The 576716-nt window shown below is 49.1% G+C and overlaps 1 protein-coding gene and 2 long non-coding RNA genes across 8 annotated transcripts; 1 reads left to right on the top strand and 2 right to left on the bottom strand.

Annotated features, from left to right (window-relative positions):
* Nucleotides 1–36414: 36414 nt before the first annotated feature.
* LOC150062458 (uncharacterized) lies at nt 36415–55240 on the bottom strand. Of its 2 annotated transcripts, none has more exons than XR_016535879.1 (5): nt 55120–55240; nt 44404–44494; nt 42121–42426; nt 40835–40988; nt 36415–36503 (listed from the first exon to the last, which is right to left on the bottom strand). It is a non-coding gene; the product is annotated as an uncharacterized LOC150062458 (long non-coding RNA). The 2 variants fall into 2 exon arrangements; XR_016535878.1 differs by lacking the exon at nt 55120–55240 and adding an exon at nt 46915–46993.
* A 213948-nt stretch (nt 55241–269188) lies between these two features.
* LOC150062457 (uncharacterized) lies at nt 269189–280568 on the bottom strand. Its single transcript, XR_016535877.1, has 3 exons — nt 280437–280568; nt 276066–276178; nt 269189–269564 (listed from the first exon to the last, which is right to left on the bottom strand). It is a non-coding gene; the product is annotated as an uncharacterized LOC150062457 (long non-coding RNA).
* Nucleotides 280569–334524: 53956 nt separating this feature from the next.
* Kazn (kazrin, periplakin interacting protein) lies at nt 334525–571173 on the top strand. 5 transcript variants are annotated; one of them, XM_090335774.1, is made up of 15 exons: nt 334525–334906; nt 506971–507159; nt 538092–538228; nt 538740–538910; nt 539401–539590; nt 541098–541228; nt 544139–544189; nt 545251–545374; nt 557112–557317; nt 558727–558845; nt 561888–562119; nt 563954–564055; nt 565037–565203; nt 567382–567493; nt 568434–571173. In XM_090335774.1, exons 1-15 carry the CDS (start codon nt 334660–334662, stop codon nt 568590–568592), a joined length of 2337 nt encoding a protein of 778 aa, XP_090191900.1. In that variant the 5' UTR covers nt 334525–334659; the 3' UTR covers nt 568593–571173. The 5 variants fall into 5 exon arrangements, with proteins under 5 accessions (XP_090191900.1, XP_090191901.1, XP_090191898.1 ...); XM_090335772.1 differs by lacking the exon at nt 334525–334906 and adding an exon at nt 485133–485454; XM_090335773.1 differs by lacking the exon at nt 334525–334906 and adding an exon at nt 499217–499578.
* The last annotated feature ends 5543 nt before the right edge of the window (nt 571174–576716 follow it).

Genomic DNA, 576716 nt, shown 5'->3' with positions numbered 1-576716 from the left:
TCTTTCAATTTCACTTGTACTAATGTTGATTTTATCATAATGCTCCCTCCCCACTACCATTTAAAAGTTTTTTTTTCAAGTTATTTCTTGATTTGGACTAAAGTCACATTTTTAAAAGCAGTTCAGGAATATAAAAGCCAACTTTTGAGGGAATATATAATGATCACCATACTTTCCTGCCGAGGATCAGTATTACATGTGTGCCAACAGAGAAAAAATACAGTTTGAAAAAATACATTTTTCTCTCCCTCTTGCCTTGTTCTGTCTTCTAGACTACTGTGGTTAGGATCTCCCAAAGACCTATGTGGTAAAGTCGTAATTCCTGTTTGGCATCATTGGAACCCACTGTGGGTGGGGCCTTTAAGAGGTGTGGCCTAGTGGGAGGTATTTAGATCATTGGAGGTATTGTGGTCGCAGGGATTGTGGGATGGGATCTGGGAGGAGTGATTTGGCTCTCTGTGCTTCCCTGGTATAGGCTCAAAACAATGGCACCAACCAGTCATGGATCCACACTTCCAAAAGTGTAAGCCCCAACAAAATGTCTGTCTTTTCTTGCTGATATTGGGACTTGAACTCAGGACCTGGTGCTCTCACTCAGCTTTTTCATTCACCATGTCTCTGCTTCTGTTTTTCTTTTGGTTTGTTTGTTTGTTTTTGCTGGTTAATTGGGGATAGGAGCCTCTTGGGCTTGATTCTTGCTCCTGAGATCTCAGCCTGTTGAGTAGTTAGGATCATAGATGTGAGTCACAAGTGGTGCTGTGGCTCAAGGATTAAGGCAGTAACCTTGAGCTGAAGAGCTCAGTGACAACATCCAGGCCCAGAGTTCAAGTCCCATGACGACAAAAACAAACACACACACATAGGAAATCGTTAAGTGTAAGTCACAGGAACCTAGCAAACTTTGTCTTTAGAAGTTGATTTCCTCAGGTTATTTGTTGTAGTAGTAAAAGCTGACTCAAACGGAGGAAACCAACAAAGATATAAGTGTTCTCAAAGTACTCCTGTCTGTTGGGAAGGCTTTAAAATTTTGATGTAATTGTTATTATTAAGGCAATGTACAGAGGGGTTACTGGTTCATAAGTCAAGCAATGAGTACCTTTCTTTCTGGACAATGTTATCTTTTTCCTCGCTCTCTTCCAGGGGAAGCTTAAAAAAAATCTTAAAAACGAAGCCCACTTTTCATTCAGTCCTGAGCATTGCTGAGGAAACTTTGTTATTGCCTTAAATTATTGTATAATGCCAAGTGTGTATTTACCAATTCATGCCATCCTGGGCAGTTCATACTTTTCCTCAGTGTGATGGGGCAGGGAGTAGAATTTGTGGAGGAGAAATACTTTTCTCAAGCTTCACTAGATACTAAATCAGGCAGAACACAAGAATTAGAGTCCAGGCTGTCTGATTTCAGGACTTGTCCATCTTTCTCTTATATCAAGGTGAAGCTCTCCCTAAAAGAACACTTTCCTAGGGACAGCAACTCCTAGAGACAGTAGAGGTATGGATGGGGAGGGCCCCAGGCCCACAGACTCCAATGTTCCACGGCTCCTTTAAGAATATGGTTGTTCTCAGCCCTGTTGCTAGGCTAGCAGGGTTTCCAGGAGAACTAATTAGAGTACATGTCAGTTCTGCACTGTGCTGGGCGGCGGTGGAGTTCATTTCACTTCTCTCCTGGTGCAGAAAGCATTGCCAACGCCTTGTGTTAAATGAAAAGGACAATTTGGGAGTCCTGGGCTGAGCAATTGCTATATTTATCGAACACTGCCCTATTCCATGGTGCCAGGAAGTGGGGATGGGGGCCTGCAGGTGTGTGTGTGTGTGTGTGAGAGAGAGAGAGCTATAATGCCTATTTTTCCTCATACTGGACTCTCTGGCTTCCTGCAAAGTAGGTGGTAAATATTATAAGACCCTCTGGGGTGCCGAACAACCCCTCATCACAAGCAAGTAAACAGATTTGGCTGATGGAAGAAACGTTCCTGGGAGATCAGAGCCACAGGTGGGCCTAGACTCCTGACTCCCCCATAGGCGTGGTGCTTGGGGTACATTTATAAGGTTACACTGACTCCTTGTGCCGTCCCCCTCCCCAACTTTCAGGACCTATCAGAGGCTTGCCTTGGGCTCATCTTCCTAGTCCCCTTCAGACTCATTGTAGACTATTCCCATATGGACTTTTTTTTTTTTTTTTTGTGGGTCATGGGGCTTGAAATCTGGGCCTGGGCGCTGTCCCTGAGCTCTTCAGCTCAAGGCTACTGCCCCACCCTTGAGCCAAGCCCCACTTCCCATTTTCCAGAAGTAAATTGGAGATAAGAGTCTCAGATCCTTTTGTGCCTGGCCTGGCTTTGAACCTCAATCCTCAGATCTCAGCTTCCTAAATAGCCAGGATTACAGGTGTGAGCCACGGCGCCCTGCTTCCCATTTAACCTTCTTGTGGATTATTTCTTCCTTTTCCTTGACCTTTGTCCTTAATGTGAGTGACCTTTATTATTTCCTATTTAGCTTTCACCAGGCAGCCTGTGGCTGCAAGTGTGTCTCTGAGAAAAGTCACAAAAAGGTGTGATTTTCGTGAAGATCCACAAAGGAAACAGAGAAGCTGGAGTTGATCTGTGTGGGGCTCTTATCATGTTTAAACAAAAAACAAGAGTGCAGTAATTTTTGTACACGCCTCTGGGATTTTCTTGGCGGGGTTCATTCCGAGGCAGTGAACAAGCAGAACTACGGGCTGTGTGGAACTAGTGCATCTCCGTCAAGCTGGCGTCATCTTTGGGTTTGGCAGATGAGTTGGCAAAGTCTAGCAGGTACCGTGGGTGGTTGATAGCCATCTTCTGTGTTTTCCCCTGAGCTTCGGACAGGGGGAGGCAGACTCCTGGTACTTTGCAAATGCCATCCTTTGTAGGTTGTGCCACTTGCAGTCTTACTCCTGACTTCCGTGCTTCCTTATCTACAAAGGACTGAACACTCTCAAATCACTGTCTAGAAACACGACTTCCGATTCCAGTCTGCGTTTGGGGGATTTGTGTAGAATGTACAAAACCATGACCATTTGTATCATGTGTGTGTGTGTGTGTGTGTGTGTGTGTGTGTGTGTGTGTGTGTGTGTGTATGTGTGTACTATTGGGACTTGAACTCAGGGCTTGGGCATTGTCCCTGAGCATGTGTGTTCAAGGCTCGGTGTTCTACCACTTGCAATATATCTCCTCTAGTTTGTTGATGGTTCACTGGAGATGAGAATCTCATGGACTTTCCTGATGGACCTGGCTTTGAACTGAGTTCCTCAGATCTTTATGAGGTGTGACAGAAATCCGACTGTCTGATCACAGCATGCACCATGTCCGGGGCCCGCAGAACTCCCTCGTCCTCTATTGTGCTCTGCCCTTTCTTTCCCTTCCTAATTTGAGATACAATTGCTCTTGGTAAGCACCACAGGCCCAGTCTTGTGTGATCTGAGGATCATGGTTTGAAGCCATCCAGGGCAGGAATATCTCCAGTGAATCACCAAAAAGCTGTAGAGCTGTGGCTCAAATGGTAGAGTGCAAGCTACAGCACCCAGCAAGATTCTGGGTTAATGAACTGAGCAGCAGGGACATAGAATCCAGAGCAGTTGGTCCTCTGCGGGTCTCCAGGATTTTTTGCTGTATTAAATAGGCAATTATAACAAACAAACAAACATAGAACACCATCTGGAATTCTGGAAGCGGCATCCTGTTTTCCTGTAGGACTTCAGAGTTGAAGGGTCAGGGGTGTGGGTTTCTTTCCATATTCCCTAAGTCAAGGATCTCCTGATAAGCGCATGTGGGAGAGAGGGATGTTAACATGGTCGCTCATTCTAATTGGGCAGTGCAGTAGGCGATTATCATTTCTCTCTCCTCCCTTTCCTGGCCCAGCACCGGGGCTTGAACTCCAGGTTTCACTCTCTGTTAGCTTTTTCTCTCAAGGCTGAAGGCACTCTACACTCTGGAGCCACTCCCAAATTATTTTTTGCTAGTTATTTGGAGATGGAGTCTCTTGGATTTATCTGCCTGGGTCGACAAATTGAAACCCCAATCCTCAGATGTCAGCCTCCTGAGTAGCGAGGATGACAGGTGTGAGCCCCTGGCACTGGGCTCCCCGCACCCCACCTTTTAAAAAAAATTAGCCAGGTTCCTTACCACCATTTGCATTTGCATGTGGAATGTTCTGGAATCTGCCTTGACCCCCACCGGTCCTCACTACCATTCTGTCAATGATGACAACCCAGAATGTCCTCAGGCACTGCCAGATGTCCCCCAGTGGGGACAAAATCTTGCCCAATGGTACCCCTTTATTCAGGGCTGGGCCGCCCCAATGGTGGGTCACTTAATCTAGTCTCACCCAGGTGTGGTTCGGAATGCAGTCTGACCTGCTGGGAACCCGAGGATCACTAGAATGTTCGACGCCCCTTTTCCAGTGACTTGTGTGCACAGGAAAGTTTCAGGAGCTTGGTGATGCAATGACTTGAGTTAGAAGTTCTCAAACTTTGCCATCTATCAAACTCTCCCTGCTGGGTGCTGGTGGCTTCTGCCTATAATCCTAGCTATTCAGAGGCTCGTGGGATCCAGGCCAGTTGGGGCAGGAAAGTCTGTGAGACTTGCACCTCACCAATCAACTGCAAAATGCCTGGGAGTCGAGGTAGGAAAGACACTCGGAAGGCTCCTGGCAGGGGGGAGTGTTTGGATCTTCCAGCCCCCCCTCCCGTTTCCCAGGTGATTCTAACATTGTCTGTACTCGGAGAATTGTTGCCTTAAAAAAAATTACAAGATCAGAAAACACCCAAACATCAGCTCAAAATTCTAGAAGGGAAAAATATGTAGAGGCAAATAGCAAATATTTTGTCCAAGTTTACCCCCCCCATCAGGTGTCTTGTGGGAGACACTGTCTTTTGATGCCCCTGGAAAAGGCAATCCAGTCCAAGAGCTGCATTCCTAGGGAGAAGTTCACAGAGCGTTTGCAACCACGAGAGGCAAACTGGAAACAGTTTTCCCTGGAGTAGATAGTCTCCAGGAGGAAATGAGATGTGTATAAACATGCCCTTTTTAATTTATTTATTATTTATTTTTAGTTCTGGAAAAGACTCCTCAAGCTCAATGTATTCATTTATTTAGAATTGGCAGAGCATGGCTTGTCAGCCAGGTTCCTGGGCTGCACTGGTAAAGAAAGAATGCCAGTTTGATTCTGCACTCCTGGAATAGTGGGGGGCGGGGGTAGATGTAGGGCTGAACAATGATTAGAGGCTTTGGCCTTGGGAGAGGAGGAGAGGGGAGGGAGGAGGGAGCGGGGCCTGGGCTGCCTTTGCAGCAGGTACCTGCTACATAGCCGAAACTGAATTCGGTCATGGTGCTTTCTATCTGATCAGATTGCTGCAGAATCTCATTTGATCCCAGCACCTTTGCAAATCCACTGAAAGTTTGTACACTGGTTACCCCGGAGGTTGCAGTCAGGAGAGGTCTGGAAGAATGCAACTGAATGATGGCAAATCTTGGTTTTTAAGAAGATCCGGGGCGCCGGTGGCTGCAATCTTAGCCCTTCAGGAGGCCGAGAGCTGAGGCTCAAGCTTTGCAGCCAGCCTGGGCAGGAAAACTTGTGAGCCGCTTATCCCCAACAGCCCCAGCAAGCGGACCGGGGAGCTGCGGCTCAACTGTGAAAGCTCAGGGACAGCACCTAGGTCTTGCGTTCAAGTCCCAGGGACGACGGAAGCGCTGCGTGGCGTTCGCTTATGTAAAGGGAGGGAAATGCAGCTTCCTGCGCGATGCGATGCGGCGACTCTGGAGCAAAGCGCCTGCACCCCAAGACCCAGGGCGGAGGCTGTCCGGCTGTCCGGCGGGCGAGGTGGGCACGCGGCTGCCTGCTCTGGCGGCTTCCCAGAAGGGCCTGAAGTGACTGATGGCAGCTGGCAGCAGGGCGTTGCTTTCTCCGCTTTTCCTTGAAAGGCTGGCGCTTATCCCGGGCCTCCATTTCCTGCTTCCTTTTCCCCCCTCCCCGCCTCCCCCCTCCCCCCTCGCTCCCCCCCTCCCCCCGCTCCCTCCCTCCCCCTCCTCCCCACCCCCTCCCCCTCCCCCCTTTCTCTCGTTCTTGGACCTGTGAAGCATCTTGGTGGCTCCTGAGTAGGTTCCTGAACCCCTCTTTCATCACTCCCTGCGGACTCCCCTGTGAGATCGCCGCCCCCATCCTCCTCCCCCGCCATGGTCCCTGAGGCCAGCACAAAATGGCAGCCAGCATCAGCGACTCCCAGCACCCCCCACGAGGTCCCGACCACTCACCGAGTGTCTCTCTCCTAGCCAGCACCGTGTCTCAGAGGGATCTTATTCAAGCGGCCATTCCATCCAACAGAGGCGGTAGGCAGGGAGGGGTCCAGGCGGCATCCCCATTGGAGGAGGCGGGTGATGTAACAGGGAGGCGGGGTCGGCCCCCTGGCGGTAGGGGTCCAGGCGGCATCCCCATTGGAGGAGGCGGGTGATGTAACAGGGAGGCGGGGTCGGCCCCCTGGCGGTAGGGGTCCAGGCGGCATCCCCATTGGAGGAGGTGGGGTGACGCAGGCAGGGAGGCGGGGTCGGCCCCCTGGCGGTCGGGGTCCAGGCGGCATCCCCATTGGAGGAGGCGGGTTGACGCAGGCAGGGAGGCGGGGTCGGCCCCCTAGCTGTCTTCTCCCAGCGGCTCTGCTGCATGACCATGTGCACTGGGACCCCAGAGCGGCCCGCGCGGGTTTCAGAGGAGGCCTCAGGAGGAAACGCTGGGGGAAGGAAGATTCGGGCATGGCTCAAAGCCAGAAGTCTTCCTAATAAGCAATCATGGTGGGGCTGTGTGGCCAAAAACCAAACCCCAGGATGCTGGGGAGAGAGGTAGAGGAGGAAGGAGGCGCAGGCCAGCGTGGACATCTGGAGGCCTGCCCTCCCCTGAGCTCTTCCTACCAGATCAGGACAGTCCTGACTCACACCCGCTGGGGGACCTGGGGTCCTCAAACCTGAGGAATACCCGGGGGTCTTTACTGGCAGCTAATGGTACACACAGGGAGCTCCACCTTCCTGCAAACCTGGGGGGCCCAGCCCCACTGAGAAGCACGGAGCAAGTTCCCCTTGGCCTGTCCTTGTGAGAGGTCAGGGGATGACACCGACAAAAGAGAACCTGCAGGCCTGTGACCCAGAAGAGGCTCACCCAGCCTCGTTTATTAACACCGATGGATTGTAGGCCGCCCCCAATGCCCAACCCACACCAAGGGGGAACAAATTATGATAAATCGCCGCTATGGAAGTTTAGGCAGCCATTTAAAGTGATGTGATGGCTGTGAAAACTGTTGCCTGATGGTAGGGCGGGGAGGGGGGATGTTGCCAATCTCCAACTCTTTTGAAATAATCAAAGGGTTTGAAAGATCATTTGTATTCACACGTACAGGATTAAGAGGAAAAAGAGAAACAAATTCAGCACATTTGTGAGCAGTAGGCAGGCTATTGACTATTTCTTAAAGGAAAAAAAAATACGGATGCTCAATGGCAGTTGGCTCACAACTGTAAGTCCTAATGGCTCAGAAGGCTGAAATCCGAGGACCAAGCTGGGAGGCCAGCCCTGCAGGAAAGGGTGGTGAGACTCTTATCTTCAGTGAGCCACCAAAAAGCCAGAAGTAGAGCTGTGTCTTAAGTGATAGAGCACCAGCTTTGAATGATAAAGCTAAAAGAGAGTACTCAGACCCTGAGTTCAAGCTTACACACACACACACACACACACAGCCTCTAATCCCAGTATCCAAGAGGCAGAGACAGAGAAATGGAGATTTCAAGGCCAGCCTGGGCTACATAGTGAAACCTTATCTTAATTCAACCTAGCCAAATGTACATTGCTGGTGTAGAGTCTCAAAGCAAGTTCAAATTCAGGCTGGCAGTCTGCAGGGCCTGGGAGGGAAAGTGTAGCTCTGGTGAATTTCTATGCAGAAGTTAGGCCAGAGTAGACGATGGCTGCAAACTAGGAAATACTCTACCACTTGAGCCACAGATTCACTTCTAGCCTTTGGACATTTAATTGGAGATGAGAGTCTCATCGATTTTTCGGCTTGGTGTTGACTTGGAACTACAGTGCTTCCATCTCAGCAGCTTCCTAATTAGTTAGAATTAAAGGCAGAAGCTACCAGTGCCTGGACACTCAAGTGGATTCCTGTTGAAAGACTCATGTTCCTATTTCCTATGCTGTAGTTGGAGAGATGAACTTGGGGTCATGGCTAGTCTGATGACAGACTTTCGTGTCATACAGTAGAGGCCCAGATGCCAACTCTGACTATACATGGGCAGCGATCCAGGCAGGGCAGTACAATGATCAGAGACATGGCCACTGCTCCTTCCCCTCTGCTACAAGACATAGGGATTGAGGCAGATAGAAAGAGCAAGGTAAGGAGAAGACTTGAGTGAAGATACTTGGGTAACACCAGGGCAATATGTGGCACTCTGGGGGAAGTGGTGCAGTAGTGCCCTCTCCTGGGGAATCTTGGTAATAGAAGTCCAGGACTGCACAGCTCAAGACCTAGGTGTGAATGCACAGCCCCTGTGTTTAGAAAGCTCGGCTTCTAGGGGGAGGCTTTGTAGCAATGGCTGCTGTGATGGTTCTGTGAGATCAGCATGGGGCTCATGGAGGGCCAGCTCGGTAGGTGGTGTCTGAGCCGAAGCTTGCGGTGGGCTTGGAGCTTAGAAAGGACAACAATCTGTGCCAAAAAAAAAAAAATGAGAAGGGATACTGGATGTCGGTGACTCACACCTGTAATCCCAGCTACTCAGTAGGCTGAGATCGGAGGATCACGGTTCAAAGCCAGCTGGGGCAGGAAAGCTGGTGGGATTTGCATCTCCAGTCAACCACCAGAAAAACCAAGAACAGAGCTGTGGCTCAAGTTAGAGCTCTAGCCTTGAGCTAGAAGCACTCAGGCACAATGCTCAGATCCTGAGATCAAGCCCTGAGTTCAAGCATGCATATGTACAAAAAGGGAAAGAATGAGAGGTGATAGCCAGGATGGGAAAACCGCTTTGGCATGACATGGTGAGCTTGCTTCTCCTAGGCAAGCACCTGACCCCAAAACAGCCTGCTGGGTTCTAAACCCTAATTTTTCACAGCTGTCAGCTGGAGTCAGGGCACCTGCAGACACACAGCTTCCTCCGAATGCCATGCTCAGAGCGCTGCTTGGTTCTAGCTGATATTTCTGGGTTTCTGTTTGATGTTGGTCTCCTCAGCTCTTGTGCAATGGGTGGGCTGGCTTCCCTGGAAGCCTAATGAGGCAGTTGCCATGGTAACGGGTGACATCCTAGCTCTCTACACCCAGAGTCTGTTTCCTCTCTGTTTGCTAAATTAATAACATTTAAATCAAACATATTAATTTATTTCATGTCAATTAATTTGTATGTTAAGCGGCATGCCAGGCTCACCTTCCCCTCCCCCAGACACCCATTAATTAACTGCCGCCATACCGAAAGCACATCACAGAAGTTGCAATAGCTTTCAGCAAACTACAATTACAATGCTTTGCTCTGATGTGTAAAGTAATCAATGCCGAAGTAATTGCTTTTCACAGGACTACAGTTAGCTGCCTTGTCAGATTGTTAACTTATAATCATAACTGTTTGGGCAAGTGTGTGTGTGTGTGTGTGTGTGTGTGTACACATGCCAGTCCTACACTTGAACTCAGGATCTGGATGCTGTCCCTTAGCATTTTTTTGGTTCAAGGTCAATGCTCTACCACTTGATCCACAGCTTCACGACCAGCTTTTTGGTGGACTTTACTACCTGGGCTAGCTTTTACCCATGACTCTCAGATCTCAACTTTCTGAGGAGCTAGGAGTAAGGTGTAAGCCTCTGGTGCCTGATTTGTTTGAAGTTTTGAAATAATAATAAAGAAAAATAGCCAAAATATTAGAGGGACCAGCTGTGACTGGTAACACAATGGCTTGTGAATAGTATTTATTTTCTTTTTTGTCTGCTGACCTTATCTGTCACTGTTCCTGGCTGACTTTGGGACTGGTGGCTCCCAGGGGGTTAGAGTCAAAGAGGCAAGCTAAGCATGCCCAGGGGTTTATCTGGCCTCAAGGGAGCCAGCAGCTGCCTCCCTTTATCCTGGGTGTTTGCAGAGATGGTGGGAAAATTGATTTCTTCAGATTAGGTTCCTGGGATCTGCTGTGCAGTGGAGGTACATGCCAGTCTTATTGGAGCAGTGCTCCCTCCTTCCCTCCCTCCATCTCTCTTTCTTTCTCTCTCCTTCTCTCCCTCCCCTCCCGTTCTGTCCCCTTGCTTTAAATTCACTGTATCTAACACTTGGCATTTTATCCTTCTCACTTGGGCTAACTAATCTTTGCACAACTTCAATTTGGTTTTATTCTTTTAAGCACACTCTACCTTTTTCCTCCACATTTTGAAGCACAATTATTCATGGTAAAAACTGGCGGTGTCAGGTCTGGAGTGTGGTCTAGTGGTAGAGTGCTCGCCTAGTATGCATGAAGCCCTGGGTTTGATTCCGCAGAACCATAGACACAAAAGCTGGAAGTGGTACTATGGCTCAAATGGTAGAGCTCTAGCCTTGAGAATGCCCAAGGACAGTGCCCAGGCCCTGAGATCAAGCCCCAGGATTGGTAAAACAAACGAAACACACCCAGGAGTTTTCCTTGAAGATACAAGCTATACCATCCTCCCTGCTGCTGGGGGCTGGAGGTGCAGTGAGGCGGAGCCTCAGACAATCCCATGTGGAACTTCCCAAGTTGAGTGTGCCTGAGACCTACCCATCGTGTAGCCTGAGATGGGATGCTTCATACCCCAGTGAATGGTGGTGTTCTGATCTATCCGTTTTTCCCATCACCTCCTGCAAGGGGAGGCAGATGGCGGGGTGTTACAAAGGGCATCCCTGTTCCATCTGCCTCTATATTAGCACTGGGGTCAGGAGAAGAAGAGCTAGAGAGGTTCACCCAGAGCCCAGCTGGGGTCAGAGCAGAACATGACAGCCCCCTTCTTTATACTTTGAACCCCTCCATTCAGGCCAATATTGATTTATCATTTCTACTATTGACTTAGGAAGACTCATATTGGCTTTTTATACATGAAAGACATTCGCTTCTGAAGTCACAGTGCCTGTATTGGCTAACTCCTATCCAAGGTTCCCAAAGATTTGCCTTGGAATGTGAGAAAAATTAGGGGATATACAATGTACCCACATGCACCCCCCCACACACACACATGTGCCTGCACATGCACTCCTTGGTCTATTCATTTTCCTTTTGTTTTAACTGCTTTCCCTCGTTTGGGCGAATGGATATTTATTGCCAGAGTAAAAGAGCTGTGAGAGGGAAAGTTCCATAAGTGACTGTGGATTTAAGGACATGGTGCTAAAACCAAATGGCTTTGCAAGTTTTACAAGTATAAAGGGAAGTGTCTGTTTTATGTGAGCAGGAAACTTGAATTTATAACATCCTTGAAACCAGTGGTTCAGTCTCCTGGCCTGGTGAGGGTCTCACTGTGATGCACGAATGTTTACTTTAAGGTCACGCTTTTCTGTATGCCTTTGAACAAATCGGCAATCAATTTGGGGACCATAGTTTCTCTTGGAAACTAGAAAATAGACGTTCTTGTCTTCCTTCTTCCAAGACTGAACAGAAAGCATCACACATTATAATAGGGCTTCTGCCAGTTCCCATGCCAAATTGTAGCATTCAATATTTGGAGGCACAACCACAGTTTTTCCTTGCTTGGAAGGTAGTGGTGATGGACAGATATTGAGCTCCTGGGTTGGGTTTGGGGGCACAAGAAAAAATGAGCCCCAGTACAAAGTGTAGATGAAAAAGTTAGACTTGCAATGTACTCTTTTTCATATAGTTATATACCATTAGTAGCTGTGACTGGATTTCCAGAACGAATAATTTCTATTTTCTTCTCTCATCACGAGGATTCATGAAGTAATTTCTGTGGAGTAGCTAGCTCCCGGCAGATGAAGAATCTGTCCACAGGCTATGAGTCTTTATGTAATTCAGGGTCCCACGCAGCCAGAAAATGACCCTCTCAGTTACAGAAACCCTTCAAGGAAGTGGTTGCTTTGGCCTTGTCTAATTTCCAAGGAAAATGAAAAGGTAGATTTTAGGGATGGCACCCTTCTACCAATATAAATCTTCTTGTCTTTATTCAGTTTTGCTGCTGGCTCCATCTGTGCCATGGGATTTGCAAGGAATGGAGTCCCGTTGTCATGACGACGCATCCTGGGTCATAGTTTCCTTATGATGGCAGATTCTTTATTGCTGCTTTGATCTTTTAAGAATGGCTGAAGGTTTCTCGAAACTCTACTTCAAGTACATGACTGCCCACAGTGTTAGATGTCAGATGAAGACACAGGCATCCAGCCAGCCCTCCCTCCTGGACATTGTAGGTAGCTTGCAATTCTCCAGTCTCTCTGTTTGAGAGGAAATCTGAATGACTTGGTCTCCTCACTTAATAAAAATCATCTTTCACCAGGCACCAGAGCCCGTGCCTGTCATCCTAGCTACTCAGGAGGCTGAGATCTGAGAATCCTGGTTTGAAGTCAGACTGGAAAAAAATGAAGTCCATGAGACTTTCATTACCACCAAAAGCTGAAGGTTGGTGGTGTGACGCAAATGTAGAGAGGAACAAAAGTGAAGAGCATGAGGAGTCCCTGGATTTGAGTCTTAGCAAAGAACTGGTGAGTATTATTTTGTAAGCTGGTAGAAACCCTAGGAGCTCATTGAAGTCAGTCTTACCTTGGTGTGTGTGTGTGTGTGTGTGTGTGTGTGTGTGTGTGTGTGTGCATATGCATGTTTTGCAATGGGACAGGAACAAAATCTCTGAGTCACACAGGACTTTTTAACTTTCTGTGTGGCCCAGGTTAATACCTTGACCACTAGACTGAAGGCCAAATGTCAAGAAGGTCCAGTCAAGCAAAGCAAGTGGAGCTGGAATTGAAATGGTACCCTAGCAAAACAGAACATTTTCCTCTGGACCTCTCCCTCTCCCCACCCTCCCGCCACAGGCCAGGGAGATCTGGAACCTGCAGGGGGAAGGAAGCACAGGGAAATGGTGTTTGGATACCCATTAATCCATTCTTGTTGCAAGGAAGGAATGGTTCTCTCAGGCCAGGCAAGACTAGCCAAGTGATGTGCTGGGAACTCTCCAGGCAGTAAAACAAGGCTGTCGTTCCCATTCTGTGCCTAGATTGCCAAACCCAAGACTTAGCTGTAGTTGACATGTCGTCTGAGTGAATATCTGTGGTTAAATGCACTTTTGGGGGGTGGGGGAAGGGGACCTCGATTTTACAAACCACATCAGATGGCCAAACATACAAGGGCAACGGGACCTGGATTCATATCACAGAGAAAAGAAATGCCCATGGTGGCAAGCCAACAAGAGCAGGAGTGTATACACTGGTATTTTCTTTTACCTAAACTCTCTCTCCCCTCCCCCTCTCATCTTTTTCCCTTGCACCTTTGCAAAGGAGACAGTGCCCAGTGGTGAAGACTCACAGGAAGAGCATGTGGAGTTACAGGAGCGAATGGGTTAATTCCAATATGGCATCATTAAGGGAAATGATTTCTTTTCCATGGAGCCAAATTGGATTAATTATATGCAGGCCGAGTATACTTAACAAATGGCATAACTCAAAGGTGTCGAGCTGGGTCATGCACAATTTGGTTCTTTGTTTTTCATCTGAACAAAGCGTTTGCCATTTAGCATTCTGAATTCAACATGCTGGGTTTGAGAATTTGAGTCCTCATTTAATGTTTCTTGATGGGCTTCTGAGCGCCCCACCCCTCCCCTGGATGGTCTACAAAATGCTTCAGATTACCCCCGACAGAGCTAAAATACCCAGAAGCCACGGCTCATGGCTCATTGGGTGCCAGTAGCTCCTGATCAGAATGCAAAGTGCCATCAATCCCATTATTTCATGATTATCGGCTTGCTCTGTGTAATTAAGGGACAGAGGCCATTTCTTCACCCAGAGAGGATGGGTGGGGAGAAGAAAGCCCCGAGGCAGAAGCAGGCTTTGGTGGAGGCAGGAGACACTTGAGCAGGTAAAGAGGAGGAGAAAGAGCCGTGGCTGTCCGCCCAGAGGAGGTGGCAGGCTAAGCCTCTCGTTTAGATGTGTTGTCAGGTGAGAGATAACAAAGGTTGGAAAGTCTTAAGTTTGACAAAGCCCTCCTCCCCAGTGCATCCCTTTTGTCCACCTGGCAGTGATGTCCCGGCTCTTTCTGTGTCTTCATAGCATCCTCTGAAGGGAAGGGCAGACAGGCAGATGCACAATTCCATCTGGGTGTGCTGGGCCGGCCTGTGGCTGTGCAAGGGAGTTGTGTCGCATTGGACAAACACTTGACATCCACTAGAGGATGGACAGCTGTCCACACACCCAAGGCTATGGTTTTGCCAAGCAGGAGATAAGCAGAGTGCTCCCAGAGGCAGGCAGTGTACTCCATCCTCAAATCCCCAGCCTAAGGGCAAGATGTGTGCAGATACGAGAGGAGCTTCTTCACCCTTTTCATGGGGACTTGAGGACCTTCTTAGCCAGTTCTTTCTCCTCCAGTTTCTTATTGTCTCTCTCCCTGCCCACATCTTCCAGGCCAAAACAGCATCCAATACAGAGAAACCATTTCTTTATCAGCTCCTGCTTTGGGTTTAAGTCAGGTCAGCTTCTTCTGGAGAGAAAAGAAAGGGTGTTAGGAGATGATTCTGGAATGTCTGGAAAAGGTCTTCAAGTGGGATTGTGTGTGTGTGTGTGTGTGTGTGTGTGTGTGTGTACGTATATACATGTATGTGTGCCTATACATGCTAGTACTGGGGCTTGAGCTCAGGAATTCAGGCTCTTGCTTAGCTTTGTTGTTCAAGGTTGGTAATCAACCATGTGACCCACACCTATACTTCTGGGTTTTGCTGATTCATTGGAGATAAGTCTCTCAGATTTGTTTGCCCAGTCTGGCCTCAAATCACTCTTCTTAGATCTCAGCCTCCCAAGTAGTTAGGATTACAGGTGTGAGCCGTCAGTGTCTGGCTCATAGATTTTTGGCTTTGGTTTTGTTTTGGAGCTGGGTTTTGGAGCATGTAGAAGTCAAGGGCATCGATGACAGGCACAAGAGCACATTCAAATGAGAGGAAGCCCTAAAGATGGAGGCCTTTGGGAGAGGCTGGAGGTCCTCAGGGTAGTAGAGGCTAAGGAGTTTGTGTCTTAACTGGGATGCCTTTGGAAGTTCAGGGTGGAAGGAAGTGTGTGTGTGTGTGTGTGTGTGTGTGTGTGTGTGTGTGTGTGTGTGTGTGGTGGGGGGAAAAGCAGGGAAAGGCATGGATGGAGACAAACAAGCCCAGCAGAGACTGTGGTATGTATGGCTCTGTGTGTGTGTGTGTGTGTGTGTGTGTGTGTGTGTGTGTGTATGTGTGTGTGTATGGTTGCTCACAGTTTAACTCCTTTCAGTTCTGCCCAGGCTGATCTACTCATGTTCTTGTTCCATGCAGGGCAAGGTTGTTTTTTTTTTTTTGTATCCCTGCAGATTAACTAAAATCTATATATACTAGAGGCTTTTACAGAAAATTGAGCATGTTACAGCAAATGTAGAAAAATGTAGCAACTTAGGTGTTCATTATTTAAATTTCTAAATGATGCAGTTATTCAAAGGATATTTAAGTGATGCAAACATCCATTCTGTATGAATGATGACTGGCCATTGTTTGGGGCTTTCTTGTGTTACTACTCGTACTTTCTTGAAGGACACATGAAATCACCCAGTACAGATTATCTGATAACCTGCTTGTTCTAATGAGATCACCATCAACCTCTCTCCACACCCATCAATGCATCTATCTCTGTGACACTGGTTTTTAATGAGTACAGGCCAGGCCCTTGCTATGATACACAGTCATTTGTTTATCTGGCCAGCTATTGATAGGCCCTTGGTTTGCACAATCGTGTGTTGGCTCTGTCTCCCACGTCCCATGCTCCCACTGCCTGCTCAAGGCTCGCCTCCATCTGTCCCTCAATGCTGTAGAAACAGCATTTTGCTATGCTTTCATAAAAGCTCGGGCACCTCCACGCTGCCTCTGGTCTGAAGCCATTTTCCCCCTTGTGAACCTCTGCCTTTGTGAGCTCTGCCTTGCAGGCCAGTGGAGAAATAGAAACCCAGTTTAGAACCCAGTTTCTGTGATGTGCAGCCCGGCTTCTGAAGCAGAGGCACATGGCTCAGTCTGCATATAGAAAGTGCCTTTGATTTAGAAGTTTCGGGTCCCATCCCACCCCAGCCATTTCCAAGAACCACACAGCTCAGAGGCAGTCTGTCGCTTGTCACAGTAAATCTCGCCTGGTGGCAGCCTGGCCAGGAACCAGCCACCAGTGTGGTGGAGAAACAAGATTCTATGAACTGTCTTCGGTCTCCAGCCTGAGTGGCCTGGGTTGGTTTGCTGCGGGCCTTAGCAAGTGAGTGATGGGCGTCACCAGAGAGCTTGTAGGGGCCTATGGGTGGTACACACCCACCGTGGACAGTGTGGGTGCTTGGTGGGCTGTGGGCTGTAGGGGACTTAGGTTGTAGGGATGTGCAACTCGCTGCCTGACTCACCACCCAGCTAGGAGAGCAGGCACCCTGTGCCCTGCAGTGACACAGCTTCAACGGGGACACGGCTTCTTCCGAGAGAGTAGGGAATAGGTCTATCTACCTGTTTACCACCCAAGCATTTGTCCATCCATCTCCCCATTTGCTCACTCATCCATCTACCTCTCAACCCACCCATTCATGCCTCTAAACACCCATTCAGCTACCCCCCTCCCACCCCCCCTCCACCCCTCCATCTACCCACCTGTCCGTCCGTCCATCCATCCATCCATCCATCCATCCATCCATCCATCTGTTCATCCATCTATCTACTTGTCTTTCTCTTTCTTTCTTTCTTTCTTTCTTTCTTTCTTTCTTTTTCTTTCTTTCTCTTTCCTCTCTCTCTGTCTCTCTCTTTCTTTTCTTTCTCTCTTTTTTTTTGCCAGTCCTGGGGCTTGAACTCAGGACCTGGGCACTGTCCTTAACACATTTTGCTCAAGGCTGGCACTCTGCCACTTGAGCCACAGTGTCACTTCAAGCCTTTTCTGTGTATGTGGTCTCAGGGAATCAAACCCAGGGCTTCATGCTTGCTAGGCGAGCACATCCAGGGTCTCAGCAGGAAAACCTGATATGCTTCAGGAGCTCCTTACCTGGAACAGGTGAGCTGAGGGGAGAGTGCCAGGAAGTGAGGTGTAAAGAGAGGGCTGTGGGCTGTGCTGCCCTCCCTGTGTACTTCCTGTAATGGTCACAGAAACTGGATATTGGGGGCTGAATGCAACTCCAGGCATCAGAGCCTTCTCCCCCCTGGGCTCCATCAAGGAGAGATGGTGTGAGTGGCAGGGATGGGGGAGGGGTGGAGTCGGGGTGGGGGAGGGTTTGGAGAAGGAAAGGGGGTGATGTCTCCATCCCTTTGTGGATGCTGGCAACCCGCCCAGCTCACACCATGGATGGAGCTAGGATTCCACAGCAAGAAGAAATGCGGGACGGACCACGGGACTGGAAGGAAACAGAGATTTGGAGGCTGAATCCTTATTTTTCCACTTAGAATGGAAAGTTACCTCCTTCCAGACTTCTAACTTTTAACACCCAAACAGGTGAGGAATGCCCATCATAGTTATTTGAGTAGCTTGTTCCTCCTGGAACTGACCCATTTCTGTCTCCTCCATGGCACTCCTGTTCAAGCCCCAGGACTATAAGGAGTGCCCTCACAGGAGTCGGCTCCTAGAGACTGGGAAAGGAAGGCAGCTGATGGTCAAGTGCCAGATGTGCCTTGTTGTGGCTGTTGTAGATGGGACTTGGGGTTGGATTCTGAGGTGACCCTGGCTACCAGAAGTGGCAAAGTGTCCCCCCAATCCCCCCACCTCCTGCCCCTGGCTCCCCTCTGCCCTCTGCACTGGCTTCTCAGAGATGGCTGAGCTTGGTGCTATGAAGGTCATGGAAGGACAGCTCTCAGGAACTTGGTGGATGGGTTCAATCATCGTCGTTTGTGCTTAAAACAATTATCTGCACCACGTGGCGGCTCAGCAATCACTGCCGTGTATACATTTTGTTAATTGATTTATGTTAACTTCCACACGTCCTGATGATCGATGTCAACAGCCTTGTAGTATGGCATCCTGGGAGATGAAGAACAAACCCTCACAGCAGCTGGCTCCTGTGACCTCTCCAGCCCTTTCTGCACAGGGGAGAGAGGGCAGATAACCACGGATTATCTCAGTTTTTCTACACTGCAGTGTGTGCACGTTTCCAAGCAATCCCCATACGTAGCAGTGTGCACTGAAAATTGATTTTTCACATCAAATTGCTAGCAATGCATTCAATGCTTAGACTGGGGTTGAATGTTTTGGGGTTATTTTTTCCTAAGTAAATGTTTGTTAAATCTTAGCTGGGCAATAAAAAAAAATCAGTGTCTGGACTTAGAGAGGGAGAAAGGGAGAGGGGGAGAGGGAGAGGAAGAAGAAAGAAGAGGAGGAGGAGGAAGTGGAGGAGGGAGAGGGAGAGCTAATTTTTCCTCCCTGTTTGTGATCTTTGGAGCTAGATTTTATGTTTACCTGGCTCGGGCAATAACTGCAACCCAGCCTGAATCATTTGTACGAAATGTGAGCGCATGAAATCACACGCACAGCTAACCTTTTTGGTTTAGAAATCACTGACTCCTTGCAGAAAATGGAAGCTTCAGGAAGAAAGGGCCAGGCTGAGAGAGAGGAAAGGCCTGGAAGAGCCTTGTAGCCTCAATTTGTGCAGTCATGTGGTCAAGACATGGTGTGTGTGTGTGTGTGTAGGTGTGTTAATGTGTGCATGTGTGTGCATACAGACATGTGTCTGTATGTGCATGTGTATATATGTGTGCATGCTTGTATGAGTGCATGAGTATATGTGAACACATGTAGGGTTATATGTGCATATTTATGTGCACACACATGCACACGTGTACATGCATGCATATATACAAATATGCATGCATGCATGTGTCTTTGTGCACATGTGTGCATGAGTGTGTGCAGATGTGTTTGTACATGTGAGTACACATGTGTTTGTATCTGTATGTGTGTGCATGTGTAATGCATGTGTGAATGTGCATGTGTGCATGTACACATGCATATGTACATGTGTGCACGTGTGAATGCACATGTATGAGTGTGTGAGTGTGAGTGTGTGTGTGTGCCTCCCAGCAGATTCTGACAGGTGCCTTCAGGGTTTTAGAGGAACCTGTGCATCATATTTGATCCCTCTGGAAAAGGGACGTTTTTCTTGAAAGGTGTAGTGAATACAATGCATATGAAAGTCTACTTCACGTTTGTATTGTTTGTTTGTCTTTAGAGTTTTGGCAGGGGATGTAGTTTGACTAATCCACAGGGCTAGCTGGCTTGTCAGGGTCAAGAGCAGAGCCCATCCTGCCTGCTTCCTACCTGGATCCTTCTCCTGGCTCTGTCCTCCCAATCCACTTCCTACTACCTTGGCGCGCCACGGGTGAATCCCATCCCCAGGCCTGCTCTCCGCCGATGCCCGTGAGACTGTTTCTGACTCTTCGCTCTCTGCTCTCCCCCACCCTGTGCCATCCACCGCAACTCCACACGAATTGTCATTGTGTGTTTACGACCGTGCAAACATTGTTCACCACAGATCCAAGAGGGATAGAATGAGGAGACTTCCATGATGAGATTTTTTTCTTTTCCATATAACCTGTCACTTCTCTGTCTTTTTTAAATCATATTTTATTATTATGATTATTAGGAAGTTGTACAAAGGTGATATAATTCCGTAAGTCAGGTAATGACTACGCTGCATCTAGGACAATGTCACCCTCCTTAGCTTTCCCATGCTTTCCTCTCCCATCCCTGCCCACAGCTGCATTTTTTTTACTAGTGTATATTGAATGCCTGACTGCAGTTGTTTGACCTGTGACCATCCCTGTCTGCTCCCCTCAGAAGATAACTAACGAAGACAGAAAGGAACTCGGCCACCAGCAACAGCAGCAGCAACAGAACCAGGTTTCCATTTCCTGGATTTCATCTGGAGAAGTAATCCTTCACGTATCTGGAGGAATTACACCTTGGGCTCCTGTGAAGTGTGTGCCCCTTTAGTCTGTGCCTTTGTGTGAGATTGGAGTCATTGGTGAGAAATGTGGCATGACAGCGATACTGAACCCTTGCTACGTGACATCTTCCATTCTGGAGAGAGAGGATAGAGCTCTGTCCCTCCTTCCCTCCCTCTCTCCCCCCTTCTCTCCCTCCTTCTTTCCTTCCTTCCTTCCCTTCCTCTTTCACTTTCCCCTCCCTCCCTCCTTCCCTCTTTCCTTCCTTCCTTCCTTCCTTCCTTCCTTCCTTCCTTCCTTCCTTCCTTCCTTCCTTCCTTCCTTCCTTCCTTCCTTCCTAGAATTTAACCTCAGAGCCCAGAGTGTGATAGGCATGTGTTCTACCGCTTGTGCCATGTCCCCAGCCCATTTTTCTTCGGCTGTCTTGGATAGGTTTTGATGTTTCTTTCCCCTGGGGCCCGCCTTGGACAGTGATCCATCTCCTTGTACCTCTGCGTGAGTGGGCCACAGAGGGGGCCCCACCATGCCTCCATGCCTGGCTTGTTGACTGGGATCAGAGTCTGTTTTGTTTTGTTTGGTTCAGGTTGACCTCGAATCATGATACCTGGTCTCTTGAGTAGCGAGGAGTTAAAAGTGTGAGCGATTGTGTCCAGAAAGTTCTTTTAGAATCTTCTCTGTCTCTGATCCTGAAATTTCACATGCATGGATCTCAGTGTGGGCTAAGTTCACATTCGGTCTTGGGGAGTTTTCTAGTGTCATCTCTTGGTTAATTTTCTCCCTAGTGTTTCCTCCCCTCTCTCTCGCCCTTCCCCCCCCCCATCTTCTCTCTCGCCTTTTAGCTATTTGTAAACTGATACTCTTTTCGGTTTCTGTTGTTATCTTCTATTTCGGCTCTCCTCCCCATACACACTATAGGAAATTTCTTCTGGAACAATTATCTACTTCATTGACAATTTCCTGATGCACTCAATTCTAGAACACTTCTGCTTCCATTTGTAAAATACACCAACACTCACTGTAGGGCTGGAGGATGAAGATGGCACTTTCTTACACAGGGCCAGAGGTGGGCAAGAGACACAGGACATTAACAGCTCCCCATCTGGTCTTCAGAGAAGTCTTTTGTCATCAGCGTTAACCTCCCTGCCCCTCCTCTGGACCTTGTACCTTGTACCTCAAGCATTTCTAAGTCTCCTACAACAAATATGCCCCCCTTTCAGCAATATTCTCTTTGTCCGGGCATAGCTTTAACTTTACTCACTCACTTCATAGACCATGGCTCAGTGACAGATTTGACTCTCTGTTTTTCATCCACTTGGCTGTGAATTGACTTCCTTCCTCCTCCTCCCCCATTGTCCTCCACCCCCCTTCCTCCTCCTCCTCCTCCTCCGCCTCCTCCTCCTCCTCCTCCTTCTTCTGCTTCTGCTTCTGCTTCTGTAGAGCTGGCCTTTGAACTCATGACCTTGTGCTTATTGGGCCGGTAATTTACGACTGACCCATGACTCCATCCCCTGGTGTTTTCTCCAGGTGCTAACTTACAATGAGGACCAGGTATGTATGGACACAGATATATTCCTAGCTTGGCTTTACCAGTCCTTAGTTACATTTCTGCTTCCCTGCCATTTTTATAGCATCTGAACATGATTGTGAGGAGGAACTATGGGGGAGACGCGGGAGCCATGCCATGGAGTTTATTGGTTTGATAGCAAACAGACAGAGGTTATTTCCCCCCGATATTCCTATTTCCAGAGAAGCACTTGTCATAGGAATTCTCCAGAAAGTCACTTGCAGCCACCTAGTTGGAAATCACCAGCAGTTTGATAAGAAATGTCACAGGGGCCATGGATGGCGGGTTCACCTAATGAAGACTCAGAGGCAGCAGTGGCTGCAGAGGTCCCGGCAATCATCTCCAAGATGACACCTTCTTTCTCAACAAATGAAAAGTTAATGTGAAATCTCGATCCCAGTTACAGCCAGAGCAAACTTTTCTGGAGCCAAGCAAATAGGGACAACCCATCTGAAGGGTGCAAGAGAGAACGATTCCTGGTGCTTTCATGTCCAAGTCCAGTGGGCATTCTTAGATGAGAATATGTACACATGCATTGATGTATTGAAGCAGAATCAAGAAGAGAAAGGGAGGAAGGGAGGGAGGGAGGGAGGGAGGGAGGGTGGAGGGAGGGAGGGAGGGAGGGTGGGAGCACTCAAGGGGATACATGTGCCATCCCAGGACCTGGCAGAATCACATCTTCCCTGTGGCCTTATGATATAAAGCAGCACTCGTCCTTCTTCTTCTCTGGGACTTGGTTTGCAGAGATCATTTGAAGACAGGTCCTTGGATGAGGTCCAATGAGAAAACATGTGTCGTAATTCCCTGAGATGAAGGAGGTTTGCTGAGCAAGACAAAGATGCCCTGGTGCTTAGGAGTAGCTGTTTGCCTTCTCCTCCTCTTCCTCCTCCTCCCCCTCCTCTTGTTCTTCTTCCCCCTCATTTACACTTGAGGTTTCCAGGTTTCTGAGGGTCACCTGGCCACAGGCCCTATGTTTTGGGTTAATAGCCTCTGAACTCCCCTGTTAACTCCTGAATAGACATAAGCCCCATTCACCATAGCAGTCACTTTGGCAGCATGTTGAGATGCCTGTTTACTGTTTGTTTGTTTTTGTCAGTCGTGGGGCTTGAACTCTGGGCCTTGGTGCTGTCCCTAAGCTCTTCAGCTCAGGGCTACCACTCTATACCATTTGAGCCACAGTGACACTTCCAGTTTTTTGGTAGTTAACTGGAGATAAGAGTCTGATGGACTTTCCTTCCCAGGCTGGCTTTGAACCAGGGTCCTCTGCGCTCAGTCTCCTGAGTAGCAAGGACTACAGGTGTGAGCTACCAGCACCTGGCTTGCCTGGGATTTTTGTGTAAAACTTCTGAACCAAAATCTTCTCTTTCCACCGAGTCTACTTTACTTTCTCCCTATCCATCCATTCATCTATCCATCCACCCACCCATCCACCCATCCATCCATCCATCCATCCATCCATCCATACAATACTTCATCCATTCTTGGAAGCCATTTTCACCCTTTCCAGCCCACAGCTCTGGCTAAATGGTTACAATAGAGTTGAAGCCTGGTGGCTGTCGGGGTTGGGGACATGAATGTCCCTTGGCTGCTCCCATTGCTGCATCCTGGCACCGCCTCAGAACCCTCCGCTCCAGAGAGCACATCTCTGCCAACTACTCATCTCAGTCATTTGCGTCAAACCTCACCCCAAGCAAGCATACCTCTACATTTAACAGCAGAGCCGCCACAGCTCAGTGGTTGCCTGAGCCAGTCTAGTTCCTGACAGCATTGTTGCCTCTCAAACAAAACATCCTTAAAACCACTGAACAGGAAGTGCTGTTTGAATTTGTCACCCCCTTTGGGTTTGAGACCTGCAGAGACCCCCTGCTTGCTGCGTGTGGCCTCCCCTGGGGCTCATTCCAGGGGTGCCTCTGTCTCTCTCCCACTTCGGCACCACCCTCCTCCCTCTCCTTCCTCATTTCCTATTCACCTTTGCCCCCACCCTCAATGTCTGGCACTGGAGTGTTCTAGGAAGAGATGGGGCTGGGGGCTGCTCTGGAAATGTAGAGCCCATATCTAAATAGGGCTGGGAGAGTCGGGATTTGCTCTGTTCTTGGGCATTCAAGGGGTGTGTGTGTGTGTGTGTGTGTGTGTGTGTGTGTGTGTGTATTGGGGGGGAAGAATTCTTGCCAAGTAGACCAAGCACAATTCTCTCTGAGCGTGCACGAGAGGGACCAGGAAGAGGACACAGCCAGGGACCTGAGTCCTTGCAGCTGAGATGAGGCCTCAGGTCTGATGGCCGGGGGAGAGAGTGGTTTGGGATATGGTATGATTAAACTCTGTGGTCACACGTTTTGTCTGGACTAACGCATGAACCTTCCTGAGCTGTCTCTGTCCACTGCCGGCATCAACATGTCAGAATGGCTTCCAATGCAAACACAGAAATAAGAAGCGAGGACAGGGTCCTGATCCACCTCCTGGTCTCTAGGCACGTGCTTATTCTTTTGAACTTGAGTGTACGGAGGATCACTGTCTTGTCTTTGCCCCAGGGAACATAAGCAGGGCCGTGGAATGTCACTCCCATCTGGCCCATCTCATAGGAAGGTGATGGGAAGTCCCACTTGTGATCACACCACATCCTGTTTGTCACCCTGGCTCTTTCCCTGGCCTTGAAGGCATAAGCAGCTGGGTTGTGTGAGGAGGCTGTGAGCTGGGGTGGTGGGGGAAGGAGTGAGGGGTGAGCCCGTGTCAAGGCTCCCCATTCTACCGCCACAAGGAATTGAATTTTCTTTCCCTTTGACCTCAGTGAGAACAAAAGCAAGCCTTTCTCCAGTCAGACTTTCCGATGATGACACCACATAGCTGAGATCTTGACCGCCAGTCAGGGACACCCAGAAACTCAGAAACTGACTGAGCCCCACAGAACTACAGGGCAATCAATAAGTGTCACCGTGCACAGTTACAGCCATGTTCATTTGTTACCAGAAACAGTGCCACACATGCCAGGGGGAGGGGCAGCCCCTAAACACTTCCCTACGCCCCACATGAGGACACAGGTCCAGGATGGGGAGCTGGTATGCTGACCGCACCTCAGAGCGGCAGGATGGCTTGCTGGGGTCCTGTGAGCTTTGGCCACGGATCCCGTCCTCTGTTTATCAGAGGACACTTGTGCGGTGCTGCCCGGGAAGAATGAGCGTCTCCCAGGTGAGGCTCATGGTCATACGTTCACCATGGCATGGCCTTTCCCTTCTGAGTGGAAAGGAAAGACTCATTTTCCCTGGGCTCCTAAAAGTACCTTCAGCATGAACCTGTGATGTCCAGGCCACTGCTGGCCCTGGCACAACCCCTCCACCCCATGGGCCCTTGGGGAGAATTTTGGGTAGATTGAGTTGGGACAAAAGAAAGTGAGCTGGGCGCAGGGTAGAGAGGGTGGCAGATGAGAAGGGGTGGGGGGGGGATGATAGTGTTTCCTCTCTGTGAGTATTTATTTACATTCTCTCTGGAGGCCACCAGGATGAAGGTGGTCCGGTTCTTCCCTTCTAGAACATTCCATTTTAATAGGAGAAACAAGATACGCCCCTGGGTAATTAAACATCCAGATAGAAGGTGACAGGGCTGGCAAGGAGGAGGAAAGAGAACAGATCCGTGGAGAATGGAAGTGCTGCTGTGTGTGAGGTTGTGGATTCATCTGCTGGCCGCTGGGAGCACTGATCTGACAAGCGTTTATTGGGGTAAGGTCGTGCGTGAGAGGTGGGGATGCTGGGGATGTGTCCCTCACCTTGGAGTGAGCCCACCGTGTGGAGGAGAAGTGTGATTTTAAGAGGGCCCCAGGAGGGAGACGCCCGCTCCAGGCTTGTTGCAGAAGGCTGCCTGACAGCCATCAGGTGTTTCAGCCTTGATACTGGCGGCCCTGTTGGGCCTGGTACTTCTTTCCTGTGTGACCAAGGGATGTCCTGTGCCTTGGGAGATGTTTGACAGCATCTGTGGATCCCTCCTCTCCAGTGTGCACCGCTGTCTCACCTCTTCTGCTGTAAATAACCAGAAATATCCCCACTGGGTAGATGACCACTGTCCTAAGATTTCGGTGATCGTAGGGAAGTGATCGAATTTGCAACTGTTCTGTTTCCTTAGCTACAAAGAAGAAAAAGAAAAAAAAAAACTAGATGATTCCTATGTGCATTCCTGAGGTCTGAGGATCATGGCTCCAAGCCAGCACAAACACACACACACACACACACACACACACACACACACACACGCACACTGCAAGAACCTCTTATCTCTAGTTCACCAGCAAAAAGCCGGAAGTGGAGGTGCGGTTCAAGTGGTAGAGATCAGCCTTGAGCAAAGAAGCTAAGCAATATGACTAGGCTCCGAGTTCAGGCCTCATGTCAGCAAACACACACACACACACACAAACACACACACATCTCAAAAGAGGACCCGATTTACTGGCTTATGACAGGATTAATTAAGATGCTACGTAAGACATTTCAGAACATCAAGTGGTGCAGAGTAGGCAGGAAATCAAGGGGTGACGGTCATTTGTGGAGGAGAGAGGCAGATGTGAGGTTAGACTGGACTAGAGCCTTCACTGCACAATACAGTTGAGGAGCCTGGGGATAGAAAACCCGTGGTGAGTGAGTGGAGGCTCTAGAAAGCTCTGCTGTCTACAGGAAAGAGTTAGCTGAATCAGGAAGGGATGGAAGAACCCAGAGTTTTCTCAGCCACTTTGGTAGGAAGTGGGGGTTCCTCAGGCCTTATGAGGGGAGTTTGTACTGCTTCCCCTGAACCATCAGATGGGGAGAGCAGTCAGCGAGCAGGTCCCCACAAAGTTAAACCATTTGGAGCCTCTAAAACTGGTGCCCTGGTATTCCACAAATTGGCCTGGAGTTTCTGTGCCAAGAAGAAAGTGAGTCTGAGCATAGTTCCAGGGTCTCTCTATTCTCTTCCTCCCAGGGCCGAGGGAAATAAATGCTGTTATTACAGCAGATCAGCCTGTCCTGTGGGGGTACAGCCTTAGCTCTGCAGGCTGGAACATCAGCTCCTCAGCATCTGGGGGAAATTGCTATGGGGTTGGGTTTTAATCACTTCCCCTGTCTTTCTGCACCAATCAGGCCACTTTGCCCTGTGTACCCCTCACCCATAACGTCCAGGCACTTGGCTCAGAGCCTGAGAACTTCCCTTCTCCCTGTCTCTTTCACTAGGAAAGCAATTTACCTTCACTGAGCCTCAACGTGGTACCAGGTGTCTGCCTACCTGTAGTTACTGGAATAATGTCCCCCTAAACATCCACACAGTAAGTCCAGACACCTATGGAAATGTTACCTTTTGGGGGGACAGGAGGAACTGGGCAGATGTGGCTGAACTGGGAGCCCGGAGAGGAGAAGACGGCCTTGGTTTTCTGGTGGTAATCACTCGATTCTCATGTGGAGAGCTGGAGGATGCCTCGGCCCTAGGGTAGTCAACTAGAGCCCGAGGAGGAGCATACCCGAATGAGAGAGACAAACCAGATACGAGACAGGAGACCAAGACAGTATTCTGATCAAGGTCTCAAACTTTATATCTCAAGAAGGGTAGTTGACCTAGGGCAGGTTACTAAGCAATGCTATTTGCACCTCCCCTCCAGGAATGCACCAAGGATGAGGGTTAAAGATTATTCTACAAGGTAAGATATTAGTCAAGCTTATCTTACATGGATGAAGTTTTACAATCACTAGATGTTCTTATCAGTTAGATAAACACCACGTTTTCTTTAGATTCCACTATATGGTGGCTTAGCTTGGCTCCCGACAGGAGGGGATGCTGGAAGATAGGCCTCCATGACACATTTACTCAGGGTGGTACACGCCAAGGACTGTGAGTGACTTCTGCCAGGGGTGGGGGAAGCGAAGAAGCCAGTTCCCCCCATGGAAGCCTCTAGAAACGGACCCAGGTTGTGTGACACGTTTATTGTAGTTCTATAAGGCTCCCTGTAGACTTACAGCTTCCAGAATTGTTAAGATCACGATGTGTGGTTCTGAGCCATGAAGTCTGGGTGATTTTGTTGTTGTTGCTGCTGGAACAGGAAATGAATACAGCTTCCTCAGGCAGCCAAGGCGAAGGCAGAGGTTCAGAGCAGTGACACAGTGGGGTTCACTCCATACCTCACAGCTGGGGAGGGAGGACGTCAGACACAAACATTTGCCCTCGATTGTCCTGAGATGCCAGACAATTTGCAATCTTTGTCAGACATGGAGGAAATGCAGGCTGACCCTGGGCTCCCTCCTCTATACCACCCGCCTCTCAAATGTGCCAGAGACAGACAGCATTCAGGCAGCTGTGGAGGGGCATGTTGGATTGGTTCTAGGATGTCGTCATGACACTCTCTGCCAGAGGCCCACGAGAGACCTGTGTGTGACGTGTTCAGAGCCCCAGATTCTGGTTCGAATCCAGCAGAGGTGAGGAACGTGAGGGCCAAGCCACATTAAGTCCTACAAAATTGTGTATTCCGGCCCTGCCAAGGCAACTGCAGGCAGGACTTGAAATTCAATGCATCCAGGAGCTTTCTTCATAGCAACATAAAAACATCAATAGCAGCTAATGGCACATGCCAAATGGCTGTTGGCAGAAAGAAAGACTTCCCGCCCGTGGTAGGCCATGACAAGAAATGATGCATGTCCCACTTCCACCAGTAAACCCTAGCATGTGAGAGGCTGGAAGCATAACTCAAGAGGTAGGGCACCTGCCCAGCAAGCACAAGGCATAGTTTAATCCCTAGGACATACCACAAAAGGAAAAAAAAATCTTTCAAATCGTGACTTAGGAAGCTTGACTGGTGTGCAATGTGTTGGGTAGGGTGTGTATGTGAAAGCCACAGAGGGATTACTTCCCTCCATGAGGAGTGGGCCAGCAGAAGCTTGTCCTGCCGGAGACAGAAAAAACGAGGACCAAGCTGGGCGTGGTGGCTCAAGGACAGCTCCCAGGCCAGAGTTCAAGGAAGAAGAAAAGAGAAGGAGGAGGAGGAGAAGGAGAAGGAGAAGGAGAAGGAGGAGAAGGAGAAGGAGGAGAAGGAGAAGGAGAAGGAGAAGGAGAAGGAGAAGAAAACGACGGCAACAACTAGACCAATGGGAACAAGGGACAAGCTCAGACAACATGGTCAGAAGGTTGTGATTTGTGGGATGAGAAGGGGCCAGCATGTATTGAGGGATGGTAGAGTGAACAGAGCTTTCCAGGCATCTCTATGCCAGCATGTGCCAAGGCCCTGAGATTAAAAAAAAATTAAAAAATAAATAAATCTGGGTTCCAGTGGCTCATACCTGTAATTCTAGCTGTGAAGGAGACTGAGATCACAAGATCACAGTACAAAGCGAGTCTGGGAGGGAAAGTCTGGGAGATACTTACCTCCAATTAACCACCAAAGAGGCAGAAGTGGAACTGGGGTAAAGTGATAGAGTGCTAGCTTTTCATTCGTAGGCTCAGGGACAGTGCGCAGGCCCTGAGTTTAAGCCCCTAGTACAGGACACGCACACATGTGTGTGTATGCACACACACACACGCACACACACACACAGCTTTGGAATATGCAAATAATTAAAACAAGCCTATATAGGTAGACAGTATAGCAGCATGCCATAGAGTATAATTATTAGTATGACTCTACCTCAAATGATGGCTTTGGAATCAAGCAAAGAGTGAGTTTGTAATCTCTTTATACTGAGAATTTGGAACAAGGAAGATGGTTTTCTTTTTCTTTCTTTTTTTTTAAATTACTGAGTGAGAATTGTTTTCTGGTGTTGGTGGCTATTCTAAGACACCGTGCTCTAGCCACCGCGCATGGATCCAGGGGGGATTGGCTGTGCATGAACTGATGAACTGAGTTCTGTGGGCAGTTGAGGGGCCAAGTGCCTCCAGCTAGAGAAGGAACCCATACACATTTTCACTTGCCATGTAGGCACGTGCACCCTTAGCTGGGTTGCTGCTGTGGGTATTTTCCCTGGCTTTTCTCTGCTTGGTTTGGAGGAGCTAGAACCAGTCTGAAAAGCAAATCCTACAGGGAATCCTTTGTTTGTTTGTTTGTTTTTTCTTTTGCCAGTGCTGGGCTTGAGCTCAGGGCCTGAGCACTGTCCTTGGACTTTCTCAAAGCTAGAGCTCTACCACTTGAGCCTCAGCACCACTTCTGGCTTTTTTCTATGTATGTGGTACCAAGGAATCAAACCCGGGTCTTCATGCATGCTAGGCAAGCACTCTACCCCTAGGCCAAACTCCTGGCCAGTCCTTTGTGTTCTTCCATATTCAACAGGTGGACAAATTTCCACCTTTTCACCTCTGCTGGAGAGATGTGCATGTATTTCCAGGATGATGTTGTTCTCTGAAGTGTCAGAATGTCATGTTCTCTGTAGGTGAGGTGCCCTGAAATGACTCTAGAATATTTTCCTAGAAGTTCCTGGTATTTATCTATTTTCCTTTTCCTTCTGGGGTGAGGGGGGAATGGTGGAAGGAGTTCTAAACTTGAATTTGAACTCTGTACCTGATGCCTTTGTTCACTGGATAATACTCTACCAGTGGAACCATGTCTCCAACACCATACCCTCTGGGCTTTTACTGTTAAATTAATCCATGGGTTAATTTTACCTACAAAGTTGTGTGTATTTTCTGTAGTCAAAAATATTATGGGATGGTCAAATCTCCTGGATAAGTGAATTATCTCACATAGTGATTGTGTGTATGTTGAGAGCCTTCGGCATTCACCCAGCATTTGTCAAGAATACAAAATTGTTTTCAAATTGTATAATCACATATTAGCTGTAGTCATCTGGTTGTGCAAATGGATCTCAAATTTCCTAACTGGAAATGTGTGAGCAGCATCTTTGTAACCTCCTGTTCCTCTTTTATCACCAGCCCACTAACTACCCTTCTTCTGCAGTTCCAGAAGGTTAACGTGTTTACATTCCGCCGATGAGCAAGAACATGGTGTTTATTTTGGTTTGGTTTGGTTTCTCTAGTCCTGGGGCTTGAACTCAGGGCCTGAGCTCTTTTGCTCAAGGCTAGCTCTCCACCTTTTGAGCCACAGTACCACTTCTGGTTTTTGAGTGGTTATTTGGAAGTACGAGTCTCATGGGGACTTTTTTGCCCTGGCAGGTTTTGAATCTTGATCCTCTGATCTCAGCCTCCTGAGTAGCTGTGAGCCACTGGCACCAGGCTATTATCTTTTTCTTTTCCTCGGCTATTGTCTTTTTTTCCCTCCTCTTCTTCCTCCTCCTCCTTCATTTTGCCCTTGGCTTATTTCATTTAATGTAAAGTCCGTCAGGCTCATCAGAACAAATGGAAGTGTTTCCTTCCTCACACACAGATAATTTTTCTATTGCATCCATATAGTAGCTTTTCATTATCCATCTATCTTGTCATAGTAAAGATCACTTCTAAGAACCATATCATCAGGGTGTACTTGTTCAGGTCATGAGAACAGTGCCCCTCTGAATTCCATCTCTATGAAGACCTAGGCAATCCCAGCCTGAGGAGCCAAAAGACAATTTCCCTGACCATCTCTCCCACCAAAGCTGGGCAGCCTGGCTAGGGTCAACCATTTTTGCTGGGTTTATTTTCCCTTTGTATTTTTACTTGAAGTAGAAAACTCTGGCAAGTGGCTGGAGTCATCTGCTGAGCTTCTTGGACTTATTTAAAGATCCAGTGTCTTTTCCCATCCCTAACCTCCAGCGGCATCCCCCCCCCCCCACTGTCTGGCTTCCTCTTTGGCTGGCTTCCTGGCAGCCATGACACAAGTCTTCCAGTATGCCCAGTGAACTTCTGGGCCAACCAGCCGTACCCCCTCACTGCAGCCAGCTTCCCTCCAGAGACTCTAAGGTAGTTCTGTTCAATTTAGCACTGGCCTGATAGTCTGTGGTTCTGGTTCTGGTGGAACCATTCATTGGTGAGTGAGACTCTACCATGTCCTGAAGTCATACACAAAGGTGCTCTGTATATTTGCATCCCAAATGGGGACCCTTTTGGAATATTTACTCTGGGCTCACAGGTCTGGGCCAAGCCTATCAGGTAGTTGGGATATTTCTAAATGTGACCTCCTGTGTCTGCTTTCTGTGACACAGCACCCTGGGTTTGGGAACAAGAGACATGGGTTTGGTCTTGTCAGAGGTATGGCCCCTGACAAGTCACTATACCTCCCCAACTGTAAAAACTTTTCTTTAAAAACATGTACTGTTATTCTAGAGGTGATGTGTATACAGACAGATTACAATTGCATGAGTCAGGTAATTGAGGAGCTAAAAAGCACCCCCATTCTGAAGCAGCAACCATCTTGTTGTTTATATAAACTGTGAGTGACCCAAAAGTGCACATAAATTAAAGAAACAGAATTGTGGTGTGCATAAGTCCCAGGAACTGACCTGTCTGTGTTAAAACTAATCAGAACTCACGTAAATTCCAGGGATGGCATTTGTTTTCTAAGCCATAAAACTACCCTCAGACAGCTAATTAGGACTCTATTGGCATGGGAACCTCCCGTTCGCTTCCATTGCCCTGAAATGTCCCTAACCCCCACCTCATCTCACTCAAATCACTGATTGCTGTGTTGCTGTCAATCTGTGGTCTTTGTCTTTAAAGGCCCTGAAAAAATTCATTTCAGGGCCTCCATCTAAGCTCCCACTGTATGGGTGCATAGGACAAGGCCTGGATACCTGCCTGAATAAAGCCTTGCTTTTGCATTTCGGAACGTCTGGCTCTCGGTGGTCTCCTTGGTGGTCGTCCTGAGACATGGGCATTACAGTAATCAGTATATTTCTTCACATACAGTGTCCCCTCCTCTCCCATTCCCTCTCTCTCATCTCCATCCATGAATTGTGTAGTTCAGTTTCATCAGTGTCCAGTGAGCTCCCCCCCAAGTTGTGCCCTTTCCCCATCCTCTCAAACATATACATGAGAATACAACTTACACAAGGTAAAGAAGACAGAATCACCGAAAGCTAAAAGCTACAAAAAAGTCTTTTGTTTCCTATCTTGGAGTTTGTTTCAGTATGTATATTACTTTACATAAATATGAAGAGGCATTTGGGCATTGTTCTCTACTACAACTTTCCTCTTTTGTTCTCAACGTGTGTGAGTATCTTTGTTATATCCCAGAGTGTTTTAGATCTAACTTTTGCTTTATAGAGAGAACACAGGATGTTTGTGTCTCTGAGCTTGGCTAACTTCGCGTAACATGATTTGTTCTAGTTCCATCCATTTATCTGCAAATGAAATTATTTTACTCTGTCTAGTGGCCATGTAAAATTCCATTGTGTACAGGCACCACGTTTTTTTTGATGCACTCATCTATGGTGGGGTATCTGGGCTATTTACACAATAGCCTAGCTGTTATAAATAGCTTAGCTATTGGGTAAAGTTTTCAGCTGGAGCAAAGTCTCAAGCATTGTGGGTTCAAGAGGGGTGGGAGATGAAATTCATCCTGTTTGTGGACAGCAAATAGAGAGGTATTAGCCATGAGTCAGCCAGAGGAGGAGGAGGAGGAGGAAAAGGAGGAGGAGAGAAGAGTGGTGCCCTTTGCCTGCTGCAGAAGGAAGTAGGAAAGGCCTAGAGGAAGATGAGAACCTCTAGGTTGAATATGAGAGATATCCAGTTGGAAGTGCTTAGAAAAAGGGTCAGAGACAGGAGAAAGAGACAGAGTAAAAGGCCTCAGTGAAAGCTCAGCCACCTGAGAGTATCTGACATATGTGTGTGTGGGGGAGGGTCCTGTAGGTAGTTCTGAATGAGTGGCATGGACTGTTCCAGAGAAAATTCTAGAACACTATGTGAGAGAACATGCTTAAAAAGAGGCAAGCAGGACTATATCCCATGGGGCTTTGACTGTCTCCTTAGATTGAGATACGAGGCAGTTCTGTTTGTTTTTATTTTTTCCTGATCTCACAAAAACATAGTTCTGTTAGTTTTTTTTAATTATGTAGTTGTACAAAGGGGTTTCATTGCAGCTTATCCATTTGTGCGTACAACATATCTTGATGAGTGTCCCCTTACCATCATTCTTATTCTCTCCACACCCCCTCACTTGGTTCCATTTTCACACATGTACTTTGAATATTGCGGCTGTATTCACCCACCTTCCCTCTCTCCATTTATCTGCCCACCCCCGACCTCATTTCTGTCTGATAACACATCTCAGTTTCTCAGTATTCATTTTGTTAACACATAAGGTAGTCATTCAAGAGAGTTATGCTGTTGAAATTCTCCCCTGCCTATATCAATTTATTTCTGTTTACATGTCCCACGTTTCTAATTTAGATCTTACTTCCACCTGTGAGAGAAAACATGAGCCCTTTATCTCCTTGAGCCTGAGTTTTGATTAACATTTTTTCCAGGTTCACCAGTTCCTTGCAAATGACATAATATTCTTCTGCCTGGCAGTGTTGATGTCCCTTTTATGTCCACTCTCTTCCCCCAACCCCTGCAACCCCACTTAACAGCAAAGAAAATCAAATCTCTGCAATGACAGGAATCCCTCTGTCATCCCGTGTCTGGCATTCAGCAGGTGCTCTCAAAGAATGCTTGGGGAAAGAATGAGCAGGTCAGAGGGTCCTGAGAAGGGAGCTGAAGTTGATTTGTCACTTGGGGTTGTGACACAAGGTGGAGAATGAACATGAGAGTTGAGGACATAGGAAATGAGACACTGGCTATCTTGGCTTGGCCAGGAGAGAAATGAATGGCCCCTCTCTCTCTTTGGACTTGGTGGCTGGGGGAGAAAGATGATCTGCTGTTAGACATGGAACCCCTCAGAAGTGAGGACACTGGCTTCGAATGGGCCGTTTGTGGGTGAAAGGTTCTTGCAGTTGGAATGGAGGCCTGGGGGAACCTGATGGGCTTCTCAGATTGGTTGGTTTCTGGAAATCCCCACATTCTAGAGGACACAGAAAAGCATTCCTGTAGAAAAGGTGAGAATTTGGACAAGAATTAGGAGTGGGAGCTAATGAGGAAATCACCTGAATGTGTGGAGACCAGGTAGATTCAGAGTGATGTGTGTGTTTTCCAGTGTGGTCCAGAGGACTGTACAAAGCTGTCTGTCTTCCATGGGGTGCTAGAGTTCCCCAACCAGATCTTAAACTTCTGCTTGTCTGAGTGACATTGTGCAGAGTTGGTCTGCTGGACAATTGTAAAACTGTGCCAGGTCAGGCAGACAGGAAGCCAGCCTAGTCTTAATGATGACAAAAGGCTGAACTGACTAATTGTCTGTTATAAATTATATACCCAGGTCGATTGTTAAGCAATATATCAGATCACCCACTAAGTGATCCATCCATCCATCCATCCATCCATCCATCCATCCATCCATCCATTCATCCATCCAATGCTGCAAGCTGGGAATCAAGCAGAAACAAAGTAGATACTTCCTATCTGCCCAGGAAGCTTCAAGTAGAGTGCATAGCGATCCAGTGATCATCCAATCAATATATAATTAAAAACAATGATTGATTCTACAGAGGAAGAGCTCAAGGAGTCAGGGATGGGGGAAGGGTGGATCATGTTCAGGTAAGGGAAATGTTGTGGCTTTAGAATGACATATCTGGTAGACATGGTTCATGGGTAGTCCAGGTGAGCAGTGCAAAGTCCAGCCCAGTCTGTTTGCAGGAATGACAGGGTGGGAGTGGAAGCCATGCTTTCTAAGCCGTGGAATTGTAGAACACTTACAAACATGTCCTCCTGAGCAAACTTAACGCACACATCTTTCCACTGATGTTACTCTTGGGTTGAGCTCAAGTTCTGCTATTGATTCAGAATTGACTACCATCTGAATTTAGGGTCATCATTTATTTGTTAATTCAGCCATTGGATATTGAACTCATGATTGTCTACCATGCACCGACTGGGGCACCAGCTATGCCTTGATGATTCAGGCATTCTCCGGATAGAGAATGATGAGAATGATGAATCCCATGATGAGTCAGACATATGGACTCTAATGTCCTCATCAAAGTAGGATGTTTTTCCCAAACACCTGTACATCAGAGTCAAGAAACTTCCCTCCCCTTATCAGCACTACTTTCCATAAAACAATTTTGTGTGTGTCTTCTGGTACTTTCTGGTAATTATTTAGCCTGAGGCATGCTACCCCTGTGATTAGAACAGAGATAGGAATGGAAGCCCAATGTCTCCCTGTTGGGGTCAGGTGACTTTTCCTCTGGAGTTGAAAGTTCATTTCTAGATCATAGTTTGTCTTGCAGTGCTGGGAAAGGAACCCAGATTCCTGTGAATGCTGGGCCAGCACTCTGTCCCTGAGCTACAGCCCCAGTCTAATAAGGATTTCCTTCAAAGTCAGCAGTGGCTGGACTTACACAGAGTTGCCTGGGGTTTCCAGAGCGGAGGGCAGAGCTCAGGAAAAATGTTGGCTTGAGGGTACCAAGCCAGAATTCAGTGTATGGAAGGGAGAAGGGTATGATGGTGGCTGGGGTAGAGGGATCTGTGGGTGGAATTGGGTAGAGAAGTGACACAGTGAAAAGGAGAAAAATGCAACTTTCAAATTCATTTCTGAGCTCCAGAGTTCCTGGAGTCTAGCTCTTTCCTTTCTATCACAAAGACTATGTGATGGATGGATGGATCTGTTAGGCCTTTGGGATGCAAGCAACAGAAACCAAACTCTGCCACCTTGGTAGAATGGAGCTTACTGGAGGTCTGGGTGGTAGGGAGACTAAAGAACAGGTAGATGCTGGGCGTGCCATGGGATCTAGGATTGGGGGCCCAGAGTCCCTGTGTCTTGGTGGGGCCCCTCTCCAGCCATGGTTCATTTTGATGCTATCAGTGAAAAATCTGTGAGCCACTCACCTGCAGGCAGAGGCAGCTGGGGGAATCTTCACTAACAGTGACCAAGGCTGCTGGTCTTGGGGGCAACAATGGTCCACAATGGAAACTCAAGATCCTGTTAACAAAAACAGGGCCAACCCAACATTCACTGCCCTGAGCCACCAGGCTTTGCCTAGTCCCAGCCCAGCCAAACCAACACACTCTGGTGCAGACATCTCAGTCCTGGTAAGGTGGATTCCAGCCCTGGTTCTGGGCCACAGATCTGTTTCTCCAGATCTCTGAAACATGAGGACTGCCTCTGGTATGGGATGCACAGGCATTTGAGTGATGGCATTGGGGACTGGAGTCTGGGAAAGTTGGGCAGGGCTTCTTGTGGTGAGGGATGGAGGCAGGTGGAAGAGTCAGAGGCTAGCCTGGGCAGCTGGAGAACATGTGGCTCTCTTCTGAACGCTGAGCTTCCCCAGACCACACAGATGGGGGCCCAGGTGATGGGACTTCTTTCTGGCCTCTACTTTGTCCAGTGTAGTTTGAGAAAATGAAACCCAGCAGCAGCAGCCACTTGTCCACTGACTCCTGTGGGAGCCTAGGTCAATCTAGGTTGAGGAGCAGGATCCCTGCTTCCCCTCCCCACAAACTGTGCCCTTATCAGTGAGGAGACAGTGTGTTTCCTTTGTCTCCAGATGTGGTAGGTAGGCCTTGAGAGACAAGCTTTGGGACCCTGGACAGATCTTGGTGGTAACTCTTCCACTCCCCCTGCCCCTGCTCCCTTTTTCTTGTGCTGGTTTGGGGCTCAGGGACTGGGTATTTTTCCTAAGCCTTTTTTTTTTTTGCCAGTACTAGGGCATGAACTCAGGGCCTGGGCACTGTCCTTTCTCAAGGTTAGAGCTCTGCCACTTGAGCCCAGCACCACTTCCAGCTTTTTCTATGTGGTACCAAGGAATCAAACCCAAGTCTTTGTGCATGCTAGCCAAGCACTCTACCTCTAGGCCAAACTCCCCCCACCCACCTTTTTGGCAGTCCTGGGGCTTGAACTCAGGGCCTGAGCACCGTCCTTGGGTTTTCTCAAGGTTAGAGCTCTGCCACTTGAGCCCAGCATCACTTCTGGCTTTTTTGTTCTTTTTTGTTTGTTCTTTTTTTTTGCCAGTCCTGGGCCTGAGCTCAGGGCCTAAACACTGTCCTTAGACTTTCTCAAGGCTAGAGCTCTACCACTTGAGCCTCAGCACCACTTCTGGCTTTTTTTCTATGTATGTGGTACTGAGGAATCAAACCTGGATCTTCGTGCATGCTAGGCAAGCACTTTACCTCTAGGCCAAACTCCTGGCTCCATGCCTTTTTTTTTTCTATGTATGGGGTATCCAGGAATTGAACCCAGTCTTTGTGCATGTTAGGCAAGCTCTCTACCACTAGGCCAAACTCCTGCCTCCCCCCTTTTATCGTTTAACTCAAGGCTTGTATTCTATCACTTGAACCACAGGTCCCCTTCCAGCTTTTTGGTAGTTAACTGGAGATAAGAGTCTCACGGACTTTCTTGCTTTGAACCACAATCCTCAGATCTCAGCCTCCTGAGGAGCTAGGATGACAGGCGTGGACTATCAGGTAGGTGCTTGGAATGGTATATGAAGCTCCATTTGTGTCTGGTCCTGGCCTCTGAAGAACTATTCCAGAGAGACCTATTCTGCCAACACAACCCCTTAAGTGGGATTTTGTGCACTGAATACCATTCTGCCCCACTCCTGGCACTGATCATGGTTAGAAAGTTCAATAAGCACATGGGTGGTTAAGAGACCGAGGGCCCGGGAAGGCTACATGTGAGAACGAATTTTCACTGGCATCATTTTGGGGGCCTGGAACTCTTAGAACAGAAGGCCTAAAGCTTTCATGTTAACACAGCCACACAACAAAAGCTAGACTAGAAAAGGAAGCGCAAACAGCGATTTAGGGTAAAAGAGGCAAACACATTTTGAAATGGCTACTGCTAGAAAAATTGCTCACCTTTGAGAGCTCAAAGCTGGATTTCAGATCTGTTATTTTTTTTCCCTATCTTTCTAAGCACGCGTAAGCTACCATTATTCTTCAAATCCCAGGCCAAGTCAGAAACCCATTAGCAAAGAAAGCCCTCAAAGGAGAAGGGCTCAGACGGCACACAATTGAACATCTGATCTTCCAGTTGCTTCAGCGGGTTCTAGGCGGAACACAGGGCAGAACACAGCAGGCTCTGAACTCATTTGAGAACTGACCCAGAATGAATATTCTGGCATTTTGTCATCTCCCTATATCTCTGTTGCAAATATACTTGGGATATATCTCCAAGTTAGAAGAGGAAGGATCTTAGAAACATCTTGTCCCTGCTCCTTGGAGGGAAGGAGAGAGAAATAGGAGGCCACTGCCTGTTTTCCAGAAGAGCCTTTGCATTTGGAGATGGGAGAATGCTCTGTTCATTTCATGGCTGGGAAATGGGCTGTGGTCCTTTAACACTCACACACAAAAAAACAAATAAATAAGCGATACATCCAACCTAATTTGAATAAAAGATGCAGGCTATGGTCCATTTCCCTTGACTTGTTTCCTTTCGCTTCTTTCCAGTACTTTGGAGGCAGCAGGGCTACCAAGGTCATACAGGTGATGGCTGGGGGAGCCATGTGCCTCTCTCAACCCCCTCCATCTCCTTATAACTGAGGTGTTCCAGGAAAGCAGGTTTCAGACCAAGTGTTGCCACCTGAACAGCAGGGTCATAGCATCAGACACAGAGAATGAAGAACCTGTGGTAAGAAGCTCAGGCAAGTCCCAGCTCTTTGCCATGATGGGTTCCCAGCAAGGATCCTGCCTCTTTCCCTCCCATGTAGAGGAAACAAGACCCCATGCAGGTGACATTTGCATTTGGCTCTCCCACTTCTTCTCTTTGCCAGTAGCCCTGGTGGTCTGTCTGTCTGTGACATCTGTCTGTCGCATATCCCCTGGGGTTCATTTGGCTATGTTCTCTGAGTGTGGCTTTCTGCTGGTAACTGGAGTTAAAAGTCTCATAGACTTTTCTGTCCAGGTTGGCTTTGAACCAAGATATTCAGATCTCAGCCTCCTAAGTAGCCAGGATGACAGGCATGAGCCACTGGTTTATCATGAAGTTGAAACCCACTAGGGGAGCTTGGCAGATGAGGAATCAGAGGATTTCCACAGACTGGCCAATCCTGCTACACCTGCAGCTGCCTATTTGCACTACAAAATCTTTCTCTGGCGTCAAAAGTTTTATGTCTGAGCAGAAGTGAAGTGAGGAGTAACTTGTTTCTGGGTCAAGGTCTCCGGCTAATTGCCGGTGAATAGTTTGTGTTATTGACCTGAGAGCTGATTTAGGTTCACAGGGCAGGCTAGGAGCCTGGAAATGGGTCTGTAGCCACATTACCTCATATATCTTCATCCACTGAGCTCAGAGAATGGCAGGGCCCTTAAAGAGGTCAAGTGGGCTCATGACCTAATTAATGTTGTTAGCCAGCTGTCATTGGATGAGTACTCAATCTGTCATAATGCCTTGAGCCAACCACGGGCATCCAATGGCAGATATGGTAGGGGCTTAGAAGATGGATGTCAGGTAACATGTCCTAGAACTCTGAGTGTTCATGCTATCAAAATCAGAACTGTTTATTTCCAAACCACAGTAATTATAAATATTGACCATCTCCACTGTCCAAACATACCCATGGGGGTGGCAATTTGTGGCCAAGATCTATGTTACTTGGAAGAGTTCACCAGCTTTCTGAGATGCTGCTTATCTCATTTGTATTTTGAGCTTAGTACACCTCTTCTTCCTTAATCTCCCATTTTTATTCCTGCTGGATATTTTCCTTGGGTTTCATGAAGGACAGGGCTGCCTAGCTGGGAGTCATTGTTGTACCCGAATTCCTAGGACCCCGCAAGAACCATCAGAGGCCGAAGTCAAAGCAAAGAAGCAAGGGTTGTTTATTACGAGTTCGAACTCGGACCTCCATGTACCCGTAGCTGGCAATGCTAAGAGGCCCCGAACAAAGGTTTTACACAGCTTTTATAGGGGAATTCAATAGTTACAATCACCTGATTGGTTGTCTGGTAACTTCAAACCACTGGTCACTTCAGGATTGGTCAGAGCTCAGGTGTCTATAACCACTGAGCACTGAGCTGTTGCCACCTGGGGTTCAAGTCCGGGCTAGTTCCGGGAACATGTGTTTTTGATTCCTAGTACATGGGCCCTGAGCAAGGGTGGGGGGAGGTCATTCCCAGAACATGGGACAACCTTGGCACATCATCATCAGATTTTTTTTGCTACTACTGTTTATTTTTTCCTTATATCCTGCAAGTAGAGTTCATCCTAAGCGTATGTGTGTGTACTAACACTGGGGCTAGAACTCAGAGCGTCTCACCCTCCCTTAGCATTTTCACATGAGGCTGACATTCTACCACTTAAGCCACGGCTCCACTTACAGCATTTTGCTGCTTCCTTGTCGATAAGAGTCTTTCCCACTTGTCTGCCCATGCTGACTTCAAACGGTAATCTTCAGCCTCCTGAGTAGCTAGTATGATAGGTGTCAACCACCACTTCCTGGTCAAATGATTTCTTATTTGCTGCTTTTGAAGTCTAGATAAAAACAATATTGTTTAATTGATTGCAGAAACTGACCTGATTTCTTAGGAATGCTACAAATCCAAGATTTTGCCTTCAAGGGATGTCCCTGTCCAGAAGCCCATCACTGGGGTTTCACTTGCCACGTGTATGTGCTTGTTCCGAAGGCCTTGAGGTTCGGGCTTCAGAGTGTATGAAGGCACTTGGCAACGTGCACCAGCTACGTTAGCTTCACTGCTCCATACACACGGCCAGGGCCCATCCCTCGTCTGAATGTCCCCACTCCTGAGGGGAATCATTGTTATTCCCTTGCCTAGAAGAGCAAAATGCAAGACAGAGGGGTCAAGCAACTTGCTCTGGGTCTCACAGCAGGCAGGTAGTTGACTGAGCTGGGTTCCGAGTTGAAGTCCCCCAACTATGGCCTGTGGGTCAGTTCTGCTCATCTGACCAGTTCTTGAAACTACGGACCTGACAAGTGGGAGAACCCCAGGTACCTTTTTCTCTCTCCCAGGACCAAACTGAAGCCCATGTGCACAACCGTATGCCAAAGGATAAGGCTGAGAACAAACTGTAACATGGCAGCCGTTCCTGCGTGCGTCCAGATGGACCTGAGCTAGAGTCAGAATGCAGAGGTCATGACCTCTGCCGCCCCACTCTGGTCACTGATCACTGGCCGTGGCGGGAAGGTGAGTCCTTGGGACAGGCACAGAGGCTTCACCCATCCCACAGGCTCTCCAGGAGGACGGTGCTCTGGTAAGAAGGTCTTTCTGGGGAGGACACGGGACTCTTGCCATCGAATAACATGAGCAGAAATTCTCTTCGGGGTGGGGGGAGGGGAGTAGGGTGCTTGGCAAGGCTACCTGGGCAGGTGAGAGAAGCCACCAAGGAGACCAGAGCCAAAAGATTTGGTGGCCCTAACTGCCATGCTTGGAGACTGTTAGGATTCAGTTGAGTGCCTATGTTATGTTATTGGCCACACTGAGAGTGTCTGATGGAAACCTGCGTCTTTGGGGAGAGTAAGGGTCCCTTTTCTTAGGATGGGCACTTAAAACAGAGTTTTAGAGGGGCCGTCTGCACGAGGACACCAACTCCGGCCAGTCCCACTTCCAGAAAGAGCTTTCACCCCTTTATGTTTCTGTATCCTTACCTTTGAGATGATGATGGTGACGATGATGGTGGTGATGATGCTTATCTTATAGGGATAGGTGATTGTGTTGGGTATTGAGTGCCTACTCCATGTTAGCTGATGTTACCATAGGCTTGATGCATTTGACATTCCAGCTTTGTGTGGGGCTTCGTTTCTCCTCCTCTGCTTTGGCTTTCCTATCTAGGACCATAGGACTTAGTATAAGTCACACAAGAGTGGTCTAGCCTTGGCACATCTCTGTCTGTTTTCTCTGAGAGGGACTGAGAAAGGTGGAGTACCCTCAGCTTTGACTGGAGACATCACCACCTGCCAATGGGGGGTGGCGTTGTGGGCAAGACTTCTCTAACATGTGTGCCTCTATTTCCCTGTATAGTGGGTCATAGCATTCATCTCCCAGGGTTGTTTCAAGGGCTAGTGTGGAAAAAGACGTTGAGACATTTTTCTCAGAATGATTGTAGAAGGCCTGGAATCCTTCCCCTTGTGAGGGCTGGCACTGGGGAAATGGAGGCCCATGACTGCCCCCAAGGTCCTGGGGTTAGCTGTGCAGTTGAATACAGAAAGAACTAGAGAAAAGGAGAGAGAGAGAGAGAGGGAGAGAGGGAGAGAGGGAGAGAGGGAGAGAGGGAGAGAGGGAGAGAGGGAGAGAGGGAGAGAGAGAATGAGAGAATATCAATAGTTGCATTGCTTTGTATTCTGAAATGGAAGAATACCAGCAGGTCACAAAGACAGGAATAGTTGGGACTGTAGACTGTATTTTCCAGTAGAGCTGAAGAAGTAAGCAATGAATATTCTACTCAGCAGGAGGATATGTCGTGAAGTATGTGGGGTTAGAAAATAAACAAATTTAAATTTCCTTCCTTCCCTCTCTCCCTCCCTCCTTCCTTCCCTCCCTCCTTCCCATTTTCCCTACTTCCCTCTCTCCTTTTCTCTCTCCTTCTTCTCTTTCCTCCTTCCCTTCCTTCCTTTGAGCTCTCTTGAATTCATGAACATAAACCTGCTGGCCTGGCCCAGCCCTTAGGCTACTAAGTGGGTTCTCAAAGAACTCAGTTTAATATTTGGGGGACTGAGGACATGGAGAAAAATGGTGACCAGTGTGCTCTATAACTAAATATCTTATATTGACCTATTTAAGCTGATGAACTGTTAAATACAAGTATTCCATTCTTCTATCTTTCAGATGTCCCTTGTACATATCAGAAAACCAGGTTTCGATATGATATTCTATACCATCCCTGCTGGTGGCAGTTAGATTCAGAAGCCCAGATTCCCACATCCACACTGGTGGCAGCAAGAGCTGACTCTCACTTTATTCTGCCTTCTTCCCCATCTCTGGCAGGGTAAATTATGAGAAATCTGCTTGTATGTGTGTGAGTCTTGATCTGCAACCCCAACATCTGTTCACATGCTCTACAAGCCACAGTGACTTGCTCATCCTTTGGGCTGAGGCAATGGGTAAGAAAGGGATATCCAGCAGTAATGCCACCTTATCTTAGAGTTGGACATAGGAGAGATAACCCTAGCCTTGAGAGGGAATTTAGACTATTCAGCAGGAATTCTGGGGCTACTTGGAGATCTGGACCACTGGGGATGGGGTAGAGTATGACATAGGTAGACCCGATGTCCAAGAGCCAGAGCTGGGCTCTCTGTGGTGCGCAGGCTAGGCATAGGACCCTCTAGTCAAGGTTTCAGGGAAGGACTGGCCATGAAGGTTTCTGGAAGCTTCTAGATGCTCATAGGCTTCTGAAAACACCCAGCAGCACAGAGCTTTGAAGCAGCAGACTGAGACATGGAGATGTAAACTCTAAGTCAGTGTCTGCCTCCAACTTGCTCTGTCTCTCAGGGATAAATTGCCTGTCTCTGGGCATCTATTTTCTTACTGATGCAATCACAGTGCATTTGCTTTTGGCATGTGTCTCAGCTCCCGACCAACTTTTCTGATTTTGTGTATGTTAGGAGAGGAAGTCATTCAAAATTGCTGATTCATTTCTCATTTGAGAAAAGTTTTCTTGTTTTTTAAATCACAGAAGGGAAGAAAAAAAAGTTGAGGTGAGGGGGTGGCAGCAATGAAATATTTGGCTCCTATTGCTAATTATTTATGCTAAATAGTTGTATAATGCAGAGTTGGAATATAAATACCTATTCTTCCTAGTCTAACATTTACTCAGGTGAATAGCAAAAATTCACCAGTGCAATCAGAGTTCATTTAAATGTGATGTTAATTTTTATTTGCCACTTGCTGAAACACTGAATTCCTAAAGATGAAATACTCAGAAGTTAAAATACCTGCAGCCTCGGAGTTCCTGCCACCACCTCTGGCAGAGCTCAGTCTTCTGCTAATGGTTGTTTCCTGTGATTTATTTCTTCTGTGTATCACCTTTGTTGCAAAAGAGGAGAAAATGAATTTCTTTAGAAGGTGTATTAATCTAACCTCTGCACACATCATGGTACAATAAAATAAAATAAAATAAACTCCCAGAACCAACTTGCTGAGAATACTGAAGCAGCAGAGATAAGGGTTAGAGTTGGAGAAATGGTAGGTGGAATTTTGTACTTTAAAAGAAAGTGGATTTTGCATTAACCTTTAAATAACTAACTAAAGGTTTGGATGCAGGCAGGCATGCTCAGGACAAAGCGCAGAAATTTTCTCCTTTTTTCTTTTGATAATAATGAAGGTTGATCTCAGGGCCTGGTATTTGCTAGGCAGATGCTTTGTTCCTTGAGTTATACCCTCAGACCTTTTGCTTTTGTTTTTCAGAGAGGGCCTCGGGCTTTTGCCCGGATCTGCCTTGGATCATAATCCTCTTACTTTTGCTTTGTCACTCGCTGAGATTGTAGGTATGAGTCACCATATCCAGGAAACAAGGAAGGTTGATTTTACAAGGCTCATCCTGCCCATTCCCAAAAGCAGTCCCTCTTCCTCCCTGCCCTGCCCTTACTGCTCTGCACCTGAGAGAAAGCATCTTCACGCAAGTGGCTTTGGACCAAAGAGCTGTTTGTTGGAGGATTCTCTGTGCTCTGAAGGGCATTTGGCAGCTCTTTGCCTCTACCCAGTATCCATCAATGGTGCCCTGTTAGGGGTCAACTCATGTGATCTCCCACCCAAATTTGTAATAAAGTCATCACTCCTGTATTTCAGAATTTGGCCTTATTTTTAGGGTTGCCACGGGTGCAGTTAGTTGGGATGAGGGCACTTACTGTCATCCAAGAGGAGGAGGCACAGAACCAGGTGCTGACGGCTCACAACTGTAATGATGGCTAATGAGGATTGTGGTTCAAAGCCAGCCCCAGCAGTCACATTCGAGAGACTCATCTCCAAGTAACTAGAAAAATCTGGGCTGGATGTGCTGCTCAAGTGGTATTATACCAGCAAGAAGCAGGGAAGCCCATTGTGAGTGCAAAGCTGTGAGTTCAAGCTCTGGTACTGGCACCACAAAAAAGAGGAGTAAGGTGGGTAGAAAACTGGCCAGTCTTCCCATCACAGCCCACAGAAGCAACCTAGGTGCCAGCACTTTGACCTCGGTCTCCAGCCTCCAGGAGCTGTTTGTGGATGGTGCCATATCATGGCAGCCACCAAACAATTCTCCAGATGTTGTAGATGCACGGGGAGTGGGGAGGTGGGAATCACCTTGTGGGAGAATCTGCCATGGCTGTTTCCCTTACTGTGGCCTAGTCATGACAGAGACTATGGCCCACAGGGCCCCCCAAATTACCATCTGCCTTTTCAGGGAGAGTGTTTACAGTTCCCAATCTGAACACTCCTGTACATCCTGGAGCACTGGCTGTGAGGCCTGAGGCATGGGGCATCCAGGATGAGCCTGGAGGATGGACCCAGGGTTGCTACAAGCAGGGCAGTACTTCATTCTGGGACAAGCCCACCATCACTGGGCCCTTGGTCAGAAACACCTGAAACCTGAGTGTCCTGACTTCATGGTGGCCCCCTCAACCTCTTAGAGACCACAGCAGCCACTTTAAACTGTCTACAGATCGAGAAGGTCAACCATGGGTATGGCAGCAAAGGGACTCTCCTAGGTTCCCCAGGGGAAAGAGGCATAGCGAAAGCCTGTTGAGTGTATTTGCTTGCCACTTTCTCTCATGCTGTCTCTGGGCAAAAACTCAAGACTTGTCTCTGGTAAGAGAGAATTTATATCCTGCCTTGAGCAGAAGAGAAGAAGATGGAGAGTGCACTTGCCCTGAATTTGTTGCTCCTTAATTTCTTCCAATGCTAGTGACAGCTTTATATCCAGGAAGTGTAGTTGAGTGTGTGTGTGTGTGTGTGTGTGTGTGTGTGTGTGTGTGTGTGTGTACATTCTGGCTGGCTCCTACAATGGCTCCTTTATGGATCACTATGAAAATGAAATGAGGTACTGTGTGAAGTTGTGCAAGGCATGGTATGTGGCAAACCAGGTATGTGTGTGTGTGTGTTCTGTGGAAATGCCTTCTGTTGATCCTGTCTGTGCAGGCTTGCATGGTGTCCACATCTCTAGGCATTGTGTACCTGCTCTGAATTTGGGCACAGCACAGAATCAGCTTGTGCAACTTGTTTTGACAACCCCAGGTAACCATCTGTCATTAAGAGCTACCGTTGAAGGCTGACCCCTCCAGGGAAGCTTTCATGACCTCATCACTAAACAGCCCCGAAGATCCAGAGAGAGAGAGAGAAAGCCTTCCTTGAAATTGCCTTTAAGGCCGTACTCGTCACCCAGGGAAAAGCTAATGGACAGAAACATATCGATGTGCTAACAGTTTGAGACCTTTCCCCTAAGAAAACCTTTTAGCTAGCGAGGGTTCATTCACCTTAATTAACAATTATCCAATGGATGCATCTCTGTCCATCACTCCGTGGACACATGTGGAATGGAGTGTCGTCGTCGTCCCTCCTCCTCTTCCTCCTCCTCCTCCTCCTCTTCTTCTTCTTCTTCCTCTCTCTCTCTCTTTTCTTAAGAAAATTAAATTAAAAAGGTCATCCTACTTCAAGTAAATTTGTTGTTTGCTTTAGTAAGGAGAAAAGCCTGCTGGCTATTCATTGCCAATTAAATGTGGGTGTTAATTAGAATGGCCACGTGCTCACTGCCCTGGCCTAGCGGGCAGTCTTCCACTTGGGGTTGTGGTGAGGATGGTGCTGAGTTACAGGATATCTTCCTCTGTGCTTGGAGCAGCTCTTTCCACCAACTGTGAGCCAGGAGTGATTAACATCTGGGGTCTGGCCTGGGTTGGAGCCCATCGTCCACGTGTGGACTAAGAACACTGACATATTTTATTTCCAACTGCTTGAAAGTAACCAAGGGAGGGGCAGAAACTCACGGCCCGTGAAGACATGGAGGATGAAACTGCAATGTCTGTGTCCAGTGAAATGTTTTTATTGAGATATAGTCATGACTTTTCCTTTATTTACTGTCTGCAGGTCAGTGACTGACCCAATTTAAATGATCACTGTGACACTAGTGGGGAACCTCAGCACGTGCCGACAAGCACACATGCACACACGTATACCTATAGTTATACACACACACACATCTATGCACACATACATAAACGGCAGACAAACACATACGCTTACATATACACATATGCACATATATGCATTCTCACAAATACAAACAGGCACACAAATACATACGTGTGCACCACCCATGTACTCATACATGTACATACAACAAACATTTGCGTATGCTCATATGTCAACACACTTTTGTATATGCACATGCATTAACACAAAACACACATGCATCCTCATGAACTCATGCACATATCTGTGTACATATATATCCACGACATGTTTGTTATGCTCTCTGGACAGGTGATCTCTTAGCATCTCTCTACGAAGGCGGACTGCCACTCAAAGGTATCAGTGATGTGAATTCACCCATCATCTAAGCTATCATATTAGTTACTTTTACATGGCTGTGACCCAAATGCCTGTGATTACAGCTAGAGGGGAGGAATGATTTCTGTGTGCTCTGGGTTTCAGGGGGTGTGGTGTTCACATGCAGAGCCGTGATCATACTATAGTGACCAGGAAGCAGAGAAAGGAAATGCAGGAGGTGACAGGGCAGCATGCCTCATACAAAAGCACACCCTAGGGGTCCTACCTCCTCACAGGCCTGCATCCTGCCTTCTCTACCTCCCAAGACTTGGCACTGTGAACTGATTAGGGGATTCCTCTATGCATGGGTCAGGGCCCTGGGGCTTTGGACCAGATGCTAGGCTGAACTCCACTCCTTCCCTTTCTTAATCCAGCCAAGCTCACATTCAACACTGACCATCCCAGCTCCAGAAGCGACTTCTACATTGATGCTGGAATCAATTAATAGATAGATCAATCTCTGCCTTCTATGCCACCCTCTCTTGTTGCCTATTGTATTGGTCAGCTTTACTCACAGGAATAAATACCCCAGATAAACTACAGGGACAGAAGCTTATTTTGACACATAGATGCTTAGCCTGTTGTTTTGAGCCTGCATAAGCAAAAAGCTAGACCCTATCTGAAAGATAACTGTATGGCACAGTGGTAGAGCATCTTCATGGCAAGTGTGGCCCTGAGTTCAAATCCCAAGATTGCAAGAAGAAGGGGGGGAGGGGAGGGAGGAAGGAAGGGAAGTGGGGGAGGGGGAGATGGTCCTGGTCTACTGGTTGTAGGGGGAGAGGGACCAGATCAGGGGTAGATTTCTGTAGCTGCTCTCTTAAATGACTGTTCTGAGACCCAAATGGGCTCTGCTGGGTTCCTGGGGCATAGTTGTTTGTGTGTTTGGGGCATGTGCTCAGGATGAGATCAAATTACAGCTCCTGTCCCAGCCCCCAGTCTTGGGGCCAACTTGGCAGTACCTGGTACAGCAGCTGAAGTCCCTCCCCACCCCATCCAGCCCAGCACCCCTCACCTGAGTGTCTGACTTTTCTGCCTGTGCTTCCTAGTCCAAGGCCAGCCCAATTATGTACAGTGAAAATCATATCCACCGTCGCATGGCTCAAGTGTGTGACCACGTCCAGGGCTATACATAACCCTCAAATGTTTTATGCATCATGAATTATGATGTGCTCTATCAGACAGTGGACTATTATTCAACCATAAAAAGGAAGAAAATTCTATATTATGTTCCTACTCTGATGAGCCTTGAGCACATCATGCTTAGTGAAATGAGCCTGTCATAGTGGAAGATAAATATTGAAGGATCCCCACTGACAAGAGGTGCCGCAATTGGTGAGAATCATTGGGACCAAAAGTTGAGTGGTTGCAGGCAGGGGACTGTAGGACAGAATATTGCTGACTATGAGGGCAATACTGTGTCTGAGGGCACACAGCTGGCTCCTGTAGAATTTTGTACCAGAACTTTCCTCTCAGACCTGACTTTCCTTTTCAATGTGCATCTTATAATTACTCTGGAAGCCATTTAAAACATGTTTCTGCATAGAAATATGTGTTTAGGTCTGTAAATTAGACTGCTACAATAAAAGGGAGATTTCCCAGAGCCTCTGAGGGCTCTTCTGAGTCTCTGAGCTGATGCTTGGATTCTTTAATTCAAAGATTCCCACTCCTCTGATTATACAATTATTCTGCAAGAGCTCAGGCCCACTCAATGCCCCTGAACCTGCTCTCAGATGAAATCTATCCTGAAGGGCCACAAGTGGTGTGAACAGAGCTATCAGGCTTGCTTTAACTCGCTGCACTTAGGTGATTCTCAGGAACTGAAAAGAGAATCCCTTTCTTGGTGTCATCTTTTGGTTTCATTGAGGTGTCCTGTGCACACAATAATCAATTCAAGGTTTTGGTATAGATGCAAAATCTTGTACCCATCACCACAATGCGATTCAGAAAGTTGAGTTACCCCCAAAGATTTCTCTCACATCCCCTCACAGTCTGTGCTTATCATTCCTGCCCTAAACTTGACCTGGTTTCTAGCACTGGAGCTTTGCCCATTCTAGAATTTTATAAAATTGAAACCATTCGGTCTTATTAATGACTCTTCCACATCCAGAGTCAAGAGACATTCAGGCAATACATGTATCTGTAGCCGCTTCTTCTTCTTCTCCTCCTTTTTTTTTTTTGTCATGGGGCTTGAGCTCAGAGCCTAGGCCTAGTCCTTGAACTTTTGTGCTGAAAGCTAGCATTCTACCATTTGGAGTCACAGCCACTTTCAGTTTTGGGGTGGTTAATTGGAGATAAGAGTCTCATGGACTTTTCTGCCTGGGCTGGCTTTGCTGCTCTGATTACAGCCTCCTGAGTAGTTAGGATTACAGGCGTGAGCCACTGGAGCCTGGCTTAGTTCTTTCTTTTTCATCATTAGTAGTATTCCATTGTCCTAATGGACTTCTGTTGTTGTGTTTTACTCAAAAATAATAAAGCATTGAAGTTTCCAGCAAACATGGATAAAGTTGTAATATTCATATATGAGTATCGGTGTGGGCATATGTTTTCATTTATTCATAAATTCCCAGAGGCAGGATGACTGGCTTGTATGCGAAGTGTGTGTGTGTGACTTAATCAGAAACTGTCAAGTGGTTACCCAAGGTACTGCGCCATGTGGCATTCTCCTTCAGCCTTACAGGCAGAGTCCACTTCTTCCACGTCCTTCCCAATGCTTTCCATTTGTGGCTACCACAAGGGTGGAATAGATCAGGTTTCCCCTCAGCCCCCCCCATTTTTATTATACTTAAAGTCAAATATACACATCATAAAATGTACCATCCTAACTACATTCAGTGTATAATGTAGGGCATTACATTTTTTCATAATCTTGAATCAGCATTCATCTCTGCCTCTGGATTTCTGAAGGTGGACGCTAAGATCTTTGATCTTAGATGTTTCTTCTTTATTAATACAAGTATTTTCTACTTATAAATTTCCTCAGCTATATCTCACAAATGGATACATTGTGATTTCATGTTCATTTAATTGGAATGTTTTTTAAGTTGCTTTCCCATCTCTTCTTAATTCATGAGTAGCTCAAAAGTATGTTGCTTAATTTCTAAATGTTTGGGGATCTTCCACTGGTTTGTAATTCTATCCCTAGTGGTTAGTTTAATTCTTTTGTGAGCAGAGAATACACTCTGTATAATTGCAATATATGTTGAAGATTCTTTTGTGATGCCAAACTGGTCTGAACAGTTCATGTTCACTTAATATCAAGGTTTCAGTTTTGTTTAGTGGACTTGTCTTTACATTTCAATAAAAGTTAACTGTGCAGAGCCAGCCTGAGCATTAAAGTCTGTGAGACTCATCTCAAATTGATAGAGCACTGGCCTTGAGTAAAAGAACTCAACATCATCCAGGTTCTGAGTTCAAGCTCCATGACCTACAACAACAACAACAAAAAAAAACAGTTGACTATGGTGTTACTTTTACCCTTTATATATTTCTGTTGATCATCTGTATACTTGTTTCCCAGTCAATTACGGAGATGTCTAACTACAATTGTGATTTGTCTATGGCTTTTTCTTTTAAGTTCTAGAACTTACTGTTTATCCAGTGTTCTGTTGCTAAGTCCACATCTGACAATTTTGTGGCCCTTTTCATAAACTGATGTCTTTATCATTACAAAGTGTTCATCTTTATCCCAAATATTATTTCTTTATCCTAAATGTTGTATAAATTTACATACTTAAGTTTGGTGTTAGCATTCAAGTGCCCACATTACCATTCAAGCATTCTTTGGATTAGTGGCTCCGTGATCTATGTTTGTTTTGTGTGTGTCAGTGTGTGTGCATGTGCACTGATCCTGGGGCTTGGACTCATGGCCTGAGTGCTGTCTTTTAACTTTTTCACTCAAGACTGGCAATCTACCACTTGGGCCATATGTTCTCTTCTGGCTTTTTGGTGGTTAATTGAAGATGAGTCTCACAGACTTTCCTGCTTGGACTTGCTTCAAACAGTGATCCTCAGATCTCAGCCTCTTGAGTAGCTGGGATTATAGGCTTCAGCCACTGGTATCTGGCAAGAATGCTTTTTTAAAAAATAGATTTTTTTGTTTTCAGAGCAATGTGAAGTCAGCAAAATGGAGGATGTGGAATTTTGGGGAATTACTTGTTCAAATACTCCGTCTCCTCCTCTGGATGGTTCAGGACTCCAACTGCATGTTTGTTGGTCCATTGATAGTTTCACCTCTCTCAGATGCTCTGTCCTTGGCCTTCAGTCTTCTTTTCCTATGTGCTTTATTTTGGAAGCCTTCTATTGGCATGTTTTCAAGGTCACTAATTCATTCCCCCCTTCCACCTGATGTACTATTGATTCTATGAAATCTCTTATCCAAGAAATTTTATTTCCCATCTCTAAAACTCCAGTTTTGACTCGTTGTGTGTCCTTGTTGAGTCAATCTAGCATCTCTCATGTCTCGGTCTGATTACATTATCTGGCATTTCTTCTGATGGTAGATTCTGTTTTTCCACTTCTATGTTTCTCATATTTTATTTTTTGGACAGTCATGGGGCTTGAACTTAGGACTTGAGCACTGTCCTGGGACTGTTCTCAAGGCCAGGGCTCTACCGCCTTGAGCCACAGCACCACTTCCAGCTTTTTTCTCTGTATGTGGTACCAAGGAATTGAACTTGGGTCTTAGTGCATGCTAGGCAAACACTCTACCACTCTCCCAGCCCCTATTTCTCATGTTTTTAACTGGTGTATGACAAAGTTATCTATTTGTTGGCTGCTGGATTTTGTAGTGGTTCTTTAATTCTAATGGAACTTTTTCCTGGGACACTTAAATTATTTGAAGTCAGTTTGATTTTTTTCAAGGTTTGATTTTAACATATGATAAACTAGGTCCAGACTAACTTAGATCTACTTATTGTTACTGCTCTATTGAAATATGCCCAAGAATTCTGTTCAGAGACCCGTGTGTGCACCCTGGCTGCTGTCACTGGGTGGGCACAGGTGGGCTTTCTGCCTTCTCCTTGCTGATCCTTCTTCTTGGCCCCGAGTAGCATCTTCCAGTGAGAATGCAGGTTCAGGAATCATCCATAGACTGAGGAGATTTCAGCATGTGTAGTTCCCATCCCCTTGGCATTCCCTCCTTCCAAACTCTAGCCACTTGGCTCTCCCCATATTCCAAAATCTTTAATCAACTTAGAGATCACCTAGTTCTCTGGTTCTCTCCTTGCACTCTGCTCTGAAAATTCTCTCAAACTGAAGAAATCTTGTTTGTTCCTCTTCTTCCATGGTAGCTCTTGTATTCTATTTACTGTTCATTGCAGACCACTGAGACACTCACACACAAGTACATTCATATACACAAGTCTGCACACGCATATAGAACTGAAGACACAAAGGAAGATTTTTGGCTTGGATGGCCTATCATGGCCAGAAATAGAATTATATCTATTATTGTCTGGGTGTAGCACATGCCTGTAATCCCAGCTACTTAGGAGATGGATGTAGGTGGATTATGGTCTAAGGACATCCTAGGCTAAAAATAAGACCTTATTTGAAATACAAGCTAAATGTAAAAGGACTGGTAGTCACAGCTCAAGTAGCACCGAACTCACATATTAATCCTGAGGCCCCAAGTTCAATTGCAATTACTACTAAAAAAGAAAAAGAAAAAAAATCTAATACTTAATTTGCATAGATCAAAAGATATCAATTATTACATCTGACTAAAGCACTTTCTAAAATGTCAGAATGTATTAACATCAGCACTTTCTGAATGTCAATTTTTAGCTTTCTGTCTCTATTTCAGTAGTTTCTGTCCTTTGGGAGGCTAGGGTTAGTTAAATCCATTAGTTCCCATAATCTCTGGAGAAATATACCTGGCCAAAACACCCACTAGCATAAAAGTTAAGAAATACAAAATAACCCATAACTGAATCTTTCCAATTGACCTGGTAGAAATAGCTACACTCCAGGTGAAAAACTTGTCCTCTAATTCCTCTAATTTATGTTAACTTTGTGACTCTGATGTATAATGTATGATTTTACTTTATTACAGGGGATTATTGTGAAAGGCCACACTGACAATTTCAAAATGCTCTGAAAGGCTTATTAAAATATACTGTATGCTTTGCAGTACTTATTGTTAAAATTGTTATCATTGAATCAGTTTTAATAATGGTTCTTAAATAGTGCCGTAGTTGCTTTTTTTTCAGTCCTGGGGTCATGTGTATGCTATGCAAACACTCTACCATTGGGCTACATTCCCTGGCTCTGTAGTGGATATATCATACATGGGTGTTCCTCCCTCTATAGGAAATCTGTGCATTTATGTACATGCACACGTGCATCCATACATGCATGGATGCTAGTAAACACACAGCTTATGTCTGAGAAGTGATTTAAGCCAATCTAACCATCTATCTGAGTAGAACTCAGTTCCACTCACTTTCTTTTCTCCACTCACCTTTGCATAGCTGGGTTCAATAGTCATCTAACACAATTACACAGTGTTTGCATTGATTTGCAAGTAAGTGTTGTGTAATGTACTTTGCGAAATTCATTTTTCTGTATGATTAAAATCAATAAAGATGCAATTTGTGGAATAATCGTATTCAGGTATCTCTAGGAACAAGTTACTTTTTGTCATTTAGGATTGGCCATGTACGCTCCTTTTCCCCCCTCTCTGTAACTAGTAACACTCTACTATGCTTTCCACCCAACGTTGTTTTTTTTTTTTTTTCCTGACTAACTGAAGATGGAGTCTCAATGGCTTTTCTGAACTGTGATCTTCCAAATTTCAACCTCCAAAGTAGCCGAGACTACAGGTTCTGAGCTACTGGTTCAGCCTCTGCATGCCATTGAGTCAAGGAACAACTTGTCAGTCCTGGAACAACGTAGCATGTGCTCACGTGCTATGTCTCCTTCTCCGCGCATCCTCTATGAACAAGACAGAAGCCATGGCTGCAGCTGCCTTGCCCGGTACCACAAGCACCCACTGCCCCCCTCCTCCCTCTGACCTGCGGCTGCATCCTCTCCCTTGACACTGACCCCACACCAGTCACCACCCTGTAAGAACTCTGTTCCCCACCTGTGTCCCCCCCCACCCTTCGGACTCTTTCCGGGCATGCAACCAACAGTACCTGACAGAACGGCTTAAGAGGACTCCCTTTCACGGTTCTGAGGGCTCTTCCATCACGGGGAAAGGCAGAGAAAGGCTCTTCAACGCATGGTAGACCGGAAGCAGAGAGAAGCCATTCACACCATGGCAGACCGGAAGCGGGTGACTCAGCCTCTGCCGTGACGGATCAGAAGCCAGGGGGAGCCGCTGCCGGGAGGACCGGAAGTGGCGTGGAACCACGGGAAGAGAAGCTGCCTTCGCTGCGGGGGACCGGAAGTGGTGTGGAGCAGCCGCCTGTGGGGCAGACCGGAAGTGGAGCGAAGCGGGGCGGTGCTGCGTTTACCAGGCTTCGACCGGAAGCGGAGTGAAGCTGGTGGGCGGGACGCATACGCGACCGGAAGTAGAGAGGCGCCGCCTTCAGCGTGAGTGAAGCGGCCTCCATCATGGCAGACCGGAAGTAGAAAGGCAGTCGCGGGCGGGAAGAATCCGTGCAAGCCACAGGCCCGGAAGGATTGTAGTGACTCACTTCCTCCAGCCAGAGCAGCTTCCGCAGGTCCGGAGCTCCCGATTGCTCGTTCTCGTGGGGTGTGTGTGTGTCCGTGTGTCCGTCGTGGGGTTTGACCTCAGGGCCCGGATGCCGTCCCTGAGCCCCTGGGCTCCAGCCTCGCGCTCTGCCACTCGAGCCACAGACACAGAGCCCCTCCCTGCCCTTTTTTGAGCGGTTTATTGGAGATAGAGAGCCTCTTGGACGTCTCATTGATTGATTGATCGATTGACTGATTGCCTGTGATGGCTTTGAACCGCCAGCCTCACCCCCCAGCCTCCTGAGAAGCCATCGCGCCGGGCTGTGGACGCACAGTGTGAATCCATCCGTGGACTCAACTGCTGGGAGGCCAGAGCCCCCCGACCCCGGCATCCTAGAACACCGTCCGGACACACCCGGAGCTGGGCTTGCCAGGCTCCGAGGCATCTCACTACCCAGGCAGGGTGGCCATCAGGATTAACCATCCCGGATTCCTGGACCCCGCCCTCTGCCCCCGTGTGGGCCTGCGATGCCACCAAGTCCTGAGTCTCCTTTCTGAGCTTTGACGCTGCGCACGTACATCTTGGTGACAGAAGGGACTGTGCACTCTTGAAGGAAGAAGCAGTGCTGACTCTTGAAGGGAGAAGCAGTGCTGTCTCTGCTTGGCGATCTGGTAGGACAATGCTGGGTTCCTAGCTGGCGCCGAGTTGATGTTCTTTGTGGCCCTCCCTTCTTCCCTTGTTCCCTACTAGACAGACAAGAAATTGCCTGTACCTTTGTTTCCTGAGACCTTTGAGCAGATGCCCAAGAAATGTCAAGAGATAGTTGGGACACAATCAAACAAGACTGGTAGGAGCAGAAGTTGGTTAACTTGTTTAGTGGGCAATCCAGCAGTCTCTAGTAAAGTAACAAATCGACAACCATTCCACACTTGAATCAGATAAGCCACAAATTCAAGGACAGAGATTTATACTTTGTGCCTATTATTTGCAATTGCAAAATAAAACAAAAGAAAAAAAATCCACCCTATTTTTTAAAACTCCTAAATGTGTACCAATATATAAATATTTAACTATTGGGTATTTATATACTAGACAGTTACTCAGAAGTTGAAAAAACTGAGTAAATTCTTATGTACTGGTATTTCTAAAACGTTTCATTGAATTTTTAAGAGTTAAGGAATATTATAGCACTCTGTCATTTCTGATTTAAAATACAACTCCCTCGGATCTCTATACTTCGCTGTGTTTACAGAATCTTTATTTTCCCCAGGAGTGGAATAGAATGCCACGTGATAAGGGGCATTTTGGTAAGCTCAAATTTTACCTCTAAAATTCCTCAGGGAAGAGGCAGCCCAGGCTAGACATTGCATCATTCAGTCGTGTGTGGTCCTGTTTCCTGTGGTGACATAGATGGCTGGCTCTCCAAGCACTAGATAAAGAAGTCAGTTTGCACTTGGGAGCCATCTCAACCTAGCAAAAAGAGATACCAGTGTTTCAGGAGTTCTTGAAACACTGAGAGGCCCTCTGAGGCTGGGATGAATTCTCGATTATCCTGAGAATTTAGGGTGGGACAATTTCTTGTTAGGCAACATTGAACAGGATAGGTGGTCAGCATTTCTCACCTCTCTGCATGGGTGCTGTCTCCATCCTTACACAATGAACAAGTTTCCAAGTTCTTCCATGTGCCCTCTAGGGGGCAGTGTGCATCCTAACTGAGAACCAGGGAGGAGTTGAGTTTTCCACTTATTCTATCTAGAGAGGTGCACATTTACCCAGGCAATGGCCGTTACTTAAAATAATCACCTCCAGCCTCTTTTCTCTTTCACTTTGAGAATGCAGTTGGATTCACATGAGTTTTATGATCAAAGGATGTTATGCTATGTTCCAGTTACCTATTGCTCTGGAATAAACTTTCTACATCACAGTTCTATGAAAAAAAAAATGTGTTGCTTACTGTACAAACTCAGACAGGAATCAGTGCCTTGTTTCCATCTCATAGTGTGTAGAGGTCCAGGTTGAAGACTTGAAAGACAGGTGTTGACTAGAATAGCTTGGAATGGAATCATAAAGAGATGTCATTCCTCCTCTGTCCATCTTCTGAGCTGATGTAACTTGAAGGCTGGATGCAGGTGAGACACTCACTGGGAAGGTCTATGTGTGGCCTCTTTGTGTGGCTTGATGGGTTGTCTGAGACTTCTCACACTGCTCCCTACTCAAGGTGCTGAGGTCAAGTATTCCACAGAATGCACAGAAGCTAACGACTGGGCCTTGAACTTGATATAGTAGTGTATTTACGCTATTTTCTTGCCAGAGCAGGCACAACATTACCAACTACAGAATAATGAGAGGTGTATGGGTAGGTGTTAAAATGAATGTGTGTAAAAAATGAATGTGTGTAATGTGTATGTATGTGAGAGTGTGCATGAAGGAATGTGGGCATGTGTGAGTGAATGTATGTATATGTATGCAAGTATCTGTGTATATGTGTGAGTGTATGAGTGGATGCATTTGAATGTGTATATGTGTTTTTACATATGTATGCATGCATACATATGTAATGTGAATATAATGTGAGTGTATGTGTTTGAAAACATGTATATGTGCCTACATATTTATGCATATGTATTGTGTGTATGTGTATGTGTATGTGTATATGTGAGTGTGTGTGTGTGTGTGTGAGCGAGAGAGAGAGAGAGAGAGATGTTAAGAGAACTTTCTTCAGTTGAGATCTGCTTTTGAGTTTTCATCTGTTGCTTCTCTGGGGCAACACGGGGACGGGAAGGGACACACAGCACCAGCCTGTAGTCCCCCGGAGCCAAGAGAGATGGTAAGTATCAATGACCCAGCCCTCCCCCAATTACCAGGGAAGAAAAAAACCACACTGAGTCAGGAGTAGTGTCAACCATGAAAGCGCATCAGATCTCTCCGCTGATCTCTGCTGATCTGATAATTGCATCATACAATTAGTTATATACTGTTGGGGAGAGAGAAGGTGGGCACTGGGAAGCTAGCCAATAGGAAGAGGGCCACCGTGCTACCACTAAGGGTCTGGGGGTAACTTTCAGGTACTGGGCAGGACAAGTGCAGGAAAGCGCGCGAGACCTGCGCTGCTGCGAGGCCTGCGAAGCTGGTGGGGGCTCAATCAAGTCACGTACACAGAGATGCCTTAACAGAGGTATGCAAGGAGCGAATGCTTGGCCAAAGCCCTTTAATTGCAGCTGAGCTGGAATCAGGCCTCAGAGATGGAGGTGAGGCCCCAACATTCATCTTGTGAATTAAACCTAGATCATTAAATGCCTTGCTGCCCCCTTTGGCCACACAGTTGGCTAAAGTCTGGCTCTCCTCTTGACCAATTTACATAAAGGTCCATTTAAATTCAGGTAAGCCATGGGAAGCCATGGACACATGCAAGGAAAAGTGGTGAATAAATTCCTCAGGTGACTCCAAGCCTGTCTCCCCATATCTTCCTGGAATTCGAGGCCCTATCTCAGGGGACCTAATAGTGTCAGAGGAAGCAGTAATGAGGATGGTAATGTTAACTAGCCTATTAGAGGGGACAAGCCATGTGGAGAGTCTGACATGTGTTGTCTTATTTGAACATTATTTCAGGTAGTAGTTTTATTGTACCCATTTCATAGAAGGGGAAACTGAGGTTGAAAGGCATTGAAATCACTTGCCCAGAGCCTCTGCCATGACTCCCCCACCTGTGTGTGGGAGTAGCTCTCCCTTCCTTTGCAGCAGCTTCAGTCTTCAGCCTCCTCTGTATCTGGACTGTCAGCACTACCCTGGGAGTGGGGTGGGGATGTTGAGACCCCTTTCCAAACCAAATAGGGCCTTTTACTCCGTGCTCAAGTTAAGTAGGTGATTAAATGGTTTTATTTTGCCAGTGGTTAATGAGGGTTGAATTAACCTCTGCAGTTACGGGATGGTCTTTTGATGCCTGAGTCTCTGTTTGCAATAGAAAGCCAATGGGGAGTGAAAATTGCAACATTATGTAAATGACCACAAGGAATGAGTTGCCATAGGCAACTACAGAGTTGGAAGAAGTAGCTGTATTTGCTTTGTGTTTCTGACTCTCCGTCCTTCCAAATACCCTCCAGTCTCCCTGGCCCAGCCTGAATACCCTTCAGCTCTCCTTTGGCCTCGCCTGCTCCTGTACTGTTGCTCTAAGGCTGGGGTCATGCCCCTCCCCTTGTGCAGCCTTTGTTGAGGCCAGCAGACAGTACAGGGGCCATGGTTACCAGAGAAACAGGAGGGTAATGTGGGGTTGATGGTTACCAGAGCAACGGGCAGATAGTACAGGTCTATGGTTGCTAGGGCTACTTGGAAGACTGGCCCACAGATCTACCCAGAAATCTCCCCTGGCTGAGTAATACCTCAAGAGACAACCAAAAAGTCCTGATGGAATTCCCACAACTAGACTAACTGATGCTACTTCTAAATGTGGTACTGAGATATCTGTCTGGCAAAGCAGAACCCTCACCCATTGCACATACGCAGAGAGCCAGGGTGATGCTCCTAGGCTGACCTGTGGGTACCACAGTGGCATGCTCCAAGTTAGAGGACCACACAATCTCCATGTGAGAATGCACACATCCATCCCAAGGAGTTCTGGCGGAGGTAGTATTTGCCAACTCCCCTCTGATCCATAAGCCCCACCTGTCAATCAACCTGCCCATCCAAGTTGGCTTCAAACAAAAGATAACCCCACCCAATGAATCGCATAGGAGGCAGTGTTACTCTCACAGTGTCTCCTTCTTCTCTTCTCTGTCTATAAAGTAATGGAGAAGTCATCACACAGAAACCACAAATGTCACCGCCATAATCATGGGAAGGGCTATCAACATTGCTTCTCACCCTAGCATTTGCTGCTAAAAACGAGCTCCCTGCTCACTGATGATCTAGCATGATTCCTCTTGTCTACCTTCATCAAGAGCCCTCTATAAAAGGCTCTTTGAAGCAACCATCTGGCACCTGAAGGCTTACTCAGAGTCACAGGGGGTACAGAACTGGAAGTGGAACCTGCCACCCCCACTCCAAAAGGAGGCCCACAGGTCAGGGTCCCACGCTCTCAGGCCTTGGTGTATATCTGTGCTTGTTACCAGAGGCCTAGACAAGGCCTGGCTCCAGGGGTCCCCACAGCCTCCCCAAATCTAAGCAGTGAGATGTGTGGTGGTGGAATAAGAAAAGAGTTTCTTTTCAGTGTGGCCAACTTGTGGGGGAAAGGGTTCAGGAGCTCCATTCTGCATTGGTGATTTTCATGATGGTGATGGGTCCCACAGAGAGGGAACAAGGGCCAGTGCCAGGACCTTGCATCAAGGGCATCTTGGTCAGGCCACAGTGAGGCTGGGACTGGGACTGGTTGCCAGAAGTCTTGGGGGTGATGTTGTTGTGGCTTTGGAGCACTCTTGACTCCCATCCTAAGATGGCAACCTGTCCAGTCTGCTATGCCTGGAGTCTAAGCAGAACCAAGAGAGGGAAGGAGCCCCAGGATGAAAGAGTCAGAATGGCAGGACAGTGACTTTGGTTCCTGCCTGGGCCTGTGCTACCTACTCCACAACGGTGTCCTGTTGCAGCAGAAGGGCCCAAAGCAAAACCAGCAAAGGGAGGGGGAGGCCAGGAATGGAAACTGGATGGGAAATCAGGGTGCAAGGATTCCCAGGAACCTAGCAAGTGATGTCACATGGGGTGTGCCAAGCTTCCCCACAAGCTGTGACAATGTGTGTGACATGCTGCCCACTTGACACTCTGTGTCCAGGGCTTTCCTGGACGTTGTGTGTTACAGAGGCACCTCTTTGGCTTGGGCCCAGATTCCAGAACCCCAGGAGAACAGAGGTTCCGCCTAAAGCATGCTAGTTGTGCACTCTCTCTAGGCAGAACGAGAGAGTGAGGTCTTAGTTCATGAAGGGAACCACCCACTATCTAACAAGCCTTTCAAAGGACTGCAGCCAGGTGGACTAGAGGCATGGTTCAAGTGGTAGAATGCTTGCCTAGCAAGGAAAATGTCCTAAGTTCAAGCCCCACTACTGCAAGGGAACTAAAGCCAGAATATTCAAGATGCCCATCTTGTAGAAATAAGGCAGCAAGACAGAAGGGAAGGCAAGGTTTGAACGTAGGTTTATCTGGCTCCAGAGTTCCTGAGAGGTTGATAGGAGAGGAGGATAGGAGATAATGCGGGGGCAAGGAGGTGATTATTCCTAGGGGAAGCTTTTTATGAATTACTTCTGTTGGCCATTCATATTTCCTTACATTAACTGGTGACCATGCATCATTTAATAGCATGTGTGCTATTGGGACTTGAACCTAAGGGCCTCCCTCTTGTTAGTTGTGTGCTCTGCAGCTGAACTAGGCCTTCATTCATTTTTGTGCTGATGATTTTTGAGATGGTGTCTCTCTTCCTGCTCAGGCAGGCCTGGACTGTGATCCACCTATTTGTGCGTCCTGTGAAGCTAGGATAACAAGCATGCACCACCCCATCTGGGTTACTGATCGCAAAGCTGTTTTTGTTTTTTAACATAGGATGGCCTCAAACTGTGAGCCTTCCTATCTTGGCCTCCCAAGTAGCTAAGATTATAGGCATGAGCCACTGGGTTCCCAGCTTAATGAGAAAATTTAGAAGTAATTTTATGAGAAATTTTCATGTCTTCTTTCATATATATAAACAAACCCAATCAGAAAGGCAGAGTAATTGCTGGTGTGGAAATGTGTGGTACAAATTCACTGGAAATCGTTTGTTCTCTTAAGCAGGTTAAATCTAATCCTTGTTGTGCTGTTTGCACACTGTGTTTGCCTAGAAAAACCTTTTCCCCAAACAGGGCAAGGTAAACTCAACCAGGCCTCTGCTGAATTCTTCCAGACAGTATTGCTCCTCATAAGCCCTAATCACCACAAGCCAAAGGTCTCCCAGCCATGCACAAACCTCCCAAACTAACAGTTTAATTCATACCAACTTCAGTGAATAAAGACCTTAGGTCCTTATTCCAGATAATTTTAATACATAAAGAAAACACAGGTAAGACTCACAACCCAGAGGAGGTAACAGCATTCGAGAAGAAATGTATTAGCTACCTTACGTATGTCACTGTAACCCCTCTGTACAACAACACCCTGACAATAAAATTAAATTTGAAAAAAAAAGACCCACAACCCAGAGATCCAGAATTTATTTATTTTTGCTTTAATTAAATTTTAAAAATCATTTTCATAAAGGCGATGTACAGAGGGGTTACGGTTACATAAATCAGATAAAGACTACATTTCTTTTTGGGCATTGTCTCCGCTTCCTTTGCTATTTAGGCATTTATTTACCAGCTCATGAATGGGGCCTTGTTGGGCAGCTCAGGGTAGTCTACAGATCCCATAAATTCAGTCATGGCTTCTCTCACTGGAGCTTCAAATACAGAGTCTGGGAAAGATGTCAGTGTCCCCAGTCTCTTCTCTTGAGACCCTGCCTGTGGGGTTCTTGGTCTATAAGCCCCTGATGGGCTCCCCCACCAGTGTGACCCAGGCCCCCTGCCTGGTGGCATTGCCTGGGTCTCCCTTGCAACTCTCTTCTGTCTTGAGGGACTGTCCCCTCACCCCAGGCATCTGCCAGGCTCATGAGTGAATATGCGTGTCTCTGTCTATTAACATCTCTCTATCTCATGATGTTTGGGTTTGGCTTTCCAAACTTCTGTGATTCAGTGCCGTGATCCAGTGGTTCAAGCACAGAAGGCTAGTTTCTCACGCTTCCGGAGGCTGTAAGTCTGAGGTCAGGGTGTCAACAGCCTGGCTTCCTTCTAAGACCTGGTACAGGTAGCTGTGTCATCCCTCTATATGTGTCTGGGTGTGACACCAGTGTGACCTCTTTCTTGCTACCTCTTTAAAGTGTCTCTCCCCAAATTGCATTACTGCAACTCACAGCAGCTGCTGGGAGGATTCTGCACACATTTAGCATACATTTACTCTCTGACAGTTCTGCAGGTGTGACACAGGCCTCCCCGGCATGAAGCCTTGGTGTCTGCAGTTCCTCTTTGGTTCTGGAAGAACCCAGTGTCTGTCCTTCTAGCTTCCAAAAGCAGCTTCTTCTACCTTCCAAGTCTGTGATAGCTTCATCATGTCCTCATCCTGGCCCTTTTTGTTCAAAGCTAACGCTCTACACAGGTCCACTTTTGACTTTTTGGTGGTTAATTGGAGACAAGACAAGAGCCTCAACTGACCTTCCTGCCTGGGCTGGATTTTAACTGCGATCCCCATATCTCAGCCTCTTGAGTAGCTAGAATTACAGGCAGTTAGGCCTCACTTCTTAAAGGTGTCCCACCTGTTAACACTGTTCCACTATGGACCAAGCTTGTGCATGAGTTTCGGCAGAGATGAAGCACATTAAACCACGGTACTTTTCAAGAATGCAGAACCTTTTCTCTGCTTTGCAGGCAAAGCAAGCATATCTGATATTCAGAATATAGACTTTTGCAGTGTGTCAGTTAGCTTTCTGTTGTTGAGACAGAATATCTGACATAATAAACTTTAATCAAAAGAGACATCCATCTTCTCTCGTGGTTTCAGTTCTTTGGCTGTGGTGAGCATGGCCAGGGAGCAGGCACTGCTCACCTTACAGGATGGAGAGGCAGAGAGAGACAGGAAGAGATGGGATCCAAGGCCCTTCAGGGCCATGTCCCCAACGACCTAACTTCCTCCCGCTAGGCCTCTTAAAGATTCAACTGCCTCCCAACAGTGCTGTATCCTGGCAACCAAATCTTGAATACATGTTTTAAGGAGCATTTTAAGATACAAATCATAACACAGGGTTTACAGGAGAGAGAGAGGGGGCTCACTAATGGAAAGATCATGCCTTTTTTCTTTTTTGTGTGTGGTCAAAACTTGTGGGCCTTGAACTCAGGGCCTGGGTACTGTCCTTGAGCACTTTTGCTCAATGCTGGCACTCATCACTTTGAGCCACAGCTCCTCTTCCAGTTTTCAGGTGGTTAATTGGAGATAAAGAGTCTCATAGACTTTCCTGTCTCAGCTGGCTTTGAACCATGATCCTCAGATCTCGGCCTCTTGAGAGTAGCTGGGATTATAGGTGTGAATCACCAGCACCTGGCTTATCATGACATCTTCATGCCAAAGGGAAGGTGCATTCTCCCTCATCACCACGAGATGGTGAGGCCCCGTGGAGATGTGAGGGGGAGGAGAGGCTGCACACCCCCACTGCCTGGGCACAGGGTCCTGCTTCTCTCTTGTAGTAGCTCTCAGTCCCAAGCAGCCCCATCTTCAATTTTGGACTCAACATCTAGAATATAGGACATGCCAACAGCTTCTCTGAGAAGTGGGGTAAGCTCAGTTCAACTTTGCTTCTGAAAACTTACCTAAGAAGCATTTGATGTACAAGTGGATGAAAAAAAATTTTGTAAGTCCCTGCCATCTGGTTTAGACAAGGTGCTGAGAGCTCTGCCTGCTCTTGTTGCTGTAGAGTAGAACCAGGAAGCTCGAGGGAAACGAGGAGGGAGGAAGGAGGAAGGAGGAAGGAGGAGGAACAGAGTGGATCTCCAGGCTCAAGAAGAATCTTTAGAAGGCTCAAGATCATGAATGACACACCTGAGGCACCAGTTGTTCTTCTGGCCAACCTAGAACATGTACCCCATGCATCCCAATACTAAAGCTACCATTCCTTCCATTGTTTCCCACCTGAGGCTAACAGAAAAAGCCTTCTATTAACTTGTGACAGTTCCAGTCAGTGGATGTTCCTAGATCTCTGTTCCCTCACTATTTACGTGAGCCGGAAACTGACTCCTCTTTCTCTCACAGGAATCCACCATTTGTTTTCTGCTTGCAGAGTGGCTTCATTGAATTCCAGCTATATCTCAAATATTATCTAAATTACTTTCCCTTTCTTCCCCATTCCCGAAATGATCAGTTTTCTTCCCTTTTCCAGTAGTTCTATGCTGTTTGTTTTGCTTTGTATTTGGTAAAGTCCCTTTGGGCTTTTCTTGCTGTATGACTCACTTGAGAGATGAATCTGAGATCACCCTTTTCCACGTATTCATCTGTGTAGAGGTGGTAAAGTTGTGGTCACTCTGCATCTCGTGTGATGTGGGATTGTCCATTCTGGGTCTGGAGTCTCCTGTATATCGGGTGTCACGGATCCTGCTATGCAGAAGGGCCAGCCTGATCACAGGAAAGCACAGGATACAGTCTCACGGATGAGTGAGGACTTACCGGCAGTGGAGCACCTGTGGACTACATTATGTTAAGAAATGAACAATCTAACCTGGGAGGTGAGAGGCAGGGGTTCAGCCACAATGTGCGGATTTGGATGAAATGGTCTCAAGGAAAGGTAACTGATAAGGCAGCTAATGTGACCCCTTTGAAATGACCCATTCCTCTTTATCCAAATTCTAGCCATCCACACCACTTCCCTCTTGCTGAGAGTGGCATCCCTCCATGGGATTTTCCTCCAGAGGCTCAGGCTTCATCCAAGTTGTCCCCTTTCTTCTTCTACCAGCTTTATGGCCAAAACTCTTGGTCTTCAATGAGGGGAAACTCCCTTGTGTACAACAAACTGCTTTTAAATTATTCTTCACAAATGTAACTATAACCCCTCTATCCATCACCCTGACAATAAAATAAAATAGCTCTTCACTTAGGCTCCACATCTGAGGATCCTTGTTGTTCATGGAGAGATATTTTCATCTATGAAGTTGGCTAAACTGAGTTTGTCTCCATTTGGTCCTCATCTGAACAGAGCAGGCACCATGTTTCAAGATGGTGAGTTCCCCCTGGAAGGCCTTCAGGGGAAGGGTGACAACCTCTGCTCTTTATCTTTGTGTCTGGCTACTCTGGCAAACATGACTAGAATCTGAGATGGGAGCATGCAGAATAAACCCTTTACACTAGCTTACTAAGAAAATCCTCAGCCTTCCCTTCTGTCCTCCCATCAATGACTTCCTGTCTGGTCTCTGAAGCGCCTGTCACCAGGATGTCTTGTCCATCTTGGAGACTTTCTCCCAAAGTTCATTTGGAAAGCCAGATGTGCACATTGGTGGCTCACAACCCCTCCCTGGCTGATGGCCACACCCTCTGATCTTCTTCATTCTGCCCCCACCCCGAAGGTGACTGGAGATAGCACAGCCAGCCATCTGTGCCACAGCTGCACTGTCACCTCCCAGTAACCCTGGTTCTTTTCTGTCTGCTTTGTTTTCTTGCATCAAGATCCCACTTTATTGCAGGAAGACCTAATTAAAGCAATTCTTTGCTCAGTTCAATGCAAACCTGGATTTATGAGCAGGAAAATGGCTGAGAGGAACGCATGTTAGGGACGGGGGAGCCTCTAGGAAGAAGGCCATATGGCAAGTGCTGTCTTGTCTCAGAGTCACTGCCCTCTGACCATTTCCACTCGGGATTGCCTGGGCTGGTTTCTCAGGTGGCTCAGGAGTGTGAGCTGACTCCTAGATGATTCTTTTGTGACAGCCGGGGTGGGGATCCACTGAGATGGGTGGATGGAAAACGTTCCTAAACCCTCCCCTGGTGCATAAACTCATGAGCTGTGGATGCTGTGTGGAGGCCATAGAGAAAATATGCTCCTTGGAAACTTTCCTAAGTAGGACTGGGAAATTCTCTGATCCTAACTTGATGAAAGTCTGCTAGTTACTGGATCCAAGATATTAAGATAATCTGCTCAAGCAAGTAATTTCTTTGTGTGTGTGTGTGGAGGGGTACACTTCTGTCCTGCCACGATCTTTTCTCTACTAAATTTTGGAGTCTGTCAATGGCCCACCAGTCTCCATTTACCTTCCACGTCACAGCCAGCATATCCATTCTGAACCACATGATTGGCAGAGGGTCTCAAAGTACATGGTCCTTCAAGCATAATTTTCTTAGGTGGGCACCTTATGGCCCTTCTGATCTGACTCTGCTGGTTTTGTTTTTATTTGTTTCGTTTTGTTTTTTTGTCCATTGTGAGGCTTGAACTCTAGGCCTAGGCACTGTCCCTGAGGTCTTCAGCTCAAAACTACCACCCTACCCCTTGAGCCACAAGCACCACTTCCAGTTTGCTAGTGGTTAATTGGAGAGAAGAGTCTCATGAACTTTAGGGCCCCGGCTGGCTTTGAATGACGATCCTCAGATCTCAGCATCCTGAGTAGCTAGGATTACAGGCGTGAGCCACCATGCCCAGCTTGGCTCTGGCGGTTTTAATATCTTGACATTTCCTCCTTGTCTCCCTGCATTCTGGTCATATTGGACCACAGGAAACTTGGGAAGCTCGCACTGGCCTCCAGATCTGAGAGAAGGATGTCTCTGTCGTCCAGGAAATTCTTCCACATCTTTATTCTTTCTGGGCCTCATATTGACTCTTCAGGTCTCCGCTGCTTGGTTACAGTTTTCCCCCTTTCTGAAAAACCTCCTCAGCACCCTCTTTAAGACAGGGCAGCTTCATTCCCCATGGTGTTCTTGGGTCTGCCAAAACCCTTCTTCTAGGAGAACATGACTTTGTACATGGAGGAGTGCTTCGGCAACTACTGTGCCTTGGATCTGTGTCCTGCTCTTCCCACTGAGCCATTTCCCATCCCCCAATCCTGTGCCTGGCAGGCAGCAGACAGGCAGTCAATATTTGTCACCTGAACTGTTTTGAAGAGGTTGCTGGCCAGGCCTGGCACAAGGCCAGCGTTCATCTCCATCCAGGCACTGTCAGGCAGTGGGCCTCACATTGGATACCCCAGCAAACTGACTGTTTCAAAATGATTGTTTAATAATCCCACTTTCCAAAATGCCCAACTCCCTCCCAGGGGTTGGACTAGCCACTCCATGTATGACCCAAGTGACCCTCTATCTTTACAAGGCACAGGAGCCATGTGAACTTACTGGTCATTCTTCTACAAAAGCATAGCCGAGCACAGACATCTCCTTTTAGACGCATCCTGGCGAGCTGATTTCCTGTTCTCATTCAGTCAATCATCTTCCATCTTTGGCTACAAGGAGAACGCAGAGCCCTGTGTGTGCCAACCCCAACATATTGCTAATTTCATCATAGCTGAGTGCGGGCTGCCTCTGCTGTAAGATTTTTAATATGCGTTAAAGGGGAAAAGTGGCACGTGTGAGCTTTTCACAGGCAGCCCTGAGAACACATAAGGCTGTGCTGTGACCGCCTCTAGTTAAAAATCAAATTCCCTATAGGTTTATAGGCTAATTCTAGCTCCCATTATGTTGTATGCCACCTTACATGTTGAATGGCATGCAAGTGGGTGCAAAAGGTGTGAACTAAAATATGGTAGATTCAGGGGAACACCCAAATAGTGTAATTCCTTAGAAATGCAAAAATCAAAGCCCAAAGTAATACACACCAGGAAAGGGGTGTTTGCGGGGGGGAGGTGAGGCCCAAGGGAGAGGGGTAGATGAATGAAGAGGAGCAGCAGGGGTGGAGGAGAGGGGGAGAATGTAGTCAAGAATTTGGTATATACACTACATATATATATATATATATATGTATATATTTTTTTCCAGTCCTGGGCTTGAGCTCAGGGGCTGAGCACTGTCCTTGGACTTTCCTCAAGGCTAGTGTTCTACCCTGAGCCACCACACTACTTCTGGCTTTTTCTATTATGTGGTACTCAGGAATCGAATCTGGGTCTTCATGCATGCTAGGCAGGCACTCTACCAAGGCCAAGTTCCCGGCCCCCACACTACAACTTTTAAAAAAAGTAAGAGAAGGGGTTTGGGGCTGGGTGGGTGAAAATGTTGAAAGGGGTTACATTGATGAAGATGCATTCTTTTTTTTTTTAAATTTTCAAATCTAATTTTATTTTATTTTTTTTCCATATTTTTTATTGTAATTAGTAAAAGGGTTACATGATATTTGCCAGATAGAAGGTGCATTAATTCACATACATTGATACCTTTTCACATGTCTTGGTACCCATTTCCCTCCCCCCCCCCATGAAGATGCATTCTATTCATATTTTTTTTTGTTAAATGGCAACTCCTTTGTATAACTACATAAAGAGAAGTAATTTTATAAATTTATTTTTTAAAAAAGAACCAAAGTCTTACCTGGATGCCAGAGACTCACACCTGTAATCTTAACTACTCAGGAGGCTGAGATTGAAGGATTACTGTTCAAAGCCAACCCAGACAGGAAAGTCCATATGACTCAGCTCCTGTTCATCATCAAAATGCCAGAAGAAAAGGTGTGGCTCAAATGGTAGAATGCTAGTCTTGAGGGAAAAACTAAGGGACTGTGCATAAACCCTGAGTTGGAATCCCACGGCCGGCACACAGAAAGAGGTAAACTAGACAGAAGCTCTGGCAGCAAGGCCTGGGTGAGGCTCTCAGAGCCAGCCAAGCACTCCCAGTCTGTTCACAGTAGGGGACTAAGGGCATTTGGAAAAGGGCGGCTGGTGGCCTTCAGGCTTGGCGGTGATCCTTTTATCCATTTTAAACCTTTATAACACTGTGACAGCAGCTCGCTTTGTCATTTTCCCATGACCACAGGCAAACATCGATCCACTTCTGGAGTCCTTTTATGTATATGTGAGCTGTGTGTGTGTGTGTGTGTGTGTGTGTGTGTGTGTGTGTGTGTGTGTGTGTGTGTGTGTGTGTTTTCCAACTTGCTTATCTCCTGTCAGCTCCTTAGCTTGGTTTGAAGTGAGTCCCCTGGTTCCTAATCTGAACTCTGTTTCTGTCATTTTATTTTCTGTTAAAACCCATAATATGCTGGTCACTGGTGACTCATTGGTAACTGAGATCTGAGGACCAAGGTTTGAAGGCAGCCTCTTATGTCCAGTTAGCTAGTAAATGCCAGAAATGGAGGATGGAGCTCTGGCTCCAGTGGTAGAGTACCAGCCTTGAGTGGTAAGAGCCAAGCAAGAGCAAAAAGTCTTGAGTTCAAGCCCCAAGGACATGTGTACACACACACAGCCATAATATTCTTTTTGCTTTTGCCAAGAGCCTCTCTTTTTCCACCCCCTTATGTTTTTCTTCTATTGCATTTTATAATTTGATATCCCATCTGCAGTCCTGCACGAACCTGGTGATAATTGCTCTAATGTGTAGTGACAGTTTAAAATCTTCATTCTCCAGACCCTTCTTCTACAGTGCTGCTCTTTATTGGTATTTTTCTTTTAGGTTGAAAGACAATGTTTGGGATTTTTTTTTAGATTATCTTTAAGTAGTTGTACAAAGGGGGTTCAATATGACATGTCAGCCTGTGAGCACAGTGCATCTTGATCAATGCCACGCCTTCCATCCATCTCCCCCATCTCTCCCATCCCCAAGCCCCTCTCCACTTAACTAGCTTCGTTTCCGTTGACTAGCACATGCATTCACCCATACATCTTCCCATTTGTCTGCTCCCACTGCCCTCAACCTCACCCTGCACCCACCAGCACTAGTTCCAACTTCCTGGTATTTACTTTATTCAGCTGGAAGTTAGTTGTTCAAAGGAGTTACACCATTGGAATCCCCCTACCACATAGCATACGATTTTAACGTATTTGTACTTGTATATATTATGTACATACATGTATGTATATACATATCTGCATGTAGCCATATCATATAACTATGTGCATGCTTGCACATATATATTTATAATTTACATCTAACTTACACATGTGAGCAAAAACATGCATTCTTTGCCTCTCTGAACCGGACTTCTTCACAGAACATAATGTTTTCCAGGATCATCCATTTCCCTGAAAATAAAATAATATTCTTCCTGGTAGATGAGTAAGATATGTGGTGTGTGTGTGTGTGTGTGTGTGTGTGTGTGTGTGTGTGTGTGTGTGTGTGTGTGAATGTGATATGTCTGTCACTCTCTATATACATTACATTTCCATGATCCATTCACCCACTGGAGAGCATCTAAGCTGTTTCTGTAAGTTGTGCAGCAATAAACATGGTTGTGTGAATGTCTTTGTCCTGGTTTGTAATCTTTTGGATAAATGCTCAAGAGGGTTATTGCTGCATGATGTAAAAACTGTGTTTAAATTGCATTGAAATTTTGCTTCATTTTTCCCAATAGCTATTAAAAATCCATTGTTAAGAGGGTGGGGGAATTTCTCCCAATCCTGTATTTCTCTGTAGCCTATGTTAATTTTGTTTTCTTGCTGTCCAATTTCCTTCCCTCTAGTTCCAAGATCCAGCTGGATTTTGGTGCTGCATTCTCCACACCAAATTAACAGAGCAATAATATGATTAATTGGAGGCTTGGTAGGCAGGGGGAGAAAAAGAAGCAAATTTTATTCATTGCATCCATGGGACTGTGCAAGTTTGCTATTTTTGAAAAACGTATTTAGTCAGCGGGGATGGTTTATGCCTACCTCCTTGGCCCTCTGCCTTCATTTGCACCTGATGTTTCATCTCTCTTCATCACTCAGAGATAGAGTCCAGGCATGCTTAAAACCTTTGCAAACTTTAGCAACTCATACTGAAAGGCAACATCTCACACATGCACATCCTACTATAAATGTGATAGTATGGGAGTGTATGGGAAGTTAGACCTGTATTTGCCTCATGAACATAGTAAATCCTCCCATGGGTAAGCTTTCTATTGAGAATATTTGTGACTCATAATTTACAATGCTGTGTGCCACACACTTGGTGACTCTGAATAAACTTTTATTTTGTCGACCTCTTTTCTTGCAGGTCCACCCATTTCCATTAAGAAGGGTTTGTTTGCAGGGTTTAGAAGGATGCAAAGAATTGTTTTCCAAATATCAAAAGATTTTGCCTCCTGCCCAGAGCTGCTAGGCTCTGGGTCTACTTTCTCTAAGATATTGCCACGAGGCACATGTGGTTACTGCACTCTTGACATATTGTGCATTTGAACTGGACTTTGAATGTATGAAGGTACAATTTAACCTAGCTTTTAGACTTAGCAGGGAAACAGAAAAGAAGGGAGAGTCCCTCAAAATTGCTTTATAATTGGATGCATATTACAGTGATCATGATCATGGTTTTGATGTGTTTTTATCACAACAGTTTTAGCCTTTATAAAAAACTTTTTAAAAGAGTGCTTCTATTGATGAGAATGACACATGGGCATTTCTACTGGCCAGCCTTGCTCTGGCCATCAAACTGAAGTGCATGGGATGAAAATAGTCCTGGATGGTTCTCGGCTTTTCTGGAAACACTCCAGCACACCTGGCAGAGGTAAAGGCATTGTGTAATACTCATGCGCACTGTGTATGTCGATTGCAGGACCACGCCATGCCTAGTGTTAGGCAAGATGCTGGAGACAAAGAGAAGGCAGAGTGATTTCTGTTTCCTCCGGGCCTCTTCACCCAAGCACCTGGCCAAGGATCGAGTGTGGCGTGCGGTCTGGCCCAGGAAATGCAGAGTGGAATTATGGCTGGGGAACTGACTGAGGATGGGAACCAAACGGATGGGTTCTTTTTAATACTTCATATGCAATGCTGAGCTCTCTCCCCACCACAACCTTAGGGGGCTATCACCCACAGGAGAGCCTCTTGAGCCATCGTCAGCCCTCACGGAGTGAATGGGGCTTTAGTCCCAAGCACCTGGATCCCACATTTTGAGTCTGACACCCTCTAGGCTGAGAGTTCTGCTGCAAGTTCTTTTTGACCATGGCTCTCAAACCCAAAGTCAGGCCAAGGTCATTATATAGCACAGATTGGCCTCCATTAGACAGGCCAATGAGAGGTCCTCTGTCCCCTTGTCCAGACCGAGCAATCTTGCTTATGTGTTATCCTCCTGATTCCCTTGTTTCGAATGGAAGCTCCCGACTTAGGGCAGGCACAGGTATGTGTCTGGTGCTGAGGACACCGCCAGTCCCTGCTGCATGCTCCATGGCCATGCACTGGCAGGACAGAGCCAGCACATCTGGATGAGGGATCTGCTGCTCCCTACAGCTGGATGCCCTTTGACTCTGTGCTCATTGTCAGATGAGACATGGTGACTCTTAGGAATGAGAATTCTCTTAGAAGGTGGAAGATGATGACTCCTCTTCCTTCCTAGCCATGGGTGTGAGATGAACTCTGCCAACTAGAACTTGGTGGCACCTATGTGCCTTTTCATCCCTGGTAGAGTGCAAATCGGAGGACAGAGGACCCATTGCAGGCCTGTAGAAGGTAGTCTACTAGAACTTGTCTTAGAGGCTAAGACCAGCAGGGCATGGACTAAAAATAAGCGAGACCATCCCTGGAAGGTAGTGCAAAGAAGGAAGTAGATAACCAAGAGGACCCTGTGGGGACATCAAAACTGGCAATAGTCACTGGTCATCAGGGAGCTGCTTACTTCTCTGCTCTTTTCCATGACTCAGGCCATGTAATCAATCCAAAACTGACTGTGTGGGAGCAGTGAAAGGTTTGGGGATCCCCTAGATGCAGCTTCCCTGTGGTGACGCCCTGTCTCTCTCCTGACAAGCTCTGATGGGTATGGGGGTGGAAAAATCCCACCACATTCTTAGCTTTACAAACTTTTCTTGTATTCATATCAAGAATTTCCTCTTCACAATGAAGATGCACAACTAATAGAGGTGAGAGAAAGACCCCAGGGATTTGGGGTACAGAGTCTGAGCTCCTGCTCATCTCAGTGCTCAGAAATTGTATCACTGGCCAGCCCTTCTAGTGACCTTGAACTTCCCTCAAATTCCTTCCCTGTTCAGGCCTATCAATGACCCTGAAAGGACTGGCAGAAAGAACTTGAACAAAGAAGCCATCAAGACTCCTATTGGCTGTGACCAGAGAGAAATCTACCTACCCTATCTCCCTCCAATCCAAGTACAAGGGCAAAGCTCAGTGTCTTGGTGAAGAATGCAAACTGTGGGGTATGTCCAGTAGGGGGCCCTCTGGCCTCATGCCTTAGTCCACTACAGCTGCCCTAGGGCAGGAAGAGGCCTCTGAAAATAGTCTTAGGGTCTGAAAAGCTGAGCCCCTGGCTGGCCTGGGCTATGGCAGAGCTGCACAGCAGATAACCCTGGCTTAGGAGGGATTCGGTAACTAGTCCCTCAGGACCCCAGAAGCTGATGGACTGATCCCAGTAGGCAGCTAATGGAATGACTAGATTTTTGTCTTGTTTCAGCTGCGGGGAGGGGGGGTAGGGGGGAAGGGAGGGGAGGCAGATTGGCCCCCTTCTGGGCAAGACTCAAATTCTGTACAAGGATCTCTCTTAGCCCTGAGGGTACAGGATGTTGTCTGGCCATCCCTAGAATGTAGTAGGGTATGTATGGATCCATCAATTTAAACCTGCTCTGTTTCTTCTGCCCTGGAGCTCACCTACACCCCGACATCTAACCCTTTCACCCACTCCCCCGACCTGTCCTTTGCCCCTCCTCTACACCAGTCTTCTCTTCAGCTTTACAGAGCTCTCTTTGCAGACACTGGGATGGAAAATGGATTAAATGATTAAAATAAGAACTTTCAGTGCCACGACCCCTAGAAGTGATGACACACGGTGTTGGGTTAGACACAGTGTCAGTGAATTTTTTAATCTAACATTTATTGAACGTTTACTACACATCAGAAAATTCTGAGCACCTCCTACCTTCTTCCCTGCTCCCCCAGCCTGCCCCACCCCCACTGGCTTCACCCATCAGGCAAAGCCAATCACCTCTCAAACCAAATAAAGATACATACAGCGAAAAGGAGAGAAAGGAGATATATCCAATGGCACAGGTGTGCCAGGAAAAGACAGTGATTCAGTGCCCCTTTGGCAATCTTCTAGGGATATAGACATGAGGTTTATGTTTTATAGACAAAGAATGGAGGTCGGTGGGGGTGGGGGTGGGAACAGGAGAAGAGAGAAACACATATCATTATTAGCCAATTCTGGTCAAAGTATGACCTGGTTGATCCTTATTTGTGGTTGATCAGTCATTTGTGGGGGGAGGGAGCCCCAAAGAAGGTTGTTATTTGGGCAATCATGATGAATATATCACTTTTACCTGGCATGTGGTCTGCCCTGTATTCTTAGTGGTACAACCCCATCACAGGAAGGGGTTGCCAATCAGTTCTGTCTTTTCTGAATTCCAAAATACGTTACAGAGGGACTGCGGAGAGAATGGCGTTGAGCATGGGCACACACAGAATGGAGGCCGAGATGCCAAGCTTTTCCTCCTGCTTTTAATTCATTTTTGTAGGCCCAGCAAAAGGCAACTGAGAAGCACTTCCTGTAATGTCAAATTGCTTTCTTCAAACCAGATGTGAGAGTATTTAACCAGGAAGAAATCTCATGTTTCATCTGTCTGATTCTTGTCATCTTACAGAAGGGTAAAACAGAGTACCAGGGTGGAGGGTGGGGCTTAGGCAGTCAAGATGAAAACTAACAATTAGGGACAGATCAGAGAATGTTCTCACCTAAGTGGGTTATTTGCGCATACAACATCTGACCTGGAATGCGACTCACAAACTGCTAAGGCTTTTGAAAGAAGGCAACAGATTGGTTTCCTGGCTTCTCTCACTGAGATGTCAGGCAAACAGTTGGTTTCAGATCTGCCCAGATAATCACGGAGGTTCTTCTGACAGAGAGATCTGAGCGAAGTCTGCTCTTGTCAGAACCCTTGACTAAGCCACAATTTTCAGTCTTGCCCATAGACACAGAGCTCCTCTGTGAACACCATTTCGCTTTCACCCTTTGAAACACATGCAGGTGTTTGGGGGCCTCCGGTACTGGTGTGAAAGCAGTGGAGACCCTTCCTCATCACAGAGCTAGAAAGGGTTTTGCTTGGCCAGGACTGCTATGCAGGCAAAACCACAGAGGCCCAGAGCCTGAGCTTCAGCACAATGAGCCAATGCTGGGTGGACATAAGAGATTGTACTATTAGGGCTATTTTCTCTGTTTAGACACCACTAAAGATTCAGCAAGGGTTTGCTGGAATTCTGAGGTGTATATTGGTTTTCTTGCTAGAGCTCAGGTATTAGGGGCAAACAGGATTCTAGGAATGACAAGCTCTGGGGAGGGAATCTTCCCATTTCCCTTCTTGTTCTTTCATCCTTATAACTTTTAACTAGCTAGTATTAGATGAGGGTTAGCAGGATACACCAAAGAGATGGATTCAGGTCCATGAAGGAGAACCTGACCCCACGCAGGAACACTTCAAAGATAATGTGTTCATGGCACGAGAGCTGACACTTGAGGAAGATGATCCTCCAGGGAGGACAGAAGGGACTCATGGCCAAATATCACCGCACACATCTGCGGCATGTCACAAGGCCTGGTGTTGTGCTGAGTTGGTTACTGCTTTGTTGTATAATAACAAGCACAATAATCATCGTTAACATTTAACGAGTCTTTGCTGTGTGCTGGGCACTGGGGAGGCTTTTTTTTTAGGCTGTGAGTGAAACTTCCCCACAATCCTACAAGGCAGGAAGAGTAAGATGCTTGTGTTACATGATGAGACTTGGAGAATAGGAAGTCTATGGGAGACTAGCCCATGCTTTGTGCACTTGGAGATGTAACTTTCTTACCAGGATCTGTTTGTTTGTTTGGCTTTATTCCGGGGGTACCTGAATGTTTAACACCAACAGACGGGAGATGCCTGAACTTCCTCATTGGGCCTTTGCTAACTCAGAGCTTTGAGCTCCTCTTGTAAACACTTCATGAGGGTGGAGTGGAGCGGGACTCACTGGAGAGATCGGTAAGGTTCTAGAGACAGTGAGTGCACGTGATCTCCCCGGCCTGTGGTACCCACACACCCTGCAGCTGCCATGCTTGGGCCGACCTCCTCCAGCTCACAGCCTCTGTGTGTTGGTACAACTGCCACACCTGACAGAGGGACTGTTTGATTTAAGCTTCATCTATCTAATCATACTGTCACACTCCTTTCCCACAGTGAGTCAGAAAGGAGCATGATTTAGTTTGCTCGCACCTGATAATTCAACAGGAATCATGACCCACCAGGTCTGTCTTGTATAAATACGGCCTTGAGAGTGTCCTCCTGGGGGTATTTGGTAAATGATTAACCGACCCATTGGTCGGCCATCTCACCATTGTGGCAGATCAAGCCTCATATTATTCTGAGGCTTACTTAGTATAAGCAATGATGTCACAGAACCTGCTTCTTTGGAAAAGATTTCCTTTTTTTTTTTTTCTAGCACTGGGATTTGAACTCAGGGGTCTTGAACTTGCTAGTCAAGGACTGTATCCCTTGAACCAGACACCTAACCCCTTTTGTTTTTCAGCTAGTCTTGTGCTTTTGCCTGCCTGACCTTGCTTGAACCATGATCTTCCTACCTCCACATCCCAACCAGCTTGAATTATAGAAGTGTACCACCATGCCTGTGAGTTTGAGTAGACCATGTAATAGGAAAATGAGAATGGGATACAGGTAGAGACAGTTTTAAGATTTGGCAAAGGTAAGAGAGTTTGTAGGGAATATATATTCTAGGTCAAATCAGTTACAGTGTAGAACTTTCATCAATATTTTAATAACATTACTTGGACAGTGTGATTTCCACTGGTTTGGACAGTTAAGTTGCTGTGTTTTCATTGCCATTCTAGCAGAAGTCAAAGCTCCATCTTCCTTCTCTGCTGCCTAAACCAACTGAGGCACAGTACCATGCCTTTATGTCAAAGCTGTGTTCAGGGCACAGATCTTAGCAAAGTCAGGCAATGTGAATAACAAAGGGAGGCGGTCAGTGTCCCATGTGTCATAGGCTCAGATCATTCTTCTGAGATGAGGAGGGGTTTCTAATAGGGAGAAGAAACTAGTCCATACCGGGGCAGGCTCAATTTCATTGTCCAAATGCCAATCTATTGCACAGTGAAGGCTGTAAATAAAAAAAAAGTAGGACAGGCAAAAGGGGATTCACACTGGAGTACACTTTATCTACCTAAAACTGCAGAGGCAATGCAAAGCCAATAGACAAGTTCTAATCATTGAGAAAAAAGCATTGCCTGTAATTGTGTTTTGTCCTGGGTGCATGTGCATGCACACAGTGCGCGTTCGTGTGTGTGTGTGTGTGTGTGTGTGTGTGTGTGTGTGTGTGTGTTCTGAGCAAGATGAAAGCCAAGGTTCACATAGCCAGGATGCCAGAGGCCTCCACATGTGAAGTATATGTCACAGGGGAAACTAAACCCGGATGTGGTGCCTTCATCTCCTTCTCCAGCCAATCAGGAAGCCCTCGGGGGTGGGGGGATGTGGGTTTCTGACCTCCCCCTTCATCCTTGATGAGCAACCACACTGGAAACACATCTGCAGTGTTCTTACTTGATCCATGAGCCCTGCCTCAGGACAACTTGCAGCACAGTGACTAGGGCAGGCTGATCTTTGGCTGCCATGCAGGCTGCAGATTTGGGTGGCAACATGTCCATCAGGCCATACAGCATGCCGGCCTCCTCTGGGGAGGAAACTGGGGAGGCGAAGGCAGCAAGGAGACCTGGGCTGTGGTTTCTGGACTCTTCTTGTCTGGAGACAAGAAGGCTTGGAAAGAAGATGTGTGCATGAATTCACACAAAGTTCCTTGAGTGCTTGTGTTCCTGATGCAAGCAGACAGGAGGTCCCTCTGGAAGGAGTGGAGTTTAAGATGGAAAAGCTGGAGGTTATGTGATGAATCTGAGTACTAAGTCTGAAGAACATGAGGGCCTGGAAGGGGAATATGGGGTTGGAATAGAAGAGTATAGAATTGGGGTGGAGCTCAGGGAAGGCCAATGATTTGGTCCGGAAGCTCCACCGTGACAGTGAAGGGTAAGCACCTCCCCATGTCTCGAGGGCATCCTGGCTCTCTGGGCACTGATGTTATCCATGGATGCCAGGGCCCCCCAGTGGGAAGATGTGGTCCATAATTAGCCCCAAGCTAGAGGATGAATGGCAGGAGAAGAAGAAATGACCTTGGGTTCTCATGGGAGAGTCCATCCTAGAACTATGACCTTGGGTTCTCATGGGAGAGTCCATCCTAGAACTATGCATTCTCATAGTTCCAGAGGCTGGAGGGCCCGGGACTGGCGTTGGCAGGGCTGGTGTCTACTGACACCTCTCCTTGGCTTGCAGATGGCTATGTCGTCACTGTTCCTTCACATGGCTGTCCTTCTGTGTGGGTCTCTCTGTGTCCACATTTCTTCTTGTTACGAGGACCGGAGTGGACAGGAGCTGGTCCACCCTGACTGCCTCGTTACAGGTGAATTCCTTTTGAATGGCCCTGTCTCTAAATCCACTGGCATTTTGAGATGCTGGAGGTTTGGACTTCAACAGGCGGATTTGGTCCAAGTCCCAAACAAAGGGCCTCTGTCCTGCCTTGGAGAGCCAAGACTGGATAGCATCTGGGGCAGAAGGGACTTCATTCTGATCTTCCAGACTTCCACCCACTTGGCTCTTCATTTGGTGCACCACAAAGCCTTCTTGGTGTCAGGGAATCTTATTCTGAGCACTCTAGATTTCCCAATACTTAGCCATCCTATCCTCAAGAAGGCTTCCACATTAGCATAACAAGGCTGACACATTTATAACTAAGCCATGAGTTTCTAAGAGGCATGGACTCTACTTGGTTTATCTCCAAACCCTTCAGCTTGGAACAGAATCTGGCACACAGTGTGGAGGCAGGCAATTATCTGTCCGTCTATGTACATATCTATTTATCCATCTCTAATCTGTGTACATATCTATCCATCTATTTATATATCTATCTGTCTGTCTATCTTAGAAAGAGGGAGCGAAAGAGTAATGTTTCATTGGATATTAGGAGACATCAAGAAATGTGTGGACTTCATTGTTATTCTTTACTATCCCCTGACACTGTGATGTGTGAATCTTGTGGCCCTGTCAAGCAAATGTGGTACAGACTCTAAATATTTATGTAATGGAGAAACCATTTTTTTTTGGTGGGACTGTGGTTTGTACTCAGGGCCAGACAGGAGCTCTACCACAGAGCTATGCCTCCAGTTCTGTTTTGTACTGGTTATTTTTAAAGTGAGATCTTCCCTTCTGCCCAGGCAAGCATCTGGATTTCCTTTGTTTCCTGTGTTGCACTTCCTGTTGTAACTGGGATGACAGGTTGGTGCTACCACACCCAGCTTCCATTGAGATAAAGTCCTGAGGGCTTCTCTGTCGAGGCTGACCCGAGACTATGGTTCTTTCCATCTCAGCCTCCCACAGAGCTAGGATGGCAGGGATAAACCACAGGCATCTGACTGGCCAGCTGTGTTTCCTTACCCACCATAGCTGGAGATACTTCCTCAAGAGTAAGGCCTACTGGAATGCATGGGACCACCAAGTGCTTCCCCAGATTCCTCTACATGTCACCCACTTTCTCATGAGAGACGTGACAAGAGGGAGCAGGCTCTCCACGGACCACACATCTGTGAGCTATGATGGGTCTTCCTAGAGTTGGGTTGAGTCTGAGCTGCAGCCCCAGCTAGGCTAGCATCATTCATTCCATGTCCCATGGACAAGCTTTATTCATTCCACTCTCCCCTCTTTCATCTTCTTGTGACAGGCCTTGCAAACCAGCCATTGTCCACTTCCCAGTGGTCTATGGGAGAAGACGACCCTCAGCTGTGGAAACAGAGAGGGAGAGAGAGGGGTCGTATGTCTTCTCTTATCCATCTGGGAGTCACTGGAACACTAGCCTTTGAGTAAAAGGAAAATGAATCATGATTCTGCTGCCTGATGGATGAAGCTCATTAGAGCCCAAAACTAAATGAAAAGAAAGGAGGCCCTTGTCACATTGTGTGTGCACAGATAATTGAAAGAAAGCAAACAAGCAAAGCGAGCAAACCGTATGTAGCAGAGTTTATAAGATAGAACATTTTTTTAATGAATAGAACCCTGAAACCATATCAGTCATATTCTACAATCAACTCTTCCTTTCCTTCTCTTCCTGCTGACCTCAAGTGAATACTTGCTTCTTAATTAAAAATGTCTTCCCTGGGCCTGAAGTAGAGAAAAGTAGAGCACTGTGATCTCTGCTCCTTGGTTTGGGCTCGTGGCTGGCCACCCCTCCATCCAGCCATGGGCACTGACTTGACTCCCATTTGTGGTGGGTCCCTGCTGCTGGGTAACCATTCTCATGTCTTCCCTTAAAAGTCAGATGGTACTGGGTGCTGGTTGTTCATGGCCTATAATCCTAGCTACTAAGGAGGCTGAGATCTGAGGATGAGCAATTTGAAGCCAGCGAGGGCAGGAAACTCTGTGAGACTTTATTTCCATTTACCACCAAAAACCCAGAAGTAATGTTGAGACTAAAGTGGTATACACTTGAGTGGAAAAACTCAGAGGCAGCATTCAGGCCCTGAGTTCAATCCCCGGATCAGAACAACAATAAAACATGAGACATCTCCCTTAGAAACAAGTTATTCCTGGTGTATGTTCACCATTAATAACTGATGTTTAAATAAATATTCAAAAAGGACTGAGATTGGTTAGTTCCGCTGCATCAACTGTGTGTGGTGAACTCAGGCCAATCCTGCGAAAATAAGCATGAAGGTAGCATGCCCCAGTGAGGTACTTCTGCACGAGAGATCTGTGGGCCTGTGGATGATGCAGGTAAACTCCAGCTGTCAGGGTGACAATTAGGCCCTCGCGAATAACAGCACATTGTTTACAGTTATTATTTTAGTAGCCAGAAAGCTGTGGAGGTTTCTTTTTGCTGATCCTGGGAATGGGGGGAAGTGTTGATTTTCCCCGGGTAGCAGCATCTTTTGGGGTTCCTACATGTGCATGATCACTTTCTTTCCAACCCTGTGATGCAAGTAGAGGCTGAAGCAATGGTGCAGTTCTTGGGCGCAGAATATTAAATAAATATCCATCACGTGATTTGCCAAAGGGTGATGATAGATGGGATCAGGGCTGGAGAGGGAAGCAGTGACTAGTGTGGAATGAAGGAATGGCAGTGTGGAATGTAGGAATGTCACTGTCTCCTGGACCAGAAGAGTCCCTTTCAAACAAAAGATTCTGAGCTAAGTGACAAGGAACTTTTCATTGATTAACTTTTGCTCAACAATCAAAATGATCAAAGGCGATGAGTTCTTTGTCACTGCGTTAAAATATAACGCAGAACACAGATATCTCTTTGGCAGAGGTAGCTGGCATCTCCTTCAATACTGAATTAGCTTCTGGGCTTTGGGAGGCAAACTTATATGAATTCTAAAACCCAGTGTAACTTAAGTATCTAACTGATGGATAAAAATGGACAAACTGGTTGAGAAGGTCTCCATGTCTTTATCTCTGTTTCTGTCTCCATCTCTCTCTTTCTCAAGTGTAAACACACACACACACACACACACACACACAGAGATCAGGGAATCTAGAAAGAAGCTATTGACTTAAGCATTCAATAAATTTTCACAGCATTTTGGAAACAATTTTATGCTTTAAAAATTATTTTGGAGAAGTAGTTCTGTGGCAACATGGTAGAGTGCTAACCCTGAGCTGAAGAGCTCAGAAACCACACCTAAGGCCCAGAGTTCAAGCCCACAACTGACTAAAACCAAACCAAACCAAAACAAATGTCCAAAAAAGAGTTTGCATGACATGAAACTACAGATAGAAAAATATGATTTTTAAAAATTCTTATATTTAGATTTTAAATGACTTTAGCCCTAGACACTACCCACACAGACACACACAGACACACACACACACACACACACACACACACACACACACACACACACTTTAGTAGCAAGCTTTATTGTCACTCCCATGCCTGCTTCCTCCACTGCTGTTATAGCTCCTGACAGGGGCCTGGCCCCCATTCCCTGCTCTGCCACCATCTGTGGAAACACAAAGAGAATATAGTAAAAATGATATATTATTCTCTGATGAACAGTGAGTAATCACACAGATTTAAATCAGCAGCCATGTCTGGCATCTGGCTCTGCATCCTGGTTAGGCTCCATGTTTTTCTTCTGTGCCAATCTTGGGGCTTGAACTCAGGGATTGGGTGCTGTCCTCAAGCTTTTGTACTCTGCCACTCAAGCTCTGCTTCTGGCTTTTGGGAGGTTCATTAGAGGGAAGAGTCTCATGGACTTTTCTGCTTAGGCTGGCTATGGACCTTAGTCCTCAGATCTCAGCATCCTCAGTAGGTGTGAGCCACTGGCACCCAGCACCACATCTCTTATTTTTTTTTAATCTTTTATTATTTTGTACAAAGCTAATGCTCTCCTCCAACTCTAATCTGATTGCAGGAGATTCTCCAGGGACTAAAAATTAGCTTGCTGCCTGAAACGTTTATGAAAAAGAGCTGAATTTAGAAGATCAAAGGCTTTAGAAACCCAAGGTCCTTGAGGGTGAAATTCGATGATACTTTTATAAGCATCCTGAACAGCAGAGATTTCTTTTTTCCTCCAGAAATTTCCCTTCACAGAGGCTTATAAAACTGTAGCCAGAGCTGTTTTGATTCCTCATTAATTGGAGGGATGCAGCAAGGTCTCTTTTAAGCAGAGCACGTGGACATTCTGTTTTCCTGCTCGCTTCTCCTCTCTGCCCCCAACTTTCTGAGGCCAGAGCTGCTAATAACCTCGCTGGCCTTATCATCTAGGAAGGCAGACTGTAGCTTCACTTGCACATGTGGGTTAATTTGCTATCACAAATCTGAACGGAAGTTGCTCCAAGCATTCCAGATGTACGTGCTGTCTCTTGGACAGAAAGAACATTGGGAGTGGGTTAAAATCATCAAGATGAGAAATTCACAGTTAACACCATGTTTCCAGTCAAATGCCTCTCCCTTCAGTGTGATTTGGGCTGAGTGGGGACGTGATGCAGCTATGGCAGAAACAGGAGACTGACCACTACAGAACAGGGAGGGAGCTGAGATGCTGAGGGAGAGAAAGGCAAGGAGGTGGGCTTTTGTCCTGCCCATCAAGGCCCCTGGGAACCAAGTCAGAAGGGAAGGAATTTCCCAAGGCCGCATTCCTGGGGTCTACTTGCTTGTCTGCTTCTGGTGGGAAGAGGCAGTACTGGGAAGTTGGTGGGAGTTCTTCCTTGAGCTCATCCTCTCCTCCCTCAGCCTTGCCCCACCTGTAAAAGCACAGTGGTGATTGTAGCCCCCTTTTCACCTCCCAGATGGCTGAGGCCAGGCAGGCAGAGAAATGACAAAGCACAAAGCCCAGTGGCTGGTATGTTAGATTGGTTAAACCATCGCAATGGGATGTTTAGTTTGCATCAGTGACACAATCCTTCTTTGTCATGTGTGTGGGACAGACTGCTGTAGAGAATGATCCTTCAATCCTGAAAGACTTCCTGACCCAGGTGTAGGTGACCCAGCACAGCCCTTTGAAAGGAGATCGTGAAGGACACGCGGAGGAACAAGGAACTCACCCTGCCCGTAGCTGCCTCACCTGGCTCTGGTTATAAGGCTCACTTGTTTGTAAACAGAGAAATTCCAAGTCAGAACTCTTTGCCAGCGCCTGGCCCAAGTGGGAAGGGTGTCTAATGAGCCAGAGCATTGGTAATTACTAGGCTGAGCCCTGCTGGGGAGTGATTGAGGACAGGCACTGGGAGAGGAGGCAGCTTGTCAGGCTCAAGGTGGCTGGGCCAGAGACATAAAAGGCCACAGGCAAGCCATGGGCAGGGAAGATCTGCCAGCTAGACCCCTGCCCTCTTTGGGGTTGGAAGTTCCTTCAGAAGCTCTGGAAAGTCTGGTCTTTTACTTATTTATGTAGTTATTTTTTTATTATCTTTAAGTAGTTGTAGGAAGGCGTTGCCATTTAACAAAGCAGTTTATGAGTACAAAGTATTTTGATCAGTGTCAACCCTTTCAACACTCTCACCCTTTCCTTCCCTCCCCACCTCTTCCCTCATGCTTCTTAATTTGGTAGGATATACCTAGATGCCCTAGCCAGCTCCACATTCGGGACTTGGTTAGTCTCCCGCCCCCTTGCCCCGCACTGGCCCAAGTGGAGATTTCTTCAGGGTGCAACCTCCCAGCATGGCCCCAGGGCTTTGTGGGCAAGTTCTTCCTATGGGTTCTGGGACCAATATGTGAAGGTTCCAATTCTGTTGCTATTATTTTATTTATTTATTTTTAATCTTATTTTTATTGAAAAGGTGATGAGCATGGAGTTACAATTACATAATTAAGGTAATTAGTACATTTTGAAAAATCATTGTTACCCCATCCCTCATTTTCTGCCGCTTACTCTTCCCTATCTCCTCCCACCACTCTCAAGTTGTAAGATTCAGGTCCAACCTAGAGTCAAGTGTGTATCAGTGCTGCCTTGGTTCATCCTTTGTCCTGCTGCTTCTGTGATTCCCGTTCCCTTCCACATATCGAATAATCTTCTATACACGACACAAGGTGCAGAGCATTAAGAGAAATAAAGGTATTTTCTTTAGAAACAGACTACACACAGGACATAATAAGAACCTTTGTTCCATATCTTGAAGTTCCTGTTGGTTTGCTTCATTACATATGGTCCTATCTGTTGCTATTATTTAATGGGTAGGTTCCTAGAAGCGAGTTGCTAAGCCTCTCTGTGGCTTGGTTTTCCCTTCTGCACAATGTGGGTGATGACCTTCCTTTCAGAGGAGATCAAATCTGTCTCACATGGACACTGGAGACTGGCAGAGAGTGTACCTGCCATGATCATGAGCTCCTTTCATGGTTATTTCTCAGAATGGCATTTGGGATCCTCCACTGAGCCTCTCCATTACGACCACATTCTCCAGTGGTGGTCATAGCATCATTTGTTTTTGTTGTTATTGTTCCCCCCGCCACCCTGCTGCCTTTTGTAGGGGCAAAAGGCATACTGTGGAAATGGAGAGAGGAGGGTGGAAGTGTGGCCTAGTGGTAGAGTGTTTGCCTAGCATGTTCAAAGCCCTAGGTTCAAACTCTCAGTACTACTTACACAGAAAAAGCCGGAAGCAGTGCCGTGCCTCAAGTGGTAGAGCACTAGCCTTGAGCACAGAGAGGCTTAGGGACAGTGCTCAGGCCCTGAGTTCAAGCCCAGGACTGGCAAAAAAGAAAAGGTGAATAAATGCAGTCATGGTATTCAGTAGACACTGTGGGAAATGAACTATGCAACTTGTGGGCATGGATGGGAGAGGGGACCTGGGGAGAAAGCCAAGGTGTGACACTGTCCAAAATGAAGAAATATACTCATTACCTTATGAAATGGTAACCCCTGTGTACCACACCGTACTAATACTACAATTATATTTAAAATAATCCTCTAGGCAGTGTGGGCTGATATGGGAGCTGTACCACATAGCAGAGATGCTATTTTGTGCAAGGCAGTTACTTTAGAAAACAAAGGAAAACCTTGATTCCCCTACTTTTTTTCTTTCTTTCTTTTTGGTGGTATCGGGGTACAGAAAGTTAGAGGAAAGAGCCCTGTCTAGAGAGGAGGAATTCTAGAACCTATTTGTCAATGTCTACACTTGGGGTTTCAATTATTTCAATACAAAAGATGAAAATACCAGGGCGGGCTACATCCCATTTTCTCTGTGGTTCTTCGTGGACCAATGGGCCTTGATGGCAGGTAGTGTAGATGATTTTACTTTAGTGTAGGAGAGAGAAGTGGAGGATCTTTAAAATGCTTTTGTATGCATTCATTTTAAGTATTTGTACAGTGGGATTTTGATTCACCGTGTCACTTTCTTTGTGGTCACAATGCCACCTTCATCAGTGTTCCCCCTTCCATCCTTGTCTCCCATCTCTCCTAATCCCACCCACCCCACCGTCTAGCGGACAGGCTCCTTCTCTACTTGTGTATATTGACTGTGATGACTGCCCCCCTTCCTCGCCCCTGCCCCTCCCCAGCCTCCCGCTATTCATGTTAGACTGTAAGTCCCTTGTTCACAGAAGTTAAACCAATGATGTCCCCGCCCTGCAGATACCAGCGCCTCTCCCCTGCGTAGATCACCCTCAGGTCCATTTGTTGCTAAAGATCTATGAATGGTCCTGTCTGTATTTTCGTATATTATTATAATTTAGATCGAACTTCCACCTCAGAGAGAAAACATGAACCTTTTGTCTCACTGAGCCTGACTTCTTTTCCAGGTCTGTCCATTTTCCTACAGGAAGCAGGAATATTGGGTGAGAGTGTGTGTGTGTGTGTGTGAGAGAGAGAGAGAGGGGGGGGGGTCATCTTCCTTTTGGACATACCATAAGGCCTTCACTAACCACCTAGAGACAGCTTGGGCCCTGGGAGCTGTCACAGAAAGCAAGCTGGAAAGGGCCTGCCTTTCTCATTCAGAGGGATTTGTCAATGACAGAGCTGTGTTTAAGTCCTAGTTCCATTAATTCATTAGAGTGATCTAGAACTAGGTCTTTCAAATCTTTCAAAACCTCAAATCTCCATGACACGAAAACTCGCTAGTCTACCTAAGGCTCTCATGCGGAGGATTAAGTCAGATACTGTCTTTAAGGCATCCAGCGCAGGGCCTGGCACTGGAGAGTGCTCAAGGAGTAAACGATGATTCTTCTTCATGTAGATGTCTTTAGTGATGAAGATAGAACCATCTTAGTGGGCAGTGCCCAGGAATGTCTGCCTAATCTCCATTCTATTCTTGTATTTTAAAATGAAATGAAAATTCTGCATGAGCAGAGAGAGCCTCCCCTTGACTTCTCCTCTGCACCCCAAACCCTGGATTTGTTCCCTCTGCTTTTCCATCAGTCTACATACACCTGTCCAGGTTCGGGGGAGACTGGCTGGCAAGACACCCTGGTTCACCAGAAAGACATTTTATCTACTGTTAGGCAGGTTCGGGGGAGTGGGGTGGGGGGGAGAGGCAGAGGGAAGGCAGAGCAGAGGGAGGGGGTGGGGAGTGTGAAATGAAGCCTGCAGAATCCTGCCTGCAAACAATGAGTGACATGTGAAGGGAGCTTGCCCCTCAATTCCAGACAGATGCCCAAGCCTGGTGAGGATGAGCCCGGGGCCCTGAACGGGCCGTGCCATGGAACTTGTTCTGGCTGCTTCATTTTGCTGCCAAGCTGTTTCTAAATTTCCTCTCCAGAAAGTACTCAGAAAAGCAATTGGGCGGGGGGGTGGGGGATGGCAGTGAAGCATTTTTGAATTTCCTCCACGATGTTGTAGAAGTGATTAGTGATTTAAAAAGGCACATAAAAACAACTAACTAAAAGTAGTGGCTTAGAGGAAATGAACTCACGAAGAGTGGCTTTATTCCCACTGGTTGGTACTCGGCGCCCACCTGTTGGCACAAATTCTCTCTGAGAATCAGAGCCAAAGATTTTCTTAAGAGATAAAACGTGTCTGGCGGGTGGGAGAAGCACAGTAAAAGGTTTGTTTCCAACAGGAAAAGGAATTCCCCCGGTTTCCTAGGCAATGCCATGAGTCCACAGAGACAGAACTGGGGAATGCACCATGTAAATCATCTCTCAGGTCTGAAAGAGCTGGGATTAGCAAGAAAGCTGCCTGACAGCTAACTTGGCTTCAACAATTTCAAGCTCTATGCAGATCGAGTGCTTGACTGGACCAGAGAAAATGGAACAAAAGCAAGTAGGAAAAATAAGCAGGAGTTTGGAAATCGGGACACCTGGTTTTAAGGTTCTACCTGTACATGGGTAATGGATGAAGTTGTTTGTTATTGCTGAATTTCAATGTCTTCATCATTATGGAAATGACAGAAAATTACTGGTCCCTGCTAAGTTTGAGATATGAAGTACAATGTTGATTGTTTCTTTTTAAGTTTTTTCTTCTTGAGTCAGTAGTGGGACTTGTATTCCATGTCTCATGCTATTACTTAGCCTACTTTCCCCCTCTTTTTCTTTTCTTCTCTACCACTAGTTGTAAGGGTTAGACTCTCATGGACCTCCCTGCCTGGGCCGACCACGATCCTCAGATCTCAACTTCCTGAACAGCTAGGATTATAGGCGTGTGCTACCATGCCCAGCAAAACACTGAGCTTTTGCTTCTGTGGATGGAGGTGGTTCCTGTGGCTTCATGATCAAGAGTAAATTCCTGCAGGGGTGGGGAAGCCACCTGATTTTCTTCATATGTTCTAGAAGCAAGGTTTTCTTCCTTCTCCCCCACCCCTTCTTGCTCTTTTCTTCTTCCTCTTTTTTTTTTTTTTTGCTTTTCCCCAGAGATACAGATTTACACACCAATCCCAAGACTCCCCAGGTTTCCAGTCACCAAATATAATTCCGGAAAATGTTTTTTTTCTACTGACATGTCTGGCAGAGCCTGCTTGAAGCCTTTAAAATTCACCATTTCTTAAAAGCTCCCTGCACCTTCCTAGCGAGAAACCTTTAAAATCCCTGTAAAGTACATCCTCTAAACATGTCTAAACAGGTGGTTTCCTGCAGCAGACGTGGGGATGGGCCCTTGAACTTGAAGGCCTTTCAACATTCCAGCCCTGTGCCATTGGCCCCTTAGAGCTGGAAGGGCTCTTGGGGACCTGCTTGTCTGACTTCATCTCTGCAGTTGGAGGTGGGGCCCTGTCCTACCCCTCCATCCCCAGGCTCTCAACTCAATGAGCGTGCCAGCACCTTTGCTCTGCTGCTGAATCCCAGTAGTCGCTGGTGGCAGGAAACTTCTGGAAGGAGCCCCGCTCAGCTGTGTTTTTCAAGGGCTCTGTGGCTTTCAGGTTGGATCCTCACTGTGCAGTGACACCCCCCAAAAAAGGGCAAGTCTCACAGAGATGAGGCCTGAGCTCAGGGCTGGGGCAGACCTCAGGAAGGCAGCCCGGGTTTTGAGGGGACCGCTCAGGGTGGCCCTCGCAGAGAGCAGAACAAGAGAACCCAGTTGGGGAACACTGGGGAGAAAACTAAAATACTCACACCATAACACATGATGGTTTGGTTTTGGTGGTAACAGGATTTGAACACAGGGCCTCATTCATACTAGGCAGGAACACTACCACTTAATCCACACCCCAAACCTTTTTTTTTTTTAACTCTAGTTATATCTCAAGTAAGTAAAGGTCTGGCATTTTGTTTGGACTTCAGACCAAGATTCTCCTATCCACTGCTTCCTGGGATCATAAACACATGCCACCATATCCAGCATCTCATCCAGCTGATGAGACGGAATCTTATTAATATGTGTGAGCACGTTAGTCCTGGGGCTTGAACTCAGGGTTGGGTCTGTCCCTGAGCAATTTTTGCTTAAGGCTGAGACTACTATTTGAGCCATAACTCCACTTCTGTTTATTTTGGTGATTATTTGGGGGTAAAAATCTCATGAACTTTCTTGCCAGAGTTCAAACTACATCCTCAGATCTTCAAACTACACTCAGATCTCTGCCTCCTGAGTAGCTAGCGTGGCTGGCATGAGCCACTGGTTCCTAGCTTTGGTCTTAGGATGTTTTTTGCCAGTCCTGGGGCTTGAACTCAGGGCCTGGTGCTGTCCCTGAGCCTCTTTGTGCTCAAGGCTAGTGCCCTACATCTTGAGCCACTTCTGGCTTCTCTGAGTAGTTTACTAGAGATAAGAGTCTCGTGGACTTTTCTGCCTGAGTTGGTTTTGAACCACCATCTTCAGATCTTAGCTTCCTGACAAGCTAAGATGACAGGCTTGAAGCTAGGGTGCCTGGCTTTGGACTGATTTCCCACTACCGAAGCTGAGAATCTGGGCTTTGGCATCTTCCTGCCCTACCAAATAGGACAGGGCACGCTTCAGAAATGACCCAGTCACGGTTATACTTTTTACTATTTTTTTTTTGCCAGTCCTGGGCTTGAACTCAGCACTGTCCTTGGGCTTTCTCAAGGCTAGAGCTCTACCACTTGAGCCACAGCACCACTTCTGGCTTTTTCTATGTATGTGGTACGAGGAATCAAACGTGGGTCTTTGTGCAGGCTAGGCAAGCACTCTACCACTAGGCCACACTCCCGACCCATACTTACACTTCTTATCATGCACTAATGTTGTTTTCCCTGGACTTTGTCATTGCCTCTTTCACCACATCCCCCATGGCTTTCTTTCAACCAGCAATTTATCTCTAAGCTCACAACTGTAATTATAAATTTCCTCTGCAGCTTTATTGATGTTGTTGTTTGTTTCAAGCACATCAGGTTATCTTTTCATTTCTCTCTTTTGTACTGAGCCCTTTATCCTTTGGTCAACTCAGGTTGGCTCCTCTCTGCATTTGCTCCTCAGCCCTCCCTCTTCTTGAAGTGACCTTTCTTCCTTCCAGAAATTCCATCAGCCTCTTGCTCAGTTGTCCCCCTCTCGTTAGGATGGCCTCTCGTTAGGGTTTGTGTCTTGAATGCTTTGCAGAGGCCCTTGTGTTAAAGGCTGTGTCCCTGGGAGCACTCTTTGGGAGGCTATGGGCAGTTCAGAGGTAGGGCCTAGTGGGAGGTCTTTAGGTCATTGGGCAGTGTGTCATTGAAGAAAGATTGCAAGACCCTGGCTTTTTCTCCTCCTCCTGGCCATGAGATGAGCTGTTTCTTGCCAACCCTCTACCATGATGGAACTTGTTCCAAACAATGGGTCAAACTGGAACTTCTGAAAACAGAGCTGAAATAAACCCTTTTACATTGATTATCTCCAGTGTTTGCTATCCTGACAGAAGGCTGATGCAATTTTTTTGTTTCTATATTCTTCTCTGTTTCTCCATATGTGTGTATAAATATATATATACATACATATATATACATATATATATATAATTTGCTCTTGTTTATGTCTCTTTCACATTTCAGGCTTTCCTTCAATGTTGGGAACTTTCTGGTAGCCTGTTGGTACTTAAAGATTAATAATAATAATAAAAAACAATAGAGAACTATGTGTGGGTGAGTGGCAGGCTTTGCTTGGTGGGGAACAGGTGCCCAAGTCTCTGCACATGCCAGCAATTTGTTTTTCTGTTTAGATGCCAACATCCACATGAGAATCCTGTCTTCTCTTCAGAGTGTTTATTTCTTCATTTGACAATGAGTCCTCCATGTGTGTGTGTGTGTTGGTGGGGGGTTGTGGGAGTTGGGCTTGGTCTTTTCAGTCTGCTCCTGTGGGGTGAACTGTGGGCTGTTCTGCTGTTCTTCATCATTGTCATTGTCTTTGGGACCAGAGGTGGGAGACGATATCGCCACACAACTTCCATTAATGTCTTTGCTTCCCATGGGGACCACAATTCCCATGACTCCTTTGTGTCGGATGTATGATGCTCTGGTCCTGAATTCCAGGATTCCTGGAGTTCCATGGAATAAGGAACTTCCTGAGATTGCTTCCTTCCTTCCTCCTCCCGTTCCTCAGCCACCCTGCCCTGTCTCCTTGAGTGGACTGCATCAGCCTCTTAGAACCAACCAGCCTTCTATCTATGAGTGTCTTTTAGTGATTGTGTGTGTGTGTGTGTGTGTGTGTGTGTGTGTGTGTGTGTGTGTGTGTGTACATACGTACTCGGGCCTGAACTCAGAACCTTACTTCTCTTGCTTGGCTTTTTTCCATTCAAAGCTGACATTCTACCACTTGAGCCATACCTCAGCTTCTAGCTTTTTGCTGATTAATTGGAGGTAAGTATCTCTAGGACTTTTCTGCTCGGGTTAGGTTTGAACCACAATTCTCAGAGATCTCAGCCTCTTGAACAGTTAGAATTACAGGCATGAGCTACCCAACACACCCAGTTTCATGAGTTTATTTTTTATTTTATTTCTCAACCATTATTTTAATAAAGAAGGCAAGGAGATAAACAAACACTCTCGTATCCTTCCCATGAAATACTAGGGTTTATTTTAAAGCTTAATCAAAGGGCTAGATTATAGCGTGGAATGAAATGGGATTGTTTTTCTCCAGAACCACATTTCTACATGAGTTTGCATGTGAAGCAATCCACCGAGTCAACGGAAGAAAGCAATTTCTCTCATGATGGAAATATTACAGGTTAGGAATCTCCTTGTGTAAGAATTTCTCTGAGATTTCAGAAAATGGGGCAACCACCCCGGAGAGTTGTTTATAAACACAATGTATGACCTTTTGCTATTTCCCTAGGTACTCTGCACTTTCTTGAAGCCCATTGGCTAATGCCATCTTATCTGAAGTTACCCTGGCTTTTTGTAAGCGCGGGCTACTATCTCCAGTTTCTCATCTGAGGAAAACAGAGATCCATAGAGAATTCAAACTTGCCAGAAGTCTCCCAACATACCTCATGGGGCTCCCACGATTATCTGCCATGGTTCTCTGTGGTTGGTTAATGTGGTACGAGGCATTAACCAGTGCAGATGGCTGAGCTTCCAATCGGCAATGGAGAGCATGTGTAACTGGATACAACCCAGAGCTTTCGCCACTCTCCCAGGCGCCCTGGAATTCTCTTTTCATGACTTAAAATGTTTCCAGCCATACTGACTGGTCTCTGTGTAAACCCAACTGATTATCCTTTCCCTTGGCCCCCCTCCCAACAAAGCTTTGTGCCCTCCTTCAGTTCCATTGTGTTCACTGAAATCTCCACTGTCAAGGCCAGGGCTCAGGGCTTGCCTTTGAATGATCAGCTGAGAACCAGCACTGACACCTCCCAGTGAAAGGAACATGGCCATTTGTATGTTAATGGAGCTGGGCCTGTGAAAAGGTGGAGGGGGGCCCCAGCGGCTGCAGCCCTCACTGGAGAGAGATTTCCCATGCTCACTGCCCATGCTCAAAAGCAGGGTTGGGAACCTTTTAGATCATACCTGTGTCGTTGACCATTTTTATTTTAGTTTATTTAAAATTTTTCCTTTGTTTTTGGAAATACTAGGGTTTGAACTCGAGTTCACACGCTCCCTTGGGTGGTTCTCTGGAAGTTCAGCTATGCCTTCATCCCTGAGTTTTGTTTGCTAATTAATTAATTAATGCTGGTACTGAGGCTTGAACACAAGACCTGAACACTATTCTTCAGCCTTTTTGCTCAGAGCCTGGGTACTGTCCCTTACACCCCATCTTTTTTTTTTTCTGACTACTCTAGCCACTTCCAGGTTTTTGGAGGTGGCTCACTGGAGATAAGAGTCTCATAGACTTTCTTGCCCAGGCTAGTTTTGAACAATGATCCTCAGATATCAGCCTTCTGAGTACTGAAGATTACAGGTGTAAAGTTCCAGGGTCCAGCTTAGTTATTATTTTTTAAATGGGGTCTCACTTCCTGTCCTGCTAGGGGCCGGGTGAGGTAAGTGTGGTTTCTCATGAACTTTTTTCTGCCCCTGGTGGCTTGAACTCACAGGCCCACAATCTCATCCTCCCCAGCCGCTCAGACAGCAGGTGTGATCATCTGATCACTGGTGCTCAGACTGCTTCCATGTTTAATATAACCAACAAGTAATTCTCATTAGGTCACACAGAGTGATGTATGCTCAGAGTTGGGATTTTTTAAAGATATCCAGGACAAAAAATAATTATAGGTAATAACATCAAGTAGGACTAAGCCTGTTAAGGTTTGTGTTTTCAACTAGATCCATACATGAAATTTTATTACAAATCCGTGCAGTGTATGATATTTCTCTCTCTCTCTCTCTCTCTCTCTCTCTGTTATCTGACACTTATTTTATAACTGAGTCTGTTTTTTAACTGTCAAAGAAAGAAATAAAGGAGTGGGGTGATTCAGGTAACATCATTCTTACGACCTCAATAGCATTCTCTGAAAGACACAGCTAGTTGAGGAGTTGAGGTCCCTTCCTTCCTTCCTTCCTTCCTTCCTTCCTTCCTTCCTTCCTTCCTTCCTTTCTTTCTTCCTTCCTTCCTTCCTTCCTTCCTTCCTTCCTTCCTTCCTTCCCTCCTTCCTTTTTTTCTTCCTTCCTTCCTTTTTTTCTTCCTTCCTTCCTTCATTCCTTTCTTTCTTCCCTCCTTCCTTCCTTCCTTCCTTCGTTTCTTTCTTCCTTCCTTCCTTCCTTCCTTCCTTCCTTTCTTCCTTCCTTCCTTTCCTTCTTCCTTCCTTCCTTCCTTTCTTCCTTTCTTTCCTTCTTCCTTCCTTCTTCCTTCCTTCCTTTCTTTCTTTCTTTCTTCCTTCCTTCCTTTTTTTCTTCCTTCCTTCCTTCCTTCCTTCCTTCCTTCGTTTCTTTCTTCCTTCCTTCCTTCCTTCCTTTCTTCCTTCCTTCCTTTCTTTCCTTCTTCCTTCCTTCTTCCTTCCTTCCTTCCTTTCTTCCTTCCTTCCTTCCTTCCTTCCTTCCTTCCTTCCTTCCTTCCTTCCTTTCTTTCCTTCTTCCTTCCTTCTTCCTTCCTTCCTTCCTTTTTTTCTTCCTTCCTTCCTTCCTTCCTTTCTTTCTTTCTTTCTTTCCTTCCTTCTTTCTTTCTTCCTTCATTCCTCCTTCCTTCCTTCCTTTTTTTCTTCCTTCCTTTCTTCCTTCCTTCCTTTCTTTCTTTCCTTCCTTCCTTCCTTCCTTCCTTCCTTCCTTCCTTCCTTCCTTCCTTCTTTCTTCCTTCCTTCCTCCTTCCTTCCTTCCTTCCTTCCTTTTTTTCTTTCTTTCTTTCTTTCTTTCTTTCTTTCTTTCTTTCTTTCTTTCTTTTTTCTTTCTTTCGGACAACAATGGCTATGATTTAGTGGTCCCAGCTAGGCCATTTTTTGGTTATTCTCCCCGTTAAATTCCATTCTGTGAAAGCAAGATTTTGTATGCTTCCTTGACAGCAGTGAAAATGATCAACTTGATGTGTGTGTGTGTGTGTGTGTGTGTGTGTGTGTGTGTGTATTGGTATGTCCAGAACTAGATATAGTCCTGTTAATATTGCTTGTAGGTTTAGTAGTTAATTGAACTATTATTTACTCCACCTCGAGCTCTTATAGCAGGCACTCTGGATAATGATAAAAATGAAAAGATAGGCATACAGAAAGGTTGTCAACACAGAGGTGCTGGTCTGTTGAGAGTATCAGCAGTGATAGCTATGAAACAGGATTCCCCAAGTGTTAGTGCCCAGAACAAACGTAGATCCTATTTTTTGTGTTATTTTATTTTTTTATGACAAGCTGTGATCAACAGGCCGTTGAAAGACAATAGTGAGATGCTCTGACCTTTGGCCAGGCTGAAAGCAGCAGGAAGAGAAGCTCAACACCTCATTATCCCCGGCCACCTCCACTGGCCAGCTCTACTAGAGCAGCTGAAAGACTCCCCTCTGGTAAACTTTATTTGGGGGAGCACGAGGGAATTATGGCTGTGGTATAAATGTGCTATGGTCAGTTTAAAAAGGAAAAAAAAGGAGAGAGAAAATAAAAATATAATAAAATCCCGAAAGATAATTCATTTGTTTGTTGTTTTATTTGTTTCAGCTCTTTGATAAAATTCTGGCTTTGCAGGTCTTGCTGAGCTGAAAGTAAAATGCATTTGGGGGTTTGTTCAGGGCACCCCTATTCTTTCTGTCATTCTGTTCTCATGGAAGGTGCCTGCCAAAATTGTCCTTACTGGTAGCCACTGACCACTTGCTGCCATTTTTCTGAAGCTGCGGGTCTATATTTATTTATTAGAAAGCTGCATCTGATGACAAATGAATGACTTGGTCTCTCCACTGCTCTACCAATGGGGATAATTCCTTGCTGATAAGAGAGAGGGCTTATCTTTATGGCTTGGTGGAATCTTCGTGATTATATTAGGATTTATCCTTTAAGTATTTCCAGTGTGGAAAGAACTGTCCTTCTTCACTCTGGAAGAAAATCAAGAAAGCATCTATAGAATTAAGTGCTGCTTAAGTGAAAGTCTTTAGGATACCCCTGAAAACAAGATGAGGTCTATTTTGTCACGTTGTTGGCACAAAACCAAATCTTCTCTTGACACAATTAAACTCTCCTCCATACCTATTCTCTCTAGCTGTAGAAGATGTGACACTCAAATGGAGTGGCTTAAAACAATGACCAATTCTTCTGGGCACCAGAGACTGATGTCTGAAATCTCAGCTACTCTGGGAAGTTGCGATTTGGAGGATCACAGGTGGAGGCCAGGCTAGGCAGAAATGTTCTCAAGACTCCATCTCCAAAAGAACCAGGCAAAAAGCTAAGTTGCAGGCATGGTTCAAGTGGTACTGTGCCACTTAAGGTAGCATGGGGGCCTGAGTTCAAACCTCTAGTCCTGTCCAAACCCCTACCCCTACTGGGACCTCTCAGTATCAGTAAGGCAGGAAATCTGAGGCAGCTCATTGACTGGTCCTGTTGGTTTGTCTGACTGGTGTCAGCGGGTGGCTCCACTGGAACTGAGGATCTGATTTCAAGATGGCGCACAGGAGACAGGCTTGGGCTAGGTTTTAGCAGAAGGCCTGCGTTCCCTACCATGTGGAACTTCATGTCAAATTGCCTCTGTCCTTAGAGACAGCAAAGAGCTCACCAGACGGGTGGTGAGAACCTTTTGAAGCCAGTCCTCAGCATCAACCCTGCAGTGAACGGGATTTCCCAGACTTGTGGGTTCAGGCTGCTCCTTCCACCGTCTCCTTGATTGGCACCTCTCCATTCGTATCTGCCTGTACTTTTCAGTATTACTGGCTGCTATCAGGTGGCGTCTTCAACACTGGCTGCAGATCTCCCCTGCTAGCCTATGAGATGTACTTCCTGCTTTCCACAGTGCCAGAGGCAATGGTATTATTAAATCCAACCAGTACTGCATGAGTCCCCTTTTCTCCTCTTTCCAATCACCTTTCTTCAATTTCTTATAGGATCGACTTTGCTTATTGTCCTCTAAACTCCTCCAGCTCTCCACCCATATTTTTAGTTGTTTTTTGTCATTATGTATAGGTAAGAAAAATCTGTATTAATTTTCTATTATTGTTTAATAAATTTATACCTATGACAGTGGCTTAGAACAATGGGTCATCTAGCTATCTCATGGTTTGGATATGCTTGGAAATCAAGAATGGTTGACCCAGATAGTGCAGTCTTGGGGTTTCTCCAGGGAAGCCTGTCAGGCTGTCAGCTTGGGCACACTCATCTGAGTGGGTGAAGGTGGGTCGACTGCCTCTTGAGATGGCCCATGTCCTTCTGGGTGAATGATTTGAGAGAGATTATCACAGTGCCAGCAATGGTGGCTCACATCTATAATCACAGCTGCTGAGAAGGTGGAGATCAGGAGGACTGCACTTCAAGGTTATCCTAACACCCACCCCCCAAAAAAAATCAGTGAGATCCTCATTTCAAGCAGCAAGTTGGGTGTAGTGTGTATGTATGTACTCCCACTTACAGGGAAGCAAAGCTAGGAGGACTGAGGCCCGTGGTCAGCCTTGGAGAAAAATAAATTGTAAGACTCTAACAAGAAAGAAAGGAAGGAAGGAAGGAAGGAAGGAAGGAAGGAAGGAAGGAAGGAAGGAAGGAAGAAAGGAAGGAAGGAAGGAAGGAGAGAGAAAAAGAAAGAACAAGAGAAAGAAAGAAAGTGAGCAAGCAAGCAAAAATAATCCCTGGGGGCATAACTTAAGTGACAGTCTGCTTAGTATGAGGCCTGAGTTCAAACCCCAGTACCTCCAAAAACATAGATCATGCCTTTTTTCCTGGACTTTTTTTTTTTGCCAGTCCTGGGCTTGGGCTCAGGGCCTGAGCACCGCCCTTGGGTTTTCTCAAGGCTAGAGCTCTACCACTTGAGCCACAGCACCACTTCTGGCTTTTTTCTATGTATGTGGTACTGAGGAATTGAACCCAGGTCTTTGTACATGCTAGGCAAGCACTCTACCACTAGGTCAAACTCCCGGCCCTCCTGGCCTAACTTCAAGAGGGAATGGCTCCGTCTCCCCACTGGAGTCATAGGTCACATTATTGAGTTGGGAGCAGTGTACAGAAGTAACTGTTCGTTGTTTTATGTTATATGAGGACATTCTGTTATACAGCCATAGCTTCCTAATACAAGAAATGTTTTGTCCTCATTTCTTTGGTGGTGGGTCGGGCCATCCATTTCTTTTCATGTCTGAAATGTCGTGATAAGATGCTCTCTGTGGCAATTAGTGGGAAATTTAAAGAGTTTTTATCTCCTTGCAAATCTCTGTTCCCTTCATGTCCTTCCTTTTTTTGTCCCTTTCTTTCCCTTCTCCATTCCTCCCTTCCTCTCTCCATTCTTTCTCCTTTCCTGTAACACTGACTGCTTTGTCATTTTCAGATGCAGTATGTGAGATCTTCACCAGAAGAAAGTGCCATCTAAGTTTCAAGCATGCCCTAAATTGCTCCATGTTGCTCTAAGCTGCCAAAATGGCTGGTCTGTTTCAGAGCCTGGTCTGAAGATGGCTCAGCCTCTCAAGCTTTGCCATGGAAACATTTCCCAGGAGGGAGGAGGGTCATGACCCTGAAGGTCAAGGTCAAGGTCAGCCCAAGGACCTTCCGTTTATGGCTCCTTTAAAAATGTCATAGGATGTTGGCATTCCATTCCATTCTTTCTACCACAGATCAGGGCTCCTCTTCCTGAAGTCCCAGGCCCTGGAAGAAGCTCACAGTGTGTGGGGGGCGGGCATGTGGCTACTGGCATCCTGACATGGGGGTGCCAGCTGTGTAACAGGGAAAGCAAGGGTCTGCCTGTGCACCCAGTGCAAGGGTGCAATCTGAGTCTCTGGGGAAAACCAGAGCAGGGGAGGGGTGAGGGGGGTAGCAGGGACTGACAGGCCTTGTGATAAGGGAGACTGCTGGACCTGGGATGCAGGCTCTATAGAAAAGCCAGCTGCCACTGCAAGCCCCCGTCCATCTATCCTGCAGGATGCCCAGCAGGGCTGACCTGGGCCTGGCCTCCCAGCATAGGACTGGGTAGCCCTTTTCTGCTCGAGTATGGGCTCCAGGTGCCTTCTAAAGCCTAAAGCACCAGGGGAGCGGGCTTTGAGGCATAGGCAGGAAAAGCTAGGTGTGAGGCCTGTGGACCCCTGGCCCTGTGGCATCTGGGGACCTTCGAGGGGGGCCATGCAGCTGCCTTATGTCGGTGTCTTGGCAGTGCGGAGGTCCCGGCCCACAGATTCAGCCTTGCATGCTGGCTTTGATGGCGTTTTTCTATCTCCCACGGGCTCAAACAGGTGTCACCAAGTACAGTTCCCTCGTCATGACACAGAGCTTGCAGACTAAGAGGCAGTTCCTTGAGGTTCAGCCTTACGATGGCATGTGTCTGTACTTTATTCCTTTTTAATTTATTTTTTTATTGTCCTTGGGCTTGAACTCAGGGCCTAGGCACTGTCTTTGGACACTCTTTGCTCAAGGCTAGCACTCTGCCATTTGAGCCACAGTGCCACTTCTGTGGCTTTTTCTGTGTATGTGGTACCAAGGAATTGAACCCAGGGCTTCGTGCATACTAGGTGAGCATTCTACAGTAAGGGCATGCTCCGGCCCTGTATTCCTTTTTTTTTATGACCAAGTAATGTTCCCTGTTTTGTTTGTTTAGCCTTTCAGCAGTGCTCGGGAAGCTGCTTGTGTGTGACCATCTACCCACAGGTGTTGGTTAGAACACCTACTCCCATTCTTTTCTTGCAGCACCTTGACAGATTGTACGGAAGCTCCATTTTTCACTTGGAAACCACTGAACTGTTTTCCTGGCAGCAAGTGATTCCTTCACCTCCTCATCTCAACTTTTGAATTGCAGGATAAGTTTTAATATAACAATGAGGGGGGAAATATCTGAATTATTTAGGCTTCATTTACTTAATGAGCTCGTATTCAGGCAGGAACTGGAAAACTTATGAGCATTTTAATGCAAAATACATCACAGCCTTGGATATTCACGAAAGACAAAGGTTGTTCAAAACATGAAGATCCATGATCATTAGTTTGCATCTATGGGCCATAGAAATGACAAGATCATAAAATCCATGGAGTTTCATGTGACAAACCTGTCTCACGATGTGATTCATCAGGTATATTTTTCTATTAAAAAAAAGTACAATCGCCCATTTGCTGATGACATCTAGTCTCGTCTGCATAAAACGAGCGCTGAGGGTCATATTATTATTTCATGTTTCATACTTCATCTAACCCATAAAGGCAGAGGTGCGGGATGGCAAGCTGAGGTTCCTGTTCTGAAAACATTAGGACACTTTTATGTGTTTCTTCTCTGTTTTTCTATTTCTACTGTCCCCTCCCCCCAGCAGGATGCTTGTCTTGTTTTCCTTCCGCCAACCCATAAAGGTGCCTTTGTGATCTGACACCAAAGTAAGCACTCATTCATATTCCGTGAAATGCAAACAAACACTTCATATCAACAAGCCCGCTCTAGAAAATACACATCTCCTCAAATGTGCAGGCCAAAAGAACATGAGAGATAAATTGGGCACCGTTTTATGGCCTCACGACAACCAGTCGAATAAGCTGGATTTGTTTTGTTTTGTTTTGGGTGGTCATGGGATTTGTACTTTGGGCTTGGGTGCTATCTTTGAGCTCTTCAGCTCTAGGCCACCGCCCTGCCCTTTGAGCCACCATACCACTTCTGGTTTTCTGGTGATTCATTGGAAATAAGAGACTCATGGACTTTTGTACCCAGGCTGGCTTTGAATTATGATCCTCAGATCTCAGCCTCCTGAGTAGCTAGGATTACAGGTGTGAGCCAGTATACTCAGCTAAGCTGGGATTTATGACTCCATTTCTTGGGTCCTGGCAGAAGAAGGCACAGAAAAGACTCTTCTTCCTGGAAGACTTCAGGCAGGTGAACTGCAGCATTATTTAGTTGAGATTTTGTATATATTAGCCAATAGAAAAACTTAATTCTAAGGCGAGTAGAGAGAGCTGGGGACAAAGCTGGCTGGGGTTGACTTCTTTATCCAGCATTCTTATAGTCTGTCCTTTTCCTTCTCATGGACACATGTGGTGTGTTGTTCTACAGGCTGGCATAGTGGTGATGACCTGAAAGCCACTGTCACTGCAAATATGTCACACATTGCAGTTGGTGTGTGACAAGCTTCCCCCAAATTGGGAATGCAAATTAGTACATTATTATTATTGCTGTTGTTGTTATTTTGTGCTGGTAGTGGGGCTTGAACTCATGGCCTTGCCTTCTCTGGTACTTTATCAATTGAGCCATAGCTCTACTCCACTTTTTTTTTTTGTCACTTAGGGAGCTTAAACTCTGGGCCTGGACATTGTTCTTGAGCTTTTCAGCTCAAAGCTAGCACTCTACCTCTTGAGTTACAATGCCACTTCTGGTTTTTTGGTGGTTAATTGGAGATAAGAGTCTCACAGACTTTCCTGCCCAGGCTAGCTTTGAACCACGATCTTCAGATCTCAGCCTCCTGAGTAGCTAGGATTACAGGTGTGAGCCACTGGCACCTGGCTTCAACATATAATTGTTGGCCAGAAACTGGAGTGCAGAAGGTGGTGGAGAGGAGCTGCTCAGTTCAGCTGTACAGTGCCTGGGCTGTGTCTGGGGAGCTCCACAGAGTGGAGGTGCTGATTTCATATGCCTAAGGGTCTCCACAATGGTGGATGGCTAGATTTCTTGATTCATCATTGTACTATGTCTTCCATGATTGGAATATTCCAGATAGAGTCTCTCTTATATATGTGGCAAGAATGGATGGAATAGCTGTAGTTGGTGGGGGCATCTGTCCTTCTCTTTGTCTAGTCTAAGAATGTGGGTTTCCTTGGAGTAGGGTGATCTCAGGTAATTCCTTTTTGTTTTAATGTGTGCTAATCCCACCTTGTACTCAGGACCTTGGCTAAGCTTGTCATGTTCTACCATTTGAGCCACACCTTCAGCCCAGAATTTTTGCTGGTTGTCTTGGAGATGGAGTCTCATAGACTTTCCTGCTTGGGATGGCCTTGAACTGTGATCCTCTGGATCTCAGCCTCCTAAGCAGCTAGGATTACAGGCATGAGCCACTGGCACCCTGCTATCTTTTGGTATCTTCTATGTCTGCTACCTTCACCTTAAGAATCTCAGAGCATTACTTCTGCCACCAAGGCCAGCCTGACTGAGAAAGGGTGGAATCTCGACTCCATTTCCCAATTGGAGACACTGTTTTAAAAAATGAAAAAAGAAACTGAGATCACCTTTAACCTGTCCCAGAGAGAGGCGGGCATTTAAGAAATAATCACACAAGGAATAACTGAAATCAAGAAAAAAGCGCAGGCACTTCTGCAGTCATGGAGGCAAAGTAGTTCCAGGCCAACAGAAACCCTCAAGTGCTAAGGAGAGACACCTCCCCCAACTACCCCCCAACTACCGCCACCAATGGAGGGGCTGAACCTGGGCGGCGCTGACGTGGGTCAAGAACCTCTTTGCCTGGCCCTCTCCTTACCTGCCTTGTTCCCCCAGTTGGTTTTTGTTTGGAAGAATGGCCAGGAAGGCTACGGCTTGGCCAACTCCCCCCTTCACCAGTACCCTGGCCCAGGCCAGGTGCGGGGGTTCCAGTGAAGGCCTAGTGCTCCTTTACTGGGAGGGAGGGCCGGCTGGAGTCCCCGAGTCCCCTCACCCAGGTCTAGCCAAGGGACTCACAGCCACACGAAGGCCCGGGGCATTGCTTCCTGTGCAGTGGACACGCGGGGAGTCTTCCTGTGTGGGGAGGGCTGGCGTGAAGGGACGGAGAACTCGCCCTGCCTGGTCAGGAAGGTAATCACGGGGCTCCAGGGGTGGGGGGGCGGCCACTAGGCCACAGTGGCCCACTAAGGCTTTCTTGGGCAACAGTAGGGGCAGGCTTGAAAGTGGGGGAGTCCCTCACTGCTGGACACTGTCCAGAGGAGCAGGGGTCCTACCTAGACGAGGAGGAGGCCTGAGCAGCGCCCTGCGGAGGAGTGGTGGAGTCTAGGACACTCTAGGCCAGAGCACTCATGGCGTCTTGGGGGCGGGGGGGCCTTTCTGCTTCCCCAAGCATGGTTAGTGGCTCTCAGATACGGGGTGCAGCCTTGTGTGTGTTTGTGGGGCCCCGGGGACCTACAACCCAGACAGGCTGTGGATGGCTGAAATTGACGTGCCAGAATGATTTGGGTAGGTAATTATTTGAGTTTGACGTTGGCAAGAGCTTAGGCTAAGAGGTCTCAGCTCACAGCAAAGAAATAACCTAGGGCCCACTACACAAGAGGCCAGGTTGGGCTCATTTAGGTAACAAGGACTTGGTAATTAACCTCCGTTATAAACATGACAATTAGTTGATATCAGCACGTTGTAAGGCTGGCCGTGTGAAGTCTGGGCTAATTATCATAATTGCCCACATTTTTCATGCGCTTACTTTGTGATAGGTACGGTGGGTGTCACCTGCGTGATGCACATGGCCTCATTTCATCCTCAATGTAACTGCACAGTGTAGCCTGGTCCACAAATGGGGAAACTGAGCCTTGGGGACCACCGACCAAGGCTGGCTAGCTGGTGAGTGGGACAGAGATTGGAGATTCAGGGCAGGCTCTCTCAAATCTTTGGGGAATGAGATCTTTCCTCCCCCTCTCCTCCTCTCCAATTTCCTCCCCCCTCCCCTCCCTCTCTTTCCCTTCCCCTTCCTCTCTCACTCCCCCCTTCACCTGTACAGGTGTACAGTGTTAACAGCTAACACCGACTCATTAGCTCTTCCCAATCTGACCATCTAGGGCTTGTCCTATGAGCTTCCCCTGGTAGGATTGTATCACCCTGGTCTCACCAGCGCCTGGGACTCAGGGGAAGTGGTCAGAAGGAGAAGTCAGCAAGTGGAGATCTAACCAGGCTATAGGTAGTATAATGCAGGGTCCTGTGCCTGGCCCCTGTCTGGGCGTGAGTCCCACCTCTGTCCCTGTCTGGTTGCCCAAGAGCCCAGCAAGTCCCTTCCTCAGTAAACAAGAAGCAAGAATGGTGCCTAGTTCAATAGATGCCTTCATGCTGGACAAATGAGATAATTCCATGAAACAGGTGGCACAGTGCTCACCACATAGTGAGTTCGCCAGAAATGTTTGCTCTTCTTATAATAATAATAATAATGCTAGTTATTACCAAAGAAGGAGCTCTGAGGGGGAAGGAGGGAGATTCAAGAAATGTGGGTACTTGATACTGAGCTTCAAGCCCCGGGCAACAGGGGCTCCATGGGTGCCAGGTGCTCTGCCATACATGCCAGAAGACAAAAATGGTGCGTGGGCCTTGCCCTTCCTTTTCTGCAGCCCACTTGGCTGACTGGTGGTACTTATTCAAGGTCAACAGGAAAGGTCACAAGAACAGGCAGCCGACAGTCCTGGCCTTGGATCGCGTCTGTTGTATGAACAAATGAGCTTTGGATTTCTCCTCCATGATTGATCTGCAGCACTGACAGCAGCTTCCCAATGTGCCAGGCACCATGTTGAGAAAAATTCCATCGTGGCCCTCAAGGGAATCACCACACGCGTGGTCTTTTAAGGGGAGCCAGCCTTCACTAGGCTGTGCTGTAGTAACGAGTAGCACCCACAGGTGAGGGCTTTATAATAAATGCAAAGGCTGATTTCTTCTGCCTCCTCTCCTGTTGGTGTCTGAGCTTGGCCCATGGTAAGGAGAAAAGGAGAGGAGTAAGTACCACGTGGTGGCTCTTGCAGATTCTGCAGGGACACATCGCACTCATGTCAGCTCACATTCACGTGGCCAGAGCAAGCCACTTATCACAGTGTGAAATCAGCAAAGGCAGGAATTATGTGTCTGCCACAAGGAGGGTCATTTAGAAAGGGCTTTGTAAGGATAGGTCTGGAGAAGGGTGGTTTTTTAAACCAATCATTAAATCTATTACAGATGGATTTTGAACCAAGCAATCAGATTACAGTGTGGAAGGTTCTCCAAGACAATGCTTAGCTCCTTCCATTTATCTTTCAAGTCGAGAGCCAAGTGAGAGCTGTGGCAGGCATTGATGGTCAAGATTCAAGTTGCTGGGACAAGGACAGAGTTGTAATGGGTGCAGTAGAAGGATGCCACTGTCCCTAGGAATCACCATGATTGCTTCACTGGAGCAGGGCCTGCATGTTCTATAAGCAGCTCAGAATGCCTGGGGAAGGTGGCAGTCCCGGAATCAAGGAGTGCAGTGCATGCTGGGTAGTAAGGCAGGAACAGGGTGATGGACAGACCTGTGGCATGAGTTACACAGAGACTGGTCCTAGGCCCGGGGAATCCCTGGCCAGAATTTCTCTTGCTATGTAGGGTGCCTCAACCATCCTAGGTGTGAAATCCACAACGCCAAATGTTATTCTCGGTCCCCAGCTTTTCACTTTTCTGCGATATGACTCAGTGGATGTCTGGAGCTCCGTGTGTGCCCAGCGTAACCTCAGTCACTTCTGGGTCAAGCAGAGTTGTTTTCTAGGGAAATAAACCCATTGGCATTGCTTCCCTTACCGCGTGTCGTCCTGTCCCCTTGTGGATTGTGAGGAGGCCTCTGGGTTGTGTCCTGATCCATGAACCTCCTTCTGGTCATTTCTGGCTGTGGTTGCGATCTTCTCATCCCCAGTGGCATGGGGGACCCAGCAGCAGTGCTCTTTCGGATCCCTCCAATATTAAAGCGTCACATGGCTGTCACTCCTATCCCAGTAGCAGCTGCCCCAGGTTGAGGTGTGCTGAGAGCTGTCTCCGTCTCGCTGCCCAGGGACAGGACAGCACTGGACTCTCAGACCTTGGATAGTTCTAGCCATCCCTAGTGGAGGAAGGGAAGCTGAGTGGTAGGATTCAGGTGCCAGGATTTCTAGTTCATCCCTTTCTGGCTTAGTTGAGCTCCTCCCTCTGCCTAGAAAGAATGTCAGAGTGTTCCTGTGTGGTAGGAAACTGCTCTGATGTCACTTCCTATAGTTCCCTCTTTCCCCTCCTCCAAAGTCCTGGCTTGATTTCCCATGATTCAAAAGCATCTTTTGTTGTTTACTAGTCAATCTTAGACCTTCCTGGAAGATTTATAACAGAGGTCGCTTACCTGAAAATAATCATACCATGTGATATACATCATTTGAATCTTACCATGGTTTGTTTTTTTTTCCATTTGGTTCCTTTTATTCTTGGGGCTGTCATTCTTTGTCATATATTTTACTTTTATGTACATTATAAACCCCACAATGTACTATTTTCTTTTTTTGCTTTAAGCTATATATGTTATCTTTTTTAAATGAATCTAGGTTGAGACTGAAAACATGTATGTCTTTGTCATTTATTTCCCTTTGCACATATTCCTTTTTTCATTTCCTCTTGCCTGAAGAAATTCCTTGAACATTTCTTCCTGTGCCTGTTGGTCCTGAGGCTCAGGACCTGCAAAAAAAAAAAAGAAAAAAATTCTCCCTTGACTGATTTGCATAGATTCTGATGAGGAGTTAATATCATCGTTTCTCAGCAACACACCTTGTTACTCTGGTTAATTTTAATATTCTCTCTGTATTTTTTTTTATCTCTCTCTGCTTCTATCTCTGTATCCCTGCCTGTCTATCTCTGTCTCTCCTTATTCTGTGTGTGTTACTTTGATGGCTCTATTCCTTAATGTAGTTTCTTGATGTTTAAGCTGCTAGGATTTGATTTGTTGGGTTCATCGGAAAGGAAACCTGCCACATGGTTCAGGCAGAAAAGTTGATTAGGGGGAGGGCAGAATGCCAGCCTGCATAAGATGGAGGACAGAGGGGAAGGAAAAGAGAGAAAGAGGAGAGGATTCATGTTGAGCTGGATTATATGGGGAAAGGGGGGAGGCAGGACCACAGCGGGTGGGAGGTGACCTCTGAGCCTGGGGAATCCCTCAGTGTCTGTGGGAGGTGTGATCAGGGTAGTCTAGGAAGTGACCTCAGAGCTTGGGGTCCTTTGCTGACACTGTCAGGTAAAGGACGGTCAGGTGATTACTGGTTCCATGCAAGTGGAAAGGAAGTGGGGAGGGGCTGTTCTCTCCAGCCGACCAAACATTGGGATTTTTTAATTTACAGACTTGGAAAAAGAATTCTCATTGTTTTTTCAAATGTGATTTCTGTCCCTACACTTGTCCCCAGACTCTAGTGCCTAGGCAGTAGAGAGAGGAGCAGTGAGCCTTGTTGGGAAGTCTCAGCCACTGGCCTCTCTCCCACTCCCAGTGCTGAAAGACTAGTGTTTCTCTTCTTGCCCAAGACACAGAAGTAACAGCACAAACCTTTGGTTCGTTTGCTTGCTGGGACCCACTGATCACTGCTGCTGTCTTTTTGTTCCATGACAAAAATTAATAAATAAATATCAGTGTCTACAATATTGTCCGGTTTTGTAGTTATTTCCAGAAGAGAGCCCTCTCACTGCCTATGCCAGGTGGCTGAAGCCCTCCAGTCTCTTATTCACACCCCTCTGTCTATTTCTTTCCCCTTAGAACTATGATCAATGTGATAGCGTCACTGAGAATGTTAAGACTTCTGGTGGGAAGGCATAGATTTACATGACAGCTATAGAAATCCTAGAAAGGAAGGAACATTTTATTCAAGGAAGTGGAAGGGAATTAATTTGACCTTATTTACTGAGCACCTTCTTTCTACCAGTTTATCTAGTTACTGGACATTTAACAGTAAACCAAAAGATGCAAGCAAAATAAAATAATATGCTTCTGGCCCTTACTGAATGCATGGGAAAGAAAGCAGAGAGATAAGAAATTCATTTTAACCATTGTAAAATAGTATATAATAATAGTATAATAATACTAAAGGAAAGTCCTGATCTTAATTAAAACTTGTCAGGTAGAAAGTGCTGTAGAAATTATTGAGAAATACTGATCTTCCCTGACCACACATGGCAGTGATTGGAAAATATGGCCCCGTCCCTTCATAAACTTAAATGACCAAGGCCATAGGTAAAATAGCCAAGTGTTCTATCAGAAATGGAAATGGAGTCACACACTGTTCCCCAGTGCATCTTAATTCCTATAGTTTAAGAGATTGTTACCATAGAGCCCCATGCTGTGGTTTAGGCCTGTAATTTTAGATTCAAAAGGTTCAGAGCTGAGGACTGTGGTTTGAGGCCAGTTTAGGCAAGAGAGTCCATGAAACTCTATTTCCAAAGAATTAGCAAAAAGCTGAAAGTGGGGCTGTGGCTCAAGTGGCAAAGCATTAGCCTTGAGCAAAAAAGCTTAGGGACAGCATTTAGGTCCTGAGTTCAAGCCCCAGGACTAGCATGTACACATATGCACACATGCTCAAACACGTACACACACACACACACACACACACACACACACACACACACACACACACACACATTGCTACCACAAAGTCAGCACCCATGTGCTGTTTTGATCCTCTTCAGTTTCCCCAGCGCCGTGGGGAACCCTGTCTGACTCCCCTCCTGAGTGTATTGTCCTCACGAGCTCCACAGAGTCTTGTCATTTGGAGTGTGAGTAGCACCCCCAGGCTGGCTATGAAACCATTTGTTGAACGAATCTCTGCATCTGTCTGATTTGTGATACCTGTCTGGTTTCTCTGTGAAAATAGCCCAGCCACTTCCAGTCTGGAAATGACCAGTTGTGATTTTATGTTTTCTTTTAACAGCTGTACAGTCGTTGCACACCTTAAATGACCAGATTTCCCACTTCATCGTCACCAAATCAAGGGCTCTGGATGAAGATCAAGACCCCTTTCCCCCCGCAGAGAAGGAGACCCTGAAGAGTTCCATGACCCTCATGAGACACCTCTTACTGGATACCCAGGTATGAAGACACCTCATGAGACACCTCTTCCTGGATACCCGGGCATGGCAATCAGGCACGGTGGGCATTTGTTAGAATTGCTGTCTAAGCAATCCAAGAATGGTCAGTTTCTGAACCTAAACAAAAGTTCTATCATTTTGATATGGTGAATTCTGGATTTCTAATTAGTCTGACATATGGGTCTGGCATTAAAAATGGCTTGCTTTTCAGCAGAGCACTGGTCCCTCATGATGAGGGAAAGAGAGAGAAGGGGGGGGGAGGACTTGTTTTTAAGCCAAAGGAATAGGGCTTAAAATAATGTCTGTGTTGTCTCTGAGACGGTAATGGAGCGATCCATCTTGAAAAAGCACAATATCCAATTACATGCAGACTATGAAGCCAAAGCTAGCATTGGAGTGGAGCAAATACTCCACATTGCTTCTATGGATAGTAAAATACTCACTTCACATTGCTTCTGTGGATAGTTTTTAGTGCTGGTGACTGTTTTGGTGCATCTGGTGGAAGTGAGTCTTCATTATTTTTTCAAACACTAGCCATGAATTTGTTGTAGAGAAGGCATTTAGCTTATTGAATGCTATTGTTGTGATGTGAACAATAATTCAGGGTTTCACCTCATACGCTACTTTATTGAAAAAAAAATTAAAAATAATGGAGCTATCCCTTCTGGCTTTGTTGATGAATCTCTCCAAGTATGTTGATGGTGAACACTATCATATTTCAGTGAATTGGTACTTTCCCTGGGTTTGGGAGCCAAATGGTGCTGGATTTTTATTGTCTTTAGGATCAGGAATTGTTATTTGGGTTTGGCGATTGATGTGTGAGTTTGCCCTGGAGCCTTCTTCCTGAGTTTGTTTTCTGCTGAACAACTGTGGTTAAGATGGCTCCCACATCTTCTCCTCCTCCGCATCAGAGACTTTGAACTACAGTCACTTTGCTGTGGGTGATGTTTTATTTTCTAAACCAACCCTGAAACCTGGATCTTGTTCCAGTAAGACTGTAGCAGGCTCCACTTTTGTGCACAGCTCACCTGTCAACATTTGACGCCACCCCCAGGATCTGTGAACCCCCCATGTTGAGGTGGCCCTGATTATGCAAAGCCTTTCATTTCTATGCTGTGTCCTCTTCTCCTCTTCATTAGGAACAATCCTTCAGCTTCTCCTTTCTCCCACAAGTTGGTATGAGGAGAAAGGATGAATTCTGAAACCATAACAGCCAAGTTTAAAACAGTCAAAAGAGAAAGGGAAATTGAGAGCAATTTACTGAATAAAGAGAACAAATTGTTCTTGAAAGGCTTTGCTTTCCTCAGCTCCTGGATCGAGTTCTCTAGCTGATATCCCAGCCCTGGGAACTATAAATGAATCCCCAAAGGCACTGCATGCATTCTAGCTAGCACCATCTAAGAGAATGGTGATCCTCTACCTCCCCTTCTCCTCCAACAGCTTGAGCACTCTCAGCACTGGAAGAGGACCTGGAAAGTGTTGAACATAGATGGGTGCTGGTAGCTCACACCTGTAATCCAGGCTGCTCCAGAGGCAGAGATCTGAGGATGGCAGTTCGAAGCTAGCCTGGGCAGGAAAGTTGCTGAGATTCTTTAAATGAACCACCAAAAAGCAGGAAGCAGAGCTGTGGCTCAAATGGTAGAGTGCTAGTTTTGAACACATAAGCCCAAGCCCTGAATTCAAACCCCAGTATTGTGCATGTGCATGCACACACACTTGAACATCTAGCAGATCCTGGATTATGGGTATACAAGCAATGAGGTCTGTGTTATATAACACAAAAGAGTGGTTGTAGTTTGCAACCCTTTATGATAGATTTTATAAAGAATGGTAAGAGCACAGCTCGAAACCTCCCAGCATAAAGAAAGGGGGAATTCTTAGAGACAGAAATGTTCATGACTCTGATATCATCACCACATACTAATTATTACACCCTTCCAGTGTACCTCAGAAAGATGGACAATACTACATGTCAATTGAAAAGAAAGCTGCTCACTGCTTCCAGAAAGAGTCTCTCTCCTTATATGCCTAATTCTCCTAGCACCTTGAACTCTTAACTGGTATTTGTAATCCTATTTCTCTATTTTTTGTTTAATGTGGCTACTGTGTAGAAATATTTTATTTCTTGGATGTTTTTAGTTTTGTTTTCATCTCCTGTTGACACCTCCTGGTATGTTCTCATCTCAATATCTGGGTAATATCTTGGATATTCTGAAATCCTAGATATTCTGGAAAGTTCTTTGCCATCAAAGTCTCTTTGTTCAGGAAAATACCACAGGAAGTTACCTGGGGATGGAGCCTGGCATCCAGAAGCAGTGTGATCTTGGGCCTTTTCGTGCCTGAGATTCCTTTGTATTTGGGGGTTAAGTTCAGTTAGTCTAAAAACACTTTCCAACCCAGTAACTTTTCCAAATATCATCTGTGGTTGTGATTGATCTTAGGTCGTTGCTGAAATCGAATAGAATCAAATTCCCCTGGCACAAAGAATGTCTGAAATGGGCTTCGATTAGCTCTGCCAGGAACTTCACCATTCAGGCACGGCCAAGGTGATATGAGGGTTTGACATTTGAAGAAAACCCTACCTTGCCCCCCCCCCCGCCCACTCTCTTTCTTGGAGTAATTTCAGTAGGTTTTGTTGTGTGATCCTCATAAATATATGTCAAGTATTTGGACTGTATCGTAAAGTATTTGGACTGTATCGACCCAGTTTACCCTCTCCTTTCGCCTCCTTGTTCCTGCTAGAGCCCAGCCCCAAACAGAACCTGTTTTACTTCCTATCCTGTTGCTCATCCCTGTAGAAAGACTTGATTTTTCATGAGAATCTTTTTTGGAATCATTGCTGTTTTCCACCTACTTTTATTTTATTTTATTTTATTTTTGCCAGTCTTGGGGACTGAACTCAGGGCTTGAGTACTGTCCTTGGGCTTTCCTCAAGGCCAGTGCTCTACCACTTGAGCCACAGCACTATTTCCAGTGTTTTCTATGTATGTGGTACTTAAGTCTTGAACCTTGGTCTTCGTGCATGCTAGGCAAGCATTCTACCACTAGGCCAAAGTCCCGGCCCCGCCACCTACTTTTAAATATTGCTTCTCCCTTCACTTCCAACGACAGTGAAGGTACTTGTCTATAGTCTAAGTTCATGACCCGTGGGAAGTGGGCAGAATGCAGGTAGAATATGTGTACGTGACCCTCCCCCACCTTCCCCACTGAGGCTCATTTTCTATTAGTGGAGGTCCCCGTATTGTAGGATGTAAGACCTTGAGTGGGAACCTCATCTTTTATGGCTGGTATAAAAGTTCTTTGGGTTCCACGCCCGAAGGGCTCTTAACGGTATTGGTGTCTGATGAAATTGGACTCTGATGTCAGCTTACAACGTGGATGAACTCAGGTAAAAAGAGTTCCATAGCAGACGGAGGGTGTTTACAAGGCAGAATCCATTCATATCGCATCTTCTTGGAAGCAATAAATCTGTGCCTGTGGGAACATCAAAGACAAAGGCGGTGCTCTGCTATGAAATTCCACCTCTGAACAGTGCGCAGGGAGCAGCCCTGTCTTCTAGGGGGAATGTGGGGCCAGCCATGATCGACAGGCCTGACAAGCTCTCCTGGAATATGCCACAGCCAGTTTGGCACATAGACAGCTCAGGGGGCCTCTGTGATTCACTTATCCCCTAAATGCTTCCTGTCTGGGGGTGTCTCACCGAAGCAGGGGTGACTCTACTTTGAGACCAGGGCCTCTTTAGTCTGCAGTACCCCCCTCCAAGCAATGTGATGGGAATCCTTTTGTTTGAAACTCTATCTGGTAGAGCTCTGCCTACACTTGAGAAACGCTAACTCAGGCTCATCAGAGATTAGATTCATAACACCAAAGTGGTGGGGGTTGCAGTTCTTTGTGGTAGAGGTGAATTCTTTTACTGGCATGGGGGTTGATGACAGTGAATTCAATCTGCAATTGACAGTTCTCCTCCCCTTCCCCCTCCTTCATGAATTATTAAAGGAGAACCAATGCTTGGGGAAATGAGCAGAAGGTTTGGTCCATTCCTCCCCCTGGCCGTGGGGTGAAGGCTGGTGGAGGAACGACACAGTGTCTGATATGATTCAGGGCTGCTGCCAGGCCTGAGCTGTGAGCAGCTCCCATTTGCATTGTCCTGACATATAAAGCACCTAGCCCAGGGACCTCATTTTAAGATCAGCCAAGTCCCCAGAGGACCTTTCCTGTCAGCCCATCTCTGGGAATGAAGTCAACCTTTTTCTTTCTTTCTTTCTTTCTTTCTTTCTTTCTTTCTTTCTTTCTTTCTTTCTTTCTTTCTTTCTTTCTTTTTTTGCTGCTCTTGGGGGATTGAACTCAGAGCCTGGGTGCTATCCCTGAGCCTCTCTGTAGTCAAGGCTAGCACTCTACCACTTGAGCCACAACACCACTTTCACATTTTGTGGAATAGTTTGTTGGTGATGAGAGTCTCACAGAGTTTCCTTCCTAGGCTGGCTTTGAACCATAATCCTCAGATCTCAACCTCTGGAATAGCTAGGATTATAGGTGTGAGCCACCCAGCAACAGACTTGAAGTCAACCTTAAAAAAATAAAATAAAAGCAATTACCACCCCTCATGCTTCTGTGCAAGTCAGTGCTTAAGATCTGACCTAAACCCAAGTGCTCAGTATACAAGTGTGAAAGATACTTTATCATTTAAATTATTCCTTCACTTCCAGCTTGTTACATCTCTTCCCTTTCTCTCCTCTTCTTCCTTCTCCTTCCTTCTCTCCCCCCACCTCATCTAGCCTTTCATTTCCCCCCCATACTTTCCTTTTCCTCTCCACTGCATCTCTTCCCTTCCCTGCTTCTCTCTTTGATTGGTCATGGAATTATAGTCTGGCTTTTTCTTCCTCTTCTCTACCTTCCTCTGTCTTCTGCTCTGTGATTTTGCCTTGAATGCTTTTTTGCCGAAGCCCTGGTGGTCCTTTTCAAACAGGAAAGAGGCGATGAGCAGGTGGTGAGCCTGGCAATCCGAGCCAGACTGGGGACCTGGCAGGAGTCAGCATGGAATATGGTTTGGGTGGCTTGCTTTTGCTTTCCTCATCTTTAGAAGGGCCCGAGGCATTCTTCCAGTCGCTCACCTGTTATGCACTCCCAAGCTGGGTTCAGGGGAACAGATAAGCTCCCTGGGGTCCCATGGATTCTCCTGGACTGGCTTCAGGTGGGAAAGGGTGTGAGGGACCCATACCTCGGGGCATCCATACCTGTGTCCCAGAGATAACCTTTGGTCTGATCTGTTGTTTGTGCTTTCCATCCTTTGGGGACCATGCAAAGTCAGTGCGTGGTTCTGTGGGGTGCGTGGGTATGACGAACCAGAGAATGGATGCTTTCCAGCCCGAACGGGCTTCAGGTCACACACCTGAGTCGGACCGAGTAGGACCGTGTGGACGTTGATAACATTAATGATCTGAGGACCAGGGAAGGTCACAGACACCGGGGGTGATTCTGCACAAGACATCAGTGTCCATTTCCTCGTGAATCTTGAGGCTGTGAGACCATCAAGAGAAAGGACTGGAATGTTCCAGCTTATTGGTAACAAGCAGAAAAGGAATTCCTATTGGTAAACGGGCAAACCGACCAAGCAGTTACCCATCCCCTCCAGTTTCTAACCTCCCATGACAGATCATTGGAGAAATAAATAATTCAATGGCACTGAGTTGCTGAGTCTCCCCTTCTAAAGGCTGTCTTAATGAGCTGACCACTGGTGTCTGGGCTGGTTCCCTCCCACACTCCCCACCTCCCTGCATTTGAAAAACAACACCTATATTCCATTCTCAGAGGCCGAGCCAGAATGTCTAATATGTCCCATTTCTTCTGTCATTCTAGCCAGTCTATTTATCACGTTCCATGGCTGTTTTTGATCTCTTCAAGCTATTTTAAAAGAAAAATGAGCAGAATTTAATCTGCAGCCATGACCAGGCTTAGATACAAACTCCCTCTGTTACTGAGGCCTCTATAATCTCATCCTCCTGCAGGAAGTCAGAACCCAGTAACGTGTCCCACCCCCCCAAGCTTGTGTCTATCTGCTTGCCTAATAGAGGAGCTTGTGTCTATCTGCTTGCCTAATAGAGGTAACGCCCTCTGAGGCCTCTGTTGCCTTTTTAAGAGCCACAAGGTGGGACTCAGCAGAGCAAAGTTGTTCTCAGTGTTCATTGTGCAAAGATGAAAGTATAATTGGAAATGGACTCCGACAAAAACATTCCCCTTTCTGTATTCTTTTACTGTTATTGGTGGTGGTACTGAAGCTTGAACTCGGAGCTTGGCACTTGCTAGATATGCCGCCGACTGAATCATGGCCTCCTCCCCACCCACAGTCATTTTTTGTTTAATTTGTTTTTAGATTGGGTCTTCTTTCTCCCCCTTGGGCCTGCTTCACACCATGATTCTCCTATCTCTGCATCCTGAGTGGTTGGGATTACATTCATGTAGCATAGGGCTGGGTCCGTCTGTGGATGTATTCTGGATTGAGAAAATCATTCCTTGTAGGGGTGAGCCATACTTGAATGGAATTATCTGCCGACCCTGTCTAGCTTCGAGGGAGCTGCAGTGCATGGTGCTTTGGGGACTTCATTTTCACATTGCAGAGCCTGTATGTTAACAAAGTAGTTACTGTCATGACGTGTTTAAAACCATGACAACATAGAATACAGCTGTTGGTTGATGGTTAACAGTGAGAGGGAAGAAATAGCAGCAGCCTCATGGCAGGGGCTCTGGGTTGGTGGCCAGAACAGAGACCAAACCAGGGGATGCTGCCAACGGGAACATGCAGAATAGCTCTTAGGAAAAGTCAAGGGTCCACACTGCAGAACAGACATGAAAGAGGGAAGCTGTGGGGATCCAGGGCTTTGTGAGCTAAGAAGCATCACTTCCGACTGCTTTCTCTCTGTCATTGTGGTCAAGAATCAGGATAGCTAGTCTTCAGACCCAGCACCTCGTCTTCTGGGGCCATGGAAATGCTGGCTCGTGCATGGGTGGTCTCACCACGATCTCACGCAGTGTGTAGCTGTAGAAGCACTTAAAGGAAGGAGTAGGAGCCAGGGAGAAGTCATCACAGGCAGAGGCAATGAGAGGTCACTATGCAGTCTGTATGCCTGGACTCAGAGCAGGGTCCAGCTGCCAGCTGAGCTCCACACTAAAATACAGGGACAGGCAGAGGCTAAGCATTGCCTCCACCAACCCAGGAGCGGGTATGAGTCTATTCTGTGCTGCTGTAACAAAATGCCTGGTGCTGCGCAATTTCAAAAGCAAAAAAGAGTACTTTGGTCCACGATTCTGGAGGCAGAAAATCCAGATAGCAAAGTTTTGCATGTGAACAAGCAATGGTTGCTGCAGAAGGGGCCAAGCATGGAGGGTGCTTTGCTTTAGAATAACCCATCCTGGCAGGAGGAATGATGCCTACTTATAATCCCAACTACTCAGGAAACAGAGACTGGAGGAATCTCAGTTTGAGGCCAGCTTGGGACAAACCTTTGGGGGACCTCATCTCAACCAATAAGCCAGGCATGGTGGCTCACGTGTGTGAGCTACACAGGAGGATCTTCAAGTCATCTTGGGCAAAACATAAAACCTGATCTGAAAATGAAACAAGGCTGGAGCATGGCTCAAGTAGTAGTGTACCTGCTTAGCAAGTACAGGTCCTGATTTCAAACCCCACAACTGCCATACAAACAGAACAATAATAATAAAATAATCTCTTGGGCCAGGAATTTGGCCTAGTGGTAGAGTGCTTGCCTAGCATGCATGAAGACCCAAGTTTGATTCCTTGGTACCACATACATAGAAAAAGCTGGAAGTGGTGCTGAGGCTCACATGATAGAGAGCTAACAAGGAGGGAATGCTCAGGCCCTGAGTTCAAGCCCCAGGATTGGCAAAATAAAAGCACCTCAAGGGAACTAATCCATCTATACTAGACAAACCAAATCCATTCATAAAAGCCAGAGCACTGTCAACTTGTTTCCTCCCATTGGGCATGGTCACTCTCTCTCTCTCTCTTCCTCTCTCTCTCTCTTCCCCTCTCTTCTCCCCTCCCCACTAGATTTGAACTGAGAACTTAACCATACAAGGCAAGAACCATACCATAGAGCTATATCCCCAGCCCCAGGCTTCTTGGGACAGAATCTACTATATAGTCCAGCCTGGTTCAAACTTTTGATTCTCCTGCTTCAGGCTCTCTAGAGTGTAGAGATTACAGGCATGTACTGCCATGTCTGGCTTGGGGGTCTTGCCTATAAAAGATGTCCATTCCCTCGAGACCAGCACACCAGGAACTAAGCTTTCATCAATGAATCTTTGAGAGCCAAACCACATCAAATCCCAGCAGGATACAGAATCTAATAGGACAGCCTTGTGCCTTGTGGAGGTTTGCAGGGGGTGGGGGTGGGGAGTAGTTCAGAGAAAGACCTAGCTGATATTTGTAGATTCTGTTTACAAAAAATACTTTCATGAGTAGTTTCTGTCCCCCCCTCCTTGATAGCCCTGAGAAGTACAGGAGGTTGAATATTATTTTCTCTATTTTGAAAAGTAGCTATTAATGACTAAAATAGATCTCTTTTGTATTGTTCCATCTGGGCCATCACAAAGCAAATGTAATTGATTTCTTCCTTGTACGCAGTGACCCTTGGGGTATTTGCTTCATGAGGGCTTATTAAATAGAGAGAAAAGGGAGTATGTAATTTTGAAGAGGAAAAAAAAAACGGGGGAGATTAAAACTTGGCTTCAGACATACAGTGCCATGCATAACTCAAAATGTTGTGACAAATTGGGAAAAAATGTGTATACCTTGCTAAAGCTCAGAATCCCGGGAGGTTTAAGGTTCTGAGGGTGTCATTCACAAAAATCTCTTAGAATGGGAGCGGGTGAGAGGATTTCTCCCCTCTCAGCTAGGTCCATCTTTTCATGGTGTCTCTTGTCATCTTGGCAAATGGTTGGCTTCAAAAAGGACCTTCATGTCAGCATCATTAGTTACATGGCTGGTGTTGGATGGAGAGAAAGAAGGAAGGGAAGCCAGGAAAGTCCTTCCAGAGGACTTTCGACAGGGTCTGGCGATGCTTTTGAATCATGGTGTGAAGGATCATCCCATGGGTAGAGGTCAAAGGTGTTTCTGAACTTCCCACAATACACAGGGCAGCCCAGTGCAGCGAAGCATTAACCAGCCCCAAGCATAGAGGGTCAAGGCTGGGAAAGGCCTGCTTTCGATCCAAAGTGAATGATTCATGATTAAGGAATGTGACCAACTGCGGAATAGTTCTCTTCGGAAGCCCTACAATCATTACGACTGATCTACTAGATGGACCTTACCCATTCCCTCTTCCTCCTTTTCACTCTCTGAGCACCTACTGTGTGCAGTCTGTGAAGAAAGGCCAGGAGGAGCTCTTTGTTCTTGGGGATCCTGTATTTCTATGGGGTTTTCATCAGTGGATGAGAGAAAAAAAATTTTTTTCTCAAGGCTAGTGCTTTACTATTTCAGCCACAGTTGAAGTTTAATGGACTTTATTGCCTGGAATGGCTTCAAATGGTAGTCCTTAGATCTCAGCCTCCTGTGTAGCTAGGATTACAGGCATGAGCCACCAGCATCTAAGATATTGAGGAGTGTGTGTGTGTGTGTGTGTGTGTGTGTGTGTGTGTGTGTGAGAGAGAGAGAGAGAGAGAGAGAGAGAGAGAGAGAGAGAGAGAGAGAGAGAGAGAGATTGTCCTTCCCGTGCTCTGCTGTATGTATTTATGCCTTAGTTGTATATGCTTAGCAGACATGTAGTCACCACAAATAGATCCCCTGAGATATTGTGGAAGATTGATGCAAATTATTTACTCCCCAAATTTGCATGTAATTTAGGCAGTGCAAAAATTCCCAGTGTCCCCTTAGGAGCGGGCATCCTCTCGTCCTTTTCCGAGATCCACAGAGGCGGCAGGATGGCGGCTCTTCCTTGTCTGGTGCTGTGAACACACAGACTCAGAGAAGATGGCACAGGAGGGGCTCTCTGGCCTCCACAAGCATTAGTCAGAAGGATGCAGGAAAACATTCTTAAGAAGGGAAAGGTAGGGTTGTTTGGGGCAGAAAGTGGGGAAATCACGGTTGCAATTCCTTCGCAGAGACCGCGAAGTAGAAGCTTGCGGGCTTGTAGAAGCTGGCGGGCAGTCAATTCTCAATTATGTACCTGAAGCACCAACTTAGCAGATCCAGTGCCAGCCAGGCCTCCCTTCCAGGGTGATGTGTATTCAGGAAATGGAAATTAATGTGAATCTGAATGAGACATAATTAGAAAAGTAATTTTGTTGCCAATATCTGTTCTCACCATAATGGAATTCAACATCAGACTTTTTTTTTTTTTTTTTAGAGAATTGGTTATTTGGTATTTTATGCCACAGCTCTTATCCATTAGTCAGATAATAAAGAGTTGAATGCATGCCACGTAATTACAACCCTAACTTAACACATAGGTCGATAAATCTTACCTAGAGCTCCTGGGGTCTCCCATTCACTCTCAACTTAAGGGTTCTCGTAGGGTAGCTGTGTAAACTGAGGAAGGGCGTTGCTGAGTGCCGTCACTTCAATGTGACAGTAGATCTGGGAATCGAGCCAGTTTCCATATTCCTCCCCTAGCTCATCTCTGAGCAGATCCTACAACACAGCCATTTGACCGTGAACTGGTCACTTGGCTAAATTTGAGTAAGTGCTTAACTCCTGTAGGAATTGAAGCAAAGGCATCCCTCCAGCCAGCTGTTTGCTCTCAGTGTCAACGCTCTTTTCCAGTGTTAACAATCTGTCTTGCTTCTGCTCTGAAAGTACAAAACAAAGAGAAGGAACTCATGATAAAGCCAGCAACAAGAATCATAGCCTAGGTTTGTCATAGTTGGCTACTGCTGCATAACAAGCCACCCCATTAATATATGGTGGCTTTTGACATCAGCTATTTATTTGCTTTCTTACAAAGCTTATGGACTGCCTGGGTAAATCTGCTAATAGGGACAGGATCAGCTGATCTTATATCTTCATTGTGGTGATGTAGACAGAGCAGCCACACTTACAGACTTCATTCATGTAAGTTTTATTCTTGGCCATTGACCAAAGCAAGGCACAACCAAGCCAGAGATGGAGTGAGAAGAGACACGGAAGGAGGTGGACACAGGGAGGCAAGGATACAGGGGCTGCCAGGGTGTCAGGGAAGAGGCGTAACATGCAAAGGTCACCTCCAGAAGATGTCCAGGATGAACTCTGTGGTGGAGATGTGCTTTGTCTCCCCAAGGGTTTCATGGGTTGGACACCAGGACCCTAACCTTGTAGTGATGGTAAGAGTTGGTCGGAACTAATTGAGTGGTGGTTGGAAGTTGCTGCCATGAGAAGAAATCAAAATAGTTCTCTTGAGAGTTACAGAAAGCACATTGATCTTGCCACATGACCTCCCATTGTCACTACCTCTACCAGGAGTCAACCAGACCAGAGGGGGCCAGCTCACCCAAGTCATATAATGTGCCTTAGGCGTTTGGCCTCTAACACGGTAATCTAAACAAAATCTCTTTTCTTTCTATGTAGCCCAGTCTTGGGTATTTTGTGATAGGCATGAAAAAGGAACCATTATAAAAAGGACTCTTGATGATTTTGCTCTCTTGGAAATGAGAATTTGAACCGTGCTGATCAGCAAGCTTCGAGTACATTCTCTTTGGAGAAGGCTCCCTAGTTGGTGGATTAGGAGGGTGTGAGGCTTGTCTTTCTGTCCTCGTATGTGCATTAAGAACAGACTGTATTGGAACCGCAGGCAGATAGGTCTAAGAGAACTCCCTGGCAGATTTGGACCATGACCAAGCCGGAGCAGCAAGCACAGGTCTAGAGACACGTGAAACCATTAAATGGCCATTGATCCAGATGGTAGCCAGAAGCCAGGTGCATCTTAATTTGTTGATAAATACTTCCTGAGTGTACAGCAGCCACCGAGGTAAACATGTCAGGAAGAAATGAAAAAAAAATAAATGTGATAAAGGATTATTAAGTGCATACTCGATTATTAAGTGCATACTCCAATCTAAATGCTCTGCAGAGGATTCTTTCCCTCTGTTTTTTTTTTATGTAACAGTCTCAGTGATGACTTTACAGGTCATGTGATATAGTTCCATTGTTGCAGATGAGGAAACTGAGGTACCAAGAAATGGCATACTCAGGAGAACTGGATTGTAAACCGGGCTATGGACTTTCTAAAAAAAAAATCCTCTCCCTTTGCAATATGACCTTGCTGCCATTTTTATGACTAGAGTCATCTTCTCTCCACCCCTCCAGGCTGAGTGTGGCCCAGGATTTTCTTTGATCAAAGAGATGTGGTAAGCAGAAGCTCAGTCCAGATCCTAGAGCTCAGCATACGTTTGTGTACGTCTGCTTGCTGGATCCACAACTGGACCATGAGGACTAGCCTGGCCTGGCTGGTTGAGAGCACACGGGGAAACCAGAAAGCTGTCATCCCTCCTGCCAGCTCCTTCCCAGACATCCCCTGCTCCCCAGAGCAGGGCCACCACCAGACACTGTGGATGCTATGGACACAGATTGTAGCTGTTTCAGAGTACTGGGTTTCAAGGTGTTTTATTGCATAGTTCAAGTGAGCCAAAGGGAGCTGGCATTGGAAATTAGGCCTGGCTTTATTTTGTAACATTTTTATTGTTATTATAAAGGTGATATACAGAGGGATTGCAGTTACACAAGTTGGGCCAAGAGCCCATTGCAGATCTGACTTTAAAATAAGTCCTTTAACTGGAAGTGGGATGGGGGCAGGTTGGCATGCTTGAACTACATTCTCTGTAGAAAGGGAAAGGAGACCCAAGGAATCTCTGTGTTCTATTTCTGCAAACAGTCTCATTCAGCTTGAGAAGTAATAATGAATATAAGATAGTAAGTAGGGCAGGGTTATGTTTGGATTATGGATTCTATTTGGAAAGATGACTAGAGGAAGAATAAATTGCCTGAATTGGAGCTAAACACTGGAGACAGTGTCTTGGAAGGAGCCGGTCAGCTCATATGGACTGATGACCTTCAGTGGGGAGAATATTCAGACATACTAGCAAATAAGCCTCCCATTTGGTGACAACTGCAAGTAAAAGTGAGTCAGGTGTCTAATGAGTGTCAGGTTTGGGTTTGACAGTCCAGGAAAATCATGACACTTGATAAAGGGATGCTAAAGGCCAGAAAATCTGACAGGTAAAGTAGAGGTTTGCTCTGAAGTCTTTTAAGGTTCAGGGGCCCCGTGGCTGTCCAGGCATGGTCGACTAGGAGACTGGCATGGGTCTGTCTGCAGCTGTCAGAGTTCTGTGCTGAGGAGACAGGCTGGAGGATCAGCGATGCAGGCACTGGGAACCTGAGTCACCTGGTGCTTATCAGCAGAAGGTAGAATCCATTCTAATTTATACAGAAAGGATTGCTTTCTTGATTTTTCTACAGAGCCATTGATGGGTTACAGAATCTTCAGGAACTCCCAACTAGTTCAGAGGCTCCATAGTCTGATTCTTTGTGGAAATGGCACCATTGCTGCCTCATACAGCCCAGCACCTGTGACCTTCTGCCCTGTGGCACAAGGGCCTCTTTCATTGTGGTCCCAGGAGCCTCTTTGCTGAAAGAGCTAAGATCCCCTCTCACCTTGGCTGCCTCATTAGCCATCAACAAATTATTCAGGCAGCCCTTAGGCTACCTCAGGGACCCTGGCTGCAAAGTTATCTGGGAAATGTAGTTTTAAGCTTTCCACTAGCTGTAATTCAGGGAGGTAGGCCACACAAGGGTGTAGCATGTGGAATAAGCCAAAATGTGTTTTCTTCAACAGGAAAATAGAGGAAATTTCACCAGAAAACTTTACGGCAAAAAAAAAAGAATCAGAAAGCAGCACGGTGGTTCCTTTTTTTTTTGGCCAGTCCTGGGCTTGAGCTCAGGGCCTGAGCACTGTCCTTGGACTTTCTCAAGGCTAGAGCTCTACCACTTGAGCCACAGCACTACTTCTGGCATTTTTCTGTGTATGTGTACTGAAGAATCGAACCTGGGTTTTCATGCATGCTAGGTAAGCACTCTACCACTAGGCCAAACTCCCAGGTCTCATGGTAGTTCCTTTTTACTTACGCTAGATTCAGTTGAGTTTCTGTCTGTGAAGGACACCTCAATAGTACCAGCCTGTCCACATATCATGCATCTGTTCACCTGGCCTGCCACAGTGCCTGAGGAGCAGTCTAATTTCAGCAGGTATGTCTGAACACTTGGAATTCTGGCTTAAACAGATGGTCCATGACTTATAATTGTTGCATTTATTTTTAAAAAACTTTATAATGTTGTTAAAGCATATGTACACAGCCACTCTCGTGTGTGTGTGTGTGTGTGTGTGTGTGTGTGTGTGTGTGTGTGTGTGGTTTAATTTCAGTATAGTGATCAATAAATTGTTCAAGATAACATCATATTGGCTTTGTATTAGATAATTTTGCCAAACTGTAGGCTAATGCTCTGAGTGTCTTTATGGTAGAGTACGAATTTTAGTAGGTTAGGCTTTGGGCATATGGTTTTGTTCTCTCTTCTCCGTTCTGTCCCTTGTTTCTTTTTTCATAGTGGGGCTGAAATCCAAGGCCTTGTGCATGCTGGTCAGACGATGTGCCACTGAGCTGTATCCCTTTCCTGGCTTTTGATACTTTTAAATTTAGTGTGATTTGGTTATAGCCCGAACAGGAAACGTCTCATGCTGTTTTCGGCCTTGAAGGCTTGGTGTCTAGTTGGTGGTGCTATTTTTGGGAAGTGGTGGAAACGTCAAGAGGTGGGCAAAGCTGGAGGTTATCTGAGCGCATGCCGTTGACAGCCATGTTATTCCTAGCTCCTCCCTTCCTCTCGGCTTCCTGTCCACCATGTGGTGAGTTTGTTCTAACATGGTCTTTCAGCCATGATGTATTATCCAGATGACCTTAGGCTGAAAGAGCCAGAATAAATCTTTCTTCGTTTTCATTATTATCTAATAGCATAGAATAGTAAAAGAGGTTTGACGCTCTCGTTTGATGCTCTAGAGGGGGATATACATGTCACCCCAGCATTTGGGAGGCTCAAGCAGGAAAATCATGGTTTCCACACCAGCCTCAGGACATAATAAGTTCAAGGCCAGCCCAGATTATATCATGAGATCGCTGTCTTTTTAAAGCAAAAACAGAAACAGAAGGTTGGAATCTACACAGGCATAGCATAGGTTTTCCTAGAACAAACAGCAAACACTTATTCTGGAGTTGCAAGCTGTTGGTAGGAGTCATAAGAAATGTGCATCATATGGAGTGTTTCGTGATGTCTTGTGAGTTGATTTTCAAATGAAATTTGCAGAATCTTTGGGTTGACTAGACAAGACCGCACTGTGATGTGGAAATGAACAATTTGGAAGTGATTGCCCTCAACGATACTGCCTTAGGTCTTAGGCAGAAGGGCTGGCTCCCTTGTTTGAAGTTGTCCCTCTCAAAACTGTGTTTGAAGTTGTCCCTCTCAAAACTGTGTTGAAGTCCTCAACTCTGGAGCCTCAGAATGTGAGCTTCTCTGGATGTACAGTCTTTTTTTTCCCTCCAGTACCAGAGTTTGAACTCATAATTTCATACTCACTGACGCTTGATTGCCATTCTACCACTTGAGCCACATTGCCAACAAAGGTCTGTGCTGGTTATTTTGAAAAATAAAACCTTTTCTGTCTACATTGGCTTTAAATCACAATCCTCTTTATAGATGGAATGAAGTTACTGTACGGTCATTGGAAAGGGCCTAATATGATATGACCAATGCCCTTATCAAAAAGGAGAAATTTGAAGACAGAGGCAAGCAGGTGTAAAGGGAAAACCCAACAGGAGAATGCCATACCAAGACAGAGGCTTATAAATATGACCTATCTATACACCAAGGTGATACAGAGCTCCTATATGACAAGAGAAAGCCATGGAATGTATCCTCACTGACATCCTTCAGAAGGAACCAACACTGAGCCATCTTGATTGTGAACGTTTTTTCCTCCAGGACTGTGAGACACTATGGGATGAGCGTACTAAGTAAGTGGGACATCGGATGAGTGGGACTTTGAGATGGCAAGCATAGGGAACGAATGCAACTTTGCCAGGAGAGCATCCACTGAAAAGCAATGGGGTATTTTGATACAAGTCGTGTGGCATGGTTGAGGAGCTGTGTATTTCTCTTTCCCTTGGTTTGAGGAGATGAGATTACAAAGACAATCACCGATTGTATGACCTCTTCATCACCAAAGTGATCAGAGCTCTGGACTTGTGCAGGCTTGTGAAATGAAGGGCCCTGTAAGAGCGCAGGCCTGGCAGAGCAGGTGGCTGTGTTGTACCAGCATTTTCTGTACGTGCTAACACTGTAGTTCAGAATGCTAATGCCAATATTACATCACAATGTAATTTGTTGATTCTCTATTGCTGACTTCCTTAGGGTGGGAAGTTGTCACCTGGCTTTTGCTTTCCTTTTTATCCTCATTATTGCCTCCGCTCTGTCACCCTTCCAAATTCTGAATCAAAGGGAAGCGCATCTCCCCTCTTCCGGGATGGGTTCCAGCTGCATTTCAGATCATCATTAGGGCTTCTTAATCTGTTCCAGCCAAGCCTCCATACTTTCGTAGGCCAGTGGGGGAAAACAGACAAGTCGAGTGGAGATTTATTTAGGTCCACCGGCAGCTGTTGCCTTTGGACAGAATCACGCTGCCACCTCAGAGCAGAGTCTCTCCTAGGATCCAGTTTTAGGCACAGTGTGGTGCATCCTTGTGTCATCCTTTCTCTGTCATCTTGGGCATTTCCCCAGAGACTAATTGGATGGATTTTCTGGCTTGGGCTGCTCCAGCCTTTGCACCATCATCTTCTGTGTCTCCAGACCTGTCTCACCCTTTGGTGCTTGGGAGTGTTGCCTGCAAACTAACACATGTGCATTTTGAAGAAGGAAAGTTATGTAGAAAATTTGGCTTTTTTGGAGATTTTGTGTGATTTCAATGCAGAGCGCTCACCTGCTAGATCTGCAGAGTCAGCTGAAGGGTAATATCTGGGGATAGGGCCGCAGAGTGGGGTTGGGGAGTATCAGTCAATGGCTGAGAGGAGCCTAAGTTTCCACTAAGTTTCCTGAGCATTCAGCACAGTATTAATGTCTGCCCTGGGCAGAGACCAGGGCTTGGTATATCGCAGCCTGTTGAGTAGCCACCTGTCCTCTCAACTGTGGACAGCCCCTTGCCCCACATGACAACTCTTCTCTGGGTTTTGTTGGAGTATTCAACTTGAGTTCTTATATGTCCAAGACGGCACGTTAAACTCTTGGCACAGTTGTCTAGGAAGTGTATTTTAGCTAATTTTAGGCCAGCTGTCAGGAGAAGGATCAACAAATTCTTGTAGAAAATGTCTATGAAAACAACTTGATATAGAAGAAAAATGTTGTGCTATAAGAATATATTAGTTGGCCAGTGGGATTTGCACTCAGGGCCTTGTGCTTACTTGGTTTTCTTGCTCAACTAGCTCTCTACCAGTTGAACCACACCTCTGTCACTGCATTTTGCTGGTTATTTGGAGATCAGCGTCATACAGACTTTTCTGTCAAGGCTCTTTTTAAACCATGACCATTTCCTACTCAGTCTCCTGAGTAGGATTACAACACCAGCTACCAACACCCGGCTCTGTATTTTCTTTTTATCAATAAAGTGTTTATAATTCATTGGCATGGCTGTTCCTTATTCATCCGTATTGACAGGTTTATTCTTCCAGAGCCAAAGGATTAACATAATTCAGTGTCACTTTTTCTCCAGCCTGTCCTCTGTGATCTTGTGAGGGTCTCTCACAACTTGCTTTGAGCCCTATGTACTTGCAAGCTCCTCCTCTATATCTACTCTTTCTTAGCACTTAGTCCCAGAAGTTCTGGGAAGGCGAAGAGACAGGTCTTGTCTGGACTGGGTCACCTAGACAACAATAGAGCATTACCTACCAGGAGTACCAGTTACCCAAATGACCCATAACAGAAAGATATTATCAAACATTTGAATGCCACTCACATAATCAGATAGAGGTAATAGAATTATAGAGTCAATAAACTGAAAAAAACTTCAAATACTTAATGAAGAACTTGGGACAGAATTATAAATAAGTCTAACAGTCCTCACAGAGATAAGGAATCCAAGAAATGAAGAGAGAAGGCCCCACTCATGCCCACTGTTACTTACAGAGCTCCTGCCAACTGCTGGGTGAAATGTATGCATGGGAGGAAAAAGTAGCTGATGGAAGAAGTAGATGCGTACTGCATTAAGTGAGATATGCGTTACAAAGAGAATTAAGGCAGGACTAGAGGGTTAGGTAGGAGTTGGGATGGGGTGCCCTGTTATAGAAGGTGGGCAGGAAAGAGCAGTGGAGCAGGGGTGAGCCAAGTAGTTATCAAGAAGAGAGTACAGTGCTTAAGGTCTTGACCTGTCCGTGAAGGAGACCACATGGTTGGAGCAGGTGTGTGAGGATGACAGTCTCAGAGGGTGAATTGGAAGAGTGGGAGGCAGGGTGGAAAATGTATGACTTTGAAAGGCTTTGGGATTTTAGGCTAAGCCATAGAGGAACCCTCTGGAGAATTTGAAGATATAGGAACCCTTTGAATTGAATAAACATTTCCAAAAGTTACTCATTTATTTTTGTGCTATTACTTAGGCTCAACCTCAGGGCCTGAGTACCGTTTCTTAGCTTTTTCTCTCAAGGCTGGCACTCTATAAGTTGAGCTACAGCCTTACTTCTGGCTTTTTTGGTGGTTCATTGTAGATGAGAGTCTCATGAATTTTCCTGGGTGGGTTGGCTTTGAACCTTGATCCGCAGATCTTAGCTTCCTCGGTTATTAGCATTACAGGAGTGAACCATCAGTGCCCAGCTGAAGCTAGGAATTCTTAAAGAAAAATTGAGATAGCTTGGGGGTGGGGGAGAGAGGAAAACATTCATTGAGAATATGAATACTATCCATTTTACAGACCCGAATGAGGACCCATGTTCTTATATTGACCAGGCCCACTGTAAACTAACAATAACAATAATAACGGAAACAAAAAATAATAAAGGAAAAAAAGAAGGAAAGCTTCCAGAGACAGGCTGCTCACAAAAGAGATGCTTAGGGGCCAGGAGTTTGGCCTAGTGGTAGAGTGCTTGCCTAGCATGCACGAAGACCCGGGTTCTATTCCTTGGTACCACATACATAGAAAAAAGCCAGAAGTGGTGCTGTGGCTCAACTGGTAGAGCTCTAGCCTTGAGAAAGTCCAAGAACATTACTCAGGCCCTGAGTTCAAGGCCCAGCACTGGCAAAAAAAGAAAGAGAGAGATGCTTAGAAGAGTTTAAACTTCATTCTACAGGCCATGGAAGGCTTTGAAGGATTTTAAGGAAGGGAGAGGATGATGGTTAAATCGGATTTGTTGCCCAGCTCTCACCTGGTGCTGAGGGAGAATGAAAAGAAGGTAGAAAGGTGAGAGGGCTCTGGGCTCCAGCAAAGCAGGGAGCCCAGTAAGGAGCCATGGGAATAGTGACATTCAAGAGCAGTGCAAGAAAGTGTTGACAGCCAATGTGACAGTGGTAGGATTGGAATTGGGGCAGTGTTGGCCCTGGTGCTGAGATTTTACACAATAATTTTGTCAGACTCCTCTGTTTTTCTTCTCTTTTTTTTGTACCACAGATAGAAATTGCTGTGTAAATTTCTTGCATGCATGCTTGTCCTACGTGATCTTGTTCCCGTGCTATTTTAAAACTTGTCTTTTGTTCATAACAGTGAAAAATTGAAAATGAAATAAAAATCCAATACTACTTGATTGGGTAAATGAATTTTGGCTCTTGCCTTGAGTGGAATACTCTAGAACCATTAAGTATAATTAGGGAGATCTATGTTTATTGACATGGACACGTATCTGTGTTAAATTGGAAAAAAAATTAAAAAAAGAATGCCTAGCATTCAGGAATACAAACAAGTGATTTCAGAGAAGTGAGATACTAGATCTTGAGTTTCTACTTTTGTTTTGGTTCTGCATTTCTCTTTTTCGTTTTTCAAATCATCTTAAAATAGGTGTACAAAGGAGGTGCCATGTAACAAAATAGTTTATGAATATAGTGCATCTTAACCAGTGTTACCTCTTCAACTTTCTCACCCCCTTCCCTTCCTTTTCTTTTTTAAAATTAATTTCTTTTTTCTTTCATATATTTTTATTGTAATTAATAGAAGGGTTACATTATATTCACCAGATAGAAGGTGCATTACTTCACAAACACTGATACCCTTTCTCATGTCTTGGTCCCCATTTCCCTCTCCCCACCCCAGCCCCTCATCTTGTTTTCCTCCCTTCCCTATCTGACTTCAAATAACCAAATACGCATATGTACAATATGTCAGATAACCAGGAGAAATACTGTAACAATATGAGATAACCAAGGGACAGCAAAAGAGATGAGAGATAACATAGTACATTAAAGACAACAGTCACTCCTTATATGGCTTTTGTTTCTATATCCAGGAGGTCCTTTCATTTAGCACAATTCTAAATGGCCTTATGTATCTTTGTTCTGTTGTAAATCTCTGCTAGGAGAGCCCAAGGATTCTACTGATTATGACAAATGAGGGAAACCATGAGCCTATGTTCCTTTGAGTCTGGCTTACTTCACTTAATAAGATTTTTTTCTAAGTCTTTCCATCTCCTTACAAATCTTCCCTTCCTTTTCTTCTGTTGACTTTTAAACTAGTAAAGTCCTTTCCAGTATGGAAAAAGAATTAGAAAACCAATTTTGGAGAGCAGTAATATGTGCGATATTTATTATTCTATAGAACTATTCTTTATCTTCTAAGCAGTCAAAGGTTTGTGAATCAGCCTAACTTATCTTTGTGTATATCTACGTTCTACCCAACATAAAATGTACATATATAAATGCAGAAAACCTGCTATTCTAAGGAAAATATGGCTGGGATACTGCTGTCTCATGTCTATAATTATAGCTACTCAGGAGGCGGAGATCTGAGGATTGTGGTTCAATGCCAGTCCAGGCAGAAAAGTTCGTGAGCCTGTTAGCTCCTCCTACCAGCGGTAGAGCTGTGGCTTAAGTGTTAGAGCATTGGCCTGTGTGAAAAAGCTAAGTGAGAACACCAAACCCTGAGTTCAAGTCTCATCCTAGATAAATAACTAGGTAAACCAGCAAATAAATCAATGTAAATAGAGCCCAGGCTTCACCACAATGTGCAGATGCATATGCTTTTGTTGTATATATACTGTATATTTTTCAGTACAGTGTTTAACTGAAATGATTTTCCAAGTCCTTTCCAAATACTTGAATGTACATTTTATTCCAATCCTCAGTTCATAGTCCAGTCTTTCTTCTCTTCCTCTTCCTTCTCCTCCTCTTCCCTCTCCTCTCTTCTCCCTCCTCCTCCCCCTCTTCCTTGTTCTTCCTTCCTCAAGGCTAATCTGGTTTGGTATGTTGGCAGATAATCCAGTCTCAATTCCCAAATGCCTGCTACACCTTCTCAGCCACTTTCTCCTTAATCTCCTTTGTGCTTGCTTGCTTGTCCTTTCTCCCTCCTTTTCCTTCTTAAATCTGAGTCTGTCTCTTGTCTTTCTGTGTCTGCCTGTCTGTCTGTCTGTCTGTCTGTCTTCCATGGAGCATTCTCCGTTGCTATTAGTGCTTAGAGATCTGCAGGGAGTGCTCAAGTAGCCAGCTTTCCAGTTCCAGGGGCCCAGAAAGTCCTCATGTCTGACACCTGTGGACCTGCTGCCATCAGCTGGTTGTGCAGAAGTAGCTGGCAGAGCACAGATGCTGTGGCACAGATGCCCCAGTGCCTCTCAGCATCTCTCAGTGTGCCCCACCCTCCCACTCCTGAAAGAGCCTGTGTGTGTGTGTGTGTGTGTGTGTGTGTGTGTGTGTGTGTGTGTGTGTGTGTGTGGCAGAGCCAGCATGAACTTCCCCCAGGGCTCCCCCTTCCACACAGCCCTCCCCACCCCAGCCTCAGCCATCTCCTCCCCTCTGGTGTTGTTTTATTCTTACAAATCTGAAGGCCTTGTCTGTGCCCGGTTCTGTTCTTCTCACCTTGCGCATCCACATCTCTGAACAAGCCCGTGAGGGATTCACAGCAGGCTCACATTTTGAAGGGAAAATGGAGGACTAGAGAAGTCCTGCAGGACATGGTGCTCCCCAGAGCCAGGAGGAGGACCACAGCTCAGACTCGGGAGCCGCGCGCAGCATCTGGTCACATAGCTCCTTGGCAGGAAGTGCAGGGACGTGGATACTTCCTGTAGCTCGGGTCACCCCTGAGCAGCCTCGGTATCCTGAGATTTCAAGGATGACAAGCTCACTGGGTGACTGGCACTGAAGCATGTCTACCCTGGTAGCCTGCGGGGGTGGGTCCAGGACCAGTTGGCTCATGTAGGAACTTCTCCTCTGTTAGGCTGCATCCCAGGCACCTGTGCAGCAAACCCAAGTTGGTGCTGGGAACTGGCTTAGGGAAGCTCCAACCACTTACTAGGTGACTCTTTCTTTTGAAAGTTTGTATTGTTCATGAATTATTTTGTATCAGTCATGGGGCTTACATCTAGGGTGTCACATTCTCCCTTGGCTGTTTCATGAGGCTAGTGCTTTACCACTTGAACCACAACCTCCACTTCCACGTTGGTTGGTGGTTAATTGGAGATAAGAGTCCCACAGACTTTTCTGCCCAGGTTTGGCCTTGAACCATGTTCCTTAGATCTCAACCTTCACAATCGCTAGGATTACAGGCAGGAGCCACTGGCACTGGCCTTAAAAGCTTTTTAATTTCTGGGTAATGTTAGCAGACAGCCTTGGCTTGCGTGTCAGAACAAGCAAGCAAAGTTGGTGATACACTGGGCCGAATCTTTGTACAGTCCCTCCTCTGACACTTGCAATAAAAATAATAAAAATCATTAGCGTAATAAGGAGGTATTTTTATAACATTAGGTGCTTTGCATACATAAGGGATTATTATGATAGAAGCATGTTGCAGAAGACTAAGAAGGGAATGAACAGGTGGTGAGTGATTGTAAATGTTGGGCTGTTTTCCCCCAAACACCATAGACAGGGAAAAATTGTATATTCAAGTCTACAGAATGCACAAGAGATCCTCTTTGGAGAAAGAAGATATGCCTTCACATAGTAGGTGGTCAATAAATACTACGTTAGAAAAAGGAAATAGAGAAATTCCCTAGTACATGGTCCAGCTAAGCTGTAAAGTCTTTCCTGCACAAGTGTGTGTTATCCCTGGACGTTACTTATGCCATATCACTGGACTATTATCCACTTTTAACCGTTTCCCTCCTTGCTTTGACTTGTGTTTATGACTCATTTCCAGGATCTATAGTTTTCTCTGATGTTGGTTTTGAGTAGAAGAGCATGTATGCAAGCGTAAGAAATGGTAGTATTTCAAATAGAATGACAGAGCAGAGAGATTTCAGGTTTCAGTCAAGATTTACATCCCTCAATTTAACCATAGAATCATTGACTCAGAGTCTAGGGTCTTCTGGAAAGATAGCCTCAGCTGAAACCAAAATATGTCCTGTGAGCCAGCAAGCACAGGTCCAATTCAATTTGTGCTAGAGTAAATCTGTAAGCCATCCTTCCATTTCAGCCCTGAGCACTGCTCCACACAGGGTGAGTTCTCTGTCAAGGTGACAGTTTGTGGAACAAGAAAGGAGGCCGTTGACACAGCCACTTTGTTTTTGTGTCCCGAATCTTTACACTGACACACACACAAACACGGTTCTAGCTGCCTCTGTGTTTGGCCTCCAGCTACACAGGGGAAAGGCGGGCTGCTCCTTCCCTGACAACCTTGTCTGCCTCTGTGAGGAATGATCCAACAATGCCTTCCAAAAGAGGACTCGGAGGCCACACTGGGATGTATTGCAGATTAAGCTCTTTAATTAAAGGAAAAAAAACAATGAAAGAAGCATCACTCCTATATTTTTGGGTGGAAGGAGGAAGGTTGAGAGATTGGGCTGGTAAGATGGTTGAGTTTTTGTTGTTGGAATTTTTCCTTTTGAAACACTTAAGCATGGCTTGCATTTTATTGAACAGGAACTTGTCGACGTTTCTCTCTGGCTTCCTCATGTTCCCAGTGTTCAGCTGGCACAACCTCCCCTCTCCTTTGTCACCACGCACAAGCACCTGTCTATGACGCACAGCTTGGGGAGGCTATCCTGAGATTTGTCATCTCAGATCTCAGACAAGAGATCAAGCCAACAGGAAAGGCTGCAAATGACCTTCTCTAAAAAGGAGAAGAGTTTAATTTTGTGGCTCTTAAGCACTCAACAACTTCCTCTAAATTGCTAAGATGAAAGGGAAGCTGAGGCAAATTAGCCACTAGGCAACATTATTTTTAATCTCGCAAGAGAGCCAGAAATGTGTGCTATATTTCACACTACTCTATTTTTCTCTAGTGTATTCTATTCCTGGAAATAAACCAACCAAACAAACAACAAAGAACACCCACTGTTGTCAGCAGAAATGGAGGAACACATGGTGAATAAATGTGGCAGCGGTGCTCTCTGGACACTGCATTGAAAATGAACTAGACCGTTTGTGCGTGGAAATGGGAGGGAAACCCTGGGAGACAGTGAGTGAAGGGGCAACATTCTCCGAAAACAAATGTACTCTTTACCTGCTGGACGTAACTATATATCACCTATATAATAATAATACATTTTTTTAAAAGGTCACTATTGCCAGGGACTGGCAGCTCATGTCTATAATCCTAGCTACTCAGGAAGCTGAGATTTGAGGATCATGGTTCCAAGCCAGCCTGGGCAGGAAAGTCTGGGCGACTTTTGCCTCAAGTGGTAGAGTGCTATCCTTGTTCAAATAAAGCTCAGGGCCATCGCTGAGGTCATGAGTTCAAGCCCCAGGGCCAGCCCCCAAATAAAACCACAAAACCCAACCATCCCGACGGTTATATTGAGTCACGTGGCCTTAGAATAATTAAGTGACAGAATGGTACAACATCTGAACATTTTTTTCAATGTTCTTTCGGTTGAAGTGGATCATGTCTCTAAATTTTAGATACTTAGGTGACAGAGATCAGAGGATCAGTCCTGTTAGCTGAAGATCGCAGGGACAGAGAAGAAGGAAGAATATTGGATACTGCTAGCTTGCCATGACAGATCATATCCAACATGGCAACAACTTTGCCCCAAAATTCTTATTATTTTTTGCCAGTCCTGGGACTTGAACTCAGGGCTTGAGTGCTGTCCCTGAAACTCTTTATGTTCAAGGCTAACTCTCTACCATTTGAGCCACTGTGCCCTTTCTGGCTTTTTCTGTGTATATGATACTGGAGAATCAAAGCCAGGGCTTCATGCATGCAAGGCAAGCACTCTACCACTGAGCCATATCTCAGCTTGAACTCAGCCTGGGCACTGTCACTGAGTCCTTCAGCTCAAGGCTATCACTATACCACCTGAGCCACAGCACCACTTCTGTTTTTCTTGGTGGTTAATTGGAGATAAGAGTCTCATGGATTTCCATGCCTGGGCTGGCTTTGAATGGTGATCCTCATATCTCAGCCTCCTGAGTAGTTAGGATTACAGGCGTGAGCCACCAGTGCCCAGCTAAATGGTTATTTTTGCCAATATGAAGTCCAAAAGGTACACCTGATTTCTTGGAAATTCAAACACTGTGTGACCATCAAGGGACTCGGGGTTCTCCACATTATACCTTCAGTTGTTAAGTGGAAATGGAGGATTTCATGTGAGAGAGCTATTCAGACCATGACTGGTGTCCATCACTTCTGTCTCTGTGGATTGGCTGGTGCTTATATCACTTAGTTACTGAATTGCAAGGGCACCTGGGAAATGTAGTTCAACTTTGTTTCCATGATTGTTTCTTGGACCATGTCTGGCATTCATCACTTTTACCTACATAGGATTGGCTACTGCCTAAGTCACATGGTTGTGGAACTGCAAATGCTGCTGGGAAATGTAGATCAGCTAAATTCTCAGAATCAAAAGGAGCTGGGTTTGGTAGTTACCTAAACTAGACTAGCACAGAGAAGTTCTTGAGGGTAAGAAATGGTATACTAGGAGAATTATGCAAGAGTTCCATTGCAGTATTTCCATATATGCCCATAATCTACTTTAATTTGTCTCTTGAGCCTCCTTTAGTCCTTTCCTTTTGAATGTCTTCTAGAAGATTCCAACGTAATTTATTGCAAAGACTTTTTTTAATGAAATAATATATCATAGTAGGGGAAATCAAATTTTCTTCTAGCCAACATTGCTTGCCCACATTCTGCTATTAGTGAAACCAACATGACTGAAGGAATGGATATGCTCAAACATAAAACGAGTGAGACATCACTGTAGTGACTATTAAATCAAATGTCTATCCATATCCACTCCAAGTCTACCAGGAATTCAATTATGCAAGCAAAAGTACAAGTGGTTCATGTTTTATCACACCTGTTTTCTAGTTCATGAGAATAGTATTTTTCTTCCTTTTTTGTTCTCTTTCTCTCTCTCTTTAAGGAAACATAAATGCTCAAAGAAACAGCACAGTTTCATTTATATTCCATCTGCAGATGTGATTTTCTGTCAATAATAAGAGGGAAAGTGCCAGTTCTTCCTGATCAGTATTCATTGCAAGAACTTCACCATGTTCACAGAGGAGAGGAAAACACTTCTTTTCCAACTGGGCTATTTGGTCACATGATACAAAACCTGTCTCTCTGCAATGATGACTCTGGCAGAGTCTCCAGAGACTTCAGGTCCTTTCCCTCATCTAAGCAAAAATAGGTGCACTTCATACACCTTCTAATTAAAAAAAAATTTAGTTTTTATTGCTTTTAGAAACATAATGACATATTTTCTTTGTGTGTCGATAGCCTGATATCATTCAGGATTCTTCAGTTTCTGCTTCCTAGGTGTCCAACTTGGGAGATGGTAGACCCTACTCACTTCCTCTTCCTGTTTTACTTCCTAGCTGGTGATGGGAGAGGTTTTGCTTCATTTGTGTTTCTACCAACATGGGCTCCCTCACCACAAGCCAGAAGCATTAAGGATAATGGACTGAAACCTCTTAATACCAGAAGCTTTCTCTTGTAGGTTGATTTTTCTAGGCGTTCTGTCCAGTCACAGAAAGATGACTAACACATCTAGCCATGGATGACAGGACATTTTTATCCTTTATTTTTAACCTAACACTGCTTCCTGTGTATTTCCCATGCTGCAAAGCATTCTTCAAGATAGAATTTTAATGAGCGCATGACATGCTGTCCTGCGTCAATGTCGGCATTGAATGAACCATTTCCCCCTAGAGCTGAAGACTAGGTCCTTCCAGATTTTTCTGTGCACTAAATAACACTGAACTAAATGTTGTAGTGAGTGAATCTTCCTCTACGTTTCTAGAGCTTTTCCTTACGGTGAATTGTTATGGATAATAGAAGGTTAAAGAGAAGGAACAAGTTTTAAAGGATTTTATTGCTTACTGTCAAGTCCCTGACTATTTCAAAGTCGAATCATTTTTGCTGGTGGTGACTGTGATTCACTGTCCCTTCCTGACCCAAGCGTCATGGCTTTTAAAGCTTTGCCATGATGACCAAAACACATCAACGGTCCTTAAGAACGCCGGTTCCTTCATGCACTTGTTCAGTTTCACCTTGTTCCTCCACAGGGCTTGGATATGGCAGCCGGGCTTGTGGCACCATTCAGAGCTGGTGGAATCTTGAAGGGGGTGGAGCCTTGTGGAAGGAAGTTAGGTCATTGGGGGTGTGGTCTTCAGGGGGAGGGTGGGACCCTTGCTTTCCTCTTTGCTTCCTGGCTTGCAGCCGGTGATCAGCTTCTTTTATCATATGCTCCTGCCATGCTATGCTGCCTTGCCATAGCTTCAAAATGACAGGGCCAGCTGAATGTGCACAGACACCTCCAGGAGTGTGAACCACAAAGCCCTTTTTAAGTGGACTAGCTCAGGTGTTCCATTATAGTCATGGACAAATTGATTTCTACAATCCCCTCCATCAGAGGGCTTTTTCATGCCTTTTAAATGTAGACAGTCCCTGATTCTGCCTTCATGTCAAAATGTTGTGTTTGGGATAGCATGACTTTTATGCACCAGTCTTGATGTTTAAAATCTATTTAATGGTCACTCATCACTGTTCCTTCCTACCTCATCTTGATGCTGACTCTGGTAACTAGGAACCATACTGTTGGGTAATTCAGGAGATTTCTAGAATGACGAGAAACCTTTTAATGGCTAAGAGGCAACTCTTTAGTGGACGGATTAATAAGGTGATGAAAGCTCAAGGCTTGTCCGGTCTGGAGGCCACATGAGGCCCCCCGCGGTGGGGGTTGGATTTCTCTGAATGGCTGAAAATGGAAAGAGCAAGGAAGGACCCTCCCCGCCCCCCACTGAGGGTAGATGATGGACTCAGGGAACTTGCTTTGAAGCTTTAGCAATAAGCTCTTCTGTTCTCCTGATGAGAACACTTCCCCACGATCCTCTGGAGACCCCATCGCCTGCCCGTCCACTGAAAATGTCAGTTCCTGGAACCAGGTGCCTGTTCAATGCAACTTTGATCTTCCCAAGTGGGATCGTGGGCTCCAGGAGCTTCTACGCTGTTAGCTCTGACTTCACATGAAGGCCAAGGAGGATTATCTCCTGCACCCACCACGAGACGTTGCCAGCCCCGGCAGGGAGTGATGGGGGACAACAAATGCTCATGGCAAGTGGAAAGGTGGAAACTGGGCATGGTTGTGTCTATCTGGCTTTGCAAAGCAAGATCTGGTTAAATCCTAGTAGTGTCTCTCCCATAAACACACACACACACACACACACACACACACACACACACACACACACACACACACACACACACACAGAGTTATCAGTGTTAAAGCTATGGGAACAAATGGCCTTTGCAGAACTGTCAATTAAGGTAATTTGTGCGAACCTAAATAACAACTCCCCTTCATTGACTTGTTCAAGCAATATTTACTGCACTTATGATGCAGAATTTACTGAACATTTATTTTGTGGCAGGTTTTTTGGCTATAGACTTTTAGAAAAAAGAAACAACATGGCTGCTGGTGTCTTCTCTCTTGGAGTTGACAGCTGGGTGGGAGAGAGAGGAGGAAAAAAAGCAAATGAGACAAGTTTGTGATTAGAGACCATGTCAGGAATAAAGGGGGAGTGAGGTCACACTCGCTGGCCTTTCACATGAGCCTCAAATCAGCCTTTGATCCTTCAGATAATGTTTTAATGGTGGTATCCTCTTGTGAATTGAAGCCATGGGAACCTAGAGGCTTGTATAGGCCCACATGTATCCAAGGGCTCCAGGAGGCAGGTAAAAGGATGGGATGGCTTTACAACCCGGGGTTTAGTGGCGCTGGTTCCCTGCTCTTGTGAGGCAAGCTTCCCACGATGCCCCCACCCCCTCCCACTTTCCATATGGTTTAGAAACACCGTCCTGGGCTTTTCTCCTTGAATTTGGAAGTCAGCATAATCGTGAAGCAGCTTGGCGACCATGGCTTTGCCCTCTAATGAAACGTTTACTCTCTCTACTCCCCTCTCCAACACCTCCTCAACACACCGCTCTAGGAGTTGGGGCCCAGCAACTAAGTGAGACTTGGGATCCACGTGTAGCCATCATTACCCAGCATCGCTCTCCTGAAGGACAGGCCATTGAGCCCCTCCAGTCCTGTCCAGGTCGGCCCTCTCCCTTCCCCCCTCTCCCAGGAACGCAGCTGTCACTGGCTGGTCAGGTAACTCACTTGCTCCTCTTTAGCGCAGCACATGCAGTGCTGGCTCAAGAGACCTGGAGCTCCCTTTTGTGGAAACAAAAGCACATGTGTACATAACATAACATGCGGTTTATTGTGTTTCTGTCTAGCCCCTGTCTGCTTGACGTAAACACCTTATGCCTTCGACTCAGCTGAAGTTTTTTTTGGGGGGGGGGAAATCTGCTTGCATTTTACAAGTACTCCTAAACTCTGTGTCTACTTCCTTTTTATAGAGATAAGGACTTGATAAAGCACAAAGCATCCATTTAAATAAGCATGTGATTGCTGTAGAAAAGCTCAGTTTACCAGGTGGTCCTCTCCCACTAGCCACTGACCATGTCTTATCAGCAGGTTTTACAGACAGGTGAATCTCGTGATAACAGAGTGTGTATTCTGTACTGATAACTGACTAGCAGTCTAGTACTGGTTGCGAACATGCACTTGACCATAAATACCCATGGAAAGGTGACCTGTGTGGACACATAGTGGAGATGGAGACATCAGCGTGAGGGCAGTCCTCCTATTGGCACCCAGGGACAACTGCCCATCCAGAATTGCTTCTATTTGGCAGCCTCTGGGATCACAGACCATGGCCCTGAGGTTTGATGGCTCCTTCCAATATGGCTTCATTTCCTACCTTCAGAAAGCATGGCATGTCTGTAGTGGACCAGTGTGGATGCTGGTTTTTGTGGTCTGTGGCCTGATGAGAGAGGAGGAGGCTCATTTTGGGGGTCATTCTGCAGTGGGACGCCAGCAAGGGAGGACATCTCATGAGCAAGGACTCCAGAGAGGCTCTCCAGTGGCTGTATGAATGAGATACGCGTCCTGGCTGGGCTTCAACTTTGTGGTCCTAGCCCCATAGCCCTCTGGGAAATTGCTAAGCAGCTCCCCACTTGTGAACCTTGACCTCACAGGGGTGATGTGGGAGATACAACAGGGTTCCCTGGTGGGTCTTTGAGAAACCCCTGCTATGAGCTTCTGCTATAAGTGTGTATTATCTGTAGACTCTCTGCATCTAAGCTGGAAAGAACTTGAGAATCAAGTCAATGAGGCAATGTTCAAATATTTGTCCAGCATTCAAGCTAGTGTGTGTGTGTGTGTGTGTGTGTGTGTGTGTGTGTGTGTGTGTGTCTGTGTGTTTGTGTGTGTGTATGTGTACATGTGGAGCTTCAACTACGGCCCTGGGTTCTGTTCTTGAGCTTTTCTGCTTAAAGCTGGTGCTCTACCACTTGAGTCACAGTGCCACTTCCTGCCTGAGCTGGCTTTGAACAGCAATCCTGAGATCTCAGCTTCCCCTGAGAAGCTCGGATTGCAGGAATGAGCCACTGTCACCTGGCGTGAGCTTTTTTTGTTTGTTTTTATTTCTAGTTTTTACTTCTAGGACAGGGGAAATGAGATTGTCCAGGAAGGTGACAGCCAAGAATGAAGGTGTGTGATCCCTGAAGTTGGCTCTCCCTGGCTTTGGGGAGATGACTGTGGAATGGGAGGGGCGTTGAGGTTAACAGCAGTTTAACTGTTTGTAGCCTGCACTCCCCATGGCTGGAATAGTTACACCACAGGAATCGGCAAATGCCGTGAGTCAGGGCATTTTTAAAATTTTGTTTGTCCAAAAGCTATATAATGAGTGATTGTTGTCCTTAATGTACTATATTACCTCTCATCTCTTTTGCTGTCCCTCAGTTATCTCATATTGTTACAGTATTTTACCTTGTTATCTGATATATTGTATATATGCTTATTTTGCTATTTGAAATAGGATAGGGAAGGGGGGGAAACAAGTTGAGGGGCGGGGGTGGGGGGAGGGAAATGGGGACCAAAACATGAGAAAGGGTATCAATGTTTGTGAAGTAATGCACCTTCTGTCTGGTGAATATCATGTAACCCTTCTGTTAATTACAATAAACATATGAAAAAGGGACCAGGAGTTTGGCCTAGTGGTAGAGTGCTTGCCTAGCATGCACGAAGACCTGGGTTCGATTCCTCAGTACCACATACATAGAAAAAAGCTGGAAGTGGTGCTGAGGCTCAAGTGGTAGAGCTCTAGAAAACCAAAGGACAGTGCTCAGGTCCTGAGCTCAAGCCCAGGACTGGAAAACAAAACAAAACAAAACAAAAATATATGAAAACATTTTGTTTGTCTTTTTGTGTTTGTTTTAAGCTGAGTGCACTTGCATGGCAGGGCTGTATCCTCCGGCCTCTTACCTCGTGCTTTCTGTCTTCACCCCCAGCCTGGATCACCATCACTCCAGACTCTTTTGCCTCAGCCTGGCCCCCTCAGGCATGTGTGCCCATCTCTGGCTTTAGCGTGCCCTCCTGGCCTTGGCAGTGGGACCATAAGAAAGCAGCCACAAGCCTGGTTTCTTCTGAGGGTGTTCTTGGGTGCTCATTGCCACTAAGCTTAGGATAGGGTGGGTATCCACAGCTGCCCGTGTCCCTCTTGCTGTGAAGCCAAAGCTGCAGGGCCTGGTGTAGATCTTGGGGGAGGGGCAGGGAGGAGCTGGCATCATCCCCACCTACCAGTGACTGTTACTTGGAAATTAAGGAGGGCTCTGTGTGCTGGGGAGGGGGAGGGAGCATGATTTATGAACCTTTCTCTTCCCATCTGTTCACTTGCTTCCACGCACTGCTTTTCTGTCTTAGAGCGTGAAAGGAATCATGTGAGAGGATCAGAGTTTTTCTGTAAAGCTTCATTTAGAAGACAGACAACGGAAAGGGTTTTGTTGCTTTGTTTTACTTTTTAAGAAAGATCATTCGTTCCCTTTCTGAGTTCAATATCCTGCTTTGTAATCTATTGGTCTATTTGTCTTTCTCCCCACCCCCACCCGCGTGACGGCCTCAATCAAGGATCTTTTCCAGTAGAGTGGAAGGTGACACAAGCTCAGAGACCTGTGTGATCAGATTTGCAGGGTTTCACATGCCAGGAAATAAGAACAGGCTGGTACAGCCCAGCAATTCCTCTGTGTCTGATTGGCAGGTACCAACCCCAGCCCTAGTGAGAACATCTTGATTCTGATTCCCACCTCTGGAAAGAAAGCAGGTTCCATCTGCCCATCCCATTTAGTAGACGGTTTTGTAAATCTCACCCGGCTCAGCTTTCTCAGTCTACTCTCCTCTAGCCAATTCCTACTCCCAAATTCTTCCTTTGTATTCAGCACACAACAGCCATGAAGATTCAGCAAGATATACACACTGGCAGGAAATGGTAATGATCCCTTTATGCTAGGGTTCTGGAGGTATTTCTTCAGCAATGAATTCCTGTAATACATTCAAAACGATATCTGGCATTCAGAAATGAAATCTACACCCTGCTTTTTTTTTTTCAATCCCAGCAACATTCTCTTTTTGTAAGGCCTGAGCGTACACCTGGATCTGGTACACTTTTCTTGCAAGATTCTCATTTGTATCAATTTCCAGGTTTGTTTAACAGCAACTTTAGAAGTTCATTTGTTAAGTAGACATAGAGATATCTTTTTAGGTTCCCACTGCATTTGTATCTTCTTTTATAAAACACAAAAAGCATTTGTTTGTTCAGTATGTTTAAGTAGTTGGACAAAGAGGTTTCTATTTAACAGATCAGTGTGTGAACGCAATGCATCTTGACCAAAGTCAGCCCTTCCATCCTTCCCTGTCTCTCAACACAGAAAGACTCTGCTCTTCTCACATCTTCTGGTCATACCGGCATTGGAGCCCAGGGCCTCATGCTTGCTAGACTGTTGAGCTAAGCCTCTGGTCCCTGGTGTTTCCCTTCCTTGTAAGATTATCAGGTGTGCAGAGCTGCATTCATTGTATTACTTAATGCTAGCTCCATCTGTCTCATTGCAGGGCTCTGCCTGGGAGCTGCTGACACCCCTCCCATCCTCTCCTGCCTACCCCAGAAAATATTATAGTCCTCCTGACCCACCACGTCATTTCCTGTGGTTTCATTTACCTACGATCCAAGACTACCACATGGAAAGGTCCAGAAATGAACAATCTATCAATCTGAAATTGGATGCTATTCCAAGTGGTGCAGCGAGTTCCTAGCATCCTGATGGGGTGTGGGGGTGCAGGAGTGTCCTGTGTGTCCACAGTCACCCCCCCCCCGACTACCACATCAGCTGTGTTGGGCTCATGGTTCTTGTCCAGTTGGCCCTCATTTTACTTATAAGACATAGCCCCAAAGTGCAACAGGAATAATGCTCACAGCTTTATTGCAGGATGTTGATAAGATGACTCCATTTTATTAGTTATTGTGGCACATCTCTTTGTGAGCCTTATTTGTGGATGAAGTTTTGGATGGACATGCATGTGCATAATGATGAAATGTATCTCTATATAACATGCCTACTTCCCATGGTTTCTGGCTGGAGACTGTGAGGGAGCCATGTCCTAAAGGAAGGTCCTTCATATATTCCTGCCGTGACTGTGCATCAGGCATGGGGACATCACACGGTGGACTCTGCTTAAGATGCAGGGGTCAGCCCTGCACTGCAGAAGCTTGATCCCATACAGCAGCGCTGCCCTTCAACAGATCCCAAATACCCACTCCATTGGCTTTTGTAAGGAGGTGGATGTTCAGAAAAAATTAAGAGCAGGGATGTGTTCAGCAGGTCCCACAGTGACTGAGGCACAACTGATGGTTGTTAGCATTAACCGTGCAGGAGCCTAAGGTTTAGGCTGCAAGGGCTTCGTCATCTCACCCATACATCTGCTCATTTCACAAGCACTTCAGAGAGTGGAGCTGCATGCTGGTCGCTCAGATGAGTAGGGTCAGGCCCTTGATGAATTGGCTGTCATCATGGGTTATATGACTTCTGACTTCCTGCTTAATGTTTGTCAGTCCTGAGGACATGATCACTCATCCATCCATCTACCAACCCATCAATCCATCCATCCATCCATCCATCCATCCATCCATCCATCCATCCATCCATCCATCCATCTACCAACCCATCCATCCATCTACCAACCCATTCATCCATCTACCAACCCATCCATCCATCCATCCATCCATCCATCCATCCATCCATCCATCCATCTACCAACCCATCCAGCCATCCATCTATCTACCAATCCATCCATCCATCCATCCATCCATCCATCCATCCATCCACCCACCCATCCATCCATCCATCCATCCATCCATCCATCCATCTATCCATCCATCCATCTACCAACCCATCCATCCATCTACCAACCCATTCATCCATCTACCAACCCATCCATCCATCCATCCATCCATCCATCCATCCATCCATCCACCCACCCACCCACCCACCCACCCACCCACCCAACCATCCATCCATCCATCCATCCATCCACCCACCCATCCATCCATCCATCCATCCATCCATCCATCCATCCATCCATCTACCAACCTATCCATCCATTCATCTTCTGGCCCATCCATCCACCTCTCTGTTATATGGGAATTCAATCATGAGAAACAGAGAGACTGCATTTTGAGAGGTTGAATTGGGAGTCTATTGGAAACTGCAATTTGACTCCTGTCCTAAAGACTGGTAGCCCAGAAAGTAGCTTTCACACAGCGTTTACAGGCAAACCCCACATGGTTTGGGGTGGAAACCAAGCCCAACAGGCACCAGAATGCCTGTAAGACATTTCTTAGACGCAACCTCCTCACTTCACTGTCATCTACTTATCTGTCTGTCCCTTTATCCATTTATCTGTCCATCCTTCCATCTATCCCCTTATCCATCCATCCATCCATCCATCCATCTATTTATCCTTTCATCCATCTATCCAATCATCCTTTAATTCATCTATCTATCCATCTCTGTTGACACACCCACCCATCCATCCATCTATCCACTCTTCAAAGTCTCTTCCTTGCCACCAGCTCCTATCCTTTTGAAGATGATTCTCTAAGCTTTAGAGAATCACTTCACTGCATTCAAACAATACAGACATAATACAGAAACTGTGCTGAAGGGTGAGAAACTGGCAGGAGCCACTCCCTGCCCCCACCCCCAGCCACCATGTCTGTTAACACAACACCCATTTCCATGTGGTCCCTGCCTCCTAGGGATTTATGTCCCAAAGCCATGACAACCGTGGCTGTGATCAGTCTAAATTGTTTTAGTTTTCTCTTTGTTGTTGCAGAGATAAGTTACTGCCAAGAAGGAAAATAAGCAATTTCAGAAAAACTCCCCTTAAAGAGAGTAGTTTGGAGTGCACTGACTGCCTGGGAAAATTCTCTGTAGAACATGCCAGATAGGATTATCTTCTGGATAATGATAGTGCTGATTCTGGTCAGGATCATTACAGCAGTGGCGTAAACAATTGAGCCACACAAACAAGGCAGTCATCAGCCAGCAGTGAATGCTGCATAATTCCTCTACCTTTAAGGATCAGCAGGAACGGGGGAAGGTAGCGGGGAAGACAAGCCAGAGATTATTAAGCACTATGGAAAATCAAAAGCAGGTTCTTCTTCTTTTTTCTTTAGTACCTCTTAAATCTAGGCCCATGTCCCCTTAAATCTTGTCATGATAAAACATCTCATTTTTGTCGAAGCATGACAAGGAAGCAATCGCTGTTCATTAGAACGACACATTTCCATTTGTTTTATGAAACGGGAGGCAGATGAAGGTCATGAATAAGAAAATAAAGCAGCTCGTGATTCGTGATGTTTGGGATTTCTTTTGAAATTCATTTCCTTCGGAAGATCACAATCCGTCATCGTTTTCCTCTCTCAGCACCATTCATCCAAATTGCCAAAAGCCTTTTTGGGGAACATGGACATATTTTTGTCTTCTCTCTTGAGTAGGGAAATAGGTTAACTTGTTCTGGATTCTTTGGTAAGTTTGAGCCCTACAATTGTGTGATCTCAGAAGTTCATGGATGTCAGTTCCACCTTCTGGGTGATGTGATTGTCTTTGGAAGATTAATATTCACAGACATGCCTATGAAAAACTGGGAGGGATGGGGTTGAAAGCTTAGTACTTTATTAGAGGCAGAAATCAAGATCCAATTCAGAAAGGTGAGTGGAGGAAGAATACGGTAGTAGAGGGGAGGAGGAGAGATAAAGGAGAGGATGGAGGAGAGACGTGATTGAGATTGGGAGACACATATGGAAATGTCATGACAACCTCCCCCAAACAAGGTCATGTAAAATAGCAATAATGATAGTAATAGTAAAAATAACATCTTGCTTGTTCTCTTATTCCTGTCTTGTTTTTCCACAAACTTTAGCTATCTAAATGTTCAGTTTTATGTATGTGCTGGTTCAAGTTTTGCTTTTTTTGAATGTTACCTTTCCTAAGGGACTGGATGAACCTTCTTTGGGTCTGTGGTTGAAATGGGGAAAATGACTATAAATTAAAATGGATGTTTCCCTTTGGGTCCTTAGATCTGAATTACCACTGAAAAACTAAGGAACCCTGGAAAAGTCAGTGTGATGCCCCAATATCCTGGGGAATGATACTTGTGAGCTGTTAGTGTCTCTATCCTTCCCCAAAATTAAGCTGTAATATGTGAACTACAGGATGTGAGGGTATTTCTCCTGAAATCCTGTGATGTCACTCTTCTCCTGGCAGGTTTGGCCTTTGGGTCCACCAAGTTCATGAAATCTCTACCTTTTGCATCTGTAAATAGCATGAGATGCTCAGATATCCCAGGATAGATCATGACTCAGTATTTAGCCATTCTGAGACCTTTTGGTGTTGACATCATCACCATCACCACCACCACCACCACCACCACCATCATCATCATCATTTAAACTGGGAAGGATAACACAATGAATTATTGAGCTATGGTAGGCAAATGACTATAAACATATGAGGCGGACTCTATGAGAACTCCACAGCTGAAAGAGAGCTCTGAAGGAAGAGCAAAGATGGAAGATGATGAATCTCTCCCCAAGATGGTGGAGTTGAGACATCTTTGGGGCAGATATAGTCACCCATGTCACATATATTGAATAACCAAGAAGTTCTCTGGGTTGTGAAGGGCAGACCTGGCACACAGCCACAGGACCAGCCAAGCACAGCCCTCTGGGACGCAGACCACCTGCTTTTCTTTTCTTTTTTATGATATTACAAAAAACAAATATGGTAGCCTGGACTGGTTGTCTAGCAACAGCAGATTCTCTGGAATATGCTTCCTTTCCTCCACTTTGCAAAAATCAAATTATAGCAGGCTTTTTCCTGGCACAAGCTGTGAACTTCATGCCAATTCCTGAGGAATGTACATGCTGACTATTTTTGGTCTGCATAAAGCTAAATTGTAAGAACCCTGCCATCAGAAGAAAGGTATTTGAGAAAGATCTGGTTGGTACTAAAGGTTCTTCTCTTTCTGGGATGGATACTTCCTGCCCAGGATAAACGCTTCCTTTCCATGCTTCTTTAGATGTGGGAGAAGTCCATAAAATAGAACTATAGGTTTTTTTTTTCAGTTTTGGATTCTTTCAACCCTTCCTGTCTTCCCCTATCCAAGAAGAAAAGAAAGATTATAATGTTTCCCAGAATTTCTATTGTTTTTCCAATTATTAGTCCAAATTTGACAGAAAATTTTGCATCAATTACTGTTAAATGACCTTGCACTGACCCCGCCCCCCATTACAAGAAACTTGACTGTGAAACTGGCTTAGAAAGGGGGGAAGGGAATCCTGGATTAGTGAAGATGGCTTTCACAGGAGTGGAGTATCTATTGTTGATTGGGATTAAAGGGAAAAGAAGGGGGATTTATCCAGTGTTGGATGGAACACTAGGAAGAAAGGGTGCAGGGTCTCAGCCATGTACAAAAAGTAAGAACTCAAAACACCAGGGCCCAAAACTCTTCCCAGTGCTTCTTGAAAAATGGCTCCTCTCTCTTTCCCTGGGGAAGAGGTGTTTCTGTCCCCCAGTCTCTATATTGACATTTGCTTTCTCAAATGAGCAGCCCAAACTGTACTAAAAACTTGTGCAATGGAAGAAATATTACTGGATTGGCTTGGACATTTGTCTACTCTGAGCCCCATCTGTTAGGACCAGAAAATCAGAGTCCTGTTTGGGGAGTGCCACGTGTCATGCAGGATTTACAACAGCCAGAGTCCTGGGTCCTGCCTTCCTAAAAGACTGATCATTCAATCTGTTTTTCTTCAAAATCTTACTATTTTTTTTTCAAAAACTCAGTCATGTGTCACTTAGTAGCAAGAACCTGTTCTGAGAACTGTGTCAGGCAGTTTTACTTGTGAAGAGAGTAGAGAACGCATGCACAATCAGATGGCATGGGTCAGACACCTAAGGTGGCCTCTTGGTGAAACCAAAGGATCTGGTAAACCTGAGGTATAAGAGGTTGGGGAATACATGTGACACCAGGTTACAGTGACATATTTACAGACAGAAGAAGGACACACTCTAAAATAGCAATAAAGATCCACTATCAAGAATACAGGGACCGATGATCCCACCCCTGGTAACCACTGCAGGGCACGAGGTGCTCTGCATGGCAGGCTGAGCTTTTTGCTGAATGACTTGTAGCACTCTGCCTTTGAGCTTCTCCACAAACACCCGAGCAATGTCTGCTGCCACTGTATCACAAGACATAGGAAATTCACCTCTCTTACTGGCTGTCATTGTGTATGCGGGTCTGTCTGTGTGCTCACTGTAAAGACAGTGTTGAGATGTGGCTCATGACTGCATTTCCCTGGGGAGATTTTCTTTTTAATGACTCCAGAAGCAAATGACTGTCAAAGTGAATATCTAACATCCAACTGTCTGTTATCTTAGTCTGAAAGTCAAAAAAAGTCCCTTTGAGTAAGACTCTGTATGTATACAGCAAGTGACTCAGTGAGGATGGAAGGAGCTGAGGACCCAAGCAAGAAATGAAGCACAGAACATGCTCAGAGCAACTGAAAGAAATGTAAGTTAGCTTTCCATGTTTATAAGAAAGCTAACAGAGGATGGCTTAATGGAATCAAGGGAATATTGTTTGGTCTTTGTAGCACTATCAGAGACCAGGGCATAGAAAGGGAAGAAGATACCTGCCTCTTGGATTGGTGTAATGTCAATAAATGTCAGGGAAAAAATGGCTTGGCTTAATTTTCGGGGGTGTTCATTATCTCTGCAAAGGAAAAATAAGATCCTTGGGTGTAAGATAGGTGCGTTAGTCTAGCCTCCTGGGATTAAAAAGCTAATGAAAAGGATTATTTGAAGAGGTAGTTAATCCTGGGGATGCTGTAACAATCTTCCAGAACTGAAGAATGGAATTCAAGGACAGCTCCATCCCAGAAGAACAAGAAAGATGCTCATGAATAATGCCCTTTCCAAGTGTGTGTGTGTGGGGGTGTGTGTGTGGGGGTGTGTGTGTAGCTCAGTGGTTTCAACCCAATTGGTCCAAACTTGCTCTTCTTATAACAGATTATTTTAGTATTTCTTTCCTACTTTAAAACAATACTACATAAACACTTCCGAATAAGATTAATATCATGCCCTAAGTAAAATATAAAGAAAGACTACAAGGAAAATCATTGATCTTAAACAAAATGCAATATAGTTCAAGAAATAGAAGAAATAATGAATGTTAAATATGGCAACTATAAAGATCCACCTCTGTTGATAAAGGTCAGATTGATTTTTCAAGTTCAAATGTTCATTTCTGTGTCACAGACTTAAGATTCAGAGAAACCCCTTGTGGATGCCCTATGCTTGGGGTGAGAGAATGGCTCTCACTCTTCTCTGCCCATGCTAGCTAGAGCTTCAGCTGGCGCAACTCTAGCACCTAGCCTTGTATCATCTCCCAAAGAAGGCACAATTTCCAGGATGACATCTTTCCCTCACCTATCTGACTCAAGAGCTAGCAACTGCTTCCATATGGTCACCCAGAATGGTAATTTTAGGGCATTCTGATTTCTGCTCTGACTCCTGGGGTCTAAGCATCTCTGTCTTGAGAATCATCTAGTATCTTTTCTGACAAACTCTGTCACAGCAGCCACATTGGATAGGGAATTTGAGTATGTGAGTCCCACCACGTGACCCAAACACTGTAAACATGTTGTTTACACCCTCTGTGAAATCGCCTTTGTTACTGGCTCTTGACACATTCCCAACAAAGCTATGTTTGTTGTTTTAATTACACAATCTTCGCATACCTAGAAAACTTGGCATGTGGTCAAACCTTCTAAATGATATGCTACATTATGTGTTTATGAAATACAGCATTTGGGTCTGGGCTTGGCAGGACTGCAGAATGCCGTGTGGGACATTGGCGCTTCCTGTGGATTGTGTCCCTTGCACACAGGGTGGAATACTTCACGTGCTGGACCTGTGACTACTAATGACAGTCATGATCATGCTCGCCCCTTATCTCTCCTGCACATAGGACCCACGCCATCCCATGCATGGTTTGGGCACAGAGCACACAACTTTAACCCCGAATCTACGGGTCGTCCAGCAGATCTCCCGCTTAGGCAATCTCAGAATTCCCTGAGCAACTTCAAGAGAAAATACCGAGATTTTCTCTGCTTCCATGAGCTGGAGATCTGTGTCCTTTATTACCGCCGCATCTACAGTTTTGCTGGTTGACTGGAGGTAAGAGTCTCTTGAACTTTCCTGCCTTGGCTGGCTTCAAATGTTGATCCTTAGATCTTAGCTTCTTGAGTGGCGAGGATTACAGGTGTGAGCCACCTGTGTTTGGAGTTCTTGATTATTTTCTGAAAAAGAAGCAGATTCGGTTCTACTCCATATTTCCTCCCCACCCTGGTCACCTTCCGGCCATTCAGGGGCCGGGGTAGCACTGCCTCGACACTCCTCCCCATTTGCCTGCCTTTCAGAGGGGCACTCAGTCAATCCACAGCACAATCTCCGAATCTCCTTGGGCTGTGCCAGCAGGGTACAAGAAGGATCCGTGATCCAACTGGAGACAATTCAAAGCCTTTGCATGATTTTATCCACTCAGTTATCTGCCAAGGAGTTCCCTTCATTTAGTAAGAAAACAGTTTTTAATGCCTTCTTGCATGATCTTTAAAAACAGGGAAAATAAAATTGTGCCACAAAATATACATGACAAGAAATAAAAATAGGGGGCCGGGAGTTTGGCCTAGTGGTTAAAGTGCTTGCCTAGCATGCATGAAGACCCAGGTTCAATTCCTCGGTACCACATGTAAAAAAAAGCTGGAAGTGGTGCTGAGGCTCAAGTGGTAGAGCTCTAGCCTTGAGAAAGTCCAAGGACAGTGCTCAGGCCCTGAGCTCAAGCCCAGGACTGGCAAAAAAAAAAATTGGAAAAAAAATAAACTTTCAATCCCCAAAACCACAAAAAAAAAAGAAATAAAAATAGCGTGCTGTTCCTTAATTCAGTTGCAGCCTCCTGGATTTCTCTCTCAGGTGTGTGTGTGTGTGTGTGTGTGTGTGTGTGTGTGTGTGTGTATTAAACACTTCAGAATAGAAATATTTTTGGAGGGACATGAGAGATTCTGTTTTAAAATTGCTTATCTGTGTCAGAAAACCAAGCTTATGAGAGACTTTGAGGGTTTCTTAGCAAGGTAAGAGCATCTTTAGAATAAAGCATTTTTGAGGTGTTTTTCTCTGAGTTGCAAAAGTCTGAAGAGAACACCTCTCATAATCTATGTAATGTATTTTATGCAGAAATATGGTTACATTGGTAGAAGAGATGCAGATGGTAGCTTTTAGGTCATGCAATGTCTCTCCTGCTTTATGGAGTTTTGAATAGTACTTTCACAGCAGAGGGGAAAAAATCTTATTCAGATAAGGGCCTCTTATGATGTCCTTGATCTTGAGTCACTAGTAAATTGAATCCTTGCAGGCTCCCAGTCCTAAAGAGAGTCAGTAACTTAAGCATGACCACCTTAATTTCTGAGATTTCTTGCTCTGGGGAACTTTCTGTCTTTATTTTTGGTGGGTGAGATCATATCTTACCACCTGTTTAAGATGAAGAGATGGGAGGACCACGGCTCAAGATTAGCTCATGAAAATAATTATCAAGAGTTTCATGTCACCAAACAAGCTGGGTAGTTGCATCTGTTTCCAGCTATTTGAGAGAGGCAGAAAAGCACAAGACACTACCTGAAAAAATAAGTACAACAAAAGGGATGAGAATTCTTGCCTGGTAAGTGCAAAGCTCTGAGTTTAAGCTCTGATGCTCCTCCCCAAAAAGATAAATCAAGTCTCCCCCCAGAATGAACCTCTCTCCAAAGAGTGAAGGGCTTTCCTGAGTGCTGAAGGACCCCGTACAGTTCCCACTTACTGTCATGTGACAAACACCTGAGGACAACGGTGAAGGGAAACCACACTTATTTATTCTGGTATGTTTCAGAGTATTCTATTCACGGCAGGCCGGTCTCATGCCATGCGTCGGAGGCAGGGACTAAACATCATGGCAGTCAGAAGCAGCAATAGCAGAGAACAAGCTTTCACTGGCAGGCTTCCTTCTCCTGTTTTTATTGTACTTTGGTGCCATCGAAGCCCCCAGTGTATTGGAGAATGATGTCCTCATTCAGGGTGGGTCTTCCGACTATATATACATGCCAGTCACCTCTGGACACATGCTCACGGACACACTCAGAAGTGCCATAGTTGTCTGAATCCTATCAAGTGAACAATCAAGATTATGAACAAAACAGACTCTATGGCCCATTCCATGTACCAGCCTGCCCCTCTCAGCTGTGTACACAGTCCTACCCAGGGCGTGTGCCCTGAAATGTCCCTCCTTCTCTCTCTCTCTCTCTCTTCCTCCCTTCCTTCCCTCCTCTCCTTCCTTCCTTACCCCCTTCCTTCTTGGCAGTGTTGGGATTCTAGCTTAGTACCTTGTGCTTTCTAGGCAGTTCAAGCACCAGTACCAGCACAAAACAAAGGTACAAACAAAACAATAACAACCACTCTCCCCCTGCCATGTTCATCAAGAATTTGAAAACAGATGAACAAAAATACTTTTCTGTGCTGTCCTTTCTGGGTAAAGACTGGGTGTGACTGTTCTGAAGCTTGGTGAGTAGTGGTGGGAGGGTCCGGCAAAGCGTTTGTCAGCACCCCACTCTCTGGCCATCAGGACTCACTGTGGACAGGGAGGAGATCAGAGATAAGGGACAGTTGTGGGGCCATTCTTGAGGGTAGACCAGGGCAAGTCCCTGTGCCCCAGAGTTCCAGTGGCTTTGAAGCAGATAGCAGAGCTGTGTGTGGCTTTTAGTCCCAATTGCTTCCCCGATCCCATGCATTCTTTCCTAGACTTTCCAGATCTATCTGGAGAACTCCATATGCAGAACTTTTCTCTGAATATCTTTAATTAAGTGAAGTCTTTTTCTCCCGGAAGAGAGAGAGAGAAAAAAGGGAAGAGTCTGTTCCATGCAGAATAAATCACCCTGACCGCATCATAGCAAATGATGAGAATGGACTGCTAGAATCAATACAATAATTCAAGCAGATCAGCCTTCGACAAGCACTTATTAAGTTCCGAGTGTGTGCAAGTCCCTGGGGATGGAGGGATAGTGGAGCTTCCGGCCAGCTCAAGATGGGCTGAGCCAGGATCGCGAGTCTGTGGGCTGTGATGGTAGGAATGTTAATGGTGAGATGGAATTGGAAGCACCTGCACGCGTGGGAACACAGGTGCCTCAAACGCCTTTTCCCAACCTACCAACTTAGAGGCTAAACCCATTCATTTTCAACCTTTCATCTTTTTCTTGCTTTACAAAGCCAAGACTCTCCAATTTTTCTCCTCATCACTCTCCACAATTTTAAGACCTTTTTTTGTGTGGGGGGGGTGCTAGTCCTAGGGTTTGAACACAGGGCCTGAGTGTTTTACCTGAGATTTTTGTGCTTAAGAGTAGCCCTCTACCACTGGAGCCACAGCTCCACTTTCAACTTTTTAAATAGTTGATTGGTAAAAAGAGTCTCACAGACTTTCCTGTCTGGGTTGGTTTCAGTCTACAGCCCTCAGATCTCAGCTTCCTGACTAGCTCAGATGCCAGAGGTGACCATCAACATCCAGCAAGAATCATATGTTTAACAGTTTCTCTATGGCTAATTTGCTTCCTATACCACAAAGCAATTTAGAACCTACATTTCATAAGGGATCTACAGGACATTGTGTGTGTGTGTGTGTGTGTGTGTGTGTGTGTGTGTGTGTGTGTGTGTGTGTGTGTGTGTGTGTGTGTATGTGTGTGTGTGTGCAGGTACCATTGCTCAGAACCAGAGCTTCTTTCTCTTGCTTAGCTCTTTAGCTCAAGGCTGGTGCTCTACCACTTGAGCCACGTCTTCTTACACCCCAGGAGAAGGGCTGTGATACAGATACACAGACACACACACACACTTAGGCCTTGTGCACGGAACTCATTCATCCAGTTTATTCTCTGCTAATCTGGTCGATGAAATTGTTTTCTTGTTATTTATGGCCATTTTATGACCCTGCTCATGTTTTATTTGAGCCATTGGCCTTTCCCTTATCAAGTTTTACAAACACCAAGATAGTAGAGATATATTACCCAGGGCAACAATGGTTCACATTTCTCATCATAGTCACCCAGGGACCTGAGATCTGAGGATCACGGTTCAAAGCTCCGCTAGGCCAGAAAGTCTATGAAAGTCTTATCTCCCAATTAATCAACAAAAGGCTGGAAGTGGACCTGCAGCTCCAACGGTAGAATGCTAGCCTTGAGCAAAAAACATAAGGGACAGTGGAAAGGTCCCAAGTTGAAGCCTCTATAGTGGTGCTCATACATGCACATGCGCAGAGGACATATAAAAAATATCACAGATACTGAAGGATTTTCCAATATAATCTTTGTAGTTTTGGTTTGTGTGTTAGCAAGACCCCATCTCAACCAATAAAACTGCTCACGCTGAGTACAGCTCTCCTCACAACAGTGCTGAAAATGTAAGTGGGGAATATCACAGTCCAGAATGATCTGAGCCTATGTGTGAGACCCTACCCACGAAATAACCAAAGCAAGAGTGCTTGGGAGGAGAGCTCACGTAGCAGAGCATTTGCCCAGCAAGTATAAGACCCTGAGTTCAAACCACAGTGCCACCCCCCAAAATAATAATCACAACAACAGAAATAACAACATCTGATAAAACAAACACCTGGGTTCTGCCATGCAGTAAGAGTGGTATTTCCAGCCCCTCCCCCCCGCAACTAAATTATTGACTTCCTTGAATCTGAGTGCTGAGATTCTCTTGCTGTGATTTGATTTTCTCCATCATGTGACTCTTCTAAACAAGATGGATTTAGTTTTGCAAGATCTGAAGCTCTAGGGAAATGAAATGATGCTGCACAGATTTGTCCCCAGTCTGCTTTTTATCCCCAACTATATCATGTGTGTCAGCTTCCTATATGTACACAAGGCCTTCAGTGGCTCACCCCGCATTCCTGTGTAGAAATTCCTCCAGCAAACACAGCCCATAAAGCCCAGCAGCTCAGGCTGAATGGTTCACCAAAGAAGTTTGTTCCAATTTATAGTTTGACAAACAATCCAGACCATTTCTGATATGTGGGTACTCTTAGCCAACATAGTTACAGATTTCCAATTCTCTCCTTGTCTGTTAAGTATGAAATGATACTAGACATGGAATAGGTGTCATTGATTAAAGCCAAAAGACAAGTGTCATCTTTTAGAGGAGATAGCGAGACTTCTAAACCATGGCCTTTAAAAATATTCCTTTGTTTTGCGTTTCTGGAACTCTTGAAGGCAGGCCAGCGTTTTGATTAAGCTGGCAGCAGGCAGAACGTTCATAAGAAATGGAGATCACTTTCAGGTCAGAAAAATGAGTGAATTCCAGGTATCATTTTCTGGAAGAGACGGGTTCCCTTAGTGTAAAGCTGAGTCCTTTCCTGTCTGGGGTACAGGTAAGCTGAATATTAATGGCGACCAACCAAGGTCAAGGGATTCACTGCCAATTTCTTCTGACTCAACACTGCCTAACATCAATTCACGGTGCTACAGAAAATAAAAAGGCAGATCAATAGGTTAAAATGAGCTGTGCACCATGGCTCATATCTGTAATCCTGACTACTCAGAAGGCTGGGATCTGAGAATCACGGTTCAAAGACAGCCTGGGTAAGAAAGTTCACAAGGCTTTTATCTCCAATTAACCACCTCAAAGCCAGAAGTGGAGCTGGGGCTCAAGTGACAGAGTGCCAGCCTTGAGTTAAAAACCTCATGGACAGCGCCCAGGCCCTGTGTTCAAGCCCTAGGAATGGCACATGCGTGCATGTGTGTGCGTGCACACACACACACATATGTATAGGCACATGCACACACATGGACCAGTAGAGCATCTCATATTTAGAAATGCATGATTGCATGGTGATCAAATTATATCACCCTCCCCCACATTTAATGGACGTTCTAGCTGGATCTTCTCATTGATGTGTGTGTGTGCATGTGTGTGTGTGTGTGTGGCCTATCTGTCTGTCTGTCTGTCTGTGTACACATCTTTGTCTGTGTCTATATAGGTGCCAGGGCTTGAACTCAGATGCTGGGTGCTTCCTTGAGATTTTTTGCTCAAGGCTGTTACTCTACCACTTGAGCCTCAGCTTGATTTCTGGCTTTTTGCTGGTGAATTGGAGATAAGAGTCTCACAGACTTTCCTGCCCAGATTGGCTTCAAATCACAATCCTCGAATCTCAGCCCCCTGAGCCACCGGTGCCCAGCGGCCTCAATTCCGCCTTGCTGTGGGACACGGCAGATCCCAGTCCACAGAGCCCCCATGTCTACCTCCTCGCCTGTGAAACATTGAAAGCAGTGGCATGCACCCAGACTGGGAGAACTGATTCGAGAGCCTAGTCAGGGGTACAGCTCAGGAAATTCTTTTCCCCCGAAGCTCTGTGTGTCTTTCCTGCTCAGGCCTCTTGTGAATTCACTCAAAAGCTCTAGCAAGGCCTGGAGGATGCTTTCTATTTCTTTAGCAGCTCTGCCTCTCCCCATCCTTGGCCCAAATGGCACCATTAAAGTCCTGGCTTTACCTCCCCTAGAACACAAAGTCTGAAGGTTTACTCAGATGCTTTTTTAGTGCTTAATTCCCTTTCTGATCAGAAATCTCATCCTGGGCCTAGTTCGGCTGCTCATGTCTGTAACACCAGCCACTCAGGAAGATGAGATTTGAAGGAATGTATTTTGGAGTCAGCCAGTAAAACAACAATAACAACAACAATTCAGTGGATCCCAACTCAGTCAGTTAGCCTGACATGTGACCAGTATTTGTAGGAGACAGGTAGAGGATCTTAGTCTGATGTGAGACTATTTGCAAACCAATGGAAGCAAAAAGGCCTAGAGTGGTGGCTACAGCAGCTAGAGCTGCATGCCCAATAAGCTTAAGGCCCTGAATTCAAATCCCAATACTGTCCTGCCACTCAGTTGAAATCCCATCCTTAAGCTGGGCGTGGTGGCTCATGCCTATAATCCTAGCTGCTCAGGAGGCTGAGATCTGAGGATCAAGGTTCAAAGCCAGCCTGGGCACAAAAGTACCTGAGACTCTTATCTCCAGTTAACCTCTAGAAAATGGGAAGTGGGGCTTGGCTCAAGGGTAGGGGGGTAGCCTTGAGCTGAAGAGCTCAGGGACAACACCCAGGCTGAGTTCAAGCCCCATGACTCACAAAATTTAAAAAGAAAGAAAGGAAGAAAGAGAGAAAGAAAGAAAGAAAGAAAGAAAGAAAGAAAGAAAGAAAGAAAGAAAGAAAGAAAGAAAGAAAGAAAGAAAAAAAAGAAAGAAAGAAAGAAATCCTGTTCTTATGTCTGAGGTCCCTTAAGCTGTTACTTATTTTCATGGCCACTTGTTCAGCGTTGAATGTGGCGTGGGTCTTTATTTGTTAAGGCATCACTGAAAAGGACAGGAAGAGGGTAAGAAGGAATGGTGAAAATGTGGGTCAAGTTCACAGAAGTCTAGAAATTTCTACAGAGCCTCAAAGAACAAAGCCAAACAAGGGCAGCTTCCAATGGAGTGAGCCTGTGAGCGGCAGCCTAAATATTCCATTTAGAGGAACTCTTCCCAGATTTCCACATCATTGAGTTTTCCGGGTTGGAGCGGCCCTCTCTCTCCAGGAGAGGAATCAAACTCAGACTTTGAGAAGACCCCTGTGTCTCGTTCCGTGGGTGTCTGGGGTTATTTAAATCCGTTACTCCAGCACTGGGCCTAGGGGCTGTGTGGGTTTGGCGGGTTTGGCAGGTTTGCCAAGGGGCCGGGCAGGGCTGAGGACTTAGCTCAGCCACTGGAATCGCCTCTGGAACTGAGGCAGTCCGGTCTTGAGAGAGGATTCAGTGACCTCACCCAGGTAGGCCGTGGTGGACCAGGCTTCTTCCTGCAAACCTTCAGCAAACATTGACTGCTCTGTAGTTGGCTTTTAGAGCCAACAGGAGACCGAGGGAGGCAGAGGGGACCCTGCAGGACCAGGGGTGCTTGGCATGTCCCAGGTCCCACCATGCCCCGAGGGGTGATGGGCCGGAAATGGGGTCCGCCTGGCTGTAGCCTGGGCTGTCCTTCAACCTGGGGTGGTCCTGCCATCCATCACATGGGCTATTCCAGCTGTGCACACAGCTGCAGGTCATGGACAAGAGCCCTGGATTGTAGGCCAATCCTCTGTGCTCCTCCTCCTCCCTCCCCTCTCCTTCCTCCTCTCTCCGGGACACAGGGGCAGCACAGAGCCTCACTGTGCCCAGCAGGGTCAGTGGCCAGAGCCGGGAGGGAGACGAGAACTGAGCAGCCCTGTGTGGGATGCACTTGCTGTCTCCATTGCTGGAACACCACAGCTGCTTGATGGAGAGGCCTGGGAGGCTGGCCTGGTCACATGGGCCTGGCTGGGGTTCAGGAGCCACTGGAAGAAGGGCCTGCATTGTGGGGCCTCTGGGTCCTTGGGCCTTCACTCTTGTTTTCATGTCTTTCTGTCTTCTGGGCTAGCTGGCTCGCTCCCCTCAGCAGCTCTGATCTCTGTGATCCCAAAGCAGGCATTTCTTGTGTTCTGGCAAATGTTCTAGGATATGGGTGTGTCTTCCTTTGTCTCCCTATTATTTGCTCATTATTTGTTCTCATGTGAGATGTCAGACACTAAATACATAGGACATAAGAAATCTAGCCACCCTTGAGGGTCAAAAGTGTGTGTAGGAAGCAGGTAATAAACCAAAGGAGCAAGGAGATTATGTCTTGGATGAGATACAGAGCAGCAAAAGCCAGAGGAAGTGACAGAGCCATCTACAGAGCATGCTGGCCAGCTGGTAGCATGTGCAAAGACCCTGAGGCAGACACCCCTGCATGTCAGGCAGGCAATGAGCATGGCTCCAGCAGGAGCCATGGTAGGGGTAGCAGAGCGAGAACCGAGACAGTGTTGTAGAATCAGGGCCAAGTTTCCAGCTGAATGGAGTTACCATTAACTTAAAGTCACCTGGGACAGAGACTGCCCTGGCCTATGCATAGAGGACACGAGCCGGATGCAAGGCGCTGGGGTTCTCAGCTGCACACATCTCCATGACGCCTGCCATCTCAGTAGTTACTTCCAGGCCCTCCTGATGTCCTCTGTGTAGAGCAAGGACTCACACTTGCACTGCTCAGTCTGTTACAGGCTTGCAATGCAGATGAGTCTCAGAGAGGCTAAGTGACCACTCACAGGTCATGCAGCAGTGGCAGAGGAGAAGGAAACGATGTCAGTGGGGGTGGGGAAGTACCACTGGTGATGATTCTTTGACATTTTAAGAAGGAAGGATGCTGCTCCACCTCTGGAGTCGTGCCACCAGTCCAGCATTTTTACTGGTAAATTGAAAATAGAGTCTCCCAGATGTTTCTACTCAGGCTGGCCTCAACTCTCGGTCCTCTAGATCTCAGCCTCCTTTACAGCCAGGATTACAGGTGTGAGCCACCATGCCTGGCTAGTAGTCCTGTCTTGTGTTGCACACCACCACCGCCTTTCTTCTAGACATTCTCAGATTCACTAGGCTTCTGGGACTACAGGTAAACCCCGCGTTGCTCACTTCTGCTACCAAACTACTGGAAGTTCCCCTGAACCTCAGCACTGTCCCCAGACTGTGACACATAGACAGACTGACCTCGTCCAGCCTACTGGTACTTCTCATGATCTTAGGGGATGTGCAGAAAAACACGACGATTTCCAATAGTCCTGCGTTCACTTAATATATATTAGAAAAATCTAACAAGCCTAACAGTCATGGAAGTTTTTCAGAATAAAACCATCTAGGAAGAAGAAAACTTGAGTTCTTTTGGAGACTATCGTGCAAAATATTAATAGGGCCCAAACCAAAGCGATTGTGTAGAAACACATTCCCGGTGAACTCACACATTCCCTCTGCCCTGCATCCGGTACTTTGAGGTGACAGCTCTTACACATTTAGAGGTTCCACATGTGGCTGGTGACGTCAGCCGTGTCCCCCCAGCACAAGCTTTGCTGATTGCATTCTACCCAAGGGCCTGGCTGCAGTGTCGCCAAACACAGTGGCGTTTAGTAGCTTAAGATGCATCGTCTGCCTTGGCCACTGTCTAATGTCATTTTGTAGTGCTAGGGGCTCCCAATCCTGTTCCCAATCCTGACACACCTTCTGTTCGAATGTAGCGTTCTTTAATGTTCTGTGCTGAGAAACCCAGGCAGCTCAGGGCCTTCCTTCCAGTCAGTATTTGCAAGCCACTTTGGGACACATTGTAAATCTACCCTGATGGTTACAAGAATGGGGAGAAGGGGCTTCCCTGAAGCACCCTATGTGGAGCTGGAGCTGGAGCTGGGAATGGCTGCTGGGAGCGAGGGTGCCTTTTGTTCCTCTTAAAAAGCAGGGTGGAAATGTACTGCCATGGGTACTGTTTTGAGTGTGTACGTGTGTGCGTATGTGCATGCGTGCGAGAGAGATCCGTCCCTCCTTACAACCTGAACTCTTTCATTCTGATGTTTGAGGCCAAATGCAAATGAAACTGGGAGCCGAGCTTTGGATCCCAACTCTGCACAGCCCCCCAAGTTTCTTTCTGCCACGTTTCCCACACCCTTGTTGGTATTGCACTGTGTGTGCGGCACAGAGGATGAACTGATTTACATACAGAGGACAGCTAATGACCAAAATCAGTTCTTGTAACAACTTGAAAGAGGATCCGGGTTTAAATGAGATGAACAGGCAGGGTGTGTGTTCCTGCTTTCCCAGGGTGAGCTGACATGTCACAGGGCGTGCTCCCGGCTGTCGGCATCTCATCCAATTAGAAGGATAAATGGGGAGACTCAACCCGCTGAGGGCTGACAAACAGACTAGATTAATTCCATTCCCTCTGTGCTGGGCCAGCCTGGAACATTCTGAGTTCAGAGACAGACGCTGGCTAGTTTCTGGGAGTCACTTCCAGAACCAAGATGGAGTGTCACTGAGGGAGTGGGGGCAGGAAAGTGTGGCAGGGAGACAGCCATGAGAACCCCAAAGGAGAAGTTGTGATTTTCTGAGGTCCAAACCTTAACACAGTCATTCGTGTATGTGATTTTCAAGAACACCTTGTCAACACAGCTTATGTTCATAAAATGTTGTGTTATAGAAAGCTACTGGTACCGAGAGTAAAAAAATCATCTTCAATGGCAACAAATCCAAAATGCTCCCAAATCTAAAACATTTATAAACACAGACATGATGCCACATAAAGAATATTATATACCACGGAACTCTGAGAGCATTCAAAATGGTTACATAAAAATGCTATCTAAAATTACATGCAGGCCAAGTATAGAAGGGAATGATGCAACATAAATGAATTTTGTGTTTAGACTTGAATTTCATTCTCATAGTATATATATATATATATGTATATATGCACATATCCCCAAATTACAAACTGATTCCAACTCTAACATGCTTTGAGCCCAGGAACTTTGGATGGTAAATACACACTATCTCTATCTTTTAGGTCAGCTAGGCTGACTGGTGACCAGAAAACTCTGGGTTGATCTTCCAGCCATCCAGCCTACTCAGCTACCAATTCCTGGCTGTCATGGCTGATCTACAAGTCCCCTGTTGTCCACTGGTCCAAACCACCACAGGTTCAGTGTCTGAAAACGATGTGCGTTCAGTGCCTTCTGGTTTGGAAGTGGGATGCAGAGCAGCTCAGCAGCAGCATTGGCGCTGATCTCGCTCCCTGGCCAAGGCAAAGGCCTCGGATTCCTTGCTTTGGGTTCCAGTCGAGTCTGCTTCCCGTCCTCTACTAGAAGCAAATGCTGTGCTGTGTAGTTGAAGGCTGGAAACGGCCTTTGCACCATGACTGACCACCCAGGGTCAGCCTCGCTCCCAGTCATGGTCTGTGGTCCCCTCCTGCTCCCGTGGACATTTCCAGAAAGGGCTCCACCCCTCTCCAGATTTCTCTTGAGCTGCATTGCTTCCCACACTAGCCATGAGCAACAAGGATAAGACGGGGCCAACGGGACATTCAGAGCCACCTCCCTGGTTTACAGTCCACTGTGTGTGTGTGTGTGTGTGTGTGTGTGTGTGTGTGTGTGTGTGTGTGTCTGTGTGCTCGCGCGCACACACGCGTGTGCTCATACATGTGCACGTTCTAGTCCTGGGGCTTGCATTTAGGGCTCTGAGCTCAAACTTGGCTTTTTCTGCTTAAGACTGGCACACTACCAATTGAGCCACAATTTCACTTCCATCCTTTACCAGTTAATTGGAGATAAGAGCCTAAGAGCCTGTCTGGTTTGTCTGTCCCAATGTGGCTTTGACCTGCGGGCCTTACGTCTCAGCCTCCGGAGCAGCCACCGGCTCCCAGCAGTCTTGGTGGTGATTTGGCTGAATACCTTTTGCCAGGACACAAACCAGCAAATGCTTCCCTTTCATAAATAAAACGGCGCGGGGCTTTGCCCTAGTTGTGATGCCAGCCATCCCTGGTGATGGCAAATCAGTATGTTCCCCATGGAGACGCTGCACCACTCATGGGGCCCCCAGCAGGACTGGACGGGACTGGAGGGTTCCCCTACTTCCTGGCTGTGAGCGCTGTGCCAGCCTGGTGTCGCTGTGGACAGGGACTGAGATGCTGCAGCACCGGGAATGGATGGGCGGGGAGCCTCCAGAATAAGGGTGAAGAGGCTGCGGCTGTGCGGTGAGCCAGGGAGCAGTGATGCACTCAGAGGAGCTTGTGACCCTGTGCAACCCCTCAGCGCAGCCCCTCAGCGCAGCCCCTCAGCGCGGCCTCTGACAACCCCAGAGGATGCTTACTTAGGGCCCTGCCTGGTGTGAGAATCCAAAGCAGAGCCTTCAGGGGGGCTTGGATGCCACCCTTGTCTCCCCCCCCCCCCGCCACAATCCAATCTTGTTCCACGCATCTCATGGCATCCTGTATCTCAGAAAGGACAGGTGCAGAGAGTGATTAGCTAATCCATCAAAAAATGTCACCATGGTCCAAAAAGGGCCTGAAATGGAGGACTGGGTGCACACAGTGGGGGTGGAGGCTGTCTAGTGAGAGAGCCTAGCAGGTGGTAACTGCTCTTTTTTCTGAATTCCCAGTTCTATCTCTCAGTGAATCAGTCTTCAAGTGCCCAGCCTGCCAGGCCTCTGCCCACCAGGTGGGTCCTGTGAGATTTATCTAGACTGGCCTCTCCTTGCTTGGGGCAGGGCTTCTTTTAAGCAAGACATTATTTATGAATGATTACTCAATTTAATGAATGCAGCTGCTCTTTTCACAGTGCCCCATGTCTGGTATTTTGTGTGTGTGTGTGTGTGTGTGTGTGTGTGTGTGTGTGTGTGTGTGTACAGCTGGATTGATGGACTGATGAATGAGTGGACAGATTGCTGATGGATGGACACATACATGCATGCAAGGACAGATAGACTAGTGGATGGATAGATGGATGGACAGATGGGTGTGTGGATGGATGGACAGACAGGCAAGTGGATGGACAGATGGATGGGTGGATGGATGGATGGATGGATGGATAAATGGATGGACAGATGGATGGATATATAGATATAAAGATGAAAGTAGATGATGAATAGAAGAACAAATAAGTTGCTGTTGATAAATAGATGGATACATACATATAGACAAACAAGACAGGTAGACATAGTGGGTAGTTAGAATTTGATGTATTTTTACCTACATCAGGTTGGAGTGTTGAGCTCAACGACCCATCCGAGATGCAATCATACCACTGCTGTTACACTGCAAAGTCTGAAAAAGCACAATTTTTCTTTAGGAAGAAATTTAACTAAATGTTATACATGTTTTTGTATACCAACCCTACGGCTGGAACTGAGGGCCTAAGAGGTGATCTGAGCTGTTCTGCTCAAGGCTAGCGCTGAGGTGAAAGACCTGGGGCGTGGCTCAAGCGGAAGAGCACCTGCCTGGCAAGTAGGAAGCCCTGAGTTAAAAACTCTAATACCACCATAAAGAAAAGGGGGCAGGAAGGCAAGAGGGAAGGAAGGAAAGGAAGGAGGGAGGGAGGGAGGGAGGCAGGGAGGCAGGGAGGCAGGCAAGCAGGAAGGAAGGAAGGAAGGAAGGAAGGAAGGAAGGAAGGAAGGAAGGAAGGAAGGAAGGAAGGGAGGGAGGAAGGAAGGAAGAGAGGGAGGGAGGGAGGGAGGGAGGGAAGGGGTGGGGGAAGGGAGGGAAGAGAAGAGAAGGAGGAAGGGAAGGAGAAGGAAGGGAAGAAAGGTAGGGGAGGAAGGAAGGACAGAAGGAAGGAAGAAGGGAGGAAGGAGAGGGGAAGAGTTTGGGAAAGGAAGGGAAGATCTTAATGTAAGCTGAACCTACATAACTTGAAAACCCAAAGTCCAAAATGCTCCAGAATCTGAAACATTTAGAATAGCAACATTACATCCACCAGACTTTGTGTGACAGATTATAGCTCAAACACAGACTCACTCAATCACACATGGCCTAGCCTCCTTGCTGGGTGTGGGTGTGTAAGAGACAACCCTCATGTACAGACCCGATCACTCCTTACACACGCGTGTGCAACCATTCCCCAGTCTGAAGGAATCTGGCACACATCTGGCTCACATCTGGAGTGAAGGCAGCTTGGCTTCTGTATGTGTGCCTGACACATCGCTCGATGGTCCTTCTCTTGGGGTTCTCGTATCCCCGAGTCCACTGCCGCATCCCACAGATTAGACTGGCTGTCCTTCAAAGGTATGGGTTGAAGTTGGCCTGGTGGAAGCAAGCTCCTGAAGTCATTCTACAATCCCACTTAAAATGAGGGAAGAGAGGAGGACAGCACCATCATGGAGGAGCTGGTCGGCAGGAGTGAGGAAGAAATGGTAGAGAGGAAGTGACCTGTGCAGAGCCGGGCAAGGAGTGAGGGAATCCATCTCCTCGGCACCCACCTCTTGCTTGGAAAGATGGCATAGGACCTGCGAGTGCTCATTCCCTTCTCCTGCTGGCTTTCAGCTTGAAGTTTAATAGGATGATGATATATATGTACATAGAAGACCATGAAACCCGAATTTGACCCGCTAGGTTAATAAACACCAGCAGTTACTGTAACTCACATATTACAGGTCCCAATTTTCACAGCCGGGTTGCAGGCATTAATTAAAACCAGTGTTACAAATCACAGCATTTTGGGGATGCCTGCAATGTTTAAATTAGCAATGCTGTTGCCACCTTAAATTTAAAAAAGAAAAAGCCACCTCCATCAATTTTTTCAAAGAGGAGTGTGGCAAGCCAGAACTCTTATCTTGCCCACACTCCCAAAGTCGTTAATGTGCCAAGAGGAAATGAAAGTTTTTAATGCCTTTCAATACTCTGGAGTACAAATGACCCACCTGACGATGGGAACTGCCTCTGCCCATTATGAAACAGAATAATTAAGGAGTTGTTATTATAAGTAAACCATTGGTTTGGCCAAATCCTCTGTCTTCTCCGCCTTTCTTCTCCTTGTTCTTTCTCCTCCTCTTCTTCCTCTCCTTTCTCTTTTTCTCCTCCTTTCTCTTATCTGCCTGTCTGTCTGTCTCTGTCTCTCTGTGTTGTCTCTTCTCCCCTCCCCCACTTCCGTCTCATCTTTGGTTGAATGGTGCTTGGTAGTGACGTGGTCAGCCTAAACTGGGCACACAGCCCTTCATGAATCCAGATGTCCTTATGGGCTCTGCCACAGTGATCACCCACTGGATGGCTTTGCCAGAGTAGCCAGAACAAAGTCCCGCTCAGTGGGGACCACAAGTCTCTTCGGAGACTTTGTCCCCAGTTTGCAGGTGGCTTCATCCCCTGGTGTCCTCACACAGTGTCCCTCTGTGTGTGTCCCCGCTGACCTCTCCGGCTGAGAATGCCGGTCCTGCAGGATCCGAGTCCACTCTGGCGACCTCATATTACCTCCATTTCCTCTTGGAAGACTGTCTGCAGGTGCTGGGGTGCTGGGTCTTAGGACTTCACTTCAGAAATAGTCTCTCTGTGCCCAAGGCTCGTGACTACTCAGTTGTGACTAAAGATGTCTTTCGGGGGGAGGGAATGGAAGGAGCCTAAGTCCACTGAACTCAACCCAGAATGCTTACTGTTGAGTCACACAGGGGTCCACTGAGATCTGGAAGTTCAAATATAAGGCAGAAATCTCTGCCTCCATTTTTTCAGGACCACCCATGGGTCTTTCTTCTTTATTTGTATTTGTCTAATGCCTTCCTTTCCAAGCCCTCCCCTCCCCTCTCTCCAATATCTCTTGGGAAGAGCTTCCTGGCCTCCTCATGTCATGGCGAACTTGAAAGCATCTGTAATTGGGGGTGGAGCAAACAGCTTCTCAGGGCATGTGGTGGGAACGTGGGCAGAGTTCGCTGGAATCTTGTTCCCCTGTCCTCCCATGTAAAGAGCTTGGAAGGCAAGATCATAAGACAGAGTCGGGTGGCAGCTGAGATCTGAGGACCACCTGGGAAAGAAAGTCCACAAGAGTCTTATTTCTAATTAACTACCAAAAAACCCCTAAGGAATGCCCACCCATCCCCACCCCCCGTGACTGATCCTGATGCCTTCTCCCTATGAGGGGAGGAAACATATTCGTTTCTGTTTTGCTTAGTCAGCTGACTGACCTGGCCTTGGTGGGATAAAGGTGGCTGTCACTAATGAAAATGTGTTGCTGCACATTTTTTTCTTGATGCACTGTTCTGCAAGGTATTTCACTGGAGAACATTAGCACAGCTGGGGTAAAAGTGCTTTGGAGAGATTGAATTCCCTGGGTTTCCTCTTCTCTTTCTGTAACTGCTCACCCCCACATGGTCTTTGACCAAGGCCAAGGCAAGTTTGGACCAGTCCAACAGGGAGGACAGAGTGATGCAAGAGCTGCCAATCACACACCAAGAGAGGATGTGTGAAGCTGATGGGGTGGGCTCTGCCCAGGCAGGAACCAATCAACGAGCTTCAACCCTGGAGCACTGGGAAGGTCCTGGGCTCTTTCTAAGACACTGTCACACTCAGATTCATTCCCTGGGGCAGGGGAAAAGCATGAGCTCTTTGGCATTTGGCCGTACTTGGAGGCTTGGCAATCAAGCTAGCACAGTCTGACTTCCATACTCCCAATGCTTTGTGCATTATTCAGGGCCCATGCACAAGGCCCTCATCCTGCCAGGCATCCAGTGTCTAAGCTCAGCTGGCCCTGCTGACCTTGCTGCCATGGAGTTACACAGCAAGTCAGAAAGCAGAGTTCACTGGGCAATGGAAAACACAGTCTGCAAGGGGACAGAGCAAAGGCTTGGGGACCCTGTGTGACCTCCCAAGTTCATGGTCACTCATCCTCGGTGACAACATACAGCCTCTCCCCCTGTGCCACTGAAAGCTTGGCACTGCTCAGGGAATGATCTATTTCTCCACACACCCCATGCCCATGTCTTCCTGGTGTCAAGTTGAATGCTCAAGAACTAGCATGGATAAAGCCTGGCTAGAACTAATGCTGAGGCTTCTCCCAAGATAGCTATTACAACTTGTATGGTCAAGGTGCTCTATATTTTGTCATTTCTGTCCATCGCTCTGTCCATTGCTATGTATCTGTGTGTCTACCTACCCACCCAGCTCTATCGTCTAGATGGATAGACACAGATATATTGGCTTCCTATTATAGCTTCCTTTATAGATGAGGAAACAAGAAGTCTTGAGGTTAAAGAACTCTTTTTCCTCCCTCTCCTTCCCCACAATGGTTAGTTCTGCTAATACCAGAACTTGAACTCTAATCTGCTAACCTCCAAAGATGGTGCTATAGTACTAAGGGTTATCTAGGAATCTAAATGGGTGATAGATCAATGGTACTGCTTTCTTTGGTGTTTGCCCCCTTGCCTGTGGTGTGGGCATGGTCCTGGTTTGCCCAGCTCCAGGGCTTCACTTCTAGGGATGAGCAACTTGCTTGATTTTTGAGGCCATTTCATCTAATACACATGGCTCTCCAAGGATTTGGAATGCATTTAACAAGAATTAATGACAGATTGGCAGCCTGACATGTTTGGCCCAGTCAAAATATGTTCAGTCTCATGGCTAATTAAGTCTCTGCATTTTCCCCCAGAGCGATGCCACCTGTAGGTTTTCCACAGTCAGGCATCTGGGTTTTTTCCAAATGGGAAACTGACTGAAAGTTTCGGGGACCTGGGAACCAATTGGAATTTAGCCTAAAGGAAGAAATTGAGTCTCCCCAGATTTCAAATAGATGGGATATTAATGAACATGATTATTCGAGCCAGAAGTGGTCATTCATGCCTGTAATTTCAGACTTAGCGGGCTTAGGTGAGAGGTTTATAAGTTCAAGACTGGCTTCAACTATATAGCCAGACCACGTCTTTAAAAAGAAAAATGAAAAAGATGACTCATGCATGCCTGTGTGTGTGTGTGTGTGTGTGTGTGTGTGTGAGAGAGAGAGAGAGAGAGAGAGAGAGAGAGAGAGAGAGAGAGAGAGAGAGAGAGAGAGAGAGAGAGAGAGAGAGAGGTGATAGAGGTCATCCCTTTATTTAAAAAAGTTCAATTTTAAGTGATAAAATTCTCCACCATTTGATAAAGATTAATCTATATCTTCTAGACATAAGAGAGGAGTGAAAGAGGAGAAAGAAGAAGAGAGGAAGGAAGAGAAACAGACACAAAAAATGTCAGAGAGATAGCAACCGAGACAGATATAGGATAAAATCAAAATGGCAGCTGTGATTCCATGTGGGGTCTTAGAAGCCACAGGAGGGCATGTAGGCTGGCTTCTAAATGCCCCAGGAAACCACTGAAGGTGGTTGGCATGAGAATATCCTGGATGTATTCAGGATGTCTGAGACTGGGACACGAACTCGCTATCTGATGCTTGCTTTTGCTCAGTTGGCTGGTGTTCTACCAACCTGAGACACGCTATAGCCTCTTGAGAACAATAACAGTGCCAGTGAGGTGGGTCAAGCCCCAAACAGGAGGAACAGAGAGGAAACATGCTGAGGCGTGCAGGGCAGACTCTTGATGAGCTTGGGGGCCAGCAGCAGCGGGAGATATAAGATTCCCTGACAGGCAGTCATCGGGCATGCCAGGAACATTTCACTGGGCTGAGGGCTGGAGGTAGAAGATGATGGAGAGGCAGGAGCCAGAGGGGAACTGGAATCTTTCTAGAGTGAGGTGCAGGAAGGAAAGGTATGAACGACATAATTGGAGCCAGAATAGGAAAAATGCCAGACCAAAGAAAACAAATGTCTTTGTGCGGGCAGTCTGGAACTGCCATAGAATTTTGAGCAGATCAGAAAACTCCCAGCAGGCCTTGGTGCTTAGACACCTTTGTGCACTCACTGGCTTTAAGAGTGTTTGGTACCTAGCATAAACCTTTCTCTTGGTTCTGTGGGAAGTGCCTTTACACACACACACACACACACACACACACACACACAGAAGCACATGCATCTCCTACCTCACCGAGGTTTTTTGAAATGGTTTCAATCCCCCCTTTTAAGGCGGCTGGCAAGCTGACATATTTACCAGACCATTGGCAATTGCACACATTCAAATGGCAATCTCCAACTTCTGCAAATGAGGGATCTTTATGTCCCCCAGTTGTGAAGTTTACTGGCAATTTCTATGCAGAGCGTTCCTTCTGTGCCCATACTTGAAGGGCTGCGCCAAACACATCTGCTCACTGCCGCCACGTGTGAGAATTTCCAAGGGAAAAAAAAAGATTTTGTTATAAGAGGCCTGGCATCCCAGCTTTCCCTCCAAAGCACGCTGGCACAAAGCAACCCCAACAATGTAGCCAAGTATTTTCTAAACTCCGAGCCCCCAGAAGAAGGCTACGGCAATGAGCTATACTATTTGAAAGGCTCGGGAGAGACATTCAACGGGCTTTAAAATTTTTTCAATTAATTAATTAATTAATTAATTAATTTTTGCTCCTCTGGCTTGAGTGACCAGTGTACAACTTCAGGGTGCGGGAGGGGTGGCTGTGAAATTCTGTCACTTGCCAAGTATTTGAGGTGTGTGAGGATGTAAAAGCTCATTGTAACCATGGAGAGAAATTCAAGACTAGGTGTTAGTCTTATCGTTGGCTGGGTTGCTGATCTAGCCTCTCTCTGGGACTATAGGAAGAAGGGAGAAGGAAGGCAACCGGAACTAAAGAGCAAGCAAGGACACCACAGCGACAGACCAGGGGTGGAGTCTTTAGGATGAGTGTGATCGTCCCTACCTGTACAATGGCATGATAAAAGTCCTTTGTAGAACTGTGGGGGAGCACGCAGTAAGAGAATGCATGTAACACTGTTTCTTGTAACAACTTCCCAGTGTGGCTTTTTAAAAAAACCTGTATTTTGTAACTATATTAAAGGCATTTTCCAGTGTAAAGCCATGGAGCTCACAGGGCTGTAGAAATTACAAGAAGATGCACTGATGCTGTGGGATAATTAAGAAGGCATCCTGGAAATCATAAGCTGAGCCAGGAGGGGGATGTCAATAGGGCTTCGTGTGTCTCTCCTCTAGTATTGAGCACAATGTTTGTGAGACATGGCTGACTCTAAAGGACCCAGCCAATGCCTGGTGATTTCTTATAATGGATGTGGTGCCTTACACAAAAAGATGATTAAATACTGGATGGAGGGAATGGAAGGATGGATGGATGGATGGATGGATGGTGGGCGGATGAGTGTATAGATGAATAGATAGTTGGTAGATGAGTGGGAAATGGATGGCTGGATGGGTGAATTAATGAATGGTTGGTAGATGAATGGATGGGTGAATGGATGAATGGACCATTGGTGGATGGGTGAGTGATGGATAGATGGGTAGATGAACTGATTTATAAATGGATGGATAAATGCATGGATGGTTGGTGATTAGATGGATGGATGGGTGGATGGTGGATGAATGGTTGGATGGAAAGAAAGAAAGAAAGTTGATGAATGGGTAGGTGACGGATAGTAGGTGAGGGGCTGAATAGGTAAATGGATGAATGAATGAATAGTTGGTTGGTGGATAGATGGATGGATGGTGGATGGATGGATGAATGGATGCATGGATGGAAAGAAAGTTGGTGAATGGGTGGGTGATGTATGGCTAATAGATAAATGGATGGTTGATGGATGGGTGAGTAGATCTAAAGAGAGAAAGGAAATAACCTACAAGCAAAGAGGCAAAGCAGGGAAAATGTGTAAAAGGGAAGACGTGTGGGAACTTTATTATGGCTATGGCGCTACCCATACATGGAGCCTGATGACATGCCAGGAAACTTCCAGAAAAGATATGTCTGCATGTCGGAACCAAAAACCAGGCCCTGTGTAGGATGCAAGAAGAATGCATACCTCATATGAAGTCATGTGGGCATCTTTAGACAGACAATGTCAAGGTCAAGATGCTGGAAGGACTGGGGTGACAGTGGTGTGAAGAGAAGTATGGGGGAGGGGAGCAAGAGGAGCGAGGCTGGGAAGAAGAGGGGCAAAAGGGTGCAGAAGTGACGTCATAGTCTCCACACCCATGTGCAAAGACAGGACACTGGACAAATCACGAAACATCTGACTGTTTCCTTAAAATACCAGATATAGACTCCTGTGTGCTTCTTGTTGCAAGATCATAAGCCCCTGGGGATAACTTTTAAGCAACTATCATTACTCTTATCGATGAACGTTGATTCCCCAGAGACAGCAGATTTCCCACCATGGAGCAGACTCAACCATCTTAGAATCTTAGAGATTTCAGGCCATTGGTATGACTGGAGCAATCTCGGCTGACAGGAGAAGCAGAATTTAAAATCAAGTCAACCTGATGTCCTAGCCTCCCTTTGTGTGTGTGTGTGTGTGTGTGTGTGTGTGTGTGTGTGTGTGTGTGTGTGTGTGTGTGTGTGTGTAATTAACTTTTTATTGAAGTGCTATGTACGTGCTGCCCAGCTTTCTGATACTCAATCACTCCTTCCTCCTGGTGTCATTCTCCCTTCAGCTTGGGTGAGGAGAAGGGATTGTCTCTGAAGAATACAAAACAAAACAAAACATAAACAGTCTGGCTGGGCACAGTGGCTCACGCCTGTAATCCTAGCTTCACAGGAGGCTGAGATCTGAGGATCGTCATTTGAAGCTAGCCTGGGAGGACAAAACTAAGAGACCTTTATCTCCAATTAACCAGCAAGAAGCTGAGTGAAAAAAAAAGCTAAGCACGTGTATGAGACCTGAGTTCATGCCACAGTGCTGGCACAAAATAATGAGGAGGAGGGGGGGGGAAAGATAGAAATGTCATTGCTTGCATGGTTAAGTGACAGAAGACTGTGGCTTGCCCGCGCTCTGTTGTATTCTTGGCTTGTGTGCTTTGTTGAAGCAACATGCCACCATGGAACCCTCAGTGGGACAAGACGCTAACCAGCAGCCTCTGGCCTAACAAGCAAGGCCCTCAGTCCAACAGCCTAGGAAATCCTGCCCACCACTACCAAAGTTGGCTTTCAAGTAGCTGCCTCCCCTGTCCAGCCTTGAGATGAGCTGCAGTCCTTGCTGCTCTCCCTCTCTCTCCTCCTTCCGACCTCTGCCCTCTGCTTTGAAGGCCCCTAAAGCAGAAGGCCCTTAAATTTCCTGAGCTTTAGGAACTTGTGAGAATGCAAAAGTTGTTTCAAGCCAATACCTGCGCGGGTCGTTTGTTACGTAGCCAATACAACACGTTTGTACAGAGAAACGTTTGCAAATCATGATTAAACAGCATGAAGAACTCTCACCAACGAGCCCAGCAGGGCAAATGTTAGTTAACCCATGCAGTGAACAGACAGAAAGTTCCCAGCACCCCAGAAGCCAAGTGCTGCACCTGCGACAGGTCCCCGCACCTTACCAACCTGGGGAGCCTTCTCTTCCAAAACCCAACCATGCAGCGTCCCTTCTTGTCTTAGAACTGTCCCAGAATGGACTCTCACAGTGAAGAGCCCGGTGTCTGCTCTGGCTAGCTGCTCTCTGAATTTCCCCTGGAGCTTCCATGAGTCGGCTTTGTTGCTTAGTTTACCTCACCACCATCTTCACCCCCTGAAATGGTTTCTGGGTATCTGTTTAGGTTTTTCCCGTCTGTGAAGACCAGGGTGCTTATACTTGGTTAGGACCTTTGTGGAAACTGAACTTTTTGAGGGGTTCCTCAAAGGAACCGGGTTAAAGAAAACTTTCATTGTCGTCATTCGTGACTCTAAAATCAATAGGGGAATCTGGGATGAGTCAGTTAATTTTTCTGGACCAGGGTTGCTTTGTAAATACAATTAAGGTCATGTAGCCTAGCTTTGCCTTCTATCTGTGGAATCTTCAACATGAAAGACGAATTTCTAGTCTAGATTATTTGCATTTCACCACGCTGCCCCTTCACTCAGGCATGTCAACAGATTTAAGTATGTTTTCAAAATCGAGTTTAAACTTTTAGCTCATCTCAAAGACAAGGAGAGTCTACCCCTTGAGATGGCAAGGTACTGTGGCGTGGAATAAGTCAGAGTAGGGCGTGAGTGCTAGAAGGGTGGGTTAGGGCTGGAGACGGCTCAGTTCAGTTAGTAGAGCTCCAGCCAATGAGCAAACACATCCGGTATTCTGAGTTTGAGTCCTGATCTAGGATCAAAACAATAACAACAAAAAGAATAGAAGGATTGAGCGTCATAGGTTGGGAGGGGGAGATGATCATTTGATTTCTTCAAGTGAAAAATAAGGCCAATAAAGATCAAATTGCAATGACAATAAGTTCCAATAAGTGGCAAATTCTGAGTAAGTGGGCAAATGGAAAGTGAGTCCCAGGATAAACATTTTTATGTCCATTTTTGTCCATTATGGTGCTTGAACTCAGGGCCTGGATACTGTCTCTGAGCTCTTTCAATTCACTAACACTCTACCACTTTGAGCCACAGCACCACTTCCAGCTTTTGAGTGGAGATAAGAGTCTCATGGAGACTTTTCTACCTGGGCTGGCTTTGAACCGCAATCCTCAGATTTCAACCTCCTGAGTAGCTAGGATTACAGGTATGAGCCACCAGTGATCTGCAGAATAGGCATTTCTAATCATGTATGAGAAACATATATGAAAATATGTAGCCATTTCTTCCAAGACATCTGGACCTGTAAAATTCTTTCCCTGTTTAAACCACAAGTTGTACAACTCTGGGCATGCCTTGATAGAAAATACATTCTTATAGCCAAAGGAAGGAAGCCTCTCATCGATGTAAGCCTTTCATCATTTTTTTATAATACTTAATCTCTAAATCTTTTGTGTTGATTTCATTTGTATTTTAGTTCAAAACATTGTCTAGGTTCCCATGTGATGTTTCCTTTGACCCAGGGATTATATAGAAATATGTTGTTTAATTGCCAATTATCTAAGAATTCTTTGGATTTTTTTGTTGTTTCTCTGTTGTTGGTTTCTACTATAATTTAATGGTGCTAAAGGAAACAGAAACCCCCAAACAATCTGTACAGTTTTGAATCATTTTCAGTTTATCATGAGCCTCATTTTGGGACTCACCAGCTCATTACCTTGGGTGAAAATCATGTCTGCACTTGTGTTTGATGTCTGCCAGAGTGGTCTGTAAAAGTCTCTTAGGTTGGAAGATGCTATGAATGTACTTTGTTCTATGTATTTGCTGGTGTTTTTTCCTATCTATGTTTTCTGTGGATTACTGGGAGCCCACTGGGATGTTTCACCATTTGTGGATATGAGGCCTTTTCCTTTCAGCTTGATTTTGATTCATGTAGGTGGGTTTGCAAACCCCATGACTTAGGATTGTCGTGACTGTAAGGCATCCATCCCAGAGGACTACCCAGAGACAGTACAGAAGGAGATTTATAGGGAGGTTTATTGGTGGGGCCATCTTGCCCTGGGGAGGGAGAAACATGTGTCTGTCCCCAGCTAGGTGGATCCTTGTAACATGGGGGCTTGTGGTGGGAATGTAATGGCTAGATGTGGGTGGGGTGAAGAGTAGGAGTACCCACCTGTCCTGGAGGGAGTAACTGGGCCTGGTGGAGTTCCGGTCTTGGTCAGGGGTGGGGGAAGTCTTTGCTGGTGCAGCTGGGGCTACAAACTGCCCTGGGAAAGTGTAGTGGGAGGGGCTGAGGACCCAAGGTGGCAAGAATGTTAACAGTGACTGCTTGATACATCCAACCCTGTGCTATGACATGAGAGCCCCCTTTTCCCAGTTGACATTTACTCAGAAGTCTGTTTCATTGATATCAGTAGAGTTATTGCAATTTTCTCACAATGTGCCGGGGCCAACCGGCAGCAAACCAGGGTTCGCAGATTGGGGTTCCTGAAATAGGGGACAAGGACTAGGAAGAAAAAGAAGAGAGACAGACACACTAGGTCCGGGATGTCCGCAGTCCAGGCAAAGACTGACTAGACTGCCGCGTTTATTTTCCCCTCCCCCTTCTTCCCTCCTCCTCTCCCAGGGAACCTCCAGGTGTTACATTCATATGGTAATTCTCAGGTCATTTACATAGAATAGGGCCAGAAAGCAATAAGACAATATAGCCATCGTCTGATGCAAGTCAAGGTACAGTTTGATTCCACTCTGGCTCCCAACAACAATGTTGCTTATAGAATATAAAATATGCCTCTGATTTATCTAATTTTTGTGTCTAGATTTACATGTAATATATAGCTGGAGTTTGTGTTCTTCAAAATTCCACCTGGAAAGTGTCTGCTATTTAATTTCACTATTTGAATCATTTATATTTGGTGTATTGACTGTGTTGTATCTTTAGGTTTATCATCTTGTTTTCAGGTTTTCTATTTGTCATATCTGTTCTTTATGGGGTGGTTGTTTGAAGTTAGACAGGGTTTTACTGTGTCACTCTGGTTGGCCTCAAACTTGCTATTTAGCCAAGGCTGGTCTCAAACTCACAATCCTCCTGCCTCATCTTCTGCAGGGCTGAGATTACAGGTGGCTGCCATCACGCACTGCTCTCCATCTATTTTCTGATCTTTTTCTCTTTCCAAACTTTTATTTTCATTCTCTGAGTATTTTAAAGGTTCTGTTTTTCTTAGTTATTGAGATATTGTACTAGATTTATACTTAGTTATTGAGGTTTTATACTTGATTTTTGAAAGAGGGTTACTCTGTGGCTTACACTATGTGACTGTCGATTATCACAATGTAACTTCAAAGGACATGTCTTCTGTTCATGACCAAGATTAGATCCCAACAGAGAAAAACATGTTCACCTTCCCATCTTGGGTCGTCTGCTTGCCATAGATTTTCCTTCCACCTAAGTCATAAACTTCCTAATACCTGGTTTTGGGCCACTGAAACAAGTGATTGACTTCCAAAGAAATTTAAAACGAGGAACGATGGCTTTCCTGTTCTCTACGTGTTGATTACTTGTGGTGTTCTGCATTCATTAGTGGAAATGCTTCTACTAAAGGATTTCATTTCACATCTCTTGAAGCACAAGTAAGTCTTCCAGTAGCAAATCCTCCCACTTTCCTAGATCAAAGTCTCCATGTGATCCACGCACTGGCAGTTCCTACAATCCTAGCTACTTGGTTGACTGAGATGTAAGGATTACAGTTCAAAGCCCGCCTGGGTAGAAAAAAAATGTGTGAATATTTTTCCTCTAGTTTAACAGCAAAAGGCTGGAAGTAAAGCTGTGGCTTGAGTGGTATAGCACCACCAACCTTGAGCAAAAAAGCCAATGGAAAGCTCAAGGCCAGTAGTTCAAGTGCACACACACACACACACACACACACACACACACACACAGCCTCCATTTTACTTTCATTTTGCAAATGCTTGTACTGGCTCTATTATTCTACTTGAGTAGAATGCCTGCCTCTTCACACAGGAGGCCCCAGGTTCAACCTTCAGGATGAAAGGATTTTTCTTTCATCTTCTTTTTTTTCTCAGAAAAAATGTCACTTTATTTTCTTCCAGGTTGTAAAGATTTTGACAAAAAGATTTTTGTCTTTGGTCCTCTGAACTCAAGTTCCTTTCCTTTGATGTTCTGTCTTAAAAGGCCATTTCTGTGTGTGTGTGTCAGTTCTGGGGCTTGAACTCAGGGGCCTGGGCACTGTCACTGAGCTTTTGTGCTCAAGACTAGCACTCTACCACTTGAGCCACAGCTCCACTTCTGGCTTTTTGCTGGTTAATTGGAGATAGGAGTCTCACAGACTTCTCTGCCCAGGCTGGCTTTGAGCAGTGATCCTCAGATCTCAGCCTCTTAAATAGCTGAGATTATAGGTGGGAGCCACTGGTGTCAAGCAATAGTGTATTTCTGAAGTGTGTTGGATTCCTTGTGTTTGCTCAGCATCAATAGAGGGGCCCCGGCTCTTGTTTGACGTTTCAGGTTTGGAAAGATTATGACTCTGATTCTTTTAAGTTTTTATTTCCGCTTTTTAACTGTCCACAACATGCACGCTATTGTCTGCAGTTGGGAAGATTCCGTTTCATTTTTCTCTGTACCTCATCCCTGGATGAATTCTACAGCTATCGTCTTCAAGTTCATTAACTTCGTATTCTTCAGTATTTAATTTGCTGGATTGATTCCCAGCCAATGAATTTTTAATTTCGGATATTGTACTTTGCTACCTTTAGGAATCCCAATAGTTCTTTTTATACCTTCCCTGTCTCCTTAAATTATGGTTTTCCTTTAAATATTTGAACATAATTAAGTCGCTGTCTCAAGCTCTTTCTCTGTTAATTCCATTGTTTGTCTCCTTTCTGGACTTGTTTTTATTGAGAATTCAGGGTTATCTTTCTTTCTGCTTATGATGGGTCTGCATTCCTGTATCCTGGCTTTCGGATGGGGTTTTACTGGATGTTGGACATTGCGGATTTTGTGTGTGGTTTTCAGATCTGGTTTTCTTCCTTTTGAAAGTGTTTTCCTTGTCACCTGGGGGTGGTGGGGAGCTGCATTACCTTACCAGTCACTCTTACCCTGTCAGGCTTCTTTCCCAGATTCATTAGAATGGCTCTAGCTTGGTTTGCCCTGAGAAACCATTTGGCCTGACCTCTGGGGGTTTCTATGGACCCCTAGTGGTTCCAAAGTCCCTGACCCCCTGCCCCAATGGTCACACTGGGGGAGTGGGCCCCTCCCTCAGGCAGCTTGGGCCCGAGAGACCACTCTGCTCCTTGATAGTATGTCCTTTCTGCCTGACCCACTGGGATTCTCTAATATACATTCTCTCTCCCTCCCCCCCCCTTTCTCTCTCTCTCCTCCTCTCTCTCTCTCTCTCTCTCTCTCTCTCTCTCTCTCTCTCTCTCTCTCTCTCCATCCTCTTCCTCCTTCTCTTCTCTTCTCTTTTCTCTTCTCTTCTCTGGGGGCTTTCCTATAGATTTCTGGAGCGGAACTCTCTGAATTCATAAATTTGCCTTCTTAGCTTGGTGGCCCTCTGCAACAGCCGCCGCCGCTGCCTCCTCCTCCTCCTCCTCCTCCTCCTCCTCCTCCTCCTCCTCCTCCTCCTCCTCCTCTTCCTCCTCCTCCTCCTCCTCAGTTCGCAGAAAGTCAAAGCACTCGGGCTCTGCTCCACTGTCTTTTCCTTCCTCAGAGATTGCAGATGCCCGTCTCTGACGTCCTATGGTGTCCGGCTTTTTAGTTATTGAAGGTGAGCACGCAAATCTGTTTCTGTTCCCATGAGGACTGGAAGAGAACATCTTTCATAGAAAACTTGTTTTTTCCCCGACAAAATCCAGTTTCCTCATTGTATCTGTAATCCTGACTCACGATGAATTCACTTCATCTGTAATCCCACATAGAGATTTGGCCCAGGTATTTGAAGGGATAGTAACTGTCCAGTACCAGATGTTTATTAGTAAGCCAGCCACTGGTGGCTCATACCTGTAAATCCCAGCTACTCAGGAGGCTGAGACCTTAGGTCCAAAGCCAGCCAGGGAAGAAAAGTCCATGAGACTCTTTATCACCAGTGAACCAGCGACAAAGCTGGAATAGAGATGTGGCTTAAGTGGCAGAATGCTAGCCTTGAGTAAAACAGCTAAGGGATGGTGCCTGGCTCTGAATTCAAGCATCATTCCCCCCCCAATCCCCCCCCTCATAAACACGCATACATTTTTAATCAGTTACAGTGCTAAGCATTTTACGGCTCTTCTTTTACTAGCTCTCTCTGGACATTGAGGAAATCAAAGCTAGAGGACCATTAGGATTCAAGCTCAAGGACTGTTCTTTCACCTACACATGGATGAAACTCCCTGAACCTTTGGCAGGGTGAGGAAGTGGGGTAGATGGCACTTGGGCAATCGGATGTTCCACTCCAATGTTTTCCTACATGATTTGGAGTGAAGGAGAAACCAGTTTCCTAGGTTCTATCCCAGAATGCTCTGAGACATCCTTTCAGAGGGATGTATTGAAACCCATCCCACTTAGGATCTCGGGGATTTGAGATGGCACTTGATTCTCTTTCCTGATATTTAGGCTGACTTTTTCTGTCTGTTGACAAGCTATCATAGAACTTATGATACTTCTGACACCCTGATTCTCTTCTTACCTCACAGAATTTGAACTCAGAGCTTCAGCATCTTCTACCTACCAAATCAGATCCAATAATACAAGCACACTTCAGCCATCAAATCCTTTCACACTGACACACAAAAATCATGGGCCCTTAAAGGTTTTATAGCAGTTATCTGTCCTCTCTGTCATTCCTATTTCAACACAGTGACTCCTTACCAGTAGACTTTCTGTGAGTTTCAAGTATAGATTGTCTTTGACTCAGAAGTCTTCCCAAAGTCATACTACTGTCAAGCAGTAGCAATTTACTTTTGAGATCGGAACCATCTTATTTCACTAGCCCTCATTTTCCTTGGCTTTGAAATGAATGACGAGTTATCAAGAGTCTCTCCTAAGTCAATCATGTTATTTTTGGAAAATGCAGATTTTAATGAGGAAAAAAAGAAGTTGAGTGTTTTTGCTTTATTCGGGGGCTCTTTTGAAGAGATTTTTATTTTTGGAATCTTCATATCATTGCATTTCCTAGCAGCCTTGAATTAGAAAATGTACCAGGAGGCCTTCTTCCCACTTCAAGAGGCCCATGCAAGCTCCATAACAAATACCTCATGGCTTTAAAATTGGGGTTTGTCAAGGTGAAGGAGATTTATTGATCGAGGTATAGGCAGTCCAAGGAAATGCTGTCTATTTATCATTTAAAAAAATCCATCAGATCAAAACCAGCCAGAATGTTTTGCACTAAGAGCAAGCAAGCATGTGAGAAAAGGACATTTAAAGAAATCTATGCTGAAGAGTGGCTCTGTCCATTTTCTCCCTTGTGGAAGCCGGAGGCTTTGAGTGATTAAAAACATTATGAATCGTAGATCCTCCATAAAGGTTCTTTAATGAGAGAAAGATATGCTGGATTTTAGAAAGTTCCAAGCCTGGTCTTGATTACCAGAGAAAAGGGAAAAGACAATCACAGAATGTGATACTGATACTTTTGTCCCTGGCCTCTGTCAAGCTGCCTGGACTAGCTGCAAGAAGTGATTTGTATTTACTCAATGCAGAGTGATGACTGTGCCCTATAAAAGTATCATTCATTTCCTGTGACTGTTGACCCTCCTATCACCCAGAAGCTTCCCTCAGGTCTTGGCAGGGATTTCAAATGGCAGGTGGTCCTGTAGGGCTAAATTTTCCTGAGATTAATCATATCATCCAAATTGAGCCATTACAACTCATGGAAGAGAATGGATTTCCTGATGAGGGGGGCTTTGTGTCAGAAACCAACAATACTCAGGAGTCCTGGACCCTAGTGAATTCTCAGCCTGAAAGGGAGCTCCTCCCCAAGGGCTGATGTGGAGAAATTTCCTCATCAAGCCCCTTTTGCATACAGCACAGTGATGCACAGCGATGCACTGAAGGCTGTATATATTCTATGCTCTGTCAAGTCTGTCCCAAAGCACTGAGTTTGACGAACAAGTGCAGAGTACTCTCTAGTCAGTTGCACAAACCCTTGGAAAATGGTCTGATTTTATTTATACCTGAGGACTAAATTAACATGTCTCCCTCCAGCCTCTCTGTTCTTTCAACATCATCCGAGTAGACAGTTAAAAAGTACCTAACCTCTCTTTTAAAAATCATTTTCTTTTTTTAATAGTTTCATTTATTTTATTTTTTATTAAAGAAATTATTAACATTGATTTTTACATCATATTTCAAATAATGTATTTAACAAACAAGGATTCAAGAAGGGAATCTCTATATACAATCACTGGCACTTAGATTTTAGAACATAATTAAAATTAGGCTGAGGGTTTGTATGTCATACATAAAGAAATAACTTCACATGGTACATTAAAAACAACCACCCTAAAGATAAACCTCTTGTTTCCATCTCTTGGAGTTCATTTTACTTAGCCTCATCCCATATGGCCGTAATACATAGCTTTTGAGCTATTATGATCCTCTGCTAGTAGAATCCTAAGCATATACTAATTATGACAAATGAGGGAAACCATGAAGCCTGTGTTTCTCTGTGTCTGGCTTCCTTTACTTAATATAATTTTTCTCTGAGTCCTTGCAGTTCCTTACGAATGACACAATCCCATTCTTTCTAATGGATGAGTAAAATTCCATCTCATATATATATATATATATATATATATATGCCACATTTTCTCAATCCATTCATCCATTGTGGGGCATCTAAGCTGAGTCCATATCTTGGCTATGGTGAATAGTGTTACAATGAACATGGCATATCTAACCTCTTGATGATAGGTTTTAAAGGAAGAGGGCACAAAAGATCTAAGATTCCTGGTCTTTTATCAAGAGGAAAGCCTCTGTAACAGAATAGACTAGGTTATTAATGATCCCCAAGTTTACACACTTATCATCCCTACAATGCTGCTTTTGAGTCCCAGGAAAGGCAGAGTGGTACCATCTGACCTCCTTACTCAGGATCCAAGAGAAAAAGGAGCCTTCCCCACTCAGAGGAGAGCCCAGGGGGAGCCTTAATAGCCACCACCCCCCACATACACCTAGCTGAGTAGCTTCCTCTATGAAACACTGCCATGTACCTTGCATGTGATCAAAGTAAACCACGGATGTGGCCATAGCTGGCAGGGCTGGGATCAGGAGGAGAGGGCCTGTAGGCCCTGTTGACTAGCGCTGGAGTCTGTGAGGGCTGTTCTGATCACTGAAGAGTTCATCTCCTTTTGTGCAGCTCCTCGTACTGGGAGCTGTGCACCAGGGCATAAAAGCCAGAAGATTAGGGCCGGCTTTGATCCCCAGCCCTAGACCCCAGCCTCTTGTGTAGCTAGGATTGCAGGTGTAAGACACTGGTAGCTCTGTTCACCACATTTTATTCTGTGATAATTCCTCCACTTGAAATGTTCTCCAACAGCTTCCAATGCAGATGATGTTGTCATTTCCACAATCATTTGATATCCAATGTCTAAACTCTTGGTGTAACCTTATTGCAAAGTGATGCACAATTTTTATTGGGCTGCATAAAATGATGAAGACAGCCCGGGAACCCATATAATTACTTTGGTGACCCTCAAAATACAGGTGCCACTGGAAGATAGCCATTATGAAATCTAGCAAATCCTTTTGGGTCACACAAGTCTTTGAAAGACAGAAAATAACTGAAAGGGCAGAAGAGAAAGCTTAAATACAACGCCCCTGGGCCCAGCCATGAAACGTTGTTTTAGCCTAACAAAACACATAGCCATATTCTCCTTCCCTCTCCTCAGATGTTCTGTCATGGAGATTATAAACAAAGAGCTTCACCAGGTGCCAGAGCTCCAAAAATCAAATACAAACTAGAATTTCATAAATGGGCCAATCATTAGAACAGGCAGTTCTCAAAAGATGAAGGACATATGGCAAATGTATACAGGATGTTCAACATCCATAAAGTAACACAGATTCTGTTGTGCCCCCAGCAACATGGCCATCAGCAAGAAATGACCACAAATGCTGGTGAGATATGGGGGTGTGGAAGGAGAGGCTGGTGGAAGGTTGGTTGGAATGGAAATTACTGCAACCACTCTAGAAATCAATCTGGAGGTTTTTCCAAATAGTAAAAATAGAACTATACGGAGCACCTTGGACAAACGCAGTGCCTGTACTAAGATGTTTAATAAATCCTAGTGCGACCATCAAAAAAAGAAAAAAAGAGAAAGGCTAAGGAAGAGGAGGTACTCGAGGTGGAGTTGAGATTAACGATGGTAAACTGAGGCAAAGAGGCCCTTGGGACCTTGGGACGCTGGAGTCTGAAGGGGTGGGAGGGGAGAGGGTACAGGGAGTACACAGTCCCAGCCTTCACGCTGCCTGTTACAGCAGTTCATGAGAACAGGTTGAAATAGAAATCAGTGACAGAAACACATGAGTGTGGAGAACTTTGAAGCCAGGAGGCCAGGGTGAGTGAGCAGTCCCTGGCCTGAAATTTTACTTGGGATTGATAGCCTCAAGGACCAACTGTACAAGTCCCCGATTGAGCATTCATACTACAAAGCTCATGGGGACTCTTCCTTCTCACCAATCCGCGGGGTAATAACCAAGCCCGCACAAGAGTAGCTACAGAGGGGAAATTAAATAAGGCAGGCTCGCTAAGCTACCTGGAAGCAAACCACTTCAGAATAAAATTGCATTAGCATTTGAAATTCTCATCCTAAACTCTCAGAGGCCATTGACTTTCTCCCAGTGAATATTTTTGTGTGCTCAGTGAACAGAAGTATCTCTGACTCTTGTAATCGGAAGAACATTAGATGTCAGTCATTGACTGTGGGCCAGATAGAAACACATCCTCCTATTTCTTCACGCTTAGAGAATTCATCTACCTGGCCCTTCCCTGTCCTCCGCCCATATTTGAGGCCAACACAAGTTCAACAAAGCAAAGTAGATACATGTGTGTGAATTCCAGAAATATTCTGTGGCTAGGACTTAGGATGTTTTGCAATCTTTTTCTTACTTTGGGGAGTCCATGCCGTGTGTGTGTGCGTGTGTGTGTATGTGTGTGTGTGTGTGTGTGTGTGTGTGTGTGTGTACTCACATGCATAGAATTCCTAAGGCAAGAAACTTCTGTTCACCTGGAATAATGAGTCAGTCTCCCAAATTCCAGCATTTGCTTGCTTTTCTATTTGTACATATTCTATTACCAACATTGTATCTATGGAGAAGATGGTGTATGTCCTGAGAATCATGTTGTTGTGTGTGCAAATATCTTAGAGTGCCCATACAGCAACCTGGATGGCAAACCTGCTGCCCACCAGGGCTGTGAGGAAGCAACACCTGCCACAGTCTGTCCCAGTGCTGAGTGTACCTGAGAAAAGGTACAGAAGAGATACGGCACAGTGTATTAAAAGCAGCCACCTGGTTAGGGTGCTTTTCTGCAGGTTCATTTCATCCCAAAATGCCATTGCAGAAATGCCCAGAATCGTATCTGGCCAGATATCTGGGCACCCTATAGTCCAGTCAAGTCCAGTTGATCATTCTCAGCAGAACCATATCTCCTCTGGGAATACAGTCTTTCCCCCCTCATGCAAATTATCTTAGAGTCTTTTAACTTCTTGTCATGGTGAACAAAGGCTCGCCTCATCTGGGATGGTACATTCCCAAGATACCAGCCCTTCCAAACCTGTGATTCAGACAGCTACCATGCTCGCGGTGACACTGCCTTGCCAGGGTTCCTGGGTAATCTAGCATTTGAAGGGACACATGTATGTCTCCCGTCCCTCTCATGTATGTCTCAGGTAGAGGAGAGGAAGACAGGTCTCTCATCAGCGGGCTAGACTGACAGATCCAGTGTCTTCTGTGTATCTGAACTGTGTGAGAGTTGCTTTTCTGCACCATTAAGTTGTGGATTTTCTGGGAGCCATTTTGTTTTCCTTTGGGTCCCCTGTGCCCTGGATCCATGTTTTGACCTACTAACTAGGTATGAAGATAGATAGATAGATAGATAGATAGATAGATAGATAGATAGATAGATAGATAATTTGCCCATACTGAGGTTTGAACTCAGGATTTCATACTTGCTTGGCTTGTTTTTTCAGCTGGTGCTCTAACCCCTTGAGCCATACTTCTAGCCTGGCTTTTTGCTGGTTATTTTGGAGATGGAGTTTTGTGAACTTTTCAGCCTGAGATTGCTTCAAAGTTTGATCCTGTAGATTTCTACCTTTTGAGTAGCTAGAATTATAGGTGTGAGCACCTGGAACCATGTAATTTTTTTTCAAAGACTATTTTTATACATAACCAAGTTACAACTGTTCTCCAGATCTCTGGAGCTATCTGAGCTTTTCCTACATCACGAATGCCAGTCTCATGAAGAAGAGAAACCCAGGCTACAGGTTCTGGGAGACAGAGTAAGTAGATTCTACTCCCAGCTTTTGCAGGTTCCAACTGACCTGAAACCTCACTTGTGAGCCTAGGTCTCTAGTTCTTTCTCTGTGTAAGGAAGAACGTGTGCAATGGTGCACAGCCAGGAGTGTTGTCTGTCCAAGGCCATGCTCTTGGTTTCTTGCTTTGATATTATGGAAGCTGTAGACGACAGAAAGCAATGCCATTTCTTCTTTCTCCTAGAAGCGCAGATTCCACTCCATCCTGCTGAGGGCCTCTGGACTTCTCCAAGTCCCCGGGAGAGAAGCCGGTGGTCGCTCTGTCAGTCCATCTGTAAATCTATCCATAGACATTTCTGTCCTTTGGACCCACCACACCATTGTGAGCTTTATGAGCAAAGTTAAGGGTCGATCCTAGGTTCATTCCTTTTCCTGTCTGTCTGAAGGTCATTCTGTAAAACAATCAAATAATGAAGACAATCTCAAAGATGGTGTTGATGATCAAGCACCATGTCCACTGACCTTGTCTCTGCCGAATCATAAACACAGTGGAGCTGCCCTCCGACCTCCTATGACCACAATGCATTGCTTCCCTCCTGTCTGGCAACATCTTCCCTACCTCTCTCTGGCTTCTTGGCTATTCTGAAGAGCACAAAGAGGCTCTTGTTCAAGACCCTGATATGGGAGGCTCCCTCGGGCATCCATGTGGTTGACTTCCATTCCTGTAGGTCTTTACTGCACTGCAGGTCCCCACTCCTAATTGTCCACGTGTATCCAATGCACCTGCCTTTCTGGACGGCACTTCCTGTGCACATTCTGCCTCCCCACTGCCCACATATGCTTACTGCCAGTCTGCCCAGTGTGCATATTTCGTGCATATATCATTGCTTCCCCATGGCATGGAGGCCCTAGGAGAGTCGGGGTGATTCTCCCTTCTCTTCTGCTCAGTGCCATATCCCCAGGGCCCACAGTGCCCTCCACACCTAGTAGGCCCTCAGTAAGTTTTGGGACAGTGCCTGTGATGAGCTTACCCTGATGCTTGCCTCATAAAAAGGTTCTCCCCAACGTCTCCTTTAATGGGAGAGGAGGAAGCAGATTAGAGGGGGAGATGGAGAGTCTAGAGGGGGCAGATGAGGAGTTAGCCTTAAGTCCTAAGAGCCTGAGATCACTGGAAGGGCATCCATGGAGGGCTCGGCTGCCCTTATTAAAGAGACTTACCACAAACTTGTGTCCATTGAACAACTTCAGAGTTGGGTTGGCACAGTTCGTTCCCCACCCAGCGCCATCTTGGTTAAAACCATTAATACCAAGAGAGCACTGGTAGTGGTGAATGGGGAAATGTCAAGGGAAGGGGGAGCTTTCAGAGCAACTCTGAGCCCAGCGCCCACCTTTGTCTACCATGTCAGGACAGCTGAAGATGCCTTCCACAGAAGGGCTACACTGCTGGTCACTGCACAGGGAGTGACCCCAGGGCTAGGGCCATGGGGAGGGAGGCCAGGGGCTGCCCCATGTGGACGGGTACAATCATCCCCAATGCCCCCAGAGCTCCCACATCCGTGCAGGGAGGCTGCAGCCTCTCCCATGTGATTGGCTTGAGCCTGTGATCCTTCGTGCGCTCTTCATGGCAGTGGGCACTCAGGCCACATTCAGGCCATGACAAGTGCCAGCCCCACTTGGAGAAGCACATTCCACCTGATCGTTTTCTTTGGATCCACGTGCTGATTGTTGTTCCTTAAAATACTTTTGGAAACAAATGGAAAAATTCCCCCCACCCCTTATATCTCCTTCCAGTTAATTCCTCTGTTAAATTAGCTTGAGCTTTAATTGATTTTTGAGACCTGTTTTGAGGCGCTTAACACTGTCAGGCAGCCTTCTCTCTTCCGTCTCCTCCAGCAAGTAAGTCCAATTAAAAACACATCACACGATGTTTGTGGGAAGAAATCGGGGTGTCCTTTTGTTACTGAAAAGTCTGTGCATTATGAACACTGTGCTACATAGGGTGCAGTCTGGTTTGCTGTTCTTTGGGTGATAAACCTAGCACCAGCACCCCATCTCAGTGGGCCTCCTTCCAAATCCGGTACTCTAACATCCAAAGAAGGAACTTCTCACTCATAGATTCCAGCTCCCTACACATTGGTACTACAGGACATTAGAATGACAGTGCAGCCCTGGACGCTGGCCACCTCCAGCCATGCCTGGCTCCTGAGCCTTTCAGATATGAGCCTTTCTACACTGCAACAAGCTGGGATTTTAAGGGCCAGGCATGGTGACCCAAGCTTGTAATCCCAGCTACTTGGGATGTAGAGAGCAGAGCAGAGATCACAATTGAAGGTCAACCTGGAAATAAATGCTTATGAGATACCATCTCAACCAATGGCTGGGTATGGTGGTGGGTACCTGTAAACCCAGCTGTAAGGGATCATGATGTCTGGGGACAGTGTCATAAATGAGGAAGGACAAGTAGAGGGATGCCAGCCCAGGACAGTGCCTGCATAAACAGAGACCCTACCATGAAAATAACCAGTGCAAGCTGTCTCTAGTGGTTAACACCAGTAGCCCTCGACCCTCAGGAGGCTGGAGGATCATGGGTTGAAGCCAGCCTAGGCAGAAAAGTCTGCAAGAGTCTGTCTCCATTTAACTAACAAAATGCTGGACTGGGGGCCTGGCTCAAGTGTTAGAGCAGCCAACTGGCAAGAGTGAGTCCCCAGGCTCAATACCTAGAGTGACCAAATAATACAGAAGGTGGGGGGAAGAACTCTCAGTAATATAAGTTGAAAGAATCCAAATGATAATATTGTATAAAATAAAATATTCCATTAAAATCAATATCACCCATTTCTATTTTTTATGTGGGTTCAGAGACACTTGAATACATAAACACATGTGTACATGCATGCATACAGACACACAGACATATATGCACTTCCTCTTCTATGTCTCTTATCTGCAGTGGGCAGAAAGGAGGTAGCACCTGAGGCCTGAGGCCCACTATGTGGGATTCTGTCCCTAAAGCATATGTCCCAGCAGATCTAGACCAGAACCAGCCAAGCACTTTTCTGAGAGGTTCCCAGGTGGTGTGTTGGTGCTGGCCCAGAGATCATCTTCAAGGCTGGAACACACGGAACCCAGCCATGGGAGTGTCAGGAGTGAGATGTGGAATAAGGCCTTGGGGCCAGTGGCTTCTGTCTGTCATCCTAGCCACTCAGGAGACTGAGATCCAGAGGATCAAGGTTCAAAGCCAACTATGGTAGGAAAGTCTATGAGATTCCATTTCAACATAACCAGCAAAAATCAAGCCTGAAGAGATGGCTCAGATAGTATAACACCAGCTAAGTAAGTAAGACAGATAAGCACAAGGCCCTGAGTTCAAACCTTGGTACCAGGGAGAAAAAAAAAAGACGTGTGTGTGTGTGTGTGTGTGTGTGTGTGTGTGTGTGTGTTAAACTCACTGGCTCCAGAGGACTGACAGAGCAGTAAATGGAGCCTGAGTCTGCAAGGCTAAGCCTCATGGTTCTGAATTCATTTACTACAGTAGAATTGATTCTTTGCCTCCACCACCAAGTCCTATAGAAAGCACCAGTGAGGTCCTAATTCTCCTATTAATAAACCTACCTCTCGTCTCTCCGTGGTACTGCTTATAAATCACATTTGCATGTGATGACCAGAAATAATTTATCCACCTACTCGTCCATTCAGTAATTCATTCGGCAACCTATTATTATATCTTAGTGAGGTGAGTTAAAACATGAGCACCAAAGGGACCGGTTCCCGCTCATGAAGAACCAAATAGACAGGAAATAAATGGAAAAAATTACAACCCAACAAGAAAGGTATGTGCTAAGAGAATCAGGCCAATGTGTTCAGTAGCATGATACATGGGGATGGCTTGGAATGTATCCAAGGAACACGTACTTTAAAAATTTAACAAATGAAAATCATCAAATGAAATATCAGGAATGAATGAAATGCATTATACCAATATATATATATTCATCTGGTCATTTTACCAGATGGAAGAAAAGCATTTGAAAAAAATCAGTACCAATTATGTTTTTGTAATTAAAAAATTAGGAATAAAGATGGTCCCAATATGTTAAATGTCTGTGAAAATCTAATCACCAACGGCCTGCTTAATGTTCACATTTCATGAGGCTCCTCTTACCCCAAAGTTACAGGCGTCTGTGAACAGCAATCTTTAGAGCTTCCAGCTACCACCAGAAGGCAGGAAAACAAAATGAAGTCGTAACAGTTCATTGAGAAGACAGAAGCAACACTGTCACTGCAGATTGAGATTTGTGGGCAGGAGTCTGTAAGGACGGCCACAACCCTCTACTCATTCTAGGAAGGTATTCACCAAGATTCCATGCTACAAAGCTGCTATCAAATAAAAATCACATCTCTACTCTGTGCAATGGGCAAAAAGCAGTAATTAAAATGTTATCCAAGCCCACGGAGTGCTTAGGGATTCATTCCTAAAGTTGTCAAGGTCTCTGACTTAGAAACCACACAACACTGCTGTGAGACATTAAAGAACTAATAAGCATCATAAAGATACAGCTTGTTCTGGATTTTGAATGACTTGGTATTGTTAAGGAAGTCTTCAAATCGATGTGTAAATTCTGCCCATCTTAAAAGTCCCAGCTGGTTCTTTCTCAGGGTACAAAAGAGGCTGGTTTGCAAATGTACTTGGAAATGTGAAGGTCACAGAATTACTACTATATACATATATATATATATACATACACATATATATACAGAATAAAATAAGATTGAGAGGAAATGCTCTCTCTAACTTAAAAACCACATGGTGTGTGTGTCATCATCTGAAGACTCCAGGAGTAAATTCACCAACACAGAGAGTCCCTGGAGGACTGGAAAGACATTTGCACAAACTGTCCTAGAACAAGTTGGTTGGAGAATGAAATCAAACCTCAATCCCCATCTCAGACCACAAACAGATTTATTTAAGACAGAGTGCAGTCTGAAGGAAGGTAATAAGACACAAACTACCAAGCTTTGAGAAGAGAGTGTCAGCAAGAAGGACAATGAGAAAAAAAGTGTGTCTGGAGGGTTGGTGATATTGTTCAGAGGCCATCTTGCTGGGGTGTCCTTCATTCTGTACCCTGAGCTTAGTGGTGGAGACCAGCTACTCACCCAACACTTTCAACATCTTAGGGTCTTGAGCCAGGCAGCAACCAAGATGGTGGTGAGGCTGAGGTCATCTCTGGAAGCCCGGCTGGAGCAGGACCCGCAGCTTTGTGCGCTGTGTTCAGGTCTTGTGTGGTCCGATGTGGTGACTTGATTTTCTAAGTCCTCCCATGCATTGCAGAATGATCTGATGGAAGGGCCATCAGTCTTCACATGCATATCTTAGAGCGCTGACCATCCCGTGAGGAGCAAACCCCATCTCCATCTAATCCAGGCACCCGTGGGCCATACCCAAGGTGGCCAGAAGTCTCAGAAGCTCTGTGTTTAGAACACGCCATGTTCCAGGCACTTCACTCTGAGTGTCTAGCTGCATTTCCTACCAGCGTCTCAAACCAGGAATTTTTCATGGGCATGCAGTCATTCTGCTCACTGCTGGGATACAGGAGAAGCACACAGGTTGGGGATGAAGAATTCAGTGCCATGTCATAGATTCTTGACTCATTTCCCCCACAGTGCCACCCCACTTTCCACTAAACGTCTTTCAGCACTCCGAACACATTCATTTTATCATGTAGATAAACCATATTAAAACTTTTACCTTGCTTGTGGGACACCATTGGTTTTGGGGGTGGTGAATTCCTATAAAACAAAGAGCAAGGAAATACTCAGGAGATCCTACCATCATTGAAAACCATCCAGGGTAAATCTGGGCCACGTCTGTAACCCTCGCTACCCAGGAAGCTGAGATCTGAGGACTGAGGTATGAGATTTAGCTTGGGCAAGAAAGTTCCTGAGATTCTTATCTCCAATAAACCAACAAAATGCCAAAAGTAGAGCTGTGGCTCAAATGGTAGAGCACCAGCCTTAAGCCAAAAAAAAAAAAAGTCAAAAAAGAGCCCAAGGCCCTGAGTTCAATCCCCAGTATGGGCACACACATTCATAAAACGTAATAATTACTATATCTTTGGCCAACCCTTAGTCAAAATGTCATGCAGTCAATCTGCAGATAAAGCAGGCTTGCCATGCATTCATCCTATTTCTCACAAACCCTCTTGTTTTTCTCTTAGAATATTTGAGACCTCCTTGCTGAATGTGATTGGCCTTTGGGGAGCTATGGCCTTTGACCACACACCCACTGCCCCACCCTTCCCCATTTTTCTTGTCTCCTCTCCATTTCCACGAGGTCTGATTATTTCCATTCCACGTGTGAGTGACGGGCAGAATTCTTACTCCCACTTCACAGATGAGCAAACTGAGATGCTGGAAGCCTACACAGGTAGAAAATAACACATGCAGATTCAAACCCAAACGTGTTTGAACCCAAAGTGTTTATCGGCCAGCATTCCTCAGTGGAGCTCCGTGGGGACTTTTCTTCATCCTTTAGAGCCTCTTGGCAGATAGAGAAACTGAGGCACTGTGGACATGGAGCGGCACTCCTGTCCTGCTCATGGCTGGCTGTGAGTGACACTGCAGGCCAGCTGTCACTCAACCTGGACCAGAAAGAGGGGCCAGCAAACTGGGACCAAATCCAGCCAGCAGCTGGTATTAATAAAGTTATTTTTAATGACCCTCAAACTAAAAATAGCTTTTACAATGTTAAAGGATGATAAAAAAAAAAGAGAGAGAGAAATAAAGAATTGAGAAGAGAGCACCTCAGTGGCTACACAGCCTTCGGTATTTCCCTGGGGTTGGGGGGGGGGGCGGTTTCAGAGTTTCCTCCCCTGGGTTTTAATTACCGGAGTCCTAGAAAAGGTTTCTTAAATCAAATGATCTGGGAGAACCACTGACCAAACATAGTGACAAGAGCTGTCCATCTGCTGTTGTGCTCACCCTATCAGAGCCTCTACTGGTGACATGTTTGAATGTGGAAGATGTGGTTGCACAGAACAAGGCTTCCTCTCTGGGGTGTGGAAGTTGTCTTGTGCTCAGACTCTGGTCCTCATAGATGGATGTGTCCTTAGAGGTTTCAGGACCCCCTCCCCTGAGCTACTGCTGCAGAAATCAATCAGGGGCAATGTTTGTAAAGCACCTGTTACATTGGCAGGGACTGGCACAGGACCAGCCCAAGAAGGCACTAGCCAAATGCTAATCTTGGTTATCTTTGCCTCTGTAGTGATTTAAAGTACACTCTGGTGGCTCATACTCAGGAGGCTGAGATCTGAGGATCGTGGCACAAAGCCAGCCCAGGTAGAGAAGTCTGAAAAATTCGGGTATCTAACGAACCAGCACAAAAAGCCAGAAATATGGGGGTGTGAGTCAAGTGGTAGAGCACCGGCTAAAAGTCAAAGGAGAGTGGAAGATCCTGAGTTCAAGCCCCAGGATTCCCTTGTGCACAGGCCCGCAAGCATGGGTACACACACACACACACACACACACACACACACACACACACACCCCATCTCCCACAGTTCTAGCATGGCTGTTGCACTGTAAATTGTGGCTTGTTCTCCATATGCCATGTGGTTACTTGTAACTTGACCCCAGCAGAGCTCTTCTAGTTAAGCAGCCCGACCTGGAGGCTTCTGTGATGAATGCCTGTTCCTCAGTGCGTCCAGCTTAATGTATACATTGCTTGGAAATAAACCAAATCTCAGGACATAGTCATAATCATCAAAAGAGAAATCAGTGTCTCCAGAAATGCACATCTGTTCCTGAGAGCTGTCTGAGTGTCCACCATGGCTGTGCCCACTGGAAAACAGATCTCAACTTAATCCTTTACTGGGAAATGTGGGTGTGGAACATACTCAGAGGGTTTGGTAATTAAGTGTAGTTTATTAATGCGATTTTGGTTTACCTATTAATTACTGTTTTTTGTTTATTTGTTTAGTTTGACCAGGACCAAGGCTTGAACTCAAGCCCCTTGCTCTTGCTCTGCTTCCTTGCTTGGCTAGTGCTCCACTGCTTGGGCCATACCTCCTGTCTATTTTGTATATGTGGAGTGTGTGTGGGTGTGTGTGTGCATGCGTGTGTGTGTATGCCTGAGGATACTGGGTTTTGAACTCAGGAACTGGGCACTGTCCTTTCGCTTTTGTACTCAAGGCTAGTGCTCTATCACTTGAACCATGGCTTCATTTCCAGCTTTTTGCTAATTAATTGTTGATAAGAGTCTTATGGTCCATTCTTGCTCAGGCTATCTTCAAACCTTGGTCCTCCAATCTCAGCCTCTTAAGTGGGTGGGATTATAGGTGTGAGCCACCAGCACCTGGCCTTGTATGTGATTTTTATGGAGCCTCTCAAATGCCTGTACTGTGCGCAGTCCAACTCCTGCCATGAAGGGTCAGGTGGTGAGTAGTTCCTGGATTATGCAATGGTCAGTTCTTCTGCCTTATAAACATAGAAGACTTTTCAAAGTGAGGATCTTGGGAAGGGTCCTGCCTGGCGGCAGTTACCCCTTGACCCTTGTCTGAGAACCAGAGCTCAAAAGCACAGGCTTGATTTAGGGGCAACAGCAGCCACATGGCCTCTGGCAGGCGTCTGGGACCTGCATGCAAACCACTCCCACTGAGCCCTCTGTTGGCATAGTGCTATGTGAGTGAGGGAGACTGAGGCACGCCGAAGCCCCCTCAATACCCATGCGCACCTCCACCTGAGTTCTCAAAGTACAGCCTTCTTTCCTTTCTTGGAAGGAACTTCAAGCTTTGAACTTGAACTTTGAACTCTGACCCCATTCTCTCTTTTGGAATGAACCAGGTACATGCAAATATACAAAAAAAAAAAGAGTCAAAGAAAAAACACAGTGGCCAGACTTTGACGGCCAAGTTCGATTCTGCTCCCTGCTGAGCTTGTTCGCATGAGAGGAGAAGGTCCCTCCAAATACAGTCTGACTTGTGGTTGTGTGGCTGCCTCTCTCTGCATCCACAGGAGTCAATACTGAGTGTGGACATGACACCCCAAAAGAGGAGTATCCTGTCTGTCTATGTGTGGGGTGCAGGGTGGGGAAGACAGGCAGCAGGGAAGTGGGGTGCCACCCCAGCTGGTGCTTCTGTGCACCTGTACAGTCTTTGGGAGCCTCTGCCTGTGACCTGCTCCCCATCAGATCTGTTTACCAATGGTATACAAAGCTGAACACTGGGGATTGCAGCTCTGAACTTCCAAAGCAGGTGTTTGCCTGGGAAAGTCTGTTGACTTTGTATCCTGCAGTCAGTGTTTACAAATGGATCTCTACTGGGCAAGCCCCTTCTCCCCCCACCCCTCAGGTGGGCTTTTAAGTCTCTGGTTATATTTATTTTAACCATACAATCCATTTTTCACACTTTCCCACCTAACTGAACCTGTCAGCATGTTTAGGATCTGGCAAAAGAACTTTCTGGATAACCCAGAAAGTTTGGGGTGCTGGGTAAGGTCTTACCCATGTGAGCATCACCCCAAAGGGGATGTTTTTGTTTTTCTGTAATCTTAGCTGCTCAGGAGATGGAGGTAAGAGGATGGTTGCTGGAGGCTGGAGGGCAAAAGTGCAAGACTCTGTAGGAAAAGAGAAGCCAAAATGCCGGGTACCTCTAGCTCGTGCCTGTCATCCTAGCTACTCAGGATGTTGAGATGAGAATGGAGGTTTGAGCCCATGAGACTCATGAGACTCTTATCTCCATTTAACCAACAAATCAAAAGCCGGAAGCAGAGCTGTGGCTCAACAGGTAGCGTACCTGTCTTGAGAGAAAAAGCAAAATAATGCCCAGACCCTGAGTTCAAGCCCCAGTACCTGCACAAAACTAAAAGGACTTAGAATGTAAACCAGGTGCTCAGGCATGTGCCCAGCTGGTGTGAGGCCTGGAGTCTGCTCCCAGTTCCACCCAGGACGCTAGAGGTAGGCTTGTTTCTGGAGGGCCTCTGGGGTCACCTTCCCCCGGCTCACATTTCAAGCTCTTCCAGAGCTCTGCCTGGAGTTGAGTATGTTGTGTGGATGTTCATGAGCTTTAGCACTGGCCGGAGGTAGAAGCTGTGCTATACCAAACTGCGATTCTCAGCAGCGTAGCCCCAGGAAATATCAGATAGAGACCTATATTATCATGCAAAATCAGGACCCTGCTTCCCAAAGGACCGCTCCATCTCCTAAGAGAAAGGCCCTTTATGTCCTGTATGTGATGGAGAAGAAGCTGCTGTTGCAGCCCTGGTGGCAGAAACGTCAAAACTTGTATTGTTTGTTCTTTAATTTCCACACTTGGCCCTGGGTCATTAACTTTAGCTGGCCCAGTGCTTGCTTGGCTGTATTTACCTTGAAAGATGTGCAAAGCTTTAAAGCACAAGCTCTTGGCTTGAGAGAAACCTGCATCCCTGACTCAGCTCACACACAGACCCTTGCAAAGCCCTGGCTGGGGTTTATAGAGTAGGAAAGGGAAAAGGAATATTTAGAAGGTAACGTGGAAAGAAAAAGGTTGGCCAGAGAGGACTGGCCTGTCTCTGCCAAGGCCACCATGAGCGTTACTTATCAAAGACTTAGGCCATCTCTCCAGGAAGTCTTCCTATTCAGGAAGACTCAGATTGGAGACCAGCTTGGGCAAAAAGTTAGCAAGACCCCATCTCACCCAATAAACTGGGTGTGGTCGCCTACCCTTGAGATCCTCGCTTCACAGGAGGCATACACAGGAAGAGCACAGTCCAGGTCAGGCACAGGTGATCAACCACTCCTGATGGAAATGAGTGTGAAAGGGTTACTTCCCCTCATCGTCTCTGTCCCAGGATTGCCCTCCTCCCTTTTGCATGGAAGGTTTTGGGGAGAGTCATGAACTTCTCCTGCATTCTCTGAGATGTGATGGACAGCCTTCCACCAAGCTTCATTCAGGAAGCTTCTAGAAGCACAGGTGGCCCAGCCACTCATGCAGTCTTCAGTAAGTTCTCAGGCCAGTGTTGCAAACTCAACCCCTCCCTCCTCTCTGACACTTTCCTTTTGATGTTAAGGCACTAGTCCATGCTTAAACCCATCTTGTAAAAATGTCTGTGTGTTGGGGGTGGGGTAGACTCCCAGCCCTGGGGCTGAGAAAGGAATTGGGTGTCAATGGGGGTGGAGGTGGGGTGGGAGATTAAGGAGACTAAATTGAAAACCGGGGTCTTCCTGTCCCTCTTGCTGGAAAGCAGCCGGTTCTTAAGAAAGACCTTGATGGTCAGCTTGGTCTGAAGACGTGGATGAAAATATCCCATGATACATTCAGCGAAGAATTGGAGGGAAAGAAAAGTCCCCCCCCCCACCAAGCCCAGTTCTGTTCTCATGAGCATCAATAAATATTTATTGGCTTCCTGAGATGTTTGGGATGCTAGGAAGCAGAACAAAATATATGAGAGACATAGATCTCACCCTCCAGAAATCAGATCCTGAAGGAAAAAGGGCCAGGAACAGTGGACTATCTTTGAGAAGCAAGAATGAGAGTCTGCTTTCTCTGGAAGGATACTTTTAGCATCTTCCCATGACAGTGAGCCTGAGCCAGGCACGTCAATGCTGGCTTTTGTCAACCAAGTCAGATTCTGAATGCACAAGATGAGCCAACCATTTAAAAGAAACTGGCAGAGACTCCCTTTGCAGGAGGAAAGAATCACTTAGTAATGAGAATAATCACTATCTCATTTATTGAACTTTTGATTTTTCATTTTGGTAGATCGGAGCCATCTGAAAATGAAGGAGAAAATTTTGTGCTTTCTGTAGGGGAATAAAAAACAAATTACAAGTTTTCTCTCCAAGAGAGTTAGATTCTTTCTGTGTATTTTACTGGGTCAACTCAGGCTGGCTCCATAATTCTTTATAGTTATCCTGTTGTTGAATAATGACAGACATACCATCAACCTGATGTCAATAAAAGACATGACAAGGTTTCTGTGGTCTTCCAAGGACAGTGACTTGTGCTGAGTAGATTTTTTTTGGACTTGAGTTTTTGGAAATGGGTCACTGAGAGATGGTAAATTCATTTACTATTAGACAAGTTTTGGAACTTCTATGTTTGAGCACAGAAAGTCCAGATGTAGGGACTGTCTGTGTATTGTTGTATGCTTAGAACGGTCTCCTCAGTGTACTCACTGGAGCCGCTCACACCTCCTCAATATTAACATTGGAACTATCCCCAGAGTTTCTGTCTGTATACTAGGGAGAGAAGGGGGTCAAATATATCACCTGGTCAATGGACTAGTGCTCTGAGATCACATAAAGGTTCATGCAGTTCAGCACCCCGCCTTCTCAGACAATTGTTTGCATTTCAGTACTGAGTAGGGCATTTTCTCAAAGCCAGACTTGTGAGTGGAATCCCCTGTGTCACACACACACAACCAACCTGAGAAATACCACTGGATCATTCATGCATTCATTCACCAAAATGTGTATCCATGATGGACCGTGTGCCAGGCACAAGAAAGGTCCTCAGGAGCTCCACAAAGGAAAGAAGGACTAGACCAGAGGAAGCCCAGGGGCAGAGGAGGGAGGGACCCTCTGGGGAAAACACGATTGATCCTGGGCAAATCCAGGTTCTCCAGAGAAATGGGGCAGATAGAAGATTAGAGAGACATGATAGACTGTCAGATAGATGGACAGACAGACAGATAGAATTGGTCCAGTTAGTCCACAAGATCATGGAGAAATACAAATCTGCCATCTACAATCTGAAAACTCAGGACCGCTGCTGGTATAAATTCCATAGTGTAAGTTCCAGTCCAAGGACAATGGAAGATGGATGTCTCAGATCTATAGCAGGCAGAGGGAGAATGTCCAGTCTCTTCTCTCTCTCTCTCTCTCTCTCTCTCTCTCTCTCTCTCTCTCTCTCTCTCTCTCTCTCTCTCTCTCTCTCTCACACACACACACACACACACACACACACACACACACACACACACACACACTTTTTGTCCTATGTAGGCCCTCATCAGATCACATGAGGCCCCCCACATTGAGAAGGGCAAGCTCCTTTACTAAGTCTATAAATTCAGATTTTAACAACATATCTGGATAGCTCACAGTCTTGGCATGTTGACACATAAAATTCTCAACTGGCAGCCTTATAGCTCAACCATGAGTTTGTCCTTTTCTTTTTTTTTTTTTCTCTTGGGAAATGGCATAAGTACTCCCTCAAGGTCCTGGAGCCCCCAGAGGCAGGCCTAGGGAAGTTTGTTCCTGCTCTATTACCAAGACAATCTGGCCACAAGATGGCCCCAGGTATCACAGGGAACTAAGAATCATTTCAGAGAGAAAAAATAGAACTCTTCAGTAAGTAAGTGGTAGCACACTATAGGTTTGACCATCAGGTTGTTTCCTACCAATAGATCTTGTATAGAATTAGAAAGAAACAGGGGCCGGGAGTTTGGCCTAGTGGTAGAGTGCTTGCCTAGCATGCACAAAGAAACAGGTTTCATCAATCCCAGGTACATAGAAAAAAGCCAGAAATGGTGCTGAGGCTCAAATGGTAGGGCCCTAGACTTGAGAAAGTCCAAGGACAGTGCTCAAGCCCTAAGCTCAAGCCTAGGACTGGGGAAAAAAAAGAAACAATAATAATCCCTCTGAGTTCCACAAAACCAGCCACTCCCCTTGGCAAGCAAACAGAAACCAATATAGGGTCTACTTTTTGTTAGTTATTGACACCTCTCCCTGGAGGGGGATGAGAATTTGCTCTTCCCCCTGGCATCCCCTGCTGCCAGATCTAAAGGAAAGCACATCTCAGACCAAACCCACACAGTCCTCTAAACAGAAACCACATCCAAAGCCACACGAGTCACCCACCACCTTATCTTAGCTGAAAGTGCTCCTCACAATGCCCACTCTAATTCTGGCTGGAACACGATTGTGCCTAAGTAGCAAAAACCAACATTCCTTCTGTAAAACTAAGCTGTTTGCACACGAGCTTCTCATTGCCACAACATATCCACTGTGGTGAAGGATTGGCTGGCTGGGGACGAAATATGGAATTTGTCTATATCAGAGTGTTTCCTAGGAACCAGGCATTCATGTACTTTTTGTTGCTGTTGTTGTATGTGGGAAAGGAAATCTCTTCCTGTATAACCATTGAAGAAAAGTCAGAAACTTGGCCCTCTTTCCTGTTCTTTTAATCATGAGCTAGTGAGAATGAAGGAGGTTGGGTAAAGTCTTGAAATGGAAGACTAAGACTAATGTAGGCATCTGAAATAGCATTGGCGCCTGGGAGTCAAGCTACCCGAAAAATACATTTAAGTCATAATTGGTTTGCTATCCATTGAGCCACTGTTCCTTAAGGGTTTCTGTTTCAGTGATGACAAATGTCACCACATGTGGCAGGACGGGAAGGGGGCGGGCTCAAGGGAACACAACAGTAGTGGTCCCTTTAGTTGACAGTCACCCAAAGCAAGAAGTAGCCAGTTCATCCAGCACAGAAAGCACCTCTCATGCCCCTTCCACTGTCCCCAACCTCTATTGCACATACTCCTTTGCTGAAGGACGTCAGAATTCCCCAGGACCAGTTGTTAGGTTTGCTGCTGCCTCCCTAGCACGCTCTACCCCCTGAGCTGCAGATTCCGGGTTTTCCAAGCTCCGTGTCAGTTTTCTGCTTTCTTTCCCGGCTGCCACCTCCCTCCGCCACAGAAGGTCAGCGCTGGGCCCACAGACAGGGCCTCCTCACGTGCTTCACTTCAGTGTTTCTCAGGTCCTTCTCCACTGTGAGGAGCTGTCTTGGGTGTAGAAGGATTTCCAGCAATGTCCCGGGCCTCTCTGCCCTCTGAGGTCCAGCAGTGTGTCCCTTGCCTCCATGAAGAATGTCTCCAGATACTACCAAACGTCCCTGTGGCTGCAAGCCATTCTTGGGCTGAGAATCCCTGGTTTCAACAAGCATCCTTAGAGGTGGGCATTTCATAATTCACTGGTGAATGTTCAGTGAGCTGCTGTGACGTGTGTGGTTCACAATGGACCTGGGTCTCTGTTGAGAGGATCTGGTGTTCTTAAGAGATCCAATGACTCAAAAAGCCAAGCACAGTGATGAGGCAAAAGGCAGTCACGGAGTTGCTCTCATAAGAACATGTCAGTGATGAAAATAAGGCCTCAACCTCAAACTTACCATCAAAGTTAGTTCCGGCACACCTATAGTAAAAGCAAGCAAATAGAGCAAAGCCAAGAAAGGGCCTTGCCACAAATCCGATCCCTCTCTTTCATTTTTTTCCCACTTGTCAAACCAAATCTGTGACATGCAAAAATACAAATATATGATAGCAAACCGGGTCCAACATCAATGTTTCCATAAAAAAAATAAAACAAGCAAACAAACAAAACTAACTCCCTCCCTAAACTTTGTGTTGTGCGTATAATTGGTTGTGTGAACTTCTGAAATGACAGAAGGTGGGGAGGGGCTCCTACCACCAGGTATCACTTGAGTGACATGTGTGGAGGCTGAGAGTGAGCCATGCATGTTCCTGGGGGGAAGAGCATGCTATGTAGACACGACATCTCATTCAAAGGCTCTGGACTTGGGGTTGGACTCAGCATTTAATAGGCAGTGTGGTGTGGGAGGTGAATTCAGACAGGTGATGCCTTAAGTCCATCTGGGTCATCATTACAAAATATCTGAGGCTGAGAAACCTTTAATGAACACCAAGTTTGTTGTCTCACAGTTCTGGAGGTGGGGAGTCCAAGATGGAGGTAGTTCTTGCCTATAATCCATTCTAGCTATGCAGGAGATGGAGATCTGAAGATCAAGGTTTGATGTTAGTCCAGGCAGGGAAATCTGTGAGACTCTTATCTTTTATTAACCACCCAAAAGCCAGAAGTAGAGTTCTGCCTTGAATGAAAAAGCTAAGGGACAGTGTCCAGGCCTCAGGCCTCAGTATGGGCACAAAGAGAAAACAAAACAAATGAACAAAAAACAATATATGTGAATAATAATGTTTTAAGTCTTGAACTCTTGTAGACATTACTCCATTATTCCACGGTACTGAGGAATCTCCTTATGCCTTCAGGGCGTAAACATCAGGCCCTTCCATAGATGAGAAATCTGAATTGCATACAGTAACAGTTCTTAGGAAGAGATAGTATTATGTTTGCAGGAGTTCCACGGAGCCAACCCCCCACCACCATCACCCAGCCTCGGTGATGGATGTGCATGCTTCTGGAGTTCCAGCATTGACAGATGTTTTTCTGAACATCCCCAGCATTCCAGGACTGTCATCCAGCCCATGAGTTAAGAGGAGCTGCTAATAAAATTCATGGGACTCCCTGGATAGAGGAAAGATGGAAGAATCAGAAGAGGCAGTTAGAAAGCCCTTTAAGCTCATTTGAATGGTACCAGGAGAATGAACACTTTGCTGAAAGGTTTGAATGATCAAAGGCTGGCACCTAACAGCTGCTTTGGCTCCTTGGATGCCTCCCTGCCACCTGACAGGCAGAATGGAAGGAAAGTTTATTTCCTATGGTGGGGACTGCCCCCACAGAGACCCCAGGACAGGAGAGAGCTGGGCCAGCACACCCCTATGAAAAATGCAGATTTCCTGTTTGGCATAGCAAGCTTCCAAGATGCCTGAATCCCAAGGGATCTTAAGAATGGCACAGGAATGACGGTGTTTGATGACCCTGGCACTGTCTTTCACTTCGACCATTTTGGTGGTCAAATTGATTTTCTATATTCTCCTGGCTCGATTTATTTCAAGATTCTCAGCAAATAAATGATAGAATCTGATCTGGGCTGGGAGCTGTTACCCCACCCGGGGATAAAAGGCTGCAACCTTTTGTTCAATACAAGCCATCTAACAATGAGTGCTAGTGGTTGCCTGATACTTCAACTACTTTTGTAATCTAGGGAGTCACATGCGATCCCGTGTGAGTCTCATCACCCCTTGTCCCCTAGAGAAACGGTAGGAGGCAGTTTAATAGCAGAGCCACGTAAACCAGAGCGTGAGTCACTTGCCTGAGATGACAGCACACCTGTTCCCACAGAGTGACATTGTTCATTTCCCCCCACCAAAGTGAAGTAATGTACCCCACTGGTTGTCACAGCTCACAGTTGGTGGAGCTATCTTGCACACTTAGAATTTATTATTTGTTGCAGTGCTCCTAAGGTGAACCAGAGGGCACAGGCATCGCCTCATAGTTGTGGGGAGAGCAACCAGTCAGTTTCACTCGTGTGCCCAGATCATCCTCTGGTAAAGCACAGGATAGGCACAGGAGCAGGGTCTGTGGACTAAGAACTTCTACTCAGACCCACCCACTTCCCATGTTGGTGATGGGTTCAGCTCTAAAAGTTGGAGGCTAGGCCTTCTGAATTCACCTCCATCTTCTTCAATACAGGATAGGGCCCTAGTGAGAAGGAAGGGAGGGAGGGAGGGAGATAGTGGTCAAAGGGAGGGCCAGAATGGACAGAGGAAAAGAGGAAGGAGAGAGGCAGAGAGAGAAGAAGAGCAGATAGGTGACTGTTGTTTCTAGTTGCCTCTTCCAATGAAGTAATGAGTTCTGAACCTGTTATTGTTCCTAGTTATTTTGTGGGTCTATAGGCCAGGCCATACCGTGGAACTCTCTGCCACTACTACTTCTTTTTAATCTCCTTGGGACAGGATCCTGGCAGGAACTAAATGTCAAATGGGTCACTGTGGAGGGATTAACTGAAGGCCTACTTCTAAAGATGGGGGTGGTTTAAAGAGTGGAAGCCGGCAAGCCCTCTGCCCTGCAGGACTCTTGGCACCTCTGGGCCTGAAGGATGGGTTGTTTGGGGAAGGGCTCCTGGAATGAGAGGGGAGCGATGGCTGCTGCCTAGCTATTGCCAAAGACAGCCAGAGGGAAAATTCACCCTTCCCCTAGCCCTCCCCTTCATCTTTCCAGCCCCTGCTGTGCCCCACGGTGAAAGCCAAGAGGAAGTTAGAATGCAAGAGCATCCTCCATCCAGAAATGTCAGCCTCCAGGAGAAAGTAGATCTGTAGAGGCCACAAGAACATTGTGAGAATGTTCTTACAAGGGGGCCACTCAAGATGTTTAACTCCCAGATCAGTAGGGGACACCACACAGAAGTGAGCATTGACCACACCAGCCATGACAGCTCCACAGTTAATGTACCTTTGTGTGTCTCGTCTTACACTGATCCCTACCAAATGTGGGTCTTTGGAGCAGAGACTTCTCTGCCTCCCAAAGAAGTGCATCTTTAATGTGCATCCAGCTGCTCACCCACTGGTAAGACCCTGCCAGCCACAGCCTGTGACCCTCGGGGCTTAGACATATGGGGTCCCCAAAAGAAAGATGTTGAGGGGCCAGGAGTTTGGCCTAGTGGTAGAGTGCTTGCCTAGCATGCACGAAGACCTGGGTTCGATTCATTGGTACCACATACTTAGAAAAAGCCGGAAGTAGTGCTGAGGCTCAAGTGGTAGAGCTCTAGCCTTGAGAAAAATCCAAGGACAGTGCTCAGGCCCTGAGCTCAAGCCCAGGACTGGCAAAAAAAATGATAAAAGAAAGATGTTGAGATTCCTGTTACCCAAGGCCGGTGTCTTCACACATTTCCTAACTTGCTGAAGACTCCAGAGTCCTGACAAGGCCCTCCACGTCCTCCCTGCGAGACCCGTTCCCCCACAGCACGTGAGAATTTTCCAAACTATTTTGACAGATTAAATTGTCCATAATTATCTCAGCTCTGCCAACTTGGAATTGCTGGGGATGATGGCTGTGGCTGTGTGCTGGAGTGTCTGGAAGATAATCTAAAATGGAGAAGCAGACCAGCCGTTGTCCTCATCTTACCCCTCCAGCCCCAGTGAGGAGGCAACTTCGGATTTGTGAAAAACATCAGTGATAAACGCAGGAGAATCTGCCACTCAATTAAAACTGCACCGCCCAAGTCTGTTGATAGCAGTGAGATTGAGAAGGTGCTGTCACCCCGAGTGTCATTTGGCTCCCGTCAGCCATCTCTGCCGACAGATTCCATTTTCTCCACCCTGGAAGTTCTTTCTGATTTAGAACAAGATTGGCACTTGAGAAATCAGGCACAATGTGTGGAAAGTTTCTGTCTCCGCCTCCATTTCTGCCTCCTTCTCTGGGAGCTTGGAAGGCTTAGTCCTTGTGTTTTCTAAAGACTTGAGTCAATGTGCCTTCTAAGATGGGAGTGGGCTGACCACAGTAATGGCTGCCTTCCGCCTTCCCTGTGTTGTGCGACATTAGAGGTGGAGTTATTGGTTCCTGGCCCTGGAACTCAGCTTGGGTTGCCATAATAAAACAATAGACCAGGCAGCTTAAGCAATAGATACTACATCTTACTGTTTGGGAAGCTGGAAGTTCAAAGCCAGGGTTCTAGCATGTTGGGTTGTGGTTAGGTTGCATCTCCCACCTCCTCACCATGTCTCCACTGGGTGAAAAGAGAGGAGACACCCATCTCCACCCCTCCTTATCAGGGCACGGATCCCACAGGAAAGGCTTGACCTTTGTGACCTTGCCTGACATTCACTGCCTTGGGATTGCCTTCAAAACGTTATCACATGGAGAGTCAGGCCTCAATCTATGAATCTGGGAGGTGGTAGGGGGCACAAGCATTCAGTCAGGGAATGATGGTTCTCCATGTAACACACACACACACGCACACGCACACGCACACGCACACGCACACGCACACCTTGACCAACAGAGTAAGGCAGGAGCAGTGGCTGCCAGTTATGGGATGGGTCCATGAGAGTTCTGTGTGATTATTCCTCCCAGTTCATGTGTGGCAGGAGGAAGAGCCACAGTACTCTTGCCAAGTGTCCTTTCTGCCCAGGGGCTCCCATTACCCATGTAGGCGATGCTCTCTGGGCCCCAGGCTGGTCTGCAAGCTCAGGGGAGACACTAGCAATTCATGCTCAAATCAGTTTCTCCATTCCAGCTTAGCAGAGGGACTTTTGTCTGCCTGGTTCTCAGTTAATAGGGGAATAGAAAAATGAGAAGTACGAGGAAGAGGAGGAATAGGGAGAGGAGGAGGAGTAAAAGATAGAGGGGAAGGGGAAGGAACAGGAAGAGGAAGAGGAACAGAACAAAGCAGGAAGAAAAGGAACAGAAAGAGGAGAAGGAAGTGAATGAGGGAGGAGGAGAAATAGGAAAGGGGGAAGAAGAGGAGGAAAAGGAGGAGGAGAGGCAGGAAGAACAGGAAGAGAAAGAGGAGGAAGGGGAGGAGGAGAGAGGAAGGATTTTGCAGACATCCCATTCGTTCTGTACCAGCACCCACACCCCTAACCAAATACAGAATATTCCTCAACCCAGGCCTCTGGAATCTTGATCTCTAGTGGCCACTTCTGCTGTCCTTCCTTGATGGTATTGGGACAGCATAGACGTTTCAGAGCTCCTTCACCCATGCATTTATCTTGGCCACTAGCTCAGGTGGTGTGGGTCCTAAGAGAAATGTCAACACGCAGTGTTATAACAGCAATGGGAACCAACCTGGCTGAGCAGCCCACCCACCAAGCATGTGGCTGCTCCCTGTTTATGCTCATGTACATCATAGAGTTGCACTTTTTTGGGGGGTTGGTCATGGGGCTTGAACTCTGGGCCCAAGCATTGCCCCTGAGCTCTTCAGCCTAAGGCTACCGCCCTACCACATTGAGCCACAGCGCCACTTCTGGTTTTCTGGTGGTTAATTGGAAATAAGAGTCTCTCAGACTTTTGTGTCCAGGCTGGCTTTGAATCTTGATCCTCAAGATCTCAGCCTCCTGAGTAGCTAGGATTACAGGTGTGAGCCATCATGCCCAGTAAAGTTGTGCTTTTTCTGGAAGCTGTTTTGTCCAGCTCATCCCTGAAAACCTGTGTTCCTTGGTCAGAGTGCGGGGTCCCCATGGATCCATTCTGCAGATGCATGTAGCACAAGGTGAAGGAGAAAGAAGTAGGGTGGCACCCAGCACCCCACTTTGGAACTGTTGACCAGCCTCGTCAGAACGTCCCTACCACCCTGAGCTGAGGTGGCACAGGAGGCCCAGGGACCATCTCCAGGCTGAACTCTGGATAGCATGGAGGATAACGATTATGTGTATGCACAGAACAAACTTTGTGGGTGCTTTATGTAGTCCATTGATCCTCAGTAAACACGATTACCCAGCTGCACTCTGCTGGGCGGGCCCTGCCACGCTGCCTGTCCCCTTAAAGCTTGAGTAATGGCATTTGTCACACAAGTACTAGGCCCTGCCAGATGTGGTTAGATCACAAGACTAGCATGGGAATGTGGTTAAAAATAAGAGCATTATTTTTTTCTCATGCTATTCCTGTATAGTGTGTGTGTGTGTGTGTGTGTGTGTGTGTGTGTGTGTGTGTGTGTGTGTGTGTGTGTGTGTGTGTCAGAGAGAGAGGCGGGGAGAAAGAGAGAGGGAGAGAGTGTGGGGGGGAGAAAGGGAGAGGAAGAAAGAGAAAGAGAATTGGAATGTAAGAAGAACAACACTGATGGTGTGTAGTCATTCGACAAATCTATACTAGACTCTTCTAAGAGAAAGGGTGGGTGCTGGGCCCCTGGAGAGGGGTGGGGCTGCATCCTCATCCAGTACGGACAGGGGCTGCAGGTATGGGGCAAAGTGGGGAAGTTTTCTAAGAGGGGAAGATGGAAGGGAGCAGGTAAGGCCATAGAGGTAAAGCCATGAGACCTAGAGTCTGGAGATTTGTACAAGTCAAGAATATCAGGGAAATTCCAGGTAGAAAAGATGGTCTGAACTCCTAAAGATGTCAGAGGTGACTGGAGGCAAAGCTTGAAATAGGTAGCTCATGCCTTTTCTTATTCAAACACAATTCTATGAGGCTTTGAAGGTGTGGTGCAGAGGGGTTTCTGTTTCATTAGTTGGTAGTGAGTACATTTCCTTTTGGACAGTTGACACCCCTTCTTTCATTTTCCCAGCTTCCCTATCCTGTCCCTGCCCATGAGTTGCATAGTTCATTTTGTATGTAGTGTAGGCTGCATTGCATTAGTGTACTGGTTGCATTTGTTCACTCATCCTCTTTTCTCTTTCTGTGTTCTCCTTTGCTCCCCCTTAAAAAGAAAAACCCCAAAGCATACACAAACAATATACCACCATCACCAGGAGAGACAGTTTGTTTATAAACTAGCAAATAGAGCTACCAAGACCTGGAGACAAACGTGCTTGATGTTGGGAGGTGGCGGCATTTCTGAGGAAGTACCAAATCAGGCCTGGATCCAGCCGTCACATCTATTATTTAGTGTCAGGTGTGTATCTCTGTCAGTACAGTGAACAAGAAAAAATAGAAGAATAAGAAAGGCAAACACAATACTTTCAGTATTCACAAAAGTTATGTCTGTCGACGTGGAAGAGCCAAGGAGAACCACACATAAAATTTGGGAATTTAAAAGAGAATTCAGACAAGTTGGCAGATACAAAATCAATAGTAAAATAAATCTGGGCCTTTCTTCAGGCCAGAAAATATTATACAGAAACAGAAAGAAGGAAAAATTCTCCTGAGGGGTCCCAACCAGGTGGAGACAAGAGGATGTTGGTTCAAGGCCAGCCTGGGCCAAAAGATAGCAAGAACTCTATCTCAAGAAGTAGAAGGATCATGGTTCAAAACAAGTCTGGGAAAACTTAACTCCGGTCCCCAAGTGGAAACAAACTAGCAAGCCCTAGAAGTTCTTACCTGTAATCCTAGCTACTTGGGAGTTGGAGATCTGAGGATTGCAGTTCAAAGGCAGTCTAGGCAGAAAAGTCTGTGAGACACTTTAGCTCCAATTTAAAAAGCTGGAGGTGGCGCTGTGGCTCAAGTGGTAGAACACCAGCTCCAGCACCAGCCTTGAATAAAAAAGCTAAGGACCTGAGATTTCACTCCAGTACCAGCACAAGAAATAAAACGAAACAGTAAGAAGCAAAGGAATGTAGAGCATGGCTCAAGTGGCAGAGTTCTTTGCCTGGCAAAAGTCCTGAGTCCAATTTCCACTGCCTCAGTGGCTCACGCTTGTAATCCTAGCTACTCTGGAAGCTAAGATCTGAGGATCGTGGTTTGAAGCCAACCTGGGCAGGAAAGTCCGTGAGACTCTTATCTCCAATAAGCAACAAAAAGGCTGGAAGTAGAGCTATGGCCCAGGACAATGCTCAGGCCCTAAATTCAAGCCCAAGACCAGCACCCAAACAAAATAAAGGAAAGAAAATGCCCTTTAAGCTTAACATTTGAGTAGGCGTTCTTAGTAAAGACCTCTTTTCACACCCCTCCCTCCAAATCAGCAAATGACACTAACACATTTGGCTCATTTCCATCAAAAGGGAGTGGGTACAGGAAATGTAGACTTGGTACAAACAACTTCCATGTATCAGGAAAGAGAAGACCGAAGGACAGCAACGCAGAATGACACCTCCAGGCCAGCATCTGAGGAGAGACAAGTCCATGGCCTCCTTCCTGGTCTGCCCCTAGCACCCAGACTTGCATTTCCAGCATCCCCGAGGTGAGAGGTTAAAGGCTGACAGAAGGAACCAGGGGACCCACTGCTAGCCACCATGGGCTGAGTCTGTCATATCCAAAATGCCTGGAACCATGTGTTGTGTTCTGCAACGGCAGCAAAAGCAGCTTGCAGGATGCAATGCAAGCAGACACATGACTGTGGAAAGGATGGCGAGAGCTCACTTGCAGGTTGCTCAGACATTCCCGAGGAAGAAACTCAAGTTCCACTGTGTTTTCCAAATTTCTTCTTTTACTACATTATTTCCTGTTAAGGATGATTTGGAAGAAAAGAACAAATGCTGCAAGGATTATATACTTCTGTACTCGCTTTTGTTTGTTTTGTGCCAGTACTAGGGCTTGAACTCAGGGCTTCCCATTCTTGTTTGGCTTTTTCACTCAAGGCTGGTGCTCTACCACTTGAGATATTACCTCCACTTGTAACTTTTTTGCTGGTTAATCAGAGTGAAGAGTCTTGTGGAATTTCCCACTTCTTGAGTAGCTGGAATTACAGGTGACCGACTCAAGCTTTGTGGTTTGTCCGCTGCTGAGAAGCGCTTGTCTTTGGGGCAGGGCACATGTGCCTAAACCTTCCTCCTGAATAGAGGCAGGCAAAATGCTTCTAACCACAGAGTTTGCATACTTCTGCTGGGAGCAGCTCCAGGCTGGGGTTGTCATGACGACAAAAAGTGATCTGGGATGCAGATTCCTCCCTCACACTGAGGAATGGTGGATGTTCAGTGATGGGTATCAGCCCGATGGAGTTCAACTATGATATTAGAAATTGCTGGTGAGTCTGGCAGGGAGGACAATGCATGATTTATGAAGCATCCAAACAAGAAAGCTTGTAAGCTTTTTTTTTAAGGACCTTCATCCATTCAGATCATAAAGTTTTGAAACTTAAAATTCTCTCTGAGTCCTGGTAGGCCTATAACAGAAAAGTTTTGTCTGTGTTGTGTAGGGAAGGCAGTGTGGCTACATTTCTCAGGGTATTAGTCAAGGTGCTGTAGGAAAGTAAAAGCCAGAAAGCATATGTGTGTGTATGAGAGACAGACAGAGAGGTAGATACAGAGAGGGAGAAAGAAAGAGTAACAGAGACAGAGATGATACAGAGAGACAGAGAAAAAACGACAGACAGAAATACAGCAAACCAGAGTGAAGAATTAGCCCCTAAGATTGGGGGGAGCTACAAATTCTAAGATCTCTCAGGGTAAACTGACAAGCTGGCAGTCCTTGCGAGTAGATGGTGTGGGCTCAGTCTGAAGGGACCGACAGGAGTGTCAGCCCAGGATCGACACTGCCACCTACCTTGGTCGCTGGGTCTGGGAGGCAAGCTTATTGGGCAAAGAGCTCGCCTTGAACAGACTGAAAGCCAACTGTAGTTCGGATGAGAATGTCAATGATTTTTGGTGTCACAAGTTTTATGGCAATATAAGGAAGAGGCTTGGAGTGTGAAGGTCTTTCCTAGGACCTTCATACAACCCCAGGGTGGTTGTCCAAAGGGTGGGGGCTGGGAATTACTGAGTGACATTTGACCTTCAGGGCATGGTTGTTTTGTCTACAGTGATACCACCCTGAACACCCCCAATCTCGTCTGATCTCAGAAGCTAAGCAGGGTCAGGCCTGGTTAGTGCTTGGATGGGAGGGCATGGTTGACTGGCTTGAGTAGGTGAGTTAATGGATCTGTTGTTTTGGGAACTATTCCTTTAGGAACCAACCTCAAGCTGGCATGAACCTATTCTACTCCATCCTTAGATGCATGGAATGCTAAAATCAAAACAAAAAAACCAACCGGATTTGTGGCCCTCCATGGTCTACCTTGATCTTCATAAGGGCTAGATGCCAGATATACACTATTCCTCGCCTGTTCATCTGCTTCCCACCATCAAGGACTGAAAGGATGAAGAGTTCTTCATTTTAGTCTCCCCCTGGCTAACACGGTCTCAAAGACCACAGCAGCTACACTGGGTCAAATATCTGGGCATCCTGTAGCTCAGTCAAGGGTAAAATGAGCAATCGTGCTTGCCTTCTCTGGGTATTAGTGCCCTTGTTTATAAAAAGAAAATAATTGTCAAGAAATCTAATCACAATAGATGCTGGAGGGGATGTGGCCAGGAGGGATCACTACTACACTGTTGGTGGGAGTGCAAACTTGTTCAACCACTATGGAAAGCGGTATGGCAGTTCCTCAAAAGAGTATATATAGAACTCCCCATGACCCAGAAATTCCACTACTTGGCATTTACCCAATCGCCCAAAAACAAGGACATACTAAATCCACTAGCACAACAATGTTCATTGCAGCACCATTTATCATAGCAAAGATATGGACCCAACCCAGATGCCCCTCAGTTGATGAGTGGATCAACAAGATGTGGTATTTATACACAATGGAATTCTATGCTGCTGTCAGAAAGAATGACATCGGCCCATTTGTAAGGAAATGGAAAGACTTAGAAAAAATCATATTAAGTGAAGTAAGCCAGACTGAAAGGAACATAGGCTCAATGGTTTCCCTCATTTGTCATAATCAGTGGAAACCTTGGGCTCTCCTTAGCAGAGATTTACAATAGAGCAAAACGTAGATTCATAAGGCCATGTAGAATGAAACTAAATGAAAGGACCTCCAGGATATAGAAACAAAAGCCATATAATGAGTGATTGTTGTCCTTAATGTACTATGTTATCTCTCATCTCTTTTGCTGTTATCTCATATTGTTACAGTATTTCTCCTGGTTATCTGATACATTGTATATATGCGTATTTGGTTATTTGAAATCGGATAGGGGAGGGAGGAAAACAAGATGAGGGGCAGGGGTGGGGGGAGGAAAATGGGGACCAAGACACGAGAAAGGGTATCAATGTTTGTGAAGTAATGCACCGTCTATCTGGCGAATATACTGTGACACTTCTATTAATTACAATAAAAAATATGAAAAAAAAGAAAATAGTAGAAAGCAGGTCATAGGACCCGAGCAAGGAGTCAACATGTTGTTGTCTATAATGTACATTATTACTGTTAGCCAGTGCCTTTCTGATTGTGCTGATCATGAATGAGCACCTAACCATAGATTGTCTGGCCTTGCCGGCTCTTAGGCTTTGTGGAAATAAGAGCTCAAAACACATGCCCTGTTCGTTCAATGCCACATTCACATTTATCTGGGTTGTTGAGTGTCCGTGGGTTTCTGTGAGTTGGGGGTGGGTTCCAGGACTCCCAACAGATTCCAGAAACTCCTCAGAAATGGCATAAATTTTGCATGTAACATATAGAACCCACCCATGTTAAGTCATCTATATGTTACTTTTACCACCAATAGCATGTGCGTGACTGTGCTGTATTACATAGGGGATAATGGCAAGATGGAAAGCTATGTGTGCTCAGTACAGATGTAAGTTTCATCTCAAACATTTAGGCTTTTGGTGGCACTTAGGTTGAAACTTGGCATCTCATACTTGCACTATAAGCATTCTGACACTTGAACCATTGGTTATTATAGAGATGGAATCTTATAGACTTTTCTGCACAGCTGGCTTTGAACCATGATCCTTTGGGTCCTAGCTTTCTGAGTAGCTAGTTATTCACCAGCTGGGGTGCCAGGCCCATGCCACAGTCCACCCAGATCATTTCAGAGCATTTTGGTTTGTGTTGGCGTGCCTTCTATCACTGTCCTGGACATATGAACCATTTCTGACTTTCTCCAATATTCCCAGCATGGTGTTATTGGCCTCTGATACACTGAGGAGAGAAACTTAGGGGCTAGAAGCTTAAGGAGGTGTTTAATTTTTCTAAAGTAAAATAAATTGCTTTTTCCCAAAGTGTTTGAGGAGATGGCAGTTAGATATCTTCCTGCCTCCACAGAAAGTTCTTGCAAAGATTATGACACCATGCAGAGAAAGGGTGGAGAGTAGTCCTGTGATGTTAAGTGGAAAGGAGAAGATTTAACATTAACTGGGATCACGGCGCCATCAAAAAAAAAAGGGGTGGACGAAAGCCAGTAGCATCCCAGTGGCCAGAGAAGGCTTGAGCAGCATGCAGAACCCGACAGACCTGGGTACCAGCCTCCACCCGCCGACCACCTATTGTTCAGTCTTAAATCTGTGTCTCCACCTCTTTGAACCCAGCCATCTCACCTTAAGAATAACCCTGCTCTGTGTGGTGGGGTGTAAATAGTGAGATCAGGCATGGGGAGAGTGCAGGACAATACACGCTGGGCCAGGAGTTTAGCCAATTGATAGAGTGGTTGCCTAGCATGCACAAAGACTCAGGTTCAATTCCTCAGTACCACATACATAGAAGAAAGCCAGAAATGGTGCTGTGGCTCAAGTGGTAGAGCTCTAGCCTTGAGAAAGTCCAAGGACAGTGCTCAGGCCCTGAGCTCAAGCCCAGGACTGGCAAAAAAAAAATAGAGAAAGGTGCTTTGATTTTGGACAATTCCATTATCAGCCAGCTTCATGGATTCCTTAGTCTATTTTCTTATTATCCACACACTTCTTAGCTCCATTTCTCCTCCCTGAGGAGAGCAGGGGCAGGGGGAGGGACTTGCTTGAATTCTGATGAAGCAGGCAGGTACCTGATTGGAGGGAGGAGTGGGGGGGTGGTCTTCAGAAGGGTCCTGGGATAGACTCTAAGAGAGTGAGAAGTCTAATGGCCTGATGATAACTGGAAGTCTTACCGGTGACTCTTGGATTGTTGTATGTGTGCAATTTGGCTGAGATCTGGGTTTTCAGAGCATTAGCTTTTATGCATGGAAATGCAGATACACTAGACCCAGGACCGTGGGGAATATACCCTCTCCAGTCCTCTCAAGCATGGTGGCCTTGCTCCTGGAATGTTCTGACACAGAGGGAGTCCCTGAGGAGCCCATGGCTTTACTCCACTCCTGGACTCCTCTGTGAGAGGGCTGTTGTCTAACGCCTTTGTAGATGCTGGAAAGAGAGAGAGAGGAACAAACAGATGAGTCAACTCCAGCGGTCACGGCAAAACCCATAGATTTGGTGGTTTCAGCACTTCTTGTCTCACAGAGCTAGACAGTGGAAGTCACAGCCAGGGATCAGCATGGCTGGGCTCTGATGAGGGCCCTCTTCTTGGAAAGATGGCCATCCTCTTACCCAGCCCTATGTGTCCTCAGGTGAAGCCAGGCCTCTCTTGCATCTCCTAAAATTAGACATGAATTCTCTCGGACCAGGGTCCCATCCTACAACCTCATTTGGTTGTACGTAATTCCTGGGGGCCCCAGTCTTTAATCACAGTTATGTGATGAGCTTAGGGTGACAACAGGAAATGGAAAATAGGCATGATGATGACTGTGGCCCTGGAGCCCTGTGTCCTTGTTTGATGTGGCCCAGCGGTCCATAAACATGCTCAACAAATCAATAAACAAAACACACATGGCTTGTGGCAGCTCCGTGAAGGAGCAACCAAGAAAAATGGAGGCCTGGCTGGCTCTGCAGAAACGGGATAGGGAGCGTCCTGGAGAGTAGAGGAGATGGGACAGGAAATCAGCAGGTGGAGAAAGAGACCACCAGGCAGAAGTTGTAGGAAGTTTTGAAATGCAGAGACTATTCAGAAACAAAAGATGATGGATGTGTCCTAGAAGTGTCTAGAAGCACCAGCAAGGGTACGGTGACTGGGGAGGCAGCCATCCCACCGCAGTCCTCAGAAAGGCTTAGCAAAGGCTAGTAAGCGCTCCTTTAATGCCAAGATGGAGAACATGAAAGTGGTTCTGGGCACTGGATCCCAAAGCAGAAGCAAAAAGCTATGCGATGCCCCGAAGGCTGGTATTCCTCATAGCTGGAAAGGTGTATAGCCATCTTCGACTGGAGAGGAGGAGAGAGAATGAGCTTTCTCATCACCTTCTTGAAGGACAGCACAAAGGAGCCCTGGGAATCTGTAGCTCGATGTAGACTCTTGGAGTTCCCCAACCCCACTTTTTGTTGCCCTTTTGTGTGAGTCTCAGCTGTTCTGGCATCTGAGTGGATTACTGACCCCTTCGCCCCAAGGGAAAACTTTACCACATGCAAGAGTCAGAAGCTAATAATAATAAGAAGAAGAATAATAATAATAAAGTCAAGATCAGTCCTTCGTCCCTAAAACTGCAGGTGGTAGACCTACCTGAAAGACTAATTGACATATTTGAAAATAATTAAAGTTGTAAATGGGACAGGTACTTTAATAAAGGAAATGGCAGGTTCTACAAATCAGTTTTCTCTGTCATGTAACAATCAAGTCAAAGGTTTCAGATGATGGCTTGAAGAAGAGATAAATCAACTATAAAAAAGAATTAATAAGCTGGAAGATTGATGTGAAGAGATGAAAGACTGTGCTATATAGATTTAAAAGCGAGAGGAAAATGAGAGATGGGTGCTATCAGACAGAAAATTAAGTAGAAAGATCTAATTGTGTGTGTGTGTGTGTGTGTGTGTGTGTGTGTGAGAGAGAGAGAGAGAGAGAGAGAGAGAGAGAGAGAGAGAGAGAGAGAGAGAGAGAGAGAGAGAGAGAGAGAGGGGGAGGGAGAGGGAGAGGGAGAGGGAGAGGGAGAGGGAGAGGGAGAGGGAGAAGTTCAGAGTCTGGTTTCTGTCCCTGAGCTGCTTTTTGTTGTTGTTGTGCTCCTTGAGCCACAGTGCCACTTCCAGCTTTTTAGGAACTATATGTATATAAGACTCCCACTGTCTTTTCTTTCCCTAACTGGCCTTGACCCACAGTCCTCAGATTTCATATTCTTGAGTAGCTAGGATTACAGGTATGAACCACCGGCCCCCAGCATCAAATGACTTGTCATCAGAATGTCACTACCAGAAAATAGTAGACATTATGATGGCTGAGAATTCTTAGAATTCAGATGATACACATGTTCAGCAGACTGAATAATGGCCGCCCAGAGACATCAAAGTTGAATTTTTGGAACCACTGGATAGTATCTGGCTGGGGAAAAGTACACTGTAGGTGTGGTGATGGCTCCAGGTTTTTAGATTCCAGACTCAAAGCAAGCCCAGGAGTTCCACATTAGGTCTGGCCACTCACCCCACAGACCAAATAAAGAGACAGGGTGGAAGGCAGAGAGAGGTTTATTACAAATATTCTAACCATTCATGTTGAATAAACAACATCTATGTCTCTCTGATTCTAGAGGGGGAAAAGGCCAAAATTTAAAAAAGACTAAATACCCAAAGACTTAAAGGTTGGAAAAGTCAACTTTCATTATTGAAAGGCAACAAAAAAGATCTACTAGAAGACTCAAGGAATCTGTGTACCGAAGAATAATGCTGAGTCTCAAATTTAGCAATTTTGCTGAGAACAGGCACATAGACACAAAAATCAATTGTACACACCAGCCAACAGAATCTGAAAAGGTAGCTTTAAAGAGATACCATATACTCTAGCAATAAAAATGTAAAGGCACCCAGAAATAAAATTTTATGGAGGAATTTATGAAGCTTTATTGAAATACGTAAAAGAGAAAAAGAGACCCAGAGAAATGAACAGATCCTGATCATTAATACAAAGAGTCGATATTATAAAAGGGAAATGTTCTCAAATCAGGCTGTAAAGTTAGTATAAGTCTGATCACAATCCTGAAAAGCAGAATTTTTCAGGGAAATTTTACATGCAAAAGCAAGGAGTCAGGGTATGTTTTAAGAATAGCGGTGGGTCGCAGGGATTCATATCCAGAATCCCAACGACTCAGAAAGCTGAGAGCCAGAGGCTCATGGTTCAAAGCCATCTCAAGCCAAAATTTTAAAAAGTGTATGAGCCTTCTTCAAATAAGCAGCAAAACGTTAGATTGAAGGCATGGCTCAATTATCAGAGCACCAGCTGGGCAAATGTGAAAGCCTAAGTTCACATTATTGGAAAAAGAAGAAGATACATAAAAGAATGGCAGTGTGTAGAGAAGGCTGGCCCCTTAGTACAGTAAGAAAAGCCCACAGGAGTTGTCATTAGGACTCTGTGCTATTGGCTGAGAAACACAAATGAATCAATAGACTAAAAGAGGGCTCAGAAATACTGAAGCACCCAACATATGATTGGGGTTCCATTCTAAACTACTAAGAAGACTAAAGACGACTCACGACAAATAAGTCATACTGAGGTTGCCGTTTTATATATGGCAAAATATTAGATCATTCTTCAGCACACAAAGACCTAGTTGACAGAAACCTAAATTTAAAACATTTAGGGGCAGAGCGTGTGGCCTAGTGGTAGAGTGCTTGCCTAGCACGCATGAAGCCCTAGGTTCAATTCCTCGATACCACATACACAGAAAAAGCTGCAAGTGGTGCTGAGGCTCAAGTGGTGGAGTGCTAGCCTTGAGAAAGTCCAAGGACAGTGCTCAGGCCCTGAGCTCAAGCCCAGGACTGGAAAAAAAAAACAACACCTTTCACAGTTGAGAGAAAAAAAATAATAATAGAACACTTTTATAATCTCTTGGCAGAATATTTCACTTACAAATACAAATGTCTAGAGGAATTGTGGTAAACTGACCCCCATTACAGTTAAAATCATCTAGAAAACAAAAGACCACTGTAAATACAACTTACACCCCAAAACACAGAATGGAAGAAAATACATTAAAATAAACTGTAAAGTCTATGTTCAGACTACATAAAAGACCAAGAGCCAAACACTGACGCCTCGTCCCTGTAATCCCAGCCAGCCAGTCAGAAGACAGAGGGCAGGAGTCTCACAATTCAAAGGCAACCCCGGTGAAATATTTTTGAAACTCCCTCTCAACAGAGAAAGCTGGTACTGTACGCCTGTCACAACAGTGACAACAACACCAATTAGATCTAAAGATGTCAAAGACAATGTTAGAAACTCAGCAATAGGATCTGAGTCTAAGAAAGCAGGGTAGCTGAGGTTTGCATCTGTAAATCCTAGCTACTCAGAAGGCTGAGATCTAGCGGACCATAGCCTCAAACCCAGACCAGACAGAAAAGTCCAGGATTCATGTCCACAAGTTCATAAGTCTAAGATCCTGAGTGAATGATACAAACTCTCTGAGCTTTGTTTTCCTCCTTGATAGCAGGTCAAGGCCAGCAGGCTGGCACATGGCAAAGATTCAGCCAACATTAGTCATTACTTCATTTCTACTGTCAGAATGGAACCGATGAAAGAAAATACAACCTCTGTCCAGGCTCCATTTTTCTGCTGGGAAATCACTTTGTTCCTGGTGCAAGAAATAGGAAAAAGATCTTAGAGATTAGGGACTTGTTGGCACTTAGCAGCGTGCAGCCATGAAAATGACTATCTCTCGATATCAAAGCCTAGCTTTCTTTTTCTTTCTTTTTTTTCCCCTACAGACAATTAACCTGGCCTTCCTAGCTAGTGGGGCAAATTTTCCAGTAGATCCAACTGCTGTCTTCTAATTATGTATTCCCCGGGCAACGCCTTGTCCAGGATGGAATGTGTGAACTAGGGCAAGCAAGGTGATTGTCCTTCGCTCAGAAGACAGGCTGTCCCACCAGGGAAATCACAGTCGCAGCCTCTAGGTACTCTCTCTGGGCCTGATGAGGCTGGTTATAGTGAGTCCATCGCCAGCATGAAGATTGGGTTTCTGTATCTGTCGATGGGGACAGGATGGGGGTCGTGTCCCCTCATATCTGACGGCCACACCCCCAGCCAACCAAGGAAATGCAGAGTACTCAGTTCAGCCCCATAAATACCCAGTAGGCACGTGGTAAGGGACTCGAAATGCTGAATTGGAATGAGCTCTGTGGGAATCTGTCTGTCTCTCTGGGGAGTTGTTACGGAGTGGAGCCCAAGCCAGCTGTGGCACAAAACAAATACACCTTATATAATCTTACCAAATGTGCAAAGCGCTCTGATTTGCTCTGTGTGCATTGTATGTGTGCATTGTGTGTGTGTGTGTGAGATCTCGTACATGTGTGTGCATGTCAGTCCTAGGGCTTGAAATCAAGGCTTGGGTGCTGCCCCTGAGCTTCTTTTGTTCAAGGCTGGGGCTCTGCCACTTGAACCACAGCTCCACTTCTGGCTTTTTGGTGGTTAATTGGAGATAAGAGCCTCATGGACTTTCCTGCCCAGGTTCAAGCTGGGATCCTCAGATCTCAGCCTCTCAAGGAGCTAGAATTACAGCTGTGAGCCACCAGTGCTTGGCTCTGATTTGTCTTTTAAAGATGAGCAGACTGGCCAGAAAGCTTCAAATACACTTTGCAAAGCATGTGTTCCCACTGTGTGACAGCCTCCACTCTCCTGGTGTCCCCAAGGCCAGGGTATGAGCTCCCAGAGCTCACCCTCCTCCTGTGCCCAACACGGGCACCAGTGCCATCCACAGATGAGCTCACGAATAAAGTGGAGTTGCCATGGTAGCTCAGTTGTGGTGGGCACAGCGTGGTGGGTTATGTATCACTCACTGCTTGCCTTGCACTGGGTTTGCTGAGAGGCTCAGCGCTCTTGTCTCCCAGCATCTTGTCAATGGCTATCCTGGAGGGACACGAGAGAGCCACCATGGAGGGGACACATGTCTCTACTCTGGGGCCCTGAGGTATCCTTTCCCACCAACAGCTCAGTGCTAAGGACCGCTGGCTTTTGTGTCACCATACTAGGACAGTGACAAGTGGAGTTACAATGATGTACACAGCATCACCCAACCCACAGCCTTCAGGACGCAAGCAGATTCTGTCCACAGGTTTGAAAAATTCTGGATTGAATACTGTGGCTTAAATACTATTTACATAAAACTTTGCAGAACATTCCTGGTGACACTGAGAATGGGCCTGTCCAGGTACCCGTGGCTCACACCTCAATCCTAGCTACTATGAGGCTGTGATCGGAGGATCGCAGTTCAAAGCCAGCTCCGGCAGGAAAGTCCTTGAGACTCTTATCTCCAGTGAACCCCCAAAAGCCAGAAGTGGAGCTGTGGCTAAGTAGTCAAGCACCAGCCTTGAGCTGTTTCTTCCCTCTTACCTTCAAGGAAAGGAAAGGAAGTGGTCAGCCTGATTGTGAACTTCCACGGCAGTGTACATCAATCCTGCCCTTGCCTGTGTGGCACTTCTGTCACCCACTGCCCTGGCCTCCAAGGAGCCAGGCATAGAGTACGTCTGTCTCTCTTTCTGCCGCCCTGATGCACTGTGGGTAAGCTGCTCTGAGAGCCCCTCCTGGGGCTCAGAGTCCCCCCAGCCCAACCCCGTGCATGACCCCACAGATTCCAGCTCCCCTACCCCCATCCATTTCTTCCCCTTAACTCCTGAGGCCCCGGCATTCTTGCAAAGGGGCCAGTGCTGCTGAGAGCAGAACTGGTGTGTGTGGTGTGGGGAGGGGCCTGGCGGGGCCGACCAGCCATTTCCAGCCATCACCTGGATGGTGTTTTATGCCGGACAAAGAGAATTAGACGCTGAGACCTGGGTCTTTGTTCTGCTCTTCCCTGCCTCGCCCCTTCAGTCAGAAACAGTGAATGGTGGAGATAATTGTCCAATTTTCCCCCACAAGATCAATTTGCTGTAATTTTCTTAAAAGAAAGAAACGTAGGAACATTATAAAATAAGCTCCCTCCTCATCCCTCCCATCCCTGGTCCCTGCCTCAGCCTCTCTGAGTTGGTCCCCGCCGTCCCCTCGCTGTCCCCAAGGCCAGAGGTTGGACGTGAGAAGTCAGGACTGCCACCTCTCTGGTGGTGCAGAGAGGCCTGTGCGGGCAGCAAGGCGCCCGGCCTGGTCCCAAGGCAGCATCTTCCCCAGCCAGCTTCCACCCCGATGCTTAAAAGGAGCTGAAGAGGCCAGGGTTTGGAGTGGCAGGGAAGGAGAAGGGGGAGGATGTGAGGAGGGGGAGGAAAGGAAGAGGAAGGGGAGAAGGAGAAGGGAGAGCTGCCAATGGCAGCACGGGATGATATGCCCCCACCTCTCTTGTATTTGCTCAAAGGTAGAAGCCATGACTCAGATCTCTGCAGAGACGTCAACTCCACCCAACCCCTGCGCCGCTGCCCCCGCACCCCGCCAAGGGCCCTGACATCCTGTTCCTCAGTTTGCTGCGATGGGGAGGTGGTAGAGGCACGTGTGCTCTGGCCCGTTTTTCCCATCCAGGATGCTCTTGAGTGACAGATCTATGAGCACATTCTCATGCTGGGCTGTGTAAGTGTGAGCATGTGTGTGTGTGTGTGTGTGTGTGTGTGTGCGCACATGCACACACACACCCATACACACACACACGCTGGTCCCAGGGCTTGAACTCAGGGCCTCGACACTGCCCCCTCAAACCTGGCACACTACCACTTGAGCCACAGCTCCACTTTTGCCCTTTTAAAATAGTTGGTTGACGATCAGAGTTTTATAGTCTTCCCTGCCTCGGCTGCGTCTGAATTGCAATCCTCAGCTCTCAGCCTCTGAGTAGCTAGGATTGTAGGTGAGCCTGCATTGGATATGAGCATTTATACAGGTATCTACTCCATGCCAGGCACCCGTCTCCTAGCCTCTGAAAGTCTCAATGAACAAAACAACCTAAACACAACCCCTGTCTTCGAGGGGCTGAAATTCTAGTAAGGAAGAGGGGAAATAGACCAATGCAGAAGCTATATGGAGTGGCACGATTGTCCTGCATGACAATTTGTTCTATCTGCTTCTTCATTAGACGGGCTGTTGTTTGTCTGCTCGCCAGGTCTGCCCCACCCAGGGTGAAGGGAGGGGGAGCACAGGTTCCCCAGCATCTGCAAAGGGTGGCGACCCTGAGAAGGCTCCATGAACAGCTGTTGAAGGAACCTATCAGCGAAGTCAGCCCCAGTGTTCCTGTACTCCTGTCTACTATGGAATCCCATATGTGTCCTTCCATCCACCCGTCCATCTGTCCATCCACTCATTCATCACCATCCACCTGCCTACCTGCCCATCTACCTGTCCATCCATCCATCCACCCACCCACCCACCCATTCATCCTTCTATCCGTCCATCTATCCACCTATACATCTATCTACCCATCCACCCATCCACTTGTTCAACCACCCATCCATCTGACCATCTACCCACCTATCCATCTGCCCATCTAATCCATCCACCTGTCCACCCATTCATCCTTCTATCCATCCATCCATCTATCCATCCATCCATCCATCCATCCACCTATCCATCTATCCACCATCCACTTGTTCATCCACCCATCCATCTGCCTGTCCATCTGCCTACCTATCCATCTGTCCATCTAATCCATCCACCTATCCACCCACCCACCCACTTTTCATCCTTCTATCCATCCATCCATCCAGCTAGCCAGCCATCCACCTATCCATCTATCCACCCATCCACTTGTTCATCCACCCATCCATCTGCCTGTCCATCTACCTACCTATCCATCTGTCCATCTAATCCATCCACCTATCCACCCACCCGCCTGCCTATTCATCCTTCTATCCAGCCAGCCAGCCAGCCAGCTAGCCAGCCATCCACCTAACTATTCATCCATCTACCCATCCATCAATCCATCCATCCACCCATCTACTCATTCATCCACCCATCCATCTGCCCATCCACCCCCTACATATCATCCATCCATCCATCCATCCACCCATTCACCCACCCATCCGCTCATCCTTCTGTCCATCTTCCATCCATCTACCTATTCATCCATCCATCTGTCCATTCACTCACCTACCCCATCCATTCATCCACCATCAATCCATCTGTCCATCTACTCACCTACCCATCCATCCATCTACCCATTCATCTATTCACCTATCCATCCATTTGTCCATCCATCCATCCATCCATCTACCCACCTACCCATTTATGCATCCATTTATCATCCATCTTCCATCTATTGGTCCATTTATTTATCCATCTATACTTCCATCCATCCACATGCTTACCCATCCATTTATCTACTCATTCATCCGTCTTTTCATCCATCCACCTATCGACCCACTCATCCATCATCTGTTTGCCCATCCATTCATCCATCTACCCACTCATCTATCCATCTGTCTGTCCACTCATTCACCCATTCATCCTTCTATCCCTCCCTCCCTCTATCCACCCTTCACCTACTTACCCATCCATCCATCTATCTGTCCATCCATTTATCCATCAATTATTAGTCAATGAAAATCTACACTCTTTGATGCCAGGCCAGGTGTGAGGTGCCTAGAATATGGTAGTGAGCAGGAGACTTTCTGCTGGGGATGGCAGTCCCTTTGGGAAGATGGGTATGAAGCAGGCAAACAGCAGGATAAGGACATGTAGTAAGAGCTAGGGCACACCTAGGCTGCTGCTGGGGCAGGAAGGTCGAAAACAGGCTGTTTGAGTGAAGCTGATGAAGAGCTATGATGAGACAGGAAGTGGAGGTGACAGCACATGTGCCAGGGCAGGAGCAGGCACAGGGCACATGGGAAGCAGTGCATGGATGTGGTGAGCCAAGTCAGATGGCATGGGACAACGTTGACAAGAGAAATGACCCAGGACAGGCAGCCCAGGCCTGGTAGACCACAGCCTACATCTAACCTTCCATTCTGTTTCCCTTACTGTCTCTGCTCACTCTCCTCTCTTTCTTCCCCAGACTCTTAGCAACCTTCACTTCCCAAAACCTTTCTTATCAGAGCCTTTTACCAAGGGATTCTTCTCTACCCAGTTGTCTCCTTCCTGGAGAAGCTAGGCCTTCTGGGGTTTGTAGTTCAGGAAGTACTAAGGATTTTTCCCAGGGGAAATCCTGATGTTTAGAAAGGCTCCAAGAAACCTCTTCATGTTTCTTTCTGTTTAAGAAATCAATTTATGGGGCTGGGAGTTTGGCCTAGTGGTTAAAGTGCTTGCCTAGCATGCACGAAGACCTGGGTTCGATTCGTTGGTACCACATATATAGAAAAAGCCTGAAGTGGTGCTGAGGCTCAAGTGGTAGAGCTCTAGCCTTGAGAAAGTCCAAGGACAGTGCTCAGGCCCTGAGCTCAAGCCCAGGACTGGCAAAAAAAAAAAGAAATCAATTTGTAACCTGGCGCAATGGCTCACACCTATAATCATAGCTATTCAGGAGGCTGAGATCTGAGTATCTTGGTTCAAAGCCCAGACATTAAAGTCCGTGAGACTGTTAACCACTATAAAACTGGTAGTGGTACTGTGGCTCAAGGGATAGGGCAGTAACCTTGAACTGAAGAGTTCAGGGGCAGAACCCAGGCCCAGAGTTCAAGGCCCATGACCGACAAAAAAAAAAAATCAACTTGTTGAAAGGAATGGCAGTGATGAGGATACATTGTATTCATAAACTGCCTTGTTAAATGAAGTAATGATATGATGAAGATGGTGATGATGATGATGATGATGATGATGATGACGATGATGATGATGACAGACTCCAGAGTTGATGGTCATACATTATTTTTGTGTGCCAGTATTGGGTCTTGAACTCAAGGCCTCATGCTCTCCCTGACTTTTTTCATCCCAGATTGGCACTCTACCACTTGAACATACCTCATGCTGGTTCATCTGAGACATGAGCCAGGACTGCTTGGGCTGGCTTCAAACCATAATCCTCAGATCTCAGCCTCCTGATCAGCTAGGATTACGGGCATGAGCCACTGGTGCCTCACTTTGAATCTGAACTTTTAATAAGCAATCATGGGTGATTTTTACATGCATGACCTGAAAAATATCAATCCAACACTGGCTTGAGAGCTCTCTGCAGACCCACTACAATTTGAAACTGCCTCTGTTCAGCTCTGGTTCAGGTCAGCCTGTGATAGCTATATAGTTGTTAGTAAGACAGATGGAGTGGGCGGGGCTAGACGTTCACTTTCCTCCTTCAAAATCCAATTCTCTAGGCTTGCCCGGCAAACTTCTAGGTGCACGTGCCTTTTAATGACCGTGACATTGACTGGCAACATCAGTCATATTAGTACGCCTCTAAAGGAAGGAACTTGTCTGCCTCCTCCCTCTCCACCTTCCTCCCCACCCCAACTCCCTGCCAGGTTTTACAGTCCTCCACTGATTGTCATGAAACTGCAGACCCCCCCACGGTGGCTCCCTACCACTAGGCCACACTCCCAGCCCCAATATAACATTTTTTGTGTGCCTGTACTAGGGCTTGAACTCAGAGCCTTAGAATCTTATAATCAAGGTTGGTCCTCTAACCACTTGAGTTAGAGCTCCAGCTTTTTGTTGGGTAACTGGAAATAAGAATCTCATAGATTTGTCTACCTAGGCTCACTTCAAACCATGATCCTCAGATCTCAGCTTCCTGACTAAAGGGTGACAGGTGTGAGCTACCAGTGTCTGGCCAGGTTCCATCATTCCCTGGCTGAGTGAGACAAACTGGCTAAGTGTAACGCTTTTTATTAACAGCAACAAAAGGGAATTCATTCTCACTAGATAGGATGGTGGAAAGTCAATTAAGGGGACAACTGGACCACAGAACTATAAAATAAAGTGATCTTGAACAAGCTACTTCACCTTTCAGGCCTTAAAACATGGAGATAGTGCCAAGGGCTGCCATGAAAGGTTGACCAAGTTGTGAAATGAACAAGAGGTCCAAGTGAGAGGCAATTGAGAACTAACATCCAGCCAGGTTTTGTTTCCACAAGAAGGGGAGATGCTAACTAATTGGCCTGGAGGCCCCCTGAGCCAGCTGGTGCTCTGTCCTGCTTAGTGGATGTGGGGGTAATGAATGCACAGCCAGAGAGGGTCGTGGTAGGTTGAACAAGCCCAGCCAATCCAGTCTCTCTCTCCTGTCCCACCTCTTTTCCTCCTACCCAGATGCTTTCCTGGAATTATATAACCTTTAGGATTGCTTGCAGAGCTGACATATTTGGTTCTCCCAAAGATGATTCAGGCTTCCCATTAAGGATATAGAAAGAAAGGAGGCTTCATTATGCATTACTTTTGTCTTGCAAATCATGGATCAATCTCTAGCCCCACCCCCACCCCCACAGGTCCCCAGTGGTCGGTGGGAACAGCTCCCCAGAGGGCATTTCTGCACCAAGAGATAAGATGGCTGGCTGCCAGAAGGACCACCGAAGCTTCAAACGCTGCCTAATTAAGTTTCAGCCAGCAATCTGCCTCCGTAGGCCAAGGACTCTCGGAAGATAAGACCCAAGTCACATCCAGAGATGGAGGATGGGGCATTACTCTAGTGATAAAAAATAAATCAAGAGTAGCCCATCCCATTTGCAAATGGAAATCATGCTACTGGGCCCCCCTTAGTCCTTTGAAAAGAGCAGGAAGAGCCCCAGTGCATAGGAGGCCGTAGGACTTCCTGCCCCTACTGCAGGGCCCTGATGCAGGCACAGTTGTGGCATTCACTGGGATGGGAAGATAAGGTGTGGTGTCATTAATGGAAGGAGAAAGTGTTTTTCTCCTTTCTAGAAGCTACTGCTCATAAACTCCCAGCCTCCCACAGAGACACAGAGGGGTGACCTGTGCCTCACCCATTCCTAGGAGCCAGGCCATTTTTCTGCCTTAGGGTTCTGATTGCAGGTTATATGGTTTTCCTTTTGCCAATGTAGGATGCTTTTCTGGCTAGTTGTATAACAGGTCAGCTCTCTCCTTTTGCCCTTGGAATATTGGAGTTCCTTAGGCTTCCATTGTCCTTTTGAACTATCGGTACTTGGCTTTGTGGTGAATGAAGATGAAATCCCACCCCCAGGTAATGGGCAAGACTGAATTCCTCGAAGTAGCATGAGGGAGACTTGGACAATGGGTCACTGTACCTTGAACTCTGGAGACTCTTTGAGCTCTGGAGCTTCCTGTAACCGGGCCCCGTAACCATCACCCTATTTAGGTCCCACCACCCCTGCCACCATTGTCCCAGGCCTCCTATTTTGTAAATTAAAGTTCAGGAGAATTAAAGCCCCTATTTCTTAATATTAGAAAATCACCTTCCCGTTACAGGCAATGGTGGCTCATGCCTGTAATCCAGGCTACTCAGGAGGCTGAGATCTGAGAGTTGTGGTTCGAAGCCAGACAGGGCAGAAAAGTTCCTCTGAGACTCTTATTTCCTAACTAACCACTGAAAGAGCCAGAGGAGCTGTAGATCAAGTGGTAAAGTGGTAGCCTTGAGCACAGAAGTTTGGGGACAGCACTCAGGCCCAGAGTTTAAGCCACAGGACTAGCAAACACACCTAAAATAATCACCTTTCTAGACTCTTTACTATGCTGGGTACAAGTCACCTAGATATCTGGGTGACACAGGGGCCCCTGCAGGATAACAACTGGGATATATTTTCTGGGATGGGTGAGATTCCTTCACAACTTCAAGTTAGGTTGCATTCTGCACCAAAAAACCTCACTTTTAAATAAGAGCCTCAACATTTATATAATGTATATTTATATAGATGATAAATTATGCATGACTATATACCTAAATTATACATGTATGTTAAATAATATATAAAATCACAGCACTAGCCTGATGCTCCCATTTTAGTTGGAGTTGTCTGAAAACAGACTGGCAAACATAGGTATGGTCACAGCAGGTTAATGTGCATGGCTGGCTGTGCTCCCCCAAAGTCAGAGGGTACCCCCCTAGTCTCTCAGAGCATTCTTGAGCTAAGATAGGCTTTGAGTGGAGTTACAGTGAGGTCACCAGGGTGAGCACAAACTAAGGGAGAAATGTGGAGTCAAATAGGCAGAAAGAGAGAGAGAGAGACAGAGAGAGAGACAGAGAGAGAGAGAGAGAGAGAGAGAGAGAGAGAGAGAGAGAGAGAGAGAGAGAGAGAGAGAGAGAGAGAGAGAAGTGAAGGAAGCCAAGAAGTTTGGGGCGCAAAGGATGGTGGAAAGCTCCCTGAGAACCGCGAGGCTTAGTCCCACTTGGGAATGGTGGTCCAGAACAGGCATCTTGGCATGGTGCCCACAGAGGGACAAGTGAGTGGGGGTATGTGTCCTTCAGCTCCCCTCTGGCTCTGGAGGTTGAAGTATCAGGCGGGGTGCCACCTGTGTTTGCTGTGAACAGTGGGTAACCTGTCCCAGAATGGTGGATGCAGACATCATCAAAGCTGCAACAGCGTCACCACATGCTCATGTTTTAGAAGGCAGCCTTGTTCACAGATGGATGCCTAGTTCATCATGCCCAAGGATGGCCCTGGAGCTCAGTCTAGCCATTATAATGAAGAGCCCAAGAGCCTAACACACACACACACACACACACACACACACACACACACACACACACACACACACACGGAGAGGGAGATAGATCATAGCAAGACCAGGAATCTTAAACTGCCACCCGCAGGTACTTAGATCTTCTTAATGCAGGCCTCCAGCTCAAAGCCTCTTCTCTGGGGTGGGGATTGGGGTTCATGCTTCAAAGACTGTGGGTCGAGAGACCTTGTTCAAAATAAAGCAATGCAAAATGTTATGCACACATGGCCTGGACATCCTCCCAGAGGTGGCAGAGTACAGAATCATTCACCTTAGCACTGGTATTTCTCAGGAGGAAATTTGCAAGGCAAGAAATTACTGTGAGGGTTATTTGGCAAATTCTACTTGGGACCGGAGCACCCAGGAAATTGGGTGATCATCTTGCAGCATCACCTAGAAAGTAGGATGTTGTCTGGGCCAGGAAGCATTCTTCATGCTGTTGTTCAAGCATCAGGTGGCTACCAAGGGATGCAGCCTCATTGACCTCATCTCCAATACTTCTAACACACTTAAAACAAAAATTGTAAGTGCAGTTTAATGAGCCCCCTCTGACTCTGAGCTTGGGGAAAAAAATGTTAAAAGATGGGATCCATTTCCAGCTTGAAGTGAAATCAGGCAAAAGGACTTTGCCCAGCTTAACTCTTAATGGCTTCCCTTGGGAAGGTTTTATCATTTTGTGCCTGCCTCCAATTTGTAAAGTCTCTCATGCAAATAGGAGCCACAACAGACTGATGTGAGAAAGAGGGCATGACCCCCACCCAAGCAGCAACACTCTCCTGGTCTTTCATCCCCTCTTCTTCCTCCCCTTCCCTGCCCTCTACCGTCCCTCGGACCTCATGCTGGATTTCTGCTGGGTTTGAGGAAGGGGCAGCATCTTCAGGATGGATGAACACAGGAGCAGCTACAAGACTGGGTTATTGTCACAGTAGATGAAGAGGCATGAAAAATGATCCAGACACCACGTTTCCACATACCAACAGCAGACACAAAGTGCAGGTGAAGCGGAATGGGGTGCTTAGACTTGGAGAGTGTGGGAAGAGGAGAATTGGCTGCTGTAGACCCCAGGTGAAATCCAAACCACAGTCCCAGCTCCCTCAGAAGCCTGGGCACCGGCATCAGGTCAGAGATCCCATAGTTGTCTATCATATGTGTCCAGTAGAAATATTACTAGTCCCTAAAAACAGATTCAGACTTACTAGTGAATCTGTGCTGGGATCGGGGCTTAGTATGTTGAGGAAGCATAGGGTTACAAAGGAAAGAAAGCAATGACAACATTGTAGAAAGTCTCTGAGTCCACAGGGCTGGAAGTGGGCTGAGTGTATTAGGACGTGTGGGTCATGGGAACAAAATTTTAAAAATTGAACCAACCTGAAGAGAGAGTATGACGGGACAGTGTTACAGACAGAGATGAAAGTAGAGAATAAGGAATTGTTCATAAATATTTGTGATTCATGGAGGCTGAGAAGTCCCCCAAATCTGCAGTTGTTAAGCCCAAAGACTCAGGAGAGAAAGTGCAGAATTCTAGTCGAAGTCCAAAGGCCTAGGAACCAGATGAACATATGATGTGAGTTCAGCCCTAAATCCAGATCTAAACACAAAAGCAAAGGAAAACTGAGGTCCTATCTTGGAGACTGTCACAAAGACCATTTTCTCATCTTTTCTCAGACATTTGGTCCTTGTCTGGACTCACAGCAGACGGGCTGCTTGCTCCATTCACCGATCTGATGTCCACCTCTCCTAGTTAATAGTCTCACAGATATAACCCTAAAATGTTTAAGCAAATATCTGGGCATGCTGTAGCTCAGTCAAGTTGGTATGTAAAGCTAACCCTCACATGAGAGACCTAGACTTAGAGCTGAACAGGATTCAAGATTGATCACAGAGAAGATCAAATAATAGGAGGCGCAACCCTTACTTCAAAGCAAGAAACCTTGATGGGCAGGTCACCATGGCAACAGGTGATGACAGCCAGATGCTGATCCTCAGAAGGAAGTGTCCAACCAGCTGAGCTTAGTTGATTTGCTCACCTCTGCCTGTATAGAGATGCTCTACAGAGCACAAACCCATGTCTTCTATTTCCCAATTGCAGAGCCATTGTTTACAATTCATCATCTATAAATGAATAATTGGTAATTCCCCAAAGAGAAACAATCAAGATGCTTTAGGAAATAAGGATATTGCATAGAGAATGAACACCATGTACCCAGGCATACGATGAGTGCACATTAACAATATAGGACACCATTCCTGTACAGGAAAAACTGATGATTCATAACACCCTACCAAACAAAACGAAGAAATAAGGCAGAACTCTGTATTACCACATTTCCACTAGTATAATAAAGTGCTCAATTGTGCATAACAGACAGGTACAGATTGGGTGACGGGAACACCAATAGAGCTAGAAGATGTCAGAGCAGGGGGATGACTGGGGAAGGTAGACCAGAAGGCAGAATCAATCTGGGTTGAAAGATGAATGGAAGACATGCCTCAGCACAGGCAGATGAGGAAAATCTAGAGAAAGAAGGGGGAGTGACTTGAACAGATGAATGAATGCTACAGAATTCTACCCACCTTTTCTGGGTAGACCACCTCAGGTTTCAATCTCCATCACTCCATGGTGGAAATGCACAGTTCGCTTCTATGCCTTGGAGTCTTGTTCTCTGATGGGGGAAAGTGAATTTCTGTCTGACAGTAAGGGAAGGAATTCCTTTGTGGCTGGATGAGGCAAGCGTGGTGTGTTGTTGACACTCAGTGTCTGGCCATAGCTATGATTCTTTTCTTTCTTTTTAAGGCTCCCTTCCTGATAGTAAATTACATTAGCTGATGAATAGGAAATATTTTAGAGCTTGAGAAATAAATGAGACAGGCCCGTATTTTGTCTCTCATTACAATATTTCCTTTGTTTCAAAGGCTTCCTTATTCACTTTTGTTGTGATTTGTTCATTTTTGTCATGCTGGGAACCAAACTCATGGCCTTGGCATGCAAGACAACAACCGTACCCCTGAGCTAAATTCCCTTCAGATCTGGTGGGGGTTTTGTTTGTTTTATGTTTTGCCCGTGTGTGTGTGTGTGTGTGTGTGTGTGTGTGTGTGTGTGTGTGTGTGTGTGTGTGTGTGTATTGAGGCTTGAACTTGGGGCCTGGGCACTGTCCCTTAGCTTTTTTGCTCAAGGCTGGCACTCTGGCACTTTAGTAACAGCTCCACTTCCAGCATTTTGGTGTTTATTTGGAGATAAGAGTTTCATGCATGGTAACACTGTCCAGAAAGAAATTTACTCTTTGCCTGACTTATGTAACTGTAACCCTGTGTACATTACCTTTATAATGAAACGTTTTAATGAATAAAATTTTAGAGGAGAGTTTCATGCACTCTTCTGCCTGGGCTAATTCTGAACCACAACCCTCAGATCTCAGCCTCCTGAGGAGCTAGGATGACAGGTGTGAGCCACTGGTGCCTGACTTCAGATCTGTTTTTAGCAAATACAGAATGTACACATGCTTATTGCTGGCTCCTGCCCCATGTGCCATGCAGAGGTAGTTGGCCCCTACCTGTCTTACTGGTGAGTCCTAGTACATGTTCTTCTTTGAGCTTCTGGGTTTTTTTTCCCCTTTCTTCCTTAAAAGGACTTTCTTACAACCTCTAGCAATCTCAGACATCTCTTTAACACATTGGTCATGAGAACTCATTTCATTCTCTCTCTCTCTTTACCCCTTGGCTTTTTGTTGACCCAAGAGAATTCATTTATCTAAATATGGTCTAAGCTAAGCAACAAGAACAGTAAAGGATCCTCCTAGTCCCATGAAGAGGTCAACTGGTACAGGACTGAGGCAGGATGTGGACTGGCAAGTTGTATGTTGGGCAGTGTGACATTGGTGTGTGGGAATGAATAAGATTCTGTCAGCATACTTAGCTGACAGAATAACCTGATAGCCTTACCCTGGGCTCTCTTCTTCACATGTGCAGTTGCTCCAGCTAAGTTACAATCAGTCTGAGTTCAACAGAGGGAAGATGGAGCTTCAGGGGCTCCCAGGAGTCCTGAGAAATCTTCAACTTAAATGCCTACATGAGCCAGACAACCAATGGTCATGAGCAGCCCAGGCCAGGAGTGAATGCTTCCTATTCCTAATCTTTTGTAAATGTGCACCTCTTTTAGCCTGCTTTTAATTTCCCCCCTTTCAATGGAAGCATGAGTAGAAAGAAATGTTTCTCTATTGTAAGAGACTTGTGAAAAGTATTCCTCTAAAGCCACAGCATAAAAGTAATAATTGAGAGAACAAATTTTCAATTATAGCTTAATTAAAAACAATAACATCAACAACTATCATATGGCACACACCAAATTTAGTCTTAAGAATAGAAGTACTAGTCTGAGACATCTGGTCTACCACGCATGTCAAGCACATTCAACTGTGTGTGTTCTGTATTCAAGTAGCCTACTTACCGTAAGCCCAGACCAGAGCAAAGTGGGAAGCGAGAGATGAGAGGTAGGGAGAGGAGGGGAGGGAAATGCCATAAAAACTTCTTATATTACCATGCCCAGCAAAGTTATCTATTTTACAGCACACAATTTCAAGTGTCCTAGTGAGGTTCTGGGTTATTCCATGTACAGTGAGACTTTGTCTTCTACTGGATAACAGGAACGGAGATATTTGGGTTAATTTTCTCGTAGTGGAGCAGGTTGCTGGGAAAAAAGTGTTAAGTTCTTCCAGAGAATGAAAACAGAGGGATATTGTTGGTGATTTCTGTTCATTTCATTTGTTTCATTTCTTTGGATGTTCTTTTTAGTAAATCATGGAAATCTAGAGAACATTTTTTTCATCTCTATAATTTTTATTTTTATATTTTGAATGACAACTCAATAATTCAGCTCATTTGTGATTCTCAGAAATTCATAGACAGGAAGTCTTTATCAGTCATTAAACCAAGCAAGATGCTCCACCATCAGGCTTTCCCATTTTATGATTTCCAATACCATCACTTGGCAATTGTCTAATATTCTTTAAAGAATTTATCAAAAATTTAAAAAATTAAGAATTTATTTTAAAAGAATTGATTTTTATATCATATTTTAAATGACATATTTAACAAACAAGTATTCAAGAAGGGAATCTCTATATACAATCACTGGCACTTAGATTTTAGAACATAATTAAAATTAGGCTGAGGGTTTGTATGTCATAGATACATATTAATCTATGTAATAAAACATTATGTCTATAGTGTCATAGATTTTTTTTTCCAGTCCTGGGCTTGGGTTCAGGGCTTGAGCACTGTCCCTGGATTTTTTCAAGGCTAGGGCTCTACCACTTGAGCCACAGCACCACTTCTGGCTTTTTGCTATGTATGTGGTACCGAGGAATCGAACCCGGGTCTTCGTGCATGCTAGGCAAGCACTCTACCACTAGGCCAAGCTCCCGGCCCCAGTGTCATAGTTTTTTTATGTCTATGTAGTTGTGTTTATATTTCCAATATCATGTCTATAGCACTGGATACACAAATATTGAGTCCTCGCTCTTGCATTGTTTGAATCTAATAGCAACATATTAAGGATACCATGAGCCTTTTGCTCCTTTGGTCTTGACTTGTCTCACTCAACATGATTCACTCTAGATTCATCCACTTCCCTACAAATGAGATTGTTTTATCTTATCTGTTGGCTATGTAGAATCCCATTGTATATATATACCACATTTTCTGTATCCATTCATCTGCAGTAGGGCATCTGGGTCATTTCCATCGCCTGAGTATTGTGAATAGTGCAAAGATGAACATAGCTGAGCTGGTGTCCGTATCATATCCTGGGTTATGATGTTCAGGATAGATGCCCAGGAGTGGACTGTAGGGAAGGTCAATTTTCAGTTCTTTAAGAAACCTCCATGCTGCTTTCCAGAGTGGCTGAACTAGCTTACAATCCCACCAGCAGTGCAGCACAACCCTGCCAGCATCTGTCATTGTCTGAGTTCAAAATCTTGGCCATTCTTATTGGGTAAGGTGGTATCTTAGGGTTGTTTTTATTTGCATTTCCTTTATGACCATGTATGATGAACATTTTCTCATATGCTTTTCTGCTATTTAACTCTTCTTTTGATAAGACTCTCTTTAGTTCCCTTGTCCATTTAGTGATTGGTTTGTTGGGTTTGGGGGAGATTTGTTTCTTGAGTTCCCTGTAGATACTGGATCTTAAGCATTTGTCTGATGTATTATTGGTAAATATCTTTTCCCAGTTGGTGGGCTGTCTTTCTACTTTAGTAGCTATGCTTTTATCTGTACAGAAACTTTTTATTTTTGGGTAGTCCCATTTATTGAGTCTCTCTCCAATCTGATGTGACCCTGGGATTCTGTTCAGGAAGTTTTTGCCTGTACCTATGAGTTCCAGTGTCCCTCCAACTCTATTGTGTAGCAGTTTCAAGGTTTCCGGTCTGACATTGAGGTATTTGATCCATTTTGAGGGAATGCTTGTGCATGGCGAAAGGCTAGGGTCAATTTTTAGTTTTCTGCATGTGGCCGTCCAGTTTTGCCAGCACCAATAATTGAATAGACTGTGTTTGTTCCACTGTATATCTTTGGCTTCTTTGTCAAATACAAGTTGACTATAGGTATGTGGTTCTATTTCTGGGTCTTCTGTTCTGTTCCACTGATCTTCTGGTCTATTTTTGTGCCAATACCGTGTTGTTTTTGTTATTATGGCTCTATAGTAGAGTTTGAAGTCTGGTATTCTAATACCACCAGCATTGCTCTTTTTGCCTAGAATTGTTTTGGCTATTCTAGGTCTTTTCTTGTTCCATATGAACCTTTGGATTATATCTTCTATTTCAGTAAAGAATGTCTTTGGGATTTTGATGGGGATTGCATTGAATTTGTATTTCAATTTTGGCAGTATGGCCATTTTCACTATATTAGTTCTCCCTACCCATGAGCATGGGATGTCTTTCCATTTCCTGGTGTCCCCTTTAATTTCCTTCATTAGGCTTTTATAGTTTTCATTAAATAATTCCTTTACATCTTTGGTTAAGTTAATTCCTAAGTATTTTATTCTTTTGTGGGCAATTGCAAATGGGATTATTTTCTTGATTTGGCCCTCTGTTTGTGTATTGTTGGCATACAAGAAGGCTACTGAGTTTTGCAGGTTAACTTTCTATCCTGCCACTTTGCTAAAGTGGTTTATTAATTCTAGGAATTTGGGAGTAGAGCATATTGGGTCACTCAGGTAGAGAATCATGTCATCTGTGAATAGGGATAGTTTAATTTCTTCTTTCCCTATGTGGATCCCTTTGATGTCCTTCTCTTGCCTTATTGTTCTGGCTAAGGGTTCCAGCACTATATTGAAGAGAAGTGGAGAGAGTGGGCATTCCTGTCTACTTCCTGATTTTAAGGTAAATGGTTCCAGTTTTTCTCCATTTAGTATAATACTGATTGTACATTTGTCATATGTGGCTTTAATTATTTTAAGGAATGTACCTCTTATTCTTATTTTTTCTAGTGTTTTCAACATGAATAGATGTTGTATTTTGTCAAATACCTGCTCCACACCCAGAGAAATTATCATATGATTCTTATCCTTAGTTCTATTGATATGATGTGTTACCTTAATTGATTTGCGAATGTTAAACCTGCCTTGCATCTGTGGGATGAAGCCTACTTGATCGCAGTGTATAATTTTTTAAATTTGTTTCTGGGTTGTGTTGGCTAGTATTTTATTGAGGAGTTTTGCATCTGTGTTCATTAGAGAGGTAGGTCTGTAGTTCTCTTTTTTTGTTTTGTTTTCCCTGGTTTGGGGATGAGTGTAATATTAGCTTCATAGAGTGAGTTTGGTTTTGCACCTTCTGCTTCTATTTCTCAGAAGAGTTTCGAGAGTATAGGTGTTACTTCATCATTAAAAGTCTTGTAGAATTCCATAGTGAAACCGTCTGGACCTGGGCTCTTTTTGGTTGGCATTTCCTTAATTGCTTCTGCTATTTCATTGTATGAAATTGGTTTGTTCAATTTGTTTACCTCTTCATGGTTCAATGTGGGTAGCCTATATTTATTTAAGAAATCATCCATTTCTACTAGATATTCCTGTATCTTTGAATATAGGCCCTGGTAGTACTTATTCATAATGGACTGAATTTCTTAATGGTTGTGATTGTTCCCATAGGCTCTCTAATCTTGTTTATTTGAGTCTCCCCTCTCCTTTTTTTGATTAATCTTGCCAGGGGTCTGTCAATTTTGTTGACTCTTTCAAACAACCAACTTTTTGATTTATTAATTTTATGTATAGTAGATCTTATTTCAATCTCTGATATTTCTAATTTTGTTTTTGTTATTTCTTTCCTTCTACTTGTTTTAGAATTAACTTTTTCTTGTTCCTCTAGGTGCTTCAATTTCTTCTTTAGGTTATTTACGTGCTCTTCTTCTGTCTTTTTAATATGGGCTCCTAGTGGAATAAATTTGCCCTTAGAACTGCCTTTGCTGTGTCCCATAAGTTCCTTTGTGATGTATCTTGATTGTCATTACATTCAAGAAAGTTTTGAATTTTTTCTTTGATTTGTTCTGTAATCCAGGAGTTATTCAAAAGTGTGTTGTTCCACTTCCAAGTGTTTGAATGTTTTTACCTTTTACTGTGTTGTTCAGAACTGCTCTGATTCCACTGTGATCAGATAGAATGCATGGGATTATATCAGTCCTCTTGTATCTGCTTAAGTTTTCTGTATGAACTATTATATGACCTATTTTGGAGTATGCTCCATGTACTGCTGAGAAAAATGTATAAAGTTTTGCTGTTGGATGAAAGACTCTGTGTATTGTTAAGCCCAGCTGGGCTATGGTGTCATTTAAGTCAATGGTGTCTTTGCTTAACTTTTGTTGAGTTGACCTGTCGTTTGGTGAGAGTGGTGTATTGAAATCTCCCACTATGACTGTGTTTGAGTCTATCCTGTTCTGTAATTCTCAGAGTTTGCTTGACAAATTGAGGTGCTCTCGTGTTGGGGGAGTAAATGTTTATAACTGTAATATGCTGGTTATTAATATATAGTAGCCATCTTTATCTTTATGTACTGATTTTTGTTTCTGTCTTTGTCAGTGAGGTGGGTCTCTTGGAGGCAACATATGGATGGGTCTTGGTTGGATTGTTCAGCCCGTTCACATTTAGAGAAATTATGGAGAAGTGGTTAGTGTCCTTTGTCATTATTTATTTTTCCTTCTGAGTTTCTTCCTCTCTCTTTTTCCCCCCTTTGTGTTTAGTGATTTATAGGTGATAGCTTCTTTATGGGAGTTCTTGCTGTGATTTCCTGCTTATGTTCCTGAAATTGTTTTTGGAATTCTGCTTTGATCTCCTTTGTCATGTCCATAATCATCTCCTTGAACAGAGTCATGTTTCGTGTCTCTTCAGGTGTCATTTCTTTGGATGGTGACATCTCTCTCATCCCTTCACTCTTGTTTCCTTTTGGGCTTTGTGTGGGACTTGGATTATTTATATATTTCATGATTTGTCATTATGATTTCCGCCGCATTGGAATGGAGACTGTTCTTGTAGGTTCGCTCTGTGGTAGGCAGGTGGTGGTCTTTACTTGGCTGGGGGCTGGTGGTTCTGGGAATCTGTGTATACCTGTGGTTCTCAGCCAAATTAGTTCCATTGCTGACTGAGTTTGCAGCTTTTACAGGTGTGTCAGCCTGTTCCCAAAGGCTGTGTGCCATTGCAAAGCTAGCTTTCCACTAGCCCAACCACTGGCCCTGCTGTGGGCCCACCGTTTGGGGGCTTCCGCCGTGGGGTGCAATTGCAGTCTCAGCTAGCCTGGCGGCTAGTTTGTGGCCCTGTTCCCAGGGGCAGGGCCCAGCGGAGGGCCTGCGGTTTGGGAGCTCTTGAGATTTTGGCTAGACCAGTGGCTAGTTTGTGGACCTGTTCCCAGGGGCGGGACCCAGCCGAGGATGTGGGCTCCAAGGGCAGAGCCATGCCTTTCTGGCTCTCTGAGTGCGAGCTGAGCTCGGCCCCTGCTGGTCTGCCCTTCAGTTCCCTGCTGTGTTTCCGGGAACTACTGGGCCACTTTTGGCAGAGTCTTTCTGTGACTTGGTGGGGGGGCCCCTGGTGCTGGCTTGCCAGAGACTCCCAGCAGGACGGTGCCCCCGTAGGTTTGGGTCAGTCAGATGCTGGCTCCCAGACTCACACACACCCCCACCCACAGTTGGAAGGCAGGGTCTCAGCACCCCTCAGTCTCCAGTTTCAGTGGTCTGGGAGAGGAGGCTGGTAGGCAGGTGGGAGCAGGAACACCTCCATACCCATTGTTGGGGTGCTGGGTCTTAGCGCCTGCCTGTCAGTCTCCAGTCAATGGCCTGGGGAAAGGGGCTGTTGGGGAAGGGACAGGATTCTGAATTCCTTGCCCCCCTGCACTTGCCTGGATTCCGCCGCTTGCTGGAGTTCAGGGCTTCCAAGCCCCAGTGCCTCGCAGCTGAGGGGTCCTCGAGTTTCAGATTCTTTGAGAACGCTGGATATAAGCTTTATCTGTGTTTCTTTTCCGGTTTGGTTTGTATACTTCTCCGTTACTTCTTAAATTTGTAGTTGTTGATTTCTTAAGATCGGATTCTCTCTCTTTGTGGGAGAGAGCTAGGCTGGATCCCTATTGTTTAGGCGCCATCTTGCTTCTAGAGAACATTTTTTTAAAAACCTCCTCTTCTAATGTGAAAAATCATTGAACACTTGGTTCATATTTTATATGCCATTTAATATCTTTACCGACCATATGTCCATTCTATTGCTATAAAAACATCGAGTTCAAATTCTGTGCTGAGAATATCCTCATTGTTTCTTTCTCTTTTTGATAAGATTCCAATAAACTACTGAAGAGCACAGACACTATTCCTATGGTTTTCTGAATTCCCCCAAATCTTCTGGAACCTTCTGTCCTGTATCATTATCAGAGACAATATGTGTGTATTCATCTCCCTAAACCACCCAACATGTGCCATCTTTCTTCTTTTTTATAGCTAATAAGAAACCAGCAAATATTTCTTGACTGAATACATAAATGACTCCTACTAGCTGCCAGGCAAATACATTATTGAGGATGGCTTATCAACAAATACATCACCTGTTCTGCTTTGTCTGTCTTTGGTATAAAATAGAGTTGTGTCTCCTCCAGGCTGTGGAGATTCTGGCCATACTTGATCTTAGAAGAAAACAGAAAATTGTGTATTCATTATTCATTGCTGCATTGCACATCACCTTCCAACTTAGTGGCTTAAAGCAACAAAAGTGCCTCTTCTCCACCATCTGTGAGGGGCTTGGATGGATACCTATGGCTCAAGATCTGTCAGGAGGCTCAACTGGGACTGGAGGCAGGAAGGCTCAATGCTCATTCCTGGGCCTTTCCACAAAGCCAGTGAGGATTGAGAAATAAGTCCCCCTGAGACAGCCATCCAAGCAGAAGAGAGACACCAAAACAGAGCCAAAGTTCTCCAAAATGCAGTTCCAGTGTGGGAGGGAACTGCACAAGTGTAGAGTGGGGGTATGGAGGTGCCCGCACCCAGAGCTCTCATGGAGCCTGTGTTCAGTAAGTGAGGTTATTCAGTGTTCAGTGCTGTTTTCAGAGGCGTCAGGGCCTCTTGTCTTGGAAAATTACCAAATTCTCTTTTCTACCAGGATTGAGAATGTTCACTTATTTCTGCAAACATAAACAGTTATCTGAAAGAGTCAACAATTCCCTAAGTATATCTAACCTGTTCTGTTCTGTTCCGTGAAAAGCACCAAAATAACAATAGCTCATGTTCTCTCCAGTCTCACAGGGACAACTTAAGGCTTTTTAAGAAAAAAAATTCAAATATGCTTTAGAAATGAACTAGTCACACAAATATGAGTTATTCAAGCCACTGGCCTTCTGGGCAAGAAGTAGGCATCTCCAATGTTTACTTTCTGTGAGCTCTCTTGAGTCCAAATGTTATTGTAAAGGAAAGGGATCCATTTAGAACGAATCACAGTAGAATGTTATTGAATGAATGACAAGCCAGGATTCAGGTACAATCTCAACAAACTCAAGTCCTCCATGTTGGTGGAGTCTTAGGTGTTGGTCTTGCCTCTCAAGAGTAGAATTAAAAATGAATACTGCCCTAACAACCATTAGGGCAAACAGTGAGTTGAAAACACCTTATGAGATGCCCAGGTGTGTGTTTATATAAATATATGTCTTCATTTCCTGTACTTTCCCGGGACCTCAGCAGATTTCATGACAGTTTCAAGCTTGTTTCAATCTTTGGTTAGAGCCTATGGGGGTCTCCCTAATACTGCACTGGGCTGGGTGATTAGTATGCATTCAATCAATATTTATTGGATAAATTAATAAATGAATGAGGAAGCAATCCCCAAATCACATCTCAGTTTGTGAAGGCTATTAAGTTGGCCAACTCTGAAGCATTCCAACTCCAAGAAGATGGTTGCTATGGCAACTCCACTTGTTCCACCACCACCGCCACCACCACCTCCCAACTTGGTCAAAATGGGTGGCCTGGATCTTGCTTCCTGCCTAGCAGCTATAGTGATTGGACTCTCCCAGGCTTTGGCCTATTCCTGGTATGGGATCACCCCCGTTGCTGTAAACTTCCCCATTTCTGGTTCCCAGTGATCCAAGGCCTGCTGCTGCCATGAGAGTTAGTGTGTGTGTGTGTGTGTGTGTGTGTGTGTGTGTGTGTGTGCGCACGCGCGTGTGTGTCTGTGTGTGTGTCTGTGTCTGTCTGTGTCTGTATGTCTGTGTGTGCAAGCTTGTGCTCACATGGACTCATGTAAGTACGCACAACCTGAGGTCTCTTTCTTTTATTCCCTCTTGTGTATGGTACTCTACAGTGAGTCCTCGCTCTTTGATTCACATGAAGCAGACCTCATGAGCAAAGGGGAGAAAGAAAATGAGAGCCAACCTCCATACTCTCTCCTTACATTAACAGGGAGAAGAGAAGGTTTAGAATAAGATGACATGTCATTTTTTTTTGTAATCTCTTATGCTAATCCCAATCAATTGGTACTGGCTGCCTAGACTGCTATGTCATGAAAGACACAGAGGTTGGCCCCAGCTTAGCAGGAAAGCATGCCATGATTGATTAATAATGAAGGGTGACTAGAGGAACTCACTGGCCACATCAAGTGACAGCAGGAGATGGTCCCTAGTATACATCTGTTCAATCTAAGAAATCCCAGTTGCATCACCGGGGATGGAGGATGGGGAGTGGGGAAGGGGGAGGGGAGGGGAGAGGTGTTATGCAGTGTGGGGCAGGAATAAAAGCCCTGGACCTGGAGGGGAGGACATGGTGCTTTGGGAGCATCAGCACACAGGGGAAACTGAACACATTCTGGTCCCTCCATGAACTGCCAATCACCTGTGATTGGCGGGGCTACGGAGAACGCACCGCCTGCCCACGTGGGTTGATTGGCTTAGGAGAGAGCAGCTATAAATAAAGAGTTTTACATGAGCAACCCAACTGCTCTTAAAAAGTCTGGAAATACTAGACATGGGTCCCCCAGGGCAACAAAATGAGCTTCCTCTCCAGACATGACAGATACTCTCTGGTTTGCATAAATCATAAACCAACCCCATCCCCCCATCTCTGCCACTCCCAGAGCAGCCATTTGTTCTCATTACCTGCCTGGGTGGCCCTGACTGGCACATTAGTCCTGGTAGAAAATAAGTTTCCAGTAGTTCCTTCTGTCCAATCCAGATGAACAGGGTTACATGGCCTCATTGTTTTATGTTCTGTTCTGTTACATAGCAAACTACGCACCCAACCCATGCCTTAAAATACCACCACTGCAATAGAATAGCTGTGGTCAGTGGGTCAGGAAGGCAGCAAGGCTTCTATGGACATTTCTCTGTTTCCCATGCCATCTGAAGAAAGCATCAGAGGAGTTGGCGGGCTGCTGATCTGCGAGTAGAAGAGCTAACATGGTGGGCCCACACAGCTTCAGTCCAGAGGGCTTGGTCAGGATGGCTGGACAGCTGGGTTCTGCTGGATTCTCACCCAGACCATCTGCACATGCCTTTCACAGACTAGCATGGAAAACATGAGGTAGGCCCGGTGTGGTGGTTCAGGGTCCCCGGAACAAGCATTCCCAGGACACTAGGCCAAAGCCACAAACCCTTGAGACCCTAGTCTCAGAGACCCCCAAGGGCCATTTCTGCCATATTTTATTAGTTCAGTCACTAGAACCAGCCTGGCTATGGAGAAAGCAATTAGACTCAACAGAAGGAATGAGAAAGAATCCGTTTCATCTCTAAGCTAACTGAAGTCAATAATTCAGATTCTCTCCCAAATTAGGAGATAAGCGTTTGATTCAAGGAAGAAGTATCTGGTGGACTATAATAATAATAAAAATGATGTGTTGGCCCTAGAGTGCTCTTCCCCAGAGCAATATGGCCTGACAGTAGATAGAGAATTCTACAGTGAAGGCATTGATCACGGGAAGCCAAAAAACAAGTGCCCACCCCAGATGCCTTGGGTCAACTTATGTTGGAGAGATGTTTTCTATGAAGAAAAAAAAAGAGAGAGATCCTTTTTGGCACGCAGTGTCACATGAGATTCCTTGTGTTCCAAAAAACTGGACATCAAGCTTTCATGAGAAAAATAAATAAAAGAAGGAATTGCCGATTCAGACCAATAAAACTAACTATACGGGCAAATATAAAAGGCAGTGTAAATGGATTTTTGGTACTTATTTTTTTATCTCCTATCTAATTTAAGAGACAACCACATAAAGCAATAATGATAAAACTATCAATGCCTTCTGATATGTAAATATGTAACTTGTATTACAGTAATTCTACAAAGGAGGGAATGGTACTTTATTTGAAGCAGTGTTTCTATTTACTATTAAGATTCAGCTAACATTTGTTCGACTTATATTGTCTTACATTAAGATGCTAATTGTGATCCCCATGACAACCACTAAGAAAATATCTTAAAATATATTGTTAGAGAAATAACAAGGGTAGAAAAATGATAAGCAGAAAATGTCCACTTAACACAAAAAGAGGCAGAAATCAAGAAATAGAAACTATAAAAAAACATAATAAATACAGATAATAAATCACAAAATGGTAGGGGTAAATCCTACTTTATTTACAGTAATTACACTCATACCATTACATTAAATATAAATGGTTTAAACACTCTAAGCAAAGAGCAAAGAGATTAACAGTATGAGGTATTTTTAATCACCTAACTATGTATAGTCTATAAGTAAAACATTTTAGGTTCATAGATGCAAATAGCTTAAAAAGCAGAAAAAGAAAGACCAGGTTCATACATGCAAAAAGCCTAAAGGTAGTTTTTACATTAACTTCAGCTGGGTCCAGGAGTTCAAAACATCTCCCTCACATACAATTTCTTCAGTGTTAGCTGCAAACTTACATGGCTCTGCCTCTCCTTGTGGCTCTCAGAAGCTTTAAGCTGAACAACTCCAGTGGAAAGCAAGCTTCTTTACTGTACAAGCAAACCACCCAGAGTTGATTATGGGGTACGTGTTCATGCTGGAGTCCATTTCCATGACCAGGCAAAAATCATACACCATGACACAGATTCCAAGGCAGTTTTGTTTATCTGCCTCAGAGCAATGTGGCCTGATTTGATAAAGCGGAGGAAAAAAAAATAAGTGCCCTCCACAGATGCATTGGGTCAACTTATATTTGGAGAGATGTTTTCTATGAAAAAAAAAAATTTTAAGCTTGCACCTGTAATTCCAGCTACTCAGGAGGCTGATATCTGAGAATCACACTTTGAAGCCAGTTTCAGTACAGAAGTGTGTGAGATTCTGGTTTTGTTTTGTTTTTTCAATTTTTTCTTTCTTTCTTTCTTTTTTGCTAGTCCTGGGGCTTGAACTCGAGGCCTGGGCACTGTCCTTGGACACTCTTTTTGAACAAGGCTAGTGCTTTGCCACTTGAAGCCAAAGTGCCACTTCTGGATTTTTCTGGAATCAAACCCAGGGCTTCATATATGCCAAGCAAGCACTCTACTACTAGGCCACACTTAGTCCAAGTGTGTAAGATTCTTATCTTCAGTTAACTCACCAGAAAAAAATTAAATGAACTATGAAGAATACATTTACATTTTATACATATTATACATACAATACACACACACACACACACACACACACACACACACACACACACACACAAACTCCCCAGATGCATAGAACAATCTTGAGTTAAGTTCTGGGAAATGGGGACGGGGAAAGGGGACGGGGAAGGGGGACGGGGAAGATGAGATGAACCTGCCATGTCCAGGGTCCCCTTGACCTACCCAGCCCCCCTCCAGCTGTGAAACCATAGGAACCAGGAATGATGCCAAGCTTTTTGAAGCCTTATGGTGCACGGCCCATGCGCTAGCTTGCAGCATGCAGCAGCCATGTGTCTGCCTAGTGTCCATGCTTAAGTAAGAAGCCACAGACCTGCCCAGCGTGAAATTAGACTGCACTGCGGAATTGGGGCTAGTCAGGAAGGCTGAAGAGTGAACCTGCAAAGTCTAGAGGCCGAGTGTCAGCGTTTGCTTTACTGGGAAATGGTTTCCACCTCGGAGTCGAACTGTTAGTGGTTTGGATGGTTTACTTGTCCCTGCTGAGCCTGCTCAGACCTCCCTGGGGGAAGCTTGGGGAGCAATTGCCCCAGGGTCCAGTCGCGGTGATGTTGCCCTTATTTGCCTTTGGATTCCAGCTCATGACACACCCAAATGCAGGCGCCTGAGTCCTGCTGACTTCTTGGTTTCACCTTTGGTGGAAGTTGATAAGGAATGCAAACCTGTATTTGAAAACACAAAACAAAAGAAAAAAATAGTTTCTTATTGAAGGATAAGGCAGCAAATTCCATAACGTGTTCCAGTGAGTACCATGACACAGACACAGCTGAGAGAAGGGGCGTAGTACTGTGAGTCTACTAACAGTGGGGCCTTGGGGTCGGCTGAGGAGGTTGGCGTCCTGGCATCGCCCTCACACCTCGGTCTGGAGAAGTGTTTGTGCAAAGGTGCTCACGTGTGGTGTGGAAGAAATGAGAAATGGACCGCCCTGCGCGCGCCCCACGCTTGCAGTCCTGGCTACTCAGCGGACTTGAGGTTCTGGGCCAACTCGAGCAGAAAAGTCACAGAGACGCTGATGTCTGTACTGACGGTGCAGAAAGACGCGAACGGAGCTGTGGCCCAAGTGGTAAAGCACCGGCCTGGAGTTGGAAATGGTAGGGGACGAAGCAGGCCGGGCCTGGCGCTCCGGGGTGCGCGCAGTCTCGTTCCCACGGGGCTCCCCAGGCTCCAGGCTCCTCGCTGGACTCTGAACACTGTCCTGTGGGGTAACTACACCCCCCCCCATAACCTCACGGGAGGAAACAGGTTTGGAATAACTGTCGTGCCCAGGATGACCCAGCTCAGCTTGGATTTGAATCCAGGCAAAATCGGTTTCCAAGGCTTTGATTTGCTCGTTAAGAGGGCGAAAAAATGAGCAAAATCAGAAAAGTAGGAACTACAACGGAAAACAGTCACCCCCTAATCACTGCCCAAACCTGTTGCATCGATACCTCAAGGATACTTCATAATTACTTTCCTTAAAAAATGCTTGAACTCTTCTATGAAGCCAGTATAACCCTCATCCCCAAACCAGACAGAGATTCATCAAAGAAAGAGAACTATAGATCTATTTCTTTGATGAACATCGATGCAAAACTTCTCAACAAAATACTGGCCAACCATCTACAACAACTCATCAAAGAAATTATACACTATGATCAAACTGGATTCATCACAGGGAGGCAAAGCTGGTTCAACAAACGCAAATCAATTAATATAATTCCACACATCAACAGGAGCAAGGACAAAAATCACATGATTGTCTCAATAGACGCGGAAAAGGCATTTGACGAGATCTAACACCCCTTTATGTTAAAAGCTCTGGAGAAACTAGGAATCCATGGAACATTCCTCGATGTAATAAAGGCTGTGTATGAGAAACCTACTGCTAGTATTACACTTAGTGGTGAAAATCTAAAGCCATTCCCTCTAAAATCAGGAACGAGACAAGGATGCCCACTCTCTCCACTCCTCTTTAACATAGCATTAGAATTCCTAGCCAGAGCAATAAGACAAGAAGCAAGCATAAAGGGGATCCAAATTAGGAAAGAGGAAGTGAAACTTTCCCTCTTTGCAGATGACATGATTCTGTATTTAAAGAATCCTATAGACTCCACTCCCAAGCTCCTTGAGCTGATTCAAAACTTGGGAAGGGTAGTGCAGGGTATAAAATTAACCCTCAAAAATCAATTGCCTTCCTCTACACCAACAGTGAGAGGAACGAGGCAATAATCAGGAAAGAAACTCCTTTTGCAATAGCCTCAAAGAAATAAAGTACCTAGGAATTATCTTAACTAAGCATGTAAAGGACCTTTTTGATGAAAACTTTAAAACCCTGAAAAAGGAAATTAAAGCAGAACTGAGGAAATGGAAAAACCTCCCATGCTCCTGGATTGGAAGAATCAACATCGTGAAAATGATAATCTTGCCAAGGGCTATCTACAAATTCAACGCAATACCCATCAATATCCCAATGTCATTCTTTAAAGAAATAGAAGAGGCAATCTAAAATTTCATATGGAATAATAAAAGACCCCGTATAGCAAAAACACTTCTTAGCAGAATGAACAGCGCATTAGGAATTTCAATACCAAACTTTAGACTCTATTACAGAGCTATAATTCTCAAAACAGCTTGGTACTGGCACAGGAACAGGCCTGAAGACCAATGGAATAGAACTGAGGACCCAGATATTAAACCACAGACCTATGGCCACCTAATCTTTGACAAGGGAGCCAAAAAAAATAGAATGGAAGAAAGACAGCCTCTTCAACAAGTGGTGCTGGCAGAACTGGTTAAGCACCTGCAGAAAACTAACGTTGGATTCTTCTTTGTCACCCTGCACTAGAATTAACTCCAAATGGATCAAAGACCTTGAGGTAAAAGCTGACACACTGAAAACTTTACAAGAAGTAATAGGAGATACACTAGGCCTCCTTGGCACAGGTCGAAACTTTCTTAATAAGGACCAAGAATCACAACAAATCAGAGAAAGACTAGATAAGTGGGACTGCATTAAACTGCAGCAATTCCACTACTAGGCATTTAACCAATTGTCCAGAAACAAGGACATACTAAATCCACTAGCACAACTATGTTCATTGCAGCACTATTTACCATAGCAAAGATATGGAACCAACCCAGATGTCCCTCAGTTGATGAGTGGATCAACAAGATGTGGTATTTATACACAATGGAATTCTATGCTGCTGTCAGAAAGAATGACATCGCCCCATTTGTTAGGAAATGGAAAGACATAGAAAAAATCATATTAAGTGAAGTAAGCCAGACTCAAAGGAACATAGGCTCAATGGTTTCCCTCATTTGTCATAATCAGTAGAAACCTTGGGCTCTCCTAGCAGAGATTTGCAATAGAGCAAAACCTAGATACATAAGGCCATATAGTATGACCTAAATGAAAAGACCTCTAGGATATAGAAACAAAAGCCATATAATGAGTGATTGTTGTCCTTAATGTACTATGTTATCTCCCTTGGTTATCTCTTATTGTTATAGTATCTCACTTTGTTATCTGATATATTGGATATATTTATATTTGGTTATTTGAAATTGGTTAGGGGCCGGGAGTTTGGCCTAGTGGTTAAAGTGCTTGCCTAGCATGCATGAAGACCTGGGTTTGATTCCTCGGTACCACATACATAGAAAAAAGCCAGAAGTGGTGCTGAGGCTCAAGTGGTAGAGCTCTAGCCTTGAGAAAGTCCAAGGACAGTGCTCAGGCCCTGAGCTCAAGCCCAGGACTGGCAAAAAAAAAAAAAAGAAAGAAAGAAAGAAAGAAATTGGTTAGGGAAGGGGGGAAAACAAGATGAGGGGTGGGGATGGGGGGAGGGAAATGGGGACCAAGACATGAGAAAGGGTATCAATGTATGTGAATTAATGCACCTTCTATCTGGCAAATATAATGTAAACCTTCTATTAATTACAATTAAAAATATATGAAAAAAATGCTTGAAAAAAAAAGTCTACTAACATCCTCCTGATGAAATTAGACCCCTCCTTCTCCTTCAGAATTATGTAGCCAGCAGTCCAAAGACACAGCACTCTGCCCCAAAATGATATGGAGCATTTGTAACTTATCAAGAATAGAAAGAAACGTGCATGTGCGCATACGTGTCCTTCCCCCCCCAGTACAAAGTAAACATTAGCAACTTGGTTTTGTAGAAGTCATGCAACCTCTACCATTGCCTCCCATTCTTTCTTTCTGTATCAAATGAGAGGTTATTTTGCCAGCAGAAAACCGTTATTGTTGCTGCATTTGCTAAGAAAATTGGGTAATTTATCAGTGAAGATGGCAACAGCAGCTCTCCAGGTTGTTGGAGGCGTTATTTGCCATCCTCTGAGGCATTAACAAGTTGCAAAAAAAAAAAAAAAACCCTCCAAGTTGCGGCATGGAAATAAGGAATTGTGCTGTTGGGGGCAGGAAGGAAGAATGTGGCTGTGTCTTCTGGGCCAGTCCTGGCAGAGACCAGACATTTGTAGAGAAGCGTTTATGTTGTTGGGTTCTCATTAGAACTAGTAGTAGGTTGCTTGCACACACACATTCTGAACATTATTCTACAAATGTCTCTGGAAGATTTGGAACAAACACTCAGGATTAAGTGACTGTTTTCTGTGTTCTTGCTGGGTTCGCTCTTCCTTGTTGGTTTTTGGGGTGGGAAGGAGGTGTACTTGAATAATGCCTGTTTTGTAAAGACACCAAGAAACTGTCGCGATTGGGGACAAAATGGATGATTGGGTGGTGCTGATGATGCAAACACTGTTTGGAAGGGATATGAACACATCTGTGTAGCTATAATGTCAAATGGCCAAGCTGTTGTCTATTGGCCGTTTTATAGGAACAAGTTCTTTTTAAGCCCAAGCACTTACATAATACATAAACAGAAGACTTAAGAATGATCCAGCCAGGTACAATGACTAAAATAAGAATGAAAGCTGCATCAAGATAGCCCAGTTTGAAAGCCCTGCTTTGAACCACAGGAAATGTAGACACAGGCAAAATGGGGTGTCAGCTAGACAGATGAGGCTCCAGGAAGCCTTCTCATGCCCCCAAACACATCATCAGCATGTGTGGACGTTCAGAAGCTGTGGGGGAGGGTTCTCCAACCTAGAAGTCAGGGAGCTGAGTCACAACACAAGGAAGAAGGCATGGCATGGAGGAGGAGGAGGAGGAGGAGGAGGAGGTGGAGGAGGAGGAGGAGGAGGTGGAGGAGGAGGAAGAGCACACACCAGTGCTGACTGGGCCAACCCCCATCCCATGGGTCTAAGCTGTCAATCACGAGCTATCAGTCCTTGAGGCTCTTTGAGAAAAAGTGGTCCAAATATAGGACTATTGATTTAAGTAGGAGAATTATATTAGCCAATTCTGAGAGGGGGGAGGACACAAGGATAAAGAAGAGAGAGAGACTAAGAGTGACAGACAGAAAGACAGAGGCAGAAACAGGGGAGAATATGGAAGGAAACTAACAGGAACCAGACCTTATGGGAAATAAACCCAGAATCCGGACTTCCCACACCCTCTTATACCCCCACTTCTTCTCAAGCCAGCTTCCAGGAGTTAGTCGTTTTCTTCAGGATCTTTTAAGCAAACCAAGTATGTCATATCTGCACTGATGTATTAATGGCTACAATCTATAGGAAATCATTGTTGGCAATTATTGCTATATCAAGCAAGGTAATTACCAAGACAATTTTGGGATTGGCTACATACAATTCATTCCCTATTATCTGCCTTCTGCTGGTCATTGCACAATGTCACAGAGCAACTGGGTGGAAAAAAAACATATTTAATCTAATAAAGGTTGCCCTCCTGTCTCTCCCACTCCATGACACACCATTTACCGAACTATCCATTCATGTCCCCAAGAACAAAAAAGGTTCCCTGCCAAGCAAAGGAATAATAAAGTTCAGTTGGAAATTAGGGAAGAAATTGCAAAACTATTTGAGGCCAAGGACACCATCGTGCACAGAAATCAATAGCTGTCAGCCAACAAGGGAAAAGGGGAATGAGTAAACCCAGTAAATAATGCTGAGAAGGGATGCAGGACAAAAGCAGAGTCCATCAAGGATCGAGTGGGGTACCAGGACTGGAGTTCTCACATGGGTCTGAGGCTGCACTTGTGAAATGTCAGTTGACTCCTCTGTACAACAGAAGAGTTGATCACCTACCTGCCTTGTGGCATTCAGGGAAAAAGAATGTGGAGTAAATGTTCAAACCAAAAACATCACCAGCCGGGGACTGGTGGCTTATGCCTATAAGCCTAAGTACTCCTGGAGCTGAGACCTGAGAATTGTAGTTTAAAGCCAGACAGTGTGGGGAAGTCCATGAGATGATTATCTCCAGTGAGCCATTCAAAAACAAAAACAAAAATCTAGAAGTAGAGCTGTGGCTTTGAGTGTTAGCTTTGAATAATAACGTTCAGGGACAGGGCCCAATTCCTGAGTTCAAACCCTAGCACGACATAAGAGGAAAAAAGAAAAAGAAAAACCGTCAACTTCACTGTGATGTTTCCTTTTTTCCTCTTCTGATCGAGTTTATCAAATCACAAAAGACTGGGAGCAGTGCCTGGAGACCTTACTTTCTCACACTCTGAGAAGATAAAGATAAGAAAAAAATTCCACAAAATTATTTAGTTTTAAAAAAAGATGTCTGTTGGGCTTTCTTTTCCCTTCTTCTATCATTGCCAGTGAAATGAGTTACTTCCAGCTTACATTCAGAAAAGTGTAATTATTCACACACCCTCACAAGAGCCCTCCCCATATTAAAAAAAAGCCATCAAAGGGAATTGAAATGCTAACTAGTTTATAGCCATCTCTCCTTTTTAGTAAATTAAACAGTCAAACATATGATATGCATACTTTTGTTTTACTGTTTTGTTTTGTTTTACTTTTTGTGCCGGTCCTAGGACTTGAACTCAGAGCCTTGAGCACTGTTCCTTAGCTCTTTCACTCAAGGCTAGCACTCTACCATTGGGGCCACAGCTCCACTGCCAGCATTTTGGTGGTTAATTGGAAATAGAGTCTCTTAGACTTTCCTGCCCAGGTTGGCCTTTTGAACTTTGATCCCCAGAGTAGCCCATACTCCAGATGTGAGCCACCAGACTCCAGATGTGAGCCACCAGACTCCAGATGTGAGCCACCAGTGCTGATCTTTTGATGAGTTTTGGTGCAGACTGGGGAACCGTGTGTGAATAAGTAGTAGGGAGAGAGATGACAAAATTGTTTTGAGAGTTACCAACTGGTAACCTGAGGTTCTGGAGGTGAATATGAGTGAGGTTTGGGCTGTGGGGCCTGGTGGAGGGCCATGCTTGTAACTTCTGTTCCTGAGTCATTGTGATGTTGCAAATATCCCAGCCTACTTTGCAGATGAAGACACTGAGGCCTCTGAACTCTTAGCTTCTCCTTCAAGGTTTCTCTGCTAAGAAGATTATTAGTTGTAGGGTCCAAAGTGGGGTTGATCTTGGTCTAGAACTTGGGCTTTTGATAATAATGCCTTACTTCCTCAATCGTACACCCAGTATCTAGCTATATCTACTCATACATCTATCCATCTACCCTCCCATCGCCCATCCATCCATTCATCAAGCCATCTGCCATTCATCAACCATCTGTCCATCCATCTATCTACTCATCTACTCATCTATCCATCCATCCATCCATCCATCCATCCATCCACCCATATATATTCATTCTTCAAGCCATCTATCCATCTATCCATTCATTTATCCATCCATTTAGCCATCCAACCATCAGTCCATCCACCCATCCATCCATCCACCTATCCATCACCCATTCATCCATTCTCCATCCATCTACAATCTGTCATCCATCCATTTACCCATCCATCACCCATCCATCTACTCATCTTTCCATCCATGCACTAAACATCCACCACTCACCATCCATCTGTTATGCAGAGCCTTCTGAGTCTTCTCACCTCACAACTCATTCATATTTCTTACCTCGTGACTGGGCTCATACTGTTTCCTTACCTAGAATTCCTTTCTTTTCCCCATTCCCTTCCGGGCAGTGCCAGGAAAAATTAGACACTGGCTTGGACTTCTCAATTGGGCCTGTTGCAGATACTGCACTTATTGTCTGGTCAGGGATGTGCTTAAGACACTGCACTTATTGAAGGCCATTTATCTCAGTTTTCTAAATGAGGACCAGGACGGGAGCTGCCAAAGGAGCAGTTTATTGGGTCTGTGTGTAAATTCTTAGAGCTTTAGCTCAAGCTTTCAACAGAAAAGCACTAAAATGTTCTGTATCTTTAAGGGGACACAGCGACCACATTTCAATGTATCCCATTTGCTGTCTCCCTGATCTTGATCCAAACAGTATTCTCAAGAGTTCCAGGACACTAAGCCACTCTTCCAGGTGTCTCTCACACAGGTGATAGGCTGGCAGGAGACTCGATTTGGCAAGCATTTGTAGAACAGCTAAAAGAGCTGAGTTCTCACTTTCAACACAGGTGAGAGGATGAGATCAGAGCATCTCATGTGCCCGGGACGTCCCTGAGCCCTGTGCCCAGAGCAGGAGAGGAGAGGACAGGAACGAAGAGGAGCCAGCCCTCCCTAGGCTCTCCCCAGCCATCCCCCAGGGCAAGGGCAGCTGGCATTCACCTGGGGTCGTGCGGGGTGCTCTGCAGGAATAGACACAGCTACAAAGTCAGACTCACCAAGCCCCTGGGACACGCTCACCAAGCTCTATCACCCCCTCCACTTCCTTACATGCCAGGAAGCATGTGGAATCAAAACACACGTGGAGGTATGGTTCTGGAGAAGGAAAAAAAAAGCATAGCACACACAGTTTTCCCAGGTATGCAAGGTCTAGAAGGAGTTTTCACTAACGGAATGTTCTAGAATGTATATATATATTCTATATATTATCTTATATATAGAATATATATACACATACATACGCAGAGTTGCCTTCCTTTTAAAATTTCTTATTGTTATTATAAAGGTGATATGCAGTAGAGATTCCCTTCTTGAATATTAGTTTGTTAAACACGGCATTTGAAATATGATGTAAAACTTGATGTTAAATAAATTCTTTAATAAAAAAGGTGATATACAGAGGAGTTACAGTTCCATAAGTCAGTTGAAGAGTATATTTCTCTTTGAACAATGTCCTCCCTTCCCTCGCTGTCTCCCTGTTTCACTCACACATTCCCCACAAACTGCACAATTCATTTTCAACATAATAGTTAGTGAGTATCACCGCTGCGTTTGTCCCTCCATTTCTGTGTCACCCCACCCTCCCAAAGACAGATAAATAAATAAACAAGACAAAAAAGAAAGGAGAAGAAAACAAGCTTTTGTCTCCATTTCCTGAAGTTCATTTCCAACAATATATGGAATGCGTCATGAATTTGGGTGTCGTCTTTGCGCAGGGGCCCTGCCTCCCCATGTTAGTATATGGGCTGTAGAAGTCATCGCTTGGCTATCTTCCTATTGGTGATTCACACTGGTAATTCTAGCTATTCAGGAGGCTGAGATCTAAAGATAGAGGTTCAAAGCCAGCCCGGACAGGCAAAGCTGAGATTCTTTACCTCCTCAGTCGCTAAGATTGCAGGTGTGAGTCACCAGGGCTGGGTTTAGACTCCTCTATTCTGACACATCAGCAGGCAGGGAAGTTCCTGCCATAGCCATCTGTGAGAGAACATTCTCCTGAATTCTCTCCACCATGTCCTCGTCCAGTCCTCTCTTACCTCCTTCCCCTTCAAAGGATGCTGTTAGCCAACACTTTGCTTGTGTTTCTCACAAATAAGGCCTTTGGAGGCTGCATGGAAGGCTTGATTTAACACCGTGTATTGGTAGACTTCAATTTTCCAGAGGCGCGAATAGCATCTAGGAGAAGCTAAGAAGTTGAGCAGGAGAGGCACACCCCTGAGGCAGGAAGACAGGTGAGGGGAGCAGCCACAGAACATCTTTAGCAAGCCCTTTGATTGACTGATCGATTAGTGAACGAGGTCGTGCGACAGTTGGTGTCACTGGAGCTGAGAGCCCCTGGCCCCAGGGGTAGACAGCCCCATGGATGGTTTCGCTCACCCCTGAAGTGCGGGTTAAAGGGTGAATGGAGGAGAGTCTCTGGTCTTCATTTGATACTCGATATTTAAATATTTCATTTAATATTTGTATTCTCTCCTTTCTGGAAAATGTCTGGGAGTTATCATATTGAGAGGAAAAAGTCTGTTTAAACCTCAGGAAACTCTAGAAAGGAAAGAAACAGTATGAGATCAACCTTTCATGTCTATATAGACTCTTATTTATTTTTTTTTGTTTTCTTTTGTTTTGTTTCGGTTGGTTGGTCATGGGGCTTGAACGCAGGGCCTGGGTACTGTCCTTGACTCTTTTCTCTCAAGGCTAATGCTCTACCACTTTGAACCACAGCACCACTTCCAGTTTTCTGATGGTTTATTGGAGATGAGAACCTCACAGATTTTCCTGCCCCTGCACAGCATCCCGTGAGCATAGGTATGTGCCTAGAACTCTGTGGGTCAGCTCCCTGCTCCTGCTGAGTTCAAGACTGAGCTCCACAAGTCCTGGGTCTTGGGTCCCTCACATTCTGACTCTCATCTGGGTCAAGCAGGACGACTCTGCTCTGCTCCCTGGGGCTCACACTCCAGGGACAGCCCAGGCATGCTTCCACCGAGAAGGCCAGAGAGTAGAAACTCAGAAAGGGTCTGCCACGCTTCTGCCTGCCTCTCCTCTGCTATTAGACCCCTGTTCAATGCACATCGCAGACGGGCCCAGGGACGGACGAGGGAGAGAATCCCCCCACCACACAGACAGGAAGACGTTATGTAAGGTTGTACCTGTCAATCAACGTATCATCCACTCCAAAGATTTTAGGGGAGGACAGGAGGAAAGGATGAGAGATTCTACTGAAAAGAATATCAAAATCACACATAAAATGGACAACGTTTAGACCCCGGCCCGAAGTCCAGGAGTCCTAACTTGGGTCCGGCTTCGCTCCCTCCCTCCCCTACACACATCAAATACAGAGACAGTGTGACGGGCAGAGAGAGAAGACTCATTCCATGGCAACCATGGGGACACAGAGCTTTGGGATATGTTCAGCCATCTTCAGGGTTGCAGACATTGGCCTCAGATGAAACAGGGTGACTCAGAGGGTAGAGAAGGGGGAAGGTCTACAGTTTCAATAGCCCCAGATCCCAGGTGAAGCCAGGGTAACCGAGAGCCCAGCCTCTGTCTCTGAAGCAATTCTGGAGACATTTTTACTTGATTACTTAAACAGAAGAATGACATGGTCTTCTGAGTTGGGGGCTGTTTTCTTGAAGAAGACAAGAAGGCGTGGCCCATGTGAGGCACAGTGAGCTCACGGGCCAGAGGCTTCTCACTGAGTGCACTTGTTCTTGGGGATGGCAGAAAGACTGCTACAGAGAACTGCTCCACTCAAAGGACGCAAACACAAAGCTGGGGGTAATTGGGGTTCATTTACAGAACCCAGCAAAAGCACCTTCTAAGTTTTCCCTTACATGTTGAGAGTGGTGGGTGATGGGCCATTTTTACAGACCCATTTGCATTCAAGGCAAGAACAAAACTCGCCTTCTATTCTCTACTAAGACTATCTCTAAATCCAGTTCAACATATCTGGTCATGTCTACTTTGAATGAATTCAGATATATCTGCTGAGACTGCCTGTCTGGCCCTCTTCAAGTCTTTAGTAGTCCAGGGAATACAGACTCAAGTGAAACTAAATGAAAAAAACCAAGCGGGGGGAAATTAGGATTCCCCCCACTTTCAAATAGGTAGGTTTGACTCCCATTTATGGATGAAAGTTCTCAGGTATTCTTGTTTACCATTCCTAATGAAGGGGTCTCCAGTAAGACCATCTGACACACATTCACTAAGCAGAGCTTGTGGCTAAAACTCTAGCCCATCTCTGGATTTCAAGAAACTGAAGGTATTAAAGATAAGCAATGGTGCCAGGAGTTTGGCTTAGTGGTAGGGTGCTTGCCTAGCATGCACAAAGACCCAGGTTTGATTCCCCAGTACCACATACACAGAAAAAGCCGGAAGTGGTACTGAGGCTCAAGTAGAGCTCTAGCCTTGAGAAAGCCCAAGGACAGTGCTCAGGCCCTGAGTTCAAGGTCCAGGACTGACAGAAAAAAAAAAAAGATGAGAAATGAAATTCTACCATGCAAACTGAAGTGTCTCCACCAGGAGATCTCTCTATTGTGTGTCTTCCTCTCAGAAATAGTCTGCTTTCTGCTCTGTGATGTTTTATAAGAGGAACTGCCACTTTCATAGCCAGGACACTTAAGATCTATAAAAGATAATAGGCATCAAAGATGGTTGACTTAGATAGGCCCAGCAGAAAGATGTTTTGATCATCAATTGTTGGAGGTTGTTGTTTTTAAACTAGGTAATAAATGTTGACATCAGGCCAGCACCACCCTTCTGTTTGAGGTTGAGAATTATGTCACATGTCCTTGGCGGTGACCTTCATGAAACTGTCCACCTACATTCCAAACCCTGACAACTGGCGAGCACTGGGCATCCTATTACTCATGATTGGCCACTGGTTTGACCTGGACCCCAAAACTCCTTGGTAGCTCCTTATAAATTACATGCTCTGTCATTTTATCAGAAGCCATTATTCACATTTAGTGTGGTTGAGGTTGTGGCCAAGTAAAACAGCAGAATCTATCTGCTGTGTGTATCTTGTAGAAGAAAACCTATTCTTATTCTTATTTTGTTTGATGGAGTTAAAAGTGATCCAGATGAGCATCTGTGAGTCCATGATAATGGTTCCTGTGGTAATTTCTCTCCCACGTGTTAGGATGCTAGAGGGAAGCTAATGGAGCTGAGATTCTTCTCCCACTCTTGTCCTCTCCTTCCTCCCTCCCTCTCTCCTTCCTTTCCTCCCTCCCTCCTTCCTTCCCCTGCTTCTGTCCTATCTTCTTAGACTTGGTCCTTGGGGAGACCATTGTGGAGGAGAAGGAACATGCCAATGCTGAGTTTTTCCTGGAATGACGAAGAGGCTCTCACTTTTGAAGTCACAGCCAATGTGGGAAACTTTTACAACTTTCACGCTCATTTGTAGCCATGAGAGGAGCAATTCAAACACAGAAGAGACCATGCCAGCCTCACACCCCTCAGCAGCCCCTTGCGAACAGGGGTGGGGAGCCAGACCTTTCCATTCCCCTGCTGCCTGCCTCCCCTCACAGGAAGAGACAAGCCGGGTAGGGACAGGAGCCAGGGAGGTTGTCCCGAGTGTGGAAGAAGGCCCTAGAAGGTTAACAGGAGAGGGAGAAAGAAAAAGATATTCCTACCACATGGCAGCAGTCTGGTTGAAGGGCTGTCCAGGAAGGAGGCATCCGGGTGACCAGGGCTGAGGTGGTGGCCCAGCAAAGATGCACAGCCATGGTCAGGGAAGTGGGTGGTATGCCATGGAGAAAGACAGTCCTTCCTGACTCACGAGTGATTGAACTCACTGGGAAACAGCCAGTGTTGGTTTGCTTTTTTTTTTTAATCCATGTAGATTCTGCTCATTTCCTAACATTTCTTCCAGGTAACTTGATTGGCTGGTTATGCACAGCAGACATAAAGCCGTTCCCTGTGTTCTCAAGCCTACTTCCTCCAGCCACCTCACCCGGGTACGTCCAGGTTCCTGTCTTCATAGCCCTGGGAACCTGCCGATCCCCCTGCACTCGTACGACTATTTCTGCAGTCACTTTCTGAACGTGGTGGTGGCAGTCGGTTCACATCAGCTAGGGGACTTGCTATCTCCCCCTTTCCAAGTTTTCTCCCTATAATCATTCACTAGGAGCAGGTGTTGAACGTGATCTAACGCGTTGTCCGTGTTCTGTTTATAAACTCGGGATGGTCCTGTCTCTTATCTCCATGGACGTCCATCTTTGTTCTATGTAATAGAACAACGCTTCCACCCATGCTGCTTTGTAAGAGCCTGCCACTTCTGCATCTTTAAACCACAAAGTCATCTCGCTTGTTACTTGTTAAGCTTCTTTGGCCACCTCTCTGATTTTAATCTTTCTATAGCATTGATTTTTTTTTTTTTTTAGCATCTTGCAGAGCTCAGCTTCTAATAAATATTGGCTACAGGGCTCCCTACCGGAGGCCCCACACTGGATCATATCCCTGAGAGACAAAGATGACCAAGATAGAAAGTTCTGGAAGGAGGGCCGGGAGTTTGGCCTAGTGGTTAAAGTGCTTGCCTAGCATGCACGAAGACCCGGGTTCGATTCCTTGGTACCACATACATAGCAAAAAGCCGGAAGTGGTGCTGAGGCTCAAGTGGTAGAGCTCTAGCCTTGAGAAAGTCCAAGGACAGTGCTCAGGCCCTGAGCTCAAGCCCAGGACTGGCAAAAAAAAAAAAAAAAAGAAAGAAAGTTCTGGAAGGAGTACATCACCACCAGCCATGAGTGGATCTTGGGACAGAGGTAGATCTTAGGCGGGACTGACCTATCTAGAGGGACCCAGAAGTCAAGACGTAGTCATGCTCATCTGCACAGCAGAGAACTTCCAAAAAAAAAAAACCTCCACTGGGGGCCGGGAGTTTGGCCTAGTGGTAGCGTGCTTGCCTAGCATGCACGAAGACCCGGGTTCGATTCCTTGGTACCACATACTTAGGAAAAAGCCAGAAGTGGTGCTGAGGCTCAAGTGGTAGAGTTCTAGCCTTGAGAAAAATCCAAGGACAGTGCTCAGGCCCTGAGCTTAAGCCCAGAACTGGCAAAAAAAAAAAAACCCCACTGGCCAGGCACCTGGCCTTACACCTGTAGTCCTAGCTTTTTGAGGGGCTGAGGTCTGAGGATTGCAGTTGGAGGCCAGCTGGGGCAGGAAAGACCATGAGACTCTCCAATCAACAGAAATGGAGGCGCGGGTCAAGTGTTAGAGTGCTACCCTTGAGCAAAGAAAAGCTAAGAAACAGCATTTAGGCCCTAGAACTGGCACTCCCCAAAAAAAGTACCATCAGTGGAGCCTCAGGGAGAACTAAGGTGCTTTTGGGCTCAGATAGCTCTAAGACCCCATGGAATTTGGGGCCTCCTCATTCATTCAGCTGTTATCGAGTAAGGTTTCTGGGGGACTGTGGAGGGCCTGGGAAGTTAGCCAGGAAGAAGGCGTCATAGTAAATACGTGCCACATTGAAGCTAGTGTGCTAGAAAAGGACAGGGTCAGTACGCACAAACACGCAGAGCTCTTTCATAGGCCCTAGAGCCTTGCTTTATCAGCACTTCCCTCGGGCCTTTGCACTGCCTGTTCCCACAGCCTGGATCTTCTCCCATGTCCGTGTAGCTGGCCTTTTACTTCTTTTAAGTCTGTACACATGACACTGCATCTCTGTGCCCACTCCCTCTCCCCCACCCATTCCCACCTGATCTGACACAAAGCCTTGGCCTGCTGGTTTTGTTTGACAGCATTTACTTAGGATTCTCATTTATGATCTTCTCAGCTGAGGTCTCACAATAAAAACACAGGAAACACACAAACAGGGCCCAGCAAAAGATGGATGGGATGAGAGGGAGGGAGGGAGGGAGGCCTCACACGGTAGGTGGTTGATGGGTCTACAACACAAAGGCAAGGAGCTGTGCCCTCTGCCGGTGGGAGAACCCCAAAGAAAGGGAGATGGGAGGCTGACCCCAGCCCCTCTGGGGCTCCCTGTGTTCTCAGCTCCTGCCCAGGAGAGCCTGGGTGAGCCAGGAAGAACGGGACGCGCCTTCCTTACCTTTCTTCCCACAATGCAGTTTGTTCCACCTGGTTTCAGAATCACACTTAGGTGATTTTTTTTTTTTGCCTTCTTCACTGTAATTTACATTTTACTCAGAATGGTGTCATTCCCTTGCAAGTGCCTGAAGCATGGGACCACATTTCTGTCTGCTCCCTGAGTCCCTTACCGACTCTGACTCTCTCTCTCTCTCTCTCTCTCTCTCTCTCTCTCTCTCTCTCTCTCTCTCTCTCTCTCTCTCTCTCTCTTCTCTCTCTCTCTCCCCCTTCCTCCCTCCCTCCCCCCCCCCCTCTCGATCTCACTCTGCGATCTGGGAAAGCCTGCCAAGCTCACATCCAAGCCTTCAATCTGGTTTTCTGCAGTGCTGACTCTGCACCTCTGGACAGCAGTGAAGTTTTCGTTTCTAGTCCTGCGACACTGGATTGTTCTGGAACCTTCCTTACCTTCCCAGTCCCATCTCCAAGGCAGATAAGCCTCCTGTTGACCTCCCTTGGCCTCTGCCTCCTGAGAACTTTCTGCTCCTTTCTCCTTGGGCTGTCTTGCTGCATCATCTTCTTAATTTTAAATCGTCTTCAGCAACATCTTATTTCCTCTGAACATTCGCGATGCACCCTTCATTCATTCCCTCATTCAACAGTGTACCAGCCTACCTGCAGCTCAGCTCTGTGCTAGCTCTCAAGCTACCCCAGTTCCCATCAATACATGGTAGAATACAATGGGAAAACTAGGCCCTTATTCAGGCAACTTGAGCATTCGTGTGACATGAATTGTGACAGGAGAGCGGAGATGCCTCAGATGAAGGGGCACATGTTGGGGCACAGGGAGGAAACATCACCTCCTGGGCCAAGGGCCTGGCTCTCTCACAGCCCATGTTGTGGCATTCTTTTTCCCCCTTGTCAGTCACCCTTCATGTTCTATTCATTAATTCTTGATGATTATGTCTTTTATGGGGGGCGGGGGAAGGTCCTGGGCTTGAACTTGGCCTGGGCGCTGTCCCTGAGCTCTTCAGTTCAAGACTACCACCCTACCCCTGAGCCAACCCCCACTTCCCATTTTCTAGAGGTTAATTGGAGATAAGTCTCAGGTCCTTTTGTGCCCAGGCTGGCTTTGAACTTTGATCCACAGATCTCAGCCTTCTGAGTAGCTAGGATTACAGGCGTGAGCTACCGCCTGGCTGGTGTGTCTTTTATCTATGTGAACTTCCCTCTTTGTTCTAGTTAACAATGCTCCCTCCAGTTCTGCGTAGTGACACTCCCTTAGTCCTTGTTACTGTCCTCTGGGCCTTCTGGAAATCCCCTGTGGGTCTCCAGAGCGGGGAAGGCTACTGGACCCACCATTTGGTCCAATCTGCAGTGTGGAGGGGCAAGGATAATTACCCTAAGGTTTTAGGGGGCCCTTCACTGGCCCAACTGCTTTGCTTCTAATACCCTCCACCAAACTATATTGTTCAGGCCACCCCCAAATCTCCTGGTTTTTCCACAGGAAGAACTCCGGAGGGGATAATTTGCAAGTCGAGATCTCCTCCCCAGAATAAGTCCAAGTGCATTATGGGAATGCACAAAGGCTCGGGGCATAGCCATTGCTGTCTGGTTCTGGGTGGAGATGATCTGGACAGTGTGGGGAGGTGGGGAAAGTGAGGGAACTTCTGCCACAGCATAGTGCCCAGAGGAAGAGAGAGAGCGGGAGAAAGGGAGAGGAAGAGAGAGAGGGGGATAAAGGGAGAGGGAGAAGGTGAGGGAGAGAGGGAGCACAGAGTCATTCAGCAGGCTAGCAGGGCAGAATACAGCAAGGTTGCAAGGAGTTCAGATAAATATTTAAACTTGTTAAGAATTACGAGTCTCCTGGAATGGAAGGCATCATTAATTCCCAGGCAGTCAGGCTAACAATGAGCTGGCAGAGGGATGGCCTCCTTGAATTATACTTTTAATGGAGTTCCCAGGTTAAAGTAGATTTCATTTAAGGTCAATCAATAGGCTATTTTATCCAGGCCTGGTGATTAAAAGAAAACCATAAAGGAGTCCTGTGACAGCAATCATTTGGGCCCAATCAAACCTTCCTCAGACCTGAAAAGCCTCGGATGCACTCTGTAGCCATAGACCAAGGCGGGCATGTCCGGGTTCTATTCTCCATCACCCCAAGTGGATGCAAACTCCTTGCTCCCCTTTAAGTAGGAGGTACAGTCTGTACCCCCAGGCAAAGAAAAGAATTTGAGACTTCTTTCTTTCCTGGCACACAGAGCAAGTAAGAATAACTTAAATGGACAGTGTGGTTTATTTCTTGAATTTCCCAATGTTAGTCAGAATTTTCCTTTGACAGAAGTGATCCTATTAGACTCCTGTGGGACTCTCTCTCTCTCTCTCTCTCTCTCTCTCTCTCTCTCTCTCTCTCTCTCTCTCTCTCTCTCTCCAGTTCTCCTTTTCTATTAGAAGTAGCCTCAGGAAATCAAGAGGAAATGAGATACTGGAGGCCATGTGTCTCCACGATCCACCATTGACTTGATTAGGACATTCGGGGGAGGAGGCGGATTCTGGAGAAATGAAATGGCCTTTAGGACTTGGAGATTAATTCAACTACCTGCAAAATGCATCCAGGAATGATGGCATTGAAGGTAAATGGACTTGCTTTTTCTTCATCATTCATCGCCAGGGCTTGGTAGTCCAATCTTCTTCCTCAGGATTGTGTGTCCTTAAAGTGAAATATTGTATCTTTTTCACACACACACACACACACACACACACACACACACACACACACACACACACTAAGTCCAGGACTTTTTCTAAAAAAAAAAAAAAAGATGTTTAGCCTCACCCAGCATTTTGAGTTTTTTAGACAGGATTTTTTTCCAAGGCCTACTATTTATTTTTTTACAGTCTGGCTTTTTCACTGAGTCAAGAGAATGAAGAAGAAAGAACTTTGTTGCCATGTGATCATTTTTAATAAATTGGACTTGAAAGGGGGCTGCTGGCTGCCAGTTCACACCCAAACTCCACTATCGTTTCCATATTTTCAAGAAATGTTTCAATCTTTGCTGTAGATCTAACAGGGAAGGGGCGGGAGCCCTTCAGATCTCCTCCTCCTTGTGCTAAGTATCAAAATAGGAATAAGAGAAGTTTGAAACAATACAGATGTCGCACAAAAGAGCGTGTCAGTTCTGGGGAGAGAGACTCAATTGTGGATGGTTTGGGGGCAGACGCAAATGTGAGCATATTTTACAGGCTGGGAATCATGAACTACTTGTTTATGGATGTTAGGAAGCTCAAGATTGGACACAGTCTTCGAAATTTGTATTTTCCTAAAGGCTTGAGAAAAACAAGGTGTTCCCATTGGAGACAAGCAAAGCGTCTCGAAACCCTTTAATTATGATCACTCTCGAAAAGGTTGGTGATGATTCAGAGGCATGTATTAAAATAACAGATGAGGTTCTGTGACAGAGAAAATGGTGGCTTAATTTCCGATTCTTTCGAGGTGCTGGGCTCTGAAGGAGTCTGGCAGTGACTCTGTCGATCACACTGAAGCATCTCTTCAGAGTTGAGCCTGGCGTGAAAATGTGTGTGTGCGTGTGTGTCCGTGTCCACGTGCAAAGCATCCACACATGTGCTCTTCAATGTAGAGAAGCTGCACTTGGCAGGCTGAGTGAGAGGGCTGGAATTTGAACCCAGAAACCAGGGTGAAGAGGAACAAGATACCCAAAGCTACTGGCTTTCCTTGTAGGCATTAATCTTAGACCTTGAAAAGCGTAATACAGCTTTATCTTCCTTCATACCTAGACAATAGTACAATGCACCATTGTATTATATATTGTCCAACTCTGCCAAGATTCAATCTAGTGGCTGAATAGCCACACAAACAATGTGGACTAATACAGAGCCTGTACAAAGGTCTAGGAAGCCATAAGCTTTATTGTCTTTCTAGCTTCCATAGCAATAAAATTCCAACTTTTCACTCTCAGATTCTGACTCCATCACAGACAGGAGAGAGAAACCAAGTCTCAATTATAAGCAAAAGAGTAAGGGGAGCTTTTGATACATTTATAGAGTTAGATCTTTTATATGTTTTGTTTAATTCTGTGACTGAAGGGGAAAAATATTTTTTAAAAAATTCAGTTATAAGAGCCTAAAGAGGTGTGAATTGTGGCACACTGTAATGAATCATTTTAAGAGGGGGGGAAAAAAACATTGCACCAAAGAAAATCAGAGTCATTTTGCTCCTTTAGAACTTAGGTTTCTATTACTTTCAGGAGGCTTTCGACCTCTAAATGAATAGACCAACCAGGAAAGTCATTTATTTGAGTTTAAAGTTGGACATAAGAATGAGTACAGAATTTAAAGCAGAGTAAAATAATGGGAAATCGAATACTGCTTCTCAAGGAAGGCTTACCCCATTCACTCAGCTGGTAGAGATAGGTTATTTGGACAACCTGATTCCCCAGAGGAATGGAGGACCTGGAACTATTGTGAGGTTAGATCTCGAGTTCCAGTATACCTAACCCACTCTTGAATGGCTCTCTGGGAGCTGCCAGGTGGCTGATCCAATGTGTGATACAGGGTGATGCTCATTCCGTTAAAGAAAAAGAGTGACGGGGCCGGGAGTTTGGCCTCGTGGTTAAAGTGCTTGCCTAGCATGCACGAAGACCCGGGTTCGATTCCTTGGTACCACATACGTAGAAAAAAGCCGGAAGTGGTGCTAAGGCTCAAGTGGTAGAGCTCTAGCCTTGAGAAAGTCCAAGGACAGTGCTCAGGCCCTGAGCTCAAGCCCAGGACTGGCAAAAAAAGAAAAAGAAAAAGAGTGACCACAAGCCACCATGAGAAATATCACGAGTTTAAACTCCAACTTTGCATCCTGGCCCTTATTTCTGCAGATAGTGTGTTCTGTCTCCCTTGTCTGTGCTTTTACATGCCAGTCCTTCTAATTCCATGACTCAGTTCAAGGTTGCTTTATCTTGGAGACATTTCCTAGCTTTCTTGCTTGAGCAGTCCTTCAATTTTCATCCCTCTTCCCCTGAGCACCTTGATCTCACCCTGACCTTGATCTCCTATCTCCCTCAAGTATGTGATCTGTTTCCTCCTGTGAGCTGAATGCCCTCCACCAGCATAACCATTCTCCACTCAGAGCCAGCCTCCTCTGGACCCAGATAAAACCTAACACAGACTCTAGCTTTCTGATGGAGTTAGGCTCATGACCGCTTGGATTTTATGCTATTTATGCTAAACAGGACAGTACCCTCTACCTTCTGTTGGCTTTTTCCCTCTGAGCCTTGGATTAGCCAAGTCTCCATCTGAGATACCAGCTCCAATGCCATAGTCTCTTTCCTGACCACCCAGCTCTCCCAGGTCCTAGGAACCGCTCCCTCTCCTCCTCCTCTACTTCTGGAGATGTTAACATCTTCCCTTTCTGACCTGAGATTCTTTTGTCACCCTGCATTTGTCTCCTTCCCTCACCTTTGCAGAGCCAAGACCCCAGCAATCCACACAACTCTGGAAGTATTTGGAGTTTTACCAACTAAGAACATACCAAATTGGACATGAGGTGACTGGAATTCCCAACCGCCGTTCTGGCACTGAGTTCAGTCAGTCCTACAGGCCCAACCTCTCCCAAACATGAAAGGCAGATTCCCAGCATTGGAGCCCCCTCCACAGCCCTCACCATGCCTGTGTACCTCCCATGCACCTGGAGAGGGCCCTTGTATCCATCCACCACCCAGGCCCAGAGAGGGAGAAGGCTGCCCCTGGGGGCTCTGCCTTGGAATCCATTCTATTGCTAGAGGCTATCACTTCCCTGACAATTGCTGTCTTGCTTTTCTTCCCTCAAGGCGCTGGCTGTAGGCACAGGGATGACGAATTTCTCAGGAACTGTCTCTTTATTGATTTTTCTGCAGTCTAACTGGGTTAGACCTGGTACCTGGTTCACAAACCTCCTTCTCACTCCCTCCAAAGCCAGCCTAAGCCTTTAATGAGGGAGCGATGTAGATAAAAAGAAGTTAGGTTATTTAATATGATGATGCCCAATGACACTTGCATTCTTTTCTGAAGACTGAAATGGTTCATGACAACAATTCTGACCACTGCTCTGGCCTGGGTCCTTGATGGTTGTGTCTCAAGTTGTGCTCATGCCAGCCCATCCTGAAGTTCCTGCAGAGTTCCTGCAGTCCTTGTGTACTCTAGGCCTGCACTGGCCTGTCCAACCTGTTCAGTGTGCACAAGGGGGGGCCTACCACACTGTCCAAGCCACACAGGAGTGCTGTGCATTGGGTTCCCTTCAATATAAAAGAAAATATGAGTAGAATACATAATAGATCCAGTTTGCATTTTAACTCTGTGTCAATGTGAGTTGTACATGATATTTTTGTTTGTTTTTGTTTGTTTGTTTGTTCTGAGGCTTAACCTCAGGGCCTGGGCACTGTCCTTGAGCTTTCTCAAAGCTAGTGCTCTACCACTTAAGCCACAGCACCACTTTGGACTTCGTGCATGCTAGGCAAGCACTCTACCCCTAGGCCACATTCCCAGCTCAAGATAAATTTTTCAAGAAAGAATAAAGGCCACAATATCCCACAGTTCCTAGGGCCCACCAATTGTGGTCACACCTTGCTTTGCAGAATGTCATCCCTGAAAAGACAAACTCTGGGAGTTTAAGAGTCACAGAGCTCCGGGGACAGACAGCTACATAACATCCAGAGCATGAGAGCTAGGAGGAAGCTATTCCCAAGGTTATAAAGCCATTTTTCCAAATCTTGTGAAATTAGTAAAACAAGGTCTAGAAGAATGTCTTAGGAAGTAAAGCACCTAACAAGTGCAAGGACCTACCTGAGTTCAAATCTCCATATTGCCAAAAAAGCAAAGTAAGCCCAAGCAAACAATAGGAAGGAAATAATAAAGAACAGAAATAAATAGAAAATGTAAATCAGCCATATGAAAAGTCCAGCAAAATTGATCATCATTTAGCCAGAGTGATAAGGGTTAAAACAGGAATGAAATAGTAGACATGACTACCCACTTTATAAAAACAACATGGATTATAAATAAAACAATTAATACAACAAACAACTATACGTCAACAAATGATGAAGCCTCGAGAAAATGAACAAATTCCAACTAAGCACTGTGGGCTCCTATCTGTCATCCTAGCAACTACTGAGGCTGAGGTCTGAGGATCACAATTCCAAGGCAGCTGAGGCAGAAAGGTCTATGAGACTCTTATCTCCCAATTAACCATCAAAAATCCACAAGTGGAGGGATAGGTCAAATAATAGAGTTCTACCATTTTCTCATCAGCATATGAGGAAACAGAATCCAGTATAGCCAAGGACTGAGTATCATAACTGTTTTTCATTATCCCAAGAATGCAAGGATGGTTTGACATACCAAAATTCATCGGTGTACTATGCATTGATAGAATAATGACTCCAAACCAGAGTCAGGTAGGTGGAGTTGGTGGGTGGGCTCAGATTTCTGGCTCTGACCCCACCAGCTTTCCCCAAACTAGTGATAAGCTTTCACCTCCCCCTTGTTTGCTGACTTGAGACTCTTTTATCACCCTGGATTGGTTTTCTCCCACACCCATCTTTGCTGAGCTGAGTCCCCAGCAAACCACACAACTCTGGAGGTATTTGGATTTTACAGAACTAAGCACATACCAAATTGGACCTGAGGTGGTTGTAATTCTCCACCACAGTTCTGGAACTGAGTTCAGACAGTCCTAGGAGCCCTTCTTCCCCACTTTTCCCAGACAGGAAAGGCAGATTCCCAGAAGAGGCATCACTGGAAGCCCCTCCACAGCTCTCACCATGCCAGTGCACCTCTGATGTGGCTGGGGAGTTCCTGGTATCCACCACTCAGGCCCAGGAAGGGAGCAGGCTGCCTCCAGGGGCTCTGCTACCAAAACCTGCAGCTCAGGGGGAACTCAAGATACCTTCCCTCCCTTTCTCTGTAAAAGCATCTTCCTGCTTTGCTGTATAGCTGAGGTGGCTATTCCCCTTACCCTTCTACTTTCAAGCCCCTTCTGTTTCCAAATGTCCACTCAAGAGGCTCATGGTCCAGCTCAGATCAGAAGCCATCTAAGCATGGCCAGAAGACTGCATCTGAATTTGGCTCCTCCCCTCGTGGCCAGCAGGACGGGGGGCTTCACACTTGCTAGGCAGGAGCTCTACCACTTGAGTCATATCTCCACCTTGCCATTTCCTAGAAGGGTAAATTTTTATGTTCTATATATTTGAGCATACAGTAAGCACGATACAGCCTGAGGTGATGAGATGCACACACTATGAGTTCAAGGGCCAAGAAAGGCAGATCACAGTGGCAACACAGCCTGCTCTCTCGTACATCTGTCACCAAGAGGTCATTCTTGTTGCCTGGGGAACTCTTCTATGTGCAAGGAAGTGTGAGTCCACAAACAGTCCCTCCAATTCATTGTGTTGTCACTCACTTGCTGTGTGACATTAGACAAATGACTTCCTGTGCCTTAGTGTTTCAAAGGCAAAAATGGGAATGGTGACCCCCCCCGTGCTGACCCCCTATATTGCACAGTATGCATTGGTGATCTATCATAATTGCACAACAACAAAATGTGGCCTTTGTTATCATCTCTCCCTGTCAAATATAGTATCAGGGGCATTGGAAAAATTTAATATCTATTAAATAGGCAAAGTAATTAAGAAATAAAAGTGTGCATGTAGGCGTACAAAAACATTGGCGATCGTGACTAAAGCAAATGGAAACAGAGCAATTGGCAAAGATTCACTGGCTTCATGGTAGATAGGAGAGTGGTCACAGCCTGGACTCAGTGTAGAAGTAGTTCAGGAACTGGAGGCCAGACTCTCCTGAGGGCATCTGGGAAAGGTCACTGGCCTTCCCATTGTGTGGTATCTGCAGGAAGGAGAGAGAGCCAGGACCTCTCTTTCCCAATGTAGATTTTCATTCCACTCAGTTGCTATTTCCTCCAGCTAACGGAACGGATTGGCATTTAAGTATGTACATTGCGTTTCAATTTCCCACAGGAAGCGATCGATAAAGCCCTGGTTTATTTGCAGAGCACGACTTTGATTGTAGACCTGCTCCTTGCTTTGAGCCCCACATTACTCACTCTTCAAACTGCTGGGTAAGATCATTTTGAACTTGGGGTCCATACAGAGGCTAAAAAAAGTTTCCGTGGACACAGGGCAAGGGCCTCATTCCCCATCGCTCACATCCACCCTGGTGCAAGGGCTTCCAGCTCCTGCTGTTGGAAGTCACATCCGATAGAAACAGAGGCTACAAGAGATAAACATAAACATGAGTTTCCATGGAAACAGAAGATGCTGAGTGAGATGGCTGGAAGGCCCCAGGGCTTTTATTTCAGCAACCAAATGCTAAATATATAGTCAGAACATCCACTGAGAATGGCACCCATAACACATGACTAAAATGTCACCCTCTTGCATAGCCAATATGAAAGAGTGTTTTCTACCCCAAATTGAAACCATATTTCTCTCCTTAATTGAATGCCTCAGGGCAATGAATCAAGTTTTGACAGAATTCAGTCAACAATTAATTCTGTGGCCACATCCTGGCCATGTCCAATAAAAGTTTTGAAGGCCTAATGAAGGGCTAAGGTCCCAGCATTCAGCACTAAATGGTCCCCAACATTCCCTTCGAGTGGACTCGAGACAGTGCACCGTGAAGGGCTTCTCCCTGCCCCTGTCATTTCAGGACTTTTGCCAGGAGGGCTTAAGATGTCCATGCAAATCCAGTAGGTGGGACCCGACAGATAGTCACGGGCTCCACATGGAACTTCAGATGCCGCCGAGACAGACAAGATCCAATTACTGGTAGTGGAAGCTTCCTGAATTTTTACTGGGCTCATGGATTGTCTAGGGTAGCAGCTCAAGCAGACCTGATGGAAGAGCAGCTGGTCTTAGCTTTGTGATGTATCTGGGGCTCGCTTGACCAGGAAGCCTGCACCATTTATGAGTCCCTTGGAGTTTGGTGACTTGATGGCTGAGGGTTGCAGATGTCTAGCAGTGCCACATGAGTGGAAGGTAGGGTAGAGGAAAGCGGTGCCACTGTACAAGAGCTAAGCTACCTGAAGGCAAACCCTGCTAGCCCCAGACAATTTGGACGTGTCCAGAGCACTGGAGTGGCCAGGGCTCACTCTATTTCCACATTCCCATCCAGCTTTTATTAATAATAACAGGAATCACAGACTCTTCCACTTATGTGACAGCGTGCCAGCTCAACTTACAAATACTGGCCATGGGTCATCTAATACTGTTCTTCTCACCTTGAAGATATAGAAATCAAGGCTCAGAGGCCAAAGCCACCTGGTAAAGCTGAGGTTTGAAAATCTGTGCTTTTGTTCCCTGAGCCCTTGCCACATGAGCCAGCCAGTGAGAAAAATAAAAACCCACATGTCCAGGTGAGGAAGGAGACAGGAGAGGAGGGAGAGAATGGTGAATCAAAGATAGCATTATTCCGAGTTTGGATGATTCTGATGGTTGATGGATGAGTGGTTGGATGGATGGACAGATGGATGAATGATGAATGGATGGATGGATAGGTAGATGAGTAGGAGATGGGTGGATACATGTATAGTATGTATTGTATATGTATGTAAAAGTTCTAAAATACAGACCGTGAGAATCAGTCACACATTTTACCTGGATGTATTGATCTTTAGGCAAGTCCTGAAACTGCCAGTGAGAGCAGGCCCATCTGTTCTCATTACTTCTGCTGTGTAACAAATCAGTCCTCTGCTGCGTGGTTTTAGAGGACCTTCTTTTATGATACTCCCAGATGCTGTGGGTCAGGAAATTTTAAAAAGGCAGAGCAGAAGCAGGGTGTTTCTGTATCGGAATGTCTGGGAACTGAGCTGGGAAGAATCACATCTGGAGGGGATTCACAGCCAGATGACTTGTGCTTCAGAGGGAAGGGGGGTGGGAATTTCTGGAAGTGCACCATGTTGGCTAGCTAGCATCTGCTGACTGAACTAGAACCTCGGGACAATAGATTGTTGTCCTTGTTACCTGAAGCATCCACAGAGGGTCTCCGGGAAGGCTGGGCTTCCTCAGAGCATGGCAGCTTTAGGATGATAGGATTTACAGAGCAATCAGAACTCCAGAAGCCACTGGAGGCTTCCATGCCTCAGGCTCAGAGGGCACTGGACAACAGCTGCAGCCCTTCCGTGTATGTGCTCAGGTGTGAGTGAGTTCCTGAAGCTCTCCCTGACTCTCGGGGAGAGGCTGAGAATGTCAGTGCATGCCTTCACATCCCCAAAGTTAAAAAGACAGCAGGGAACCACAGATGTCCCCAAAGATTTTGAACAAAATAATTTCATGCTGTAAAAAGAAAATCTCCTTCTAGCCAGCTGGGTAATAATTTGATGACTGTATTACAGTAGCAATCTAGTACATTGCCTGGCTTGGATAGAACCTCTCCCCCATGGGACCCCAGGAAATTCTCATCACAGGACCCAAGGGCCCAGACAGGCACATCTGGCATGGAACAGAATACTTGAAGCCCTGTATAATAGTAAATACATCTGCTCTTCGGACCTCTGCTGTTCTCCCTCCATGGGTTGAGAAGCATCTGGACCAGAATAGTTACCATGGCAACAGCAACATCTGTACATACATCCAGCCTTGAGGATATTTAAAGAGGAACACTTGATCAGACAAGAATGGGTCCCGTCCCTGGGAGGGGGGCCAGCAGGAGACTAGAAAGAATTTCTGTGGGCTCATTGGGTGCCTGACCTAGCCTCGAAGGCGGCTGTCAGCACGGAACTGGAGAAACAAGGCAGGGCTCATTGGACTCAGTGGAAATTTGGTGCTGGGCTGACAGGCAATAGGCCACCACTGGCAGGTGAGAAAGGAAGGCAGGGAGGTGACTACCGAGTTCAGAAGGCCTAAGCCACCTTGGATACATAGTGAACTGCTAAAATGTCCCACCCAGAGAACTAACTCTTTGCCTCAGGGGAGCTCAACAATTACCTGGCAAAGACCAACTGCACCTAGAATGTGGGTTACACATGCGATGTCACATTTAAGGCTACACTTTGTTCCTGTAGGCATGGCTGGGACATGACAATCCTTGACCTATAGATATGGAAATGGAAGTTCAAAGAGGAAGTGATGGCCCATGTCAAAGCTCAGACTTGTCTACCTCCAAGGCCAAGGTCTTGGCCCCAGCCAAGATGGGTAGATTTGGGATCTGGCTCAGCAAATGGGTGGCACTGCTTTGGGCTTCACACACACACAAGACCACTTTGGAGAAAAAAGGTTCTGTTTGAATGACATTAAAGAAGTAGGTGAGGAGACTTAGGGCCATGGGGAATGGGCCAGAAGCAAATGGACAAACCTAAGTTCAATCTCTCACTCACAAGGTACTCCCTGATCATCATGCAAGCTCAAGGCCTGTGTTAGAGGCAGGCAAAGCATCACCCTCCATCTCCTGCAAGAGGCAGACTGAAGATGGTGCAGATTAGTGTCAGGAGAAAGTAAGACAGAGCTGACATGATGAAGAAGAGCTTAGCTTGAAGGGATGGGGAAAGGGTCTCTGGGGCTCCCATGATAAGGAAAGACCTTTGTGATGGGGGAGAGATCTGAGCAGAGAAGCCTGATGGCTAAGTCATTTGATGGGTTGGAAAGATACGTTAAAAAGACCGAGGGAGGGGCCAGGAGTTTGGCCTAGTGGTTAAAGTGCTTGCCTAGCATGCGCGAAGACCCAGGTTCAATTCCTCGGTACCACATACATAGAAAAAAGCCGGAAGTGGTGCTGAGGCTCAAGTGGTAGAGCTCTAGCCTTGAGAAAGTCCAAGGACAGTGCTCAGGCTCTGAGCTCAAGCCCAGGACTGGCAAAAAAAAAAAAAGACCGAGGGAGTCGTTAGCACAAAGGCTGGGTGGTTAGGAAGGGCTTGGAGTAGGGGAGGCCAGTGTTGCTGGGGCAAGTGAGAAAGACTGGGGTGGGAAAAGCCAGTGCAGGGCCCTGCCCAGGTATACTGAACATAGGACAGACAACAACTGCATTTTTAATATATGTATCTCCCAAATATGCATGGGACATACTTAGCATCCATGTATCATGTGTGTGTGTGTGTGTGTGTGTGTGTGTGTGTGTGTGTGCTGGTGGTACTGGAGCTTGAACTCAGGCCTAGGTGTTGTCCCTTAGCATTTTTGCTGGTATTCTGCCACTTGAGCCACAGCTCCACTCGAAGCTTCTTGGTGGCTGATTGATGGTAAGAGTCTAGTGGACTTTCCGGGCTGAGCTGCTTCGGAATGGCAGTCCTCAGCACCCAGCTTCCTGCGCAGCCGGGGTCAGAGGCGTGAACACCCACACCAAATCTGATAGCCCAATGCAATGAACCCTTGGGAATGAATTCGACGCGGTGGAGAAATTCCTCTAAGGACTTCGGGCAGGCAGGGATACGAACTGATGTACATTTTTAGAAAATTACTTGCGGCTGTGGCGGGGAAAGTGGGCTGTGGCAGGATGAGAGAAGACGCCAGGGAGGGTTAGTGAAGACATAGGGGTGATCATGGTTTGCTGGTGTGAGATGGTGTGGGGACAGGCATTGGAGGGACCCCAGGAGCATCTGGAATGGATGGGGAGGAGTGGGGGGGGGCAGATCAGACTTTTATCTGCTTTCGAAGGAAGTCACAACAACATCGACATGGAAGCTGACTTAAGCACACGGCGGGGGCTTCTGGGTGACATTAGTGCTTTTCAATGGTCTTCTGTGACCGTTCTCCTTTTTAATTAAATACTATGTGCCTCTCGCTTTAGTCGTGGGTGGGATTGGGTTGTGGGGGGAGAATAAATTCTAGTCTCCATATTACATGCGACACTCATCCCCAGTGAACTCTGGGAGAAACCAAAAATAGCCCCCACCTCTGACACTCTGTGTTTGTGTAGTTGTTTTTATGTTTTGATTTGTTTTTCCATTTGTCAAGCCAATTTTTGAAAGATGAGGTTACTTTAAATGTGAGCTCCAACGCCCTTTACCCAGGAGAGACACAACGGTTCATTAAGTTCTCGGGAGCTTAACTGAGAGAGACACATATTGCAGCCAGGAACTTAGGAGCTGCGAGGGGCCTTTCTGCTAGCCCTAATCACTTCGGGGAGCAGAAAGTGAGGAGGAGAGAGTGGAGGGGGAAGAATTTAGGGAACCAATGCTAAATATGGCCTAAGAAACAAAGGAGGCCTTGTGTTCCGTTAGCCTGGGTATGGCTTTTAAGACACTGTCCCTACTGTACATGCTTACAAAGGCTAAAGAAATCATTACAACACATTTATCATTCACTGGGCAGAATTATTTTGGCAAGAAATCCATGCCCCCTCCCACTCCAGAATACATTAGACTCACAGCATACCCTGAAGAATAGAAATGTTCAGAGTGGCAAATGGGCCAGGCTGAGGGAAGGAGTGATTGGGGCCTTCTGTGTATATCGAATATAGTAGATATTCCACAAAGTCAGGTCTTGTGAAGGCAGGAATGGAAGCCAATAGTTTGGACGGTCACATAGGAAAAGCCAGACAGAGGGGAGGTTGATTTCACTCTGAGTGAAAAAAAGCCCTGCCTTTGGCATAGATAAATGCATTAAGTCCAAACATTAGAATTCTACAGACTGGAGCAAAGCTCCTTATCCTGTAGCCCTAACATGGGCAGCTGGCAGAGGCCGCAGAAGAATTTTTTCTGGGGATAGGAAGGGGGGTCAGGATGGAATTCTTTCTGGAAAAACATTAAATGTGAAAGACACTGTGCTTTTTCTTCCTGCTCGTGCTAATGCAGGTGGACAGGGCATGTCCATTCCAAGGATAGGAGGTCTTTTCCCCAGGTATCTGCTGGCCACCAGAACTGGTTCAGAGCCACCGGAAGCTCCAGTGTTCAGGACCAGGGAAGGGAGCTTATCCCATGCATCTCGGCTGCATGTCAGTTCAAGGGATGGTATGTGCTTCTGTCTTGTGGGTATTTCGGGGTTGAGGTCCCTCAACCTCAGCCCTTAGGGACTTCGGGGCTGGATTGTCACAGGGAGGTGATGGGAACTCCCCTGTGCCTTGTCAGCCATCTAGCGGCATCTCTGGGTGTCACCCATACCATGTCCCTTACGCCTCTCACCCACTGTGGCAACCAAAAATGTCCAGATGACCCTGAGGTTAGGGTGAGAATCCCCGGGTTAGGCTGTTTGTTGAGTCAGGGCTGTCAGCTCGGGGTCAGTCCTCTATGTCAGCAGAAGCCTGGAGAGCAGCTCTGATCCTGACTTCAGCCAGCAAATACTCAAAGCCCAGGCAAGGGAAGACTCATCCCTAATTCATTCCAGCTGGACAGCCACAGCCTCCCCACATCCCGTCCTGATGGCTTTGGGGGAGAAATTGAGGAAGTACAAAGTGGCAGATTGTCTCACTCTTCCCTGGCCCCATCTCTCCGGTCCAGCATACACACAGCCAGTCCCGGGACTTGAATTCAGGACCTGAACACTGTCCCTAAGGCTTTTTGTTGTTTTGTTTGTTTTTGTTGTTTTTTTATGTGCAAGGCTAGCAATCTACCATTTTGAGCCACAGCTCCACTTCTGCCTCTTTGGGTGGTTCATTGGAGATAAGAGTCTTACCAGCTTTCTTACCTGGACTGGCTTCGAACCACGCTCCTCAGATCTTAGCCTCCTGAGTTAGCTAGGAGTATAGGAATGATCCCCCACCACCGAGCTGTCTCATTCTTCTTCCCAGCGGAATCTGCACAGAAGTGCACATTTATTCAGCTATGACCATTCAGATGCCACATACCTTGTCTGAGCAGCCGATCGACTGGCTTCTGCTCTAAGACACCGTGGGCCCCTTCCTGGGAACACGGCCTCTTGCCAAGTTGTCTTTCTCACCAGCCGGAGGAATAAAATAGGCTGCAAATGATCACAAGTGGCTGAGTTTGCTTACAGAAGACCTCTCGTCTTCTGTCAGTCCTTGGAAATACGTTCTGTTTCCTGTGCCTGTGGGGAAAAGCCACTTTTTCTCCGGTCAGTACATACCACTGACTCAAGCTGTTCGGTAAGCCAGCCCCGCCCCCGTTCCCATCTTCGGGGGAGATGTTTCTCTGAGACCCACAATCCAAAGCGGCATCAGAGAGAAATCTCTCCTGTTTCCCATTTAAACTCCAGTTGCCTATTCAAACCCTGGGCCCCAACTCACCAGGGTGGCTGGGCTCAAAGGCCAAAGAGTAAGTGGGGTCCAACCAGGGATTCTCTACTGAGACACCACGTACTAGGCCACGAAGCCTCTGGATCCAGTCCCCACCCCCACCTCTCTCAGATATAGCAGAGAGCAAACCTGGATGAAACCAGAGAGCCTAAGTCTATTTATTTAGCCTTTTGTGAACGAAAGGGAACACTTGGTTCTCAATGTTGGATATATTTTATAATACTTTATTATCTAGGTATTGAAAGCACATTCTTGTAAGCACTTGAAGATAGGAACCTTATTTCAATGTTACATCCTAAAAATGATGCTGTTAGGCAGGGTAATTACATAATAAATTTGTTAGGGGACTCTCAAGTCATAAAAATGGTGGTAATGCTTTGCTGTTTAATAGCTAGATTGTAAATGAGAAGTTTTTTTTCTGGCATCAGTGTAACAGGTTGCAATTAAGAGATCATTCCTATGACATTGTCTTTAATTTATAAAAAAAAAAATCCGAGCTTCTGTATCATTCATTTCCTCATTTGAAGATGCTCTGGATTTGTCCATTTGAAGTCAGAGGAATCTCAAGAGTTAGAGAGCTGTGCATGTGTTCGAATCCTGCCTAGCGTGGCCAGTTACTAGAAGTGTCAGGGTCAGGGGAGCACAGGTAAGTAACTTAACAAACAACTATTTACTCGCGATAGTTTTGACAAGTGGCTTCTTCTCCCAGAACCTCCTTCCAGAACTGAATTCATAAAATGTAGCTCACACTTGGAATCCTAGCTACCTACAAGTCTGAAATCTGAGAATCATAGTTCAAAGCCAGCTGAGGAAAGAAAAATAAGTCTGTGAGATGCTTATCCCCAACTAACCAGCAGAAAGCCAGATGTAGAGCTGAGGCTCAAGTGGGCAGAGAATCCAGTGCTGAGCAGAAAAAGCCAAGTGAAAGCCTAAGGCCCTGAGTTCCAAAACCCAGTACTATTTCACACGCACACACACACACACACACACACACACACACACAGAAGCTAATAAACCAACCCAGCTGATTGATCCTTGTTTTATGTTTGTGGATTAAGTGAGATGCTATGTACAGAAATCCCCTGGCAGTCTGTGACTCACAGTTTGAGCTAAAGCAATGATGATTTCTCACGAGTACAAAGAAAAATCAAGCGGGGGGGGGGTGTTGGAAGAAATGATCATGACTGCTTGACTGCTTTTGTTGAGTCTGTCATTCCTACAATATCCTACCCTGCTCTGCTCTTCCTTTCTGTTCCTCAGAAAACTCCACTTCCAAACCTTTGTTCCTCTATGTCCAGTGTAGAAGCTAGCAAGACACATTTTCTGCCGGTCTGATTCAACACTCAGCTACAACTCCTTTTATGGCTGGTGAAATGGGGGCAGCCGATACTGAATGAACTCGCACTCTGACCCCTGTCCTAAATTCTGCACCCCCCAGCTTCATCCCCTAAAGCCCATAGCCCGCCATATGATCCTCTTTCCAGAAGTGAGCTCCTTGACACAGTCTGTCCAGTGCTCCCCTGCTCAAAGGTGAGAGGACGGGGATCCAAACCAGTGCTTTTCTCTGGGCCCCTCCCTCAGCTGTGAGAAAGGCTCACAAAAGCCTGGTGTGTGCAAGGCAGTGCTGATGAGGTAGGAGAGGTAGCAGCCAGACCCATCCATGGAACTATGGGGCCAGCCCCTGGGCCAAGGCGTGGAGGAACCCAACGTGCCTTTGAACATGGCCCTGGGTCTAACAGATTCCCCTAGATGTATATGAAAGGTGGAGAGAGGCAGGGAAGCCCCTGCCCCAGGCCTCATGAGCCCCTGAGACTTCTCAGCTCTAGGTTGTCTGATCACGTGGGATGCCTCTGGACCAGGCACATGTCCAGATGTAGCCAAGGTTGGGCTCCTGAGGACAGTCTCACTTCTTCCTGTCTCTGGACAGGACCCTCACAACCCTGTGCTCTCTGCCCCTTTCTACCTAAACACATCAAATGAACTTGCACTCATAATCCTGTCCTAAACTCTGCACCTGCTCCAGCCAGCGAGACACTCTTTCTGTAAGTTTGTGCAAGGTCAGCAGTGATCACCTAACCAGGGGGACTTGGATGAGGAAGAAGCCCAGTTCAGAAGAACACCAGGCAGAAGATAAAGAAAGGAGAGTATGAAGCTGTAGGCGCTGCCCCTAGATCCAGCCACACCTGAAGCTAACCTCCCTTGGGATCATCAAAAGAAACCCATTTTTCTTATTCATTTAGCTTAAATCACATGCACCCAAAGAGCTAACACAGGAATCAGAGTGATCCTGAGAAGCGTGCAAGGCGTGCCCGGCTCATGGGGGGAGCTGAAGCTTTTCCAGTTCTGTATTCAGAGCACATCGGGCTCCAACTACAAGAAACACCTTAAAGGCTGGAGCTATGTGGGAAGAAAAGAACATTTGTTTATCTTCCGGCTCGCATAAAGTGGATGTGAAATTCTAATCTCTCTTTCAAGGCCGGTTCCTTGGAACTGGATCCTGCTTAAATCCCGAGCGTCAGCAGCTACCAAGGAGAACGTCACCCGGTTATTAGTTCTCAACTGCGGTGAAGTTCATGGATGGCACTGGACATTCTCACTGCCAGGATGCATGAGAGGAATACAGACTGATTTCTCTGGGAGCCGGACGAGTGATGGGAAGGATGGAGAGGGCGGGATGTGAGTCAAAGGTTGCCACGCGCTTCCTTATGGGGTTTCATGTCTCAGAGCTGCCCAGGTGAGGGAGTTCAGAGCTCTGGGATCTGCCTCCCTTAGCTTTCTGTCACTGTCACAAGCACCTGAAGGCATCAGCTTATCAGGAATAGGGCTGCCTTGTCTCGTCTTCGTTACTTGGGAGGCTGAGATCTGAGGATTGAGGTTCAATAAAAAGTTGAGGCAGGAAAGTCCAGGAGACTCATCTCTAATGAACCAGCAAAACCCCAGAAGAAGCCAGGAGCTAGTGGCTTACAATCCTAGCTACTCAGGAAACAGAAATCTGAGGTCCCAGTTCAAAGCCAGCCTGGGCGGAGAAGTCAGTGAGATTCTTATGCTCCAGTTAACCACCAGAAAACTAGAAGTGGCTCCGTGGCTCCAAGTGGTACAGCCCTAATCTTGAGCAAAAACAGCTCAGAGACAGTGCCCAGGTCCTGAGTTCAAGCTCTAGAGCCAACAAAAACAAAAACAAAACAGAGGGAAGGACTAGGGTCTCACAATGTAACTCAAGGGTACACACCAATGCCCCTCCCACAAAACCCCCCTACAGCCTCGGTGGACATTTAACATCCAACTAGTAGCACCCCACCCCGTAGCTCATCTACAGGGAGTCACAAGTCCTTGACAAAGCTGATGGGCTGTTAACTTTTTAGTCCATCAAATGGAGTGGCAAATACTCTTGTCATCGTCAGCGAGCCAGACTCTGTCTAACTATGGTGGCATTCTCAAGGGGAAAAAAGTTGGAAAGCCTTAATCCAGTATTTTTATTAGAATCCTCAGCCATGGCTTTGCCCGGGGATTAATGATCCACTCTCAACTCTCAACCTGTCTTTCTGGCTGGTCAGAGAAGGCCTTGCACTGCGGCTGAGCCCTCAGCCCCACAGCCCATGGGAGTTGGAGACCACTTGGAATTTGCACACTTGGCAAATTATACAGGAAACGAGGCACACACGATCACATCAGGGAAATAGCAAAGGGAATTGGACCTACTGGAGCCCTGGGGACAGCCCTGCACTCAGCGCTAAGTTCTCCTGGCTTTCTCTCCTGCTACTGTCACCAGCACGGAGGGGTCCAGGCACCCATGTGCCTGAGCAAGGCCACTGCCCTATGGTTACCTCCAGATGCATCCTGGAAACCGCCACCACCCTCCCCCCAAACATGGAAAGATTGAAAAGGAACTGAAGCCTCCACCAGGCCCCAATTCTTTTGCACCACCCCAGAGTTGTGTTTGAATCCCTGCTTAATCAGTCTCACCCAAAAATGGAAGCCCGAACCAAGTCAAGAGCAGTCCCAGTGTCCACAGCAAGCTGCCGTTCCTCTGGGCTCCATGCCCTGAGATCCAGCCGTGCGTGATTTCTCGGGCCTTCCCTGTCTGAAGGGATCTGGGCACCCTGCAGATTTCTGAGAAACACAGGGAGAAGAAGGGAGAAAAAATAACCCTCCTTTACCCTCCCCTCTTGCCAGTCAGCCAACAGGCAGAATCGAGTTAGGCCACCCATCGGGTGCCCATTGCAGGCAGGGCCATGCAGCCCAGGGGTAAAGACAAGTGGGTACCAACCTGCCCTGTCGATGGGCTTTTCCTCCAAGCATCGTTGAGCAAAATGCAAATAAAGAACAGCACTGATGGATGTGTACAGGGTGCCACGATGGCACCAGAGTCCTTTCCCCTCTACCTGTCCTACGTGCAGTTAAACAGGAATGCCACCATAGTGGCCTCTGTGCCCTCAGACCACCCAGAAGTGTCATTGGGAGGGCTCATTCATCAGAGCTGCAAGTGAACATTGCTGGAGGGGGGAGAAGCGAGGGGGAGGTGGCAGATGATGATGGAGAAGGAGCAAGGAAAAAGAGGGAAGAAGGGATGGAGGGAAGGAAAGAAATGGATTCAGAATATTTACCAGAAGCTAGATCTTTAGGGAAATACTCACATTGGGTTCTGAGCAATTCCCAACAGCCCCTTCCCGTCACAGCACCGGGTGGTGTTTGTTTGGTGGCCCCTCCTGCCAGCAGCCATGGCATGGCCAGTATCACGAGTGACCTCAAGAAGAGGCCAGTGGAGCAGCTGGCCTCTAACAGGGAGCTGAGAGGCACCGCCATCGGGCAAAGCCAGCCTGAGCCCTCACTTAGTCTCTGTCCTGAGCTGGAGTCTTTCTGAGGCTTTGGGCCTGGAGTAAGCACAGTTTCAGTTAAATCGCTCCTCCGCTGGAGGTCCAGGGACGATGTGGGGATTTGTGTTACTAGAATTGATTTTTCGGCCAAGGCAGGCTCTCCACTGCATCTTTAAGTAGCTAAAAGTGTGCCTTCGGAAGAAATTCCTATTTGGAGACCTCAGCAAATTGCTCCATGCAGCAGCTGAGTCGGAACGAGACTGCACTGATGAGGTGATTTCTAACGTCCATGCAAACCCGTGTCCCAGAACATGCAGTGGGGCCTGTGATTACACAGCCCTGAATGTGCAAGGCAGAAGGACCAACTGAATCACACCTGCCCCCAATTCCCAGCCCTTTGCCAGCTCCCTTCCCACCCTCACCTTGACCAGTGCAGTTCTCAGGAGCAGACTTTCCCAACCCTTCCTGCCCCGCACACCTGAACCTGAGAGAGGCAGAACTTCTGATACTGGCCCATATAATGAGTCTGATGTGGTGTTAAAGGCCAGTTTTGATATGAGGCTGGGAGGAGAAGACATGCAAATGAGCCCTGAGGCAGGCTGTCCCCTCCTTTAGTACCAGCAATGCAATAATGACAAGACCAGTCTGAACACAGTAGATAAGACATGGACGAGGGCCAGCGTACTTAATATGCATGGGACAATGCAGTGGGCTTTGTTTGCCTGGCGTGGAAGGATGGAATGAATCACAGGTCACAGACTTGAAGTGTAGAAACAATGTGAAATCTATTTCCTTTGAAAAAGCCTGATAATTGACAACTGACTGCGTGTCACGGGGGAGTAGGCAGTTCAACCATGCTGAGCGACCCCCCATCTCCACCACGGAGGGGTCCTTCCCTAGGAGGGATCCCTCCCCCATCCCACCCTGCTGTCATTTCCCAGTGTCCCCACATGCATGAGCCCTGAGTCACTAGAGCATGCTGGTTGCCATGGCGACGCTTGCCACCCCAGTCTCCCGGTGCCCCCAGGTATGGCACTGCTGTGCCTGCACCTGGCCTGAGGCAGGGGATCTTAGAGAGGCTGCGATGTCACCAGACACCCTCCTCACCCCTTCGGGGGTCTGTGCCATCAAGCAGGGCGGCGGGGTGGGGAGGAGGGGCAGGGACCCCTGGCTCTCGGATTGCTTCTTAGGATCAGATTCCAGTACATTGGCCTTTATCCAATGGCCTCTCTCCCCTCCACCTTCATGTCCCTGCTCTGTCCACTTAAACACCCAAACAGGGACAATGTCCTGCCTTCCTCCTTGCTCTGAGCCTCCCAGCTGGGGAGCTTGTGAGGTCTCTCTTTCAGACGCCCAAAAGGGGTAATGGCCCTGAAGAAAGAGATGTTATTGATCTTCCTGTGCCTTTGAGGCCTCCCTGGCTTTGCCTGGTCTTGGCACTGTCCCTAACAGGCACACTCTTCCTGACTCTTAGGTGACAGCAGGAGATGGCATGGACTGGTGGATAACACATTCAAAGCTGGAGGCCATGGCATCGTGTGGGCCTGCCTGGCAGGCTGCTCAGAGTGCTAGGAGGATACGCGGGTAGGGAAGGGACCTGAGGTGACTTCCCACCTGGGCCGGGGCCACGAGCGACACACTGGAAACACCTTCCGGTGTCGGAGAAACCGGATACCTGATGGAGGACGGAGTCTGGTTGGAAGGTGTGTGTGGATGTGCAGGTGGTCTGGGCCCGTGCGGGCAGCCTGTGTGGCTGGCTGTGTCATCAGTGGATGTAGACGGGCAGGCAGGGATCTGAACGCAGCCAGCGGCCAGCTTTCTAGACTTAGATTTTAAGAATGTTTAAGGACGCCAGGCCCTCGGGGCTGACGCCTGTCGTCCTATCTACTCATGAGGCTGAAATCTGAAGATTGGGGTTCAAAGCCAGCCCAAGCAAGAACGTCCTTGAGACTCTTATTTTCAACAAGCAGCAATAAAGCCAGAAGTAGATCTGTGGCTCAAGTGGTAGAGCGCCAGCTTTGAACAAGAAAAGCTCGGGGACAGAGCCCGGGCCCTTGAGGTCAAGCCCCAGTATGGGCACTGAAGCCATAAAAATGAAAACTAAAATGAAGATTGTCCCTTTGACACTCTCCTTCAAGATCTTCGTGGTCTTAGAGGCTAGCTATTCTCACGTAGACAATAGGTTTAAATGCCATTTTATGGAAACAATGGTCCTTGCTCATTACCTGGCTACATACAGGGATGAATTTAAGCCTAGAACATGTCACCCTAACTCGACAGTACTTGCAATTGTTCGAGTCTATAAAACCCTGCAAACTTTACATGTATTAAAGTTTAATAGCAGCAGCCCAGGCATGAGAAGGCAAAAGAAATGTGAACAGTACCTGAGGGGTGTTTTATTCATGGCGATTCTCATATGTATGATAAATAGTTTGTGGACTTGAGTTTGTGAGAAGATCAGGTTCTTAAGAAACCCAGCAAGTGGAGCCAATAAGGAAAACGGAAGTCAGCCACCATAAAAGAAAGAGCTAAAATATTCATACAGTTCTCTGGAGTCCCAGCAGGGTCTAAAGAGAGGCAGCGATTTTCAACTCAGCCACAAATGTACCTCATGCTTGGCCTGGCTGAGGAACCAGCACATGGCCTAGTTTCCGGGGGGTAAGGGGGCAGCTGGCCCCAAGAGGCACCAGGCCACAGCAGGGGACACGTGGATTCATGTGCCATCAGGGTTGTGTGAGGGATGCATACTGGCACACGTGAATACACAAAGGTAAATGCACATGTGAGTTATATTTATTCTCCCTTCCCTCCTGGATTATCTAGAACAGAGGCATGTTAACTTTTTCTATAAGGGGCAGGGAATAAAACTGCAAGCCCAACCCAAGAAGCCATTGATGGTCTGCAAACAAATAAATATATTTGTGCTCAGATTAAAATAAAAATATTTATGATCTGAATGCTGGTGGCTCACGCCTATAATCCTAATTACTCAGGAAGCTAAGATCTGAGGATCACAGTTCAAAACTATCCTAGGCAGTAAAGCCTGGGAGAATCCTATCACCAATTAACCACCAGAAATCCAGAAATGGAGCTCTGACTCAAAGTGGTAGAGATTAAGCCCTGTGAACAAAAGCTCAGGGACAGCATCCAAGCCCTGAGTTCAAGCCCCAGGACAGACAGAAAAAAAAAAGGTGTATGCATAGTGAAATCTGAACATTATATACCTGCCATATATTGCAAAACTATGACATTTTTTAGATACTGGGTTTGAACTGAGGACCTAGCACTCACTCTGCTAGTGTTCTCCCACTGAAGCCATGCATGCCAGTAGCCTGACTTTTTGCTGATTGCTTGACATGAACTCTCATGAGACTTTTCTGCTCCACTAGCTTCGAACCATGATCCTTCCATCATGGTGTCCTGAGTAGCTGGAATTATAGGTGTAATTCACAGCACCCAGCAAATGTCTTTGAACTTTTTTTTTGTTCAGGCATTTACAAATGCAAACGCAAGTGTCCTCCCTCCCCAGCCTCCCATAAACACTATGAACACACACACACACACACACACACACACACACACACACATATCCAGGTAATAAGTCAGATTTTGGCCAAAGCATCATAGGTCGCCCACATAGGATTTAGAGTGCCATTTTTAAACAAGGAGTCCCTGATACTGTTCAGGTTGCCAGCTTGATCTAAAAGGATCCATTCAAGACAGGATGAACCCCAAATACACAATGGGTGGCAGTTGTCGTGTTGTAAGCATGCACAAAAGGCCCTGTGCTGAGAAAGAACTCTTTCTTCTCCGAATGTCGGCTGAGTAGGGTGACCTAGGGAGGTAAGTCAGGAGAGTCTAAATGCGCTACCCGCCCTGGCTCCGAAGCTGCAGGGCTGGTGTGGACGCGGTCTGGGGAGCTCAGGGCTGTATTGATGTATACACCACACTCACCCGGCCTGCTGGGGTGAAAACCGCCACTGAGTCCCAAGGTACCTCAACGATCAGCGCTGCGTCGTTATCGTCATGACTATGAATTGTCCCATGCCATCTCATCTCGATTCATGCTGCCTGGCAATCAGTGATGCCCCGATGTCTGTCCTTTTGTCTGACTTTTTTACACCCCTCAAGTGTCATTTAGCAGTCTAGATGACAACTTTCCTGAGTAGGGCAGTTGGTTTTTATTCATCTAAGATTTGGACCTCTGCCAAGCCAGGCAAGTCATTCATTTACCAGTTGCTCCACTTAAAGGGAAGTCAGAGTACAAGACAGTCCCTGGGGGCCAGGGCCGGGGAAGATGTATTCAGAACCCCTTTTGTCCTCTCCTAATGTACGAGTGATTATTACGATCCAAGACACGACATGGAGTCCTGGGTTCAAAACTGGGCACCAAGTACATGCAATGTCCAAAATGCATCGCATCCTCATCTGTATACTCAGAATTACTGAGGATCATGCAAGCCACAAAGTTCCCTAGGAGAAAGGCAGAGAAGATTGGAGCCTGAATGACTTGTCAGGGACAAGGGATGAGAAGGAACAGGAGCAAGGCGCCCCCAGCCCTCTGCTCGTCTTTGCTGTTCTCGAAAGACAGGGTCAGGCCGAGGCCTGCTGGAGACACTCCCTGTCCTCGGGGGAACCGTGAGGGCAGAAGGATGCAGGAGTGCCCAAGAAGGTGTGAGGACATAGACACACTGGGGAAGGGAGCCACACACGTTGTGGCCCATTGTGGGCAAGAGAACTGGGGCCCAGTCCTCCGTGGAGACGGCGAGGACCCAGGGACCCACCCAACAGGTGACATGAAAGCCTCCTGACCAAGGTTAAAACCTGTGACTGAGGCTAGACTGGGGGAGCGGGTTTGCAAAGCATAAACTTCCTAACTCCTGCAGAGCCCCAGACTCAGTGTGTGGCAACCAGTAGTCCAATTTGTGGCTTTCTAGACTATTCCAGAAATCTTTCCAGAGCTGAGCTTCTCTCTGGCCTTGGGACAGATGGATGCAGTGTTGGCACCCCTGTGCCACATGTCACACCCAGCCAGCTGCCCAGTGCCTACAGTCCACCTCCATCACTGCCCCAGATGATGGCTCAAAAACTGTGAGGGTTCCCAGCCCATCAGAACAACCAGTCATGAAGGTCAGCCTTTTAGTCTAGGAACGTTTCTCAAGGTGCACGCTGAGGCTTCTGGGAGAGTGTGCTGTGAGGCGAGAGAAGAATGGAGGGGGGGTGAGGGTGACAGGTTAGAAAGGTTGCAGTGGGTGGCCTGAACTGTGCCCCATGTGCCAGCTCCCTCTCCTTACCAAGTTTCCTTATCTCCCCTGCCTCCGAGTTGGACTTGTTCATAGGATATTTTCCTATATCATCATCATCCACATTCGGACTACCTGACATTTGCAGTTGAACACAAGGGGAGCTTTGAAATGAAACAAATATTAACAGAAGCCATTTCTTTTCATTTTTTTTCCTCCTCACTGCATTTTAGGCAATGGTGTTTTTTAAAGCTACATTCCCCAGGTCTTCAATGGTCTTTAGAGCCTCTTCTTTGAGGGAGGGAAGGAAAGAAGGAAGGAGGGAAGGAAGGAAGGAAGGAAGGAAGGAAGGAAGGAAGGAAGGAAGGAAGGAAGGAAGGAAGGAAAGGAAAGAAGGAAAGGAAAGAAGGAAGGAAGGAAGGAAGGAAGGAAGGAAGGAAGGAAGGAAGGAAGCAGAGACAAGACCTCAAGTCTCCAGCACTATTAGCTTTCTGTAGACCTGTGATCTACTCTTTGAGGAAGAGACAAATAGCTGCCAGATGCGTATGCCTTACAACTAGGCTCCACTGGAGCTACTGAGGATCACTCTCAACGTTTGGGGGTCAACAGAGGGAGGTTTTAAAACTCCAGACTCAGGCCTCTAGCCTCTCAGAAGTAAGGATAAGAGAACAACTTTTTCTCCACAGGAGGCTGGAGTCAACCACTCTGATTTTTCTATTTGGTGTCTCATTGTTTCTGGTTTCTAGCAGCTTCTGGGAACAATGTCTCCTAGACTGTGGAATGCAAGTGAGGAGAGACTGCATGGATGGATGGATGGATGGATGGATGGATGGATGGATGGATGGATGGATGGAGGGATGGATGAATATGGGCAGATGGAGGGATGAATGAGTAGATAGATGGATGGATCAGTGGATGGGTAGATGGATGGATGGATGGTTGGATGGATGGACAGATGGATGTATGAATATGGGTAGATGGATGGATGAATGAGTATATGGATGGGGGAATGGATCAGTGGATGGATGGATGGATGGATGGATGGATAGATGGTTGGATGGATGGACAGATGGATGTATGAATATGGGTAGATGGATGGATGAATGAGTATATGGATGGGTGAATGGATCAGTGGATGGATGGATGGTTGGATGGACAGATGGATGATATGGATAGATGGATGGATGAATGAGTAGATGGATGGATGGTGGAAGGATGGATGGATAAGTAGATGGATGGATAGATGGGCAGATAGATAAGTGGATGGATAGGCGAATAGACAAATATTTTTCTTATGCTGGTAGCTAAATGACAACCAGCTCCCCCATTTAAACACTAAACAATACCCCCAGAGCCTGAATTCCAAAGAGGTTCCCAGAGTCAGGCTGTTCTCATCCTTTCTATCCCTCAGGCAGGTCCTCGCTACCCAACAGAACATTCACAGATGGGGGCCACTTTTGATTTCTGCTCATCCAGTCTGGGAGCCGTTGCTTTGAACCCTTGAGATGTGGGTGTGTGAGTGGGTGCAGTGGTCGGCTTTGTGCCACTGGAATAGATTCTTACAGTGAGAACAACTTACAGATTTCTTATGGGGCCTATTTTAAGAGTTTCCAGTGCACAATCATCTGGCCCCGTTGCTTTGGGGACTGTGACAAGGCCTTCCATCATGGTGGAAACGCATCGGGGAGGAAGCATGCTCCACCCAGCGCCACAAATGAAGGCGAAGAGTAAGCTCTGGGTCCTGCGGTCTCTTCTGAGTCTCAATGACTTAATAACCTCTCTCCCTTTCTTCCCAGTAGTGCCACTGGCTTGAGGACCACATCTTTCCCACGTGGGACCTTTGTATGACAAGTGGACAGTGCTAGAGTTTCGACTATCACACAGAAGGAATGCATATTGGGTTTTATTGCATTTTTCCACCTTGCCCATTTGAATGGAATGCACAGCCATCTGTGGCTCACGGCTACCCTCTTCAACAGCACCCATCTCCCTGAGTAGTGTCCTGTAGTCCCTGGGGAGTTAGGGTATCACTGGGAGCCCTGCCACCTACTTCCAGGAAGCCAGTGTAGACATCACCTCCTGAGAAGTCAGCTCTCAGGGATCCTGTGGCCAGGGTGGTTCTCTGTAGAATGAGATTCCTCCCCTCCTTGTCCAGTGAAGGAAGACCCATAAAATAGCAGGGATACCAGGACCGGGAGTTTGGCCTAGTGGTTAAAGTGCTTGCCTAGCATGCACGAAGACCCGGGTTTGATTCCTCGGTACCACACACATAGAAAAAAGCTGGAAGTGCTGCTGAGGCTCAAGTGGTAAAGCTCTAGCCTTGAGAAAGTCCAAGGACAGTGCTCAGGCCCTGAGCTCAAGCCCAGGACTGGCAAAATAAAAAAATAAAAAATAAAAAATAAAAAAAAACAGCAGGGATACCTTGGAGAGCTGCTAAATGCTGTTGACACCTGACTGCTCATTTTCTACCCTCCCTGCTCTGCTCTCAAGTTCATGTTCCTACCCTTTTCTCTGGTAATCCAAGGCTTCCCTCAAGGAGCAATAGAGGCAGGGACCAGCCAGTCCTCTGTTAATCTGGCCCAGGCTGTGACAAGCTTTCATTTTGGTTGCAGAGAATGGCTAATCCAATCAGCACACCAAAAGCTTTGCACAATCTGTCCCATTTTTAAAGAGTCCCCTTGAAACCCAGACCCAATGCCTAGCCAGCTAACAGGACTATCAGAGCTGATTCTCTCTCTCTCCAAGAAACTATTCAAATGGATATCTTTTGAGACTGTACTTTGAGCTGAGTGAATGTGGTTTCACGCCTGTAATCCTGACTACTCGGGAGGTGGAGATCTGAGCATGGTGCTTTGAAGCCAACCTGGATAAGAAAGTCCATGAGACTCTTAACCACCAAAAAGCTAAAGGTAGAGCAGTGGCTCAAGTGGTAGAGCACCGGCCTTGAGCAGAAAAAGCTAAGGGACAGCCTCCAGGTCCTGAGTTCAAGGCTCAGAACTAGCATACACCACATACACACACACACACACACACACACACACACACACACAATCTGAGTTCTTGTAATTTCTATCAACAGGTATCAAGCTAAATCAAGCTAAGGTTAACTGTTTGCCTTATGTTTCAATTTCCCTTGAGGACAAATAGAATTGCTGCAAACTAAACAGATTGTTTTTTTCAAATAGCGAAGACAGAAGACAACCCCAGTATAATTTGTGGACAGGCAATGGAAATAAATGCAGCTTATTTCTGCAGTGGTGGTGATTTGTGGATATATAGTAATATGACTCTTTCCTGAATTTATTTTCACTCAAAAAACAAATAACAGCCAAAGAAAAAAAAACCCAAATAACCAGTGAGTTCAAGGCACATTGTGCCCCAACTAGGGGAAGTAAATCTTGAACATGCCTTTTACAGAGAGGCCGTTGCAAGCAGCCTGAGGCAGGGCACAAATCCAGAATTTACTGGTTAAAAAAAAAGAGCCAGGTATCAAGTAGATCACTGAACCATCCACCGCCCTGTTGAGCTGGAGAATAAAGCAGCTTTGCTCCCAGACGTGTGAAACCCGCCGCTCATCTAGAGAAGGCCTTGCTGTCTGGGGCTTCAGCCTGGACACTCTGACAAGTTCTCCTGTCTTGCTTCCAATCCCTAAGTTATACGTTCTAAGCTTTCTTGAGCCTCAATTTCCAACTGTACAAGAAAAACACATTTGTCTCCCTCCCCAGGGCTGAAGGTGAGATAAACCCTGATTGCTAGCAGCCATTGAAGTGGCTGCTGCTTATTTGCCCAAGAACCAGACAGACATTGAAGCTGTTGGTCCCCCCACAGTCTTTACAGACATTTTCTCCAAAAATGCAGGGCTGGGAAGAACAGCCATGACTCTGTGAACTTCTTCCAGGAGGGCAGAAGCTCTTAAGACCTAGAGGCTCTCTTTGCTCGCATTAAACCCTTTCTGTTCACCAGGGTTCACTGTAAGAATCAGATTATGACCTGCATGGCAACTCATGCCTGTGATTCCAGGTATTCAAGAGGCAGACAGACCTCTGATCACCATTCCCGCCATCATGGGCCACAAGGTTATAAGACCTCATGTGAACCATGATCAAAGCTATGGGCCCAGTAGTACAAGCCTGGCATCCCAGCTACACAGGAATCATAAACAGAACAATTGTGTCCAGACTGGTCCAGGTAGAAGTGTGAAAATATGAGAAAAGGACAACAGCCCCAAAGGGCTCCAGGGGTAGAGAAGCTGCCTAGCAATGAGATCAAAGCTCAATATTGATGAAACAAATAAAAAGTAACACAAGGAACGGGGTGCTAGTCTTTTATGTACTTCTTATTTTCAGAACCCAGAAATCAAACACAAGCGAAGCTATGCTTCTTTCTTGCTTCAGTGTTGGTGTTGGCTCGTGTGTGTGTGTGTGTGTGTGTGTGTGTGTGTGTGTGTGTGTGTGTGTGTTGTGGAAATGCTGTTCAAATTCACAGTCATCACATGCAGAACTCTCGGGGGCACTGCCCACTTGCCCACTGGTCTGGCATTGTGCACTGCTCAACCTGCCTGGCTCTAAGGGGCAGTCCTGTTGAGAGGACACAGCAAAGAACTGGACGACTACAAAAGGAACCATCTAGTTCTTGGTGGAGAATGTGTCACAGTGTGCTTTCCTGCTGCTATCACAAAATACCAGAGATTATTAACTCATGAAGCGAAAAGCCAGGGTTTGACTTTGGCTCACATTTCCTGTCCATGGGGAAGCTGCCCTGTTCTTTGTGCTTCTGACCAGGCACCACGTGAGGGCAAGAGTGTGTGACACACCTAAATCAGGTGTATCAGGATCCAGGAAGACTGGACAGACCTAGGCCATAAAATCCTCTTTATAGCCATCGCTCCTTGTGATCTAAGGACCCTGTCCTCACCCCTCCTACCGAAGCCTCCAGTCCTTCTGAATTGCACTGCCTTGGAGAATTTGGGGGTAGGGGAAACCTTATCTAAGTCAGAGTACCCGCTTACAGAAGGCTTTTCCATGATACCCATGGATGAGAAGCTGAGTGACCTTGGACAGTCCTTGGACAGTTCCAGGCCTCAGTTGCTCATCTTTAAGCAGTTCTGTGGCCTGTACCAGACAGACACCCATGGTGTCACTAGACACTAGGCTGTAATCTAGAAACTCAAATCCTTCAAAGTCTCACCAGAACATAGGTGAGAACAGAATATTGTGCAATGCCTATGGTTGGCTTGTTAACCTAGAGTTAACAACTTGCAAGGCTTGCACCTTCCTGGCACCCCAGTTCCCACAGAAGGAACCCCCATGTTCTCAACGTGGTCCATTCTCTGGCTCAGCTCTCAAGTATACTTGCCCCCTTTGCCCATCCACTGAGGCTGCTGTTCTAGGGGATTACCAGAGCCCCCATGCCTCTCTGGGACCCCTTGCTTCTCCCCCAGGAAATTATATTTGCTCATTTAAAAGAGTGACCTCCTAGGGCTGGGAGTTTGGCCTAGTGATAGAGGCTTGCCTAGCATACACAAAGACCAGGGTTCGATTCCTCAGTACCACATACGTAGAAAAAGCTGGAAATGGTGATGTGACTCAAGTAGTAGAGGTTTAGCCTTGAGAAAGTCCAAGGACAGTGCTCAGGCCCTGAGTTTGTGCCCTAGGACTAGCAGGAAAAAAAGTGACCTTCTAGCCAGGCCCCATTTGCTCACGCCTGTAATCCCAGCTAACTCTGGGGGCTGAGATCTGAAAATTGAAGTTGGAAGCCAGACTTGGCAGAAAAGTCCATGAGCCTCTTGTCTCCAGTACACCACTCAGGAAAGCTGGAAGTGGTGCTGTGGCTCAAGCGGTAGAGCGCTAGCCTTGAGCAATAAAAGCTCAAGGACAGTGCACAGGACTTGAGTTCAAGCCCCAAGACAGGCAAAACAAAACAAAAATGAAAAAAAAACCTCTTGCTGGCTCAGTCCTATAGTCCTAGCCACTCAGGAGGCTGAGATCTGAGGATCAGGGTTCAAAGCCAGCCCAGGCAGGAAAGCCTGTGAGACTCGTATCTCCAGCAAAGACGATGAGACTGACAGATTGTTATTTTCCTCCTAATGCAAGCACCATGGGTTCTGCAGGAAGAGGTCACTGGAGACCAAGGGCTTGCTTGCCTTTCTCACACATTAGCAGTAATAAAACTAGAAGTTACATGTATTCCAGCTGCTTGCATAAGCAAATATATCAAACAACAAGTCCGATTATGAGATGACCAATCAAATCAAAGAACTAGCCGGGCATTGTGTATAAGACAATTAATTGTAAGTTTTTACTCATCCTTATATGCTATTAAGATAATAAATCAATTCTCTAAGATTAGGTTATTTAATCAGATGGAGCTAGCAGAAAGATCACTTTTTATGCCTCCATGGAATGTACTTTTTATTTAGTTTTTCACCAACCAGTTTTAAAACCAGCTTTTCAAAGTTTTGAAGAAGAGAGTTCATAACCTTTCATAGCATCTCAATTGAAATCAGAAGTTTAAAGAAAAATCTCATTAGGATGAGAATAATTTTGGAAAATTAGCATTGGAATAATCCTTTGGTTTGAAAACTGCCTTGAATAGAGGGTATTTTTTGGTTTTGTTTTTGAGTCAGGGGTTAAGGTGAATGTTTTTTTCTTTCAGATTTTCTCAGTGATCTCATAGAAGGGTTAGACAAAACACACATAACTATTTTGAGGTTTGGTTGAGGATTAGGATTTTTTTCTGTTTGGTCTTGAAGAAACTTCTCAAAAGCATGAAAAGGGAATTTAAAAAGTCCCCTTCAGTGCCAAACAACCAAGAAGCTAGAGAGTGGGTATTGGTGGCACACACTTATCATCCAGGTGACTCAGGAGGCTGAGATCCAGAGGATCGAGACGCAAAGCCAACCCAGACAGACACGTCTGCCAAGACTCCATATGTAAAATAGCCAGCAAAAAGCCCAGCTGGAAATATGGCTCAAATAGTAGAGCATCGGCTGGGGAACAGGAAAGCTGATGCTCTGAGTGCAAGTCGTGGTATAAGTGTGTATATAAACCACAGAAATATGCAAAAGAAACAAGTTTCTCGGGAAATTCAGCACCTCACCTAGTCTCGAACATCCAAGCATCTGACATGGCCGCCTCTACCCTTCCTAGGAGCACCCCCTTTACCCCCACACAGCACCCAGTGGTGAGTACCCAAGCTCATGTGTCCACCTCAGAGATTTACAGGGGTGACGTCCTCATTGTCTCAAGCTCTGAAGTCTAGCACAGGATCTTGACAGGAGTAACTTGAGACCAAACATCGATACTAGAAATATTCTACACCTGCCTTCCCCCCGACCACACACACACACACACACACACACACACCCCGCCACATTACTCTAGGATGAGCTCCTCTGCTTGTGCCCACAAGCAGGATAACTACAGGGCCTAGTTTACAAGGTTGTGGTAAGAGGTAAATGCAATGACCCAGAGTGTTGAGTGCATTCTCTGCCTACTCTAAGCATACAATAAGCATGCCTCGGTCAGTTTAAATCCTCGTGAACTGCAGTAACAAAAAGAACAAGCTCCCCATCACTTTTAGAAAACCAAGTTGGACTGTTCATTGTGCTACAGACAGATCCACTAGGGCCTCTGTCTCTCGGAGCCAATGAAGAAAGCAGAATGGCAATGTCACTTTTGCAATGTGGTCAGAAAAAAGGAAGGAAGGAGAAAGTGACCAGTCCTTCTGTCTCTTAAAGTTTCCCCCGGAAGAGACACACCTGACTGTCTCTTATTCAGATGACTCCCTGTGTCCCACGGGCCCCACAGTGACGATTCATTCAACCACAGATCAGAAAGTGTTTTCAGAGACAAGAAGAATGTGTTGGTACTGAGCCTTAAGCGGGATTGACATAGCACTGCCTTTCTTGTAAGAGACATCGTACACATGACCTAAAGATGGAGGATACAGGAAGAGGAGGGGGGGGCTACCAAGGCCAGATCCAATCTCAGCCCCAGATGCATAAAGACCCTCTCCCTCTGCTGGCTGAGACCTCTGCCTGCCACCATGCTTTCCAATAGGAATAGTCCTCTGTAATGCAGGGTCCATAGTCGATCATTTCTGAGCCCACTTCATGCTACGATCCAGTCTGGGTTGCCTGACAGATGAAGAGAAAAGCTTCTAGGGAGAAAATGGAAGCAAATTTCTCAGGTTTATTTTCTTTTCAAAGCCTAGGAAATAACATCCTAGTACTTCAAGAAAAATAGCCGCCAAGGTTTGTCTCAGTTGTGTCAAGTAGTTTAAGGTGAGGTCTTTTCTTTTTTCTTTCCCTCCCCATCTTTTATGAGGGGTGGGGTGGGGAAAGGTGACAGAAGGAAAGAAAAGCCCCTCCTGGTTCTAAATGGTCTCCTATGCTTTCTCGTGATTTACGTAGCAAATAACTAAAACACACAAGGAATCTGGTCACTTTGTGTTTGATCTTTCCTACAGAGAGGACAGAAAGGAAAGACTGTTTGGAAAGCTTTCTGAGGCCACTAAACTGCTTTGTATTGATTTTATACTAAGATACTTTATCACGCTTGTTGCTTTAAAAAGAAATGCAATTTGTGTCAGGGGCTAAGCAGACTTTCCTAGAAAAATCGAGCCACAGGCACCTAGGTGAATCAGCGCAAGGATGCTTATCAGATCCAGCAAAGAAACCTGGAGGTCCTGAGGCTCGAACTTTGGGCCTGGGCACCATCTCTGACCTCCTTTGTGCTCAAGGCCAGGACTCTACCACTTGAGCCACAGCGCCACTTCTATTTCTGAGTTGTTTATTGGAGATAAGAGTCTGATGGACTTTCCTGCCCACGCTGGCTTCAAACCATGATCCTCAGATCTCAGCCTCCTGCATAGCTAGGAATGACAGACATAAGACACCAACACCCAGCTAAGAATTTGGTTTTTGTTCTTGTTTGTCATTTTGGTTTCGGTTGGTGGTGATGGCATTTATGTATTTATATAGTTATTTATTGCCAGTTGTGGGGCTTGAACTCTGGGCCTGGGCGCTGTCCCTGAGCTCCTCAACTCAAGGCTAGTGCTCTACCACTTGAGCCACAGTGCCATTTGCGGTTTTCTGGTGGCTGATTGGGGAGAGGAGTCTCATGGACTTTACTGCCTGGGCTGGGTTTGAACCATGATCCTCGGATCTCAGCCTCCTGAGTAGCTAGGATTACAAGCATGAACCACCAGCACCTAGCTTTATTTTTATTTTTTTTAAGAGAAGCATCTTTCCTGCTGGGACCTTGCAGGCCTGCAAAGCATTATGAGTGAGATTAAACTTGCTTAAGCCTGCGGTTTGTGTTTGTAAAGGACTTGGTTTCTGCCTGTGCACTCGGGAAAAGTCAGCTCGAAGTTGTAAACTTGCACAGAGAACTACGTGTGTCAGAAACCAACTCCACATGCAGATGCAGCCCCGTGGGACCTTGGAACTGTCACATACATACCACTCCAGGTGTGTCGTCCTCATGTGTCCACAGATTTGTCAGCCTGATGTCAGGAGAACATGGAATAGAATGCCTTCTCGGGGCGAGCTACCTTTGGCCCACTTTCTGCCTATATTTGGAAAAACATTTTAAGAAATTCAATAAATAGAAACCCTAACCTACAAAACTAGGAGATCCCAGAGAGATCTTTCACACTATCTGATAGTTCTCTCCCAGGGAAGCCTGGATTCCAGTCCTGACTTTATGATCCACCACCAGGGCTGTGGAAAAACTCACCACCAGCTTTCTTTCCTCCTCTCCCTCTCCCTCTCCCTCTCCCTCTCCCTCTCCCTCTCCCTCTCTCTCTCTTCCTCTCCCTCTCCCTCTCCCTCTCCCTCTCTCTCTCTCTCTCTCCCTCTCCCTCTCTCTCTCTCTCTCTTTCTTTTTTCTTTGACGGTCATGAACTCTGTGCCTGGGCGCTGTCCGTGAACTCTTCAGCTCAAGGCTAGTGCTCTACCACTTGAGCCACAGTACCACTTCCAGTTTTCTGGTGGTTACTCATTAGTGTACTCTACCAGTTGAACCATGCCTCCAGGCCAACTTTTTAATTGGTTAGCTGAAGGTCCGCGGCTCACGGACTTTTCTGTCTAGACTCTCCTTAAGCCATGATTCTCCAGGTTGCAGTCTTCCTGAGTAACTAGAAGTACCAGCGAGAGTATAGATGCTTTCATTAAATGAATATGGCAAGTTGGCTCTCTTGTTGATGAAAGTAAGGGTGTTGTGGACGTCTCACTATTAGATGGCCCTTCCAGGAGCACGGCTGCCCTCTGCCTGCAGCACGCAGGCGCAAGTTCCCTGGGTGTGGCTCAGAGGCAGGCATGCTCTATACCTACTCATTGGCTGCTTTTATCATTACACTGTTGAATTCTCTTCATCTGTCTCCCCACTGAGACACCTTGGGAAAATAGGTGTTCGTTTGTTTTTCCTATAACTGGCGTGCATCCGTTTTCCTTCATTTCCTTCTTCTAGACACTGTAGTGTCTGCATTGCCACCGGCAGTGGCAGCAGGCCTACAGGAAGGCAATTAGATGTTGCATACTGATCTTTAGAAATGAGGATACATGCTGACTTCGCTTATTAGTTCTAATAATTTTTCAGTATAATCTTCGAGCTTTCCTTTGTAGATAATCATATCATCAGAGCCTGTGAGTTTCTTTCTACTCCTGCATAACAGAAAATGGCCTGATACCAACTTCAGGAAGTGGCTTTGGTTCTATCGTCTTCTGTTGGGCAGGTCAAAGGCCTAGCTCTGTCCTTTTTCCAGGAAAAACCAAACCTCTCGGTACCAAGGTTTCCAGTGGTTTCCTGTGTGTGCCTGTGTGGGTGCGGGTGTGGGTGTGAGTGCACGCACCATTACCTGGGCTTGAACTCAAGGCCTCACAGCCTCACTTGGCTTTCTCACTCAAGGCTAGTGAATGCCTCCAGCCTTGAACCACAGCTCCACTTCTGCCTTTTAGCTGGTTTACTAGCAATACACATTTCTTGGCTTTGTCTACCCTGGCTGGCTTTGAACTCCAGTCCTCAGATTTCAGACTCCTGAATAGCTAGGATGACATGGATGAGCCACCGGTGCCCAGCTCCTAATTTATTTATGCCTTTGGAAATGTCACTTCATATTTCACAAGCCCAGTGAAGCATCTGAGAAGATGGCAGCCATTATCTCATGAGAAATTTCTGGTGCTCAATAGCAGAGGGGATTTGGGGTTGTAAAATACAACTCATGTAGCGACTCATTTAGGTCCTGACTCTGTTTAGGAAATTTCAAGGCTGTCTTGCACAGACAACAAGCCACTGTCACACCACATCTGTCCACCTAGTACCTGTCTGGCCAGGCTCAGTGTAGGAGCTGGGGCTGCAGAGGTGAAACAGACAGATCCATTCTCTACTCTCCTGAAATCTAACAGGAAGACATACAATCAACAAAGCAAAATGCAGACATGATTTCGGAGAGAAGTAAATTCCAGAAAGTGAACGAATTGGAGCTCGGTACCATTCTCTCATTATGATTCCAACACCCCTTCAGTTGCCAACCACTGCCCACAAAGACTAAGTGAACATGGCCAGAAATGAACAATTCACAAGCTTCGGATGGCATGCTACTGTCTTACACACCCTGCTCTGCCCTGCCAAGCACAGGAAGCCAGCTCTTGGTTCAGTGTATCTACGCACTTTCCACCCACTTTCCACTTGCCACTCCAGAGCCTTCCCATGTGTCAGACTGACTAGAGTGCTTGGTGCCAGTGACCTTGGTTTATCTCAGAATGGCCTCCAACAATGGTGGCAGTCATGGTGGCCATTTGGCCGTGTCATAGAGAAGTCATGAAGTACCTTGGTCATACAAGCGCCTTGGGTTGCTGGTGGTCTTGGAATATGTCATCTATGAGAAAGCCAGGACCAGTGTAATGCAAAATGGAACAGAATGGGCTCCAGTGAACAGTGCTCAGGACCTTTAACCTAGGCTACAGGCCCTGATGGCTACCAGGTAGAGGAGAGATCAGCGGAGACAAATCTCCAAAGGCATGAGATCATAGGTATTGTGTGCGTGTGTGTGTTGTGTGTGTGTTGTGTTGTGTGTGTGTGTGTGTGTGTGTGTGTGTACGCTCACATGCGTACACGTGCTGGGGGCTTGAACTCAGGGCCTACGTGCTATCCCTTAGCTTTTTCCATTCAAGGCTGGTGCTCTACTACTTGAGTCACAACTCTACTTTCAGCATTTTGGTGGCTACTTGGAGAAAAGTCTCATAGACTTTCCTGCCCTGACTGGCTTCCATCCATGATCCTCAGAGCTCAGCCTCCTGAGTAGCTAGGATGGCAGGCAGGAGCCACCAGAGTCTGGAGCCAACAGTACTTATGAGGCCAGAAGACAGGGGCTCTTGGGAACAAGCAAGAGGGAATAAGGCCATGGCTTTGTCACCTTGGGGAGCTCTGGCCCACATGCCTTCACTTGTCTCTGTCCTGTCCCCTCCAGGGAACAGTGACATCGAGTCCTCCGGGGACCTCTTCTGTCAGGAGAAGGGGACCCAGCCACCCCATCATGTTTGTGGGGGTGGGCAGCTCCAGGACCCCACTGGGACCCAACTCCACTGCTGTCCCACTTTCTTATAGAAACCATCACCACTGGGGACAGGATTCTGCATGTCCTCTGGTGTAGTCTCAGTGATCCCAAGATTATTCCTAACATCTGATAGTACGCAAATGCTACATGAGTAGTTGTTCTGGTTGATATTTTGGGAACAAGGACATGGGTGGAAAAACATCTACAAGTTCAGGGCCTATGCAATCTTCTTTCAAATATTTGCAATCTGCCATTGGTTGAATCTTCCAATGCGGCTGCTGTGTCCACAGGACCAGCGGTTATTACATTATGACACCCACCACATTCTGATTTCTGAAGAACCTGTAGCCGATAGGATGCTATCGCCAGGTACCAGGGATAAAATACCCTGGGGGCTGAGGTTCAAGCTCAGGTGCAGGAAGATGGAGCATGGGAGCCATGAAAGGGATGAGAGCCCACCCTGGTGTCTGTCTGTCTGTGACCGTCTGTCTGTCTCTCTCCCACCTTGTTTATCTAGACATAATCTTTCTCTTTCGCAGTCCCCCCTCAGGCCTTACAAGCATCTCCTTCTCCGTTGCTTCCACTTTGGTTACACTTCTCTGCACCCCAGAAATAGGGCGCACCCAGCAGCTGCAGACAGACAAGCGCGCATGGGAATCCACCCTCACGTTCGCCCCGTGACATTCACCTGACAGCACAGCTGGGTCCTGGCTGTGGCCTCTGGGCCCCTCACCGGGGCGCTACCCACCCACCCATGGCTCTTGCCTGCACTTCTAATTACAATAGCTGGCCTGGCGTTGGTTCCAGTGGAAAGCTGGCCTCCTCGTCCTCACCCTGAGGAGCAATTACTGGCGAGCTCTTCCTTGTGTTCAACTTGGCCCAGCTCTCTAGGATGGGAGGAATCGAATTAGACCCTTGTAGAGGGGCGGGAGGGGCCTCTGTGTATGCAGCCAGGCTTGGCACAAATCTAATATTCTGGAAGGATGCTCAGCCCTGCACAATTCCTGTGCACATCACACCCCGCACAAAGACACTTGGTAAATAGCTGTGGGCTGGTTGGTTACAAATAGCAGGGCACCTCTATGGCAACAAGGCAGCGGGTCTGCTCAGGGTGCCTTCCTTTTTAGGTGCTCCGGGCCCTGTGGGAGACATGGAGATGCAGGCGTAGCCAGGTGCCAGCCCCAGCCTCCTGGCAGGTCCTCATACATGCCTACATCCAGCAGAGGCAGCAAAGCCTTCAGCCGCCAGGCCCAGGTTCCACCACAGGGTGGGTGATGACCAAAGTGAGGGAAAAATCCACTTGGGGATTAAGAGTACCTCCACGCCTCCTCCTGACCCTGTGTGCTCCTACATACTATGGGCAGAGAGCATTAAAGGTGCTCTCTCTCTCTCTCTCTCTCTCTCTCTCCCCCTCCCTCCCTCCCTCCCTCCCCCCTCTCCTTCATCTCTCATCTTTCTGTCTCTGCCCCTCTCTGTCTCTCATCTCTCTGTTTCTGCTCCTCTCTGTCTCTGACTCAGATTCTGTCTCTGTTTCTCTCTTTGTGTCTCTCTCTGTCTCTGTGTGTCCCTCTGTCTGTCTCTGATTCCTTTCTCCCTCTTTTTTTTTTTATTTTTGTAACATAAATGCCACCCGTATGTCTTCAGTGCCCTTGGCCAAAACTTCTAGGACTGGGTCCAAAGCTGAGAACTTAATCCCTTTGGCACTTCTAAAATACAATTTAACATTTAGCACGGACATGGACATGGGTTAGCATGGAAATCACAGAGGGCCTTTGTGGGCACTCAGAGCTGGCAGCCATCCCCTTTGCCACCTTCCTCCAGCATCCTAGACCCCTGCCCCTCAGGGCTGCTCTGGGCTGTGACCACAGAGCCCAGCCAGCGGAGCTCCTCCCTCCCCCAGCCTGCCCATCCCCAAGCTGGGAAGCCCAGGATGGAGGGCTGGTGCGGGGGGGGGGGGGGGGGAGCAGCCATTCCATTCCCTGAGCCTCACCCTGCACCACAGCAGCTCCTGCCCTGTGGGAAGGTACCACTGCTGATTCCCAAGTACCCAGCATAATGGGCCAACCCCAGGAGGAAATCTGGGGTTGCCAGGGAAACCGCTCCCCACCATCTCCAGTAGAAACCAGCCATTGAGGTTGCAACCTCTGGAGGTGAGGAGCCAAGTTATTGATAAAGGGGGTATCCCTGATCCCATCACAAAAACTGGAGGGGAACCCCAGGAATGCCTCACAAGGACAGCAGCCAGACTCAGGCAATGGCTAGGTAAGAGAGAACAACAGAAATAACAATATGCCTTAGGGAATTAGTGAATATAATAATAATGTATAGAATGTATACAATCATTAATAATGATATAACAATAATGCATATGATAACCCAAAAGGATAGAAGAATGTCTCATCACCAGAATTCTTACCCCAAGCAAAGCAATGGCTTGATTCCATTAAGCTGTATTGTCTTAACTTGGTGCTCAAGAAGGGGTTCTGGGGTCTTGTTGTTCTGAACAGCCGGACAAGGGAAATGAGCAAGTGGTGCTGCTATGAGACAGTACGGCTGCTGGGGTCTCGGACAAGATGGGGACCTCGCCCCACCCAAAGAGAAGCTGAGACCTCAGCCCCCACACTCTGTGCCTATCCCCACCACAGACCCATTGTGGAGTGAGGAAACTGAGGCTCTGAAGCATATCTCCAGTATTCATGGATAGCTAGAAGACAGAGGTCTTGGTTGATGCGGAAAAGGCCGCGGTCTCTGGGGTAGTGAGCACCAGGCCAGCCTCTTGTTCACAGAACGCAGGGTCCAGCTTTGAGAATGGAAATGAGAAAACCAATGAGGTTAGGAGCCAGAGTGTGGGATCTGGGGCGAGTCCCTGAGGAGTGCTCTTCACTTCCCTGGGGAAACCCTGGAGAAATCTCTCCTGCCCCTTGTCCCTCCCTGTGTCCCTCTCCGCCATGGGGCTAGAGGAGCATGAGGTGGTAGAGAGGCAACGTGGCCCGCATCTCGTGTTCAGCAAAGGTCACAGAATGCATTGGAGAGGGGGAATCTGGCTAGAGTTATCTCCAAATAACCACCAGAAAACCGGAAGTGGCACTGTGGCCCAAGTGGTAGGGTGCTAGCCTTGAGCTGAGGAGCTCAGGGACAGCGCCCAGGCCCAGAGTTCAAGCCCCATGACTGCCAAAAAAAAATTTTAGGGCTTTGATCCCACTGACTGTAAAAGACCAGCCCCCGGCCCCACATTTTGGCTCTAAACCTGTTCTGGGAAAATTCCTTCATTCTTCTATTTATTTATCAGCTACTATTTATTCCAAAGAGCAAGCTCACCATCACTGCCCCAGCCAGAAGAGCTGTTCAGCACTCACCTCTCCCAGAGTTTGGGAATGAGGTCTCTGGCCTGCTGCCATCATTGACAAGGGCCATTTCACAAGTGTTTCTGCCCCAAGGATGGAAGGCCCCCTTTCCAATTAGCAACTGAGTGGCACTAAGCACTTCTACAGTGAATCTGCAGAGTGCCAAGGAGTGTAACCTGCAGTTGCTTTGTGTCCATGGGCACCCTTGGCTAAAACACATCTTAAGCAAGGGCTCTCTCACCATGTGCACACCCTACCAACACAGAACCCAGGGACAGGAGATGTCAGCAACTACACGAGCAGTACCACTGGTGGGTCTTCAAGAAAGGAAAGGAAAGAAGGGAAAAGGAGGAAAAGAGGGAAGGAGGGAGGGAGCAAGGGAGGGAGGCAAAGGAGAGACACATGAAGAAAGAGAAGAAGGAAGGAAAGAAGGAAGGACGGAGAGTACTCCCAGAAGGTCTGAGCTCTCTGGTTAACTGAATGTGATTTGCTCTGCTCCTGGCAGGCCTTCAGGAAATCACTTGACTGTGGGAATGGAGTTGACATTTCAGATACATAGAAAAATGGGAATATTTCTGATAATCCCAGAGGCCACATTGCCATAGGAAGTGGAAAGTCCTCAGTGGAGAAAAAGATGGGCCACCCACCCATCCACTCCCCTGCCACATGCTCTGCTATGCAGAATCGTGTCATTTTGCCTATACATTGGGCTAGAAAGAAAAGGACTGTTAACAGAGCACCAGTGAACCTCTAGAAAATGGGAAGTGGGGCTTGGCTCAAGGGTAGGGCAGTAGCCTTGAGCTGAGGAGCTTAGGGACAGCACCCAGGCCTAGTTCATGCCCCATGACCCATTAAAAAAAAAAAGAGAGAGAGAGAGACATTGCCTGGCAGATAACCAAACGTTTCTCCTCACCAGTCTGGCCCTAGGGCCTGGTGCTCTGTAAAAACTTTTAACTCCAAAATCGCAAAGTGGCTAGAGCTCTAGTAACAGTCCTTGGCCTTCAGAAGACCCTGTGCAATCCACATCCGGTATCGCAGCTGGAAGTACACACTAGTGTCAGAAAGACAGAGACCCTCAAACACGGATGGCTCGCACAGCCTCATACCTGTAATCCTATCTTCTCGGGAGGCTAAGAGCTGAGGACTGTGGCTTGAAGCCATCCTGGCCTCCAGTTAGCCAACAAAAATTTGGAAGCAGAGTTACGAACTTATGTGGTAGATGAGACCATGAGGCTCTGAGTTCAAGCCCTAGTTACCAGGATTGGGGGTGGGGGTGGGGAGAGGCAGGCAGACAGACAGAGAGACAGAGAGGATCCCTTCTTAGTTTCCATCAACCCAGGTACAGTAAGAATGAACGCGTGACTTTTAGAGAATCTGTAGATGTCTGGTACCGCAGCCCCTCGCAGAGCTCCTCTCTTTCTATAATTTGTCTCTACTTGTTTCCAGTAGTAACTACACAACCAGCTACATATCATTTTATCATCCTGCAAACCCAGTATCAAAATGAACGGCCCTAGACACAATCCAGAGAGCCCAGCTTGGCCCAGCCACAAGTGCCGTGTGCACATGGTTGTGTGGCAGTGTCCCCGTGCCCAGACAGGTACAGGCATCTTTCCACCTCTCGCTGAACTCCACCCACCTGGCCCCAAGGAGATGTTTGCTAATGGAGCCTGGAGGAGCCAGCCACTGTGAGAAATACAAATTGCTACTATTGATAGACATGTTTAAATGTTGTCTCGGCTGGGTTTCATTCAGTTCCTTTTAAAACCTTGGAGCTGTGCCGTTTCTGGGCATCTCTCCCTCCAGCACCAGAGGGTACCCATGGTAGCACATGGGCGTGGGGATGCGGTCACTGAGGGGGGGGCTGCACACAGGGGCTGGAGCCGTGTGAGTCCTGCCCAGCCACTGCCCTCAGTCCTCTTGAGTTCTCACCTCTGGCTGCAGCTTGTGGGACCAGGTCAGGTTGTTCCAGCTAGACACAGGCCAGACTCAGAGCAGCTCAAAATAAAAAGTGGGGCTTAGGAAAGGTACCCAAAGTCCCACGAGGAAGAACAGTCAGGACTGTCTGTCTTCTTCTTGCCTCTCCTGTCTGCTCTTCTTCCTGCTCCAGTTCCGAAGATGGCATCCAAGGACCCAGCATCATTCAGCTTCACCACCTGCTCTAAAACTAGAACTTTTTGGTAGCTCTTGATTCCAGAGGAATTACATTGACCCAAGCCATTTTCTATTTCCTATGCCAACCAGCTGAGCAGGACCCTGGGGAAAGAAGAGAGGGGAGAGTTTCTCTGAGTAGCGCTGACTCCTGGGGGGTGGAGGTAGGAGAAGGAAATGTCACTGTTTTGTAGGTATTTGATAGTCAGTGACTATTGAGATAATCAACGCATCAACTAAAGGGCCATATTCCCTCAAATGGAGGGTAGTCCGTGAAGACATGACCCCCCCCTCCTCCAGAGAAATGCAGGTCTGCCAGCGAGGTTGCACCTCACACCTGGTGGCCTAGACACCTTGGCCAGAACTGCCTTCCAGCCACTGCTGCTATGATGTGGCAGAAACCCTCTTGCCACGGATAGCCTGCCTTTAACATAGACGGGAATGATGGGACTGCAGGTAGCTGTGAGAATTCAAGGCCACCAGTGCTAAAGAATCCACAGTACAATTCCCCACACCAAGCTGCCAAGGCCAGAACATGCAAGTTCTTCCTCCTGGTGCTCCATGCACCTGGCTTCTATAGGCGAGGACCTCCACTCCTCACCCCCTCCCTCAGTTACAACATTCAGTCGAGGAAGAAGACTGGAAAGCAGGTTTAAACCTGCTGGCAGCTCACAGACCTCTGTCTCCTCACTGGCAAGAATTTAAGTTAATATAGTCAGTTAAGAGGTAGGAGGTGTGGCTCAGTAGAGTACTAGCCAGTGAGTGGAAGTGTCAGGTACTGAGTTCAAGTCTCAGCCACAGACTGAAGAAAGGGGAAGGAAGTAAATGAGGGAGGGAAGAAGGAAGGAAGGATGGAGAGAAGGAAAGCAAGGGAGGGAGGGAGGGAAATGAGTCCATTAAAATCAGTGCCCATCTCTTCAAAGACTATACATTTTTATTTTTACTACTATTACCTTTAAATAGTACGGAGGGGCTTCAAATCAACATCAATTTATGGGCACAATGTACCTTGATCAGTGTCACCATTCCCCTCCATCTCTCCCAATTCCACGAAGACCTGAACTTGATTGAAATGACAGGTTGCATACCCTTTTGGTATTAAACGGTCTTTCTTTAGTGACGGTGAGGGCCTGCCTTTGTTTTCCTATTCCTGTTATCTTTTCCTGATGAGTTAGAAGTTGGCAAGTCCAACCTGCCTGCTCATTTATCTTCACAGGCTTAGGAAATCCCAAAGTATGGCAGTTCATAGAGGAGATAAAGTCTATGTTCCTTTGAAGCTCCAGTGGGATGGAGCTTCAGAGCCTAAGGGATGCCCAAGAAGGCTCAAACATGGGGGCCAGACAGCCCTGGATTCAAAGTCTGACTCTACCACTTAGAACTACATTCTGCTTTTTGGGAAGTGGGGCTTTGAATAGTTACCTTCCTGACAGGCATGTCGTGTGGAGAGCTGAGATATTTATGGCATGGTGAGGAGGAGGAGGAGGAGGAAGAGGAGGGAGGGAGGAGGGAAAGGAGGAAAAGGAAAAGGAAAGGAGGGAAGGGAAAGGGGCCAGAAATCAGAAGTTTGACATCCAGGTATGGTCTCTCTGGCCTTGATCTCAGGGAACACTAGCAGAAGAGAGACCACTAGGTCTCCTGTCAGAAATAGCAGGGGCTGAAGGGTTGGATTGTGGGATACGGTTATGTTGCCCCCTGAGGCTCTCCAAATCACTGCCAAAGCATTTATAGGAGCCCCTGCTTGAGGCCTTGGCCCCTCCCTGTATCCTCTGAATGTCATTATATAGAAGGGAACATCCCTGGCTACATTCCATCAGCGTGGTCACCTTCTCTGGGAAAACCTAAACCCACAGGTTTCTCACCTGCGACCAGCCTAGGAATGGGCTGGCTTCAGGGCCAGGTGGGGGGCAGGGCATGGCTAAGTGCTTGGATAGGAATGCTGGGGGAAGGGGGATACCACTCTGGGGTTACACACTCATTTCTAGTCCAATAGTATAGCTGTTAGAGGTGAAAGAGCCATAAGATGTAGCCCAAGGTCTGAGAAGACCTCAGGAGACCCAGACCGGGGACGGGGTGAAGAAATACTGGTGGGCAGGCTTGTTTTAGGACACTGATTTGATTGGCTGCTGTGGGGCCAGGTGCTCCTGAGCCAATCAGCAGTGTGGGAAAGGGGTGGCGCCATATGACCAGAAACAGAACATTACAGGGAGAAATGCTTGCTCTCTTAAAGCTGGAGTTAGTACCAAAACAAGACAGTTAATACCAGTTAGCCCAGTTTCCAAAAAGAAAAAAAGCCCCCCAAATTCCTCCTTACTGAAGAAAAATGGTCCAAAGGCCAAGCCTTTGGAAATCCCAAGAACCTGAGGAATAATTTGCCTGCCATTGGAGATGGGACCAAAAAGGCACAGTTAGTCACAGGACTGCCACTCTACTGGTCAAAAGATTGAATTCTTCCAGCTGATTCGGAGCCATCCATACTGCTAACTCTAATCTGGAAAAAGGCAGATGAGTTGTGAGTAATTGCCCAAGAGAGGAAGCATCTGCAAATAAATCCTCATGCTGTGGGAAGGAAAAAGAGAGGGGGGCCCTGGTCTGAGCTGTTTGGAGTGTGGAAAAGGTACGCCAGCTTTGATTTTCTGGGTGATGGAAACCAGTCCTAAAGACATTTTGTAGCTTGACTTCCCGGAACAAATTTGACTATGTAGATTTTAGCAAACTCCAGGACTGGCTCTGAAAGATCGGTGGTCTCTTGGCGGTAGGAATCGTTCTTGAGACTTGGCCTCTGGGTGTGTTCTCCTTTCTGTCCTCAGCTTCTCTCTTCACATCCTCTGCTTCCCTGGCTGGCTTCCATTCCATCTGCTTTTCAGTTCTCTGTAACTACACTAGTGTTTGAGCAAAATGCTTTGGTTTCCAGTCTCCTGGCTGGTTGGACTCATGCTGGGTAGACCCAACTTACCTCTGTCGATATTCACTGAGCACCTAGTAAGTTACAAGGGACACCCTGTGTTTATTTTCCAATCCGTGGCAGTAAATGTTTATTAAGGAAGAAGCATGCGTTCCTCCCACATGTCCAGATGGTGATGCCTTCCAGAGCCTGCTTGGGAAAGTGGGAGACGGATGTGGTCATGATAGGCAAGCCTAATACTCGCTTGCATGGTTCTCTGGAGTGTATGTAGTTAAGACAAATCTGTCTCCGAGGGGATTTGTGTGGAAAAAAAAACCTGTTGTGGGGCATTTCAGAGGCCTTGCGAGTGGTTATTTTGACATGGTTAAGAAGCTGGTACAGATGGACCAGGGAGGAGCTGGAAAATCAGAATGTGTCCGTACTCACAGCCACCAGAAGAGCCTAGCAATGGCTGGTCCCTGTGTGCCTGTATGGAGTCCACCCAGGTGGGGAGTGTCTGTGGCAGGTGCCACAGGGTTTTTTCCATGCCAGTGACAGCTTTTCTACCATTTGAGTAGATCAGCCCTTCCTCCATGTGACTCCGGGTTACAGCCCTAGAGGGCGCTCCTTTGCATCCCTTAAGAATCTGGTGGGGTCCGGCGCCAGTGGCTCACACCTGCCCTAGCTACTCTGGAGGCCAAAGCTCTGAGGATCACGGTTCAAAGCCAGCCCAAGCATGAAGGTCCATGAGACTCATCTCCAGTTAACAGCCAAAAAAACCCTGAAGTGGCACTGTGGCTCAAGTAGTAGAGCACCAGGCCCACAACCGACCAAAAATAAATACAGATCAAGTGGGTTGCTGGGTAGAATCACAAAGCCCTGGTCTAGCTCCCAGAGATTCTGGTCTATAGTGGGCCCAGTGGAACGTGCTCCTACTCACTCCAAAGGACTGAGTGCAAGGCATCTTCCAGATCATTCTTTGAGGAACTGGGTTCACAAGATGTTGCTGTCATGGCTTCTGCCCTGAACTCTTAGCTCCAACTGTCCTCATTGGTGCCAAGCACCCCATGCTTCTGCTGGTGGCCCCATCCCCTCTCTGGCTCATCTCCACAAATGGTACCAGTGCTCACCCCAAGCACAGCGGTCACCTTCAGCCACACCCTACCCCTCTGCTCCTCAGTCTTGCTCGAGAGCAATTTCATCATCCATGGCTCCCATCCTCTGGAAGCTGCAGGATTCACCTGAGTCTCTCTTCAACCACTTCCATGACAGCTGCCCATGCTCAGCCGGACTCTGGTTTTGCCTGTTTATTCCCATGTAACTCTCAACCTTTCTGATGCCATGGCAGTGGTCGGGAGTTCTCAGAATCAGATTCAAACTCCCTCACAGGACATGTCAGGACCTTGAATCTGTGCATCCTTGCCTTCTTACTCACCTCCTCTGGGGGCTCCTCTTCTCTCACTATCCCTCTGACTTCATGGTGGAGCCTCCAAGCTTCCCTTTGCATGTGTCCTCCCTTATCCTGTCCATCAGGTGAGAGACCTGACCGGAGGGAGGTTGGGTCCAATTCGGAACTGTGCCTCACATCTGTTTTCTGATTCAAGCTAGCAGTCCTGTCTTCAGGGCCCCTCTTGTTAGAATCAGGCTCTTAATCCCAGGTTTCTTTCCTTTTGTCCCTCTGATTCCATGTTGTTTGTTTTTGACAGCTTTATTGGAGTATAATTTGTATACCATAGTCACCCCACTTTAGTGTATGATATGATGATGTTCAGTAGATCCAAACAGTGTGTGCTACTGATACCTAATTCAAAAGTAAAACAAAAACCAGGAACATCACCCCAGAAAGAAACTTGGTGGCTATTTATTTTCTCCCCCAATTCCTTTACCCTTGGTCCCAGATAATCACAGATCTCCTTTCTCTCTGTGTCTACAGTTTTAGTCATTCTGGACATTGTTTTTAAGTGAAATTTGAAATTATGCAGGAGGTGTTCTTGTGTGTCTGGTTCATTCAGGGAGCCTGTTCCCAAGGTTCCTTCTGTTGTAACATGTCTGTATTTTATTTCTTTTCCTTGCCTAATAGAATTCCATTGGATGGAAGTGCCATGTTTTATTTATCAGCTCTTGGATGGAATAGCACTTGTGTTGTTTGCACTTTTTCCACTGTTACGAATAGGTATTGTGTGGATGTATGCTTTTCGTCTCCCTGGATAGCTACTACCCTCACTATCTGGATCTGGAATGTCCCCCAAAGTACCTTTGGGCCCCTAATCATGGCAATATTGGGAGGTGATGGGTCCTCTAGGGGATGTGGCCTAGCAGGAGGAAGTGAAGCCATGGGGGCATGTCCTCTAAAGTGGGAGGAAGTGAGGTCCTTGGGGGCGTGGCCTTGGAGGCCCATCTTTCCTGTCTCTTCCTCTGCTTCCTGGCCGCCATGAGAAGAGAAGCTGCCTCTGCTGCATACTCCCTACCATCCAGTTCAGCTCCATAGCAGGCTGACTGTGGAATCTATTGCAGTCATAGATATAAGGATGGTTTCTCAACTCTGCCTGATTTAAGTGCCTAACTCCTTGGATTTTATAATTCTTCTGTCTTCCGACTTTTTGCCTCCCTACCTGGATTCTTCTCCCTGTCTTCTACACGCTTACACCTTTAACTTAGTAGCTTCTAATATGTATACCTGACAACAGGTATACTTATAGTAAAACCCTCCTTTCTTCCCATCCTCGATCCACTGATGCACTGGCCTATGTATGACAAATATATCTTTCACTCAAGTTGTTTTGCTTGGGCTTTTTTTTTTTTTCAAAATAAACTGTACACTTGACATTCAAAACTAAGAAATGTAAGCCTAGCCTTCCAGAACGCTTCTGATTTTGTTTTTAAATTTATTATTGAGGAATAAAATTGGGGTTAAAAAGCAGTATTTTAAATGCTGCTGCCTTCATGCAATAATTACGCCAAGGACAAATAAACTTGTAGTTATTGCTCATAATTGGTCACCTTTTCTCACGTATTGAATCTCTGGCCTCTGCTCACTAAATTGCAAACAAATTGCTAAGTGCTCTTGAACTTCAGGTTCCGCTTTTGGCCTCTCTCAGTGAAATGGGCTCTTTGGGGGGTTAATCTCTCTTGGCAGAGCTTGCTGAAATACCCCAGGATCCATGGCTAGTTTGCAAGTCTCTAGGCATATTGGTGGGGCAGGGGACTAAGGAAAACAGCATGGGAGCAAGAAAGCCCAGGAACCCTCTCTCCCCTCAAGAGAAGCTGCTTTCCTTTTGAATTCATTGGTGCTGTGTGAATTGGAAAGGCTCTTGGCTGTGAGAATTTGGGCCAGGGTGAATGGGGGGACGGCCCTCCACCACAATCCCACAGAGATTTGCCCTTAATCTAGGGCCCATCTTCCTCACAGGGCTGGCACTGGTAGCAGAGAGGGAGGGTAGGGGAATGAATTCTGCTGGCACCCCAGTGAATTGGATGGGGTACCTGATCTGGAAGTGAATTGGCAGCCTTTGCCTACTGCCCTGCAAAGGGGTGGAAGCATGGTGCTTCATCCATACAGGCCTCTCCAGAAGCCCCTGGGGAGGAGGCCTCCCTGCCCCCCTCCATTATGTAACACAGGAAGGCGGCCCCTGCAGCTCTGGGGACTGCACCTTTTTTTTCCACTGCTCTCTAGGGTGGGCCAAGTCATTTTTGTCACCTAACAGGGAAGAATTAGACTAGCAAAGTAGGTGACATTTTGTATCTGAACACTACCTTAGAGGTTATTTCAGTGGCCACTGATAGAAGGTTGGGGGGCGTGTTTCATATTTCTTGATGCAGATTAGTGAGGCAGAGACTGTGGCCTGGTCCTGTACATTCACATAGCTGACAATCAAACTGAAGGCCCCCGGGGGCTGGGCCCAGGTTCAGAACCAAGAGGAAGAGGAAAAAGACTCACAATCCTGAGCCCTCTTGGGGGAAAAGTGGCCCAGGCTTAAGCAGAGGTTTTGTTGTTGTTGTTTTGGTTTTGGTAATCAGATACACAAAATGGGGTGCTCCATTATGCTTCCCTGTCCTCAGATCTCGGATCTGTGTGCTCAGGCTCCAGCCTACGAAGGGAGAATGTGCTGGCTTCTGATTGCTGTCTGCCTCCTTATGCTCTGGGTCACTTGGCTGTGCCCCATGAGCTGGGCCTGGGGATGTCTGTCAAAACCAGGCAGAGCAAATAAGTCCTGTAAGAAAGAAGAGTGTCCACAGTGAGGGGCTGGTGGTCTGTGCCTGTCTTTCTGGCTTCTCAGGATGTGGAGATCCAGAGGAGTTTGATTTCAGACCAGCCTAGACACCTAGTTTGCAAGACCCACAACACAACAGAAAAGAAAAGAAAAAAAAAAGCCAGATGTAATGGCTTATGCCTGTAATCCCAGCCATTGTAAAAAGAGTAAATAGCACCATCATAGTCCAGATTAATACTAGGCCAAAAAAGTAAGATTCTACCTCAAAAAGTAAGCAGAGAAAAAAAGTGACTTAAGAGGTAGAGAGCCTCGGTAGCAAGGGTAAAGCTCTGAGTTCAAACCCTAATATCACCTACTCCCTGAAAAAATAAATAAATAACTAAATAGAAGCTGATGCTCCTCCCATAAGCCATTCCTCAGAAGCTGGGATGACATCACAGACCAAAATACCCAGCAGCCTTTCATGCTTGTCAGCACCAATGGACAGGTAGAAAGTTGAAGTCTTAGTTTATGCATGAGAAGCACCCACTTCTGATTCAATAAGTTCCTCTCTTGTGGGGCTCAGCAAACCCATTTCTCCTAAACAGGGAACCCCCCCATCCTCTCCCAGGTTCCCCATGTGTGCACAGAGCAATGGAGATGAACCTGAGGACTCTGAAACACAAATGCCTTATTCAGGAACCTACCTCAGGCTTTTCCAGAAATGGTCTGCAGAATTCAAACCTTAGAGATACACATCTGGCCAATCTAACTGAGCACCAGTCTCAAGGTCAAAACACCTGACCAGTAGCAGAGGAGCTGGGCGGTTTGGGCTGGTTGACGTAAGCTGCTCAGAGAGCCTTTCTCTGCCTCGCTGGGGGACGTGCAGACAGAAGAAGAAACTCGAGCACCTGGAAGTTATATTTGTATCCGGAAACATCTCCTTTCAAAGAAAATATCTTCGTTAAGATAAATAAGCGTGTGATGCCAGAAATGGCCAAGAGTTAGGATTCTATTCATCTCCATCCAGCCATTGCTATTGGTCTGTTGGATTTGCCTCTAAAAATATTGGCTCTTCTTCCAAACAGCAGTGATTTTCTTTTGAAGGGTATAAAACTTTTGATCAGTTTTATGCCTGCCTCTCAAAAGTTCTGAGGACACAAGAAAAATCTCGAAGGCCGTTCTTTCCCCTGCACCACTCAGAAAAAGTCAAAGAGATGGCTCAGTAGGATAGCAGCGAGTCCCCTGTCTCCTATGATATTTAGATCCATTGGTACCTTGGCCTCTGCATCTCTAGTTCCAGCCAGATTGTCTGACATTTTTTTCTAGCATCATCAGCAGTCTCCATGGTACTGGAGTCCAGCCTTGTCTCCTCCAGCCACTGCTTCTCAATAGCCTCTGAGTGGCCACGCTGATACTTCCATGCTGAGAATACAGAATGGCGGGGGGTCTCATCCCAGCCCAGTGGAGGTGTGTGTGGATATAGGAGGAAGTACAGGTTTTTGAGGCTGTGTGCAGGATGGGAACTGCCCGAAGTCAGCTGGGAGAAGGTCAGAAGGAGGGGATCCCGACGAGGAGAGGCAGGCAGGAATGGGGCAGGGGTGAATGCAAGGCACATTGGAGGGTTCTGGTAGGCAGAACCCTACCAGATGTTAAGATGGGCCCTTTATGCTACACAAGAGAGTCCAGACCCTTAAGATGGTAAAAGCTCTGCTGGTCTCCAATGACTCAGCCTGTAATCCTATCTACTCAGGAGGCTGAGATCTGAGGATTGCGATTCAAAGCCAGCCTGGGCAGAAAAGTCCCTATGAGACTCTTATCTCCAATTAAGCACTCAAAAACCAGAAGTGGTTCTGTGGCTCAAGTGGTAAAGCACTAGCCTTGAGCACAAAGGAGGTTCAGGGACAGGACCCAGGCCCTAAGTTCAAGTCCCACAACTGACCAAAAAAAAAAAAAAAAGATAGTAAGGCTCCATGGAAGGAAGGACCTAATGGAACAAACTGCTCCCAAAGGCAGAAGGGGGGGACGTCAGTTGGCTGCAGGGATGGGATGACACTGGACAAGGTAGGCCAGGTCCAGTGAGGAGTTCGTTGTAGGAATCCAGATGGTCAGCAGTCAGAACTGAGTTAGGTTTGTGATTGGCCAAATACAGAAAAGGGAAAAGCTGAAAAGTGGACTGGAAGTAAAGTCTTTGCAAAGATGTAATCCAATAATACATGTTTTAAGGGCCTGGTTTTGGTCCTCTGTGAACAGTGTTTTCCAGGCCAGTACTATAATGCTACTTGTAGTAATTGCCATCTGTCTCTCGTGGCTGGCCTGAAATGTATGTGGGAAGTGAGCGATCGTGTCTGTGGCTCTCTTCACTCTGACCGCATCATCATCCAGCCACATGGTGGGCGGTGCAAGAAGAAGCCCTTGAATCCGAGTTGGAGGATAACTACAAACCCTCTTCCATATGATCCATATGTCCTGAGCAGGTCAGGTGACCTCCCAGAGACTTGGTTTCCTCATCTAGAAAATGAAGATGATATTAGTATATGTGATGGGGGAGGCTAAGAAGGGTGGCTCTGATAAGTGGTTTATACTTTCTACACAAACAAGAAGGCTAATAACACTAGAAAAACAGAAGGATGTCTAGATGTATGAGTGGATGGATATGTGAATAGATGGCTATCTTAATGGATAGATGATAGATAGAGGCAAAATAGATGACTAGAGGGATACATCAATGAGTAATGGATTGATGGGTAGATGAATGGAGAAAGGGACCAAAAGTAGAAAGATGGATGGATGGAAGGCAGAAAAAAATGGGTGGATAGATGGATGGTGGATAGATGGACCGAGTAGAAGGATGTGTGGAGGGAAAGAAGGAAGAATGGGTGGACAGATACATATGTGAATGGGTGAATGTCTATATTAATAGAAAGATAGATGAAAAACTGATGGGTTGATGGGTGGATTAATCGATGACGGACTGGTGAACGGAGGGAGGGATGATGGATAAATGGACCAAGAATAGAAAGATGGATAAACAGAAGGAAGAAAGAAAGGGTGCGTTGGTAGATGGACAATGGGTGGGTGAATGGATGGATGATTGGATGATGGATAGATGCTGGCAACATGGAATAAAATGACCGTTCTGTGAAGAAGACTTCTGGACCAAGAAGTGCTGTTTATCAGACTAACGCAATCCCATTTAGGGGCACCTGTGGATTACACTGAGGGGGGCTAAAAACTCAAAAGCCACCTGGTTTTGGTTTCCATGAAAATCGTGTGGCCTGCTGCCACTGGGCACTGGAGGCTTGAAGTTCTTATTTTAGGTTCTGTCTAGACACCTCTCTAAATAGGAACTTTATGCTAATTGGCAGGTGTTGCTTCTGCACAGGTTGTTTTGAAATAGTAGCTGATACAAAAGAAAAAAAAATCCAAGTGTAAACACTGCTAATTCACCATCACATTCTCCACTGGGGTAAGTCCTGTCAGTTTGTCCAGCCACCCCACACCCCACCAGCCAATTACTGCCAACTCAGATATGCACAGTGGGTATCATTAATTAAATGCATTTGACTAATTAATTTAAAAACTGGTAAACAGGGCCTCCCTTTGGTAGTTTGAAGATGCGGCTACCAATGCCGCTGATTAAAATATAAGGCCAATCTGGCTAGAAAGAACCATGTTGTGGAAGAGAATACTAGCACATTCCTTCCAAGGTCTGGCAAAATTATGTCCTACCACCCCCCACCCCTTTAATCAGGCAGTATAAAATTCACCCCCAAGCATAAAATATACCCGACACTAGCATACATCAAAGCCCAAACGGAACATTCCAGATACCTTGTATCAAGATTTTTTGTCACAAACATTGATTTCTGCTTTCAAGCTGGTTTCTGGGTCAGCCACATAAAAGTTAAATACAAGCTATCTAAGGGCTCATTGGATTGCGGTAATTCATTAAGGCAGCAGTGGCTTTAATAAATCTGAGCGTAAAGATTGCCTCTACAGACACCGGGAGCTTGGAAGGGAGCCACTAATCAAAGAGGGTGCAATTCTAATCTCCTCAGCAGATAAAGGAGGTGAGAAGTAGCCAGACTGCCCTTCCTAAGGGCATGGTCCAGGGGGAGATAGAAGCCTCTGGCAATCTCACAGCTGGGTAGCAGGGGTGTGGGAAAGGGGGAGGGGGAGGGCACAGGCCACAGATTCTCTGAACAGAGCTGGTTCTCACCTTCAATTTGAATTGTCACCCAGTGACCTTGGGTTCCAAGGATTGACCTCCCCACTTCCCCAACTCTTGGTGATGAATAACCTCTCTGTCCTTGAAGATATGTGAAGCGCTTGATTTCATCAGTCCTATAGTCATCTCAGGAGAGGCTAGACCAAGATTGTCTTTAGACACATCTTACATGAGAAAATAGAACCTTAGACAGCAAACGGATGGGCCGGGTGTGGTGGCTCACACCTGGAATCCTAGCTACTAGGTAGGCTGAGACCTGAGGATCATGGTTTAAAGCCAACTTGAGCAAGAAAGGAAGGGAAAGGAAGGAAAGGGAAACGGGGGAAGGGAAAAGAGAAGGGAAGGAAAGGATGGAAGGAAGGGAAGAGAAGGAAGAGAAGGATGGAAGGAAGGAAGGATTTCCCCAGTCCTTTCACCTCCAGGGCTGATAGAATGTGGAGGGGCCCAACAGCCTAATTCAACATGCAAGTTCTGAGTTCAGATCTTCCCTCTCCATTTTAGGGCAGCTTAGGGAACCTTTCAAAGCCTCCATCTCCTCTGATGAGCGGTGAGGATAATAAAAGTATACATTTTCTATTTGTTGGGAGATTTAATGAGTTCCTAATTTAGATCCGACTCGGATTGCTGTTATGCCTCGAGGGTACCAGCTTGGACCAAAATAAAAATGTGGCAGTCAGGAAGGTAACTAGTCGCGTCTGCAGGCTACCCTTTCCACCTGGAGAGGAAAACTGGTCCTTGTCCCAGCCACACCAGAGCCCGTTCCAGCTTTTTCCAAGAAGCACCCTTCTGGCTGGCATATGTTAAAAGCAGCCAGGATATTTCTGTTCCTTTCAGCTGTGACTCATTATTGTAAATAGCGGTGCCAGGGGGAGATGGGAAAAGAATTTAAATACACTAACTGATCGAATTTTTAGGACAAGTGATAGACAAGGAGATAAAAAATAATCAGGAAGATTGACATACACCGTGGAGCTCAAAGGTCATCTGTTAAGGAGTCCATGGGTGAAGAGATGTCTTTTTAATAACCTGGGAGATTATTCAATTGAGAAGGAAAGAATTTAAATGGATCAAGTCATAGAAGCAGAGTAGATTCATTTCAGTGACCAGGAAAATGCATGCTTCTTTAGAGGGAAAATAAGTTCATTCAACAAAATCTAATGCAGGACCCAGTTGTGCCCTCGGTTGTCTATTAGGATTTAATCTGGCCCCTTAAAATAACTTACTAATGCACTTTATAAATTTATCAAATGTAAATATGTGGATATCAGTATGCTTTATAAATGTATTACATTGTATTGTATTTTGTGTGCTTGTGCCCGTAGTGGAGGTTGAACTTGGGGCCTCACATTCTTACTTGGCTTTTTCTACTTAAGACTGGTTCTCTACCACTTGAATCATACCTCCACTTCCATCTTTTTGCTGGTTAACTGGAAATAAGAGTCTCACTGATTTTTTTTTTCTGCTCAGGCTGGATTTAAAACTCAGTCTTCAGATCGCAGCCTCTTAAGCAGCTAGGATTACAGGTGTGAGCCGCTAACACTCAGAGATAGATAGATGATAGATAGATAAATAGATAGATAGATAGATAGATAGATAGATGGATAGATAAATAGATGATAGAGATAGATAGGTAGACATACCACAGCCAGACCAACAGACAGACAAATAGTCATCTCCCTATAACACCTTTGATTTTATTTAGGAATGAGGATGGTATCAGCTGTTAATTTATTTGAACTTGACAATGACCTTGCAAGACAAGTAATCCATACTTATTGAGGCCAGAGACTGTTTTCTTTTTGTTGTTGATAGTTCCCAGGATCTGAGCCTTTCCTTCACAGGCAGCAAGAGAGCAGAGGCCCAGGGCCCTATTCTGTGATTAGTGTCTCAGCTTCGAGTCCCAGCTCAGCCGCTTGCTCTTGGTCTGAGTGACCTGCAGAGCTTATCTCTTGCAGCCTTAGCTCAAGACAGTGTTAAGAACAACTCTGAGGTGGAGCTGCTGCAGTAATTGAATTTGAAGATCAACGGAGGAGAGGAAGATATGGAGAAAGGCACGCCGTCTGACAGGTCTGCTGCTCCAGGACTGTACTTCTCCCTGTCTCCCAAGTCTTCTTAGAAATGCTGCACAAGCGTACTTGTTTGGCCACTGCTGATGATTTTTTTTAAGGGTGCCTTCATCATCTGATTCAGAATGAACAGAAATGAGCTAAGCGCTGCAAGGATGGGAACGGACATGACCCCCTCCTGTGAGAACCCTCCCTCCCCTCTTCACTAGTGTAAAGCCCTGGGAAGCCCTACCTAAGCTTGCCCACTGCCTCCTTTAGGGGACCCATCCACTTTTCTGGAAGACCCATTGCTCACCTTTCTTTGGCCAATGGAAGGATCCGTGGTGGAGAGGAAAGCGGCTCCCTTCCTTCCCAAGGGAGGGGTAATGAAAACCCATCGTGACTGGCAGCTTACAGGAATCCAGTGTCTTTTCTGTGGCATATGACTTAGAATATCTGCAAATCACTGACCATGTGTGAGGCTTCTGTGGTGTGTGCGAAATAATTACCACCAGCCTGGTTTCCACCACCCTTGGTGAATATCTCTACTATATGTTCAGAATATCCACAGCAAGGTGGGTGGCGCCAGTGGCACGCGCCTACACTCATAAATGCTCAGAGGCTCTCATCAATGGACTAGCAAAAAGCTGGGCTGGAAGTGTGACCCAATGGGGAAAAAATCAAAGTGATAGTTCATGGCCCTTCGTTGGCGCCCTGATGCAGCAAAAGAATGGCAGGCAGGCAGGCAGAATAGCCATATGCAGTGGAGAAGAATGTGCCTGGGAAGTTGAGGAAAAGTGATTGACAGCTGTCCTCAGGGCAAGGTGTATGGTAGGTGACCAATTAGAATAAAGGGGCTGACATTTAGTGACCACCTACTCAAGACCAGGTTCAGGCTGCCTGCTTTGTGTATGCTGGTTTACTTAACCCTCCCCTCCCCTTGTCCTGACCTTTCAGGCCGGCTGTACCCTCTTCGTGCCACATTTCAGGCTAGTCTTCCACTTTCGTGGCTTATGTGGCCACGGTAGACACAGCCTCCTCCCTCAGTCACTTTCTCTCCATGGCTTCTTTTTTTCCTGCTCCTCCTCTCTCGTTGTTTGTCTGCAGTCTCTTGCTGGTTTCTTCCTTGACCTCTGACCTGTGGCTGTGAAGAGCCAGCCCTTCTCCTTCTAGAAAGCTCTCTCCGTGGACCTTCTCTTGTGGGGAAACCCCAGGCAGTCCCTTGCTTCCAGTTCACACCCGTCCCCTGACCTCCAGACACGCTGTACCCTGAAAATGACCAGACACCCTTCCCTCCCTACCCGCTCCCCACCACCACCACCCCAGCTCCACAAAGGAGCCCCCACTCCTCCAGAGTCTAAAATCTGAATCCTCAAGTCACCCCTGGTTCTCCTTCTCGCCCATGACATCTGACCTGTCGCCAAGTCCCCACGGCTCCGTCTTCTGTCACTCAGAAGCTGGCCACTTCTCTCCAGCCTGCACCCTGACTGTATTTCCGTCTTCCGGAACAGCGTCATACTTTCCTGGGTTGAGCAATGGCTGCCTAGGTTGTGTCCCTGGGGCCTGCATTCCCTCTACACGGCAGCCAGGAGCACTGTGACACAGGAATCATCTGCCACGTGGGTGCTTGATGCCTCAGTGGCTCCCAGGTCACGTGGAATGGAAGACAAGGCTCCTAAGTCCTACTTTATCTGGCCAAATCACTTGTCAGCCCTTCTCCTTACTCTGCTCCAGCCACATTGCCAGCTCTATTTCATAGACAGTCAAGAACAGTCATGCCTCAGGGCCTTTGCACTAGCTGTCCCCTGATGACTGGAACATTTTCATCTCTAGAAATCTACTTGGCTTCTTCTTCTCTAGTGTGCTTCAGGCCTCTGCTCAACATCACCTTACTGGAGAAAAATCAGGGGTCCCTGACCACCCCCCATATAACATAGAAGCTTTGTTATGTGCTCCCCTCACTGCTCATGTGATACACCTACACTTACATGTAGCTTTATCTGTATCTGACCACCCAGGCTGGGATGTCAACTTTACAAGGGCATAGGCATTGTTTTGTCCACTGCTTGTCTTCCAGCCCTCCAGTGGTACCTGGTCTGTGTTCAGCTCTGGATTGCAGTGACTCAACTTCCCCAATTTTTTTGTTTGTTTTTGGCTTCTGTGTTTGACACCCAGTAAAGTGTAACAGAAATTGCATAGGACACTCAGCACTTAATAACAGACTCTGTGTGGCTGGGGACAGGCTCTTCGTTAGGCATGCTCAGGGCAGGCACCGCAGCGTGCTGTGAGTGACACTGGTGACCTCAAAAATACGTTCTGGATTTCTGAGGTTTTGAATTTAGGATGGAGATTTATTAAGAAGTTCAACCAGAAGCCAGTGGCTCACACACGTCATCTTATCTATTCAGGAAGCCAAGATCTGAGGAAAGCAGTTCAAAGCCAGCATAGGTAGGAAAGTCCATGAGACTCTTATCTCCAATTAACATTGCTGTTCTCAAAGCAGGAGAGTGCTAGCCTTGAGCAAAGAAAAAGTTCAGGGACAGCGCCCAGGCCCTGAGTTCAAACCCCATAACTGACAAAAAAGAAAAAAAATTAAACCAAATTACATGAGCTCTGTTTTCCAAGTAAGAAAATCACAGAGCCCCTACCATGCCCAGAAACAACTTGGAACTCTAATGACTTTTCAGAACAAGTGACCGGCTCTCTGGGTTGGGCCTGACTTCTCTTTCCACTCCTGCTCACATTTTGCCACTTGAAAATCAATGTCCACTTGAGCTCATGGCACTTTCCTCAGTAAACTTGGGAGCAGTAAGTTTGTTTGCTTTGGGGTGAGGGCTACTGTTCCATCCCTTTATCTGCAAACCATGAAGCCTTAGGTGGAATCTAGAGATCCCATCACTGACTACCTAAACCCAGTGGCATGTTGGGTGATGAAAACAGTTATGAAACAATAGGGTGAGATTGTCCTTTATGCAAACTTCTTCCCAAGCCAGGTTCAGTGGTGCTTGCCTATAACCCCAACCCTTAGGTGGCTGATACAGGTGGGTCACAAGTTCAAAGTCAGCCTGAGCTGCATAGCAAGTCTGTTAAAAAAAAAATAGGAAAGGGGGAAAAACAAGATGAGGGGAGGGAGTGGGGGAGGGAAATAGGGACAAAAACATGAGAAGGGGTAGCAATGTTTGTGAAGTAATGCACCTTCTATCTGGCGAATATAATGTAACCCTTCTATTAATTACAATAAAATATATTTTAAAAAAGTGTTAGCTGGGCATCGGTGGCTACTTAAGAGGTTGAGATATGAAGATTCTGGTTTAAAGCCAGCCTGGAGATAAAAGTCTGTGAGACTCATCTCTAATTAACCTCTAGAAAACTGGAAGTGGCGCTGTGGCTCAAGGGGTAGGATGGTAGCCTTGAGCTGAAGAGCTCAAGAACAGAGCCCAGACCCAGAGTTCAAGTCCTACCACTGCCAAAAAAAAAAATAGACCTGGTGCCAGTGGCTTATGTCTGTAGTCCTAGCTACTCAGGAGGCTGAGATCTGAGGATCATGGTTCAAAGCCAGTCTGAGCAGAAAAGTTCCCATGTGATTCTTATCTCCAATTAGCCACTCAAAAGCCAGCAATGTAGCAGTGGCTCAAAGTGGTAGAGGTGGAGCCATGAGAACAGACACTGGAGACATAGAAGCCCCCCGCAGTCCATGGCGCCTGGATGAGGCCCTCAGCCCTGCAGAACTTGGGCTCTGCAGCACCTGTGATCTCCACCACTGGAAGAACTGCAGGTGCCCCAGCTTCAACTGGGAACAGAAATGGAGAAATCTCCTAATTTGAACTGCCCTCTAGTTTCCTCTATGCTCGAGGTCTTTCTCAGGCAAGCAGGTATCTACAGGGCCAAATTGAGCCATATCCAACCCCAATCCCCCCCGCTCCCCCCCACACACAAGTACCTTAGAAAATGCAGGGACTTTGTATGCCAAATAAGGCCCAAATCCAACTTCTCTGCTATCTTTTTTTTTTTTTTTGCCTGTCCTGGTATTTGAACTCAGGACCTGGGTGCCATCCCTGAGCTTTCCTGTCCACAACTAGTACTGTGCCACTTAAGCCACAGCATCACCTCTGGCCCATGCACCAAACGTGTTACCAGAAAGCTTCGAGCAACTAAACAACCTCTCATCCTTGTACTGGCCAAGCAAAGACACCAGGCAAGATTCAAACAGAAGTGGAGGTGAGAGGGAAGTCTACTAGAAGAGAAATAGGAACGGAAAAGGAGCACGCAGCGTAGCTCTGTCCGAGGAACACAGCCCAAGTCACCATGGGCCCAGGTAGAGCGTGGCCCTGGGTTAAATAAGGAGTCTTTGAAAATGGCGTTCTGATTGGTGGACCTCCTTGCTGTTTCCTTTCTCTTTCCTTCTTTCGATTTTCCTCCCAAAGATTCACTTCGCTGTCCTTGTGGTTTTTGGTCCTATATGCTTCCTCATTCTTTTTTGTTACGCCAGTACTGGGGCTTGAACCTAGGGCTTCCCACTGTCCCCTAATTTTTCTACTCAAGGCTGGTGCTCTACCACTTGAGCCAGACCTCCACTTCTGGCTTTTTGGTGGTTTACTGGAAATAGAGTCTTATGGATTTTTCTGCCAAGGCTAGCTTTGAACCATGATCCTCATCTCTGAGCCTCCTGAGTTGCTAGTGTGACAGGCGTGAGCCACAGGCACCCAGCCTACTTCCTCATTCTTTTGTGGCCCCTAGAAAGCACGTTGTGGTGGATTACCAGCTTACCCTGCCATCCGTGAGCCGTGTAGGCCTTCTTTTCCACAAGCCTCTCTTCCTCTGCTTTAGTGACTTCAGTGCGTGTCCGTGGGGACAGAGTCCAGGACTCCTCACAGATACAAATCTGTGATGTTCGAGAGCCTTATAGAAATGACAGTGTTGAGAGGGGTGCGGTGGCTCACGCCTGTAATCCTAGCTACTCACGAGGCTGAAATCTGAGGATCAAGGCACTAAACTGAGACTCATATCTCCAGTTAGTTAACCATTAGAAAATCAGAAGTGGTACTGTGGCACAAGGGGCAGGGCGGTAGCCTTGAGCCGAAGGGCTCAGGGACGAGGATGCCCAGGCCCAGAGTTCAAGCCCCACAACTGCCAAAAAAAAGTAAAGAAAGAAAAGAAAAAAGGAAAAAAAAGAAATGACAGTGTTAATGCATCATCTGCAAACATCTTCAGCCAAGTTCCGATGACTTATAATACCCAATGCAATGGAAATATGGCATCTATCCTTGTTGTTGTACTATTGGGGAGAATTTAAGTTTTGCTTTTTGAAACACTGGCTTTTTTTTCCTTGGTATTATTTCCAGTCCATGGTTGGTTCAGCCTGCAGGCATGGGATGGGGTGGAGACTGGTGGCAGTCCTCTGGCAGCACTCTGCAGCCCCATCTTCCAGCATGGATTTTTCTGACTTAGGGACCTTGTACCTCCACCCACTGTGACTTTGGCATGGCTGGCTTTGTTTTCTTGCTCTGGGCCACAGGTCTGACTGATTTTGCCATCCGTGTCTTCATTCAGACTGAGGCTAAATGACCCAACTCCAGGTCGGGGGAGGGGAGGAGGGGGGCGCACTCACAAAGCCAGACCAGGCTATGAATGCACTCAAGGCTCCACCCACTCAGGTCCACTCCCATCCCAGTGGCCCATGCAGGTCACTGTGGTCAAAGCTAATTAAATCAGCAGGGGCAGGCCAAGGTCCTCTATCTCTACTGGGATGCAGGTGCAGGAAGAGTCACCAGGCTCAGGGCAGGGCAGGGCGACACTGTCAGCTGGAAGTGCCAGGACCCCAAGAACAATAATCCAACCCCCACTGAGAGAGAACTAGAATCCAGAGGAGAGGCTAAGTGATTCCTGAGACCCAGCCATGCTCCCCCCCACCCCCACCCCCACCCCCACCCGGGAAGACCAGCCCCCACTCATCCATCACCCTAGAGTCTGCAGAATCCAGACACCACTGCAGAAACTGCACAGTGCGTCCCAGCCAGCCGCTTCACCGGACTCTTCCTGGGAGAGCAAAAATCAGTTTTCAAGCCCCACAGCTCCTCTCCCACGGGGCCATCAGAGGGGAAGCTGCTAGAGGAAATGTCTCCTTTCTTGTTGTTTTAAGTCATTGAAGTAGCCAAAGATGTTTTTAGGTTTGCTGTGGTGGTTATTTTTTTATTTGATTATTCATTTCGGGAAGAGTGGATTTCCAAGTTTATGATCATTTTCAAGGAAGTATAAGATGAAAGAGAGATTTCCTAGCGGACATTTCAGCCTCCTATTGAATTTGGAAGGTTCGTAAGACACGGGGGTCAGATGTGGCACTGGCCGGGTTTTTTGATGTCCCCCCTCGGATGGATAGATCAAATGCCACCGTTTATTTAGTGTGCTCCACAAATATTTACCCACAGCCCCTGTGGTCGGGGGCTTGTTTATAAAAGCATACACACAGCACATGCTCCCTGGCTCACAGTCTCGTCATTTGTAAAGTAAGGATGTTTGGTGAAGCATGCAATCCCAGGGTCCCCACCAGATCTAGAAATTGTAGAAGTCCACAAATGGGGTGGTGTCTGTGTCTCATTGCTGGCCAAGACTAGGGGTGATCAGGAGGAGAAGGGGAGCCATGAGAGATCTGAGAACAGCCAACGTCTGGCTTCCCACACACCATCAACCTAAGAATCTATGACACGGTGGACTGGGCCGTGTGTGTGTGTGTGTGTGTGTGTGTGTGTGTGTGTGTGTGTGTGTACCTTTATCACACTGTTCTACTCAAAAGTAGCTATGTTGTCGGTGCTAGTGTGTCACATCTATAGTCCCAGTTACTTGGGAGGCAGCAATTGAGAGAATTGTAATTCAAGGCCAATCCAAGCAAAATAGTTGAAGAGACTCATCTCAATCCACAGCTGGTTATGGTGGTATGCACCTGTCATCCCAGCTATGGGGAAAGTGTAACTAGGAGTATCATAGGCCAGGCCAACCTTGGTAAAAAGTGAGACCCTGCTTCAAAAATAATCAGCTAAGGGGCTGGGAGTTTGGCCTAGTGGTAGAGTGCTTGCCTAGCATGCATGAAGACCCGGCTCGATTCCTCAGTACCACATACATAGAAAAAGCCAGAAATGGTATGGTGGCTCAGGGTAGAACACTAACCTTGAGGAAAGCCCAAGGACAGTGCTCAGGCCCTGAGCTCAAGCCCAGGACTGGCAAAAAAAAAAAAAAATCAGCTAAAAGGGCCGGAGGTACGGCTCAAGTGGCACAGTGCCTGCCTAGAAAGTGTGAAGCCCTGTGTTCAACTACCAAAATGGAAAGGAAAAAAAAATACCCACATTAGGTTGGGGCAAAGGAAGACATACAGAACCTTCCAGAAATTCCATATTTCAGTTTGGAGGGGAGGAGGGTTGGCATCACTGGCACTGAAGAGTGTGAGAACACACCAGAATCCTGGCCACGACTGTCACCAGGTCAACCCCAGGCCAAACACACTCCAGGCATGACTGGGTGTTGCCTCTACCAGCTCAGCCTCTCCTTAGGTAGTCTAGAAAATTCTAAGAAAGGGGACTGGAAGCATGGCTCCGTGGTAGAGTACTGCCTAGCTCCGAGTTCAAATTCCTCTACTACCAAAATAACCCCACCACTACCAACAACAAAAGAACAGAAAGGAAGAAAATTACAAGAAAGAATTTATATCACTGAAATTTAATGAAAACCATAAAATAGCTTTTATGTGGTGTTTTGTGCATTAATGTGTCCATAGGCTTATGAAAACAAACATTACTTTGAATTAAAACAATTAGAAGGAGAGAAGATCTTAGTTCTAGAATCTGGATCACCAGGGAATGGTCTTGGCTAGGAAGGTTAAAAAAAAAACAACAAATCCAGGGGCCGGGAGTTTGGCCTAGTGGTAGAGTGCTTGCCTGGCATGCACAAAGACCCGGGTTCGATTCCCCGGTACCACATACATAGAAAAAAGCTGAAAGTGGTGCTGAGGCTCAAGTGGTAGAGCTCTAGCCTTGAGAAAGTCCAAGGACAGGGCTCAGACCATGAGCTCAAGCCTAGGACTGGCAAAAATCAATCAATCAATCAATCAATCAATCCATCTAATGAGTGATTCCTAATTGGTTTCTGTTGAGTTCCAGGATCCTCCCCTGTCTCTGCCTTCAAGAGGGGCTACTGAATCCGTAAAGGAAGAGTGGATTTGTTTGTGATTTGTGCTTACTGGTTCTGGGGCTTGAACTTGGGGCCTGGGCATTGTCCCCTAGCTTTTATACTCAAGGCTAGCATTCTACCACTTGAGCTACAGCTCCACTTTCAGCTTTTTGGTAGTTAATTAGAGATAAAAAAAAAATCTCATGGATTTTCCTGCTTGAAACTGCTATCCTCAGATCCCAGCCTCCAAATAGCTAGGATGACAGGCATGAGTCACCAGTGCCTGGTTGAAATTTGCAGAAAGGTACAGAACGGCCAGGATGGCAACCGCATTTAGGGAGGTCTTGAAGTTCACACTTGGCATTGATCCCTCAGGAGGAATGACAGGGCGAGGACTAAGGTCTGTCTTTTCTTCCCTAAAACTGCCTAGAGGACAGCTCCCTACATGTCACCAAAGTAACAGAATCCTGGCTTTCTGGGTGGTTCTGCAGGATTCCCCTGAGGTTCCTGGCTGATGGATAGAGAAAGAACACAACACAACACAGCTCTTTTTTTTTTCCTGATTTGGAGTCTCTACTGTGGCAGAATGAGGGTACCCGTGTTATTTGTGACCCATTTGTACCACTTTTCCTGAGACAGTAGAATATGTCCTAGGCATAAAAAGTGATGGATCCAGGAAAACAAAAACCCACGAGAGTTTGGGAGAGTGGTAGAGGCACGAGCAGAAAACATGTCATCCAGCCACATCAATAAATAAAGAAAGTGCCTTGTTCTCTCCTGACCAAACCAAATGTGTTTGGCTTAAAAATAACTCCAACACTCTCATCCCCCAAAGCACAGAAAACCATTCTTAATTAGAGATTCAGTTAGATCACAGGAAAAATAAATACACTACCCATTCAGGGTTGGTTTATTAGGCATTCTAAAACACCTGGGTGCTATTTTATGAGACAAAAGACTAACTGACCAAATGGGTCTCCCGGGACTGGAAATGTCCCCATCCAGAGAGGAGCACTGACCTGACCAATTAGGACCATACTGCTGTGAGTTGTGAACAAGGACTGTGGCTAAGATGGGAGATGACACCTAGAGTATGTAGATGGCTTTGTCAGGCAAGAGATTGCTGCTCAGGGATGCCTACCTCTCACATAGCAATAGGCAGGCAGGAGAAGGCAGTGGATGCCTGCAAGCTAGGCTAATTCTTCTGGCTGTGTAATAGTTCTCTACAAGTAGAAATATTCATTTCCAGGTTTTATCATCTGCTTAGCCGTCTCGACACAGATGTGGTGACAGGCAAATGCTAGGGTTGTCATGCACATTCCTCACCACCATGAAACACGTCAAAAACAAAATTGAAAAAACAAAACAAAACAGTATAGCCAGGCACCAGTGGCTCATGTCTGTAATCCTAGTTACTCAGAAGGCTGAGATCTAAGGATCATGGTTCAAAACCAACCCAGGAAGGCAAGTCCCCAATTATCATTCAAAAACTGGAAGTGGCACTGTGGTCCAGGAGCATTAGCCTCCAGCATAAAGAGGCTCAGGAACAGTGCTTAGGCCTCAGTTGAAGTCCCACAAAGGACAAGAAAAAAAACTACAGAGACATGCGTAGGTTTAAATCCATGCATAGTTCATATGTACCTTTTTCTTCCCTGGCAGCTTTTGAAATCGGGACATGATCATAAAAAGATGGTGTGAAAATGCAAACTCCCAAGAAGGGACGGGGTTGGTGAGGGACATACAGAAGGAATGAAGCATGGCAGGCTTTCCCAGCTTTAGAGCGGGGGTTGCCTGGGCAGTCTGGCTGCTCTTTCTATGCACAGCTGTGCTGCATACACCTCATCATATCTACATGCACGGGGCCCTGTGTATCCATGGCGGAAGCGCAGGTAGCCGAGGTCCTGCTGCCTGTCCTCACTTCTCTGTCCCCTGGCCCATTGCTGGCCATTCCCATCTTCGAGATGCATTTTCCTTCTCCCCAGTATGCGTTCAAACCCACTCAGCCCAAGTAAATTATCTAAGTGTGTAAGAGATAAGCGCTTCCAGATCGGCCAGGGTTCATGTTTGGATACACACAGTAGCAGCTACCTGCAGAGAGGAGGACAACACGAAGGACTCTTGGGGGAGTGGAGGGGGAAGAGGGAATTAGGGATGGAGACCCAGGACAGAGTCTAGGAGAGAAAGAACAGGGCGGTTTAACAGCCATTCCCCTGACTGCAGGCCTGGATGACTTTCCTGCTTGTTCCCAGTGATTTGCGAACCCTGGGTGCCACAGCTCAAAGCCTGAAGCTTCGTTGTGCATCGGTTCCACCTGGACGATGTGGGGTACTGCCCACTGATCAGGCTGGCCGGGGTGGGCTTTGGCGTATGCATCTCCTAGGGCTCCCTTTCTGGGGATCTTCACCCTCACCTTGAGGAACACTGAAGCCGGCCTGAAGGACCATCACTGGCCGGCAATGGACAGCAGTTATTGGGCAGGGCAGGACCACTCTCCTGATGGGCCTTAGTTCCTGCAGGCAGTCACTGCCACCTCTAAAAGCCTTAAGGTGCATGATTCCTCCCCCCACCACACACACACCAGGACCAGGGAAGTCCCTGCCACACTCTCCTCCTCTGCCACACGTCCCTGCTCCACCCATCCTGCATGTGAATTCCTGGAAGTCTTGGCTCCCACTCAGCCTTAAGGAGGGACAGGCATCCCCCACCCCCCACCCAATTTCACAGCCAGACAGAAGTGAGTCCCTGACTGAGTCAGAGAGAGAAAACTGGGTCTCATGTGGGCGAAGCTACTCAATAAAGATGTGCGGGGCACCCTGGAAAGGAGACGGAAAGACCATCAACGAGCCAGAGAAATCTCCCAATGCACCCCTCTGTGGCTTCACTGCCAAATCCAGACACTGAGACCCTCACCCATGGCATCTTCGTGCAGGGATAAGAAGACTAAAGAAGCCCAGAAAGTACTTTGCCAGATTTAGATGTGACTGCATTTGCTGGGGAAGACTGAAAAGGAGCAGAGTTTTTGTGCAAAACAGAGTATCTGTGGGTATGGAATGTGGGGGAGACGTGGGATGAATTTCCTCGATCAACTCAGGAAAAGCACCCAGAGAGAACCAGGCAGTAAAGCCAAGGCCAGAATCCAAGCAGAACACTATCGGCTCATGCCTAGAGTACCAGCTTACTCAGGAAGCTGAGGTCTAAGGATTGTAGTTCAAAGCCAGCCTGGGCAGAAAAAGTCCATGAGGCTCAAATCTCCAGTGAACCAACCAAAAGCTGAAAGTGGAAGCATGGCTAAAGGGGCAGAGCACCACCAGCCTTGAGTGAAGGAGACAAAGTGTGCCCAGTATAGGCACACACATACAAAAACAATGAAGCCTGGAGCTTTCTTGCGGCTGCATGCAATGGAAATAATCGAATTCGCTCAAGACAAGAACATTTACTCTTGCAAATTCCATGGCAGCCCACACAAAGCAGCCTAAGCAGGGTGACCTTGTGGGGGTTGTGGGGAGGGCTCAGGGATAGGAATCATCATCCCCCATGTAACAAACTCCCGTGGATTCCATTTGTGACATTAGCAAACAAACAAGCAAAAGCAGAGATTGATCCACAGCAACCCACACTCTGAAATCAGTGTTGAGTGTGAAATCTAAGGGATGGAGAAGAATCTGATAGGGAAAATTCCCTGGGGTGAAAGCACCAAGTATCCAGGATGCCATGGAAACGGGGGCAGGGAATGGCACTTGGTGGCCTGAGTGTGCCAAGCTGAGGCTCCCCAAAGACCTGCCATTCTGGAAATACCATGTGGCACACAGCAGTGATAAGACACTGGATTTCATCTTCCCAGCTCCTTCACGGCCATGGGGTCCCTTTCTGGGGCCCCCCCTCAACCAAGGAGGGCGCCTGAGGAGGAGAGGCTGGGTACCTTCCCGGGTAGAGCAAAACCACCTTTTCGGACCCTTGCTCCTCCCCTCTCCCTGCTTTTCAAGTCAGAACTAGACCCAGGCCCTTGTGTGGGAGATAGGGGGGGCGCCATGACTTTCTTGTCCAGGCATGGAGGGAAGAGGCACAGAGAGTGCAGGCTGTGGAGAAAGATGGGCCAGTTAGCAAATGCTGGAGGAAGCTGGTGCCTGGACACGGGCAGACAGATGCTTTGGCCAAGGGTGGCATTTGATGGGTCAGGAACCATGAGACCAGGAGAGGGTGAGGCAATGGGAAAATGGTGGACCTAGAAAGTGGTCCCACTTAACTGAAAGCAAGGAATTTGTTTCTGCTGGATACTGGTGGCCACGCCTGCAATTCTAGCTACCCCTCAAAAGGCCGAGATCTGTGGATGGCTGATTGAAGCCCACCCAGCAGAGAAGTCTTTGAGACTCTTGTCTACAATTAAGTAGCAAAACCCAGCTGGAAGCAGGGCTGTGGCTCAAGGGATAGAGCGCCAACCTTGAGAAGGCTAAGGGACAGTGCCCAGGCCCCAAGTTCAAGCCCCTGTCCTGGGAGGGAGGGAAGGGAGGCACCAACAATCTCCTACTTCATCAAGATAGGAAGAGAGTAAAGGGGCTCCCCCTTGTTTTTACTAGTAACACACACTCTGTGCCTGTTTTGTCACAACCTCCTTGGTTTAAGTCATCTGGATCCTCAGATTGTCTATGATCCCAGGCAATGCAAGATCTGCTTCTTTGTTGGGGTTGGGGGGAGGAGTAAGAAAATAAGGGGTGAATTTGAGGAAATACTGCTAGGAAAAGTCCGCTTTTTCATGCTCAGAGGAGCGGGGTGGGGGGTGAGGGGGGGGAATAGTTCAGAAAATATAATCCTTTAAAATCCTAGAAGGCTGGGGAGATGATGCATGTAACCCCATCTACTGGGGAGGCTGAGAAGAGGAGGATCACAATGTGAGGCCAGACCCAGCACCTGGGCACAGTAATGCCCATCTTTTATTCCTAAGCTCACAGGAGGATGAGATCCAGAGAATCAGAGTTCCAGGCCCCCATGGGGGTAGGGGGTCAGGGAGTCTGATGGACGCCACAAGTGGTGGTGGACCTATCATCTCAGAAACTCCAGGAAGTCCAAACCAGGTGAATCACCATCCAGGGACATGCCTGCTCAGGAAAGAAGGCACTTTCTTTAAAATTGAATGGTGAGGCTGGACACGGGTGGTCACGCCTATAATCAGCTGCTCAGGAGGCTGAGATCTGAGGATCATGGCTTGAAGCCAACCTGGGCAGCAAAATCCTGCTGAGACTCTTATCTCCAATTAACTACTCAGCAAAAGCCAGAAGTGGTGCTGTGACTCAAGTGGTAGAGCACCAGCCTTGATCACACAGATTCAGTGACAGTGCCCAGGCCTTGAGTTCAAGCTCCATGATTGGCCAAAAAAAAAAAAAAAAAAAAAAAAAGAATGATGGGGGGCGGGGCAGGGAAAGAGAAAAGGATGGGGCATGGCTCTGTACCTCAGTGCCTGCTTAGCAAGCACAAGGTCCTGAGTTCAAACTGGGGCTGGGGCAGGGTTCCTAAGAGGCGCTTAAAGAGTTGTAAAGGCAAGTTTTGAGACCTCAGGGGCTCAGAGAATGTGTCTTTGGTTTCTTTTCTCCAAGTTAGGTTTTGTTTGTTTTGTTTGGGTTTGAGTTGACGACGCGGGGTATGTGGGAAAAATCTCGCAGAAGAGGAAAATGAGTAACACTTGTCCCATTTGTTTGCCGTGCAAACACGCTCACAGTCACATGTGTGGCATGTGGCTACTGGCTAAGAGACACGGATGCCACACCAAAAGGAATGACATAATTGACTGTCAACCCCATCCTGCCCAGGGGTGCTCAGTGCCCTGGGTAGATGTGTGAACAGGTAACTCACTGTTCCCGGGGCCACACATGTGGTAACACACACATACACACACCACTCCTAACAGAGCTGCTTTTACTTCTTCTTTGGTTTAAACATTCCTACAATATCCCCCAACCCTTCTTTTTCATACGTGTGTGTGTGTGTGTGTGTGTGTGTGTGTGTGTGTGTGTGTGTATACAGAGGGATTTTTTTAGTGTAGTTGTTCCACTACTGGGGCTTGAAATCAGGGCCTGGCACTCTTGCTTAACTTTCTTGCTCCCAGCTAGAGCCTTGCCCACCACTGGACCCATGTCTCGTCTGCCATGTTGCTGGTAAATGAAGATGGAGGCTCAAGGATTCCAGACCTCAATTCTCCAGGCAGCAGGGATTACAGGTGTGAGCCATTGGCACCTAGCTCTGACTTTTTAACAGAGTTGAAATTCACAAGACATGAAAGTAGAGACGTATATATGAGCAATTGGATGGCATTTACAATATCGTGTAACCATGGCTCTGTCCTATAAATTACCTGTTGGTAACCTATTAATAACCTATTAAAAAAAAGCATAGGAAACTTCTGACAAAGAGCACTCTGCTATCTGCTTGAACACATCAGGTATCTTGTCTCCAGACATTCTGTATCAATGCAGTCATTTATAGAACGTGACATTTTGTCTGATTTCTTTTACCTTGGTGTAATGTGTTCAAGTTCCTTCCCAGATGCCACTGTATGTGGTTCATTCTTTTTCCCTGGATGAGTAATATTCCATCACGTGGGTATCATTTTGCTGGCATGGGGTTGTTTGTGCCCGCCTCGGCTCTCCCCAACAGTGCTACTACAAGCATTGGTGTCATTTCTGACATTCATGAAAGTTTTGTTTGGATAGCTGTCTGCTTGGACACATAACCAGGAATGAATTTGCTGGGCTGGAGGGTAATTCCCTGGTTAGCTTTCTGGTGGACGCCAAACTGTTTGCTAACAAGTGAGTCCCCCTTCAGGAGACCCACAAAACTGTAGAAAGCTGTACCTCCAGAGCCCAACAGAAGGATGTCAAAGCCCCAGCCTGGCTTACAAACTTGGAGCATTCCTCAATAGCTTGTGAGGTCTACTTGGTCAAAAATGGTGCCAGTGAGGGCACCTGGGAGGGGCAGCTGGGAAGAGTGGACAGGGCCCTCGGATGAGCCAGCCACCCAGCCTTTATTCCACTGACCAGTACTGCCCTCCCACTGGGTCGCTGTGCTTTTATGGTGCCGCACAGCATTCAAGGTCTACCAAAAGCATGTGGAACTGTCTGGAATGAGATGACCACTTCCCCTGCAATGATCCCTGGTTTCTGGGCATGCTCTGGGTAAAGTGCTTAACCCTGCTTTGAGCCCCCATTTCCTCCTCTTCAAAATAGACGTGATAAACCTTTAGTCCACACATGTGTATGAAAGGACTTTCTGTGCCATTCCCTGGCTTGGTTCCTGGGGCTCTCCATAAATGCTGTTGGCTGTGGGGGGTAGGTGCTGTGTGCCCCTACAGTGGGCTTTGGCCTCGGAGCTGCCTGGGCTGGCTGAGCTGGGGTGGTGGTGGCCCACCCTTGGCGGGGGGGGGGGGGGGGAGCGGCTGGGGGGGGCGGCGGGGGGGGGGGGAGTCCATGGCTGGTTTAAACAGCCGGATTCGCTTGGAATGAAGTTTGCTATGGTAACAAGGTCTGGTGGCTGGAATCCAGAGCCCCAGTGAAAACATGCAAAGCCTGTGCTTTGGGGGGCGGAGGAGAGAGAATCTAGAAGGGGTTTTTTAACTCAGCTCTGAGAGGGGAAACTGAGGCAGCAAGGCTCCAGGCAAAGGAAAGGAAAGACGTCCCTTTGGCCCCCTCCGGTCCTCTCCTGACCTCACCTGTCTCCATGATAATATTTAGTCTGGCTGAGCTGAAGTGGGGGGAGGGGGCGAGGCTGGGCGGGGGGGGGGGGGGGGGGGACATCACCTGGCTCTGCTGGGCGCCCGGTCCCTGCAGTTTTAAGAACCAGCCAACAACTCCACTCGGGGGCCCCCCTCCCCTCCCCTCCCCTCCCTCCCTCCCTACCTCTCCATCCCCGCCCGGCCCCCTAACCGCCCCGGTCCCCGACCCCTACCCCCGCCCATCGCGGGCACTGCTCTCCTGGGCGGGGCCGCCCACCGCGTGGGGAGGGGACTGCGGCCCCGCGCTCCGCCCCGGGCGCCCGCACCCCTCCGGGGGCGCCGCCTGGGCCCGGCCCGCCCCGCCCCTGCGCGCCGCCGCAGCCCCCGGCCCGGAGGGGGGCTGTCCCCGAGGTGGGGGGCGCGGGGAGACGTCTGGGGCCCCTCGAGCCGAGCCCGGCCCCCTCCCGGGCGGGCTGCAGATGGTAGGCTCCGCTCAGAGAGCTCCGGCCGGGCCGCGCCGCGTCCTCTGCGCACGGCGCGGGGTCTCCGCTGGCTGCCGCTCCCCCTGCTCCCCCCCGCTCCTCCTCTCCAGCTCCCCCACCTCCTCCCCCCCTGCTCCTCCTCCCCCCTCCCTCCTTCCCTCCCTCCTCCCCCTCCCCCGCCCGCTGGAGGCGCCCCTGTCATTCCTGCGCGCAGGAGCCGGGCGCGCGCCGGTGCCGGGTGCCGGTGCCCGGAGGGGGATCGGGGCGCGGGCCAGCCGGGCCTCGGGGGACCCAACAGGTAGAGCCTGGGGTCCCCGGCCGCGCGCCCCCGGCCCGCGCGCACCATGCAGCTCTTTGTCACCTCTCTCGCCCCCAGGCCAAAATCCTGAGCATGACCGAAGACAATAAGCAGCTGGCGCTCCGCCTCGACGGGGCGGTCCAGGCGGCCAGCCAGGAGGTGACCAGCCTGCGGGCCGAGCTCGCGGCCACCAACCGGAGGCTGGCGGAGCTGAGCGGCGGCGGCGGCGGCGGCGGCCCCGGCCCGGGCCCGGGAGCGGCCATGGCCAGCGCCGCGGCGGCGGCGGCGGCGGACTCGGTGGCGGCGGCCGCTCTGGAGAATCAGCAGCTCAGCGCGCAAGGTAGGGACCGACCGACCCCCAGCCCGGCCCGGGCAGCCGCCGCCCGGCCCGAGCGCGGCCCGCGCGCGCACCGCGGGCACCGGGGCGGGCGAGGCGCGCGGCCGCCGGGCCCCCGCGCCGGGCGCTGTCATTCAAGGAGAGCGGGGTGTTCTGTGCGCGCTCGGGGTCACGGGGTCGCCGGGTCACACCAGCCCTAGCCGACCCGAGCCGGGCACAGCCCTCCGGGGCCCTTCCTGCAGCCCCTGGGTGGGCACCCGGCCCCCAGCTCCATGGCAGGCAAACTTTTCAGGTCTCCCTCCTCATAGGGGTGAACGCCCCCCCCAGCTCAAGCTCCCATGCAGGGATGCACCCCACGGTCCCCCCAGTTCCAGTGCCCCTGGCCAGGGAAGGGCTCCCCAGAGCTTCTGGCTCTGCTGCCCTGTTGGACAAGGAATGGGCACTTTTTCTCCTGGAGCGGCCACATCCCGTGTCCGGTGCTATCCAGACTGTTTTCTGTGGCTCTGAGCGGGTGCAGGTGGTGGGATGGCTGGGTGGACACCCGACGCCCTGCGGGGGCTCAGACGCGCAGCCATGGGTATTCAGAGTGGTTGGGTCGTTGGATGGGTGCTGGGTCTCTGGGAGCCCCTGGTGAAGGACCTCTGTGGTTGAGAGGAATGGGGGAGACCCCTGGCTTGTGCTGTCAGTGACGGGTGAGGCACGGAGACCCGCGCAAGGGCTAAAGGTGAGCCACGTATCTCTACACCATCCAGGTCTGTGCACTGGAAAGCAGAAAGGTCAGCGGGACTCTTCGGGATTGTTATGCCCCGTCCCCCACCCTGGGGCCCTTTAAGAAATAGCATCCCTGGTTATTACCATTATTTTTGAATGGTAAACGAAAGTGCTGAAATCCAGACCAGGACAGGAAAAAAAAAAGCCAGCTCCACGGGGTCCACTTACATAAAAACGTGGCTTTGTGAAATACAGGGTTAACTGATGGCTCCCAATGATTTTCTGGTTCTTCTCCCTTAGATGTTGAGTGTCTCCCTTACCTGAGGGGGTGGGGGGAAGCTGTGTGTGTTGTTTTTGTTTTTAAATGGGGAATCCATAGCATTTAAAGCCTGAACATTCGCTCAGCAATTCCAAGTCAGATTGTAAGTCAGATCGGAAGCTGGTACTTTGAGGGCTGGTACTATTCCGAAGTCTTCCAGGACTGGAATGGGTTATCTGTTTACCAGAGCGGCCATGACGTCATGTTGAGGAAAAGATGTGGACTACCCACTTTTCAGGACTGGCACTGGTTCTCCTGGTCACGGAATCCTTCGTGGTGTCATTGTGTATGAAAGAGCATTCTCCACAGGAACCTGGGTGGAAAGGCAAAAATAAATAAATGAAAGGGAAAGCAGCCCCTAAGGTGATGATGCTTATGCTTTTTATAAGCAGGGGACCCTTTGAACATGAAAAGAAATGCTAAGAACTAGCATTTTGCGGAGATGCAAAAGTCATCCTCCAGGGAACAGGCCAGTTTGGTTCCCACCTGCATCCGTTTCAAAAGTTGGCATTTTCCTCTCCGTGCTGGGTTTTGCTGCAGACCGGGTACTCTGAAGAAAGCCGGTATGCATCTGATGCACACTCGCACACTTGCCTGGGAAACATAGATGCTCATTGATGGCTGGATTGTTGGAATGGAGCAACAGCGAGCTGGTCCCCCCCCCCTTCCCCTCTCTTCCAAAATACCTTGGGCTGTCAAAATGGAAATGGCTTTATCCTTGCTTGATGTCTAGAAAAACACACAAACTAGGAGCTTCCTGTCATCCTAAGAACCGGTCCTCTGTCTGCCCCTCTACTGGTCCCAGTGGCTGTGGGTGGGTATGGAAGGAAGGAAGGCCCTTATTTATTTTTTGTGTGGTCCCATTAGTATTTCTAAAAAAAACTCTTACTAGGGCACTAAGTGATCATATAATCAGAAAACAACACTTACGGCTTTAACTCAACTTAATTGTTGGCCACAAATCCATTTCAATTGGTATAACTATACCCTGATGTCAATGATTAGAAAGAAACATGGAAATCAAGCAGGGCATCATTTATTTATAGACAGAAGCACCTCGATCCTGGATTTATGACATGATGGAGCCTCTTGGCTTTAGTTTGGTTTTTTATTTTTCATTCTCTCTCTCATGGCCTCTAGCAGCATTGTATGAAAGCCTCAGCAGAGTTGGTCCGATGGTGTCTTTTGCTACAGGTTTTCTTATTTTCCTAAAGGAAAGTTGCTGATTGCTTGCAGATTGCAGTGAGGCTGGCATTGCCTTTTCATGCAAAATCTTCATTACCTATGCGGGGAGTGGGGGGGGGCTCCCGAAATTCGGCTTCTTCCAAGATGTTAGTAGCCTTGGTGTTTGTTTTTTTTATTATTATTGTTTTTTTACTTTGTCTACACTAATATCATTCCATGGGCCCAGACACTGACAGTATTAAATGCTCTTGAATGATCACATTCCACATACCGATTTTTTCTTATCTTTGTAACTTCACAGAAACCCAGCTATATTTTTTAGTCAACATGGCAAAGTTTCCTATTCACTCCCAGGACAACTCATGTATCCATTCAGCTCAATGTAGAAAGCATGAGAGTAAAAAAGTCTCTCACCTCAGACTCAAGCTAAGGATATGTTCAGTCATACATTACAACTTGGGTGGTGACCTATTGATAAATGGAGGGTGAGGAAAAGAGATAAATTCAGCTTTGTAGCTCTTGCCCATTCCCATGGTGTAAATGCCTCCACTGTAGCAAGTCTAAGCTACCAATCGTTTAAGGTTGAGTTTGGGAAATGATTTCACGTTGAACAAGCTGGCAAGACTCTAGGTGGCTGGCAATTTCTCTACTCTTTTCCTCCTTTTTTTTTTTTTTTTGTTGTTGTTGTTGCTGCTGCTGTTGTTGGGCTTGAACTCAAGGCCTGGGCACTGCCCCTGGACTTTTGTGCTCAAGGCTAGGACTCTATCACCTGAGCCACAGTACCACTTCCAGTTTTTAGATGATGAATTGGAGATCAAAGTCTTACAACCCTTCCTGCCCAAACAGGAAGAACAGAGATCCTTAGATTTCAGCTCCTGAGTAGCTAGGAAAATAGGTACCAGCCGCCAGTGCCCGGCTCCCTCCTTATTTTATTTTCCCCCCAAAAAGTTATCTCTTCAGACCCCACCTGAATATTATGCATCTAATACTACAACTGGGTCTCCCGCTCTTCTTTATTTGTGCATTTCTCTTCAGTATCTCATCACAAATCCAGATTTTGAATGGATTAACATTCAAATGTAATTAACATTACAACTCAACTGTGTGAGCTGCTTTTTAGTGATGGTGTTATGTACATATGAAAGGCCTGCTGATAGGCCTTTAGTGATATTAGTACAAATGGTTACAGGAAAAGGGACATGTCACACCAAGAGATTGCTAGATCCATCTTCAATATTCTTGTTAACTTTTTCTAATACAGTTAAGCAGGCTTATCAATCCATCACTAGGCGATCAATTATTACAATGGTTAACTGCTATTGCTTTAAGATGAAGAAAAGTTGAGTTTTCCTGGATGGCTAATGTAGTGTGGCATTGAAAGAAAATGGGAAGTTAGTTGCTTTCCTCTGCAAGCTAATGTGGTTGCTATGTAACAAATTCTCCAAAGTGAACTGCTGAAAATCTGGGCTTTTCTGTCTCTGTTTCTGTCTCCCTCCCTCTCTGTACTGGCTCTTTGAACTGAGGGACTGGGTGCTGTCCCTGAAGTTTTATTTTATTTTACTTTATTTGCTACCACACCTCTACTTAAGCCACACCTCTCCTTCTGGCTTTTGGGTGGTTAATTGGTGGTACAGGTCTCACAGACTTTTCCTGCCCAAGCTGGCTTCAAATTGTGGTCCTTGAAGCTCAGCCTCCTGAGTAGCTAGGATGACAGACCTGAGTCACCAGGCCCCACCAGGATCTTCTTTCTGAATCTGTGTAGGCAGTGAGCTCAGGACCTTGGGTGATTCCTAAGGAGGATGCTGGCCTACAGTGCCCAGGGCACCCTGTGGGTGGCACATGTCATAGCTCCCAGGGCCACCCCTTAAGTGGCTGGAGTTCACAAAGTGACAAGTGGACAGGAAGGCGTCTTGGAGAAAACCTACACCAAATATTTGTTCCAATTAGTCTTGGGGAATTTGTATAAAGTCACATTTCTAAGCTGTTTCCTTTCATGTAACATCTCAGGGAAAATGTGTTTCAAATGCTTGCTGTTCTTTGAGGGGGAAATATAGCCATTTGTTCTTTCGAAAATGTTTTTATCTGATGAATGACTAATATTACATTCAATTGGTTGCTTTGCTGTGCATAGAATAAAACAATTAAGGGCTGTTGTACCCAATTCAAATAGGTGTTCACTATACATAATGTAAAATGCTTATGCCCAGTAGAAAGTATGCCTCGTGCCATTCATTTATGGGGATTTGCAGGAAATAATTGAATTTATCTGCCTCTTATAAGTGGACATGCAAGGGTATCCTTCTTTGGTGTGTTGCATTACCTCATGGTGTGTGTTTCTGTCTGGAATAAAATGAATCCGTAAGGGTCTATGGAGGTGCTGGTCACTGTTGCTCTGTGAATCGTGTGCTCTCTTCCCACTTCCTCTTCCCCATTCATTTGTGCCTCAGCTCTCATTTTCCTACAGAGGCTTTTATCTTCCTTGAAAAAAAAATTCCGAGTGTCCAAAAGGGGGAACTCACATGTGACTGACACTCTAAAAGCAGGAAGCAGAGCTGTGCCGCAAGTGGTAGAATGCCAGCCTTGTGTGAAGATGCAGGCTACCCAAGCACTAAGTTCAAGCTGCACTACTGATGCCAAAAACAAGACGGAGCAACAGGCTGCACCACCAGGTCTTTTCCTAATCCAGCAGGGTGTCAAGAGCTGGAGCCTCAAACTTCTACTTGAAAATTAGTGTGCATTGTCACTGAGGGATTACTTACAGAGGGCGCAGTGGGGTTGAAATGAGTTATCGATTGGCTGTTATTTACTGTCTTCCCACTGTCTTTGGAAAATACTTTTGAGAGCACCCCTTGAGTCGAGTTTCTGGTTCTGGTGAGTTTTCATTCCATCAGTATTCAGTGGTGATGTTTGTGAGTTCGTTGAATTCTGTAGTTTTCTCAAACCGTCTTTGATGGTACCTGTTACGATTTGTGTCCACATAGGACCCGGTCACGAGTTGTCCCCTCGGAAGGTGGAGTCATCTTGGTTCCTTTACTCCTTTGCTTCCCTCTTTCAGGAATCCCACAGGCTCCAATTTGTGCTGTCCCGGCAGCCAGGAGCAGATGGTATCGCAGGCGGGAGTTGATTCCTGGAACCCTGCCTGCCCACCTTGCCAGTCATATGGAACCCGGAAGGTCAAGTTTGGGTTCTTGGCCACATTCATTGCAGGGGGGCCGTGGGGAGGGAGAGAGAGAGGGAAAGGGGGGGAGAGAGAGAGAGAAAGAGAGAGAGAGAGAGAGAGAGAGAGAGAGAGAGAGAGAGAGAGAGAGAGAGAGAGAGAGAGAGAGTGTCTTTGGTTTCATACCCCCTGCCCTTCACAGTCCCCAGGGCAGAAGGGACCCCTGAGTCCTGGGTTTGAGTTCTTAGTTCTCTTATAGATGTGGATTGAGCCATCATATCTGGGCTGGACACTTAAGGACACAGCTGGGACAAAGGGCAGAGGCCACTGCCAGCTCTGAGGTGCCACAGAGAGGGGCTGGGCAAATCACTAACAAGGCCTGGTCGCATGAGGCCCACCGAGCAGCAGCTGAGGCCAGGGGCTGGCTGGCGGGCGCCTTGCTGTAGCCCAGGGCCCCGTGGCTCTCCACTGCTGTCTTTCCATTCCCTCCCTGCATACCCAGCTCTCCTGGGGAGAAGCTGGCCTAGGACCTGGAGTTGGGAAGCTGCTTCCTTGTGCATGGGGTTGGAGGTGTCTGGAATATTCTTGCTCACCTGCTAGAACCTCAGATCTGAGCACTAGCCAGCTGGCCTCCAGGATGTACTCAGTGAGTGGGTGGGTCTTTTTTGCTGTGGAATGGAAGCTGCTGCATACATGGAAGACCTGGAACCATTGTAATGGGTTTGTCAGGAACAGTTGCCAAGGAGGTGGCTTCTGCATGGTTCTAAATGTCCTCCAGCATCGTTGTTGAGGCAAGGCGGGGGGGGGGTCACACTGAATCTTCAGGCTCTGCAAGGCTCCTTCCCCCCTCTGTTCTGAGGATGCCAATGCTGGAGCTTAGAAGGGACACTTCCAGCTCTGCACCTCTCGAGGTTTGCTCCCAGGCTGGAGGCTGGAGGATGACAGGCAGACATTGGGGGAGGAGGTACCCACCTGTCTGTTTTCATCTGAGCAAGTGCTTCAGGGCCTCTAAGGGGTCACAGAGGCCCACTTCTCCATGTTGCCTGAGTCCCACAGTGTTTGCAGCAGGTGATTCATTAGGAGCAAAGCGCCCTTTGGGAACTAGCTGGGCCTACGCTGATCTTTTCCATCCACCTCTTGGGACTTCCTTCTGGTTCTGAGAACTTTCCTCTGGGGAGACCTCAAAAGGCACTGGCTGTTCCAGAACCATCTCTCAGCACACATAGCTGCCATGGTGGCTGAGGTGAGAAGAATAATATGCAGTAAGTGAGAGCTGACTTTAATGTTTCTATCAAGCTTTTCAATAAATAACAGCCAGCATTTGCCATTTATCAGGCACTAAGTGCTGGGTGGACATTGAATCCCGGACCTAATGAAATGGCACCTCTTACATTTATCTTTCAAGAAAGGGACCGAGGTCTCAGAGAGGTTAGGTCCCCTGCCTGCAGTAAGTGTGACACACAGGTTAACCTGCACCTGGCCCCTAGCCCTCCTCCTGACTTGTCAGGCAGGTAGTCTTGCACCCATTTCACTTATGAAGAAACTGAGGTAGAGGTGATCATCTGGGAGAGAGGGGGATAGATGGATGAACTGATAGATGGATGGGTAGATGGATGGATAGGTGGACAGATAGACTGATGGATGGATCAATTGATAAACAGATGAATAGATGGATGGATGGATGGATGGATGGATGGAAGACAGATGGATAAACAGATGAACTGATAAATGGATAGGTGGATTGACAAATGGATGGACAGGTAAACTGATCGATGGTGGGTGGATGGATAGATAGATGGACAGATGAACTGATGGACTGATGGATGGATGGGTAAATGGATGGACAGATGGGCTGATGGAGAGATGGCCAAATGGATGGACAGATGGATGCACAGCTAGACTGATGGATGGATGAATAAACAGATGGACTGATGGATGGGTGGATGAATGGATGGATGGATGGATGGATGGATGGATGGGCAGATAAATGAGCTGATGGATGGATGGGTAGATGGATAGACAGGTAGACTGATGGACGTTAGATGGACACATGAACAGAGAGACTGATGGATGGGCAGATAGATGAGCTGATAGATAGAAGGGTAGATAGATGGACTGATGGATAGATGCTTGGACAAATGAATGACAACCTGAAGAGATGGGTACATGGATGGATGCATGGTCAGATGAGCTGATGGACGGATGGGCAGATAGATGGACAGATCCGAAGTTATAGGTATGTGGAAATGGGTCTACATATCACATGTGGATCATGTGGGAACCCTAGGATCATCAGTTGCCAGAAATGATTTTACTTGTGTCCTTACTTGTTCTAAGCACTGCTCCAAGCCCTTTGCCTCTGGCACCTTAATTCAGCCTCCAAACTGGGCACAGGTACCCACATGTCCATCATTTTACACATAGGAAATCCAGGCCCCAGAGGTTCCATAACTGAGCTAGCACATGGCTGAGCCCGAAGAGTTGACCCAGAACTCTGCTGCCCCACAAGGGCACTCAAAGCTTGGCCCCCTCTCCCTTCCTGTTGGATGCTGGTGTCATCGATGGTGGTCCAGGCACTGACTTGCTCAGCAGCGGATCTCAGCACTTGGCTTCAAGCTGCTGGGCTCTCTAGCCAAGAGGGCTGAAGCCTGGTCAGAGGCAGGAGGACGACTTCCAGCCTGCCAGGCTTGGGTGCATAGCCCGCCTCAGCCTCCTGCTGGGCGTCAACGGAAGAACTTTCTGGGAAATCTCTTAGCATGGGTTTGACTCAATCTTGGAAGAAGGAATGTTCTAGAATCCCATCTGATTTCCCCCCCCCCCCAATGTGTGCCTTCCCTGTATTCAGTGTCAGGCAGTGTGCCTCCTAAGCACAGTTTAGGAGTTTGTCCAAGCCTCTCAGCTTCCCAGCTTTCCTCAGACCACACGGAAACCTGTCTCGCCACCTCCTCCTTCTACAGGCTAGGAAGAGTGCAGGCTGGGGGCATGGCTCAAGAGGTAGAGCCCCTACCTAGCAATAAAAAAGCTGTTCGTTCAAATCCCTGTGCCATCACAGTTGGCAGTGGAGGAAATGGGGTTGTTGTGAAGGTGAGTGGCAAAGTGGCTTTTCTGGGCTCCCCAAAGCAAGTAGTGAGCTGAAGAGTGGAAGAACTAGGGAGGGGAGGGGAGAGGCTGGGCTGGAGACAAGGTCAGGAAAGGACAGACAGGCCTCAGACAGGCCTGTAGTAAGGGCGGGCCTTGTCTGTAAGCCTTCCTTTCTCCTTCTCTCCCCTGTGGGACAAACAGTTCCGGGGAGAACACATGTAATAAGATGTGCAGCTTGCCTGGTAGCTCCCTGTCTAGTGGGTGTGACTGAGTTGGAAACATAATTGCTTTTTCTAATAAAAGTCCACATGGGCACCATGGGAAAACTGAGGAGGAAGTAGGAAGTGGCCGAACCCCGAGGCCCTTCAGGGAACAGTGGCATGTTCTAAAGCAGGAAGGGGACCTCCCACTCACCTCTAGTGGTCAAGGAGAGCCATCCTTCATGACACAACTTTCTGAAGAGCTGAGACAAGACGCTACAGATCATGGAGAAGCACTGAGACCTTCTTGTCCATCTAGAATTATATGTCTGTATGGGGGGAGCTTGCTGGGATTTGAACTCAGGGACTTGGCTTGTCTGGGCAGCAATCCACCTATTTTACACTTCTCATTATAGTTGGGGCAACCATATCCTAGCATCTTACAGTCACACTTTTTTTCTTTTTTTTTTTTTGGTTGTTGGTTGTAGGACTTGAACTCTCTGGGCCTGGGCGCTGTCCCTGAGCGTTTCAGCTCAAGGCTACTACTCTACCACTTAAGCCACAGAGGCACTTGTGGTTTTCTGGTGGTTAATTGGAGATAAGAGTCACACGGACTTTAGTGCCCAAGCTGGCTTTGATCCTCAGATCTCAGCCTACTGAGTAGCTAGGATTACAGGCACCTGGGTTATACTTTTTTTTAAATCAAACTTTTTTGGAGATTTGGTTTGCTGGAATCTAGCAATGATCTTCCAGATTAAAACCTCCCATGTAGCTGGAACCACAGTTGTGTGCCACCATACCCAGCTCATTAATTGAGGCAAGATCTTGTCAAGTTTTTGCCTGCGGCCTGGTCTGGAACTACAGTCCCCCGGACCTCAACCTCCCCAGCAGCTAGGATTACAGGAGTGAGCCACCAGCTCACACCAGCTGGCTGGAATGGTCACATTTGGACTAGATATTTATAAGACTAGATATTTTTATTCTTCCCTCAAGAGAGCCAGAAGTAATGCATATTTCAGGGCAGGAATATACCTGTATCTTTTTAAAATGAGTTCATCTTCATCGCACGGTCTTGGCTGAGGCCAGGCCTTCTTGTCAGTTGCAACAAATGAATTCATCCACTTTCTTTGATTAACTTCAACTTTTTTTTTTTTAAACCACTGAGCATGGTGTATTTGCTTTAATTCAGCAAGTGTAACTTGGAATGCAGTGGGATTTTATGTCACTTTTTTCTCCTTTTTTCATTCTTGCCATTTGAAATTCTGTGCTTGCTTGCTGGCTCGGACAGCAGGAAAGGGTGCAACTGAGGAATCTCATCCCAGTCTTGAAGAGCCAGGGTGGGGTCCAGAGAATGTGATGAATGAGGAACACTGACCCGGGATTGATTACCCTAATTGATGCGCTCATCCAGCAACTGTTTTTCCTGTTGCTATGGCTTTTGCTATGTGAATATTCTACACATTCAGACTGGGTGTTAAGACATCCCGAGGGGACCATCGACCCCTTCCCTGGCAGCCATGTTTGGGTTGCTGTGTTTCCAATTTGACTTGGTACCCTATCATCTTGCTGGAGGAAGGCACTGTGTGTGTGTGTGTGTGTGTGTGTGTGTGTGTGTGTGTGTGTGTGTGTGTGTGTGTACTGGGACTTGAACTCAGGGCCTGGGTGCTGCCCCTGAGTTTTTTCCACTCAAGATTAGCACGCTATCCTTGGAGCCATAGCTCTATGTCTGGGTTTTTTATTATTTATTTATTTATGCCAGTCCTGGGGTTGGAATTCAGGGCCTGAGCACTGTCCTTGGGCTTTCTCAAGACTAGTTTCCTACCACTTGAGCCACAGCACCATTTCTGGCTTTTTCTATGTATGTGGTACCAGGGAATTGAACCTAGGGCTTCATGCATGCTAGGCAAGCACTCTACCACTACGCCACACTCCTGGCCCTATGTCTGGTTTTTTGGTGGTTGATGTGGGGAATGTCACATTAGGAAACTGGACCAACCTGCCTGTCACCTCGTTGGGAGGTTTGACTGTGGTTTGTGATGTAAAATAAGGCTACCTCAAACCCACGGATTGGCCCCACCGCCCTCTCTGACCGCACCTACCTCCCCATGTCCTGCCCACCTTTATGCTGATAGACTCCTGCATCTTACTTTAGCCTCTGGTACTTTCCCAAGCAACAAGTTTCTGCTGTGACAGTCTCCCTGGCGCGTCTGTGTCTTCCCTCTGGAGAGGGAGGGCTGGGTGAAGGCGGCCAGCCGGCCCTAACCTTTCTTGGTCTCGTCTTAGTTGGGGCATGTTCTCCCTGTCCTTCCTGTGGGTCAGGAGGCAAGGAGTGCTAAAAACCCTGACAGTTAATTGGAGATAATTAGCGATAATCCCTTGGATTTTTCTGCCCAGGCTGACTTTGAACTGCAATCCTCAGATCTAGCCTCCTGAGTATCTATCTGGATTACAGGTGTGAACCATGGCACCCAGCTTGTGGTTCCTTATGACATCACTAGTGTTTGGTCTCTGTTGCTGATGTCAAGAAAACTGAAGAAACCACCAACTATTGCCCATGGTAACGCAGGTCAGAACTGTGCCCATCGGCACAGTTTATAAACAGTTTCCTCGTTTATAAAATGAGGGACCATTTCTTAAAGCTTCAAGGTAAAGTAGCAGCCAGCCTCAAGGACAGCTCATACCCATAATCCTAGCTACAATGGGGGCTCTTCCACACTGCGTGAGCCCCAAACCTGCAAATTGTGACCAGAATCCACAGCTGGATGGTTCATCTAAGAATTCCTCCATCAGCCTCCAGACAGAATGAGGCCTGGAAGCTTGGCATCGGAGGTTGGCAGGCGGAGGCAGGAGTCTGTCTGCAGTGGGAACCTGGTGTGGCACACACCGGTGCCAGTGGGAGGCTTGGAGTACTCCCCAGGGGCTGTCTTCCAGAGGTGGTTGCCTGAGCCAAGCTGGCTATTCCCTGTCGTCAGCTGACAGCTGGATTTCATGCTTCCTCCATCCACACAATGCGGGGGGGGGGGGCGGTGTGCAGAGTTCTGGCATTTACATATTACTACTTGGATTTTCTTTTTTCTTATCTACTGTAAATGGAAAAGATCGCATGCCCCTTGCAAGTGGCACCGTGGCTCCCCTGCCCCTCTGTTCATCCAGAGCCTCTGTGGCCCTTGGCTGGGCCCTGCTACAATGTCACACGTGGCTGGAGCTTGACACAATGCCTGAGGATGGCATGGCCCCTGCCTGGGCACTCTCCAGTTTCCTGATTCTTGAGCTCACCTCTGCCTCCCTGTGATCAGATGTAGTCTCTTAACACAGATCTCCAGACTTTCAGAAAGTTCTGCACGAATTTCTGTCGAGTGACTTGTTGGCACAAATACCAGAAAACACCAGTTACCATCCGAATAACGGAACTGGCCCCAAACTAGATTTCAGGCAATGTGATTTGATTGGCCAACTGCCATCCGTAAATAGCGTCTTCCTACTCCATCTCCAGTCCTGCCCTAAAACCCCTCAAGCATGCAATCTATCATATCATTTTCTCATTTATGCCAGCACCGGATAATGGCCTCATCTCTCCAGCAGCATTCAGATTTATTAGAGGAGATGGAATTTACAAAATCATTTCCCTCTCCCACTGTTTGCACCTAGAGCTGGTCCCCACCTAACCTCCTCCCCTTTCTTATAATAAACTTTCCTTTTAACAATGCTTTATTACCTGCAATTAAGATCACCTGGAAAAGCTCAGTAAGTGGTTTGCATTTCTCTTCTTTTGTTTGGTTAAGCTTTGGCTGGTGAGCACAGCAAGATTCCATAGGGAGCATTAGACAGAGAGATAGAAACTTGAGAAAGACAGACAGGCAGAATGTGGGCATCTAAGCCAGTTGTGCCTGGGTGACTCCCCCTCCCCTGCCCGTCTCATAGGGTGGCAGAGCAACTGCATTTAAGGGTTTTTTTTGGGGGGGGGATATATTTGTGAAACCAAACATGATGTACTTAGAGAAGATTATTTCTTTCATGGCATTTCATATTTAAATATTGGCCCAAACGAAAACAGTAGCTCATGCCTATAATCCCAGCTTATCTGGAGGTAGAGGTAGGAGAATCATGGTTGAAGGCCAGCCCAGGAAAAACTGAGATCTTATCTAGTAAGCAAATTATGGCTAGGTTCTGGTGGCTCACACCTGTATTACTAGCTACTCAGGAGGCTGAGATCTGAGGCACATGGTTCAGAGCCTGCCCAGGCAGGAAAAGCCCAAGAGACTCTTATCTCCAATAAACCACCAAAAACTCAGAAGTGGAGCTGTGGCTCAAGAGGCAGAGCACTAACCGTGAGCACAAAAACTCCAGGACAGCACCTAGATCCTCAGTTCAAACCTCAAGACCCTATGCACACTGAAAACAAAATACAGCAGGCCTCTCCTCACATGGCTGCAACCTGGAGAAAAGCTGAGGAGCAGCCATGTCTTATGCATGGCTCCAGTGATTCTTGCTGTCATGACGTGGACCATTAAACACGAGGGACAGAGATCTCTAGGGTCCACGGCTCGACCCATGTCCTATCTCAGCCCTTAACTGGGCAAGACTGGCAAGTTGATTTCCCAGAAAGAAGCCCCAGTTTCCTCATAAAGGGCTATTGCAAGATTGGTCACCAGGGCTGGTGAAACATGACACCAGAGATGTGTGATATGCCCCTGTGGCTAGTATATCTTGCTCAGTGTCCGTGGACATCCGTACAGGCACCAAGGAGAGAGAGAGTGAGGTCATGGTTCATTCATTCACTCACGTCAGATCTCCATCATAAGCTCTTAAGAATCCCTGCTTGAATTGCTACCTGTTGGAGGCAGGGCAGGGAGAGGAAGATTCCAGGATGACGACCCAAGTCCTGTGTTCCAGCCCTGACCCTGTCACCTAAAGGCAAAAGAGGAGCACAAAGAAATTTCACTTTGACACAGTAGTTTGCGATTCCCGCTATGTAACTGAGATGTGGAACGTGCCGTCCAGCCTGCAGCAGTATCCCAGACGGCTGCTTGGGAGCTGGGATGTTTGGGCAGCCATCGAGACGGTCTTGTTCCGGGCATGGTAGTGTCTTTGTAATCACAGCTGATCGGGAGGTGCAAGAAGGAGGATCACAGTTGAAGGCCAACCTGGGCCAACATGAGTAAGACCCTATCTTAAAAACAAAACACAGCCAGGTGCTGGTAGCTCACATCTGTAATCCCAGATACTGAAAAGACGTAATTGAGGATAGCAAGGTCAAAGCCAGCCCATGGAAAGAAAAGTCTGTGAGATGATTATCTCTAATTTAACATGGAGGTATGTCTCAAGCAGTAGAGTGCTAGCCTTCAGTGAGGGAAGCCAAGCAAGAGCACAAAGCCCTGAGTTTAAGTACTACCCAAAGACAGAGAGAGAGAGAGAGAGAGAGCACAAGCCAGATACCCAAATTAAGGCACTAAAATTTCCTGGAGTTTATGTGCTGTTAGCAATGTAAATAAAGGTGAGAGCTGGACCTCTTGCCCGTAAATCAGCTCGCTGGCTGGCCCACCACCCCATGGACAGACAGCCTGGCTTGGGTATACTGGCCCCTCCCCCACGCCGTGAGGCATTTCTGAGATACAAGTGTGGGGGAACTCATTTGTCATCCTGATCGTGCTCCCTGGGGCTTGGTGGAGCTGCAGATCTCAGGGTTGCCTTTTGCATGAAATATGAAGCCGGGGACAGAAGCAGGATATTTCGATGCAGGCAGGGTACACTGGGGAAGACGGGCTCTGCGCCCTTCTGGCCTTATTTACATTAACTTTGCTACCAGCCATTTGTAATATAGTGCTGGGTGTCCATCAAATAGCTATTAACTCTTCTGCCAGTTGCTAAGGGGCTGTCTGGGCACTTCGTCTGACATCCTGGGGACAACATGGCCACCCTCCCCCCCTTTGGCAGTGTCCTACCAAGCCACTGTGAAGTGAGGAGTTCCTACTTCTGTTTCCATTCTGCCTCTCAAGGATCCTGCACACCAGTAGCCAAGGTCCTGGGACCCAGACATTGAGACTTAGAGATTGGTATCAACGCCCAGACCTCCCAGCTCCCACCCCGCATGCCATCTTGATGGGTTTGGGCTCTGATCTTCCCTTGTCTGGACAATGAACAGACATGAGTCTCCACACCCAGTGTGTGGCTCGGGGTGCCAGGAATTTGGCAAATATTCACTGGGAGCCATCCAGCATGGCATGGGAACAGCAGTGCTAGGGGTCCCTTGTAAGGCCTTGGGTAACAAGTGTGGCTTCTCTTGGGAGCGATGACTGAAGCACTTAAGAAGACACTGGAATTGTGAGTTCGTGAGTCAAAAAAAAAAATATTGGAGTGAATGAAGGTTTACTGTCCTCGTTTGTCTTGTGGTTTGACCCACATGATTTTCTGCTTGGAGGTGACACAGTAGAGGTGGCAGTAAGGATTCATGTGTCCTTATATCCATGCTCACTTTAAATATGTCCAATCAGTGTCTCATCTCCAACAGCTGAGTTCAAGCCCAAGTAGTAGCACACAATATACACACACAGACACAGGCACCACGCATGCACACGCACACATACAAACACACACGTACACACGCACACACTCACACATGCATAGAAAAGAATCAAAGTGGCCTGCCCTCGGGTGTGAGAAGTGCCCAGGTCAGAGAGTCATTCTCACTTTGAGGAAGCTGTGACAAGACCCAGCAGAAGGGCCACCTTGGGCCATTTTATCTGTGATGGTCACAGACATCCTGTCATATGATCTCCACATCACCCGTGGTTTTCTGGGACACAGGAAAGTGGGACAAGTTCCCAAGATCTGGAGTCCTAACGAGTCCTGTTGAGAAAAGCCTGTGTTGCCCACGGGAGATTGGGGACAGTGTCACTGAGACATAATCCCTTTTTTCTAAGAATTTTGAGTTCTGAATTGGGAACTGGCCCTGCCTCCAAGCGTGTACAATCTATTACCTAACATATCAAACCAGGAGAGATGGCTCTGGAGTGCTTTGCTTAACCTTACGTCCTGGGTGAGTTATTTAACGTTGTCTCCTACTGTGCTTGTTGGCGTATAAACCTCAGTTTCTCCACCCATAAAGTGGCATGATACAGTAAAGATTGAATCTTTTTTTTTTTTTGAGGCCAAATGAGATAGTGAATCATAAGGTGTTTGGTCTGCGATCTGGTCGCTCACCAGCTGTCACATGACATGCTCTGCACAGTTATATAATACAAGTTGAGAAGAGAATTCCTAGGAGAATTGTGAAGCATTTTAGGAGTGAACAGTGAAAGACTCTATCTGGCTGCAGTAGCTGGTGGTGGTTTGGTTTAAAGCCTTAGCATCGTGCCAACTGTGGTTCAGGAATGGAGCTAAGCCCCTTGCACTTGTATTTTTTATGCAGTGCTGTGCCCAGCTTGGAAGCATGGTGTGACATTGGGCCTGCTCTGCCATCCCTTGAGGCTCACTGCCACCACCTGGGGACCTTCAGGGCTCAGGTAGGAGTGAGACCTTGTGGGCCCTGTCACTAGGCCATCAGCTGGACAGCATTCCGCCCAGACACCTTCAGAGAAAGAGTTTCCAGAGGAAAGGTTTACTTTGGCTCACCGTGTGAGAGGTTCCAGTTCGTGGCGGTTGCTTTGGGCCTGTGGTGGCCCAGGCCATCATGGTGGGAGCCGTAGTGGAGTGATGAGGCCTCTTCTCCTCATGGTGGATGGAAAGCAAAGAGAAGGGAAAAAGGACCATGTCACCTCATGAATGTTTGGGGAACACTTGAGATCCAGAGCAGAATAGTCACCCAGTGTATATGGTGAAGAAAGGAAGAGAACATGACTCTACCTGGCCCCAGAAGCCCAACAGAGGGTCACTGCACGGACATGAGTTCCAGGTGAATAATCCGTGCTGACAGGAAACTGGGGGTTGGTGGTGTTTAGAGCTGGTCCTGGGGCTTGAACTTGAGACTTGGATGCTGTCTTTTAGCTTTTTCACTCAAGGCTAGTGCTCTGCCACTTAAGTCACAATTCTACTTCTGCCTTTTTCTGGTCCGTCGGAGATAAGAATCTCATGGCCTTTCCTGCCTTGGGCTGGCTTTGAAGTACGATCCTCAGATCTCAGCCTCCTGAGTACCTACGATTATGGCAGTTAATCACTAGCAGCCTGCAGGAAGCTAGCTGTCTTTCGTGTAGACAGTCAGCACTACAGCTCTCTCCCTGGAGGTGGGGGTGTTTAAATCACAAGCAAGCTCTCACTCTATGAGGCCAAACATCACAATCTACAAGAGAGCTGATGCCATATGGGCACAGGATATGGTCAGCCAGAGGCTGTCAAGTGAGAGTCACAAGTTCAAGTCCCAGCCCCATTCTTGAATAGCTTGCTGTGTCCTTTCGGCCTCAGTTTTATCATCTGGGAAATGGAAATGAATCGTTAGCATCACCTCTGTTTCCATGTGAGTACCTAGGAAGCAGAGCCTCTCGCTGAGATCCCCTCACGCGCCCTGCCTTGGCCAGCGCTACGTGTCTGGAAGCTAGAGCTTCCAGGAAGGACTTTTCTTTCTGGCCCTAAGAAGGACCTAGACATAGGAGCAGCTCCAAGGAGTTTCCACCTCCCGGGGGAGCTGGGAGGGAGAAGCCAAATCCTTTGTGTGTTGACAGGCTCTGTCTCATTTGTTTGTTTATTTGGCAGGCCCAGGTTTGAACCACAATGTTCAGCCGACATTGGTGATGTACCTTTCCAACATCCTTGTCTTGCAGACCAGTGAGCATAAGGACTCACCGGGCAGGTCTCCTCCGGCCTCCAGTCCTTATTTCAGAACCACAGTGACCCCCCAAAGGCCTCAGAGGAAGGTTGGGAAACCCCCAAAGCCTGGCAGGGGCATCCATGGTGACTGGGTGGGGAATGAAGCGTCAGGGCCCAGGGGACCAGAGACCGCTGCCTGCCCCCCTGTAGACAGCCAGCACCCAGGCCCAGTGCTCGTCACATGGACGATTTCAGAAGACAAAAACGTGCAGATGTAGTCAGATGTGCTCCTGACTTTGGAAACCGTATGGACATTTAATAAATAGCAACTGTCACACGTCCCCAGAGACCAGCTGTTCTGACTCCATCTTGGAAAGGGAAGACCATATCGATGGGTTTTGCTTGGGGGAAACAATGTAGATTTACTTAATATTTACTTAATATGAAACCTGTGTAACATGTCACAGGCAGGGAGAGATTCTAAAGCCCTCTGGAAATGTCCAGGACTTTCATACACTAGTAATACCTGTCAGACTCAGCTGGTTCAGCTAGTCTAGTCTGACTGGGAATGGGACACGGTTGTGGCTGGAGGGCCAGGAGCCATTGTGAGGGCTGGGACATCAGGTGGCACTTGGTCCTGGGGTGGACATGTGTCCACACACGTTCAGTGTCTATGCCAGGCAGGGCTGTGGCCCCTGACCCAGTCACGTGGTCAGAAGACACCGTAAATATAAGATGCACAGAGCTCTGTGGCAGAGCTTGGCTTGTGGTTCTCAGGAAAAGCTTCTTTATGAGGTGTCTCCCCTCATATGCTATGACATTGGTGTGTATGTGCATGTGTCAGTGTGTGTGTGTGTGTGTGTGTGTGTGTGTGTGTGTGTGTGTGCATGGTAGTCCTAGAGCTCGAACTCAAGGCCTGGGCACTGTCCCTGAGCTTTTGTGCTCAATTCTGGCCCTCTCCCACTTAAGCCCCAGCTCCACATCTGGCTTTTGGGTGGCTCATTGGAGATAACGAGTCTCACGGACTCTCCTGCCCAAGCTGGCTTCCAGCTGCCATCCTCAGATGTCAGCCTCCCGAGTAGCTGGGCTGACAGTCGTGAGCCATTCTTTGTCCTTCTTGCGGGATTGTTGAAGGTGTGGTTTTTAGAGTGTAGCGAAGCTGGTTCAGATCTCTGCTCTGACATTTTGCTAGCTCTGTGCTTTTGAAAATTTGCTCGGCCTTCTTTGGATATAAATGTTCTACATTTTTAAAAAATTAAATAAAGTTTTTTTTTAAGATTACACAAAATCCCCACGGTTCACACTTGACCACCTCGGGGGGCCTCAGGAGAGGGATTTTGCTCATTTGTTAAACTAACATGAATCATGTCCTTTCCATCCTCTTGGCTAAGCGTGTAGAGTTTGCACTGTACCAAAGCTTCTGGCTTCGTGGTAATAAACGCTATGAGGTGTAGCCTTTCTTAGTAATATTAACTACCCAGAGCTGGAAGTCCTTCTGATTGTCCTCCCACTTGCCCCACCTGAGCTCACCAGACGTTACACCTTCACCTGAACCAACAGGGACCATACTTGGAATGAGGTGATGTCTGGTTTCCCAAATTAAACATTCCGTGCCGGTGGTTGCCAAAAACCAAAATATGAAGAATTGGGAGTATAGCTTGTACTCGAGCCACACCCCCTCCTCGCCAAGCGGGGCCACGGGGTGTGATGTGAGGATGGCTGTTTTCCATGCTTGGCTCCTTCCCCAGGAGCTGTTTCCTGTGGGTGCCGAATTTCCTGAAGCTTCTGTGTGAAGTGCAGAGGGCTAAACCCCTTCTGGGCCCTCCAGGTAACGTCCCCAGCCCCTGAGCTCCCTTCCACCAAATTCTAGACGCATCCACATGGGCAGAGTAGACGCTTACACCTCAGAGAGCTGCCGTCCTGACTGTAATTAAACCTAGGCAAGAAATCCCAGTCTTCTTCAGACATTTAAAAATGAACCCCTTTCCAAAGCCGGGGACCAAGTGAATGAGCGACCCAAAGACATAAAAGTGACTCACAAAAAAAAAAAAAAAGAAATCTGAAGAGGCTTGGTTTCTAATTAGCAGCTAAAAGATTTCTTCATGTTCTTTTCATCTATCTTTGTTTAAAAGGGAGGGGGAAAAAGAAGAACCCACAACTTTAAGACTATTTTGACAAGATAAGAGTTTTGACAGAGGTTGGGGGAACGCTAAAACAGCGTTACTTTCAAATGTAATTATGTGAAATTTCAATTATCGCCCTTCCTTTTTCTTTTTCTTTCTTTCTTCCTTTTTTTTTTTTTTTAATTTAAGAGCTCTGTGGGTTTGGCAGGCAATTAGTAGCCCTGAAAAGAGGGGTGGAGGTACCAGTATTGTGGATGGGGCAAGCTGGGTGTAATTGGCTATTTCTTCTCAGCTTCCCTGGTGAGCTGTGGATCTGGAAAACAGGGAGTTTTGGGGGGAGTTAGGGTTGGTTGTCCTTGGCTCCGTGGGCCCCAGCCTTCTCTCGCCCGTGGAATCTTCAAGCTCCCCACTTCTGGGAGGAAGGGGGGGTGGTGAGCCTCTGCCAGGTCTGACTGAAGTGGGCCAGGTGAGCCCCTCCTCCTCCCAGGGCTGCACCTCAGGCTGCCATCCCATTGGATGAGGTCGAGGAACTCCAGCCCCACCCAGCCAATTGCACTGAACCCTACTGAGGATTTAGAAGAGTCATTAAAGCCCCCCCCCCCGCATCCCCCATTCTTTCTGTCCCGGTGCTGGTTACACGTGACACAGAATTAATGGCTTCGGCTGTCAGTCACCCCACCGCCATTATTTATATTCATTAGGGTGGAGATTCTGACACAGCCACCGAGGGCTAAGCAGGAATGGAGATATGGGGCTTCAGCCATTAGCCTGGAGGTGTGGTTCCTTCTCTCCACTCACCCTGGTGGGGGTCTGGCGGGGGGGGGGGTGGACCCTCGCCAGGGTTGGGGGGCATCCGAGCACATGGACTTTTCTAACAGGAAAAGATGGCTTTGTGAATGCATGCAGGAAAGAGGAAGTCTGAAGGGGTGAAGGCCAGGAGACTGGTCCAGGAATGACTGGGTGCCCAGAACGGAGGCAGGTGGAGGGTCTGCCGATGTGGAGATCATGCGGGCCCCCAGCACCTGGAGCCATGCCCGGCCACCTCTGCTTCCACAGACCTGCTGTGTGCAGGAATTCAGGTGCAGCCTGAAAGTCTCCCCCCCCCCCCCCACACACACACACTTGGCTGGCTGGAGAATCTCCTTCCCTCTAGTGGCAGGGCCTGCATGCAGCCATGCAGAGATTCCCTGAGCTTCTCTTGGCATCTCAGAACTGTCAGGGTCGCCTGCAGCCCTGTTCCCTCCTCTTCAAGGAGTGAAACAAAACCAATCCCACTCATGCTGCAGGGCCAAAAGCCTTCAGGACTCCTGGGACTGTGCTCTTAGTGATTCTTCACTGACTGAGCAGCTAGTGTGCATGGGGGCAGCGAACGGGCTGCTGGACGCCCTGGGAATAAAGTGGTGAGGAGGAGAGCAGGGCAAGGCTGCAGGAGGCAAGTGCATCTGTGGGACGTGGAGTGGGTGCAGAGAGGCCCAGCGTCCATCCAGGTTCAAGGTCAGGGAGAGATGGAAAAGGGAGTGAATGAGCGAGCTATGGAGATGTCTGGGGGCCATGTATGCAAGCATCAAAACAGAAGGCAGAGTGGTCCAAAGGCCTGTGCAGCTGCAGCTCTTTTGTGCATTTGAGGGAGAGGGAACGTGGCACTGGAAGAGATGGGGTTGACGTCAAGGTAAGAGGGGCATCTGGGCCAGCCAAGCAGGCGACATTGTGGAGCCAGGAGCTGAGGCATTCCCCAGGTGGATGCTGCGTAACTCAGGACTGGTCCAGCTGGCTTCTCCTATCAATCCTATAAGAATCCACGCTTTTGGTTTGCTGGAAGCTCCCTGCGTGTAGGGACTGGGTCTGGCTCAACAAAATTTCTAGATGTTAACTGGAGCCTAGCCCCCGACAACCAGAGAAGGGATGCCACCCCCGCCCCAGTCTAGACTGGCATTCCTGTTTGAAGGGCATCCAGATGTATGAAGGAGCTGGTTTCCATACTCAACTCACAGGATTGCTTTGTGCCCCAGATCCTAGCATGTGACCCCTAGACATGTCTGATGGCTGGTGACACTGTGTCCTCAGCGTTCTACCCATCGGGGCATGAGGCCTTCATTTTCTCCAGGAATACTTTGTCCTCTTAGAAAGGGGTACCCCAGCATCCCAGTTTCTGCTGCAGGATGTAAAGGAGTGCACTTGGCCGTTTCTGGGGGGAGGGGAAGGAGGAATCAGGTCTGGGGTAGTTCTGTAAGCCCTGTGTGCATGTGTTTCTCTGGATGTATTGGAAAGAACCACCTTTGGTCAGTGGAGTCACTTTGGTTGGAGCTGGCACTCAAGACAAAGCGGTCTTTCAACCCTAGCCTCGGCCTATAAGCAGCCAGAAGTTTTTCTTTTTTTTTTTTTTCAATGAAACAGTGGGCATTTTGCCAAGTCATTTGGGGCCGGTAAATTAGGCCTTGTTTAAAAATTTAGATAAAGCCCGATGTGAGAGAGAAATGCTTTCATAACGTTCAGCGTGAGTGACGCTGCAAACCCCTTTCAAGTTCAATGGAACCATTCTCTGGACGCAGAGAGTCGTGAAACGCTTCAAATGTCAGGGGAATTTTCATTTATCGTCCCACAAGAGACGGGGGGCCACTGGCTGTGGTTTCACAGTGCAGACACACATGGAAACAGAATCCATTTGAAGAATATCACCTCCATTCAGCCATCCACGCTCCGCAGATCCACCCGCTCGCTGGCTCATCTCTGCTCTACCCAGCCCTCTCCCCCCACCCTGTGTCATCCCCGGACACCAGGCATCTCAGCCACACAATTGTCATGTCAGCCACCAGGCTCCTGCCACCAGCACAGCCGGATTCCTTCCTTAACTCACCAGCGGCATTATAGGATCTGAGCTATGCATTGTGGGAAAGACCAAACATTGGACCAATATCAATCAGGTGGTACCTGGAATAGCCAGTGCCCCCCCCCCGCCCCCGGAAGGTGCTGGGTACGCTTCTGTTGATGCATTCATGGCTGTTGTTTAAATGAATATTTGAGCCAGGCATGGCATCTCATGCCTGTAATCCTACTACTCAGGAGGCTGAGATCTGAGGATCAGGGTTCAAAGTCAGCCTATGCACAAAAGTCCATAAGACTCTTATCTCCTATAAACCACCAGAAAACTAGAAGTTGTGCTGTGGCTCAAGGGGGTAGAGCACTAGTCTTGAGCAGATAGCACCCAGGCCCAGAGTTCAAGCTCTAGGTCCAGCAAAAGGAAAAGCAAAACAAAACAAAACTTGGTTCTCTAGGCTCCTCCACGATGGCTCCTCCTCCTTTCCTCCTCTGCTGTGTTACCTTCGATGTAATCAGTTGTTATACAGGAATTTGGCTGGGAGATACAGAGAAGCCACATTGTGAGAGGTCAAAGCAGGACTCTTTATTGAAAGTCAGTGACTGCGAGCAGACTAGTGTCCCACCAAAACTCGCAGCCTCAAATATAGTTAATTCTGTTAGGAAACTGAATCAGGGGGGTAGGAGAATAAAGAAAGAGCAGAAAAACATCAACAACCAGATCCACTCCAATGCAGAGCTGAAGTGGGATGCCGTGGTCACCCAAGGAGAGTCAGGGGACAGGAGGCCTAGTACAATGGTGGCAGGGGTGGTGGGACCTAAACAGGGTCGTGGTTAGGGGACCAGGTCACAGGACCCTTGTAGGTCCAGTAACTTACTGTCCAAATCCCTGCCCCTGCCTCTGGGAATTCAGGCATGCTCACCACTTAGGGGTGGAAGTGAGATTTTATCCATCAAGATGCCAAGATGGCACCAGTTAGACCCAGTATCCACATTTCACGATTGCAAGGAACCCTGGCCTCACTGGCTGAGGGCCTCCCACGCTCCCTACCCTCAAGGGCTTGTACTCTTCCCACATGGCCCAAGGGGTCCTCCAAGCACTGTCCTAGCAGACTTCTCCCTCTGTGTCCAAAGCTGCAGAGGATTGGGCCTCCTGTTCTTGCCCACTGGGGAAAAGCAAACATGTGAATGATCTTCAAACAGAGGAAACAGAGTCCTGGACTTGAGTGTGGCCGGTCTGTGGCAGCCATGCTTACCTATATGGCAGTTAAAGGAGCGGGAGTTTGTTGAGTAAGCCATGTGTCAGGCCCACCACTGGTCAGACCCAGGGACATGCTGGGAAATATTTTGTCATGGCATCTCTAAGGGAAAAATAGCAGTGTCCCCATCTATACCCCCCCAAATACATTACCATGGTGTGACTATCTACTGATGGTAAGCTACCCACACAGCGTCCATCGGTGACCATAGACTTGGACAGAGCGAATAGTTGTCTCTCAGGTCTGGACGACACTACCTGGAAAAGTCTACATACTATCCAGAGGGAAGGGTGGATCCTGGAACACGAAAACCCAGACAAGGGAAAAACAAGCCAGGGGTGCTGGGTTCTCGCAGGGCTTGTCCATCCAGATAAAGCCAGTGACAGAACCACTTCCTGCGTCTCCCGTAGACGCGTGGAGGACAAACGGAATCCATATAGAATGTGGAGGACACGGCGGAATTCCCCAGGTTCCAGTCCCTCACCTTGGAACTGAAGTCTCTAACCCTTCATTCCCAGACCTTGAATTTTTACCCTTTAGCCTGAGACTGAAAGCAGTGAAGTCTTTTTGTTCTTTTATTGTTTAAAATATGATCGTGTTGTTATTATTAAGTTGGATAGAGGAGTTACCAAATCACCCCTCAGATAATGAGTATATGTCTTCCTTTTTCTTCTTTTTTGGCATAATGTCTCCCCTTCCTTCCACTTTCCCTCTCCTTTTAATTTTTTTTAAACTAGTGTGGGTTGGAACATTCACCAGTCATTGCCAAAAGAGCTGTTTGTTTGCACCTGAAGAAACAGCTTACATCACCTTCATAATAACAGGTGTTTGCTTTATTTTTTTTAATGCTTTAAAAAGGACCAGCTCTCACAGACAGGACCCATGGAGGGGACAGCACGTACTGGACCCTCCCACACACACCCATCTCCCCCACCTCTGAAGAACCTTCTGGAGCCCGCAGCTAGCCGTGTGTGCTGGAGATGTGGAGAGGCTCCAGATTGAGCTGCTGGCAGCTCCTTGCGCTGAGAGCAGGAGTGCGCTCAACATGCAGGAACCGGTGTTCCGCCTACAAAACTCCCAGGGCACCAGGAAAGGGACTTCTCTCGTGGATCCCAGTCTGAAGGGTGGATGCTTTCTATGGGAAGAAAGAAACAGTGGTGCAAGGAGCGATGTGGGGGTCAGGTCTCTTCACATCAAACCCCAGTTCCTGGCAAGCACCCCTTAGTCTTTTAATGAAAGTTATTTTGATTGAATTTCAAAAGTTTCGAGAAGACAAAGTGACACATTTTCACAGTTCTCTGTCAAACCAAAGTGTGATTGCCAAGCTGTTACGTTCTTTTTTTTTTTTAAGCAAGAATAAAGAAGCAGCTGGTTTGAGCATCTTTCTTACAATGCCAAGGGTTTTTGAGGGGAGGGGGACTTTTATTAAAGCTGGCTTCACTATTATTCTCTTCAGTGAAGTCTGTCTGTTAGCCCTGGTGTTTGGGGGTGATACTGCAGAAGTGGGGTCCCAGAGCCATTTACTCTACGCCATCGGTTGGAGTGGCTCGGAAGGCCGTGAGCTCCTTGGTCTTATTTGAAATCGAACTCTATGAGGCGGGCGTCCCTGTCGAGGTTGAGGTCTGGAGTGCAGACTGAGAATCTCTCTGCCTGTACCAGAATCCTCGGAGAGGGAGGAGCATGCGCCGTGAGTGAAGTGTGTTCTATGCTGGGGAGAGTTCAAAGACAGCAGGAGTCCTAAACTTGGCTGAGGAAGCGGAATAACTCTCCCCCACCTCACCCCAGGTACAGCCATTCCCTCCATCTCCATTCTGCTCCACTCTCCTGCCCACCCTGCACCTGGGGGAGTCACCTCATCCCTTCAGATGAACCCCCCACAGCTCACAGCAGGCTCTGACCAAGGAGACCCCCCCCCCACAGACAGGAGACTTAAACCACGGTCTTCCTGTTTCTCTATCCACCTTCCAAGTAGCTGGGATGACAGACCTGAGCCACCTCCTGACTTTAAAAAAAAATCGTTCTCTTCAAAGCCTTCCATCAATTCACCAAAGCAGCTGTAAGACACCCATGCAGCCTTTTCCAGTACAGAGCACCAGAATGGCACAGGCCCCGCCCCCTCCCACCGCAGGGACACAGCACACAGTTCAATCTGTATCCAGTGATTCCTGAGGGTCTGTCTGACTGTCTGTATGTCCGTCTGGTTATCTAGAAGGCAGCAGATACCACGTATCCCAGTGCTGGAAAGCCAGTACAGAAACCATCCCAGCCCGTGACCATCAGAGTCATTCTTTCCACAGAAACTTCACTGGAGGCAGCGGGGAGGGGACAACCACTTCCCAACTCCTCTTCGTTTATCTAGCCGACGAGACACGTAAAGACGTTTTTGTTTTGTTGTCTTACGCCTTTGTATTCTTTCGGTGGTGGTGGTGGTGGTGGTGGTGGTGGTCTTGGGCCTTGAACTTTGGGCCTGGGCGTTGTCCCTGAGCTCTTCAGCTCAAGGCTCTACCACTGGAACCACACACACCACCACCTCTAGTTTCCTGGTGGTTCATTGGAAATAAGAGTCTCATGGACTTCCATGCCCAGGCTGGCTTTCATGCCTCAGACCCCAGTCTCCTGAGTAGCTAGGATTACAGGTGTGAGCCGCCTGTACGCCTGTACCTGGCCTTTGTAGTCTTTTTGACTTTACAATTTCCATTCCATAGCCACACACCAGTGGAATCTGTCTTCAAAAAATGACACGGTAGCAGGTGGTTGGATAAATATCCCATATGGCTAAAAGCTGGAAGCTTGCTTCTTCTTATTTTCATTTAGTGTGTGTGTGTGTGTATGTGTGTGTGTGTGTGTGTGTGTACGTGTGTGCTTGCACACAGATGGGCACATGTGCCTGTACCAGGACTTGAACTCGGGCCTGAGCATTGCCTCTTGGCATGTTTGCTCAAGACTAATAGTTCTAACACTTGAGCCACAGCTCCACTTCCAGCTATGTTTTCTGCGGTTAATTGGAGATAAGAGTCCCAGAGATTTTCCTGCTCTGTCTGGCCTTGAGCCTCCATCCTTAGATCTCAGCCTGGTGAGTCGCCAGGATTACAGGCATGAGCCTTCAGTGAACTTGACTCTTACACTTGCTTGTTATGTACAGGATGAAAACCTATTTAGGAATTAAGTTGCTCAGAAATCAGCTGATGAGTCACCCCGACTCGGAGTCGAACTTGGCTTTGCCTCCTAATGGCCAGGGGTAGCTAAGTATGGTCTGGGGACCTGCAGGTGGCAGCTTTCTCAGTGGAGCGGAGACAAGAATAATCTCTGCCTCATGGCGTGAGGAGGCAAGGATCAGATAAAGGGATGTGTTCCATTGTGAATCGTGTTCCATGCCAGGCCTCCCTCTGCCACACGTGAGGATTTGCAGAGAAGACCTGGTGCTGGGTGAGGTTCTCGGCTCTGACATCCGAGAGACTGCAGCTCCACCACATCCTGGCATGGCTCCGTGGGCCCTTGCCTTAACTCCCCTGAGCAGACCTGCTGGCTTATTGGTGGTTGCCGAGGCTCAGATGAGACTTGGGGGGGCAGGGCAGGGAGTGTGGTGGAGGAGGCAGTGTGGAGCTGTGTCTCGGTGGTACCTGTTACATGCATCTCTAGGTGGTAAAATGTGTGTGTGTGTGTGTGTGTGTGTGTGTGTGTGTGTGTGTGTGTGTGCATTTCAGAAAGCCAGCAGGGTGTCAGGCCTCCCCCGGTGGAAGTTGGTGGGTTGGTGGCAGGTGGAGAGAAGGCTGGCTTCCAGGTTCACTCTTCACCCCTGCTCTCCACTGGCTCCCGGGTTAGCTCTGTGCTGTGGCAGGCCAGGGGTGGGGCTGGGCTGCAGAATATTTATAGACTCTTTGGCCTCTAAGCCTGGTTAGCAGCACCCCAACTCCAGTTGTGGCACCTCAGGTCTCCCCAGCAATGCTGAGTGTGAGTAGGCAGCCATTTCCAATGGCCGGTGGCCCCTGCTGGGCACATGCGTGCATGCATGCATTTTACTTACTCGTTGCTGCCCTCCGCATGCGCCTTCACCTCCTCAGACACCCCAACTTCAAAGAGCTGGTGAGGTACAGGTTGGAGAGCCCTGGGGACAGAAGTCTCTGGGGGTTTGGGACTGTTCAGTGGGTACCCAGGGCAACCACGTGTGGTCTCCCCTTCCCTGTGTCTCTCTCACACCCTTGTCACCCCGCCTCATCCCGTTCCCAAGACCTGGCAGACCAAGGGGCATCAGCTTCCATTTTCCCTACATTGTAATGTGTGGGTTTCTCCCCCGGCTCAGTTTAACGCTCAGGAGTGCCGTTTGGCTATTTAAATATAGAAGAGTAACATATTTTAATAATCAGACCCCGGAGCACAGTTTTTCCTATTGCATGGGGAGGGAAAAAAAAATCATGGTCAAAACAACCTAAAGCCGACTGCAAAATAAAGCAAAAGAGATGTCCCCCCCAAAAAAAAACCACCAAGCTAGGCCACCTCCAGTGATGTGGGCCTGAGAGGCGGGTGTGTGATGAATCAAAGATTTGTTTCAAATCTTCTTCTGCCTATGTGTTATATAGGGCCTGACTGTCCTGAGGCCTCTCTTAAGATGCCGGTAAGATCTTTTAATTTTCAAAAGCTATTCTATTTATTTTCTGTTTCTGTGGTACCGAGGACTTGAACCCATGGCTTCATGCATGCTAGGCCAACACTCTAGTACCACCATACCACATTCCCAGCCCCCAAAGTCACGTCTTGAGGATACAGACTTACAAGTTCAAGTTCTTGCCTCCCCCAGTTGGTAAGAGATGGAGCTCTGTAGAGCCCAGCATCTTGTTGTAGCCCCTTGTCACGTGACTCTTTATCCCACTTCGTGGGGTTTGCAGGTGTTCCGGTGAATTTGGACTGAAGAGAACACATCTGCAGACAGAGTTAAGGCATTACCACCCCAGCCTGCCTGGGCAGCCGGGGTCCACTGGGATGAACCTTCTCAGTCAATCTCACCACCCACTCCCAGGCCCCACGTGCCTCTCCATGTCCCCGCAGGAACACAGCACGGAGGAAACACTCGAGGGGAAAATATCCATGAGGAGAAAGCAGGTGTGACGGGGGACCTGGCAGGGGGCAGGATGGTCATGTGGGCAAAGATGGTGACAGCCATGAGAATTCAGGCAACTTATTCCTCCAGGGACTTCCCTGAGGGTTGGAAAACCATTTCCATGCAAGGAACTTGTTCCTGTGAATGGATTGAGCGGAAACATCTTTGAAAGGAAATCTTTCTTACAGAGAAAGGGAAGGAAAGGGAAAGCCAGGGGTGCTGTTTGGTAAGCAAATGACTGAAATTTGTGTGTTTGGCTCCGTGGTAGATAGGCCTTGGATCTCAGCTGTGCCAAGAGAAGCACAGAGACTCCCTCTTCCCTCCCCAGCCATCAGAGGAGCCTGTGGGAGCCCCACAGATGGCCAGAGTGACTTGAGGCTTTGGGACAGGAGTCCCTCTTGTGTCCTGGATAAGAGCTCTGTTTACTTCTTCACATTAAGATCAGGCGGCTTTGTGTTCCCAGGTGTGTGTTTATTTTTGACAGTACTAGGGTTTGAACTGAGTGCCTTGGGCACGGTAGGCAGGTGCTCTGCCACCGAGCTGTGGGCCCAGCTCTTCTTGCTTGAGCTCAGGGCCTAAGTGCTAGCGCTTTAGCACTTGAGCTCAACACCACTTCCAGCTTTTTTTTTCTATGTATATGGGACCTAGGAATCGAACCCGGGTCTTCATGCATGCCAGGCAAGTACTCTACCACTAGGCCAAACTCCTGGCCCATATGGCTGTTTTTTTTTAAATAATGTCTTTTCTTTTGGCCTAAGCCAGTGGGTGGATCACGATCCTCCTGTTTTACAATTCTCAAAGGAGCTAGGATGACAGGTACCCACCTCTATTTTTTCTTTTCTGTTGAGATGTGACCTTAAGAACCTAGAACTTTGATCCTCCAGATCTCAGCCTCTTATGGCAAGCATAAGCTACCACGCCCAGATCCCAGCCCTTTAAAATTAACAGCTGTGAATTTGGCCTCTGTGAGCTCTGTTCTATGGAAACTCCATCACAAAGAACCTTTGATGAGATTTCCCTTCCAAAAGTTTGATTGGGTCTCCCCCCACCCCCACCCCAAGAGAGAGAATAATCCCAGGATCTAAAATGAGCCATTGGATTTCAGCATTAGTCCAGGCTATTGATAATGACGCTACTGAGGTTTATGGTGATGGGGGGGTGACTTGGGGGCTCTTCCACGCCCCCTCTCAGTGTCTTCTGTAAAATAGGGGTCGTCTGTGTGACACTGGTACCCTCATGCCCACACCATGCCTTCAGGATAGACACTATGTCCCCAAAAGGACCCCTCTCCCACAGTGCTCCACTCCTCATGTATCTTCACCGCCTTGCACTTTAATCCTTACTGAACAGGACATCCGGGCAGGGACTCCACCAACGGGCTGTGAAGGTCAAGCTGAAAATGGGGACCAGCTTCAAGAGTAATGAACAACTGAATAAACGCTCAAAATTAAACCAAGCTAAGTAGCCAGAGACCCATTCTGTTTCAGAAAGCGAGATCTAGATGTTTGCAAGGACTTCCCCTAGTGTGGAATTCTCATCCTGTTACAAACTGAAGACAAGCGCTCTTCACAGTAAACGACTCCAGGCAGCCCTGAGAAATAGAGTGGGACTTTTTTTTTGTCTTTTAAACCCAATTTGCTTTTGCCTCTTGAACTGCCATTTCCTCACTCACCCTTATTTCTCATTGGCTGTGACTCAGATTTTTCTCCCTTCCTTCCTGCTCCCTGTTTTCCCAATACCCTGTACTGATTTCCTGGATTACTCACCCACTCAAGTCCCCATCCTCATCCCTTACCCCCTAGAACCACCCAGAAAATGAGTTGTGTTGCCCAGGGTCCTACTGGTACCTGGGGATCATCAAGATGGTGGGAGGTGATTTGGCTCATAGCTGTGCCACAGTTACTCATTGTTATCTGAGGGCATAGGGAAGGGGTGTCCCGCACATCCTGTCACACACAGGACAGCCCTGCCAACCATGGCTGAGAAATTTGGACCCGGAGCTGACCACCTGGGCTCCTGGCTGAGCTATGGGTAACCTCCATCCTCCAGTGAGCAGCTGAGACACTAGGCCTTCCATGGAGAGAGGAGGTAACCCTGCAGAGAGGTCCAGGAAGAATTGTAAAGAACTGGAAAGAGGTTAGATAAAGGTTGGAACCAGCTGCCTGTGGCTTATGCCTGTCATCCTAGCTCTCAGGAGACTGAGATCTGAGGATGGCAGTTCAAAGCCACCCTGGGTAGGAAAGTCCATGAGTCCCCTCACCAGCCTTCCTGGCCAGAGGGTCTCCTTAGTGTTTATGAACCAGCCCTACAGAGCTCTGCCCAGACTTGCACATTGGATGGAGAATGGCAGCCCAGGAGCCTGATACTCTACGGGCTGGAAAAGACTCCTCTCCCTCTCTCTCTCCCTCTCTCTCTCTCTCTCTCTCTCCACCAATTTATTCCATGTTCATCAGTGCTGCTGGTGGGGGTGGGGGGAGTGAGGGGAGATCACATGTCTGGAGAACCCCAGCTCTTCATTTCCTACATACTTCCTGCCCCTCAGCCAGGATCCCAGGTGGGTTCAAGTCCCCCTGAGCTCTCCCTGAATTCTCTGCCCCACAGCTGAATTCCAAACACACTACCCAGCCAACTTGAGTCAAGACCGGCAAGGTCTTCATCCGCCAGCTCCTGGCTGTTTTCATTCTGTTTCTCACGTGGTCGATCCTGTAGTGAGTTTGCGTAGGGCTCCCAGTCGTCAGAGCGAATTCGTGAAATTCCCCTCTGTCTAGGTCCGTCTAGGTTTTTGTTGGTTGGAATCACACAGCATCGGTGATGCTCGTGCAGTGAGCACTCGGGATGCTTCGTCATGAGCAGACTTGGTTTGGTTTACAGGAGTGCAGCTCCTGATAGGCAGGAAAGTCAATCGGGACATCGAGGACCCAGGATTCCCTCCCTCCGCCCCCACCCCACCTGATTTTAAAAATAAAGTCTCTCATCAGAACCGTCTGTCCTAGGTAACCTGGAAGCAAGGCTGGCTCAGGAGAGTTGGTGGCTGGAAGGTTCCGGCAGGCAGAACTGACAAAGCCCAAGGCACCTGCACCTCTCCTCTCAGCCACAAAGCCATGCCAAGGGCTGGTGTGGATGGTTTTCCCCTGGGGAAACTGAAGCTGGGAGGGAACTCCCCCGGCAGGCAGAAACGATCCTGGCTTGTTAAGAGCACGGGCAAGTTAGCACCCAGGTTGGCCTCAAAGGTCTGGTCTAGGCAGCCTGCCTCCTTTGCCTGGTGCCAGCACCACCTGAGCCCAAGTTCAGTGCCAATGGATAGGCAACCCCCAAGCTTCTGACTTAGGGGAGTGCAAGAGTGCCTGAGAACCTGCCTTCCTTGGAAATCCTCAGGTGCCGCCATGCTGGGAACACTGAAGCCCTGTCCCATTCTGCCGGTCCAGTCCAGGTGCAGGTGTCACTCTTGCTGCACTGAGAAGCTGGCGCTCGGGACCATTCTGGAAGGTGGGACTTGTTGGGGTCCTAGTGAGGCCTGGGGCTTTAGGCTGTACCTTGAGCTCCAAGCCAGCCCTCACTTCAGCCCCTTAAGGCCTGACACCTGATTTCTCTTACTTTTCAAGGGAACCCCCATACCCCCTACCCCACCTGGCACTCTGGGGCTCTCGGTGGAAATCCATGCAATGAACCAGCTCTCTCCCTTGCTACTTTGTCTCCTGAATCCAAGCCGAACAGTGACATGGATGACATGTTGAACAGGAAAGTAGTCCATCTCTGAGGCTGAGGGTGTTTTCAGGCTCCCCATGGCAAAAGCAGAGCTGGGACCTCACCTAGTACCTGTGCCCGTGGCTGGATAGGGCTGCAGTGGAACCCACTACTTCACAGCTCTGTGACCTTGGGCAGGTTTTAAAGTGAAGGTCATGACCAGGAAGTTCTGAGGCCATTCGAAGATAGAACCTGGAAGGAAGTGGGGAAGAGGTGATATTTTAATCATCATTGTTCTCTTTCACCCATTTCTTCTTCTTTGTTTGGCAGTACTGGGCATTGAACTTGGAGCTAGGCTAGCCCTTGGTCAACATTGTCCTTCATTCATTGCCAGTCCTCTGTATATGGAAAAGGGACCAGAATTCTCTCCCAGGGAGAGGGGGGAGAATGGGCTGTGGGAACCCTGTATGAAAAGATGGGGAATACTGAGAGACCTGGCCAGGCAGGGGGAGGGGGGAGCTGAGAACCTTTCAAGGTCAAGGTCAAAGTTATGTGCTAGTCTCCTGACATCTGTGGAGTTGGGGAATTTTGCCCTCTAAGATGTTTTAACCAGATTTCGGTATCTTTGTATTAAGAAGATGTCCCCAAATAAGGCACTTGCACACGTAGGGGCTGCGGGGTGGGCCGGCACTATGAAAACCATGCGTGCATAGTTAAATAATCAGTCACCAAGGCCATTGCCTGTGGATGAGCTCTCTGCAACCCTGGCCCTGCCTGTACCCCGGGTGCCTGTGTGTGAAGCCCCAGTACCCTCACTCCCAGGTAAGAGCTTCTGCTTTTACCTGCTTCACCGATATATGTTGAACAGGCTATGGCAGAATAGAGCCAAAGGAATGCAATGCCAGTGGTAGAATTTGAGGCAGGAGACATGAAATCCAGGACCTTTGATAGGGAGAGACGGAGGGAAAACCAGCAGGTCCCAGCCTTGAAGTCCTGGCGTCCATCCCTCCCTCCCCCACCCCTGCAGGCGGACAGTCCTGTGTACACTTAGTGATGGTGAATTAATGGCACAGAAACCTCTAGAAAGTCATCTCATGCCAACTTGGGAAAGTAAAAGTTTACGTTCTCCATAAAGGCAGGATGGAAAGAGTGTGTAATCTGTCCTCCAAGGTGATCCATCCTCTAACAGTGAGTTTATTGTCTTTAAACATGTGTTGCTCCCATTGCCTGGGCAGCAGGTCGTTTTTAAATAGGGCAGGGCCTGGGCATGGGTGGGGCCTAGTGGGGGTGGGGCATAGAGTGGATGTGGCCTTGTGGGCAGGGTCTGGTATGGGGCAGTGCCTTGTGGACAGGACTTGTGGGGAGGGTGGTACTTATGGCTAGGGCCTGTCTGGGGCAGGAACTAGGAGGGGCATGGCTTATGGGCAGGACTTCTTGGGGCAGAGATTTGTCAAGTGGGATCTATCATGGAGTCAGATGTGGTATCAGCAGGCCTACATGAGCACTGATGGAACAAGATGGGACATGGGCCGGGCCTGGCAGGAGCCAGGGGGCAGAGGACTGGCTGTTTCCTTTGTTTGGAGGATAATTGGTACAAAACGCATACCCCTCCCCATCCCAGCTCCAACAATGCCCAAACAGTACCCATTCTTTCCAAAAGAAAACTCATCCAGCTGACAAGCAATAGACAACACAAAAGCCAGCACATTACTGTACATTAGCAAGCGTTTCTTTTCCAACGAAGGGATAAAAGGGCATTGTAATTTTGTTTTCAAATGTGTTTAAGAACCTGTTATTAAAACGGAATTAAACCCAAGTCCCAGGGCCTGGGCTCTGTGACTACCAGGAGATAAATCTTGATAATGCGATTAGCTTGGCTGGCGCAGACTAGAAGAGGACTGGAGTGGGGGGACACTGTGGGAACTCTACCCAGTCACCCCCACTTCTGGGCCATAGCTCAGGCCCTCTTCCCCGAGCTACCACTAATAGGACAAATAATAAAACTATTTATTAGCTCATTGTGTGTGGTACAGCAAGGTACACACTCAGAAGTACGTTTTCCCCTTTGTATGTGTGTGTGTACAGGCTTGTCAGTACTGGATCTTGAACTCAGGACCCTCGATTGGCTTTTTTGCTTAAGGCTAGAACTTGTACCACAGCTCCACTTCTGGTTCTTTTTTGGGGGGGGAGGGAGTGGTTAACTGGAGAGAAGAGTCTCACAAACTTTCTTGCCCTTCAAACTGTGACCTTCAGATCTAGCCTCCTAAGAAGCTAGGATTATAGGCGTGAACCACCGACATCAGTCTTGTTTTCTTCCTTTCTCTCCTACAAGAAAGATGGATGGTAGACAGACTATCTGATGAACCCAGAAATCTCCCTGATGTCACACGGTGGAGGGGCAGCCATTGGGCTTCACACCTGGAGTGGTTGACTAGGGAGCCAAGGAAATGAAGTCCTGTCTGCAGGGGAGCTCAGGGAAGAAAGGTGGGGCACGCTTAACACAGACTCCTCAGCTCTCACGGCCCCACTGTGTCCAGCAGCCTGTTTTCCCTGCAAGGTCCCTGCCCACCTCCGCTCTGGTGAAGAACTGAGGTGGCAAAGGCCAGACAGCAGAGATTTTAGACTGCATGAGGCACATGGTCTCAGTTGCCATCATCCCGTCCTGCCACTGAAACAGGAAAGCAGTCGTAGGAGATATGCAAATGAGCCGATCTGACTGTCATCCAATTAAACTTTATTTACAAGTGGACCAGACTGTGAGATGTGGTGACCAGCTTGGCTGCTGAAGCACATAGGCCTGAGAAATGCTCTTTACCTCCATGAACCCAGAGTTTTCCTTTGAGATGGATCTCAAGGTCTTTGAAGAGATAAGGAGACCAAGGTTGAGCATACAGGGAAGCCTGGCCTTGTCCTAACTCCTACCTCTGACATGCCAGCTCATTTTCTTTTTATACATCTGAAGGATCACAATACTTGTGTAAGTTTTAGGAGTGCTCAGACAATCCTAATTTCCTGATACCAAGGGAGGAGTCGGTCACACAAGGAAGTGAAATTAAGGCTGAGTTCCAGTAGCTCACGCCTGTCATCCTAGCTACTCAGGAGGCTGAGATCTGAGGATCTGGGATTAAAACCAACCCCAGAAGACAAACCCAAAAGGTGCTTATCTCCAGTTAACTAGCAAAAAGCTGAGAGTAGAGGTGTGGCTCAGGTGGGAGAGCAGAATCTCAGAGCAAAAAAAAAAACCACGTGAGGTCCTGGATTCAGGCTCCAGAACAGGTGTGTATGCGCTTACACACACACACACAGACTGAAAATAGATGTCCATGTTCCCTTTAAATTCATTGCTTTCCTTGTCCTCCCCCCCCCCTTTTTTTCTTTTCTCACTTCATTGCCATCCAGGAGGTTCTTGCCCTGCATTTTTCTGAAAATTAGAAAATCAGACCCTTGAGTTGTGCGTCTGTGGGCACTGGAGAGGGAGCCAAGGGAGCCTGGATCCAAAGCAGGTCATTATAGATGGGTCCTGGCACCTTTGTGCTGCTTCCTTCCAAGAGGAGAATAATACAAGAACACCTCTAATTGCCGTTGGCCTCTCATTCCCACAAAGCCTTGTGCCGCCTGGAAATGAGCATTGGTATGGGCAGAGTCTTCTGTAGCTTCTGTGGGGAGGGAGGTGGGCTGTCCCTGAGATGGGCACAGAGCTGGCAGAATGGGCCTCATGTGTGTGGCCTCTCAGAGGCCAGGCCCCTAGAGAGCCCAGCCCCTGCTCAACCCTCATTTGCATGTCTTCTGCTGGCCAGAGGCCAGAGCCTGCTTAGCCTACAGCTCCCGCTGCCAGCCCCACCCCTGGCTCATCTCCTACTGGAGGGTAGGATGACAAAGGGTGGGCACAGGTGGCTCACACCTGTCATCTAGCTGCTCCCCAGGCTGAGATCGGGAGGATTGAGCCAGATGCTGGGAGCTTATGCTGGAATCCTAGCTAACCCCCAAAATTCCAGAAGAAGAGGTATGGCTCAAGTGGTAGAGCATTAGCCTTGAGCAAAAAACAAAACAAAACAAAAAACCCTCAGGGACAATTCCCTGAGCTCAAACACCAGGACCAGCAAAAGAAAAAGAAAAAAAGAAAAAAGCTCTTAAGACCCCATCTCAACAGAAGAAGCTAGGCACGATGGCCCACACATTTCAGCCCATCTGGAAGTGTAAATGAATTGTGGTTTAGATGGGCCAAGGCAAAAAGCAACACCCTAGGAAAAAGACTTGATCCAGGCTGAGAAGTGACCTGGAGCAGAGGTCGGGGAGATGCTGCCTGCACTCGGGGTGGAGGATGGAGGGAGAACAGTGAATCACCTTGGGCCCAGGGTTCAGAAGGACAAGGCCAGCTAGGAGTCTGGCGGCCATGCAGTATCTCAGGCACCAGCCTCTGACGAGTGTCTCCTCTAGGAGTGGTATTTTTCATAAGCATCCTGAGTAGTCCTCTTTCAGAAATTACCTGTCAATGAAATCGTGGTGTGGTTCAAAGAGGGTGACCTGCACGTGCTGATGGGAAGGGGGGACAGGTGGGTGGATTCGGGTGAAGGCACGCGCTGTGCATTACTACGCCGAGGTGGAATGGTGAGTTTGTGGTGGCATCTGAGAAAAGCCTAGCGGTCGCATCTGCTATGCTTGGAGCTGCTTTGGGTCACGGGGAACCAAAGGAACCTCCAGGTGGTGGCAATGAATTGCTTCCTCTTGGAACAGGGGCCCCGAAGTGGCTATGCGTGGAGGAGGAGCCTGCATTTGATCCCAGCCCTGTGAGGGTGGGGTCTACCCCTGCATGGCCGTGCTCCCCTCTGCACAACGGGGGATCGCATCGGCTAGTGCTGACATTTCCCATGACTGCTGGAGCAAATGACCACAAGCTGAGCCGGGAGGAACCCAGCAGAGCTGAAAGGTGGGCATTTGAGGAGCCGGGGGTGTCCCTAAGGCCCCAGGCACAAATCTCCTTTTCCACCTTTTCTGTCTTCTTGCCAAAGGCTGCCTAGGCATGTTGGCTTGTGGTCCTCCTTCCATCTCCAATGCTGGTAGCAGGGTCTCTCTCTGACATGCACACCTCTCCCTCTGGCCTTTTATTGTCCTCCCCTTTCTTTATTCTAAAAGTGATGCACAAAGGAGTTACAGTTTCATAAGTCAGGTAATGAGTACTTTTTTGTTGGTTTTTTTTTTGGGGGGGGAGCAATTCAACCCGTCCATCACCCTCTCCCACTTTTTCCCTCCCATCTTCACCAATGTACTTGTATAGTTCATTTTCAATAGAGTGTCTAGTGAAAAACCTCTGCTGCATCCGTTCCCCCTTTTTTCACTATTTCTGTACACCGCTTTGCCCTCCCAAAGTCAGATGAATGAACAAACAACACACACACACACAAAAAGAAACAAAAACAACTTTAACAAAGAAAAAAACAACCTCTTGTTTCCATTTCCTGGAGTCCATGTTGATAAATATTATTTTATATAATCAGATGCACACAGGCATTGTTTCTTTATGTTTCTCCCCTAAGAGTCTCCTCCTGTGGTGTCACTGTGTGAGTGTCTGAAGTCCTGTATAATTTAACATGCCCCCGAGTATTTTAGATCCAGCTTCTACATATGAGAGAAAACATGCACTTTTTGTCTCTCTGAGCTTGACTTGCCTCACTTAACATGATTTATTCTAGGCCCATCCATTTCCCTGTAAATGACATAATATTATTTCCTCTATTGGTTGTGTAAAATCCCCACTGGGTATAGGTACCACAGATTTTGGATCCACGCATCTATCGTAGGGCATCTAAGCTGTTTCCATAATTTGGCTATTGTGAATAGTGTGGATACGCAGGTGTCTTTACGGTATCCTGGCTTGTGATGCTCTGGATAGATACCCAGGAGTGGTATGGCTAAGCAGCAGGGAAGGCCTCTGTTTCGTTTTGTGAGGAGCTGTCCAGAGTGGATATACTGGTTTACCTTCCCATCAACAATGCAGTCGGGTTCCTTTCCCCCCCACATCCCTGCCAACATTTGTTGTTCCAGTTCATGCTGTTGACCAATGTAGCTGGGGTGAGATGGAATCTCAGAGCTGTTTTTATTTGCATTTCCTTTGTGGCCAGGTATCCTGAGCAGGTAAAGTAATTCAGCCAAAGGCAGGTAATATGATGCAACACAACTGATTGATTTAACATAACATAACTTAGCAGAGTTGACACTATATTCTAGTTCCTATCTTCTAGTCTTAATTTGCCTAATCCTGCTCTGCCTATCCAGCATACCCCTGGACTCACCACTCTGACATCTCTTAGTCCCGAAGTCAAACAGGGCCTGCCCGTCAGATGTTGGATGCAGCTCCCAGTCCTGTCATAGTATGAGCTCCAGGACCCCAAGACAAGCCCTCATTGGTGCAGGGAGCAGCCTCTGTGGGCGACAGATAAGGCCCCCTGAAATACTGCCCCTCTCTATGTATCCTTTACTTATACTGGTCCTTGGCTGCGCCTCTCTGGCCCAGACTCTGCCTTGCTTTATTTGGATTGGTTACACTGAGAAAAGTCTCTTTCTGATTGACTGTGCCCAGGGGTGTGCTGGTCTCTTACTCTATCTCCTATGGCCAGGTGTCTGGACTCTTAGCTCTTTTACAGTTACTCTACTTCATGTGCCTGGATGCTGGCTATTTCCATGGTTACTGCTGTGTGCCCTCTTCTGTGGGTTTTACCTCTTAGGGCCACATGCTCTTAGATACAAGTTGGCATTGACAATTTATTTCTTTAAATATTTTAGCTGTATTTCATTCCATTGCTTTTCATTCTAATCATATACATTATGTTCATATTTTCGAATTTTCGTTGTACTTTCACATCATATTCATTTAGTATTTTCACATCATGTTCATTATGTTAGCATTTTCACATTATTACCCCCTGTTCTACCTTCACATTTTTATGTCCATAGCACCAGTGATAATGAGCTATTCCTCGTGTGTCTCTTTGCCATTCTTACCTTTTCTTCTGAGAAATCTTTCCTTAGCTTCTTTGCCCATTTAGTGTCTGGTTTATTAGCTTGGCAGGGGGGGTTGTTTCTTGAATTCCTTGTATATATTGGATATTAGGCCTTTTTCTCATACATTGCTGGTAAAAATTTCTACCAGTCCATTGGCTGTATTTCTTATTTAGTAAGTATGTTGTTTGTTGTGCAGAAACTTTTTAGTTTGATAAAATCCCATTTGTTTCTCTCGTACCTGTTGTGCCTCTGGAACCCGTTTCAAAAAATTTCTGTTCAAGCCCCAGGACCCACAAAAGCAACAAAAAAGTTTCTACCTAGGCCTATGAATTCTAGTTTCTCCTACTCTCTCTTGCAGTAGTTTCAAGGTTTCAGGTCTGACCTTGAGGTCTTTGAGCCACTTTGAGTTGACATTAATTCATGGTGACAAACAAGGATCCACTTTGAGCTTTCTACTTATGGATGCCCAGTTTTCCCAGCACCACTTATTGTAGAAGCTGTCTTTTTTCTACCATATGTCTTTGGCTTCTTTATCAAATATCAGATAACTATAAATACATGGTTTTATTTCTGGGTCTTCTAGTCTGTTCCATTGATTTTCAGGTCTATTTTTTGTGTGTGCCAGTAACAAGCTGTTCCTGTTGTTATTGCTCTGTAGTAGAAATTAAGGTCTAGGATTATGATACCACCACCAGCATTATTATTTATTTTTATGCTTTTTGCCTAGAATTGCTTTGATTCTTCCAGGTCTTTTCTTGTTCCATATATATTTTTGGATTGTGCTCTCTTTCTCAGTAAAGTATTTCACTGGAATTTTTTTTTGTGGGTCAGGGGGTGCTGTCCCTGAGCTCTTCAGTTCAAGGCCACCACCCTACCCTTGAGCGAAGCCCCACTTCCCATTTTCTAGCTGACTTTGAACCTTGATCCTCAGACCTCAGCCTCCTGATTAGCTGGGATTACACGTGTAAGCTGCCTCACCCAGCTCATTGGAATTTTGATAGGGATTGTGTTAAATTTGTAGACCAATTTTTGGCAGTATAGCCATGTTCACAATATTAATTCTACTTATCCATGAACGTGGGAGGTCTTTACATTTCCTAATATCATTGATTTCTTTCTTCAATTTTTGTTAATAGTTGCACCTTAAAGGACTTTTGCTTCCTTGGTTAGATTTATTCCCAGATATTTTTTTTTTGAGGCCGCTACAAATGGAGGTATTTCCTCTGCTTGTACATTGTTGGGATACAGAAAGGCTGTAGGCTTTTGTTGTGAGTTGATTTTGTATCCTGCTTTTGTATATATCCTGCTTTTGTATATTGCCAAAGTTAACAGTCAGCTCTAGGAGCTTGTGGGTGGAGTCTTTTGTCTCCTTTAGGTATAAGATCATGTTATCTTCAGTTAGGGACAGTTTGACTTCTTTCCCTATGTGGATCCTGCCCGGAGCCACCCCGCCTGCCTGGACAGTCCACGGATTTCCTCAGCGTTCCTTTTCCATGTCAAAGGAACACGCCAAGTATCATGTTCACAGGTCTTAGGGATCCCAATGGGGACAATTTCAAAGACTATTGCTTAGCTGACCACAGGCAGGATTGCCTGAGTGAGGCCTTTGTATAAAGAAGGAGCCATATTTTCCTGTGTCCTCCATTCCCACATCACACTAACCTCTGAGCCTGTCTTCATTTGGGTTTGCCCCCAATCAGAGTCAAGGATTCCAGTGTTTGATTTTTACATGAGTGATGTCAGAACACTAACTGGACTTTGCAAAGGAGAAATGGGGAGGGAAAGACATTCTGCTAAAGGGAATCTCCAAAGCCAGGGAGAATGGAGGTTGGTCCTACAAAAACCAAGATGGAGCATGCTCAGGCCAGTGATTCGCCACTTCTCCGAGCCATTGCATCCCTAAGAGTGCAGGGATATGAAACCAGAACCAGGAAACTCAAGGGGGATAACCGTAATCAAGAGGCATTGTGTTCAGGAATGGACACACTGAGCTGAAGCTCCCTTTGTATAGCTGGTTAAAACATAACAAAACTTAAAAAGGAAGAAAAGAAACCCATGCACTAACAGTTGTCAGTGGGGAACTTCCTGCAGTACCGGTGGCTGCCATGTGAGCTCCAGCTTTGTGTAAAGCAATGCAGAATGCCGCAGTGGGAAGCCAGCCCTGTATGCAGCCATGAGGTGAGGGTTCTCACACCTGGGCAGCAACTGGGCACCAGATCAGCCTCCCGCCCACCTGCCTGAGCCCCTCTGCTCCAGCCATACTCATTAGAGTCACTTGTGGTTACTCCAAAAGCCAATTTATTCCAGTTCTGCAGTTATTTAATGACATTAAAGTGAAGATTTATGAGGACCACATTGCTTTGATTTTTGTTTTTAATTTAAAAATGTTCAATGAGATACAATCAATCCGACTAGGAAGGCTGGCTTTCATGAGGTTGAAGAACCAACCACCTAGTTCTAGAAGGAATCTGTGCTTCTGGTTTCCTTCCTTTCAAGAAACCCTCACTGGAGATGACGGGGTGAGGAGTTCTCACCGCGTGTGTGTGTGCGTGTGTGTGAGTGTGTGTGTGAGTGTGTGTGTGTGCGCGCGCGTGCCCATATTCCCATGATTCCATGGGGTAGTCATTGCTCCTTTTTTCTTGATGGATGATGAAAGCCCTGGAGTTCAAGGAGATTAAGGAACTGAGGTCCAGTGGCAGAACTGGAACTTGGATGTCTGCTGCCCCTTACCACACACTCCTTCCCTCAGCCTCTGTCAGCTAATTGTCACTGGATGTCACGCCAGACTTGCTGGATGGGGTCCAGAAAGATGGATGTAATCCCTCTGCGCCCCACCCCTGGGAGAAGTCCTTCTTGGAAAATGGGAAATCTCCCCTTCTTCCTTTCACTTGTTCTTAGCATCTCTTGACATTGATGGACTTCTGAGTGCTTCTTCAGAGAATGCACTTGTTAATTCAGAAACGCCTGAAAAATCACAGCCGTGTCAGCCCTGTCCTTCTGCTCTACCCAGCATCTGGGGTAACAGAGCTGTGACCCCAGCTCTCCCAGGTTTCTTTCACAAGGGGAGAAGCCTTCGATGAAGCAGCACTTACCAACCAAGCTGTCTGTCACCTCCCACAGGCACCACGTGTTTTCCGTTTTATAGGGTGGCCACTGCAGTAGCAGGTAGGGAAAGTGCTTTCTCGAAGAGTCCTAAGTCCTATGAGCGCCACCATGGCTGGTGCTGTCCCAGGACAGCCAAAGGAAGGAGTCTCAAGTCCCCATGTGGGGAAGATGATGCTCCAGGATTGAGCCTTCTGGGTAGCCAGGATTACAGGTGTGAGCCACCAGCACCCAGCTTAAGGCAGGTTCAGATTCAGCTGTAACTAGGAGATGAAGACTTGGGTGATTTATTTGTATCATGAGTCGTATCTGGAGTGCTTCCTATGCATCCTCATGGGGCTTAAGTTGGCAGGCGAGTTCTTTTATTTGCTTTTAATTATACAAACCCAAAAGGCAGGAGTTATTCTCTTCATGTGCAGTGTGGTCACCACAAAGTCTAGTCCCACACCAGCTCGTTGGTATGGGGCCGGACAGTGTCCTCTGCCCAGGCTGATGGATGGGGGTCTTTGGCCTTGGCTTCCTGTCACTTGGCCTGGAAGAAGTCAGGTTCCCAGCATGCACTTTTGCTGCAACTGAGGTTGGATGATCAAAACCAGGCACCCCTGCTCCTGGGATCATCTGCTGCTATAGCATTGTTCCCTCTGCTTTTACTCATCTAACCTCTGGGCCACAACAAAGCGGGCTCACAGACATGCGGCCATTTTGCCAGTGTGTGGAGACAGGGTCTGCTTCCAGCTCTGAGGACCCAAGCACATCCTGACTGGACCAGGTTCTTCACTGCAAGCCCAGTGGACTCCCTTCTGAGGCTGCACCTGCCCAGGTGTCTCCCCAGAGCCAGCAGCAGAGCAGGGGCTCAGGATGAAGATGGTCACCAAATATCTGCCCCGGGGCCAGTGATGAAGGAAAGTCGAGACCCCTGCCTCCTGGCGACCAGTGGCAGAAATCAGTATGGGAGGGAACGATCTGAGTATGGTACAGGCAGGTACACACACACACACACACACACACACACACACTCACACACACACTCATATATATATACACACACACACACACACACACACACACACACACACACACACACACAAGATCTGTGCTGCACAGACTGAATAATCGAGTATCTTGCCTTCCACTGCCTGATGGGGTTACTTGTCATTCTCTGTGCAGAGAAGAACACGAGCCATGCACGCAGTCTCCCAGCTGAGCTTGTGCGTTGGAACAAGACACATTGCAAAAAAAAAAAAGCCTATTAATGTAGATGGGAGAAGGGAGAGAAAATGTGCCAGGGATAGGGTATAGCATGCTATTCTCAGGGCCTCCTATGCCCAGCCAGTGACTCCTGCCACTCAAATCCATCACACACAGTGACTTCTTCCCCACCCCACACTCTTGACTGCAGAAGAGGCCCCTGTGTGTGCCACCAGAGATGCCAGACAAGGGAGGGTAGAGATGACGGAGGATGGAGGACCAAGAATGGAAGATGGAAGACTGAGGGTCTAGGCGAGGGTTTCCCTGGATACTGGTTGTGGGATGGATGACTCCTCAGCTGGACGGTTTGCTGCTATTAAACACATAGCAGTCGCTTTCCCGGTGAAAAGCTCCAAAGTAGCCGAGAGAAACTGGGAAGTCTGCAAGGCCTCCTAGCTGCTGGAACCTGGAGCCATATCCAAGCATCATCACCAGGTGACTGGACATGGCAGCTCGGGGCTCTTCTCTGTGTCCTCTGGGGCTTCTCCAAAAGCTCCTGTCCCCAGGGAGAAGGTGAATATTATTTCACTGGTTATTCTTTTGCTTTTCTTTTCTTTTTTTTGTGCTGATACTGGGGCTTGAACTCAGGGTCTCATGCTCTCCCTTGGCTTTTTTTGCTCAAGGCTGGCCCTCTACCATTGGAGCTATACCTCCACTTCGGGCTTTTTGCTGGCTATGAGATAGGAATTTCTCAAATCTGTCTGCTCAGGCTGGCCTTGAACCACGCTTCTCAGATCTCAGCCTCCTGAGATAGCCAGATTACCGGGCATGCAGCTCCACCCTCTTCTCTCTGGGAGTCAGATTCATCAGCTGCCCCTCTGCATGGGCTGAGATTCCCGAACCTCGTCTGTAGCTGCAGAACTGTCCCTTGAGGACAGCCATGACCTGCTGGGCTACCTCCTGCCATTGTGATGGTCAGTGGCTGGCCATGAAGAAATGAATGAGGCCACATGCACATCATCCAGAGGCTCGCCAGTCACACACAGCAGTGGCAGTCCAAGTCACGAGCTATGTGTCTGTGGCTTCCCCGCGTCTTTCTACTCTTCTGTTTCTCAAGTTGTAATATACTGGACCCCATAAAAAGAGCATAAACTCAGTATGATCCCTCGTAGCAATGAAGCTGAGATGGCTCCATCTGCTGCTTTCACTCGGGAGCCCCTGACATGGACGCCTTCTTTATGCATTCCTTTGGAAGGCCTCAGGCTGGGAATTCTCCAGGGCCAGGCTGAGATAAGGTGGCAGGTAATGGCAGACCCTTCTCATCAGTATAGGCAATGCTGGCTCAAATGTCTGATGGGAGTTAAAGCAGCTCCTCTCTCCCCCTCCTTCCTTCTCCCTAAAAGGAAGATCCCATTTTGATGTTGGCCAGAGGAAGTCCTCTCTTGAAAACATAGCTCTAAGCCAGGTGCCATCGGCTCACACCTGTCATCCTAGCTATTCAGGAGGCTGAGATCTAAGAATCACGGTTCAAAGTCAATCTGGACATAAAAGTCCATGAGACTCTTATCTCCCAGAAAACCAGAAGTGGCACTGTGGCTCCTTGAGCCCCGGCCCTGAGTTCAAGACCCATGACCAACAAAAAAATAAAATAAAATAAAATACACTTTTATCCTGACTTATTCAGGCAGGATGCTTTTATTCAGACCATGGCATGCCAGCCAGAAAGCCCTTTGTAATTTTGTCCCCAGCTGCAGCTCTCCAAGAGTGGGGTTTGTTGAAGCAGCTCTCCAGAGCGGGCTTTGTTGAAGCAGCTCTCCAGAGCTGCTTTATTGAGGCAGGCTGAGCCCCTTGGACGATTACAAGCCACCAGTCCCCCTGCTGAGCTTTCCTTGGATGGGTGGAACCTGCTTGTTCTTGGTTCCTGACCTGTTACTGTTGTTTTTGTTTTATTTTGTCTGCTTTTGCACAGTCATTTGGTGGATACGGCCTGCTTAGGAGAGGAATGCATATTTGAATAGCTAATATCAAATTTGCATTTGGACCTCAGGTATGCAGAGATGATGACCACGCAGCAATTAGAGGTGGACGGATACTTCTCGGTCATGACTGGGGATTAGCACAGACTTGGACGTTGAACTGGGAGTTGTGCTCTTCTTGAAGGCTTGGCAGGACGTAGGGGAGGGGGGCAGACGCTGTGGATAGATGGGCTCAGAACTCTCAAATTTCAGGTGTGGGGGAGAGAGATGCCCTGATTTGCACTTGTGAAGATGTTTCAGCATGGTATCATTTTACGAGCTGAGAGGACCCCTGTGTGGGTCAGTGAACTATGAAAGTGCGCACTTGCGCGTGCACACACACACACACACACACACACACACACACACACACCACGGATGCAGATGCCTGTGTGCTCTTTGTGTTGAAATCTGCTTCATCTAAGCATCTTTCTATATGTGTCTGGGAGGAAGCAGAGCAAATTTCCAGGTTTGTGGGGTTTCTGTCTTCATCTTTAACTGTAGTTATTTCTTTTGTTCAGTGAGAATGAACCTGCTAGACCCATAAACACTCCATGAGAACCCTCCTCAAGCAGACCCTCCCCCCCCCAGGCTGTCCCCACCTGCCAGAGCACTCCTTTGAGTCTTGAGATCAGTTTGGCCATGTTGGGTTTTATCGAGGGTCATTTTGAAAGAGGAAATAGAGCTATCCCCCACTTAGGCAATTGAACAGCAAAGAAGCAACTCTAGACTTGACCTTGAACTTGTATTCGGATGCTCCAGGCTAACTCATGGAAGCCCAGAAGGGCTGATGGCATCTTGTTGCTTGGCAACAACCCCCAAGCACCTTTGGCCTTTGGATCTCCTAGGGCAAGAAACTCCTTCTCTTCCAGGTCACCTCTACCCTCCTTGCCCCTCCCCAGGAAGCTCTGCTGAGAGGGGGCAGTGGGAGGCTGAGAGGGAGGCACCAGAAAGCTAGGAAGCCAGTGGTCTTGTTCTAGAAGCTGGCGTTTCTCACCATCTGGTGAGAAGCCATAGGGTACGTCAGGGATCCTCACATCTCTTGGTGCCGGAATTGTCTAGTATTACTTCCTTGTGAACCTAGGAAGCTGAGATATGTGGGGTATGCAGGCTGAAGCTTGAACCTGGGGCTTCACACATGCTAGGCGAGCACTCCACCACGTGAGCCATGGCCTTTGGTTTTAACTTTGGTTTTGTGGTGGGGTCTTTGCGCTATCTTTTCCCAAGCTGGCCTCAAAGTCTCAGCCCTCCTGCCTTAGCCTCCTGGAGTAACTGAGATTATAGGGGTGAGCTACCATACCGCTCCTAGAAGCTTAGGTTTGGGTTGTTGTTTAAATGGCCATTTTCCCATTCATCTCCTGTAAACACTTGGGGAAGAGCAGGGGCACTGTTCACGACTCCTTTCCCGTACCTGCTCCTTAGCATCTGGTAGACTCCATGATGGTTGCCTTGTTTTCTCAGCGTTCTGTCTTTGTTGCATGGAGGTGAGCTCAGAAGTCCGTTTCCCGGAAGAAGGGACCCAGTCTTCATTTCCGTGTCTGTGAATCACGTTGTACTCTGAGAGAACTGGAGGATTGCTCCATACAGAACCTGATGGGCTCTGAGTGGCCGTGGCGTACATTGACTGGAGAGATTTGAAAATGTGACTCCTATGCCAGCCCTGGGTGACTTTAACTGGAGCTTTGAGCTCCGGGCCAAGGAGGAGATGGGCTATTAATCTTGTGACGGGGGCCTTGAACAGCTTTGTATTTCAACCCTGTGAAGCTCAGGGCCAGCCTTTATGGATCTCCTTCCAAAAGTAGCACCTCTGCAGGAGCTGAACCTGCTGAGTTCCACCACCGGGCTCTGTGCCTTTAAGAGGACAGTTGGCTTCAGCTTGCCCTGCTGACCACCAGCTCCTCCAACTCCCAGATAAACCCCAGGCAGGGCAGCCCCCAGCTGCCTCTGCTGGCCCATCTGTCACCAGCCAAGCCCAGGGGTCACTGGAATGTTAAGAAAAGGAGGAACAAAATACAACAAGAAAAATAGAACAAAATGAAAAGGGGGAGGGAAGTAGGGGGATAGACAAGAGGTCATGCCAAAGAATGCAGCAGTTCTAATGTGATTTCCGCCCTTTCCCCGTCCCTGGTCTGAATTCCCCAGCCCAAAGGTTCATCTGTTCCTCTGGTTATCCATCAATTAGTGAACACCTCCAAGTGCATGGTGAGAGATGTCACAGACACAGGCCTGGGCCTGGCAGATGGCTGGCTGTGCCTGTTCAAGGGCCACCGTGGGGTGGAGGGTCTTGGCCAGATGGAAGCAGGAATGCAGGAGCTGGAAAGCGATAGTCTGTCATTCGAAGCCAAACTCTTTCATTGGTAGGAAGAGACAGACACTAGCCCCATATTTTCTCACTCATCCAAACTTCATAGCCTGCAAAGATGAAGTGCAGCAAATGAACTGTCTTCTCTTGGCTCGGATAAGTAGATCTATTCAGACAACAAGTGAACAATGAGCATCTCCTTTTTTTTTATCTAAACATCTTTGTAGATCTTTCTACCACAGTGATTATCTCCTATTGCTGTGCCTTTTGGTGAAAAACCAAATGATTGCACCTCTAATTCATACTCCCATGCAGAAACTAGACTTTTTTTTAATTGGTAATACTAGGACTTGAACCCAGGGCCTCGTGTCCGCTAGACAGGTGCTCTACCATTTGAGCCATGCTCCATCCCTGGCTGGTGATTGGAAGGCCCGAGTGTGCATCTCTGGCTGTGGGCCTTAAGGGTCCCTGTCATGACCCCGCCCCTCAGGGGCTGTGAGCAGGTACAATGCTCCCTGCACCATGGGAGAAGAATCCAGGGACCAGGCCTTCTTCTCCAGATTGGCCCCTTCTCCCCCACATGTCATAGCTTTCGGAGGTGCCAAAGCGCCCCATGACTGGCTTCCCTAGGCCTCGGCTTTATCTGGGTGAAGTGACCCAGCATCTTACCATCGATCCTGCCTGTTCAGGGACAATCACTCGCCTCCGAATGCACAACCTGTCCTGTGCAATTTAGCCTTCCTTTTACTACCAAATTGATGTGGAATGCTTGCTACTTCTGAATCGCTGCTGGGATGACCAAGATCTCACTATGTGACCCCAAGACCCCGGAAAGCTCCAGGGAATATCCTCTCTTCTTGCCTCTAGTGTCAGGATCTGAACTTTATACCTACCACCTGCACTGACGAGCCCCTTGTTCCCACACCAGACCCAAAATGGAGTTCGGATCCCACATGACAGGTTTGTGGGGTCGGGGGGCCCCTCTGGGCAGAGGGGATAGCTGGTGTGCTTCTGAGAAGGTAGGAAAATGGGGTGAGGGGGACATGGTTAGGCAGAGAGCAGCCTGGGGAAGCCAGGTCGGGAGTCCCTGGTATGTCTGACAGGAAATGCGTGACGAGAGGCTGGGACATTTCCTGCCTCCTGCACTTATTTTGTTTGTTTGTTTATTTGTGCCAGACTTGAACTCAGGCCACCACACTCTCACGTGGCTTTTTTCACTCAAACCTGGCATTCCACCACTCAAGCCACACTTCTGAGTTTTTTGCTGGTTAGCTGAAGTTAAGAGTCTCACAGTCTTTCCTGCCCAGACTGGCTGTGAAGAGTGATCCTCAGGTCTTACCCTTCCTGAGTAGCTAGGATTACAGGGAGGAGCCACAGGACCCACTCTCCATTTATAACAAGGCATCTACTTCCTGGGCCATGGGTTCAGAATGCTCCAGAATCGTCTAGAAGTTCTGATAATGCTTGGGTGGCTGGTCCCATTCCTGAGTTGTCACTTTTTTCTCTCTTCTTCTCTTTTCTTCCCTCTCTTTTCTCTTCTCCCTGAGGCATTCACTCCCTCACTCCCTCACTCCCAGCCTTCCTTCTTTCCTTCTTCAGAGACGCACAGAGATTCTGAGCGCTCTTCCTTCATGTGTACGAATGTTTGAAATTTTATTACTCATGTTTAAGGATGGGAGTCCAGCCCACAGCAGCCCACAGCGGGATCCTGGAGGCCTGGGGTCCAGGTCCCCGGATCGGCTGCTACCCCAGTGCTGGAGAAATCGACTCTGTTCGTGACTTCCTGCTCTGTCCTCTAACCCATTTTCCCTCTTATCTCCAATCATGTCTGTTTTCTTGGAGAATAAGTGGAGCACAGCAAAAGCTTCGTTTTACAGTTTTATTTCTTCCTGATTTACATTCTCCTCGCTCGGCATTTTATGGCCACTTCAGATGTGTCCTCAGTGGGCAGCAGCCACTCACACCCACATCAGCATCTCAGCTCCCTACTCCCTCCCCCACCTGTCTGTCCATCCCACAATTAATGGCCTATCCCTGTGCCCAACGGGCTGGCTTAAAGGGACCATGAGACATGCCTGCATGGAGCACTCTACTCACCAGCTCTGAAATTCAAGTTCTCCTAGGTCAACCTCAGAGGCCTGGCCCAAGTGGTAGAGCACTAGCTAGCCTTGAGTGAGAAACCAAGCTGGAGCACGAGGCCCTGTGTTCAGGTCCTAATTCTAGCACATGCACATGCGCGCGCACACACACACACACACACACACACACACACACACGCACACATGCACATGCACGTACACACACATGCATACAACAAGACAGGAATCTTCCCAGCCCCATCCTCCTGCCTCTGGCCTGGTATGCCAGCTGACACCTTGACTTCTTCCACATGTGATTGTAACATGTGAAAGGCCCAGCAGAGTCTGCTTCCTGGAGCACAGGTAGAAAAAGGGGAGCCATGGAGGTGGGCTTTGAAAAGACCCAGTCCTCCTAGCTGGACTGAAGGCCAGGATGGGCCAATCGCAACTGGGTCCTGAGGTTTGGGGTGTCTCTGCCTCTTCAGGGCTCTATGCAGCCCTGGCCTCCATGCTGTGGCCCTGGGCCCATGGGGCAGGAGTGCCTCTCCATGTGTAAAAATCCCACAGCCCTCATCCACACACGTTAAAGCATTTTGTGCTTCTTTCATGGTGGTAGTGATGGCTCTGGCATAGCCAAATGGTGCCACAAGTTGACTCTAATGGGGGTAAGGACAAAGACATGGGTTGCTTTCCCTTATCTGCATGCCTGGACAGCCACTGACACTTCTGAGGTCCCTTCTAGCCCTCAGCTGCAAGCCACATGGCCACTGCTGAGCTGCCCATGAGTGGGTGCCCCCCTGTGTGGTGACTGTCCATGGCACAGGAAATCAGTGGAAGTCACTGGTCTCCACTGCCTCCCCACACCCCACATTGGACTTCTGCATTCCTTTCTCAGCCGCCATGTCAACCTTGTGGTCCTTCTCTACAGTTACGCTGTGACCTACTTATAGGTTGTTCTGCCCTGTGACAGTGCCACCTCAATGTCCCCTTTCACCACTGTGTCTCCTGTGGCCACAGAAGCGTCACCTGACAGGCCTTAGCCTGCTGTCCACCCCAGGTCCCAGAGCCCAGTGTGTGGCAAAGGAAGAGATGGACAAAGGTTCCTGAATAAAAATGCAAAACATGTGTGGATAGCTGGCCCCAGAGGGCACCTCTGTCCCCACAAGGTGATAACTGACCCTTATTTGTCTGTCCTCCTGGAAAAAGAGAGACAGGCAAAGACATCAAGATCAGCCAGTGCTGAGGCCCAGGCGCAGATTTTACAGAACAACGGCAAAGCTACAGAAGTCTGCTTCCCTGAGGGTGTCTCTGTTGTCATCTAGCCGCGTCCCCTACCGGAAATAAAAGTTCCAGCACAAGACTGAGGCTCTTGCAGTTCAAAGGACAGAAGTGAGTCCAACTCCCTGCTCCCCGGAGGCCATCCGGACCCAAGACTGGGTCACAAAGGGGGATGATGGACACACAAGAATCGTGCTGCCTCCCTGGGGGAAGGCCTTGTCTGGGGCTCATGAAGACACTGGGGGACATGGGCTATCCAGAAGTTCCCTGCCACTATGACTCCCTGCCCCTGTGGCTCCGGCTCTCCTGAGCCCTTTGCAAGTAACAAGAGTCTCAGAAGGAAGAGATCACTGTCGCCCCCATCTGTCTCAGCCACTGTGCTGAGCCTAGGCAGGCCCTGGACACCACATGTGCAGTAGTGGACCGTGCACACTGCGGCAATAAAACAGATGCTGGGAGCGAGCTTGGCAAGAGCAAGGCAGGAAAGCCCATTCAGGCTGGGGACTCACAAAGGCTTTTGGGGACAAGTAACATTGACCTGAGCCCTGAAAAGTGACAGGGAGTCAGCCAGCGATGGAGGACTTGGGGGCCATGGCTTGGTGGGTACCCCACTTGCCTGACACATACAGAAGATCCTTCCTGGCACCCAGTTGTCCCTGTGTCCCTGTATCACCCCTGAAGCTGGAATCCATCACCGAATACACAGACTTCGAAACCACTGATTCTTGTCTCTCTATTCTGGAGTTCAAGGTACACCCCCCATCCCCTCACGGCCCCACCTTTACCTAATCACTGCTTTCAAGACCTCATCTCCAAACCCAGCCACATCCTGAGGATGCGGCCTTTAACGTGTGACATTCCTACTTAGACAAAACTCTCCCTGTGGGCCTGTCTGGTCCCATGCTCTTCATCACAGAGACGTCCATGGCCACAGGTGACCAGTGGTGTCCTGAGCTCCCACTCCCAGCCACTGTGCCCTGGCCTGCACTGCACCCTGGCCCACCAGGACTGGGCTAGCCGCTCCCAGGCCAGCTTCCACCACCACGCATGCTTTCACACCATGCTTCAGCTGGGTCTCCATGTGCGAAGGGAACTGGTAAGAAGACAGGGGGAGCATTAATACCCCACTCCAGCCATCATACCTGCAGAAGGGCAGAAAGCAAAGGAATGCAGCAGTAACCAGGGAAGGAATGCAAGACCTTCTCCAATGTGCAGGGCGCTGTCCAGAGCGGAGATCTGTGCCCAGCTGATGTCCTGCCCATCCGTCTCCTGGCCAGTGGCTTCAGGATCCCTTCTCCCTTCCTTCCTTCCTTCCTTCTTTCCCTCCTTCCCTCCTTCCTTCTTTTCTCCCCTTCCTTCTTTCTTTCCTTCCTCTCTTTCGTCCTTCTTTTCTTTCCTTCCTCCACTCTTTCTTTCTTTCATTACCTTTCTTTCTTTCTCTCTTTCTTGCCTGCCTTCCTTTCCTCTCCTTCTTTTTGATCTTGGTGCTAGTACTAGGGCTTCAAACACTGGGCCTAATGCTCTTATTTGGCTTTTCCACTCAAAAAAATAAATAAATAAAAAGGCCATGCTTTCCTCCTTGAGCCAAATTTCTACTTTTGTGCTGCACAACTGGTTGTAAGAGTCATTCAGATTTGTTTTCCAGGGCTGACTTCAAATCTCAATCCCTGGATCTCTGCCTCCTGAGTAGCTGGGATTACAGGTGTGAGTCACCGGCACCCAGCCTTAACAGAATTTCTCCAGAACTCTGCAGACTGGTTTGATAGGTGCGTGGCTCTTCTTTGAAACCTTTAGCTCCTTTCATTCCCAGCCCCATCACTCCAGCTCTCATTGCTGTGATGCCGAGGGGCCTGAGGTTTCTTTTGAGTTCTGGTAACATCAGCTGTCCTGGTGGATGCTTTGCAAACCGGAGCTTTTGAGGCCAAAGCTCCCTGCTCTCCTTGATTTGTGGTATAAATTGCCAGGCGCCCCAGCCCATATGTTCCTGTCTCACCGCCACTCCTGTCAAACATGGTGTGGAGAAGTCGTTTTGAAGTCCATAAAAGTTTTATGTCCCGAGGGCTCATTCGTCTGCTTTCATCTCATGCAGCCCTTGCCGATGTTGAATGCTCTGTGCTCCGTGCTAGGCACTACACCTGCAGAGCAGATTAAAACCCAGAACCTTCCCTCATGGGTCGAAGCTCCATCCAGATTGCCAGGAGGTCACAGCTCACTCGGAGGGGAGACTCCAGTGCCGGAGCTGGAACAACTGGCGATGCTGGGCCCAGCTTTGGGGTTTGTCCCTCTCGGTCATGCCCCCCAGAAAGGCCCTGCACACTGTTTAAAGCCATTTTCACCCCTTCCCCAGACCTAGCCCTGCCAGGTGTAGACATGCATTGCTTGCTCGCTCCAGGCGTCCCAGGGACTCTTACCCACCTGCCTGACAGCTGCTCATGATGGGACTTGAGACTCGGAGAGCCCGGGAGCGGAAGCAGAGGTAATTAGAGGCAACATGTGCCACTGTACTCAGAGTGTTGGGACCTGGCCCTGCAGGTGTCATCAGAGCCCTGGAAATACCTTGGCAAGGAATTCCCATGGATCCAGGTGCTGCGAATTCAGCCTGGCCAGCATGGGGTCTGGGTACAGCAGCAGACAGCTTTTGCCTCAGACGTGAATGGTCCTTGTGTGAGGAAGACCAAGGAGGATCCACACCCACCTCTTGCTAGAGCCCCCACAATGGAGCAGTGGGGCGTGGGGGACAGAGGTGGCGGGTTGTGGCTGCCACCTTGGATCTTTGAGTAGCAGGACCAGGCGCTAATGACACCAGCTCATCCTCCAGAGTCCTTTTTGCCTGAGTGGGGTGCAGCTGCCAGCTGCCCATGAGGTCCTGCAAAGGAGGGTTGGCTTTGTTGTCTGCCCTGAAGTTTTGAACTGTCCCTGACCTTCACTTCTGTCCTTGACCAGCTCCTCCTCCTCTTCCTTCTCCTCTTCTTGCTCTTCCTTTTCCCCTCCCCCTTCTCCTTCCTGCCTTCCTTTATCTCTTTCCTTCTCTCTCTCGATCCTTCCTTTCTTCTCTCTCTCCTTTCCCTCTCCCCTGCCCCCATCCTCTCAGGTCATCTAAGTCTCGGAGTAGCAATGCCTTTTAAGCTTCGCACTCTGTACGTCTGTGAACATCTCCGGCCCAGCTCTGCATGCTCGGCCTGGCTCCTGGCAGGCTGATGGTTGCCTGTTGGAAGATGGTGGTGTTGGCTGTGGTGTGACGATGAGCGTGCCAAGGCAGATGAGGTGTTCCGACTGCCAGTGACGTGCCCTTCTTTGTCCTGTGACCCCCTCCCCACTTGCAGCCATATAGCCAAAGGAATAAAAGCCAGCATAACTGTCTAGACACCTGCACACATGTTTATTGCAGCTGTGTTCACAAGAATCAAACCCAGGTGCCCATCTGCCAGTGGTGGTGAAGGAAATGTGGTGTATGTCTATACAGGGAAGTATTATTTAGCCCTAAAGAGGAATGGAAAAATGTCATCTGCAGGGAACTGCAGAGCTGAACGTTGAGCACTACAAGCCAAACTAAGAAAGTCAAATGCGCCATGTTCTCTTGCATATGGGGAAATCTCACCCTCAAAGTGAAGGACAGGAATGTAAAACAGGTTCTATTTGGGGTGGAGGAGTGGGGAGGACAAAAGGAATGGTGGTGACTATGACTGAAGAGTCATGAAGCCTGTTGAAATTGCTCCAAGAAGGGTAGAGGGGTTTGGGGAGGGGTGATGGAGGGATTCAAGGGGTACACGGTATGCTTATATGGACCCTTCACAGTGAAACCCCTGGTACAACTGACATATGCTAACTGTAGAACTGAGGGAAAGAAAGAAATTCACAGGAAGAGTGCTGCCTGCCTGGGGCCCAGGGTCACGTGAGCAGGCGAGCAGCCTCTCAGGGCCTGGGGCTGAAGCTGTGGATGGTGAGAGCAGACGCCTGCTCCACTCCTGGAGCTCTTTCCCCTCACTTCAGGTAATTCCTGGCCTCTCCTGGCTGCTTGTGAAGGTCTTGATGGTCCTCCAGGAGGGCGTTGTCTGCCAGAGCAGCTGCGGATCTCAGGCTGAACGCCTAGCCTGGAGGGGAGAATACCCACAGTGGGACTGGAACGCCACGCCCCCTAGAGGCATTTTGAGGGATAACAACAGGACCAGCCAACCTGGGCATCAACGCTGGATTCCTGGGAGAAATCTGTGATGTTGAGTTCAGTGCCAGTCCCTCCCTGGGGATGTTGGAGGTGAGGCACGAAAAAGATGATGACTGTGGGCGACATGTTGCAGGCTCGGGGGACCCAGTCACCTGGCCCCAAAGCCTCATGCTTCTCCAGGACTAAGCTGTAGATTCGGCACCGTTTAAGGAATCTTGTCCTGGTCTGCACTTGGCCCCAAGGCTGCTTCATCTCCCTTGTTCCCTGTGTGAACACTGTGCATGGTTGACAGATGGATAGAGGGATGATGGAAGGATAGATGGATATATAGATGATAGATGGGGGATGGATGGATGGACGGACAGATGGATGGCTAGATGGATAGATGGAGGATCGATGGATGAATGGATGAGTGGATGAGGGATAGATAAACAAGTGGAGGATGGATGGATAGATGGAGGATGGATGGATGGATGGGTGAATGGATGATGGATAGATGAATAAATGGAGGATGGGTGGATAGATAGATGGATGAGGGCTGGATGGATGGGTAATAAATGACAAATGGATGAGGGCTGGATGGATGGATGAAGGATTAGTGATGATAAGTGAATGGATGGATGAATGGAGGGATAGATGAATGATAGAAGGAGAGATGGATGGATAAATGGGTGATGGATGGATGGGTAGGTAGATAGAGGAGTGGAGGATGGATAGATGGATGGGTGGATGGTTGATAGATGATAAATGGATAGATGGATGATTGATTGGTGATGATAGATGGCTAGATGAATTATGAAAGGATAAATGGGTGCTGAATGGATAGATGGAGGATTATAAAGTGGCCCCTGGCCAGTTGGTGGATTGAGATTGGGCAGCAGTGATTCTCGATGTACACAGTCCCAGCTCTCGCTAGGAGCTGACCTGGGCAGAGCACAGGCGCAGGCGAGGAGACGCCACTTCTCCTCTTCTACTATCAAATCACCTGGCCCACAGTCACCTGCTTCTCTACTGAGACTGAGAAAGTACCAGGGAAGAGGGCTTTCTGAAAATTCCTGCGCTGTGATGGCTGGTGTTTTTGTCTTCTTTTCGATTTACAAATCCTAAAATGTCCATCAGCGCCCTCCCTGTGCCTGGGATTCCCTCGTCTGAAGTTCTAATGCCCCGGGTGGCATGCCTACCATCCCTCTATGTCTTGCCCTGAGGTATGACTATGGACCCTTACCGCCTCAGCCTCTGTCTCCCCAGCTTCAGCCACAGACATCCCCCACCCCGGCCCCAGCAGCACCCCCCCCTGCAGTAGAACTTCCTGGGGAGGGAAGGAGGAAATGCAGACGGCAGCATCAATCCATTTTGGAGATGAGAAAACAGACTCTTCCCTATCAGCCAGCACTTGACTTTGAGCCTGGACCGCCCATCTTCCAGTCCCATCTTCCCCGCTTCAACCCCTGCTGCTCCACCCTCTGTCTGCAGGAGTAGCCAATTCCTAAACCCCTCAGCTCACAGTGAACACTGGGGGCGTGGTGTCCACTGGATAGCTGTCTAGTCCTCACAGGAAGCCTGGGACACGAGCACCAAACATGCTCCCACTTTACACAGTAAGCAAATGACAGCCCTGGCTGTCACAGTCACCACCTTACACTGCCTTCCTAACCTGTCACTAGTTCATCCATTCATTCACTCATTCATTTACCCATTCACTCATTCATTTACTCATCCATCATTCACTGCTGCCTTTATTCATTCACTCATTCACTTATTCATTCATTTATGGAGATGTTCATTCACTCATTCATCAACTTATTTTTATGTTCATTTGCTCGCTTGTACTCTCATTCATTCAGCCACATGCTAGCCTGAAGCTGTCAGCTCACATAAGACAACAACGCCTCTCCTTCTCAGTGAGCACAACATGGATCCGGGAGCTTGTGTTGTCTGTTGCTAGGTAACCAATGACCACACACTGGCCTTGACACCCAGTTACTGTCTCCTGGTATCTGGACATCAGATGCCCAGCTTGGATGCACGGGGCTGGCCCTTTGTGGGGGGGGGTCTCACAAGCCCGACAAGATACAGGTTACCCAGCAGGAGGCATCTGCTTTCCAATGTGAAAGCCGTGAGTTCAAATCCTAGTACTGTCAAAGGGAGGAAGAAAGCCAGCCAAGCCATGTCCTTGTCCTTGCAGAAGAGGGAGCCCCTTGGAGCTCACCATGCTGTGACACGTGGCTTACTTGAGGCTGGCTCATCCACCTGCAGAGTGTGGCAGGGGGCATACATGAAGGTGGGTACCCACGCAGCACCAGGACCTTGGCCAGATGATTGCTGCTCTCCTGTGGTTAGCAAACAGAAAGGACTCCCATTATCACAGAAGGCGGCTTTAAACAGCATTTGTGTTCAGTGCCTTGACCAAATTATTGCCGTGCAGGCTCCCTGGAAGAGATGTGTAGGCTTTGGTGTCGTGGATGTACATTTCCATTTGGGAAGCAGTGGTTCCACTCAGGGTGAAACACCTGGCCAGGTGGGGCGGGCCCTGCAGACGCTGTGGATTCCTGAAAACTTTCCTTCCCTGGCCTCGCAGGCACCTCTCAGCATACATGGATCCATCGCTTCATTCACTCAAGTTCACTGTCCACCAGACAGACGCTGGAGAGCAGGCCCCACGAAGGAGTCCGAAGTGGATGGAGTATGAATGATTGGATTCCATAGGAATGACTGTGGAACAGTCTCCACCAGTTATACTGCGTCTGCAGGGACCAGACTCTACACACGCTCCATCTGAGGAAGCATGCTGGGGTTCCCTTTTTACCAGGAGGGAAACTGAGGCTCACAGAGGTAGGAGATGTAGCTGGAAGATCCCAAGATGGGCTCAGAATCCAACGCTGTGCTTCTAAACTCCTCCCCCATCCATAAGCTCCCTGCCCTCCCCCATCATCCATCCCCTCTCTGGGAGGAATGCTGGACCCTGGACAGCCCAGGCCACAGGCCTCACAACACCCTTCTCCCTCCTCTCCTCTCCCATGCTGAGAAGGGGCTGAGATACCATCCCCTGATGGCCATTGAGTCTGCCACCTGCCAAGGCTTAACTGCCACATCAGAGAAGTTACTGGAAAGAGCCAAAAACCCTTTAGCAGCCATGTGACTGGACGGTCTCCAGGCCCTACCTCTGACAGCTCCTGGCCAGTGGGAGGAACAAGGTCTTTGCCTCTAGCACTTGGCCTTCTATCTGGAAGAGAGGTGATGTTTTGGTGTCCTGGAATGAGAGAGCCCTGACTGGGAACTGTCTCTTGTCCTTGAGGCAGTCCTAAGACTTGGGTCTCTGATAACAGCCCTCATGGAGGCTTTCCACCCCTTTCTCCTAGAATGGAAGCTACTCCTTAGGGCCTGGTGCCAGGGGATGCTTCTGCTTTCTTCTTTGCCCTCTTCACTGTTTCTTCCACTTGAAATGAAAGTCCCAGCTTCATTTCCTTTTGCCTTTGGGTTAAGCCACTGTCTGAAAGGCCTTTCTGAGGAAGGAAGATGTATCTCATTTAGAGCGTTCTGAATCCCCATCACTGAGCCAGGCCATGGCAATTGACACGGCCCTAGATTCTGGCCCTGAAACTGCTGAGCCATCTCCACCTCTGGCTGATGGCGAGAGCCCTTCGAACGACTCGGGTGACACTGGTCTGACTTGGAGTCGTCCGTCGAGCGCAGTCAGCAAAAGCAGGGCGGCTAGGGTTTTGTTAACAGGACAGATTCACAGCTCAAGTGGATACTGGCGCCTGTGTGCCAGTCATTCTCTGCTTCTACATGAACTCAGGGGAGACGGTGCAGGGTGTGTGTGTGTGTGTGTGTGTGTGTGTGTGTGTGTGTGTGTGTAAACCACTGCATTCACTCTCAGTCCTGCTGTGAAGCTGAGAGTTAAATCTTTGGCCTCCTCTGCCTCCTGGCTTTCGGGCAGCGGGCATTGCCTCCCTGGGCCCTGGGCCCTCACAAAGCACACACCAGGAGGTGGGGGTAGTTTAACTCTTACATTGCTAGGATATTTTCATGCTTTCTTTTCTGCTTTTACCTGAGGGCTAAGAGGAGGCTAAAGTTCCTGTGGAGGAAGGGACAGCAGCTGTCCAGGCTCTGGACAGAGAAGGCGGGCTGCCCACAGGGCAGAGCTTGGTCTGTGACACAGCCTAGTAGTGGGCCTGTTTCTGATGATCTGTTTGGAGATTCTTAGTCAATACCTGGGCAGTTCGGGGAGAACTCTCGAGAATTCTCCACCACAGATCTTAGAGGGAGAATGTAGGCAATGAAGGCCATGAGAATGATCTGAGTAGATGGCAATGGAGAGAAACTGGAAGGGGAAGGAGGGAGGATGACCCAAAGGGTGTGGTCATGTTGGGGACATTGGAGCAAGGATGAGGAAGGGGAGAGAGAGCCGTGCAGGCATTGAAACAGTTATTCCGAGGCAGCAGGATTCACCAGTACAAAGGCCCTGTGGCATGTGTAAAAAATGAGAACATCAGGTCAAACTAGAGCGCAGTGAACAAAGAGGAGATTGGAGGCCAGCAGATGAGCAGGCCACCCTCCCCCCAAGATGGTAGCAGGTCAGGGAGGTTAAGCAACATGTCTCAGCCCGTCGGGCTGTGCCTGAACATAAAGAGTGGCCATTGGATGATACCACTTCCCGAGACATGACAGCTGTGTCTTCGCTTGCTGCCACTTGAGAGAAAGAGAGGTGTTGATTCTCCTTCCTGGCCAGGACAGCGTCCTCAGGTGTGGGCCGTCCATGTGGCCCCGTTCCTTGGACCTGAGTTGTCTTTGAGTTCCTGTGGCCTCCACAACCCTCAGGCATCTTTCCCGATCGCCCAGCCCCTGGTAACCCGGATGGCTGTCTGAAGGTTCTCCTCTCATTCTGGAGCCTGGCCCATGACTGAGGTCTGGAGCAAGTCTAATTTAGAGCATCTGCCTATGCCATCGTCAAAGCAGCTACTTCTGCCCATGCTGACCCTTGCTGGTCAGCGCTGCGGCGTCTCATTTTTCTCTTCACTTGCTGTGTGTCTCCTTTTCCACCCCTTGGCGTTGGCTTCCAGATCGATCCCCTTCCTCCCTGCCCTTTCCTGCCAGTGCCAGCCTCTTCCCTCTTCTCTTCCTGCCTTCTGTGTTTCCCAGCCGTACTCTGCTGCTCCCCGAGTGAAAACTGGGGAGGCCTGCTGCCCACAGGGTGCCCTTTGTGGTCTGTCCTGACTCCCTGACTTTATAATTGTGGGATCCACGCAGAGCTTGTGGCCTCCCTGTGCAAAGCTCTCTGCAGGCTGCAGGAGGAACCAGGTGCTGGGTGGATTTTGTTTTGTTTGGTGTTGGGGCGTTGCTTGGACTTGAACGTGGGGCCTGGTCTTGCTAGGCAGATGCTCTACTGCTTCAAGCCCACCTCCAACCTCTCATCTATTTTTTGGGGGGGAGGGGTCGGTTGTGGGGCTTGAACTCTGGACGTAGGCACTGTCTCTGAGCTCTTCAGTTTAAGGCTAGCCCTCTACCACTTGAGCCACAGTGCCACTTCCGGTTTTCTGGTGGTTCATTGGATCTGTGGTCCCCACGTTTTGAAAAGAACCCTGGTGATTTTTCTAAACTACTAAGCCGTTTTGGCATGATTAATTTTAGTTCAATAATATCATCTCTCCATTACTGAGGCAAACATGGTATTGTTATAAAAAGAACTCAGGCACTTATAAATCCTAAATAGTGTATCATTTGCTGGTCATTAAGGGACTGTAATATTCTGTCCCGTTCACATACTGAGTTAAATGTAACACCAAAGGAAAGCATTCCTTCGTGGTCAAGGCCAGTGTTCGTTTGTTGGAATCTTGTTTCGTTTCCGAGAGCCACCAAAAAAAAAAAAAAATGTTCTCCTCAAAAATGAGACAGCCACCTAGATGTTCACACGTTTGTTCAGCACATCTGGGTTAGCAGCAGTGGCTCCCGTCTGTAACTGTAGGTATTCAGGAGGCTGGGATCTGAGGATCGCAGTTTGAACCCTGTCCCAGGCAGACAAATCCTACAGACTCTCCAGTTAAACCAACAAAAAGCTGGAAATGGGGATCTGCCTCAAGTGGTAGGGTACCAACCTTGAGTGAAAAAGCTAAGCAAGAACTCAAGACACTGAGGTGACAAACACAAAACACAGAATCCAGTGAATATAATGTAACCCTTCTGTTAATTACAATCAAAAATAGACGAACAACAAAACACAGAGTTATGGGGGCAAAGTGGCTTCTTGGGAGTTGGCAGTGGGTCAGACAGGAAGCAAGGATGAAGGATAGAGCCTCCTGCCCTTTCCCCTCCCACCATAGCGGGGAGGGTATGGTATGGACACCTCCCTTCAGGCCCCAGAAAAGGCCGTGCAAAAGCTGGGATTAAAGACCCCTTACTCTGTGGGGCTTTCTCTAAATTATCTTCCTAGCTTCTTAATCCCATGAATGCAAACAATAATTATCAACCTAAGTAGATTAGTCGGCATCGCTTAGGCGCGTCTGGGTCCCCAAACGAGTCCTATTATTGACTGATTACAATTAATCTGAAAACAAAAAATTAAACCAATGAGTCGCCTGGTTTCTTCTTCATTGCGGGTCTGCACGAAACTTTCACAGATGGTGTGGCTGAGCTGTTATTTCTGCTTTCTGTAGCCATTTTTTTTTTCCAGGATGGGAATGTTCCATTAAAACTAATTTGTTTCCATCCCAGATCTAGCCCCTGCTCCCCTCCCATCGGGGCCCCTGTGTGCTGTGTCTTTGAGCTTCGATGATCTGCCACAGGATTGGGCTTTCTGTTTATAATTCCTCCATGGTCCATCTAACTTTTCAATTACTTTGTAAACTCCCTTCGGTCCTTCCTTACTCCCCTTGGCAAGCCCGGAAGAAGTCGGAACTGCTGCCGCCATCTCCCAGCATTCCAAGCACGAGGTCTCGGTCAGGAAAAAACCAGAAAGTCTGGAGACTCCAAAGAACTGATTTAAAGTGTTTCTTGAGGTCTTCCTCACATTCCTCACACAGGAGAGGAAGAAGAGGAAACACTCGCGTGCCGGTCCTGGGGCTTGAACTCAGTTGGTTCACTCAAGGCTGGCCCTCTACCATTTGAGCCACACCTTCCCTCTGGCCTCTCGGTGGTTCATTGGAGATAGGAGTCTCACGAACTTTCCTGGCCAGGCTGGCTTTGCACCCTCAGCCTCCTGAGTAGTCAGGGTTACAGGCGTGAGTTGCCCATAATAGCCATGACTGCCAAGTAGGACAGACAAGATCTGAACTCAGAACTGCCGAGTGCCATTTCCCCATTCCTGCCTTCGCTATGTCCACCTAGGCCCCTTTAGCTCAGCCCTTGACCAGCGATGGACATCCAGACCCTAGGGGTTCCAAGGAAAGGTTCTGGCTGACTGGTGCCTGGGAATCTGCATTTCTGCCAGGCTCTCTCTGCTGCTGGCCTCCTCGGTTCCCTGCACTCATTCAGTACCAAGAGCCCCACCCGTCATTCAGGGAGGGAAGTAAGGGGAGTAGCTGGTCAAAACCTGCCCAGGACTCCATCCCATGTGCTCCTGGGCCGCTCAGTTTCTGGGGGCACCTGATAATGCAGGAGGAGTCAGTGCCACCCCCACCACACCTGCCACACTGGCCACAGATGGTTTGGTTTCCCAGCCAGCCTGACCAGGTCTGCGGCAAGCCTTCCCACTCCCTGGGGAGGCACTGCCCAGCTGGGCACCGACAGCTGGCGCTTGAGAGAAGCAGATGCCAATCCCCACCCCCACCCCCCAAGCCCCCGAAGAACCAGAGCCCATATGGGGGCCCTGAAGGCGGATGGTGGCTCCAGTCACCAGGGCAACTAATAGCTTCCTGCTCCCTGCCCGGGGGGAGGGGAAAAGGGGAGGAGGAAAGGGGGGCCGTGTTCCCTGGGACACGAGCCCCCACAGCTTCCAGACGCCAGCTTGCCCCAGGTGCACACAGATTCCCCACATCTCCTCCGTCTGCTTCCCCGAGCCCCTGGGCCAGCAGCTGCTGTCTGGGCAGGAGTGACGAGGTCCCTTGGAGCCCCCAGGCCTGTGAGGGTCCTAGAGGCCCCTCTTGTAGGTGACCGCACCTGTGCAGGGGCAGATGGTAATGCCTCGGAGGCAGACACTCGAAACTTAGGAGCCCAGGCTCTGAGGTTCTCCAAGGGGACCCTCAGGCCACACTGCCCGCATTGCCAGGAAGCCTACGGGAAGGGCGGGGGTTCTGCCATCCCACCCAACAGCGCATCACAGACTCTGTAATCTGGGTGCCCCAAAGCATAGCGAGCTTTGAAATGGTGGACTGACACACTCAGTCCAACTTGAAGATTGCCTAGTGGGGTGCAGAGGGGCAGCTGCCCGCCCTGGGTCATCTGACAGGTGGCTGTGAGATTCACACCCAGGTACCTGCCCTAGAGGCCGCACCCCAAATCTCACTCACACACACACACACATACACACACACACACACACACACACACACACACACACACACACACACAGAGCAGACTCCGGACCATTCACTACTCAAGGCCAAACACGAGGGCATGCTTAGACTTCTCTTCCTGTGACGTTTCCTGTAAAATGTATATAAACAAACATGCATATCATATGTAAATATATAAATACATGGCACAACTATTATATAAGGACATACGGTATAAATGCACACAGCATATATGCTATGTGTATATATGATAGAAACCTCATATATAGGATATATAGCCTATACAGATACATATGTAAGTATAGATACATATATCGTGTATGGGATATGTCATATATGTGATATATAGCCTATCTATGGTCTATATCATGTCTATCACTTTTCTCTAATCTAGCATTGGATTTCCCCACCCTTACCCCATTTCTCTTCTCTTTTCAGAGGAGACCCAGTCTCAGCCAATGGGATAGAGCTGTCGAGAACAAAGCAGGCCTCACAGTTGAACCCAGGGCCCCCTTTGGGGCTCTCTGGGGTGCAGGCCCCTCGTGATGCATCTATCCATGTGGGAGTCACGTTGACCCCAGTCAGAACCCACTCATGGGCACGCTCAGCATGGTGTTTCTCAGCCCCCTTGGGGTGCTTGCTAACAGGCAGAGGCCTGGGATCCTCTCTCCCCCAGAAAAGCTGCCCTCTGTCACTAGTGGAAACCTGAGTTTTAGCAGACTATCCCCCGGGGATCCTAATGGAACTGCCATTTGCAGGGTGCTGGGCTTGCTGTATGGGGTCTGACGCTGGGACAGGTTCCTGTGCCCCCACCCTTCAGTGTCCTTGTCTAGAAAAAAGCCATGGCGGGGCCGGGAATTTGACCTAGTGGTAAAGTGCTTGCCTAGCATGCACGAAGGCCCAGGTTCAATTCCTTGGTACCACATACATAGAAAAAAGCTGAACTGGTGCTGTGGCTCAAGTGATAGAGCTCTAGCCTTGAGAAAAGTCCAAGGACAGTGCTCAGGCCCTGAGTTCAAGCCCCTCAACTGGCAAAAAAAAAAAAGCCATGGGTTTGGGGGCCTCACCCCTCCTTAAAGAAGATTCAGTGAGACAGCAGATGTGACACCCCATATTTGAGCCCCTGTCATGTTTTCCTTCAGATGAGCAGTGGGGAATTTTGTGTTTCATTGTGCTAGTACTAAGGCTTGAGCTCGGGGCCCGGACACTGTCTGTTAGCTTTTCTGCTCTTCTTTCCCCAGCCTTGCTTTTCTAAAGTGGTTTGCCTTCTGTGTTTGGTCCAGGTTACTTCTGCATCCATTTCCCGTTTCCACTGAAGGCGTTATTTGCAAAAGAGCTGTGTCGGGGCACAGGCAGCAAGGCTTTAAGGACCGGAGAGGTTGGGAAACTTGCGAAAGAATACTCAGTGATGGAGTAGAAGAGTCTGAGCTTGAACACAGGTGCTGCTTCGCCCTGTATGAATGTGGGACTCAGGAAATACCTTAACGCGCTGGGTAGCAGTTTCCCCATTCCACAAAGTAGGGGTGATCGATGGTTTCGGAGCTTCCCTTGCGGGCTGGTTGTGAGGCTTCAGCGAGATGACAAAAGCGCAGTAGGATGTCAGGTGTCCACAGTGTGGCAGACTTGGTGGCCGTGGCTTGCAGGTATGCAGCTGAGCCACCCGGGAGCCCCAGGAAGGTCTCAGGGTGCTTCCGATGGTTTGACGCTTTCTGGGGGGAAAAAAACCACAACAACCTCTGTGGGTCCCTGCGTGAACTTTGTGGGTCCAAGGAGGTTCAGGTCTCCACATTTCTTTGTGAAATGGAGGTTTAGCAGTAGCTGTGAGGAAACACTCATGGGGGGGAGGGGAGGGAGCTGGAGAGGGGGGAGGAGAAGAAGACAGTGGGTCCAGACTGAGTTCAAGGCTAGACAAATTGTGCAGCATCCAACAGCTACGCTCTCCTTCCCATTCGTCCACACCTGCAGCTACTGAAAACAAACCCCACCTGGTCTTTTCCACAGATGTATATTATGGCGTGTGTGTATACTAAGCTTCTTGAAAGTGTCATCCACCAAGAAATCACGGCAATGTCAGCCTCCTGGCATGCCGGCGGAGAGACACCCCGCCTCTCCCGCGCTGGTAGGCCAGTCACTGGTGGGCCGTCTTCCCCAACCCCTGAGCCCAGACAGGGCAGGGACTTGCCTATGTGCTGCTTAGAACTTAAAATGGAGCCCTGTTCATCAACGCAGCTCCCAGGGGTCTCTGAGAAACTCTTAGGGGAAAAGCACGTGGGTTGAGCATGTCCTGCACCCAGGAAGGGTGACCTCCATGACAAGAGCAACTCCCATTCCTGTCCCCCGACTTCCTGACAAAGGGCTCGGTCACTGAGCTTCCCCAGCTACTTCCTGGCAGGCCGGGCCTGGCATGGGGATAAAAGGCAGACAGGACCATTCCCAGAGGAACGGAGCTGATGGCGAGAAAATCGGTTGACTGTGGACAGGGTTTGGAGTGTCAAGTTACTGACATGGCACAACTCGGGGTGTGGCATCCCACCCCCACGCCAGCCCCACTGGTTTCCCACAGCCACCTGGCCCTGCAGCATCTGTGGGAGCAGCCACATGCCCCATGGGACCCAGGAGCCTCAGACCCAGGCAGAGATGGCCCTTGGGGAAGTGAGTCAGTCATACGGGAGGACTTCTGGAAGGTTCCCTGCAACTCTCTACAGTGCTGAGGAGCATCTGAGGTCCCATCATGCCCTCTGTGAACCCCCAAGTTCAAACACTACTAGCTCAGTCTCCAGTGGGCCATGCTGGGAGCTGGGGGACCATTATAAAATGTGGGGTGACCCTTGGGAAGGATCTGTACCCCCATGGAACCACAGCTCCCCTCCACAGATGTGGAAGTGCAAGACACAGCCCCTCGATGCTCCATCCATCTATCTCACACATGCATGATGCCGATCCTCAGCCAGGGGTCCCAATGCAAAAGAGAGAGAGAGAGAGAGAGAGAGAGGGGGGGGGGTTGGTATTGAACTCAAGGTCTCCTCACTAGCAGTTTCTTTTTTTGGTGTTTCTGTTCATTTTTGCTAGTGCTCTACCTCAGCCCCTTTCGGCTTTTTGCTGGTTAATTGGAGATAAGAATCTCAGGGATTTTCAGTCCTGGCTGATCTCAGTTCTCCGTGTCAGCTCTCAGCCCCCTGAGCAGTAGCTAGGATGACAGGTTTGTGCCATCAGCGCCTGGCTCCCATCTGGGTATTTTTTTTTGCCAGTCCTAGGGCTTGAACTCAGGGCCTGAGCACTGTCCTTGGACTTTCTCAAGGCTAGAGCTCTACCACTTGAGCCTCAGCACCATTTCTGGCTTTTTTCTATGTATGTGGTACCAAGGAATCGAACCCAGAACTTCATGCATGCTAAGTGAGCACTGTACCTCTAGGCCACGCTCCTGGCTCCCATTCGGGTATTTTTAATGAATACACTGACCATCCATGGAGCACAGGACTACAAACCTTCCATGTCCACGTGTCTGCCTGTGCACAGAGGGCAAGCTGCTGTGGGCATGCCCAAGGACGCACCGAGGGGCCGGGGACTTGGCACAGTCCCAGGGCACCCCCCGCACGCTGGGCTCAGCACAAGGTCTAGACCACAACACCCAAGCAGCAGAAGCTCCTTCTCCCTCGGGAGCCCCATGCTGAGTCAAGGAAGGGGCTGCGTGGACTCTGGCTGGCTCCTACAGTGCCAGCAGGAGCCCTGGGGGAGACCAGGGGTCTCCAAGACCACCCCAGCTTCAGCAGGGCTCCTCTGCAGGGAGCAGGGAGGCCGCGAGCGCACTGGCTTTGCCCCAGCACATTCAGTCTTAATATATTGACATTGGCAGGCCCTGCGTATCTTGTCATGCCAGTGAGGTAATTGAAATGAAATTGTCTCCAAGCGTCCAATTCATCAGCAAATAAATCATAAACCTGTGGCCATTCATTCTGGGAGATAGAAAGAATCCTCTTGGCTTCCCGGCCGCTGGAGTTAATTGAAAGAGAGAGGAAAGAGTTAGGAAAGAGAGAGACAGGGAAGGTAACGTTCCAGGGTATTGTCTGCAGCCCCAGGATCGACAGGACGGGTGCCCTGGTGTGCGGCCTCCCCTCAGAGAGACTTGATAGATTTATTTTTAAAATTATTTCTTACCAGGCACATGGCTCACACCTGTAATCCTAGCTACTCAGGAGGCTGAGGTCTGAGGATCTCGGTTCAAAGCCAGCTCAAGCACTACAAAGCCCGTGAGACTCTTATCTACAATTAATCACCAGAAAACTGGAAGTGGCTCTGTGGCTCAAGAGGTAGGGCGGTAGCCTTGAGCTGAAGAGCTCAGGGACAGCGCCCAGGCCCAGAGTTCAAGCCCTATGACCGACAAAAATTATTTCTCATAGCATACATCCATGCAATGAAATTATTACTCTGTAATGGAAAGGAACAGACTATAAGGACAACTCTCAAAAGCTGTTTGCTAAGTGAAGGAAATAAATGCAAGACTGTATATGAAAAAAAAAAGGCTGGGTGTGGCCCAGCTGGTATAGCACCTACCCAGCAAGAGCAAGGCCCTGAGTTCAAACCCAAGAACCACCAAATAAAAAGATGAGGTAGAGATGAGAAGAAACAGACCCAGAAAGTTACACGACTTACCAAAGTTCATCCACATAGGGAGAGCAAAGCTTGGCCCATCCAGCAGTCAACGTCAGGCCAGAAATACAGATCCAAATGAGAAGCCACCTTCAAGACAGAGCCAGATTTTAAGTTCAAGATTTTGCAAAGGGAGAAACTGATATGACCCCCACTGCCATGCCTCCAGGGCCCGGTGTTGAAGCGCCAGCTTCTTTGGGTGGATTCGCAGTCCTAGGAGAAAGGTCTTGTGGTCCAGAGACCGCCTCACACCTGTCCACAGAGTCTGGTGGTTGGAACACGCTTTGTGGCTCGTGAGGAAGGTAGGGGGGCCTGCCCCCTCTTGTTGGTGGTGCCTCTCAAAGGAGGGAGTCTTCACCCCTCCACCTCCCCCTTCCCGGGCTCTTGTCAGAAGTTGTAATCAACTTCATAACTGAGTTATGGGGCCAAACCCACATGGCCAGAGGCAGAAGGAATTCAAGAGGGGAAAATCAAAGCCGAGGGCCTGGAGCTCACGCTGTCACCCTAGATACTCAGGAGGCTGAGGTCTGAGGATCACGATTCGAAGCCATCCCAGGCGGGAAAATCTGTGAGATTCTGATCTCCAATTAACCACCAAAAAAAATAAGGTGAGCTGTGACTCAAGCAGTAGAGCACTAGCCTTGAGCAAAAGAACACTCAGAGACAGCGTATACACACACACACACACACACACACACTCAAAAGAGTGAAAGATCAGCATTTCCTTACTTGGCAAAATGTTGCTCTCTCTGTCTGGGTGGGAACCCACCTGGGATGGATTCTCCCACACGAGGAGAAAGGTTTATATCTGCATTGGGATCAGTTGTATGGCTTCCAGTGAGTTCTGCCGGGGTGACTGTCCCCTGAGTCCTGTGTCTGGAGAGGTGGGGGAAGGGATATGGAGACTCTGGTTGATGGAATATTACAGTGTGGTGAGGATGGAGAGAAGAATCTCTGCCCTGGAGCAGGCAACTTGACCCTTGTGCCAGCCTCGTGCCGTTGGCAGGGGTCCATCTGAGCTTGATGGTCTGGGCTGCAGCTGTGGCAGGTACCCATCCATTCCCAAGAGAGTGATGGCATTTCAGGGTTCTGATGGGCCTCCCTCGCCTCTAGTGCAGGGCACACAGTCAGGGGCTGTGGGTCCTTGCAGCTCTGAGACAAAGGATTCTCTAGATGGCAGTCCCACTGTTCCATAGGCTTGTGAAAGCAGCATGAGGTCCCATGCGCCTGTCACTGCTTCCCGGATGGGTGGGGGTGGCTGCTGGCCTGCCAGGCCCAGGGGGATGTGGCATGGTGGGACATGCATGGATCCGCCATGCTGGTGCTGGCTCTGGTGGCAGAGCTGTCTTCCAGATCCTCCCCACCCTCCGTGCTCCCAAATTTCCAGGATCACTGTAGTGTCTGTGGCTGGAGGAGACACCCCTCTTCCCCAGAGCTCCAGCTGGAGCCCTGGTTCAACTCAATCTTTGCCCAACCACAGGGACTAAGAGTGGGGCTCCTGAGGCACAGTGAAGGGAAAGGAGGGAAAAGGACAGACAGACAGACAGACAGACAGACAGACCCTGCACCTGGCCACTGTGCAGTTACCACCAGAGAATCAGATGAGAAAGCCTGAGGTCCCACTCAGGCCACACCCGATAAGCCAGGAACTGTGGACCTCAGCCCACAGAGAAGCAAGCCCGTGCCCAGGGAGCTTAGATGGCCTGTAGAACCAGTGGCCAATGACTCGTGGTTCTAGGTGGTGAGGATGGTGGAAATTAATGATTGTGGTGGAGATTAAGATGCGATGGGGATGACAGTGGTTGACAATGCTGGTGGTGATGATGATGATGATGATGATGATGATGATGATGATGATGGTGGTGGTGATGATGATGATGATGGTGATGATGATGGTGGTGATGATGATGGTGATGTTGATGATGATGGTGGTGATGATGATGATGATGGTGGTGATGATGATGATGGTGATGATGATGATGATGATGATGATGGTGATGATAATGGTGATGATGATGATGGTGATGATGATGATGATGGTGATGATGATGATGATATGATGATGATGATGGTGATGATGATGATGATGGTGATGATGATGATGGTGGTGATGATGATGATGATATGATGATGATGATGGTGATGATGATGATGATGGTGATGATGATGATGATGATGATGATGATGGTGATGATGATGATGATGGTGATGATGATGATGATGATGATGATGATGGTGATGATGGTGATGATGATGATGATGGTGATGATGATGATGATGGTGGTGATGATGATGATGGTGGTGATGATGATGATGATGATATGATGATGATGGTGATGATGATGATGATGATGGTGATGATGATGATGGTGGTGGTGAAGATGATGATGATGGTGATGGTGATGATGATGGTGGTGGTGAAGATGATGATGATGGTGATGGTGATGGTGATGGTGGTTGTGGTTGTGCTGATGACAGTGAAGACGTTACTTCCAGTATGGCATCCACTCAGCAAAGCCCGCAGTTCCTAGGTGGACACCTCAGAGGGATGTGCAGATGGCCAGACCCATGGCAGCATGCAGGAATCAAGCAGAGATGCTCCTCAGTGCACAGAAGCCCCTGGGCGCCCGCCCAGGCACAGGGTGGGCACCTCACACCTCTCTTGCAGTGACACTGCCTGAAGGCCCTGGTCTGTGAGTTCCCCTGACTGTGGGCATTGGGCACGGTCTGGGCACAAAGGTAGGTGGAGGCCCTGGTGAGAGAGTTGAGCTTCTCAGCCCCGAAACACAAGCCTAGCTGAAAATCTAGACAGAGCCTGAGCCCCTGGACCAGCAGGCCACTGTCCTTGTGCCCTGACCTGAGGGCCCAAGTGCCGCACTGGCCTGACAGAGAAGGGGCTTTCAGCAGAGGAGCAGGGAATCACTCTCCGCCCTCAGTGGATGACTTCTGTAGTGTTTGGGAATGACTCCCAGCTCAGAATAGATAGGAGCCATTGTAGAAGAAGGTAAATAAAGAATCCCCGGCATAATAAGGCGAGATGGTGTCTCTGCTGGTAGCAAAGCCAAGAATAATTAGCACTGTGAGAATGAAGGAAGTGATTGCCGCTCCTCCAACACGCTAATTAACAGTTAGTAATAGTCATAATAAAGCTTGAAAGGAGCCTTTTCAACTGCTCCTCTGAGTGACTGCTGGGGATGGTGGGGTGCAGTAGAAATGGGACCCACCGCTCCCCGGACCCTGAGCCTGCATGGAGTTCGTGGCCCTCATGCTCAGGGTTTGAGGGGAGGAAACTGGGACGAACATTGGGGAGGAGGGAGGGAAGAAAAGGACAGGGAGGACCTGCTAACAAGATCAGCCGTCCACCAGGGCCTGCCTGCCCGCGCGCGCGCGCACGTGTGTGTGTGTGTGTGTGTGTGTGTGTGTGTGTGTGTGTGTGTGTGTACACTCCAGTGCTGGGGCTTGAACTCAGGGCTCAAAAGAGGTCCCTTCCCTGCCTCAGCCACTTGCTAGTTTTGTGACTTTGGCGTGGAGGGGAGGGTCCCACGATGTCTGTGTTTTCTCCCATCCCTTGCCTGGAAGATGCAGCGGAAACATAGAAGTGGCTGACATGCTGCCCATCTTCTCTTTTATGAATGTAAAGTAGTTTTATTGGAGTGGGTATCAACCCCCCACCCCCCAAAAAAGTAGGACTAATAATCATGGAAGTGGATTGTGCCGACACCCTAGGCATGGCCCAGGTCTATAGTGGAAGGCAGTGCAGGTCCATCTGTAGTCGAAAACCCACTTATTGCCAGGCACGGTGACGAACGCCTGTAATCCTAGCTACTCAAGAGGCTGAGACCTGAGGATCGTGGTTCAAAGCCAGCCTGGGCACTACAAAGCCTGTGAGACTCGTATCTCCAATTAATCACCAGAAAACCAGAAGTGGGGCTGTGGCTCAAGGTGTAGGGCAGTAGCCTTGAACTGAAGAGCTCAGGGACAGTACCCAGGCCCAGAGTTCAGCCACCACACGTGTGTGCACACACACGCACACACACATATACACCCATGATGCACTGCTTTTCCACAGGCCCAAAGCAACAGGGCTATGACCATAGATGGAAACCTCTGGAACTCAGGCACTTCAACACAAGAATTTTTACCATAGCATCAGAAAGCTAAGTTATGTACACAGCCATGTTTCCTCTACCAGGATTGCAGACACTGACCTGCAGCACCCCCAGGCAGGCCGATATGGTATCCGGCCCCTTCACTCGGGATTTTGATTGTACCCCAACCCCGCTGACACAGCCATGACTTGCTTCTGTGATGAAGACATATCATAATGGTTTTCTGAACTCCGCAGAGGGAGAAACATCTCTTCCTCCTAGGTGTGGTGACCCTGCAGCATTCTACAGGCTGAGACTGGAAGGGGACACGTTCAGGGCCAACTTGGACTACACAGACAGACCTGGCCTCAGAACAAAACAAAACATAAAAGGAAATCTAATCGCTCGCCAAATGCTGACTGTTCTGTTCCCGAGTCCATCTCCAGTTTGCTCTCTGACCATAGACAAATCTCTCTAGTCTCTGAGCCATACTTTCCTGCAACCAAAAGAACACTAGCCGGCTATCTTACCTATATAACTGTAGCCACTGTCTATCACCCTGATGATAAAATTACATTTTTAAAAATTAGCCAGTGTAGTACATAAGAATATTCTACCTACAAGCTGTCGCCATCCGTGGCAGACATTACTAGTCAATGCCAGAGCGACTGTCCTTTGAGACCAGTCTTTTCCACGCAGTGTGGCAGGCAGCATCTGGCAAACCACTGAAGGTGGCCCAGTGATTTAAAACCTATTGATCAGCCAGGTGCTGGTGTCCCCTGCCTGTAATCGTAACTACTCAGGAGGCTGAGATCTGAGGATCGTAATTCAAAGCCAGCGTGGGCAGAACTATCCAGGAAACACTTATTCACTTGAGTGAATAGGCCATGTGAGAGTGTAAGGCCCAGTTCACACCACATTCCTGGTGTACACCCATGCACACGTGCACACACGTGCATCAATGAATTGATAAAAGCTATGTGGTATGCCAGGTGTAAGTTTTGATTTCTACTCCTTGTGTCTCAGTGTCACCACTGAAGCTTGCTCAAGTTGCTCTTACACCTCCTCCAGGAGGGTCTCCTGCCTGCACACAGCAAGACAGGAGAGAAGCAAAGAATTAGTGACAGGGGAGGTGACAAACTGCCCAGAGGAGGCCACCCATCCTAGCGCAGCCCCACCCTGGCATGGTGCAGGCTCTTCCTTCTCAGCCGCTGGCAAAGGAGGAGAAAGCATGGAGCAGCACACCTCCACCTGCCTCCCTGACTTTGTGCAGTGCCTCCCCCGAGGCGGGTTTTGTACACGGGGTCTTCTGTCCCCGTGCTTGGGGCCTGTATGTTTCACACAAGGCACCAGACCCCCTGTTCAGGGTAGGGGCTAAGAAGTTCTCTGGCTTTTCCTTTTCCTACCTTTCCTGGAAGCCATTCTTCTTGGCTAGGGAGACAAGGTCCCTTGAGGGACCTTGTAGAGGAGTCATGTCACCACTCTGGGCCTCAGTTTCTTTCATTGTCCAGCCGAGACTGAAATGTCACCCTCCTCCACTCAGCCTTCCCAGGCATCGCTGTGTGGATTTGTGTATCTGTATTGCAGCGGTTTCTATATTGTGTTTCTGTGATTTCATTTTGTTGTTTTTTTTTTTTCCTTGAGTTGATGCCTGCAATGGAATGTCACAGAACAAAGGAATGTCTCAGCAGGCGTGCGAGCAGGAAGTGGCCAGACCTGAGCGATTGCACCGATGCTGATTTCTTGGCCTTGTAACCATGGTTACTCATGATGCTCCTGATGGGAGAAACAGGATATCGGGTACCAGGCACCTCTGGCTACTATGTTTTGTGATGTCATTATCTCATTGCAATGTTCTTCCGTGGGAGCCGTGGAACACTGAGCTGTTCAAGTCCTATTCGTGGGGTTTGCTGTCCACGCAGATTCCTGCCTGGCTGCCAAAGGTTGAGGTCGTGGGTCACAGGAAGGCAGACAGAGCCCCTGCCGTGCTTACAGGGCTCCGTCCCGCGGGCCAGTTGTTGTCTTATGTTCGTCAGGGGAATGCATTGCTGGGTATTCTGTGTTCCAGACACGAACCTTGAGCAACCTCATTGTGTCCCCCGCCCCCCAAAAGCACTAGTCTTCAGCATCTTCTTCCTTTCCAAACTCATCATGTCAGATGCTAAAGAGCTCTACGCACAATGGCTTCTCCGATTGCTGTACACAATGAGACTTCATAATAATAATAATAATAATAATAATAATAATAATGTCTTTAAAACCCATTTGTCTACTATTCTCCACATACCTCTGGAAAATTGATTAATTCCAAGACATGCTAATTCTCCTCCCATTGAAGTAGATCTCTAGGACGGAGTTGAGTCTCCCTCGGTCAGGCCCTGGCTGGCATTGTGTGAGGCTGGGTCCACACTTGAGAAAACACTTGGCTCCAGATTGGAGATCTTGGCGGGAGAGTGTGATGATCTCCAGAAATACATCAGCCAGAGATTCTGCTGGGAATTCCAGTGGCTGCACCCACTGCACAGAGCCACATGTGAACGGGGCTCTGGAAAGCAATAACCCTGTGGTCAGGGAGGGAAGGAGAAAGAGTTGTTTCAAAAATGACCCAGGGTCGAGGCTCTTTCTGGAGATGTGAAGGCTTGAATGCACATTTGTTTGCCTTCTCATTGTATTTTTTAAAGTACCTTTCCTTGCAAATCATCGCATGCTCACTATAGGTGTACCCTAAATCCTGCCACCTAGACACAACCATCCTTAGGATTTTGGTGAGCTTTCCGGGTCTTTAGTCACACGAGACAGTCATGCACACATGCTTTTTTAACACATCCTCTGTGTGGCTCTTTAAGCTCCTTTCTTCATTCATCCTCATCAAGATATGACTGTGGTTGTCTTTTTCATTGACCCCTGTCCTATCTGACTGACAAGCAACACAGGTACAGCTTTGGCGCTGGGAGTTATTCACAGAACTTCTTGAGGACTATCTCACTTAACAGCACTAAGGCAGGTCCAGGAAGTAGTCTATGCAGCCAAGCGTTCATCGGGCACCTTTGGTTTCAGCAGAGACCAAGCAGTTCCAAGCACCAGGAGCTGGCCCTGGCCAATGTGTCTAGGGAAGGCCTTCTTTCTTTCCTTGGTCCCATCTGACACTCAAGAGTGGCGGGGTCACCACTGCCCCCTGTGGGGCAGAGTGGGATATGCAGCTTGGACTGGCTCTATAGAAGTGGTCCTGCCTTGGGCTGGCTCCCCAAGCCCCAGCAGGAGACCTGCACCCCCAGAGCAGCCTGGCCTGTTTCTTCCCCCAACTCACCAGCTAGACAGGAGCCAGCAGAGGAGGCCAGAGAAGCTGCATACTTCCCACCAGGGCGCTTGCCCCGGACTCCGGGCGCTGCCTGAGAACACAGGAAACACATCAGCATGGATTCTGAAAATTCAGAGAGAGGCAGACATGAGCCCCAGCCAGGCAGTGCATCCTCGGTCCTGCTGCTGGCTTTGAGAGGCTATCTGCGGTGCCCCCACCAGTGGGCACAGTTAAGGAAAGGCAGTGGCTCACGAGGGGTGGAACGGGCAAGGCTTGTAAAAATTGCCTTTCAAACTTGTGAAATAAAGCTCGGTATCTGTACCTCACTGTCATCCCAGCTACTTAGGAGACGGACATCTGAGGATCACTGTTCAAAGCCAGCCAGGGCAGGAAAGTCGATGAGACTCTTATCACCAATGAACCAACTAAAAAGCTGAAAGTAGAGATGGTAGCGTGCCAGCCTTGAGCACAAAAGCCAAGGGACAGTGCTCAGACCTTGCATTCAAGCCCCACTGCCAGCGTGCACATGCACTTCAAAGCCCAGCCGCACACCTGCCAACTGTGTGAGCACACAAAACTTCCTTGACCTTGCTGAACTCCAGCCTCCCGCCCTCCCGCCCCATTTACACAGCAAGAAGGATGGCTTTCCAGGTCCTTACAGTTCCCTCACACCTGCCTCTACTTCCCCACCACCCTACCAGAGGGGATCGAAGATATCTAATATCTAATTTAAAAGCCAATTTGAACGTTTAGCCGTGGTAGATTTTATTTAAAGGCAGGAGGAGAATGGGGGGCTCCAGGGAAGTTCTGCTCTGCCAAAGTAACGAGCATTCATTAAGCCATTAAAGCAAGAGTTTCTCCCAGCAGATTCCCACAAGTTAGAGGAGAAAATGGGATCCGGCCTTGCATTTGCATAATCGCTGCTATTGGCTGCACATTACCATTCTGCTCTGGCCTGGTGCAGAGGGCGGTGCCCCTTCCTGGCCCTGGACACCCCCTGTGCCCAGGACTCGACGGGGGCCCTCTTAGAACAGTGCTTTAATGATTACTGAAGTGGCATTTAGCCTCCAATTAAGAGTTCGAAGAAAAGCAGTGGGCCAAACTGGGTGAATGTTCTAGAGATTATATCCACTTAGGAGAAACCCAGAGCATTCGCAGACACACAATGCCCCCCTCTTGACTGGAGACCCGGTCGCAGAGACTCCCGGACACCCCACTGGCTGGGAAGGAAGTGGTTGCTGACCTAGAATTGTGCCAAGGTCTCCCCTAGAACTGGGGAGGCCTGGTGGTGGGTCCTTGTTCTCTGCCGGGCACCAGCCTGGCCTCCCGCCCTCTGAGCCTCCACACACTCATGTGCTGAGCCAGTCCCCTCCAGGCTTTGTCAGAGCTCAGAGGGAAAATAAGGTTACACAATGGAGTCCAGCCTGCCCAGGGCTTTAGGGCTCCACCATCTGTCAGCTTTTTCTCTGTACCAGGCAATCGAACCCAGGTCTTCGTGCATGCTAGGCAAGCACTCGACCACTAGGCCACACTCCTGGCCCATACCTGCCATTTTCATCAGCCTCAGGACTCCAGGCCTGGAGACCGGATCTTAGTGAAGCCCACTGGAGCCTTTTCCTCCCCAGTGAGGCCTCTGGGGTCACCTGCCTCTCGCTAGATCCTGCAACCAGATTTACTTTCACTCGGAGGCAAGTCCAGGCAAAGGGCGTGTGGTCTCGCCTTTGCAAACTCCATCTCCTTGACACTGGCAAATGCTGTGAATGTGGCAGAACACTGGTGAACAGGAAGTTTTAGAAAGACAGTTCCCTTCTCAAGAGTGCCTTCTGCATCCTGGCATTTCTCAAAGGAGAGTGGACATGGTGGCTCCCTCCTGTGCTGACAGCTTTCTGCCCCACAGCTGAGACACCACCTGCACCCTGATTCCTTTCTCTGGCCTCTGAAATCCCTGCTTTATGAAGCTAGAAAGAAGGGAATGTGTAGGGTTTGAATGTCTTTTTTTTTTAAACTAATAAGGAACTGACTGAAAGAACAACTGATCTCTTTATCATAACTTGCTTGGCTACATTTCAGTCCTGGGGGAGAAAAGAGAATGGAACCTTCTGTTTCTGCCAGCAGCGATAAGACAAGCTTGTCATTTTGTGCCATTTAGGGTGAAGTATCCTTTTGACTTTTAATTTGTACCTTGATGTCTCAGATTTTCGGTTGCAAGAGGGAGAGATTGGGATCTGGCTGCCAAAAGTTTTAGGGGTCCCGTGAGCTCGAGGACTTCAGTGGGGGGTGACTACGGGAGAACTTGCCCCCCTCTCCCACTCAGCCTGTGCTTCTTCCCCCAGAACATTCCAGGCTTGCTCCGGCTTTGCGCACTAACTACCCCCACGTAGGTTTTACAGAGTGCCAGGACAAGCAGGACTAGCTGCCAACCCAGAAGGCAGAGCTGTGTGGTATCGGAATGAACGAAGACTTTCGAACTGTGGACAGAGTTTGAATCCTGCCTCTTCTGCACATCCGCTGTGTGACTGGGGGCAGGCGAGCCAACCTCTCTGAGCTTTAGTTTTTTCATCAGTGAAATTGATGGTGGGCCCAAAGCCCACTGGATTGGGAGAATGGGTAAGATGTAGGAAAGGCACTCTTCCCCAAGTGCTGTTTGTTGTCTTGCTCTGCAAAAGAGAACCCAGAAAACACCACCATCCCTTACTCAGGACTCAGTTGTGACTACCTGCACCTCTCCGGGGTCCTGTAGAGGTGTCACAATTGCCTTGTGAACTGGGGGTACGGCAGGAGGAGGGGAGATGTGACACCTTCATTTGCAAGCACCACACTGCCCTGGGGAGGGATGTGGAATCCATCTTGCAAATCATCCTGGGGGAAGAAAGAGAGGAAGCCATTTAGGGCACAGTGACCCTGTGGCCCTTATGGGGTCCTGGGTGCTGGGTCTCCATTCCCTGCAGTGGTGGTTTACAGCTTCATTGTTACCATGGTTCCTGAGTGGAGGGAGGGGGCCCTGACTAACCAGTCCCCCTGGCTCTGTCACATGACTTGCCTTGGCCAATGAGATGCCAGCAGGTGTGACCCAGGCCTGAGTGGAGGTGAGCTAGATCCTGTGGAGTCCGCCCTTTTTGTTGCTAGGACTCATGGCAGCTTGCCTGGGGCCTCCTCTGAAGAGTTGATGGTCCCAGAGCCCGAGTGATCTTCCAGCCAATGAGGAGGTGTGGTATTGGGGGCCATTTCCCTGGGGACTGGAGCGGTAGAATCCAGAAATTGGGGGGGGGGGGAGGGGCAAGGGGAAGGAAGAGAAGAAGAGAGAGGAAGAGCACGGTTGAATTAAGGACAATTTTCAGAGGATGTTGGTGGTGGGTGATGAGCATTCACTTTGGCCTACTTGAGTCTCCATAGACTTTAAACAAGAATCTTGGGGGGTGAAGCCCCAGTGGGGGCACCGTGCTGCCATCTCTGCCTCACCCCAGCAAGGCCGACCGACATCTCTTCGTTTGATAATTGATGTGGTCGGGTTGAAGCTTGTCGCTGTGAGCGCCTCACACCCGTGGCTTTGGTTAGGGCCATGGCTCTGTAAAGAATGAGAAAAATCAATTTCCACTGTCTCTCGAGTGCTGTTTGATTTATTACTGCTGAAAAAAAGAAAGGCCTTCTCTCCCCACCCGATCCTACAGAGCCTGGCTTATGTCCGCTGCCAGGATGCTGTGTAGAAAGCTGGGGATGGTCAAACTTTGGGCCTTTTGATACCTTCCCTGGCTATTCAGAGGGCAGTGAACACTCCCATGTTTTATGAGTCTCTTTTGTTTGACTGCTGTTGTTCTTGTGTCTAGGTCTCGAATTCAGGACCAGGGCTCTGCCCCTTAGCTTTTTCACTCAAGGCTCTCTACCCCTTGAGTCACAGCTCCACTTCTGGCTTTTTGGCTTTCTTTGTTTCTTTTTTCCTTCCTTTCTTTTTCAACAAAAGTCTTTATTGAAAAGCTGCAGTATGAGTACATAACAATGTTGGTTATGAGATTATGCTAAAAACCAAAATTAAAATAGCTCAGTACCAATGACTCCCCGCTGTAATCCTCGTTACTGAGGAGGCTGAGATCTGAAGATTACAGTTTGAAACCACCCTGAGCAGGAAACTCTTTGATCCCCAATTAACCACCACAAAGTTGGGAAGTAGAGCTGTCGCTCGACTGATAGAGAGCTAGCCTTGAGTGGAAAGGCTAAGCGACAGTGAGTAGGCTGCAAGTTCAAGCCCCAGGACCAATACAGAGGGGAGAAAAATTAAAATAGTGATTTCTATCCAGCTGAACTGGCTCAGGATGAGTGAGTGGTGGGTCCACAACTTTCACTGACAGGTGTTTCTTCTGTGGCCCTTTAGCTGTGCCACATGGAGCAGGCATGCTATGGGTGCCAAACCTTACTACAAGACAGCCACCAGCCTCCTGCTGGCTCGGCTGACCCAGTGCCTCCCCTCCAATCCTCCTACAGATCTAACTCGTGGCCTCATTCAAGTGTCAACCCAGTGTCCATCCTCAAAGACGCATACCCGAGCCTGTATCCCTGCACAGACTCCTGTCACCATCCCCACGGGTCTGTGTCTCCTCTGTAATTAATCTCTTCCTCTCCTCAATCCTGTGGGGGGAGGGAAGGCCTCAGCATACTTGCCACCTCTGCCCTGAACTGCCCAGAAGACACTCAGTGCGCTGTCAGTGGCTGCAGGGATCCCTGGGAGCCCCTCCCCCCTCCCCTCCCCTCCCCTCTCCCCCTACCTCCCCTCCCCTCCCCTCCCCCTAAGAGGTATTTGAAGGCTGAAGAACACTAGAATCTCAGGAGCTGAGCTTGGGAGCTTGCGTGCCAGGAGAAGCCTCCTCCTAATCCTGCTCTCTTCTCCATCCCTGTCAATTACCCCTTGAAATGGAAAGTCTCACGGGAGGGCTTGCTTCAGCAAATCCCCTCTGGTCCCCAGCCTCGGAGCCCAGACCTCCGCTTTCAAGGCTAAAGACAATAGGAGGAGGGCGTCCTCCGAATGTGGCGCTGAGACCCGTTAATTAAAGACAGATTTAGGAGTTAGGTAACATCTGGGAGGCAGGTGTTTGGGCTTCGTCCGCTTTCTTTTTTTCTATTCAGAATCATGTCTGTTCCACTCTCACTCCATCTTGGTGCAGCTCCATCCGCAGCTCTTTCCTGGTTAGCGCTTTTGCTCACCCCATGTGCAGCACAGCTTCCAGGCACCACCGTGTGTGCAGTGCTTCCCCATCTCCCCTCCCCTCCTCTCCCTTCCCCTCCTCTCCCCCCTCCCCCACAAGAGCTATTTGAAGGCTGAAGGACACTAGACTGGCCAGATGCAGGAAGCAGACAGCTAACCCTGGGAAAGGCATCACCTGCCTGCTGGGGACAGCCCAGGTCCTGGGGTACAGCAGATGGGGGTGCTGGCATGCACAGCCCAGGTGGGATAGGGAGGCAGGCGGGGCCAGAGGGGGGAGGAGTCCCACAACCTGGCTCCCCTTCCATGCAGTGCACAGAGAAAGCACTGGGGTCCTTCTCTGTGCACCCCTCCACCAATTACACGTGGCCTCATTTTATAGATAAGGAACTAAGGCTGGGAAAAGTCACACACGGCCAGGTGCCATGGGAGGAGAAGGGGGGGCTTCGGGACCCTTATCTCCTAGAGCTGCCCAGAGCCAGCATACCGCAGTACCTGCCATCCCAGTACCTGCCACCCCAGTACCCTCCACCCCAGTACCCTCCACCCCAGTACCCTCCACCCCAGTACCTGCCACCCCAATACCCTCTACCCCAGTACCCTCCACCCCAGTACCTGCCACCCCAGTACCCTCCACCCCAGTACCCTCCACCCCAGTACCTGCCACCCCCCAATACCCTCCACCCCAGTACCCTCCACCCCAGTACCCTCCACCCCAGACCCTCCACCCCAGTACCTGCCACCCCCCAATACCCTCCACCCCAGTACCCTCCACCCCAGTACCCTCCACCCCCCAATACCCTCCACCCCAGTACCCTCCACCCCAGTACCCTCCACCCCCAATACCCTCTACCCCAGTACCCTCCACTCCCAGTACCCTCCACCCCCAGTACCCTCCACCCCCAGTACCCTCCACCCCCCAGTACCCTCCACCCCCAGTACCCTCCACTCCCAGTACCTTCCACCCCCAGTACCCTCCATCCCCAGTACCCTCCACCCCCAGTACCCTCCACCCCCTGTACCCTCCATCCCCAGTACCCTCCACCCCCCAGTGCCCTCCACCCCCCAGTGCCCTCCACCCCCCGAAATCAGGAGCTTTCCCGCTCATATGCATGCCATCTGCCAAAATTCTCAGTGCCCCAAGCCCATCGGAGCGAGGGGTGGGATTGCCTCGGGAGCCCTTCAGTGCTCCCTCACACACCATGCCATCTGATGGCTGTCAGGAGATCCTGAGACAAAGGCTGTCCTGTGGCCTGATCTTCTTTCAGAAGAAATCTAACAAGAGCCATAGCAGAGTTCGGAGTTGTTTGAGTTCTTCCTCATTCTTCTGCGACGGAGAAGCAGCCTCATTCCCCCCAAGTCCAGGTTTGCAGGGGACCTGGGCACTGGCCTTGGTGGTCTCTTGCTGCCCGGGGTGCCCAGCCAGGAAACATTTGGCTTCAGTTTCCTCTCCTGTGGGAGCCAGAGGCATTGAGAATGGGAAGACAGCTGCTCAGGGAGCATGGATGGTGAAGCCGGGCATGGTGGCGCACACCTGTAATCCCAGCTGTTTGGGAAGCTGCGATCGGGAGAATCAAGGTTTGAAGCCAGCTAGGGCAAAAAGCCTATAAGACCCCCTCCCCCAATTTTCTCAACCAATAAAATCTGGGTGTAGTGTTGTGTGCCTAGCCTCCGGCTACATGGAAGCATAAATAGGAGGATCGATGTTCAGGCCAGCCTGAGCTTGAAAAAGCAAGAGCCTAGGCTCAATGAAAGCAAAAAAGGGTAGAGGCCTAGATCAAGTGGCCAAATGCCTAAGACCTTGAGTTCAAATCCCAGGACCACCACAACAAACAACGACGAACAGCAGAGAATGGTCACTTTCCTGACTGGGAGATGCTGTGTTTCCATGGATACAAGGCATGGATGATTCTTCTCTTTCCTCCAGTGGGCACATTTGGGATGGCCCAGATCAGAGGCTTTCCTCAAAGGGAACCTCGGACCCCATCCCTGGTCAGGGCTGAGAGTCACTGCTCACCACTGTGAACAGAGCCCCTGATGCCCCATCCGAGACGGATCCCCCAGGACACCTGTGCCACATGAATGAAAGAAGGAGGTCCCCCTAGAACAGGGAGAAGCTGTGTGCCGTGTCACGCTGGCCTGGGAGGCAGGCAAATGGACTCCAAAGTGGGCCAGGCGGCCAGTTGTGGAGAAGGCAGGCCATGCCTGCTGCACGATTTGTTGAGGAAATGCCCACATCCAAGGCAAGCACTGCTACTTGATGGTAACCATTCGCCTCCTTCAACAATCCAGACTCTCCATCCATCCCAAAGAGACCTCAGAAAGCCCCGCTAACACACAATGTGTGTTGCTATCCCTCCTTCACCCCAGAGAGGAAAAGACAGCAAAAGGAGGGGCTTTGAGAGGCTCACAGATTCCAAGAAGCACAGAGAGAGGGATAGGGGAGGGAAAGGAAGAGGGAGAGAGATGGGTCTGTCACATGCATGCATACATGCAAGCAGAACTCCAATGGAAGCAGCTGGAAGACAGGGACTCCATGCCCTAAACCCCATCCACAAGTGCCCCTATGCAGAGACCTGGAACTGCCACTGGGCCCCTGGCTACGTGGGGATGTAGACAGATAAGGAAGAAGGGACAGTACAGATCTCTGGACCAGCCAGTGAGGGGTATAGGAGGCAGAAAGGGCTTCCCTGGAGATTTGCCTGGGCTTAGAATGTGTGTGTGTGTGTGTGTGTGTGTGTGTGTGTGTGTGTGTGTGTGTGTACCACTCCTGGGGCTTAAACTCCGAGCCTGCTCATGTCCCTTATCTTTTCTGCTCAAAGCTAGTGTTCTATCACTAGCCATAGCTCCGTCTCCAGCTTTTTGATGGTTCCTTGGAGATAAGAGACTCTTTGGGGCAGGGAGTTTGGCCTAGTGGTAGAGTGCTTGCCTAGCATGCACAAAGACCCATGTTCGATTCCTCGGTACCACATACATAGAAAAAGTGCTCAAGCCCTGAGCTTAAAGCCCAACAGAGAGAGAGAGAGAGAGAGAGAGAGAGAGAGAGAGAGAGAGAGAGAGAGAGAGAGAGAGAGAGAGAGACTCTCTTGGACTTCCACTCTGGCTTTTGATCTTGATCCTCAGATCTGGGCTTCCTGAGTAGCTAGAGTTGCAGGCCTGAGCCTTGGGGAGCTTGGAACCTTGGGGGAAGAGGACTTGGAGGCGGAGATGGAGTGGATGGCGTGGGTGTGTCTGCCGTCTTCTTGACTGAGTGGGTTAAGAGTGGAGAGTTACACCAGCATTCCGAGCAGGCCAGCTCCCTTTAGATTCTGTTTGTGGGAACTGAGTTGGGGTGATTTGCCTAACAATAGCAGAGCCTATCTCCTGTACAACTGGAAATTCCCACTGAGGCTGGCAGATTTGTGCAGGAGGGCCTGGAAGGGGTCCCGTGGGAGACACAGCTGCAGAACAATGGTCCAGTGACACTTCTTTCTGTGGGGCCCAAACCAAGAGAACCTGAGAGGCTTGGGAAGAGGTAACTGGATTCCCACAGGGCAAGAATACGCCAGTGCCGGCCCTGGGACCACAGCTTTTCCCTGAGGAACAACTCAGGAATTTGCTCAGTACAAAGCCAGAAGGCCACCCTGGGTTGGGAGCTAGGCCTGGATGCCCCCCCCCCTTTCTGGGATAGCAGCTTGGAATGGGGTCTTGAGCAGGTTTCTATGGACACAGGGAGAAACTGGGCAGCTTCCAGGATGGACTGCAGAGCAGTGGGCAGTGAGGGAGTCCATCCGCCCTCCAGCCTTTCCCAGTTTGACTCTGTGAGCACTGGGAGAGCCTCCTGACTGGAGGCGCAGCCCAGCCGACATTGCAGAGCTTCCACACGGCAGTGTGAAGGTGACCTGCTGAAAACAGGGCCGCAGTGATCCTAACCTGAGCTGCCAGGGCGCTGGCTGTAAGGCTGGGGTGACAACCCAAGATATAAATGTCACTTCCACTCACAGAATATTGTACATGGACCTGCAGAGCTCAATTTTCCTTTCCTTTTATTCAGCCCAAGGGCCAGATTTAGGATGGAAAGGGGAAAAAAAAAAGCCCAGTTTTGTGCTTCAGCTTAGGTTTGCTCTTAATATATCAAGGCTTAACTATCACAGAGCCAGCACTGCTGCTCATGCCTGTAATCCTAGTTACGCAGGAGGCTGAGATCTGAGGATCCAAGTTTGAAGCCAGATGGGATAGAAAAGTTGGTGAGATTCTTTTCTCCAATTAACCAGGGGGGGAAAAAAGCTGCAAATAAAGCTGTGGCTCAAGTGATAGACTGCCAGCCTTGAAAAAAGTGCAGTGGAGGCAAGGTCCTGAGTTCAAGTCCCGGTAAAAAGACTGAGGTATCTTTCAATGACGAGGCTGCATCAAACAATTAAAAAGGCCATAAACCAGCTCTCAGTGGGATATGAGTTTCTCCCCTGAGCCTTTGTATGCGATGCACAATTTCTCTTCTAATCAGGAAAAAAAATAAACCCAGATGGGCACATCTCTGGGTATGAGGTTTCTGTTTGTGTGCTATTTTGAGTCTTCATTGTAGTAACTGAACTCTTGGATCTATTAATAAGGCTAGCGCTGGCGAAGCACCTCTAAGCAGTCATCTCATGCACAGCATCAAGGTGCTTGTGTAATGCCTGTTCTGCTGTTGATGGAGGCAACTCCCTCCCCCCCACCACAACTTACAGATGTGGAGACAGAGAGGACTGGTGCTTAAATGGAGGCAATGGGGGAAGGGAGGTGGGAGGCACCTCCACACTCCCAGAAGACCATGAGGGTGGGGTGCCATTGCTGCCAGGCTCTCTGGGAATAACCCATCACCTCTGCTAGCCAGAGGTGATTGGCAAACCCAATTCCAGCCTCTTTGGGACTCGAGTTTAGCTCTTTTCTGTGTCCTGCTGCTAGGAGGCAGTGTGATCTCTGCCGCCCTCTGTCTGCCGCTGTCCTGGGGGTCGCAGGCCCCACAGAGGGTACAGGGTACACAGTGGGTTCCAGGGTTGCCCCTGGGTACAAACAGGACTAACCCCTCCATGACAGATGCGTGTGAATATCTTCATGGCTTGCGGCTGACCCTTGACCTCAAGGAAATGCCACTTAAGCTGTCAGTCTGCTGGGATATTGCTTTCTGTTTTATTTCCGGGGCTAATTAGTATTGATTATCTGCTCTGCGCTTGGCTCATTTCCTGCCAGCAAGACCTCTTCCTGAGAAGGTTTGACTCGCTTCCCCCACCCCCTCAGGATTCGGCAGAGAGTTTATTTACTTTCTCTCTTATTTTTAGCCATAGTTTTACCCATAAGTGCCCCTAGTCACAGACAAAAACCACATGAGGAGTTGAGCCTTCTTTAAGATGTATTATAGCTGGGCGTGGTGGCTCCTACTCTTAACCCCAGCTACTTAGATGGGCAGGGATCTCAGTTTGAGGCTAACACAAGCAAAACAGAAAAGTTTGTGACACCCGCCTCATTCAGTAAGCTGATGTGGCAGCCCACTTTTGGAATCACTGGTTTTTACCAGAGGCAGAAGAAGTAGGAGGATCTTAGCAAGAGTAGAAGAGGCACTTGGAAAAGTCAAGTGTAAAGGAGGCAGGGGGTGTGACCCAAGAAGTGGAGCAGCTGCCTGGCAAGTGTGAGGGCCTGAGTATAAACCCTAGCACTGAGTCAGAGAAAGGAGCAGGGAGGGAGCGAGGCTGGGAGGGAGGGTTGGAGGTCTAGGAGTCCCTAGCAACCTGAGGGATAGAATGCTGAGGAAAGGATCGGAAAGTGGAATAATGTACATTACACAACATAAACCTCAGTGTCAATGGCTAAGAAATCATACACTGAATGAACAACCTTCTTATGTTTGTGTGCCACCAATACTGGGGCTAGCACTCAGGACCGCATGCTCTTGCTTGACTTTTTCTGCTTGAGGCTGGTATTGGACCATTTGAGCTAAAGCTCTACTCCTGGCTTTTTGCTACTTAATTGCAGGTAAGAGTCTCTCAGTTTTGTCTAGACAGCTAACTTCCAATGAGATGCTCAGATCTCAGCTTCCTGAGCAGCTAGGACTACAGACATAAGCCACAGGTGATGCCTGACAGGCGTGTGTGTGTGTGTGTGTGTGTGTGTGTGTGTGTGTGTGTGTGTGTGTGCGCGCGCGCGCGCCAGTCCTGGAGCTTGAACTCAGAGCCTGCCTATGTTTTTGCTCAAAGCTATCATTCTACCACTTGAGCCACACACAACTCCACTTCTGGCTTTTCTGGTGCTTAATTATAGAGATGAGCCTCGTGGACTTAACTGCCATGAGCTGGCTTTGAACTGTGATCCTCAGATCTCAGCCTGATGGGTAGCTAGGATTACAGGCATGATCCACTGGGAAGCCCTTCCTGTGTCATCGCACTGTGTGCCCTGCGGCCGTGACTGCCGTGTCCCACTCTGTGGCTTTGGACACGTCCCCCCACCGCCCTGAGCCTCACTGCTCTCATCTGAAGCCTCTCTCACAGCCCTGTTTACAGTGGCGGGTGGCATTCGATAGAGTGGCCTAGCGCAGTGGGCTTGGTGGGCATGCCTGTCAGTAATCCCAACTGTGAGGAATGTGGACATGGTAGGCTCTTGGTTCTAAGGCCAAGCCACGCAAAAGTTAGCTAAGACTCTATCTCAAAAAACAAGCTGCACATACAGGTGCATGCTTCTCCTCGTAGCTAAGAGTCAGGAGATGGAGCTCAGAAGATAGTGGCTTGAGGCTGGCCAGGAAGAAAGCATGAGACCGTCTTTGAAAAACAGAAAGAAGCAACAAGATGTGTGGAGGGAGGGGTGGAGGAGCACGTGCCTAGCAAGCAGAGACCCTGAGTTCCAAGCCCGGTACAAGGAGGAGGAAGAGGAAGAAAGAGGAGGGAGGAGGACAGCATCTTCAGGCTGGGAGGTAGCATGTAGGCTTCACGTGCACAGGCCCCAGAGCCCACCCCAAGCACCTCACAGCTGTGTGATCACCAGAAGCCAGCGACAGCTGTTTCCAACTCCCAGAGAGGCACTGGCAGCGGTGGGCAGATGTGTTCTTGGGGGATGAGTGTCCCAGCATCTGTGTAAGTCAGACCACCCCAGAGAATGATCCCTCATCTGAGTTGCTGAAAGGCTCAGAACACAATAATGCATATAACTGGGTTTCTGTGGTCGCAATTGCCTTGACCCAGAGGAGGTCAGGCAGAAGAGCTCTGAGCTGATTTGCTGCTGGTGGCTGTGTGGGTCTTCTCTGCGGAATGCCACAGCACATGCATGCACACGCACGAGAGCCCATGCACACACGCACACACACACACACACACACCTACTTGTGAATGTCTTCACTACCCACCATGGCACGTGGCCTGGTAGTCACTGCCAAAGGGCGCACTGCACCTGAAGTCACAGTCCCACTTTGCTCCAGTCTCCTCTGTGGCAGTATGGCAGTCCTACTTCTTATCTCCCTTTGCTTCATACTGGCTTCTTGTGACTTCTCAAGAGACTTGAGAGGAGAGCTGCCTGCCCCAGCCCAAGTGACAAAAGGAAATGTCACTGCCGTTGGAGGGGGGCACAGCACTAAAATGCTTTGCGGGGTCTGGCTTTGATTGGCTGCCAGGCATTGGAGATAACAGGGCTGCTTCTGCAGCCTGGCCTCCAGGAAGAGAACAGTCCACATGGATGCAGCAGATAGAGGCCAGTGTGCCTTCAAGATGACCCTGAGGCCTCTCTCCACCCCTGGACAACCCTTCAGCAAACCCAGGATCCAATGCACCAATGCCTGCATTTGTGTAGCTGCCGCACAAAATATGTATCTAGACACCCAATCCTGAGCAAGACCCAGGAGACAAGAGAGGAAAAGACATGGTCAGTCATCCTCAGGCAAGAAATGCCAGCCTGGCAAGCAGAGGGAGGCAATGGACGCGCCCTGCTGAGGATTTTGGTGTACAATGAAGATCAGGGGGCTTTGCTTGAAGAAATTCAATCCTAGCTATTCAGGTGGCTGAGATCTAAGGGTAGTGGTTCAAAGCCACCCTAGGCAGGAAAGTCCATGAGACTCTTACCTCCAATGAACTACCAGAAAATCATAAGTGGAGCTGTGGCTCAGAGTTATAGAGAGCTATAGCCTTGAGCAAAATCACTTAGGGACAGCTCCCAGGCTCTGAGTTCAAGCCCCAGGACATACCAAAAAAAAAAATGTTGCAAACAATTGGCCTTTATCCATTTGTCAATGAGAGGGTCAGGAAGGGAATCTAGAACTCTCAGGCACAGAGGGAGCTGTTTCTACTGTCAGAATTTCCTCTTTACCAAACATCCTCATCTCAGCCTTTCAGGCCTTCCGACTGATTATATATTAAGCCCAGCCTTTACATAAAGTGAACTAAAGATGAGTGCTGCTCACCTCCATGTATGCTAAGCTACGTGGAAAGGAGAAACTAATTGGCAGCCAAATTTTCAGGATAATTGGGAAGCAGAGAAGTCCCCTAGACACCATTGGAAAGGCTGTCTTTACCTTCCCGTGGGAACTCTCACATTCAGCATTCATTGAACCAAGCTTGATGTCTCTCAGGGAAAGACTCTTATTGGATGGCTTGGATCAGATGTGTACCTAAGAGCCAATCAGCCACAGCCTAAGAGCAGAGTCTCAGAACCAACAGTAGTGGAAGGAAGACTGTTATTGGCCTGTTTGGGTCAGCCGTTCGTCAAGATCCAATCAGCTAAATCCTAAGAGCGGTGGTCCTAGAGAACCAATATGGTTGCCCTGGTCTTCCCCTGGGAGAATGGATGTCTCCAAAGAACTCCCTTTTTCTGGTATTAAATTGCCAGATGTCCTCAGGAAGAGCTTCCTGTTGTTTCTGCCTCCAGTGACCTGGCCTGCTCCTTCTAGTCTTTTCTGTCTGCCCCACTGACCAACCTTCTAGTTACCTCTTAGGACTTCCGCTAAGCTTCAGGGTTCTTCTAACATGAAAATCACCTCGTTTTATAGAATTATTGGGAAGATTAAATGATGCACCCACATACTTTCACTGTGTGTGTGTGTGTGTGTGTGTGTGTGTGTGTGTGTGTGTGTGTGTGTGTGTGTACCAGTACTGGGGCTTGAACTCAGGGCCTGGAGCACTATCCCTAAACATTTTTGCTCAAGGCTGTGACACCCTATCAGTTGATCTGCAGCTCTACTCCCAGCTTTTTGGTGGTTGGTTGGAGATAAGAATCTCACAGATTTTGAACCTAGATCCTCAGCTCTCAGCCTCCCAAATAGCTAGGATTTTAGGTGTGAACCACCAATGCCAGGCTGCTATTTGTTATTGCTTTAACTTGTTATTTGAGGGGAAAAAATGACTATGTCTCACTACCTAGCTGCATTTAGTTCTGAAATGATGATGATGATGATGATGATGATGATGATGATGATGATTGAAACTTCACCTCTGTTCTATAGCACTGTGAGACAAGCTACTCAGTGTCTCTGGACTTTTATCTTCATTGATAAAAATAATAATAATAATAATTTTAGAGTCCTTTCTAGAATCAAGTGATAATTCCTGTATGGGGTGTAATTAGCAAAATGCTTGATGTGCATGCAGTTGGCACTCCACATTAGAAACTTCTTACCAATGATCCTAATTCCTTATCATTAAACTGTCTTATCACATGAGCCCTGCACAACATGGCTGTCCAGCTCATTCTTGCAACAGTCAGATTGGGCTGTCGCTCCTTCTTACCTGCACCTTGGGTTCCTGCAGACTGGCTTCTGTGATTTAAAAGCCCATGGCACCCACAGCCATCTCACGTGGGTAACACTATAGTTCATGTTTTTCAAGCTGGGCGGTTACCTCAAGGTCAGTAAGTCAAGGTCAGCTGGAATGTGGAGAAAGAGCACAGGACGGCTTTTGCATATGGCACTGGGGGTAATGCACTCTGAGGTGGGGGTGCTGTGGAGTCCTGTGTGGATTGTGAGCGCACAGAGCCGACGCAGGCATGGTGATATTGTGAATATCAAGTAAGGAGCCTGCTCTCCCCTTCCTCTTCCCGGGAAGGCCCTGCCCTGCACCTCTGTAACCCATCTACCAGCGCGCTTCCTCCATCCCTGCCAACCCCCTAAATTAGAATAAAGGGCGCCAACGCCGGCCTGTGGAAGCACTGAACCATTTGCCTTCCCTGCGACTCTCCTATCGCCCACCCATTTGGGAAGACGGTGTGCTCAGTGGAGCGGCACCAGAACTCAAGAGTCCTGGTGCTCTGAGTTAATCTTACCTTGGCTGCTGCCGCCACTTCCACCACCTCTTCTCCTCCTCCTCCTCCTCCTCTTCCTCCTCCTCTTCTTTTTCTTCTTCTCCTCCTCCTTTTGGTTTTGGAGACAAGGTCTCACAATACAGCCTAGGCTGGTATCAAGTTCATGATCTCCCTGCTTCCATCTCCCAAGGGCTTGGATTATAGGCATGTACCCCCACATCAGCTTTTGTTCAGGCCCCATTCTACCTCTGCGGCCTTTGATGTCTTCTAATAACCAGTGTGTGCGTGTATGTGTGGTGAAGAGAGTTAAAAGTGCTCAGCCTCTGTTGGCTCCAATCCCAGCATTTACGGAGCTGGGCCATGTGATTGCCACTGCTAGAGTAGTGGGTTTGAATTCTGTCACAGTCTGGCCAACCGCCCCCCCCATCACTGCCCCCCCGCAGGGCTTGGCCAGCCATGCATCCCAGAGTGAGAAGAATTGTAACTGGGGCTGTGGCCTCCTGAGTTGTGGCCCAGAGGCTCAGCTCCATGGGTTCCATCACCCCAACACACCAGATGAAGAGCAGAAATGTTTCTGGGCAGCACAGGCAGACTTAGCAAAACAGCACCTCGGCCCACCTCAGCTATCTTCGAGGTGCAGACAGCTTTGGGTTTAAGTAGAGGAAGAGTGGGGCCACGAACCAGAGGTACGCAAAATTATCAGGTAGTCTCGACACCAGTGTGATCTCGTGGTAAGAGGTGAGGGCTACTTAGCATGTCAGAGTTGTTCAGTGTCTCACACACACACACACACACACTCCCGCCATCAGTGGCTTTGAGGGGATGGGAGCTTCAATTTCGTTACAAGATGTCTGACCACTAGTCTTGCCCTTCTTGGATTGCAGATCAAAGGTAGCTGGACATGGAGGCAGAGAGGCCCAGCGTGTACAGCGCTCCCAGGTAACTCCTGCTTAGCAGGAGCAGATTCTGGGGTTCCGAGGGAGCCAAGGCTGCATGGTGTCCCCACGCCTCCTGCGTTGCCCTGCCCCCTCCCCTCTCTTCCTGGCTCAAGTTGCCCTAGGTGACCTTGAGACACCTCTGCATCAGCGTCTTTGGACCCCATCGTGTTGTGCTGTGCAGATGGCGCCCATCCAGGTTTCATGACTGGAGGGCAGAGACCAGGCTCTTCCTGCCACCCCGTGGCCTTGGCAGACAAGCATAGTGCCATTCCCTAGTGACGACACCCAGGGCCCCCTGGGTAAGGTGAGTGAGCGGGGCCTCAGCCCCCAGGAGGGCTGCAACAGCAGAAGGTGGTGACAGAGCAGGCAAGCATCCAGAACATCCGAGATCTCGCCTGCTGTCACTGCGGTGTGAGGGGCTGGGAGCCGCCCCAGCCTCTGATCTCTGCACATGGCAGAGTCCAGCTGCGTCTGAGGGCAGAGGCTGAGGGTTGATGCTGCTCTTGCATTACCTGCAGGCATGAGCAGGACTTGACTGCCCCGGGGGCAGCCATCTTAGCCAGGTGACTTCTCCATGCTGTGGGGACTCTTTTATTCTTATTTTTTATTTTTTGTGCCAGTACAAGGGCATGAACTCAGGGCTTGGACATTATCCTTTTTTTCCCTCAAGGCCAGCACTCTACCATACCTCCATTTCCAACTTTTCTACCAAAGCTGGCTTTGAGCTATGATCCTAGAGTTCAGCCTTCTGCACAGCTAGGATCATAGATGTTAGCAGCCTGCACCCGGCTTCAAGGGGTCTCTTTCCACCCACCTGAGGCAAAGGCGCCCCTGGCTCATGCCAGTGTGATTAGTATCACAGCTTCCTGGAAAGCAGATCACTGGCTCATTCATTTCCTTGGAAGTTATTGAGCATCTACTGTATATCACAGGCTGTGCTGGATATGAAGGAAACAGAAATGTGTGTGATGCTACCTGTCTTCCCTGTCCCTTCAAACCATCTGTGAAGGGGTCGATCTCAGCCTGTGGCTGAGCCGGATGGGGATTGTAGGAGGTGGAGCCTGGGGACAGAAGTGAGGGCACTGGTGTTGGTGAGAGGGGTTGGGGATCCAGACTCCTTCCCCCTCCCTCTCTCTCTGCTTGCTGGCTGCTGGGAGGTGAGCTGCCTCCCCAGCACACCCTCCCACCATGACATCCATCTACATAGGCCCACAGCAGTGGGACCTACACCAAAAGCATAATGAGTGTGTCCTCTGGGTAGGGTTGTTGGTGCAGGGAGCTGACCAAGCCTTTCACAGTCCTGGGGTGTGGGCAGGCAGGAGAGAATCTCATCAGGAGAAAAGGTTTTGAAAGCTCTGTGGACGTGTGTACACATATGTGGAACCCTACATGCATAAGTGTGCATTGAGTGTGTATATGTGTGAACATTATGTAGTGTGTGTGTGTGGTGTGTGTGTGTGTGTGTGTGTGTGTGAGAGAGAGAGAGAAAGAGAGAGAGAGAGAGAGAGAGAGAGAGAGAGAGAGAGAGAGAGAGAGAGAGAGAGAGAGACCACTTCTAAGCACTCAGGAGATGTCCTTTCCCAAAAGCTCCTTGATCCTGGGCTGAAGACCCAGCAGAAGAGGCCCTGTTTATGATTGCATCTAGGAAAACTTGGAGAATATGGGGCCCGGGAGCACCCCTGGGCCCCTATACTAGAAGGAAGCCTTCCCCCACCCCGGTGAACACCCCCTTCCACCAGCCACAGCCTGCCCCACCAGACCCCGAGAGCCTGTTTGGCCACCTCTGCACCTGAAGAAATTAAAGACTAGATTGGTTTCTTCAGTGTAATCAGAAAGAATGCCACAGGGGTGACCTCTGTCCCCACACGGTTATATAAGTGGCATTTGGCAGAATCTTGGTGGGCCTCCACTCCCCCCACCCAGGCCCTTCTGTACCTCTGATGGGGAGGTGGCATTTCAGGGGCCCTCACCCTAGCAGGCTTCCTGACGTGCTCGATGGGAGAGGCAGCTTTCCAGGGTGGCCAGCTGAGCCAGGGTCCCCTCTTGGCAGCCCAGTAGGGATTTCTGGCTTGACCACACTGAACAAATCAGGAAAAGAAAAGAGATGTGGGAGTAAATCCATGGTGTCCAAAATGCAATCTCTCTTGTTTGCATCCACTCTGTGCCTTCACTGGGCTGTGCCTTCTTCTACACATGCCTCTCTGGTCTCCTTGTGGCCTGTCCAGCATAACCTCCCCAGGGCTTTTGCATATGCTGTACCCTAGCCTCCGTGCACCTCTCCTTGTCCCCTCCATCCGGCTCAGCTCAGAGGAGGAGGTTAAGAGTCCAGGGCAGGGGAAAGGTCATGCAGTGGTGGCTGACCTTGGTCTGTGGCACAGAGGTATGGCCCTCACAGATGATACTCTCCTAGTCCAGGTGGAGTCCCTTGGCCTTAGGCCATGCTGGGCTCCCTTGGAAATGGGGAGGTGTGGCTCTGAGGTAGGAGGCTCCCTTCCCCAGAAGGCAGCCATTCCCCACATCCAGGGTTACATCAGACCTGCCTCACCCATGGATATGGGGCAGGCTGTGAAGCTTCTCTTAAACCCCTCCCCCTCTGCACCAAAGGGGGCGGGTTCTTCCAGAACCTTCCTCTGAACGCTTTCCTTGACTCACTCACACCCTGCTGTGACTGTCAGTGGACACAGTCCCCAGGGCACAGGGGCACAGGGGCAGTACGTGGGGACAGGATCGATTTTGCATGCCTAGAGTGGAAAGCTGGCTGCTACAGGTACCTGGACAGGATCACAGAGAAGGACGTTGACAGGCTACTGAGAAAGTCACATCCGCCCCAGACACCATGGCGGGGGACTGAGGGAACCAACTGCATGAGCGACACTGCTCACACCCAGCCCATCACCCACACACTGGGTTCCCACTGGAGATTGTGTGTGGACACTGGGGCTGCCCAGACAGCTGGCTTCTTTTTAAATACAGTCATTATCCAGCTGACTCCCTTCCCCAACCCTAAGTCCCCAGCTCGGAGAATAATCCGATTCCTGCTCTACAGTCATTGAAGGTTCAGGAAAGCGCACACACACACACACACACACACACACACACACACCTCCCCAGGCCTGACACCTGCTTGCTCACACAGTGCTGTCCACCAGTGCCTTCACCTCCTCACCTCACCAGGTGATCTTGGAGACACAGCCCAGGCCAGGAGCAGTGACAGTAGTGGGTTTTGCTTGTTGTGTCTGAGAGTGTGTGGTGGCTGCGCGTACTGTGTCCTGAAGAGGAAGCTCATCCATGGTCCCATTGGACAGATGAGGAAACTGAGGTACAGAGGGGAACACAGCTATGCCTGGCCCACCCCAGTGGGGCTTCAGACCCCATGAAGCTGGCCTGCTGTCCCCTCCATCCCCAGGCCCCAGGGGTCCTGTGTCAGCCCTGGTTCTTGGGATTCAGACAGCAACTGTCCTGGAAGCAGGGCTAGGCCGCCATCCTTTGTCTCATGCCGTATGGGCAAGACTGGCGGAAGTGTGGAGGGGGTGGGGGGTGCTAGGAGGGAGTGCTAGCTGGTCATCAGCCCTTCCCACTCACGTTCGTTTGGGTGGACATTAATTAATTAATTCCTCATCCGCTGTCAGGCCAGCCTCCTGACAGGGTTCTGCGTGAAGCTAATCCAGACATGGTCTCATGTGGGCCTCCTTGGCCCAGTGGCTCTCAGAGAAGGGAGACCCAGGTCTGGGTTGAGGGGGAAAGGCAGGGCCTGGGGTCTGAGAGAGCCTTCCAGACGCTTCTTCCCCTTTCCCCCACTGGGCATGCCCACAGGCCACCACGCCTCCTTGTGCTATGCCGAAGGGTATGTTTAATTATGTGTGGATCTATACAGTGTCTGACTCCCAGCCTCGCCCTAACCCTCCCTCTCGTTAGAGAAGACTTGACTGCCTGGAGGTCCAGCGTGAATATCTCTGCAGTACTCTAGACTGCTGACTACGATTGTACATGTTGTACTCAGCCAGCTTCCCCTTGGCTTCTGAGTCCCTGAGAGCCAGACGCAAGGGTTTCAACAGAAAGGAATACTTTTATCATGGAATCAAGTCCTCCTAAAAGCTCTGCAAAATGGCCCTAGGATCATGCCTATCGTATGGAGGAGAGTTTGGCAAACATGGAGACCTCATGGTAGGCCAAGGCCTAGGTACCTGCCGAGGCCTCGGAACCAGCACAGACAAGACTGAGTTTGTCCCCAGGTAATCTGGGTTAGTGTACCACCCGCAGACCACTGCGTCTTCTCCTGTGCTTGACTACATCCTGGTGGCTCTGAGTGTCAGGACTCCCTTGCAGCTAGAGACCTGTAAATGGTTCCCTTCGAGCCAGCAGATGAATTTGTGTGCAGTTGACAGGGGTGGGGCCTGAGGCAAAGGATGCCTCTCCCTTGGATGCAGGAATCCATCCCCATGAGCACCTGAGCAGCCTCCCTATGCAGTGGTGGGCTTAGGAAGTATGTAATTCAGGAAGCTGCAGAGGGGTCTATTTTGCTGGATTAGATCCAGGCAGGTAGAGCAGGGGCTCAGCAGAGGCAGCCAGAGGGGGAACGGTGGCTGCCAGTACCTGACTCCTGGAAGAGGCAGCAGTCATCTTGGTGTCCCCCATCCCATCCAGCACTACGGCTTTTGGAGTCATTTCTGAAAGCTGAGGTCTCCCCTCAGCCCCCTTAATGGTTATGGGACCTCTGTGACATCTTGGCATAAATACAAACTGCCTTTGGTCTGAGGTCTGGCAATGAGCACTGTCTGTATTTGCACCTGACCTTCCCCACTTTGGGTGAAGGTCAGGAAGACTGTCCTGTACTGTATTGTGAGATATCAGCAACATCCTTGACCCTTACCTGCCAGACATCAGGGGCCACCACAACAATGTCTCTGAGCATTCATTGTTATTATCTTCTAAGAACCTTTGGGCTGGAGGATCATTGAGGTAGAGGCTAAGAAAGGAGATGGTGGGCAGGAGTTTGGCCTATGGTAGAGTGCTTGCCTAGCATGCACAAAGACCTAGGTTCGAATCCTTAGTACTACATACATAGAAAAAAGCCATAAGTGATGCTATGATTCAAGTGGTAGAGCATGAGCCTTGAAGAAAAAGCCCAAGGACAGTGCTCAGGCCCTGAGTTCAAGCCCCAGGACTGGCAAAAAAAAAGAGGAGGTGGTATCAGACTAGGGAGGAAGAGGAGGCACCTCTCTGGCTCCTCCATGACTTGAACTTGGGGCCTTGCATTGTCACTGGCCTTTCTTGGTCAAAGCTGGAGTTCTTACCACTTCAGCCATGTCTAGAGCCTGGCATTTTGTTGGTTATCTTGGAGGTGGAGTCTTGGGGACTAGCTCCCCAGATTGGCTTTGAATGACAGTTCTCCAGATCCCAGCCTCCTGAGCAGCTAGGGTTGTGTAGGTATGAATGAGGAGCACGCATCCGTTTTCTTTGAGAAACAAGCTAGGTTTCTGAACACTATCACATAGAAGACATGCTTCACCTGGCTTTTGTCTGTGATGCCAGAGCAGAGCTCAATCAAGGGCATGGCAGGTTCAGTGGCAGCATGGGGTTCTCGGTGCTGCAGGGGACAATGCTTTGTGCTATGCTGATCATTTCTCAGGCTTCATGTGATGCAGCTGGGAAAGGCCCTGTTTCTTAGAGAAGCTGAGAACCCCCAAGATGTGACAGCCTTGGGCCTGAGTTATGCAGTGAAAGAATGGAGCCTGGGTGAAGAGAAGAAGGAACCAGAGGCGCTCCGTTCTTGCCCATGGAGCGGCAGGTCTCAGAGTTTGATCACAATGGCTAAAGGACGTCTGGTCTCTGGACAACGTTCAAATTTGGGGCTGAAGCAGGACAGCTAAAGATGCTGTGGATGGGGAGGGAGCAAGGAACAAGATCACACCTTTCTCCACCTTTCCAGTAAGCATGTTTGTTCAACCATATTGGGTCTTTTTCCCCCATCTCTTTGTGCAGTACACAACCTGAGCAAGTGCCTGAAACTCCTTTCCTGCGCAGAGCGCCTTGTGTGCATCTCCAGCTGGTCTGCAGCGGAGGCCGGTGGTGAGAATAGAATGCTTGGCAGAGACAGAGAAGACTAGAACAAGTCCGGGAACTCTTACTTCAGGATCACATTTATTGTTCTGAATCTGGCTTATGATGCTCCGATGAAGTCTTAGCCTGGGCAGACTGAAGCAGCCTTGGCTCTCAGGCCAGAAATGGAAGGCGTAGGAAAATGCAAGGCCTGTGAAGGAAATTCAAACACAGTCTTGTTTTTGATGGCCTTTCTGGGCCCGTTTCGGGGCCCATTTCCACTTGGGTGCATTTGCTGGTGTGAAGCCCCATGGCGGTGGAGAGGGAAGAGTCTGTGTGTGGAGCTAACCCAGAGCAGGGTTCGGGTTCTGGAAAGGTGACCCTGGCTAAAGCTGCGCACACTCCAATCCCTCTTTGCTCCTGCTGGGGTAGATCTCTTCCCTCCTCTTGAGCCTGAAGACTTAATTGCCTAGTCGCTCACGGCAGAAGCGCATTGTGGGTCCTGAAAGGACACATTAGGCCATCATTACCACGTGGACTTCTTGAAACTCAGCCCGCCATGTTGGGAGGCTGCCCAACCAGGCCTGTGGAGCCAGCTACAGGGAGCAAGGACAAGGCTGGAAGGTAGCAGCCTGCTGAGCATCTGGCTAACAGCCGCCATCCTGTCCGAATTGCCAACTGGGAAGTAAATACAAGGAGAGTTGGAGAGTCTTCTTCTTCTTTTATTCTTTCTTGCTAGTGGTAGGTTTTGAATTCAGAGCTTCACATTCTCACTCAAGTTCCTTGCTCATGGCGGGTGCTCGACCCGCGTGAGTTGGTGCGCCAGCCTGCCTTTGATGCTGGTTAATAGAAGGTAGAGTCTCATGGACTTCTTTTTTTTAACTGCACCAGCCTTGACCAGTGATCCTCTGGATCTCAGCCTCCAGAGTGGCTAGGATTACAGGATTTTGTTTTGGTTTGTTTTCATGAGCAGTGTTCTGGGATGGCTGGTCATGCGACCGTGTGCGCAGGGAGCAGAGGTTAGAAACAGTGGTTGTCAGGGGAGCTGTGTTGGGAATTGGGCTAACACAGCTTGTGGGAAGCTTCTGGGGAGCTGCAGATGCTTGGTATATCCACGAACCACCAAATCCTGTCCCTGTCCTCTGGGGCCAGCCTGTCCGTCCCCTGCAGTGTCAGCTGACTTGGAGGGAACCGGACCCCACCGTCCTCAGCCCACCCAGCCTCTGTGAGACCGCAGGGTCCATGCAAGCCGTGGGCTTCCAGTGCAGGTGTCCTGCAGGTGTGCACAGGACCACGGACAACCTTCCAGCACTCCCACCGGCCCCCGCCCCACGTTCTCCGTGGTGATGGAGACTCGGAGGGCCAGAAGGTTCCACATTCGTCCCCTCGGATTCGTCCCCTCCACACACCTGGGCAGTTGGCCACATTTCCCATGCTGCCCCGCAGAACCCAGGCCACCCCGCCCGGCCCCACCCCACCCCACAGCAGTGTGACAGCACCTCCGTGCCAGTGCCCCGGCCTCAGGTCCCAGTGGACATGGAGGATCCTGCCATTGCCCTGGCTCCTCTTCTCAGTGCCAAGGTGCCAGCTGCCAGCCTCAGAGCGAAGGAGCCCACTCTGAGGCCCCTGGTTAATAACTCACATTGCAGAAGCCTGGGGGCCCCCACAGCCCGTGTCTCTAGGGATCAAGGGGGACAGGGAGGTCAGGTGGCTTGAGTGTCTTGCTCCTTTCCCCTGCGTGGCTCAGAGCCCACTGTGTGCCAGGCATGCAACCGGGGTCTTGTCACGTCTCAGCTGCTGTACAACACCGGTGTCTTCCTTCCTCTGTGTGAGGCAGGGGTCCGGATGGGGTTCAGCAGCCTTGGGGGGGGTCACAAGTCCAGGCATTGGCTGGTGGGAGCCGTGACTCACACCTGTAATCCTAGCTGCTCAGGAGGCTGAGATCTGAGGGTGGCGGTTCAAAGCCAGCCCCGAGCAGGAAAGTCCACAAGACTCTTATTTCTCATTAACCACCTAAAAGAAAAGTTCAAGGGCAGCACCTAGGCCCTGAATTCAAGCCCTCGTACTGATTGGCCCTAGTACTGAGGGGGAAGGACTAGGGTGATAAAGGATAGACCAGTCTGTCAGGCGTGGCTGCATACCAACACCAAACAGGTTCCTGTCCTACTATGAGCTCTCTATAAACAGTCACTTAGCCATTCAACACACATGAGCTGGCTACAAAAATAACCAAGTTATCACTCTGTGTTTGGAAGCCTCTGGCTCTCTAGCAGAGCAGGGCCATAACATAAATAACAAGGTAGCGTGATGGGGCATGGACATTCCTGTCATGTGTCTGTATTCTTGAGCTTGCTTTTCCTCATGGCCCCAAAGCCTAAAACGGGCTGGTACCTAGTAGGTGCGCAGAAACATTTGCAAACACTTGCTAGTTCCTTTATGTGGTATCAGTTGTTTTCTTCTCCCTGTGCATGAAGGAAAATAAAAATACAGCAAGTGTAACTGGCCAGGAGAATTCAGGCAACATACTAAATCACCGACCAACCTCCAAGCCTCCAAGCTTTGTATCCAACCATCGTCCTGTAGTCCTGGCTTCTCTGTGCAATGGGGCTGTAGTAATGAAAACCGTGCACATGGGAGAACTCGGCCTTTCTTTGGGGTGTGCCGATGATACTTCAGCCACTGCTCAGGACAATAACGGGGTTTCAGGTAATTACACACCCCTCAAATAGCAAACCCGATTATTGCTCTGAGCTGGAACAGATCTCCGCAGATCCGCTCATACACAGCTGTTTCATTTAAAATATTTTGGCAGAAAATTGCACATGAGCTATGCCAGACACCTCAGCTCTGGGAGCTTAACTCCTTCCATACCTGACCCCACCCAGTCGTGCCACCCCTCCTGCCTCCCGTTCCTCTTCGGAGCTGCTTTCCTCGAGTCCTCCTGCCTTTGTCTCTCGTTAGTGGAGAGCCTGGGAAATAAAGCTCAATCCTACAGCTGAAAAATCTCTCCCCGACCCATCTCTCCACTGAAAACAAATTTTAAAACTGGTACATAAAATTGTACATGTCAGCCAAGCGCCAGTGGCTCACGCCTGTCATCCTAGCCACTCGGGAGACCGAGCTCTGAGGATTGTGGTTCAAAGCCAGCTCAGGCAGGAAAGTCCTTGAGACTCTTATCTCCAGTTAACCACCAAAAGCCAGAAGTGGAGCTGCTGTTCAAGTGGTAGAGGACTAGCCTTGAGCCCAAAAACTCAGGGACAGCACCCAGGACCAAAATTGAAGCTCCAGGACTGGGAAAAAAAAAGTACATGTTAGTAGATCTGTATGTAGTGCTTTGATACCTGTGTACATGTGTGATCCTACATGCACATACACACACATGTGTAAGCAGTTCAACAGACCTCTGTCCTCAAACATTCATCATTTCCTTCCATTGAAAACATTCAGAGCCCTTCTAGAAGATTCTGAGAGGCACAGGACACGCTTGTTTCCTGTTGTCAATGCAAGAGCACTTGGGAGTCATGTCAAACTACAGCTTGGTACCCTTTCCCCCTCCCCCCTTCCCTGTGTCTGAGACCAGCTCCATGCCCGCCCGTCCTCTACTCCAGCTCACTTCCCATGACCGCCTCTCCTTCCCTCCACCCACGCTGTTAGAGCCAGGATTCCATTCCTCGTGGCCCTGCAGCCCCTGCCCGCCTCATCACCCACCAGCGACCCAGCACTTCCATTGTTTTTCTTCACTTTTGGGTCTTGTGATTGGGTCCGTGGGTGTCACCCAGCCACTCACTGGCCAGCCTGTGTGGGCCAAAGAAGGTCAGTTCACAGGGCTCACGTGTCCTTGGGAGGAGGAACAATGGGTGACACAGGGACCAGTGGCCCCAGGGGATGCTGGGAGCTTCCACCTCCTCCACAATGCACACACTGCTCTGTGCCTCCCCTCCTCCTCCCCTCCTCCTCCTCCTCTCCTCCTCCTCCTCCTCCTCCTCCTTGAGACTCAGGGCTGCAGGAGATCCCACATTAACTGTTCTCAGGATCAACCTGAAGTCCAACCACCCAGCCATGCTTCCAAGAGCATGCTTCCAGACACAAGGCCAGGCTCCCGGGGCAGGCCTGGGGCAGGCCTGGGGCCGGCCTTGCCCTTCACATCGGGCCTGGTGGAGAACAGCATGTTCAGGTGCTGGTGAGGTCTGAGAACTGCGAGGGCAAGGGAGGAACTTCCGGAAAGGAGCCCAGGAGAAACAAACCCCAGAGTCTGATGGGGCCTGAACTCAGGGCCTAGGCACTGACCCTGAGCTGCTTTTGCTCAAGGCTAGAACTCTACCACTTGAGCCAAAGCGCCACTTCTAGCTTTTTCTGAGTAGTTTATTGGAGATAACAGTCTGATTGACTTTCTGCCCCGGTTGGCTTCGAACCTGCATCCTCAGATCTCAGCCTCCTGAGTAGCTAGGATCACAGATGTGAGCCACAGGCACCCAGTTCCATCTCGGGTTTTACAAGTCATCAAGAGAAACATGAGAAGTAGATTAGAGTTCCTCTCACTCCTTTCCCACTGGCATAAAAGTTTACTGCACCCCGCTCTTGTCTGTTTAGCAAGAGGATTAAGGGAAATAACTGGAAAAGAAATCTTGTACGTACACCAGAGACGACAAACACTAGGACACATGGCATAAATCCAAGCCATCCCAAGCCCATGGCATACTTACGCGATCAATTAGCACACATGCCATAATTCAGGCCTGCCTTGCCTGCGGCAGACATATATAATCAATCGCCAGATTCATCCCTGGAAACCCAATCACAGTTAGGGGACTTTCAAGATTGTGATCACTGTGTTTTCTATTTATAACCACTTCCCCTTCACAAAGAGAACAAAAGGGAACATAAGTAATCCATCTCAATGATCTTACTATCAGCCTGTTTGATTTTTAAGTATCAGCAATAAATACATTGCGGATTATTAATGAAAAAGCACGTTTAGGAATTGCTGCTATTACTGAACAATTGGATGGAATAATTATGGTAATCACTGGGTAATTAGATCCTTCCTGGCCTCTGAGAAGAGCCTGTGAGCCCTGGGATTGACTCCTCCAAAACAGGAATTCAAGCAGTCACGTTGGCGTTTATAACTTAGGAGAAGTAATCTTTAAGAAACTGCCCCCCCCCCAGTGAAGCTACTACCTCCTTTCTGAATGCTTTCAACTGCTGTCTGTAGAATCCTCACTGTAAAAAGCAGCTTAAACTGGGGAGGGGGATTTTCCACCAAGTAAGAAATCTAATCAGTGGTCATCAGACCTGTCCTGTGGACAGTGACCATAGTAATCCAACCCTCCTTCCAAGATGCCACCCAATGGCGGCTGGCTTGTGGCTGCTGGTGCTCCAGACATCTCATTTGTACATAAAACAAAAGCAGTGAGGACAGCAGCATTTGCCTTTTGGAATCAGAAGAGCCACTGTAGCTGCAAGGGAGTCTGGGAAAGGGAAGAACATGGACTATCCTGGTCCTTTCTTAGGACTATGTTTCTCTGAACAAGCAGAGGTTGAGGTCAGCAAGAAAAGAGCATTTGAACAGACTAATACTGTCTATAATCAATACTTATTGCCTGTCCCGGGATCCCTCTGAGCCCTGGTGGGCCTGAGTGATGGAGCTCTGAGTTGTCTTCTTGTTCCTGGCTCATTCATTCCTTCAAAATGTATAGAACCAGTGCCTCATGGAAACTAGGAGAAATACAGAGTTATCTGGGAATGTCTGACAGGGTAGGGGATGATCAAGAAACTTCTTGGGGAAAGTGCCAAAAGTAAGGACTTTCCTATCTCCTTCAGATGGTAATAATGCCAATAATAAAGGCCCTCTGTAAGGCTTTAAACTCCATGAGGACAGGGTTTTCACTGCCTTTCTTCCCTGCTTCTATATATTCCCAGTATCTCGCTTAAGGCACTTAATCAAAACCTATTTAATGAGATAATTTACTCAAGAATAATATGTTTAAGCTAGCCTGTCATCCCAGCTTCCCAGAGGGTAGCGATCAGGAGAACTGCAGGCAAAAAGTGAAAGAGACTCCATCTCAACCAATGAACTAGTTGGGTTGTCTCATTCCTGTAATCCCAACTGTATTGGAATTGTAAATGGGATCATGGTACAGATCTATCTCAGTACAAACATTTGAAAAATAACTAACGCAGAAGGGGCAGGAGCTGAGGTTCCACTAGTAAAAGCATCTGCCTAGCAAGTGCAAGACCCTGAGTTCAAACAGCAGCAGCACCAAAAGAAAAAAATGTAGGTGGAGGATGGTGCTTCCAATTACATTAGCGTGCTTTACATGACCTCTTCACTCATCACAAAGAGCAGGGAAGGCCACAGAGCCTGTGGACAGCACACTGGACTGGCAGATGCACTGAACCCACCCTGGCCTGTGTGGGCCAAACAGGTGCCACCCACTGCCACCAGACCAGCCAGCCAGCCCAGAGGAGCCTTAGAGAGGGGCGTTGAGCTAACCCCAGGCAATGAAAAGAGCCAGTCACTCTCCATCCCATGCATTTAGCAGGTGCAGCCTCCCCGCTCTGCTCCCCAGAGCAGAGGCAGGGCGAAAGCTTTGTGAAGTCACAGCAGTGTCATGCCAGGCAGAGGCCTTGGGTGCTAGGTGCTGGGTGCTACTCTCCAGTGTACCCTGCTTGAGCCATTCCAGCCTCAGGGTCAGACCTCATGGAGGCCAGCCATGCCTCTGCCTCCAAGCCCTCCAGCTGGCTGTCCCCCTGCTCCTGAACACTGGTGGGCCTATCTCTCAGCCCCTCCAGGACTTCTGGAGCTGAGCCCTTCTCAGCAAGCCCTTCCCTGACTGTTCCCACCCTAATGGGCACCGCCTGTCCCCCCAGCCTGTCTTGGTAGCACCCGATCCCATCTCACCCATGATACCATTTCCCATCTCCCCTCCTGGTTCTGGTGCCTCACCATCCCCCAGGAACACAGGAGCCCAGGGGACCCTTCACCCTTGTATAGCTAGCCCTTTCAACAAGGCCTGGCATATACTGGGGAGGGCTGTTGAACGAACTGACAAATGGGGGCCTGCTCTGCTTCCTCTTCTCACCCCCTCTTGTGTCTCTTACTTCCTGAACAGTGGTGGGTACCCAGTGTTAAGCTGGCCTGGCAGTGCACGACTGTAATAAACACCTGAGGTGATCCCCCCGTGGTTGCTTGTCTCTGTTGTCTTTGGTCCTGCGGAAGTGGGGAGGGGACCTGGGGTGTGCAGTGAGGGTGCAATGAAGGGAAATCACTCCCCTCTTGGCATCTGGAAGCAGTGAGAGAGTGAAAGGGAAAGGAGGAGAGGAAGCGTAGCAGGGAGATGGAGAGAGGGACAAAAGATGAGGGAGAAAAGGGGTCCAGGATTCAGCACCCTCCTGAGAACACACCCCCAATGACCTAACTTGCTCCCACCAGGCCACACCTCCTAAAGTCTCCACCTCCCCCCAGTGCTGACAGGGCTGTAGACCAGGCCTGGGCCCAGCCCAGGGCATAGCCTGGGGAGGGGCGGGGAGGAGGAACCTAGAGCCAAACTTCAGCTGTGGCAGCCTGTGGGAGGTGTGGGGCGGGGCCATTCTGCTCTGCCTGCCTGAAACAACACCCCTGCAAATCCCTCATCATCCTGAGAGACACACACACACACACACACACACACACACACACACACACAGGTGCGCGCAGGATTTTTCATCTCTGAAGTTGTTTGGAGCTGGCATGGCCCTCCCGTGCCCGTCTCCATGCCGTGAAACCCTCCTGGGCCCTGCTACAAGGAAGGATCAGACAGGCCTCACGGTCTGCAGAGGGATTCTCTGTGTGTTTTCTTACCTTTTGTTTCCTTTTGGGCTTTTATTAAAGAAACCCATGTGCATAATTTTAAAAATCAAAGAGCACTAAAAAGGCCAGTAAGAGAAAATGCCAGTCTCGTGCTCCCCAACCTCCTTCAATCCTAATTCCAGCTCTCTGATGCCAACAACTGGCCTCACTGGACACCGTCGTTGTCTCTCCTTGGCTCCATCTTTCAAAGCAGGCAGTGCGGGGCTGTTTCTCACTTCATTCATTTCACACATCGTCTCATGTTGGAGCCCTGAGATTAAACCCCCGGCACAGTGACTTCTGATCGTGGGTGTGAAGCCCCGCATCACGCGTGACATGTCCTGCTCGGATACCATGGACAGTGTCATCCGCAGACAGTACTGTGCGTGGCCTGGCCAGGGCACAGGGGTAAGGCCTGGAGCACAACAAGGGGGGATCAAGCCAGGGAGAAGCTGGGGGACTGCTGTCCAGACATGGACTCATGTAGTCACTGCAGCTGGACCAGGCTCAATGGAAGAGGCTCCTTTAAGCGGTGACATAAGAGCAGATGGCTTCTGATGAATGAGATTTGGGCAGACAAGGCTGGCATGGAAGGGCATCAATGCCCAGGGACCAGCCCAGCAGGGACCCAGAGGAAGCTGAGTGAGTTTGCCATCAATAACTCAAGGAGTGTGGTGTGTTGTGGTGTTGTGTGGTATTAGTATAGAGGTTTGAGCTCAGGGCCTAGCATTTGCTAGGCCAGTGTTTCACCACTTGAGTTACTCTTCTACCCGTTCTTGTGCTTCAGTTGTTTTGTGGATATTGTCTCCTGTCAAGGGCTGGGGTTGGTTTTCTATCCTCCTCCCTCTTCCTCCTCTGTAGTTGGTATGCCAGGCATACACAATCGAGCCCGGCTTGTGCGTTGATATGGGGAGGTCTGGCTAACATTTTGTCCAGATTGGTCTTGAGTGTCCAGCCTCACGGTAGCTGCCTCCTGCACAGCTGAGATGGTGGGTGTGAGCGGCTGTGCCCAGGGCTGTTCAATGAAATTCTTTCCCATTGTCTCTTAACCTGATAGTTCATTTTATTCTCCATGCTCCTTCCTTGCACACATTTACACACTGTCCTTTTTCTTGGTCTGGATCTGCTCGGGTGTTTTGGGGTCTCAGCTTCAGTGCCCCCAACACTGTAGGGACTCCCCTAGCTTCCCCAAGACATGCTAAACTGTCATCCGGTGGTCTCTCCCTGAAGAAGCATGGTTTTGCTTTTCCAGTCTCTTTTTCTTCTTTCTTGATTTCCATTTATTTATTCATTCATTTTATATGCCAGTACTGGAGTTTGAACTCAGGGTTTCATGCTCTTTTAGCTTTTGCATTCATGTCTGGTGCTCTACCATCTGAGCCAGACCTTCTCTTCTGGCTTTTTGTTGGATAATTGGAGGTGAAAGTCTCTCACACCGATACACAGAAGCTGACTTCAAATCATGATCCTCAAATCTGCGCCTCCTGAGTAGCTAGAATTACAGGCGTGAACCACCAGCAGCTAGCTGACTATAGTTTTTCTTTGGGCTAAAAAGTCTCTATGGTGGGGCCAGGAGTTTGGCCTAGTGGTGGAGTGCTTGCCTAGCATGCACAAAGACCAGGGCTCCAGTCCTCCGTACCACATACATAGAAAACACCGGAAATGGTACTGTGGCTCAAGTGGTAGAGCTCTAGCCTTGAGAAAGCCCAATGACAGTGCTCAGGCCCTGAGTTCAAGCCCAGTACTGGCACACAAAAAAAGTCTCCAGTGCTGGGAATATGAACCTAGGGGTTCCATTCCTCAGTACCACATACACAGAAAAATCCAGAAGTGGCGCTGTGGCTCAAGTGGTAGAGTGTTAGCCTTAAGCAAAAGAAGCTCAGAGACAGTGCCCAGGCCCTGAGTTCAAGTCCCAGGACTGGTAAACATAACTAAATAAAATAAAAGTCACCAGCATTTGCCCATCTTCCTTCTCCCCCTCACAAATGTGGAAACCAGCTTCTTTCCAAACAGATTTGATTCCTTGGTCCACTGTCTGCTTTGAGCTCCCTTTAGCAAACTGATGGCCAGCGGAACCCTGTTTCTCCCACCAGCAGCTGCCCCCTGACCCAGCCCTGGAGCCTGCCTCAGTCTCCTCATCTGTAAAATGGAAAGCTGCTGGTGAAGGGGCTGCCGCCCAGCCAGTGCTGCCAAGTCTAACGTCCTCTCCTTCCCCATCCTAACTTGATGGACAGTTACTGCCTGGCACTCTTTCCATTTCTCAGCTCTCGACTACAAAATTGCACCTTCCTGGGCTCCCAGCCCGACACCCCATGTGCCAGAAGGAGTGTGTATGTCTCACAGGCATCCTGTGGACCAGAGCCAGGATCTCAATGAGATGATTCTCCATGAAGAAAGTGTGAGCAGCCGTGGCTGTTTTTGCCCCATTTGGACAGAAATCAACTCAAAGGACAGAACTTTCCAGCAATGAGGAAACAGTGCTCTGTCCCCCACCCCTTCTTGGCTTTTTCTTTGGTCAGCAATCTGAGGAGCTGGCAGTTCCATAGATAGGAATTTCACTGGGTAGCCAGCGTTTCACCATGGTAACCAGCTGGGGGTTGGGTAGATGGATGAGAGGAAGGATGGGTATAGGCTTCAATGGGTGGATGGAAGAAAGGAAGAAGAGTAGATGATGAGCATATGCTTGGATGAGTAGATGGAAGGAAGAAAAATGGATGGAGGATGGATGGATGGATGGATGGATGGATGGGTAGATGGAGGGTTGAAGGATGGATGATAGTTGGGTTGTGGATGGGTAGATGCATGCATGCATAGATGATTGATAATGGATGGATGACTGGATGAATGGATGATTGGTTGTTAGATGGATGGATGGATGGATGGATGGATGGTAATTGGATGGTAGATGGATAGATGGGTGGATGATGGGTGGACAGAGGGATGATGGGCTGATGGACAGATGGATGGGAAGATGATGACTAGTATTGGATGGATGGACGGACGGACGGACGGACGGATGGATGGATGGATGGATAGATGGATGGATGGATGGATGAAGGATGGATGGATAAAGGGGATGATGGGTAGACGATAAGTGGATGAATGATGAGTAGATGGATGATGGTAGATGGATGGTAGATAATGGTTGGATGATGGGTAGGTGATGGGTAGATGGAAGATGAGTATACTGATGATGTGTGGATAGATTAATAGATCGTGTATGGATGGTTGGCGATGCTTATTAGACAGTAAATGGATGATATATGATGTGATGATGGGTGATGGATGATGAGTGGTTAGATGGAGTAACAGATGATGGGTGGATGGTAGACAGATGGATGATGGTTTAATGGTGTATGGATGATGGGTAATGGGTCAATGAATGGATTGAGTATACGGATGATGGGTGGATCGGTGGATAATAAGTGGATGAATGATGGATACATAAATGGTGGATCAATGGATGGGTGGATGGATTGGTAGATGGATGGATGAATGATGGTTGGTTGGTGGATGGAAGGATAATGGATGAATTATGGGCAGATGATGAATGGATGGGTAGATTATGGGTGGATGATGGATGGATGGATGGATGGATGTAGTATCCCTGATGAACCGTAGCTTCCTGCATTGTCCCTTGTGTACTCATATTCTTTTTTTATTGCAATGAATAGAAGGGTTACAGTTATATTTGCCAGATAGAAGGTGCATTACTTCACACACATTAATACCCCTTCTCATGTTTTTGTCCCCATTTCTCTCCCCCTACCCCCTCCCCTTATCTTGTTTTCTCCCCCTTCCCTATCCTATTACAATTAAACAAACAAACGTATATACAAAGTTCCAGATAACAAGGTAAGATACTGTAACAATATTAGATAACCTAGGGACAACAAAAGAGATGAGAAATAACATAGTACATTAAGAACAACAATCACTCATTATATGGCTCTTGTTTCCATATGGTGGAGGTCCTTTCATTTAACCTCATCCTATATGGCCTTATGTACCTAGGTTTTGCCCTATTGTAAACCTTTGCTAGGAAAGTCCAATTGACAAATGAGAGAAACCATTGAGCCTATGTTCCTTTGGGTCTGACTTAGTTCACTTAATATGATTTTTCCCAAGTCTTTCCATTTCCTTACAAATGGGTCGATGTCATTCTTTCTGATGGCCACGTAGAATTCCATTGTGTATAAATACCATGTCTTGTTGATCCACTCATCAACTGAGGGGCATCTGGGTTGGTTCCATATCTTCGCTGTGGTAAATAGTGCTGCAATGAACAGCATTGTGCTAGTAAATTTAGTATGTCTGGTTCTGGATGATTGGGTAAATGCCCAGTGGTGGAATTGCTGGGTCACAGGGGAGCTCTATGTCAAGTATTTTGGGGAACTGCCATATTGCTTTCCATAGTGTTTGAACGAGTTTGCACTCCCACCAACAGTGTAGTAGTGATCCCTCCTGGCCACATCCCCTCCAGCATCTGTTGCTATTAGATTTCTTGGTCCTGGCCATTCTAACTGGAGTGAGGTGGAATCTTAGAGTTGTTTTGATTTGCATTTCTTTTATGACCAGAGATGTTGAGCATTTCTTCATGTATCTGTAGGCCATTCTTATTTTCTTCTTTAGAGAAGACTCTCTTTAAGTCTTTGGCCCATCTTTTAATGGGATGGTTCTTTCTTTGGTGATTAGTTTTGGAGTGATTCAATTTTTTTAGCTGTTGATGTATTTTAGATGTGTGTGTACTCGTATTCTTTGTCATGCTACCAGGTCTTTAAGAGACTCTTTAAGAGGCAGGTGTGAGTTCAGGTCATCTAAGCTGCAATTCAACATGCAAGGACATTAGCTATTAGGAAATGTGAAAGGAGCCGAAGAAAGTTGGAGGACCATCAGACCAGGGTGCAAGACAGACCCAGAGAGGTGCAGAGAGAAAGGTGGCCAGACAGAAGCATCTAGATTGGGTAAGCTCAGGCACGCTTGGTCCAGGTTCTCAAGCCAGAGTTGATCATCAGAGCAGAGCTGTGTCTTCCCAGCCTGGGAAGCCTGACCACAGCCCTGCCCTGTCCTGCTCTCTGGCTGGCGGGACCCTCTGCCCAAGAGCAGCAGGCGCCTTGGGTCCGTTCACTTCCTGTCGTTGGAGGTTACAAGGCCCATAGGGGGCGCAAGTTCTACAGCTCCATGTCCGGCTCCTGCACTGGGGACTGCAGAGCGTGAGAAAGCCCAGCACCAAGGAAGCCTGGTGAGACTGCTGTTAGCGCATTTCTGAGGAATGGAAAAGAAAGAAAGAAAAGAACGATGAAGGAAGGAGGAAGGCAGAGAAATAAACAGAGGGAGAGACAGAGAAACAGAGGGAGAGAGGGACAGAAAGAGAAAGGGGCAGATACAAACAGACAGAGGAAGAGAGAGAGAGATAGGGAGAAGGGCGGGGGGAGGGAGGGAGGGGGCTGCAGACATAGATCTAGCACAAATGAACTACACTGATGGAACATTTTGACCCAGTTCCCTGTCCTGTCCTTTCCTGCACTGTCCTGGGTGCACCACTCTAGGCACAAAGCTGTGTGCCATTGTCACCTCCGTGGAGCCAGCATCCCTGACCCTGCGTCAGGGAGTAGAGTTAGCTCTCCACTGCGAGCTGGGGCTTGTGCTGGCCTAGGGATACTAAGTGCTGGGTTTACAGCATCATCTCATGCTGGGCCCCAGTGTAGGCAATTACAGCTTCATGAACGTCATTATTCCTGAGGCTCAGAGAGGTCAAGCATGTGACTTGAGTGGTTCCAGCCAGTACACTGCAGACCGGCCTTGAACCAAGGTCTGTCTCTGGGGCCCCTGGCAACTGGTCAACCCTGTTCCTTGCTCCCTGGCCTCAGGGATCTGTGCTTCCCCCTTTCCCCTCCCCCGTGGACTGTTCATAACTGGCTGAGATCACACCATGAAGCAGGCGAGTGGAATGAGAAGTAGGGAGCCACGCTTCTTTTTTTCCTTTTACTGCCTTTGTTTATGGAGGGACAAATCATAGCTGTTTTCATTTGTGTTTCTAGCACAATAAAAATAAAAGACACGCTGGCAATCTGTTTAAAAGCCTATGCAATTCTACAATGTGAGCTGTTGGATTTATACCACCCACTGATCTCACACGTGCGCACGCGCGCACACACACACAAGATAAAACCACAGTGCCAGCCACCCAGGCCTTCCTGGAGCTGCAGAGTTGTCCCTTATCAATCAAGGCAGGGGGCCACAGGCTCTGAGGCAACATGGCCAACCCCCTCTCCCCTCTCCACTCCCATGGCTCCAGTAGAGGCCAGAGCCTGGCCATCTCTGACCTGCTTGTCCCAGAGCCTCAGATCTGCTGCTTTCTGGAGTTGGTATACCTTTCCCTGGGAGCACACACCTCCACTCAGAGGCAGAAGCTGCACATGCTGACTGCCAGAAGGGCCCACCATTCCATCAGGCCCACACTGCCCATGCTGGTAAAAGCATCGCCATCCATCCAGTATGCTATACTTCATCTAGCCAGGCTGGCACTTCACCAAGGGCTGCACGAACGTGGGGCATTTGTGTTGTCTTCCTGGATGGCACCAAGGCCCAGTTGGTAGGAGCGTTGTGTGGCCAGGCTAGAGGGCCTTGGAAAAGGGCACTGGGAAGGCGGGGATGGCAGAATCTCTGTGCTTGGCAGCTCAAACTTAGGTTCACAAAGTCCTGTCATTTTCTACCCCTGAGCTGAGGCCACAGCAACCAGGCGGTCCTTGTCAACATCAGAGGAAGTACCCACCTCACATGTGTCCCAACAGGGATGCCAGCCGCCTCGATGAACAAGCTAGGTGTGCCTGTAATCACAGCTGAGCAAGAGATGGAGCTGAATGCCTGAAGTCAGTCCCAGGCAAAATCATGAAACCCAAAACGTGACTGAACAAAGAGGGCTGGAGTATTTACCTAGCATGTGCAAGGCCCTGGGTTCCAGCTCCAATGCTGAAAAAAAAAGGAAGAAAAAAGGAGAAGGAGTAGAAGGGAAAGGAGAAGAAAGAGTGCCTGATGTACAGTATATTCAAGAAATTAGCAAGGAGAACCTCCTTCCTCTCTTTTCCCTTTCTTTCTCCCTTCCCTGCCACTGTCTCACACTGAGCCTGACATCCAGAAACCTCCAGGGGTTGGCATTTGAGGACCTGGATCTCCTGAGGCTTCAGAGTGGACAGCAGCATGCAGGCAGCCCTGCAAGCTGGCTGAGGTCCCGCCGAAATGGGCACAGCTGGCTTTCCAGGTTTGGAGCCCTGCTTCTCAGCTTCTCTTGAGCAAGCAGCCCAGCTGCCTGTGTCAGCCACAGGCTGACCACTGATGCCCCAAGGGAAGGGGTTGGAGCCAGGCCAGCCTGGTTGCAGCAGCTAGAATGTCTCCTGTCAGATGGCCCAGCCCCTCCCCTTGGACAGGCCCCTCCTCTCCTGCAGGGCATGCTCCTCTATAGACCCCGCCCCCTCACCGAGACCACACCCATCTCCTGCAGGCCACACCCATCCACTGATTTTTTTTTCCCTGCCCCTGCAGACCACACCCCCTGCCTGGGGGCGCCCATCTTGAATTGGTCAGCCTGTATAGCCTTAGAGCCTTAGAGCCAGGCAAAGTTCCAAAGGACCAGATGGCCTGGCAAGGTACATTTGGCCAGAATTCATGTCACTGGCAAGGGATGACAAATGTGAGCCTTCAAGAAATGGCTGTGACCTGGGGACAGGGGAGCTGGGGTTGGGACTGCAGCCACTGTGATCAGAAACGCTGTGTTCTTTGCCGCTCGCACCAGTCATGGTCATTCAAGTGAGCTTAGCTCTTGGAGTGGGCTCGGTGCCCCTGGTCCCACCAGGAGCTTGTTGAGAATGCAGGTCCTCAGGCTATGCCCACACCGGCCCAGCCCCAGTTCCAGGTTCCAAATTGATCTCTAAGCAAGCTCTGTGCTAGCCAGTATCTGGTCAGTAGCAAGCAGGACCTCACGTTTATTTTGCCAGGTGAGGGGCAGGCAAATTGTGGACCATAGGTAAGAATCACTGTAAACCCCACGCCAGCACCAGGCATGACTCAGCTGTCCTGCTAATGTGGAGAAATGTTCTCCACTCACCAAAGACACTGGAGGGCTGTGAGAGCCAGAGCCTGGGAATTCCAGACCTGCGGTGTGCCCGTGACTGTCGGGCCCCCAGCACTGTTCACATGCCCCTGGCCCTTTCATAAAGCCTGAGAGCCCAGGGCAGGATGGCAGACATTTCTGAACTCAGTGGCCATCAGCCAAGATTCCCAGTCTCATAAAATTAGGAAAATTGAGCCCAGCCTCACCTGACTCTGCAGACTGGCCCGGGTGCCCAGGGGTGCTATTACTGTGGTTGAAAGTGATCCAGAGCCCAAGAAGATGGATGGCAGGAGGGACTGAAAGCTGTGATGGAGGTGGTATAGGTGGTGGGGCTGGGGAAGTGGCCAGGGCTGTTAGCAGCCGCTTCCATCCGCTCCCCTGATGAAGGCTTTAAGAATAGAACGATCCTCCTCCATAGTTGTTTGGCCTAATATCTGCCTTCCCGAGACGCCCTAGTTATTTTTATCTGTTGTATATTGTTCTGAGAAAAATCTCCCTTCCCCAGTCCTGCTAAGAAAAAATTTCTAGATGAATTTGGACCTTGCATGATGGTTACTGGGTGCCTGTGTGATTAAACTGCTTGCCTAGCCCCTTCCCCAACACCCATGCAAGACCCCTTCCAAATCCCTGTTCCCATCTTCCCATGCATCTGCTACCTAGCTGGACAGAATGCAGACGCCAAGGATGGGCTTAAAAGCTTTATTATTAACATACAATATATATTCCATACAACTTGCTCATTTAAAGTAGACAGTTCTGCCAGGCACTGGTGGCTCATACCTGTAATCCTAGCTACTGAGGAGGCTGAGATCTGAGGATTGTGGTTCAAAGTCAGTCCAAGCAGGAAAGTTCATGAGACTCTTATCTCTGTCTCCAGAAAACCAGAAGTGGAGCTTAGGGATAGCACCCAAGCCCCAGAACACACACACACACACACACACACACACACACACACACACACACACACCCTGTATACAGTAATTCAGGGCTTGGGAGGGGGAGGGCTGAAGGAGTAGAGCATCAGCCTGGCACAGGTCATGAGTTCAAACCCCAGGGCTACAAAAGAATGAAAAGCGAAATGGATGAGGCTCATGTGATGACATGAGCCTGTCATCGTAGCCACTTGAGAAAAAGAGCTTGAGGTGTTGTGGTTTGAATTCAACCCAGGATAGAACAGCTCAAACACTGCCCTGCACTCAAAGGCTTCCCAGCTGCGAGGGAAGCATAAATGAAAGATCAAAGCCCAGGCATAAAAATCAAAAATCACCAATGGAAACAAACCCTGGAGAGGGCCTGCTTGCTAAGAGGTAGGCCCTGAGTTCAATCCCTCGTGCTGTCAAAAAGAAAAAGGGGGAAAGGAGGCATAGAATTCCTCTGGTTCTAGTATCGTTGCATGTTGGCAGAGCCCGCCCCCATCCATCATCCCCATCCATTTCAGAGTTTTTGGGGTTTTTTAATCACCCTAGAAAGTAACACTGCACCCTCCCTTGTCCTCTCCCCATCCCTCTCAGCCTGAGGCACCCACTCATCCACTTCCTATCTCTATGCATTTGCCTGTTCTAGAAGCTTCTCCTACAGGGAATAACACAGCACACTGTCTTTTGTACCTGACTGCCCACATGTAGCGTGACGTTTACAGGATGTAGCTGTGCCTATGGAACCAGCCCCTCTGTGTCTGTGACTGAAAAGCTTTACATCGCCTGGACCCCACCTGTCTGTTTATTAACTGGTGGGGGCAGGGGGCAGCGAATAGCTTTACGTTGAAAGATGCCCAAATACCAGGCCAGGCTCAGCAAGTAAGAACCTGCCTGGCAAAAAGAAAGCCCTAAGTTCTGACCTATGAGGGGAGGGGAGAGGGAAAGGAGGGAGGGGGAGGGAAAGGGCGGGGAGTCTTTCTCTCTTGGATCTAACCATAAGACTATCAGGGAGCAGGGAGCAGAATGGAATGCGAATGCAGCTTGGCCATCACAGTAATTCTGTAGTCAGATTGAGGATAAACTCAGGGATAACAACTGACCTTCTATTCCATGAGCGAAAAGCTATGTTCAAGGAAGACTTCAGAGCACTGTGTGCTGGGTTGTTGAGCCTGGGAAGAGGCACCAGCTCCCTGGGGTCCCCCAGCCTGCGCCCCCACAGGGCCTCCCAGCCCATCCCCTTCCAGTCAGACCTGGTGGTGGTTAATTACATTTGGATTGATTTCCACACATACACACTGGTACCTAGAAAACCCCAGCCTGGGGACAGAGAGAGATGAGCTGTGACAGACAGACAGCGGATGTGAAGACAGCTGAGACATATCGGCAAACTTGGCCTTCCCAGTGTACTTAGGGTACAGTTTGTACTCATGGTGATAATGGTAAGGACCCCATGTGTCCCTCTCCCCCATCTGAGCTCTTTGTGTATTCCAGAAGGTGCTTTTGCAAACCAGACCAGAGGGCTGACTTACCTGAGTCTCTAACCCTGGCCCAAAGTGTGAGATGGGGTACCTGGAATTATGTCCTTGGGTACAATATCTCCTTTTATCTTCTTTGGATCTGTGACAAGTGCTGAGCTGTGCCCATTTTACAGATGAGGAAGATGAGGTTGGGCCTGTTCGAAGCTGGGAAGAAGGGACAGAGCATGGAGGAGTCCCGTTGTGCTAAAATTCCAGTTGTGCCAGGATGGATGACTACTGTTGTCCAATGGGTGCAGCCATCGCAGAATGCCTGAGGCATTGATAAAGGAGTCATCTGCTTTGGAGTGTGTGGTGTCCCTTCCCAGAAGATTTGGGCCATCCAAACCTCATCCACAACTGAGAGCACAGGGGTCAGAGCAGGAGGGAGAGAGCACGAGCACGGGTCTGATCCGGAACACACAGCAGTGTCATCAGGTCTGTCCCTCCCACATATGTCACCTGTGGCAAGATCCGGTGACCAGAGCTACTGCAGGGTCCGCTGGATGTCACAGAGAGAAGGCTCTCTGGCTATGGCAGCACACACCCTGTCCCAAAACAAACAGTGGGGAAGAGCAGGGCCATGGAGGTGGGCCTTACCCATCCGCCACTCTGCTGAGCCCTAAAACTGAGTTTCTGTTTCATTTTCAAAGGATTTGCATTATGCATGCCCCTAACACTGGAGATCAGACTTGCCGAGGACAGAGAGAGAGACGTGTAAATAACCACAACTCCAAACCAGCCGTGGCTTTCGGTGAGCGTGAGCAGAGCACTGGGCCTTAGAGGACGGAGGGGAATTTGTGAGGAGAAGGAGAAGGGACTCAGGCACTCCAGGCAGAAGGGACTAAAAGTTACAGCGATTCCGAGCTTGTCCAGTGGGGAGCAGGTGGGAGTTGATAGGCAGGCGTGGTACTGGGCACAGGTAACTCATACCTGTAATCTTAGCTCCTCAGGAGGCTGGGATCTGAGGATCACAGTCTGAAGCCAGCCAGGGCAGGAAAATCTGTGAGGCTCTTTAATTAACCACCTACTCAAAGTGGTAGACAGCTAGCCTTGAGCAGAAGAGCTCAGGGATAATGCATAGGTTCTGAGTTCAAGTCCCACAACCGCCACCACCACCACCAATAATAATAATAAATAGTTGTGGTCGTTCATTCATTCTTTCATTCATGAGTGCATCAGGTAAGTCGGACCTCTGGCCTGGTTTGCAAAAGCACTTTCTGGAATACACAAAGAGCTCAGATAAGAATGGGGCAAGTGGGGGATGAACGCATGCCATGTAGGAGTCTTTATCATTATCATCCTTGTGTGCTTACTGTCCAGGAGTCCAAACTCCAGGACTTGCAAGAGTATCTCCTAGTCTGTTTGTTGTTCCTGAAACAAAATACTGGAGCCTGGGTGATTTATGGCGCAGTGGCTTTTTAGAGTTCTTCCCAGAGTTGAGGAGTGCGGTACCAGGGTGCAGAAAGGGGCTGTGCCAGGCCCTGGGGCAGTAAGACAGAAGCACTGTGCCAGCTCAGTGTCCTTCTTACAGCACCCCAGAGTCCTGCTGTGGGCTCCCCTCAGGATCTCATGGAAGCCTAGCCACGCCCCCTACCAAGGCTCTACTCCAAGAATTAGGAGATTCTGTTTCCAAGAACAGCTGGCCACCGCTGGGAGATAACACAGACTTAGCCAGAAAACGTGACTCTGAATTCAGCTTGCTCAAGGCTATAGACCCTGTCCCTTCCCTGGGTCTTGCACAGACATCCCGTGTGTGAAATGGATGGGGTAATATGGTGAGGTTCAAGTGAGTTACTGCCAGGAAGAGTGCTCCTAGCTTACAGACCTGAAATCCTAGCTATTCTGAAGTCTGGGATCTAGAGGATCTTGGTTCAGAGCAAGCCTGAGCAGAAAAGTCCATGAGTCTCTTCTTTCCAGTGAACCACCAGAAAACCAGAAGTGGTGCTGTGGCTCAGGTGGTGGAGGGCTAGCATTGAGCAAGAGCTCAGAGATAGTGCCCAGGCCCTGGGTTCAAAACCAACAACAACTAAAAAGGCTTGAACCAGGTTCTACATATGACACCCGGCGTGTACAGCTACTAAATGACAGACCCCGAGGTGTCTCTCCTGGCTGAGATTAAGTGATTGTGTAAGTGATGACATCAGCAACAGGAAGCAAGGATCCAGGCTGTGGGAAAAACAGACTATGTGCCCGTGCCCCCTGCCCAAGGTCAGGGCCACCAGACTTCGCAGCTGGAGATGCCCAGAGGACCAGACTTCCCTACAGAACTGTGGACGTCGTATGAAAATAGATCACCCTGGGACCAGAGCAGTTAGTGGAGATGATAATTAGAATCGCTCGTTAGGACCTGTCTTCTAAAGTTCATTTGGGCTTTTAATAGAAGCTACAACACATCTGCTTAGCTGGGATGACAGCTCTCCCTGATTTGCTGTATTTTCAACTCAGATCTTTTCTCCCTCCCTGCCTTCTCCTGCCTCTGCCATCTGCTTCTGGAGCAGCCTTGCCCTGCCTGCCTGAGTCGAAAGTGTGGCCAGCTAATGCCCTTCTTCTTTCTTGGAAGCCCCCAAGCATGCTGGGAGGCCAGTGGCCCTCTGAGTAATGGCCACCCCTCCCACCTCCAGCTGTCCAGCCCTGGCTGGCTTGGATCTCATCCCAAGCCCCCTGAAACATCTGTCCAGGGACTTTATTTGGAGATAAGGTCTTTGCAGATGTTACTGGCCGAGGTTATACTGGGTTAGGGTGAGTCCTGACCCACGGTCTGATGTCCTTTGAAGGAAGGCCATAGGCCATGTGGGGGCAGGTGGGGGAGTGGGGGGGCGAATATGGAAAAAGACCATGGCACAAACTGGAGTGATGTGGCCACAAGCCAAGGAATGGGTGGGGTTATCAACCACTGGGGAGACTGGGTAGAAACCAGCTAAGAGTCTCCCTAGGGCCCTCTGGGGAGAAGGGGGCTCTAGCAGTACCTTGGCTGCAGACTTCTGGCTTCTACACAAACTTCCAGTTGTGTAGCCCCCCTCCCCCAGCCATCTTGAACCTTTCTCTCTGAGAAGCCTTTCTCCATCCATTTCTCAAACTTGACCAGCTCTGCACACGAAGCTGTAAGCCATTCCTTCTGCCCGAGACTCCTTTTTTCTTTGCCAGTCTTGGGGCTTGAACTCAGGACCTGAGCACTGTCCTTGGGCTTTCTCAAAGCTACAGCTCCACCACTTGAGCTACAGTACCACTTCCGGATTTTTCTGTATATGTGGTACTAAGGAATTGAACCCCGGGGATTTGTGCATACTAGGCAAGCACTCTACCCCTAGGCCACACTCCCAGCCCCTGCTCAAGACTCTTTTCTAGCACCTCCCCCACCCCAGCTCTTGCTGTAGCCTCCTTCCCCAAATCACCTGTCCAGCCCCCATGTAGACAACGCAGGTGCCATAGGTACATTCTCGGGTTCATCAGATGGAAGTTACGGGAGATGACACATGTCACCTCAGTGAGGTCCTGCGTCCTGGGAGCTCCGAACAGAGACCCGTTCACGTAGACCAAATTTAATGAGTTTCCTCATTGGAAGCAAGCACCCCCATTTCCCCAGGATTTAGCAGCTCTCCCATGCTTCTCCCACTGTCCGTCTGTCCCCGGGGCACAGTTGGCATCCACAATTTGTTGATAGATCATAACGTACATTGCGTCAAGCCCTGGTGGTGCATGCCTGCAACCCCAGCCCACACTGGCTTTGGTGCGGACAGGAAGAAGACTCTGTGGCTGTGGACTTGGGTGGGAAAACAGCAGCACGGGAGCAGGAAGTGGAACCCACAGAGCCCTCCCTGCGAGTCTCCCCCACTGCAGACTTCTGACCTTGTCATGCCCTTGTCTTGGATCTCAAATCCAGGTCCCTCTTTCCCAGGTATCCCTCTGGCCAGTCAGCAAAGCATGGACACACATCCCAGAATCCTCCTCTGCCTCCTCCTCTCCAAGTCTACCTCAAAGGGAGAGAAAGCTGCACTTCAATTAGGCCAGGGAACCAAGATAGAAAGGGCCAGAGCACCCAGTCCCCAGGGACCTCTCAGAAGCAGGAATCAGCTGGGTGCCCAGGCCACTGTCTCCTCTACGGCTCCAGGCAAGCCACTGTGTCATTGGGAAATCAGCTATCCCAGAAGATGACAGGGCCACACTGACCAGCACTCAGCACCCAGGTGCTGTTTGTGAGACTGGCAGTGGCTCTGGCCACCAGTGCATGACCCAGGGCTTTCCGGAGACTGGATCTCTGTTTCTGGGGGGTCCTTGAGAACCCCCATGGCACAGGGAGCAGGTGCTGTAGCAAGCAAATCAGATGGCTCAGACCCCTGTCCTGGAGAGCTTGACATGGCAACATGTCCTCATAGCCGCTGTGTGTGTGTGTGTGTGTGTGCTAACTACTCATAGCTGATGCTCTACCACTTGAGCCACCATTCCATTTCTGGCTTTTTGCTGGTTAATTGGAGAGAAGACTCTCATGAACTCCCCCCCCCCCAGGCTGGCCTCACACCTCGAGCCTCCTATTTCAGCCTCCTCAGTAACTGGGATTCCAGGTGGGCTCTGCTGGTGCTGACTTTTCCAATTTAGTATATTCCTTTAAATCTCCCAGTGCCTTTTGTACAGCCCAAGCTTTCTAGCTAGCTTGGAGGTTTCTTCGTTGCCTCTCAGGGTGAGTCCTTTTCCTCCCATCTTTGTTCCCCTCCCCATGCGAGCACAATTTGGGGAGCAGCCTCTAGACTCTTTATGGAACCCCAGCAGGGGCTGGCACGGCCTTCTTCAGCATGGTGCAGCCCTCATTGCAGGCTCTGGGCTGAAACTACTCATTTCCTGAATCCTTAGAATGCACTGCTAACACTGTATATGATCTGGCTTCTGTGATTTTTTTTCCATCTTCATCTCTGAGGGGGCGGGGGTTGGGGGACCCCTGGCATGCCCAAACTCCCAGTGTAACAGGGTCTTCTCTCCACATTTCTAGGAAGCGAGTGTGGATTGGGTTGGAGGCTGGGAGGCGCTGCCTGCCCGCTGGTTCTGGCTAATCAGGTGCGGGTGGGGTGGCAGTATTTGAATATTTGTGTTGGATGTGGCATTGGCAAACGGCAGTGTTGAAATGAGGGCGTCATCCACTCAGTGGCTGGGGGTGGCTGGGCTTAATGAGCCCACAGGTCTTCCAGAAGTCAGTGCCCACTGGCAGGGAGCTCGGTTTCCTTGGCGGGCTGCTCTCAACCCCTATCCAGGGCAGACCCTGGCTTTGGCCCCTGAGCTTTGGGCCTCAAGTCCACACTGCTGGGCAGGTGTGTTGAGAACAGGATCCCACGCGGGGTCCACTTTGAGCTGCCAGCAGAGCCAGGAGTCTGTGAAGGACTGGTGAGTCTTCAGGGCTCAACCTAGAAATTTGCTGCTACTCTGAAAGTGGATTGCAGTATATGGAGCAAAACTTCACGTTCTACAGGACCAAGAAAAGGTGTATTTGACCTCTCTGAAGGGTGGCATGCGTGCCAAGGGCCTCCGCATAGACAGTGAGTGCTAGGATTGACTAAAAACTCTCCTTCTGTGCAATGGCTTCGCACCTGGGCAAGATGTTGACCCTCTCTTGACCTCTATTTCTTTATTTCGTGGTGGTGGTGGTGGTGGTGGTGTGTGTGTGTGTGTGTGTGCGTGTGTGTGTGTGTGTGTGTGTGTGTGTGAGAGAGAGAGAGAGAGAGAGAGAGAGAGAGAGAGAGAGAGAGAGAGAGAGACCTTAAGACCTGAAATGTTGTCCCTGTTCTGCTCAAGGCTGTTGCTCTACCACTTCCGGCTTTTTGCTGGTTGATTGGAGATAAGAGTCTAAAAGACTTTTCTACCCCGGCGGGCTTTGAGCCACCATCTTCAGATCTCAGCCTCCTGAGTAGCCAGGACGACATGCATGAGCCACCAGTGCCCGATTCCTGCCCCGTATTTCTCCAATGAGAATCCCACCTCGTGACTGCTGGGCAATGCTTTGCTTTTCTCAAGCCACAGATGCACTGCCCACCTGACCCTCTGCCTGTTTTTCCCAAGCCCAGCCTCATGCGGGAAGGACTGGGGGCAGAGGCGGCGCTCCTGACCCCTACCCCATACACACCCTGGCATGCAGGAGACTCGTGTTTCCCCAGTTCACAGATGGGTGGAGACACGGAGGTGACGTCATCCCCGAGCCTGTAAATAATCAAGCCGAGTCCTATAAATAAAGAGTAAATCTCAAGGCCATGGATGCCCACGACATCGATTCCCACTGAACTGAACACGCTCTGCGCCTTGGCCTCTCCCCGCCCCTGAGTTAAAGAACAGAAGCAGTGGTGCTGTGGCCCAAAAGAACCGAGTCACGGTGTGAGACCCGTGTGTGAGCATGGGCAGGGATGGGCAGCTTTGGTTTGAAGCCGTGTTCGCTCAGGTTCAGAAGGGGGTCTGCCATTGCAGTCATGGGAGCCCAGAGCTTTTAAAGGCCACTCAGAGACGGACACAGTGGCACACTTCTACCATTCCAGTGCCTGCGAAGCTGAGGCAGGAGGATGGTGAGGCAGAGGCCAGCCTGGATATCACAGGGAAACCCTGTCCCTAAATAAGTAAACAAGTGTCACTTAGACCTTCCCAAATCTGATGCTGTGAGCCCTTACCTTACCTTGGTGTGTGCATGGGGGCGGGGAATTCCTTGCTGAAGAGCACATTTTTCTCTGGAGTTGGGCTTGAGATTTGATTTGATTTTCTAGCAAGTTCCAGGACCATAGGTGAGCCCATGCTTCTCCCGAACCACCAAAGGTTTTCTCAGGTCTATGCACAAAGTCTTGATGGCTGAGAGCTGTCAGAGGAGATACGCATTTCTGGTGGGAGCTGGGCAGGGGGCCAGGGGAAGAGGGGGGAGCCCCGGATCATTGAGCATGTGACATGAAAGCCAAGTGCACCCGAAATGGCCAGGGGAAGGCAAGCAGCAGCATCCACGGGCCAATGAGTGCCTGGAAAGGAGCGCTTTGCTGACGGCAGCCATCAGGAGTTTTCTCCAAAAGAAATCAAGACGCAAGAAAATAATGTCAGCCTCCACACTCCCCCTCATCACCTGGGAAGACGGGTGCCAACTAAGGAAGCAGCCTGGGGAAGCCCCCCCCCACACACACACATACCTACCACTCTGACCCCTCGGCCCTGCCCACTGCTTCCTCCAGCAATCCAGGCTCCAAGTTCTCCTTGCCCCTGGGCCTTTGCTGCCTGCCTAAAGGCTCTTCCTGCTCCTCTCTTGATGTTGATCATTAGGGGGTTCCCAGAAGTGACCCCTTCCCCAGGGCTGTGTCTTTCTGACCCTTCCACCCTGATCTGGTTCCCCGAAACCCTGTTTGTTACTATGTCCTCGGTGTCTTTAATAGTAATGGTAATTATTTGATAATTGCCTAGTGCCTGCTCGCTACTTTCCCATGTTGTCCATATGGATCTCCGTTCCCATTGCTGTAGCCCTGGGACTCAGCCTTTGGCTCCAGTAGATGACCGAGTAGATGCCCCCCTGCAGAGCCAAGCCCCCCTCATCCCTTCCTCCCACCATTCACCACCATCCTAAATAAATAAACAATGGGATGAGTGCAGTTTCCTCCACTCCAGAGTGACTTCGGGGAGACAGCCTGTGCCTGGGGCTCCCAGCCACCAAGGGTGACACTCAGATGTCTCCAGACATTTCTGGGTGTGTGCACACACGTACATCACCCGAGCATACCGAAGTGTGCCAGTGGGCGGGGTAACTGCAGATGGTGGCTTCGATGGGAATGAGGGCTGGGCTTCCGTTCCTGCAGCGGCTCCAACACGGAGGACAGGGCCCAGGTCCCTGCAGGCATGCTTACATGCTGGTGAGATGGATGGATAGATGGATGATTCTGCCATCCTCACCTGCTGTCTTGGAATGTGGCTGTGAGAACGTCATGGTAATGTCTATTCACTCAGCCAGGCTTTGGTGGCTCACGCCTGTCATCCCAGCTACCCCAAAGGCTGAGACCTGAGGATCAAGGTTCAGGGAGCCAGCCTAGGCAAAAAAAAAAAAACCAAAAACCTCCTGTTTCCAATTAGCCAGCAAAAAGCCAGAAATGGAGCTGTGGCTCAAGTGGTAGAGCATCAACTCAGAGTGGAAAAGCTAAAGAAGAACACCCAGACCCTGAGTTTAGCCTCAGGACCAGCACACAAAATAATCCTTCAACTGGACTCTGCTAGCTCCCACCTGTAATCTTAGCTTCTCAGGAGGCTGAGATCTGAGGATCACCATTCAAAGCCAGCCTGGGAGGAAAATCCGTGAGACTTTTATCTCTGGTTAGCCACCAGAAAACCAGAAGTGGAACTGTGGTTCAAAGTGGCAGAGTGCTGGCCTTGAGCAAAAGAGATCAGGGACAGCACCCAGGCCCTGGGTTCAAGTCCCAGGACCAACAAATAATAATAATAATAATTACTATTATTATTTTTACTTACTGCTTAGTATAGTAAATGCCCAAGCCCTGAGTTCAAGTCCCACAACTAGAGAGAGAGAGAGAGAGAGAGAGAGAGAGAGAGAGAGAGGAAGCAAGCAAGGAAGGAAGGAAGGAAGGAAGGAAGGAAGGAAGGAAGGAAGGAAGGAAAAGAAGAAGAAAGAAAAGGTATCATGCATGTCTAGTTGAACCACCCATACAGGATTAGCTGGAGTAAAATTATGCTTTTTATTAATCATGTATAAAAAAGAAGACTTTAAATACTTTGGAATTTTATACACACACACACACACTTATATAGTCATATCACAATGAACCCCAGTTTGAGGACCACTGGGGTGTGCGGTCTCTGGGGTGATTATTTTAGGGAGCAGCTCCTAGAAACAGTTTTCTCCCAGTAATGAGTTTCGGGTCTAATTAGAATGAAGTGTGTGGCTTCCCCCACTTGCTTCCTTGTCCCTGGTAATGGTCTGTATCATTAGGACAGATTCCTTTCTCCGGGCCCTCTCTCCCTGTCTCTCATTACAGTTGTGTGGTGGGGCGGGCACGTGTGCACTTGTCCACTCTGTGGATGGGGAGCTGTCAGGGCTCTGCGTTGGCACAGGGGATAAATCACAGAGGAGGAGAGAGCGTGCGTGCGCTCACACACGGCTGGCAGCAACGAAAATGCGTCTCACCCTTGCTTGATAAACACTGAGAACTGGGAAATTCTGGGCCTTTGTCATGTGTGTGTGTGTGTGTGTGTGTGTACGTGTACGTACATGCGTGTGTGCATATGCCAATCCTGGGGTTTGAACTCAGGGCCTGGGTGCTGTCCGTGAGCTTCTTTGCTCAAGGCTGAGACTCCACCACTTGAGCCAGAACTCTAATTGCAGCTTTTCGCTGGTTAATTGGGGATAACAGTCTTCCTGTCTGGGCTGGTTTTGAACTGTGATCCTCAGATCTCAGCCTCCCGAGAAGCTCCAGTACTGGCTGTGGAGTGGTTGTAATGACCTTCCTGTCAACCCCAGCCCCGTTGGAAAGGTCATGGCTGCTCCTGGAGCGAGCAGGGCTCACAAACGCACAAAGCACTAGGCCGGGACATGGGTCTCCTTCTCCTCCTTCCTCTCTGCTCTGCCCTCTCCACTTCCCTGCATCCAGTCCACTAGAGACACTCTCTGGAGAGGCCCCCTCCCTCCTGGTCCCTGGTACACAGGAGCAACTTCAAAGGACCAAAGGAGAGAGGAACCAAGGGGCCTCAGACTCAACCTGCCCTTGTTGGCTTTTTACCAGATTCCATTCTGTGGCTACTCACTGCCTCCAACCCCTGTGTTGGAAATCATTAGATTTGGGCAGAAAGAACAGGATGTGGCTGTCTAAGTAAGGTCAGGTTTGCTGCAGTAACATGCAGGCCCCAAACCCACCATCGCGTGAATTTCAGGCTCTGTCTCTCATGCATGCTGCATGTCACATGCAGCTCTGTGGTGGCTCTGATCTCCGAGTCATCATCACACGAACCCAGGCTGACTCAGAGGCTGTCAGACAAGAAGAGAAGGTGGTGAATTGTGCTGACTCTAGAAGCTTCTGCCCAGAAGACATACATTAATTCTGTTCTCATTTCATTGGCCAGGGAAAGCCACAAGGCTGGATCTGCCATCCATGGCAGGAAGTGCCATCCTTAGTCAGGAGAGGGAGATACAGCGTGGATCACAGCACCCATAAAAGATACAGACAGGCCATGCCAGGGGGGGAGGGGGAGGGGGGAACCCTTGGGAGCAGATTCAGCATCCTTAGGAATGCTGTGGTGGAGGAACAGGGTCACTTCCCTTCCCCCACCTTCAGTCACGTGAGGACACCTTAGCTCAACAGCACAGAAAAAGCAGTTACACGCCCAGTCCTATGGCTCATGCCTGTGGAGACAGAGATCTGAGGGTTATAGTTCAAAACCAACCCGGGCAGGAAAATCTGTGAGATTCTTTATCTCCAGTTAGCCAGGATAAAGCCAAGAGTAGAGCTGTGACTCCAGGGGTAGAGCGCTAGCCTTGAGCAAAAAGAGCCAAGTGAGAAGCAAATGAGGCCTTGAGTTCAAGTCCCAATAGGGGAACCAAGGAAAAAAAATCAAAAGGAGACTAGTGTATGACATGAAGCTTGCACAAAATTCTACCTTTAGTGTCCGTGCACACAATTCTTTTGGGAGCCAGAGATGCTGGTGACTCATGGCTGTAATCCTAGCTGCTGGGGAGGGGACTGGGCAGAAAAGTCCCCGTGAGAGACTCTTGTGTCCAATTAACCACTCTAAAACCAGAAAAGGCGCTACAATCGGTAGCCTTGAGCAAAAGAGCTCAGGGACAAGTGCTCAGGCCCTGAGTTCAAGCCACACAACCAGCCCTTCCCACTCATTTCTGACATATCTGTGGCTACCTGGAGACAGTAATGGTAGCACTGAGCTACAGGGACAAGGAACCCACAACATATTTGGTATGTGGCCCTTCATAGGAAAGTTGGTCACATAGCAAAATGGGTAAGAGCATAGCGGAAGGAAGCAGCCAATCTCTGCCTCATAAGACACTGTGTGACTTCCCCTGCTGGAAAGTTCCAGACCCCAGCATCAGAGCCCAGTCTGGAGATGCTGACACATGGTTGCCATGGGAACTGCAGGGCGAGGGGGGTGGGGGCTTCTCAGAACTTTGCCTGGCAACCTCCTTTCCCTGTTCTTCCAAGTGTGGGTTTGGGATAAGCAAGCCAAGCTTGGTCAGCTGGAATGTTCTAGAAAGTGGCTGATGTGGATAACCCACATTCCTGTTTGTAAGGAATATTGAGCAAGAGCTTTTTCTCTGTTTCCCTGGGGGAGGGAAGATCATTCTGCTGAGCCCAGCTCTCCCTGCTGGAATTGTCCTTCTTATAATGTCATCAAATCTCCATGAACCCCTTTCTGGTCCCCATGGGTGGGGCTTTGTCCTACCTCAGAATGTACAGGGCACCGAGGCCACGTCTGCAAACACCATGACAGCCTGCCAGAACCAAAGCTCTTCAGAGCAAATTTGAAAGCTCTGTGGTGGTTGAGGATGGCTCAGTGGTGGAGTATTTGCCTCGTATGTGTACGAGGCCCTGGATTCCATTTAGCACTGGATTGGGGCCCCTGGACACTCAGCTACCTTCCAAGAACAGCTAAGAAGAAAAACCTTAAAAATAACCCCCCCTCCCAAAAAAATTGGGCCTGGTACCCATGGTTCATGCCTGTAATCCTAGCTACCCAGGGGGCTGAGATCTAAGGATCACAGTTCAAATACAGCCTGGGATGAAAAGTCCTTAAAACCTTATCTCCAATTAAACACCAAAAGAGCCAGAAGGAAGGCTGTGGCTCAAGTGATACAGCTCTAGCCTTGAGCACAAAAGCTCAGGAACAGCACCCAGACCCTGAGTTCAAGCCCTAGGACCTGCATCCCCCCCCAAAAAATTTAATGGAATAGACATTGCCCCATAGGCCAGGATTCTGAGCAAAGTGTCTTGAGTCAGAGACTCAATGGGAGACCGAGGTGCCCACAGCCTGGCCACTGTGGCCCTCGGGAGTGGCTGGGCTTGTTACCAGGTGTTAACCAGCTTCCTCACACATCTCCTGCCTGAGCAAGACAAAAGCACCAAGTTAGGATGGTGTATTTATGTGGAAAAATGTAGAATACTACTAGAAAAAAAAAACAAACTGAGATAGCCTGTGTGATGAAATCTGACTTCTGGAAAAGTCTATGTTCATTTCTCTAGGAATTTCTTGGGGTGGGGGAGAAACAGCTGGGGTAGTGTGATTTCCTAAGATAGTTACAGTGTGTGTGTGTGTATGTGTGTGTGTGTGCATGCGTGCGCGCGCATGCTCTGGGACCCTATGCTCTTGTTTGCCTTTTTGCTCAAGGCTACTGCTCTACCACTTGAACCACATCTCTACTTCCATCTTTTTGCTGGTTAATTGGAAATAAGAAGCTCTCAGATTTGGCTGCCCAGGCTAGCCATAAACCATGGGGAGCTAGGATCACAAGTGTGAGCTACTGCCACTGTGAATTTCATGCAAGGAGCAAATACGACACTTTAGATAAGGAAACTTCGTGATTAAAAGCCTCCCAGACTGACAGCTAGATGGGTTTTTTCTGGTGTCTGTCTGGTGCCCTTGGACTTGGCCCTGTCTGTTGGTTGGACCCAGGGACATGTCAGGAGACAAGGACTCCCCCAGCCCCCACCCATACACTCCTCAGGGCCCAGGGGCCATCCAGACACCAGGGTCCTCAGCCAGACCCTAATGGGACACGGGCCCTGCTGTCCCTCCTGCCTCAGCTCCAGGCCTGAACGCAATCAGGGCCTCAGGGAGCCACAACTGCCACAAGCACTCATTTCTTTGGGGACAGCAGGAACAAAATACCCTTGGCTGGACAGAGATAGGTCCTGCCCATGGCTTGCCACTGGGCTGTCTCTGGCAAGCTGCCCCATGCCCTCCCTGTGCCATACTGTGAGAAGAAAGATGTCCATGTTTAAAGGCCTCAGACCTCACCTTCCCATCGCTGTGCCCTACCATCCACGCATCTGCTGCAAGTCAGTAGTGCCACCCACCTTCTCCTGAGTGCACTGCCACCCACCCTCCTGGGCTTCCCTTTCCATCCTGGGTCTTCGAGGGACAGAGGGCCTAGAAAATGCTAGAAGGTTTCAGGGACACCCGGAAGGCAGCTCCAAAGCAGGCTTTTCAGTCGTCTTCTGTGTCTGTATCATTGCCCACACGTCTCATCCACAGTTCAGGGCAGCAGAGACGTTTCATGGTCCTCAGGCTGGATCAGGGAAGCCCTGGGGGTTATCACCACTGGGCATGAAGCAGACCCAGCCATTCATCCTGTGACCCCTATTCCTCCTCAAAGAAACTCTGGGAAGGGAAAATTAAAAAGGGAAAAGGAGAGGGAGGAAGAGAATCCTAGTTCCTACCTCAAGAAGCAACAGTCTGTAGCAGGAAAGCAAAACTGTGTGTGTGTGTGTGTGTGTGTGTGTGTGTGTGTGTGTGTGTGTGTGTGTGTGTGTCTACTAGTGACTGAACCCAAGGCCTTGAGCTCTTGCTCAGCCTCCTTGCTCAAAGCTGGTACTCTACCACTTGAGCCACATCTCCAGTCCACCATTTTTGCTGATTCATTGAAGATAAGAGTCTTACAGACTTTCCTGTTTGGGTTGGCTTTGAACTTTGATCCTCAGATTTCAGCTTCTCGAGTAGCTAGGATTATAAGCATGAACCACCAGTGTCTAGCATTACTTCTTTTTAACGCCCAGACTAGGGCTTGTAGGCACAATCTATGGACTGTCCCTGAGCGTTTCCACTCAACACTAGCACTCGGCCACTTGAGCCACAGTTCTGCTTCTGGTTTTCTGCTGGTTAACTGAAGATAATGAATCTCAAAGACTTTCCTGCTCAGGCTGGCTTTAAACCACGATCCTCAAAATTCAGCCTCCTGAGTAGCGAGGATTGCAGCTACCAGTTTCCCCACCTTGTTTGAGTCCTTGCTGGATGCTAAGCTTCTTGAACACACTCCAGCCCCTCTCTGCCTCCTGTGCCTAGCGCTGGAGATTTAGTCAGTGCTGAGGGAGTGTGTGAATCAGGAGTGAGTGGTGCAGATTTCCCCAGGGCCTGAGGTCCACTGTTTACCAATGCTTCAGCTGGGTGGGTAACTTGGACAGGCCAGTGCAGGCCTGGGCCCTGGACCGTGAGGTACAATTGCCACTGGGGCCAGCCTTGAACTTACTGCCTAGGGCTGACTTACCCTGGAGGTGGGAGTGGAGTGGTTGAATTTCAGGAAGTGAAGGCTCTTTCTGCTGACCAATGGAGTAGAAAGTCTTTCACTGACCCTTTCGGCTGTGTCTTCTCATCTCTTCCTCGCTCTACCTCTCTGGCGGCCTTTCCTGTTGTCCATGGCTCTTTCTCTGTCCACTTGGCCAGTACCAAGGCTTCAGCCATGAGGGGGGAAGGAAGGGCTGTTATTGGCTATGTTCGTTGCCTCGGTTTCCCTCACTTCTCCACGCCTTGCATGCTTGGCACACACACCAGACTCCAGGCGACTCTGCCAGCCAGGAAGCAAACGCAGACTGCTCTCGATTCACATAAGCAACTCAGCTTTTCTTGGCTGGGTCTGGAGCTGTGGCAGCTTAATTAGCAAAGCTGCCAGATCAGCAGGCCTTCTCATTAACACCCACCAGATCAGACCCCATCCTACCCACATCTCAGCTGCCCAAGTCCCCACAGCCAGCCCTCAGCAGCCGTCTTCCCGGGGCACAGCCAGGCTCTAGGACCACCATGACCTTGTCACCAGCAGCTGTGTGACACCCCACTGGAGGCTTGGGCTGAGAGCCTGTGGAGGTCCAGGCTCGGTAGTCCAGGGCTCTCTGGCCTATTCATGAACTGCCAAGTGCTACAGCAGATGCTGGGTGTGGCTGGAAGCCCCGCCCCTCCCTGGTCCAGGCCACCAGGCCACACCCCCTGAGCCCAGCCCCCTCACCATCCTCCGGGAGCAAAATCTTAGTCAGCTCAGGTCCCTGAGGCCCCAAGTCAAAGCAGTTAAAGGGGCAGTGGGGGGTGGCCGCTTTGGTGTAGGTAGTGAGGAGGAGTTCTCGGAGGAGGTGGCATTTTTGCTGACAATTGAATGACTGGGGGAAATGATGCCCAGGCATTCTAGAACAAGGGACAGAGGGTGCAAATGAGGTAGAGGCAGCTAGCGAGGCAGTTGAGATAGGGCAGGTGAGGTGAGATGAGAAGGAAGGAATGTCTGGTGGGACTTAGGGTAGGCAGGTGAGCTGTCTAGAAGACACAAGGCTTCTCCATCCCTATAGAAAGAACCTCCTGCTTCCAAGGTGCTGTTCTCATGGGATCACCTGGCCAAGCCAGGGTCAGCCGCCCCCACTCCACAGCCAGGAGCCAGGCTGTGTCCCACAGGGTGAGGGCCACGCCAAGCCCGCGCACTCGACCCCCGAGTTTCCTGACCAGCATGAGAGGCAGAAGCCACATGGTTGGTCCCAGCTGGCAAGTGTCTGGTCTGCAGAGGGTCTGGTCCAGAAGAGGCCTCGTGGCTCTGCGATCCAGTCCAGGAGCCCAAAGGTCAGACTGGCATCTGGCGTCCACAGCATCTGCTTAGCAGCTTGGAGCGGGGACAGGAGGCTGAGAGCTGAGTGACATGGAGAAGTCCAGAGGTGGATGAGGGGAGGTTTGGGGAGAGGGGAAGGAGTGAGATTTCAGACCCAAGCTGGCACCTCAGCTTAAGAAAGCATCTGGAGGACGTGCCCACGCACACACGCGTGCACAGCTTGACACGGAGGTACAGGCTGGACAGGTAGTTGATATTAAGTCATGATCAGCTGTCCATACAGCAAGACTTTTGGAACAGTCCCAGTTCTAGAACATTCTAGAAAGGACTGACTTGTAGGCTTGGTATCTGCATGGCTATTCTACAGCGCTCACCTATTGCTTGAATGAATGACCCTCCATTCTGTGTCCCTACAAATCATTGAAATGTCCTAGACTTGCTGGGCACAGTGATTCGTGCCTATGTTCTCAGTTACTCAGAAGGCCCAGATTGGGAGAATCCAGGTTTGATGCTAGCCTGGGTTTAAAAAAAAAATGCTTGAGAACACCCCATCTCAAACGATTAAAAAAATGTTGGGGTTGTGGCATGCATCTGTCCTCTCACCTATGTGGGAAATGTAAATAGGAGGATCACGGTCCAGGCTGACCTGGGCATAGATGTGAGACTCTAGTTGACACATAACTAAAGCATACAGGGAACACATGACTAAAGTAGTGGAGAGCTTACCTAGTGAGCTCAAGGCCCCAGGTTCGAATCCTAGTACTGCCCAAAAGCATGTCCCAGCCTTGCTGACATGCCGCCATCTCCCATCCTGCCCCTAACTCCCCAACATCACACAGAAAGCCTTAGGCTGACAAGGCATTTGGGTTGGGGGCTCAGACAATGGGAGGGACTCTTCCCTGGAAGTACTGGTTCGAGTCCCTGCTGCACCATTAGTGACAGCGTCCCTCTGGGACCCAGGTCTTCCTCTTATGGAAGGGAGGAGTCACCTGAGAGGACCCCTGAGCTGCTATGCGGGGCAAAGAACTAGAGATGCAATGCCTAGGATGAAGGGCTGTGGGCACACGTGGTGATGTGTCCCCTCCCGGTCACGGAGGGCCCTCTATGGAGTCCCCATATTACTCAAAGCCTCTGCCCAGGTTTGAAGGCCGATGCGGCCAGTCACCGAGACCACCCCCCTGCGTGGGCCCAGCCGTGAGCCATGAATGACTTGAAAGAAAGAAGCCGCTTAGATCCCAGGCTCCAGATTCTTCTTTTCCAAACATGGAATTTGGGGGTGCAAGGGGGTGTAAATGGTTACCGAGCGTCCATTAGACATCTGGTCAGCGCACCTGATGATCAGCGCCAGAGTCTCAGAAACCAGAAGGGAAAGCGCATTCTTCAGCTAACATCAAGAAGGCAGGGTTTGGGCCGGGAGTTTGGCCTGGTGGTAGAGTGCTTGCCTGGCATGCACAAAGACCCGGGTTCGATTCCTCGGTACCACATACATAGAAAAAGCCGGACGTGGTGCTGTGGCTCAAGTGGTAGAGCTCTAGCCTTGAGAAAGTCCTCCAAAACAGTCCTCAGGCCCTGAGCTCAAGCCCCAGAACTGGCAAACAAAAAGAAGGAGCAGGAGGAGGAGGAGGAGGAGGAGGAGGAAGAGGCGGGGTTTGAAGGGGGTGAGATGACTCACACCTGGAATCCTAGCCACTTGTGGGAGGCTGACATTGAGAGGATCAAGGCTCAAAGACAGACCTTGAGGCCTCCTCTCAGAGAAGAAGCGGACAGCGTGGCACAGGTCTGTTATCCTGGCTTGGACCTTGGGACATGGGACATAGGCAGATCTCATACCAGGCAGGAAGTGGCCCTCTGTGTTTAAAAATAACTGGCAGAGGCCGGGAGTTTGGCCTAGTAGTTAAAGTGCTTGCCTAGCATGCATAAAGACCCGGGATCGATTCCTCGGTACCACATACATAGAAAAAAAGCCAGAAGTGGTGCTGAGGCTCAAGTGGGAGAGCTCTAGCCTTGAGAAAGTCCAAGGACAGTGCTCAGGCCCTGAGCTCAAGCCCAGGACTGGCAAAAAAAAAAAAAATGGCAGCTAGGCTGGAGGTGTGGCTCTGGGCTAAGAGCATCTGTCCGCAAGCATGAGGTCCTGAGTTCAAACTTCAGTAGACCAGAAGGAAAGGAAAAAGAAACAAAGCTGCGATTTGAGCCTTTTTATGGCTGCCCCTCCTCCCTCGCTGGGCCAGGGGATGAGCACGGGGGATGTGTTACTTGGTTGTCTTGGTGACATTTCCGCTTTTGCAGACAGAGTGCCCGGTGCCCATGGCCTCTTCCCACTGCCAAGGAAAGCCTACTGGAATCCTGCTTCCTGCAGCCCCACGGGATTTTCTCACTTCCCACACTTTTCCTCCTCTGCTCCAGCCCTGCCTGCTTTCAGAGTCAGTCCAGAGTTTTTAGAAGCCTAAAATGGCTTTGGAGGCAGAGCCAGCTCACCACGTGCCCAGGGCCCACTGCTGCCTGCTCCCCTGTGCCAGCTCCTTTGTGCACCCTAATGTGGGGCTTGGAAGGAAGCAGCAGCTGCCAGGGGGGGCATGGAGAGGGAACCACCAAAGACTCAGCACTGCCTGCTTTCGGGAGCACCCCTCCCCAGAGCCCAGAGCACCCAGGACAAGCCCTGGAGATGGGGCGAGGGCTCTGAAGCCAGTTCTACACTAGGTGTGGATTTAATCAGCCAGTGCCTCTCTTTTACCATCTGTGAAATGGGTACTCAGGGAGTAAATCTCTTCTAGAGTGCTCAGGACACCAACAGGCCTCTGAAGAGCTTCGTCACCTGGCACGGCCTGTAGGAACACCCACCTGGGGACGGAGAACCCCAGGAGGAGGTCAGTCTGGCTGTGTGGATGAGGAAAGTCTCCAGGAGGAGAGGAGTTCAGGCATGGCTGGTTCCGGAAAGAAAGTCTCACTAATCCCAAGCTTGGGTACAATGCCCACTTGACTGGGGTGCACAAACTAATCTCCAATTAACCAGCAAAAATCAGGTGTGGTGAACAGTAGAACATCCGTCCCGAGCACAAAAGGTCAGTGACAGCAAGCACCCAGGCCCTGAGTTGGAATTCTTTGCACTGGTGCGTGTGCATGCATGCATACACGCAACATTCATGGTCCTGTGGCTGCCTCTCTTTTTTTGGGGGGGGGAGGGCTGGGGGAGGGAGAGGCAAGGATCCTACCCCAGTCTGCCTCCCAAAAGCTGAGGTACAGGAAGAAATGAAAGCCCCTGGGCAGGTTATCAGGACACAACCCTCACACCCATGGCTGCTCAGGAGACGCTTTCCAAAGGAGATTTATACAGATTTACACTGAAGCCCTGCACATACAAACACAGTGCCCTCTTTTAAGGACACAGGGACCCGCAGGGTGGGAGGGCACCAAAACATCATGGCCTATGCTGGGTGCGGGGAGCCGGCAGGGGCTGGGGACATGCTTTGATGGACATAAGTCTTCATAAGTCAGAAAATCCTGAGTTCTCAGAACTGCAATTTCATTTATCTTCTATGTTATTTCCAAGGGGAGACTAATATGTAGCTAGCAGCAGGAAAATACAGCTCCTTTTACCAGCTTTCCACCGTTTCAGAAAGTGGACCTATTGGGCCCACATAAATGCAGTGGAAGTTTCTGTGCAAACTCTCTGGGACAGGTGTGGGAGTGCAGGCCACCCACCACGGCGGAGCCACGGACCCGCGCTCAGAGAGCCTCTTATTAACTGATTTGCTTTCAGCACACAGCCACAATTATCCTCTTGGTCGCATCAATTATAAATAATCTTTCATTTCCTGCGCTTTCCTTTTCTCTACCGTGGTCTTTCTTGCATTCCACTCCACTGAGAATGCCATGTATAGGAAAAAAAAGCAAAGGAGAAAAAAACACAAAACCAAAAACAATCCACCAGGCACGGTGGTGCCACCTTTAATCCCAGCTACTCGGGAGATGGAGGTCAGAGGCTCGTGGCCTGAGGCTGCTGGAGGCAAAAGCAGGAGACTATCAGGAAAAGCAACCGATAAGACCAAAGGACTAGGGGTGTGGCTCGAGTGGTAAAGCACTTGTGAAGTGCCAGGCTCTGAGTTCAAGGATTGGGGGTTTAAAATTTAAAAGAAGGAAAAAAGAAAGATGGGGAGGGAGGGAAGGAGGAAGGAAGGGATAGAGGGAGGGAAGGAAGGGAGGAAGGAGGGAGAGAGGAAGGAGAAGCAGAAGGGAAGGAGAATCTTACAGTGTCACTATGCTTGTTAAATACAGGATCTAAATTAGTAGTAGGAGTAGTAATTATAGTTGCCACACTAGGGTTTGCACACAGGGCTTTCTGCTTGCTAGGTAGACACTCTACCACTTGAGCCACATCCCAGTCCTTTCCCTTATTGTTTTTCAGATAGATAGTCCATTTTGCCTGGGTCTGGCATCAGACCTCCATCTTCCTACCTATATTATCTGCCAAATAGCTGATACTTCAGGCACGAGCCACCTGTCCTGGCCCCTAATTCTTCTCTTCACTGAGGAAGTCTGGGAGGGAAGTGGCTGGTTTTGAGCAGTAGCCCAGGGCCCATTGGGTAGCAGCCATGGTTTCCCACCTCCATCAGGCCCCAGCCCCTCCAGTGGGCACTGAGGCCCTGGCACCTGGGTGGACCCCCCCTACTCCTGGCACTCAGGCCACCTCTGCCTGTGAGGAGGGATACTTTCCCATGGTGCCCTTGGAGTTGTCCCCGGTGCATGGGGTCAGTTGGCACAGAGAGACATGATGCTGGGGTTCCTTGGTTCTTTCTGGACCTAGTAGGGGAAGTTCAGGTTGATGTGGGGAATCTCCACCATTCCCAGTACAGCCTTTATACCAATTGCTTTTCTGGGGTGGTAGCCTGACTCAGGCAGTAGAGTACCTGGCTAGTAAGCTCAAAGCCTTGAGTTCAGGCCCTAGAACTGCCAAAAATTAAAATTCCTTCAAAGTGGCTTTGCTTTAAAAATCAATTTTCTTAATGTTAAACTAGACACAATTAATTTAAAATAAAAACAACCCCATTTACTCTAACATGAACAGATAGCATTTATTGACTGCAAGCCCTGTTTGCATTGTTCTAAGAGCTTTACAAGTGTTGGCCAGCATCCTACCCTACCCACTAGATGCCAGTGTGACCCCACAGTGTGTGTGTGTGTGTGTGTGTGTGTGTGTGTGTGTGTGTGTGTGTGTGTGTGTGTGTCCCGTGTCCATGTCCCGGAGCTTGAACTCAGAGCTTCTTGCTCTCACTTGGCTTGTTTTGCCCACCTGAGCCACAGCTCTGCTTCTAGATGTTGGGTGGTTGATTGGAGATTTAAAAGTCTCTTGGATTTTTCTGCCGCAGCTGGCTTTACACTATAGTCCTCAGCTCTCAACCTCCTGAGTAGCTAGAATTACAGGTATGTGCCACCACAGGGCATTGGCTCAAAAGCTCCATCTTTACAAACGGAAAGAGCTTGGCTTCCTTCTCCTTTTGCCAAACCCACGTTTGGTTTGCTTGTTTGTTTGAATGGAAAACTTAGGGGAAGAAGGGGAGATGCCATCTCTTCCCAAGTAACTGTTTAACACATCTGCTTCCCCAAACCAGCTGCCCAGATAGTTAAGGGACAATTCTGGGAGAAGAATTGAGAAGAAACCCTAATTAGCGGCAGGCAGGGCGCTGGCAGTCACTGCCCTCAGAGCCCCGGGCCAGGCCTCCAGCTCTTTCCCATGCTGGTCCTTATCTGCAGGGCCTGGCTCTCCAGAGGGCCTGGGGACAAAGTCTAGCTGGTTCCTGATCTTGCTGGGGTACTTGGCTTGGTCCAGGTGCCTGCAGTGCATGTGTGCAGAGGTGCTGGGGTGTTGGGGGCTGGGTGCATGGAGGATTGGGCAGTGGCTGGCTTGTCTGCACACTGATGGGCAGTGGGCAGGCATGCAAAAGCCCTTAATTACAGTGAAAGCTGCAGAAGACGTGTGTGGACAGTTCTCCAGAGCCCAGGCAGGAGGCCTCGACAAGGAGGGCCCTGAGCTTGGACTGTGAGTGCAGGACACCAAGCAGGATGGAGGAAGGGCGAAGCCCAGCCACAACAGTGTGATCTTGTCATGTTCTGCCAGCCTTATTCTGTCCAACCAGGACAGGATGCCCTGCAGCCCTGAGCCGGGCAGGGCAGGGTCCTCAGGCTTTGCCTAAGTGCAGAAGACCTGGGGACTGCAGGCTCCCAGCTCCGGAAGGCCAGATGGGGCTGAGGGCTTGTTTTTTGTGTGTTTGTTTGTTTGTTTGTTTGTTTTTGCCAGTCCTGGGCTTGAACTCAGGGCCTGAGCACTACTATTCTATAGCCAGGTGTAGTGGCTCACACCTGTAATCCTAGCCACTCAGGAAATTGAGATCTGAAGATCAAGGTTCCAAGCCAGCCTGAGCAGAAATGTCTTGTGAGTCTCTTAACTCCCATTAACCACCAAAAGGCTAGGCATGGAGCTGTGGTAAAGCACCAGCCTTGAGCAAAAATGCTAAGGGACAGTGCCTTGGTTCTGAGTTTAAGTCCCAGCACGCGCGCGTGTGCACACACACACACACACACACACACACACACAGCACCTGTTTCGGGGCTGAGTCAAGGACTCTTGCTGAGCCTGGGATGTGCTTTCTGCCCCTGGACCAGCATCTGAGCCTCCATTTTTTTCTCACCCACAGACAAGAGAGAAGCTAGCCTTGTGTGAACAGCTAAACAGCACCTTGGTGGTGAGAATGTCTAATTACTATTTGCAGGGGGCTGGGAGATTTTCCGGGGAAAGGCTGGCACAAACTCAAGGCATCAGACTCTTACTCCTAGCCAGTAGGCCTGGGCCTCTCGAAGAGCCAGGCGCTCATTTGAAGCTTGAATGGGACAGGCCAGGCGAGGCCAGGCCAGCATCCCTGGGCCTCATGGCTCAGATGGCCAGCTTACCATGCTGGTCTTGGGCAGCTCTTTGCTTCCTAGGGCAGGTGGGCAGCAGAGGCTCAGCACAGGCCTGGGGGCGGAGAGGGGGTACAATAAGGTATCGGTGGTCCTGGGAACTATAATCCACCCTGTGTGCCACAGGAATTCCTTCTTATGCCAAGATCCATCTGTGCTGAGAGCTTCTAGCAAGGCCGGGTCCCCTCTGCTCCTCCCAGAACACTCCTGGCAAATAGGCAGGACTTCCATGTTCAAGTGGGGAAAACTGAGGCCCGGGTAGATGGCCCAACTTCTAAATTTCTTTGCCTCAGTCTCCTTCCTCCTCAATACAGTGTCCAAGTTCAGTCCTGGCTGGAGGCACCCAGTGAATCCTGCCCTGGGGTGGGTGGGGAGGGGGGAGAGTTCAGGCTACCAAGAGGTGAAAGAAATTTGAATGGGGGTAGAGGGGGTGGAGGTCTCCTAGCTGCTGGGTGGGAGAAGCCACCCTGCCCCTCTCCTCTTTCTCTTTTCTACCTTCCACTATTGGTGTCACACACATACACACACACACACACACACACACACACACACACACACACACACACCAGAGGGGCCTAAAAGCAGTAGGACCACCCCTAATAAGAGACTAGAGCTTCCAAACCTATGAGCCAGAGACCCCTTTTCTCCCCCTGGTATCTGGGGTGCTTGTTACAGTAGCAGTGATTGACTCCCCCAGCCACATGCTGCCAGCCCAGGCTACAATGCCCAGCCTCCTGGTCTGGAGCCAAAGAGACAATAAATCAAGACACACGGATGCTGTTGGCCAGGACAGATGCTTTATTTTCTCCATCCTTCATGGTTTTCCTCTATAAAGTCAGAGTGGTTATTGTTCTTACGGTTATGATGACCTCCTAGCCGTGCAACCTAGGGGAGGCTATTTAACCTCTCTAGGCCTCAAGACTTTAATAGCAATGACTAAGGAATAAAACCACCTACTAAGCATAGGGGGCTTTATCTAATGGGATTGATACCCCTTAATTATAACTATCTTGTCTCTATTTGCTAAGCAGCCAGCACAGTGCCCAAGAGAACCATTGAACCCACAGCCTTGTACATGTTAGACAAGCTTTCTACCACTAAGCTGTATCTCCAGCCCGGGCCTGGCTCCCCCACCCCTAAAGCTGCAAGTCAGAAAGTGTAATTCTGCTAGTGGCCACCAGGGGCTGTTCCTGCCCAGAGCCCTGCAAGGTATTAATTCCTGGGATCAGGGTCAGAACTATTACACCCCCCTCTCCCCTCCACACACACACCCCAACCCTGCCCATGAGCCTAAGTTCCCCCTACTGTGATGTAGGAGGTGGTGAACCCCTGACTGCTGAGAGTTCAACTACTGATCCTACATTTATTTAGGAGTCCCCTTGAATGTGTCCTTTTCTCTCCTTTGACTCAGTTTCTTCCTTGGGAACGTAGGTTTTTGGAGGTTTTGTTGTTGTTGTTGTTGTCGTTTTGGGGGGGCTGTTAGAGGGATGAAAAGCACCAACTCTAGGAGTGATAGGGGCACTTTAATGGTAGTATTAGGGCTCTGTATACAGACCCCAGAAGGCTTCCGTCCTGCCTCTGTCGTTCTCTGGCTTTGTGGCTTTGAATAAGTAACTCAACCTCTCTGTGTCTGTTTTCTCTCTGGCAAAAGAGGGCTGATAATAACAATACCCTTCCTTCTGGGGGTTGTCAGGAAGGTTAAATGAATAGGTAAATGTTCTTAGAGCAGTGCTTGGCACAAAGTAGGGACTGTATAAATATGAATAAATGTTCACATACGAAGTTGCAGTACCTTGCCTTTATTCTTTGTATTGAGTTTTTAGTTTTAGGGTTTGTTGGGGGGGGTTCTGTGTTTTTTTGTTTTGGGGGTATTTTTTGAGGATTTAAACTCAGGGCCTTGTGCTTGCTCCACTGGGAAGATACCACTGAGCCATGCCTCCAGCCCTTGTTTTTATTTTTATGTAAGTTGCAACAATTCAGTTTCCTGTTTTAAAACAAAACAAAACAAAATCATCCTGCTTGAACTGAGTCCAAAACCTGGATTTGGAGAAGGGTGGCATGTGGCCTTGAGAGAAGAAGGGCTTGATCTACCTTGGAATTGTACCTAAAGGCCTGCTGTGCGCAGTTGTGATCCCGGATACTTAGGAATTAGCCATATGAGGATCACAGTTCCAAGCCAGCCTGGGCAGAAAAGTCCATGAGACTCATATCTCCAATTAACCACCACAAAGCCAGAAGTGGAGCTGTGGCTCCAGTGGTAAAGCAGCAGCCTTGAGTGAAAAAGCCCAGGAACAGTGCTCAGGCCCTGAGTTCAAGCCCTAAATAGGAAGGAGGAGGAGGAGGAGGAGGAAGAGAAGAGGAAGAAAAAAAGGTTAGAAAAACATTCTGTTTGGCCTAGTGATAGAGTGCTTGCTTAGCATGCACGAAGACCCAGGTTGGATTCCTCAGTACCACATACATAGAAAAAAGCCAGAAGTGGTTCTGTGGCTCAAGTGGTAGAGCTCTAGCCTTGAGAAAGCCCAAGGACAGTGCTCAGGCCCTGAGCTCAAGTCAGGACTGGAAAAAAATAAAAATAAATAAAAGCATTCTGTCAAAGCTGGAAGTGTGGCTTGATTTGTAGAGTGCTAGCCAGTGAACCAGAGTGTCAGGTACTGAGTTCAAGTCATGGTCTTGCACCTGAAAAAAAAGAAAAGAAAAAAGAAAAGCAAGCTGTCCTGGAGTGAAGTATAGGGATGATAGGGGTGTATACCTGTAATCCCAGCAGGACTGTAAATTCAAGGCCAGCCTGGGGAAACAGCAGATTGCAAGGCAGCCCGTGCTGCATATAGACCTTGTCAAAGGACAGGAGGGAGGGAGGGAAGGAGGGAGAGAAGGAGGGAGGGAAAGGAAAACAAACTAGCTAACCTGGGAGGCAGGAATGGAAGTTAGCGGCAGTCTGAGCAAACACTTCAGTGCCTCTTGCTGCATTGGGGCTCAGTATCGGCCTCAGGCTGGCCCTGGGCTCGGGGCCCCTCTAGGTCATGTGAGAGGACTATCACAGGGCCCCAGGGAACCATGACAGGCCCACAAAAGTCTCCAGCCTGGTGGACAGATGGCAGGATGGACCTGGAGTCCAAGCCTCCGTCCCCTGCGGACAGGGTCCCGGCAGGGCTGGGGCGAGCCCGTCTAATCCTGCTTGCTGCACCTGTGTCCCAGGGCTGCTGGGATGGCTGGAGGAGGAGATCAGCTCCATCTCCACTGGTTGCCTGCGCCACCCAGGCAGCCGGAGGGAGCTGGCTGGAGGGCTTTGACGTCCTTAGTGGTGATGTCACACTGCAGTGCTGGTGGAAACAACAGGGACAGGTGTCTGTTCTCCCAGCCCACAGAGTGTCCCTCTGTCTATGGGACTCATCCGAGGCCAGTAGGGTACAGAGCTTACCCTCTGCTGTGTCACTGAAGCCTTGGCCATGGTCCTGTCTATCGTGCAGCCAGGGACACTGGGACCAGACCACACATCAGTGAGTGGCAGAGAGAGTCCCCATGGCCCAGCCTCCCTCACCAAGTAGCTTTCAGGATGGCCAGCCAATCCTAGCCACACACTGCCCCCACCCCTGCCTTTTTTGAAGGGTGGGCAGGGCCTCTGGCCCACTGCTAATGAGTAGAAGCTAGAAATGGGACTGGATGGATGAGCTGTCAATCCTGAAATAAGGAATGACAGGAGTTGGAGAGGTGGCTCAGGTGTTTGGAGTGCCAGCCAATGAGCAAAAGTGTCAGACACAGAGTTTGAACCAGGGCTGTGGACCAAAAAAAAAAAAAAAAGAAAAAGGAGGGAGGGGGATGGCAGTTCTTTTTTCCCTCCTGGTCTCTTGTCTTTTTTTTTTTTTTGAGCCAGTACTAGGGCTTGAAGTCAAGGCCTGGGGAGCATTGTCTCAGCTTTTTCACTCAAAACTAGCTCTTTATTACTCGAGCCACTGCTCCACATCTGGCTTTCATTCATTCCCTGGAGATAAGAATTTCGTGGGCTTTCCTGCCCTTGCTGGCTTTGAGTCAATCCTCAGATCTCAGCCTCCTGAGTGGCTGGGATTACAGGCGTGAGCTTCCAGAACTTGGTTCCCCTTGGAGCCCTGGGGAGGCCGGGAACAAGCTGCAGTTCTGTGAGCAGGTCCGACAGGCAGCTGTGTGCCAGGAGTAGCAACCTTGTGAGCAGGTGAGCTGAGCTGAGCTGTGGGTCAGTGGTGTCCCAGTGGCTACTTTGCTGAAGTCTGTGAGCGGCCTTGAACGTGAGGCGCTTGCTGCACCACACTTAGGTCCCTGAGTGGTAGAAATGGTGAGATCTCAATTCTCATTGTTTTACACCAGTGGATCCTGGGACCATTGGTTATGCAGCAGCAGTAAGTAACTGAGGTATTTCATTTTACCTGCAACACATACGCAAGACCCAGTACAAAGAGACAGGATAGAAAGAGACCAATTCCAGTGCTGTGTGCACAGCTAGGAAAGCTGGGTCGCCGTGGTCCCTGCCTGTCATTCTAGCTACCCAGGAGGCTGCATTCTGAGGACCACAGTTCAAAGCCAGCCTGGGCAGAAAAGTCCACAAGTCTCAAATCTCCAGTGAACCACCAGAAAACTAGAAGTGGTGCTGTGGCTCAAAGTGGTAGGAGGGTAGTTGTAAGTGAGAGAGCTCAGAGACAGCACCTAGGCTTTGAGTTCAAGCCCCACAACCAACAAAAAAAGGAAGGAGGGAAGGAAGGAAGGAAGGAAGGAAGGAAGGAAGGAAGGAAGGAAGGGAGAGAAAAGCCCCCCTGGTACCCACTGGAAGAGCCTTTCTGTCACCAGTGAGGACACAGATGCAGAGACTGGAAGCCATTCATTGTAGGATGCTGTGGCTCACGCCTGCCATCCTAGCTGCTCGGGAGGCTGAGATCTGAGGATCAGGGTTGAAAGTCAGCATGAACAGGAAAGTCCATGAGACTCTAATCTCCAATAACCCACCCCAAACCCGGAAGCAGAGGTGTATAGTTCAAGTGGTAGAGTGCCAGCCTCAAGTGGAAAAAGCCAAGGGGGAAGAGAGGTCCTGAGTTCAAGCCCTGGACATCTGTTCATGGTCACAGACTGCAGGGCATGCAGCCAATCTCCTGACTCCATGGATTCCCGCCAGGGCCTCAGGGGGTCTTAGAACCCTTGACTTGCTCCTCAGGGGCAAGGGTTGTGGCTTTGTCTTCCAGGTGTTTGGAGTTACTGTGATCACATAGTAGCCAGAAGCCCACAGTAAAAGATTTTTCTGTGATGATTAAGAAACACAGTTAAGAAAACAGAAACCTGAAATTAAAAAAAAAAAATTCCAGTGGGCTCCAAAGGCCAACTTAGAGCCAAGGCCAAATATATATATATATATATATATATATATATATATATATATATATATATATATATTATCTAAAGGGGGATGTTTCCAGGATTCATTTCCTCAAGCCAACTATGTCTTGTAGTTTCATCCTGTGATTTGCAGGACATTCTGGGAACTCACATCCCACGATCCTCTTGTTTTTTTTGCTGGTATCCTGCCAGCCAGAGGTCAGGGCCATAGGGATGATACAGGATGACTTTAGAGCAGAGAGCTTGAACTCCTATAGCCCCTGGCTGGACCCCAATTTCCTCCTGTCTCCTCTGCCCTCCACGTCCCACTAAATCCCCTGCCCTTTAAAAATGAGTTGCCACACTGAGAACAGGTTCATACCTAAATCCTAACTACTGCAGAAGCTAAGATCTAAGGACTGCAGTTCAAAGCTAGTCCAGGCAGGAACGTCCATGAGATTCTTACCTCTAATTACCCACCAAAAAGCTGGAAGTAAAGTTGTGGCTCAAATGGTAAAAATACTAACCTTAAGCAAAAAAAAAAAAAAAAAAAAACAAACTCTCAAGGACTGTACACAGGAATTCAAGCCCCAGGACAGGTACCAAAAGAAAAAAAAGTCAAGCAAAGGTGGGAAGCCCCAAGTTCAAGCCCCAGTACAGTCATTCGTAACTAAATAAAAATGAGTTGCCACAAGGAAGAGCTGGATTGGGGCTGTCCCAGCTTCCTTTCCTCATTTCCAAATCCTCACTTTCTCACAAGTATGCTTATGGAGGTCAGATAAACCAAACCCCAGTCTTTCCCAGCCCCAGTTCCCAGCAGGTCTGCAGCAAAAAGGGCTCCTCTGCCATGCACTGGCCCCAGCGCAACAGGGTGGTCTAGCCCCTGGTTTATAGAAAGAAGAACAACTTTAAGGCAAGGACAGGGGCAGCTATGCAGACGCCTTGCATTCCCCCACCCTGGACTGGTCTTCGGTGTGGGACCTGCCCAGGCTGCTCTGAGTAGGAAATGCTTTGTCAGTTCTCTGGCTGCTGAGTCTTGCCCCGCTGAGCAGGAATGTCTCCAGGCCAGCCCAGAATGTCCTTGCACTCAGAAACCTATCTGGAGAAAGAAATCACTCCCCACCCAGGCAGCTGGTTTTCTGGGAGATTACAGAGGACTGCCTTGACTGCTAGAAGCCTGGCTATTTATGGAGGGAGGGGAGAGGGGAGAGGAGGATTTGAGGGGCTGCAGTTAGCTGGGTGAAGCTGAGGATGTCTGGGCTCTCCCAGAAAACTAGAGAAGGTAGATCCAACTGCCCTCTGATGTCCTGATTGTCAATATGGGGGTCTCTCACACGCGGAGCTACACATGAAGTGTACACACACACACACAAGCCAGGACCTGGCTTTGCTGAGTCAGGATCCCAGTGGAAAGTCCCCAGGCTGGGACATGGACCATGTAGGACTCAAGCTGAGAGGATCCATGAAGGTAGACAAAAACTTCTAGACATGCTTACTCTGTAGTTGTTTTCCCTTCTCCTCCCCCTTTTCCCTCTTTAGTTTTATTTTGCTTTGGGTAGAATGTCCTGGGCTGTAAACCTCCAGCTTGCTAAGCAAGTGTTATAGTACTTGAGCTAGGTCCCCAACCTTCTTCTGTTTTAGAATCATCAACAATCCAAACTTAGATCTCCCATTTAAAAAAAAAAAAAGCCAGGCGCTGGTGGCTCACACCTGTAATCCTAGCTACTCAGGAGGCTGGAGAGCTGAAGCTCAAGGTTCAAAGCCAGCCCAGGCTCTAAAGTCTATAAGGCTCTTAGCTCCAATTAACCACTAGAAAACCGGACTGAAGTGGCGTTGTGGCTCAAGTGATAGAGTATAGCCTTGAGCTGAAGAGCTCAGGGACAGTGCCCAGGCTCAGCAAAAAAGGAAAGAAAACAGCAACAACAAAACAACCCAGAAACCCATTCCCAGTGACCCCTGTGCAACAGAACGTGATGACACCACCTTCTTTGCTGTCCCCAGTACTCCCTAAGGTCCCCCCAATACCAAATCGAAGGGATGCTGGTGCCGTGGTTTCCCTTGTCCCGCAGTTAACTTTCAAGAGCTGAGAAACAGCAGGTTGACTAAGGGTTCCAGGTGCTTCTGAAAGCACAGGGAAAACATGGTGTTCTTGTGTATTTAATATGCAAATGAGTTTCAGCTGAATGCACCCAGGCGACAGAGGGGTTGACACAGTCTGCTTCACACATTTTTGTCCCCAGTGGGTACCGGGAGATATCTCAGGCAAAGTCCAGGACCACATGTTTCCAGGATCCACAGCCAGGATCCACACCAGCTAGGCCACCCCTGCGGCCTTGGAGCCATCTTGCTTTTCTTCCATTCTGCTCCTTATCCCAGAGGCCTGGGGATCCTGCCCTCCTGTCATTTGTCAAGGGTCCTCTTTCTCCTGTGTAGTATGGGGCCGGTATGCCCCTACAGCCGGAGATACCAGCCACATATGTCATGCCCGCCTTAGCTCTGCAGCTGGTCAGGGCACCAGTGAGGCAGCCTTGTGGACTTCGGCAGATGGGCCTTCTTCCCTGGAGTGTGGAGAGCATGCAGGGGTGGAGGGAGGAGGCAGCACACAGGTCACTGTGGTTGCAGGGGGGAGGGGAGAGGGACTATGAAAGGATCCAGATTTGAGGGGAAGAAATTCAGGTAGGTGGCCTAGGTGTGTGATCTGGAGCTTTCCCCAACTCAGGTCTGGCCTGGTGGAAGCCACAGGTTAGAAAGCCAGGCCTGGGCTTGGAAATGGAGGTCTGGGACTGAGCCCTCACTCACCTGGTTTCACCGCTTTGCCTCCTGGTTGTCTGCCATAGTGGGGGACCAGACCCGCCTACTGGGAACTGTGCAGAGATAATTAAGCCTTCTGAGGAGCACTATAATCCCCAGATCAAAGGGGGCTCCACTTTATGGGTGCATCGGCTGCCACTGAACACCCACTCCTGCGCTGGGCTGGAACTTGCAGCTCTCCAAGGGGCTGCCTCCCAGGGGGAAGGGCTGGTCCAGGAACCTGCAGTCCAGGCTCACAACCACCTGTCAGAGTACACACACACACACACACACACACACACACACACACACACACACACACACGCACGCACACAGCGGGGAATTATCCAAGCCCTGTTTTGTAGACTGGGAAACAGGCTCTGGAAGTAAGGTGAAGCCACAGGGGTTCCCACCACAGTCACAGAGCGCCCTGGGGGTTTATGTCCACCCCACTCCCTGCTGAGTGCGGGAGGGAGCACGTTCACCTAAAGGATGGTGGGGGCCAGGCCTGGCGCTGGTAGCGGCCTGGCGCTGGTAGCGCACGCCTGTAATCCTAGGTACTAGGGAGGCTGAGACATAAGAATCATGGTTCAAGCCATCCTGGGCTAGCAGGCAAGTTCATGAGACTGTCACCAAAAAGTCTGGAGTGGAGCTGTGGCTCTTGTGGTAGAGTGCCAGGCTTGAGTGGAAAGGCTGAGGGGCAGCGCCCAGGCTCTGAGTACTGGGAGGGAAAGAAAGATGGGGGTGAGGAAGGAAGGGAGGGAGGGAGAGAAGGAGGAAAGGAGGGAAGGAAGGAAAGAAGGAAGGAAGGAGGGAAGGAAGGAAGAAAGGAAGGAAGGAAGAAAGGAAAGAAGGAAGAAAGGAAGGAGGGAAGGAAGGAAAAAAGGAAGGAAGGAAGGAAAGAGGAAGGAAGGAAGGAAGGAAGGAAGGAAGGAAGGAAAAAAAGAAGGAAGGAAGGAAGGAAGGAGGGAAGGAAGGAGGGAAGGAGGGAGGGAAGGAGGGAAAGAAGGAAGGAAGGAAGGAGGGAAGGAAGGAAGAAAGGAGGGAAGGAGGGAAGGAAGGAAGGAAGGAGGGAAGGAAGGAAGGAAGGAGGGAAGGAAGGAAGGAAGGAAGGAGGGAGGGAAGGAGGGAAGGAAAGAAGGAAGGAAGGAAGGAAGGAAGGAGGGAAGGAGGGAGGGAAGGAAGGAAGGAAGGAGGGAAGGAGGGAAGGAGAGAAGGAAGGAAGGAAGGAGTGAAGGAGGGAAGGAAGGAAGGAAGGAAGGAGGGAAGGAAGGAAGAAAGGAGGGAAGGAGGGAAGGAAGGAGGGAAGGAAGGAAGAAAGGAGGGAAGGAGGGAAGGAAGGAAGGAAAGAAGGAAGGAGGAAGGAAGGAAGGAAGGAAGGAAGGAGGGAAGGAGGGAAGGAGGGAAGGAAGGAGGGAAGGAAGGAAGGAAGGAAAGAAGGAAGGAGGGAGGGAGGGAAGGAAGGAAGGAAGGAAGGAAGGAGGGAAGGAGGGAAGGAAGGAAGAAAGGAGGGAAGGAGGGAAGGAGGGAAGGAGGGAAGGAAGGAAGGAAGGAAGGAAGGAAAAAAAGAAGGAAGGAAGGAAGGAAGGAGGGAAGGAGGGAAGGAAGGAGGGAAGGAGGGAGGGAAGGAGGGAAAGAAGGAAGGAAGGAAGGAGGGAAGGAAGGAAGAAAGGAGGGAAGGAGGGAAGGAAGGAAGGAAGGAGGGAAGGAAGGAAGGAAGGAGGGAGGGAAGGAGGGAAGGAAAGAAGGAAGGAAGGAAGGAAGGAAGGAGGGAAGGAGGGAGGGAAGGAAGGAAGGAAGGAGGGAAGGAGGGAAGGAGAGAAGGAAGGAAGGAAGGAAGGAGGGAAGGAAGGAAGGAAGGAGGGAAGGAAGGAAGAAAGGAGGGAAGGAGGGAAGGAAGGAGGGAAGGAGGGAAGGAGGGAAGGAAGGAGGGAAGGAGGGAAGGAGGGAAGGAAGGAGGGAAGGAAGGAAGGAGGGAAGGAAGGAAGGAAGGAAGGAGGGAAGGAGGGAAGGAGGGAAGGAAGGAGGGAAGGAAGGAAGGAGGGAAGGAAGGAGGGAAGGAAGGAAGGAAGGAAAGAAGGAAGGAGGGAGGGAGGGAAGGAAGGAAGGAGGGAAGGAGGGAAGGAAGGAAGAAAGGAGGGAAGGAAGGAAGGAAGGAAGGAAGGAAGGAAGGAAGGAAGGGAGGGAAGGAAGGACCGGAGGGAGGGAAGGAAGGAAGGAAGGAAGGAAGGAAGGAAGGAAGGAAGGGAAGGGAAGGGAAGGGAAGGAAGGAAGGAAGGAAGGAAGGAGGGAAGGAAGGACCGGAGGGAGGGAAGGAAGGAAGGAAGGAAGGAAGGAAGGAAGGAAGGAAGGAAGGAAGGACCGGAGGGAGGGAAGGAAGGAAGGAAGGAAGGAAGGACCGGAGGGAGGGAAGGAAGGACCGGAGGGAGGGACAGGGACACAGAGGAAATGGACGGTGGAGGAAAGGTCTCCTTCAGGCGGTCACCTTTCCCTACTCAGTCCTTCTGCCCTCTCCTGGCCACTTCTGGGGATTCTGGCTCTCTGCACCGCGGAGGGGAGGCGGGGGCGCAGCCTTTCCGCGGGGCACTCACTGGAGATCGAATCCTGCCACTTCCAATCCCCTGGACCCCGCGGCTGAGCGGGCCGCGGGCGCAGCCAGCGGCGGGGCGCGCCCGGGGCTGCCGGAGGCCGTCGGGCGAGTCCGCGCTCCTCGGGGGCGTGGCCTGCTCCGGGGGCGGGGCCTGCTCCGGGGGCGTGGCCGCGGCGGTCGGGAGGCGGGGCCTGCGGCCCGGGCCAGCCCGGAAGCGGCGGGAGGGGCCGCGGCGGGACTGGAGTCGTTCCCACGTGAGGGCTCGCGGCCGGATTCCTCGCGTGCGGCGGTCGCGAACGGCCGGGCGTCCGGCCGGACCGAGAGGCGAGGGCCGGAGGCGCGCGGCGGCGCCCGGATGCGGGGCTGCGAGCCGGGCTGCCCGCCGTCGGAGCCCCCGGGGTAGGCGGCATGCGGGCGGCGGACGCGGGCTCCTGGGAGCGCGTCCGGCAGCTGGCGGCGCAGGGCGAGCCGGCGCCGAGCTGCGGGCCGGGGGCCGGGCCCGCGCGCCTCCCGGGGCCCGCGGCCTGCGAGCCGTGCGCGGACGCGCCGGGGCCCGGCGGTCGGCTCGGCGCCGGGGCGCCCTCCTCGGGAGCGGATGACGACGGCCGCCGGCCGGGTAGGTGCGCGCGGGGGCCGGGCCGGGCGCGGGGGGGCGGGCCGGGCGGAGGGAGCGAGGCGGCCCGGGGCCCGGGGACCGCCGGGGTCGGGCGCTCGGGGGCGCCTGGGGCCGGCATCGCGGGTGGCAAAGTTCTGGCCGCGCGCGGGGACCTTGGCGCCGGGCGGGTGCGGCCGGGGGCGCGCGGGACGCGGACTTCCAGCTCTTGGGCATCGGGGCAGATCCCGGGACTCCCGGCTCTGGGGTCGGAGCCCCCTGCGCCCCCTCCCCCGGCCAGGGCCGCCAGGAGAGGTCGAGGCCACGCCAGCCGCTGCGGCCCCGCGGCGCCGGCGTGGGAACCGGGGCTCGGCGGGGCGCGAGCTCCGGGCGGCCCCCGGCGCCCGCACCTGTAGCCCCTCCGGCCCCCGGTGGCCGCCGCCGCCCGTCGGCTCCTTGCCTTTGCCCAGAGCCCCGAGATGGCAGCGTTCCCCGCACACTTGAACTCTGGGGGTGCAGAGAGAAACCGCCGCGGCTGGAGGCACACACACTGGGGTCTGGTTGCCTCTGGTGCGCCGCCAGCCCCAGTGGAGAAGGCGTTTTCGCTGTTAAAATGTTCCTGGTGGGCGCGCCCTTCCTCATCCCCGTGTGGTCAGTCTCGGCCGTCTCCCTCCTTCCGCACCCTGTTAGGGCTGGGGGGGGGGGGCGAGGAACAGAGCCCTTTGGATCCGTTCTCCTTCGAATAGGAAGTAATTCAGATGGACGCGAAAAGGCTCCGCCCCTCCCCCCAAGACTCTGTCATCATCAATTTGAAGTTCTCAATAGTTCTTTTTTCCTAGGAAAAATGAAGGGGGGCCATGACTATTCATTATTTATCATTCACCTGTCGTGTTGAGATTTGCATACGTTGTTTCCTGGAAGCCGCATCACCCCAGGGAGAGGACAGAATCGGAGTGATAAGTGTTGCGGGATCTGTCCGTGCTGGTGAGAGGGAATGCCTGGGAGTCTCTGCCTCTGTGGTCATACGTGTTAGTCTGGGTGCAGATGCGGGTCGTTTTCTTAAACCTGACACAAAATACTTGGCAGGACACTCCCCAGCTCAGGATCTCACAGGCGTCCTTGCTTAGTAATTCTTTCTGGGTAGAAAGAAAGCACTCCAGATGCCCCCATGCCACCAGTGGTGGATACTGTCTTGTGTGTTTGTGTGCCAGTCCTAGGGCTTGGGTGCTGTTGTTCACTTTTTTGCTCAAGCCTGGCACTTTACCCCTTGAGCCACACCTCCCTTTCCAACTTTTTGGTGGTTACTTGGAGGTAGGAGTCTCAAGTTTTCCTGCCTGGTTAGCTTCCAGCTATGATTCTCAGATCTCCGCCTCCTGAGTGGCTAGGATTATGGGCTTGAGCCACTGGTGCCTGGTCAGAGCAAGTAGGTTGTAAATAGAACAGGGACCCACAAAGAGCCTGTGGGCAAGTTGGTTTATCTCTTTGAGACTCAGCTTTCCCATGTGTGCAGTGGACATAATGACAGTGATAAGCAAGGATGTGGTCATTTGAAGGATGGCATCAGAGAAGCTCCTTGCTCAGATAGCCAGGCCTTTCCTGGATGATAGCTTCATCCGTAGGCTTATTCTTCTTGTTTCAAGGTTGCTTGATAACCTGTCAGAGCCCCGGGGACTCTTTCCTACAGGCTGTGAGTCTGTCTGTCCATCTACACTCTCCTGATAACAGTTGCTCAGTAAAACATAGGTGGAAACTTGGTCCTGTGGCTGGCACCTGTAATCCTAGCTACTGAGGAAGTGGAGATCTCAGGATCAAAGCCAGACCAGACAGGAAAGTGAGTAAGAATCTTACCTCTAGTTAACTGCCAAAAAGCCAGAAGTGGAGCTTTGGCTTAAGTGGTAGAGGGCCAACCTTGAGTGAAAAAAATTATGAACATTGTTCCAGCACAGGCACCCACAAACATGCAGAGGTAGAGTGTTCAACAGGACAGAAGTTGTTATTGTGTAAATTTGGAAGGTGGCTGGGTGGAGATGGAGCTGTTTATTTTGTATCTCCATTCTTATGTCCTAGATGACAGTTTCCTAATGACACCATATAGCCTAGAATCACCTGTCTCATAAGTCCATGGGTAGTTGTTTTCTGACACTTGATGTATTGCTGTAGGGGAGAGATGCTTTAGAGATGACTGGTCTTTCCTTAATTGCAGCTGGCATTTACGGCCAGAAATGGGGTTGAACCTGAAGCCTAACAAGAATGTTGTATAAACCAGCATGGTGCTGGTGGCTTATGCAGTCATCTAAGCTACTCAGGAGGCTGAGATCCTGCAGATGCAGGTTTGCAGCAAGCCAGTGCAGAAAAGTCAGTGAGATTGTTACCTTGGGTTAACCACTAAAAAACTCAAAAGTAGAACTGTGGTTCAAGTGGTAGAAAGCAACCTTGAATGAAAGAGCTAAGAGACAGCACCTGGGCTCTTGAGTTCAGGCCCTACAACAGAAACAAAAAGCAAATTAAAAAGTTTTCTCTGAGTTGTTGGGTTGCTTTGCTTTGCAGATGTTTTGCAGTGTTAGGGATGGAACCCCCAGGCCTCAGGTGAGCTAGGCAAGTGCTCAGTACTTAACTGTGTCACTCCCCCACATCTCCCAGTTGGAGACACACATGGAGTTTTGGTGAGGATTTCCCGTGGCTGGACACTGAGGACAGCTGGTGTGTGTTTCTCAAACTCCTGGCTGTTACAAGGAGGTTTCTGCTGTGAGCACCCAGGCAGGTCTTTGGCTTAGAACCACAGGCTGACATTGGTGCTGAGATAAACGTCTCAGCCAGGCTGATGGGGGTTGGGGGTTGGTTTGCCCTAGAATCTTAGAGCTCAGTTTAGGTGAGGTGTCCTGTGGGACAGGTGTCTCAGTGATGGGCACAGGGTGTCCACAGCCCCCGCCTCTGAGATGAGTAGACTAGAGACTGGAGCAGAAGATGCTGGGTGTCTGTGAAGTCTGCACCTCCTGCTGCCCCAGTTCTGTGCGACCTTGAGCGACTCCCCAGCCCCGTTTCACTGTTAGTGGGGTGGGCCTAGCTGCCTGAGGGTCGGGTCAGCTCTTTCCACACTCCCCTCACTAGGTGAGCCAGAAGCTCACAGATACTCTACCAGGAACACAGATCAGCTTCCTGGGTCTTTTAATCAGTCACATTCCTCGGGCACCTGCTCCGTGGCAGGCACCGACATGGCAGGGGTTGGAGCTTATGTTCTGAGAGAGATTTCCAGTGGGCAGATGTAGTCAGGGTAAAGGGTAAGTACTTTGTAGAAAAATTAAGCTAGGTGGGGTGAGAATGCTGGGCAGGGTTACTGTTGGTGCTCAGCTAGAAGAGAATGACAGGTGTCGGTGGGGGCTTGTGGATGCTGATTCCCTGAGAGCCAGAGGGCATTGCTCATCTGCTAGAAGCGCCAATTGTTTTCTTTTCCTTTTGTGCAGGCTCTGGGGCTTAGGCTCTAGGCTTCTGTGCTTGCTCAAGGCTGGTGCTCTGCCACTGCAGTCATATCTCCACTTCAGTTCTCTTCTTCTCCTTCCCTCCCTCCCTCCCTCCCTCTCTCTCTCCCTCTCCCTCCCTCCCTCCCTCCCTCCCTCCCTCCCTCCCTCCCTCTCTCTCTCCCTCCCTCCCTCTCCCTCCTTCTCCCTCCCTCTCTCTCTCCCTCTCCCTCTCCCCCCTCCCTCTCCTTCTCTCTCCCTCTCTCCTCTCCTTCTCTCTTCCTCCCCTTCTCCCCCCTCCCTCTCCCTTTCTCCCTCTCTCTCCCTCTGCTCTCTTTCTCTTTCTCTTTCTTTTTTTCTTTTTTGCCAGTTCTGGGCCATCAGCACTGTCCTTGGGCTTTCTCAAGGCTACCACTCTACCACTTGAGCCACAAGCACTACTTCTGGCTTTTTTTTTTTTTTCTCTGTGTATGGGTTACGAAGGAATCAAACCCAGGGCTTTGTGCATGCTAGGCAAGCACTTTATCACCGGGCTACACACCCTGCCCCTCCCCTGAGTTTTTTTTGATGATTAATTAGAGATAAGAGTCTTACTGATGGTCCTGGCTAAGCTGACTTTGAACCTCTATCTTTAGATCTCAGCCTCCTCGAGAGCTAGGATAACTGGTGCCCAGTGAGCCACATCATTTTTGAAAAGGAGGTAGCATTTTAGTATCTTTGTGTGGTTGGCACTTCTGTTTTTGGTAGTGCTTATTAACTTTTATGTATTATAAACATCGTGTTCTTCCTGCTTCTTTTTCTTTTCCAGTCCTTGGGCTTCTTTTGCTCAAGACTAGCGCTCTACCACTTGAACCACAGCGCCACTTCTGGCTTTTTCTGTTTCTGTGGTACTGAGGAATTGAACCCAGGGCTTCATGTATACTAGGCAAGCACTCTACCACTAAGCCACATTCCCAGCTACCTTACTGCTTCTTGACCCTCTCTGTACAAGGCACTCAGCACTGTCTCTAAAGTACAAACAAAGCAGAGTCCTGGTGTACAGTCCTAGGCCCAGCGGGGCTAGGCGTAGTTGATAATCCCATTTGAGGGGAAAGAAAGGGTTACTTGGGGGAAGTTGTGGGACTCAGGCCAGACACACAGCCGGGGGCACACTTCAGACTCTGGATCTCCACGCTTTTAGAGAGGGTGAGGCCTTGTGTTGTTCTTCCTGTGTTACTAGAATTTTCAGGCCCTCCCCCCCTTAAATTTTTATCTTTTAAAAACAAGAAGTTTTGTTCTCTCCTTCCCATTCCTCTTTGTTCCGAGCCCAGCCTTCATTTGCTTATCTTGGGCGGGTGGGGCCCTAGCCACCTGAGCATTCAGACATCTTCATACCTGAGTCCCCAGGAAACCTGCCATTCTCTACCCTGGGTTGTGGTTCAATGCTTTGTGCTGAACTTAATCCTTCCAAGGCAGGTGGCACCCCAGCGGGGTACCGGGCACTGGCTTGGGAGATGGAACCAGCAAGCCCTGGATAGAACTCCTCACTTGTGGTCCTTCCTGCTATGTATGAGTCTTCTGAAGTAGGTCACTTAACTTCCCAAGCCTCAGCTTGCATGTCTGTAAAATGGGGGTCCTGTTGCCCACCCACCTGAGCGCTGCTGGAGCTGTGTGATGAGGACCCATGGTACCTAATGGAGCCATTTTGTTTGTTTAAATGATGGTAGGTGGAGCTTAGACACTATCCCTTAGCTTTTTCCCACTCAAGACTGGTGCTTACCGTTTGAGCCACACCTCCTCTTCCCGCTTTTTGCTAGTTATTTGGAGATAATCGGCGTTCCTGCTGGGTTGGCTGATAGAATTACTGGAGTGAGCCATCAGCACCTAGTGCCATAAGGAAAGAGTACAGAGGTGGACGTGGGTGAAGTTACGGATGTGTATAAATGCTCATTAGTGGGTCAAGTGTGAGGTACTGGGATCTGCTGAGCAGGTGCCTACCAGGCTCACTGCACGCTTGCTGTGCAGAGTTACAGGGAGTCTCTGGTGGACCTCAAAGTCTTCCGGTCCCTATAATATTCCAGTGTGCATTCTCCCTGGAGGAATACAGCTTGACTGTCTCTTCCTCTTTGAGGCTTAATGAAAATGGCACTCACCATCTGGGGTCACAACACAAACGGGAAGGGACGCAGATCTATCTGTGGACAGGTATTGGTGCAGACACATAGTTAAAGCTGGCCAAGGCAGGTGCCCCAGGAAGCTAGTGTGCGGTGCTGAGTTCCTAAGGGCTGAATACTCCAGAGAGGCAGCAGAATGGAGAGGGGGGAGGGAGAGAGAGAGAGAAGTGTATGCAGTGTGTGTATAGTTATTTAAATGGACTTTTCTGTATGAAGGCAGCCAGTGCCACTTAAGGCAGATGAATGCCAGTCAGGGAGGGGGTACGTGGGGATCACCTCCCATCCCCCTGAGCCATCTCTTCTGCACCCCTTGTGCTCGCTTTCGGGAACATGGGGGCTTCAGGCTTTCTCTGGTCTGTTGCTTGGACCTCTTCAAGAGAGGCCAGCTAGAGGACTGCCCTATCGATTCTCTGCAGCCCTGGTCCAGCGGCCCCTGCCCACCTGGGGCGTCTGTGGCCCCGGCCTCTGGAGGAACCCCCCAGCAGAAGGGTGTGACAGGTAGGTGAGCCCCGTAGATGGCCCGGCCCAGCCTCAGCAGAGGGTCTCTGGTGGTGTGTACCGTCTCTGGACTGGATTTTTCTCATGGCATCTGGGAACACCCTTCTGCCTGGCACCTGGTGGCTGTTTTGCGGGTTCCTGGACTATCGTTAGGACCTGGATTATCAAGGTGGTGCCAACACCCAAGCTGGTTTGGGACTGTCACCTTGTCCCAGACATTGAGGGTGTTGAGGACCTTTTAATTGTGCAGAAGCTTTGGGCCACTCTCCCTGAGGGGTTTCACAGAAGTAAAAACAAATGCTGCTGTCCCGGGGGAGCTTCTCTCCTAACTCTGAACCAAGTCCCGGGAGCCCAGACAGGAGCCTTGTGCGACTGAAGGAAAGTCATTTGCTGAGCCTAGCTGGGAGCCAGGAGTGCCCGACCCCTGTGTCACAGCTGTCTTCCTCCCCTGCCCTCTTCCCACCTCCCAGATAAGACCCTGCAGGACTGCCCTGTTTCTGCATCAGCTGACTTTCCTCAAGGGCCGCCCTGGCACCACAGAGGCAGAGAGCCAGGGGATTCCCGCTACCCCCAGGCTCCTTTAGCCGCTGGCATCCTGGCACTAGGTGGTTCCTCCCTGCGGACCCCATCCCGGCCATTCCAGAAGCCTCTGCAGGGGTGAGTCTGCACAGGGAGGAAACAGGCCCAGGACAGAGAAGACACCCAGTTCCCAGATGCCTTGGAGGCAGGTAGCTCCAGAGATACCCTGCCCTTTGCCCTGCTGGGCTGGGGTTGCTTTCAGAGGCCACTTCCCTGCTTCTTGATATAATCATTAGCACCTCCCCCTCCCCCTTGGGTGTCTGCAGTGCACAGGAAAGTAGATATTCTTCCTACTTGAACCTCATTTTTGTCGACTCTGCTCCCTGCCCAGGCTTGTGTTCTCAGAATCTTGTTGAAAGAGTCACCAGACTGCCCTGTGGGAAGAAGGCAGGGTGCTCAGATTCCACCTCCAGCCCCCAGCATTCCCTTGGCTTAGCCCAGTGTGTTGTCCCTTGGTTCTTGGGCGACCAGAGCTGGGTACTAGGGAGACGGAGGCCACCTCCTGTCTGGTGATTCATCCATCCTCAAGTCCTGGTCTCCAGAGCCACCGGTGGAGCCTGTTCTTCCGGCCTCTCCAGCCCGGCCCCTTCCATCCTCAGTCCCTGCCTTCAGTCGCCTTTTGTTTTGGGCTCTGAAGATTTGCCCGAGGCCCACATGCTTCCTCTTGGCATCATCTCTCAGGTGATCAGCCTGGGGTGATTTCTGTTGTCTTTATATATCCTTTAGGGCTTGGGGGTTCCTCTGCCCAGGGAGCCCCCAGATGCTTGGGCTCAAAAGCAGGGTGAGGTTGATTCTGCTCCTTACTCTCCCTTTTGCATTTTACCAGTCATTCATTCATTCATTCATTCATACATTTTGGTGCTGGGGATTGAACCCAGAACTTCATGCATGCTAAGCATGTGTGTTACCTCTGGGCTATATCCCAGCGTCCACCCCCCCCTTTTCTTTTTGCGTTTTAAAAAATTGTGTTTTCTTCTGTGAATAAGGAAGGCTCAGCTCTCTGGTCTCCACAGCAGTCCTGGCACTGGCTGGAGAATCTGAGCATAAGCTATGTGTTTCTTCTCAATGGGAGGGAAGCAACCCAGAGATACTGAAGCATTAGACACTGTGTATCCTCTGCCCCAATAACATAAGCATGTGAAAATGCTCCAAAAAAATAAAAAATTGTTTAGGGCCGGGAGTTTGGCCTAGTGGTAGAGTGCTCGCCTAGCATGCATGAAGACCTGGGTTCTATTCCTTGGTACCACATACACAAAAAAAGCTGGAAGTGGTGCTACAGCTGAAAGTGGCAGAGTACTAACCTTGAGAAAAGCCCAAAGACAGTGCTCAGGCCTGAGTTCAAGCCCCACAACTAGAAAAAAGAAGCTAAGCACAGGTAGCTTACATCTGTAATCCTAGCTACTCAGGAGGCTGAGATCTGAGGGTCTCGGTTCAGACAAAGCCAGCACAGGCACTAAGGTTCATGAGACTCTCATCTCCAATTAACCACCAGAAAACCGGAACTGGCGCTGTGGTTCAAGGGGTAAGGTAGTAGCCTTGAGGTGAAGAGCTCAGGGGCAGAGCCCAGGCCCAGAGTTCAAGTCCAGCGACCAACAACAACAACAAAAAAATTGTGTTTAAAATACACGTCACAAACTGTGGCCGTTTGGTTTTCATTGTTTTGTCTTTGAGTGATGGTACTGAACACAAAGCCTGGGTGCTAGCCTAAATGTTTTTTTTTTTTTTTTTGCCAGTCCTGGGCTTGAGCTCAGGGCCTGAGCACTGTCCTTGGACTTTCTCAAGGCTAGAGCTCTACCACTTGAGCCTCAGCACCACTTCTGGCTTTTCTATATATGTGGTACCAAGGAATCGAACCCGGGTCTTCATGCATGCTAGGCAAGCACTTTAACCACTAGGCCAAACTCCTGGCCCAGCCTAAATGTTTTCTATCAAGACTCTACCACTCAAACCACAGCTCCACTTCTAGCTTTTTGCTGGTTAATTGGAGATCAGACTCTCATGAACTGTCCTGTACCAGCTGGCTTCAGACTGTGATCTGAAGATCTCAGCCTCCTGAGCAGCACCACGCCTGAGCCGCCAGCACCCAGCTTAGCTCCTGTGTGGACCTGTTGTGCAGGTGTCACCCCTGTCCCATCTGTCATCTCAAGCATGAGCAATCCCTTTCCCTGCCTGTCCCCTCCCCCCAGCAGTCTCTTCCACGTTCCTTGCCTCTGGTGTCTGACCACACTGTTATCTTCTCACATCCCAGAACTTCCCAGACCCTTATTGTTCACACTTTCCTTAAACTTATGCCTGAGCTGGGCACCTGTGGCTCAGGCTTGTAATCCTAGCTACTGGGGAGGCTGAGATCAGAGTATGGAGATTTGAAGCCAGCAGGATAGGAAAGTCTCTGATATCTTTTGTATGCCTTTAGGGCACAGTAATGTCACTCTACTTTTGACTGTTTGTGTTGGTATATGTGTATGTGTGCTTGTGGGTCCGTGGGGGAGGTTTCGAGGTTCTCAGCACTCTTTTGGCTCTGGTAGTTTATTCTGGACTGTGCAGCCTCTGGGCAGTTCCTTGCCCCCAGGGCCCTGCCTTGAACCTCTGGGCCACTGTAGCTTCCTAGTTGTGGTGAGATACCCAGCCCTTTATACTGCCTGGCAGAGGCGATTCTGCCCTTTGTGAATAGGGACTTCTCCCACACTGGGGGCATGGAGTGTGGCCAGTGAGGGGTCAGCTAAGCTGATTGAGCCACCTCCAGCTCTCCTTTCCCAGCTGAGCCCTCCAGGTGTGTGGTTCTGCAGCCCCCAGCAGGCCGAGTGCTTCCTCCTGTTCAGTTGGCTTGCGTGGCTGGCGATGTACCACTTGAACCACACCTCTACCCCAGGATCGGAATCTTCAACACGTTACTCCTCTATACTTACATAGCTGGTGTTTTCCTGCTCTGCAGAGAAGCCTCAGCCCCCTGGACCTGCCTCTTTCCTTGAGTGGATCTTCAGTCTACACCCTAGAGAAACACAAGCTTGTCCAGCCAGCCTGCGGCAGTGCGGCCAGGACCAGGACACCTGATGTGTCCAGAGCTCGTTCACAGTTGGCTGCAGGGAGCCCCTTCCACTTCCGTTTCCCCCTCTCTACCTGTGCCCAGCAGGCTGTCCAGGGCAGTTTGACCCTTCCTTACCCATGCTGAGAGCGTATCACTGGGATGTCCTCCGATCCCTGCCTCGCCACCAGGGAAGCACCGCCCATGATGCTTCCAACGTTGATGGCCAAGCCCACTCTGCCCCGTCCTCCCAGCCTCCAAGGCCGGGCTCTCAGAAGAACCCAGAGTCCTCAAGCTCCCTGGGGACAAGGCCCGTGCTGCATCAGTCCTAGAAGACGTCAGCACAGTGTGTGCGTCAGGGATGGAGGAAAAAAGAATGTGGACCCGTTGCTGACCTGCTGCAGTACTGCCCCCTCCCTTCAGGGAACTGGGCACGGTGCTGGCAGCCTTCTGAGCCTGCAGTGCACAAGTTCCTCCTTCCCCACAGGCTGCCTGTTTTTGTTGGCACTGTGGTTTGAACTCAGGGCTTGTGAAACAGGTGCAGTACTACTTGAGCCATTCCTCCCTCCTGAGCATTTGGCCTGTTGTACCTGAGAAGTTCTCAGTGTTAGCACTGGGTGGGGAGCCCCCGTGTCCTGGGCACAGCGCCCCACGATGTGCCAGCCACACTTGGCCGCGTTGCCATAAGGAAAAGGGGTCCTCTAGCAGCTGAGACATCGCCTGCCTCCCGTCCCCCATCCCTCCTGTCCCCCGTCCTCCTTGCCCCCTCTTCCCTCCTGTCCCCCTCTCCTCCCTTCTAATTATCCCTTCCCCTTAGTTGTACTGACCAGTTTAGTTTTATTGTTCTTGGTGGTGGTGGTCATGGGTCTTGAACTAAGGACCTAGAGCTCTCTGGTACCACCTTGAGCCACAGCACTACTTCTGGCTTTTTCTGGGTAACTTATTGGAGATAAAAGTATAATGGTAGCTTACTGGAGATAAGAGTATTATGGACTTTCATACCCAGGCTGGCTTTTAACTGAGATCCTCAGATCTTTTGAGTAGTTAGGATTGCAAGAGTGAGCCACCAGTGCCTGGCTGCTCTGCCCAGTTAACCTACTGTCCCCTCTCTGCTCCTTGGCTCATGTGTGACCACCTGCAGCTCTGGTGCCAGCTGCCCTGTATCCCATCTGCCCGTCTGTTCTAGCTGCTCCTCAGCTGATACTTGCCAGGCCCAGATGGACACCAGGCCCTGACCAGCTGAGCGGGATGGCCTACCTCCCACCCTGCACTCCGCCTCGTCACCTCCTCCTCGTCACCTCCTGGGTCCAACCAGACCTGAGTGTGGTGCTGTCCCTTGGCCTCTTCACTTGAGGCTAAGTCTAGCTTTTTCCTGGTTAGATGGAGATAAGGATTTCATGACTTTCCTGCCCAGCTGGCTTTGAACTGTGGTCCTCCTGAGTGTTGTATTACAGGCCTGAGCCACCAGTGCCGTGCTCCCTGCAGCTTTGATTGCTTGTCTTCAAGCACTCACTCACCTAAATACTGAGCCCAGAACTCCAGGGTCCATGGCGTCCATCCACTCCTCGGCCCTTTGAGGCTCTCACACGCTGCTGACCCCTCTGACCTCAGATTTGGTGTGAGCACCATGTGCCTTCCTGGACCCACTTTTTTCTTCCAGCTGTGTGGCACTGGGTAAGAAAGGATGGCGTGCCTTGCCCTGATCCCCCAGTTTGTCCTGCTTCAGGTCTCCTGCCCATCCGATAGCTCTTAGTGAGGGCAGAGGGAGGCCGAGCTGCTGGGACACACCCAGGGGAAGCATGCCCCAGACTGTGCGGTGTCCAGCTCCTCTCCATGTTTACAAAACATTGGGCCTGAGAGAAGGGGGGGAGGCCATCACTGCTGCCCGCCTCCCTTTCTGCAGTTGCCTGAATCCCACCCCCAGCCTGACAGCTCTTAGGTCAAAAGGAACCCAGGAAGCCCGGGAACAAGATCCTATACTCCTCTAGGGGTCCACAGTTGGCTAACCAGTGCTGTGCTGTGACGAAGGGTGCTGTGGACATGTGCCTGAAGCCAAGGTGACAGAAATACACGAGGTCGGGAAGGAAGAAAAGCGACACCTAGGAACCAGGCCCCATCCCTCTCCACTCCCAGCCTGGATTGGAGAGAGGGGCTTTCCACCCAGCTTGTGCCAAGTTAAATTGTTGCATGTGTGCGTATAGAGAAATCTGATTTGGAGGAGGTCAGTGGCTTGAAGCACGGATTAGGAGCTGGAGGAGATCCTGGGCCTGGCGGTTCTTGCGTTACTGGTTGTGGCGGATGGCAGGAAGGATTCTATCCCTGAACTTGGCCTGGCCTGGCTGGAGTCCTCCTCCTCCTCCTCTTCCTCCTCCTCCTTGGTGGTGTCCGCGATGGTGGGCTTCCACTGCCAGGGTACATGTGGGTTGGCCACCTTGCTGCATTGCCCACCTGTGGAAGAACATTTGAAGTGTCCACCAGCTGTTTTGCTTTGCTTTATGTCCTCTATCCTGCCAGTCCTGGGTGTCTAGCGAGGGCATCCACCACCCTCCTTCAGGCAGCCAGCAGGGGTCAGAGGATCTCACACATGTCAAAAGAGTGGACCCCAGACAGGCATGCAGCAAAACACAGGGTTTGAAGTTGGTGACATGTGAGAGGAGAGATTTTAAAGTTAGCTTGGTGGTAGGACAGGAGAAAGCTGACCGGAGATTATAACACACAGACAAAAGAAAAGCTTTAGGGCTACCATGAATAGTTTGCACATAGGTTCCCGGGGTTTGTGTTGGTTTGTTGGTTGTGGTACTAGGAATCCAACCCAGGGCCTCAAGCCTGCTAGGCAAGCACTCTCCTACTGAGCTATAGCCCCAGCCTAGCATCATCCCTGCTGTTTCTCTCCTAGCTTCCTGTCTCCCCTTTATTCAAAACTGGCACTTTGATTGTACAGCTCCAAAGCCTGGCATCTCTTCTCTCTAGTAGTGCTGTTTTCTCCTGGTATTCAGTAGGATTACACACACACACACAAAAAACCAGAAATGGACTAGATGCCAGTTCTCACACCTGTAATCCTAGCTACTTAAGAGGCTGAAATCAGGTTCAGAGTTCAAAGCCACCTTGGGCCAGTAAGGTCCATGAGACTCTTTATCTCTAGTTAACCACCAAAAGCCAGAAGTAGAGCTATGACTCAAGTGGTAGAGCACCAGCCTTGAGTAGAAAAGCTAAGGAACAGCACCCAGGCTCTAAGTCTAAGCCCCAATACTGGCACAAAAATAAACAGCTAGAAGACCACTCTCTGGCTATAGAGTGTGGCCCGTAGGGCTTTGGTCCGATCTTTGCCCATGGGCTGTGCCCTGGTAACTGTCAGGCTCTCATGCACATTTACTCCGCCGGGGTCCAGTCTCTGTTGCAGCTGGCCTGGTTGCTGGAGCCATGGCACCTTGCTCCTGCCAGGGGCAGTTCTGTGCCAGAGCCCCTGCCTCGGCTAGTGTGTTGTCCTTCAAGGCAGGCAGCCTGGCAACAGATCAGCACTGGTCACTGTTGGTGACAGTTCTGCGCTGCCTTTGTCTCGCCTGGCTCTGGGGCGGGAGGGGTAGGCGCAGTCTCCCTCCGTGCAGCTGGCTGGGCTGTGGGGGTGGGGTGTACGGAGCCTTGGGGTTCTTTCCATTTACATTTTTCAAATACTTTTCTCTTCTGCTCTCCCTGGAGGCCGCCTGCAGCCTGGAAGCTGCATTTGACCTTTGGATTGTTGGAGGAGTCGGCAAGCCTGGGTCTGGGAGATGTTGATGACTGAGCAGGAAGGAAAGTGAGGTCACAAGTGAGGAAACCAGGGGGGCAGGTGGCAAAAAAAGAAGGGGATCCCTATGTTGGAGGCCCCGTGTGGGCGTTGCCGGGTTCATTTCTGCAGGCCCAGCCCCCACCTCTGGAGGCGTGCCTCCAAACACCTCAGCAAGAGAACTCCACCAGAGGATGGGACCGAAGATTCCAGATGCCTGCTGGGCTGCAGAGGCAGTGCCGGCAAGAGGGCTGCTCTTACAGTCAGCAGGCAGTGGCTGTCAAGGGAAGGCCCAGAGCGGAAATAACGGAACTGTGTAGAGCGCTTGCCGCGTGCCAGAATGTTCTTTCGTGTCACTCCGCCCTTGTATCTACCCTGTAAGACAAACATCCCACTCTAAAGATGAGACACGAGTCGGCACCTGGGAAGTGGAGCTGGGAGGCTACTCTGGAGGCTGAGATCTGAGGATGGAGATTCAAAGCCAGCCCAAGCAGGAAAGTTGGCGAAGCTCCTCACTCCAGTTAACCACCAACCAGCTGGATGTGGAGCTGTGACTCAAGTGGTAGAGTGCCAGTCCTGGGAAAAAGATCGAAGAGACAATGCCCAAGCCCTAACTAAGTTCAAGTCTCAGAACCAGCACCCAAAAAAGAAAAATAAAGATGGAGCCCCAGAGAGGTGATGGGGGTAGGGAGGCATTGGGGAGGCGCGCAGACCCCAGGCTCACAGCTGCTTCTCACCCCTGGCCACAGCGCTTCACGGGAAAGTGCCACACGCTCAGCCTGCCACCCCCCCCCCACCCCAGACCCCTCTATTTTCAGTGCCTCAAGAGCAGCCCGGAGAGTCCAGGCTGTGCCCTTGCGTCTGTTGGTTGGGGTGGGATGGGGCAGGGAGCTGGCTGAGCTCCTGGCTTGGCTGTGTGGCCGGGTTAGCCGTCTTTTGCACTGGCAGGTGCAGACCTATAGGCCTGGTGGCGGGGCCGCAGCCGGGGCTTTCTTTCTGGTAGGATTATTACTGCCTCTGTCTGGGAGTGTCTGGTTCATTTCTCCTCTCTACCAAATGAATTTGGAGGCAGGAAAAGTGGGAGCAGAGGTGAGGATTGCTTGCGAGTGAGAGAGTAGGGCACTGGAGAAGGTTCAGATGTCTGGTAGATTGGTGTGAGCCCTTTCTGGGAGAACTGCCTGTGAAGCCAGTTACTTGCTTTCCCTGGGGGAGAGTCCAAGATGGGGACCCGGAAATCAGTCATCTACCTGCAGTGCCTGGTGGTTCTCCCTTACCATTTTGGGTGCATTACAGCGATCTGGGCATCTGGTTGGATCTCTATCTCACCCCAAGGGGAGGACGCCTGTCCTTCCCTGCTCTGGTCTACCCCCGAGAGGCAGAGTTTATCTGCCAGAGCCTGTGACTCCCCTTCTTTCTAGATTTTTCTCTGCCTCTCCACTAGGTTCTGTGAGTAGGCACATCTCAGACTCCTGTGCTGGGCAGCGTTCCCTGGGCTCTGGGTGAGGTGAGCAGGGCCCAGGTTTCCCAGGCCAAACCTGGGAACTGGCTTTTTTTCCTTTCCCTTTTCTTTTTGGTACTGGTCCTAGGACTTGAACTTAGGGCCTGGACACAGTCCCTGAGGTTTTGTGCTCATAGTTAGCACTCCACTATGTGAACCACAACTCTACTTCCAGCTTTTTGGTAATCAGAGAGGAGAGCCTCATGGACTTTCCTGCCCAAGGCTGGCTTTGAACTGAGATCCTTAGATCTCAGCCTCCTGAGTATCATTATAGGTGTGAACCACTGGGTGGGTTCCTCTCCTCCCTCCCCCCCAGTTTCCCAGCATCATCGGGACGCATCAGGGCCCAACCCATCCCCATCCCATGGGATGCTGGGATGCTGGCGGGTTGGGGCCTGGGACAGCCAGCACAGAGAGCGCTGTTGTCTGCACAGAGAGCGCTGTGGCCTGGGCTCCTGAGCAGCGCAGGCCTTCTGCTGCAGGCTGCGTAAGGAGTGTATTCATGGGATATCCAAAGCTGCAGGCTGTTGGGGTTCACTCATGGGGTACCCAGAGCCAGTCTTTCCTGGCCCTGACCTGATTTCTCATCCCAGGGTAATTTTTGCATTAACTCCATTGGCTGGGAAGCCATCCAACCCCTTGTAGTGTGGGAATGACCCCGGCTGGAAGGCCCCTCCTCTCTGTCCCCAGTGTGGGCTTGGCTTTCAGAAGGAAGCCTGGGGGTTCACGATGCACTCTTAGTCCCCTGCTCCTCTGAGCAATCCCAGATGGTGCTGGAGCCTGAGCAGCCTCTGGCTGTCTATCCCGTCCCGCCCCGCCCCGCCCACAGGGAGGCCTGAACAGCATTCATTAGGGACTTTATTGGTAAACAGTTTAGAAAGACGGCCCTGCCAGTTTTTGTAAGTGAAGCATTTAAAGTATGCAGAACACATTTTATTTCTTCCTGCAACAGCTGCTTGGTTGGGCTGGAGGACGAGGAGTGAGTTATGGAGTCTTGCGGTGTTCTGCAGGGCTGGCAGGCTCTCCTGCCCACCCCCTCCCACAGGGTCAGGCCAACTCTAGATGGCACAGGTGCTGCATACTGAGCCACCCGCATTGTGCCAGGCCCCTCTGGAACAATGTCACAGCCATCCTGGACAGACGGTTCTCTTGTCACCATTTTTCCACACAGGACAGCGGGGCCCTGCCAGGCTCACCCAGCCATCAAAGGACAGAGCCAGGTTTTCAACCTGGAGGCTAGGTTCAGAACCCATGCCATGTTCAGGGTGGCTGGGGTGGAGAAGTGTTTTCACTTGATAACAAGAATTTCCTGCGACCGGCCTCATTTTACCTATGGCACAGCGGCCCTCCGGCTCTGCGGGTTTAAATTCTTCTGGAAGCTGGAACTGCTGCCTGCCTGCTTTTCCTCTCTGTCTGCCCATGCCGATGCCTTGAATCCCAGAGCGGAGGCCTGAGAGCAGATTAGACCCAAGGCCATTTCCACAGTGGTCAGCTGTCTGTTTCTGAACACTTCCTCTGGGCCTCCTCCTGGCTGTCTGTGAAACAAGACTGAGGGTGGAACCAGTCCTTGCCCTGAGTTTCAGGCGGGTCTCTCTCCCATCCACAGCTAAACGGGCTCCCCCCAGTCTCTGGCTTCCACTCTGTGGTTGCTGATCCTGGGTGGAGACAGGGCAGCCTCCATGCTGGCCCAGGCGGGGAGTGAGGAGGCTGGGTTCCCACTTGCAGCCTTGTGCACCCTGCGCTCAGTGCACAGGGGAGGACTGTAATCATGCCTCTTTCCTTTCTGTGTTTGGTTACTTTTCCTAGGAGATGAAGAGGGGGGAGGGCTGAGAGTAGGAGCTGGCAGAGTAGGGTAGCGGTCCCTTCGTGGACATGGCCCTCTCCAAGCTTGTTCCTGGGGAAGGGGAGGGAAGGGAAGGTCAGTGCCATGGCCAGGGATGAGGAACTTCACAGGACGAGGCCCAGGGTCCACGTCTGTCCTGGCACAGGGTGGCACTTAGGGGCTGGAAGCCTGGTCTTCATATTGAGGACCATGTGGCCTGGTCTCCTCCTGCATTTCTTTGTGACTCGTGAGGCAGTTCAGTGGGCCCCCGGGCGCAGTGCCAGGCACGGGGTGGCACATATCTGGGGCTCAGCCCCCAGCAGCTGGGGCTCTAGGAGAAACACAGAAAGGCGGATCAGAGTGGAAAAGTCTAGAGCCTAGCGGGTCAGGGATGCCCAGGGCTTGGGCGTGGAAAGGGGGCTCTGCAGTGAGGATCACCTCTGCCATCCCAGCTCTGTGGGAGGCCATCGGCCGCTTTGATCCTCTCATTTGGGAGGGAACTGTGATAGCTGGAAACATAGTGCATAGCTTCCAGCTTTGTGGGGATTATGGGCACCTGGTAAGCTACCCCTGACCAGCAGTGTGTTGAGGTTCATTTGGGATTGTAAGGGATCGGAAATGCAGCTCGGATCTGCTGAAACAAGAGGAAGACTGTTGGTTATATCAGTGAAAAGCCAAGACTTCAGGCATGGTGTGATCCAGGGCTTGGGTATTCAGTGAGTCCAGATATAAGATGGTGGTCTGGCAAGATTATGTCGCTCTGTGAGTTGGTAGCCTTCTTGTTTGTGTGAACACCGTGGTCGCGTAGGAGTTGAAGCTGGGTGCTGGAGCCAGACTGCCTGGGGTTCAACCCTGGCTCTGCTCTTGACTCTGTGACCTTGGTTGGGTCGTTTACGTCTCTGTGCTTCATCTCCCTGACTCATTGCTGGGGGGTGGGGGGGAGAGGAGGTACCACAGGATAATTGATAGGATCTTCTTTGTGGAAATTATCCTAGGTAAATATGACTTGGAAAATACCAGTTTGGAGCAGAGGTTGGTTATGTTCAGATGTTAGCAATGGTGTAATTGCTAGGATGATGCACGATGAGTATGATATTATTTAGACCTCATCTTGGGGAAACTGTGCTTATAAATTTACAACTGATTGGGAACCTTAGAGAGTTAGATTGCCTCTCCTTTCTGGATGGCTGCAGCAGCTCCAGCCATTAACCTACATTCAAGATAAAAAGATAAAAGGTAGGCAAAAGGCAAAGCTTGTTTTTCTTAAAGGCCCATCTTCCTCCAGAGACTTTTTTTTTTTTTGCCAGTCCTGGGGCTTGAACTCAGGCCCTGGGCACTGCCCTTGAGCTTTCCCAAGGCTTGCGCTCTACCACTTGAGCCACCACTTCCAGCTTTTTGTGTGTAGGTGGTACCAAGGAATTGAACCCAGGGGTTTGTGTACCACTAGGCCACACTCCCAGCCCACTTCTTTTTTTTTGGCAGGGCGGGGAGCGGGGGGAGGGTAATCATGGGACTTGAACTCTGGGCCTGGGCACTACCCCTGAGCTCTTCAGCTCAAGGCTGCTGACCTACCCCTTGAGCCTCAATCCCATTTCCCGTTTTCTGATGGTTAATTGGAAATAAGAGTCTTGCTCTCTTTAGTGCCTGGACTGGCTTTGAACCTCCATCCTCAGATCTCAGCCTCCTGAGTAGCTAGGATTACAGACGTGAGCCACCGCACCCAGCCCAGGAACTTCAGAATAGGCCCACATGGACATGCCTAGCTACAAAGGAGGCGCAGCGACCTGGGGTGGGGGCTCTGAGCCTCCTTGCCCTGGGGAAGGGGGGGGGCCACTGTTGACACAGTTGCCTGGCATGCTGCTGGTGAGGCCGCTCCCTGGGGCAGGCAACATGACTACCCTGCCCGGGGACTCTGCTGAGCTTAGCTTTTGTTGGCATCCTGCCCGGGGGTCCGGGGCTGGGACTGCCCAGTGCCAGCTGACCAGTCCATGGCTGTGCTTTGACATGCTTGGGCGACACCAGGACTCTGTCTCTGGCTGAACACGACCACACCTTCCTGTCTCCAGCCAGTGCCCCTAGTAAAGGTGCCCAGACTCTGTACCCCTCTGTCCTGTGTCTTCGCCACCAACTGCACATGTGCACCTGGGTTGCGGGGCGTGTGACCAAGAAACTAGGTGGTGTACCTACAGGGCAGAGCCCAGGTCTCTGCTCTCACAGAGAAGCTGTGAGTCCCACACCTGGGCATGCTGGAACACTCCTGTAATCCCGGCCCCCAGAGGCTGAGGCAGGAGAATCTCTAGTTCCGGCCCTGCCTGGGCTCCATGTGAGCCTGAGACTCAATAAACCAAGGAGCCAGGGGGAGGGGCCACGCGGTGATGAAGGTCTAGGCAGGGACAGTGAACTCTCAAGGTCACACAGCAAGGTCACACTTCTGAGAAAGCAAAATTCTCCCAGCTCCAGTGTGTTCTTGTAAAGAAGGCGGTTGGTCCCCAGTACCCAGAGGGGAGGGTGGTGGTAGGTGAGGATGATGCCACCCAGGGGACATTGTGCCAGACACTCACAGTGCTGATTGTAGCTTTTGAGGAGTTTTTGTTCTCTCAGTGCTGGAGGTAGAGAGAACCTTGCGCAAACCCAGGTGTTTGCTGCTGAACTGCACGTCTCTACCTCTACTTAATTGCAGTTGGGGCAGCCGAGGCCCAGGACAGGGGTGCACCTTGGTCCAGGCCTGGGGGCTGTACCCAGGTCAGCTCTCTCCTGGACAAGCCGGCCAGAAGGTACAGGGCGGGCAGGGCAGGCAGGGCTGGCGATGTGGGCTGTCCTGCGGGGGGGGGGGGGGGGGCGGGCTGCTCTGTCAGCTGAGTGCCTGGCTCTCCCTGAAGTTGTTTTTCCAGCCTGTTTCCCTAGGGCTGGGCCCCTGGGGCTCTGCACCTGGTGTGCTGCCCACGTGGCTCCCCCAGGCTTATTTGGAGCAGGACTGCAGGGGTGGGGCCTCAGCCCTGTACACCTGTTGGAAAGGTGAGCTGAGCCCAGGGAAGGCTTCCCCCCCCTTGGTCTCTGCTGAGCACAGGTGTGGGTGCCCCCCCAGTAGAGCCTGCTTTGGGGGCCACCTGCTTCTTGTACCCATGTCCCTCAGCCCCTCAGGTAGGAGCAGAGCTATTTAGGACAGACATGAAGGACTTTTCAATCTGAGCGTGGCCCATGCACTGTGGGGACATTCTTATACTAACACTTAACCTGTCCTTGACTGGAAGTTCTAGTTGGTATTTGGGCTTTTTATTTTATTTTTTACTGTAAATCTATCCACCAAGTCTGGCAGTCCATGCAAGCAGGACAGAGGTGACAAGTGGGACCTTGGGAAGTGATACCCAGCTGTGGGAACTGGCAAATAGGTAAGGATTGGGCCTGTATTTGAACCTAAGTCTTGGGACCCAGTGCACAGGTGACAATAAAGGACCCCAGTGCTTCTGCAGGGCTAATTCAGGAAGCTCAGTAACCACACCCCTAAGAGAAAAACAGAACAAAACAAAATAGGCGGAAGCAACCACCTGATCCCAACCCAGGTGGTAATGTAATATGAAGCAGTCACTCACACTCTATCCTGAAGTAGACCAAACCTCCTGGTTTCTTCTATTTGTGCATTCTTTCCATGGTTCTGGTTACGCTCAGTGGGAGCTAGGTATGGCGCTTGGTATGGAACATGGGACACGGGACACAGTATCACCACCAACAAAAATGCCATACTCCCGTTCTCCACCCCCAGGCTTCATTAGCAGGGCACAGGGTGTTTCCAGAATGCCAGATGTGTGCCTGAGGCAGTGGGCACCACAGCTATGTCTGGCCCTTCCAGGGAAGAGGTGGGCAGAGGTCTGTCTTGGTGAGGAGGTAGCCGAGAAGAGCTGGCAAGGACATAGCCCTCAACAGACCCTGGGGGGCTCAGGGCCCTGTGTCACAGGAGCCTGGGGCGGTGGTCCTGGAGCTGGACTGTAGGCAAAGGCCAGCTCACTGCGTTGGCGACCATTTCAGTTGTTTCTGCTTAAGAATTTCCTCTAGTGTTAGTCCCCGAGGTGTGTGTGGCAGGTCACATGGCCCATCTCAGGTGCACCCCAGCCCCACCCCAGGGCCTGCCCCATTGCCGCTCTTTCCCCTCCCCCTCCCCCCCACCTCCACACAGCACCTCTGTCCGTGTTTGCTGGGATGAGCAGAACTGGAGCTGTGGTGTCACAGGCTGGCGAGCCCTCACCTGTCACTGAAGGGTGGCGGCTCAGCCCGGAATACTTTGTCCTCCCTCAATCCCAATAGGGCACTGTCACACCCAGGTCTGAACGGAAAGCCACCGAGAGCCCTCGGCCCTCCACATCCTCCCCCCGTGTCCTGCAGGGCCAGCCAGGGTGAGCACAGAGGTGCTGTGCACGGTGCCCAGCTCCTGTGGGCTCAGCACTGCACCAGGCAGGGCATGAGGGCGAGTCCATGAATGCTGGGTCCTGGGTGTGAAGTGTGGCGCTCAACCTGGGGTCAGCCGGGCCTGGGTCACATCTGCCAGCTATGACCTTGACCCCTTGGTGTTTCTTGGTCTTGGAGCCCCAGCACCCTGGTGTGTAAGGTGGGGTCACAGGGTGGTCATCACACCCAGTGGAGGCCACTCGGGGCAGGACCGGGGGATGGGGGATCCTCTGAACCCTCAGTGCAGAGGGACAAGAAGTCAGCGCCCCTGGAGCTGCCCCGTGTGACCTGTGCTCTTGTCCCCTAGGGCTGCGGGAGGAAGTGGCCCGGCTCCAGGAGGAAGTTCATCTTCTCCGGCAGATGAAGGAGATGCTGGCCAAGGACCTAGAAGAGTCACAAGGCGGCAAGGGCCCCGAGGTCCTCACAGCCACCGAGCTCCGGGTCCAGCTGGTGCAGAAGGAGCAGGAGCTGGCCAGAGCCAAAGAGGCCTTGCAGGGTGAGTGACGTCTGGGGGCACTGCAGCGCCAGGGCCCTGGGCCTCGTAGGGGGAGAAGTCTGAAGAAGTCTGCATGCCTTGGGGTGCATCTTTCTCCCTCTCACCATGACCTGCAGGCATCCCCCCCAGAGCCAGGAGTTTCTGGGCTGGGTCTCTGGCCCAGCATCCTGGGAGGCCCCCTGCCTCCCCTCCTGGAGTCTCTGATGGGGAAGTACATGCATCCCCCCACTTTCCTGTGGGGGAGGTTCTGGGCCTCTCCCCTGCTGTGTCTAGTGCAGCTTCCCCTGTGCCAGGGAGGAGATGGAAAGCGAACACTGTGCCGTGTCCAGGCAGTCTCTTGGACAAAGGAGGGAGCCTGTGGGCTATGTGGTGTCCTAGAGCTGGCTGGAGACCCCGCACCTCTCATGGCCCCCTCCCCTGGGGCTCCGGGAAGGTTGTTGAAGGTTATGTTAGGAAGGTGTTAGGTCAACTCCCACAGAGCTACGGCGTCTAAGCACTTGAGTCCCGTAATGGCTGTTGCTCCCCAGGGGAGAAAAGCCATCAAAGTTTGCAACTTGTGTTCCTTACCACTTACAAGAATGAGGAATGTTCTAGAAAGAATGGGTTTGGGGAAGGTTGGGCCCCATGGGCTGCAGAAGGCCCATGAAGTCACTGACTACATGGATGACAGGACGACACTGGTGCTTCTTGTCAGCTGCCTGCGGCCCCATTTGTGTGGTTCCCATGTGAAGTGATAAATACCCAAATGGCTCTTGGCAGAAAGCGGTTCCCCACCATATGAGCAGCACCCCAACACATCAGCTTTACAGAGTCTGCTGGTCGCGATGTAGTCCCAGCTCTCCAGATCTCTGCTCAGGGACCGTGGGGCCGCTCCCCTGGTGTGAGGCTCGGTGAGGCCACGTCTGTATCCTGGGGAGGGCCAGGCCCTGTGTTGTTAGATTGTACAGTCTTAGAGAGACCTCGTGAGCTGTTAATTTCTAGTATTTTCTTTCTCTTCTTCATCTTTTCCTTGTGTGTGCCAGTAGTGGGGATTGAACTTCTCTTGTGTGGCTTTTTTCCGCTCAAAGTGCTCCCAGCCCAGCCCCCTCACTCCAGGCCTGACTCCTCTGTAAGAACAGAGTCACACCACATATCAGCTCTCTACAAGGGGTGTTTCTGAGCACATGCCATGCACCCCCATCCCGCTAGGTGCTCCTGGCCACCTCCCCCCACTCTCATCACAGATAAGGCACAAGAGTGAGACTCGAGGCAGCGTCACCCGTCACCCCCTGCACTCACACTCCCTACACCCTCACCCCACTTTCCGCTGGGTACAGGCACCTGGATGCAAGAGACAGGGGTGCCTTAGTTCAAATAAGGGATGAAAGTCTCCAGAGACAGACTTGAACTTGCATCCTGGGACTGGGACCTACTGTGTGATCTTGGGTAGATTCCTCCACCTCTCTGAACCCATGCTTCCTTTGCTGGGGATCATGATAATCACCGTGTCTCTCCTAGTTGGATCTATTAATCACAGCTTCCTAGGCTGTGAGGGTTAACTGATGTGTAAAGTGCTTGGCTCAGTGCCTGGTACCATTAACACAAAGTCATAGTGGTGCCCAGGCAGGGGAGGACACCGTACCAACTTGGACCGGCTGAGGGGTGTGGGTTACCTGACTCCCATCGGGGGCTCTTGGACCAGAAACAGCCCCCTTGCCCGCCAGTCCATGCAAGCTCAAGGCAGCAATGTCCTTGAAAGGCAGGTCAGTGGCCCCTGCAGCGCTACAGCGCCATAAATAAGATGCTTCCTCGCCAGCCAGCCGCAGCCTGTGGAGCATTGGCTGCAGACAGATGTGGGCAGGAGAGGCTGGGCAGGAGAGCGAGGAGGACAGAGATGCAGGCGCAGAGCTAGCTAGCTGCAGATGTCCATGTGCAGGTTTGGATGAGGCTCAAATTCTCCCCCATGGGAGAGAATTAGGGCTCAGTGCTCAAACACCGGTACAGCCCACTGGGCGCAGGGACTAGAACCTGGGGGTACTGAGAGCCTCCGATGGTTCTGTCGACCTCGTGGGAATGAGGGCAGAAGGTTTGCTTGCAGAGTTTGGGATCAGGGGCAGAAACCCCAGATGACAAAGCCCAGCGGCCTTGGTGTGGGTGTAAATGAGCCCGTGACCCCCCTCGTGGGGGCAAGGAGCCTGTGGGACATCCCCTGGGGGCCCTGTGAGCACGTGGAAGTAACGTAAAGAACACGGGCTTTTTCCTTTTTTTTTTGGACTCTTTATCGCATGGAGGGTTTGCCACAAAAACAAGTGCTCTTTGAGAATGTAATTTTTAATGACTGCATCATGTTCTCCCAAATGGAAGTACTATAATTTACTTCACCATTTCTTATTATTGGACGTTTAAGTGCCCTCTCCCTCCCTCCTTCCTCTCCTTCTCCCCCTTCCCCAGTCCCTCTCTTTCTCCCCCTCTTCCAGGCTGCTAGTGTCGGAGGTGCACAGCAGCCTCCCGGACTGTGCTGGGTTTGGGCTCCTGCACGGGTGCTGCTGGCAGGTGCCGTCATAGAACCCTTGTCCTTTGTAAGTGCCCAGTCCATAGCTTCTCCACGTAGCAACCAAAAAATGACAGAGACTGGGTTTCCACTCATAGAAGGCAAACATTCTACCTACCAAGGCTTTTCCATACTCAGAATGAGCTGTGGGCCCAAAACTAACCTATTGGAAGAAGCCAAATTTTATTAACTATTTAATTTGCTCATTCACCAAATGATCCTTCCCTGTGCTGAAGACCCATCCTGTGGTTTGGACAATTCCTGTCTATAATCTCATGACTTGCCTAGAACCTATGACACACCTACCCCATACAAGTTGAGTGAACTTTTTTTTTCTTTAATGGCCAGTCAGACCAGAGATAAGCCCAGTGGAGTAGGGCCCAGGCTTCTGCTGCCTTTGCAAATATAGCTGGCCTGCTGGCAGTGGGGAGGAAGTGCCAACAGGGTTGGACAGAAGCTTGCCACTGTATGGGGTTTGAAAAATGACTTGAAGGCTGGATGCCAGTGGCTCATGCTTGGGAGGCTGAGAGTTTGAGGTTTTGAAGCCATCCCAAGCAGATAAATTGACTATCTTATCTCCAATTAACTAGCAAAAAGCTGGAAGTAGGTCTATGGCTCAAGTGGTAAAGCACCAGTCTTGAGTAAAAAAGTTAAGGGGTAGGCCGGGAGTTCAGCCTAGTGGTAGAGTGCTTTCCTAGCATTCACGAAGACCTGTCCTAGCATTCACAAAGACCTGATACGACATACACAGAAAAAGCTGGCAGCAGAGCTATGGCTCAAGTGGCAGAGCTCTAGCCTTGAGAAAGCCCAAGGACAGTGCCCAGGCCCTGAGTTCAAGCCCCAGGACTGGCAAAAACAAAAAAGCTAAGGGATAGCACCCAGGCCTTAAGTTGAAGTCCCAATATCAGCAACAAATAAATAGTGACTTGATATCTCCTGTCTCCTTCCCCACATTCACACTCTATTCTTCCTCCTCTCCCTCCACTCTAAGACCTGTGCATCTTCTACCCAGCTGATTGCCCAGGGTTGACGCTCTCTGTTCCTCTAGGTCTCCAGATCTAGCCTGGCGGCCCTCAGGGCTACTGTCAAGGCCCACCTAGAATCACTCCTCTCTTGCACTGCTGATGGAAGGCTCTGGACTGGTAAATCTCAGAACTCCATGGAAGCTTCCTGAATGTTTAAATCTATAACAGCTTCCTAACCACTGCTGATGCCCCTTACCTACTGTTCACAGATGCAGCCCAGTTGCATCTGTGGTCATTGAAGAGAAATGTCCAGTCAGCCAGGCACACAACCTGGGCCATTTCACATTATAACTAAGACATGTGTTCTAATGTGCAAATAATTGGTGGGGGAGGGTACTGGGATTTGAACTCAGAGCCTTGAGCTCTTGCTTAGCTTTTTTGCTCAAGGCTGCTTTTTTTGCTCAAGTGCTCTACCACTTGAGCTACACCTCTACCTTCTACTATTTGCTGGTTAGTTGGAGATAAGGGTCTCAGTGCTTTTTCTACCTGGGCTGCTGTGGGATTAAATTCCTCACATCTCAACTTCCTGAACAGCTAAGATTACAGTCGTAAATCACTAGCACCAGCTACAATTTCCTTTATATAAAGAAATTTTTGTTAATATAAGAGGAATATTCACTGTGACCTTTCCAGGTGTACATTCAATGCTACTGCACACATATTCAAAAAATAGTAACTGGGAGATTTACAGAAAAGTTACAGAGACAGTCAAGTTTCTAGATAATAACCAGTTTCCAGTTTCCCCTTAACCTCTATCATTGCATTGTACAGATGCTTTTAAAGCAGTCTTTGTGCCTCTTGTTTGCTGGAGCCTTATTGGTCAAAGCAGGTCACATGACCAAGTCCATTATTTTGTGGGCAGGTACTCTGCCTGGTTGCTTGGCAACCATTACTACCACCATCCACCTAGAGTGTGGACTCTAATCACTCGCTTCCTGACAGCACACTAGATCCTTTTGTTTTAGTTTTTATGTGGTTGGGTTTGTTTTCTTAATTTTTGATGCATGTAATTGCACATATTAGTAGGGTATGTAACATGTTTTGATTCAAGTGTACATAGTGTAATGTTCAAATGAGAGTGATTGACCTTCAATATTTATTATAGTGGGAACATTCAAAATCCTGCTCTAGCTATTCTGAAGAACAGGAATCCTGAGTGCCAGCAGTAGTCACCCTGCTATGGGGGAGGTCACAAGGACTTACTCCCTCCCGTCTCTCTGTGACACAGGGACACCGTCCCCTCCCCCAGGCATCCCTGTCTCTTCTTGCTTGCCTGGGGCCCTGTGCCCCTGGCAGCTGCTTCAGCGGGTACCCTTCTAGCATCTCAGTGAACACCTTTCCAGCATCTGTCTGGACACCTGAAGTGCACGTGGCAGTCATCCTGGAAATGGCTGAGGATGAGTTGTCTGAAACTAGCTACACTCTAGGGCTCACCCACACACTATACCGGTTTGGGAAACATTTGTTAGGCCGCCCCAAGCCCTTCTTCTCCGTTGGAGGTACCTGTCTTGTATTTGGGATAACAGATATGAACACATGGGGGCATTTTGGGGTGACATTCCTTTTAGCTGACACCTGTAGCACTAGGAGAGTCCCCAGCACTCACTTTCCTCCTGGCTCTGCCTGTATCAGCCACAGCTCCTCCCAACAGCCTTGTTAGAGGAATAGTGTTGCGTAGCCTCAGTTTCCTCAGCTACAAAGCAGAGGTGAGAACAGTTCAGGGATTTTTCTCAGGCTTTCTAATGAAGTGATTTGGAGCCAAGATTTATCCACAGTGAATGTGTTCTCTGCTGCTGCTTTGATTTAGGGTTGTCAGTAATAGAGAGGAAGGGCCCAAGATAAGAAAGAGAGGGAAAGAAGGAGCCTGGGTCTCGGTGTTTTGCAGAGGTCCCTGGAGACACCAGAGTTTGTTGATTCCTTCTTGTTGTTGCTGAGGAGATCGTCCTTGGGGACCGAGGCTGGTCGGGGCGCAGGAGCCTTCCTCTCACCTCTCCCGCCCTCTTCCTTCCCTCTGGAGCTGAGTCAACACCTCAGCCTGGGGGTGCCAATAGCCTCAGCTGCAGACCAGACCAGGGCTTAGATGCATGCAAGGGTTGCTTGTCAGGGCTTTTCATTTTCTCACATGTTCCTGGGCAGAGGCCAGTCAGGTGAATAGAGAACAGAGTGCGATTTGAGAAAAGCTAGCCAGGTTCTCAGACACCTCCCCAAGGGCCTGGCGTGGGGTCCTGCTAAACCTTCTGCAGAGATAGAACATCTGGCCTTATGAGGGTCCTCCTGCCAGCTTTTCAGTGACCGTGACTGTGGCTTTGGGAACCTGGAAGGAAAATACCACCACATGGCCTCCATCCTCAGGGAGGGCCTCTGGTTTGGGCCCAGGAGGGATCATTCTCCAAGCTGGCCAGAGATGGCTTGGGTCTTTGCTCTGGCACCTAGTATACATGTGTGCAGTTTCTGTGTGTCATTTGCAGTGAGCAAAACCATCTTTCAAACCAGAAGTTGAAGCCAGGAACTGGTGACTCACACCTGCTATCCTAGCTACTCAAGAAGCTGAGATCTGAGGATGGAGGTTAAAGTCATCCAAGGCAGAAAAGTCCATGAGGCTCTTTCTTACCTATATTTAATCAGCAAATCAGGCTGGAGGCTTGGCTCAAGTGGTAGAGCACTAGCTGTGAATAAATAAGCCAAGCAAGTGTATGAGACTGAATTCACACCCTGATGTTGGGGGTCGGGAGAGAAAAACAGGATCATTCCCATACTTCCTATATAACCTTTTTCTGCATGCCAGCTTTAACAGATCACAAAGGGGACCCAGGGCCAAGTTGGCAGAGTCCCTGGAGTTAGGCAGATTATGCAGGGGGGTCTAGACACCCATCTTTTCCAGAGCTCAGCATTCAGGGCTCCTGGCCAGCGTTCCAGGAACAAGACCTTGTGGCCTAAATCTGATGTGCTGTGGCCGGGCTTTGGCCCAGCTCTTTAAATAGCAGCGACCACACAGCTGACCAGCCCGGAAGCCATCAACATCACATGAGCTTCCCAGGTCTTGGTAAGCGGAGCCTGGCAGGGGAGGTGGAAGGACAGGCTTTTTTTGTTGTTGGTTTTTTTTTGGCACTGAGTAAAAATTTGGATCGAGCCAGGTGCTGGTGCCTCCTAGCTGCAAAATCTAAGGATTGTGATTCAAGGCCAACTCAGACAAGAAACCCCATGAGACCCTTATCTCCAATTCACTACCAAAAAAGCTGTGACTCAAGTGGTAGAGTGCTAGTCTTGAGCAAGAAAGCTCAGGACCAGTATCCAGGACCAACACACACACACACACACACACACACACACACACACACACACACACACACACACACACACACAGAGAGAGAGAGAGAGAGACACACACACACCTTGGATCAGTTTACCCATACTCAAATTCAGCCAGGGGGCATGGTTGAGAAACGTCTCCATGAATATAGTGTGTATAAAACAACTCTGCTAGAGAAGATATGAATGAGGATGTTGTGAATGTGGATGTAGTTAATTTACATATATGAAAGCAGAGCAATGGAGCCTATTGAATTTGTTTTAAGATGGAGTGGAATGAGGAAGGGAGACAGATGGTGCAGTTGCTCATATTAGTGAGGTTGTGGTGTCTTAGCTTCCCTAGAGATAGGGTCCAGTTGCTTGGGGATGGACATAGAGATGGTCTGGAGCTGGGACCCCTCTCTCGCCTATTTGTCAGAGTGTCCCACGCTGGGCTTGAGATGGAAAGCCAGGTGGATTGTGGTTTGTCAGAGCCCCCAGGGGCATTCATTGACACTTCCCCGCACATGGGGGTCAGGTGTGCTTTGGGTTGGGTGTACAGGTGTCTATTGTCCACCTGCAGGCTGGTCCCAGACCTGCCAGTCAGGACCAAGCAAGGTTGAGACAGGATGAGAGAGAGAGAGAACATGCAGGCTGGGCTCTCAGCTGGCACTGCTCAAGAGATGGGTGAGCAAGGCCTCCCACCTAGCATGTGCCCGTCCACAGCCCTCTTGTAGATTCTTGTGCCTGGGTGGCATTCCTGAGCCCTGACTTTCAGGTTAGGAGAGCCACCAGCCCTGTCCTGATCACTGACCTTTGTCTCCCTAGCATGTGGCCTAAGTGATCCAAAGAATGTGCCCCCCACCTGGAGGCTGTACACACCCAGAGTTTCGGTATAGTAACCCTGGGCGGCCCACTGAGCCAGCATGGGTCCTGGAGCGCAAACTCAGGGACTGGCCACTGTCTCTGAGCTGGTTTGCTCAAATCTGGTACTCTACCACTTGAAACACAGTGCCGCTTCCAGCCAGCCAATTTTTAACAGGGACTTCAGGAGGAAGGTCCTTTAGAGAGCTGGCCTTGAGGGGCAGAAGCTGAGGGAGCCTCGGCTAGGCAGGTGGCCACTCCTGAGGCTGGCCTGCAGGCCAGTGCTGTCTTCTCTGCCTCCACCCACCTTGCCGCCACCGCCCCAGAGCCTGCCTGCCTACCTTGCTTTCCTTTTTCTTTCCTTGAGCACTCGCTCCTTCCACAGGGCCTCAGTCAATGCCTTCTGAACCTTTTGGTCCAGAGCTCTGGATGCCAAGTGATGTCCCTGGTATTTGCAGGGCGCCAGGGATGGGTCAGGTGTAGTCTGGGGCGGGAACCCTTTAAGGGCCTGGTGGAGCCTCTGGTCTGGAGGGAGGAGGCCAGGCCTGGATAGCCAGCCCTTGGTGGGTGTGGCCAGGAGGAGGGTCATGTTGGCTCTAGGCCCTCATGTTGGCTCTAGGCCCTTCCTCCCTCCCCTCCCTTCTAATTGGAATCTTCCCAGCAGGGAAGCCCCTCCAGGCAGGTGTCTCTGAGTTCTCTCCTGGAAGCTCCATCCCCAGGCTGCCCACTGAGGGAAGGGGGCCTCTGGGTGTGGACGAGGCTTTGTAGCCCTGGAGGTGTCCCAGGCAGAGGCTGCCAACCCCCAGACTCAGTAGCCTCAGTGGCTGCTAGTGGTAAATAGGAAAGACGGTGGGACAGGTAGAGCAAGGAGGAGGGGGAGGAGGAGGAGGGAGGGTAGGTGATCCCCGTGGTCACTGGAAAGGTCTTCTGGGCCAGTGTTTAACCTCAGGGAATCTGACCCTTAGGAGCAAGGGCTCCCTGGGCGCCTAGGGCTGCAAGGCTAAGGAAGGATGGAGCTGGACCCTGTGTGCCAGGGGCCTGGGCACAGGTGGAGGTCTCTGGAGGAGATGCCAGCTGCTTTCACTGCAGCCCAGCCCCTGGGGTGTCACTGGGATGTGCCCCCTCCCCGCCGCGCTCCGCTCCCCTCCATCATGACATCGGGACACTTTGAGATGCCTGTGCTTTCTGTCATGGTCCAGCCCTGCCAAGACCCATGTGACCTGTCGTGCTCTTGTAGGTCCTGGCACCCAGTGCATGGGCAAGTGACCTTGGAGCACACATATGAGCTGAGGGACCACACAACTGCTTCCTCTCCCCCTTCCCCTCTACCATTGAGGATGGCTGCCCCACACTTGTCCTGCTTATGTCCTGCACTTATGCGCAGCTATAGGTCCAGGCTCATCTCTGACTGAGCTGACAAGGCTGCTTCTCCACTCCCAGGCCCCACCCATCCTGAGTTAGTGACAACATTGTAATGATTGCCTTTGGTGTTTGATAAACAGCTACTTAGTAACCTAACCTCTCCAGCAGAACACCTCAGTCACAACCACAGGTGGTAAACAACCCCAAAGCGGAGCTAATTCTGCGAGTGAGGACCTGCCCAAGTTCAAGGGCAAGCAGGATTTGACCCAAGGAGTCTAACTGCAGTGTCATGAGTTCCTGAAAGCCAAGGCTGTAAAATGCACGCACTCACACGCACACACATGCACGCACAGGTACAGGAACAGATGTAGAGGCTCCAGAACAGCCTGGAAGTGCCTTGCTGATGGCAGTTCAGCCCTACTGGGCTCACTCCCTTGGGAGACTTAGTGGGGTCCAGCGCCTGGTCCTGCTCTAACTACAGCCGCATGGGGCCCTAGTGCGTGGTGTGACCTGCCTGATCTTCAGTTCTTCAAAAGGAGGTCAGAAGGTCTTGGCCAATGTGGAGGGCTGGTAAGCTATGGTTTGCTCCTCTGGTTGAACAGTTATTTCCTGGGAACTTAGGCCAGAAGATCTTTCCATTGAGGTTGGGGGAGGGGGTTCTCTGACTCAGCTAATAGCTGAATTTAGCCCTCATCCCAAATACTCGATGGGGTCCTCTCGCCCACTCTCAGCTCCTGATGCAAGATGGTAGGCTTTGCTCGCATCTTGGTCCTCTAGCATAGTTCTGCCCATAACCCCCTCCTGGTTCATACATTGTAGCCAAGTGGCCATTGTGTACAGTGGGTGTGAATGCCTGTGGCCAGTATGCACTGTTGGTGTGAACACTTCTGGCCAGTGCCCGCTGCAGGTATGAAGGCCTGTCTAGATATTGACCAGAGTTTGTGTGCACGTTTTAGTCAAGGCTTCCTCTTTGCAGATACAAGAGAGACGATTTCCTCTTGGGGTGGTCAGGGGCCATGGGGCAAGCTGTGGCACTGGCAAATGACTCCATCTCTGCTGCAGGATTCGGCAGAGAAGCTGCAGCTATACCAGAAACACAGTGTGTTCAACGCCAGATGCACACACCAGTTCACCTGGCAGGCACCTCAGAGCAGTGTGCAAGCTGGGCAGCTGTCCATGGCCTCCCTTTATGAGTAGTGGTTGGCAGAAATAATCCTCTCTTGATTTTGTCTTAACCTAAAAAAGGTTCAGCAATGCCTCCATGTGTCTGTGTGTGTGTACATGTGTGTGTACGTGTGTGTGTGTGTTGTGTGTGTGTGTGTGTTTACCTGTGCCATTACAGGGGCTTGAACTCGGGGCTCATGCTCGTTTGACTTTTTCTGCTCAAGGTTGGTGCTCTACCCGACTTGTAGCTTTTTTGTAGTTAATTGGAGGTAAGAAACTCATGGACTGTTCTGCTTGGACTGACTTTGAACTGTGGTAGTTGCTGGGCTGGAGCTACTTGGTTACCGCAGAATAGAACCAAGATTAGATCTGTAGTGTTGGCTCCCAGGATGCACTGGCAGGGAGGAGCCTTACAGAATACAGAAGACATTCTAAGGCCATTGCTTCAGCCCTGTGTCACAAGTGCTCAGGCTCTGAGTTCAAGCCCAGGACTGGCAAAAGGAAAAAAAAAGAAAGAAAGAAAAGAGAATCTGAATTCAGCTGTGCCTCTGCATCTCCTGGATGCTGGATTGGGAGGAGGTCAAGGCAGGCGTTGTGGGGACTGTGGGACACCAGTGGACCAGGCCAGAAGAGAAGTGCAGTAGTAACCCCATGGGCAGCGAGCACCGCTGCTGGATTGCAGGTGATCCCCAAGCCCCGGGTTGGTCCCTAGGTGAAGGTCGATGCTCCTGACACTGCTTGGTCTGCTCTGGAATTTACTCTTTGTTTTTTTTTTTTTTTTTTTTTTTTGCCAGTCCTGGGCTTGAGCTCAGGGCCTGAGCACTGTCCTTGGACTTCCAAGGCTAGAGCTCTACCACTTGAGCCTCAGCATCACTTCTGGCTTTTTTCTACGTATGTAGTATGAAGGAATGGAACCCAGGGCTTCATGCATGCTAGGCAAGCACTCTACCACTAGGCCAAACTCCCAGCCCAGTCTGCTCTGGAGTTTAAAGCTGCCCCGGCCAGTGTGGGCAGGGTTGGTCTTCGCTTACAGGTAGGAGACACCTCTTGTGCAGTGATCCTGCCTCTCCGAATATTGGAAACAAAAAGCAGGAACTCGCAGAAAACCCTCACCTGCCATCTTACTGCTTGGTACCTTCCAAGCAGCTCATGGTCCCAGAGCTCAGGAGCCATGAGGGAAGCATGGGGGCCTTTGTGCCAGCCTAGGGGACTATGTGGGGCATAGGCCTCTGTCACAGTGCCCATTTCTCCCCAATGGACTCAAAGGCATAGAAGGCCTTTTGTCACCTTATTTTGTTGTCATTTCTGGGAGTTGCAGCTCAGGCCAGAACTCAGGTTCTGACACCGCAGTCCTCCTGGACTTTCTGCATAGCTGTAATTACAGGTGTGACTTGCCATGCCTGACTTGGTCATTGAAATGTGGGTCTCAAATCACATTTTGCACAGACTGGCCTCAAACCACGATCCTCCTGCTTTCTGCCTCCCAAGTAGCTAGGATTACAAGTTGAGCCTTCCCTCCTGGCCTTTATTATTCCTGTTCATATTATCAGTGTCAGGGGTCTCAACCTGAGGGCCACCCCGTGCACAAGATCTGCGCTTGGCCTGGTTTGGACATCATAACTGGAGCTGTGGGACAGGGTTCAGAAAAGGTGGGCTTCAGCCATGGCTTTAGGGGGACACAAGTGCCTCATGACCTCTAGGGGGCGGGGAAGTCCCTGCTAGTATTGGCAATTCACCCCTCCATCTGCCCCACTGCACCCAGAACACTCAGGAGCAGCTGTTGGCAAGCACTGGGGGCAGAGCCAGGCAGCCCATACTTACAGGCCACTCGAGCCTGTTTGTATCCGCTCATCGCCACCTCTGCTGCTCAGAGCAGCCTTGGAGAACAGTAGACAAAGGGCAAGGCTGGATGTGGGCTCTGGGCTGGCCATAGTTAACCATCTCTGTTTTCAGGGTTAGGCCTAGGCTTTGGCAGGTGGCACTCGTGCCCAGCTGGATGAGAAGCCATGGGACGTGTATCATGGAGCCAGTGACCAAATCTTACTCTGCTTTTCATCTGGGCAGGGTATGCTAAGACCAGCCTGTGGAGTTGTTGTGCCAGAAGGGACAGAGCATGCTAGCCTCGAGTGCAGGGCGTCTTCTGGTTAAACATTAGCCATCACCTCCCCCAGCTTGAAGGCAGAGGCTCTGTGCCTCCGTGCGCTTCGTGCCTGTGTGACTGCTCTACACTCTGCTATGGCTCTACCCTGTGGTTTGGCTACTGATGTGGACAAAGTGGACCTGGAAGAGGAGGGGAGCTGTTCCTGGGGGCCAGTACTGCTCAGCCCCTCACAGGCTGGCCCAGCCACCTCCCACCCCACAGTGCTGGTGACTGGCTCTGAGGCCTGGGGCACTGCCCCTGGGCACGTGTGCCTGGTACTTACTGTGCATCAAGGTGCTTGCGTCTGGCTATGGTGTGCCTAGGCATCTTTCATCTTTGCAAAAGGTCAGAGTCAGCAACTTTTGGCTCTGGCTTGGGTTAGAGAACTTGGGTTGAGGACAGTTGCTTGGGACCTGCATTGACGCAGCTCCTCAGGACAGGAGCGAGGAGCCAGGAAAGAGAGAAGAGGAAAGAAGAGCTGGGGCTGCTTAAGATCCGTGGAGCACCATCTCCTGTGATGCCCCCCCAGCACCTCAAGATCCACCTCATTTGGAAGTAGGGTCTTTGCAAATTTGTTAACTTGAGTGAGGCTGGCGGGATTGGTGGACCTCAGGCATCACGCACTGCTGGCTTTGTTGAAGGAGATAAAGATATAGCCTGCAGAAGTGCCAGATGGGTGGAGACTGGGACCAGGCCCAAGCCTGCAGCATCCCCTCCAGCCTTGACAGGAACTAGTGCTCCAGTGACCTCTGTGCTCTATGTGCACTGTGTGCTCCTCCTGCTCTGTGACCTTGGACTTGACCCATGATCTTGGACTTGCAGTCTCTGGAAGTGTGTGGTATGGATCCCTTGCAGCAGCCCCAACCGTCAGCCTGTTCCATTCCTACCTCAGAGTTGAAGGAATGTGGGTTCAGAAGTCAGTCACCTCAATGGCTGGTTGGCCCCGCCCCCAGAGTGGGAAACCTGCCGTTTTCTTTGACCTTCAGAGCTGTGCCCTCCTGCTTAGGCAGCCATGCATGAGACCATGCATAACAAGCCATTCCTGAGCTCAGGGCTGGAAGGCCTGAGACCCAGATGTCACTCTGGAGAGGCACTGGAGAAAGGTCCAGGTCCCCAGCCAGCACAACTGCAGGCTTCCCTGTCACCTGGACATCCTGCCACACCTTACCTAAGGATGGCAGTGGGGCATCATCAGATCTTTGGTCTCCAGGATGCACTGATGTCTTTCTTTGCCCTACACCTGTGGCGGTTTTTAAGGTCAGCCTTGTTGCTCGTGGCTCTGGGGTGGGCTGTGCCAGGCATGGCAGTGAGCACCTTGTGACTGGTATATAGCTGTGCCCAGCAAAGTACCCAGTATATGAAATTCCTTTCTCCAGACTACAGGTGTCTGCAGAGTTGACCTGGCACCCATTGCCCAAGGATGGAATCACATAGGCTGGGAGTTTGGGAGTGTTCCCCTGGGCTGTGTCCTTAGGCCAGGAGTTCAGAGGTGTCCCCTTGGGCTGTACCTCTTTTTTGTGGACTTGAACTTTGGGCCTGGGTTTTGTCCCTGAGCTCTTCAGCTCAAAGCTACAGCCCTACCCCTTGAGCCACAGTGCCACTTCCTGTTTCTGGTGATCAATTGGAGATAAGTCTCACGGACTTTTTAGTGTCCATCTGGCTTTGAACCATGATCCTCAGATCTCAGCCCCCTGAGTATCTAGGATTATAGGCATGAGCCACCATGCCCAGCTTGTGCCCCTTTCTGTGAGGAGGTCAGGAGTGGCAACCCCCCCCATCCCTACACTGTTAATAAAGCAAGATGAGCACAAGCAGCATCTGTGAGTTCAGTTGTGAGCATGCCTCCTCGTGCCCCTTTCCAGAAGCTTCTGTCACCCAACCACATCCACCTTCTTGTGTTACAGGCCCCCGAAAGATCTGACCACTGTCTTGTTTTTCTGCACTGTATGTATGTGGGGGGGGGTATGTGTGCATGTGTGTGTGAGTGCTTGTGTACGTACATGTGTGTGTGTGTGTTGGTCCTGGAGCTTGCATTGAGGTTGGCTGTCCCTTAGCCTTTGCATTCCGGGCTAGTGCTCTACCACTTGAGCCACAACTCCACTTCTGGCTCTTTCTTTGTTGGTTAATTGGAGAGTCTAGAGGCTTCCTGCCTGGGTTGGCTGTGAACAGGGATCCTCAGATCTCAGCTTTCTTAGCATTACAGGTGTGAGCACACTGACTCCTGAGCTGGCTGACTACCCCTAAATACGACAGGTTCCACAGTGTGGAAACCCTCAGGTCTGCTCACCCCAGGCCTGTGCTAATGTTCCCTGCAACCAAGAGGACGGCAGGGGCCACGTCCGCCTGCAGCTCCCGTGGCCCCCAGGCCTCTGCTGGGCTTCTTGGAAGCTGGCATGTGTCCCCACTCTGGCAACAGGTTTGTTGTGTTGTGCAGACAGCACGAGATGCTCAGCCTTTTCCGCCCTTGGCATCCCAGGCCCCTCCCCCTGTCCAAGCAGGACAGGGGGTGACTCACCCCTTCATTTTCTCCCCAAGTCCTGACAAACGGGATTTTAACCCATGGGGTGTCTGGCTGTCTCAGAGGCAAAGATGGTGACTCAGCCATCTTGGAACCATGGGCCCCAGCACAGAGGCTGGCCTGGTGAGGGGGTGCTGAGTTTGGGGGTGCAGGACATGGCAGGAAGGCCACAGGCTCCCTGCCAGAGGTCCCCAGCCCTGGGAGGAGCTTGTCTCTAGCCACATACTCGATGCACACACATGCATGATCTGAGCAAGTGTGTGTATGTGCACGCACATGCATGTGTATGTGACCCTGTGGCTCAGGGCCAGCTGCCCCCCTCCACCTTCTCCCTGTGCTCTGGTGGACGGAGGGTCCCTGAGACACCCCACTTGTGGGAAGTAGTCCGATCCCGCGCCCGGGCATACTGTCCCTCTCCCTGCCCAGCCCCCTCCCTGTCCTCCAGGAGATAGGTCACTCAGGCTGCATTTCCTGGGTACTTTCACGCTTGGCCAAGCCTACCACCTAGAATGTTCTCTCCCAGCATTCCCTGCATCCTGGAGTGCCTAAGCCCTCCTGCTGGGCTCCACCACTGCTCCCAGAGGTCCCGCCAGACCCTTCCCTGCCCTGGACACTCCCCCTCCCCCTCCCCCCCCCCCCCCCCCCCCCGTGACTCTGCTCCAGCCCATCTTCTGAGGAGTTTCTGTACATGGGTCCTTCCAGCCCCAGGGCCCAGCACAGTATGTGACTCTCAGAGCCAGCACTCACTGAGGAGCTGTGGCTCCTCGGGGCAGCCTCTGGGGACATGGATGACCCCTAGGCTGTCCCCTGGATGGAGGGCCAGCCTGTGCTTGTGGCTACCTCAGGCCTCAGAGCTTCCTGGGCTGACCAGACCTGGCAGGGGGCCCAGTGTGACCACAGGACCAGACATCAAGAAGGCCTGCCCCGGGCACTTGGTTGCTGCATGGTGCTGGGAAAGTCGGCTAACTCCTCGGCTCCTGTAAGATGGAATCACCTGATCTGTGCTGCAGTGGGATACTTGGGAGCCCATGCCTGGGCTCACAGTAAGTCCCAGTCCAGTAGCAAGCCTGGTTTAAAGTGGTTTGTTTTGGAATGAGGCAGACAGGAAATCAAGGCTTGGCTCTGGGATCGGGAGAAAAACTACTGGCTCTTCTCCAGTCCTCAGTGCTGGCTTGCTGAGTCCCCAACAAGGGCTAAAATCACCCCATAAGCTCCCCAACCAGCTTGAGGCAGGGAGAGGTGAGCACCCCCACCCCACCGGGCTGCTGGCTGACTGACTCCCAGATGGTGTGGCAGCTCAAGTGAGATGTTGCAAAACCTGCACCTGAATCATGGCTTGAATCCTCACACTCCTCAAGAAGGGCTTTTATTGGCTGAAGATTAGATAGGGAAACTGAGGTGTGGAGCACTAAAGATTCTTCCAGCTTGGAGGAGCTTGGGTTCAGACCTAGACAGCTGGGCACGATGGAGCAGGACTTGTCAAGACCCTATGTTAGACTTAGTCTTTCTTTGGATAAAGAAAGACATGATTGTGAAGTCAGGTAGATTTGCAGGACTGTGTGTGGCCTGGGAAAGTTACTTTGCCTCTCTGGGCCTTCCTTCATTTTTCTATGATACAGAGGATATGTACTCAGGCGTCATTTATGGGGTCCTTTGAAGGATAAGGGTAGGGCCGCCCACAAATGTTTGTTTACCTCTTGTCCCTCGTTTCCTGCAGCCCCAGGCAGGCCTTGGCCCCCATCCAGAGCCTGACCTTGGCCTTGGGTTCCTGGAGGACGTAGGAAATGGTTTTGGCGGCTTGCTCCTAGCTAGAGAAGGAGCTGCCCTGAACGCTTGCAGATCGCAATCTCCCAGAGCCCCTTGCCAGGTCTTTTATGTTATTGCTGTAATTTCACAAGAGCCCCGGTGTTTGTTTAGCAGTGGGGTGGTATTTTTAGAACTTAGGAGGCTTTCTGAGCTTCGAGGAACTAGAAGAAGCTTAGGGATGGGCCCCCAGTGCACACAGCCCCGCACTGGAGGCATGGGGTACCCTGCCTGGGCCTCCCGCTCGCCCTTCTCTTGAATGCCAGCAGCCCCGCTGGCTCTCTTGGGATCCCAGAGACCAATGGAGCAGGCACAATAACCCCTACCTATGGCAGGTAAAACACGTCATTCCCAAAACCTTGGCACCTGTGAATATGTCACCCCCAGTGGCAAAAGGAGCTTTGCAGATGTGATTAAGGATTTAGGGATTTGGAGATTATCTGAGATTATCCCTGGCACTGTGTGATTGCTGAGGTCCTGCAAGACTTGGCTGATGTTGTCTGAGTGGCTTTGACTGAGTCACTGAATCTCCCAGCACCTGAGTTTTCCTATGCAAAAACAAACAACAAAATAGAAAGAAAAATGCTGGAAATCAGTGGGTCACACCTGCAATCCTAACTACTCAGGAGGCTAACATCTGAGGATCACAGTTCCAAGCCAACCCAGGCAGGAAGGTCTTTGAGATTCTTTATCTCCACTAACCAGTGGCAAGTAGAGCTGTGGCTTAAGTGGTGGTAGAGTGCCAGTCTTGTTGAGAAACCTAAAGTACAGCATCCAGGCTCTAGGTGCAAGCGTCAGGTCTGGCACAAAAAAGAAACAGAACCACCTCACCCAAAGACCAAGATGGACGGGACGGGGCCCGGGGCCCAGGGCCACACGGCGGGAAGGGCCGAGCTGGTTTGGACTGGGCTCCGTGCACCTGCTAGTGCTGCTGTCTTCCACCTGGGGGTGAGGGGAGGCCCAAGCTCTCCTCCATGGGCCTGGGGTGCTGTGCATGAAATGAAGTGCTGCTGTTGGCTGTCCCGTGCGAGAGGCCCCTGGCATCTCATGTTTGGGGAATATCCCACAATTTGATTGGCTTAGGAGTCTCAGATGCTTGGTTATCCAGGCTGTGGCGATGGTATCTCTGGCTCTAGACTTGTCTGCTCTGTACATTAAGTGCAGTAAAGAGATAGCCTCTCCCCTCCTCGAGCCACAGGTAGGGTCTTCTCACTCTGTTCCCCCCACACACATTTGCTTGAATTTAGGGCTCTAACTTGGCCTTTTCACTCAAGGCTGGTGCTCTACCACTTGAGCCACTGCTCTACTTTTAGCTTTTCAATGGCTATTTGGAAATAAGACTCTGGGATTTGTCTGCCCTGGTTGACTTCAAACCACCATCCTCACATCTCAGCTTCCTGCGTTATTGGACCCGTGACTTTACCTCTCGAAGCTTGAGATCGTCCCTTGTGGGACAGCTGTCTCTGTCCAGGGGGCTGAGACTCAGATGAGCACAGCTGTGGTGTCCCTGGCCCAGCTGGGCAGCTAGCAGGAGCCTGGTCCATCTCCTCTAGGTCTTGGAAGAGACAGGAAGGTGTCCCTTGAAGGATACCTCGCCAGATCCAGGTGCTTCCTCTAATACTTACTGGCTGTGTGACCCTGAACAGGCCCCTTGGGTGCTATGCCTCAGTTTCCTTCTCTAGGAAATGAAGTCGTAATTTACCTACTGCATGGAGTGGTGGGACCATCAAACTCCCAGCCCAGCGCTGTGCAGGATGTGAGCCAGGTGTCTGTAGTCTCTGCTGATAAATCACTTGATAACAGCAGCAACAGTCCAGAGCTGAAGACACACAGGCCCAGCCTGGGAAACTGAGGTACTGCCTCCATCTAGGCCTGGGAGAATGAGGTACCGCCCCCATTCTGGCCTGGAAAACTGAGGTACCACTCCCCTACTGTGGCCTGGGAAACTGAGGCACAGCCCCTCCCCCATCCCAGCTTGGGAAACTGAGATACACCCACTTGGGCCTCCCCCCCAACATAGGGAGCTTATCAGCACAGACCCGCACACAGGCTGCAGGCATGCTCTGAAGCACCTCGGATTTTATCTGCATGCCCATGTCTGATCCGTGCCACAGATGTTGCTGAGCTCCAGCCAAGTTCCCAGGAGCCTGGCCTGACTCCCTGCAGACTACAGGACAGTGTTTATAGGGCGGCCCCGGGGCAGGTGCCTCCTGTCCACCTGCCTCCTGCCCTTCCTCTTTCCTCCTGGGGGGAATTTTTTTAATCCAATGACAACTGCTATTTGAATTGAACCCTGGTAGCCAAGAAACTGCCATTCTGCTGTCCTGTCCCCTTCCCAGGGGTGGCACCCGGGGCCTGTGCCTTCTTGGTTTGCCTTTTCCTGCTGGGTCTTGAGCAACTGACAGCTGATGTGGGGTGGCTGAGGACTGAAGCCTTGAACTCAACAGATGGCCACACCTTGAGTTCTGGGCCCCTGAGCCGTGCTCAGGCAAGTCCCCTAGGCACAGAGACCTGGAGTGTCAGGTGATCTGCTGTGCCCCCATGCTGGCCAGCCCAGAGCCTCACCAGTGAGCATTCAAGGCAGCATTCAACACCAAAGGCAGAGCTGGGTGGCTCAGGCCTGTAATCCTATCCACGCAGGAGGCTGAGATCTGAGGGTCACAGTTGAAGCCAGTCAGAGCAAGAAATTCTGTGAGATTCTATCTCAGCGAACCACCAAAAACCCAGAAGCAGAGGTGAGGCTCAAAGCCAGGCAAGACCATGGGGTTCTGAGTTCAAGTACTGGTGTGTACACACGCACGCACGCACGCACCCCAAACGGCGGTGGCTATAGCTCAGAGGTAGAGTTGCTTGGAGCTGAGAGGCCCTGGGTCCCCACATTGCAAAGTCAAGGACAAGGCCAGGTGCTTCTCTTCAGAGTGTGTACGTGCATGTGACACCCCCCACCCCCACCCCCCAGGCTGGGCAGGGTAGCACAGCCCCTCCCACCCAGGTGGCACTGGCCAGGCAGGTGCCTAGCATCCATCAGCTCTTCTCTGGGTCCTGACCGGATGGGGTTGGGTAGCAGCCAGAAAGGCTGTGCCTGGGCTGGGCTGGTGCCATGGCCCTTTGACCCCCTTGTGGAAGGGCAGTGTCTTGTCCCTTTCTTCTCCTATCAGGTGGCATTCCATGCATACCTGGGGCTGGTTGGTGCCCAGGGGACAGGTGATGAAGCCTGATGGCTGTCATTGGGGTTCACTGAGCTGGGTCTGACAGACCAGTAGACCATTGAAAGGGACTCACAGTATGGCCTGGCGCAGAGTGGGGAGGAGAGAACACAGCTGGGAAGGGAGGGGTGGACCTGGGAGGGCGATGGGGGAGGTCGCTGTTGACCCGTGTGCTCGCTTCTAGGGCAAGCCCCTACCCACAGGACCCTGACAGACCAGGAAGTTAGGGGCAAGGCTGGAGCCAGGCACTGGGTGGGGTTCCCTGTGACAGGTAGCTCCTGTGGTGGAAGGTTGGAGGCCCTTTGTCACTGAGGACTGGCAGGTGACAGGCCCCTGCTGTTGAGTTCCTGTTATTGTGGTGTCTTCTTGGTGGAACTGGGGCTTAGGTTCAGGAGGAGTCTGCTGGGCAGGTGTTGTACCACTTGTGCTACATTCCCATCCAGCCCCTTTTGCACTGGTTAATTTTGAGATAGAATCCTGCTTTCTGGCCCGGCTGACCTAGGCCTTGGTCTTTCTATTGATGTTTCTGGTTCTAGCACCACCATGCCCTGCTTTTCTGGTCAAGATAGGATCTCACAGACGTTTTGCCTGGGCTGGCCTGGAACTGCCATCCTCCCAGTGCCCGTCTCCTGAGTAACAGGGGTAACGGACACACGCCATCATGCCAGGCCAGTCTCCTTCCCTTTTAAAGTAGTTTTGCCTCTGGAACTTGAGGAGGGTCTCGAGAGAGCCGTGTGTCTTAAGCCAGGAGCCTGGGGAGTCAGCCACTCTCATCTTGTATGGGAAGCCAGCAGCCCCCCACCCCCACATTTGCCGTTTTGAAGTCTGGACCCCAGGTGGGGTTGTGGACCCTGAAATGCTAGCCTCACTCAGAAATGGGTCCCCCAAGCTGATGGCTGGTCCAGGCCCCAGGCGAGTCATTCAGCCCCCCTGAGTCTTGCCTTGCCCCCTGTGATCCGAGCTCGCTAGGTGATTAAGGATACACAGGTGGTCTCTGAGAAGATGTAGTGATGTCCTTTGTATGGACAGGCCACTTCATTGTTTGCAGAAGGTGCCCCAGAGTCATTTTGTGGGAGCATCATACCACCTTGAGTCAGTCTGAGTATGGTAACTCATACCTGCAATTCCAACTACTTGGGAGGTAAATCTCAAGAGGATCCTGGTCCCAAAAGTTAGGCCAGACCCCATCTCCACAAACAAAGCAGGTATGGTGGCTTACGTCTGCAGTTATACCTATACAAGGGACACAGGGAGACTGAGCTCAGAGGCTAGTCTCGGGGTACAGGGGGGGAGACCCTGCCTGAAAAATAACTGGAACATGGCTCAAGTGGTAGAGGGTCTAGCAATTAGGAGACCCCAATTTCAAAGCCCAGTACTGCCCAAGACAAACAAAAATCTCTTGCTGGGCATGGTGGCTCACGCCTGTAATCCGAGCTACTCAGGAGGCTGAGATCTGAGGATGGCGGTACAAAGCCAGTACTAAAAAGTCCGAGAGACTCTTATTTCCAATTAATCACCAGAAAGCCAGAAGTAGCACTGTGGCTCAAGGGGTAGGGTGGTAGCCTTGCGCTGAAGAGCTCTAGTCCCACCACCAACAAACAAGATCTCTTGAGTCGGCCAGGATCATAGAGCAGAGCATAGGTCACCTGACCAGCCCTGGAGCAGTGCCTTCTGCCCAGTCCGCTCTGCTTCTTAGCTCTGGGTTTGCTGTTGTCCTGGTCACCAGGTCCTTGATGCCCGCTGCAGGCCCAGGGGCCTCCTGTCACTACATAGTCTATCTGCCAGTTCTACCTTGATTTCTCATTTCCCTCCACTCCCACCCCCTGCCCAGGCTCAGCTCCCACGTGGCCCACAGGTCCCCAGATCCTAAGCTCAGCAAAGGTGGGGGACTTTGAGACTGGCCTTGGGCCATGCCCAAGGTCCTGTGCCCTGTACTTGGGCACCAGTCACGTCTCCCTCCAAACCCAGGGTCCTGCTGATGAGTGGGGAGGTACAGCCCTGAGGCCCTGGGAGGAAAGGATGGAAAAGAAGTCTGCGTTGTGCCCAACAGCCCACCATGGGGCCATCACACAAGAGCAGAGCCCCAGCCCAAGCAAGGGGGCTATGCTAAGCACAACTGAAGAGCCAGGACCCAGTAGACAGCCGCCACCGCTGCCTGGAGACATGAGGCAAAGGCAGAGGCACAGATACAAACTCTTATTTCCAGTTAATCAGTAGAAAAGGGGAAGAGCTGAAGAGCTGAGGGATAGCACCCAGGCCCAGAGTTCAAGCCCCCCCCTCAAAAAAAGGAAGCCTGGGGAATAACAGATCCCAAGCATACCCCTCCCCTTGGGGATTGGATCCTCGATCCACATGTGACCTCAAAACAGGCCCCATGTGCACCCCACCAGCTGCACATCCATCAGCCCAGGTCTGTAAAATACAGGGGTTTTTGTTTGTTTGTTTTTTGCCAGTCCTGGGGCTTGAACTCAGGGCTTAAGCACTGTCCTTGGGCTTTCTCAAGGCTAGAGCTCTACCACTTGAGCTTCAGCACCACTTCTGGCTTTTTCTATGTATATGGTACCGAGGAATCGAACCCGGGTCTTCATGCATGCTAGGCAGGCACTCTACCAGTAGGCCAAACTCCTGACCCAATACAGGGTTTCTTTAAGGGCCCCCAGACCCCGCAGATCAAAGAGCAAACCTTTAGCAGTTACTGCGATTTTCTCTTTACTCAGAAATTCACTTCTACCTGATTAGATTCATGATCCAACTTGCACTGTTAGAGCATGCGCAGTTGCAGTGTGTGCTTAAGTCTTCGTGTCTAGGCTCCTCTTTGCGCCTTCTTCGTTTTTCTGCCTCTGCAGGTTGTGTTTGTGTTTCCCAGGGTCTGGAGGTCTCTGACTACATTCCCTGGGGTTGTTAACCATGCGCCTCTGCCCTTTGGGTTCTCCCAGATTCACAGTTCAGCCACAGGCCCTGTCATACTGGGTTTTGGAGAAGTCCTCTGTACGAGAGGCTGGCTGGGGAGGCAACACTGTTCCCACCCAACTGCCCCCTCTCATGGCTCTAGAAGCTTCCATAGGGAGATTTTCCATACCCCTGCTTCTAATCACTCACTGCTGCATCCCCTTTGGGAAAGGCCAGACTTTTCCTTCTGTTGGCCAGCTATGAAAACAGGAGGAGTCAGGCCCTCGGCCTCTCTGCCTTCTCAAAGTTTCTACCACCACAAAACTAGTCGTGATACATTTATATAAGAATATACCTACCACTTCAGAAAGGAAAATGTTTTGTGAACCATTTTTTTTTGTTGGGCAGTTTTAAGTTACTAGTTTTTTTTTATTATTTAGAGAATCTTTATTAGTTTCTATAATCAAACCCACGTAGATAAGACCTTAGATATTTAATACAGTGTGTTTACCCCTGTACAAATGAAAAAAAATTAAGTTTAACGTGTCTAGACCAATATGGCTATTCATTTCTGTACAATGCCAACTCAACACAGTAAACTGGGATACTTTTTTCCAAAGTTGACAGCACAGCTAAAGTTTCCAAAAATTCAAATTATATATATATATATATATTTATTTATATTTATATAGAAAGGTCAATAATAGCAGTATGTTATGCATCGATAGCAGCAACAGCTTTTCCAGGTTCTGCAGTCATCTGAACAAAATTAGACATCCAGCACACTCCATTAATAAAAAGAAAAAGATAAAAAACAAAACCCCAGAAAAATGCAAAGTTCTGTTACTGTTGTGGTGCCTGGCACCATTTTTTTATTAGCTTCTCAATCATCATCGGGAAAGAAAACATTCTTGAGTAACATCATTAAAAACAGCTCTGATAAAACACAGTCACCACTACGTATCATAAAGCAGGTACGAGTTATTTTATATTCACAGAGGGATGATACAGTACTGTCTTACGTCTATAATACTAGAGGATACAATTAAAAAGGCATTATTGAAACTTGATTCTTAAGTTACTAGTTTTTAAAAATCAGTACTTTTTAATGGAAACAACATGACCAAAAATCTGTCACAGAATTTTGAGACCCATTTACAGCAAAGTTTAATGAGAAAAAAAAAGAATATACCTACCACTTCTAGCTAGGCACCAGTGGCTCATGCCTAAAATCAATCCTTGCTCAGGAGGCTGAAATCCAGGACTTGTGATTCAAAACTAGTCAGGGAAGAAAGTCTGAGACTCCATCTCCAAAGTAATAAGCAAAATGTTGAGCCAGAAGAGGTGTGGTTCAGCTGATGAAGCACCAGCCTTGAGCAAGCCCGGCAAGCCAGAGGCCCTCAGTTCAAACTCCAGAAATAAGTGACTATAGACTCCAGAGCTCACTAATTTGGGCACAGTGTCTCAGGGACGGGACAGGCAGGGCCCCTACCTCTCCTGTCACACCAGACAGTCCCCGGTGCCTGGTGGGCATGCTCAACCAGGCGTCCACTGGGATTTGCTGCACACACCCCCCAGGGTGGCTCTGCCCCACCCCTGTGCCCCCCACCACACCAGCCCATCAATCACACACGCCCATCTGTACCTGGCCAGCATGCCAGAGGCATGGGCTTCAGGCTGTGCAAACTAAGCGAAACCCTCAGAGGAAGAAAGGAGCTGCAAGAAGAAAAAAAATAAATAAGCTTGGAAGGAAAACTATCTGAGCATGTCTGTTTTCAAGGTGGAAAGGACAAAAAGGACAGTGCATGACCAAAGGAGGCCGGGAGTGTGCCATGGGCTGAGGGCCAGGCACAGCCTGTCATCTGCCTCCCCCCCAGCTCTGGCACTATAGGGGGCTCCTACTGGGCCTGGGGTTCCCATAGGGCCCAGCTCCTTCCCAGGCTGTGCAGGGATCCTTCACTGCAGCCTCACAGAGAAGGTGTGCCTGTATGGTTGGCCATCTCTAGATAAATGCATTCTAGCTTTCATCCTTGGGAGAGAAGACGGAGCAAATGTGAAGGGGGCATGGAGGCCAAAGCAGGGGACACAGTGATGCTCCAGGAAGCCCAGACCACACAGGACCTAGCAGGTTAGGCACCACAAGAGGCAACTGAGCCCTGGGACCCCTCCCCTAACACCTCATCTCCTGCCCTCACCTCTTGCTTTGGCCACTCTATTACCGCAGGGCTTTTCATGTGCTCCAACCCTTCTTCCCAGGCTGCCATCTGGTCTCAGCACTGACGCTCGTGAGTACTGAAATCACCATGTTCAGATAGTAATAAGCATGGCAGGTGGACCAGGCTCCCTTGCACCCTCAGTCTCTGTTGCTGCAGACCTCACCCCATCGACCCAGATTCCTCAGCCCCTGCTCTGCACCAGCTCCTGGCTGCCGGTGGAATGGTGGCAGTGATGAGTGACTGTGGGCTTTGTGTTCATGGTACATGTTCAAGGCCTGATCCGGTAAAGGATGTCCGTGTGTGTGTGTGTAAGTGTGCCTTTGTACTGGGGCTTAAATTCAAGGTCACCGGCTCTCCCTTGAGCTCCACTTTTTGCTGGTTAATTGGAAAGGTTCGCAGACATTCCTGCCCGGGCTGCGGGCTGCCTGTGAACCACCACCCTCAGATCCCAGCTTCCTGAGTGGTGAGGATTACAGGCGTGAACCACCGGTCCCGGGCGCCTTCTTGTCCCAAAGCAATTTCTGTCCAGCGTGTGTTCTTAGCTCTGTGTGACTGGACTACCTTAAGGTTCTGGGGAGACCTCAGCCCGGCCCCCAGGATGAGGTCAGGAGAGTGGGGGGTACCGCGTGGGGCCTCCCCCTCCCTCACCTGGGATATGTCCAGTGCAGCAGGCCAGAGCCCACCCCAGCCGCCGGGCCCTGGATCCCACTGCTCACATATGAAATTGAATTGGAGGATTTAGCAGTCACAAATGTAATCTTCCATCTAATTGTGCTCATTAACATTTAAGTGTATAATCATTAATGTACCTGGGCACGGTGGCCTATCCACTTAAATCTCACCCCCTCTCCTCCATTAAAGGGCCAGTGTCAGGTGTCCAGTGAGGGGCCCAGACCCCTGTCTACCGGGGCACTGCTGTCTTCACCACACCTGGGTGGGTCCCGAGGAAGGGGTGAGACCAGCCCGCACTTCTGGGTGCCCAGCTGCCTGGGGGGGCTGGGGACCCCGCAGCAGTGTGGCCAGGGTGGACTAGAAACCCCCCAGAAAGGTAGAGTCCACCCCAGCGCTGTTGGCAGTACTGATTTGGAGCAAGAACTCCCCTTCAGAGACTGGAAAACCAACACACCCGCCCCCATCCTCTCCTGCCGGCCTACAGAGCAAGAGGGCCTGGATCCTTGGCCTTCCCACCTCCCCACCTGCTGCCTGAGAGCTCTGAGCCCCTCCTGGGGCTGCCGACGCCACCCCCCACCTCATAGCACTCCAGAGAGGACCAGCACCATGCCCACGCCTGAAATCCCAGCTCCTGTGAGGCTAAGATCGCAGTTCAAAGCCAACCCAGGCAGGGAAGTCTGTGAGACTTCTCTCCAGTGAACCATCAGAAAATCTGGAATACAAGAGCTCAGGGACAGCACCCAGGCTCTGAGTTCAAGCCCCACTGCCGGCACAAATGAAAACAGGAAGGAGAGTTCCAGAGTCGGGGTGAGCAGAGCCAGCCCGTCACTCACTGCGACGTGAGGTAACTGGAAGGAGGGTTGTTCTGGGTCACGGCTCCAGACACCCGTCCGTGACTGACTGACCGGCCCTTGCTTCATCACCCACATGGAAGGGTTAAGACACTGGGGCCTCCTGATCCTTTCCTTGGTCCCCAGTTGCCTACAGACCTCTCATGTGACCTTGCCTCTTGAAGTTTCCACTTCCTTCCAGCAACCGGAAGCGGAACAAAGCCTCCATGGTCTTTAAGAGACTGACAGGTACCAAGCCATAGCCAAGGCTGGGGCCACGCCGAAAACTGTGTGCTGATACAATAGCAAGGCGCTGCTCCAGGGCTGGCTTTGGGACATGAGATGCTGACAGAAGTGCAGGCAGAGGGACGTGTGGAGCTCAGAGTGTGGTCCAAGAGGGCAGCCATGCAAGTCGAGGACACAGTCCCACGAGACCATGATGAAGTCTTGAGACCCTGCGTTCACTGGGGGACAAGAAGGCCTGTTCCCCCCACACACAGTGACTAAGTCACCACATTCTGCATAGCAGAAATGAGGCTTAAGGAGACTCTGGCAGATCTCTAACCAGGGTTTCCAGCCCAGCATCAGGACACCCAAGCTGACTTGCAGTGTGACAATTTAACATTGGCTGTCCTTCTCCAGGCCTCAGTTTCCCCTACTGCAGAGAGCAGTTGAGCCAAAAGAACACCACCTCACATTTGGTAGGTGGAGCTCTGCAGTTGGCACAGCCTGCCCCAGCCACCTCCCCTCCCCTCGGGCTACCCTTTGTGAGGCACTTTGGGCTTTCTTTTATTGTGTTGTTGTTCCAGGGTCTGAATTCAAGTCCTTTGGTTTGGGATTTGTCCTCAACACAGAATCTCCCACTGCGTCCCCTCACTGGCCTCAAACCATGATCCTCCTCTCCCGGCCTCTCACACATGGAGATTACAGGCCTGCACTGCCATACCTAGCTCAGGATGGAAAGTTTGCAAGGACTTCTGGCCATGATCTGCAGAATATGAGTCCCTGGTCTCCTGGTCTTGGCCCCTGGGCAGCCTGGGTGGGGCCATGTATGTGACCTTGGCTGGCTGAGAATTGGCAGGTGGAGCGCAGGCGGCTGGGGGCGGGCTCCCTGGGAGCTGTTCATGCATGAGAACACGCACACAGCACAGACTCGCCCTTCCTGCAGCCCTGGCGCCTCCTCAGGGGCTCACAGCATGTCAAGCGCCTTAATGGATCCTCAGGAAGCCAGTGGGAGGTGAGGGTGCAGAAGCGAGGCCACGTGTATTTGTGGCCCCTCCGCCAGTTTGTGAGCAGACGGGGCAGGCTGTGCATCTCTGTGCTCAGCTTCTGCTGTGGGAGGGGAAGGAGTGAGGGGTTCAAGGTCATGTGGCCTCAGTAGAAGTCCAGAAGCCACTTCTCTGGGGGTGCTGGAAGCAACAGAGCCCAGAGGGTGGTGCAGGGTCCTGCCCCTCACCAAGCCTGGTGCCCTGATCAAGAGCCTGGAGGCTGGGGACCAGGGCACGGTGGGGAAGAGGGCGCTGCCAGGAGCTCCTGGTCAGTCATGTGAATGACTCCCTAAATACTTGTGAGTTATGAGAATTAGCCATGGAAGCCATCGCCGCCTTGGCTCCATGCTCAACACTGCCGCAGTGTCACCACATGCATTCTTCTTAGTGCCCGGGAAGCAGAATCTCTGTAGACCCAGGGTGGTGGCCACGCTGTCCTGTGTGTGGTGTTGGCTAAAGCCAAGGACGCGTTTGTGGGGCATCTGCTGGCGTCCCCATGGTAACTGTGAGGGGCAGTGTGAGGGTGCACACCCAGGAGGTGGAGATCCTCAGATCTCAGTTCAAAGCCAGCCCAGTCAAAACCCAGTAGAGGGGCTGGGAGTTTGGCCTAGTGGTAGAGTGCTTGCCTAGCATGCACAAAGACCCGGGTTCGATTCCTCGGTACCACATACACAGAAAAAAAGCCAGTAGTGATGCTGAGGCTCAAGTGGTAGAGCTCTGGCCTTGAGAAAGTCCAAGGACAGTGCTCAGGCCCTGAGCTCAAGCCCAGGACTGGCCAAAAAAAAAAAAAAAAAGCCCAGGAGACTTACCTCCAGTGAACCTCTAAAAAGCAGGAAGGGAGGATTTTGTTCAAATCAGTGCCAGCCTTGAGTGGAAAAGCTAGGGGACAGTGCCCAGATGGCGCATGCTCTTACACACACACACACACACACACACACACACACACACACACACACACACACACACACACACACACACACACACACACACACACACACACACACAACCACTGTGAGCAGGCAGGCCGCCTGCTGTAGACAGCAGCCCAGAGATCCCTGGAGCCAGGAGGCCCTTCGTGCCTGTCACCCCCTCAAAGGCCAGGAAGGGCTGAAGAATGTGATGTTGGGGTCAGAGGGGACCCCATGCCAAAGCCTACAGCTGCCAAGAGCAGAGTCGTCAGGGTGAGGCTGGCAATGCCCAGGAACATGGGCCCCCACCCTCACCATGGCAGCCCATCTCCAGGCAGGAGCAGGGAAGGCCTTCTCCCAGCTCTCGCCGAGATCGCGTCACCAGTCCGTGCCAGCCAGACCCAGCAGCAGGTTCCAGCCCACCCTAGCATGCCTGGCTGCTGCCTTGGCTTCCCTGGAGCCAAGGGGCCCCAGCCAGCAGCTCCCCGGGGATCGCAGCCAACATGCCACACGGTGGCTGGTGGAGGTGTGGGTGGCCCCTAGTGATGGCCTCCTGACCAGGTTGTGCAACTGGGTTCCAGGTTTCCCCGAGCTTCCCAGTAGCAGGATTGTACCATGGTGGTGCCCCAGCCCAAAGCCTACAGGGCACCCCCTGCTGGCAGAGGTGGAGCTAAGGCCTCTCCCAGCCCTGGGTCCCCACCCCTTCTGGGTCCAGCCAAGCCCAGAGAGCGCGGAGGGAGCTGGAATTCAGTGTCCTGTGATCCCAGTGCAGGGTCTCCCCCAGTGGGTGGTAGCTCAGCCACCTCCTCCCACTTGCTCTAAGGCAGGAGGGTATGTCCAGGGGCACAACTTCTTGGGGGCACCACGCCAGCAGCCTGGGGTAGGGCCCAGCCACCCAATGCCTTTGTGTCCTGCACTGAGTCCACCAGTTTGGACGCCGAAGACAGGAGGAAAGGCACAGCCACACCAGTCCCAAGTCAGGGAGCCAGGGGCACTGAGATCTGGGGGCGGCAGCAGGGTATGCAGTCCTTTGTGTGCACTTGGGGGTCAGACACGGCTGTGTGACTTCAGGCAAAGGACTAAAGCACACTGGGTCAGAGTCAGGAGCCCATGCCTCTCTTGTCACCTTCACGGTTAGCCTCAAGCGCTGTCCAGGGCCTGCTGGGTCAGAGAACATTCCCATACCAGAGCAACAGGGCAAGAGAATTGTCCTGGCCACCAGTGAGGCCCTGGGCCCTGCACTCAATGCATCTCTGTCCAGCCAAGCCTAGGGCTCCCCCACCCTCTACCTCTACACCTGTGACACCTCAGGATCTGACAACTCCACCTGCCCCTTTTGATTCAGGCAGGATTGGTGGAATCTAAGTGACTTCCACCGTGTTTGGTGCTTGCATATGAATAATGTTGCTACACACCTTCATACACAGGTTTTGGGGTGGTCATGGTTTCGTTCACTTTTTTTTTTTTTAAATATTTGACCTTTTGAGAAAGTACCAGGCTATTTTCCAAAGGTTCTGCACCCTTTTTCACACACACCCACCCTCGTGGTGGCAGAGCCCCTCCCTGCCCACCTGTCCTTACCGACACTGTGACTGCTGCCTTGATTGCATATGTTTGGTGGCTAAAGTCATCCAGTCCAGCATGTTCTTGTTCTTGTTGGGCATTTGTTGGTGGTAAACTATTTAAATGAGGTACTTGTCTTTTACATGGCAATGTTTTATTGTTGCATTGTAGGGATTATTTATAAAGTCCAGTGTGACTCCTTTATGGAGCATAAGATTTGCAAATATCTTCTCCTGACCTGTGAATTATCACTTTATTGCATCATGTTATCCATTCTGATTTTGATGAGGTCCAATTTAGCTTGTTTTATTTTTGTTCTTATATATAAGTCCAGGCTGATCTCGAGCCTCAACTACCTTCCTGAGTACTGGGATTCGAGCCATGCACTATGGCACTAGGTTTCTGATTTATCTGTGGCTGGTGATTTGTGCTAGATCTCACACACTTTGAATAAAAGAATTCTTTCTGGGAAAGAAGCAGAGCTGATGAGGGGCTGTGGAGACAGGCTGGGTTGTTCTGTGGGCTCATTACACCCTCCCAGGCTGAGGAGGGTGGGTCAGGAGCTCAGCAGAGACTTGAGAAAGGGAGCGTGGGCACAGCAACCCTGAGTTCCAGTCCTGGGGATGTCACTAGTGGAGTCCTGAGACACTCGGGTATCAGGAACTGACCATTCCTTCTGTCCGAAGCCATGAAAGCCGACCGGAAGCGCCTGAAGGGCGAGAAGACGGACCTGGTGAGCCAGATGCAGCAGCTCTACGCCACCCTGGAGAGCCGCGAGGAGCAGCTGCGGGACTTCATCCGCAACTACGAGCAGCACCGCAAGGTGGCACCGTTTCCCCACCTCCATTCCCTACCCTCCCTCCTCTCCTCCCCCTTCCCCTGAGCACTCCTCTGCCTTAGGCCAGCGAAGTGACAGGCACACAGCATCCCAGGCCCTGGCCGGGTCTGCCTCTGCCTCAGCCAGCACATAGGGACATTTTCCTTAAGAAGCCAGGTGGACATTGCTCACCCACAGGGCAGCCCGTCAGTCACTCAGGTCCCCAGACAGGTTTCCAGGGCTGTGTGTGGTGGGAAGCAGGGGGAGGGGCACCCCCAGGGCATGGATGTGCCCACCCTTCATGCACTGAGACCAACACACAGGGCCTCCTAAGGACTCGCTTCCCCCATTCTGCAGCTGGTTTATGGCAGAGCAGGATTTGAACCCAGATCTTAGAGTTGAAACTCCTGGTCTCATGCTGGGGCCTCTGCGCTGTCTCCACTTGCTGGGGTGGTCCTGTGGATCCCTATCCCTCCCTCTCGGTGGTAACCCCGTGGATCCCTGCCCCCTGCCACAGGAAAGCGAGGACGCCGTCAAAGCCCTGGCTAAGGAGAAGGACCTGCTGGAGCGGGAGAAGTGGGAGCTGCGGCGCCAGGCCAAGGAGGCCACGGACCATGCGGCTGCACTCCGCTCCCAGCTGGACCTGAAGGACAACCGGATGAAGGAGCTAGAGGCCGAGCTGGCCATGGTGAGAGCCAGGACCGTCCAGGGCGCCCAGCAAAGTCCTACTGATTCCTGGGTCTTGAACTCAGGGCCTGGGTGCTGTCCCTTAGCTTTGTGCACTCAGAGCCGGTGTTCTCCCACTCGAACAACAGCTCCACTTTCTGCTTCTTGGTGGTTACTTGGAGATAAAAGCTTCACAGACTCTCCTGCCCAGCCTGGCTTGGAGCTGTCATCCTCAGATCTCAGCCTCCTGAGTAGCCAGGATTAGAGGCGTGAGCCACCGGCACCTAGCTTCAACACCATTTCTTATGGTCACGTTTGCTTACAACTCCCTCTGGTCCCCTGAACCCCTTCTCCCTGTTTACTGGCTTCACTGTGTTCTCATCAGGACCCACAGCAGGCACTTACCCAAGGGAGGGGCTGGGGCCCCTGACAGGGAGGAGGAGGACCCACTTTCTGGCTGTGTAGCCGCCAGTGGCCCAGATGCTCACACCGCCATCTTCTGTCTCCACCAGGCCAAGCAGTCCTTAGCCACGCTGACCAAGGATGTCCCCAAGCGACATTCACTCGCCATGCCGGGCGAGACGGTGCTCAATGGCAACCAGGAGTGGGTGGTGCAGGCGGATCTCCCGCTGACCGCAGCCATCCGGCAGAGCCAGCAGACCCTCTACCACTCCCACCCTCCCCACCCTGCAGACCGGCAAGGTGAGTCCAGCCACGGCTTCCAGGGACATGTCAGGCGCATCTCCATCGTGTCAGAGGGCCAGGGTAAGCCTGGGGCAGTGTGGGGCAGAAACAACGAGCTGGTGACTGGCAAGTTGAGCCATGAGCCTCAGGCTGGGCAATCTAGGGGTGTCAACAGTGGCGGGGCCTTGCCGCCTGGCCCTTCCCCTCCCCATCTGCCTGGGAACTGGGTGGCCTCTGGAGCCGCCAGTGGTGGCCACAGCCCCGGTCGGTCCCCAGGGATTGGTGGGCAGTCAGAGGCCAGCAGGGCACAGACTGGAGTTGAGGGGCCCAAGTTGGAAGTCGCTCCATGGAACACAAGTCCTGGCCTTGGTAAGGACATGGCCCTGACCTGGGGTGGCGTCCTAAGGCCTTCTGGGTCCCTGTGCCACCTCCCATATCTGCTTGCTTTTCCCCCACCTCCCTCCTGGAGATAAAATGTGGGGAGTTTCTGTAAGGGGGCCCTGGTAAAATGTTAGCCACTCTCGGCGGTGCGGGCGGCACTGTTGTAAGAATTCTGAACAAACCCAGAGGGAGACAGCGCCCCTTCCTGTCTCAGCCAGGGGGTACGGCCAGAGGGCAGGGGCTCTGGCTTTCACAGCCAAGACGCAATGGCTGAACCACACAGGTCTACTTCCTCAAGGGGCTTTTTGTCCCACAGCCTGTGTGTGTAGCAGGCCCGCCGGGCTCCCCAGGACACCATTGAAGCCAGGCAACTCTGACTCAGTGGGGCTGGTGCTAGTCTACAAAGCGCAGGCCTGGTTAACGGACCTCACCCCAGCCCGCCCCCCTCCATGGAGTCTGCCATACCCACAGCTACCACCATGCTTTTGCTCAGACACCTCCCCCAGGAAGCCTTCTGGGCCTGCCCAGCTCTGTCACCCAGCCCCTCGTCCCTTCTGTAAATTGAACGCTGTGGCACATCTGTCACCAGAAGCACCAAGAAGAGCAAAGGCCAGGCACAAAGCAAAGGGCAGGACACCCAGCCCGGCTGCTAGGGCTAGATAAGAAAGGGGCTTCACCCTGAGAATGGCAAGGTGTCTGTGCGGAGGAGGCAGGGGTTTCCCTTGCAGGCTTCTACAGCCTTCCAGGCCTGAGGTGGCAGGGGTGGGAGAGGTGCAGATGGGAATGGGGTGCTTCCGCAGTGTTGGGGTGTGGGGAGAGGGAGGAGCTCCTGAGGATCCCGGGCTTCTTGTCTGGGGACCCCAGTGCTGAGCAGTGTTTAGGGAGCACCAGGGCTAGGACTTGTGGGTGGACTTCCCAGGACCTCTTCCTTCAGGCAAGGCAGGGCTTTGTTCGCCGGGGTCCAGAGGGCAGTAGCTACTGCCTGGGCCAGGCAGGCAGGGCTGAGACAGAGACGGGCAGATGGGTCATGTCTCCAGCCCCCCCTCTGCCTGCCTGTTTCTATCTATACAACGGGCATGTTGCCCAGGCTGCCTGCCCACAGGCCAGTGCCTGGCGTGGCTCACCATCTGTCCCTGCCTTCCAGCGGTCAGGGTCAGCCCCTGCCACTCCCGGCAGCCTTCGGTCATCTCCGACGCCTCTGCTGCTGAAGGTGACCGGTCGTCCACACCCAGTGACATCAACTCTCCACGACACCGGACCCACTCTCTCTGCAACGTAAGGCCAGCAGCGGCGGGGGCGGCCCCCGGGCCTTGCCCCAAGCCTTGGCTGGGAGGGCGGGTGGGAGGGAGGGCAGGGGAAGACACCCCACTGTTTCCTCTCGTCCCCCAGGGAGCACTGTGGCGAGCGCGTCTCCCGTTCTGTCCTCTCCTTTTGCGAGAAGCGGAGGATATGGGGAGAGAAAGAGATGAGGCCGGGAGGGTGAGGAAAATCGAGGAAGGCCAGTCTGGGTCCGGCTGGCTTACAGGGTCTGTGCAGCCTGGACTTCCGCCCCGAGGGCCCCGGCTGGGTGGGCCTCTCCTGGGACCATGGTCACTCCTGGAGCCAGCCAGGACCCCCACCCATTCCCACCAGTGCCAGCTGCCATGCTTCTTCACCCAGGCGTGCGGTCTGGGCATTGTTGTGGTTGTGCTTAGTTTCCTGGTTGAGCCTGAAAGGCCTGGGCCGCAGCATCCCCTGAGTTTGTTCTCGCTTGCTTGCCTGGCTGGTTTACCACTTTGTGGCTGTGTGCTGGCAGGAGCCACAGTCCAGCCTACCCCTGCCTGAGCAGGGCGTCCAGGGAGAGGACAGGGCCTCCAAGCCCTGAGCCTTGGGGGGGGTCACACACACCAAAATTTGCTTCCATCATGTGGCTGATAGCTGAGGGGCTCCCGACTTTTCCTGGAGACAGGAGGTCCTTGGATGCACAAGAAGGCATTCTCAAAAACTCAAGCTGCTCACACCTACATCCTAGTTACTCAGGAAGCTGAGATCCAGAGGATTGCAGTTCAAGACCAGCTCAGGCATAAAAGTATGTGAGATTCCATCTTCAATTAACCAGAAAAAAAAAAAGCAGACTGCAGTACAGCACTAGCTATGTGTGAGACAGTAGAGCAAACCATAAGACTCTGAGTTCAAGTTCCAGTACCAAAAAAACAAAACCTTTCAATTAATATGGCTTTGTTAAGCTGGGAAATGAGGGACAAATATCAGAAAACAGAACAAAGCCAGTCTTGTCTCCCTGGAAAACGAACGCTTTTCCTAGACATGTTCGTAAGACACCTGGTGGCTCATGCCTGTAATCCTAGCCACCCAAGAGGCTGAGATCCAAGGACAATGGTTTGAAGCCAGCAAAAAAAAAATCTACAAGATCCTTAGCTCCCACTAGCTACCCAAACGCCAGAAGAGTGGCTCATTTGAGCTGTGGCTCAAGTGATAGAGGGTTAGCCTGGAGCAAAACGAGCTAAGGGATCCCCTGAGTCCAACCCCAGAAAAGGGCACTGAGGGGGGCGGGGAGGAGGAAGGAAAGGAAGGGAGGGAGGGAATAACTCCTGTAGAAGAGTAATCATGGTGGAAATGACTTCAATTCACAGTAAGAGCTGATACAAACTAAAACTCAGCTTATAAGACGCGCTGGGCCTCTCCCGGGGCAGAGACCTTCCCCAGCCCACAGAAGGGCTGTAGAGGCCACTTGCAGTCCAGGTCCTGACTCCAGGCTGAGATTCCTCCCTTACTGAGGCTGTAAGGAAGTCGGTGCCCTGCTCTTGTCTCCCCAGGAGAGGGTACTAGTGGCAGGGCTTTCTTGACCTGGAGTTCCAAAGCTGAAGATGGGGTCTCCTAGGTACATTCTCTGCTCCCCAGGGGCCAGAGCCAGCAGGAGCCGGCTTTGTGCAGTTGCAGAGGCTCAGCCGGACGCCCTGTAACTTCCCTGCACGCTGCAAATGAGTTAATGTCCTGGGGACTGCATTCCACCTTCTCCTAGTCACCCAAGACAGCTTGGACAGCTGCAATACTACTGATGCCACAGGAGGGCCCTCTGCTGGCCTCTTGTGTCAGAGACGGGACCAGCCTCTGCCCCAGCCGTGGCCACCATTTGCATACACAGAGGCATACCCAGACTCATGGCTCTCGTCTCTCTCATACATTTGGCAAGGATGATCCTTCCCGGGGTAGAGTGAGCCAAGCTACCCCATAGGATTGTGTTTCTAAACCTTCATGTGGGGCCAAGAGCTAAACTCTGGGCACCAGCCTCCAGTTTGTCCCCCATCTTAATAGATGTGCACCCTCACATCTGGGGAGCTGGGAGATAGCGCCTAGATAACCCTCTCTTCTCAGGCATCTGAGGGCACCAGCAAGAGCAGCACAACCTGCACTAGGGACCACCCATACCTGGCCATTACTTAGGGCGTGAAGGCATGGGGTGTTGGATGGACTCTATGCCTGCAATTCTAGAAACCACCAGCAGAAGTCTCCCTAGTAATGCCTTCTGTGATCCAAAGGGCAGAGGGATTCTGGGATGTGGTGAAGGCTTCGGCCATCATGGACTGTTGACTAAAGGCCTCTCCTGCCAGGCAGGGCAAGGCAGAGCTCTGGGAAGAGCCTCCCTGCCCAGGGCTGCCTGAGACTGGGAAAGGAAGGTGGAGTTCAGGCCTGTGGATGGGGTCTCCTGCACCGGAGGTGGGCAGCCAGGGACCTCCACAAGCTTCCCAGAGTCTGTGGAGGAAACCAGTCCCCTGAGTCGCCAGGCACCCCAAATTTGGATTTTAAAAAGTATATTTCTATACTTCTATATATTCTATATTCTATATATTCCTTATTTCTATACTGACTCGAGTTTAGTGGACAATCTCAGAAGCTGTGGGCAGCTGAGTTTTGATCGAGAGTTGAAAGCAGGCAGCAGGCACCTCGGGTCACTCAGGCTGGTCACACCTTGGTGAACCCCAGACCCCACCAACCCATTCACCAGCCTAGTTAGGGGGGAGGGGGGTGGCTTCAGTGTCAGCAATTAGGAGACAGAGCAGGGTGTCCCTTGAAGGTGATGGCCTTCTGGGAAGGCCTCTCCTCCCGTCCGGCCCCTCCCCTGAGCCAACCCCTCCCCCGCCACATCCCACATGACTGCCATCTCATCCTCCTCTTCTCCTGCCACAGGGCGACAGTCCCGGCCCAGTTCAGAAGAACCTGCACAACCCTATTGTACAGGTAGGCATGTTTCCGGCCCCTGGGGCCCTTCCTGCACCCCGGCATGACTCTGGTGCACCCCATGTCTTGGCCCATCCCATGCCACTCCGGGGCTCCCAAGAGGAGAGGACAGGAGCCACGTGTGCTCAGCTTCTAGCTTGGAACAGTGACCTCAGGTCCTCCTGAGTGGGCAGGAGCCAGGTGAGGCCTGCTGGCCCACGAGGCGTGCTGTGCTTGCTGCGCCCTGGTCTCTGGCCTGCATCTTCCTTACCCTTCTCTATGGCTGCTAGCCCAGGCCGGGGGCCGCCCGGGGCCTCAGAACTGTACCCATTTTTAACAAGAGTGGGAGCAAGGAATACAAGGGACATGACTTTGGGGGTCAGTTGGGGCTCTGAGGTCGTCTCTGGTCCTGAGGTGCCCATGCTGGTCTGTCACTGCCCACCTGGCTTGAGGTCCCCTAGGGAAGGTGGCTCAAATGCAGATGGATGACCTCAGCCTGGAGGTGGTAACCAAGGGGTGGTGTGGGGCCTGGGCACCCCAGAGTTCCCAGGTGTCCTGGGGGCCATGGTCTGGCCTGGTTCACCTTTCAGCTAGACTGTACACCCGCGTATCTTTGTAGAAGACATGGGACAGCTGGCAGGTGCCAGTGTGGCTGGGCAACTTCCATCCCTGAGGTCATCACCATTGTTGTCCCCTGTCGTTGGACAGGGAGAACTCTCCCCAGTCCCTGGGGAGGAAGGTCATGAGACAAACCCCAGCCACCCACATGGCCAGCCCCGCATCCTGCCTAGGCCATCAGGTACCCACTGAGTGCCATGCTGACCTAAACAGCAGGTGCCTAACCCTCAGAGGGGGCCTCTTGAGGGGTCCTGGAGCTGCTTAGAAAGAGAAAGGCACAGACCCTGGCGTCTGGCCCTGAGCCTAGCCTCTTGAGCCCTCCTCCCATTTGACCTTGACCTTGACTTTGGCCCGGGCTGTAACCTGCGGCCTGACACTCCCCTGCCATTCATTCTGTGTGGCCAGCGAAGCTTACCTCTGTTCTTTTTTGTCCTTTCTTTCCTTCACGACCTGGCTCCTTGCAGTCACTAGAGGACCTTGAAGACCAAAAACGGAAAAAGAAGAAAGAGAAGATGGGATTCGGCTCCATCTCCCGGGTCTTCGCCAGAGGGAAACAGCGCAAGTCCCTCGACCCGGGCCTCTTTGATGGTACCGCCCCCGATTATTACATAGAGGAGGATGCAGACTGGTGATAGCCGCTGCCCTGCGCCCGCTGCCCACGGGCGAGTCTGTGTGTGTGTGGACGAGCGAGTGTGCAAGAGAACGAGTGAGCGAGTGGGGGCCCGGCCTGTGGGTGGGGGAAGGGCAGCTGAGCACCTGGCACCGTGGGGCCCCTCCCCCCTCACCCCGCGCGCCGCCATCTCTGTAACTGATGTACATAGCCGCAGACCACACGTGACCACGTCCACTCTGTTGTCTCCAGCGATACAGCTGTGTTTGTGTTAATCTCGTTGGTTTTTCTTTTTCCATGTGATTTTATTTTTATTTTGTTTTGGTTTCTTGGTTTTCCCTCCTCCTCCTCCTCCTCTCCCTCTTCTTCACCTCTTCCTTTTTATGACACTTGAAAACTTGAAGGACTGTTGTGTGATTTGTAAATAACAAAGCCCCTGTCCACATTGCTCCCCAAAGACCCCAGCGCCCATCTCGCCGAGGATGGGTTCTGGTTTTTGACATCCTGCTTCTCTCCCCTTCCAACCCCCGTGTGAACGTGTGGGACCAGACCCTGTTCTCGGGGGGCGCCTCCAGTCGCCATCAAGGTCAGGGCAAGGTCACTCCACCAAAACTCAAGGGCCTGGGCCTGGGGTTGGCCCTGGTGGAGGGGCCTGACCCTGGCTGCATTTGTTCCAATCAAACGGGCTCTTTTTTTAATGGCCTGCCTGTTTTTAAATTGTGTTTGCAGTTTGTTTCTTTCTAGGAAAAAAAAAGAAAAAAAGAAAATGGTTTCGTTTAATTTATTTGCACAAATGCAGAAAAACATATTCTATCTAAATTATTACATAAATATTGGATTGTATATTTTTCCACGGGGTCGGGGGGGGGAGGCGGGCATTTCTGCTCACTTCTGTCTGTGTTCACACCTCTGCCCAGCCGTGCAAGGTAGAGCTTAGGGTGACTGGAACCAGGGCCCTAGGCTGGCCAAGTTTGCTATGGTCCTCTCTCTAGTCAGTCTCTCTCTCCTGTCTTCTGCTTGTGCATGGCCAGGCTCTCTCCCACCTGCCTCCCACCCTGTCTCCTCTCACTGGAATCCCTCTCTCTTCCTCCCCTCCTCTCTATCTCTCTATCTGCCATCCATCACATGGCCTCCATGGGCAGAGAATGAACTCTCATAGTTCATTCTCATGGTCACGTCTTTAGAGGGAGGAGGAGGAGGAGGAGGAGGAGGAGGAGGAGGAGGAGAAGAGAGAGAGAGAGAGAGAGAGAGAGAGAGAGAGAGAGAGAGAGAGAGAGAGAGAGAGAGAGAGAGAGAGCGCACGCGCAAGCGCACCTGGGTGCATGTGGAGTGACCCTTGTTCTTTTATCTGCACTTAACCTCTTTTGGGATCCTTAGGCCCGGGCCTCCAACTTGTCCTGGCGGCTTGGGCCTGCTCACCCCAGGAGAGGAGGGCTTGGTGGGTGCCTCTTCCTCAAGGGAGTGGGGTTGGTTCCCCCATGAGACTCTGTGGGGGAGGAGCTGTGTGCATTCCAACACCAGGTGTGTGTGTCAGGCGGGAACCAGGCACCCAGCCAGGGCCCCACACCCACAGCTCCCTTTCCTCTTAACCTGCCAGCCCCCTTTGCACTCACCCTGAACCACTAACAGTGCACAAGTAGTGGTGAAACCTACTAACTCTGTAGCATTCTGACCTCTTAAAAAGCAGCAGGAAGATCTCCAGATGTGGAGCCTTTAGAACAAAGAGCATCCTTGGTTCCAAGTCACTAAAACAAACCCAAAGCCCCAGCCAGTCAGCTCTTCTCCCGCCGGGCTCACAGGCAGCGAGATTTCCTTGCTAAGTTGCTGAGTAGCTAAGTCTACTAGCATGAAAGATAGAGATTTTTAGGAAATACTTTTCTGAGACCCCCCCATGATATTTTTTTCCTTGCTGTTGCTGTTTATTTTTATGGGTTTCTCCCACTCAAAACTTGACAAAATAAGATTACAACCACTCCTGTTAATAATTTAGTAGTTCCTTTTCATTTCAGCTTTTATAAATTAGGGGGTAATTCTAAGAGTTACAAAGGATGGTTTATTTAAGAGAACTACGTCAAATAGCAAATGAATTATGGGTAACAGATGAAAATAACCTTTTCCCATGGGAAAAGTTTCTCAAAGGCATGGATCCAAATATAAAATATTAAAAAAATCTAAATAAAGCTTATTTTAAAATATGACCGAATTCTATGTGATTTTGATTGTTTCCATTCCACGCAGGGTGGGAGGCTGTGCTTCCTGGGAGGTGCCCCCAAACCTTTGGGATTCCAGGGCTGGGTCCTGAGGGAGAGACCGGAGGGGCTGAGGAAAGCTGGCTGGATGCTGGTCCCAGAAAGGTGCTCGTCCAGGTGGCCTTCCAGAAACTTCTTGTCTCTGACACCCTTCCTAAGTGGGGGAGGTGCCCTCAGCACCCAGGGCCACCCTGGGTCCTGAGGCAGTGTGGCTGGGAGCCCAGCCGCCTGCCTCCTGCAGCGCCTGCCTCCTGCAGCGTCCTGGAGTGGCCTGCCGCCTGGCCTGGCTTCCTCTCCCTTCCTGCCACTCCCCCTCAGCCCAGAACTGTGATTTTGCAGCCCTCAGCAGGTCCCTGCACCCTCCCTGGGGACAAGAGTGACTGAGGAGAACAGCTAGGGAGACATGGGACCTTCCCCATTAGAGCCAAAGGGGGGCCAGGCTTTTCTGAGCCCCATGAGGTCCCCAACTCCCAAGCATAAAACCAAAGTGAGATTCCCCAGGTGTCACAGTGAGGACCTGGGGTGTGCAGGGTGGAGTCTGGACTGTACACTTAGGTCTATAGTGAAGTGTGAGCCCCCACACTTCAGGGAGCCCATGGAGTCAGAGGGTCTCAGTCCTCCCCTGACTCTCAGCCAGGCCTGGGAACCACTGGGCTAATTTGAGAGAGGCAGACACATTTACACGGGCTATAACACCCCAGGCCCAGCCCCATGCAGGCACCACGAATCAATCAAGAGCCCTTGAGTGGCTCAGATCTCTCACTGTACAAAGGCCTCAAGGCAAGTATTGCCAAATAACCGCAGTGCCTTATCTAGATCTTTCTAACTCCACACAGTGATTTTAGGCCTCCTATGTGCTTTTTATTTTTTTACCTTTCTTTTTTTTTTCAAGTTTTTCTGGTGCTGGGGACCAGACCCTGAGCTTTGTTCGTACTTTGGCATGCTCTACCATTGAGCTATGCCCTCCACCCCAGTATCTCCTCCAAAAGAACCTTCTCTAAGATCTTGCTCTAAATGGTCCAGTTTTAGGCATCAGACCATGCAGTGCATCCAAGGCCAGGGTTCCCCTTGCACAGGCTAGGCACTGATTTGCTCCGGAAAGTACCGTTTTCCAGGCTTTTGTCTCAATGGTGTCCTGTGGGCAGCAGGAAGTGGACTCTCCTAGGTTCTGTCCCACCCTTGCTGACAGGCACAACCAGTAACAGTTAACAAGAATAACAATAATTAATGCCTAACATGCATTGAACACGGAGCAGGCGCACTAGCTACCACCCTAACACTAACCCTCCCAAGCTGCCTCTGCTGGCAGTGAGAAAACCAGGGTCCGCCATCTGAGATTTTAAAAAAATGGGGAGTTTTGAGCCCAGGAGTCTGGCTGCATCTGGGTAGCTTCAGTGTTTCTGAGGTCCTGGCTTGAAGGCCTCTGCCCTGACCAAGCTGACCAGCCCAGCCCAGAGCTGCTTTGATTTGTGATGGGGGTTTTTCCCCCAATGTCTTCCACCATCTCTGGCTGAGCTATGCTCCAGGCTCTTCTTGGCCAGAGGGAAAGCCAGCTGCATGACCGTCCTACAGTCCTGATCTACCCAGGCTGTGACAGATCCTGGAACTGGCCCTTCCCCCCCCCCCGACCCCCCCCGTAGCATAAGGCCAACTGTGACCACTCCGGGGCAGCAGGAGCCCCCCAACCCCTGAGACAGTGGTGCCGTTGTGGTGCTATGGCTCAAGGGGTAGAGCGCTAGCCTTGAGCTGAAGAGTTCAGGGACAGCGCTCAGGCCCATGACTGACAAAAAAAGACAGTGTGCTGTGCCACTCTTGAGCTGGGGTACCCAGGCAGCAGGGGTGACCTGCAGGCTTCCACCTTACAACCATATGTGTTTGAGGTTTGGTTTTAACGGATAGGAAGCCAGGTTCAGTGGCTCACACTTGTGATCCTAGCTTCTCAGGAGGAGTAGCTCACTGTTCAAAGCCAGAAGTGGAGCTGTGGCTCAAGTAGGAAAGCACCAGTCTTGAGTGAAAAGGCCAAGCAAGAGCACTGACCCTGCTGAGCAGAGGGGAGGGGGCCGTGACCTCCAGCGGCAGCCTACAGCAGTAAGTGGAGGCACAGAGGTGGTTCTGACTTCCAGAGAGGAGTCCAGCCAGGAAGTGGGAGAGGCAGGTGTTAGGCCTGGGCGGGGCCTAGGTTCTGAGCGAGATGTCAGTCATCTCAGACTCCTCCTACTCCATGCCCTGCCCACCACCATGCTCTGCCTAGCAAGCATGGCTAGCCTTGACCTAGAGCCAGTCCACACTGCTTAAGGAGCCCTAAAATAGGGAGCAAGCCACAGTGGGAACAGTGGACATGGGCCTCGTGCTCACAAGCCAGGAGGCCTCTGCCCAGGCCCTGCCCTGAGGTTCCAGCCTTACTCAACCCAGCATATTGGGGTACTTTCTCAGAAACACTTGTAGGGAGCCACAGTGCAGGGTGTCGCCTGTGGGCCTCCACGGGTCCCAGTGGGGGCAGCTTTGAGAGTGGGTCCCAAGACTCTGGCTCCATAAGACCTGGAGTAGCTTTAGGCAAGTGGCTGAGTCTCCATTTCTTTGCCTGGACACTGGGCTGAGAAGGAAAGTCAGGTAGTCGTGAGTGTGGTGATGATGATGTCACTGGGTTGGCCAGGCAATTGATCCTTGGGATGGGGGAGAAGGCAGAGCCAGGTAAGTCCTGCAGGGCCAAGACCTGTGCTACAGAGCAGCTTGATTCGAGGAGCTGACTGGCATCCATCAAAGCACCTGTGTCTGAGCCTGACCTAGCGGCCAGGATGCCCAAGTGTTTAGCTGGGAACCCACTGCGTGCATGTCTCAGAAGTGGACGTCACACGTTCCCTCAGGGAGGAGGCTCTGACTCATTCTGCAGACAATGGGCTGGGGGCAGAGCTCAGCGGTAGAGGGCTTAGCCTGGGCACCAGGCCCTGAGTTTGATTCCCAGACTTAGTTCACCACAGAACGGTGTGTGTGTGTGTGTGTGTGTGTGTGTGTGTGTGTGTGTGTGTGTGTGTGTGTGTGTGTGTGTGTGCGCGTGCTGGGGCTTGGACTCAGGCTTAGACACTATTCCTTAAGCACTCTTGCTCAAGGCTGGTGCTCTTCCACTTGAGCCACAGCTCCACTTCAGGCTTTTTGCTGGTTCATTGGAGATGAGCGTCTCCTGCCTGGGCTGGCTTTGAACTGTGATCCTCAGATCTCGGCCTCGTTGATGAGCTAGGATGGCAGACATGAACCGCCAGCACTGGCTTAGAACTGTCTTTCCACCAAGTTCACGCTCTGGATAGCCACACTCTGGGTCACACTGGGAGGTGACTCCGCTAGGCCCCTCGATGCCAGGTCATGTCTCCTCTCTCCTTCTTGACATTGGGGGCTCCTATGGGGTCCTTGTGCACCTCGGAGCCTCAGTTGAGGGACTGGGGTCAGGGCTCAGGAGACAGGGTACCTGCCTAGCTATAGCAAGGCCCTGAGTTCAAACCCCAGAACCACCAAATCCGAAAGAAGTGAAAGGATGCCTCTCTCCATTCCCCTGCTCATCTTCCATGCTCATGGAGAGCCTACGACAGTAGGCAGCATGACATGGCTGGGCATTGGCTGATGCCCAGGTCCTAGTTATGGATAAGAAGGGCTGACTCTACTGTTGGGGGCAGGGCCCAGCCATTGTACAGAACCCCTGGTCGGCCCCTCCTGTTCCCCTGGGAAGTTCTGAGGGACCTGCTTTTGTCTCTGGGGGACAGAGATATTAATGTCACACCCAAGGTGTCCCACATCTGCCACAGCCAGCTTCCTTGGGGAGTGTCATGGAGCCTGTGGCCCAGGGAGGGGACAGGGCTGGAGCTATAGAGAGTGAGAGAAGGCTGGAATTAGGCTGGAGCAATGTGAGGGTCCCAGTCACAAAAGGATGGCTAGGGAGCCGGCCTGGGCCATTAGTGACTGTTGGCCATCAATTACAGCACCCTTTGTCCCTTCCTGAGTGTGCAAGACACACTCACCTTTAGTGACCATTCAGCCAGCAGAATCCATGAAAGTCTGGTGACTGCTGGGAGGGGAGGGAGAAAGGCTCTGCACCTAAGGCACCCTGTGCCCCCTAGCCTGGCACACTTCCCTACCCTCCTCTGTAAAAGGGGGCCTCAGAACCCCCAAGTTGGCCCCTCAGGAGAGCACACTCAGTGCAACACCCTCGGCTGCTCCGGGCTGGCACCCTTGAGCTGGGGTCATTCACACCTGCCTCATTAGGTCTGCTCCAGTGGTCTCACCACAAAGCATACAATGGAGTGACCGTGACAAGGGTATAGAGCCCAGTGTGCTGGCTGCGGTCGGCCCTTGGCATTTTGCCTCAGAAGGCCTCCCCGGGCCTCTCCCACAGGCACCCGATCTGGCCCTGTGGCAGGTCCCACATCCTGGTGAGGACAAGAACCGGAGTCACCGGGCTACCTCCTCCTGGCCATCCTGGTCACCACAGACATTGAGAAGCAGCTGGGCTGAGCCAGAGAGCCTCGGCTGTCCAGAGCCCCGTGGGAAGCTGTGCATCAAGCAGAAATGCCATCTGGGTTCATCAGGGAGTGGGGGGACCCTAGACCCTGCTGGGGCCCAGTCCCCAGCTCTGCCTTACAGGGCACAAACTTGGCTGCCCTCTCTACTGGTTTGTGGACAGGGGCTGACTTCTTTCCAAGGTCCTCTGCTCTGAAGACCACCTCACTTCTCGGGGGATTCAACTTTCAAGCTCACCCAGCAGGGCTGAGTCTGCCAGGAAAGCAAGTCAGTTAAAAAAAAAAAGGCAGAGATGTGAGACAGTAGTGGGTTTCTTCCCAAATGGGAATGCTGTTATGACAGTGCAAGGACGGTAAAATGGGGGTGGAGACAGAATCTCACTATGCAGCCCAGGTTAGTCAAACCAGGATTTGAACTCAGGACCTTGCGTTAGACAGGCGCTCTGCCACTTAAGCCACATCTCCGGCTCTTGTATGCTTTCTGAAAAGTAGTCATTGCCTGATAACTACAGACCTCTTCTTAGAGTTTTCCCACCAGCCTGTAACATTGTCACCCCAGGAAACTCGGGGTGTGGCAGGGAGGGGGATCCTGGAAAGCTGAGGTCAGTCAAGGACCAACATGGTAATCTCGAGCCTCAGCCAGTCCAGGAAAGTGAGCATGAATCATCTGAAGGCAGAGCTGGGACATCGTCACTTCCTTGATGGTTTAGAGGGTCTCGAGGATATGCTAATAAACTCTAGCCTGGGACCCCTGAGGGTCCTGGAGACGGGTAGCCTGACCCAGCTACCACCCTGCCTGCCTGCCCACTGTGGGGCTGGGCTATGCGGGCTCTCCTGGCCTGCAGGAAGAACGCAGCACAGGGCCTGCTCACTGCCACCTGTGTGTGGAGGCCAGGCCTCTGCTGAGTCTTGAGTGAGGGACGGTGTGGCAATGTCTAGGACTGGGACTTGGGTGGGGAGACACGGGTGGCCCTGCTGGCTATCAGACGCCTGGTGTCTTGAGACTGGATGGGACACAAGGGCCCGGCCTAGCTGATCTCATTCACATGTGAAGTTCAAGCTCAAAGCAGGAAAGGAGGGACCATATTACGGTAAAAGAAGAAAGAAGGGGAAGGGGCAAGAGGCTTCTGGAAGCTTCTTCTGGAACCTGGGGAATGGTGCTCTCTGGGCTCATTGGGCCACCAGTGCCGGGAATCATGCCACTCAGCCACCTGGCTTGGGGACAAGAGTTCCTAGCCCACTACCCTGCTGCCATGCCCCTCTCTGCCTGCTGACCAATCACAGGCCTCTCTCTCTATGCCTGCTGACCAATCATCACAGGCCTCTCCATGCCTGCTGACCAATCACAGGCCGTAGCAGCCAGTGAGGGCCAGGCTTGGCTAGCCCTGGGGTGAGATCCACAACCAGGCATTTAGGCTTTTGCCATATGGTCCCCAAAGGCAGGCAGACAGGAAGAGCTCCGAGTGTGGACAGCCATGTCACAGGCACCCCCATCTGTCCCAAGCCGGGCCTTCGGTCTTGTCACCTGGTGTCTATCTGTCCATCTCTCTGTCTGTGTGTGTGTGTCTCTCACTTTGACTCATGCCAAGGCTCTGTCTCACTGGGCAGGGCCCAAAGCACCAAGGCCGGTTCTGCAGCCCTTGCCAAGGTTTAGCAAAGGCACTGCCATGGGCCAGTCTGCTAAAAAAGAACAGACTTGATTCTGACTCAGAGGTCTCTGCGCACACAGAAGGACTAGGGGACAAAGGCCAGCTGTGTGGACAGTGCATGCCTGTGCCAACAAGATCTAAAATACAGGGGGGAGCCGTGGCTCACATGATAGAACACCAGCCAAGAGCAAAAACGTGAGCATGAGGACCCATGAGTTCTAGCCTGAATATTGGCAAACACACATACACGTGCACACACGCGTGGACACACACACACACACACGCACACACACGCACACACACATCAGTAATCTAAACTATAGTTGATAACATTCATTAAAAACATAAATGGGTGAGTTCACTGCAGAGAAAGGGTACAGAGACGCAGCTGGCATGTGGGAGCGGTGCCTGCCTAACAAGTGCAAGGCCCTGAGTCCAAATCCCAGAACCGCCATCTATAAATAAATACGTAAGTAAGTAAATCAAGCAGATTTAATCACTGATCCCTAGAAAGAAATTTTTTGAACAGAAAATAGATCTAAAGAAATTACCTATGGAGAATGCAATACATTCCAGCTAAGGAGAAAGTCAGGAAGGAGGAAGAAATATAAGCCAGCCAGTCTCAGATCAAAATGGCCACTCACCACATGGTATTGCTGTTTAAACTTGGGATTGAGTTAGTTTAAAATGAAATGAGGCCCGGAGTTTGGCCTAGCGGTAGAGTGCCTGCCTAGCATGCACAAAGACCCGGGTTCAATTCCTCGGTACCACATACATAGAAAAAAGCCGGAAGTGGTGCTGTGGCTCAAGCGGTAGAGCTCTAACCTTGAGAAAGCCCAAGGACAGTGCTCAGGCCCTGAGCTCAAGCCCAGGACTGGCACCAAAAGAAAAAAAAATGAAATGAACTATAGACTCACTTCCTGAGTTGCCATGGTACAAACATCATAGCGTGAGTGGCTGCCAGCTACCGGGCAGTGAGGGTTACACCTCGCTTCCATTGGCGCTGCTGGACTGTAAGATGGAAAGGTGGAATTTAAGAACCAGCATGCATCTTATCAGAATCCCAGAAGAGGAGAACTGAGCGGAGAGAGGAGAGGTGATGTTTTTAAGAAATATTGCAAACAATGATCCCTGAAGTGCAGAAATTCAGAACTGATCTGCAAAACACTCAAGACAATGAGGACATGACTGGAGGAGCTGACAGAATTGCTAGGTGGACATCACAGCTGACTTTGCTGGGCAAAGAGGAAAATTGAGAGAAGGAAAGCCCAGTCTTCCAAGTGCCGGGAGAAAAGAAATGTCAGATCTGGGCCAAGTGGCTCACACCTGTAATCCTAGCTACTCAAGAGGCTAAGATCCAGAGAATCGTCACTCAAAGCCAACCCCGGCAGGGAAGTCTTGTAAGAGTCTTATCTCTAATTGACCAGCAAAAAGCTGGACTGGAGGCAGGACTGCAGTGGTAGTGCACTAGCCTTGAGCAAAAAAGCTAAGGAAGAACACGAGGCCCTGAGTTCAACCCCAATACAGCACGTGTGTGCACATACACACACACACACACACACACACTTCTCAGCTACTTTACAGAGCAAACCAGAAGCATGGGGTTTCAGCTGAGCTCAGGGCAGAGCTGCACTGGCCAGCACCGGATTTTTCTATCACCACGGCATCCTTTGGTCCTCATACTGTCTGTCCTGTGAGGCCAGGTTTATTATCACCCATCGTACAGACGAGGGAACTGAAGCCCTTGCATGGAAACAGTTTCCCACCACACCCAGCTGGGAAGCAGTGGTGCAGCTGCTGGGGTTGTCCTGACAGATGCCTCCCGCCTCGTCTCGTGTGCACAGCTGAGGCATAAAGGCCTCAACAACCCGAGTCCTAGGCCTTGTGAAACCAGGTCTCGGCCAAGACCTGTGACTACAGGTGCATACATGTGTCATGTGTGCACACACACGCACGCGCACACATGCTCAGCTGTCATTCCCTCTCACTGACCTGTTTCCTGTTTTACCTTTTTATCTTTGTTCCGTGTGTGTGTGTGTGTGTGTGTGTGTGTGTGTGTGTGTGTGTGTGTTTCCATACCAGGGCTTGAACTCAGGGTTCAAGTGCTGTTCAGTGTTCTGGCACTTGAGCCACTCCTCTCCTTCCAGCTTTTTTGTCAGTTGCAGGGCTTGAACTCTGAGCCCGGGGGCTGTCCCTGAGCTCTTTCGCTCAAGGCTAGCACTCTACCACTTTGAGCCACAGCTCCACTTTCAGTGTTTGAGTGGTTAATTGGAGATAAGAGTCTCACAAGGACTTTTCTGCCCAGGCTGGCTTTGAACCATGATCCTCAGATCCCAGCCTCCTGAGTAGCTAGAATTACAGGTGTGAGCCACTGGTGGCCAGCTACTTCTGGCTTTTTGGTAGTTCACTGGAAATAAGACGCCCAGATTTCTCTGCCGATCTGGCTTCAGACTGAAATTCTCTCACGTCTTAGCCTGTTGAGTAGCTAGGACTAAAGGCATAAGCTTCTGGCATCTTGTCATTTTCTGAGTCTGGTCTGAGTTTAGAGATAGTCCCTGTCCCCTCCCCACCCTGCCCTCTGGGTTTGTGCCACCTGCACTTGGCATTTTTGCCAGATGTCCATGTGACCACAGATTGCAGAGAGGGGCTGGGCAATGCTGGGGAAATGTTCTTGCTTTCTCTCTGGGGCTACTCCAGACACGGGCTTCTATGTGGTAAGGGAATGGAGCTGGGGCCATGTATCCCAAGAAAATAACTCACCCACGGGCCCAGGGCAGATGGCGGCTGAACTGTTTGCAATGGTGAAAAATTAGAAACAGCCCCAGTACTCACCAATGCGAGGCAGGTGCGATGTGTCACGAGCATGCGCCTACGAATGTCAGGCCGCCCATCAGACCCACCCAATCTCCACCGAGGTAGAAAGACGTCCCCAGCATGTCAGCCTCGGGTGGAAAGGGCTGAGATCAGAGGATCATGGCTCGAAGCCAGCCAGGGCAGGAAGATCCACAAGATTCTTATCGCCGATGAATCCATCCATCCAGCCAGCAATAAGTAAAAGTGGTAGAGTACCACGCCGTAAGTGAAAGGGCCGAGGGACGGTGCCAAGGCCCAAGTGACATCTCCAGGTGGGCCGGGAAAGGCAGTAGGGCCGGCCTCCAGGGCCAGCCCGCGGCTCCGCCGGGTCTACGCGCGAGGTTTGTCCCCGTGTTTTCCTTTCCTGTTTTCCTCGAGGCTGGGCTGGGAAGGCGCAGCGGTGCTCGCGGCCGGCCACCCCACCCCACCGCAGCGGGCCTGTGCACTTGTGTGTTGCAGACGCGGACAGCCAGGGCAGCCCCACGCGGCACAGCCTGGGGCTGTCGGAGGGCGAGGAGCAGGCCGACCGGCTGCAGCACGTGGAGCTGGTCCGGAGCACGCCCATGTCGCACTGGAAGGCGGGCGCCGTGCAGGCCTGGCTGGAGGTGGTCATGGCCATGCCCATGTACGTCAAGGCCTGCGCGGAGAACGTGAAGAGCGGGAAGGTAGGCGGGAGCCGGCGGGGGGCGGCGGGCGGGGGGGGGACCCCCGAGAGGCCTCCATCACCGCCCACCGGGGACTCGGCTCCTCCCACCGGGGACTCGGCTCCTCCCACCGGGGGACTCGGCTCCTCCCACCGGGGACTCGGCTCCTCCCACCGGGGCCTCAGCTCCTCCCACCGGGGGGACTCGGCTCCTCCCACCAGGGACTCAGCTCCTCCCACCGGGGCCTCAGCTCCTCCCACCGGGGGGACTCGGCTCCTCCCACCAGGGGGACTCGGCTCCTCCCACCAGGGACTCGGCTCCTCCCACCGGGGCCTCGGCTCCTCCCTGGGACAGGACTGGGTGCAGGCTAGGATCCAGCCTCCCTGTGCTGGGGCCAAAGGTTCTGTAAAATCCTTGTTCTCAGTGACCACCACAGCCATTCAGAGCGTGTGTGTGTGTGTGTACATGTGTGTGTGCGTGCGTACATGTGTGTGTGCGTGCGTGCATGCGTGTGTACGTGTGTGCGTGTGTGTGCATGTGTGCGTGCGTGTGCGTGTGCATGTGTGTGCGTGTGTGGTGTGTGTACATGTGTGTGTGCGTGTGTGTACGTGTGTGGTGTGAGTGCGTGTGTGTACATGTGTATGTGCATGTACGTATGTGTGTGCATGTGTGTATGTGCGTGTGCGTGCATGTGGTGTGTACACGTGTGTGCATGTGTGTACATGTGTGAGTGTGTACACGTGTGTGCGTGTGTACATGTGTCTGCGTGTGCGTGTACATGTGTGTACATGTGTGCGTGTGTGTGCATGCATGTGCACGTACATGTGTGTGTACATGTGTGATGTGTGCATGAATGTGAGTGTACATGTGTGTGAATGTGCGCGTGTGTACATGTGTGCGTGTGTGCGAGTGCGTGCACATGTATGTGTGTGTGCACGTGTGTGTGTGCACGTGTGTGTACATGTACGTGTGTGTGTGTGTGTGTGTACACGCACACGGGCTCTGGGGCCTGAACTCAAGGCCTCTTGCTCTCCCTCCAGGGCTGGTTCCCTCCAGGCTGGCTGCCTGCTGTACCACGTTGAGCCGCAGCACAAACCACTGTGGGGCTAGGAGTCTCGTGGACTTAAGATGACTGGAAGGAGGGGCGGAGGGAGGGAAATGGGGACCAAAACATGTGTGAGAAGGGATGCACCTACCTGGCCAGTGTGACTGTCACCCCTCTATATAAAAAAATGTAGAGTCTCATGGACTCTCCTGCCCAGGCTGGCTTCGAACCTCGATCCTCAGATTCCAGCCTCCCAGGCAGCTAGGATGACAGGGGGACACTGGTACCCGCATCTCTGCCGGCCCCAGCGGTAGTGGCGGGGCTGGGGCGGTCTCCAGGGCCCAGCACAGGGTCCCCCACTTCCCATCATCCCCCCTGGATGCAGGTGCTGCTGAGCCTGAGTGACGAGGACCTGGAGCTGGGCCTGGGCGTGTGCAGCTCCCTACACCGGCGCAAGCTCCGCCTGGCCATCGAGGACTACCGGGATGCCGAGGCCGGCCGCAGGTGAGCCACGCCCCCGGTGACCCTGCCTGGCCAGGGGACAGCATGGTCCCTCACACTGGGGAGTGGAGAGGGTACTGGGATATGAGGAAGGTGACCCTGGCACAGCCCAGGCTCCGGAGACAGAGGAAGGCATAGAGAAGACACACCCATGCCCAGAAATATCCCAGTGTACCCCCATTCCAGAGGAGATGCCCCCAGAAATCCTTCCCCTTCTGTTGGCAGCAGAGCCCTGCTGTGAGCAGAACCACAGTGCCAGCCTTACCTACTTTCACCTGGAAGTCCAGTGCTCATCCCTCTAGAATGATGAGAGCCAAGGTCAGCTTTTACCAGAGGAAAGTCCGGGGGCAGAGGGAAAGGAAACAAACACAGGAGAGAAAAGGGCAGGAAGGGTCATCAGAGTCTCTCCCTGCCCCTTAGAGGCTGGGTGTGTGTGGGGGGGCCTCTGGGCAGCCACAGGGGATGATGGGAGCCTCTTCCCATGGGGTCCCCTGAGGCCACACTGCCTTCACTGCTCCTGGAGCCCCACCACCCAGCCTCTAAGCCTCCCTCTCCTGAAGGAAGGGGTGGGGCATCCTCACTCCTCAAGCCCCTCCCGCCTGTGCGGAGGGGAGGAGCCAGCCCTGCAAACCTGACATGCTCTGCTCTGCATAATTATCTCCTTCAGTGGCTTCCCACCGAGTGTGCGGCGTTAATTAATCAAACCTGGTGGTGTGTGCTGTTATTTGCAGAAACAGCTTTGAGGACTAAAATAGCCAGGGCTGGGGGCGGAGAGTTAGGCCACTTCAGAGTCAGTGGGTGTCCAGGACTGGGGCTCTGGGCACCACACCGAGCTGGGGACAGGAACTCAGAGCCACAGAAGAACTAGAAGCCGGCCATCTGGAAGGTCAGGGCTGAGCGGGGCTGGGAGGACGGTGGTGGGGTCCTGGGGAAGGCGCCTCCTGCTGGGCATCCCCAATCCCACAGTCTCAGAGTCTCCAGAGCCCGCGCCATCTTGGATTGTAAGTCTGAGGACAGTGTGCCAGCCTGGCCCAGCTCCACCAGGCCTCTTCTGGTTTGTAGATGGCTGTGCCCTCCCATGACAGAGAGATGGTGGGGACATGGAGGAAGAGAGAGAGGGAGACAGACAGATCAGCTACTACTGCCTGGCCTCAGAAACCTTTCGCCCCTCCTACAGGCCCCAATCACCACAGACCCGGAGGTTAGAAATGTTAGGGGCATCCACCTTGGTGTCTGACTACACTCTGAACCACAGATCATGTCCTTGTGCAGATGGACCCTACGGGATGGTATAAACAAGCCTCTCGCTGCACATCTGCTGCTTCTGCTAACTCAGGAGGCTGAGATCTGAAGATCATGGTTCAAAACCAGTCTGGGCAGAAAAAGACCCTCAAGGCTCTTATCTCCAAGGAGCCAGCAAAGGGCTCTAAGTGGAGCTGTGGTTCAACTGGTAGAACACCAGCAGAAAAGCTAAAGGATAGCACCCAGACCTTGAGTCCAAGCCCCAGGACTGACATAAAAAAGCAAGCAAGCAAACACACACACACACAAAAAATAATCCTGTTTCAAAAATAACCATGGCGGGACCGGGAGTTTGGCCTAGTGGTTAAAGTGCTTGCCTAGCATGCACAAAGACCCAGGTTCAATTCCTCGGTACCACATACATAAAAAAAAAAGCCAGAAGTGGTGCTGAGGCTCAAGTGGTAGAGCTCTAGCCTTGAGAAAGTCCAAGGACAGTGCTCAGGCCCTGAGCTCAAGTCCAGGACTGGCAAAAACAAAAACCATGGGGCGGGAGCATAGCCTAGGTAGAGTGCTTGTCTCGCATGCATGAAGCCCTGGGTTTCATTTCTCAGTACCACAAACACAGAAAAAGCCGGAAGTGGTGCTGTGGCTCCAGTGGCAGAGCACTAGCCTTGAGCAAAAAGTGTCCAAGGATCCTGAGTTCAAGCCCCAGGACTGGCAGAAACAAAAATTAAAAAAACTACAAAAAAGAGTGGAGGCGAGGTTCAGCAATAGAACACCTGCCCAGCAAGTGTGTGAAGCCCTGAATTCAAACTCCAGTACCACCGCCAAAATAAGTAAATAGATTACATGAGAAAAGCTAAGGGTAATAGGAGACGCTGGCTTGCTAGGGTTGGTAGGAGTGAAGGAAGGACCTGACCAGCCATCTGGGGCCATCAGCAGGACCAGGGCAAGATCCACTGCCTCTCAGGAGGAGCCACTGCTCCTTTGCGAGCCCACCGCGTGCCGCTTGCACATAATCCTACCTTGGGTCCTTCCAGCTCAACTTCCACGAGGTAACTTGCCAGGTGATCCCAGGTGGGATGCATGGCTCTCATTCCTTCAGTGATGCTGCCACCATCTGGCGAGCAGAGGAATGACACCCTGGCCAGGAGCCTCTGCCTTTTGCCCTATTCCCAAAGGACCCCTTGGGGCGCCTAATATGTGTGTGACACTGGGGACCCTGTGTGGAGAAGTCTGGGAGGTGATTGTGAGGTGGCAGCAGGAAGGACTGGAAATAAGCAAAGCCTGGGCTTTAATCCTGAGGCACGGCACCCGTGGAGGAAGCCTGGCTTTCTGCATAAGCTAACCCAGGGCTGGACGTGTCCAGCACCCCACGAGTGGATGCTCCATAGAGGTTATCACTGATGCCTCTCCTTGTTCTACAAGCAGAAAAACAAGCCAAAGGGCCCTGGAGGGGGCTGGACTAGGGAGGCATGCCCATGTGGGGGAGCTCTACAGGAATTCTGGGAAGGCAGGGTGAGCGGAGGAGAGCAGCCCCAGCAGTGCTGCCTCCTGCCACCGAGTCCCTTCCACTGGCCCCGTCTCTCTCAGTGTGCTTGAATATATGGGCCTCCCCCTCCACCCTTCCCATCTCTGATCCTTTCATTTCTTCTTGTCGCTCCACTCCAACTCTGCCCATTTGTGGCTTCTTACCCCCGCCCCCCCCCCCCCGCCCTCCATCCTTCCCCCTTCCATCTCTGGCCCTCTCTGTGCTGCCGCCTTCCCCGCACACCTTTCTCTGACTGTATCTCTCCTCCCCAGTCTGTCCAAGGCTGCCGACCTGGACCACCACTGGGTGGCGAAGGCCTGGCTCAATGACATCGGCCTGTCACAGTACTCCCAGGCCTTCCACAACCACCTGGTCGATGGACGGATGCTGAACTCCCTGATGAAGCGGGACCTGGAGAAGCACCTGAATGTGTCCAAGAAGTTCCACCAGGTCAGCATCCTGCTGGGGATTGAGCTGCTCTACCAAGTGAACTTCAGCAGAGAGGTGAGGACGGGCATGGGTGGGGCAGGGAGGGTGGGGAGGGATCTCCCCAGCCCCTCTCCCCTCTGACATCCACTGCCCATCCATCAATCCACTCATCCACCATTTACCCAGGCATCCACGCACCTGTCCATCTGCCTATCCACTCACCCACCCATCCATCTCCATCCATCTGCCTATGTACTCATCCATCCAAGTATCTATCCACCATCCATCCACGAATCCATCCACTCATCTATCCATCCACCATCCATCTACCCATCTACTCACCCACCCATCCACCATCCATCCACTCATTTCTCCACCCACCCTCTATCTACCATATATTCATCCACATATCCAACCATCCCCTCATCTTCCCACCCACCATCTATCCATGTACTCAGCCACTCATCCAGCCACTCATCCACCCATCTACGATCCATCACTTCCCATCCATCCCCATCCATCTACCCATGAATTCGCCCAACCATCCACTGCCTTCCATACTCACGTCTACTTTTCCATCATCTACCCACATATCCATCCATTAAGCCATCCACTCATCCACCCATTAGTCTCTCATCCATATATCCCCATCCACTGATCAATCCATCTACCCATCTGTCTATCTACCATCCGTAGACTGATAAGTCCATTCGACGGTCTACTCATGCAGCTTCCCCTTACCTGTCTATCCATCCGCTCATACTTGCATCCCCTGGATTCCCCCATCTGTCCATTGAGTTATCTACTCAACTACCTATGCACCTGTCAAGCCATCTATCTACCTATTCACCCATCCATCCATGATCCATCCACTGATCAGCCAGCCAGCCATCCCTTCCTTCCTTTCTCCATACTTTCTTCCAACAACATTTTTGGCTGGGCCAGGGCCTGGTCAGGAGATTCGGGGAATCCTCTTCCTGCCATGAGGGAACCCCATAAAGTGATGGTGCTTGGGGAGAGGGTTCTAGGCAGGACACCTCAGTTTTGTGAGGGAGAGAAGTTTCTGGAGGGATGGTGGCAGCTTTTTAGACATAGTGAAGTGGGACTCAGGGCTTACAAAGGAATGGCAGGGCACAGGTGCCACAGCTGAGTCCTGGTGGGGTGGGTGCTGGGTACAGAGTAGGTAATAACCAGGGGCCTGGAAGTGATAGAGTGTGGGTGCTCAATGCCCTAAGACTGCGCTATGCCAAGCCGGAGGTGGGGGACCCCGAGTGAGAGTGAGGCTGGCCCCCCAGGTGCCAGGTCCAGATTGCTAGCTAGCAGGTCAGTTCTGGAAAGAGCCAGAGAGAGGGGCTTTCTACTGCATCACCTCCCACACCACACGGAGACCCAGGGCGGGGCTGGGGGCAGGAGTCCTGGGCGTCAGGAGCCCCCCATGGCAAAGGGGGCAGACACGGAAGGCCAGGATAGGGCTACGCAGGAAATGGAGGCAGGGCTTGCAGATTAGGAGCACTGCAAATGGCAGCTGGCCCTGGGAGCGGGCAGCAGGCTGGCCTGTGGCAGGGTCCCGAGGGTGGTACCCCAGAGGCTCTGCAGACTCCCCTGGAAAGCGTCCCCATAAACAGTAGCTGAGCCCGCCCTCCCGGTCTGGGACAGGCAGTCACAGGCACGGGGGTAGAGAGTGAAGCCATGCTGGAGTCCTTCCGAGACCACACTCCTGGCTCCCTACACCCCATAAAGTGGCGTCTCCCCCTGTGGCAGCACAGCCTCAGCCGCAGGATGGTAGGCTCGTGCAGCTGTGGACGGCAGTGCTCACGCAAGCCCACAGAGGCCCTGCCCAGGGTGTGGACTCCCTCCACACATCACCCCAGGTCCTCTGAACCCCAATCCCCCCATTGTCTCCCTCCAGACCCTCCAGGAACGCCGGGCCCGCTGTGAAACACAGAACACAGACCCTGTGGTGTGGACCAACCAGCGCGTGCTAAAGTGGGTGCGAGACATTGATCTGAAGGTGAGGGAGGGACTCAGAGTCGAGAGACCATGCAGGGGACACGATGCAGGAGGGGATGCATCAAAGGAGGGCACAATGGAGGGGGAGGTTGCAACCTGCCCCAGCTCCTCAACCCACAAGACAGTAAGGAGATGGGACCCTGGAACTGAGGTTTGGGACACCAGGGGACCTGTAGCCTTCCACCAGCTTCAGAAGATTCTGAGGTTCTGTTCACCAAGGATTTTACTGGTCTTGTGCAGGAAGTAAGGCACAAACTTCCACGAGGGACAATATTTTGTATACAAGGGGTAGAAGACCTCCTTTTTCTGGGAAGGAGAGAGAAACAGCAAACAGAGTACAACTTGCATAAACCTCAGTCTGCCCTCAGGCTCCCACACAGGATAGCCCACACCCAGGATAGGAATCTGAATGCCCCACCTTTCCAGGAAACTCTCCGCATCCTGAGAGTATGTTGGGAGGAGGCATTCCAGACTCCCAGTCCTTTTGGGGGTCTCACAGCATAGGTTTTTAGGCTCTCACAGGGGGACATGGTGAATGGGACATGAGCAGGGGATACAAGTAAGGGACACAGTGTAGGAGGACAGGATGTAGGGGGACATAGTTGAAGGGTCACAGTGGAGGGAACATGGTACAGGGACACTAATTTGCACTCAAAGCCCAGCAGAGTTGCGTGCAGATGTGCTCACTTCAGAACAACCGGGTCTCCAGGACACCCTCTTGTCCCTGAAGGAGAGAGTCTCCACTCCACGGATGAGCCCCTGTCCTGACCCGTGTCACGGGGGGACGCTGTGCTAGCCTTGCCCCCCTGAGTGGGCTTGGGGTCAGGATTCATGGACATTCAGAACTATCTATGCGGGGGACCCAAGGCTGCTGCTGTGGAGACTCTGGTTGTTGGGGAGGGGTTCCCCTCTGCTCTCAATCAGCTGCTCCCCAGGAGGGCTGGCAGCCCCAGAGTACCCAGCCTGCTGTCTCTGCCCTCAGGAGTATGCAGATAACCTGACCAACAGCGGTGTCCACGGCGCTGTACTCGTGCTGGAGCCCACGTTCAATGCCGAGGCCATGGCTACCGCCCTGGGTATCCCCAGCGGGAAGCATATCCTCCGGAGACACCTGGCAGAGGAGATGAGTGCCGTCTTCCACCCAGCCAGGTGAGTGCTCCCCAGCACGGCCCGTGGTCACCCACGGGGCTCTCAGTACCCAGCACAGCGGGGTGAGATACAGATGGCCTGCATTCCAGCCAGGGCCACCCTGGTGAAGAGGCAAGACAGCAGGGCCTCCCTCCTTCCAGGAGAGATTCCTCCTCTAGGACCGTGTTGCAGGCCATGGTGGCAAAAGCCAGCTGTGCCTGTCATTGTGTTAACAGTAAATTACACTGATTCATTTCCATATGCTGAACCGAACCATCCTTGCCTTCTGGCAAGGATGCCAGGGCCTCGCTTGGTCCTAACAGTGAGTAAGGAGTTTTCTTTTTCTGAACTTGGTTTGCTAGCTTTCTGTGGAGGACTTATATGTGCATTTGTATTTATAAAGGATATCGATGTGTATGTTTTGGTTTCATGTTTATTTATTTATTTATTTTGGCCAGTCCTGGGCTTGAGCTCAGGGCCTGAGCACTGTCCTTGGACTTTCTCAAGGCTAGAGCTCTACCACTTGAGCCTCAGCACCACTTCCGGCTTCTTTGTATGTATGTGGTACCAAGGAATCGAACCCGGGTCTTCGTGCATGCTAGGCAAGCACTCTACCACTAGGCCAATCTCCCGGCCTCACGTTTATTGATTTTTAATTTTCCTTTGGGTTTTGGGTTTTGGTGTGGGGACAAGGTCTTGCTACTTAGCCTCCTGAGCAGCTGGGACTACAGGGCTGAGTCCCTAGAAGTGGCTCCCAGTTCACTTCCAGTTGAATTTTTCACTTTTTCATTGTCACCTCATGGATGGCTCTGTACTCAACCCCACTTGGCAATGTGGTGAGCCATGCTTTACAGGAGAAAAGTGACTTTCTCAAGGTCTCAGCCAGTGAACCACAGGCCAGGGGCTTCAGCTGCTGTGGCCTGACTTTCAGACAGAAGCGGCTTGGATACGCTAAGGTTCACGGAGGTACAGAAGATTCTGTGCCACAACATGGGCCAGCAAGCCCATCACAGAAAGACACTGGAGCCCAGTGGGATTGGATTGGCCTAAAATCAAGGAAAAGAGAGAGGGTCAGTTGGGGGGGGGGCAGCCACGGCTTGGGGCTCCTGGATCCTGATCAGGATCCCCCTTGACACAGGGGCTGGCAAACTTCTGTCAGAATAGACAGTGCTGAGTGTTTGTGGCTCACGCCTGTGATCCTAGCTAAGAAGCTGATTTTTGAGGATCACTGTCCAAAACCAACCAGGGAAGGAAAACCTGTGGCACTCTTATACACAATGAACAAGTAAAAAACTGGAAGTGGAGGTATAGCTCAAGTGGAAGAGCACAGCCTTGAGCAAAAACACCAAGAAACAGCGCCCAGGCTCTGAGTTCAAGCTCCAATACCAACACAAAACAAAAAACCAAAATGAAGCTGGATAGTGAAGATGGGAGGGGGCTGGGAGCATGGTCTAGTGGTAGACTGCTTGCCTAGCATGCATGAAGCCCTCCCTGGGTTTGATGCCTTGGTACCATATACACAGAAAAAGCCAGAAAAGTGGTGCTGTGGCTCAAGCAGTAGAGAGCTAGCCTTGAGCAAGAGAAGCTCAGGGACAGTGCCCAGGCCCTGAGTTCAAACACTAGGATTGGCAACAAAAAAGAAGAAGGGGAGGAGGAGGAGGAGGAGGAGGTGGTGGCACAGCTCAGAGAACAGCAGATGTCACCAGAGGGATGTGGTTCTGTGAACAAGAAAATTTTATTTTCAGAATGAGGAAACCAGCTGTACTGGGTCCCAGGCCATAATCTGTATTGCGACAGAATCGTCTTTATGGAGAGGGGGTGGTGGGGGCACCTTCAGAATAAGTCAGGTGTAGGGGCACAGAGTTCTCACTGCTGCTCCTTTATGGCATTAGATTTCTCCAGAAGTTGGGGTTCTATCTATCACCTTCCCTTTCCTGGTCAGGGAGGAGTTACGAGCAAGACTTCCAGGTCTCAAATACGGAAGTGACCTGGGGTACACTGCTTTGCCTCTATGGCTCCTTTGCTTGCAAGTGGGGCTTCTGTGACCCCATCTGGGCATAGAGCGAGGGTTAGAGTCATGGAGCCCTGAGCCAGGAGAGGCCCTCGAGTCTCCAGGACGGCTGGTGGTTGTCTGGGCGTGGGTTGTCCGTGGGCACCATTCTGGGCAGGGCTCTGCTGATTGTCCCTGCTGTGTCCCAGCTCCACAGGGCTCCGGGAGGCTGAGCGCTTTGGGACGCCCCCTGGCCGGGCCTCCAGTGTCACCCGGGCAGGAAAGGAGGAGAATGGAGGCATCAAGTACAGGGCTGGCCGGGTAAGCAGACTTGGGAGATGTCGCTCCCTCCTGGGACCTGTGTCCCCTTCTGGGGGCTGGGTGTCCCCTCCCAGCCACTCCCCTCCCCAATCCCTTTGTCATCTAGGAAGAAGATGCCCTTAGAGGCCCCAGGCCCAGTCAGGCCCCGTGACCAGGGCCACACAGGGCTTGGAGCCTCAGTTCTGTTTGGGGGTGCTGGAGGGAAGGGGTCCCACCAAGCTCCCAAAGCCTGTACTCTGGTGTCAACATCGCTCCCATGAGCCCCCAACTCTGAAAAACCACCAACTCCCATTCCAAGCTGCGGCTACACCCTCTGCCAGCCGGCTTGGGCAGAGGTGGGTGTGGCCTGTCTGACCCTGGGTGGGAGGCTCAGGCAGGTGGCAGATGGCCACTTGAGCCACAGCGCCACTTCCAGCTTGTTGGTGGCTCATTGGAGAACCCCAGTCTTCAGATCCCAGGTTCCTGAGTAGCTAGAATGACAGGCATGTGTCAGTGGTGCCAGGTACTTTTCAGAGAGGAAAGGCGACCCACCCAGAGCTCACACCTCAGAGCAACGGAGCTGGAGAGTCCAGCCTGTGAGTCTGCCAGACTTCTCATCTTTGCCCTCCCAGCCATGAGTACCTGTCTGTTCTTGGCTCTCCTTCCACCAAGGAGGGAGGGAGGGAGAGAGGGAGGGAGGGAAGAGATCTGAGGGACCAGGAGGCGACAACATTGGTCCTCACCCTCTGTCACCTCGGAATCCTTCCTGTTCAGAGCACACCTCTCTCTCCTCGTGCTAATTCACAAAAATCCTCCCTCTCCTGGAGGGCTGAGCGCAGCACCGGGACCTGATGGGAGGAGCCCAGAGAGGTTGAGAGAGCCGGGGGCGCCTTCCCGGTCCCAGGCCTTCATTTCCTGACCCACGTCCCCCTCGCCTTTCACCTCGCTCCTGTCTTCACAGCTGCCGCTGGGGAAGATAGGAAGGGGGTTCAAAGACCCTGATTTTCACGACGACTACGGCTCGCTTCAGAACGAAGACTGTGGGGAGGATGAGCTCCACAGCGGGCTGGAGTTGTGCCGCCTGGATGGCCATGGGAACCTGGAGGCCACCAACGTGTGAGGGGCCTGCGGCCACCAGCCCTGAGCCACGGGGCAGGAGGAGGAGCCGCTGTGACCCCAGACGCGGTGACCCCAGGTACCATCCCAAATGCAGAGTGATCTTGGGGCTGAGGGTGCATCTGCACCCCAGTGAACCCCAAGGATGGTGATAAGGGCCGGTGGGCCCTGAGGACAGCCCCCTGCCAGCCCAACTTCACTCGTGGCTGCCAGCGCCCCGTCCTGTGAGACTCAAGGACTGTGCCCCGTCCCCCCCGTAATCCAGCAAGCCCAGTGCCAGGAGAGCAGGTTGGATTTAGAGGCCTTGGTCCCCAAAACACCCTCCAGAGAGGGACAGGAAAGACCCCAATGCGTTCAGTGCACCGGGCGGCAGGCCTGCCGAATCCTGGGGCCTGTGACTGGCAATGCGTCTTCAGAATCAATGGAAGACTGGTTGTTCCAAGTCCCCTGAATGGGGCCCAGGTATGGGGCCCACGTGGGGTGGGGTCTGCATGGGGCCTATCCCAAAACACACAGACAACAGAATCCTGTCACCATGGCAACAGAAGATGGGACTGCAGCACCCCAGAGCCTTTGTTCTGATGTCACCACAAACCTAATGGAGGGGTAGGTGGCAGGGAGGGCCCTCCAGGCCGTTCCCTGCCACCCTTTGCTGTATGGTTTCCACTCAGTGGCCTTGCCTCTCTGTGCCTCCAACACCTCATCTACAATACTCCAGCTGCCCCGCAGTGGGTGGCATGAGGGGTGAGATTAACACATGCTAACGTCCATGACACATATGCTTTGAACTTTGTGGGGACAATGCAGGCACAAGTCTAACTTCCTGTCCACAGCAGTGCAGGCTGGACGCTGGGTTAGCTGTTTCCAACTCAGAGAGGAAGGAGGGATGTGTGAGGTACTGGCGCTCTGGGTCCCCCAAGAGAGGACAGGAAATATCTGTGGAGGGATGGCGAGCAGGGATACCATCCATCCATCCATCCATCCATTCATTCATTCATTCATTCCTCCATTCCATCACCAACCAGTCACTGGTCCCATGCTGCTTCACTGCTTTGGGGACCACAAGAGGTTTCAAAGTCTGAAGTAAAGCGGGGCACTGGTGGCCCACACCTGTCATCCCAGCTACTCAGGAGGCTAAGATCTTAGGATCGTGGTTCAAAGTCATCTCAGGAAAGTCCATGAGACTCCAATGAACCGCCAAAAAGCTGGACGTGGAGCTGTGGCTCAAATGGTAGAGCGCCAGCCCTGAGCACATTCATACATACACACAGAAGCTCGGGGACAGTGTCCAGGCCCTGAATTCAAGCACAAAAAAAAAATTCAAGGTTGGCAGAGGCTGCCAAGAGCCGCGTTTCTCGTCGCACCAAGGGCTGTCCCTCGTGGGAGGCACTCCATGGAGCCACGAGGGACGTGACACCGCCTGTCTCCATCCGGGACCCCTGGCTTCCTGCTGACCTTCCATAAGCACAGCTTCCTCACTGCCCGCACCCCTGGCCTGGCAGTGGGCTGGTGGACAGTGACAGCTGCAGGCCTCTTCCGCTCAATGGCCTCCGATGATTCGCTTCTCCAGTGACTTGGCTCAGTTGAGGTTCCAGAGCCCAGATCCTGATGTGACTCAACCACCCCTCCTGCCCTGCCCAGACAGGGGAGAGAGCCCTCTTCCCCTGCCCTGGTGGCATGCCCAAGCTGTGTCCAGCCGGATTCCTGCAGGACAAGCCAGAGGGGCGGAGAGGGACGGAAAGGGATGGAGAGGGGTGGCCAGGGGCCTGAATACTGAGCTAAGGATTTGAACCCCAGGAGCACCTGAGCTGTCAGGATTTCCTGAGGGGCATGGGGAACAGGCAACAGAGCCCCAAACCTACCTAGCAGGAGTACGCCAGCAGGCTGGTATGTACCTTGGGGTTCCATGGTGCTCGCAGGGCGCCCTCTCACTGCAGAGGCCTGGTGTCCGGCGCTGGGTGCACGTGTGGAGCTGGTGAAACCACAAAGCGGGGTGGGGAGCCTGGAGTAACATTCTGGGCCTCACTCGCCCCCAGCGAGCCCCTCTGCAGGCAGCTGTCTGCGCCCAGGCGCTGGCCCTTCAACGCAGGCTTGGAGTGAATCAGAAGAAAGAGACACCCCATGTTCCTCCCAGAACCTGAAGGCCGACAGGATGGCTCAGCTACCTGTCCCCTCTGGAAGCCCCTGTGGCTGGGGCCCCGCGCTGGCCAGACTCCTCCAAGAATCCGTCCATCTGCATGACCCCTGGGGGTGCAGGCCAGCTGGAGGAAAGGGGGGAGGCTCTGCACAGCCCGCTCGCCTGGAGGCCTTGGAACAAACGCCCCTCGGGTCATTTCAGGGCTGTGTCCAGCCATGGCCCATGTACCCGTGGCAGGAGGAAGGTGGCTCAGGCCGTGGCCCAGGCCTCCTGAGCGCCTGGGGATTTCCAGATCTCTCTCTGCCCCAGTGGGGGAACGGGGGAAGCCGGCCCTGGTTCCCACCAGGAGAGGGCGTTGCAGCTCTCAGGGAGACGCGTTATCTGTGAGTGGCACTGAGATTGGGCCAACGTCCCCCCAGGATCGAGCTCTAACACCCTAACAATAAACCCTGCTGCACAACTGACCAGGGCTTCTTTCTGTGTTTTCAATGTGTTCTCCCAGCAGTCTCTTGGATATAGGCTACCGTGGGTCCTGGGGCCCACTGGGGGAAGGGAAAGGGGAAGGGTGATGGGCTGGCCTGGGGATCCACCCAGAGGCATAGCAACCCCTGCCCCCGGCAGAAACCACACACCTCCCCACATGGGGCTCAGAACCTTCTAGGCAGTCAGCCCCTGAGCAGATCTCCGAGAGTACGGTTGTCATTCAGAGCTTGCCTTATCTTGGGGAGCCAGGCACAGGCCAGACATTCCCCCAGGTGTCATCGACGGTAAGGAGAGGCAGCCAGTGGCAGTGGGCTTCGCACACGGAAAGGTCAAGTCAGCAAGAGAAGATGAAACCAGGGTAGAGATTTCAACAGATGGACAGGAAGGGGAAGACCACCAAGACAGATGGGCACTGGTTAGCAGAGCCTTTGCTGGAGGCCCCGGCATCTGCCCATGTCCCATCCTGGCCTGTTAGTTACTCCCACTGGGTAGTGCCACCGCACTTGTTTGTTTCTTCTGCAAACAGACCCTGCTTCCCCTTCGCTCTGGCTTGTGGCTACACTGGATTTCCCCAGCCACGGGTTAAGGTCATGAGCTTATGAAGTAGCACCAGGGCACAGCACTTGAAGTATCAGCCGCCTCTTCCATGAGCCCAAGTAGAGAGCGCAGAGGTCAGATGCTGGTTTTATTCATAAAAATTAATCAACAGGTCCTGGGATTTAAACTCAGAGCCTGGGCCTTGAGCTGTCCCAGCGATTTTTGCTCAAGGCTGGTACTCTGCCTCTGACGCCACAGCTCCATGTGTGGCTTTGTACTGGTTCACTGGAGATAAGAGTGTCCTACACTTTCCTGCTAGGGTAGCTTTGAACTGTGAGCCTCAGATCTCAGCCTCCTGACCAGCTAGGATTACAGGTACCCAGCCCAGAAGTCTGAAGCTGCGCTGGTTGAAGGATAGGAACAGCTCTCAAGGATGGGGAAGGGGCCTGTAAGATGCACCCAGCCCTCTCCGTCCCTGAGCCTGGGTCACCCCCCAACTGGGTGTCTTGTAGTCTGGGTCCCAGGCACGAGGGGACTCAGGAGAGGGTGCGTGGGACCCAGCAAGAGCTCAGGGGCAAGGGCTGGCTTGCCCCTGTTTCTTGCATGCCAGGGCAGGGCTGAGTGCCCAGCACAAGTAGCAGCTGAGATTTTTTGGAGTGTTGTCCTGTGCTCTTACGGTGTGCTGAGGGCTTTGCATAAGCATCTCATTTAATCCTGACACAGGCCCAAGCAGGTGAGTCCTGTTAACAACACCAATCTACAGATAAGAGAACCCACAGAGAATGTGGGCTGGGCCAGTGCCCCAAAGGCACCTGCTCTGACCTCCCCTCCTGCCTAGCCACCCCCACCCTCGCCTGCTGAGACAGTTTATAATGCCACTCCCTGCCGCTAGATGGAGACAACACCCTCCTCACCAGCCCAGTTCCAGACCAGAACTCCTCAGGATTCCTGACCGCTTCCCGCAATCCTGGCACATGGTGCCGGGGCCGCAGGCTGCCAGGCAAGGCTGATCGAGGAACGGTTTGGGGCCAGGCCATGAGGATGATGGTAAAACAGCAGCAGAGGCTCCAGCTGTCTTCTGGCATGGGGTGCAGGCAGGAGGCCAAAGGTGGGGGGGGTGGGGTGACGGTATGGCCACTAGGGGGCAGAGCAGGCACCCTGGCCACTGCAGATAGATTAAACCAAGCCCTGCCCCTACCCACTCCATGGCCCCGATGGACCTTGAGGTGCCAGGCAGGGCCTCTCCCTTGGGGCTGAATGACACCCACTGTCCTGGGTGCAGATGGCCTCCCTGCCTCCCCAAGTTCAGACACAAGTAAGCTCCCTGGGCCACAGTCTCCTGTCACAGGCAGGTGACGGCAGCCCTTTGGGGGACTGTCTTGGAGGTAGCCTGGGAAGGTAAAGGCAAACATGGGCCTGGGTCCTGTGTGTCAGCTCTTATTCTTGTCTGTCTCTTCTCCCAACTTCTGCCTCATCCACTGCAGCCTGGCTTTGCCTTGTCTCCCCTCCCCTCCCTTTCCCTCTCCTCTTTCTCTCCTCTCCTCTCCTTCCCATCCTCCATTCCTTCCTGCTCTGCCTTTTCACCTTCCTTCTTTCTTTTCTTTTTCTTTTTCGTGGTGTTGGGGATAAAGCCCAGCCCTTTTGGACCAGGTTCAAACAGCGTTTCTACAAAGCTGGGAAACAGCCCAGAGCCTGACAGAACAAGTTTGCCTGGGTACCAAAAGGCCTGAGCAGGAATGTTCCCAGCTTGTTATATATAGCTCTGAACTCAGAACAACGCGACGCCGGTGTGCGGTTCTGGCTTCTCCCGAAGGTCCTGGGATTTGCACAGTGAGGAGGGTTGGAAGACAGGGAACGTGCAGCTGGGTACAGCTGGGGTTACATGGAGGGAGGGGTTGGTTGGGAGGAGAGTACAAAGGACCCTTCCTTGAATCAGGGGAAGGTTCTAGATTCTAGTCTGGGGCAATAGCTGTCCAGGTATACATACACATGTGAAAACTCACTGAGCTGTCCATTTGAGCTGGGGGTTATTATTATTAATTTTTTGCATTTTTCCTGGCATTAATTACATCATCTCAGTTTTTTTTTTTAAAAAGCAAGTTCCAGATGGAGGTGGGGGTTCTCAGCCACTCATACCAGAGGTTTCCATGGCTGGGGCCTGGCCCAGTTCCCCTGAAGTCACCAACTCAGCACCCCTGCCACTTCCTCTCTGGAGTTCCTGGCTGCAGCTGCTGTTAGCTCCAGGTCGCTGGGGCTGTCCTCTTCCTGGAATGACCTCTCCCTCTACCGGACACCTGCCTCCTGCCACGGGGGTGCACGGTCCCCAAGAAGGGGTCAGGGGCCCAGCCACACAGCCCTGCTGTGGACTGTCCAGCATCTGGTGAGGTGGGCACAGCGGGACCCAACCCCGGGGGCTATGTCATTGCAATCAAGTCACAGACCTGCCACCCCTACTCACAGGGGTTAGCCCATCTCCCTTCGCCAGAACCCCCATTGTCCTTCATCCCCAGTGAAGTTTTTCTTTGAGAGCCCTTGTTGGTGTTGTGTGGATTTCTGGGCGCCGCCCCTTAGCTGTGTGGTACACGCTGACGAGCGATGCAGGAAAGCGGTGCACGAGGAGGAGTTAGATTCAGGACAAGGCCCAGAGGGCAGCGACTTCAGACAGGACATGCACCAACAACCAGCTGAGTGCGGGCGCTCACGCCTGTCATCCGAACTGCTCAGGAGATCAGAGGATCTAGGTTCAAGGCCAGCCCAGGCAGCAAAGTCTGTGAGAGTCCTATCTCTAGTTAACCACTTAAAAAAAAAAGTACAGGGGGCCAGGAGCATGGCCTAGTGGTAGAGTAAACATGCACGAAGACCCGGGTTCGATCCCTCAGAACCACATACACAGAAAAAGCCAGAAGTGGTGCTGTAGCTCAAGTGGTAGAACGCTAGCCTTGAGAAAACCCAGGGACAGTGCTCAGGCCCTGAGCTCAAGCCCAGGACTGGCAGGGAAAAAAGTAGAGCTATGGCTCAAATAGTAGAGCACCAGCCTTGAATAGAAATGCCAAGCAGGATCCTGAGCTCAAACCCCAGTGTGTATATGTACACACACGCATACACACCGCTCACTACCCGAGGCATGGAGGTTGAATTTAGGCTCTCTGTGGGCTGCTCTCAAGGCGTTGTAAGTAGCGAAGTGCTGTGTTCAAGCTTGAACACCTCCACTCTGCCTGGAGACACTGGAAACTGCCAAGACCCAATGTCGGAATTTAAAGTTTTTAGGAAATGAGGACAAGTGGTTTCTTGTACCTGAAGGGTCCCCTCTCCATGTTTGCTTTGTACCACACAAACACAGACTGGGCTCAGTCTTCAGAGAGGCCAGGCCAGTGTGTCACCTGTGCAACCCAAGACTCTTCCTTCCTATGACCCAAGAGTGTCCCAGACCAAGGTGAAGCCACAAGTACCCCTGTGTGACTTACTGCTGACTTTGGTAAGAGTCCCACAGAAAAAACATTTTTGCTCAGCAACTCATAGTTTGGAAGTTAAATCCACATGCCAGGAGCTGGTGGCTCAAGCCTGAAATCTAGAGGCTCGAGGTTTGAGGCTAGCTCAGGCAGAAAAGTCCTTGACTCCATCTCCAAAATAATCGGCAAGGAGTGGGACTGGAGGCATGGCTCAAGAGGTAGAGCACCAGTAGAGCAGTGTACCTTCAAACCCTAGTACTCACAAAAATAATAAAACAAGAGCCTCCAGTACGAGTAAGTAGTAGGAAAGGAGTCTGCAAAGGTAGAGTAACCGATGGCAAGGCCACAGTAAACAGGGAAAGGCTAGGGTCAAAGCAGCAAAATGTTGTGCTTCTGGTCCACTTAAAATAATGGTGTTTGTTTTTAATAACTTTTTTATTGAAAAAATATTTCCTACTTCCCTACATACAGAAATCTACTGCTTAGCTTTCAGAGACAATTGCAATTCAGTTTATGCCCGTCACACCATTCTTCCTTTCCTTTCCTTTCCTTTCCTTCCCTCCCCTCCCCATCATTTCCTTCATCCCTTCCTCCTTTCATTCCTCTTCCTTTGCTTCTCTTGCTTGGTCCTGTTGCAGATGGGGTCTCAAGGATTTTTTTTCCACCTCTGTTGACTTAGACTAAAAGCCTCTGGGCCTCCCGAGTAGCTGGGATTACAGGTGTGGGTTTGGCTTCCCTCACAGGCAAAGCCACGTGATCTCCCCTTCTGGGCCTTGTCCGGGCTCTGCCCCTTGTTGGCTACTGCAGGTGTCACACCGGCTCTGAGTCTTAGGGGCCTCAGAAGCAGAAACTCTGCCCTCTGGGGCTGCTGTTGAGATCAGTTAATCCCAGTGTCGGCATGTTTGCATCCTCAGGGCCTCAGCAGACAGAAACTGCCTGCTCCTCTCCTCCTAGGGCATCTGGCAATAGAAACGTCACCATTCAACATTCCTTTCCTTGGATCTTTTCCCCAAGGACACACTCAGGCATTGGTCAGCTGACAGTGAGGTGGGTGACAGGTAAGTCAAGTCCTGCCGGGCTATGGGACTCGATGAGCTGGGGAAGATTTGGTGGGAACAACCGTGTGGAAAGAGTGGGCTGGGCAGAGGGGACCGCAAAAGAAGATGCACACTTCCTTTTGCAGCTACTTTTTGTTCCCAGCCTACCTTGAGCTGTAAATTTCACCTGCCTCTCCTCTAGATAAGCTTGGGAACACCTGGGAAATGAGATGGTTTCTGAGATAGCCAGGCAGGACCTGCAGGATGGGCCAGCTGCAGAGCCAGCAGGGTGGGCAGGCCTGAGGTTGGGCCTGAGGTTGGATCCTGGTGTGGAAAAGTACCCAGGGGTTCTTCCTTGAACTTCTAGGTTAGGGATTGGAGCAGCTGCCTGGAATGACTACTCCCAGCTCAGGCCTCCCCCCACCCCCCTCCTGTCCTGTCCTGCAGAGGGGAACACAACCTACAGTCCTGGCCTTACCTGTGAG

The sequence above is a fragment of the Megascapheus bottae genome, chromosome 6 (genome assembly GCF_031878675.1).
Source record: "Megascapheus bottae isolate mThoBot1 chromosome 6, mThoBot2.hap1, whole genome shotgun sequence".
Classification (NCBI taxonomy): Eukaryota; Metazoa; Chordata; class Mammalia; order Rodentia; family Geomyidae; genus Megascapheus; species Megascapheus bottae.
The sequence above is the reverse complement of the archived record's forward strand: the minus strand, read 5'-3'. Positions and strand labels throughout refer to the sequence as shown.

Bases quoted from the DNA above. Each gene is read 5' to 3' on its own strand.
- Kazn (XM_090335774.1), top strand. From the start codon at position 334,660: ATGACCGAAGACAATAAGCAGCTGGCGCTCCGCCTCGACGGGGCGGTC. The intron at 538,911-539,400 runs GTGAGAGCCAGG...TGTCTCCACCAG, and splicing joins TAGAGGCCGAGCTGGCCATG to GCCAAGCAGTCCTTAGCCAC. The intron at 557,318-558,726 runs GTAGGCGGGAGC...CCCTGGATGCAG, and splicing joins AGAACGTGAAGAGCGGGAAG to GTGCTGCTGAGCCTGAGTGA.